Below are 506,063 nucleotides of genomic sequence, written 5' to 3' on the forward strand. Positions count from 1 at the left end.
TACTTTTCCCAAATGTTGAGTTAACATTCATTGTATGTCAACTTAACACAAACTGTGATTCTTGACGGCATTCAAATGTTAAACTTTTGCGTTAATGTTTTACATATTATGTGTATTATTTTTTAACATATTTGCTGTATGTTAAATTAACATATAAATGAGAGTGGATGATTTGAGACACATGAAATATGTTCAATTTAACACATCATCTCTTACAGTGTACTATAATACGGGGCATCCCAAGACCATTGTATAATATTTTTTATACAGCGTTAATTTAAACTGATTATTTTAATCCCATCCTAGAGCTCAATTGCAGTTGAACGTCTCTTAATTGTAAAATATTAAAACGCTCTATACCACAGCTTTTCAATCTTTTATATTTTACATTGCTTTGCTTAACCACAAGCTTCCAATTAAAACAATTTTTTTATCCGTTTCTTGACTTTCGAAATTTAATTTCGTCAAAAAGTCCCTATTTCTCGCTATTTCTTATTACCTTATAATCAGAAAAAGTACTGAATATTTCCCTACTAATATTCTCTTACCTTTGATTAAACTTCAAGCTACACCATTAAAATGTTACACGGCTTTTCGAGACACCCAGTACATTAAATATTACATGATGGATGTTACTCTCATCGCATTCATTATATATTCAAAATTTACGTGCGGCTACCTGCGTCCCATATTAAATTCTCTCAGCACGACGCGGTAGCATCGACCCCCCCCCCCTCTCTCTCTCTCTCTCTCTCTCTCTCAGGACGAGCACTACCTCACGACCGCGCGCTCCTTTTTTCGGTCACCCCTCGAAAATACTTCTCTCGCTGGCTCTCGCGCCATTCGCGCTACTTTATTATCCCGCCGTCCTGGCGCGCACGGTACATTACGCGATGACCGAGCAGCGCGCGCACACGCGGCTACCTATTACGATAAATACCCGGCGCGATCCGGCGAGATCGGGCCGACTCCCTAAGACGGTGAAATATTTCCGCGATAGCCATAACCTTTCGCCATAGCTTCCCACGCCTCTCTCGACGAGCGTGTCTCGCCTCGCCCGCGAGAGCGCGCTTGACCACCGTGAACGAAACACATCGAGAACGAGCGTGATCGGGATTTCGCTTTCTCGCATCGATAGGCCGGATCGGCGCGCGAACGACTTTATCTGTCGTGGAACGGCCAACCGAGGACCCCCCTCTGCGCTTGCTCTCTCCCCCTCTCTCTCTCTCTCTCTCTCAATCGCGCTCCACAACGCGTGATAATACTTTTTTACCGAGGGTTGGGAGGTGACTCGTCAGTTGCAACGAAGTTACGGTTATTCTTTTTTCTTTTTTTTTTTTTTGGTAATTATATCTTAACTTCGTTCCGTTTTCTCCATCTGTAACTGCAACTTAACTTTGTTACACATCTGTTTGATAACTGGCAAGTAATTTAATAGTTACTTCAATAGCTGCTTTATATATTTCAAACTCGAGTTTCGGCAGACTAGCACGATAACGCGTGATGCTTGGTATCCGATAACGATATCCTGCCATGGCCAGCGTGTGCAGAAATATTCGAGTAGTAAAAATTTGGGAACGAGAACAACTGGGCATTTCTCTGCGCAAAATATGCACCGGCAAAAAGATTATTCGTGCAGGTAGAACTTGAAATGCAGATTCAAGAAAACATATGAGTGTGTAAGTCTTTATTTATAAAATATCAATATATCTTTTAGTGAAAAAATATAATTTTTGACGTTCAGATTACTTTTAGTATTTTTATTTATTTATTATCCTCATCAAATTCATTCATTCACTTTCTTGTAATTGTTATCGATAGTCTTAAAGAATAAATATGAATTGCTTACTTAAATTAACGAATCCAATTTGTAAAAATTATATGCAATACGAGAAATGTAATAATCAACAAACTACTTTTATATAAAACTGGAGTGGAATTTACACAATTGCGAAATCTAAAATAACAGCACAATTATTGTAGATAAGTAACGCTTCGTTACTTCTAGATAACTATATAACTGCAATATGTTATTTTTGAAGATCAGTGACTTGTAACCTTTCTAACCTTTTACAGTGGAAAAAAAAAAAAAAAAAAAAACTGTAACTGTAATTAGATACTTTTGCAAAGTAACTATCCCAACCCCCCCCGCTTTTACCTGCACTTGCAAATAACAATAATTACGCACGGGCACGGGGGAGTAAACACAAAAATCTCGCGGAATTGATCAACCATTACACATTGGGGAGAGGCTAAGGTGTGTACGAAGGCTTATTAATTACTTATTAACTGCTTGTGCAATTCCCGTTATCGCTTCCTTCCTCCTCCGGCCCCCAATCCCTTCGCATCTGAAAAACCAGACTCTTAAGATTTTATCAAATCCGCGCGCGACAGAAAGAGAATTTCGCCGAGAACTCTGCCGAGAAAGTGCCGCCGTGTTTCACCCCGTATTGCTATTTGCCTCAACCGTGCCACTCAACGTCGAGCGTGACAGATATCGCGGTGACGAGAGCAACATACCCGGAGCAATCGCAGCGGCTCCTCTTATCAACGCGACGCAACGGTCCGCGTAAATTCAAGGCTAAGTTCGGCCGAAACGTGCCGGCCGGACTGCGCGGCTGCGCCATTATCCTCGAGGATTTATGCGGCTCCTCTCCCAAATGCATTCATCATTCCGCGGTGTCAGCGGCTCGCTTTCAGTCCACTCTTCTCGTCCTCCTTTTATCTCCTCTCTCTCTCTCTCTCTCCCTCTTCTCCTGCCTCCTCCTTCCTCCGCCGAAATCCCCGTCCTCCGCGTGGCTTTTGCCGAACTCTCAGCCTTCTATCTTACACGACACGCACACGAGTACAAGCAAACACGCTCTCCACTCTCGCTCTCGTCCAGGCGTCCCCCCCCCCCTCTCTCTCTCTCTCTGCCTCTTCTTCTTCCTCGTCCGCCTCTGCTCACCTCCTCACCGGCGAAACGCGGGCGACTCCTCTTTCTCCTTTTCGGCACTCACGTCCTCCCTCTGTCTCCTCGTTTTTTACGTCGTGGCGTAGTGGCGCGGCCCTTTTCGGAGCCGGGCGCGAACGGCCGGCGCGTCTCAGGACCACCCCCGCGCTCTCGGGCTCACCATGATTCTTTATAACGCCTGTAACGGGTGTTGTGACGCTTCCCGGGACATCCTCTTTCCGAACGTGATGTATGAAGGCGAGACGACGAAGTGCACGAGACGACGCACGCGCGCACGTCCGGCCGGCGAGGCCCGAACTCTGTCGATTTCGCGCAAACGTGATTCGCAATGACGTCCTCGCATCCGCCAAAGCGTGCAATTCCGACTCGCGACTCGGTTAGTCCGTCTCTCTCTCTCTCTCTCTCTCTCGCTGCGCTTCACCGCTCTCGCTTTAATCTTCCTCGGAAACTTGGTTCGCGACTCGCCTGCGAAAACGCGCCTGCCGATCCGGGGCTCGAGCCCCAAGCCCGAACAATTACGTCAACCTCGCGCTCTAAGTGTGGGATGAAAAAGAATCGACCTTGCGCGCGCGCATATGAAATATCACGTATTATAATGCGCCCGCGAACAAAATCCGCCTAACCAAATGAGAGAAACGCATAAAGAGAGAGAGAGAGAGAGAGAGAGAGAGAGAGAGCGAGAGAGAGAGAGAGAAAGCAAAGAAAAATCTCCTCGGTGGGAATTATCGTATCGTTTAAATAGCAGGCGTCCGCAACTTGTTAAATGCGGTCGTCATTACGCGGCGCGCGCTCTCTCTCTCTCTCTCTCTCTCTCTCTCTCTCTCTCTCTCTCTCCCTCTCCCTTTCTCAGATACGCAATTGCAACGCGGTTCATTTGCAGGAATGAGTTCATGCAACCGCGGATCGTTTAGCCCGGCCGGCACGGTCCACCTGTGCCGTCTCCCGCTATTCTTACGCAAATCCGACGCCGGCGAGCTCGGCTGCGGTCAAGCCGGCTCGCTCGCTCGCTCGCTCTCCCGGCCCCGTCTTCGCGCGTCCGGCAGGCCCGAAATTTGCATTTAAAACCACGGGCCCGCGGGCGCTAAAATGAAAAAGGCGGCTGCCCTCGCGCGGCTTGACGAGCGTGCGCGCGCACGCGCACGCGCAGACGCGCCAGGCTAAAAAAGAATCGCGCGAGCGAGCGAGCGAGCGAGCGAGCGCGGTTCGGCGGAGACGTGAGAAAAAGGAGAGCAAGAAGGCGAGACGCCGCCGAAGCCGAGGATGCTGCTGTCGATGCACCGACGGGATAAAGAAACGCCGGGTTGTCTTCGGGGCTACGTCCACGATACAGTGCCCTCCTCCTCCTCCTCCTCCTCCGCCGCCGCCGCCGTCGCGAAAGGGGGCTGCGAAGGTGCGTGCGAAGACGGAATGATTCCTGATGCATCATTAGGACGCACTCGGATGTTGTTGCACGCGCAGTACCGCGCTGCGAGCTCGGACCGTCTCGCTGATTGATCGAGTACGAAATGAAGGCTTCGGCAGGCAACATCGCCGTGCGACGGGTCCGGTGTATTCTAAGAAGATATTGTGAAAGATATCCGAGTCCATTCTTTTTGTTTCTTTTAATATGTATGTTCAATAGGAAGGGGCCTTGCCTATTTTTAGGTGGGTTTCGGGCCGCTCGACGGGACTTGGCTGAAACGGTAACTGATCGTTCGCCAATCAACACGTTTCAAATGTTTTACGTAGGCACAGTCGCTCAAAGTCTACGCAGTTCGGAGATGTGTTCTTCGGAATATCGGAGAGATATATTAGATCGCACTTTTTCATTCGATTTCTCAGCGCCCCCCTCCCTCCCTCCTTACACTGGGAAAAAAAATTTAGTATCTCTGTCAAAACTGTTTAGTTGAGGCATTTTTTAATAGCAACCAAATATCTTGTTTTATATGACAAAATATTTAGTTGCCTCAACTAAATATATTTTTCTGCTTTGTTCTCTGGACCAAATGATTTTGTTCTTAGACTTGATATATAAAAATTCAGCATTTCAGTTATTTTATCCATAAAAATTACATAATAACGAAATATTATTTTATATAAACTAAAATAATGCCCAATGGATACTATTTTGTCTTTCTGTGCGCTAAAATTTAGATTTTATATATTAAGAAAGAATTATAGTATTTTTAACAAAATTCATATAGTTGAAGCTTTTTGGCTACTATAACAAAAGTATTACGTTATACGAACAAACCGTAATCAAACAAGATATTTGTTTACAGAAATTGAACAGTTTTGTTAGGCATATTTTAACCAAATTATTTTGTTGTTACAACAAAATTTTGGTTCACGCAACAATACATTTTTTCTAGTGTACTGACGATTGTAAAAACGAATGCACAATCATACATTGAGAGAAAATTATATTAAAAATTGAACAAATATTTGTTCGAATACGACTGTGAATACATTTACTTATCGATTAAGCAATTATTTTCTAAAATTCCAGAAAAAGATTTACTTTCAGACAACCTCTGTATTTCATTTTAGAAATTAGTCGCTTAATTTTAATAAATGTATTCACAGTCGTATTCGAACAAATATTTGTCTAATTTTAATACAATTTTTTCTCAGTGTAGGATGTTGTACGCATGTGGCGACTGTAATATAGTATCTAAGATACGTGAGAAATTTCAATCAAGATATCGAGGTGCTTGTAGAAGAGGCAAATAACTATCTCGTTTCATCAGAACTATTAAATGAAGAGACTTGATTTCTTTACGATTCGCTGATGGTCTTTGCAGCAACGGATATCGAATTTTCATTAGCTTCACATTCCTCTATCTGTTAACGCGCGATTCATTATTAGCTGGGAGACGTCCAGATGAGCGCTCTTTATATGACGAATCTGTGGTTTTGAACTTCAGTGAACACGTAATCCACAAAATGTAGGATATAAAACTGCATTACACTCGTCAAAGATGCAACATTCCTGGCATTTCGGGGATATATGTAATATAAGCAATAAATCATGTATATAGTATCAGTACCCTTTCGCAAAAATCGCAATAGTTATTGATGATTGAAAACGACCACATCTAGCTTTTTCAACTTGATCACTTGAAAATTTGCGTATTACTTATCTGCAAAATGCCGCAAAAGGACATTTTTATTCAGAATGACCTAATTCTACAATTGTATGACGATTGAATCTACTATTGTGCCTGGCGACAGGTTCAGGATTGAGGATTCAGGATTCAATATACTCATATCTATCGTTAGATACGATATGCGCATTTCTTTCTTACATATTTTCAAGGTTACTCAGGTGGCCTGTTTCAGGTCTCACCTCACCTTGTACAAACGATACAATCATGTACTAACATACATGATTTGTTGCTTTCGTCGCATGCACTTGCAAGAAATATATACATTTCGGCGTCGAGGGACTTTGGATTAACAGCTCATACGATTGTTCTAAGAGTCGAATAGAATTAACCTCTCCTGCGCGGAGGCTGGAACGTTGCAGTCTACAGTGGTAAACCAGGCGTCTAAAGTGAAGTAACAGAACGCACGCGCGTCCACTGAAAGTTGTTAAAGTTAATTTAAGCCCTCCCGCGCTTCTGCAACATTACCGTTGCTCGTTGTTAGCGAACCCTTAATACGCGCTCCATTACAACTCCGAAATTACAACTCCCTTAAGAACACATCGCAGAAGGAAAAGGAGGAGGAGGAGGAGGAGGAGGAGGAGGAGGAGGAGGAGGAGGAGGAGGAGGAGGAGGAGGAGGAGAGGGGAGAAAGAGGGTCGAGACGAAGCTCATCACGTCGCGAATGCATTTCGTATAATTTCCCACAACGCAGGATATATAAATTGCTAGATATCCTTCCGAAAGAAACAACCCACGTACTGGAGGCAATTTCATTTCCGGGATGTAGGGTCTATCGGCTCGGCTGATTATTTTAAGAGAAGGAGAGGAGACAGCCCGAGGGCGCGGTGCCGGGAAAAAGGTGCGGGCGGCGAGAAGAGAAGACAGAGGGGGAGAGGGAGGGTGGGAAACGTGACAGGAAAAGACAGCCACGCTCTCTCTCTCTCTCTCTCTCTCTATCTCTCATTCGCCCCCTTCTTCCCCCCTTTGCCCGTGTCTCTCGTGAAAAACAAAACCCAGAGACAGGGTGTCTGGCACGGTAGTGTCTTCGGATGAACGAGACGGACGCGGTAAAAGGTACACAGCGCAGAAGAAAGGAAACGACGAGAAGGCGAGCAAGGTAGTGAAAGGGGGAGGGGGAAGGGGAAGGAAGAGGAGGGCCAGCAGTTCCGGCGGAGGGAGAATATAACGCCGGCGCGATGCTGGCTCGCTATCGCCACGTCTTACAAGCAAGAAGGACACGCGCGGGATTTATTGGCCGGAGAGTCGAGAATTTATGCGGAGATTCGCGCTGGCAGGTGGTTCTATGCACGCGATGAAAAACTGAAATTTCTCTCCAACCCTTCCCCGACACCGGCCGCTGTTTCTTCTTCTTCTTCTTCTTCCCCGTCTTATTCTTCCATCTCCCTCCCTCTCGCTCTCCCACTCCCTCACCTTTTCTCTCCCTCCCTCCCTCCCCCCTCTCTCTCTCTCTCTCTCTCTCTCTCTTTCTGTGCGTACGAGACTCGGTTGGATTGCTAGAAACTGGAGAGGTCAACGAGGTTTCTCGTTTAGTGCGACGAATACCTAATGGGGGCGACTCGAACGTTCGACCATAGACATTAGTATACCTAGACCACAGTATAAGAAAGAACAGTAGGTTCACTCAGCGCAAAATAGTGCGAACGGTCGTTTGTCGCGCATGACCGAACTGCACGACCAACAATATGATGGCCAATAGCTGTCAAAATGTGTAAGTGTAAGCAACGATTAACCGTATGACCGAATTTTTAATATAATATTGTTGTTTTATTCAAATCGGTGAAATGAATCAAAGAGGTGGGTATAAATGTTGCACAATAAACTGCAAAAGCGCAAACTCAAATTTGCAAAGTGTTAAATTTCGTTTCAATCAAAGTGCGTCCCCTTCGAAACAATACAATATAAAAAAAAAGGCGGACCTCAGTATCATTTAGTTTTCGAGATTAAGAAATCTACCTAAGGTAAAAACCTGTTACGTTTGAAATTTAGCACCCTGTATACATATACATCTTTCTATTATTATAATTATTATAATTAGTAATATGCTATATATTATTAATTATGATATTGTTAACATATTATATCAATATATAGTTCATATTTTTATATTATTTTATAATGTATATTAAAGATTGACAGTAAATATTGTAAAACAGCAATAAATCTGTTTTAGCTACTATTCATTGTCATTCAAATTGTAACCCGCGCACAACCAATAATAACATGGCACCTTCTTGTAGCACCTGAGATCAAAAGCACCGCCACCGAGTGAACCTACTGTTCTTTCTTATACCGTGCCTCAATTGCGTGTTCTCCCAAATTTCAAGGCTGGGGTTATAGAGCTCACGTAGAAAAGGATACACCCTGCGCGTTCTCCCTCCTACACTCTCGGTGGAAGGGGAATAGGGGAGGCAGTTGCTAACCTGTACAGTATAGCGGCTGTATCTGTATATACTCGGGGGAGCTGAAGGATCACACGGTGTGTGATCGGAGGTTGATCACTATATCAGGAAAAAATAAAAAAACAGCGGCTGTACCGTCGTACAGGTTAGCAACTGCCCCTCTCTCCTATTCCCCTTCCATCGAGAGTGTACGAGAAAGAACGCACAGAAAAAAAACCCATCTTTTTGTATGTGAGCTTCACCCCCATTCCTCGAGCACGCAATCTAGGTATTCTGTGTCTATGTAGTATTTGACTGGTCGCCTCGAGCAAATTCGAGTCTCAGCCGCGCGAAAGCTGAGAAATACGTCGGGATTTGTGTCTTGCGTATTTTCTCGCAAATTCCTCACGTGTGTGCCTCAGAGACGAGTAAACCGCAGCTTTACGCACGGAAGGGGTGTGTCCTCGCCGAACGCAGTTCGAGATGAAGAGATCGCTCGTGCGTAAACCATGACGATTCACATTTTCAGTCGTTTCGGGACGTCATGGCGACCGTTCACCCCAACGACGCTCTCGCGGAACGCCGTTCGTCGACGGCGAGTGAAGGAGGAATCGGGCGGGACTCTCGTGATCCCCCGCGCGAGATTTCGCGAGGTAAGAACCAACAACAATGTCCTGGCGCGTCCTCGGGGTGGCTGCTGCGGCGGCGGCGGCGGCGGCGGCGACGATCAAGCGCGAAGGCGCAGAATAAAAACAAGACAACAAAGTGGAAGAAGCAGCAAAGCAATGGCAAGAAAAGAGGCAGCGGGGCGAGGGGGGGGGAGGGGAGGAGGAAGAAGGGGAGCTGAGTTTTGCCTCTATCGTTTGCACGGTGCTCACCTTGTTTTCCCACCCGTGGTATTCATTTCAAGGACAGGAGAAACATTTCGATCGGTTGTAAGGGAGATTCCCGGCGAAGATTTTCTGCGGGGCAGCTAGCAAAAGGATGCACTAAATCTTGCCCGGATATCTCGCGAGTATATCAGAGTCAGTGTGGCAGCGGGGTGCCCGATACAGCCACTCTCGATGCTGCGCTCTGCGCATCCTAGCGAGAAGAGAAGAGGATGAGACAGAGAGAGAGAGAGAGAGAGAGAGAGAGAGAGAGAGAGAGAGAGGGAGGGAGGGGATAGGAAGGAAAAGAGAGGCAGAAAGACAGAGACAAAAAATGACGAAAGAGAGAGAAATGGATAAAGATACAAAGAAAGAGAAAGAGAGAGATAGAAGGCGAAAGTTACGAGAGAGAGAGAGAGAGAGAGAGAGGGAGGGAGGGAGGGAAAGAAAGAGGGAGAGAGAAAGTGACGAGAGAAAGGAAGAAAGATAGAGGCGGAAAGTGACGAGAGAAAGAGGGAGGAAGAGAGCGAGAGGGGGGGGGGAGAGAAAGAGATGGGAAAGGGAGAGCCGCTTGGTTGCGGTCGCCGCTTCTGCTGCCGTTGCACCGTCGCTCCGTCGTCGTTACATCCCGTTCCTCCACTTCGATCAGGTATGTATCGACCGTTACCGAAGGATTGCCGCCGCCTCACATGTACGTTATTGCATTCCGGTGTACAGATCGAAAAAGATATCGGCGCGGGAAAAAGAGAAGAAGCTTACATGAAATAGGCTAAGACGGCCGAATCGCGGACGCTGCGGCGGAGGGAGGGGGTTCGCGTTCAACGACGACGACGACGACGACGAGGTTGCTTCTTCGGGGCTAATTTATTAGCCAGATCGAGTCGTCCCCCTTTGCGATAAGTTAGCCGAGATTCCCCGGTGTCATTAATTACGTTCTAGGCGGAGAGATAAAATCGTCAAATCGACGTTCGCTTCGCATTCAACTGAAGCCTGTAGAACTTGGGAGTCTCGCTGACATGATAATTAACTATCGGCGAGACGAAGGCGCAGGCGGATCGCACGCGAGAAAGAATGCTCGACGTGTGTTACGCACCGGACCTGTCGATACGGCCCTGAGTTCAGTGCACCGAGTTAGAAGCGTTCGCCGATACAATGGAGCTGTGACCCCGCCTGACCCGGCCGGCCGAATCTCAGGGATAACACCAGCTCTCGTCGTTGGAACTATCCCACCTACCTCGCCCGCATGGCGAAAAATTAACAGACGGGCGGAAGGAGGCTGATGTACAGCATGCTCGCGGCTTCGCGTTTCGCTGTTCGCTCCGAGAAAGATCGGGGCAAAATTGAAGCAATTTCTCGCAACAGAAATAAGAAAAAAAAAAATACAGAAATAAAATAAAAAAAAAAACATAGAAATAAAATCTAAGAAAAAACGAAAACACGCTAGAGCCTTTCGTTCATCCGGCCGTCCGTTGTAGACTTGATTTTAATTCGTCGTTAGCCGTCGGCGTTACGCTGAGTCGCGGCGAATCAAGAATCAGCGTGGAGGAAAATAATCGGCCGAGCGACATGACGAGAGAGACATTTGTCACAATCGTGCTTTGTTTTCCTTCCTCTGGGGGGCGCGAGCGGCTCGCTCTCTAAAATGTGACGGCTATCAATATCCCATTGATAGGAGCGCAGGAGCGCAGAGGACCGCGTCGCGATGATCGACCTTGAAATTCAGAAGAGCCGGGCGTGTGCGAGAAGGGGAGAGTGGTTTGGCCAGAAATTTTAAGTGTTGTCGCCTCGTCCCGTCTCCCGATCGATCCATCATAGCGATGAAAGCGCCGGGCGACGGGCCTCTCACACGCATCGCGCGCGCACGCACAATGCGAGCGCGCAAAAAATACGCAAATCAAAGGATACACCGATCCTCGTGATGAATGGCCGCTCATCGCCTCGACGCTCAAATTTTAATTTAGCATTTGCGTTCCGCTGCGCGACGAAACAAAAAGGGGGATATCAACTACATTGCTTTTTTGTTGAGAGACTCGAGGCGTTCGAGGTAGATCCACTTGAGCAACCAGGACGAGAGTGGTCCTGCTTATCCCGGCGGTCGGGCCGCCACTCTCTCCAGAGGACCCCACATCCTCCTTACCACCTTATCCTGTCACTCCTCTCTCTCTCTCTCTCTCTCTCTCTCTCTCTCTCTCTGAGCGCGCGCGCTTCGCAATCTTTTTCTACCGTTCACTCTCTCCCTTTTTTTCGGCCTATTCGATGGGTCTCGTTTAATCGTGATCGTTTTATTTCGCGATCCTCCGCCGGCCTCACTTTGATCCTTTATCTCTTTCATCTGCGCGTCCGGCCGCCCTTCGTCATCGCGCTTTGCCCCCACAGGGATCTCTGCACTTTGCTACTTTATCGCGTCAAACGCACACGCGAATCGAGACGCGCACAATGTTCCGCCGCTCTTCGAGCTATGTATCCCCTTTTTGTGACGATTGAGACGCGCGGAGACACGGTGGAGATATAATAAGTATGAAATACAGGGTGACCCGTTTTAACCCTTTAACGCCCGACTTTTTTACAAGTGTTTTAAGAATAAAATTTGAGTTGTTTTGAACTGAGGCTATAAGCGGTGATAACCAAAAGAAATATCAAAATTTTATATCTACAAAAAAACTATCTTTCCAAACAGAAACTACTCCCAGAGGCGAAAAGTACGCCTGATCGGTAAAATTTTTTTTTTAGTTTTAATAATATCTTATAGATCACCATTTAGATAGTCAATCGTGCCTTCATTTTTCGCAGCATAAAAAGCGCTGTAGGTCACCAGGTTTCACGAAAATAGGGTTGATTTCTTGATTTTCGTGTCCACCATGTTGGATTCGCCATTTTGCATTTCTGTATTCTTTTAATTTCACATTTTGCATCTGGGAAAGCTTCCAAATGTATAAAATTATAACAGATTCACCATTCTATTCATTTGTAGTGCACTTCTAGATGTCGGTAACAATGCTATGCCTACTTGGAATTTGACAAAACATGTTATCATTAAAACTGAGCTAAAAACAGACTAAACCGAATCACCTACATACCAATCTATATACCATTTTTTAGAAGAAGAATTCACCTTTACAGTGGAGCGAGAAAAACGAAAATATCTCCTTTTTTGACCAAGTTATGGATTCTTGAATGCGTTTCTGGTAACTATAGTTATTAGCGCTAGGCGTTAAAGGGTTAAATAAACCAGGCAAAAATCTCGAAAAATATGAAAGAAACTAAGAAACGTTTCAGACAAAGGGAGAGGGGGGTTGACATAAAACAACTATATAATTTTGTTTACAGACGGCGCCATTTCCGAGATATTCACTGGTCGTTTAAAACGGGACTTCTCTGTGTGAGAAATGTAACGAAGCTGTAAAATGCAATGGAGAAGGTGTAGCAGAACAATAGAAATAACAACGAAGTGGCCTCAGTTTGAAATAATGACGCGATAGATTAATTACGAATTAATTACAGACGGCAATCTCAGGAGCGTAATATCTGTAGCGTGACAAAACGAAAACCTGAACTGTATCGACGAGAAAGATCAACGTAACGGGCGTGCACGGGATCAATTTTATTCCCTCTCACGCAATATATTTCATGGATTTCGAGATGCCGTGCCGCGATGAGCTTCGCTGCGCGCGGCGGAATTTTCGCGCGCAAATTATTCCGTCGAAAATTCAAACGATGTTAACGACTTCGCAACTGACCTACATACAAGCTGCTCCGTTCAGCAACGGCTGCACACTTCGTTAAACTTTAGAAAACAGTGATAAGCCCGCGGAGAAATAAAAAAAAAAGATACATATAAAGGGAGGGATAAAGAGGGAGACGAGAAGAAATATGTACAGGGTGTTGAGAAAAAAGGTTCAGGACTTTAAGGGCAAATAGAACTCACAAAATGGAGGGAAAAGGTTCTATCTAGTAAACATGGGTTGGAAGATTAATGTCGTCGGGATTGCGAGCAATTATTCATTCTAATTAAAAGCTAGCGACCTACTAGCTTACAAGGTTTGCGCAGGATTTTCTTACACACATCCTTCTCCTACTTCTACACACGCTCCAAACCTTCGTACTACCATAGAATTGCGAACTCTTTCGGCGAAAAATTGCCGGCTTCTTCTAAATACTTGACGGGCACTTTGTCTTCGTCCGTGTCACTTGTCGATGAAGAATATACACCATGCTCCTAAGAAATCCCCATAAAGAAGGACCAGGGAATTTAAATCAGGAGAGCGAAAGCTCTCCATGAGACTGGTCCACCCTGTCCGATCCATCTTTCACCGAAGGATCTATTTAAACGTAGCCGGACACTGAGTGCAAAATGAGCTCGCAATTCTACGGTACGAAGACGCGAAGCATGTGTGGAAGTAGAAGAAGGACATGTGGTAAATCTTTTTGTAAACTTTGTAAGCAGCAGAAGCTTCGTGACAATTCCGACAATATTAATTGGTCGACTCGTGTTTGTTGAGACTTTTTCCTTCATTTTAGGGCGAGCAGCGTTCGCCCTTACAAGTCCTGAACGCTTCTTTTTTTTTTAACACCCTGTAGATACAGGTGACCGATATACTCCAGCAGTGTGTCAACGTAGCCGGTAACTTCGCTTAGCTGACGACCACCAGCGACAGAAAGAAATCGTCCCGTCCTATCCTCCTCTTCAGTCGATCTTCCATATCATTGCGCTCGAGTCCCCGTCGTCCCCGAGAGCTCGGGACGGGCTTTCGAGGTATCGAGTTTCCTACTCGACGTTCGGCCCAAAGTAGGAAAAAGGAAGACCGCCCGATGCTTCGACGGATCGCGAGATGATCGAAGAGGACGGTAAGTGGCGTAACGATCACGATATCGACGCAGAATGGACGATTTCTGACAGAAAAGTGGCCACTCCGCCGGTACGCTCGTTATACCGTTTATTTAAAAGAAGAAGAAAAGAAGGGGGAAAAGTAAGGTAAGCGAGTGCTTGTGTACGACGGCTCTCGTGCTGGAGTCTCGAGCTGGAACCTTCCGAGCGGTCTTTGTAGTATCTTCTTTAACACGTTGCCTGCCACGGTGGTCACCACAGTGCTCAGCGACATGGTACCGCCGCGTCTCATTAGTTTACGTGTAAAACGTAATCAACTGCATGTAACAAATTAAACACACAGCCAACAGATAGTAGCCGGTGAAACGAGCTAACGAACGCGCACGCATCGAGCGCGAGCTCTCTATTTACTCACCGTACACGTTTGGCAGATTCGTGCATCGAACTGAGCACTGAAAAATAATCACTGGAAATCAACATGGCGGACGCGTAATTATAAACCGCGCGAAAAGCGCGAAGTGCAAATTCGTGTCTCGACGGACAGACGCTTTCTCTTCGTTAGAATTGATCAGGTCTGAATTCGTTGAGAACTGCCCGCTCAAACCTTTCGGGGAAACACACCCTGCGCGCATCTACATAAGAGCGAGCGAATCGAACCGAGCCCTTCCCGGCGGTGAGTGTTAACAACCCCCTTTGAGGCACATATTTTTGAGAAAAGCCAAATCACATGGAAATTGATACACGGCGGTTTCTGGGGTCGCTGATGACGACGAATCCGTTATCGGATTCTCGAAATTCAAGATGGCGGATCCAAGATGGCGGACGCCAAAATGAAAAACCGCGATAATTTCGGTGATGACGCGTATTGCGGGGTTTTTGAAGTCGCTGATTACGAGTCCGTTATCAGATCTTCAAAATTCAAGATGACGGCCACAAGTATGAAGAATCGCGATAATTTCGGTGACATCAGTGATTCGTAATCAGCGATCTTGGAAGCTAACCGAAGTACAATTTCAGCTGATCATGTAAAAATGTTATGACCCGCCATCTTGGAAAATAAATTTTGGAATTTGGACTTCAGATTCGTGATCAGCGAGCTCAAAAACTAACCAGAGTACAATTTTAGCTAAATTTACTAAAAATTCTATGACCCACCGTCTTGGAAAATTAATTTTGGAATTTGGACTTCAGACTCGTAATCAGCGACCCAGGAAACCTCCAAATCTAGATTTTGAGCAAAAAATTCACTCATAGCTCGTGGAAAATGACTTTTTTCTCTAAAAATGTGTACTTTTCACACTTTGTTTATCTATAACAAATGAACAACTTGTGCAAAACACTTTTCAACCTTTCATGTATGTCCCCGTATCAAAAAAGAAGCTAAAAAACGCAAAAGACCGGGCAGGAATCCCTCAAATGTGAAATATTTCATGAAAATGTGAGAATAAATAGATGGCAAGTATACTCTCGGTCTCAAAGTATACTATGCCTCAAAGGGTTAACGCGAAGGCGACGCGAAGAAACCGGAAGCGTGCCGGCGCGACGGAAGTTCGGGGGCTGAGCGCGATCCTATTTCTGCAGCGGCGTCTCAGTGGTAATATTACGACGGTGGTGAGCACAGAGCGACGTGAGCACCACCGGCGACTCTCAGAATGCCAGCGATGAGTTCTGCGCGGAGGGAGCGCCGCCGCGACAGGAAAGACGACGACTCGCAGGGTATACATACCGCTCGCTTCATATTCCGCGCCCGCCTCTCTGACGTTTGTAAATAAATATTCAAACAGAGAGAAAGAAACACCGCGAATTACTTCGCGACAAAAGCCCTCACGCGCCTGGAGTTTCTTTTTGTTGCACAGACAAAGCGCGTGCTCAATTCAGCACGTTCGTCTGCAGGTGGAACCGAACAAAATGGTCCTTTGTCATTTTGCAAAGAACCGCGACAATCATTGAGGCACTAATTAACCTTCATCAGAAGAGAATGTTCTTACGACACAAACGCACAGAGGCTCCTACCTAATACGGAACGGCTGAAATAAATAATTCTAGAATATTTCGCTCCTTTTAATTTTTTATTTATTTCGTAAAATTATAACATTGATATATATATATATATATATATGATAGTATGATAGGCTATTTACTGTGTACACTAATTATACGTGATTTTTAATAAAAAAAAAAAAAAAGTCTTCTTTCCGGATGAAGGTTAAGGCACTGGTCCGTGATAATATTGTTAAAGAATTCTGTGTTAAATATTTGTAAACATAATTTATGATAATTTTGACAATATCGCAAAAGAATATCAAACTCGACAATATCTCGATGATATTCGTAAAGCCACAAGAAGCAATCGTTTCACGCGTTTCAACGTATGATACTTTTGGGCGAGACTGTGCCTGAGCTACGCATTCGTCTGAAAAGTTAAATAGGCGCCATATTTATAAACGCTGCTGACGAGAAATGACGAGTCAACCGAATTGTGACCGAAACTTTGTCGCAGCAACCGCTTGAAAACTGTACGGTAAACAATCTTGTAATTTTTCTACATCGCTGCGAAACTGTCTTTTATACAAGTAGTAGATGTATGTATATAAATTGTTTTTTCATCAGTACTGGTGTTAGAATTTAAAAAGATTCACGAGATTGTCGAAAGATACAGACTTTTCGAAAGTCCTTTATCATTTTGGAAGCGACAATGATGATCGAATAACAAGAATGATATCACCTTCTCCTCGACTTATTCAGAATTCGTTTCATTGATATTTCACTAATTATCATTGTTTGCAAAACGATGAACGACTTTTCCGGGCAGTTTCACCGAGGTCTACCCGCCCGCCGTCGGGCGGCCCGCATAGATTTGCACGATCTCTCTCGTATAAATTTTAATCAGACCCGAGTGGTTAATGAAGACTCGACACACTCTCAACGCGATCGTAACGCATCGAATCGCCCGGCCGATCGAAAAGTTGCGAACGCCGGCCGAAAACAGGCTTTCGCGCAGGCCCCGCTGTATCGAATAGCGGCAATTAGTGTCTAATTACCGCTACTCGATACCGTACGCACGCACGTCGATATTTCAAGTCAAATTTCCTCAACATGACACAGCTATTAGCCAAGTGTTCCGCTCTTACACGCGCGCGAGCGCTCCTATGAAATAGGAGCGCGGCTGCATATGGCACACGCACGCGAGCATTATATGCTCCGTGCACCGTATGCTTAATGCAATTGCATTTAACGCAGTAGCTCGTTTCCGTGTTGCTAATTAGCGGTCATCGTGGCGCTCGGATAGGCGCGACGATTCGGCCGATATCGAGTGAGTCCTCGCGCGCTAACGAGGCCCGAGGCGTGTAAAAACGCCTCGCGAATTACGTGTTGTAAATTAACGTAAAATCAAATGGATGCGCTCTCTCTCTCTCTCTCTCGCTCTCTCTCTCGCTCTCGCTCTTCTTCCCCTCTCTCGCCAGCGCAGTATATACGCCGGCTGGCTGCGAGACCGTCGCCTCAGTGACCCGGGTTCAATCTCAGCCGTTCACCTTTGGATTGTTCCGCGCGATATGTGATACCGCGGCGCTTCGATGGCTCACGAAAGCCGCACCGGTTTCTCCGAGTCGAGTTATTAGCCGCAGTTTTTCGCGCCGGCCGGCCGGCCGGCAGTCGAAGTCGCCGGCTGTCTGGCCGGGCAAGCAGAGCGTGCCTTACTGACGTTTACCCGAGTAGAAAAATTAATTAGGGCTCTCTGGTAAGGGCCTGATTATTTTGCCCTGACATTAATCGGGCCCTAGTAGGGATAGAAAGACAAAGGTCCTGCAAGATGTGTAGCAATTAATGGTTCAAATGGCGGTTTGTAAGGCGATATTATAAGGGCCTTATAAGGCAATATATTAATAGCGCCTTGTAAGGGAATATTTTTATTATCGCTCGAGTAAAAATATTCGTTCTTTTCATCTCGGGAAATTTAGACTGTGATCTCGTTATTTCTCTATAACCTTGTCAGTGTACAGCGAGAATTTTTTATTTTGAAAATGTAGCATACTTTATGATAAAATATAGCATTCTTTATACGTAAAAATCCTGCTACTGTTTTCATTAAAGTTTGCTGCATTTCAAAAGGAAGGCAATATTAGAAAAATCCTTGGAAGAAATTATGAAGAATATGGCAATTAATAAGGCTAATAAAATTTGTTTGTGATTGCGGTATGATTAAAGAATCTTTAAAAGAACCAGATAGAGCGTACCTACTAAAACAATGACAATTACTACACTATGACAATTTTATCACACACTTTGGATCTTATTAATTTTCAATAACAAAACTTGATTTGGTATATCTAAGGTATCCTTAAAAGATCCTTCTAAGGCCTTCACATCAGTCTTCCATGTTAAAGCGTTATTTCGTAAAATCTAAGGCATCCCTAAAAAATCCTTTTAAAGTCCCTCTCACAGCTTTTCCTATCTCAAAACCTTATTTTGTAAAATCTAAGACATACCTAAAAAATCCTCCTAAAGGTCCTCCTCAGCTTTTCCTATTCCCAAAGTCTTATTCCGTAAAATCTAAGGTAAAATCTAAGGTATCCCTGAAAGATCCATCTCGGGGTCTGATGTGCTAATAACGAGGCATTCCTTTTTAGGGCATCCTATTTTCAGTCTTATACTTCGCGAGGATGACCCTAACAATTTTTTGCTCGAGTAGCTTGAAAGAGGTCGTGCGGGGGACGTCGCGAGGACGAAGAGCGATCGCGTAAATCGCATCGATTTCTCGGAATTAGAACAATCGCGTCTCTCCTCCGACGGAGCGAGAGAGATGCAGACGGGAGCGAGGAAACGTCGTGCACCGGATGTGAGATATTTCAAGAGCCGATTGCGCCGTAACCCACTTCCGAGGGACTCGAGGAAATTAGTTTTTAAGTCGAGGAAACGTTAAAACGAGATTAATTCTGCCGGGTTCCTCAAAAAGTGGGTTAAAACGCCATCAGGCCCGCGGAAGAAGGAGCAAGAGAGAAAGCCCGCGTTCCTGCATCTACATTCCAAGAGACAATGAACCGCATCGATCGTTCTCGTTTCAGGGCGTCGTAATATGCGTCGGTGTACACTGGAAGGGCAGAAGGGGAAGGGCGTTCGAAAAAGGGCGCGCGCGAACGAAAATTGTTCGTCGTCGCCCGGCGACGCACTCTTTGCGGACGGCCCTGCTCCGCGGACCAGACTATTGATCCCACCGAGGATGGGGGAGAGAGAGAGAAAGAGAGAGAGAGAGAGAGAGAGAGAGAGAGAGAGAGAGAGAGAGAGAGAGAGAGAGAGAGAGAGAGAGAGGCGTAGGAGAGAGGAAACAGGGGGAAAGAGGCGGACAGAAGCAAGGGGTGCTGGCCCGTATTATTAACCCGTCGTGACTTCGTCTCCGTCATATAAATTTCGAGGCATTCCACTTACGCGCGGGACGAGATTCTCCCCCATGTCCAAGTACACAAATGGCAAAACGGCTTTCCGCCGAACGGTTGATAGGTTCTGCATATACGAGTAGCGGGGACGCCTGGGTACAGGCAAGCTGCCGCAGCGGCGGGGGGGGGGGGCGGGAAGCAGAGGATACAAGCGCGCGCGCGCGCGCGAGGTTCCGTAAATCCGCTCGCGAAAGTCCTCGAAACGAGTGCCGATGAAAGAGCAAATCCCGTTGACTCGCGCGGGACGAGTCTTATTGCATTGGATTGCGTAACGCCGAAAGCGACCTGCGCACGCGAGGCGAGTGTTGCCTCGTGTTTGTTGAAGAAAAAAAGAAACCTCGCCACGTTATAATTATAGCGGTGATTGATACGCGCATTCGTTCGCGGCTGCGACCGATACGACCGTACGCGTCCGGCCGCCTGTGTGCGTGTGTATGTGCGTTTCTTTATTTCCTTTTCCTTTTCTTTTATCGCGTAGGCGAGCACGATGATGGAATCTCTGTCTCTCTCTCTCTCTCTCTCTCTCTCTCTCTCTCTCTCTCTCTCTCTGTCGGATACAAAAAGTTAAGTAGCGAGATTGCTAGCAGCAAGAAAACGAGCGAGGGAGCGGCGGATCTCCCTTTTTCGGCTGGTGGTACGTTCTTTGTGCTCAACGTGCTGTGAATGATAGATTCCGACAAGCTCCCTAGGACACGAGGGGACACACTACTTGTCATATCAGATTTTAGTGCACGCGGCCGCCTATATGGCCGCTAGATTTAATTTTCTGCTCACGTGAAACCGTCGTCGCGATTAATCCCGTTCGATTCGCCCACGAGAGAGAAAAGTAAAAAGAGGAAGAGAGAGAGAGAGCGAGAGAGAGAGAGAGAGAGAGAGAGAGAGAGAGAGAGAGAGAGAGAGAGCGAGCGAGAGAGAGAGAGAGAGAGCGAAGCTCGCGCGAAGCTGAGAGCGAGTGAGTTCGACAAAAGCGGCGTTATTAAATCACGCAATTTCGAGAATTTCATCTTCTTAATTTCTCGCCCGCAGAGAGACGGAGAGGGAAGAAATTACGCTGCATCGAGTGAAGCGTGAAACGTGACAATATTACATTTTCAAAGATGCAGCGCGCCGCTTTTGCCCCTTCGGACTTTTTATCTCGAGGTGGCAGTGTGCTGAAAATATGAGGAAAATACGAGGAACGTTCGTTGAACCATCATCCAGCTGGGTGAGTAATATCTCGATCGTTAACCTCTCCCAGGTCAAGCGAATCTGCACTTTTAGAAAAGGCAATCCGTTACGGTTGATAATTCTGTACCGGCGTGAAACTATTTAAGCGCTTTCCCCGAGGTCAAAACAATCACACTGACCTCTCAAAATTTCAGACCTCTACATTCAATACTCTCCGAGGAATCGATTTTTCCCTTAAAAAAAAAGCATTCTTTTTCAACTTTGATTTGTTACAAATAATCACAAGTGAATAATTGAGTATAAAAACCTATTGGAGTATGTTGAGCAACTATTCAATTATCTGGAAAACTCAAATCCCTGATTAGTTCTTCAAAATTATGTGATTTACAACGCAAGATTGAATCAAGAGAAGGTGGGAAGTATACTTCGCGATATCTCCACCGAGTCGATTTTCCGCACAATAGGAAATAAAACAACACGCACAATCCAATAATCGGAATTCGCATCGTGTATCGATATACGAATCGGCAATATTCAAAGCATTTACGCGCAAATAGGAACGCAGCTGCATAAAAAATTTCTTAGGACTCAGTGTTTTCCCGAAATTTGCGCAAATTCAAGTCCAAAGCTTAATGTTTCAAACACGCGATTCTAAATGGAGCCTCAAAGTTTTTTCATCCAAAATATCTCTTCCGATCTGTACTTTACGTTAGGATTTACGCTCTTCTTTATTTTGCGTTCTATTGAATACAGTTATCGCAACAAATCATTTTTCGTTATTTGTAATTTTAATAAATATACATTGCTGGAGATGCAAACCGTGTGTATGTTTGTTGTTGAATGTACAATTTCTAACAAGAAGAACAGCAATGTCGAAATAGCGTGATATACAGGGTCTCTGGGATTTTTTGGGAAACAAAAAATTGTGAAGATCAAACTGAGAAGAAAAGTCAGACACCATTTTGCAAAAGTCGCAACAATTATAAGTTATTAATAATTGAAAATGACCGCATTTAGAAGCTCTAGAAGCTTTGTATGTATATCCCTCTTAATCTTACTTAATCTTATCTAATAATCTTATCTAATAGTTTAATAATTTCATATAATGTATCGTGCTAAAAATAAAGATCAATGTAATAATGCATTGCTCTATTCCTTTGCTCGAATTCTTGCAAAACACACACACACACACAGTTATTATTCTGTTAATCCTTCTCCACCAATATTTAATTGGATGTAATGGAGCTACATTTGAATTATCTGGTAATTATGCGCCAATGCAGCATTGCATGTCTGGTTTCATCAAGTGTTTTACGTATATTTTGCTGTATATTATAATATATTATATTCTGTTTATGAAGAAAAGTGAATACAACTGATTCGCTCATACATAATTTCTAATCTCTGCTCATATATTCTGCATTGCCAGTAGATCAAACATTTACGATTTGTCGGATTAACATAACAATACCATTTGTTCCCGTTATAAAGTTGCCGGAGTCGGAGCAATAAACCATAAATAACAAATTGTTTGTCACCACAACGGAGTCATTTGCTGTCCCGCATTAACAAACCATTTGTTACGGCTACTGGTGTTTCGTTAACTCTTTCACTGCTGAATTAACTTTCCTTGAGAAATTATTAAAATATTTGATAGTCCTACGTTTCGTGGGTCGCTGATTACGAATCTGAAGTAAGATTTACCGAATTCAAAATGGCGGAATTTATGTGGGAAAATGTTCAATATTGCATATTTATGCTTACTAGAGATTAAACATTCATTTCTGAGTAAAATAATATTGATAGTATGAATAAGATGGAGATATAGAATGAAAAAACTAGGAAAATAGAGCGAAAAAGTGCAAAAAAGTCAAATTTCGGCCGCTTTTGTAGAAATATTTGTTTATAAAAAAAAATCTAACCTGCAAAAAAATACCTGCGAAAAAAATGTTTTTGTACAACGTCAGAAAAATATTTGGTGAAAATTTCAGACCTCTACATTCAATACTCTCCGAGGAATCGATTTTTCCCTTAAAAAAATAGCATTCTTTTTCAACTTTGATTTGTTACAAATAATCACAAATGAATAATTGGGTATAAAAACCTATTGGAGTATGTTGAGCAACTATACAATTATCTGGAAAACTCAAATCCCTGATTAGTTCTTCAAAATTATGTGATTTACAACGCAAGATTGAATCAAGAGAAGGTGGGAAGTATACTTCCCACTAACAGTGAAGGGGTTAACCTAGCCTAACGAACATTTTCTTTCTCAGTGAAGAAAGTTGAGGAAAGTTCGAGTTTCTGCAGTATTTTTCTCCCGGTTTTGAACAGAGGGATCCATGTTAGTGATAGGAACATAGGATTCCCGATTAATATCGATTGATCTGACTGTGAAAATTGATTAGGGGTTTTAATACAAGTATCCGTATCTGGCTGCATCTGGGGGGAGAATTCTGAGAAGCTCCCGTGCGGGCGCGACGACGGTTCTTATTAATCTTTCTTTCCTACTGACTCCTACTGATACCCCATCAGAGCCTGCAAATCTCTCTCTCTCTCTCTCTCTCTCTCTCTCTCTCTCTCTCTCTGTCTCTCTCTCTCTCTTTGTCGGGTATCAACCGCTCCACCTAGGAAAATAATAAATCACCAAGGATTACCGACCGAACTCGCGTTTCCCCGAACAAGAACTCGGGCTCTCCCGGAGAGCCTCGCGACGATCTCATTCCGACAATGTCTCACTCCTCGCATCTCACTGTGTGCCCCGGCTGTTGAGTCCGCCGCCTCACCTCGTTGCACCTCGGACAAAGAAGGTGACGGCGTCGGCGAGCAAGGTCATTCGACAGGGCGACGACGCTTCGCCGAGAGCGGAGGAGAGCCGGAGCGAAGCCCAGGATCCACCCCGGGCTGCGGCGGACACTGCGTGTCCGAACTGAATTCTCATTAAGAACACCTCGATGCCCCGGGATTTATTAACGAGTTTATTCTCCCCGTCTTAATACGCGCGCGGCGGCGGCGGCGGCAGCGGCGGTGGCGACGGCGGTGGCGACGGCGGCGGCGGCGGCGGAGCGGAGCGAAGCTGAGTCAAGCCGGCCAGGAGTCGGCAGGACGGCAGGGTCGAGAGGAGCCGTAGAGTTTCAATTAGATGTGGTCATAATAACGCGCGCGCGATTCTCGGCCCGCCATGACGGCCGATGGTTGATGACCCCCCTGGACCTCGGGAGGAGAGAGATACCCACCCTGCGAACGGGTCCCCAGGCTTTTCCTTCCACCTTCGTGATACCGAGTTGTTAGTCACGGCGTTTCCGGGTTGCAGGACGAGATTCTTTCTACCGATCACGACGTGTCACGCCACAGCCTGGCGTATCTTTCTCTCTCTCTCTCTCTCTCTCCCTCCTTCCCTCTCTCTCTCTCTCTCTCTCTCTCTCCCGCTCTTCCTCCTTTTCTTGCTCTATCCTTCTGCCTCGCTTGCTTGCGATCGCTTCTTCGCTTTAGCTTGGTCCTCCTTTCCTTCTCTCTTCCCGCTTCTCTCCTTCTCTCTCTCTCTCTCTCTCTCTCTCTCTCTCTCTCTCTCTCTCTCTCTCTCTCTCTTTCTCTCCGGTCGAGAGCGCAGTCATCTATTTCAAACGACTATGCTCGCGCGACGGCCGCCTCAGGTTGATCCGACAGCGACGCACGAGAGAGGCCGATCGGTGCAATCAAGGGGATCGGTTCACGAAGGTGTAAGGACCGCTCTTTTCCTCCTCCTCCTCCTCCTCCTCCTCTCTTTCTCCTCCCGCTCTTCTTTCATCCTGCAGATCTATTCGCTTCGCCGACGTTTAGCGAAAGTAAAACGACGGATTGTATGCGCGCGAGAGCGCATATTGCGATGGTGACGGCAAGCGGGCGAACTTCCAATATCTGACCCAGTTTTTCCGCGTTTCAAAGATCGGCCCCGATATCACGGAAGAAGCACGGATTACGCTGTAATTGCGGATCCCAGCTGGCAAATCGCTCGCTGAAAAATCTTACGTACACCGATTTCCTGCCGAGCTTAAGCAAAGCTCGGGGAAGCAAAGGAGCTTACCCGGCGCATCTGGGTCATCAGGACCGCCTCCTCGTCGAGAGAGAATACAAGGAGAAGCTGCTTGACGATTTCTCTTTTTTTTCTTCTTTTTTGTTCTGCTCTTTTATACCTTCGCATATGTAGCAACAGTGTCGTCTGTTTACAATGTTTCCAATTTCGTTGAATAAAATTTACTCCCGGTAAAAGATATCCGATAACTTCAATAAATTCCAATTTTATTGAAACATCACACACACACACACACACACACACACACGTGTGTACGATTTTATTGGTTGGTTTAATTGACTTATTCCCGATATTTGCGTATTTAACGCAAGAGCTTTTTTTATTCTTTAAAAAATGCGGAGAGCATCGGAGTGATTTTGTCAACTTGACCAATTTATAGCCTACGCGAATAAAAATAAACATGTCTCGGAGACCGACGCTTCGGTTTTGTTAACGCGAACGCGCGCGTCCTCGCTTTACTTTAATTACAATGAATTTACGGTAGTTGATTCGTAAATCCCATTTTGTTCGAAATTTTTGTGAATTCTAACAATCAATATTATAATAGTAATGGAAACACAATCCACACATACGTGGAGATTAGAAAAAGATCATCCGTATCGAAGCGAAAGTCATACGCGTACTTTGCTAACAAATATAACAAAAGAAAGTTAGCCTGAGTTAGCGACGTCTGATGATGGATTTGAAGTTGAGTAAAAATTGTAAGGACGAAACGCGTCGCTGAGAGCAACGGCAACCATCCCTGCGGAATGTCCGCCGCTTCAGACAAGAATTTGGAAAGAATGCCCTTGCCTGAGAATGAGGCGGGGATGCGGAAGAATGCGCGGGTGCAGAATCGAAGTTGTAAAGCGTGCTGTAACCCCGTCTCTCACGACAATGTATATTTATGCGTTTCGCAGCGGGACGGATTCATTATCGGCCGCCGCCGCGGAGGCAACTCGAAGAAGTCACTCGTGATGGGAGGGCTCCTCGAATTGAATTTAATGAACTGTCAAGTATCAGGACCACGTCCGGCCGTTAGACACGCGATTTTCCAGTCGAACATCCTCCGCGGCCTGTCCCATTGTTCGCGAATAATGGCGCCCGCTGTACACGCGTGTCGTGCCGATTATGTCACGTACCGCAACGCGTGGAATGCATACAAAACAAAAGCCAGCCATCCTCCCTGCCGCCCCTCACCCTCCCCCTCACCCCGTCGCTGCCGCGATGGCGGCATCGGGCCGCGAGCGAGAGACGCGCTTCCGAGGCGATGTTTCCATCAGCCGAAGCGACGCGACGCGGCGCGTAGACGCGTCGAAAGTACCGGCGCGTTAAACGTGAGAAGGAGGAAGTGCCGCGGCACCGCGGAAACCGGCCGGATGGTATCGAAATTATAATGCCAAGAGTATACGCATGCGCGAGCGAGCGAACGAACACCTCACTTTCTCGGCTTGATAACGGATTATCCGGAACGACACGCGTTACGTAATACGCTGAAAAAACGTACGCAGGTACACAAGGGGGGTGTCGCATGAAAGTCTTCCGTATCGAGAAAACGGAAGCCCCGCCGATGTGGGATCTCGCGGCTCGCTTGGAGCCGCGATGATATTCTGATAAACATCTCGCTCTTGCTCTCGAGCAGAAATGTGACCACTCGGTCTGGGTTGAAAGCCGATAGCTAAGTGGCTCGATTAAAGGGTTAGACCACCTTGGACGGGTCGAAATCACTGCCATTTCCAGGAATTCTTTCTGAGGACGTAACAGAAGAAATACAGAAATGAAAAGAAGGTATTTATTGAGCAACTCTTTAAGGGAAAAAAAGACGGAAAAGAAAGAAATACTTTTTCTTGTAAATATTTTAAACAAAATGGCAGCGTTGAAGCCGCCGTTATATATTCGCCATTGACACTTTATCGGGCGACGAATCAAAATTCAAGTTACGTCTCGTCATAAAGATCGTCATTTCCGGGAAATTTTTTCTCAGGACGTAACAGAAGAAATACAGAAATGAAAAGAAGGTATTTATTGAGCAACTCTTTAAGGGAAAAAAAGACGGAAAAGAAAGAAATACTTTTTCTTGTAAATATTTTAAACAAAATGGCAGCGTTGAAGCCGCCGTTATATATTCGCCATTGACACTTTATCGGGCGACGAATCAAAATTCAAGTTACGTCTCGTCATAAAGATCGTCATTTCCGGGAAATTTTTTCTCAGGACGTAACAGAAGAAATACAGAAATGAAAATAAAGTATTTATTAAGCAACGCTTTAAGGGAAAAGAAAAAGTATTTTTTCTTGTGAATATTTTAAACAAAATGGCGGCGTTGAAGCCGCCGTTATGTATCCGCCATTAGCATTTCAAAATCGAGCGACGAATCAAAATTCAAGTTACGTCTCGTCATAAAGATGTTATTTCCGGGAATTTTTCTTGAGGACGTATTAGAAGAAATACAAAAATGAAAGTAAGGTGTGTATTTTAAGCAACTCTTTAAGGGGAAAAAAATATTCTTTTTTTAATATTTTAAACAAAATGGCGACGTTGAAAAGCCGCCGTTATACATAGCATCCGCATTTTAAAATCGGGCGACGAATCAAAATTCAAGTTACGTCTCGTCATAAAGCTCTTAAATAAGAAAGCAGAAGTGAGCGGCTATTTTTTACATCAATTACAGCAATGGCAATTTGGTAGCTACGATGTTTCACATCCAATTGATAATCGGCTATATAACTTCTTGTCCGCCCAAATAGCAGCGTGACGTTAAATGACGTATTGATGACGCGTTATAATAAGGTCTCTAATACGTCATTAATACATCATTCGATATTATCGTGTTCAATAATCATCAGCTAACTTACTTGTCTGGCCACTAGGAGAGGTGAGCCGTTACATTACCGACTAATGGCGATGTTTAGACGTTAATTGACCGCCTCGCGGTTTCCCTCTCCCCCTCCCCCTCTCTTGTTCTCTCAACCACTAACGAAACATCAAGTATTTTCTACGCGCGCGCGCGCGCGCGTGTGTGTGTGTGTGTGTGTGTGAGAGAGAGAGAGAGAGAGAAAGAGAGAGCATTCGTGACTTTCGGGATTACCGTCGAGAGTCACTCGACGCGGTGAGAATTAACAAACAATCGCGTCACATAACACCTTAGCGAATCACCTTAACGACGATACCGCGTTAACGTCGCCAGGCAGCAGCGCGAGCGCAGCGGCGGCAGACATTGAAAACGCTCGCTTCCGTCCTCCGTTGCGCCACAGCGTGCCGCTACGTGCGTGTGTGTACGCCTACTTGTTATAGTTTCTCGCAACGTTGTGGGAAGTTATTGTCGTGAGCACGTATCGCGTTATATCACGTATTTCGAGCAGAGGTGCGAGAAGCGGCGGGCCGAGAGGTTTCGCCATACGCTCCGCTGGCTAATTAGAATTTTCTATATGAGGGAGAGTTTTCTACACGCGGTGACTCGCTACTTGTTACCGTAATTTCATCAAATTGCTTCGCGTGGCTTCGTTGCTCCCTTTATCCCTCTCGGGGGGGGGGGGGGACATTACCGTGAGACTTGTTACTTTATTTATTTCCATCTCGTTTCGGGGGCTGTGGAAATGAGCCGAGTTTTCTGGCGAAGTTTCTGTCGCACGGCGGCGCACGCTCCTTTTCCCACCGATTTCTACAAAGGCGAGAAAGCGAGAAAAATGCAAGTGTCATTAACGTTGCAATTAGGTGTAATAATTAGAGCAACGATGCGTGTGCCGATGATTAGCGTAATTCGTAGTTCTCAGAGAAAGCGCACGCTTTTGATCCCTTTACAGATTTCGCGATTAAAGGGAAGAGAGAGAGAGAGAGAGAGAGAGAGAGAGAGAGAGAGAGAGAGAGAGAGAGAGAGAGAGAGAGAGAGAGAGAGAGAGAGAGAGACAAAGGGAGAGAAAGAACGGAGAAAAGGAAAATGGAGAAAGAAAAAAAAAAAGGAAACATTCTTTGCGCAGAAAGAATCATTATTGGGGAACAATGGCTATTGGGGCGAAAACGTTAATTGTCGGCGAAACGGCCGGCTCATACATCATCCGGGAGGATAGATTAGTGGAAAAGCGTGCGCAGGATGCGCCTGGCTGCGCGCGAGAGGACGACGAATATAGCTCTCCCAGTTTGAAAACGGTGCCGTCGTTGGAGCGACTAATGGACACCCCAGGTGAAACTATCAATAACGCGAGAAATTCTTAATTAATTGCCGCATATGGTGGCTAATTAAATGCGATACACGCCACAACGCCGGCGGCGGACATGCCCCCCGCATCGTCCTTCCGCTTTTTCTTTCCTCCGCGTCCCCCACCTCTCTCCATCATTTTATCCCTCTCTCATTCTCTCTTTCTTCCCCTTGCCCCCTCTACTCACTCGCGTATATCCTTCTCTTTCATCCTACCGTCCACGAGCGCGTAATGCGATCCAATTCACCATTTACAAGATTCCTCGCTCGTTTCTATTCAAGCACATTCGCACGATACAGCCGGTCAGATATTGCGCGCGATTTTTAACGTTTCGCGATTACGATACTCTCTTGCAAAACTTTTTTACAAAACTCACAATGTGCGCGCGACGGAATCATGTAATCGAAATTATTGTCATTAACGGATATAAATTCTACCGAAAATATCAGTATGTACACACGTGTTTTTCTATATATTTAGACGTGAAATTATTTTTTAATACATATCTAATTTAATAAATTTAATATATTAATAATAAATACAATAGCGCTGAGAAATATTTTGACAACTCATTTACTTGAAAAAAAAAAAATTACATGTAAACAAAATAATACTAATTGTGCTTTAATGTAAGTACATAAATATTTTGACATCAACATTTTGACATAAGTTGTGTAACACAAAACCATTATTCAGCAAAATTTGTGAAAAGAAAAATACTATGTTATAGAGATGCTTTAGAGAAATATATGATTAATTAATTCAAATAATTTTAAACAACTACGTGTCGAAATATATTTTCGAGTGCCATTGTAAATTAAGATATTATTAAATAGGCGTAATTATACGGTACTGTACAAAATTAAGTATACTGTACAAAAGAATCCCTTACCGTTTTACAAATAAGTAGACAAATTTTTAAGTTATCAGTTAAAAGAGCTTCTACATGTGGTCATTTCCAATCATTAATAACTATTGCGATTTTTGCAAAATGGTACTTCTCAGTTTGATCTGATTGATCTTTTAACAATTTTTCGTTTCCGAAAAATCCCAGACACCTTGTATATGTAATGATGACGTAACAAGAATGAGGCTTTATTCAGATTCGCGTGCACCCGATGCGCACACATACAATGTTATAGTTCATGCCAGAAGCGAGAACATTGGCATGCGAAGCTGACAGGTCACGACAGAATGTTCCTGGCAGCCAACGGCGGCAGATTGAAGTCGCGCACGAAGCGCGCTGCTGTCAGGACCACGAGGGATCTCTCTCCTAGTAAGGTATTTTTTTTTCTACCTCCTCGAATTCCTTCGAGCGCTATTGTCAGATACAACCGCTCTCGCGCAACTTAAAGGTATTCATATCTACCTGGAATTTGCATGAAAGAAAACGAAAATGCATTCCTTCGAGTCTTCTCTCGCGTAAACCTAATAGCCATAAATATCCAATAAATCACCGCCAGGTTCCATAATTTATTGCCATTGTCTGTGCCACTGCACAAAGAGAAGATGTATCATACATTTTATCAGGTAAAATTCTTTAAATTGCATTTAAAAGCATTTATTTTGCAATAAATTGCATTTATTTTGTTTACATGTAATTTTTTTTCTTCAAGTAAATGAGTTGTCAAAATATTTTTTAGCGCTATTGTATTTGTTATTAATATATTAAATTTATTAAATTAGATATGTATTAAAAAATAATTTCACGTCTAAATATACAGAAAAACACGTGTGTACATGCTGATATTTTCGGTAAAATTTATATCCGTTAATGACAATAATTTCGATTACATGATTCCGTCGCGCGCACATTGTAAGTTTTGTAAAAAAATTTTGTAAAAAAATTATCGATTTATTAATTGCCAAATTTTCCAGAGACATTTAAATTGCTGCGTACGTGTTTAACCGGTCCAGGGGATAGCATTCGAATGTTTCTATTTAATTATTTAAATGACCCGAATTTAAATTATTCAAATTCGGGTCATTTAAATAATTTTAAATAAGGCTGTCAGCCGGGACACATATATGGGCAAATAAAACTTGTGCCACTTTTGTTTCATGACACATATATGAGCATCTTGAAAAAAAAAAAACATATTTATACTATTGCGATTTGATTGTGCTTTGGTATTTATATGTTTTTGCGGTGATTCGCTGAATTCGAATCTGATGTCAAATTTCCAAAATTCAAAATAGGACCCAATATGGCGGTCGAAAATTCGAAATCTTAAAATAAAACATATTTATACTATTACGATTTGATTGTGCTTTGGTATTTACATGTTTTTGGGGTCGCTGAGTCCGAATTTGAAATCAGATTTTAGAAATTCAAAATGGCGGTCTCAATATGGTGGACCAAAATGCAAAGTTATTTTTCTAATGATACCCGATACTCTAGGGTTTTTGAGATCGCCGAATCCGAATGGTGTCTGATGTCAAATTTTCAAAATTCAAAATGGCGGACACAATATGGCGGTTGAAAATTCGAAAAATACTTGGGTTTCTATAAAAATTGGTATCTTGTGGTTTATTGAAGTCGTTGAATATAAATCTAATACGATATTCTAAAATTTCAAAATGGCGCATTCAGTATAGCAAACCGAAATTCGAAAAAACAGTTGAAATATATAAAAAATAAGAGTTTTTTTTCAACTGCTCCTAAATTCCGCTCTCCGCCGTAGAAATTAAAAATAGCCAATTTAATATAGCGACCTACAGGAATAAGCCTTTTTTGAATTTTTGAGTTTTGAGTTTGATTGCGTAATCAAAAGTGGCCAGAATATGACAACAATTTTTTTCGAATTTTCGTGTGCCATAATGAATGCGCCATTTTGAATTTTCAGAATATAGTTTTAGATTTATATTCAGTGACTTCAATAAACCACAAGATACCAATTTTTATAGAAAACCAAGGATTTTCCGAATTTCCATCGACCACTATCGATTCGCCGTTTGGAATTTTAAGAATCTGATAAGATTCGGATTCAGCGATTAGACAAACCCCGAGTGTCGATTATCATTCAAATAAAATAACTTTTAGTTTTGGTCCGCCATATTGGATCCGCCATTTTGAATTTCAGAAATCTGAATTCATATTCGGATTCAGCAAACCCCTAAAACCGTTATAATGAAATTTGGGTGTACTTTTGGGTGAAATTTGGAAAAAAAAATCCAACACATTTTTGGCACGAAAAATTATTTTCCGCCCGACTACGGTTAAGTACTCAGGCAATCATTCAGATCCAAAGGAACGCTGAAGCTCTAAACAATAGAGTTAATCTGCTAATAAAAATATAATATATTTTTTAATAGTGAAGAGAGAGAGAGAGGGGGGCTTTTTTACTTTCTAGACTACAAAGAGCACACATAAAATACAAGAGAACTGTAAATTAAGGTGGAACATCGATATATCCGTCGGTTACAAAAATTCTACCGTAATTTCCATCGCAAAATTCTCCCTGTCTCCCCAGAGAGAAAACGCGGGGATGTCGCCCGATTACCCTGATCGCTCCCATTTTCAGCGCGACACGCGACGAAGGAAGTTCGTCGAATTATCCGTACATTTCAATACGATCTCGGCATGTCTCCCTCTCCCGACCGCGTCTCGGATTTCTTTCCGGTCCGATATTCATGTAGAACGCACACGCCAGCTGAATCGCCGGCATCGCGGAAAATGAATTGTCGCTCGGTCCTTGTCGCTCCGCGCGCTCACTCGCGCGCGCACCTTTCCACGCATCGATGCGTACATTCGAAACGCCGGTGAGACTTCTAACGCTGCGGCGACGGCGACGGCGACGGCGACGGCGAGCGAAGGAGAGTTACCCGGTCCTCGGGTGTTAATAAACCGCCGTGGTTCGGTACGGTTCGGCTCGGTATCGCGTGTCACGAAATTCCATTTGTCTGACTCACGCACGAGGGAATGCGCGTACTATGTATATCGCGCGTACCCGACCTGTGTACACGTGCGTTTATCCTCGCGCACGATCTTACGCGAATCTTACATGTCGTACGTTAGGCGCATCAGCGTCGCGCCGCTCGGCGGGATTAGAATCCCGCCGATGTCTGATCGTTATCGACATTATCCGAACCGCGCCACCACCGCCGACCTCCGGACACGCTCCGATACGACGCGAATATCCACTCAATATCCGACTCAATAAAGTGTGAAGTCGCATTAATATTAATATTTTCCCTCTATTGGGTACAAATTATATTAAATTATTATCAAAGGGTAAATACATTGATATTAATGACCTCGCCCGATATTGCTCGATTTTAAATCTCCGAGCCTGATGAAATTTCAGGAAATACATATCATTTAAGATGATGATTCCAATTTCGGATCAAACTTGGGTTGGAAAGGTACGCTACATTTGCACTACATAATGCAAACACGGAAGTAACTTTTATTTATCTTCTATCAAAATTATCCTATTCTAAAGTTACATTTGTAAATATGATCGATATTTACAAAAAGATTTAGAATGTATATATATATATATATATATATAATTTGTTACCCCTTACAGCATATTTCATTTAATAAAATCACTTAATAAAAATTCATTCAGTGAATTTTTATTAAATGAATTCATAATTTTTTTAGGATTGAAAGGTCCGTATTTCTTAAAAAATCTTACGTGCCAATACTTAATACATGTTGTCTTTTAATTAAACCAAAATTGGGGGAGAGGAGGGTGATATAGCGTGATATAGCTATACCTATAGGAATACTAAATAATTCGCAGGAATTCATAAGATTTGCGTATAAATATATCTAATTTTTTTAAATTTAAAATCAATTGATTTAAAATAGAATAATGTCGCTTTATCTAAACTATGTTTATCATATTGGTGTTCACAGTTCCTTTTAATGTACAATCGATAAATTTATAGAAATTAATGAAAGTTACTTTGACCTTAAACGACCCGTAATTAAAACTGGTATTTTACGTCAAATCGAATTACTGAAGCATAGAGAATGCGTATTTCTATTTTATTCATTATATAAATTGCATCCTGCAATTGGGAACAATTTCTAGCATCTCTCTCTCTCTCTCTCTCTCTCTCTCTCTCTCTCTCTCTCTCTTTCGTCAAAGAAAAAAGAGAAACGGTAGAGGAGGAAGCGCACGGTTGAATGAGCTCTATCCACCTGCGACACGATTTTCCGTAGATGCATCAAATGCAAAGTTGTATTGTCCTTTTTTTCATAACAAAGCAACATGAATTTCTTTGCATAAATCGACTCCACAAGTAGGAAAAGTGAATACTTTCCGGAATATTTTACATCTTATCGTGATACTTTTCCGTATAAATATTAAAATGTTAAACATCTCATAAAATACTCACTTTCCGATGATTATGTCTTAATACAGTTATATATTTATTATTATATTTAGAATAATGAGAGAGGAATTGATTGAAAAAAAATAATAATATTGCATGTTGCAGATTAATTGATGCAACTATATGCGGAGATAAGCACAACCGATCGATTCCTCTTAACACTCTACATACACAAGTATATTAATATATCAATATATATTAATATATGTATCAATATATGTTAATATATAATATATTCATATAACAAACATCTCATGGCTTCCATACATTACATCCACATAGGGCTGCGAATGTACACAGGATGTTTAAAAAAAGGGATTTTAAGGGCAGATAGTATTCATAAAATGGGGGAAAAAGTCTGGATAAACATGAGTCGAAAAATTAATATTGTCGAAGTTATGAGTAATTATTTATTTGATTTCAAGCAAGTGACTTATACTCGCTTCTGTATTCTCTCATGCTTTTGTATTCTCTTGTGTAATTTGTCTATGTCATGTATCGATGAAAAAAGTACCATGTTTTAAAGGAACCCTCAAAACAGTCTCTTTGCTCTTGCTCGAAATGTAAACAAATATCTATTTTTATCAAATAATTATTAGTCGCATACAGCGGGCAGTGAACAGTTGCAGAGAGCTAGCACAAAATGTTCACAGCACGATAAGAATGACATCCTATTACTTTAATCACGAAATGGCAGAAGCGTATTTCATACATGGCCGTGCACCAGAAACGAATAAGTCACTTACTTCAACTGAAATAAATAATCGTTCATAATTTCGACAATATCAATTTTTCGACCCATATTCTTGGGGACTTTCTTTTCATTTCGCGAGTACTGTCTGCCTTTAAAGTCCTGAACCCTTTTTTCCAAACGTTCTGTGTGTATCAACGTTTCATTAGCAGACTAACAGTTGCGGACGAGAGAAAGTACCGATATTAATAAAAACAGACCTTAAATTCGTCCCTTCATACGATTATTCTTTCGGCATTAATTATTACAGCTACCCGTTTTAATCCATCGAGACTTCATCTCATCGATATGTTCACCTGCGGGGGATCATAATCGTCGTTAAAAGTTTTTTTTAATCTTGTGGAAATTCATAAACGTCAGAGAGAGAGAGAGAGAGAGAGGGGGGGGGAGAGGGAGAGAACGTGTGTTACGGGCTATAATTTCCGTAACGACACGGCGCGCGCGCGCGGCGAGCGGTTCCGGAGGAGAGCTCGTCGACCGAAAAGCAATCATTGCAATCAACACGCCGTAATGTCTGGCCGGCTTAGTAGGACCGGCGCGTGATCTTAAACACGTGGCTCTCTCGGAACGAGCGGAAGGAGGTGAACGTACCTTTACGTCGCGGCGCTGCTTACGACGGCGACGGTCCTACTCGCGGCTCGAAGGCTGCTTACTCGCGCGCCGTGTTACGTTCGCGTGCTTTCCACTCACGTGAGTGGCGCGTAATGCTTAATATTTCACTTAGGAACGCGCGAAACGCGGCCGCTTTGCGCGATTCGACACGCTCATCGAGGGCGCTCGAAGACAACATTGCGTCGCAATCGTAACCGGCGCGAGTTACGGGCAACACGCGCCTTCGCAAATACGGAAGCTCCAGCTACGTGATTCTTCCTCCCCTGTGCCCCCTCCCCTCCTCCCCCATCTTCTCAGCTTCCCCTTCGCTGTCGCGATTAGAGAGCGGCCGGGAGGACAATCGAGGAATATCGAGCGCGAAAGCGTTCCGACTGATTGTGTTCTCCCATCTTCCCGCGGGTGCTCTCGTTTACTACGCGCCGTGGTAGTCGCTTTTTCCTTCCTTCTTCTTTTTCTTCTCCATCAGGTATCAGGTGTACAAATGAATAATAATAAATTTCTTTAAGCGGCTAAGAAATTAAGAAATCAAATAATCAAATTTTCCCGCCCTCTCACACGGTTATGTAGTATATCGACATAGCTATTAAAAATTACATTTGGTATTGGCAGAAGGCTCAACATAACCTCAAAAATTATACCTATAAAATGAAGGCAAGAGATAAGGTGCATATGCGACACACTGCATTCTTTACGAATTCCAAGGAAAAAAATGCTGCAGGAGTATGCGAATTGATTTATTCCGTTCACGGCGAAGGTGTTGTATCGTACGATGTGTGATTTTGGTTGATTGATGATTTAAAAGTGGCGATTACAGTCTGAGTAACAAAGAACGAGGGCCTGGTGGCCCTCGAAAGGTGCGGCAACAATGATTTGGAGCAACTGCTCGCTGAGAATTCAGCACAAACGCAAAAAGAGCTCGCAGAGCTCAGAGTTAGGAGTTAGGAACGCAAGAAACTATTTCCAAACGCCTACACGAGATGGGGAAGATTCAGAAAGAAGGAAAATGGGTTCCGCATGAATTCACTGAAGCCAAGAAAAATCAACGAGTGGCAGTGTGTCGTCTCTCCCCAGTAAACACAAAGTATCATCGATGTTGCAATGTCAGCTAAATCATATGTTACGTATATTACGTGGCTGTTACTTTGTTATGTAACAAAGCAATCATATGGTGTGTTATGTAACATACCATATGATTTAGCTGACGCTGTAACATCGATGATACTTTGTGTTGATACTGGGTCTCTTCTCAATAAACAGCGTAGAAAATCTTTCTTGCGGAAAATTGTTACGGGCGATGAGAAGTGGATACTCCATGACAATCCGCAACGCAGAAAGCCACGGGTAAATCCCGACGAACCATCAACACCGGTCGGTAAGCCAAAATACTTCGGGAAGAAGATTCCACTCTGCATTTGATGGGATATGAAGGGTGTGATTTGTTATGAGCTATTAAAACCGAATGAAACAATTACTGCGGACCAACAGCAATTAATCCGATTGAGCGAAGAATTAGAACAAAAACGCACAGTGGCAAAGGTGCAACGTTCTGTGAAATTGTTGCATGATAACACTTGGCCACACATTGCTTCTACGACAAAAGACATCATAATGAGTCTTGGCTGGGACGTCTTTCATCCAGCGTATTCACCAGATATCACTCCTACTGATTACCACTTGTTCCGATAGGTAAAGTAAAATACCTTGTCTGACACGCATTCAAATCAGCAGGATAAGATCCGACAATAGCTTGACGACTTTATCGTGTCCAGAGACACGACATTTTTCCCACATGGAATTCATCGGCCGCCTGAAGGATGGCTTAAAGTTATAGAAAACAACGGCGAATACTTTGATTGACAAATTTGTTTTGCTTCCTCTTAACCCTTTACCGCCTACTGGCTGGTAACTATAGTTACCAGAAACGCATTTAAGAATCCATAACTTAGTCAGAAAAGGAGATATTTTCGTTTTCTTTGCGCCACCGTAAAGGTGAATTCTTCTTCTAAAAAATGGTATATAGATTCGGTTTAGTCTGTTTTTAGCTCAGTTTTAATGATAACATTTTTGTCAAATTCCAAGTAGACAGCATTGTTACTGACATCTAGAAGTGCACTATAAGTGAATAGAATGGTGAATCTGTTATAATTTTATACATTTGGAAGCTTTCTCAGATGCAAAATGTGAAATTAAAAGAATACAGAAATGCAAAATGGCGAATCCAATAAATGGTGGACACGAAGATCAAGAAATCAACCCTATTTTCGTGAAACCTGGTGACTTACAGCGCTTTTTATGCGGCGAAAAATGAAGGCACGATTGACTATCTAAATGGTGATCTATAAGATATTCTTCTGAGATGGTAAGCTTGACGCTTTGAATGATAAACTTCACTCACAAATATAGTAAAGTTTCAGCTGAAAAATGTCAAGCTGACTATCAGAGTTATGTCGTATAGATTATTCTCTTCATTTTTCTCTGTATAGGTTGCTCATTTCGTGCATGCTTTCAGGATCCAAGTCATATTTACCAATAAACAAAAAACGAACGATAAAAAAAACCAAACTAACGAAACCAACAAACGAAAAGCCGGAACTTCATGTACTCATTTATTCAGAAGGTAGTTTTTTTCGTAGATATAAAATTCTGATATTTTTTTGGTTATCACTACACTAGGGAAAAAAATTAGTATCTCTAACAAAACTGCTTGAGTTGAGGCATTTTTTAATAGCAACCAAATATCTTGTTTTATATAACAAAATATTTAGTTGCCTCAACTAAATATATTTTTCTGCTTTGTTCTCCGGACCAAATGATTTTGTTCTTAGACTTGATATATAAAAATTCAGCATTTCAGTTATTTTATCCATAAAAATTACATAATAACGAAATATTATTTTGCATAAACTAAAATAATGCCCAATGGATACCATTTTGTCTTTCTGTGTACCAAAATTTAGATTTTATATATTAAGGGAAAATTATAGTATTTTTAACAAGATTCACATAGTTAAAGCTTTCTCGTTGCTATAACAAAAGTATTACGTTATACGAACAAACCATAATCAAACAAGATATCTGTTTGCAGAAACTGAACAGTTTTGTTGGACATATTTTAACCGAATTATTTCGTTGTTGCAACAAAATTTTGGTTCACGCAACAATACATCTTTCCTAGTGTACTTCCTAGTCTCAGTTCGAAAAAACCTCAAATTTTATTCTTGAAACACTTATAAGTAAAAGTCGGGCGTTAAAGGGTTAAAATAAACCTCGAATTTGGCTGAACAATTAATTGGATTATTCATTCATGTACACCCAATGTATGTAATCACTTCTGCTCTCGCTCACGTGGGCATGTTACGATGCGACGTGGAGCGAGCACCGGTCGGCTGCGCAATCGAACGGCCTCTCTCGTATTCTCAAGGATAGTAACGCGGGCGTCGCGCGGAAAAGTCCCGGAGCGGAAGATGCGCGCGCCTTATCTCCTTCCGCTCCGGAACGTTTAACTCCCCATTAAAATGCCTCGCATGTCAGCGAGCGCGCGTCAGCATCGCACAATGAAGCCCGCGGTTACGAAACTTCGCACGACGTGTGCTCGCGCAGCAGCGCGCGAGAGGTGGTCCTGCGTGCCGCAACAACGCAGCACGCTGAAACGAGTGAAATCTCGGGGAAAAGGGAAGGAGAGGGGAAAGGGGAGGAGAGAACGAAAGGAACAGTTTGGCGCGCAAGAGCGGGGAAGGGCCGGCAAGGGAGAAGGAGAGCCCCGCGCGTGTTTTACATTTAATTTGCTCCAAAGCACCGGTTAGCTCGTATTTTCCCCTGCCGAGCGCCGAGGGGAGCGCAGAGACTCGCGAGGGAAACGCGAGGAAATGACGAGACGCGGACAGTCATTTTACCGCGGTTATTTTCGTGAAGAAGTTACCCACGGTGCACGCCCCGCGCGCAAGGCGGAACGGCTAATTAGGCGAGCGTACCGGAAGATTAGAGAACGACGGCTCGAGCCTCTCCTTCCTCGTATCCGCTAAGTGCTAACTAACGGTAAATCGAGATCAGTCAACCTCCGGGCGAATCGAACGACGCGACCAGGACAACGAGGACGAGGAGCTCGCGCGACGTGTTCGCGATATTTTTCCGCGGGCGCGTTCATTTACATTCACAGCTGCGCTTCACCCTCGCGTCGCCGATCGGTCATCCGCGCTCCGATCCCGCGCGAGCGGGACGCGCTCGGAGCTTTCTCTCCCTTGTGATCCGCAAGCAACGGCGAGCAATTGGCAGAACGCAGCTCTCTAATAGAGCGCGGAATTGGCCGCGCGTATTCGCCCGCTCGATACAGATCTCTAAGAGAGAGCCGAGACTGCGTGCGCGCGCCGGGCTACAATTAATATTTAACAGTCCCGTGGGTGAAGGTTTGCATAATGTAGACGCGTTAACGAGCAATCGTCGGCTAATCCGAGGCTAACCCACCGTGGGCTGTCCTAGTTTTGTGAAAAAAGAAACGATTGCGTTACAAAGGGGCAGAGAGCCGAGCGCGCGCGCGCGCGCGTAACGCAACGGGCCAGTTTCAGGTGGGTGGCTATGGCGATATCTCTCCATAATGCATAAAGTGCGATTTCCATATCGGCCTCGGCGGGTGACAATGAGAGCGCTCTGCACGAGCCTTGCCTTGGACGTGTTTCCGAGCGAATTTCATGCGCTTCGTTTCTGCGCGTTCTGCGCGAAGAAGATGAAAGTCAGCTCTTGGATGGGGCAGGAGAGAGAGAGAGAGAGAGAGAGAGAGAGAGAGAGAGAGAAAAGTGGCGAGAATCTTCTCTGTCCGAGAACATCTGACTGGCGAGGTCGTGAAACTCGTTATTCACTGTTTTGTCAATTACGGTACATTTTATGGAGCAAATTTCAACAAGTTTAAATCATTGAAAATTGAATACGTACAATTTAGTTTGCGAGATGTGAGTTATTTATTGATAACCACTGATCGATCAATGCGACTTCTTCATTGTTGTTTTCTTCCGAGGGAAACGCTCGAGGTTTCTTTCGAATACATGGGGTGAATACGCCTTTCTATTAGGTCATTAAGTGTGAAATGTCCGATCTCCTTAACTGAGAACTGGATGGTCAGATTACTGAAAAATCGTGCTTGTTTTTGATAATGATTTTGTGACGAACTGAATAAATGTGCGAGAATGAAAATTTTACATATATTTATATTTGTTAATAAACAAAATTTTTCTACTCTTCATATGTTGTGTAACAATACCTAACATTTTAATTCTTGCATATTTGTTCAGTTCGTCCTCAAAATATTATCAAAAACAAGCACGATTTTTCCCCTTCAGTCCCCTTAAGTATCAAGCTCGACAATCGATATCTCTGACATTTCACTTTTACAGTTCTTGGTTTTTCTTTTCTTTTCTTTTCTTTTATTTATTTCTTCTCTTCTTTTGTGAAGGTACGCCATCGTCCTTTCAAACGCATGTTTCGGCTTGTGATTATCAATCAATCTGCCAATTCTGTGCTTATTGATATAAGTACATAAATCCAAATTGATTTTGACAATTGGAACAGGGAAAAGCAGTGTAAAGTGAAATAAAGAAATATATCAAAACAAGCTTGCAGTAAACGCTACAAACGCATTGGTAACGCAACGAAATATAATCCCTGGCAGCCGCGCAAGAAGTAGAAAGGGAAAGGGAGGAGTGAACTGATACTGTAAGAGAGTTGCAACGAGAGTGACACGGCTAAGAAAGAAACGTCTAAAATTTTTTCAGATATTTAAGCAAAACTTGGTAACTTTTTCAATATTTAACTTGCGATATCTCGCTAACTATTTATCGGAAGGAAAAATAGCACTAGGCTTTTTTACTCTATTTAGTCTAAAGAAATAATATTGTTACAATAGCGCCCTAACTTTTGTTAATTTATCGACCTTTAGAAATTCCAAAATCATCAAATTAACAAAAGCATCAGAGCGCTACTGTGACAATATATTCCTGAGACCAAATAGAATGAAAAATCGAGCACCACCTTTTTCTTCCGACAAATAGTTGAGCGAGATATCGTAAGTTAAATATTGAAAAAGTTATCAGGTTCCCCTCAATTCCCATATAAAATGTCTCAGGAAATATTAGGCAAATAAAAAAATGTTTCGGACAAGAGCTGTTAAAATTAATCGGTAGAAAGAGATAATACGAATAGAAAAATTGCTGTTTCCATTTGAGAAAAGTAATGATCTGTGAATGTCTTGAAAGTGGCGTCATCTGCAAACAAAACGATACAGTTCCGTCTTATGTCCCCCTAGAAGCCATACAACTTTCGTCCGAGACATTTCTCTTCTAAAGTGCTTCTCTCCCAAGATGTTTCTCCAGGTTCTCTCCCGGTACTTTTTATACACCCTGTACACGTGTGAATTTCGCATGAAAAAGGGAGTTCCTACCCGAGGAGGAGGGACGAATTCACGAGGATGTTTGATCAATCGGGTAGCGATGCGTGCGACGCACGCGAGATGCGAAAAGTACGCGAGCCAAACAGCTGCGCGCACCGTTACGTTTTCGTCGGTGCGAATTCGTAGTAAAACGATCGATCCGACCGGCTCTCGATAAATCGACCACTACCGGCAGCGCGCACGCGCGCGCGCGCGCGCGTCATAAATAATTTATCGCGGAGGCTAGCGCGCTGAAGGGTGGGGATTTACTCACCATAATCGGAGCGCGATCTCGCCGCTCGGATGCAGAAGAAGGTGATCCGCCGACCGCAGCATCTGCAACGAGAGAGAGAGAGAGAGAGAGAAAAATCTCTTTCAGCCGCTAATTCACCGTTAGATCTATCGGCGCGATATGCTTCCGCCATGAGGGTACCCGCGCGCGCGGTCGTCGACTGAAGGGGAGAAAAACGCGGGGGGGGAGGGGGAAGAGCGAGAAAGAAGAAAAGGGTCTCCCGGGGAAATATCGTAAATTTTCGACGCGGCGAGGACGTCGCGGAATGAAACGGGAATTCTTCGTGCGAGGAAAGCGCACTCCGCGCCTCGGCTCCGTCAATAAAGTCGCAGAAAGGACGACGCTGACCTCCGCAACGCGGAGGAGACGACGACGACGCGATTCCCCAGAGCCGAGAGGAGGACCCCGAGTTGTTACCCGAGTTGCTGTTAGTAGGGATATTTTCACGAGGAAATAGTCGCAGCGCGCCTTCCCCTCGCGAGGTTATCGCTACCTCGAGGTCATTGAAGATCGCATAAATAAAGCGCAATTCAAGAAACGAGCGTGCGCCGCGCGCTCGCCGAGGAGAGGAGGAAGAAGGATGCGCGGAGAGGATCGAATGGGATCCAGATTCTGGTTTTCGATGCGTTTCGAGGACTTGCGCGCAAGTGCGAGACACGACACGACGAGACGGTTCTCATGAGATATTCCTTTCGAGGAGATGCCAGTTTCAAGCTTTAAGATCCGTATTTATAGCCGCTGCTTGAAACTCGTTTCACACTCGCGATACTCTCAGATATGAGTTTCGAATTAGATATGAGCTTTTAAGCTGAATCGCGATCACGAGTATAATGTTTCACGTGTATCATATAATCCAACTCGGAGAAGTTCCGATCTAATTCTAAACTCAGATATGGCTAACTCGTGCGAGCCAAATTTCATTAACAGATATAAATTGAACGAAAAACTCGTGGATTGGAAGGAATAAAAATGCATTGAAATTTAAAAAATGAGACAATCTCCTGAGAAATTATAACACCGAGGCAATTTTCCGAAGAATACAATTTTATCGAAATATTGTAATTGTCTCGTTACAGCCATATTAATATCTGTTCACTGAGTAATTGCAGTAAAAGTAATTGTAATTACTTCGCAAATAAAATTTTATACTTCGGAATGATATTTTTCGCTATTTTGGTACTCGGATACTGTTTTGTTCCAGTTTTCGAATTTCGAGATTTGGACTTTTAGATATAACGCACGCCTACTGTAGAAACTATTACCGAATATATCATCAAAAAATCCGCCAAAATGAATGGAATTTAATCAATTCAATTGCGCAGGGTTGTACACAGAAGATTAGCTGCCTTCATTCTCTCAACGAAATTGCTTCAATTTGTTCCTGCAAAACAGGCTCAAAATTCATTTCACCAAGGTGATTACACAATGCTGACCCAAAAAAACACAATTAATCGTATGTGTTTATGTTTACTACTTGACTAATTTACTAAATATTTCACCGGAGAATTACTCATATAGTCAGATCAATCTTATGATAGTGGAAAAAACAGCCTTGTCATGTACAGCGTGGCTTACTTAAAGTGTGACAATCCCAAAAATTCTAAAAATATTTGTCGTAACAAATGATTGTTCAAAGTTTCATGTATTCGAGAGATTTTTCTAATTGTATAAACAAAAGTCTGCCCCCGCTCACCCTTGAAGGGGAGTAGGGGGTAACTTCGTGATTTCAAACCTGGAACCTTTGGAATCTCCTGCCAATAAAATATCACATATTTGGATTCTACGGGAAGAAACAATTAAACTTTGTTCGAAACATTTTTTTTTTAATACTTCTATCAAAAAAGTTATAAACATTTAAACTTTGCAATAAAGTGCATTTGAATTAAAGTGATAAAACCATAAGTAAAATAAAAGACTTCATGGTTTTTCAAATTTTTTACTCTATCAAATGTTCGAACTGTTGTTCGGTCGTATTTAAACACCTGTTGATTCTTTTTACAAAATTTTGCAAACCAACTCTAAACAACAGAACGAAGAATACGTGAACGTTGCGCTGGCGTGACTCCAGAAATGTCGTTTAGAGTTGGACAAAATTTTGTAGAAGGAGTTAATAAGTGATTTAAATGCGAGTGATCAACGGTTCGAACATTTAATAAATGTAAAAAATGTGAAAAACTATTAAGTACTACTAAGAACGGCTGTTAAGAATGAGAGGAAGAATTTGCACCGTGAAGAGTTAAGTAAGGAGAGGACTGCTGATCCCCTGAATTTCGGGGACGCTGCGCCCTTCCTCAAGATCGCGCCGGAGCGAGCTACGCCGCTAGACTTTTTTCCAGGAACTATTTGGAAATCGTGCAGGAAATCGTAGTAAACCGCTCGAGCGACCGGCATTATCGCGTCGCGTCGTTTATTTTTCCGGTCTCGAGGGCCTCAACAAGTTCAGGCCGCGCGCCACGCCAGCTATCGCCGCCCCTCGTGGCCACGAATTGGCGCGCTGTAATTTGGCGGTAGCGCGCATTAATCTTCTTATCGCCCGACGAGGCGATCGCCCCCGCCTTCATTGTAAGGCGCGTTACCGTAATATCGTGTGAATGAATACCAACCATCCCGGCGCATGCCGGCAGCCTAAGAGGCCCTCTCTTTCTCCGTGAATTTGGCTCGGTTAACGATTCCCTAACGCTAATTAACCCCGTAGGATTTTCACAACTTTGCGGCGTGGAGAATCTCACCGAAAACGGAAAACAGCAATTTTTTCACCGTCGCCTCGAGAGAAAATATCGCCGTTCCAAATTGCAGGGGTGAACGTTTCGCTCACCCTTAGGGCGGATTCTGGCTTCATTGGAGCGGATATTTCAATCGATGAAAGTGGACATGTGGACGGTGGAATATTGCCGCTGTGGGAAAAACCTAGTGAAAGAAGACCGACTTATCACTTGTGGGAAAATAAAGGCGATCCTGAAGATCGGATCAACCGCAGCGCAAACGATAATTAAGGATCATCTGCACCTCACAAAGCGATGCGGTCGTTGCGGGTGCCACATCTGCTTACGTCTGAGCAAAAGGAGGAGGAGCGGGTCGATCGGTGTCGTTATATGCTGCAAAGGTTTAGAGAAGAGCAAAGTAAGAATGTTTTTAATATCGTCACACGTGGCGAGACCTGGATATATAACTATGATCCAGAAACAAAGCGGCAATATGGTGTTTTCAAAAAGAGCCTCCACCATTAAAAGTACAACGAGGACGGAACGTAAGGAAGATTATGATGGCACCTTTCTTCACAAAGACAGGATATACAGAAACTGCTCCATTAGAAGACTGTGACAGCAAAGTGGTACGTTACGCACTGCCTTCCGAAAGTCTTTGAGGCGTGGACTTCTGCACATCCAAGGTCGACAACACTCCACAATTTCATCCTCCATCACGACACAATGCACGGCTTCTTCACACAGCGGCGAGAACTTTGGAGCTTTTGCAGGAAAATCAAGTTCGGCTCCTGCTTCATCCTGCCTATTTTCTCCAGACTTGGCTCCCTACGACTTTGCATTGTTCCCAAAAGTAAAGGGAAAGCTTCGGGGACATCAGAAGAGGCTTTTGCAGCTTCACAAGGAGGAAGCATCGATGGTGTCAAAACAAAAGTAGAATAAAATATTTAATGGTTGGTTTTTGAGAACCGAGCAGAAGTGCACTGATGCTCAGGGAGAGTTTTTTCAAGAAATTGTAATATGTATCGTTTAAATAAATTCGCTTGTTTAAGAATATCTACAAACTTTCAGCATGACCCTCGTAGTCCACACGGATAAATGCACGTCGCTGCAGAAAAATCGTTACGGAAATACGGAATATTTCCACTCACGAACCGCGAGAGCGACAACGCGCAAGCCTCCCCCCTCCCCCTCCTCCCCACACATATACACGCGCGCTCGCGTATCCTAATACACATACTTTTTATTCAGCTCCCCGCGATTATCTCTTTCAACACACACGGTAGTTTCGATCTACGGTCATGCGGCGGTTAGAGGTCTACCTTGAAGCGGCAGTTTACGGCAGCCTCGTTCCGAGAGGATTTGCCGCTCGCACTCGAAACGGACGCGCAAAAAAAGGACGACGTGGGGCAACGTGTAGTAACGCCTCAGTTTTATACCGCCGGGCGGAGGTAATAAGTACAAAGAGACACCCCCTCTTGAGGAAATTACGATTTAGTGTCCGCGAGTGTAGCGCGCGCTGCGTTACACGATACGATCATTATCATGTCGGACTTTTCTAGACCATTAAACGCGCGACAGCGAGTGTAACGTTGTAAAATCGCGGGAGGATAAAGAGCCGCGTGTGCGCGCGCGCGCGAGAGAGAGAGAGAGAGAGAGAGAGAGGCGGCGCGTATACCAGCGTCGAATGATAAGAAGATAAAGGTCTCAGGGTGTGTGTGCATACCGAGTGTCAAGTTTTCATATCACTTGCCTAGTTGGACGGTCTTAGATTACGGCTAATGATACTTATGGGAACCGACGGGCTCACTTTCTAGACGGTGGAATTAAATGCGTGCGCGCGAGAGAACGCACAAAGAACAATATGAAGGAGATGTGCTTGGCGAACGGGGTGCTCAATAAAATCCTCACGAAGCGCGAAGGGTTTCCCGCTCGTGCAATGGAAAAAAAACCCGCGTGGAATCTAGAATCCTGCAACGTGATACGCCGAAAATAGGTCAACGTCGCGAGAACGTGGAGGACGAAGGGATGGGGCCAAGAGACGCGGAAGTAAGAGTTCGGTAATTTATATGGGGGGAAAAAAAGAACAATAAACCATCCTTCATACTGGGAAAGCCTCCACTCCTGAAGAACGACGGACGGAAAAAGGACGAGAAAGAAGAAGAGAAACGTGGCACGAAGAGAGGCCCTCGCACGCGCGAAACGAGGACGAGACCGAAATAATTTTTACGAAGTCGTCTTTACACACACCGCCGCCAAAACCGGAGAGACAATGAGAGGTTGGACCCAGCAGACGCATTCGAAACTCGTACTTGGCGTTACAACGTGAGCCCATAAGTTCCCCGTTATTCCGCCGCGCACGCGGATCGTTATTATCGCCGTAGTTATTATTGCGGTGCCCGATACGAGCGCGCCGCATAACAATGGTCGTTTTTGCGTATAAGGGAACGTCGTGTATAATAAGTTCAACTTTAAATTAGCATACATGCGCGCGCGGTCACCCATCTGCTTGCGGTACCGAGAGAAGGAGGAGAGTCGGTAAGGGCGTTTTTTCCACCCCCCCCCCCCCACGGGATTTTTGAAGAACCATTTTTATTTCGTATTGTATGATCATCAGAAACGTCGAGGGAGTAACCAAGTTAGGTGAGAAAAAAATACGATCCGTAGAGCCAAAATTAATTACTAGTCCAAATGCATCGCTATAATGGTGTCTAACTTCTTTGCCATTCGTGTTAGAAGTGTGATTTGGTTTGGTGGTTTCTTTTCCGCAGAAACTAATTTACTTAAACATAAAGATGACGAACGAATACCTCGATCGAAAATATTTCCCTTCGTTTTCTGCAAGCGTTTCCCATCTCTTTCTGGCAAGAGATGGACTCCGCGACGATAAAAAGATTCTTTTCTTTGGAGTCGACCCGATTCTCAACAAATCTTCGCACTTCTTCGAAGCTGAACGAAAGTGTGTATCCTCTAGAGTCTAGAGCATGTTATATCGGCCGGAACAAGTGACAATCGGATGGAGCAATGTCTGGAGAATACGTAAGACGTCTATTTATTAGTCATGAAAAAAGCTTAGATATACTGATATACTTGGACTAAAAATTAAAGGTTTTCCTCAAAAGTCCTGCGGAGGCAGAAAAACGCCCTTATTGCCCCGCGCCCCCCCCCCCACTTTTATGGTAACGCCAATCGATGGTTGTGACGATATCTTTACCGGCACTCTGCGCCGAAATATATCATTTAATGGACGATAAACACTAGGAACTTTGCTCAACATAAACAATAATAAAATAAGCAAGAATCGCCCGCTCTCGTCCAAATAATTAACAGCCAATATGCCGGCGACTTCATAATGCCGCATGTAATCGCGGGCGAAGCGTAGTCACTGCGAAAGCGGATTGATCGCAACGCGATAATTCGATTTTAACATCGATTACGCCGTTTCCGCCGCATCGCACGCGAGTGCGATTTTATACGCGCCGCGCGATTGTGCATTCTTCAGCGGTGCCGCCGTCATTCCCGCTGCGGTTGATAAGCTTATCGCTCCTTTCAACATTAATGCACATCGTTACAAGAAGAGGGGTAACCGGACATCGCGTGTAAACTCGCGTCGTTCGCCTCTGCGCGATCACGGTACAGCGCGCTTCTTCGCCGGTAAACGGCGACGGTGACAATAACAGCGACGACGACGACGACGACGACGACGACGACGACGACGACGACAACGACGACGTCGACGGCAACAACCACAATGACGGCGGCGTGTAAAACGCGGCCGAGCTTATCCGTGGGTGCAGCGAGATTTAATCTGATCGGTTATTACGTGACGTACATACAATAACATCTCTCTGCGCCCTCGGAATGAGAATGAGCGAGAGAGAGAGAGAGAGAGAGAGGTGGGGACGAGGAAGAGCGGCGAATAGAGACGTTGGAGCGTGCAAGCGCGCGCGATACAAAATCGATACTTTCCCGCCGAGCTGTGCGGCCCTCGCACTGACCTATCGGGCGCATCGGGTAACTGGGTGAACCCGTAGGAAGGCGATAATAAATTAATCATCTAGTTATCGCGCACATGGGCGTAATGACTACTCTCGTTGCCGCACACGCAGGTAGTTTCTGCCGATCGGCGCGCGCGTTCCCACTTGTTCGTCCTGCGAGCCGGCAGGCCGACCGGCGTCGTCGTCGTCGTCGTCGTCGTCGTCGTCGTCGTCATCGTCGTGTGTACACGCTCGCGTACAGATCGGAGTAACGCGTACGCGCTCGCGCGAAATAAGAGCCGGCGTTCCCTGTAATTTACATGAGAAAATTGTTTATTATTGTATATGTAGCGCCTCCATCATCATTAGCGGACACAGCGCCGACCCCGGCTACACGATCCGCCCGAGAGCCTCTCCCCCCCCCCCCGCCGCGGACTTCGGAATTAGTTAATAATTACAGCCTGTCGCTGATTTATGTGTATGTGTATACTTTTCGAAATCGCCTTAATCACGCGAGAGAGAGAGAGAGAGAGAGAACCCCCTCGAAATGTCCGCTCGACGCAACAGCCGCTTTTAACGCAACGAGCGGCGCGATCGCTCGCGATATCCGCTCGCCTCCTCGCCCCGCTTCGCGCGCGCCTCTTCGGCGCTTCCTCGGGAAGGAACGAGAGGAGGCACGTAGTAATCCCGCGGGGAATTTTACAGCGCGAGCCGGATTTTACGCCGTCTCGTATGTTTCACCTTCTTATAGACGCGCACGCGCGCGTTTTCCTGCGCCGTCGGCCGCGCGAGCGCACTCTTGGTGCGTGTCCCCTTAAAGGCGCGTTCACACGGTGCACGGTGCAGAGGAGAAGAGGAAAACGGGGGTGCGCGCGCGGGACCGGCTATAAATAGAAGTACAAGCGCATTATTTCCCCTTAATCCGAAGAAATTGCGCGCGATAACGCGCGCCCCGCGCCGCTTTCCGCCGGACCGGTTTCCGCTGACACGTCTCCGAGGGTGCGCCTTCTTTAATGCGCTTTTAATGAAGAGGTTCCCACGAATATCCTAATTACCGCGAGATTATTGCGACGTGTGTGTCGTTAAACGGCGGAACCTATTTCCTCAACGGTCGGACGCCGGTAATTGATTGTAAAATTAAGCGCGAGCAAACGTCTTAATAACCTCATAAGAATCCGTTAATTACCGCGGCCGGCCGCGGCAGCGACGATGACGATGACGAAGAGGACGACGACGACGGTGATGGCGACCGGGCTGAGGCCTGAGCGAGGACACGAAATCGAGGTGAACTTTCCAAAGGCGGGTGACGCGATCGAAGCTTCGTTCCGCTCGCACTCTTTTTTTCCTCCCTTCCCCCCCTCCCCGCTCTCTCACTCTCTCTCTCTCTTTGCCACGGCGAGATTTATTTCTCGCTCGTCGCACCTCTCGTCGCCTGGTCGCCGCCCGTCGGCCGAGGCAGATCTCGCGCGGAGAATCTACGCTAATCCGATCCGCGCGACATTGACGATGTCGTGGAGATCGACGAAACTAATTCGGCGCGGACAAGTGAAAGGGGGACCGGGGTCGAATTGTTTCGCCGATAGTCCGCAACCTGTTGTTGAGCGCGCGTGCTCGGTGAGAGGCCGGCGAGCTTGAATCGGGCGAGAGTGGTAATACGACGGCGATCGTAATGCGATATTAAGTGTAATATACGATTTCCAAGTTAACGACGACGGCGCGAGCCGCCATCAGCCATCAGCGACGCGAGCTTAAACAAAGACCGACACGAGTCTGGCCGGCCGCGGCGTCTCGAATTAAGATGCGCGATGCGGAACGTGTAATAATACTTGGACGTGATCGGATCTCAAACAAAGAGGCCTTAGAGAATCGTGAAAAGAACCTCTGCGAAAGAGGTCAACTTTCTGCCCGTTTTTCGGTCCTCGATTTTGGAATCGAATTTTATGCCAAAAGATAGTTCACGATGAGACATTGATTGCAGAAAAGTTTTACGTTGAGCATACGATTGGTTTCAAAGATGTAGTGGGTCAAAGTGGTCACCTACTAAGAAAGTATGACACTAATAACGCTTTATCGCACGAATTTTTGCAAAATTCGGTATCTATTGGTTCTTTGAGTTGCTGATTATGAATCTGATGTCAGATTTTGAAAAGATTTTCAAGATGGCCGGTGCAACATGGCGGACACACGTGGTGAAACAATCATTTACTTTTATTGGAACTGTTATGTTGTGGTTTTTTTGGCTAGCTGATTGCGAATTTTCTATTAGATTTTCGAGAGTAATTTTTTCAACGACAATTTTTGAGTAGAAAAAGTATTTTTTTATTGTTTTTTCATAAAAAAAAATATCAAATTCAAATTCAAATACGTTACATGACGCATAAAGGATAATGTGATAGCTTTATTTATTATATTTAGAATCTTATCTTATCTTGCCTTCATTGGCTGGATAACTTTTTCATCTTGCCTGCACTGAAGGTAAATGTAAATCTGATAGAAAATTCGCAATCAGCTAGCCGAAAAAAAACCACAACATAACAGTTCTAATAAAAGTAAATAATTGTCTCACTATTTGTGCCGGCTATATTACATCCGCCATCTTGAATTTTTTTAATCTGACATCGGATTCGTAATCAAAGCGACTCAAAGAACTCATAGATACTGAATTTCGCAAAAATTCGTGCGATAAAACGTTATTAGTGTCAAACTTCCTTAATAGGTAGTGATCACTTTGACCCTCTATATCTCTGAAACCAATCGTATGCTCAATGTATAACTTTTTTGTGATTAATGTCTTATCATAAGCTATCATTTCGCATAAAATTTAATTTAAAAATCGGGGACTGAAAAACGGAGGAAAAACATCACTTTTTGCGGAAGTTCTTTACAGATTCAGCGCCACGTATCCTGGAGGTGAGATTTCAAGTGAAACGTTAAACCTCATTCTTGCGTATTGTATTGTATTTATTAGGAGTATGTAAAAGTTTCCATCGTTTTTCCACGTACAGATGGCATTGTGAATTATTTACGTGAAAGTTACGACGTACCTTTGTTAGGTTATGTCCGTGTTGATCAACCTTCATAAAAACTGATGCATAACAAGTCACATTCATTGACTATTTTTATACTCATTAACCTCGATAGGAGAAATGAACAATCGCGAGAGGAAGTACAATAATCCTTAACTAAATATTCCTCCTCTCAAAAGTTTCTACCATGTCGATGATAAACACGCCGCTCGTCGAGAACAAACTTCGCCTTAGAATATATTTTTGCACTTTTAACCTCGATGGAGAAAATATAAGCGACTGCAAGGGGCGGAAAATATAGCGGCCCTTTTAATTAAACACATTGTTCCTCTCAAACTTTCTCACCGCGTCAACCGCGTAAACACGCAACTCATCGCAACCCATCGGGGGGTACCTTTGACTTTGACACGCACGATATTTTCACCTATTAATTATTTATACCTGCATTTCACACACACACACACACACACACACACACGGCACGCACTTCGCGTGGGGCGCAGTGGGGCGCAACGAAAGAGGCGTTTACGATATCTGTCGATAGTTTCATAGTTCGCATCCGCATTATTACGCACGCGCACGCACGTATCGGAAGGTAGATCTGCGCGAGATAAAGCCGAGAGACGGCCGAGAGAGAAAGAGAGGGAGAGAAAGATAAAAGAAAATATCTCGCGAGATTAATGGAGCCGAGAGCGGCTGGCGGGTGCGCGCACGCGCGAGCACAGCGCTGGAGCGGAGAGGGGCAGGGTGAGGGGAGGGACAAGGGATAGGCCGAGGTTCTCTCTCTCTCTCTCTCTCTCTCTCAACACTTTCACCGAATAACGTCGACACGTCACGGCCGCTAATTGCTTCTCGTAATTTTAATTAATCCGCGTCTCGCGCGCACGAGGCGTGCCGCGGGAAGACGGAAATTCCTGCGCGAGTGTGCGTCGTAGACGCGAAGGCGTGAATAAGCGAAGTGATACTTCCAAACGCGCGTGCGCGCGCATGCGCGGCGGCGCGTCTTCCGCAAAGATTCATCTCGCAAACTTGGAGTAAACAAGCTGTGCGGGCTTTTATAATGACCCCCGATATTTCATTTCGCGATTGCGCATAACCGACCACCGGCTGTATTATTAGTTATGGGAACTTTTTCTCACCCGCCGTCGTCGTCGTCGTCGTCGTCGTCGTCGTCGTCGTAGTCGACTGTTGTCGTCGGTGAAGTTACACTACCTCGTTAAGTTTATCGTCCTATTGTCGGGCTGAGGCTTGCAATCGTAATAAAATATTTTCCAGAGCCGCGTGCGCGTGCGTTTAAAATTTATCGCTGTCTCTCTCTCTCTCTCTCTCTCTCTCTCTCTCTCTCTCTCTCTCTCTCTCTCTCTCTCTCTCTCTCTCTCTCTCTCTCTCTCTCTCTCTCTCTCCCTCTCCCTCTCTCTCTTTCTTTCTCCCTCGCGTCGGACGAAATAATGCGTCAAATAATTATACCGCGCGGTGTGTCGACGCGGTTACATAACGCAGAAGATACAGCGGAGACTGATAAATGAAAGACATAATTATAGTATTTGGCGGATTCGTGTGTGTTGCCGGCCGAGCAGGAGATATTTACGAGTGGGATCTCGAAATGCTAATGGACGCGGCGAAAAAACGCGGTACGTTGGCGCAGCGCGTATGATGGGAACGCTTAAGTCACGGATTCTCTCGCGGGAGACAACAGAACGCGGGGAAGAGGGAAGAAAAGGACAGCGCGGCGGCGGGCGGCATTTGCGAAGGAAAGAAGAGGAGGAGGGCGAGGGGAGAAGGGCGGAAACCCTTCCTCTCTACGGTTTATTTTACGAGACGATCTCACGTTTGTACGTCCCGCACGCGATCTCCTAATTCTCCCGACGACGGCCCTTTCTCTCTCTCTCTCTCTCTCTCTCTCTCTCTCTCTCTCTCGCTCATCGGTTTCGAAAATCTCAGCCTGTAAAATATGGCGGATTTGCTCGATCCGCGACGCGTTGATCGATGAGATTATAACGAGAAACTATCGCCCGAGGCGAGCCGCTCTATCGTCGTTATCTTTGGTCCAGAGCTATACTTTAACTATACTCCAACATGAGAGAAACTATCGATCTCGATTTACTACCGTGGTACTTCGAACCCAGTCGGACACCGCTAATGCGCAGCGATAGTAATCAATTACCGCGATCAAAAATGTAATACCCCTTGATCTATCCATCCGGACACGCGATATATATACGCGTGCGCGCCATGCCATGGTCAATGATGCCGATAAACAGAGAGATTTTAGGAGGAAATTATCCAATTAAGACGAAAGAAATATAGAAAAAAGGAAGATCTAATCCCCACAATTTGTAGATCTGGGAATTGTTACGTGCGTCGAAACTTCACGAAACGCTTCTCGAAGTTCCCTTTGCCAGTTGAGATTCCATCGCCTTACGCCTTACGATGTAATCACGCCCGTGAGAGATCTCATCTTTATATTAAATGAAAGAGTGCGCTAGGAAAAATGTATTGTTGCGTGAACCAAAATTTTATTGTAACAACAAAATAATTTGGTTAAAGTATGCCCAGCAAAACTGTTTAGTTCCTAGTAAACAAATATCTTGCTTGATTACGGTTTGTTCGTATAACGTAATACTTTTGTTAGAGCAACCAGAAAGCTTTAACTGTATGAATTTTGTTGAAAATACTATAACTTTTTCTTAATATATAAAATCCAAATTTCAGTGCACAGAAAGACAAAGTAGTATCCATCGGGCATTATTTTAGTTCATGTAAAGTAATATTTCGATATTATGTAATTTTTGTGGATAAAATAATTAAAATGCTTAATTTTTATATTCATGAAGTCTAAGAACAAAGTCATTTGGTCCAGAGAACAAAGCAGAAAAATATATTTAGTTGGGACAACTAAATGTTTTGTTATATAAAACAAGATATTTGGTTGGTTGCTATTAAAAAATGCCTCAACTACACAGCTTCGTTAGAGATACTAAATTTCTTTTCCTAGTGTATCTAAAAAGAAAATAAAAGAATTTTTGCGCGCTTTCCCCAAAGGAGGAACTGGCACAGCCCCAGGCCTAGAGGACCTCCCTGTGTGTGCGACTGCACGTGTTGTTTATACGCGGTGCGGCACGAACCGATTTCCGATCTCGCGAATCAATTGTCGATCCGGGAACGTGGTTTATCGGATCGCTCCTCTCTCTCTGCCCACACGCGGTTCGCGGCGTGCAAGTTCGCGAGTGGGTTATACCGCATACTTTCATCGTCGACCCAGCGCGAGAGACGGGAAAAAAGGAAGAGAAGGAGAGAGAGAGAGAGAGAGAGAGAGAGAGAGAGAGATACACACGGAGGAAAAGAGTAACACACACGGGAAGCAAAGAACGGCATCGTCAAGTCAGGTATGCGCGCGCGCTGTTACGCCGACGAGGTTTCGCGCGCACGCAACGATGCTGCCACTCGCACTTTTACGTAATACAAGCTCGCCCGTGCGAGAGCCGCGAGTTTAATCTCGCGCCTTCAAAAAGGCGGCGCCGCCGCTCGGTGGGCGAACGCTCCAAACAGGACGGACGGATAGACGACGCCGCGCGCGTGTGTTCGTGCGATCTGGAATAATCAATTTCTATTCTCCTTGCTCTCTCTCTCTCTCCCCCTCCCCTTCCTTCTCTCCCTTTCTCACTCGCTCTCTCTCCCCCCTCTCTCCCCCTCCCTCCCCCTCCCTCCCCCCTCTCTCTCTCTCTCTCTCTCTCTCTCTCTCTCTCTCTCTCGCTGGACAAACTATCGACTGTCCACGCTCGTGACTCTGGTGAGTCTCGCCCAGCACGAAGACGAAGCATTCAATGTAAATGCAGGAGTCGATGTTCAAATGATGCTGATAAACGGAGATTCGGCAGGAAATAACGCGACTGAGAAAGAGCGTCTGCGAGAGATCCTCGCGATTTTATAAATTTGGAAATTATGCGCGATGAAAAATCGACGAGACACTCGACCGCCAAACTTGCCGAAGTCGAAATTTTGTCATTATGTGTCACGATGCGATAATATTATACGAGTCCTCGAATATTACATTACACTAAATCGATTATGTAATTTGACATTGATGTGCTCAACGGGAAAGCACAGATATCGACAGATGTCTTGGATTAAAGGGACTGCGGAGGGTCAGATTACTGAAAAATCGTGCTTGTTTTTGATAATGATTTTGTGACGAACTGAATAAATGTGCGAATAAATGAAAATTTTACATATATTTATATAACATATGAAGAGTAGAGAAATTTTGTTTTTAAGCAAATATTCATATAAATATACGTTCACTTAAATTTTAAACGCGTTTTTCTCGAAATTTTATTGTTCAACTTTTTGCAGTGATTTCTCCGAAACTGAGCTTCGTATCGATTTGAAATTTTAAAGCAATAATATTTATTCATGTGGCTCGCAGATGAACCATGGACAACTGCGTCAAAATATTTCATCTCGAGATATTAATTTTTTTATTATAAAAGAACTGAAAATTTTGGATTTTTTCCTAATAGTAGCTGCCATTTTGTTAATTTTGTTCGATTTTTTTTCTAGTGGTTCACCGGATAATGATAAGCCTTCTCAAGATTTCTAGCTAAAATTCGCTCTGATCGGATCACCGAGAGCCGAGATATTACTGCAAAAACGATAACTTGAAAAAAAAATATTTCAGCTATATATATCGTATATTTATACGAGTATTTGTTAATAAACAAAATTTTTCTACTCTTCATATGTTGTATAACTGTACCTAAAATTTTCATTCTTGCACATTTATTCAGTTCGTCACAAGATATTCACAAAAACAAGCACGATTTTTCAGCAATCTGACCCTCCAAATCCCTTAAATTGTCCGAAGCAAGTGAATAAACGTTTCGTTTCCGCAGCAGTTTCTTCTTTTTTGGTTAAAACAAAAAAGTATACGGTGGCGTAGATGTGTACTTTATCAGGTTGCATTTTTACGTTATAATAAAAATCAGGTTACTTTATTATACTCAAGATATCGTGGATAAGTTTTAAGAAGCGCGAAATCCGAGCGTGTCCAATCGGCGATGCGGATTTGGGATATGAATACACGGGCGCGCATGCGCACGAGTCGACTGTATGATAATTGCGTAAAGTGAAATTTTACCGGAAGACATGTCACCTTTCACCTTTCCCAGGCTTGAAGTCCAGGTACCAGCAGTGTGATAAAGGCGCTGGAATAAATGAAGCATCAACTGGTGAAACGAATTGTTCTTTTAAGACGAGCTTGAGTGAAATATTTATTTAGGTGCATCGAGATGTCACAGTGACCGATTTGAATTCTCTCTGATTTATTGATAAAGTCGCCGGAATATTTGCGGCTCGCATATTGGACTCGTTATTTTTCTCCGACGCGATCCACAATGCAACGCGATATATATGCAATAATATATTATAGGTACTTGCGCAAAAGCTCGTCGAATTTTTGAATATATTTACTTGGCAATTAATGGCAAAAATACCATACATATGCATTTTGATCAAATAATCAAATAATCTGCCGCCACTGCCACCTCTCAGATAATTGTCTGATTCCATTTCTAAAAAACGATACATCTCTTGAGACAACAAAATTATCGACCCATTTTCAGACTTCCTCGGCATTAGCAAATCGTATATCGGACAAGCCGCGTTGCATCGATCTGAATAAATAAAGATCAGACGGGGCAATCAGTCTGGCGAGTATTGTTTCCGCAGCAGTTTTTTCTTTCTTGATTTCTTTCTTGATTTTCTTTCTTGATAAAACAAAAAGGTACACAGTGTTGCACTTTATCAGGCTCCATTTTTATCCTATAATAAAAATGAGGTTACGTTGTTATACTCAAGATGCTGTGAATAAATTTTAAGATCCCGAGTAAGCATTTTCTGAAATTTATAAACTTCGTAGAAAACAAAAAAACGATAACCGTCAACTCGCAGTAACTCCCACTTGTTTGCAACCCGACGAACTTTTGCAAGCACCTAATAACATATTGGGTAACATTGAGTAATCAAACAGATTCGTGCGCGTATAATAAACATTAAACAAGGGCATAAGCTTCCAGAAGAAATGTTACGTAATTGATGAATGGCTAAATAATCGATAACTCTTCGTTATCGATAACGGAGGGTCTCCCAGCATCTTCAAGTGACTCATCGCCGGAAGGAAAATTTTTAAACCATTTCTGTGCAATCCGTCCTTTCAGCGCGTATTTTCTCGAAATGCCGCGCATATCTTTACGACATGCTTCTGCAGCTTTCGGGCCGAATTAAAATTCATAAAGCAAACGCGCTCGAACGACACTCGACGCAACAGACATTTCAAAAGGATGAATAATCGCAAATCAAGAGATCACGCCACGACAAAGTTCACCAATCAACTGGCGCAAATCTGTGCTGTACAATACCCATAAACACACACGCGCGCGCCCGACGAGTCTCAACAAGATTCGACAACCCGTTGCATCGAGCTGAAACAAAACTCGCAGGAACTTTTTGGGTCACCCAATGATGATCGTATACGTAACAACGCAAGTGGCCGCAATCGGCGGTATATCGGCGAAGCGACATCGATCAATTGAAAACCATCGCATGAGAATCATCGCAGCGCGGACGATGCGAGGACAAGTAGAGGAAGAAGTACAAAACGAGAAAAAAGAACTACTTTGTGTTGGACAAAAGCCCGTTTTTTCTTTTTCTCTTTTTTCAGAGATGCAGCCGAGACGGAGATGAGAAACTCTCTCGCTCGCTCGCGGATATAAAAAGCGCGGAAAAGCGTGGAAAACGTCGACACGTCAAGTGTCGGGAAAAAGCGTCGCGGCCGCGGTAGATAAATCCCGACGTTGACGCACATATGCCGCGCATTTCCGGCCATTGTGCGTCCGCCGTTCGAGCCCCGCTGTTGTTTCTTTTTCCCTCCCCCGTGACGAGCGGCGCTTCTTCGCCGCGTAATTGGGAAGTTTCCGAGAGGTTCGTTTGTACGTACGTGCGATCGATCGGCCGATCGATCGATCGATTGATCGACCGATAGATCCAGCGCGATCGATACCGCCGCGGCGGCAGCGTCGACCTGCGCAGGAACCTTGGGATTCCGCGGATTCCTGCGGTACCGTTTGGCGCTCCTTACGCGCACGGGAGCTTCTTTCGACACGCGCGCCGGATCGCTTCCAGGGTCAATGCCGCAGACGAGGGGAAGTATCTTCCTACCTACCCCGGCGGCCAGTGGCTAATGGCTGCGACCTCACTGCGCTGGAAAATAAGACGCGCTTGTGTCGCGCCTTCTTTCTTCCGTCTGCCGAGCTGGCGACTCAGATAAGAATCCGCCGACGCGAACGAGCCCGAGTCACCCGGGTGTATCGCTTAATCCTGAGGTGCGAATCTCGCGCGAAGATCGCGCGAGTAACAAACGACGCACTCTTTGTAATAAATATCATCAAAATGTAATGAGAAAAAGAATTAATTGAATATTTATTCAAGAAAATATTGTTCAAACGTAATAAAATGATGAGCTATAGATAAATATATAGAAAAGGGTACACCTCACCGATCTTTTTCATTTTGAAATATGTTGTAAAGGATGAAATTCCGAGTGACTTTTCCTAATACAATTATATGGGGGTCGCTTATAGTTTCTGAGATATTTGACTTTAAAGTTTTATAATTGTACGTTGAAGTATATTTGAAGCAGACAAGCAGTTTTCATTCACTTTGAATATAGGAAACGGTACATATAAGCGGGAGAGGGGCTCCGCCCCTCCCCAAACAAATCCTAACCTAACCTAACTTATTGCATCTTTATATATTTTTGGACATTGTTGAAAAAAAGTTCTCTTAAGATCTATCACCTGGCTCAACTTAACTTATTAATAATATCTGCGTATAATTAGATGTTGTGGCTTTTAAGGAGATCTTTTCAACATCGCCCAACAATATATAAAGATGCAATAAGTTAGGTTAGGTTAGGATTTTTTTGGGGAGGGGGTCCGGGGAGGGGCGGAGCCCCTTTCCCGCTTATATGTACTGTTTCCTATATTTTTTATGTATACACTATGTTTGATTAACTGTTTGGATTGTACTATAAATAACGTCAGCTTATGATATCTGGAATTTAATTCCAGCATAAGCAAAATTCCAAAACTTTAAAATCAAATATTTCGGAAACTATAAGCGACCCCCTCCCCCCATATAGTTGTATCAAGAAGTCACTCAGAATTTCATCCTTTATAACATATTTCAAAATGAAAAAAATCGGTGAGGTGTACCCTTTTCTATATATTTACCGAAATATAAAATTTTGTAAAATTTAATGTTATATATATATATATAATACCCTCCCTATAATATTATTAATCTCCAGATATAAATTAGTGAATAATTTTAACAATTATTATTATTATTATATTAATAATGATTTATAACAGATACAGATCAACAACTAATTTACAACTTTCAAAGATTTTGTTCTAAAAACAGAGAAGGTTTGTAAACGTTGAAGTTACGATGAAGTGCAATATTTGTACATGCGTGTATAACTTAAATGAAGAATATCGACATGTCAGTGACTTCAAAGTCATGTGACTTCAAAGTTACATGGCGTTATAGAGTTATTATAGTTAACCGAGTTTTAAGAGGATGTATACCATTACTTGGAAGCTTTAACCGCCTCAAAGCACTGGCTATTTTCCGCAGAGTTTGCGTCATACATTGCTCGCGCGGAATTACAAGCGCTTTTATGCAATCAAAATGCGTACAGAGACGAGTTAAAGCTCAATATGCGATGAAAACAATCCAAAGTTTCCAAATCGACACATCGACGTAAATATTCGGGGGGAAAAAAAAAAAAAAAAAAGAAACGTATCAGAAATACGCTCGCTGCGAAAAATTCCAAGAACATTGCTGCGTTCCCTACGAATTGAATTTACAAGCCTAAAACTTATTCGAGAAGTTTGCAGAAAATTTCTACATACGCGTGGCTAAGTTTTTCGCCAACTGTGGCAAGACAATGCGGCGTACGCGCATGCAAGGTTTACATGTGTAAGAAACACGAAAAGTATAGAGTAACCGTATTTTAGAGTGTTCGTCTGACACAATGTTTAAACGATCGCTTCTACGTTATCTCGACACTTCTGAAGTACATCATCCACTTTGGCACCTCCTTCATCGCAGGCTCCTATGTACTAACTAGACTGCTGATTTTCCATGTAACCAAGAGTGCCAAGAGTGGAGAGGTTGTGGAACGCTTACGTACGCTTAAACAAAAGCTTACCCAACAGAGAATTTACCACCTACGGAAATTAATTATTTAAAGTTTTGCATCGAAACATTAACACAGCATAATTAAGAACCTGCATAAAAGAAGAAAGCAAAATATGAAAAAAAAAAAATATATATATACACAAGAGGCAAATATTTGTAGTTTTAATAAAACGAAATACGAGACGCGATATTATTTCCGATTAAAACAGCCGCAAACATACATGGGCAGGTACGCACACAGGTGCAAACGCAAAATATGATATGGCGTCCTATTCTTCCCTCATCGTCCAGAGTTTGAACGGTCTAGTTAGTGCATAGAAATCTGTAGTTTTAACGTGCAGCAGAATATCTTAGACAAATATTTTCGATCGATTTTCGCACGGAAATATTGTTCCTCGTCGTCGAGCTTTCGGTCTGGTTCTCATTCGACTACACAGACTGAGACTGTTTTTCCTGTGTGCGAAACAATTTTCATGCATCCGCCGCGATAAGCGATCTCTGCCGTATCGGCAATTTAGCGGCAACACGCGATCTTCGTATTTCGAGCTTATTAAATCTCTCTCGGATAAACTTCCGGGAACGTCCAACGCCGGAGGTGTCACGAAATACTTCAAACGAGTGTCCTCAGATGCACTCCCATCGACAGCAATGTTTAATGCGACAAAAAAATATTATACGTGGTGTCCGGGATCTTTCGGAAACAGAAAATTGTGAAGATTCAATCAGGTCAAACTGAGAAGAAGAGTCATGTGTCATTTTGCAAAAGTTATCGCAATAGTTATTAAATTATTAATGACTGAAAATGACCACATATAAATGGCAACAGCGACATATAATTTTGTTTAAACATTGTTATCGCTGGCAATTCACTCGAGGCCACTCGTTTGAGGTATTTCTGCCAAAATTCGCGGCAATCTGCTGCCTTGGAAAGTTTTTAGGCTTTCTTTGATAAGCGAGAAATCCCCGGATCGACTTCGAAAGCCTCTTCCGTAGACTTCCGCTTGCGCTATCGACTTCGGATGCGTATTTCCTCGCGGTCGCAGCCACGCACTGTATCATCGGCTGTACACAAGGCTCTCTCCTTCCCCTCCCGTCCTTCTCTTTCTGCCTCTCTTTCTCTTCCTCGCGCACGAGCGTATACACATATCTTTAATATCTTCGCAGCGAATCGACATTCATTAGGATGCATTGGCATTCTTTCGCCATACTCACTCGAGGAAGGAACGAACGGCTAATGGTAGAATCTCTTCCTCGTGCGGCCTTAACGACCGAGAAGAGTCTACTATCCCGCGCGCGCGCGCGTCCCTACCGTCCCGTATTGTACTCTTCCGCCGATTAGCGGCGAGGAAAACGACTAATAGTTTGAATTATCATTTCGCGGTGGAACATCCGCGCGCGCGCGAACGCGGATTTTGCCCGCCGCGCATAACGATTTATAAACCGTGCCGAGATTACGCTAATGCCCGCCGATAAGTGTACACAAAGCACAACTGCTATTGCAGTTACATTTCGCGGGTAAAAAAGAGAATGACATAGTTGAAGGACGACCGGGGAGGGGGGGGGAGGAGAATTCGGTCGAGAGATTTAACGAATCGAATCTCCGCGGCTTCGACGAGGTGTTCGTTAAAATAATCGCGATACGTACACACACACACACACATACACACGCACGCACGCACACACACACACACGGTTCAACGTTCGGCCCCGACGCGACTCGTAAAAATAATTACTCCGCAGCCACGAGCGCGAGCGCCGTGAAGCGCGGCGTGATTTTTAGCGGGTCGCGTGACAAATCGTCGGTATGCAGAAATAAATCGATTCATCGCGTTTGTGGCGCGGCAAACGAGAGCCGGGGATCGTGGATCGCATCGCCGCTTGGATGACGTCAGCGGTGACGATTGATTAGGCGGAAATAAGCACCGAGGTGCCCATATAACCCCGCATTAGCCTAATGACCGCGAACGCAGGTGATCCGGTGATCTACGATCGATGCTCTCTCTCTCCCTCCCCCCCTCTCTCTCTCTCTCTCTCTCTCTCCCGCGCGCGCGCGCAGCGAGATACGATGGATCCTGCGGATAATCGCCGCACAGGATCACGGTCACGGATCCTGAGCTCGCGCGAGCTCTCTCACGTATACACGCGTGTTTCGCGAGATAACAAGTCGCTCGTATCGCTCTCGCTCTCGCGAGAGCCGCCGCGCGCGTCGTACTCTCGCCTGTTTATTCAAAGTTAAAAGAGGAGAGAGAAGCGCGCACGCGCGCGTGCGAGCGAACAGGCCGATAAGGTAATTTATATTCCGCGCTAAATACACCGAGAGCCGTTTTCTTCGGGCCCGTCTGGTAAACGGAGTAATGACGTTGCTTGATAAAGAACCTTAATCAAGCCCGCGGATGATAAAGCGGAGCTAACGAAGATGTAAGCTCGGCGATTAAGCGCTGGAAAATCCCGACTGTCGGTTATCGCGATATTGATGCGCGTTTCATTGCCCGCCTGCCTCGCTCGCGTCCGCGTATTTGCTTTTCCCGCTGCCTCCTGTCTCTGTCTGTCTGTCTGTCTGTCTGTCTGTCTGTCCGTCTGTCGCGACACGATCGCGAACGCTCCCCGACCGTACGCTGCGAAATCGTCCGCGTCTCGTCGTGTCACTCGCGACGTGTGGATCTTCGCACCTCCAAAGCGCGAAGAACGCGTCCTTTTCTCACTGAGCACTCTTGTCGTTTGTGTGCGCTTCAGATCGCTTTCGCTTAGTACCCTTTTCCCTGCCGGATTTTCCGCATCTCACTCTGAATTTTCAAGTTCTGAATCCAATCGTTCTCGCACGAACTCGGTGTGATCTATGTTTCTTCGCAGAGAACATTTTTTAGTAAGAATCTTATCGCGGCGTTTTGTAATATCGAGAAACATATCGACCGAAATTGAAATCTACTGTTCAAAGATATATTGTGTTCTTTAGCACGGTAAAGTCCACCAGCAGTCTATTCCAGCGCTGTTGGAAAATAGGATAACATTGGAAGGAACTATCAGGAGTATGATTTAGTTTTCAGGGTTTTCTTTCTCAAAAACTGATTTACTTAAACATGATAATAAACGATTACTTCAATAAAAATAGTTTTCTTCGTTTTCTATAATTTCTTTTGCCATCCCTCTGGCCAGAGATGGATCTCGCGATGATAAAAAAGATTCTTCTTCGGAGTTGAGTCAATTTTCAACAAATTTTCGCATTTCTTCGAGCTTGTATGAAAGTGTGTATTCTCTAGAGTATGTCGCATCAACCGGAACAAGCAACAGTCGGATGAAGCAATGTCTGGAGAATACGCGGGATGCGCTAAGACTTCCCATTTCAGCTCTAACAGCGTTTGCTTCACTTATAATGCAACACGAGATCGAGCATCGCCGTGAAGAAAGATCACTTTGCGTCGTTTACTCGCAATTGCTGATCGTCCAATTGCTTTGGTCCAATGCTCGCTTCGATTTGTATTGTTGTTGTCGAGAACGATCAGCGGTGACAGTTTCATTCGGACCTAACAGTTCAGAGTACACAACATCTTCTTGATCCTACCAAATACACCGCAACAATACCTGCATGAACCGTGAATATTGCGCTTCTCGAAGTGGATGTTGCTGCTTGGCTCAGATTAATCCATAACATTTTTTTCGTTTGGGATTATCGAACTAGATCCATTTTTCATCCCCAGTAACAATTCGATACAAAAGACTCTTCATCTTTTTGTCTGGCGATCAACAAAATGCAAATGTTCAACCGGTTCGCGATGGCATTTCCCGGTAATTGAACAACATCATACAAATGACCGCCTCTACCTTTTTTTTTACAAATTGCTATTCGTTTAGTAAAGTTTTCAATAATTTTTTGCAACACAGACGGTTGAATTTCGTCGAATTTCTCGTCGAATATTTTCCTTTGAGCGCTCTGTAGTTTCCGTAGTAGGATTGTCGATATGAAAACTCGCGTCTTCAAATAACCCCAGAGAATAGTCCAGAGGCGACAAGTCGCAAGATCTTGGAGGCCAGTCGACGTCACCATTCCGCGCGAGACACGCAACCAGGACATTTCTCATGCAATAACTGCATGGTTTCACGAGCTGTGTGACATATTGCGCTATCCTGTTGAAACCACATATCACTCACGTCAATGTCATCCAGCTTTGGCCATAAAAAGTTGGAGATCATTTCGCGATATCGTTCAGCATTGACAGTGACAACTTTCCCAGCCTCGTTTTCGAAGAAATACGACCCAATAACGCCCTTGACCACTACGGCGTCGCACAAGCACAGATCTATCACAAACTAAACTCTCGTCGTCAAATTTCTTAATTAACTTGCGAATTGTATCGTCAGATGGGATGTTCTCTTTCCGAAAGATCGCCAAGTTTACGTTTTGTTTGCGTCATCGAACGTTGATCTTCATAAAAACATTGTACGTTGCTGCACTGTATAACGCTCCATTTCGATATTTCCTAACTTCTAAGACACAGCAGACGAAGAATTGCGGCGGTAAATTTAGATGCTCCACCTCTTGTTGGATTACTCTGTACAGGATATTTAGAAAGAGTAATCTGAAGAATTTAATATTTATTTAGAGTTTCCAATCCCGGGATCCCGGGATCCCGGCCAAATTTTTGGTCCCCCGAATCCCGAAAATACTCGGGATTCAACATCACAAATCCCGGGATTTCGGGATTTCCAAATTTCATGCTTAGTGTCTATATAATACTTACGTCTCACAAAAATTTGACTTGAATAATTATTACTTATTACTGATGTTTTAGAGCATTTGCTGGAGAAGTGTGTATTTATATCTTAAATTTAATTCCATGCATTATTTTTATTTGTTTTAAATATTAAGGGAGTTTTCTATGTATTTTAAATTTCGCGGATAAACTGGCGCAACACAGACTCGAATCCGGGATCCTCGATCAGATATTTTTTAACAAAATTTATGTTTTATTATTTTTAAAGTCGCTTTTTCAAATGTGAAAAAGAAGAAATAATTATTTTCATTCTTATTACAAAAACTTTAATTTTTAATTGTAACGGTTTCTATGCAATCATTAACGTAAGTTGCTTTCATTTTTACTGAAATTTTATTTTTTGCTTGTCATAATGTTCATAAAAGTCTGTGAACGTTCTATAAATAAAATAATTCTATTGTAAAATTCTAATAAAATTCTAATAAAATAATTCAATATTATTTGTAAATATTCCTTGTTTCTTTCTTTACATATATATAATCCGGGGATCCCGGGATGGAATCCAAAAAATCGCGGGATCCTAAACTGTATCCGGGATTGGAAACTCTATATTTAATACTCTAAACTGACAAGAGTGTCAACTATACACACGGAAACAATTTTGTTCATGTAGCAACTGTTTTCTCCTTTTCGTTCTCCACGACCAGATGGAAACTTAGTTGTAGAAACAGACAATAAATGTATTCGCATAAATCTTCTATTTACGCAACTGTTCACAGAGACTATCTTATCTCAACCCCAAATTTTACTCACACACTTTTATTTACTGCCTAGACTGTCAACTTTCTACGTAACGTGTCGCAAGTGGAACGTATGTGGGACACTCTGTTATTTGGAATTTACCCATGTAGGTGTAAGTCACACCGACACACACACACACACACACACACACACACACACATAGAGTCACACTGTGAAGTCAATATTAAAACGTGCTTGATGCATGAGATAATTAAAAATTTTTAAGTACCCAAACACGATATAAGTATCGATGCACAATAAGTGCCCAAGGTGCTTAAAAGGAGACAGTCCAAAATAAAGAAGCATGAGAGAAAGAGAGGCAACGATGTGTCCTTTCAACGAAACGGAACATAACGCACTATTTCCCTGATCAGAGTCGTCGTAAACACACACACATACACACAGGAATAGTGTACATCGCGTGCCACTCTAAAAATGATACGGCATCTATCCACCAGCGGCATTTCCATTGGCCAAAGTCTATCTGGTACGTAGAAGTCTGTGTGTTTATCGCAGCCTAACGTTCTCAGACAAGCTCATTTTCGGTCTCGACGACAGCAGCGATATCGTCCTTCGTCACGGCATTTTCGCCTGACATCCCCATTCCGTGACACAAAGTGACACTATTTTCCTCGTACTCGTCCTCGGCGAGTGAAACCGACTGAAGCCACGCTAACCGTTTCGTGTCGGCGATAGATGAACAATCAAACGCTTGTAACTTGACGGCGCGTGCGTTTCCACGGCATTCAGACGGCCTTGCGAAGAACGCAACGGCGTAAAACGCACGGCAGAGATTATGTACGCCACTTGCGCGCACGCTGCCATTTATCTTACCTCCCCGACGACACACGACGACGACGACGAGGACGACGACGACGACGACGACGACGACGACGACGACGACGACGACACGTATTTCTGCGCACACACCAGTGTAGAAACAACGATCGGTCACGGTCTCCCATCCATCGATCTTATTTGCATCGTGCGAGCTATTTCGAGACAATGTAATCGCGCCTTGCAGCTGCAGGTGCGATAAATAATACGGACATCCGGCCGAAATCGATAAGCGCGCACAGGCTTGTGGGACGAGTATGGCCACGAAAATAAAGCAAGTGGCAGAAATTCAATTAAATCGCGCGCAACGACAGACAACTAAATCGACTAAACGTAAGGGCGACGCGCGAGTCGCGTCGCTCAGCGACGAAAAATCGGCACGAACGACGACGACGACGGCGACACGGCGACGGCGAGGACGAAGAATCGGTAAGCGGGGCAATTAATCGGTATTGGATCCAGTTGAATTAGCATTTAAAGGACCTGACGCCTTTTAAGACCAGGGGCTAAACGCAAAATGGCATGGGAATTCATTAAGGCCAGAATTAATAACTCGACCGTCCGTCCGTCAGTCTAATATGACTGTCTTTTACATCCCAGCCTAAGGCAGGGCAAAAGTCTTTACGCGCTCGTTCCATCTTCTGCGCCTCTCTCTCTCTCTCTCTCTCTCTCCCCTCCCCGCCGTCCTCCTCTTCCACAGATCGGAGAAATCAGATTTCTTCTCTCTTTCTCTCTTTCTCCGTATGCATCCCGCTGACGACAGTTACGTGGGTTATTATGCGCGATGCGAGTCGTTGCACCGATAACCGAATCGTCGGGAGAAAAGCTCGACTCCCACGCGCGCAATTTCATCTGTTTAAATGTATTCCTATGTATCGGCGAAATGCGCCTGGTCCAAACGCCTCCTTCGTCATCGCGACGAGTTGATTGATTTTCAACAACGGAGCGCCATGTTAAATAGATCCTCCGGATCTAGTGGATTAAGGCGAAGGTTTCTTTTCTTTTTCTCGTATCTGTTACATATCTCAGCTTTCTACCACGGAGAAAAAAGCGAAAGTGAAAATCGGCGTAACGGCTTTTCCCGCGAAAGTTCATCGATCGACGGCTCTTAAGCGTTCGCGCTATCTATGCGTGATTTAAAAATATTCAAATCACATTCACAGGTTTTTGCGCATACTCGCGACACCGATGAGCGCCCAGCGCCACGATAGTTCCGCCACGAACTTAACTGTGCACTTTTTTGGACCGCCGCTCGCGCACAAAATGAATAACGAACATTTCGTGCCCGTTACGTCTCCCGTGCAAATGCGGCCTTTAATATCAGTTGCGTCATCGAGTCGCCATTTGGGCGAATTTTTGGGCCTCAGAGACGACCGGACGGCGTTGCGAAACATGGCGCCCGGTTGGAGACTCTACAATAACAGTTCAGCCATGAAATAGTCAGTTTTAAAGCCACCTTCAAGTTTGCCATATTTTGTCAACGTTCACGCTCATGCTCGCGAATTACATTTTTAATTTAATTTTGACTTCGGTAACACGATTATAAGCTAAACGTTCCAAACGTACCGAGCATGATCTTTTCTTTACGATAAATATCTGAAAATTTTATATTGAAAAGCGGTTTGTATCTAATGAAGACAAAAAAAAATATATATATATATATATATTGTACAATATATATAAAATAATACATTACATTATATATTACATTACATTATATATTTATTACAGTATTATATTTAATATATTATATATATAATATATATATATATATTATTTATCGAATAATACATATTAAAAAATACTTGGAAAGTTCTCCTACACGCGGCGTATTCTCCAGACTTGGCTCCGTCAGATTTTCACTTGTTTCAATCGGTGGCAACACGCGCTATCTGATACACATTTCTCGACAGTTGACGACGTACGAAATTTCATCGATCACTTTATAGCCCCCGAAAGCCACCAAGTCTCCGTCCAGTGATGGGACTCGGCGATTAAATGACGCAACAAATGACGCAAAGTCATCGATAACAACGGAGAATATTTCATCGATTGATCCTTGTTTCGACGGAGCCTTTAAATAAAGACTGAAAATTGTCGAAAATCGGAAAGAATGAACCACCAGACCTTATTATACTCTCAACTCTCATGACCTTCGACAACGCATTCCAGCGTGCGTCACGCACTTAGCGCTATGCCAGAGATTAAATCGCCGGGCTCTGCCCCGCTGATTTCCGCTGAATCGCCAAAGATGCGGCATTGAAAGAAATGCAATTCGCGATGCGCGTATAATATAATACATTCGCCAGGCGGCGACGCGAAATCGGAATAATCGACGAAACGGAATACGCGCTCGCTCGCGGCCCGCAGCTCGCTGCAAGTTCACGTTCGCGAATTACAACGCATTCCGCACGCTCGAGCGATCTATCGCGCTGGAGGTATCGCATCGTGCTCTCTCGCGAATACGGAATCCGAGGCAATTAGAAAGAAACACCGGTCGGTCGGCCGGCCGGCCGGCCGGCAGTTATACGAACAATGCTCGATTTATATGTTGGCTACATAGATCGAAGTACGAGAGCGACTTTCTAGTCGCGTGTTGCCAAGTAGCTAGTAAATCGCTCTCGGCGCTGGCCGCGGCCTAACGACTATCGCGCGTGCGCAATAACAAACAACAACGTTAACCCAGACAGACGGAAAAAGTGGCGTTTGATCCGCGCTCGATCGCAATGCGTATCTCCGTCTTCCCGGCCGAAAGACCGTATTTATGGATAACGAGGTACAATGCACAAGTATCGTTTTCCGTACGAGCGAGAAATACGAATACACACCTTGCATCACCATTACCGATCGATCTCTCGGCCGTGCAGCGGCGCGTACGCGCCTTTTTGCTTCTTCCCGTCAACCGTCGAGCGGCGTCGCGGGCAAAAATTCTCGCGATATCGAGAAACGGGGGAAGAAAATCTTCACGTCTTCGTCGAACACGCCGGCGCCGTTATTATTGAATTCAATGAAACGCAGGCGGCTCCCCCTCTCTCCCTCTCTCTCTCTCTCTCTCTCTCTCTCTCTCTCTCTCTCTCTCGAGCCCGTGACAAGCGCGCAGTGGGCGATATACCGTGCATAAATTACGAAACAAGAGAGTGACAAAACACGTACACCGACGCGGGCCGGGACTTTTTGCTAGACGTGCTGCGTGAGACGTCGCTAATTAGCGTAATTCAGAGCGCGCTTCGCGGCGAGGGACGCTCGCGCTACGCTTTTTCCGCCGGCCGTGTCGCGCCGTCTCGCGCCGTCTCCACCCACGCTCGACACGATCGCTTACAAACAAGCCAATTTCGCGTAACGAGCGCCGAGAGAGCAGGAGAGCACCTCGGAGAGAGAGAGAGAGAGAGAGAGAGAGAGAGAGAGAGCGGCGCGCGCGCGCGTGTGACACGCGTCGTATGTTGGCGTCTTTACGGCGTCGTTGAAACGGCTTGATATCGAGCGATGGCCGATCATGACGTCGGTCCACGCTTACCGATCCCGAATAGTAATAGCAATAATAATAATAACGGCAATAACAAGAGAGGGACGACGCGTTGGCCGCGACTCGCCGCGGACTCGTCTTGGACGATTGGTGAGAGAGTCAGTGAAGTGAGAGAAAATGCATGCCCGATATAGGAGGATCTTTTGGAAATGAAGAATTGTAAAGATTAATCATCAGATCGGAGTGGGAAGAGAAGTTGTGTATTATTTTGCAAAAATTGCAATAGTTATTAAGTCGTCGATCTACTTCTTTTGTTTCCATGTATTTTGCAAGAGTTTTGAATTTCCTCGCTTCTGAAGTCATCGATCAAAACCATAGCCATGGCGAATAGGCAGAAACCTTAAAGCTGATTCTCACTATCCTAGTCTAGGCGAGGACAAACAAAAAAGTCCGTTAGTTCTCCATCAAATTTTGTTTGAATTGGAAGAACTGAGATGTATGAAACGGTGAGAAAGATATTGTAGATATTCCAATACGAAAGTATTGAGGAATGTTTCCGGGTGATGAGTTTATGAGTGATTCTCTCCTTGAAGAAGTAAACAGGATTGTTTATAAAACGTTCGAAATCCAAGATGGACGGAACAAGCATGCGCACGCACGCACACACAAACCCGGAAACCAAATCAAATATTCTTTCGCAGCACGGAAGCCTGAAATATCATATTAAGAAACGTTTTGACGGAGTATTGACGAATGTCCCGTCTGTCTGTGCGGACAGTGAGAATTAACTTTTATATACCCTCTATACAGGGTGCTAAATTTCAAACGTAACAGGTAAAAAACCTCGAAAACTATAAAAGATATTGAGAAAAGCTAAAACACGTGTTCCATGATTTCGAAGGGGAAAGAGAATGGCATTATCACTTTTTATTTGGAGGGCATTTTCAAGGTCAATTGAAAAATTTAATAATTTTGAAATTTCCGAAGATCGATAAATTAACAAAAGTTAGGGCACTATTATAGTAATATATTCTTGATAGTAAATCAAGTAAAAAAGTCTAATACTATTTTTTCTTTCGACGAATAGTTAGCGAGATATCGTAAGTTAAATGTTGAAAAAGTTACCTTCAAGTTTTCCTTGAATATTTCAAAAATATTAGGCAAATAAAAAAATGTTTCAGACAAAAGTTGTTGAAATTAATTGGTAGAAAAAAAAAGATATAATAAAAAATTGGGCTTTCTCTTTTAAAAAATTAAGTTGACCTTCAACTGACCTTGAAAATGCCCTCCAAATAAAAAACTGATAATGCCATTCTCTTTCCCCTTCGAAATCATGGAACACGTGTTTTAGAGCTTCTTTTAATATCTTCCATAGTTTCCGAGATTTTTTATCTGTTACGTTCGAAACTTAGCACCCTGTATATCTCGGCTGAGAACAATCGAACTCTGAAATAAGGTGCAGGATGATTTGCAGAATAAAGAAGTGATAGGAAAAGGAAATGAGAAAGGATTTAGGCTGAGAAGTCAGAGTTAAAGAACTTGAAGGAAATATTTTAGAAGAAAACTGTGGAAGGAAAGAGAAAAGAAGCTGACAGGGAAATCAGGAAAAGAGAGACGGCTGTGAAAATGTAAAATAACTTGCTGTGATATTAAAATGAGAATCAGAACTAGAATTAGCATCGAAAATAGAATGGATTTAGAGTAGGAAATGTGACGTGTGAGAAGCGTGGAGAAAATAATGTACGAACGGATGAGTGAGATTCACCCCTTCAGGATTTTAAGACAAAAAAGATTCCAGTTGCACAGACATTTTATTTAAAAAAAAATGTAACACAAAGTAGATTTGCTTTATTTATAAAGGGCGAATTAAGTCGCTGTGCTTCAAGTTGTCTCAATATTTCAAGGTGGAATGAAAAACATCCCACTGTGCATGTACAAGCGAAAAAGGCGGGACACTTTTTATCTCACTACGTCCCCCGAAGAGTTAAAGGGAATTGTAAATCAAGCGTCCCTCCTTCTCGGCGAAAAGCTGAAGTGAACCAAGATACACACAACTGAAGTACAGGGAGAAATTCGCTCTCAGGCGAGAATGCATAACGGGGGTCGCACGCGCATGCGCACAGCCGGCGTGTATGGGCGGACGTAAAGCGGCGAATCGGCCGATAAATAAAAGTATGATTTTCGTCAAAGAGCGGCTGGAAAGTAAGCTCTCAGCGAATGAGAGAGAGAGAGAGAGAGAGAGAGAGAGAGAGAGAGAGAGAGAGAGAGAGAGAGAAAAGAGGCGTAAAAGTTTTACGGCGCGGCGCGGCGCGGCGGCCAATTTTCACGTCGACCGGACCTCGCGACTCGTGTGTGCGAAAGTGCGCTCTTCGCACACGCGCCCAGTGAAAATCGCTCGTGTAACCTCTCTTCCCCTCCGTTCCAGGCTCCGTAATACCGCCGATGAAAATGTTTAGCGCATACGAGCGCTCACGTCGGAGGCCGATCCGGTCGCGGTCCGCGTGGCGTATGCGCGTTTATCCGTAAAACGAAACTCGTTTACGCCGTCGCGCTAACGCGACACGCACTGCAAATCCCGTCCGCGTATTATCGTAAATTTGCGCCGCCTCTCCCTACCGCCAGGCGGAAAAAGCGCGCTCGCCGCGCATGCCGCGCTCTCTCGGCCGCGCGTCTCATCTGTATTTGCATGTATTTCAATGGCGAACTTTTTCGTCCGCCTTGAGAGCTGCGGTCACGGTGATTGCGCGGTTGGCGCTAAAGAAACGCGCAGACGACGATTTTTCGCTTTTATTCTCTCTCTTTCTCTCTCTCTCTCTCTCTCTCTCTCTCTCTCTCTCTCTCTCTCTCTCTCTCTCTCGCTTTATGTTAACACCGACGCATCTCGAGGTCGGAATTGCGACGCGCGGACGGACGTGTACGCGGAATTGAACGCACGAGCGAAGAACACGACGAGCTTTGGCGCCTTCGCTTCGGAGCGAACATTGTTCGAGGGAGAGAACACCTACATTCGGCCGTATAATGTATGCGCGATTGTTCGAGAGATAATTCGATACCGGACGTGATGTGTAATGAAATAAGATACTTTGACGTTACATCCGTTACATGCGCGCGCGCGGCGGGCATTTTTTTCAGTCAATCCGGATATTCTCTCTCTCTCTCTCTCTCTCTCTCTCTCTCTCTCTCTCTCTCTCTCTCTCTCTCTCTCTCTCGTGGGTCGAAATTGACTTCGCCGTCGCGTTAATCGCGCCTCGATCTATCGCGTACTCTCCCTTGTTCCGGGCTCGAATCTATCGGAAGGATCGACAGGATCGACGCGGGAAGAGGCCGAGCAACGAGAAATCGCCGCTCGTAAATCACCGAGTCACCCTGTGTGTATATACTCGCTGCATGAGCTATACACAGACTCCGCCGCCGCGCGGCATCACTTTTTTCCTCTCTCCCGCGCACATGTGTTACTCGCGCGTGACGAAAATAAGGAAAAAAAAGGGAGGGGAAGGAGGGAGGAAGAGAGAGAGAGAGAGAGAGACTCGGCCGGAAACGCGCACACTTTTTATTGCACGCGACACGATATTTCAGCCTAGAGATATTTCCGACCGTGTAGCCAAACGCGCTCGTGAGAGAATAAATTATTATCATGCTGTATTATTGATACATCGTATTACCAACGATAAGCTTATCGTCGTGATACACCGCTAATGGACTAATTTTAATGTTACGTTAATTAAAAAATCAGAGTGTACGTTTATACGTGCGTGTTGGATTGATTTCTAACGTGGACGTGCATTGTCCGGGAAAATCAAGATCTCGGTATCTGGTATATATATATAATCGGGTGGCAAGCTCAGATAAGATAAAATAAAATATCTCAACGATACAATTTTCCCGCAAAAGAGAAATGCACAGAGATATGTTAATATCTAGCCAGTACACTTTTGCTACATTTAAACGAGTATCTGTTCATTTGGGTACAGCACAGGAATGTACCTCGACAGAGTGGATGCTGGGAGACACCGGAATCCGCTATTTTCAAGGTAACAGTTCCTCTTCGGAACAATCGGATACTTTGGGAAAATTGTATTTCAGGATACTGTCTCTTACTCGTTCTTCGAATTTCGGTATATTATGACTTTTCAGGAAATTGGATTGACATTTCTTTCTTTTAATTCTGATACACAACATTTCTCCTGAGGACAGTACATGTTCGCCCATTTTCTCGTGATATCAAGTATCAATAATAATAAGTGAATAAAAATAATAATAAATCAATAATAATAATAAGTAATAAATATGAAATAGATGTCAAGCGACAATAAATATCGATGACAGGTAAGCGATAAATATCAGGATGCAAATTTTTCGAAGGAAGCTCTCTGCAGCTGCTACCGTTTACGTACGTTTTAAGCCACTTATCGTACAACAAATTTTCCGCGGTAAAAGTTAAATAAATGGTGCTATACGACGCGCACTAAATGATACAGTTCGCTTACCAACGGCGCGTTAATAATTACGGGCTTCGGAGCGTGTCTAATGTTGGGTGACCTGCTTTAGATCGGCGAACGCACAGTCGGAATAATTGACTTTCGTCGATAAACTATGCGTTTCCGCGGCGATCGCAGATCTAGGCCGTTTTTGCGGCTGTGCGTGAAAGTAATTAGACGTTTCTCAGCGGGTATCTCCAAGAACCAGCATCTGATACGCGGTTAATGCAGGATGTCGAGTCTCTCCGATTCGAGACGGCCGACCTTGACCATCGCTTGTTGCTGCTTTCCGTTAAATACGATCATTTTTCGACCGCACAGTATTTTCATTTTGCGTTACAATCAGTAGAGGAGAAGGTGCTATTACGGCTCTCCGTTCACATTTTGTACAACAACTTTGTCAATAATCTGTATTTTTCCGTAGTGAGAACTGAGTGATTACACTTGTCACACACAGTGTTGCTCAATCGATCATAGTAATATTCATTACTTAGGATGTTATTTATAAAAATGTGGCATCACAGCGTAATGGGGATCGGCGAGAAAATCGGCTGGCCCCCCGCTAAATCTGATACAAAACATTGATTTTGTTCAAAATAATACAAAACATTGATTTTCTTCAAAGTGAACACTCTGAGCGCTCCGAGCGTGATGCGTTGAGAAAAATATCCGAAATAACCGAAATTGTAAAATTCGTTATCCGATCAAATATCCGATGTATTTAATCGGACATTTGATCGAACAACGAAATTAACAATCGGATATTTCGGATATTTTTCTCCGTGTGGACACGCATTGTCCCGAAGAATCATACATCGAAGAAATTTGTAAACTGACATATATATCGAGACATCGCGAAATGCAATTTTCCAGATGTACAATATTATTCAGCAGATAATTGCAATTTACAAAGTATGAGATATCGTTCCGAGGAGGAGCTATTACCCTGAAAACAGTACGCACTATCGTTGTACGAAAACGAACAGGCGCCGATGCAGCCGAAGAATTTCGAAAAATTTTGGCGAAACTGCTCGGAACTTCGAGGGACCCCGATCCTCGGATTTCGGCGTTTACTTTTCAGGAAAGAAATTACTCCACTGTTGAAATCTCGATGTATTGAGTTGGCAACTAATAAGTGATTGCGGATTTTAAATAAGAATGAAAATTCAAAATTTTTAATTTGCTTTTTTAAATTTTTTTCAATGCATGTATGCGATACATTGAGCTTCTCTGCAATGTCACGTGTTGTGCTATGACGATCTGAATCGATAATGGCCTTGATATGGGTCTCATCGACTTCAACTGGACGGCCAGATCGTTGAGCATTTTTCTGTGAAAAATCACCAGAATGAAATCTGGCAAACCAATTTTGACACTGCCTTTCTTTCAAGGCTTCATTCCCATATACGGCACATAACCACTTGTGTGCTTGCGATCCGTTCTTGCCTTTTCGGAAATAATACAATAAAATATGTCTCAAGTGCACGTCTTGCTCTTCCATTTTTAAATTGGGATAAAAACAAAATTAAAGAACTAATAGATATAATTTTTGTACTAAATGAAAGGTACAAGTCCAAACAATAAGAAAAAAATATAGGTTAGGTACTTTGAACACGTTAACGAAACAAAAGAAAGTGTAAAATCCATTCGTCGACAAAATCCGCAATCACTTAGTTGCCAACCCAATATTTTCTCTCGGTACAACGGACGTCCAGACCGAACGCGCGGCGCGCGCAAATTCAACAAGCGGCGAAACAAACGAGCATATGTTTTCGCTAAAATATGTTTTCTCTCGACACATTGCGCGCGCACGCGGAGAGACACGCTGTATTAACAAACAAAGTACGGCGGCGCACGCGTGTTTTCTTTCTTTTTTCTCCGATCCTTGCAATCTATCAACGGTAATCGAAAACGGCGTCGTCTCCTTCGCACCGTTGACAAACACGCGTGAGGACGATCGAGAAAAGTTCCGGCGAGCGATATCGCTTATTATTAAGGCACGTGCCGGCGATATGCATTACCGTTGCATATCGGGAAAGCAAGCCGCGTATACCGCGTGAATCATTTATTACGCATCAAACGGACCGAAGGGGCGCGCGCGGGCTTCTTTGACGGCGCAGATCGAAGGAGAGAGAGGGAGAGAGAGAGAGAGAGAAGAGGCATAACGAACGCGTGTTAATTATCTTTCACGGATTACACGATCGAGTACACGCGCCGGAAGTCACGCGAACCGCGTGCCGCGCGCGCGCGCGTATTGGTATCTCCGAGAAATAAACGAGACGCGGTCCCGGGACGAAATGAGACATAAGCGGATTCCACACGCTCGAAACGAGTTTATTTAAGTCCACCGGACACTCGGGCGACTTAATCAATCCCTCCACAGTCGGTCATGGCCGGCAATGAGATTATTACAATCGTTCGCCCGCGCGGACGCGCACTGTCGGATTAACAATTTTATCGCTGCGGAAAGCAGATTGTCGCGAGGCGCACGGCGGCGGGGGGGGGAAGGAGGGAGGGGAGAAGCTCCGTGTCACGTCATCGAAATTATTATATTACGCGCCGTTTTATCGGGAATTAACTGCGTTAATAATGAGTCCTTGCTTATACATTCGCGCGCGTGCGCGGTTAGGGTTACGTTAGGTTAGGTTAGATTAAGTTAGGTTAGGTTAAACGCTGTTAAACGCTGCTCTTGCCTGCCGCACAGAATGCGCTCTCATCATTATTTGGCTTTCGCTCGAGTCCGGGAGAATATTAATATTATTTATCGTGTCATATCGCGTTACACATATCGTATTGTATCACAGCAGGCGTACGTATTGCGTTCGTTTGTTTAGCGTAGTGTAAAATTCACTTTCCAGATTCGTTTAACTGACGGACATGCATTGAATGTGTGCGGAGACATGAAATTCTTCGAAGAAATACGGACATTCTCTGGGATAAAATTTGCCGAAAAGTCGTGACATTGTGCGATCCGAATAGCCGAGATATAATTTGGCCAAAGCGCGAAATGGAGGGAGTATTGCCTCTCACTGTACTCAAATGAACGAATAATAACTTTTGGAGGACCGGGGTGGCTCCTATAGGAGCCACATATAAATCGGCACTCAGTGTTTTCTTAAAGGTTATATTATAGTTATTTATGTCGATTTGCATTTATGTCGATGTTTATGTGCTCTAGAAATATATTTGCGTAAGTGTTCGTGTGATTTTTACCTTACTTGTAAATAAACATTTATCAACAAGTACACATTTTGACTGCATAGTAGTTTGCGTCTCAGTAAGTTTTTATTTACAATAGACTCACTTTCTCTCAGAATTATATAAAATCAGCACACAATATTATTAGAGTTTCGATTGCGCACAGTGCGTGATAACAATCATTCTAAAAGTAACAAATAAGTATAAAAAATACAGAAAAATAGTTTTTGAAATAAAATAATTTCCATTATTTTCTAAAACCAAAATTTAAAATATTATAAAAAAATAAAATTTAAAAAACTTTTAAATAAATAATAAATAAAAAAAAAACAAACGAGCTACATAACTTTCTACGTCCACGTCGTTAGCCCTGTGTTATGCCAAAGGAAAGTTTTATTATTATATGAGATTACTTATAATAATATAGACTTATTTCAGGTAAATAATTGCCTTTCTTTGTAAAATTTCGATAATCTGATATCAAAATGATGATCAGCGATATAAGAAAAAACCCCTAAAAATGTCAGGATCCAAATTTTGATTTTTATTTTGGCCGTTGCGTTCCGGACCGGGGTGGCTCCTATAGGAGCCACTAACAAACTCGAAAACTCTACTCGACATGATGGTTACATATATATATAAATTTTCCGCGAAAAAGATTGCAAATTTTTAAGGAAAAATGCCGGTCCTCTGAAGGTCGACAAGCGACCACGAGTTAATTCCGATATTTCGGTGGAATCGTACTCCGTCGAAATTGCCCCGATATTCGGATTTCGATATTACGACTTTCCAGGAGATTATCCCGCTTTTCGAAGTGCCAGTGCACCTTTCTCGGGACAATGTGTGTCTACCGTTCAGTCAGTGCAAAGCTTAACGTCAGTTTAAAGCTGCTGTTGCGCCAATTTCTCCTGCAGTGTATCTCCTTGTGTCCTTTTTGATTTGAGCAGCGATCAGATTAACATTAGTGAATAAACAATAATTCTACCAATTGGCATACAATAACTGCGTCGTGCGGACTCGAAAAACGTGACGTAAAATTCCAACTGGCGGAAGGGAAAATATCGCTTCTGTCAGGGTTAATGCAGTCGACGCGCCTTGTCCATGCAGGCTGCAACGTAACTATATCGACACGAACGGAAAATATGACGTAACCTAACCTATCGATTCATCTTGCTCACGACGCTCATCTGTGCGCGGCTTTATTCCTCGAATGTAGAATGGACTATTAACTAACGCTATAAAGACGCCTTTCAATACTTCTTAATGGCTATCTTCAAGCGATGCGATGCGATGCGATGCGATGCGCTGCGCCGCACACCACCTTTACGATATTGCAATCTTCGACACGGGGAATCTCCTCTCTCGAATCATGACGAATGACGGATAGACGACGCAGGAGAAACCACTACGGCACATCACACCGGCCAGGGACGTCGAAACGTCCGTGTACGGAGGAGCCCCGCTCTCCTCGGAGGGGAGGAGAGCGAAGAACCTCCGTACACACCTGGACGTCGCGATAAAACGGGTGATTATGCGCCGTCGTGGTGATCCCTACGTCGAAAAGAAATACGCCGGAGCGACAAAACGTCAGACGAGCAGCCAGGACCTGGGACGCAGTTCCGAGGGTGCACTCGTCCGCGAGAATGAAACGAAAAACAAAGTATGTGTGAGTGGGGGAAAAACCATCCGAGATGGGAAACAGTTGTGTGTTAGACGGTGTAACTTAGGCCCGGTGTAAATTAGGCCCCGGAGGGGGGGAAATTAGGATAAATATTAATATTAGTGGCAATCTGACCGACTTCGATGTACCTGACATGTGTTATCAAGGACACTCTCTGATTAACTCGCGGAAAAAATCGACCTGATCGCTCATTGTTTGTGAAAAAGTTATTGACAAGAGAAGTTTCATAAATGGAACCTATTTTTCCGACACAGTGCATATTAAAAATGTTAAACAGTACATATGAGCGTTGGACGTTGTAGAAAAGGTCTTCTTTAAACCCACAACGCCCGACTATGTGCAAAGAGGTGCAAATTGAGTTAGGTTAGGTTAGGTTTGATTAGGGTTAGGTTAGGTTAGGTCAGGTATTTTAGAAAGAAGGTGCTCACATATGTATTGTTCAACTTTTTTTTTTAATGTACTGTGTCGAAAAAAAAATAGGCTCTACTTATGAAACTCTCTTTGTCAATAATTTTTTAATAAACAATGAGCGACGACTAAAAACTTTCAGCGAGTTAGTCAAAGCCATATTCTTGACAACATATGTCAAGGTCACTGAAATCGGTGAGGTCGTCGCTATAATATGAATGTTCCGCAGCGGAATTAGCATGCGCCGCGAGAAAGAATGCGGCGGCGCGGGAGCGCGCAGAGGGCAGATAGAAAGCGTCAGTTCCGTGTAAATGTTAATGGAGAAAGGTATCCGATGACAAAGAAGCAGATATAACAGGGAGCGCGGAGTAACACTAGAAGCGAAGAACAGTCTATTTAGAATCCCGAAGAATCGTTAGTGCAGCATTTCACGGCGGGAAGTCCGTTAGAGATAACGCGCGCGGCCACCGCCGGTGGCGCGCTGATAAAAATGAGACTCTGCGCAGCCGGCAGGATGAAATCGGAGTACAAAAAGGGAGAAAGCAAAATAGAATCGCGCAAAAGTAATACGCACTCTGCGCTCGCCGGCGAGTCGCGAGCAAGAACGGGAGGCTTAATTGCAGCGTGCGTGGTGCGCGGCGGAAGAGTGACAGGAGACAAAAGGGGGAAAGAAAATTTCTTTAGCACGTTACGGGGTGAGAGGAACTTTCGAGCGGCGAGACGCCGTCTGGCGGCGACGTCTGAAATCAATTTTGACGCGGAACGCGATTCGCGAGCCGATGGGAGACTCTCGAGAAGAGAGCCGCCGCCGCCGCCGCGCGCGCTGCGTTCGCGCGAGTTCCGAAATTTTACACAGCGCTGCGCGCGGCAGCTGCCGGCCGCTTTTACCGGCTTACGTAACTGTTACAAAGCAACGAACAGAAAAAGAAAATGCCACTTGTGCAGTCGAACGAGCGTTGAACTTCGCCTCGGATTTTTTTACGACATCGATCGACCTCTGCTCGCCTGCTCGCTCGCTCGCTCGCTCGTTTGTTACCGTTTCTCACCGTCGACCAACTAACACGCGCAAAAATGTTACAAGGCTACGTAACGAGCGAGCCACTCGACCACGGGGCCACGGGAAAATGCATAATCGACGGAATTCGAAAGTGCAACTAATTAGATTTGCAGCCGCGCGACTCCACGAGTCTCGCGGCAGAGAGCGCGCGCATACATATACACACACACACACACACACATCTCTACACGCGTACGCGTTGCATGCGCTACCATATAAGATGTAACGAGAGGTAACGTGCAATCTCCCGGTAATAAGTGCGGCCGGTGTGCTTGGCCTGGTATGCAAACGCGCGAGGGCTCCCACCGCTTTTCGATCGACGCGGAATCGTCGCGGTCGATGTATCGCATCGACGATGGGGGCGCTGAATGCGCCGAGAGATCGGTGGCGTCGCGTCGCGCCGCGCGTCGGTGTTTCCGAATTGCACGGCGAAATTCGCTCTTCAATCCCGAGTGAAAATATCCGCTCGATCCTCGAGTGGAGGGGATTCAGCCTGAGTATGAGGAGCGGAAGAGCACTCGAATTCGAGGGAGACTCGCTATCGCGGTGCTTCGCTTCCTTCTTTGAAGAGAAATTCCGCTCGGAAAAACGCTCGGAGAATACATCGGGATCTCGAGTCCGGCTATAACGTAGCAATATCGGCCGAATACCACGGGCACGAGTGAAAACATTTCCGAATGTCGTCGGGAGGACGTGCTGGAGAACGAGGAATCATTTATCCGCGGGATATATCTCGATTTTCGTGAGAACGCGTCGCCGCGCCCGTCCGGATATTCCCCGGGCATCTGCAGATGCGAACGTGCGTTAAGAGCCGACGGGAGCGAGGAGAGTCCGTGCTGCGATCACGTCGGCGAGTCAAACCTCGCAAGGGCGAAGTAATTACTTCGTACGTCAGTAGCCACAGACATACATCCACGATATAACTAGATCGCTAACTCAGACTTAACACACGACCCCGAAAAATGTGCACAGAAATCTCGCGCATGCGTCCCATCTCGCCCCGCTCGTTCGGCATTCACGTCTGATCGCTCGAATTTCAAGCAATACATACATGTTACGCGCGCAACATGCGAATTATTGTACACATACTCATCATACCACTCTCAGCACCGGCCATATTACACATGCCCCTTTTCTTCTGGACCCCTAATTTGGCGCATGCGCAGACGCTTATTTCCCGTGTGCGATGTATACTTTTCGGGGTTAATTTGGTGCCGCAGTATACAGGGTGTTTGAAAAAAAGGGCTCAGCGCTTAAAAGGCAAATGGTACTCACAGGATGGAGAAAAAGAATCCTAATGAACATGGGTCGAAATATTGATATTGTCGGAGTTATGGGCAATTATTTAATTAAAGCAAGTGACTTATTCGCTTCTGGTGTTTATAAAATTTACAGAAGACTTTTTCATACCGTACCGTATTGTAACTATGACTGATACTAATCCTTTGCGGACGAATGTCGCTGCTACAGCGGCAAACAAATGAAAGACGTCAGTGCGAGGTTCGATCAACCGTTTTCTATTTTCAATGCACTATATTTTAATACATATACACTACGTTCAATTATTATATCAATAAAATTCTCATAAAACACCGGGAGTCAGAGTCGAGAGAGCGTAAAGTCCGTAAAGTTCACTGTTCACGAGGACATGCGACTAACAATAGCTTGCTGAAAGGTGTGTGTAAGTGAAAAGAAAATAGATATCTGTTTACATTCCGCGCAAGAGCGAAGAGACTTTTGTTAGACTTTTGTTCTTTTAAAGCGTGATACTCTTCTTCACCGATAACTGACACAGACAAATTACACGAGAGGATACAAACGTACCAGAAACGAGTAGGTCGCTTGCTTTAATTAAAGAAATAATTGTTCGTGACAATTCCGACAATATTAATTTGTCAACCCGCGTTTGTTAGGACTTGTTCCATTTTGTGAGTACTCTCTGCCCTTAACCTTTAGCGGACCGGGATGGCTCCTATAGGAGCCACATATAAATCGGCATTTAGTGTTTTCATTTAAGGTTATATTATAGTTATCTGTGCATTTATGTCGATGTTTATGTGCTCTAAAAATATAAACATTTATTAACAAGTATACATTTTAACTGCATAGTAATTTGCATCTCAGTTACATTTTTATTTATAATATATCCCCACTTTCTCTCAGAATTATATAAAATCAGCACACAACACTATTAGAATTTCGATTACGTACAATGCGTGATAACAATCACTCGAAAAGTAACAAATAAGTATAAAAAATACAGAAAAATAGTTTTTGAAATAAAATAATCTTTATTATTTTTTAAAACCAAAATTAAAAAAATTATAAAAAAAATTTAAAAGTAAAAAAAATTTGAAAATAAAAAATAAAAAAAAAACAAAGAAGCTACATAACTTTTTACGTCCACATCGTTAGTTCTGGGTTATGCTAAAGGAAAGTTTTATTACCGTGTGAGATTACTTATATAGTAATATAGACTTATTTCAGGTAAATAATTACCTTTCTTTGTTAAATTTCGATAATCTGATATCAAAATGATGATCAACGATATAAAAAAAACCCTAAAAATGCCAAGATCCAAATTTTGAAAAATTTTTTATTTTGGCCGTTCCGTTCCAAACCGGGGTAGCTCCTATATATAGGAGCCACTAACAAACTCGAGAACTCTACGCGACATGATGGTTACATATACATATATATATATATATAAATTTTCCGCGAAGAAAATTGCAAATTTTAAAGGAAAAATGCCGGTCCTCTAAAGGTTAAAGTCCTCAACGCCTTTTTTTAAACACCCTGTACAAGGGAATCAGCAGTCTGGTGTGGTGTTATAGATGGCTGTGCCGGTGGCTCACCTCAGCAGCGAGCGTGAATATGCATGGACGTGCCCCGTTCGAGTACGCGCGCGTATATACTCGATACAATTTCGTACGACGCATCGGTGAAAACCGAAAGAAAGGAGCCGGCTGGCCGGGATTTCCTTTCACGAGGCGCTATAAAATCCGAAACCGCGCGTAATCGTCGAAACCCAACGGACACCGGGCAGACGCTAGCAGGCGCGGCAGCTAGCAGGGGGAAAAAGAGAGAGTGTGAATTTTCATAAAACAGCGTGCGACCTCTCCCTTTTTCCTCAGCGGCGGAGAAAGGAAGCTTACGAGCCGGAGACGAAAAAGGCGCGCGAGCGAGCGCGTCCGCCGGGTGGCTGAATCACTTTCTTTTCGATGGAAATCATGCGTATGCGATTGGGATGTTTCACGCGCACGCTCGCGTGCGCTATCTCATTACGAGGTCGTAGCGGGAATTTGTAAGTGGTCGTAAAAGAATCGAGTGTCACTCAGGGAGACGAGGAGGAGCAAGCAGGAGGAGGAGCTGAAAGCGAGCGGACCGTTCGCTTTCTTGCGTGCGTTAAAAAGTCCCGCCGCTTGGCGATCGTAAATCAAACGGATCGGAGTCGCCAACATCGGCGGAAAACGGCGTGAGAACATTTTCTCTCTCCTCGAGACCGGAAGGTGCCGATCGTAAAATTTTCCTACGAATCAGGCCGGTTTTCTCCCGTTTTTTTCCCCCGCAGCGCGAGACCGAATCTCGCGTAAAACCGCGAAGGAAATGCACACGCTCTTAGGGCGCATTCACACCTGGACAGGAAAGCAGAAGGGCACCAATTACAAATGGCGCTGATAGTCTGTCTGTCTCTCTCTCTCTCTCTCTCTCTCTCTCTCTCTCTCTCTTGAGAGACAGAAGAGAAGGACAGACTACTAGCGCGAGTTCCGATTGGTTTTTGGCTTTCCTGTTTTCTACTCAGTGTGAGTCCTCCCTTACAGTTCGACGGGGATTTCAAATCTGTCTTCGCGCGGCTGTGACGCAATTTCCTTCCTGCTGCTGCGCAATGAGCCGCGCGCGCGCGCGCGCGTGCGCCTGTGTATATGCGTGTATATAGAGAGATAACGCCATCTCCTATCGAACTCGGAACTCGACGCAGCCGTCGTAAAAGTATCGCGCGCTCGTACGCGCGGGAGAAGATATATACGCCATGTGGCCGACTTGACAAGTCGATAAATATGCGAGTGCGCTTCGACTTGCGTCGCGCTAACCCACGTCACCTGCGCGTCAACGGCGACTGTAACAACGATGATTTATTTGATAGCGCGGCTGATGGCTCCAAAAACGAGAAAAACAAAAATACAGCGCGCGCGCGCGCGCGCACGTGGTCGTAAATGTTCCGCGATTCGACGGTCGAAAGGGATACTTGACGAGCTGGTGGATGCACCGGTGTTGGACGTTGATCGATTAAAATCTGGTTGGCCAAAATAATGGGCGAATCAATCGGCAAAATCAATCAATCATCGTAACGGTGAATAATTGAATCGACTGATGAAAGTAATTGTTAATCGACGTACAATCGATCAAAACCAATAATAATGAGTTGATACAATCGTTACATGTAATGACTGACCATTTACTCGATGTTGATTTGGATTATTTTCGTCGAGTTCAATCGATGTGAAAATTTTAATTTAATTAATTAATGCCCGACAGACGTAATCGTGTATATTCATGGAAAAATTTTTTAATTTAAAAATGTTCATTCTGCTTCTATTGGAGAGAAATTCAGCACGTATCAGTGTCGTTAATATTAGAGATTAAGAATTGCAAGTCAAAAATCAAAATTCGAGGAAACATGCAATTTTCGCACCTACTCTCACCACAGCTGATCAAGTTCTAATTTTCAATATTTTGATATTGTCATTACGTGAATATTCTTATAGGTTAAAATAGGCATCTTCTACGGATTTATCCCATCAGATCTAGCGGGGAACGGATCATTGGCCATGGGTGTACATACAAAGATTCAGGCGATGAAAGATCAAACTGACGGAAGTCAACGATTACCCCCAAGATACGCGGGACAATCGAAAAATGTCGAGCTATCGAACGAGCTTACAAATGACATTGTTCCGCTTCGCTCGACACTTCTCGCTCTTCGTCTCGGATATTTTTGCTCGGTATTATCGCGCGGCGCGGCTGCGATACCTCGTTTCTTACGACACGACATTTAATCACGAGCGATCCGATCGGTTTCTTAGAAGCTATCTCGTTCGTTCACCTTCGCGACGACAGTACCGGGAAAAAGCAAAGAAAAGGGAGTGGAAAAAAAAAATATATATATACAATATATAGACACACGCACGTGCGTTTTAATCGTTAATGTAATATCACAAGTTATAAAATGTCAAAGGAACGCGTAGAAAAAGAAAAATATACACACACACACACACACACACACACATATATATACACATATATATATAAATATTAGGCAAATAAAAAATGTTTCTGACAAAAGTTGTTCATTAATTATTAATTGGTAGAAAAAGATGATGTAATAAAAAATTGGCATCTCCATTTAAGAAAAGTAATGATCAGTGAATATCTCTAAAGTGGCGCCATCTGTAAACAAAATGATATAGTTGTTTTATGTCCTCTTTGGAGTCATACAACTTTTGTCTGAAACGTTTCTTACTATCTTTCATATTCGTCGAGATTTTTGCCTGGTTCTTTTAAAATGGGACACCCTGTATATGTATATATATATATACACATACTGAAAACGCTTGATAAATTCACCGATATTCATAACCCACAAATATATTTGAAAAGCACGTGATTCGTCGGAATATAATTTCCAATTAATAATTTAATTTGCACCCTTGTGTATTGCTGACAAATGTATGCAAACGACAAAATGCCCCACCGCGTCACATCCGCCGAGTGAAATGAATGGAAACCTCGGAATAATCGGCGTAGACGTAAATACGCAGAAAAAGAGGGATTCCGCGAGATCTCGGAACGTGGAAGCGGAGCGCTGCGTGCCGCGACTCGCGATCCATGGATCATTCCAGCGCGCAGCCCGAAGGAAGTAGAATCGCCGGATCGGTAGTTAGCGGAGCCGTTATCGCCATTAAAGATGGCCGAACGCGCGTATTACTGACTCTTTCAACATTTAGATGCGACTGGCACGGACAATTTGCCGCGGGACCACCCTCTGTTGCTTCCTCGTGCGGTTATCGATCGCAATATCGAGCCTGATGTCTTTCCGGATTACAAAAAAAAACAAGAGAGAGAGAGAGAGAGAGAGAGAGAGAGAGAGAGAGATAAGTAGGATGTGGGAGAGGAGAAGAGAGAAGAGGGAAACCCGCTTTATACCTGAGTCGTAGAAAAACCGCGAGTCCCGTCACGGATGGACGTTGCTTTCCGTAAAACCGCAGTTCGCGTCTCTGTCCCGAGATCACGTAAGAATTTTAATCACATATAAATAGAAATATCGCGCGCGCGCGCGCGATTACTTACGAAGGCAATTATCGCTCGCGGCACACAAGATAAACCGCTACGGCTGATGAATTCCGACATCTAATTATCCCGCGATGTCTTGTTAATTTTAAGAGTCATCCGAGTAGCGCGCCTGAGATCGAGGCTGATTTTTTCTAACGGCGAGATGACGAGGTGAAATAGGGGCGAGTGTATGGCGGGGGAGGGGGGGGAGGGGAGGATATCGGAAGTATTACTGGGTTTGTAAAGCTCATGCAAGCGATTAATCAATGTTTCGGAAGCGGCGCGGACGAGAAAAGCAAAGCGATAGAAACGAAAAGCAACACAGAAAGCTACCGACTCGGCCAATTCGAGGAACGTGTGTAGATGCACATTGAACCGCTCGTCGCAAGAGAGGGGGGGGGGGGGGGGGGTGGCAGAAAGAAGAAGAGAGAATCTTAATTGTATTCTTGAAAGCTTTACCAAAGTGTATGTACGATATCTTTCCTGAAGAACGGCTCGGTATATTTCGGAATACTCGCAAACAGTGCTCGCTGTCCATCGTCGCGCGACAAATGGTTTCCTCTTAGAAAGCCAAACCCGTCCAATCGATCGCACCAGCGACAACTTCTCCTGACTCGACGACGAGGTACCGACGAAGAGACACGACACCTGTGCAGACGTGGAAAGCACGGAATCGGCACTTTCATTGTCGCACTCGGGGCGCTGGCGAGCCAAACGTCGAGAGCCGATAATGAAACACGAGCCTGTCGACGGTTAATCAAAAGAAAATTCTAATTAATAATTATCCGACCGCGGCAGGGTACTCGAAGGTACTCTTCCTTGATGCGGGAAAAACTGATACCTGGGATCTAACGAGGAATTTCACCACGTCACGAAGTAATCCCACGAGATCGCAGGTTGACGCAGGACGTGCGAGATAATCACCGTCACGATCATCGACGCGATCGATGACGAAGTGTTGCAGCAGCGTGCGAGTAAGAAGAGCTCCGTCGAGGAACAACGAACCACCCGGCTCGGGACGAGAAGACGAACTGAGGCGGTCGAATGAATGCGCCCGGTGATTACTTTCGCTCGGGTTGGATTACTTTTTGAGATCGTCTTTGGTTTCAAGTCGCAATGGTCAACATTGTTGCTATCGCCGCTGACGTGCGCTGTCAGCGCCTTCGCGACACAACGGACGTGCATTAAGGCCCCATTCACACACTGCGCGACGTTCGAGCTGCTGCGTGCTCCGAACACGTGATTCTCATATTTCGTTCCATCGAAAATTTCACTGAGATTTATCCCCCGGAATTTTATTATTTTATTTATTACCTTATATAATTAATTATATTAAATAAACGGGACGATTTTTTGTTACCTAACAACAACAACAACAACAACAATTGTGTCAACTTATGCTTCAAAATGTCGCATTTCGGCGCATGTCGACGATTTTTGTGCGGAGTATGATAGGATTTTGGCGAAACATCGGAATGATATTAGTCTGAAATGTCACGTCATCTGAATAAGCCTTTATATGCCGTCACGGACGGAAAGATATAAGTAGTAACAGAGAGAAAGAGAAAGAGAAACGCGAAGAAGTGGTAGAAGTATGAGAGCGCAGCAACCCGATATTTGTCCTCGCGCAACGGCTAACGTAAGCACATTTAGTCTAGCGACGACAGAAGGGGAGTGAATGGCTGGTTTGAACAGAGCGATGAGGACGAAGAAATATTTACTATATATATATATATATATATATCTGAGCTTCTCTGTTAGTGAATCGTCAATAGTGAATAATCATGATCTCAAACATTTTTTTATCAATGTATTCTTAGAAAATTAACAAGAGGATGTTTAAGGTAACAATAGTCGCCTCTTATCTGAAAATTTATCACAGGCACAATTCGATCGAATATTCTAGGAAAAATTATAAGCTTTCAGAAATAGAGAGAGAGTACATGTGTAAGTTTCTTTGTAATAGTTCATTTTTCGACGGAACGGACGTTTCTAGGGGTGAAAATTCTCGTCTTCAGAGCAAGTATGATTTTTCTACAGTCTTCTTATATATACAGGGTGTTCTGGGTCTTTTGAAAACGAAAAATTGTGAAGATTAATTAGATGAAACTGAGAATTTTTGTAAAAATTTTACAATAATTATTAAGTTATCAATGGTTGAAAATAGCATCTAATTGTAGATTAAGTCATTCTGAATAAAAAAGTCCTTTACTATTTTCTAAATAAATACGCAAATTTTCAAGTTATCGACTAAAAGAGCCTCTAGATGTGATCATCTTCAATCATTTCAAGAACTGTTATAAAATATTTGCAAAATACTAACATAACTTTTCTTCTCACTTTCATCTAATTAATCTTCATAATTTTTCATTTTCAAAAGATCCCGGACATTTTGTATATATATGTATATAAGAATATTTTATATTATATATATAAAATATTAAAATCATAAAAGTTATTAAACAAATATTATATATATAAAATATTAAAATCATAAAAGTTATTAAACAAATATTAAATATTAAGTTCCACACCTTACAATATTAAGATAAGGAGTAATTTCTAAAGTAACAAGTAGTGGAAAATCTTTGACAAAAAGATATCTTCCCCAACTTTTTTTAATTTTTAATTACAGTGTTAATTATAAGATTACAAAATGTAATTAAAAATGTAATTAAGAATTAAAAAATTGAAAATGTAATTACAAGGTTTAATTGTAAGGTTATAAAATGCTATTAAAAATCCTGTACGTGGCATTTTCCCAATACTTATGATTCAAAAGGCACTAATAAAAATATAAAAATATTATATTTTGTTCTCCTATCTTTTCACTTTTAGAATTCAATCGAAGAAGAAGAGACAGAAAATAATTGCGTTATTAAGTCCACGCGCACTTTATTTCTGCAGTTTCCGACTCTTCAGGATTAAACGGTTGCCAAACCGTTCCTTGCAAGACAACGTCATTGCAATCATTCATGACAAACCGTAAGAGCGGCGATTACCCGCGTATAATAGATTCTCGAGAAATTGGTCGCGGTAATTACGACACGTGCACAGCAATCCTTCCTCACTCGAGAAATAGGCGAAACACGAATCACCCGAGTCGAGCGAACGCTCAACAACTCATCGATGAGGAAACGAAATAAGAAGCCTCTCACATTTGAGATAAACCACGACGTCATTACTGTCACTAATGACAAAGCAGAAGAATAATTAGCGGAGGAAAAATTACTCGAGTATAAATCTCCGAGCCAGAAACCGAGTCAAAATCGCACCAACTCCCTTCGAGAGCAACGGAAGAATTATCACGTCATACGTCATGTTCCCGCGACCACCCGCAAACCCGCCGAAGGTCGCCTTTCCTCGAGTAATAATCGACACTCGTCCGAGGAAGAAAGAGAGAGAGAGAGAGAGAGAGAGAGAGAGAGAGAGAGAGAGAGAGAGAGAGAGTGCGATCGTTGCGCTCAATATTTCAGTACCATACATGCACGCAGCTCGATTCTCGCGAGATCGGCGATCGCGAATATCGCGCGGGAGTGCGGACCGAAAGAGAAAGAGAGAGAGAGAGAGAGAGAGAGAGAGAGAGAAGGGGGGAGGAGGGGAGAGAGGGAGAGGGCATTCTCGTGAGTACTCGTGAGCCGGCGCGGTCGCTTAATTGCGTCGAAGCGCGCAAATATTACCGTATTACGTGCGCGTTTAACATGCGAATGCGTACAGAGTGCAGCACCCACACGCACCCACACCCACGCATGCGCGCGAGCGCGCGCGTGTGTCAGCCGCTAATTACAAACGAGATACGCGCGCGGGACTCGGTTCTCGGTCTTCGGCCTGTTCTCCGGTCGCAGCCGTATTACGAGGCTTTACAAGTGTACGTTATGCGATGATAACCGTAGCAACCGGCAACCCCGGATAGATTATGAGCGTCCTATAACAGGGGCGTGGCATGTCCCGCGCCCCTGCACGTTCGCGCGGTGGATGCGCGTGTAACGTAACGCGTGCGTGGTGTGTGCGTGAGAAATTTATAGCGACCGCCGTTTTCACTCCGACTATTCATCGGCCGCGTAAATTCGCCGGCGCGGCGCGGCGCGGCGGTTCGCACGGGATTTCGTTATGCACTCGCTCGCTCGTTCTCAGACTCGCGCGAGTATCGCAGAGTGCCGGAAGAGAGCGAGCGCGGCAGGACCGCAAGTCCAGATAAATCAGACGGCACACACCGACCTACGTCGTACGTAGGAAGAGAAGAGTAAAATGACGTTCTGATTAAGCCTAATTGCGCTGGATTACGTCGATATGGGTCAGAGTTGAACGCGCGAGAGGAACTGCTGTTCACGTCTGCATGCCAGAACAACAGATAATGTAGACGGTCTAATTTGGAAATGGAGATTCCTCTTTCTCTCTCTCTCTCTCTCTCTCTCTCTCTCTCTCTCTCTCTCTCTCTCGGTCGTTACTTATCCCCTGCACAAATTCCCGACGCGCGCCGATCTCGCATCGCCCTCGTGAGTTCTCATTGCGATCCCGAGCTTATCTCTCTCAGAGGAAGAAAAACGAATACGCTAACGGACAATAATAACAGACTTCACTTTGGGGCTACCTGACTTGTGAGATACAAAGTGACAAGTAGGAGCGGGCTAATGAGCAGCGGAACACGCTAGATTTATTATAGCGGATAACCATATGAATTATATGGATTACGCGTTTAGGATGAGGAGGAATTCATCATCAATACCGTTGCGAGATTATAATATTCATGAATAACCTCGCTTATTCCATACCGATCCAGAATTCATCACGTCCAAATTCATATTCAGCGAGGCGCGCACGCGCGCGCACATCAAGTCGAAATATAATACGTTGAGATATTAATCACTAATTAACAGCCATCGATAATTTCGCGAGCGAGGGAAATCCCAATGTAACGGGTAGGAATGCAACGATAAATCGATAATATCGAAATATCGGTGTATCGAGAGACAAATATCCGAATGTCTATCGATATTTTTTTGTCCCCGATAAAATCGCTATATATCGATATGAATTTTACTGATATTTCGTATCTCTCAGTTACAGCTCTGGGGGCTTATTACGGTTCTACGACCGAGATGAAAATGACAAAAGTGAGCGAATTCACTGGAGTATATATTGCGTAATTGGTCGATGTCTAGTAAATTCGCTCATTTCCCTCATTCTCACCTCAATCGTTGAACCGTAATAATAGATCTCCTGCTCCATGTATGCGGTGACCTCCGGCAAACGATACTGCGGTTTATTATATATTTTCTAATGTGAGAATGTGACGATAACACTTATATGAAGATAAAACTTTTCAAAAGATCTATTTACATTTTTCGTGTACACCCTTTATACCCCTGTATGTATACATTTTTTTATATAAATATCGATATTATCGTTATCGATGCTTCTGAATGACGATAATATCGTTATCGATGTTTTGAGAAATCGTTGCATCCCTAGCAACGGGGGGAGGAGGAGGGAGGGAGGAGATCGGCGAGACCGAGCGAGAGAGCGGCGAAGATTGCGTTTGAATTGATTCTAGAACAGACCGGCCGTTCGCGCCGCGCCGATGCGCCGACGTAAACGCCGCCACGCGGCGAGAACGGATATTATTAGCGATAATTAAATAACGCCCCAAATGAGACGTTCCGTGTACCGTTAAAGAGCGATTTATCCGAAAGACGAGAGGTCGAGAGCGCGGCTACGATCGCTCGTACCGCGTGAATTATAGAATGTACACGTAATTACAAACGAGTAGTATGCACTCCACGGCGGTCAGTCCCGGTCCATACGAGCCACCGACTTACAAGTCTCTCCTCTCCCTCCTCGTTGCCTCTTCCTCGCCTTCACCTTGCCTTCTCCATGGTGTGTGCTGGTAGCGTGTGCGTGTTACAGGATATAAGCGTATATCCATTTCCAGTTATGATGTTCGTGTAATAAGGGTGCGATGTTCGCGCGTGTAACACGCGTATACGCGTGTGTAGCTCCTAACGAGCACGTGGCCGGGCAAAGTTTCGCGCTAACTACGCGGTCATTACGAGTCCCGTTTCGTACTGTGGAATTCAGTGAGCGAGCGAGCGAGCGAGCGTTTGACATTTTAACACTTGATGCCCCTAAAAGGGCAGGGGCGTAAAAAGGACGACGCCCGACGAGCGGAGCCGTGCGCGCGCGCTCTTCTCTGTGCGCTGATTTCCCTTTGATTTAGACTCTCTCTCTCTCTCTCTCTCTCTCTCTCTCTCGTGAATATCGCGCTTAAAATCGCGAAGCAGTCGTTAGAAAAAGAAAAAAAAGAAACTATCAGTCTGTTAGAATTTTAGATATGGCCGTCGAGATAAAAGTGCGAAATATCCCTTCGATGCAGATCGCCTCGTCTCGGAATAAACGCTCTCTCGATGTGAAGTGCGCTGCTTTCAAGTGCGTTTTACGCCCAATTTCTTCACCCGCGGATAAGTTCTCGACAACTTCACCCAAAAAATATCTCCCAGAATCGGAGTTTTCTTCACCTTTGCAAAGTTTGTATCCAGCAGATAAACTTATACTCTACCCGAAGTAAAGGCCATCACACACAAATGAACGTAAGCAGTAAGACGTAAGCAGTAAAGAAACTGACTGACAAACACAATCAATTATTCTCGTAAGTTTTCAAATGGCGTCCTTAAATTTCGATTGTGATTGGTCAATTTGCTTACTGCTTACGTCTTACTGCTTAAGTTTGTGTGTAATGGCCTTAACGGAGCATACGGTAGATATTGATTTCAGTCCCCTGACATAACCTGAAAAATTACAAGAGTAATTTTGCTGTTTTTACGAAAACACAAACGTAATAATGAATATGTTTACTCGTGGATATCAATATTCCTGGATCTGATGATGATGATGATGATATATTTGTGGACTTTAAATAATAAGAAATAAACTCAAGATATTCTATACAATAAGAATTAAAGCGAACAATCTTTCTCTCTTTCTCTTTGACTATGGAAAATATGGCAATGTAAAAATAAAGTAATGGTAATACAAAATATATACAAATAATGTGGTACATACAAATAATGGTAACACATAAAAATATGGTTTACTAAATGCAGCAAAATTTTGTAGTACATTTTGTATCGGGAGTTAATAGTATCAAGAACAGCCATCTGTTAGATATACATAATCAGAGGTTTCGGTGAAGAAGACGAATTTCAGTTATCTGATCTCGACGATGGGATATCTCTGTTCGAGAAAGATAGCTGTTGGAAGGTGCGAGGAAACCGGGCATTAATCACAACTTCAAATAGCTCCCGACACAGGTATCCCTTAAAACGACGATCTGTTAATCTCCCTAGTGATCTCAATTATGACAGAGCCGCGCGCTGCGATCATCATTTCGAGTTCCACGTTGCCGCGTAACAAGAGAGAATCGTGCATACACGAGCGGCGCGAGCGCGCGTAAGATCGCCGCTCGCTCGCGGATTCCGACTCGCTTCGCCGAGCCGACGTTCTTTTCCAGCGCGTCAAGAAATCCGCCCGGCGACGGGCGCTTTCACGGCCGCTTTGAGCGTGCCGCGGCGCGAAATCATTAGCGTCGCACGCTAATTAATCCGGCTCTGGCGTGGTCCGATACGCGCTTCGGCGTGATTTTTCCTTCGCCGGCCGGGACGCAATAATGCGCTTCGTGAAAAGCGTTCCCGCCGGACGCTGAGAACGCGCCGCTCGAAATCGACCCGCTTAACGCTCGTTGCTTCTCGCGCATCGAACATTACGAATCGACACGCGACTGGGAATAATCATTCTCGCGCGTTCTTCGTACAGCGAGCGGAGAGAGAGAGAGAGAGAGAGAGAGAGAGAGAGGGGGGGTGGAGTGGCGAGGGGAGAGAAGGCCGTCTCGCGATTACGCGCTCGTTGATCTCGCGCTCACGCGCGCGCATTCTATCGGCGAGAGCCTTTTCATGCTTTACATGGCCTGCGAGCAAGACTCTCTACATGCTTTCGATGCTCTCGGGATATGTCCGTCCGTCTTTCCGTTAAGTCAGGGTCGGCCAAGATATTTCCCTGAATACGCTCGATTCGTTACGTTAAGGTAACGGTCAGCAGCCACGAGCGTGTATACGCTAATTTGACGTGCGGTTCACGGTCGGCTTGAGGCCAGTGAAAATCGCGAGACAGCCATGAATTTCCAGAATGTTTGATAACCTTAATGATCCGAGGCTCTCTCGCGTGTGCGGGTCTCTCCCGTAACTGTAATCGATTCATGAATTTCCGCTGTCCGACGGCGAGTCGAGTGTCGGAGTCGACGCGTTGGGGACGCTAAACCTTCGTGCGACTCGACGCAAAAGGCGTTTCTCTTCTCGGAATGATAGTTAAACAATCGAGATATAAGGATCAATTCCCCTTCCTCGCCGGACGAAATCCCGAGCGACGAATCGCCCGAGAAGCTTTTACCGCCGGCGAGAATTCCTCTTCGCGTCATTATTGTGACGTCAAGCGAGGATGTCGGCTGTAAAAACGCGCGCGTTTCGAGCTGCAAGCGCGAACAAACTGCACACACACACACACACACACACACACACACACACACACTAGGAATGGGCGATACAGTATCGATACTTTAAAGTATCGATACTTTTGGATCTTCTAAATATCGATATTTCGTACTGATATTTTTCTTTTCAATGTTACTGTGTATCGATATTTCAAGAGCAATATCGGACTTCCGATATAGTTCAATACGAATCATTAGTATTCTATTGGGCGAAAATTTTAACGTACCGAAACTTTTTACGAATTAGCGCTACCAACCACGCGGCCATTCTCAGTTCCGTTTGCGTTTGAATTGTCGCAAACTGTTGCAAATTAATGGCGAATTCGATTGGCGACATGCACTCGCTCCGTTGCAGTGCCTGGTAACTTTTTGTCATTAGGCGTACTTGTGCTCGGAGTGCGTAACTTTTATGCTAACCTGAGTGCGGGTAATTTAGGGAGCTTTCTGAATTCGCGTACATATCATGTAATTTGTTAAAAGTACTCCGTCTTTTAAGACGAAAATGTCGCTGAAACTAAACAAATAATATTTTTAATCTGCACACATTTAGGCCGGTATTCATGGTCGGATCTTATATTTAGACCGTCTTGAGTTTATCTTCAGATATTGTATGGATCATTTCATTGGCTACATGGTATCTAAACATGAACTTAAGACGGACTTAAATATAAGGCTGCGTTCAGAAAATACAACGGTTGAGCAATTCGTCAATGTAATTGGATTCCTACCTTTTTTCCTATGAAATAACTAGGAATACACTTTTTCTGACGCATTCCAAAAACGACAACTATAATAGATTTTAGTATAAACAAGTATAAATCAATAAATAAATATATAGTAAGTACATAGTCAAAAAGGATATTAGTGATATCGACATTACTAATATCGATATTTTTTATTCGATTTATTTTTAATGTATCGATATTTTTATTTAGGATACGTATCGATATGAAATATCGATATTTTCTTATGTATCGCCCATCCCTAAGACACACACCGAGCTAGGGATGCCGATTTTAAATCGATTTAATCGAAGATCGATTAATCGCAGCCTAAAAGATCGATTTCAAATCGATTTTCTGGAACTGAATCGATTCAAGGATCGATCTGTAAATTCTGAAAATCGCCAACACGATTTTTTCGGTTTCTACTAGTAATATAGTTTTTTTCTTTTAATTCTTTTTAGTTGTAATATTTGAACTCACTTAATGGCTGCACGATGCACATTACGTTGCCTTTAGGCAACGTGGGATGTCCCATGGGCGAAAATTTTCAGCGGAACGGAACGCGCGAACCAATCACAGCCACTCTCCATATAATAGTATATATTATATACATATGTATATACAATAACAGTAAACGTGATTTCTTATTTAATAACATTTAAAAACCCTTGATTGACGTTCAATCAAACTAACTAAATCCTTAGCATAAATGCAGCAATAAAGATTTAAAGATCTTTTTCTATCTTACGGCCACACACAACACCAACCAAAAGAGTACCGTCTCTCTTTAATTTCTTTAATTCATATTAAACTTTATATGAATTACACGCGGTCTACTTTAGAGCGTAGAAATTCGACAGACAGTTCACTTTAATGAATGGTTCACTTTATACGCATACCGATTCAAATCGATTTTCTGAAATCGATTCTTTACAAACCGATTTTTTTTTTAATCGATTTTTTTTCCTCGTGATTCGAATCGATCTTTAAGTCGATCCGTTTGAAAAAAAATCGGCTTCCCTACACTGAGCCCTGGTGGAGAATATAAATATCAAAGAGTCGAGAGGAAGCACGTGTGCTACGTGTGCGCACTGAAATTGGGACGAACGGGCCTGAGTACTATTGTCGTTATCGTGCAAGAAATTATTGGCTGCCGCGGCCTATCGATTCGATCGACCCCTTCATAAAGGAGGTCAAGATTTTCGGTCTGCCCTTTGGCTCGAACCGAAGGCAGTTGGCAACCGTTGCCAGACGAGAGCACACGCGGCTCGAAAAATCGAGCGGTGCTGTGGCCGCGAATGGAACTTGCGACGCAATATTGAATTAAACGTAAGGAATAAAAGAGGCAAGATCTTACTCGGGATTCTGTGTGTGACGAATACTGGCAGGATGCTCTCTCACAGAAAAAATACAATTAGGCTGTGTGTCATACAATTGAATATGTGTGCTTAATGGGGGGGACATCTTAATTGCCGAAACAGTCGTTGGTTGGCGCTAACGTACCAAATGTTGCCGAATATCGCGCATGGCATGAGTACTTTTTCAACACATATTATTTCCTCATTAATGTCAACATGCACTTTTTGCAATAAATACGTATAGAAAGATTCAGAGAGTACACCAGGTATCGCTACGAGAGGAGGTCGCAAAAGAGGAAATCCTTCACTCCTCAATGTATACTTTATGCTGCAAATATAGGAATCATATAAAAAAGTTAATATAAAATTTACTGAAAAGAGGGAATATTGGCAGTTATAACACTGACGATAACATTCGATTCCGTTCTACAGTAGCGTCGACTTGTGTCACTGTACGGTAACGTGCATTAATTCACGTCATAATAACGTCATAACGTTACATTAAATACAAAATATGACAAGAATTTATTTACAATATTAATTCCCAAGCTATTTTATAAACAAGATTTGATTGAATAAAATAATAAACTATTACTCTTTTAATATATATGGAATGATGAATCGGCAGATCATCACTACTGGATGGCTCGATCATTTGTAGGCGCTTGAAACGGAGAAATGTTGCTAAAATCTCAACTCTCATTCCATTGATTGGATATAACTTAAAAACCGGACATATGACGTCCGGTTCGACTTATTAACCGGTCACTGGACGAGACTTTTGAAAACCTGACAGTCCGGGTCAAAACCGGACAGTTGGCAATTCTAGACGTGCGCCGTTGACGGATGCGCTTTCGCACATAACCTTTTAGTCAGCCGCCAGCAGGCAAAAGTGAACAAACCGGGATATTATTTCTTGCAGCTTATATGCAGCGAAAATTTGTCACAGCCGTAAATTCAAGCGATAGATGTTTCTAAGACCGATGTGTGTTTCCGGAATATTGCAAAAAAATTTTATTAACAGACCGGGGGGAGGGACATAAGAGTTATCATGCTAAGGTGTTTGTTTACATTTCGCACTAAACCCGATCTCCGACAGCGGCGGAAAATGACGGCCGGAGTGGGGGAACGACGCTTCTCCTCTCTCGGCGCGAATTAATGCACGTGACTGTACGAAGGCGCTTGCGACTGTCACGTTGTGTCTCTTGTCGAAAAAACGCACTTATCTCGGGCAAAATGTGTTACTCTCGAGAGCGAGAGAACGCAAACAAACTATAAAATCAGAAGATCAATCGTTCCAACAGGAGATATGATTTTTCCCAGTGAGTGCGAGTGATCGATAAAACTCGAAGGAATGCCGATCGAGCTAAGGATTATCCGGAACCCTGGCTCTTATCTGCAGACCTGTTCTGTTACTTTTAACGCCAGTATCGTTATCGTTGCACGGTATCGTGTTACGTGTCTATTCCTCCATATATCATACTATCATCATAGCGTTAATGACGAAGTATCGAAATGACAACATTCTTCAAATTTCAACAAAACAGGTCTGGGTAAATATATAGAAAAGGGTACACACCTCACCGATTTCTTTCATCTTGAAATATGTTATAAAGGATGAAATTCTGAGTGACTTTTCCTGATACAATTATATGGAGGTCGCTTATAGTTTCTGAGATATTTGACTTTAAAGTTTTATAATTGTACGTTCAAGTATATTTGACAAGTAGACAAGCAGTTTTCATTCACTTTAAATATAAGAAACAGTACATATAAGCGGGAGAGGGGCTCCGCCCCTCCCCCGTATCCCTTCCCCAAACAAATCCTAACCTAACCTAACTTATTGCATCTTTATATATTTTTGGACATTGTTGGAAAAAGTTCTCTTAAGATCTATCACCTGGTTCAACGTAACTTATTATAATATCTGCATATAATTACGTAGATGTTGCGGCTTTTAAGGAGATCTCTTCAACATCGCCCAACAATATATAAAGATGCAATAAATTAGGTTAGGTTAGGATTTTTTGAGGAAGGGGTAGTAGGGGTAGAGGAGGGGCGGAGCCCCTCTCCCGCTTATATGTACTGTTTCCTATATTTTTTATGTATACACTATGTTTGATTAACTGTTTGGATTGTACTATAAATAACGTCAGCTTATGATATCTGGAATTTAATTCCAGCATAAGCAAAATTCCAAAACTTTAAAATCAAATATCTCGGAAACTATAAGCGACCCCCCCCCCCATATAGTTGTATCAGGAAGTTACTCAGAATTTCATCCTTTATAACATATTTCAAAATGAAAAAAACCGGTGTACCCCTTTCTATATATTTACCCAGGTCTGCCGGGAGAGGGAAGGGAGAGAACACAAAATTATCTAGAACAAAGGCTCTCAGACAAAAAACACTAAAAAATAACGAATTTTCAGAGCCATTTACTACTATAACGGTTTCTCGTATAAGAAAAGTCTCTACACGGGGAAAAAACTATTCGTGTAAGAAGTTTTTTGTTGGCTGCAGACTCTCGGTTGTATAAGAACCACAGACTTCTATGTACTAACTAGAGATGCTGACGCCCCTCCTTCTCTCTCTCTCTCTTTCTCTCTGAATAAAGGATAGCGGTGAGGGATAGACGCCATATCATTTTGAATGTACGTACAATCTGCGTGCATTCACGGTCACTGTAAATAGCAAAATAACGCGTCACGCTACGTTTCATGAAGATTACACACAGACTTGTCTTTCATATTTTTTTTTCTTTTTGGTATTCTGTTTCCTCCTTCGATGTAACCGTTACGCGTATAGTTACGCAATATAAATTCAAATATTAATTTCGGAGTAGTGACTGCCTGTGTGACTAAAGGCCCGTCTACGATGGCTGCAAGAATAAGGTTGTAAGCGTAAGCAGTAAGAAATGGACCAACTACAGTCGATTATTATAAGAATAATCGATTATGGTCCACATGGATATTGGTCCATCTCTTACTGCTTATTCTTACAACTTTATTCTTGCAGCCATTGTAGATGGGCCTTAATAGATGCGTTAACAAACTCGAAGTTGCAAAAAATATGTGACGTCCTAGTCGCCTCCGCTTGAAGTACCTCACGTGGAAAGTTCCAGCACTCTAGTTATTATGTGGAAGTCTATGAGAAGAGATTTCTATAGAACGCTCCGCGTTCAGGTCGAAGTTATCTCAACGGAGTTGTAACGCGGCAGATTGCTCGGGCGAGTGCTTTCAGTTCGCCGCGGCAGAGATATCGCTCCTCGTCACCGTGTTTCTTTCGTCTCTGATCTCCGGCAACGCGAACTGCGATCTTCTCTCCGTGTGAGAGGAAGAATCTTCAGAAGCGACGTGCCGCGGTGGGCGCGTCACAACACAGCGGCCTCCGGATTTCGCGTGTGTATCGTCTGCGAAGATAAAATTTCCCCGAGAATCCCTCTCTCGGGGAGGATCGATCGATCGCGCGCGCGCGCGCGGTCGCTTCGTCATTTTTATCCCTCGCAGAGGCGGGTTGTTTAGCCGGCGTGCGAATTAACGAGCGAGCGCGCTTTTCCGCGCGGTACGAGTTCCGGCAGCGCGAAGAACGAGCACGGAAAATGGCAGAACCATTCCTCAATCATATCCCTCGCGCGAGCCGCGGCAGTGCCGTAGCACGTCTCGCAGGACCCCACCTAGGGTTGCCAAATGTTCCAAAAGTTAAAATTACCGAACATTTCTTCTTTGGTAAGAAACCCAAACCGGACAGAAATAATGATCATAACATTACATTAAATACAAATATATATCATATAATAAATATGACAAGAAATTATTTACAATATTAATTCCCACACAATTTTATAAACAAGATTTGATTGAATAAAATAACAAACTATTACTTTTTTAATATATATGGAATAATGGATCGGCAGATCATCTACTAGATAGCTTCTCGTGGCGCTCGATCGCTTGTAGGCGCTTGAAACGGAGAAACGTTGCTCAAATCTGAACTCTCATTCCACTGATTGGATATAACTTAAAAACCGGACATATGACGTCCGGTTTGACTTGTTAACCGGACATTGGACAAGACTGCTGAAAACCTGACAGTCCGGGTCAAAACCGGGCAGTTGGCAACCCTAACGCCACCATGTCGATTCTCAGGCCGGTCTCGCGGGTAGTCGCAGTACCAATTAAAACACCGTGGAACAGACGGTAACACATAAAGATGCCCGTCAGTATCTCTTTCTCCGTCCCCTTCTCTCCCCCCCCCTCTCTCTCTCTCTCTCTCTTTCTCTTTCTGTCAGTAGCGCGGGCGCATGAGTGCATCACCGCGCACACAGGCGCAGAGAAAGTGCACCGGCGGCCGCATACGTGTGGACACTTAAGTGCACGTAGGTTATATCGAAACGGTTCATTGTGAGCCGAACAATGACCGAGTGGCCAAGTGTGAGGTTCAGGGACGCGACGCGGGGAGAGGCAAGAAGAAGAGGCACTCCAGACGTGCACAATGTGTGGCGGAACGTGTGACCAAAGTGGGAATATCGTGGCGGCGACGACGAGAGAGAGAGAGAGAGAGAGAGAGAGAGAGAGTCGTGCCGCGGCAGCGCTCTTTCTACCGTACCGGCGACTTTTTTATTTGCCTTTGTTCCTGCGTGCCAGCGCGATTAATCTCACGTACAATTTTCCCGCGAGCGACTGGTTTGTTCCATATTTCGGCCGCGGTTGTTCATCTCTCCTTCTCTACCCGATCGAGCTTCTTTCATAACGGCTCAACGGCCTGAACCGGACGAGCACGAACTCTCACACGTGTCCATCGCCGAGATTGACAATAACTGTAGAGGAATCGCGAAAGTAAATCCATCGGGGCCCTCGGGTGCCGCGAGGCGGCTTCGAGCGGCAAATCTCCAGTCGACACTTGCGTGCCGACCGACGAAACCAGAAGTCCGAAGTCGGTTTCGGTGCCTTTGATTTTAGTAATAAGGTTGCCGGAACTTCAATACAACTTCGATACGATCGGTAATCGGCTGGTCAACTGATCAGGGTAATAAGGTAATGAAAAATCTACCCAATGTTGCAAAATTAACAGCTAAAACCAACTCGCAAACTTGATAAACGGAAACAGTGCATGGTCCAAGCTGATCAGCTGATTAATCACGGAACATATCTAGGTTAGCTTGAGGCCTGCCAACAACCTTGAGGCTGAAAACCAAAGCTTCCGAAAGCGATTTCGGCACAGGCCCAAGGACCGTGCCGTTCTTGTGCCCGCAGCTTGAGACGCCTGTTTCGATCAACTTGGTTAACTCAGCCGGCTGTGGTCACCGCAACGGAACCGACCACTTACATCTGTCGTTAATCGGAGTCGACAAATGCGATTGGAATGTCAATTCCAATGCAATAACCAGCCGGTTAGGTTCAGCACAGTTAGTGGAAACGGGCATTAGTGACACAAGTCGATACAAGAATCATCCTGTCTCCGTTACTTGCTGGATACAGCGGAACAAAGGCGGCGTGTGACGCTCGCCAGCGGCGATTTGCGCTCTCGTCAATGGAAGTCAGCCGCCGCCGCGGCGCGACGTGACGCGCGCCGCTCTTCATCTCCACTCTTCGACATATCTGTACCGTATATTTGCATCGTGTGCGCTCGCTCCTGCTCCCGGCCGAACTCTACGCGACATTATTCCAGACAATTATGCATTTTCCGCGATCGCGTGCGTCGGAATGGAGCTGCCGCGCGCGCGGGGCAGCTGCACTCGCCTCCTCATCGCCGTCGCTGTCGCGGCCTCGAACAGTAAGACGCCTCGTAACAATATTGCGCGGCGGTACAGTTCGCTGAACTCGCGAGCGCGCGCGCGTCTGCAGCAATCTCGGCTCGCATCCGCGAATACGCGACGGCGCGGATCTGACACAGAAAACACCCGAGTTTTGCGTTGCGCGCGCGCGCGCGCTCGACCGTAAGACGACGGCCCGACACGGCGACGAGGCGACGGCGACGATCGCGGGACGACGATCGAACGTCCAAATAGATTGAATGTCGCGCATCGTCGTAGCGGCTACCAGTTCCACTGACGAGGCAGGCAAATAGAAGAGAGAACGAGAGAACCGTCCCAGCCCGGGAACTGGAAGTAGCCACTGCGTATATCGGCGCACACACTATACATGACATTACCGCGCGCGCGCGTACCTGCACGGCCAAGTGCGAGCTTGTATGTATGTATGTATGTGTGTGTGTGTGTGTGTGTGAGTGTGAGTGTCGGTGCACACGGCGGACCGTCTGTGCAGAAGAAGCCCAGCACAGAGGCGTAGGTATATATGTGTAACATGGAGTCTAGGAAGTACGTAAGGCGAGTGCAGCTCTTCTAACGGTAATTCCCTTAGACCAGTACCGCAACTCCTGCAACCTAGAAGAGTCGACGTTTCTGCCGCCGATGCTGCTGTTCCCTCTGTTTCAGCGAGGACTCCGAACGGCGACGGCGACGGCGGAGGAGGAGGAGGAGGAGGAGGAGGAGGAGGAGGAGGAGGAGGAGGAAAAGGAGGAAGAAAAGGGGGAGAGAAGGAGAGGTAGAGGAGGTAGAGAAGGACAGCAAGAGGACGACTCGTTGCACGACGGTGTGTGCGAGAATCGCAAGAGGCGATTCGAATGTCAGTTCGAGGACCGACTCTTTTCTTTTTGTTTGTCTCTCTTGCGCTCTCTCTCTCTCTCTCTCTCTCTCTCTCCCTCGCTCTCTTGTTGTTTTCTTCCTCCTTTCCCTCATCCACCTTCGCCGTCACCGTACTGCATCTATTCTACCAGGACTGAAAGGATGGGGACGACAAAGGGGGCCAGGGTGGGAAGGGAGGAGCGAGGGATGGAAGAGCAGGAAAAGTAACAGTAACCTTCTCGCGTTACGTTACCGTGAACTTGCCCGGCCTCGTGTAATTAGCCAGATCGCCAACGTGGAGTCGTGATCAACCGCGAACGGTATTAATTCGCAGTTACGGCGCACCGCTATTTTACAGAGCGCTCGTGGAACAGCAAACTTCGAGCGAGCCCGCTCGCGCTTTGCCTTTTTTTACTGGGTTGTTGAAAAAGTTGTTGCGTTTATTTCCGACAGATGACTTCAGTTACATATTTAACGTACTGAACGCATCTATAAATTCATTTCGCCCATGCGCGTTTGACAGCTGACACTTATAGCTCCCATCAAGGAAAAAAGTGCGCGCGAATCGGTCAACAATTATTCTTCCTGTGACATTGTGGAAATGGACAGTCAACACGAGCATTTTCGCCAAATTTTGTTTTATTACTAGCGAAAAGGAAAGAACGCTGTGCAGGCAGGTGAAAAGTTGCGTAAAGTTTATGGTGACGAAGCCCTAAAAGAACGCCAGCGTCAATATTGGTTTACTCGTTTCCGTTCTGGTGACTACAGCGTGAAAGATGCACCTCGCTCAGGTCGGCCATCGGAGGTTGATGATGATAAAATAAAGGTATTAGTTGAAGCTAATTCTGACGTTCTACCATTCGTGAGCTCGCTAAGACACTAAAAATATCGATTGGAAGCGTTTACCTTCATTGGTTACGTCAGTAAGCTTGATGTTTGGGTCCCGCATGAAAGAAGTTCACCTCGCATAGACGTCTGCGATCAACTTCTGAAACGTGAATAATCCGACCTATCTCTGAAACGCATGATTACTGGCGATGAAAAATGGATCGTCTACAACAATGTGAAGCGAAAGCGATCGTGAAAAGCAAGTGCGATGAAACCGGCCTAAAACACATCAAAAGCAGACATCCATCAGAGAAAGGTGGATGTCTGCTTTTGATCTGGTGGGATTGGAAGAGTGTGGTGTTTTTCAAGCTCTTATCGAGGAATGTTACGATCAATTCGGACGTGTACTGTCAACAACAGCTCGACAAATTGAATGAAGCAACAGCAGAAAAGCGGCCAGAATTGATAAATTACAAAGGAGTGGTCTTCCATTATGACAACGCTTGACCACACGCAAGTTTGATGACTCGCGAAAATTCTTGGAGCTTGGTTGGGATGTGTTGCCACACATCCACCGTATTCACCAGACGTTGCACCATCAGACTACCATTTGTTTCAGTCCCTGCAAAACTCCTCGAGTGGAAAAACGTTCGCTTCAGATGACGCTATCGATAGGCACTTGGTTCAGTTCTTCGCTGATACAGACAGGAAGATTCTCTTTCGAGAATGAGATCATAAAGTTTATCGAAAGATGGCAGAAGATCATCGAACGAAAAGAGCAATCACTGATTAGTGTTCATTCTTTGTATAAAATAAACGGCCTTGAAAATCACCGGAGAAAACGCAGTCATTTTTTGAACAACCCAATATATCGTCGCGCAGACGCATTCTTATTAGGGTGCGAGCGACGATGACGGTCAAGAGACGCAGCTCTCGCGATTTGGAGATACCCCGCATGGCCAACTCTGTTCCTCTACCCCTTAGCGTTAATTAGCGAAAAGAAGCGAAGGTGCGCGCTCGCGCGAAGGTGAGTCATGGAAGATGTGAATGAACGCGGTCGTCATCGGAAGAAGCCGCGGGAGCCGAAGAAGACGATAGCTCGGGCCGATAGTCGAAAGGAACGCGCATGCGCACGCTTGCCGATTCCGCATAGTTGCGAGAGACACAATTATGACGCGCATTCCTCCCCCTTTTTGCTTCCGCTCCGTTCTCTCGCGCCAGCCATGCTCTGAATGGCCCCGAGGATTCCCGCTGCAGGCCATTGCCTGCGTTTACCGGCAACGGGCCAAGTAATGATGTCGATTACTTTTCGATGGTAACCGCAGAGAGAGAGAGAGAGAGAGAGGGGGGGAGGGGTGGGGGAACGTAAACGTTCCGATCGTGCGGATTAAACGAACGCGAGCAACAGCTGAAGAAGAAGAAAGACAAACGCGGCTTAAACGTAATTTGCTCCGCCGTGTGAAACAAACCCGGCGAGACCGCGTCACGATCGAGCTTTCAGGAACCGGCGTATTGTCAGATCCAATTTCCTGTACCGCAAGAAGCAAACAGTCCGATCGCATCGCTTCCGCAGAGGCGTTGCGCGCCGATCATCGTAATTTTGCAATCGGTGCGCGCGCGCGCGCGCGAGGATGAAACGTGCGCTCTCATCTTCTTCGCGCGTAATCCGGAGAAAAATCCTGGACGCCCTGTCTATATATATACCAACAACGTTTTTATCAGAGCCTTTTATCGCAATTTTTTTGATTAGAAAGAATCAGTGGAAGTAGCATAATCTTTGACAAATTCTCTCTCCACGTTCTCTCTCAACGAGCGCTCCGCGTCGTCGCCCATGCACGCCCTTAATTCTCCATCGCAGCCCGATCGATAACATATACCCCTTGACACGTTTAACGCCATTCAGAGTGCACCCTCCTCGTCTGCCACCGACTTTCTATCCCCCCCCCCGCTCGCATTTTTCGCCTTCCGAAAGCCTCAAATCCCACAAACCTCCGACCGCGCATCCGCCACCGCCGCGCCACGTGGGGAGTCTTCGGTCCGCACTCGCGAAAACGTAAATATCAGCACGCGCGCGTGCATTGGTCCGTTTAACACGCGTCCACATTGGCGGGCCGAGGTTCAAGTAGAGGCGAGTGAATGTCGGTGGAAACGGACGACCCGACGGCGGTTAGCGCCGGTGTTGAAGATCAAACGACAAATAGACGACGCGAGACGGTGTTACGCAACCTGTTCTCAAGCTTCTGCAGTGACAAAGGATGACACAGATCGAACGTCGACGATCGCAATATGCCTCGAGATAGACGATGGATGTGCCGATATTGCACACACGATTCTTACATCATACGTATCTCTCGACCGATATGAACCTGGCAAACAACTTAATCAAAACAAAATATTCTCAATACGGTTCGATTGTACCTCGTTTGTATCTGTTTGTTTCCACCACTTTTTGTTTCATTTGTACCTCAAAGAATAAAAAGATAGGGGGAGGGGGAAAAGTAGCCAGCAAGCGAGTACAAGATATCCGAAAACGGCCAACGCCATTCGAAAGAGAATCGTTTGTACCCGTGCGTACCTCTCTTCAAATCGTTTGTACCTCAAAGGAACCGGAAGTACAGAATTTTCAAAAATCATCCAAGAGGTACTTTCGCCAATTTTTGAGATATTGCAAAACGGCCAACGCCATTCTAAAGAGAATCGTTTGTACCCGTTTGTACCTCCCTCCAAATCGTTTGTACCTTAAAGGAACCGGAAGTACAGGATTTTTAAAAAACGTCTAACAGGTACTTTCACCAATTTTTGAGATATTGCAAAACAGCCAACGCCATTCGAAAGAAAATCGTTTGTGCCCGTTTGTACCTCTCTTCAAATCGTTTGTACCTCAAAGGAACCGGAAGTATAGAATTTTCAAAAAATCATTCAAGAGGTACTTTCGCCAATTTTTGAGATATCGCAAAACAGCCAATGCTATTCGAAAGAAAATCGTTTGTACCCGTTTGTACGTCCCTTCAAATCGTTTGTACCTCAAAGGAACCGGAAGTATAGAATTTTCAAAAAATCATTCAAGAGGTACTTTCACCAATTTTTGAGATATCGCAAAACAGCCAATACTATTCGAAAGAAAATCGTTTGTACCCGTTTGTACGTCCCTTCAAATCGTTTGTACCTCAAAGGAACCGGAAGTATAGAATTTTCAAAAATCATCCAAGAGGTACTTTCGCCAATTTTTGAGATATTGCAAAACGGCCAACGCCATTCGAAAGAGAATCGTTTGTACCCGTTTGTACCTCTCTTCAAATCGTTTGTACCTCAAAGGAACCGGAAGTACAGGATTTTTAAAAAACGTCCAAGAGGTACTTCGGCCGTTTTGCGATATTTTATACTTGCTTGCTGGCTATTTTTCCCCTCCCCCTATCTTTTTATCCTTCGAGGTATAAACGAAACAAAAAGTGTACAAACAGAAACAAATGAAGTACAATCGGACCGTATTGCGAATTTTTTTTCTTTTATCAAGTTGCTTGTCAGGTTCACATTGTTGTCTCTCGCAATCTCCGATTATCTTTCATCTTTTTAAGATTCTCGTTTCTCCGACCGTCGCAACCGCGACGAAAGCAATATTTTGACTTATGACGTCAAAGCGACGAGAAAATAAGCTCCGAAAATTCTTGCGGAATAATTCGTGTACGTTTACTGAATGAATTTTGCAAGTCGGTCGGAATCGGTGAATGATACGAAAACATTTTCCGTTTGCTCCAACAATCAATCAATAACTGTATAATTGACGTGACACGCGACCTATTTTTTCTCATCCGATTCTACCACGTCAGTTTTACAGCTATTTGTTGATTGTTAGAATGAAAGAAAAGTGTCGAGACTATTTTCTGCTCGATCGATCGCGAGTTCCATTCTGTGGATACATCTTTTTATCTTGTATTCTATAAAGATTGCGAGCGTGTATTTTTTCACTTCACTGATGTCATCAATTAAAAGACCCACAACTGGTAGTAGTCAGGGGCGTTAAACTGCTGCGATCTATGTGATATGAAGTGCACATTTGATATAATACTGCCTTAAAGTGAACCGATAAAAATGCTTCCGATCGGATCAACAAAAAGGAGTATTTCACCGGCGGCTAGTAAGTACTCACTAAATTTCAGTTGAAAAAATATTTTTTTCAACTCTGTTTGCAAATAATTAAAAATGAACAATCGGATGTAAAAACTATGGGAGACATGCATTACATAAAGTAAGCGTCAATATATCAGGAAAATGTGAGATCACGCTTATTTTCATTAAACTGTAAACAACACATCGTGAAAATGAAAGAGAAGGAAGATTCAATATGGCTACCATATAAGACTAAATTAATGTAAGTCTGAATAAATGTAAACCAGGTACACGATATAAAAGTTTAAACACACACCGACTTGCTTTAGAAAGGGAGCACGGTTCGCAATTTTATCTACTTCCGGACTACTCTCGAGGAGAGAAATCAGTCTGTATTCCCACCTAAATCCCTAGTGCGAAATTCGCATTTACGCGAAGCGATCATTCAAACGCGAGGGCGACAGCGTACGAAGACATTGACATTAAAATTCACCCTCGTGCATAAAATGCAGAGTGACCCGCAATAAGTCACTTTCCCTGCGGCCATGTGCGAAGAGAGAGAGAGAGAGAGAGAGAGAGAGAGAGAGAGAGAGAGAGAGAGAGAGAGAGAGAGAGAGAGAGAGAGAGAGAGGGAGAGAGAGCGAGAGAGAAGAACAGAGAGACAGCCACGCATCTTTTATCATATTCACGGAACAAGTTCCGTCGTTATTCTATGAAAGGCGTCAGACCAGATCGACGCTTCGAGAAAGAAACCTCGACGACGACGTCGGTGCGGGGAGGGCGCGCGGGAAGGGACGTTGAGAAAATTCACTGCCGGCACTGCCAATTGGCAATTGCATCGTCTGATAGTATAATGACGGAATGGACGGACGGACGGATGCGTACACGCATTTGACGCATCTGCCCGCTGCGTTTCGCTCCGGCAAAGTGGACGATGAGCGATGCAACCCGTTTGCTTGCGCGTGCACGCTGCGCGGATATCACGAGCGCGAGTCGCCGGCTTTCTCTCTCTCTCTCTCTCTCTCTCTCTCTCTCTCTCTCTCTCTGCATAAACTATGCGCGAGCAAATATCGGGGCGGGCAGCTGGGAACGCGATGAATTTCGGAATACCACGAGTCGCGCACACACGTAGCCGCATGCGAGCGCGACCCGGTTGACCTTCCGCAAATAAAGAGAAATTAAACGGACCGGCGGAACAAAGTCGGCCGAATTAATTACTTCGCTCGGGCGAGTTAAACGGAATGGGATCAGCGTCAAGAGCGGCTGAGCGGGGAAACGTGCGTGGCCGCTCCCCGAGTTCTAACGCGGCAACGGCGGGATTTCGAGGATTGAGAGAGCTCAATGAAATCGCCATGCGGCGAATATCAAAGGACGCCGCGAGTCGGGAAAACATGTAACTGATGTAGAGAAATATAAAGCGGAGCTTTTATCGCGTGCTGGATCGATCGCTCTCACTCTCACTCTCTCTCTCTCTCTCTCTCTCTCTCTCTCTCTCTCTCTCTCTCTCTCTCTCTCTCTCTCTCTCTTTCCCTCTCGCGTCCTATTCCGTCGGATGGTCTATTAATAGATATCGGACGGATAATCGATAACACGACCTATATTACATTTATTACACAAGTCTCTACTCAACGTCGAAGAAAGTAAGCACTCGCGCGATGTGGCGCGTCGCGTTTTTATCAACGTCATCGTACTCGACTCGTCCAAACAGTCCTGTGCTCGATCCATTCTCCGCGAACTCCTCAAGAGCTCCTCTCTCTCTCTTTCTCTCTCTCTCTCTCTCTCACTCTCTCTCATCGATTCGCGCGCGAAGCCGCGAAGACCGGTCAATCGATACCCAGCAAAGTAGGAGATAGCTGTGTTTCCGCGCTTTCCTCTCGTCGCGTCTCTCGCACAGTTTTATCTCTCCGCGCGAGCGAAGGCACTTGCGAAGCTCCGCAGCCGCGAGTCGGCCAGAAAGAGAGAGAGAGAGAGAGAGAGAGAGAGAGAGAGAGAGAGAGAAAGAGAGATGCAGACAGGGAGAAAAACGGGCAGAGAAACACAGAACATTGCACGTAGAAAGCTACGTTGTACGAGCTTACCGTGGAAACGCCTTGTCTCCCCGTCTCTCCCTCTCTCGCTCGATTTGTGTTTCTCGCTCTATCGTCGACGGTCTAAATTCGGCGGCCGGCATCGATCGGCTCTCTGATCTTTCATGCACGTTGAATCGCATGATTTATTAAGGATTGGTGTCAAATGGCACGTTTAACGTTCGCAAGTGCGGTGAGAATATGGAGCGACATATATAAAATTATTGATCATGATAGAGAGCCTCGGCTATATCTAACATCCGCCACTTATCGGGCTACGTGATTCTCGCTCGACACCTCGCTCGCGCGGCCCCTTCGGATATAAAAGGGCCTTTAAATCACAATGAAAAATCCGCCGCTATATACGAGGACGTCGGCGTGACAAAACCGGAGTGGATCACGTAACGACTCGGATTTTCGTAATGCCGCGCGCGCGCATCCGAAAATTCGTTCGTCGTGAAAATGAACAATCGACTGCGGCCTTCGCTCTCTCTCTCTCCCTTCCTCTCTCTCTCTCTCTCTCTTTGACGCGACATTGTGCGCGTTTTTATTCGCGTTATACGTTTCAACGTATGTTTTACGATATCCTCCTCTACGATCTCGTTTACGACGACGTACAATTGCTCGCTCAGCCACCCGAGAGAGAAAGAGAGATGAAGGGAGAAGAGAGAGAGAGGGAGGGAGCGAGGGAGAGAGGGAGAGAGAGAGAGAGAAAGAGAGAACGCGCCATCATCGGAATTATTACAACTTCCGGTGATATTAAACGAATCTATAGAGAACATTGCCACGGAAGTTGTGACTCGTCGCCATTACGTCACCGCGCTATAATACGTTCATTTATCACAAACTAAATACTCCATATCGTGCTACCGAAATTGCGAAATAATCCCAGACACCATGTTCCCCGCGAAAAAGTAGCTCACTATTTTTTTTTAGCCGTCTCTCTTTTCAGTCATCGAATTTTTGGCAAGCAATTTGCTAGCCCGATATGAAATTTGATAAATATGCATAGAAGATAACACCGGTATTTTTCATTTTAAAATATGTTATAAAACGTAAAAATCTGAGTAACTTTTTTTTATGATACATCTATATGGGGGTTGCTTGTAGTTTCCGAGATATCCGACTTTAAAGTATGAGAAAGCCAAAATAAAGTCCAGGAGAGACCTGTTTCCGATAAATATATACTCACCCTTAAGATTTTTCTTATTAATTTATGTCTTATCAAATTCTTACAAAAATCTCCCGCATTTTCATGAATCTATCATATAAACTAAAAATGAAAATATTATAAAAATAGCCAAAAACCTCTGTGCACAGTTAAATTTAATTAAAAACTTAAATAAGTCTAAACCTTGCGCAGGGGCGTTTGCGTATTTTTACAATATTTTTATTTTTAGTACATGATAGACTCGTGAATTTAGTAAGATGAAAGATTTTAGTAAGAATTTAATAAGATATAAATTATTCAAAACCTGCGCACGGTTGAATTGAAATAAGTTTAATCTTTGCGCACTGTTAGCCTATTTTTACAATATTTTTATTTTTAGTATATAGTAAATTCATGAATTTAGTAAGACGAAAGATTTTAGCAAGAATTTAATAAACTATAAATTAAAAAAAAGAACCTGCGCACGTATTTAAATGTAATTTAAATGCGCCTGTATTTAAATGTAAGTTTAATCCTTGCGCTGTGTGCCTTTTTATATTTTTATTTTTAGTATATGATAGACTCATAAATTTAGTAAAATGGAAGATTTTAGCAAGAATTTAATAAGATATAAATTAATAAAAAAAATGTTAAAGAGTGTTTATCGGAGATAGTTCTCCTAAATTGCATTTTTTTTTACTTTCTAATATTTTACAATCGATTATCTCGGGAACTATAAGCGATCCCTATATAGATGTATCACAAAATGTTACTCAGAATTTTACCCTCTACCACAGATTTAAAAATAAGAAGCATCGGTGAGACATTACCTTTTACGCATATCTACCTGAAATTCATTACAGACGTTTCGCAAGTGATTTATCTTACGATGGAAAATATTTTACTAGTTCGTCACGATTTTTCCATGCCGAAGAGTGAGAGAGAGAGAGAGTGAGAGAGAGAGAGAGAGAGAGAGAGAGAGAGAGAGAGAGAGAGAGAGAGAGAGAGAGAGAGAGAGAGAGAGAGAGAGAGAGAGAGAGAGAGAGAGAGAGAGAGAGAGAGGAGAGAGAGAGAGAGAGAGAGAGAGAGAGAGAGAGAGAGAGAGAGAGAGAGAGAGAGAGAGAGAGAGAGAGAGAGAGAGAGAGAGAGAGAGAGAGAGAGAGAGAGAGAGAGAGAGAGAAAGAGAGGAAACACAAGACACGTCCGCGTTAACGTCCGCTGAGAGTTTCAAACAAGCTCGCAACGCAATCCGTAGAGAAGAGAGCGCGGCGGAAACGAGTAGGGAGGAGGGCGGAGGAGGGCAGGTTATCGAAAATTTTAGTCACAGTGCGCTTCTTCGCCGGATGATTGAGCCGCCTAACGAACCGGAGGAAACGAGCGCTGCCAATTTGGCAGTGTCCACGAGGCGATAAATCAACCTTAACCGAGCCGAACGCATCGCGCGATCCGCGCGCATCCGCATTCTCGACACGCTCCGTTACCTCATTATTGTCGTTGCGTTTTTTCGAAAATGCAAGAGATATCCCCGCCGTCGCCTCCCGACTAACGCGGTGCCTTCTTGCGCATCTTCTTGTTCTAGAAGCGCCGCAAGAATGCCTTCCCGCTGCTCCTGTTTCGCAGGTACGCGCGCGTACGCACGCGCGTGCGCATATTTACCTGCCAATTAACTTTATATTCTCGACGTATTACGCGCGACGCGACGCCACCGAGCGTAAAGTCGAGAGTCAACGAAAGTGAATATACGCAACGTCGGAATAAAAAGCGAAACGCAGGCAGGCAGGCAGGCAGGCAGGCAGGCAGGCAGGCAAGCAAGCAGGCAGGCAAGCAAGCAGGCAGGCAGGCAGGCAGGCAGGCAGGCAGGCAGGAGGAGGAGCAGGACGCGGCGCGGAAGAAGGAGCTTCTGCCAGCGCCCGAGGCGCGTTTCATGGAAGGGCTTCGTTTTCGAAGGTTAGCGAACGAACAAGAATGCCAGCCGGTTGACAGCAGAATGGGATCCCGGAGAATCGATGATCGAGCCCGCCGCGCGATCGCCCGCCGACGGAGTCGCGGCTGCCGTGCCTCTCGCGTTCTTTTTCCCCCTCGGAGGACAATAGAAATCGGAAAGAAGGTTCGGCCTGTTCGATTACGCTGAAAATTATCGTAACTTTCGTCGCTGCCTCGTTTCGCACACGGACGCGGTGCACGCACGCAGCGTACGTACAGGGTGTCCTCTCCCCATCGATCCGAGGGATTAATAACACACGGGGGAGAGAAGGAGGATCGGTTGGACTGACGCGACAACGCGCAACCGGGCCCGAAGCGTTTCTCAGTCGACGGAATTTCTCTGCTTCTTTGTACGGGGAATTTCGGCGGAATAAAGAAATTCGGCCCCCCCCTCCCCCAAATTCCGGGTCCTGTTATCGAGATGTGTTTGCTTCGCACAAAAGTTTCGCCAGCGGCATTGTCGCGTTCCCAAGCAAAAAATGGTTAGGGCCATCCTTATGAAGCATAAGGCCGGGTCTACAATAGGTGTAGTAAGCTTGAAGCCTTAAGAAATTAACCAATCCTAGTCGATTTTTACGAGAATAATCGAATAGGTTAGCCAATTTCTTAAGGCTTAAAGCTTACTACACCTATTGTAGACCCGGCCTGAGGCCCCGATAAGGCTGAGAATAGGATAAAAAGGGTACCTTAGATTTTACGAAATAAGGCTTTCATAAGGCAAGCTGATGAGTGCTTTAGAAGGATTTTTTAGGGATGCCTTAAATTTTACGAAATAATGTTTTAATATGGAAATCTGATACGGACCATAGAAGGATCTTTTAAAGATGTTTTAAATATACAAAGTCAAGTTTTGTTATAGAAAATTAATTAATAAGATCTGAAGCGTGATAATAAAATTGTCATACTTTAGTATTGTTTTAGTAGGTACGCTCTATCGGTACGGTTCTTTTAAAGATTTTTTAATCATACAGCAATTAAAAACAAATTTTATTAGCTTTATTAGTTGCTATGTTCATTAGTCTCTTCCAAGGATTGTTCTAATATCGCCTTCGTTTTGAAATGCAGCAAACTTTAATAGAAACGGTAGCAGGATTTTTATGTGTAAAGAATGTTATATCTTATTATGTGAAGTGTGCTATATTTTTAAAATAAAACAAATTTTTGCTGTATACTAACAAAGTTGTAGAGAAATAAGGAAATTACAGTCTAAATTTCTTGGAATGAAGAAAACGAATATTTTTACTCAAGCAATAATAAAAATATTTCCTTATAAGCCTCTTATGATATCGCCTTACAAGAACTCGTTAAATCATTTGTTAGAGCCCTTGTCTTTTTATCCCTACTAGAGCCCGATTAATGTTAGAGAGAAATAATCAGGCCCTTATACCAGAGCCCTATTAATTTTTCTACCCGGGTTGGCTCGGCCGAGCTTTCTTCACCGTGCGTGGGAGCGCGGTGTGTTATTTCGTTAATAACTGCGGCGAAACGCGACTCGCTTCGAGTGTAATCGTGCGAACTTTCTCTCTCCCTCCCGTTATGTTACAAATACACGTTCGAAGCGCGCGATTATATCGGTATGAACTTATAGGGCGAAATTCGATACACCGAAATTTCTCGCGGGATAATATCCGCCTGTCGCCTATCATGCAGATTGTATGGCAAGGGTTACCGTATGAAATCAAATCTCCGTTACATTCTCGCGGCTGTCTTTCGATTGGAAACGAGCGAAAAGGACACGTGATAAGAAAATAAAACGACAGTCGGGGAATAACGGCGCTATTAACAAGAGATCGGGGATAGCCGAGACGAGGACCGATTAATTTCTCGCGGCTCCTAGCATTACGTTTAATTAATATAATCTGCCGGAGGGTAGAAGGAGATAGAGTCCCTCTCACACAGGTCCCTCCCACTCCACTTTATACCCAGCGCACACCTGCGAACGCTCGCGCATGGCTGTGTAGAAACAAGCGCAAACGTGAATAATCAGAACGCTCGCGGGTAATTACGTGAAAAATTTATCGCAGCTTTTTCGCAGGAGTCGTCTACTGTTACGAAATGCACGGTAGATAAAAAAAATCGACTCTGCAGAGCCCGACGCTTCTCCGCAGAGCTAGAAAAATCTCCACGAATTCTTCCATTAAGGGGACTGAAGGGTCAGATTACTGAAAAACCGTGCTTGTTTTTGGTAATATTTTGTGACGAACTGAATAAAATTGTGCAAGAATGAAAATTTTACATATATTTATATAACATATGAATAGTAGAAAAATATTGTTTATTAACAAATACTCATATAAATATACGTCCACTTAACTGTTAAACATTTTTCTCAAAATTTTATCGCTCAACTTTTTGTTCGATGATTTCTCCGAAACTGAGCTTCGTATCGATTTGAAATTTTAAAGCAATAACATTTGTTCATCTGACTCTCAGATGAACCATGGACAATTACGTCAAAATATTTCATTTCGATATTAATATTTTTATCGAATTAATATTAAAGAACTGAAAAATTTGGATTTTTTCCCAATAATAGCTGCCATTTTGTTAATTTTGTTCAATTTTTTTTGTAGTGGTTCACCGGACAATGATAAGTCTCCTCAAGATTTCTAACTAAAATTCGCTCTGATCGGACCATTGAGAGCCGAGATATTACTGCAAAAATGACAACTTGAGAAAGAAGGAGAGTATATTTCAGCTATATGTAGCGTATATTTATATGAGTATTTGTTAATAAACAAAATTTTTCTACTCTTCATATGTTATATAAATATACCTAAAATGTTCATTCTTGCACATTTATTCAGTTTCGTCACCAAATATTATCAAAAACAAGCACGATTTTTCAACAATCTGACTTTCCAGTCCCCTTAACTATTTCCACAAAGCTCAACATTGCGCATGTATCCGACGAGATGTTGAGCGAAACAGAAATCTCGCCTCACGTATTGAAACACCATTTCATCCCTTTCTCTCGTGCAGATCTACTGAAACGAACTAGTTCCACACTCCTATGCGTGCGGCAATACCCGTCGATGCACGTGTGAACGCGGCTTAAAACCGGTCCCACCCACATCAGAGATCTCAATGGCGCGCTCGCGTAAATGCGCGGCGGACTCTAAACGACCGACAAAAATTAATATATTCCAATTACTAGCGACAATGTTACGAGCCTCCTCTCACTCGACGTGCCCACGGCGACGTGCCAGAATTCGCGAGAAAGTTCACTTTTGCATGGATATTTTCCGATCGATCGCGAACCAACCTCGAGATCCTTTGGATAGAAACTGAAGCATCGATAAGTGCGATTAATAATGTCGAGCATCGACGTCGTCACGTTTCTCGTTTAACATTTCCTCCGCACGAGATGTTATATTGCGTTCTTCTCGAGTACATTACCGAAAGAAATAGGAATACATAAATATAAATAGATAGTGTTTTATCATCGCCTACTGAGGAAGTCGTCGATTATAGAAGAAAAATTAATTTACGCAGTAATAAACTACAAAAAGAAAATTGCGCAGTAGTTAATTGCAAAAGAATTATTACGAAGAAATATGAACTGCGAGCAAAACTAGTAGTAGAAGAAAACTAGAAAGAAAAGAATAGGAAAGAAAAGATATTTTTTTAAAGTGTATGATCTAAAGTCACTCCCCCCCCCCCTCTTGCAGTAATTTTCCCGAGTTAGGCTAGAAATTAAATTGTTCGAAAAGCTATTATCTCAAACCGGTATGCACGGTTTTTTTGTTCGTGTTGTACGTAATGTCTATCTATAAGAGAGGAGGAGGAGAGATTAAGAAATAATTGCGTGTTGCGCGTATAAGATACGAGCAACGCGTGTAGGCGAAGAGTCTGATTTCTCGCAGATTTGAGAGTTTGAGGAGCCGCTAACCGCGGCTTAACTTATTTAAACTATAGTTGCCAGTAGATGCACGTCCCGCAGAATTAGCTATAAAGCCCGGATTCCTTCCACCGGTCGACTCCCAATGCTGTCGCATTAAGTGCGTGAGATTACCAGAAATTTACATTTAAACGGCATCTAAATCTTTTGCACGGCGGAGAAATTGCCCGTAGCGTTCAACGATGGTGAATCAGCAGTGGATCTTGACCGAATACCAGAACATTTAGTAATTGTTACGAGCTTCCATGCTCGGAAGAGACGAATGTTCTCTCTCCCCTCGGCGCGCACGTGCACAAATTAACAAGCGATTATCTTGTACAGCGTGTACAAAGAGTACGGCGAAATGTCTCGAAAAACTAAGGATTTTAGACGAAAGCATTTTCACTAGACAAAAGTTATATGATAAAACAACCGTATTATTCTGTTTACAGATGACATCACTTTCGAGACATTTACTGGTCATTACTTCTCTTAAATGGAAGCCCTCCAATTTTTTATTATGTCACTTTCTTCTACCGATTAATTTTAACAACCTCTGTCTGAAACATTTTTTTATTCGCCTAATATTTTTTGAGATAATTAACTTGGTCAGGTGGTAAATTATTTTAATATTTAACTTACGATATCTCGTTAACTATTTGTCGAAAGAAAAAATGGTACTAGGCCTTTTTACTCTATTTAGTCTCAAAAATATATTGTTACAATAGCGCCCTGACTTTTGTTAATTTGATGATTTTGAAAAAAGTCTAAAAGTCGATAAATTGACAAAAGTCAGATCGCTATTGCAACGATATATTCTTGAGACCAAACGGAGTAAAAGAATCTAGTACCACTCTTTCTTCCGACAAATAGTTGGCGAGATACCGTACGTTAAATATTGAAAAACTCATCAAGTTTCCCTTAAATATCTCAACAAATATCAGGCAAATAAAAAAAAATGTTTCAGACGAAAGTTGTCCAAATTAATTGATAGAAAAAGATGCTATGATAAAAAATTGGGGTTTCCACTCAAGGAAAGTAATAATCAGTGAATATCTTGAAGGTGGCGCCATCTGTAAACAAAATGATACAGTTGTCTTATGTCCCCCTTGAAACTATACAATCTTCGTCGGAAACGTTTTTTCCTAAAATGCTTAGTTTCCGAGATATTTCGCGGTCCCGGTACTTTTTCTAGACTCTGTATATCACGAATAAAACACGCGCACAAATGAGTGTCCTTCTTTAACGACCCGACGAGCTTTTATAATGCCTTTAACATTCTCTAACGACAAACTAATTGTAATTAAATCGACTTGAGATATGGAAAAACCAGCACGTCGTGGTATTATCGTTAAATATAGTTCATCGTTGATCATCTCCATGAGTCTCCAGACTGTGTCTGTGTGGCCCACGATCTGTCATTTCTCTCGCTCATACCGCTCGTAATACTTCCTACTTTGCGTGCGCAGCCGCCAGGGATTATATCTCGGCTGCATTACTAATGCTTCTGTTGCAGTTCTAATGCAATTTACTGAGCTTCTCTCTCTTTATTCCACTTTTCTCTACCTTATTTTATATTATTCTCGTGTCCGTTACAATTTCAATATTAACTTTGATTTTTTCTTTATATTAATTAGGCTGGCTTTCGAAACGGCATTCTTACTGTCTCGACCTGTCTCTCGCGTGAGTTTTGGTTTCTTTTTCTAAGCGTAAACGTAAGCAGTGTCGTGTCTGTGTTCGTGTGTCATCGTTACAAAATAGAGAATTATCATTATCTTTATTATCATGTACCTACAAGGGAGGAGGGAGGGGGAGAGGAATTTCACACGAGACATACGAGCCGCGTACATATATGCCTGAATGTGATCGTAACATAACTCTCCGTAACATTCGCCGACTCCTGCGTGTAACGAATCACGAGCGCGCGACAGGTATTCACGGAAAATGCGCGCAAACTCCAATTCCCGACGGGTCTGCAATTAGACGTCGGGTTTCGGCCGACTGTTAACAGTCGAGTCGAGTCGTGTGATCTTTCTTGCCGTACGAGGCAGTCGGATCTCGCCTTTGAAATTTTCAATAATCGGGAAGGGTATCGCCCGAGGCGGTGAGAATCCTCTGCCGGCCCGGCCGGGCGGGACGAGAAGGCACGGTGGTGGGGTCGTTTTCATCTGATTTAGACAACGCCGGAGTATAAACAACCGTGGAGGAGGGCCCTCCGCGCCGAATGGCTATCGGGGGCAGTGATTTATTCAGGGTTATTGTCCTGCGCGGGGTTTTTGTCCCAGGAACGCAGCGGTGCGAGCGTCGCGGCTCCGAAACTCACGGCAAGAACGCACTTGAACCGCGCTCTCAGCGCGTACGACATTACTCGGACCGGCTGCCGTGCACCTTTTTCTAACGCGGACGCACATACCGGGTGTGACGGTATTGCAAATTCCGAGCGAGCGAGCGAGCGAGCGAACCGTTAATACCGGTACGTATTTCGCGGCTTGCTCGGGCGGACTGCGCCCGCAAGAAGCGCGCATGTAATGACGATGATGTAACCCACACTTTTTGGCACACTTTTGTCATCCGACAGCTGCGACAGGCAGTCCATAAAGCGAGGAGGTGAGAGAAAAACAGCAGTTCGTTCCCTCAGGAGAGTATATAACAATATGAAAAATCACACAAAGTTCAACTATTCCCCCTTCCCAAAGTTGTGTCTTACGGGAGAAATATTCGTTTTATGGTGAAGATGGTATTATATGGCCCTTGTAGGTATTATGGCCACTCTCAATATCTCCGTTGTTAGGTAGCGAATTCCAGTTGTTACTTATGGAATCATTTGTTTTGTAGTTCGCCGCGTCACCGCGTGACGCTAATATATCAGTACACAATAGCCCAGCACTTTTTATAACGCATTTTTGCTTCCGACATTTCGAAATGCTTTCCAAGGTACATTTCAGCATTTAATTAGACATGTTTCCTCATTATCTTTAAACTTTAACATTATCTTAGAACTGAGCGTATTGTCACACGAGTATACGTACAACTGAATATTTTGTTTGCTACCTGACATTTTATTCGGCTGTACAAAGCTAAATGAAATGACATGACACTTTGGTCCCATATGCGATCCCATAAATACCGCTGATAAATAGCGTCTCTTTTTCGAGGTTTTCACACCAAAGTAATTATTCGACATGTCGATTCTAATCTGTAGTCTACAGTTGCACTTGTGTTTGCACTACACTGCTGTCTTTCTGGCGGATTGTATTTCCTAACAAGTAAGTCAATATCCATCTTAAAAAGTTATATTCATTATTATCCCTCTTCTGAGAGATTAATTTGAATAAACGTATAATTTCATAACTAAACACTTGGTGTTATTTCAAACAAAATTAATTTTTTTGTATCAGTTTTAGCAGGAGGCCACATTACCACCTCATTTTGTCGCCGACCCACTATGCTGTGTTGCTACATTTTTCTAAATAACATCCTAAGTAATAAAACATTACGTACATTTGAGTCTATAATCGATTAAACAACACCGTGGACAAACGTAATCATTCAGTTCTCACTTTAAAATATTGATTATTGACAATGTTGTTGTATAAAATGTGAATGGAGGGCCATAACACCACTTTCTCCTCTATTGATTTGACTAATTGCATAAAGGTCTGGCTTTAAGCCCGATAATCATAAAATAATAATAAGAGGAGCAGCATTTAATTTAATTACTTCGGGCATAACAACACTAAAAATTACAAAAGAAGCCACCTCGGTAGAATCGAAATCTTTTCATAAAAAAAAAAAAAAAAACATCTCCCCACTTGTGACATCGATGTGATTCTACATATAAAGTTTCCATCTTATCTTTAGAGATTTCTCTCTCTCTCTCTCTCTCTCTCTCTCTCTCTCTCTCGACTAACAAATAATAAAAATTATCAATTTATAGCAGTTTCGACCGCGGTCTTACGGAAGAGGATATTGCAGTTGCAAGAGTTTCGCAGCAGAGCGCAACGGTGACACTACCGGGACCTTGATGATCCCATCACCGTTAATTAACTTAAGCAACGATTAGGCCGAGCGGTTATCGTGTCCTGAACGCCGATGCCTGGCCATTTAACGTGCCATCGTGCTACCTCGCGTATGAGCCGGGAATCCGCTTTTTCCGCCGTCTTCCGAGGAAAAAGGGAGGGACCGCTGGATACGTCACCGGCCGACTCGTGATTTCGCGATTACCGGATCGCTTCGTCGATTAACGAAATCCTGATCGGCGGGTAGATAAGCAAGAGGATACGTCGGAAAAGTTACGTCGACGAGAGTTCTCGTCGTAGAACTCGAGCTCGACAATCTGCGCTCGACGAGACAAGAGAGGTGCTTTAGATAAATCGATATCTCTTAAGTGCGATTTACTGTAGTGTAGTGCCGCTATCGACATTAATGATTCAATAGGTATTGTTGCTGATGAGTAATCGTGCGAGTTCACTTTGTCGTACCGATAATTTTATGGTCGAAACGTACGATGTAACCGATGGGGCTTTATCAAAAGTAAACGATCGTGGAAAGAAGGGACGGAAGTTACAATGCGTTTTATCTACTCGTTATCTTGGTAACCAAAGACAATGGGGCACTCTCGTTTCGATCGGTCACTCGACGAAATATACGCAATTTTGCATTTCGGTCCGTACACGATATCGCTTTAGTCCTCGGGAAAGCCCCTCTCGTCGCCATTCTCCCCTCAATTATTGTTATTACCGATCAACGCGTCATCGTTTTATTAACCCATTACCGCGCTCGAATGCGACCTATCGAATATGACGTGTGTCGCGAGACAGTCTGTCACGTTTTCACTCGACGCGACATCATCGGTTGCGCTTAACTTCGTACAAACATTCATTCAAACGTAACACAATCAACCGAGCCGAACTAACGTCTTTCGTTGGAGGAGACGAAACTTCCAGTTCTTACGAGCGAAATTCCGTTGCAAAAACCAGAAATTCCGTTCGGCCCGATGGAAATGCGTTTCTTACGTCGTTCATTGTCACGTTTAATTTGTAAGCAATGCTTTTTCTACGTGCGGAACTCTGACTCCAACTCCCCTTAGACTTTGCAGCATTCATGCATAAGTAAAAATGCGTTTTCAAACGAGGTAAAATAATTTCCTGTCCGTCGGCGTTATGCACAAATAAATCGCGAAGCGAAACGCGTTGCGACATTGTCGCCACTGATTGTACTCATTGGGTCTGTTCTTTTCAGCTGAACTAATAACTCTGCACTGGAACTGCACTCGTTCAAAACTGACGAATACAGCAAAAGTTTATAGGTGCAGAAATGCGCCAGATAGGGTAGAAGAGAACGCCAGGAAACAACATAGCGCAACACAAGGTTATTGTAGCTGTTAATGATTCTTCGGGTGAAGGAGATCTTATTTTATCTTTATGTACCTTTGTTACACGCAGAACCTATCTGGGATGAAGAACATGATGGTGATATACTGTCATTTCATGTGGCATGATAAATTAATATTAATAAAGTAAAAGCTGCAGAAGCATCTAATAACCTAATAATTGTAGGTCTGTTCTTTTAAAATGCACTGCTTCAACTAGTGCAAATATTGCCCTTGCAATGTACTGAGCTGGTTGTACCAACTCCAGACTTAGTGCAAGCGATATAATGAACTGTTGCACTAAATTCTGCTGCATTGGTGGAAAGAACAGTAACATTTGACGTCACTTCTGCTAGAGAGAACGCTTCAGTTCTTGAACCAGTACAGAAAGTTCAGCTGGAAGGAACAAACCCCTAGTGCAAGCAATACACAGTGAACTGTGGCAGCAAGTTCTGCTCCACTAATAAAAAGAACAGTAACCTCTGACGTCACTTCTGCTAGAAAGAGCGCTTCAGTGTTCACACTTGTTGAACTGATATACAAAATTCAGCTGGAAAGAACAAACCCATTGTTACCGCACAAAAATTGGAGCCCTGGATCGCACGAGCAAGCAAGCGGCAATGGATAACGCGAGAGGAAAAACAAGTGAAAGCCCGCGATGAGCCAGCGATTCTAAATCATTCATTTTATATCGCTCGCGTTTGAAGGGCGTAAGTGGGTGTAAATTACATTGAAATATAAGTAATCGGCGGCGCGGTGCGGCGCGGCGCGTCCAGCCAGCCTAGACCAGACCAGATCAGATCAGACCAGGCCAGGCCGGGGTCCGAAACCGCGCGGAATTTACGAGCCCCGCCGCGTGTGAAGCCGTAACGATATAAACTTTTGATTCCGATAAACCCCCGGACATAAATCAATAGGCCGCGACGGCGTAAGAATGGTGGTAACAAATAAAGTTGTCACTCGATATTTATACGATCGTTACGCACGCCCACGAGATATTGATAGCGACGCGATAAATCTCCGCGCAAGATTGTAGAAGGGGCTCGATTAATAATAATAATCCGCGTTAAGGTGGAATAACAACGTGGACTATAACCGCGGACACGTCGATACGGGAGGGAATTTCTCGCGCGGCGGCTAAGCCGCACGATAAATTTCACTTCTCGGCCATTACTCGGCCAATTAATTTCAGCGGAGTATGGAAACGGCGCGCGCTCGTGAATCGAGTGGGATGCGACATGCTCGCTCAGCTTGTACGCGAGCATATCGCGAATACCAGATAGAATCTACGAATGCGAGGAGGGATAGGCTATTGAATGCAATAGGCTTCCCCGGGCTCGATCGCTATCGACTTTTACATCCTTCGAATACGCACGAGGCACCGGTGCCGATTCAACCCCCGAAGGATAACAAAGGCGGATCGATGAGTACGCGACTATTAATATAGGACTATTCCACGGTTTATCTGCGGATCTCCCCTACGACAAGACTGACGTTTTAATACCTTCGCAAGTCGGCATACCTACGAGTCAACTGTACTTCTGTGTCAAAACATCAACGATTAAAAACTCTATAATTTCACTGTACATTTAATCCTTTATAAAACAAAGGGTACATTTAATCCTTTATAAAACAAATGTGCGTAAAAGATATTCTCTCCTCTCCCATTCTCCCCCTCCCCCCCATATCCCCGATATTTTTCATTTTAAAATATACTGGAGAGGGTAAATTTTTTGTGATATATCTATATAGGGGTCGCTTCCAGTTTCGGAGACGGATTCGACTGTGAAATATTAAAAGGTAAAAAAATGCAGTTTAGGAAACTACCCATTCCCGATAAAAACTCTAATCTTTTTCTTATCAATTTATATTTTATCAAATTCTTGTTAAAATCTTTCATCTTACTAAATTCATGAGTCTACCGGTATTAAAAATGAAAATATCGTAGAAGTAGGCAAAGACCTCTGCACAAAGCAGGGTTTAACCCTTATGTTCTGCTCGGGTCCATACAACCTGAAAAGAAATTTAATTCTACGTAACTTTTCTGTATCTGATTGTTGTTACTTCGTATTTCACGACTTTGTTTTCATATATACTCCATTTAAGAATAGTCCACGAAAACAAAGTCGTGAAATACGTACTAACAATTAGATGTAAAAAATATAAGATATTTAGAGTTAAATTCCTTTTCGGGTCATATAGACCCGAGGAGAACATAAAAGTTAAGCTTGTTTAAATTCAATCTTGCGTGTGTTCGCGAAGTGTTCGCTCACTCACATTTTTATATTTTCATTTTTAGTTTATGACAGACTCACGACTTTAGAAAGGAGAAAGATTTTAGGAACGTAACTTCACCTAACCTAACCTCCGAGAGATAATCTTGTATATCGTAACCTTGTATGGATTTAAAATGAAAAATAGCCAGCGAGGTGTTTTGCCTTTTGTGCATATTTACCAAACAAAAATTAACAATTGCCCTTATACATGATAATTTGCGACGATAACCTTTTTTATAAGAAAACGGATGTCAAGTTTAAGCCTCTTGTTGATGTCAAATCAAAAGTGATCTGAATATTTTCTGTTTCAAACACAGAAAATATATCCCACTTTGACACACAACGCATCATAATTTTCCAATACGTCCTACACGAATAAGCATAAAAGTGATTCATCTATTTGCAGTATCAAAATTTCTGACGCGACCATATTTTATCGATCTCGATCCCCGCTTATTAAAGCACGGAATTTGATTATGGAACTTTAGTCGCTGCAGTGGCTGCCGGTAATTATCGCGCGGTAACTTTCGAGAAAGCGACAGCGCGGTCGCCGCGACTCGTTAGAGACGCGACGAAAGTTCTCCCTCGTCAGGGGAGGAACAGAAAGGATGGAGGATCCTGACCAGAGTGGCGTCGGTCGCATCTCCAGTGCCGCCAGCGGGGACGGCGGCGGCAGCGGCAGCGGCGGCGGCGGCGACGGCGACGGCGACGCCTATATTGATTTTGGGAGCGAGGAAAGCACGGCGGAAACTCCAAGCGGCAGAGGGGAGCGGACGATCCGGCAGAATGCGGCAAGGATAACCGAATAGTGGAAAGCGCGCGGTATCGCGGGGGCGATGCGTTCCGCGGGCGAGAGTGGCGGCAACGGGATCGTTTGAATGCGCCGTAATAATTGCGGCATGTGTGTCGCTTTTGGGCGCTATTGGGCGTCGACCGTGCGATTGGGGCTTAAATGCTACGACCGTGTCGCATCGATCGCCAGGAAATCGCCGATCTCCGCGGTCGAACTTTTACTCGCACATCCGAAAGTGTCACAGGAAAAATTGCACGCTCCGAAAAATGACTGACCCGAGAAACGAAAGTTGCGATTCTGGCTCACCCAAAAAAAAAAAGTATTCTATTTGTAAAGTGATTTTTCTCATATTCCCATATTCTCTTCTCATATTCTAAGCGAAGCCTTTTACGAGGAAAAAGGATTCCTCTTTCGATTAAATAATAAAGCGATTAAACAATAATATATAGTAATTTTTTCAAATTAATCAATATAACCAGTAATAATAAAGTACAGTAAGAATAAATAATAATCCTCTTAAAAAAAGATTAAATAATCCTGTGTACAAGAGGAAATTTATATTAAAATCAACAAGATTTACATTATACATATAACATATAATTTTTCTAACTTTAAGAATAATGTAAAGAATAATTTATAATATGTATTGTCTCTCAATCTTAGAGGAATCCTCTTGAGGCCATGTAAATAAAAAAGAGGCCATAAGAATAAAATCGTGTAAAATTTACACGCTTGTTCTGACATTATTTTTTTGGGGTATTATTATTTTGGGGTTTGGGGTCCAAGTTACAGCGGAAAGGAGGGAGGGGATGTGAAAAATATTGCAAATTTCTTGGCAACTTGGTTCGAAGCGAGGATGAAAATGCCGCCCACTCGAAATCGCAAAAATAAATATCTCACTCAAGCTTAGAGTGAATTCCGGCTCCATGTGCGAGCGGGTGTTTCAATTGGTCAAAATGAATATGTTTCTGTGACGGTGGAGTACACGCCGGCTTTTAAAACGGTTCGGACACTTTGGCTGCAGTTTGGAACGCAATACATGTCCAATGAGAGAACTTAATTTGCAGGAATTTTTCAGGCGCGAGCTTTCCCATTGGATCATCATCGGCTGCGTCCCAAATTACATCCAGGAGTAAGTGCTCAGCCCGTTTTGAAACCGAGTGAACATGAGATTCACCTTTCAATTTCACGTGAAGGTATACCTACACTCGACGGCTCGGAGTGGCGAATTCCCTCCATGCGACTGAGAAGTCACTCGAACCCAAGTGACTCGACTTTTCGATTTGGAAATTTCGCTCGGGGAAATTTAGGGTGCTTGCGATCACCTAGTTAGAGTTAAGTTTCTTAGGAATAAAATATATGTATAGGTACAACCATCTACTACCATCATACTTCATAACAACTCAATGCTGTCTCATTGCCGTTGAGTTGAGTTAAAAAAGTCGATAATTGACGGTAAGCCGAAAAATAGGATAGAAGGTAATAATCCGCAAAATTGTATTAATTGTGATAAAAAATTAATTTTAACGGTGCGTGATAATTTTACATAATTATAACTTTTAATAAAGGTAATACTAATAACGATTAATTAAAATTTATTGTTTATCACAATTAATACATTTTTGCGAATTATTACCTTCTATCCTATTTTTCGTCTTACCGTCAACTATCGACTTTCTTGACTCAACTCAACGGCAATAAGACAGCATTGAGTTGTCATGAAGTATGATGGTAGTAGATGATTGTACCTATACGTATATTTTATTCCTAGGAAACTTAACTCTAACCAGGTTATCGTAAGCACTTTTAGAGAACATCCCGGCGAACACCTCGACGTTTCTGCGCGGAATTTACACGAGACGGGAAAGTATTTTGCCAAGTGCTCTTGCCAGAACATCACATTTTCGTCTGCATCGACGTATCGGAATGCAGCAATATCGGAATGCAGCAAACGGAAGTTGCATCGCTTGATCCTCGCGTTAAGCGCCGAGTCCGGAGAGAGCAGAGGTTTCCTAAGTTACCGAAAGATCCGTGCGCGCGGCGACGCAGTCGGACAACTCCACGCGCGAGGATCGAGGCCAAAGAACAAAAGAGGAAAAAAAAAAAAGGAAGAACAGAAAAACCAAAAGAACCAAGGGGGAAAAAACGAAACTCTATTAACTCGGCGCGCGACTCACGGAGGAAGTCATACGTAACGTTTGCGCGAGCGCAACGGAGGCGTGTATAATTATCGGGATGAAAAAAGTCCGCGTTTCAATGAGATTCCCGAAGGGGCGAGAAAAAGGAAGCTAATGAAGAAGTCGTTACGCAATCGATGACCGCACAACGAGCGAAGAAGCCTCGTTTTCATTGGACGTCCGGCGGGGCTTGTACCGTTAAAACGTCCGACGGAGGTTTCGCGGTGCGCGGCAAAAAAGCTCGCTGGGGCTTTGCGCCCTCGATGATTCAAGTGACGAGGCGATACGTACGTTTGTTTTTACTTATATCTCCGCGACGATAAATCACGAGCTCGAGAGAGCGCGCGTGTTACGTCGGCGCGTTGTATCGAATCGCGCGCGAGCGCTTTCGTGCGAATGGCCGCCCGCGCGCCCTCAAATCTCGCGTGTATATTTTGGAAGGCCGCGTCCGCAAGCCGTCGCGCGATAAACGTCAATTACGAATTAAGTGCTATCGCGAACGGCCAATCCCCGGCAGCCCGGTCGCGGGAATAACGAGAACCGCTCTTTACGATACGCGGACACTCGTGCGACAACCGCGCGTTTACTCACTCGTCCTCGCGTTCCTGGGAATCGTCTTTATCGCGCCGCCCCACAGTGGGAACAAATAGAGATTTACTGTTCGAAAATCGCTAGAGACCATCACAATTTTATAGCAATCGGGATGCGTTTTTTTTTTTTCAATTAAACGTTAATCAATGTAGAGAAAAACTGTCGAGCTCGATTTTTGAAGACATTCTTTTAAATTTTGCAATATTGAAAGGAATTTGTAAGAAATTATCAAGTTTCGCGAGCCTCTGTTACAACAAATGGAAATGATTTCCATCCTTTCGCTGCGCAGAACAGTGTACTGAGGTTCTCAGCATCGCTGATTACGAATGTGATATAAAATTCAGAATTCGGCAGTTAACAGTTGCTAATCTTCTGTCAACATAAACAAAATCATTGTTTTAACACAGTATACGACCACCCCCCGTCCACCCCCCTTTTATTTTGAGAAAGGGTGATGCTAGGAAATTCGAAAAACATGTTTCTTATAGAAGCTCGTCTGAAGTTTCTGATAGTGGTATCGCCATGTCTGAGCAACTTCCGGAAATACCGGAAACTGGAGGCAACTTTAAAATTTTAAATGGCAACATAGGGTAACATGGGTCTCGTTGGATAGAATGTGTGAAAAGAAACAACTTTTGTCTGAAACATTTTTTTATTTGCCTAATATTTTTCGAGATATTTAAGAGAAACCTGATCACTTTTTCAATATTTAACGCACGATATCACGCTGACTATTTGTCGGAAGAAAAAATGGTACTAGACTTTTCTGCTCTATTTAATCTCAGGAACATTTTATGTTATACTTGCGCCCTGACTTTTGTTAATTTACCGACTTTTGGAAATTTCAAAATCATCAACTTAACAAATGCAGACCAAAGTTGTTTCTTTTTATACACTCTATCCAACGACACCCCCATGTTACCAACGACACCTATGTTGCCATTTAAAATTTTTAAGTTGCCTCCAGTTTCTGGTATTTCCGAAAGTTGCTCAAACATGGCGATACCACTATCAGAAACTTCAGACGAGCTTCTATAAGAGACATGTTTGTCGAATTTCCTAGCATCACCCTTTTTCAAAATAATAGGAGTGGACGGGGGATCGTAAACACCCTGTATCACGTTGCAATAGACAAAGCCGTTCAACATAAATGAACGAAGTCTGATATGAAGTATGATAAAAATAACAGTAAAAAATTCAGCGGAGAAAAGTTGCAAACTAATTTGTTTATAACAGAATTATTCTCACGAAAACCAAATATGTAGCTTTGATCTGATGTTTTCAAATCATCAAGCATCAGGTTTTCAAAACATATAATTTTCTAAATACATTGTTTAAACAATTTTGTTATAAACAAATTATTTTGCAACTTTCTTCCGCTGAATTTGTTACTTTTATCATATCAGACGTATCAGACTTCCCATTTATGTTGGACAACTTTGTATACTCTATTGCAACGTATATACTGTGTTAAAACAATGATTTTGTTTGTGTTGACAGGAGATTAGCAATTGTTAATTCTGCCAAATTCTGATTTTTATATCACATTCGTAATCAGCGATGCTGAAAACCTTAGTACACTGTACTGCGCAGCGAAAAGATGGAAAGTTTTTCCATTTGTAACAGAGGCTCGCAAAATTTGATAATTTCTTACAAATTCTTTCTGACACTGCAAAATTTAGAAGAATGTTTTCAAAAATCGCAGCTCAGCAGCCGCGGCCGAGAGTCGAACCATCCGCGAGATAACATTTTAACAGCATCCCCGCGCTCGCCGACCACGGCGATGGGGATTTCTTCTTGCGTGACGCGGCATACGCACCGCGCCGTGCGATTTGCGTCAAAGCAATAAAAACGGCGGTAAATACAGCCCGCTGATAAGAAGGACGAGTAAAAAGCGCGTTATTGGATCGTGTAATCGTCGTTTAATGGATTCCGATATGCCTTGGCGGAATCGGCGCCGTAAATAGAGCAGCCAAAGGTGAGAGATGTGACGAGGGGTGGGGGAGAGCGAGAGAAGAAGCGGCATAATCTTTGCGTTATCAGCGCTGATAATTGCCGGAAAAGCACATGAATCACCTGACATCGACAACAATACCCGCCTAATGTAACGTCGCGACAATGGAGATCGCATGCGACGCGTGTATGCGACGGTACAATATCAGCGATCTTATCGCACGATGTATTTAAATGGCGTATACCTGTCGCGTGCGCTTAACACGCATGCGCGTACGCGCGACACTTACGCAATGAAGTTGGCGGAAATTCGCGGACACCAAAGGGTGATTTACACAGCGCCGCTTTTATTCGCTCTGAGCAAGCGAGTTCTTAATTCGCCAGTGAATCTGCTGATAAACAAAACTTCTGGACAATAGATTTTTATTCGCTAACGTCTAAAATTCTAAAATTCATAATTTGCTGGTAAAAGTTTCTTCCAGACGCTCGATTCTTTTATTCGCTAGCGTCCAAGATTTCGAAGACACGACATCTAGTGATCGCTGCGTGAAAGTTGCGCATGTTCAACCTTGACCACTAGACCCGATCGCGTTGTTTTCCAATCTTAGACGTTAGCGAATATAAAAATGGAGCACCTTACAAGAAATGTTTGAGAGCAGCGAATTCTAAGTCTTGCAGGCTAGCGAATAAAATTTATTGTCTAGAAGAAGTTCTCACCAACGAATTCGCTGGCGAATGAAGAAATTCGCTCAAAGAGAATAAGAGCAGTGTAAATTACCCTTGAGTAAAAAGATAATCACGAGGGAAGGCAATCACGTGGAAATATTGCCGCAGATAAAGCGCACCTCTAATAAGCCCTCTATCTTATCTCCTCGTTTGTTCGGACTATTTTCGCGGTTTCGTCAAGCGTTGCCATCAAGCGACCGAGGCCATTAATTCGACTCGCCTAGATCGCCGCATTTGCGCACCAAACGGCACACATTACATTACTCTGTTACTCTGCCGGCGCTTAATCGAACCCAGCACACGTGCGCATATATTGCGCATATATTGTGCGAAAGTACCGCAGTTGTAACCCCTTGTACGGCACATTTTTTCTACCTGACGGGTTTCTACGAAACCTCGCATTTTCTGTTGTCTGGATCTCTCGCTAATTACTTGTGAAATCTGAAGTGAGATTTCAAAAACTCAAAATGGCAGATGCCATGTAGGAGTGAATCTGTGTAAGTCTGAATAAATTTAAATCAGATGTACGATATTACAATTTCTCAAATCGTCAATTGCGGATATTTCACGTAAGATTTACAAAATCCAATCCAAAGTAAGTCCAGCGAGTAGCGATGCAAATGTTGCTTCGCATTTTGATACGCGAAGAATATTCAGCGTCCAAATCTTCAGCCCCTGTCTTAAATATTTTCCAAGAAACTAAATCTCTTTTAAGTCGCTTTCTTCAATTTTACTTGTTCATAAATAATTAAAGATGAACAATCGGACTTGACATGCAAAGAATATTCAGCGAAATCTTCAAGCCCCGTATAATCCGGCTGGTCCATGTAATCGATAATTTAAAATATTTGCGTGTAGCGTTCGGGGGATGACAGGAAAGAAACAGGTTAAAATAAACGATGAATTCCGCGAGACCGCGGGGTATAGCGGGGGAAGGGGAGGGGGAGGGGGGGGGGAAATACAATTAAGACGGAGACTGCATTATGCATGCAGAGTCAGGTGGAGTTCGTTAAGCAACCGTTCCGAAACGCGAGTTCGCTTTTGCTCTTCCCTAATGACCCGAATCCCGTCCATTGTGTTTCCCCCCCCCCTCCTCCCTCGCTATTTTCCTCCCCCATAAACACAATGACCTGAGATGTAGATAGATGTAGATGTGCATACGAGTTAACGTTAATCGTTCCCCGCGCACAATGAAGATCCCCGCGAGATACCGCCGAATTCTTATTTACTCACGCGTCGAAGGAAAAGGCGAGGCGTATTTGGACTCTCGATCTTATTTACATCGACCACGGAACAATGGTGGAACGTGCGTCCTTGGGCACGAGATAATAGAGTCCTGCGGCGCGCTATTACGTTATATCCGCTCGCTCTCGCGGAAAGCGTGCAAACGTGAATGGCGTGAATCACATTTTCTCCGAGGCGCCAATTAGCGTGTCACGAATTGTCTCGCGACGCGGCAGCACGGAAAACCGGCACGGAAAAGCTCGCCAACGAAATCGCGCTCCGCGGAATGTTCGGCGATGCGTAAAGCGACGGCGTTGCTGAGGCGCGCTCGCTGAGGCAACAGTCATTATCGATTATTTACGTCGGTGCCCCCGCTCGTCGTTTCTGCAAACGCGGCAAATTGACCGCGTTTGTTAACAGTCGCGCCGCGTCCAAGACCATTATGTGTCGCGACGCGACTCGCCGGAGTGAATTAAACTCGCGCTCTTCGCTCCAACTTTGCGATTCTTCGCTGTTAGCACAGCGACTGCAATCTCGTATTTGACCCTCGAAAGCCACCTTGGGCAGAATTTCGCCCCGATACCGATAACGGTAACACGCTTCTCTGCTTCTCATCTGACATTCGATAATAACGAAACACTTAAAATTGCATTTGTGCGTTCGACACTTTTGTGATTTTTCAAATCAGAGAAATATATACCGGGGCGAAATTTCACCCATGACAGCGCTAACGCGACTTTCTTTCATGACAGCTTTCAAGTGCTGAGATAAAAAGTCTCTAATAACAGTTTTATCTTCGTTATTGCCGACACACACACACACACACACACACACACACACACACACGTGCTCGAGATACATTCAGCGAAATGTACACGTTTCTGTTAAGACTGAATAGAGAGGAGAACGCAGGTATTCTGCATTAGACGGTGTAGAGTGGAAAAGTTGGAGCGAATATCACCCAGGCGACACGAGTCGAAACTAAAGCACTTGCTCGTTGCATTTATGCCGTAACTATATCCCTGAAAAGCGTCGGAGGGGGGGGGGGCGAAATAATGGCTAGAATTGCGGTGTTCGATTCGATGCACTAGTGCGCACTGGTGCACGCTAAAGCCCGCCGTCGCGTATAGATCGACGTAGAAGCGTGTGCGTGCGCACACACAGTCAGGTTGAAATGTTCGGCACAAGTCGCCATCTTATTTCGTCAAGATAAACAATAAACAACGGGTTTGGACGATGAAGACATTTTTACACCTTACGAGCGCAACTTCGCATTGATTTAAGCGCGGAGAAAAATGCGCGCTCGACGTCGCATTCAAACGATGAATTAACAGCCGAGTCACTCGAGTGACTTCATACCGAGCGCGGGGATTCTTCGAGTCGCCAGGTGAAGAATATCTTCAGCCGGAAGTCAAGGAGGACGTATCTAATGTACTCTCGCTGCAGTCTCACGGGAATAAACTCATTCTAATTGGCTGAAACGTTCACTCGCGTGGGTTAAGAAAGTCCATTCGAAGTCTGAGGTAAACATTCGCCTCCTTTGGGGAATTTTCGCTCCTTTGGATTGAAATATTTCAAAGAGTTTAGAGTGGGCCATGGACTTTTTTCGTACATTCTGTGGCGCGTTCAACTCTTTGAGGGAGACATAGGAGTGGGGTAGAAAGCGTCCCGTCTTTTCAGTAGAGGAGAAGCTGGTATTATGACCCTTGTGGGTATTATGGCTCTACTCTCAATATCTCCGTTATTACGTAGCGAATTCCAGTTATTACTTGTGAAATGATTTGTCTAGTAGCTCGCCGTTAGCGCAGTGACGCTAATATATCAATACGCAATAGCTAGCACTTTTTATAACGCGTTTTTACTTCCGAGCATTTCGAGATGTTTTTCAAGGTACGTACACATTCAGCATTTAATGAGACATGTTTCCTCATTATTTTTAAACTTAAAAATGTTGATTACTGACAAAGTTGTTGTACAAAATGTGAACAGAGGGGACCGTGATAATTCATCATTTATAAATAAAATAAATCTACTATGTTACCTTTTCTTTAAATAAAATTTCTGTGCAACTATAGCGTCTTTTTCGTCTTAAAATCCTCTGTCCCAAAGAGTTAACTGCTGTCAATGATGAATGCCTATTGCGAGTCTCGCGTAAACCTTCAAAGGTACCTCTAAACCTTCTTCAAACCTTCAAACGTGTTTGTAAAGGGCAAAGGTCTTTGTTGTTCGGAAACTTTTTGAAATAGGAAAGAATGTTCACGAGTCAGCAGCTGCTGTAACGTCGTTTTTCCAGGGCCACGTGTTGCCATACGAGGCACATTGACGAAAAGATGACCAATTATTTCGTCAACAAGATAACCTTAACTGGACTACAAGACTTAGAAACTCCCGAAGAGCTCTATTGCAAAATAAAATATGCTAGTTTTCACTACGTTAATGTATTATTATCAAGGACAACAGGCATCACATGACAAAACTGAGTATCTGAGTGTCGATTTTCAAGATCTGTCGCAGACCATCTTCCAGTTTGGTATAAAAATAATGAGAGCCCAGTGAAATGAAAAAAACATGCAATCGTTAACATTATACCGTCAATTTCGTTGCAAAAATTGTCTTTCCCGAGATATCTGAATGTCGATTTTCAAGGTCTATAACAGACTTGAACGTCGGTTTTCAGGGTCCATCGTTGATTATCTTCAGCTTGGTACAAAAATAGTGAGAGCCAAATGAAATAAATGGCATATAATCGGTCAACATTATACCGCCAATTTTACCGGAAAAATGGTTCTCCTGGCTGCAATGCTTTCACCGTGCAGATTATACCATCGCAGCTACCAGACACTTTCGACAGAAAAGTGCGGTGCATTGACGAGCGGAATTCGCGGGACGTGTTCTAACGTGAAAAAGACGCGAGAGAGCGGCCGGTCCTTTAAGTATAAAGCCTGATTTACAATGCGCTCCCCGCTTCTTATTCTTTATCTTTCTCTGGCCTGAGACATACAGTTTCAGCGAAAAGGGGACAAAAGAGAAAGAGACAGAAAGCAAAGAGCACATTGTCGGTAAGGCCGAAGGAAGCAAGAGAGTATCCCGGGCGATTAGGGAGGATTCGCACTTGGGGAAAAAAGCAGAAAGCAGGAAAGCAGAAACCAATCAGCACTTGCGCTGGTAGTCTGTCTTTCACTTGAGAGAGAAAGAGAGAGAAGAGAGAGAGAGAGAGAGAGAGAGAGAGAGAGAAAGAGACATTGACTACCAGCACGAATTCTGAATGGTTTCCGCACCCAAAAAAAAAAATTCTATTTGTAAAACGATTTTTCCTATAGTTTCTTATATTCTAAGCAAAGCCTTTTACAGAAAAAAAGATTCCTCTTTCGATAAAACAATTAAGGTGAACCATTCATCTAAAATTTATTAGATATTCTAACTGTTTTCCTCTTATTTCAAGAGGATTTCTTCTTATATCAATTAATTTTCTTTTTATACGAAAAAGAATATGTTGATTCGAATATCGGCTTTTTTTGTTCAGTCATGTTCTACCTCCAGACATGAACGAGAAAATAATCATGTGCTTATGGGTCAGAATATTTGACACGTTTTTTAAAAAAGATATGTGTGTTACTGTGTATAACGGAGATAATTTACCCACATTTGGTCAAATACGGTTTATAATCTATTGCAAGAAGTTCCATAATATATTCTTTCTTTTAATTATGTTTCATACAATTGGTTACGATGAACGTCTTTGTAGCTATGAGGGGATATCCTCCATAACAAAACTGATTGGAAATTTATTTGTTATGATAAACTTATTTCATTCGTACCTACCTATTGTAGAACTGCAGCCAGAAGTGCATCTATATATATATATATATATATATATATATATATATATATATATATATATATACTTTTCGCTATACATTATAATAATTTTTTGAAATTAATCAGTATAACCATTAAGAATAAAGTATAGTAAGAATAAATAATAATCCTCTTAAAAAAAGATTAAATAATCTGTGTACAAGAGGAAATTTATATTAAAATCAATAAGATTTGCGTTATACATATAACATAATATAATTCCTCTAGCTTCAAGAATAACGTATTTACAATATTTTCCTCTCAATCTTAGAGGAGTTCTCTTGAGGCCATATATAAGAATAAAATCCTCTAAAATTTAGATGATTCCGCTTGTACTGAAATTATTTCTTTTTTTAGGTGCGCCTTTCTACTCGCTGCTTTTTTCCCCAAGTGTGAATCCTCCCTTAACGTCGCGACGAGAAATCGGCGAGTTCCCGTGGCCGAGGGTAGAGCGTAAAGGACGCTCCCCCGAGAGTCACTTCGCAGCGATCGAGCAACCTTCGGCGCGTTATGTAAGCGATGCGGACACTTACGTGCGTGAAAACCTGTTGTCGAACGCGCGTCCAGGGAAAACATCGCGCGCGCGCGTTTGCCTTTCTACAAAATGCGGCCACGCTCCGCGAAGAAATTCGCGCTTTACAATGTAAGACGGCGGCGGCGGCGGCGGAGCGAGTCCCGCGGCGCAATTTTCGTGGCGATAAATCTCGATTTCACTGCGGTAACCAGCAGATTAGGAGATTCTGATCCTAACAACATTCTCCCCGCTTAATCCTGGGATCTGAATTATGGCATTAAGCCTCGAATAAACGACACGGCTCCGCGGAGGGAGCGTTTTCTTTTTCTCACTGTATATACACGAGGCTTTAACAGATTTATGCAAGATTTATTCGCTGAATTTATTCCGTTGCGGCAGCTTTTCGAGACAGCGGGGAGAGAAACTTAACGATCACGCACTGTTATTGCGCGTTATTGCATTGCCCGGGTCGAGCCCGGAACGCGCACCTGTGCGTTCCTCGTTGCACCTGACGATCCCGCGATAGACCCGCGATCGCTTGATATCAATAAATAAATAAATACAGTGTAACTCCTGCGTATCTCCGCAGGACGCGAATCCCGGAACCGCGGATAATAGCGAAGCCCGATAAACAAGTCGTTCCTCGTTTATAAATATACCCACGATCGAGTCCAGTCGATAAATCGCGCGCGCAATGAGACATTAGTGACATTAAGTGAGGCGATGAGATAAAAACACGGTCAACTGCGAAACCGCGAGAACGCCGAGACATCCGCAGAAGGGGGGCGCAGAAACACACAAATACGAGAAGCAGCCCGCGAGCGACTGCTGGGTAACCTTCAATTCAATCAACGCGGAACGTTCATATTTACACGAGAGGCCGCGGTGTAAAAATCGCCGACCGCCTTGCTCCGCATAAATTGGCGAAGTTCGCGGCCCGCGTCCAAGTTACGCGGTCGAGTTGTGTTAAGCGAAGTGCTTAAAGAAGCTTATACGTCAAAGGTCGCCCGCTCTGCGGTGCGCGCGCTCCGAATCAATTTCGTCGCGCCGTCATATGCACGGCTCGATAAAGGAGAAAAATTCAAAGGGCGCATCGACAGTCACTCTGTCTCTCTCTCTCTCTCTCTCTCCCCCTCAAGGAATGCGTGATAACACAGCTGAGCGAGAGAGAGAGAGAGAGAGAGAGAGAGAGAGAGAGAAAGAGAAAGACATGTATACCCTCCTACAGAGTATCGCTCCGTTTCCGATAACGCGAGCACGGGAGATCAACATTCGTGAGTTACTCACCACAAACGGGGAGAATCGACGTCGGGCTGCTGAGGGGTTGAAGCAACGACGGCGGCGGCGGCGACGACGACGACGACGACGACGACGACGGTGGCAGCGGTAGTGGTGGGGCGTACCTCGGCTGCACTCGCTTCCTCCCCCGTGGTCGGAACTAATTCCGCGAGTCCGGCGACACTTTATCAGGTGGTTGCAACGGGTCACACAATACACATCCGCGGGTACACTGAATCACGAGGCGACGGCTACCACGACGACGACGACGACGACGACGACGACGACGACGACGACGACGACGACGATGACGACGACGACGACGACGACGACGACGACGACGACGACGACGGCAACGGCACCTCGACGACGGAGCGCGGCGTGGCGGGGCGCGTTTTGACGTATCGAGACGGAGAGAGAAGCGAGAAGACCGGAGCGACGCGACCGGCGGCGACGACGACAACGACGGCGACGACGACGGTCGAGCGACACTTCCAACCTGACTGAACTCGCGCTCGCGACTGGCCGCTCGCGCGCAAGTCCGGCGAGCCGACGACGACGCCGCCCGCGGAAGCCGACGGAAGCGCGCGCGCGCGCGCTGCAAACGTCAAATTTCGATCGACGCGTGCTCGCTACGCCGCGCCGCTCGCATGCGTCGACGGCGTACGCATGCACGCGCGTACGTCTTCGCGTATTCGCAGCTGTACGCATACGCAATGCGACCGGGCGCGCTGCTAAAAGAGCCGCAAACGCGCCCCAGCGGAATCGCGGAAATCTCCTCTCCTTCGTCGCGCTTCGTCGTGGAGCGACTCTCGATAAACGGATAAACCCCTCTAAAGGTGGCTGTACACTGAGCGAGATGAACATGCAATCCGAACAATCGCTATCATAAGATACCTGTGACTCGCGATTTTGTAACTCGTTATTGGAGTTAACGACAGTTTGTTTCGTGATCGTTATTGCGGCGCAGCTTTTCCACGGTATACAAAAGCACTGCGCAACGATAACGAAAGTGTCGTTAACTCCAATAACGAGTTAACACGGGCCCCGGGTCTTGAAATCGGTTCCGGAAACTTTGGCTTTAATTATAAAGTTGGTAGGCTTTAACCCCTAACTTAGATACGTCTCATAATTGATCAGCTAATTACGATTGGACGTCACAGCCACGTGCTACTTCTCTTTACAAATTTGCTTTCTTAGCTATTAATTTTGCGATATCAAGATAGATATTTTTTCTTACTTATTATCCTGATAATTGATTAGCTAATCGATTATCGCATACGATACTTTTCACAAATTATCGCAAAATAAGGGCCGAGCGGCGCGATTCTTTAACTCGTTATTGGAGTTAACGACACTTTCGTTATCGTTAACTCCAATAACCGAATTAAAGAATCGCGCCGCAGGCTTGAAATAATATAACGAACGCGCGCAAATGCGAACGTTCGAACATTCGCGTTCGGTGTCCGTCCGATGTTCGCTCGTTGTTCGTTCGCTTAGTGTATATCCACCTTTATACGACGCGTCGTATCGTTATCTCAATGAGAATTCCTCCTAGTATTTTCCAACGCCTCGTAAGACAGAGAGAGAGAGAGAGAGAGAGAGAGAGAGAGAGAGAGAGAGAGAGAGAGAGAGAGAGAGAGAAGGGGAGGGGGGAGAGCAGGCGCACGCGCGAGAGCCTCTGACTGAAAATGCCTGTAATACAGCCGTTGTCGCGCGTACGGCCTTTGAGATTTGATATTCCCTGCGAATCAGCAGTGTTGCGAACGTGTCGCGGAATGAAGGTAAACCTCTTCGGGAGTGAGGAATGTTAAAGCGGCAAAAATCGTTAAAGGTGGCAGGTGAGAGGGGATCTCATAAAAATAGTGCGCGTTGTAAGTAACACTCGGTAAGCGTGTCCTTTAACTTTGTTGATCGAAATAGCCCATGGCATGTGCGTGAATATGCATACGGATTCCACATTATTTGTATTGTATTGTATTCTATTTTCACAATGCATTCATACAAGTTCACACACCGATGATACAACCTAAAATTTCTATCTCGTTTCCTTCATCTCGCCCGCCGTATCGGAAGAAGTGCTCCAAAAAAAGTACGGACTCGAAGGGGTTCCCCTGACGCACGCGCGAAAAGCAACAACGAGAGTTTCTACTTTTGAACATTAATATTGAATTTGACGATCTCGACTGGATATTTATATTCTGCGCGGAAAGGTTAGAGAACTTTAGTGCGAGTTCCAGAAGACAGAAATGTGAAATAAAGTATGACACGCGTGTCGATTTCCACTTCAGACATGACAGGAGAAAGTTGCACATGTCGAGTGTTCTTTACGTAAATAAAGAAAGTAAAGAAAATAAAAGTAAGATAAAGATGAAAGAGACGCAAGGTACCGTTCCTCGTAAGTATCGCGAGAGAACACAAAACCAGTGTGTTCTCTCTGTTGCAAAGTAAAAAGATCCTGCGCAAGAATCCTCGCGTTTCTCATGTTTGGACGTTCTAACGAAGCAGATGCTTCTAATGAGCATTTATTATAACACGTGTTAATACGGAGGCTCTTGTATCGATATGCAAATGATGCGAAACATCTTTCAATCGAACATCGAACTTTGTCCAAATGCATATTAATATTATGGCGTCGTCTCCGATCCTCTCAGCCTCTTTCCTGACGGAGGATGCCATTGTGATTTCAACAACTCTTATATGAAATGATCTAAACTTATTTTCCAAATATTCAACGTGACAATTTTTAAAGGCATATACTCGCAATTTTGCAATACGGCCAAGTTAACACGAGCAAAGTAAATAACTACCCATAAAAATTTGTTCCGCGAGTAAAATATTTTACGAGCTAAAACATATCGAGATTTTCGAAACGGTCACTCAAAGAAAAGTATTCTATTTGTAAAGTGATTTTCCTCATAGTCTCGTATTCTAAGCGAAGCCTTTTACAGAAAAAGGATTCCTCTTTCAATAAACCGATTGAAGTGAAGCATTCATCTAAAATTTATTAGATACTATTCTAACTGTGTTCTTCTTATTGAAATAAGGATTTCCTCTTATATCAATTAATTTTCCTCTTATATGAAGAGGAATATGTCGATTTGAATGTCGGCTTCTTTTGTTCAGTCATGCTCTACATGCTTCAGACATGAACGAATAAATAATCATATGCTCATGGCTCAGAATATTTGGAACGCCTTTTAAAAAAGGTATGTGTGTTGCTGTAACGAAGATAACTTAGCCATATATTTGGTCAAATACAGTTTATAATTTATTGCAAAAAGTTGAATAACGTATCTTTTCTTTTAATTATATTTCATACAATTGGTTATGATGAACATCTTTGTAGCTACGAAGTTCATAACAAAATTGATTGGAAATTTATTTGTTATGATGATCTTATTCCATTCATACCTACTTATTGTAGAACTGAAGCCGGAAATACATCTATATATATATATATATATATATATATATATATATATATATTATTTTTCGCTATACATTATAAAAATTTTTTTCAAATTAACTAGTATAACCAATGAGAATAAAGTACAGAAAGAATAAATAATAGTCCTCTTAAAAAAAGATTAAATAATCTGTGTATAAGAGGAAACTTATGTTAAAATCAATGATTTGCATTATACATGTTACATATAATCTCCCTAACTTTAAGAATATAATGTATTTATAATGTTTTCCTCTTAATCTTAGAAGAATCCTCTTGAGGCCATATATAAGAATAAAATCCTCTAAAATTTAAATGATTCCACTTGTTTTGAAATTACTTTTTCCTGGGTGTTAAAATTACATACCGCTTTAGAAAGCGACAGATAACTCGACATATTAAAAAAAAAGTAATTTTAGAACAAACGGAATCATCTAAATTTTAGAGGATTTTATTCTTATATATGGCCTCAAGAGGATTCCTCTAAGATTAAGAGGAAAATATTATAAACGCATTATTCTTAAAGTTAGAGGGATTATATGTTATATGTATAATGCAAATCTTATTGATTTTAATATAAATTTCCTCTTATATACAAATTATTTAATCTTCTTTTAAGAGGATTATTATTTATTCTTACTGTACTTTATTCTTACCGGTTATATTGATTAATTTAAAAAATTATAATGTATTGCGAAAAGTAATATATATATATATAGATGCACTTCTGGCTCCAGTTCTACAATAAGTAGGCACGAATGAAATAAAATCATCATAACAAATAAATATCCAATCAGTTTTGTTACGGACTTTATAGCTACAAACATGTTCATCGTAACCAATTATATGAAACATAGTTAAAAGAATAATTAAAAGAAAGAATATATTATTCAACTTCTTGCAATAGATTATAAACCGTATTTGTCCAAATATCCTCTTGAAATAAGAGGAAAACAGTGAGAATAATCAACAGTTAGAATAACAATAACAAATTTTCTAACAAATTTTAGATGAATGGTTCACTTTAATCGCTTTATCGAAAGAGGAATCCTTTTTCTGTAAAAGGCTTCGCTTAGAATACGAGACTATGAGGAAAATCACTTTACAAATAGAATACTTTTCTTTTTAACGCATACTCCTTCTCATGTGGGATTTTTTTTTCTTTTAATTTTTCATGGATTCAACTTCGGACAAATTCGCGAAATTAACGACATTCAAGTGATCAGGACGCACGCAGACATTAACAAGTGATAGAGAATTACTGACGTGATCGCTGATCAAGCCTGGTATGCGGTGATGGCGACTGCAAAATCGGACGTCGTTAATGAACGGCGACGAATCGCCGATTTCGAATGTTAAATGTCAATGACCGTGAGGGAGGAAGAGCGAGAGCGAGAGCGAGAGAGAGAGAGAGAGAGAGAGAGAGAGAGAGAGGGGGGGAGTGAGAGAGAGAGAGAGAGACAAAGGCTCGGCTTAATTTCATCCCGGTGTCTCGGTATCCTTAACTGTAAACGGACGGAGAAGAAGTTGACGAAGACGACGTCGAAGGTATCGGGGCAAGAAACGAACGCTCGTATAATCCGCGTTTCCGACGTTCTGCACCGGTACCATTACCATTACCATTACCATTACCATTACCATTCCAGGGTATGCCCCTGTCCGCCCCCCCTCCCTCCTGCTCTCCTCGCCCCCGCCCACCTCTTGACCGCCCTGCTGTCCACGACGGCTGGTAAACCGTATTTCCAAGTCGACCAGATAAATCAACAATCGGTCGCCTCCCGATTACCGGGTGCGCCTTTTTCCTGCCTGCGTCGTCTTTTCGGCTGTCTCCGCTTCGGAGTCGCGATGCGATTCGATCGCAGGACACTCGATAACGTTTTGTCGTGGCTAACAGTAAAGTACGAGAGAGCTGGTGATATTAAAAAAAAAAAAAAGATAGCGAATATAACTGATAATATGTTAATCCGGAGACAGATTCTATTCACAACACACTAGGGAAAAAAATTTAGTATCTCTAACAAAACTGTTTAGTTGAGGCATTTTTTAATAGCAACCAAATACCTTGTTTTACATAATAACGAAATATTATTTTACATAAACTAAAATAATGCCCAATGGGTATTATTTTGTTTTTCTGTGCACTAAAACTTAGATTTTATATATTAAGAAAAAATTATAGTATTTTTAACAAAATTCATTTAGTTAAAGCTTTTTGGTTGCTATAACAAAAGTATTACGTTATACGAACAAATCGTAATCAAACAAAATATTTATTTACAGGAACTAAACAGTTTAATCATATTTTAACCAAATTATTTTGTTGTTGTAACAAAATTTTGCAACAATATAATAATACACTTTTCCTAGTGCAGAGAGAAGATTACGCGTTTGAATTAATATATTAATATATCATGATTTGTAAGAAATATATATAAATGGAACAAATGTACGAGAAAAAATGTAAGAAACACTTAATATATCAGAAATAGTTATTAAACGTCACTCTCGTGATCATCCTTTAAGAATATTCGTCAAAGATCGCCAGAATTATTTTCTCTCAAACTTTTAAACTTTTCTAAAAGAAAAAATAAGAAAGTCCGGTAGACAGGGATTATTTGGATGATTATAAAATCTGCAACGGAATTGTGAAAAACGCACAATACATCGATATTTTTTTTGCTACTGTGCAGGAGGGATTCCGTTTCGCGAAGCGCGTATCGTGTTTAAAAGACCCTCGAACTTTACGATGCCCGACGAAAAAAGAGAACCGTTTGGTGAAACGCGCACCATAAAAGCGAGTCGATTATACCAATTGCTGTATAAGCAATTGTATAAATAAGCGCTGCTGCTTTTTGGTCGCACCGACGACGTAATTGCACACCCAAACCCGCTCTTTGATAATACGCGTGTTTACAAAAACATTGAGCCGTTGATTACGTTAATGAGATCAAATAAAATTCGTAGCCATACATTATATATATTCGTTTCCTCGAATTTTATATTTTCAAAGTCTTACTTTTAAGTCTATATTTTGTTATATTATACACTAGGAAAAAAATTTAGTATCTCTAACGAAACTGTTTAGTTGAGGTATCTTTTAATAGCAACCAAATATCTTGTTTTATATAACAAAGTATTTATATAAGTATATAACAAAGTTTAGTTGTCTCAACTAAATATATTTTTCTGCTTTGTTCTCTGGACCAAATGATTTTGTTCTTAGACTTCATATATAAAAATTAAGCATTTTAGTTATTTTATCCATAAAAATTACATAATAACGAAATATTATTTTACATAAACTAAAATAGTGCCCAATGGATACTACTTTGTCTTCCTGCACAAAATTTAGATTTTATATATCACGAAAAAATTATAGTATTTTCAACAAAATTCATATGGTTAAAGCTTTTTGGTTGCTGTAACAAAAATATTACGTTATACGAACAAACGGTAATCAAACAAGATATTTGTTTACAGGAACTAAACAGTTTTATTGGGCATATTTTAACCAAATTATTTTGTTGTTACAACAAAATTTTGGTTCATGCAACAATACATTTTTCTTAGTGTATGTATATATATGTGTATACTTTTTTCGAATATATCATTAAAATTCTGTAATTTTAGAAATTCAAAATAATAACACATGTACAAAAATTTCACCGAATTTTAAATTTATAAAATAAGAAGAGAATAATTTTGCGCATATTATTATTTGTCTCTAAACATGCAAATTCAAACCAAAGATGCGATTGTTTAAATTGCAATCCTTAACGTTTATCGTAACAAACATCAGCGAATAAGAATGTTATCATTCGTTTTTAATACACATTATAACAATTATTCATCATGAACGATTAACTCACGCTATTGCGTTGATAAAATGTTACATGCTGAGGTAGATCGTAATGATACATATATTTTTTAGTCTATCCTCGCAGTGTCAGGTTTTAGAAAGCTTTTATAGAATAGTAATAAAAATCATGAAATTAAAAACACCTCGAGTTATATATTATTATATTATCGGATCTAGCCTCAACGTCGGGTTAACATGGTAAGTCTGAAATAACTTAGAATACGTCTTGAATGTATCTAGTAAACCAAATTGAATTCTTTTCCATAACTCTTCAACAATGCAGAATAAAAAGGAATATTTCAAGTAAATATTATTAATTTTGATGAGAGCTATCCGAGAGAGCTTGTCCTTCTAAAAGTCCTTCTCGAAAATCTTTTTACGCCAAATAGTCAACCCTCATGTCCAATTTAATGTAAAAAGAAATTTCAAGTCTATAACTTCAGTGATTTCGGAAAAAATAATTTATAACAAGTTATTTGGCCCACCCTATCTCGCACACACCTGTCATAACAAGGATGTTGTAAAGCAGCTACCTCGAAAATTTGCAGAGGCGTCCTCTGAAGAAAGACATACAAACTACGTCAGCTATATATTTCTCGGTAGTAATGGTAAAATACCACGGTTCGTGTTCGTTCTACTTTCACATGATGATAATAAGTTAAAATAGAACAGACAACCAATCGCTCCGTCTTTATCTTATCTGTGATAAGGGGTCAGCAGCGTATTAAGCTGAGATGAACCGTATCAAGCTGCGATTACGCGTTTCGGAATTAGAGGCCACGAAAGATAGAAAAGTGACAGGCTCCGAAATGACCTGTCATGACATATTAATTATCGAAATATAGGTGATAAGGTTTTAGTCTAGATCCAGAATAAACTAAAATTCTCGTAAACCGCAACTAGGTGTGCTTACTCGTTATGGAAAATTTAAAGCGGATAAGTGAAGATGGATCGATGCGAAAATGAGTCACTGGGCCTAAGCGTGCATATTGCTCCCTCTATCGAGAGCCACGTGATTCACGGAACGGAGGTCGTTATCTTTGGAGTCAATTCTAGGAATCGACGATTTTCTACATGGACGGCGTTAGTTTTAAGAATTGATCGTTCCATTGGCAAGTCAAAAGAACGCGACATCGTGTTGGGAACAATTTTGGGAATTTTTGTAATACGAGGAATGTAAAATAATCTTACTCTTCAGTCGTTTCTGAAGCTCCTCTTCGCGAAATATATCCAAGGGCACTTAACAATATTTCTTCGCAGCACAACTTAACCACTTTAATTTTGCACAATTACAGGCCTTTTCCACTTAATTCACTTGATTTACACAATTCACTTGTCACTTGTGCACAATTCGGTAAACACGTATCACTGCCGTACTAACCAATCACGATGTTTCATTCGAAACCATACGATTCGAAAAGTCGGCCATGACAAAAAGCGGTCACGGAATGCCTTTGCTCGGCATTCCCGACGATCAATGACCGCTTTTAGCAGATATTGAACGATGCTATGACACATACGCGTTAGATTATTGATATTTAATGATAATTCACAGACTTCGACTCAATCGGTGAGTCAAGAACGCGAATCTCAGCAACACGAAACCCAAAATGCCGTTACATAGCGAACGGACGAAACTTTACTCGACACTCGCACGACTCACTCCAGAGCTATTGTGGAATAACATTCCATTGTAACACACGCGCGAATTTCACTTTCAGCACTCCCGCTAGCGATGATTGAGACGCGAGACTCAGCTATAGCGAGCCGAAATCACGAGAATTTACGGGCAACGGTTCTCCGCACGAAATATCACTCCGCAGCCCGCGCCATAACTGACCATGATCACAGTATACACAGTAGTGACACTCTCTGTCGGCCTTTGGTACAGCCAAAGATAAACTGCGCATGTGCAATCTTATTTCTAACCAATAGAAGGCAGGGTCCACTTGAGACTATAAACGCTTTGAGCACTAAAAGGAAGGCTATTAGGACTGGTCTACAATATATGTCGTAAGTTGTAAGCCGTAAGAATTGGCGAATCACAGTCAATTATTACAAAAATAATCGGCTATGGTCAGTTCTTACGACTTACAGCTTACAACACATATTGTAGACCCGGCCTTATACAGCGTTCAAAGTATTTGCAACATTTGATGAATCATTTTCTATATGATTTAATAAAAATTTAAATAAATATACATATAGAGAGAGAAAAAGGAAGAAAGAGAGCAAAAATTGTAACAGAAAGTTGATCTGTTCCTTTTAGCTGCACTGCTGAACTAGTGGTCTGCTGTCCTTTTCTTTTCTGCACCGCTAAACTGGTGCAATAAGTTAAAGTGAGATAAATACACTGCTCAAAAGAATTATGACATAGATAATTTATTGCCGAAAATTGACCAAATTTGACTGGTGATTACTTCGCGAAAAATTATTGTAGATTAATGACTTTTTTTTCAAAACGAAGCTTGACGTTTCTACTTTAAGAATGTATCTTCATTTTTTGCATGCGATGCACTCCTATCGCTGTAACCCTAACCTAACCTGACATCTGAGGGCATGTTTGGTATATTGAAAATTGCAAAGTTTGACGGAATGCACGGACGTGGACAATTTTTTTCCGAGGAAAATTTTTCCGCCGTTTGCATCGTCATAAAGTTCAAATTTTGCCCTTCAATTTGAAAAAAGATGGAGTCTACAATTTTTTTTCGTAAAGTTACAGCCCTTCAAAAATATCGTTGTTTTTGGCCTTCGGACCAAGTGTGCATGCATGTGTGTGTGGGTATCCGTGACAGAAGAGATAAAGACCCCGTGGTTCGTCACTTCCACAGTCAATAATTACTTTTGAACTTTATGTCTATTTTTATATTTATGAATTAGATTTGAACTTTATAACGATGCAAACGGCGTCCCCGGAAAAAAATTGTCCACGTCCGTGCATTCCGTCAAACTTTGCAATTTTCAGTATATCAAACATACCCTCAGATGTCAGGGGTTACAGGGTTAGGGGTGCATCGTATGCAAGAAATGGAGATACATTCTTAAAGTAGAGACTTCAAGCTTCATTTTGAAAAAAATATCGTTAGTCTACAATAATTTTTCGCGAAGTAATCGCCAGTCAAAGTTGGCCAATTTTCGGCAATAAATTATCTATGCCATAATTCTTTTTAGCAGTGTATATACTTGTCTCACTCTAACTTATTGCACTAGTGCAGCAGTGCAGAGGAAAAGAACAGACCTTAGGTGTAATAAGTTAGAGTGAGACATATAGTATATTTTTCCTGTGTGAAATGAGATAGGCTAGATGACATGGTTGCGTATGTGCAGTTCATTTTTCGCTACGCAAAATTTGGTGAGTGTCGCTACTTTTGCCTCAATATAGTCCTGTATCAACCCTATTCTCACCATAAATTTCGACTCTCAATTCCCAGTAGAAGCGGAGATATGAACATTTAAATTCAAATTTCAATTAAAATTAACTTAAAATTTAAAAATGTAACCTTCGGTATCTCCTAAATGGCTCAAGATACAGGAACGCGCTTCTGCCTCATTATAGTCCTGTATCAACACTATTCTCACCATAAATCTCGACTCTCAATTCCCAGTAGAAGCGGAGATATGAACATTTAAATTCAAATTTCAATTAAAATTAACTTAAAATTAAAAAATGTAACCTTCGGTATCTCATAAACGGCTCAAGATACAGGAACGCGCTTTTGCCTCAATATAGTCCTGTATCAACCCTATTCCCACCATAAATTTCGACTCTCAATTCCCAGTAGAAGCAGAGATATGAACATTTAAATTCAAATTTCAATTAAAATTAACTTAAAGTTAAAAAATGTAACCTTCGGTATATCCTAATGGCTCAAGATACAGGAACGGGAGGGAATGTTGGTATTCCCAACTCCCCCCATTCCGGCTCGCCCGGAAGACACCTTCGCAAATTCGGACGTTGGAAGAAGTAAGAACAAAAGTTTCAAGTACGAAAAGTTCAAGCAATGTATCAAACTTATTATAGTAAGGATATATTTATACAATATTTTTATATTATTGGTAATTTGTATTGTCATGGTAATCGAAATAAGTATGATATTAGAGAAGAACGTGAGAGCGGCCAACACGGCGTTTTCTAACGTAACCGACTTTGCACACTGGGAAAGGGCGCCACCTGCATCTATTTTGAGAGGGAAACTACAATGCTGCATCCACTTTCAGGTTTCGGCGGTAAAACCTGCATGTGGTGGCAATCCGTGCTACATCCATTTTCCTTCTATGTCGTCGGTGCAAATTCGAGTGTGTTGTTTTCACACGTGTGAGCGTGTAATTGGCTCAAGTTTCCTTCACACGATTCTTGCGAGATTTGAAATGACAAAACTCGCTCCCGAAAAAAGCCTCAGCCAATCGCACGCTCGTATGCGTATAAATAACACATTTGGATTTCCATCTCGAATCTTTCGAAAAAAATCGATACTCGCTCTTCAGATTCTCACAGAGAATCTCTAAAAATCTCCCTCAAACAAGTAGTATCTGATCTTGAAATTCTCATGGATTCCGAAACTTGTAAAGTTGGAGGAACGCAAGTTGGAGGAACGAGAACAGTTTCCTTCGCGATATTTCATTTCAAGACGCTGAGTATTTTCCACGTGCCACATTTTTCGTAGGCACGTCTTGGGACATTTTTTATCAAGCACGAGCGACGAACGTGTAAAAGAGCTGGAAAACTTTACGAGACATATCGTCCAGAGGACAAAGGAAGTTATCCGCGCATGTCATTTTCCCTATACTTATCCGCAAAAATGATCGTAATGCGGATTAAATAGCCGCGGGAGCAGCTGCGGAAGGAAAATCCATGCGATTTTTACGACCTCACCGGCAGCAGGCTCTAATTTCTTCTCGTCTTTATCACCGACGAAAGAAGCGCCCGTTTTAAAGAACGATCATAAAATGCGCGACTACTTTGTCACGCTTATATTATCAACTCCCGCTTCAATCTCCCACCCTCGATAGAGTCTCAATGCATGATCAAGCGCGAGTTATGAAAATTCAGTTTCCGCGAAGAAACTAGTCGGGGGACGTTTGCAGCCGCGGTGGAATTTAACGCTCGCGTTCGCAACAGCCTAACATTCTACTCGCGATGGGACGCCATCGCCCCTCTTTTCACAACGATGCGGATGTTTAATTCCTTTCTTATTTTCCGCGACAACGATACCGCGACAAGGCCCTAACGAGACAAGTTCGCTTATAACCAGCGTTTATGTCAAGAACGCTTCTCGAGAACATTCCGCTCGAGGAATTAGTCCGCGATAGAAAGTTTCCTGCGACCGGAGGTCGCTGTGGTTTCAAGTTAAACTGTAGCAACAGCATTGTTATCGGGCAGCCCTGAGTCGGGTTGCTGTCATCTGTCCGTGACGTCTGCCGCGCGCCATTATCGGCAAATTCACAATTTTCTCGATTGCTCGCGAGATTTCAAGTGGCCATAATATATGGCGATAATACATGGCAACATGTGACAATAATATATGGCAACAATATACGGCAAGAATATATGGCAACAATATATGGCAATAATATATGGCCATAATATATGGCAATAATTCATAAAATATATTTTTCGTTACAAAAGTCAATGCAAATTTGCGGCATGCACTATGTAATAATAAAAGAGCTCTCTGCGAGCATTGAGTCAAACGCTCACCGATGATGATATTGATGATGTCCCGTTACATCCAATCAGATCCACCAATGTCCGCCCATGTCCGCAGCCGCTCTCCATGTCGCGCAGCATCCATCTTGCAGCGCGTCCCACGTTGATTGCTACACTTTCGCCATACTTCCGCGACGCGGTCGATACTTGTATTAAAGCGGCGATATTTGCGTCAATTAACGAACATTTTACGTCGACATCGGCGGAAACTTTTCACGTGCTGCGAAACGGACTCTATAAATTCAATCGGCGAAGAGCAAGAACCGTGGGAAAATTCATCGATTCGTCCAACAGATTTTTACGGTGCTTTTCGCGATCGCGTCTGAAAAGTCGCGAGAATGCGGGAGTATCGATATCTACGAGTGAAATATTCGCGAATGCATGCGAGGAAAAATTAGATAATCAGAAACCGGTCACTCCGAGGAAGCGCAAAGAGAGAGAGAGAGAGAGAGAGCGGGGCAAAGTTTTCACGCTGATAGTTCCGTCACGACGAAGCTGACGTTCGCGATACTTTGGCGAAATGAGAATTTAAGCTTTCTTTCTTAACAGCGCGGGTAGAAACGCGTATATTGATAACCGCAATCGCGATATTCAAAGGCACGCGAGCGAGGATACCTCAAGCTCGGCGTGCGTTGGCGCAATTTCTGCGCGCATTATACGCTACTCGAGACAATAGGGATCGCGATGAATAGACAATATTGCCAATTAATTCTACAGCCTGTTTTGGAAATAAAAGAAAAGTAGCCAACGGTATCGGCATTTATGCGTATGAATATAGTTTACACGGACAATTGAATATTTGTATTGTCAAATAATTGTCGTTAAATAATTCTGCGGCCCGCTTGAAAAATGAAAATAAAGCAGCTGATAACCGCATCGCGTTTGTAGGTATGAATACCTCTTATTCAGATGATTGAACATCAAAAGAGAATCATTCGGTATTTTAAATCTCCTATGTAATGCAGGCTATCGATCAAGTAATCCCCTGATTGTTTCGAGCAATGTATTTTATTCAACGTCACAAACACACACATGCAAGAATCTATTTGTAATTCGCATTGACTCGAACGATATTTTATTTCCCATAGTCCCACATCCGTCATGCGGAATTTTGTTTATGTTTTCATTTTGCATTTACTCACCGAAACGACTTGCAGTCAGAGCCGGCCACGTTCCGCTTCAACTCTGTAACAAAAAATTCACATTCGCTCATCAGATTTGTACCAACGAGTACGGGAGAGTAAAAGAGTAGTTTACCCTCTACGATCGTAATTCAAATCGAGCCGGAAATTATATCCCAGCTCTAGATCGCCAAGGATCAAACAGAGGACTGTAGTAAACTTGTAAACTTACTTTCAAGCCGACTCTGCTTGGCCCGAATCGGATCCTCCGATGCGGCATCCGCGTCTGCCGGATTGCTGTTGCTTTCCGCACCAACTGAAACAGAAAAATATTTTTCCCGGTTGATAACCTGCGGTAGAGAGGGAGTATCTTTTGATCGGGACGAATCGAAAATATTTTGATACGGAAATATTTTGATACGGAATTTTTATCTTTATATTTTTGTTCCAACATTGAAAATTTAAATGAGACAGGAAGCTCTCAAGAGAGCTGATGAGGAACAAGTTGCAAAGGCAAAGATTGTAAAGAGTTGAACACAGATGTGTAGGAAACTTGTAAACTTTACCTTCCGGCCGACCCTGCTCTGCCCGAACCGGATCCTCCGGTGCTCCATCCGCGTCCGCCGGACTTGCTTCTCACAACGTCTGGAACAAAAATTTAGCGTTCTTGGTTGATAAGCTGCGGTAGAGAAAGAATGTTTGGTCGGAATGAGTGGAGAATATTCGCTACGGTTCTTTTTTCTTCATTGACATTGAAAGTCCAGATAGGACTTGGAGCTCTTGAAAGAGCTGACGAAAAAAAATGACAACAAGAAGCGGAGACAACAGTTGTGTGCTCTCGAAAATACTCTTTTACGAATGGACATTTAAATTTAGATCCTGTAACGAGAGTAAACAGACTTGAAAGAAGCGCTGGCCGAAAACAAAAAAGTCGTAGTCTAAAAAGCGGCATGACATTGAATATTCTACACAAGATCGGTATACTCGCACAATTGGAAATTATTCAGAATGTTTGATTGAGAACATGAATTAGAAATCCGCGTTCATGGACCGTTATCCGTCTCTGTCTGGATATTTCTTGTATATTTCTTGTATACAACGCAATAAATAGATAGACAGGCAGAGATTGACGAGAGTAATTGCAGATTCATAAAGTCATGATTATTAGTCGGATGATGACGGATCGTGAATGCCGAGCGCGAAATTCCGACTTCTTATTCCCGGAAAATTCGTCAAACGTCCACTCTCGTTATCGGAGACCTCCCGCATAATAAATGATTCCACATACCTGGAAATGTGACGTATCGCTGCCGGCGTCCTGCTTCTCGGCTGCTGGAGTCCTTCGGATTTCACTCGCTCACGCTTCTAATGCCGACTCGCGATTCGATCGTGCGGTTAATCAACGCGATGCCGACACGATGCCGATTGAGTATCTCGAGGACCGACGAGATACATTTCTTTCGAGACGGAAGTGACGAGCGCGTCGCGCACGGCTGCTGTTGATGGAATGAGGTCGAATACACGAGGTGTGCGAGTATTATAATACGAAGGGCAAAAAGTGTCGTCGCTCGTGCGAGCCGATCAACACAATCGGCGCGATGTAAACATTGCGGGCCTCGGCAGCGGTTGAAGCAAGAGAGACTTGCCCTTGGGCGTCTCTTCTATTCTCGAAGGTTCCGGAACGACGAGGGGAATGCGAGGAGGCCTTTCAACTGTATGCGACATTGATAACAAATATTTGATATAAAAAATCTTGGCGCGGCTGCACCAAAAACTATATCGAACTAAAACTTGTTTAATATATAATACATATATGACAGCATTTTTATTATAATATATTCTATAATGAAGGTTTATAATTTATTTATTATAATACTATATAAACTTAAATAAAACATTATACCGTATATGTATAAAGAGAATTTACAAGAACATTTTATTATAATAAAAATGCTGTCATGTATGTATTAATCAAGTTTTAGTTCGATATAGTTTTTTAAAGTCAAATTAGATATCATTCACATTTCGTCAATTATAATAAGAATAACATCTTTGAATAAAGAAATATCAAAATACGTAGAATATGTACACATTCGATATGTATATTCTATAGTGAAGGTTTATAATTTATTATAATACTATATAAACTTAAATAAAACATTACACCGTATATGTATAGAGAGAATTTACAAGTACATTTTATTATAATAAAAATGCTGTCATATATGCATTAAACAAGTTTTAGTTCGATATAGTTTATGGTGCAGCCGCGCCATGATATTTTGTATCAAATATTTTTTATTGCATTGTTATAATAATTAATTTGTTACAATAACAAGTAAAATAACCATATAACTCAGTGTTCTAATAAATAATGATAAATTTTACTTGTAAAAATTTATGTTATGGACATTTTTTGTAGCTAGATTTTCTTGAATATTTTGAATAACATAACCTTTAAAAAGATATATTTTTTTTTAATATTGGACACTATTAACAAACGTGTTAAATTTTTATAACACGATATAATTTTTACTTTTAAAAGTTTATGTACATATATTATAAAAACTTATGTTATGTACATAATATATATCTTAAAAAAGAAAATAATTTGAATTTGAGATTTCTAAAAATATTAAGTTAAGTATGCAATAATCATACAATATCATGCAATATATATGTTAGGTTTCTCAATTGGCGTTACTGTTCTAATGTATCACTTCTTTTGTACAGTAGAAAAGTGTTGCAGAGTTTTATTATAGTTATAAGTTTTACTTGTAAAGAAACTTATGTACACATATATACAATAAAAAAATAATTTGAGTTTGATACTTCTAAAAATAACACAATACGTATTGCGCTTGTACTTGGCGCCTTTTTTTTACCTTTTTGTTTAAAAAGGTAAGTTTTATATAATATTAAATATACGTACGTTTCACGCATAACGTGATTGACTTGGAGTACTCCGTGCCCACGGTGTTATTCATAGCGACGCATTCATACTTTCCCTGATCTGTTACATCGGATTCGATAATCTGCGAGGTACCTGAAACATAAAATGTGATATTCTCGAACAGCGTTCCTCTCAGGATTTTCTTGTTCAAAGAAAGATCAATGATGCGATCGCAGATCTCGTGTATGTCATGTCAATAGAGACAGTTTGAATTCGGCGTAATATGATTCTTGGAGCAGACGTAAATAAGTATCGTGAAGTTTGAAGCGAATCTCTCACAGGCATGCTTTGAAAACACGAGTTGTTTTCATTTTCAGCTAACGGACGACGCAGGCATCAACACTGATCGGCAAGGTGGGGGGTAACCGTGCTTTCCCGATTGTTTGTTTTCGTACGCTTATACATGACTCCGTGATTGCGGAAAGGACATTGCGCCTCGGGCCGACGAACGACGCGCATATCGCGACGCAAGTCGTATCGGTTAATACGCGTTTCTTTGTCCCCGAATCTTACTTGCGCGAGTGTTCGAGCTAGAGTCAGTGTCGTCGCCAGTGCTACGATGGAGTATCCGGGGGTGCTGCGACGGAGTAACCAGAAGGAGGACGTCGGATCGAGAAGTCAGGATGGAGAGAGGACTTGGAGCGCGCCGAGAGACGTGGACAGCGATACATCATGTATGGTATTCGAGGTACCTCGAGTCATTATTATTACGCAGGATTTTTCTGATTTTAACGGATCTTACACGAAGTAAGGACATACCCGAGTCGAAATTAGATCAGCATTCATAGTTTATCATCTGAAAAATGATAAAATAGCTTGAGATTTGATTATTCGTTAACCTAATTTCACGTAACATGAGTTCTACTTTTCTTTTCTCATAAAATATGAGAAAATATGAGATGTCTATTCAAGCAAGGTTGCTGAGGCAAGCTAAGGTTTATGAATACAAATTTTTAATTATTTTCTCAATGAAAAATTGTACATAATTTAGAAAACTATGAATAATGATCTTAGAATCTGATATAAATTTTACAAGTGTTGATTTTTCTTCGTCTAATAATGCAGATTGCTGTTTTCGTTTAAAATCTGCTAGAATGTCCGTTTCTCATTCTTATTTATCTTTCTTATTGTACTGAATCTGAATTAAAATCTCTATTAGTGAAACAGCATTATTAGACATAACCGTTGTCTTTGCCTTTGCAGCTTCAGCTCTTTTGAGAGCTACAATTCTCATCATTCTCATTAGAAAAAAGAAAAGAAAAAAAGAGAAGAAAAAAGGAAAAAAGAACTTTAAGAATGATGAGAATAAAAAGTGTTTTTCATCTCCCCATTTCCTCTAATTCTTATATGATTATTTAATCCTTATATATTTATCTCACGCGCAATTCTAACAGAGGCAGTTCTATTTACGTTTTTACCTTTGTTCTCTTTCTTGCACTGTTAAGCGAATATAATTAACATCAACAAAAATTGCTCATTTAAATTAAGAATATAAGGATTAAGTACATATACATTATCGAGATAAACGAGTATTAAATAACTGCGGAATACGTCGCTGTTGAAGACTCATCATGGGCGAGACTGCGAGAGTAGCCAGATGTAACGTTCAGGTAGGACAAAGCTTGTTCACTATTGCGCATCTAGATATTCTGCATTGATTTTTCAAATTGGATGCAATTTGCAGGATCAATGTAGAATTAATATTTCGACTCGGGAAAGACTTTTTTTTTATCAAATCCTAACTTGTAGAAAACTATCGATTTGAATGTCGGCAAGAAAAAAACGGAGATACTTTTGTTAGATATTTGACAAAATGCCGGATCGGTATTTATCCAACGCTTAAAAAATAACACGGAGAACGTCTTAGTTGGATGAATAAATTTTCGTTACTTTCCGCTTACGGTTTTCGATCGTTAGCGGCGATTCAGAGATGAAGACAGAGGAGAGCGAGAAAGAGAGAGAAACGTCTTGTTAGGATTTCTGCAGACCGTTCATTTCGACAGATTCGGTATTAAAATATTAGACGTAGAAAAAATAAGAATGAGATATGAATAAGAAAAAAAATTTTTTATAATAGTACAGGAAGTCCGACGTACTTTTGTCAAATAGAGATGAGTATCAAATTTTCTACAAGTTAGGACTAGGATAGAGAAAACGTCAAATCTTTTGCGACGATGGAATTAAACAACAATATAAAGTTTGATTTACGATATTAATCGATATTCGATTTCCGGTACTGATTTACTTCCTCATTTCTCTATGAGAGAAGAAAAAATTAATACGAATCGTTCGTTTATATATCCGAGTTAATTTGTTGAATAAATTAGAGGGGTAAGTACTTGAAAGATGAGAACGAATTGTCATTGCACTTGGACAATCTTCTGACATTGATTTCTGGTATTGATCGCTTTTCGGTACTGATTTACTCTTTCATTTCTCTATAAGAAAAAAAATTCATACGAATCGTTCATTTAGCCGCGTTAATTTGATGAATAAATTAAATATTGATCGGTCTTCAATTTTCGGTATTGACTGATTCTCTAATTTCTTTATGAGAGAATAAAAATTGATACGAATCGTTCGTTTATTCGAGTTAATTTGTTGAGTAAGATTAGAGGGGTAAGTACCTGAATAATAAGAACAAATTGTCATTGTATTTGGACAATTTTCTGAAACTGATTTACGGTATTGATCGATATTCGATTTTCGGTACTGATTTACTCTTTCATTTCTCTATAAGAAAAAAAACTTCATACGAATCGTTCATTTATCCGCGTTAATTTGATGAATAAATTAAATATTGATCGGTCTTCAATCTTCGGTACTGACTGATTCTCTAATTTCTTTATGAGAGAATAAAAATTGATACGAATTGTTTTTTTATCCGACTTAATTTGTTGAGTAAATTAGTGGGGTAAGTACCTGCAAGATGAAAACAACTTGTCATTGCACTTGGACAATTTTCTTGACATTGATTTATGGTATTGATCAGTCTTCGGATTTCGGTTTACTGATTTATCTCATTTTTTTTATAAGACAAAAAAATTGATACGAATCGTTCGTTTATCCGAGTTAATTTGTTGAATAAGATTAGAGGGGTAAGTACCTGAAAAATGAGAACAAATTGTCATTGCACTTGGACAATTTTCTGACACTGATTTACGGTATTGATTGATATTCGATTTTCGGTACTGATTTACTCTTTCATTTCTCTATAAGGAAAAAGAAAATTCATACGAATCGTTCATTTAGCCGCGTTAATTTGATGAATAAATTAAATATTGATCGGTCTTCAATTTTCGGTACTGACTGATTCTCTAATTTCTTTATGAGAGAATAAAAATTGATACGAATCGTTCTTTTATCCGACTTAATTTGTTGAGTAAATTAGTGGGGTAAGTACCTGCAAGATGAAAACAACTTGTTATTGCACTTGGACAATTTTCTTGACATTGATTTATGGTATTGATCTTTCGGTACTAATTTATTTTCTCATTTTTTTATAAGACAAAAAAAATTCATACGAATCGTTCGTTTATCCGAGTTAATTTGTTGAATAAGATTAGAGTTGTAAGTACCTGAAAGATGAGAACAAACTGTCATTGCACTTGGATAATTTTTTGACACTGATTTATGGTATTAATCGATATTCGATTTTCGGTACTGATTTACTCTTTCATTTCTCTATAAGAAAAAAAAATTCATACGAATCGTTCATTTATCCACGTTAATTTGATGGATAAATTAAATATTGATCAGTCTTCAATTTTCGGTACTGATTTATTTTCTCATTTTTTTATAAGACAAGAAAAATTGATACGAATCGTTCGTTTGTCTGAGTTAATTTGATGAATAAGTTAGATATTGATCGATCTTCGATTTCGGTACTGACTTACTCTTTCATTTCTGTATAAGAAGAGAAAAATTGATACGAATCGTTTGTTTATCCGAGTTAATTTGTTGAATAAGATTAGAGTGGTAAATACCTGAAAGATGAGAACAAACTGTCATTGCACTTGGATAATTTTTTGACATTGATTTATGGTATTAATCGATATTCGATTATCGGTACTGATTTATTCTTTTATTTCTCTGTAAGAAAACAGAAAATTAATACGAATCGTCCATTAATCCGCGTTAATTTGATGAATAAATTAGATATTAATCGACCTTCGATTTCCGGTACTGATTTATTCTCTCATTTCTTTATAAGAGAAGGAAAATTGGTACGAATCGTTCGTTTAACCGAGTTAATTTGTTCTGTAAATTACATTGATAACTACCTGAAAAATGAGAAATTGTCACTGAACAATTTTTCGACATTGATTTATGGTACTAATCGGTATTCGATTTTCGACACTGATTTACTCTTTCATTGCTTTATAAGAAAAGAAAAAATTGATACGAGTCGTGCATTTATCCGCGTTAATTTTTTTTTATTATATATAAGTGGTCCATGGGACGATTAAATATTCGAATACATGTTGCCGTATCAAAGTCTTCTCTATAATAAACGATTTGACACGTCTGGAGACACATGATGTATCGTAGCCCGCATCCCATTCCCTACGTTCTGCTTCCCTGTATAAAATGTCGAATTGAAACGTATTAAAAAGTATTGACATTTTGAAAATGTCTGAATTCTGAATCTTTTTGATCCGAAGAAAAGGATTGAAAAGTATTGGTTTCCATTAAATTTTATTGCGCTAAATGCGAGACGGTCTCTTTCGCCCGGGTGCCTCATTAGGGGAATTTCTCTGGTACGCTAAATCCCGTAAGGCCATCAGTCTTTGTAGTATATCTCGTCGGTGCATAAGGTTTATATTACCTGTACATACATATTTTGAAATATTTTTCTTGGATATTATATCAAACAAATTTTGCGTGTCACGTAATATCCTTCGGACTCCAGTAGAAGCGGAGATATCAACGGAGAAATGTTGGAAAACTTTAATCTTCGATATCTCCTAAACGGTTAGAGATACAGGCCTGGCTCTGGCACCAAATTAAAGTCCTCTCAAAACCCTACATTTTAGCCGTAAGTGGCGACTCTCTACTCCCAGTAGAAGCGGAGATATCAACGGAGAAAGGTTGGAAAAAACTTTAATCTTCGATATCTCCTAAACGGTTAGAGATACAGGCCTGGGTCTGGCACCAAAATAAAGTCCTCTCAAAACCCTACATTTTCGACTACATGCACGACTCTCTGCCGGTGTGAAGTTGGCTCCCCATTTTGTAGCACCGCAAGTTTTAACGATAGTTCCATTGGCACTCACAATAGTTCTGCAGTTCCTGGTAGGTTATACCAATAGTTCTGTCGAATTAATTATCAAAATGGCAGTTTGAAAATTTGAGGTGCTAACTTCCCGTAGCACCGCAACTTCCAAAAAAACCAATTTCAAACACGAGATTTTATAGTTCTAGAATAGTTCTATAGTTCCTGATATGTTTTAGGAATAGTTCCGGCTTCTAACCAATTTTTAACAATTTTTGAAACTCAGCGCCAGCACCACATCACAAGAGTAAAGTATCAGTTTGCTGGCAGTTCCAGCCGACTTCTGGGTTTCTTTTAGTAGTTCTACAATAGTTCCAACGATTTAGGTTGGTCCCGCCGCGGGTGCCGGCCATTAACTATTTTTAAATAATTTTTGAATCTCAGCGCCAGCACCGTATCACAAGAGTAAAGTATGTGTCTGCTGACAGTTCGAGCCGACTTCTGGTTTTCTTTTAGTAGTTCTACAATAGTTCCAACGCTTTAGGTTGGTCCCGCCGCGGGTGCCGGCCATTAACTATTTTTAAATAATTTTTTAATCCCAGCGGCAACACCGCATCACAAGAGTAAAGTATGTCTGCTGGTAGTTCCAGCCGACTTCTTGGTTTCTTTTATATACTATATATATACATATTAAACCTTAAATATAAGCATTTGCAGAATTATTATAAAATTATCATAAAAACAAAAAATAAATAAAAAGCAGAAAAAACAACACAAAAAAAATTATTTTCAATGAATAACTGACTCAAAAATATATATAAAACACATATACATTCACCAACACCTGCACGTACACGAGCGCAAGCGCCCGCGCAAACATCCACCCACTCACACAGACACACACACACACACACACACACACACACACACACTCACTCACACGCGCGCTCGCGCACGCACGCACGTACACAGACACACACGTACACTCACATGGCTAGAACTGCCAGCAAACTGATACTTTACTCTTGTGATGCGGTGCTGGCGCTGAGATTCAAAAATTATTTAAAAATAGTTAAAGGGCGGCTCCCGCAGCGGGACCAACCTAAAGCGTTGGAACTATTGTAGAACTACTAAAAGAAAACCAGAAGTCGGCTGGAACTGCCAGCAGACACATACTTTACTCTTGTGATGCGGTGCTGGCGCTGAGATTCAAAAATTATTTAAAAATAGTTAATGGCCGGCACCCGCGGCGGGACCAACCTAAAGCGTTGGAACTATTGTAGAACTATTAAAAGAAAACTAGAAGTCGGCTGGAACTGCCAGCAGACACATACTTTACTCTTGTGATGCGGTGCTGGCGCTGAGATTCAAAAATTATTTAAAAATAGTTAAAGGCCGGCACCCGCGGCGGGACCAATCTAAAGCGTTGGAACTATTGTAGAACTACTAAAAGAAACCCAGAAGTCGGCTGGAACTGCCAGCAAACTAATACTTTACTCTTGTGATGCGGTGCTGGCGCTGAGTTTCAAAAATTATTTAAAATTGGTTAGAAGCCAGAACTATTCCTAAAACATATCAGAAACTATAGAACTATTCTAGAACTATAAAATTTCGTGCTTGAAATTGGTTTTTCTGGAAGTTGCGGTGCTACGGGAAGTTAGCACCTCATATTTTCAAACTGCCTTTTTGTTAACTAATTCGACAGAACTATTGGTATAACCTATCAGGAACTGTAGAACTATTGTGGGTGCCAATGGAACTATCGCTAAAACTTGCGGTGCTACAAAATGAGGTGCCAACTTCACACCGGCGGACTACACGGACATTATTATTTTGATTATTTTTGGTATTCATTGAATTATCCAGAACGTGCAACTGCCATGTTGAACGATTCAATTGTTGTGTGAAATGTTTCGATTTTCACAAATTCATATAAAATTTTTCATTTTTCACTGATTCACAGAAGTCTTTCACTTTTTATTAGTTCACGCTAGGGAAAAGATTCATGATCGCTGCCCCGAGCAGCTGCAACACTTTTCGAATCATCTATGTCGGCGCGCATTTACTCCTCAGATTTCTGTCATTAATAACTCGATAATTATTGCGAATCTCGCAAAATGGTATGGGACTTTTTTATCTGTCTCAATCTACCCTTACACTTCGGGTTGGCAGCTAATTACCGGACACTTCGTATGATCTTCATGATATTAATCATACACAATGTCAATTCTTTTTTTTTGCACATGTTAACATGTTAATTCATGTTATAAACCCGTAACAATGTGCGAGACCGTGCTTGTCAAGTACGCTATTATGGTTATAGCACGGACATAAACCGCCTAAAAATGGATGCACGGACTGCCACCACATACAGTTTTTACAGATTTTACCGCCGAAACCTGAAAGTGAATGTAGCATCGTAGTTCCGCTCTCAAAATAGATGCAGATGGCGCCCTTTCCCAGTGCGGATAGTCGGTGTCGTCGAAAACACCATGTTAGCCTCTCTTAAGTGCGCCTAGCGGACGTAGTTTAGGCGCATTTTGGTCAGATGGCGTATCTAAAATGCGCCTAGCCGTATCCCCCGAAATACGGCCGGTGGCTGCTCTCATTCTTCTCTCTGCTTCCGCGTAACTGAAGCGGTAAGATATTTTAAGATTTTTTATCGGATTACATGTGTACTAATTTCTATATTTCTAATAACAACTGTTTTCAATATTTTTAGTCTAGTCTAACTTTCTCCAGAAAAGAAACAAGATCGTATCAAAATGCCAGAAACGGAAGAAGAGATGGGTATGTCAGTTCGTCTAACGAACGACGATTTCCGAAAACTCCTGATGACACCAAGGGCATCGGTGCCATCAGCTACTCCAGCATCTGTACCAGGTACAGCACGAGATGCCAGTGCAAAGACTGCCCAAACTCCTACAGTTAGTGGAGGCAGCCGTGCTGAATTGCGTAGAAAAAAGAAGAGCTTCTACGCAAAGTTGAAAAAACAGGAAGAGGATAAGATGGCAGAGCTAGCAGAGAAGTATAGGGACCGAGCAAGAGAACGCAGAGATGGCACCAACCAGGATTATCAAGCCGAAGATCCTATGAACAGTGCTAGTGCTTACAGAGCCGTTGCACCAGATTTAAAATCTGGCATGGATGCTGCAGAGCGTAGGAGACAAATGATCCAGCAGTCTAAGTTCTTAGGTGGTGACATGGAACATACTCATTTGGTCAAGGGTTTGGATTATGCTCTTCTACAAAAGGTATATTCGTTTGTTGTACATGTCTTTATTACGATTATTACACAACCTTCAAAAACTTCAAAATCATCGAGTTAACAAAAGTTAGGGTACTATTGTAATAGCATATTCTTTGAATTAAATAGAGTGAAGATATTTAGTGTCACTTTCTTTTCAACAAATAGTTACTAAGATATCTTAAGCCAAATATTGAAAGTTATCAAGTTTTTCTTAAATATCTTAAAAAATATTAGGTAAATAAAAAAATGTTTCAGACAAAAGACAAAAGTTGTTCAAATTGGTAGAAAAGATGATATAATAAAAAATAGGAATTTCCATTTTAAAGAGTTCAAAGTAATCTTCCTGTAATCTTTATGACACTGTTTAAGGTCATATTAGTATTACTATGTGATGCATCACTTGAAATCCTACCACTTCTATATTTAACATTTTTTTCTATCTTGCAAATTTTCAAAATTACTTTAGAGTCCGATCTTTTTTTCCTTCCCTGTATAGTTCTTTATCATTATTGTTTCTTATTTTTCAAAGTAGCTTTTTTTTAAAGTAATTTGTAATTATTATTATGTAACTCAAGAAATGATCAGTCTCATTATAATTTCTATTACTTTCTACACCTCAAAGATAGAAGACTTTCTAAGATTTGCTGTTACCAATTTTATCTTCATATATTCTAAATATATGCACAGTAATACAATAAAGGTAAGAATTATATAGTTGTTACCATTACCAATCCATAAAAAATTTAATTGCATTACAGTTACCGTTATTAACGAAAAAAAATAACGTTACTAAATAATTATTGAAAAAAGTAACTTTTGAAGGTAACAACTGTACAAGTAACACGTTATTACCTAACCCAATACTATTCCATAGGTACGCAGCGAGATTGAGGCCAAGGAACACGAGCAAGAGCAGGAAATGGAAAAGCTGGTAAAGCCCAAAGAGAAGGTAAAGAAAGAACCGGAGAAGAAAGATGACGAGATGCAATTTAAGACAAAACTCGGCCGGACAGTCTACAAAACCGTTATGACTATGAAGTCTAAACAGATCGAAAGGAATGAACTATTCACACCGGGTCGTATGGCGTACGTGATTGAATTGGATGATGAGAATGCCGATGTCGATATACCGACAACCTTAATCAGGAGCAAGGCAGATGTACCGACCATCGATAACACACCTACTCTTACGACCAACGACATTGTCATCAATAAGCTGGCGCAAATTTTGTCATATCTACGTCAAGGTAGTCGCCACAGCAAGAAAGGCAAGAAGCCGAAAGACAATGCGCCACGATCGACCGCACGCGGTGACGAGTTGAATGACATGGACATACAACCGCGACCATCACAGCCGGATGACAGCATCTACGGCGATATCGGCGATTACGTGCCGACCGTGACCAGCAAGAAAGATAGCACACAACTACGCGAGAAGAAGAAGGGCTCTTCGTACTTCGACAAGCCGCTCGAGCCGAACTTGGACACCGATGACAAGGCAAATGCGCCACAATTGCCACAGAGCAATGCTTTACCGCAACAGAATGGCAATGCTACGGCGGCGGACGGCAACGCGCCGAAGAAGGGTGCGTTGTTGAACAAACTAGCTGCTGAACCGGAAGGTTACGCCGAGTGTTATCCTGGATTAGACGAAATGCAGGACGCCATCGATGATTCCGACGATGAGGTAGATTATACAAAAATGGATCTGGGCAATAAGAAGGGCCCGATCGGTCGTTGGGATTTTGATACGCCCGAGGAGTACAGCGAATACATGAATAATAAGGAAGCGCTACCTAAGGCAGCCTTTCAATACGGCGTAAAAATGGCCGATGGTAGACGTACTAGAAAGTACAATAAGGAGAAGAACGAGAAGGCCGAGCTCGATCGAGAGTGGCAGAAGATTCAAAATATTATGAATAAGAGAAAACCGTCAGCAGCGGCCGATAGTGCGCCCGAATTCAAAGTACCGCGGTATTGAACTATCAACTTTGTTATATTTGTTGTATATTTTGTTTTTGACTTTGTATCGCGTAGCCGAAGATTTTGGAAGTTTACGATATTTACTATCATTCTTAACTACAGCTAAACTCCGACATCATAAGTAAGAACAAATTACTTTGTAAAGTAATTACAATCTAAAAATTTATTTATAAACTTGTAAGTCTTGCGATTTAATTTTATTGTTGTAAATACGTAGAACGACTGTTTCCACATAGATTCTCCTTTATAGCTTTTTACAAGTAACTTTTTACAGATAGCATGTAAATTGTAATTAAATTACAACAGAATAAGTACGCAGAAGGTTAGGTTAGGTTAGGTTAGTTCAATTAGTTAAGTATTAAATTGTGTATATGTATGTATTAATTATATAGAGAGTGACAGCGCAGTCTGAATAATGTAAGCAAGACAGTTGTATATGTTGTATTATAAACGGGATCAAGAAATATAAATAAAAAATGAAAAAAAGAATGAAAATAAAATTGTAACAATTTATTCTGTCAAATATTCTCTCTAGATAGCATCAAACATATGTAAAACTGTTTATATATATTAATCAGTGACCTCAACAGTCTGGTCGGCTAGAGTTCCTGGAGGGGGCGGAATGGAAACTCTTCTTACCCCCTGGGCTGGAGAGTGAAAACTCGAACAGGCGATCCGGGTTTCCAACTCACCTTCCTACAGAGGGAATAGCGAGGTGGCGAAGGCTCATCCCGTCACACAAACAAGGACGGCACCCTGTCTGGTTGAGGAACGGCGGTCAAGGCTTCGGCTTCCCCTTCTCCTGACCACTATAGACAGGGTATAAGAGAAAAGAGCGACGGTTAAGGACTCAGAACCTCTCCTTCTTTTCTCTTAGGGACAGACGGCGTCCTAGCGTCAGGACAAGAAGTCCGGAAGTTTGAAGGCACCCGGGCCTCTACAAAATTCCTTCGTCATGCTACCCGGACAAGTTTCAATCAATAGCAGTCCAGCATAATCCTAGACCCTTTCCAGGGGTTTGGAGTATCTATGACGGATTTCTTCCTCGTAAGAAAAGAAAAAGACATCAACAGTCAGGTAGTATGTTGTACAACTATCGGAAAGATTCAAAAGTAATTAGAGGACACTAATAATTGATTCTATGATTAGTTTTCATTATTATAAATAAAATCATGCGCTTTTGTATATCTTGTTTTGGATAAATCTGTTGAAAGTCTACGAATAGAATCTATTTTTTTAATTGAAATCTCGGTAAATATTTGGAAATACTGCAACAAAAGAAGCATGATATTTTTGTAATAATTAACAAAATAAGCCATAACAATATATATTTTTTTTCGATTATTAATAACTTAATAACTATTGCAATAATAATTTTAATAATTAATTAATAATTAATAATTTTTGCAAAATGGTATTTGACTTTTCTTCTCAGTTTGATCTAATTAATCTTCACAATTTTTCGTTTCCAAAAGATCTTGGATACCCTGTATATATATATATATATATAATATTTCTAAACATTTGTCGGTGTCTTTAATTGTTTTGTTGCGTTATCGTGTTATCAGAATATCATAAGTGCATATGATACATGTAAAGCGCAGAGTAAGTGCGTGTAAAGCGCAGGGTAAAGATTATCACCTCAGCGTACATAATAAACTAAAACCAACGCAAACCAGTTTGAAGTCGTTAGTATAAACAGTTTAATCAGTAAATTTTTTTCGGGGCCTATCACCCATTGATATTGAGGCATTTTGACTGGATTAAACTAGTTACAGCTTCTGTTCATAATGTTTGAAAAATCATTGGCATTACGGAAGCAGGCGATACATTTACAGTAGATTTCTCACGTTTTAATATATTTTAAATAAAAGATAATGGAAACACACACACACATAATGTGATATGTATAACAAAATGCTATATGTAGGTATTCGCAAATCAAAAAATATCTTGCGTACCGATTAAAATATATTACAATATATAAAAAGATAAGTAATGCGAACATTAACTGAATAATTATTTAGTAAAAAAATTATTTAAGTAACTATTCAATTGAACGAATTGTCATTCAAATAAATACGTAGTCGTCAATCGTGAATAAATTCTAAATAACATTTCATGTTCGCTGCTTAAAACAAACAGTTCTAATAATCGGGAATGTAACAACGCAAGACCAAGATTCTTTAATTTTTATGCGGATCTACAATATTCACTTCAATTTTATATCATTAATTGAAAGTTAAAATATCTAAAATTTTGTTATTTTGACACATAAAAGATGCAAAAGCCTTTAAATTATTTTAAGCTTAAGAAAATCTTTAAGCTACTCGAATGAACCAATACTCTGTAAATACAAAGTAAAAAATGATTGTTAAACTTTTCTGACTCAATTACCTAGGCATGATTATTGTCTAAATAAATTTATTAAATAACTATTTCTCATATTCAATATAAAATTAATTTTTTAAGTATCTAGCAATATTGAATCTGCACAATTGTCAAATCTGATAATTTTCAGATTGTAATTGACCGGCTGATACAAATTTGTTATAACGCACGATGGTATGTACAAACCAACACGAATGGCTAATACGAATAAAGAGATCGTATTATAATAATAATAAAAATATTTAAATTAAATAAAAATATTTAAACAAGAAACAAGAATGAGAAACATTCGAGATGTCTGGATGTAGAGATACATTCAGCAAAAATTTTATCTTATTTTTATTTTATTATACAAATAACATTTAAGCTTCCGTTATATTCAACAATGAATGAATCCGATGAGACTTATTTGTCCAACGATAACGAAAATACGTGATAACACCCAACTAACTCATTCTTGCGCCAGTTATCACTTACACTATATAAACGGAACCGCTTTTACTTTTTCAGTCGCTAGAGCCGATCCCGATTGGTATGTGAATGCACTCGCAGACTCGTTTTACCACAATTCAATGCAATCGCCCAGCCTCCGATCAGTAAAGAAAGTGAAGTTGAGACGTGAACCTCGTATATAGTACACCTCTATCTTCTACTCATGCTGATATTCAGGAACTTCATTTGGAGGCGTAACTTCGTCCGAAACGTTGTAAGTAACTAGAATAATAGAAATGTACATATATATATATATACTATGCAAATTAGAAAAATATCTCAACTATATAAAAACTGCTTCGAAACTGCTTCGAAACGAATATAAATGATGTTACTCTATAAGACAACAAACTCTTAAGAACATAATTATTCTTGTATCTATGAAAAGAATACCTATGAAAAAAATACCAAAAGATATTTAAGCGGTTTCTACATATACAAAAAATGAAAGTAAAGTTGATTAAAATCGCTTAGTAATTATTGTATTCTATATTTTTTCGAGTAAAATAGAAATTTTCTTATAAATATTTTATAAAAATTGTTTTGCATAGAATATCGTGTTTTATCAAATTCATCTTAATAGTTTTAGTAGTTTTAATAAATTTTAATAATTAGTAACAAAATATGTTGTTAATTTTATTAACAAATGCATGCTCTAACATCTAAGTGAAAGGCGGAAAAATTTACGAAAAAATTTACTTTACAAGATATACAAATAGCAGTAATTATACTAATATTCCTGCTAACAGCAAGTAATTTTATAAACTAATTTACCTTGTAAATAATAAATAAGCTTTATAAATAAGCTTTATAATTGTACATTTACAGCTTGTTCAACATTGCTACTAGTATAACCCACAACAGAATAAATTTGATACAGGTATGTGGATCTCGGTAGATACAACTTAATTAATATATTAATATACTATGTACTAATTTAATTACATAAAAAAGGGTTGAAATGAACCTGCAATTAGATTTTGGTGGGCGAACCATTTATGTTTGACGATAAAGGGGTTTGACGATAATTGTTTATATTAAATATATTTGTCTAACGGAGATATTAGTAAACATCTCTCTCTTGACGCCAGTGAACTCTGCCCAAGCTGGAATGTAAGCACGGCTATTATTCTCAAATCACATGCCTCAATCTCCGAAAGGGAAAAAGTATAATATATAGACGTACATCTGTCTCTTCCTGGCGTATTATATTTTGACTTGGCTATATAGTGCAAAACAAGGACTATTCCAATCGGCAGACTAGACTCAGGCGTCTTCCAATTAGGAATAGATTGCTTAGTGTCCCTCTTAAGCCCGTATCAGACTGCGAATTGAAGATTACAATCAGACCGATGAAATAAAGCAGAATCAAGATTTAGTTTACTTCATTGGTCCGATTGTAATCATCAATATTCTGTCTGATATTGGTTAGGTTTAATTGGGGTAGACTTCAACCAGAATTATTACTTATAAAACTGTGCTCCGTGAGTGACAATTGCGTGTATGAGCATATCTTTCGTTCACATTGTTCTATAGAATTTTTCTATGTTCTCAATGGCTTTCAACCGATTTTTGTTCCTGGTAAGTCTTTGAGGGAGAGCGGGTATGTTATTTTGTACCTTCTTAAATTTGATTAAACAGTCAATCAGATACAAATAGTCAATCTTTCTGACAGAAAGCGTTGTTTTGAGAATCGAAAGTCAACAGCTTATAAAGTCCCAGGTAGCAGAAATGGTGTCTTAAAGATATCTTTGAAATGTTAAAAAGATATCCTATTTCTTCAGACAGCTTTTAGACGTTTTCTTTTCTTAGGCGTCTTTGAGACATCTTTTAAAAGTTTCTGCCTCGGACCTTACAAGCTGTTGAATTTTGTCGTCAAATTATGTCGCTACTTCTTTAATTAATATTTCAATAATTACTGTGATAATTTGCAAAATAGTAGAAGTTTCTACTCAATTTAATTAAATTTGTACGTACCATCAATTAACTTCAGACTCTATAATTAATTCATATAACAATTAGTAGTGGAGTTTAATAAAATAGACATTTCATATTTTAATTAAAATTTTAATATAATTTTTGAGAGTAAAGATATTTATAAACTAGTGAGAATCCTTTGTAATTACAGTCAAAGATGACGCAACTCAAAGTGGCCATCATCGGACAAAGTCCTTTCGCGGCGGAAGTTTATAAACTTCTGCGTAAAAATGGACATCGAGTCACGGGAGTGTTTACGATCCCGGATAAAGGGAATCGTGAAGATCCTTTAGGTACGGATATAATGCTGCTACCAAAATAAAAAGCTTTATACGTATATAAACACAAAACGAAGATACTGTTTGTACCTCTTTCGGATTTACATTTGCTTCGTGGTCACTTGTTTAAATTGCAGCAATTACTGCCAAAGCTGACAAGACGCCGGTTTTCAAAATCAAAGCTTGGAGAAACAAAGGTGTGCTCTTGTCCGAGGTCCTGGAGCTATATAAGAGCATCGAGGTGGATCTCAATGTTCTCCCTTTCTGCACCCAATTCATACCCATGGAAGTCATTAATCATCCTCGCCATCGCAGTATATGCTATCATCCGTCCTTACTACCAAGGCATAGAGGAGCAAGTGCCATAAGTTGGTGAGTTTCTGCATCGATGTTGATCACTTTGCATTAACGTAAATTAATAGCTGCGATTTTCGCACAGCAGAGGAATCTTTAAATCTCTCACTTGTTCTCCCTCTTTTTTATCAGCTCTGTAGCTTCGTCGCATGTCACATATTAGCATGTATTAGTTGTGACACAAGTTAGTTGACTGCATTATTACGTTTCGTAATATCGCCAGATATCCCCGCGCGTGGCACAGTAACCGGTTTACTGCGGTTTCCGTGCTCCAGATATTGTGGAGTGAAACTACTCTCGCGCTGAAAATATGCCGACGATGGTAACCATAATGTAACATGTTATGACCGATCACGAGCCCATCGTATGATTCCTTTCGATGATTCAGCCGTCCGGATATACTGTTATCAAGTTTTATTTCCGACCTATCAATTGATATTATTTTATATATATACTGTCTTAACATAAATCTCGTATATTACGTAAATTTTTCTTGCTTACCTGCACCTAAGGAAAAATATCTATTTCTAAAGATTGCAGATATGATTTATCTATATTACCGAAACTGGAGACCACTTTCATTTCCAAAAAAGTTAACTTCTCGACGTATGTCGATTAAATATTCCTATCTACTTTTATGAGTATTACATGGCTATAAAATTTTAGATGTTTTCTTTATTCAACGCCTTCTATCAATTAAAACGGTAATGTCTTGTTGACAGATTTCATTTAAGAAAGAATCAAGCAAGTCAGTAAAAGCCAATGCAAAATATATGAGTTAAGAACGTTTAATTAATTATTGTAGCTTAATCAAATGTTAAACATTGGACTCCTTAAGAGTCATGTTTCGGCTATGACCCATACAGCACAGACGGTTGCAGCAACATTACTGCAACGTTGCACTTCGTGAAGTATTAGATATTTAGACTGCGTTCAGGGAGCGCGCTATCAGCACCAAAGCAGCATTCTATCTTTATCATTCATGTAGAGCAAAAATTGAATGCGCGTTGATAGCGTTGATAGCTCGTTCCCTGAACGCAGTCTCATATGGCATTTAGCACAATCGCTCATTGAGTGCTTATATTCGTTTCTAATATGGTCGATTAAATCTTAATTTGAGTTAAAATTCTCTGTAGACAAAGATTGAAACCCAGAGTAAAGTTTAATCAACATTGGCCACGTTCAGCAGAAAAGTTCTACTTACTCAGTACTCAGTGATTATCATCTATGATTCGAGTATTTTTTCAGATTTTTGACAAACTCAAAGGAGAACGAACCAATCAGAAGCGATAATCACTAACTTAGTAAGTAGCTCTTTGCTGAACGCGGCCAGTGATAGAAACAGGATATCAGTGAGCGCTTAATTAGCACCCCAGTCAATTTACTAGATGCAAAAGCTCCCTAACTGCTCACAGTGAGCGCTCACCATATTCGTAAGTATAATTGAAATTACTCACTCCGTTAACTCGGCTCATTCTACATTAATCGCAATCGTAAGTTGCAAGAAACTTAATAATTGCAGTCTTCAACAAAGACGATCTCTGCTTCAGGACCATTGACATTATAAGAAGTATCTAAGAAGCATTTACCAATAGCTGTAAAATTATCTGTAATTACAGCTACTAGTAAGTGCCTGATGATGTTAACAGTCCTGAGGCGGGAAATGCGACTATCAGATCTATGGCCAACAGGTGTACAGGTGCAATGAAAGAAAGGTAAAAGGAAGTAAGTGGGAGAAATATTCAGGTGGGATCGATAATGGCATTTCGAGGATACAGAACTTTGATGTTATCGAGGAACGCAGAATGTTGAATCCATGTCGGATACTTCGTAGATACATGTCCATCTACGAGACTCACGTGAGTCATATGGATTCGACGTGGATACAACGTACTTGTTTTTGTCGGGAAGTTACTGCAATGCTTCCTCAATCATCCATCTCGACGCGCACTCACTCCTTAGGTTTTTCTACCATATGCTTAAAAAATATAATATAATTGTATGGTAAAGAGAATATTATATTTTTAGATTACATCGAGATACATTTTATTTTATAGTGGAACTAGTAAGCCAATGCTAGAGAAAAATGGGATGTCAGACGGATGTATAATTCTTATGGGAAAACAAGTATCATTTGCTCTTTGAGTTATGGCTACACCAAATTTCTTACCTCTTAATACTTTTTCTGCATTTTTTTCTGATATTATTATTTCATAGGAAATATTAGTTTCGACATCAAACAAAGTTACTGTTTAATTCTTTGACATATTGCTTACAATCATCATATCTTTCGTCATATTGTACTGCGACTGCTACAGGCCTTTAACCACAGCAACCAAAATAGAAAACAACGACAAAATTGATAACGTCATCACTTTTTCACAGTGTTATCGCAGCGTGCTATAGTAAATGCTATAGTAAGTTGGAGAACGGGTTTTATAGCGCTGCCACGGGTTTTGCTGACAGTGAATTGCGGGACGCAGCCTGTGAGTGAAGACAAACGCCCCAGCAAACACAATATTACATGTAATGTGCATGTTAGGTGTAATTTCCTATTCAACAATATAACTGTTATATAACACATGTGTTATATAACAGTTATATTGTTGAGTAGGAAATTACAACTAACATGCACGTTACATGTAATACTATGTTTGCTGGGGTGTTTTAACGTGCTCGGAGTAGACAAAAAATACTTTTGTTTATATTTTATCGTTAAACTTTTATATGAGTCAAGATTTGTAAAAATGTTATACGTTATTTTATCGTATATTACCATATATTATCGTAGTTTGAGATAATGTCAGTATTTTTATCTTACCATTTTTACTTTTCCTGCAAAACTATCTCAAAGGGTAAATTTTTTGTTAACTCGTGGCCGTTGATGTGATTCTGATAACAACAAAACTACGCATAATTTTTAATAGTTGGGACTATGTACACGTTATCCCCATTTTTACTTTACTTCATTTTTATTTTGCTTTAACATATGTATATCTGATTTTCTCCTCTTATCGTAAAATGGCGTTAGGAATTCATTTTAACAGGTATCTGAAGCTAATATTGAGTAAAAGAAAAAGAGGGAGAGAGAGGAGGGGAGGGGAAGAGTCAGTTCCCTCGACGAGTGGCTCAACTGTTTCTTCTTTGTCCATAAAAATTTCTATCATTCTAATTCTAACTTTTTTCTCAAGGACAAGATATGAAATATTGAATATGCAATTTTATATCTTTAATAAATATGTTCATGAAATACGCGTTGATTGAACGAAAAAGAATAGTGAAAAATTTGTTTGTTCAGAGTATCTGACAAATAAGCAAGATTATGACAAAATATTACCTATAGCCTCTATTACAATTAACAGTACAAAATATCAAAGTCCGACTAGATAGTGATTGTTTTTAATTATGTAAATGTTTGAGCTGTTAAATTTTGGTTATTATTCATAAGAATTTAGTTTACGAATGATTGATTTCAAAATGATTATTCTTAGTTAATTTAAATGTTTAAGTTCTATTTTTGTTATTTTTTGTTGTGAAAATTAATGAAAACCATATGAAGACATAGATGTTCGGTTGTTCGGTTGTTATTTTTCTTTGATTTTGTTCAAAAAGCTCAATTAAAACATTAAATGTGATTTTAATTTTGTAGGCCTTCTAGTAAAACGTGCTTCAACTTTCCCGGACTTCCTCCGCTATTCAATATTTAACATTTAATTAAATTATAATAATTATTTAATAAAATACATACACAAATAATACGTATTTCATTATTATTATCTTATTTAATTCTTTCTTGATTATAATATTAAGGTATATATACAAACAAATACAAACGTTTGTATTAACCTTTTGCGGACAAAACGCGTGAGCGTATCGTCTAGACGAGATTGCTTGGGAGTGTTTGATGGGAAGGTAATATACGCTTTTGAAGATTCAGTATTATAACACTGATAAATTTTGTCGTAGGTTTTACTCAATGGAAAGGATATTCATTAATGACTTTTTAATGACTTTCAACTTTAGTTCGTCATTTAGTTTAACTTTAGTTTATTCATTAATAACTTTTGACTTTCTAATTTGTTGTTTTAAAATTCTGATACAGTATGATATTTTCCAAAACAGTTACTTATATGTAGAAATGGTTTTTCGAATATATATTACAATAATAACGGGATTGTCTCCTTCTTTCATTAATTTTTCTGTTTAAGCATATAATACAGCCTTTGCATTTTTCATAATTATCATGACGAATGATATGTAAATGACCATTTAATCTTTCTGTCCTGCTAGAGGTTAATGGTTCATTATCATCGTTTTACATCAATCGCGAAAGCGTTCAGTGTGAACTGCTATGTCTGTAGTAGATTACAAACACAATCGTCCACAAACACAAACACGTCCGCAATCAAATCTAAACGCAGACATATTTCCAGGACGATATGCTTGGGCTGTTGTCCGCAGACATGCGTCCGCAAAGGGTTAATCTTTGGGTTACTTCCACGTTATATAATAATTGTATTTAGCATTTTCTGGAACATATTTTTTTTATTACACCTTTGAGGGAGTTTTGGCAATTTCATTGATTTTGGATTGTGTTAATTTAATCCTTAGGACTCTGATCCAAGGAGACAACACCGCCGGATTCTCGATCTTCTGGGCGGATGACGGTCTAGACACCGGGCCGGTTCTGTTACAGAAATCCTGCAGAGTGAAACCGGATGACACAGTGGATAGTTTGTATAACAACTTTCTCTATCCGGAAGGTATCACGGCGATGGGTGAGGCTGTGAATCTCGTGGCTAAAGGTATCGCTCCCATAATACCACAATCCAAGGATGGCGCAACATATGATCCGATGTTGAACAAGAAGGAGGACCAACGAGTCGACTGGACCAAACCGGCAGAGGAGATACACAACTTCATTCGTGGTCTAGATAGTACACCAGGTGCCTGGACGACGATAAATGACGAAGAGGTTCGTCTTTTCGGGTCGTCCTTGTGGAATACCGATTTACCACCAAACGTAACGAACAAAGTTGACCTTGCCGAGCAAAAAGGGAGCATTCATCAGGATGGTTTACTGATCGAAACTGTCGATGGACGATTCATTAATGTGGAAAGAATCAGGATCGGTACCAAGACTATTCACGCCAGTAAATATGGGCAAGTCGATAGTGACAACACCATTGTCGACTTTACCGAAGAAGAGTTAAAGACTACTAACGATTTGCGCCGGATTTGGGAAAATATACTTAAAATAGATATCGAAGACGACACGGATTTCTTCGCTTCTGGTGAGTCTGAAGTTTACTTGTGAGAAAGTTATATTGTGTTGTATGTTTTAATTTAAATAAATAGGTATATGTTGCGTGTTTCTTTCAATTAAATTTAAATATGGATCACTAGTTGCGGATTGAATTATTCTAGTAAAAACATTGTTGTATTTAACAACGAATTAAAGATAAATTAATAAAATATTTATCATTAAAATACCCAGCAAATACGATGTAACATATTTGCTAGCAAACAATTTTCTACTCAGCAATATAACTGTTATATAACGCGTGCGTTATATAGGATGAAGCATTTAAAACAGATCACTTGAATAACTTTGCAATAAATATGCAAGATAAAAAAATGTTAAGTACAAAAGTTGTAAGGTTGTAGGGTTAGTGACGCATTACATAATAATACCACTATGACCTTGAACAGCGTCATCAAGGTTATAGAAAAATCATCTTGAATTTTTTAAATGAAACCCTCATTTTTAATTATATCATCATTTTTATCAATTAATTTGAACCATTTTTGTATGAGACACTTTTAATTTGCCTAACTCTTTTTAGATATTTAAGGAGAACTTGGTGACTTTTCAATATTTTCGATAGCTTACGATATCTCGGTAACTCATTCATCGGAAGAAAAAGTGGGGTGCTAGATTTTCTTATTTTATTTAGTCTTAAGAATATATACTGTTATAATAATGCCCTTTTATTAACATTTTGTTAACAATTTTTATCAGCATGATGATTTTGAAATTTCTGAAGGTCATCAAGCTAATAAAAGTTAAGGCACTGTTGTAACAGCATACTTTTGAGACCAAATAAATTAAAAAAGTCTAGTACTACTTTTTCTTCTGACAAATAGTTACCGAGATATCGTAAACTAAATATTGGAAAAATTACCAAGTTTTAAGTATTTAAACATTTAAGGAAAACTTGGTAATTTTTCCAATATTTAGTTTACGATATCTCGGTAACTATTTGTCAGAAGAAAAAGTGGTAATAGACTTTTTTAATTTATTTGGTCTCAAAAGTATGCTGTTACAACAGTGCCTTAACTTTTATTATTAGCTTATTTAAAAGGATATTAGGCATATAAAAAAATATTTCAGACAAAAGTTGTTCGAATTAATTAGTAGAAAAAAATAATATGATAAAAAATGAGGGTTTCCCTTTAAAAAATTCAAAGTGATCTTTTTGAATAGGAAATTACAATTAATAGTTATGTTACATATAACATTCTGTTTATTTGGTAGCTTTTTGCATGCACTATTTACTTCTAACGAGGATATATATTTCTGTCTCAGGTGGTGGTAGCATGGATGTAGTGCGTTTAATTGAGGAAGTTAAAAACAATTTTAAAGTCACTCTGCAGAATATTAACGTGTTCATGGCACCAACCTTCATGGATTTTGCTAAGACAGTCGTACTCGTCTCTCGAGGAAATGTAGCTTTGAAGGAAATAAAGTACGACGTGGTAGAAATACAAGCAAACAACATGACCTTACGATTCCCGAAACAACTTTTCATCGATGGCGAGTTCGTCAATGGCCATGGCAAACCCATCGATACTATAAATCCTAACGATGAAAGTGTTATCTGTTCAGTGGAAAGTGGGAACAGTGAAGATGTTGACCGAGCTGTCAGAGCCGCCAAGGAAGCCTTCGAAAATGGCGAGTGGGGTAAAATTAGTGCCAGGGAACGTGGTACATTATTATTCAAGTAAGACAATTAGTTTACTATCTTAATAACTAAATGCTAGTAGAATCCCGACTGTATAGGGCTAGCAAAACTAATCATGAGTGTTCAGCAAATTTTTATCGTTGCGTCGTCATTAAGCTTGTTTAATACTAGCAAAATTTGTTCACATAATATAACCGCAAAAACGCGGCAGCAATTATGCACGACATCGACTTTTGATTTTGGTATTATATTTATACAAGATTATTTGTTCTTCATTTATCTCTCCTCATGTTCATTCTCCGTCTTCTAGATTAGCGGACCTGATGGAGCAACATAAGGAAGAATTAGCTACTTTAGAAAGCTTGGACTCTGGAGCTGTTTACACTCTTGCCTTGAAAACTCATGTTGGAATGTCCATTGAAACCTGGCGATATTTTGCTGGCTGGTGTGACAAGATTCAAGGGAGTACCATACCTATTTCGCACGCTCGTCCAAATCGTAATCTCACTTTCACAGGACGGGAACCGATTGGTGTCTGTGGTATAATCACTCCTTGGAACTACCCACTGATGATGCTCTCGTGGAAAATGGCAGCTTGTTTGGCAGCTGGTAACACTGTGGTAATGAAACCCGCTCAAGTTTCCCCATTGACTGCTTTGAAATTCGCCGAGCTTTCCGCACTCGCAGGCATCCCTCGCGGTGTCATCAATATTGTTTGCGGATACGGAACTGATGTCGGAACTGCTATTGTAGAGCATCCGTTAGTTAGAAAACTGGGCTTCACCGGTTCCACTATGATCGGTCAGACTATCATGAAATCTTGCAGTAATAATTTAAAGAAAGTGTCCTTAGAGCTCGGTGGAAAGAGTCCTTTAGTGATCTTTGGCGATGCCGACATGCAGCAAGCAGTTAGAATCGGCATGAATAGCGTGTTCTTCAATAAAGGCGAGAATTGCATAGCTGCTGGACGACTCTTCGTCGAAGAGACTATACATGACGAGTTTGTAGGACGAGTGCTCGATGAGGTAAAGAAGATACGCATCGGTAATCCCTTAGATAGAAGTACAGCTCACGGACCGCAGAATCACAAGGCTCATTTGGAGAAACTTGTAATGTTTGTGGATAGAGGAGAGAGTGAAGGTGCTAACTTGATCTATGGCGGTAAGAGATTAGACCGTCCGGGCTGGTACTTTGAACCAACTATCTTTACAAATGTGAAGGATTCCATGTACATCGCCAAAGAAGAGTCTTTTGGCCCAATCATGTTGATCTCCAAATTTAGTCGGAATAACATGGATGAACTGATCGCCAGGGTGAATAACACGGAATATGGCTTAGCTTCAGGTATCCTCACTAAAGACATCGACAAAGCCCTCAAGTTCGCGGAGAAAGTCGAAGCTGGTACTGTGTTTATTAATACATATAACAAGACAGACGTAGCAGCTCCCTTCGGCGGCTTCAAGATGTCGGGATTTGGAAAAGACTTGGGACAAGAGGCCTTGAATGAGTATCTGAAAACGAAGACTGTCACTATCGAATATTAATAATGATAAAATTTTATGATCTTGATAGTTGTTATTGTTTTAGTTTAAGTAATATGTAAAAAATAATTTTCATTAAAAATAAAAGCAAAATTAAAAATATCATGTTCAATAACAAAAGAGAAATATCAGAATATTCTGCCAATTGAAGGTTAAAAGTTATGTGAATGTTAACATTTAAATGTTAAATATATTTTATCTAAGAATAAGAATTTTAGAGGGAAGATAATTTTTCTTCCTCCTTCCCTCTTTCTCTCACACACACACACACATACTGCATGCACGCACACATGCACACACGCGGGCGCGCGCGCGCACACATACATACACATATACAAGGTCACATTACTGTGTTTGCTACAAATGTATTTTTATAATGTTTACGAAACATTTTAATTCATATTTACTGACGGACATTGAAAACAACTAACAACAGTCGACATATAATATCGATATAATATAAAATTGTGTTGTTTCAACGAAATAAGTCTAAATTAAATAGAAATATTACATTTGGAGAGATCTTTTCTTCTGTACAAATCCTGTGCTATAATGTAATCTGTACTGTAAATATGAAAATTGGAAATATTCTAGACATAACTATTTTTGATGTGACTATTTAATATATTAAAGCTACTCCATTGATTGTGACACGTAAAAAAAGATTCTGTAACATCGAAAATTATTTCTCGACAAATATAAGTTTATTTAATGTTAAAAATGATAATATGAAAAATATTAAAATATCTTTTGTGAATATTAAATATTGTTACACGAACATAAGATGATATAATACAAAAAATTGGAAATTATCAATCTTGCAACAAGTTTGCAGAAATATTTACCATCTTCCATGCGCTCTTATAATATTGCGATGCAATGTATATGCAATATTCTTGCAACATTTCTGTGCTGTATTGATAAATGGATTTATTTCCAAGGTTGGTAGATTACTTTCAGGAACCGATTTCAACCACGATGACAAAGCGTTATTGTATTCGTAGGCAAATACGATGCAGGTATACTTATCCGGAAGCAATTCGAATTGAGAGGAAGGAATCATGTGGAGAAAATGATGTCAAATAGTTCGATAAGACGATAACCAACCAAATAGAATTAATCCCAAGAGTCATTACTCATACACATGCTGTCGGGAAGAATACCACTCGTGGGAAAGTGTATCACAGCAGCGACGAAACGAGCGTTTTAAGGGTTAACAGAGAGAGAGAGAGAGGGACTCGTGGTGGACTCCCGCTCTCATGTGTGTTTACGGGGTAAACAGTTCTTACGGAGGAGTCCCTCCCAAAGCTCCAGATGCTGCGTAATTTTTTGTGCCGAGACAAGTGTGCTTCGTCTCTGACGCGCGTTGCGCCATATACATTCGTACCGCTGCTCGCACACTTTCTCAGCAGGCCGTGGATCGTGTGCGGCATTTTGAAGACTTTAAAGCACAAAGAGGAGAAATGGTACCGGCGCGTGTTTTCCCGCGAGTGCGAGTGCGCTACTGGACTAAAGAGGTTGGACAAACTCGATAAAACGGATCTCCAACGCTCCCCTTCGGATCGCGTCCATACGTTTGAATCTGTAATAAAAGTGTGGAATGAATTCTCCAAACGGAGAGACCACGCTGAGAGAGAGAGAGAGAGAGAGAGAGACCCATCGCTTCGTACTTCCCTGCAAGCATATCGCGCGCTGTATACCCTATGACCCCATGAGTCATCAGGCTAACCAGGAACGATCTTTCGGGTGCAACGCGCTCGACACGTGTTGCACGTACCTGAGAGACACTCGTGAAAGGACCCGCTGTGAAGACTCCTGTGTAAATGCGCACGGTTAACAGTCCCACCGACGAACAGCTGTTCCTATAAATATCCCGGTATCCCTCTTTCCCGCGGCAGAGCCCGCCGTCGTCCCTCTCACCATTCTTAATTCTCCTCGCCCCCCCCTCCCCCCCGGAGATGCATTCACCCTTCGCCGCGAAAAGGCGAAAGTCTTTACGGGAAATTTACGCAGCGTGATGTGTGTATTTCGATGTATTTCGTATATAGTATAATCGGCGGAGATTCAGTACGCCCGGCTTCTTACCGTACGTGCGGATTCTCTTGCGAGAGAGGATCCTATTTTTTTTCTTTAAAATTCACACAGAGCATTATTTCAGGATCTCTAAAGTAGCACGACTCCGGCGAATTGAATTTTAGGTGCCATCGGAGATGCAAAGTGAGACACGTCCGATCGTTGCATTTTACTTGGATACAGATAAATATATTCTCCGTGAGAACCTTTGTCATATTGCATAAACATTTGCGTTTTCTTTGCAGGATCGCTTGTTCTCGAGGTGTCAGGCCAGGCAGCGAGATAAATTCGCGCAAGAGGACCGACACTTCAGAGGTCCGATTTTAAGTGTTGCGGAGGGCCTAATTCGAAAGCACGTACGACAGGCACGACCCGATCTTGCCTGCAATTGTTCGTCGTGGACGGGGCAGGAAATGCAAATTCCAACATGTCCCCTTGCCGCAGGACAGTGCTCTTTGACCCTTCCTTGATCTTCTCTACGCCTAAATGCCCTCTACAAAGAGGCCCCATCTTCACGAAAATTTTTTCTTTATTTCAAATAAAATACACTTATTGTGAAACGTATAAGAGACCCTAACACAAATAATGCATAATAACAACAATAACAAGGATTAGTATGAGAGAAGGACCCATCAAACTGGATAAAAAGAGAAATATGAAAGCAACTTTTCGCATATTATTTCGAAATATATTTCGTAATATTTCGAATCGTACACGCGTAAAGTGTCGCTCTATAATTTTCACGTTTCAAAATACGTCTGAAGAACGTCCTAAAAAAATGTCTAAAGCAATCAGGATATCTCTTAGACGCCTGCGCGCTTTTCTTCAGCTAACCCAACACTGTAATATTTCTAATCGTATACGCGTGAAGTATCATTCTATAATCTTCACGCTTCAACCCGTGCACAGCACAGGAAGCCGCCGCGACGTTGCAACAATGTCGCAATGTTGCAGCAACGTTGCAGTAATGTTGCTGCAACGCTTTTTTGTGCTGTATGGGAAATACGTCTGAAGAACATTCTAAAAAAATATCTAAAACAATCAGGGCATCTCTTGTGCGCAGTTGCACCGACATTATTTTGGTTTTGAGTGATACTTCAATATATCTCTCTGTCTTTATCTGTTTCGTGAGAAAGAGAAAGATAGACGTATGTTGAAGCCTCACTTGAGAGCAAAATAATTCCGGTGCAATTGGACCTTGGACGCCTTTCTTCTTTCACTTAACCGAACTTTTCAGCTACACCGGAACTCTCGCTTCACCCTTCGATGCTAGCTTATGCAGTCACTTCTGTCTAAAGGCCAAAAAGTGCAATCTAGTTGAGCTAAAACGAAGCAAGAAACCCAGGAGCGAAATCCGCGCGGCATCTACCAGGGCACCACGTGTGCGCCCGCTCTCTTCGTCCGTCGCGCCGTTCTCGTTCCCTCTCCGCTCGCGCACTCCGTAAAATCCTCAGCAGTCGCCCTCGAGATTCCGCGTGTATTGCATGTCGGTTGTCGCTGCTACGCGCCGGAAAGAATTCTACCGTCAGCATTGCCGCACGCGCCGCGCGATATCGCGGCGGCATTTATCATCAAATGGAGATCTTGCGGTGGGATTTACCGCGAGTATCCGCTAGTATCAGGCCAGGCGGAAACAAATACATATCTTCCTCCTCGTGGGACGCGTGCATCACCGTACCGGATGTCGCGTATACATGGGTAAAGCCATGCGCGCTCACACGGGGCGAATACTCCGTCGGGTTTACGCGGAACAGTGCTCGGGATTTTGAGATCGAGCAGATCGAACAAGTCGAAGGTTCAAACTTCCGGCCTCTTCTGTTTCGCACGGCTGGACGGCAGGCGCGCAATTTTTTTTCCTTCGGGCCGGGGAAAAGTGAAAAGTTTCACGTGACTCGGCGACTTTTTTTGAGCGATCGTAAAATTCCTCGAACAATGAAAACACAATGAAACTTCTCACCTTTCTCACACGTCTCCGCTGCTAGACGAGAAGTTACGCGCGCGCGACCATCGTCTTGAAATTGATGTACATTGTGAAAAAGGGTACGAACGCAAGGTTGTTTTCTTCTTTCTTGTCCGCGATGAATATTATTTTCGCTGCGACTCTCTTTCTCTGTCCGGAGTAAACAAACATTCGATATTAATCGAACGGATCGCCGTTCGAATCGTTTAAATTTGTCGCTATTAAATATTTCTGCTCTCATGATTTTGCTCTAAATTCGCCATTTTGTTGACACGTGATCCAGCAACGTACGCTCATTATTTTCAAAACTCGACGCTGATACGTTCCCTTCGAGTTAATTGTGCCGCGGAACGTCCGCTGATTAAATTTCACGTTCTAGAGAAATCCGTACTTGTAGTACGAAAAGTTCCGAACTGAAAGTATCGCTGTACGTGAATGAATTAAATCAGAAAAGCGTATTTTATCGGCCGGTAAGTTGCGTAAACGAGCATTAAAAACTTGACCTCAAACCGTGTATCATCGGGATTCGTGTTGATTCGGCCTGAAGAAAATAAACTAAAACGTGCGTGGTGAGTCATCCCAACAATACTCTTCGACTGCGACTCCTCTTTTCCTCTCTATCCTTCTCACCTCTCCCCTCCCCCCCCCTCTCTCTCTGTTTCTCTCTGTTTCTCTCTCTCTCTCTCTCTCTCTCTCTCTCTCTCTCTCTCTCTCTCTCTCTCTGTCTCTGTCTCTGTTTCTCTCTTTTCCCGTTCAATTTTATTTTTCATTCCGAACATTTAATCCCCAATACCGTTTTCAATAAAAAATTGATAAATTAGTGATAGATTCGATGTTGCAACATCAGTTAATTACTTTTTGAAGTTAATTACTTTTTGGGAAAAATCTCATTTATTCGCAACTTATTAAAAAACAAGCAACATATTCAATAGTTTCGTACCCAGATGTTCTTTTTTTTATGTTTAACGTCGTTACGATGTGATATTTAATTATGAAATTTTAAGTTAAAATTATGAAAATGCGAATGCTACATAAATTTAACGCTGGCAGTATGGAAACATTTCGTTTAATTACTTTTATATTTATAATTACAATTAACAAAGAAGTCTAATTTATATCGCGTTTCGTCCCGTCCGTAAAATTAAACATTCACTTGCGCGAACAAAGTTTGCTCCTGAGTTCTCTCCTTACTTTCTACACGAAGCAAGTAACGCACAATTATATAGCAATAAGAGCTTTTTTATTAGCAAACTTGGAAAGAAGTTAGTAACCAGATAGTGAATGGTTTATTGCTATTTTTACAAAAGTTCTGAAAAGAAAAAGGGCAATCTTACACACCCAGTCTCGTGCGTACACGCAAGGTAATATTACCAAGTTCATTGCACCAAGTGCAAAATACATACATTTATATGTGTCTACACATACAAGTGTGTGTATGCAAGGTTAACAACCGATGCAATAAGTCATAGCACTTAATTTATTTAAAGAAGTACTTTCATGTCATGTATATTTTTTATCATCGTGTCACGTATATTCCCATAGATATTGCAACAATGTTGCTGCAACTTTCGCGCTCAATTGGGTCTTTTTATCATCACGTCACGTATATTTACATGACTTTTGCAACGCGTGTAACGCAAATGTTATTTGAATGTACCACCGAAAAAATCGCCATGGAAAACTTTTTCAAATTTGTAAAATCCGTACGGCTTGCGATAAAATAATTTAGCCTCCAAAGCCCGTGACCGTCGCGCTTTACACATACGGAATGCACGCGGGACAGATGTGCGTTCTGTACAAAACGTCTCGCTATTATTTCCTGGGGAGAACTTCGGTTGGTTTAACGGGAACGCGATTAGAGGATGGGAAGGGAAAGGAAGGGGCTGGGGTAGGGAAGTGAAGCGAAGGGAAGAGAAGGGAAGGGAAGGGAAGGGTAAGGAAGGGAAGGGAAGGGAAGGGAAGGGAAGGGAAGCCAAAGAAATAAGGAAAGGGGAAGGGAAAGGGGAAGAACACACAGAAAAAACACTGCTGGTGTCAAAAGGATGGGTGACGAGTCGGTGGGACCATCCAACCTTGATAACGTTGAAAATTGCTTGAGGCTGCGTTCCGACATCTACTGCCAGTACTGAAAATACATCATTTGTGTCGCGTATACTATAGATTTTCAGCCTTAAATATCGCAGTAAATATCGGAAACGCAGCCTGAGTAACATCGGATACGGATCGGATCGGCGGGCGATTTCCGGCCGGATTTTCAACGTTGCGTCACCGGATCGTCGCCGGTAAAAATCTGCTCGCTCCCGACTCTCTCCAAAGTCTCTCTCGTTCTGCGTCCTTTGGACGGACAAAGCGTAGCGATTTTCTCTCTCGATACGGATGGAACATCGTTGTGTTCTTGAGGATAAGCTCACTAAGGTGGTATCTCGGTCTGCGTAAGGCTATCCGCCCCTTCCTGTTTCCTCTTCACGAGTTTGCCGGCGCGGCGGTGCTAATCTCTAGGCCGCAGCATCCTGTGGGTGGAATGGGCCATTTTGTTATAAAGTTCCCTGTTCGAACTTGAAAATCGTCAGTTTGTGGAGAGTGCACCCTCCGTTGCCTACGCTTTCTCTTCTACGGCTATTCTGCCAGGGAATAAACCCGTAAATATCTGTTGTGACAGTTTTGTGAAAATCGAAGGAACTTTTTATGCCGCATCAAATTACGACAAACGCGACCACGCACAATCGTCTATGCAATATGTAATAATAATTAACGGCAACACTCGCAAGGAAACGACTCCTCTTCGATTCGATAATACTGTACATGAGTGAACGACGTCCTGAATGGGAATGTTTATAACGTGTAAATATCGATAATTGATAAGTTCCGTTATACCTGACGTGCAAGATAGTGCCAGTGAATTCAAAGACGTTAAACAGCGATTACGTTGCGGCTCGTCATCGGGCACTTTGCTTCTACAAAATGCAAGCTGCCTTTTGAAGGGCAACACTGTGATCGGCCAAATTCATCGATAAAATTGTACCAAAGTTGTAATTAGTGATAGATTCGAGCCACGTTAACTAAAAACGTATAAGTTTAAGAAGGGATTCAGATCAAAGATCACGTCGAATTACTTCAAGTATATTATGAATATTTCACGTCGTTTCGAGTCGCAATCGAAATTGGAGATTGTTTTAAAGTCTCGAATAATTAAAAATCCTCAAGAATTTTAATTTACACGTATATTTGTATCTCATGTGCATAATGTCACAACGTCTGACCAAGATCGTCTCATATTAATATTAATAAAATATTTTTTAAATGAAAATTTCGATATACTCTCATTCAATCTTCCTTCTGTACGTATAAATCTGTGTTGGCGCAGAAATATATCCCTCTGTATTAATCAAAACGTTTCTAAGCGATAAACTTTGCAGTAGTGTCCGCCATAAAGAAATCCTTTTCCCAGCGAGTAATATTTGTTTTTCTTTTTTTATTAAATCTTTTGATACACATCCGTTGGTGCGACAAATCACATGTATTAATTATTGTTTTTGTTTTTTGTCGAAACCACGTCGATCATCGCGCGATCGAATGCTCGTGTCACCTGCAAAATCCGTTCATATTTATCACGCATTTTTCACTTTTCTGCCGAATAAAGAGTCACACTCTAATCTTCATCATTATGTTCTCGTCAAGAGATTTTTGCCGATTACACAAGCTTGGTAGTTTTATATTTATATTAACATAAACGCGCACGCGCGTGCGTGTATGTATATACATATATATTCTTTTTTTTTTACAGAATGATAATTACATTAATGTAATAAATAAGTTTCGCTAGTCTGTAGATTGATTCGTATGGTTATGCATTCCTTAACGTTAACGATGATGATAACGATGATGATAATATTAATATAATTATAATAATAATTGTTTTCAGGTAACTTTGAAGACGTTACATAACACGCGCGCAAACACACGCACACACACACGCACGCGCACGCACACGCACACATATACATACACGCGTACAAATCACATATATATAACGTCAAAGCGACAGTGATCTGCTTATGAAAATAAATGATATCACTAAGTTAAAAAATGTTGCTTAATTTTATTAGTAGGACAATTCTTGGTTCTACCTTTACCTTGTTATTGCTTCAGAATCATTTTTAACGCGACACTTAAATGTAATTATGTAATTATGTAACAAAGCAATTGAAGTAGAGATGTGTACGACGATCTTACTTCCAGTTTGTCTCTCTAACGTGGGTGATTATCAAATTTTTATTTGTCCTCCTTTGTATAAATCACAGATTCTCGCAGACACTTCGCTTTGTCTTTCTAAACCCATCGCACTTGGTTCGAAACGAGCACAGCACAACGTTTCCCCGTTTTGCTCTCCTTCAGTTAACAATACGACAATACACGCAATTCCCTCATATTCGCTTAAAATTTGTTCTCTATAAAAAGTCAGTCTCACATTGTCCATAAGGTGTTGAAATATTATCGAATCCCCTTACGCGTCTACAACATGTACCACCTGCGACGAAAATGACGATAACGATCGACTCATCGATCGAACAATTCTCGAGATTCACCCGCGCTAATTTTCTACGCTAATCGACAGGCCTTAAGTACACAAAATATACAAAATTTTGACAACTAGTCCAAAAAACAGAAATATATCTCACGTGATATGTACGTACTATACACACACGCACACACGCACAAATATACCACACTCGCGTACGTGCATACACCCATAGGATCCAATAGCTAATATATATATATATATATAGGGTGTCTAACAATTAATAACAACGCCCCTCCGTGCTGCTAGAGTACATCGAAATGAACAAAAAGATTCTCTGCTATTCTCTCTTAAATATCACGACGTTTACTGACAAATTTTTCTCTTAAATGTTCATTAATGAAATTTCAGCCTCTATCAAGGGGCATCAGATATCTATTAAAAAGGACGAGCTTTGTAAATAGTATCATCCAAGATGTTTCGAATCTGTTTACAATCTCCTGGAGATTAACAACATAATGGATAATGGCAATGCCGGACAATGAAAGCGCGCACTTATTCGCTGATGTTCTTTAATTTCTTAACAACTATTGCAGGATTTAAAAAGAGGTGAAGAACTTTTCCGTACAGTTTGATGTGTTACAACTACACACCAGCATTGTCATTAATGGTCAGACATCCTATATATATAAATCATGTGTCATATTACTCCACGCATACATTGATTAATATAACATTCCTCATTAAAAAACTTTCAACTGGAAAAAATCTTGAACTATTTCATCCGCAATATTCAATAAGGTGGTAATTATTAAGCAAGTCAGCGGATTCGCTGGTAGTGTGCGTGAGCGCTCCGTTGCAACATTGCTCGTGGCCGAGTGTTCTACTCGATTCACATGTTTTAGAAGTATGCTCTTAGAGAAGACTTCATTATCTGAATTGACCTGAATAGGGCTTGACTTAGCAGGTCAATGTAACACGTTAAAAATAAAAAGAAATCTTTGTTCCTTACGCTTATAAATTTGGATTAATTCCTTTTTACAAAGAAAGACTCAAAACAATACATGTTTTTACATAAGATGGACATCTTTTTGCTTTTTGTACCTATCGGCACTCGAAACTTAGATAATATTTTTAGAACAAAAGTTAATGTTAAAAATATATTAATTTTAACTTAATTTTAAATCATTTCTTCTCTATACATCACACCATGTAGTTGTGATCTTCTAACGAATTTTTTCAAGTAATTTTTATTATATTATCACCTGATTTTTTTAGAAATTATCTTAAAAATGAAAAATATTATAAAGTAAGAAAATGGGGTAAAAAAAATTTTTTTTTACCAATATATGAAATTTCAGATGCACAAAATTAGTTCTTTTCATACGTACAATTGTATTCTATTTTGTGTTTTCTCTTCACCTTCTAAATTTTTATATTAACACAAATTATAAAGTAGATGATTTAACAAGTTCTTTCCACGAGTATCTTATTTAATTAACCAATTAACTTTTTCGACACAAACCAAACAGGAATCGTTTGTGTTGTATACACACACACATACATAATTCGCTTTTGTAAAATAAATCTTATAAAATTTGCTACATAATTTAACCAATAACGGTCCAAAGTGTTGTTAACTGCGTATAGTTGAATTGAACGAGAAGATAATATGTTAACGAGGAAATTATATAGAAGACTCTTTTATCTATACAGGTTGAAGTAGATATCCAATTTTTTACATTTCTCTTGGTTTAATATTGTGTTAAATATTATCAGTGCGTTAATCTATATAATAGACTCAATACTCTGTCCGATAAATAGGAGACATTGGAGACATTGAGTTCAATTCTTCATGTCGGTTTTCCTTATGATAAAAGGGAAGATAAAAGGTTATTTGTTATCCAAAATTCGGATATCCAGAGGAATTAATCTGATTTATTTAGATCACTTTATTGGAGGTCAAAGTGTCAACGTTTGATTGTTAAGTGGGTCGCAATATGTGTGAATCCGACAAATAAAGTTGGCTCGTGTTATATAAACATTGTCAGACCGAAATACCTCTCCCATAAATTATATAATTTATCATCATCAGCGTGATGTGACGAAGAATCATGTTTTCGTGATTCTTGTTGGAAAAAGGAATTTATTCACTTTACTATCGGAAGTTGCACCCAAGCAGTGTTGGCGGTGTAGCAACGTTGCAACGCAGCACTTACGCGCATTACCAGCCACACCATCAGTGTGCGCCCGCATAAAAAAAAACGACACATCGTCTGAATTTATTTAATTATTACTTTATTCAGCATTGTGTATGAAACGACTCGATTCGAAACGACCATTCGATTCAAATCTTTTTAGTAAGGGAAAAGTATGTAATTAGTGCGCATGAATTAGTATACACCATGTATATCAGCATTAGGGCTTCGAAGTTTTCTTTTTCTTTCAGGTCTGACACTATTCGAATATCCAATTGTTCGGATAATGTACAAATGTGACGCTTTAAATTTCAGTTATCCGAGCGATTCAAATTTTCCAAGATGTCCGAACGGTGTTAAAGAACTTAAATTCGGGTCTATCAAGTTCACAACGAATTTATATTATTAACAATATATATTAATAATATAATATATTAATTATATATATAATGTTAATTATATATATATATATAACATCATTAATTCATAATAATACTTGTGTGTGTGTGTGTGTGTGTAAGAATCAACAGATCAATATTTTTTATCAGCAATTTGACAATTCAACTTGGATTATTCAAATTCAGTTCTGGATTCGGATGGAAATAATTTAGATTATTCAAATTATTCAAATAGTGCGGATTTGAGTTTTCGGATCGGAATCGATTTCAGATATCCAGATAATTGGATGTACGAATATTTGGAAGCCCTAATATGTGTATACAATATACATATTATGTATACATAATATATACATACACCTACATACAGGCACACGTACACAAGTACACACGCGCACGCATACACACTCACACATACGAATAGAATCTAATGTACACTTAACGATCAATTAACAAAAGATAAATATAGTTGCTAATGGTATTTATTCCAAGTTGTTTACGGCTTTACATAAATATTTTAAGATATAAGATCTCTCTCACTCTCGGTTCAGCAACAACATTTATGAGTTCTGTAAACGCCGGTAAATTGAACTTAAATACAGCGTGCACAACGTGTTCCGAACTGTCCTACGGACTATGAAAAAATACGCGATACCGCTAATACTGCTCCCAAATATTAAATTAAATTCACCCTGTCAGTAGTCAGCTTGTTATTACAACATGCAGGTAAAATCGATTTAGTCTAAAGTAATCGCGGCACGTTTTTATATCGCATATTCTCACAAGGAAACTATGAAAACTGCTCAAGGTTGACTTATTTCTCCTTGAAATATGTCCTATTACATTAAAAAAATTAAAAAAAATCCGTACTCTTTATGCACATATGTATGCATATATATATTCATGTGCAGTTTTAAAAGGTAAAACAACCGCTCAAAGTTAATCCGGCATATTTAGTTCTGAATACATATCATTGAAATCATATAATTAATATATACAAAATATGTTCTAAATATATACATAAGAGGAAAAAAGAGAGAGAGAGAGAGAGAGAGAGAGAGAGAGAGAGAGAGAGAGAGAGAGAGAGAGAGAGAGAGAGAGAAAGGAGATTTAATTTGTAAACGGAACACAAAGCCGCGGTGTAATGTGACGCGTACAGCACGGTATTATTTTAGCAAAATTTAGACATCACAATTGTAAAGTGCACTAATTATTATGAAACTTCCTTCTCTTTTCTCTCTTTTATTATCTAGAATATTTTTCTTATACAATAATTCATCATTCCGTCGACATTTACTCAGAATCGAGCCGAATTGATTTTGAAAAGTTCTTTCGTCCCCTTTAAAACTGCATATGAGGATATAGAATAAATATAAGTTTATATATTTAATAACACATTTTAAAGAAAAATAAATTAACGTCGAACAGTTGTAACAGTACCCTTGTAACATTATAACATTCATTATTTATATATGTATAGGTGCTGAATTCCTTTGAATGAAATTTTGTCATTCAGCACCGTGTCGGGCAGAAAACGCTCGAGACTCCTGCCGCCTCGTTGCGGCCATCCAGATTAATAACGTCAGAAGTAGGAAAACGCACAATTCACGCGAAATACATTGAAGCAAAAGAATTTTCTGTCTGTAAAATGATTATAACCATAATAATCATAAATTTCAGGTGGTAATCTTTTTTCATAATATAACTTGTAAGTCTAATGTTTAATCTAAGCTTTTAAACCCAACTTTTTAATCCAACTTTTTTCATGATTTTATCATATTAATCTTATGGTTTTGTCTTACGGTTATTCGTAGATTGTAAGAGTGAAAGAAAAATTTTCAAAATACATTACAAACGCTTAATCGATCACGAGTATATAAAACGAGTATATAAAACGAGTATTATATAAATAAAAGACCTTTTATCTCAAAATATAATTTTAATCAGGCTATAATTTTAGGTAGGCATTTTCCCACTTCTGTTATTAATCAAGATGGCCGCGGCGGAGAAACAGAAGTCTTAAACGTTTACCCGCCAAAACTATCCATTTGCGATAAAACTCTCTTACAATTAATTCCCTAATCTGAAGTGTCTAGTATTTTATTTTAAGACAGAACCATGTATAAAATGAAATTTGAAACAACATGTAAAACTTTTAGCTCTCGCATAACACTACTCCCGAAGTCTGTCCGGTCTAAACAGCTCCATTGTGGATGACAATGTGAGGGCTGCGCACCCTTTACGGGGGCTGTAATAACTACCGTGTTACATAAGAATATAAGCCGAACATCGATGAGCTGAAACGATGCTCTCTTACGTACAGTGTATGTTCGAGCGATCGTGAAGTTGCAAGGTTTCGTACGTACATGCCATGTACATATTCAAATAAAATAAACGACCAATTAGAATGATACGCGCATTAGATTCGCTATGAATTTCCCAGAGTGTCTCGTACAACTTGGACACTACAAAATACTCAATTATAATCGGAAATCGGTTGGATTCGACTTAAAAAATAATATTTCTCATTGTTAGCTGTATCGTCTCTGACAAGATCATCTATATGCGAATCCTAAATGTAAACTCATTCCTCCTTCTTTTCCTTGAACTTTGGCGATCGCTCGAGGTGAAGTAGAATAAAACGAAGCAAGCGGTTGAAATTGAACGACCGCTTATCTTCTCATGGAGAGTCTATAAGGTTAATCTGTTAAAAATAAAATTGGGGAAAGTGCATGGTCTTTAAAGTTCGAGGGACGCTCCTTAGCTAGTTAATTCTTTATTCCTAATTTTGCCGCGTTCTCCTTAGCTATCGCGAGAGTACAGAGTGGCGCGCGGAAAATGAGTCCGATCTTAGTAGTGTCAGTGTCATTAGTGATAAAAGAATAACAGATCGGAAATTATAGAACGTACTTTCGAAGCGCAATCTTTAAAACGGTAGACAACATGTTTTCAATAACGATAAAACAACAGGACTATTCTCCGAGAAAGCAATGTAACACTCGTCATTCTTTTACCGCTAAGAAAATGTGTATCAATGCTATTGACACTGAAGGACTGGACCTTCTCCTCTGCGTCAATCCGTAGCCGTATCTCGTTTCAGTCGTCCGGTAGAACCGTACAAAATCAGTACTCGTCTTCGAAATCGACACGTGAAATCATCGGTGCGTTACGTCCCTTTTAATCTGAGAGCAACTGCAGCTCGCAACTGAATTTGGGATATTACATGTGTGTGTGTATATATATATGTATATATATATATATCCCAATATAATATCCCAAAAAAAAAATATATATATATGCATATATATATATGTATGTATGTATAATTTAAATTTTATCTAAACGGATTTACATGTCAATTCTTCGAGATCGTGTACTGTTTCCCACAGTCTACGGTATCGTCCAGTTCGGTTTCGCCCGACCTATCCCCGATCAGTTCCCGGCTACACGTTACGAACGCCAATTCCCGAAGGCCTGTCTCGAATGAAACAATATGAAAGCAGCGGTCGACGCCGTTGTCGTCGCTGTTACTGTCCCCGTCGCTGTCCTCGCCGCGTTGCGGTCACCAGAAATGCGACTGCACGTAGCCGCCGCTGCCGCCGCCCATGCCGATCGGGTTGAACCGATGCGGATGAATCTTCTCCATTCTCATCGCACCGGGGCCACCACCGCCCCCACTTAAGAAACCGCTACCGCCGCCGCCGCCGCCATGAGGCCCGCCACCACCGCGCGGTCCAAACCCACCCGCACGACCCAGCATGCCCGGACCGCCGCCGCCGCCGCCGCCGCCGCCGCCACCGCTGCCGCCGCCGCCGCCGCCGCCGCCGCCGCCGCCGCCGCCACCACCGCTGCCGATGCCCATGCCCATCCCCGGTGGCCCCCCGATGCCCCGGGCTCGTCCCCCGCCAACCCCGAGTCCGCTCCCTCCTGGAAAATTGTACAATCCTGAGACGATGGCAGATGATATTTAGCTCTCGCTTAGGAGGATGCTTTTCAGACAACGCTCCCTCGTGATCGCGCGTGTATCAGCGCGAAAATTGTTCACAAATTCAATCAAGCAAAATGCGCAGTCTGATGATCAAATATACAACAAGACATTTCATATATATATATATATACATATATATATATATATATGTATATAACAAAGAAAAAGAAAAAGAAACTGTATAACTGTCACGTTTCAAATTAATTTGTTTTATTCGGGATACACACTCAGCGCCTTGATATGAGTGTGTCATTATCAAGCAACAGCTGAAACAACCTGTAAAGATCTCTTCCTTGGACGCTGCTGATCGCAAAGAGAGTGTGAGTGTTCGGGAGTTCTGAGTAACTCTGATGTCTTGGCGAAATATCTCGCCCTTGGCGGCAACTTCAGTTGCGGAAACAAAAGAATTGCCGCACTACGCCAAATAAGGAGAATATAATGAGCGGGTAAGCACGTTCGGCTTGCTTTCGAGCTAAAAATCTCAGCACGGCAACCGTCTGGAACCGGTGTATTGTTGTACAGCAAGAAGCACCACCACCTGCCTGGCTCGCGATATTCAGGCCTTAAGCGATTAGTCCGCTTCCACAACGTTCTAAAACGGCCAGTAACGTTCACGCTATTTCACGACGAATTCACGACGGATGCTGCAGTAAAAATAAAATCAACAGTCCTAATTTTTGGGACTGCAATTTTTGCGAGCAGCTTCTGCTAAGTTCGTCGGTTTCCATTCAGCATGTTCGCTTTATTTCGGCGTAATATTGTAAACACATTGCATTTCACCTCTTAATCGATTCCGAGGATTTTGAGAATTTTCTCTCGGGAAGTCTTTATCAGCGTTTTCAGCGTGCTGAATGCAATCGCATCGTTAAACGTCCGACAAAGTGTGTGTGTATGTGTGTGATTAAGCATGTGCAATACTTTTTTTTTTCTTTTCTGTCCAAATGCTCGATTAAAAAATCTCTTAAGGATTACCTTCTCCCTCCCTCCCTCTCTCTCTCTCTCTCTCTCTCTCTCTCTCTCTCTCTCTCTCTCTCTCTCTCTCTCTCTCTCTCTCTCTCTCTCTCTCTCTCTCTCTTATCGACACAGAAATCATCTGCCATCGTACACAAGGTCACACAATGGTTAATCCTTATCTCGAAGTCAATCATGAATATTTTCCTTCGGTATGAACCCGTAAAAAGTAAGAACTTCCAAACGCGCCTCCTAGCTAGAAGATTTTCGCTTTTCATAATTTTACGTTACAGAAAAGACTCATAATCGACCTTTTGCTCTCGTTCTTTCACGATGAGTTAAGTTCAAGAAGTTCTTTGTTGCTGGCCGAGATGAGATGTTCTGACCTTTCATCGTTTTCCAAATCTTCCCAACTACATCTTTGAACCGCGCGAACCAACGAAATATTTGTATAGAAAATGGACATATATTTGGTACATCAAATGTTACTAACTGCACTTTTATCGGTTTTAAGGTAAAATTTAATGCTCGTGTTTTGACAATAGTCTGGAAAATAATAATTAAATCAAAATTTTTCAGTCTGCGAAAATTGACGAATATATTTATAGCGTCGACGCAAATTTCATGCGTAACCGCAGTCCGATGAAATTTCAACAACTTAAGTCAGATCAAGTTACCAAGCAATATTTATTGCTTAATAATATTTTTAACAAGCAGATTTTATTGGGAAAAAAAAAAAAAGAGAATCAGGTCTTTGGCTGTGTTCAAAAAACATGATTGTTGAACAAGCGATACTTAATATTATTGAGATATTCTTTTAGATCTATAATGCATCTCTAAAAATATACTTCAAGCGCAAGCGATGATCACTGATCGTGCATTGAGCTCTTTGTTTCACTTGAACGCAGCCGTTGTGTATCGTCGCCCCGGATATTCGTAGTTATTTTTTATCACTCTCGTGTTGTTTGAGTTAAATGACTGGAGTCTGCGCTCGCAACTCCACAGTAAGTTCGTGCACCAAAGTTGAGATCAATTTTTCTACGTGTATCGTTTGAGAAGCAAGTGGTCAGAAATCGCTCATAATTTCACAGTGAGTTCGTGTGCCGAATTTCGAGTCAATTTCCCTACGTGCATGTTTCCTGCTGGCACATTTGCGCTTCAACCCTCGTATCCCTAGGAGCATCGCACGGGCGAAGGAAAAGTGTATTCTTGGAGAAGAGACAGAGGAGAGACATGCGAATAATTTAGACGTGATATCAGTTTCTAGCATTTTAATTAAATTTAACGAACGGTCGCGCAACGAACCTCGTGTGCGAATAGGAAATGTGTAAGATGTCGATTAAGAAGATTTCCGGAAGATCAAGAACAGTGTGAGCGATGAATCTCTTTCTTTTTCCTTCCAAAACGTTTCTCGCGTGAGACGTACTTCTTGTTCTGATGATTTTCTCTCTAGTGACGAGAACTTCGTCGCGCTTCCTCGCGCTTATTCGATTGTCAAGGTCGCAGAGAGTTCTGTCGAGGTCAACAAGAGAATACTCATCAGACACACAGCGCACGCAACGGGAAATGTAATTCCTACGGTAGAATTTCCCCGGAGGAAACAACCGTGTATAAAAAAAAGTGTCACAGAGAGATGACAATTTTACTCGACTTCGATTTCTTTTCTAGTTTGAAAATTTGCGGCTAATCACCAGGACCTCGATTTGATTTCGCGTCGCGTCACGGACATCGACATCGACGTCGATCAACATCACCAGCGCAAAAAATCATCAGTACAGAAAGCGGCAGACGATACAATAATTCACATTTAACGCTCAACGTGTTTAAATACAAATATTCGTACAACCAGATACGATCACATCGATCATTAAGTGTTATGTGTCGTAATTATGCGTGTTTCTCTCTCTAGATGCTACATATGTGTATATATGTGTATGCATGCGCACGTGTGTGTGTGTGTGTGTGTGGGTGTGTGTGTGTGTGTGTGTGTGTGTGTGTGTGTGTGTGTGTGTGTGTGTGTGTGTGTGTGAGTGTGTGAGCGTGTATGCTGTCAATTAATGTTGGACTCGTCCAACGACGACGACAACTCGTTCTTGTTAGGTGTATGTGTGTGTGTGTGTGTGTGTGTGTGTGTGTGTATATATGTACACAGTTTCTTCTTAAAAGAACGAACGGAAAAAATATATGACGGACAAATATAATTAAGATAATGTCGCAGGAGATCTTAAGCGAGGCCGCAGAAGACAAATTTCTTCTCTTGCAAGTATGCTGTAGTGTACGTAGTGATCTCGAGCTACCACATTTCCTGAACAAACAAATTGCCACGTACTTATTTTACCACGTGATCGTCCATGAAACTAGAAAGCGGGGTTTAAAAAATTTTTTGTTGTCACAGTTTCACGTTCGCTTTGTGGACATTTGTCGCCGCGATTGTTGTTCCACACTGTTTCAGTAGTCTGTAGAATTCGAAGCGAACAAGGGGAATTGTGATAACTCCAAACACCCCGTACACTGCGTTTCTTAACGCATTAACGATTAATTAACACTGTTTCGACTAACAGGCAAGACGTTACGGAGAAGCTTCTCTTATTACATTACGGTTCGCCGTATTCTCTAAAGTAATTATTCCGGTATATTGTACATGGCAAGTGTGTGTAAACACATGTGTGCGGTAATCGACGTGGGTTCAAGTCGATGTTAAAAATGAATTAGCAAAAATGAAAAAACGAATTTCGTCAGTTTGCTTTTTCGTCGGTATGTTCTGTTTCTTCTTTTTTTTTGTTTTTTCTTTCTTAATATTTCCTTATCCTTATCACAGCCATCGTTAGCACTACTGGACTTCGGGTTTAACCATTTTTCGTACATTCTTCGATCCGTTATACCTTACAATTTACTACTTAATATCTTAATGTTAAACCTATTTACAATCGCATTTTTTCAATTACAACGCCAGGTCGAACTCACGTCGCATTTCCGAAATCCGAGATCGCGAATTTACAAATAAAGAGCACTACGAGTCTTCCTAATATCACATAGAAGCGCTCGGATAGTGCACAATTTCTATTAACACCGAATTTACAAGTCGAAGAATTTGTTCTTCTCACATCGTTTTACATCGCTGCAGATTACACATGTAATCTCTGCCTTAGTTTTTTTTAATATAAATTTGAGACACTTCAGAAATGAGTCGTTCTCTTACAATTATAGGCAGACAGACAGACAGACAAATATTTCTACATTCGCAGTGGAAATATCCGGAGGTAAAATATCGTCGCGTCGTTTAATTGGTATCAACAGCGTTCGCGATTAGAAATACGAAAAAACGACAGGAGTTCCTCTCATGATGTAAACTGTACGTGGAAAGATATACTTGAGACCTCTTACATTAATTCGTCTACTTTACTGAGCTCAAGTTTCCAACGATTAAATCATCTTATCATCTAGCGGCGATTGTGCTCGGTGCAACGCATTACGCAACGGTTGTGAACCGATCAATATCCTTTAGAGGAGATTAGTTAAATTGCTCGTGTATTTCTAAACGTTTAGCGCGTTCAACACGCATCGAATGAATTTTCTTGCTTGAATGTTGATTTCTCTTATCTGCTATCACTCCGCAAATCAATCCGCGCTTATAACGTTATTATTCAAGTTACCGCCAAAAACATCATCATTTTAATTCGCACAATTCTCGAGTCAAAGAGATACCGACAATCGGAAATATTGATAAAAGTGTGATATTCACACCACAGCCTCTCCCACTACTGATCGGTCGACAATCGAGGCGGATCAAATATCGGAGTATTTTACAATATCGAACTCCTAAAAATCCCGACATCTGTTGTCGCGAGTTTCATCCTTACAAAGCGTCTAATAGATATCTTACGTTGAGCAAGGTGGATCGGGTACTCGATCGCGCCACGTGATTGGGTGACCTCCATCCTTAACTAATGATGTTACTCGCAACCTTCGAGCCCTTTTATACGTTTTCTTCGTTCGACTCTCTAATTAACATTCACATCGGTGTATATCAATCAATCAATCAATCAATGAGCTGCGAAACATCTTACGCGTTTCTCAAGTGTCTTCGAAAATTATAGAACCGTTAGAAAAATCACTCATGACGCGTCACATCTTATTATTCCGCAATTGTTGTATAATTAATTACATAATTATCGTGCGTACAAAGTATCCGCGTCAAGGGCAAGCACCGATTAGATGCGAAAACGGACGACCTTCCTCCTCTCGTAAACACGATCTACGACAAGATAGAAGAAAGTGGAGCACAATCAGGTACGACGCGCTGTTGCGAAATTAACATAACAAGCGGTACGGCTGATAAGGGTTGGCTCGACGGTGCTAACTTGTACGAAACGGTGCTTTCTAACTATTTTTATAGCCGCCATCCGAGTATATTGTTTTGTATTAACAGAACGTTGTTTTGTAATAACAACGTGTAACGCGCTAATATAACAAAGGTATTGAATCGAATCGTGTAACAGCTAGAAGACGACGAGATCGAAGTATACAGGGTCTTAGTAATTAAGGAAAATTAGGAACCGAGGGGTATTATCTCGCTCGAGTTACGACAACAGGACGAAAACACGAAATACGTCTCGGACGCCCGACTTTCTCCTATTGCTCGTAATGACGAAGTACAATAAATCCACGACGGATGGACGATTGTCAAGGTCGAGAACAATGCATTACTTCCTATAAAATCTTTCGGGATCCACCTCTCTCTGGCTCTTTCTAGAATAACTGGATCGGCCATTAACTGTTAAAGATTCGAAAAGACGGAAGTTGTCTAACAACGAGAATCGTTGCTCGGGGCGAGAGAGAGAGAGAGAGAGAGAGAAAAAGAGAGAGAGAGAGAGAGAGAGAGGGAAAAAGAGAGAGAGAGAGAGAGAGAGGAGAGAGGAGAGAGGAGAGAGAGAGAGAGAGAGAGAGAGAGAGAGAGAGAGAGAGAGAGAGAGAGAGAGAGAGAGAGAGAGAGAGGAGAGAGAGAGAGAGAGAGAGAGAGAGAGAGAGAGAGAGAGAGAGAGAGAGAGAGAGAGAGAGAGAGAGAGAGAGAGAGAGAGAGAGAGAGAGAGAGAGAGAGAGAGAGAGAGAGAGAGAGAGAGAGAGAGGAGAGAGAGAGAGAGAGAGAGAGAGAGAGAGAGAGAGAGAGAGAGAGAGAGAGAGAGAGAGAGAGAGAGAGAGAGAGGAGAGAGAGAGAGAGAGAGAGAGAGAGAGAGAGAGAGAGAGAGAGAGAGAGAGAGAGAGAGAGAGAGAGAGAGAGAGAGAGAGAGAGAGAGAAGAGAGAGAGAGAGAGAGAGAGAGAGAGAGAGAGAGGAGAGAGAGAGAGAGAGAGAGAGAGAGAGAGAGAGAGAGAGAGAGAGAGAGAGAGAGAGAGAGAGAGAGAGAGAGAGAGAGAGAGAGAGAGAGAGAGAGAGAGAGAGAGAGAGAGAGAGAGAGAGAGAGAGAGAGAGAGAGAGAGAGAGAGAGAGAGAGAGAGAGAGAGAGAGAGAGAGAGAGAGAGAGAGAGAGAGAGATACACTTCCGGGACGAAGTTCTATTCTAGGAGAATCTCGAGCCGTGTCTCAATACATTTATCATAACTAATAGTTAGCTACTAGTATCGCCCATGCAGTCGGTGGTATTCTTTGTGGCGCGTCGCAGGTTTCGAACAACGAGTATTCGAACAAACGGAAGGTGCGCTCTATCCACTCTCATATCCTGGTAGTGCCGCGATACGTGCAGCTAACAAGCGCGCAGTCGATGTGCTGTAAAAGTCGATTTAACTATTTACAATTTTTTAACAGTAATAAAGTCTTTGCTCCGCTAGCGTAGCGCCACTGCTGGCTTCTCACGTTAAAAGCGAGAGTCATCATTTGTTTTTCGTAAGAATGAGGATAATTATCGAGGACGCCTCTCGCCGATCATCTGAATTTTCCCATGCGCTGTCGATGTCATGATTCTGAGCAACCCTCAAGAGATCATAGCCGACGCTCGTGATACTGATAATAAAAGTGTCATTAACAGAAAAGTATGCACGCATAAACAGACGCGTAGGATTCAATAATTTCGTTTCCATCAAACTTTAAGCCTGTCATTGAGTCCACATTATTTTCATGTCTAGACATATATCACTTTCAAGATAATTCTAAACATTTATTTGTAAATACTTATCTATCTATACTTACCTTTATATTTAAACAAAGCGAGATTTACTCCACGTCAGCCTGTGTTTTCCACACGAAATGAGGTTCTCCATTGTATGTTGTCAAAGATTTAATTCTTTTCACACGAGGCAAGTCTCTGAAAATTCTACACTTCGTTTTGCGTAGAAAGCATTAGCCAGTGTGCTGCGGCAAGCCCTCGCTTTTTACACAAAAAGCTTTCATACTCTTGACATCGTACAACTACAAAGGCTTGCTCGATTTAGCTTCCGGCTTGCTGCCGCGTCCTTCGTTTCCAATGTTTTGTGAACGTTTCAGTTTACTTCTTCAAGAAGAGGATCAACCTGTAACTTGGAATTGAAACGAGCTACAGAACCCATTTTGCGTGGAAAACACTGGCCGGCATGGGACGGACAACTCTTTGCTTCAATATAAAGAAATATAGCAATAAATATTCACAGATAAAAATACAAGTAATCTTGAAGATGATATATGCCTGAACTCAGAAACAATGTAAATTTCACATTCATTTGGTGATGTTCAAGTTATCGAATCCAACCACTTTCTCAATGTGTATATTTGTGTGTCACAAAATCTTTTTCTTTTTTTTTATTAAACGTTTTTTTATTAACGTTCCCTTTCATAAATAATGTACGCCGGTAAAATCTTTTGAAAGTTATTCAGAAAATAATTCACGACGTTGATAACGTATGTGAAGTTTGAAATCTTCGACGAGAATTGCATAATGTGCACAGACACTTAAATGAAAGAAAGAAAGGAGAGAAATTATTCGGAAATTCAGAAAATCTAAAGTGATTCAGATGTGTTAATGTCAGTTAATGCAAACACAATTATTCTCAAAGCATATACGACACTCGTACAGACTGCGAGGAGAAAGGTTCGTGTGATAACTTTTTTATTTTTTAAGGTCGCGATAAGCTGGAACTAAAAATCGGAGTCCTTAATATATTTATATCACGGCTCGATATATCTATTACTTTTGCAAAAATGAAACTTAAAAAAAGAAATTTCACTACGGAATATTATGATTTCTGAACTTACAAGCGATCATACATATTGCAAAACGATAACATATTAAAAAATAATCTGCGAAAATCTGTTATATTAACACTTGAAACGCACGATTAAAAATAAAACTTTTTCTTAGAGCATAGGCTGTGTTTCTCTTATGATATTATATTTTACATTTAAATTAAATTTATATATATATATATTTATATGTATTTAAATTAAATTAAATTAAGTGTCGAGATACTACGCGCACTTGCAGAACTTGAGATATAACATTCCAATACGTAGCTAAATCGACCGTCACATTGCCTTAAATGTGTTAAACAGACATATTAATACACAATGCAACCTCTTTTCACACCTCCGACAAACAAGAAACATCGATATTATAAGTAGTGAGCTCTTTGGCAAGTGTCAAGGTATGCACCTGATCGCACACTGATTACGCATTCCCGCCACTTTTTGTTCAACAATACCACCGAGAGCATCGCCCGATTCGCATTTTTAAGCATTTTAAGGAGCAACGGTATCTATTGCGGTATTTTCTTCGACACTACTGAATAAGTTTCAAAAGGTTTCGATCCTTACTAAGAGAGACGAAGATGTTTATTAAATATGTCTTGAAGTTCTGGATATAAGACTCTTATAAAGAGTCTGTAGCGGCTACGTGACTACTAACAAGATCTGCCGCACATTAAATGTCACTTACGTGGAGTACGTTTCACAAGTTGAGAATTAATGCCACTTACGTAGCAGACAGTGAAGTCCGCTTGAAGACAGGGCACCCTATTCTCGAGATTATCGAAATCAATTTCACCGAGTCGATATCATTCAGTTACATTTGCTTAGCAGCTTACAAAGGATCCGACGTATCTTTAATCCAGAACGGATTCCCAACAGAAACATACCGATTTCTGTGTGTTGCACATTGTTAATCACGTCAACTTCTGTGATACACGCTTCTCTATATAATGCGCACGTATGCGCACGTGCGCAAGGTAACAATAAAAATAATAAAAGTCTAAAATTACAAAGCAGACACGTGCGTGTCTGCGTGCGCGCGCGCATATACGCGAAGTAGCCCAAAATCATTACTAAACATTAACTAAACTTTAACATATTCATACAAATACTTCGATAAAATCACTACACCACGATAGTTTGACATTCTGGAGCTTGATTAGAACCGAAAATCTTAATACGAAAATATCAAGGGCACGGCAAGCTGATTTGTTGTTGAGTTGTATACACAGTCAAACTTTCATGCGCTTCTTCTTCTGTAGCTGTATATTCTCATTGGCTTATAGCCTTTCGTATGCTCAGACCCATAAATACGCATTGTGTATTCATCTGTCATATATTATCAATTGTTTAAAATATTTTCAAAACCCAGCTGATTTCGTGACAATTAAGAATTAAAAATCATCGTCAATACCAGATTGCTGCAATATACATCATGGAATCCTTAAGAATCCGAAGACAAAATCAGCTGATTTGTGAAGATCGATATCCGCTGACTTGCAGAGATCATTAACTGATGACAAATTAGTACACGACAAGTGTCGTGTAAGTACGCGTAATTAAGCGTCTCGACTGTACGATATTATTGACAAATGTTTATCATTCACGAGTCAATAAGTATTGTGCCCTGGACATTTTCGCATTGATCTCTTTGATTCTTGAAGCAAGCCCCCAAATGCGCTATTAATGCGGTATATAATGTTTTGTATTAAAATAATTTAATGTAATCTGGCATTTATGCAACGTGTCTCATCGGTAATCCACCCTTGTTATATTACATTTGTTAAATAACACGCCTCTCATATACGGTATTATATAAGAGTATCTCGAAATTATGCTTCGTTACAGGGTGAAAATGTCAAACAGCCTGAACAGGAAAATTCAAGTTTCGTGAGTTACCGGTGATTAACACGCAAAACAAAGTTGTTTGCTTGCTAAAATATTGTATGGTAATTTTGGGATACTTAATATATATATATATATATATATAAACTGTAAAATATATATAAACTCACGTTTAGTAAACACGGGTGGTTTACAATAGTTGAATAAAAATTGTAATGCAATATTCGATACACGATATAACATTCGATATATAATCACTTGTAAACTGTTAACTGACTCTTATATCCAAGCTTCGGAATAACAAGAAACATCTCATTGCGAACCTGTCATTTTATAAATATAAACGTTAAGTTCGTTGGTTAAAATTGAATTTAGAAAATGTTTTTTATAGAGTATTAAACAAGAGTCAACAGAATTTTATAGAAGAGTTTTAGATAGAATATTAAATACGTGTTTCTGATATAAGTATAATTTATATACTATAAGATCAACAAATAATTCAAGACATCGGAAAACCAATTGTATCACTCTTTACATTTCATTCTTTAGCGTCAACTCTCGCATATAAATTTAGATATTACATTTCAATTGAATTTATCTAACATTAATGAATATCAAAGACTTAGAATCGAGATTAATTTCGGAAATTTCGGTTGTAGTAACGAGAAAATAACATTATGTTACTTCGATTTGATATTCAATTAAAACGAGATTAACGATTCGATAAATCAAACAATTTGTTATTTAAGAAACCTCCGCTATAACGCGAACTGCCGAGGGTTAAACGTTCTTTGCGCAATTGCCTTCAACTTTATATCAGTGAGTTAAATTGCAAGTACACAATTGTAATCGCCATTCTACGAATTATAACTTAACGTAAAATCTTTGTCGTTACATGTCACAATAAGGGTAATCGTGTGCAAGTATGATACACAAAAATTTCATCTAAATATGGAAATATACACGCAGAACGTTTAACAACAGAGTAACAACGATTACGACGATAATAGCAATGACGACGACGACGACGATGAATATGACTAACACTAACAATAATGATAACAATAACAGTGATGACGACGACGACGACGACGACGACGACGACGACGACGACGACGACGACGACGACGACGACGACGACGACGACGACGACGACGACGACGACGACGGACGACGACGACGACGACGACGACGACGACGACGACGACGACGACGACGACGACGACGACGACGACGACGGACGACGACGACGACGACGACGACGACGACGACGACGACGACGACGACGACGACGACGACGACGACGACGACGACGACGACGACGACGACGACGACGACGACGACGACGACGACGACGACGACGACGGACGACGACGACGACGACGACGACGACGACGACGACGACGACGACCGACGACGACGACGACGACGACGACGACGACGACGACGACGACGACGACGACGACGACGACGACGACGACGACGACGAACGACGGACGACGACGAACGACAGACCGACGACGACGGACGACGACGACCGACGACCGACGACAACAACAAAGGCGGCAGCAAGAATAACAGTTGCGACGACGACAGCAATAGCAACGGCGATAATGATGAGAACGACGAATACAATGACTGAGAGGACTGCTACAACTATGACTACGACTATGACAAAAACAACAATGGCACTAGTAATGGTGATAGTGATGACGATGATGATGATGATGATGATGATGATGATGATGATGATGATGATGATGATGATGATGATGATGATGATGACGATGACGATGACGATGACGACGACGACGACGACGACGATACTATGATGATTACGACGGTGACAGTGATAACAAGAATGACGCTAACAATCATTACGACAACGATAACGACGATAATGACAACGACAACGAGGATGAGGATGACGACGAAGATGAGAATAAGGATGAAGATGAGAATAACAATGATAATGATAATGATAATGATAATGATAACGATAATGATAATGACAATGACAACGACGAGAAAGATGACGACAATGATGACAACATTAACAAAGACGAAGAAGATAAAGAGGACGACGACGAAGACGATGAAGAGGACGACGACGAGGATAACACGTTGATGGCGATAACGATGACGATGAGGATATCGATATCGATGACGATGACGATGTCGATGACAACGACGACAACGACGTTGTTCGCCTTTTAGTAAAGGTAATGAGCATAGCGCTGATATTTATTCCTCGTCGGATATAGACGCTCTCCTTCACGAGTCAGGTAAGCATAGAAATGAAAACGTTCGTAATTAGGACTCTGTCCCGCGTAATATAATTTTGCAATGGCGTCTTTACGACTCGACAAGAGGGTGTACGTAATATCATGCACTTAGTTTCCTCACTAAAGCAAAGACGCGATTAATCACAGCCATGTCACTAGAAACATTGCTTGCGCATATGCTCTTTCACGAGTGAGCCTTCATATTCTTGATTTGAAAATGTCTATACTACACACTAGAATGACACTTGAATGAATAGACAAATCTTGTCAATTAGATACATATTTTCATTCTTTCAAATGTATTTCGTACTTTATGAAATATATTACTATATGAAAGAACTTGTCTCTCCGAGTTGCATCTATTCATTTTTGTCATCCTTATGTATAAAAATAAATCAGAAAATTAAAAACGTAAAATCTTATGGTATTAATTTAATATGTTCTACGAACGTATCAGTATTTCCTTTTCTTAACAATTGGAACGTAATCGAATGGAGATGTGTTGTTCAATAATTGATCATTTACAAAATGTTTAGCACAATGTGAGACTTTGGAGCCCCAAGTTTGTTTTTCTTTTAACTATAAAAAAAAACAAAAAATAGTACTGGAAGAGTTATGAATAGGAAATACACAACAATCTCAAAGTTTTTAAAAATAAATGATATATTTCTTATACGGGATATATATATATATACATATATATATATACATATATATATATATATATATCCAGACATTCATATATACATATATATTTTTATGTGTAGTACAAAACTAATAATACAAAACGCTTGCGAAACGCAATAAAGCACAAAACAGTATCAGCCATGGAATATGATATTGTATCGGCGAACGTGAAAGCTTCTGTGCGCTCGTTAACGTATGAGCAAGAGTAGTATTTAACAAAAGTATCAAAGCGAAAGAACGGACGAAAACACTGATACTAAGAAAATACAAGAGTAAGAGAAACGGAAAGGGGGAGGGGGAGGAAAGAGACGATAGAACGGAAAGAAAGGGTAGATGGGGAAAGAAAAGGATAAGGAGGGCGTGTCATAAGTAATCGTCCAGCTAGCCAGCGCATCCAAACTGAAAGTTGTATAAACGGCATTTTTCTTCTGCGATTTTTCTCATACGAGTCCTCGCTTATCACAAGCGCCGTATCGTTCCAGAGACTAGCATATAATGCATATAATATTAGTGCATTGCGTGTATGCATCATCACAAATCACACACGATATTCTTCTGTCACAACACTGTTTGATCATATCTTTTTTCTTTCTTTTCATTTTCCGCGCAATCTCCGCTCATCTCTTCTTCATACACATCAAAATAACGACGCACAACTTCGGAAAAGTAGAGGAAAAAAAAAATAAACAAGAAGCGCGCAAAGAAGCGCGAGAAATGTGTCTCCATACACAATCGGTCGGTCGCAAAGATCTCTCTGCGTTTTAATGCGTTTGTATTAACGCGTTAAAATGTAAACACCTTTTCGATTCTCTGTGTACACAAAAGGTGTGCTTTTTAGTGCGTTAAGTCGTTGCAGTCTGATTTAGATGCAGCCATCTTATCTGATAAAACATTACAACGTTAGACAAACAGTAAAGAGAAAAAAGAAAAAAAAAGAAAAACGCGTTGTAAAACATACAATACGTACATCTATGAGTGGCAATTTATGCCATCTCAATCATTCGTCTACTCTGTTTACAGGTACAATGAAATTGAAGAACTTTTCGAGATATTTTATTTGGAGGAAAAATGCTGTACGCACGCACGCGCGCATATGTATGTGTGTATGTGTGTGTGTGTGTATAAATGCGCGCGCGCGCGTGTGCATGCGCGCAATACGTTGTAAAATACGCGCAAATACAACAATAATTGCGACACAGAGGCATTGCATCGTAAAGATAATAAATCTACACTACCAATCCGAAAATATTCATGTACGAGGACTAGAAAATACGCAAATTAAAGAATCGCATCTGACCGGAAAACTGTGTCACAAGCAATTTGAGAGAATAAACTAATTATATCTAGGTATCTCAAACAACACGAAACAACAGAGTTAATTGTAATAGAAATGCAAATAATTTAACTATACTTCAGCATAGAATCGTTGGAAGCCAAAATGCAAATTCCACCTGGCAGCGGTAATTTCTCGTTTTTTCTTTCCATTCGAATAGCTCGTCGAGAATATCTTTAGACGGGAACAATCCACACGGAACGAACGCGCCTGATCTGTCGATTACTACTGCCAAGTCGTGAGATAAGATCTATTAATCTCCGTATAAAATCACTTACCGCGACTTTGATTGTACCCAGCTTGCCACCCTGCGTAATATGCCGCTTTTTGTTTACCGTGTTCCTCGGCAATTTTTACACTGAGCGGCTCTGATCCACCCTCTGGTATTGTACCATGAAGTCGCGCGATCGCCTCCTGTGCTTCTTCCCGTTTATCGAACCTGAAATCAAATCGTGGCGATCAGAAAAGGTGAGATCAGTTTCTCGTATGCGTTGCAGGTAAGCTGTCAAATTTTTAGACAAAAATGCTGTGTATGTAGTTTTCATCAAAATGCAGTTTTATCATCTACTTGCACCAGATGATAATTTTAAATGAGAAACTGCGGAGGAAGTTGGGGAACAAGAAATGTTCCAATTTTACGCGATAAAAGCCTCTTCGAGTCTTACATCTCATACGGTTACAGGAGATACCCTCCTGTAACGCCACTCAAATAATATATCTAATGTAAATAAATAATTGTTTGGAGTGACCTATATTTTCCACAGCGCCGATATACTCCAGCAGTTTGGCCGAACGTCTCGCGGGTATTTAGGATAAAGTAAAGAGAGCGCATCTATAATTATGCAATATCGAAACCAGAGGCGGTACAAAAATACTTTGGCAAGAAACTTTCGCAAAGTAAATATGCGCACGGTGCATGCACGGCTGCGTTGTGCAACGATATAGTAAGATCGCTGCAAACAGCTGTTTGGAAAATGTTCCAATTTCAAGTAGCGCGTTATTTATACGTGTACGCACTCGACAAGAGCATGTAAAGGTATAATCTTGGACGAGGTGAAGCAAAGATCTTGAGCGATCTCATTCGAGGGACGGTTCCACCCAAAAGAAGACGTTCAAAGATCAACGTTACGTGGACTTTCAACGCGTACGAACATACATGACGCACAAAATATCACGAATAAAATTACAAAATACAAAGTTACAAATTCACACGTCTCACACTCCGCAGCGATTCGCAGGTCGTTTAAGTCGAGCTCGCTGCTATCAACGTTAGTAGTAATAATAATCCGCTCACCGTACGAATGCTACCCCTCTCGGTAAGCCGGTAAGTTTATCCTTCAGTATATTCTTCTGCACAATGTTGCCATATTTACTGAAAATCTCATCGATTTGACTTTCCGTGATATTTCTGGAAAAGAGAAACAAACAACGATCCTTCAGTACAACCGTCGCGCTCGTCGGGTCGTTTTAGCGAGTCCCTAGGGGGAAACGATCGTCATTATCTACCTTGGTAAGTTCGTAACATAAAGATTCGTTTCTTTAATTTCCTCCCCGGAAGGTCGTGCAAACGACACCTTCAAACGTTTATTTTGCACCTGCAGTCCATTCAGCGTGCTTATCGCCGTTGCGGCATCCTCGGCCTTCGCGTAGTTTACAAAACCGAAGCCGTAACTGTAACCAGTCTGTAGACACACACACACACAGGCGTAAGATTAATATCGCTCACAAACGTGGCCGCACAAACGTGTGCCTCAATCGAAGATTGAACGACAAACACGCGCGTGCGATTTACCTTATAATCCTTCATGACTCGGCAGGACTCTACCGGACCGATAGTCACGAACAGACTGTATAGCTCCTTCTCGTTCATATTTTGTGGAAGATAATTAATAATCAGATTCGTCCTTGGTTCCTCATTGCTTTTGGTCTGCTGCTGTTGTTGCTGCGGCTGCGGCTGTTGCTGCTGCTGCTCTCGCTGGTCGGTCATTTTGTCTCGGTTGCACTGTTGCGAGTCACCCGATGCTGACGACGCCTGACTCGAGGCGACGATCCGGCAATTTCGTTGCTGTTGCTGTTGAGGTTGCTGCACGACCAACGAGTCCACCACCAATAGCTGAGGTTGCGGTCGCTGTCACTGTCGCTGTTGCTGTTGTATACTCCAACTGGTACGTTCCAACGGAACCATCGACGGGGTCGGCAAATACAAAAAATATAAACAAATTCATTACTACGTCTTCCCCGTGTAATGCCACGCTCGTAGGCCAGCCTGCACTTTCGAATGCTTTCATCATCTTTTCTTTAAGCGGTTTTAAAATAAATAGAAAATAAATGTGCATATTTTTATGTATGATGCCAGACCTGTGTGTGAGAAACAAACAAACAAACGCAAGTAAGGACAAAACAGAATCAGAGAGAGAATGAAGGGGGGGAGGGGGGAGGGCGGGCAAAAATCAAAGGAAAAAAATATATCAAGCAAAATGCGTTTTGCGATGAACAACAATCAACTACAAATTTTGCATACGCACGATGTAGAACGGAGCAACTCTCCAACGCACACGATTATCGCAGATACGTACAACAATTGCGAGTTCGAGTGACGAGAAAATTTAATTTTTTAGCGTCTCGCATACACTCGAGATTAGCATTTCGCCGAACGCATCGCGCGATCGGCGTAAGTTACGAAAGGTCGAGTTCGAAGAGTAAACAATAATAGGATCGCGCGCGTCGACAAACGTATCGGGAGTAATGCGGCGAATATACAACACGGCTAGCGTGTGTTGTGAATAATACTCTCGCCGGCCGTGCCGTGCAATGACACCGAGAAATATCGAATTTCATTGAGCGTCGCTGCGAGAATTCACATGTCGGCTCGAGCGGAGCCGCGCGAGAATTCATGTGTCAATGCGAGGGACCGAGTTATGCGTTCAGTTCATTCACACGAGGAGTTCGCAGGCGCTTTCGGCCGAGCAGCAAACTGGCGCGCTCAGGAAGGGACGAAAAAAAAATGCTGTGTGTTCGCCAATGTTCACGCCACTGAGACGCCGCACTCAGTCATCGTCGACGCGTTTAAATAACGCGACATGGTGTTCTTGATCGTTCCTAATTATTCCACTATCGGCGACGAGAAAGAAAGAGAGAGAGAGAGAGAGAGAGAGAGAGAGAGAGAGAGAGAGAGAGCGAGAGAGAGAGAGAGAGAGAGAGAGAGAGAGAGAGAGAGAGAGAGAGAGAGAGAGAGAGAGAGAGAGAGAGAGAGCAACAAAAACAAAACAAGAACGGACAAAACGCAAAAGTGAGAATACGAGAGTACGAGAGAGAGAGAGCGGATGAGAAATTTTCCAAGTTTGCGCGAGCAACGTAACCTTTTGACCTTATTTTGAACAGGCTCGGGGAAGTGTAAGCGGCCCGGCGAATTGGTGAATCGACCAACTTGTCAGAGTGTGGGGCAAGCTGGGGCGAGCGAGCGAGAGAGCGAGAGAGAGAGAGAGAGAGAGAGAGAGAGAGAAAGAGAGAGAGCAGAGTCTCGGGCGCTCCGCACCACATCGCGCGCGCGCTACGAGAGGAAGGAGCGCGCGAGGAGCGGGAACGCGCGTTGAAGAGAGAAGACGCGATATATGCCGCGCGCGCGAAAGAGAGCGATGGGATGAAAGAAGGGAGTTGTGCACGATGCGTGTGTATGTGTGCGTACGTGTAAACACGATTATTCCGCCGTTTCGCATACGTACCCCGAAGCGAGCGTACACGCAGAAGCCTGAGAGAGCCCGACGACGACGAGCAGCGCGAGAGCGCACGACGATTCGCCGCAGTCGCCGTGGGACGCACTACTCGTTCGCTCACTCGCGTCGCGCGCGTCACCCGTCACGCGCCGCTAATGCACACACCGACGACTGCCACGGGTAATTATATAAGCACGCGTATTGTCAGCATCGCGCGTCGTCCCGCACTGGCAGCGCGAACGAGCGAGCGGGCGAGCCTCCTGCACGACGTTCTCGCACTCGCGCTTCGCACTATGCCGAACTCTCGCGTAGCCACGCTCTATCCTCTTCCTCCTCCCCTCCTCGGTCGGTTGGTCGGTTGGTCGGTCGGTCGGTCGGTTAGTCGGTCGGTCAGCCGGTTGCTCGGTTCGTTGATTGGTCGGTCGGTCTGTCGGTTGATCGGTCGGGCGGTCGCGCAGCGCGAGCGCGCGGCGACGGCGACAGCGGCAGCGTAGCGCACGACTCGTTCAACAGTCGCGAGCGGGGCGAGCGGGGAGAGGAGCGACGGCGACGCAGCGGCAATGCAGCACGCGTGGGAGCGATGACAGCGGCAGCGGCGGCGGCAACGACAGCAGCACGCACGCACGCACGCGCGTGGCTCGGTTGTGTGGGTGTGCTAAACGTGCGACACGAGCGAGTTAGAGAGAGAGAGAGAGAGAGAGAGCGAGAGAGAAGGGGTGACGGGGAACCGCGGTGACGAAACCGCAACACACTGCGCGCGCGAACACACTGACTGAGCCCAGCCCTGACCTGCCTCGCGCGCGACACCCTCTCGCAGCGGCACGCTACCCCACTACGCGGCGGCCCCGCGAACGGCCGCAGCTGCTGCGCGCGTGACGGATCGTCGTGTGCGCGACGCGCGGCGCGGTACAGGGCGCAGGTCCGACCGAATCCCCGCGCCGCATCGTGTTTACGTGCGGCGATCTCGGTGAGCGCGCGAGAGTGCGCGCTCCACCGACTTTTCTTGCCCAGCTTTCCTTCTTTTTTTCCGTTTTCCTTTTTCTTGTTTTTCTTTTTTTCCCTCCACCGCTGCGAGCGAAGGGAAGCGACGGGCGCACACGCGCACTACGCGATACGCGACGGCGATATTATAGGGAAGGGTAATATCGCGCGTACGGGGAGAGCGATCGATGGGGGGCGAGTGATCGATTCAGACTCTCGGCAAACGGCACGTCGATTAATTTTATGACCTTACGATCGCGCTCCACGAGCATGAGAGAAGCGCGCTCAGTCACGGTGAAATGGGGTCGTCCACCCAACGAGGAGACGCGATTGTGTTCGGCCCGGTGAAATTGTCACGCGTAAAGTTATAATATCTTTCCAGAGCGCAGGGATTTCTTTCGGCGAGCTCCAGTGTGGAGCTCGGGGTTGGGAAAGTTTACTTTTGGAAAGTAACGTGTGCTACCATTGCTCTCGTTATCCATGAAAAAAAATAAGTATCCTGTTAAAAAAATATCCTATCGTCATTATTCGAGAAATAAGTGATCGTTCTTTTTTTCTTCATCAAGTTTGGAAGCTTGAGTTTTCGCTCGCTTCTGCCCATTCTACACACGTATATTCTATAGACGCGAAGCAACAACTGGCGAAAATGGTGGGTTTTTGCAATACCGTGTCTCAGATACGGTAAACGTAAATCGTGAATGCTACTGGTCGCATACATTGTCACGTTATTTCCGAGCGAATCACGTTCACGATTTACGTTTACCGTATCTGAGAGATTCGGTATTGCAAAAACTCCCCAATAACGGTTACATTTGTTACAATTGCCCAAAAAATATACTTGCGTCAACGTTGCTAATAAGAAAAAAAATAACGTCGTTCTATAAAGTCTCTACTGAAAAAAATGTAACTTGTAACGATAATATAAAAGTATGTTGCAAGGAACGAGAGAGAAAGATCTTGCTCGGTTAGTATTTTATTCTAAGCTCGAAATTGTAACGTAATTTGCGGCAAAAGTCACTTCTTGCACTACTTTTTTTTTCTAAAATGCTTAGTTCTTGAAATATTTCGCTGTCCTGATATTTTTTATATACCCCGTGATATGTGACCATATAGACAAAATTTACGTGTTATTTATACATAATCATATATAATTTGATATAATCACATATAATCGTTTTTTCTCCCGGGTTTCTAATCGTATGCACTATGTCATTCGATGATTATCCAGAAAAGCAAAAACGATATGTCGAAGTACTGAACTGTATCAAACGATTGTGATGATTTTACGCCAGTACTCGGAAACAAATGTGTATGATCAGAGAACAGTAATAATAGAAGATGGAAAAAGGAAATACCAAAACCCTCCGTTCGTACGAAAAGAAATATCCATAGATAGATATCCATAGTTGTAGAAAAATATATATACGGTAATATATTGTTTTTCACTAGCGCCATGTGGTTCGTGGATTATATGGAAAATAGCAGAAATGCGGATTGTCTAGTAGATTTAAATGCATGACTAGACCTGGGGATACCCACCTAAAAAAAAACTAGGTGGTGACAAGGGCACAGCTGATTTCGTTGGTTCACTGTAAAACTGCGAGTAAACAAAGTCGTGTTCTTTAAACGACCTAAGGTTCGACCTAATGGCCGTTCTACAACAGTTGCTAGTAGAATAAGACCGTAAGTGTGAACAGTAAGAAATGGACCAACCACGGTTGATTATTCTTGTCATAATCGACTGTGATTGGTTTATTTCTTACCGCTTACGGTTACAGTCTTATCCTTGCAGCCATTGTAGAAGGGCCTTAAACGATCCGTGAATTATATGAGAGGATCCGGAGTTTATGAAAGGTAACGTTCCTGTTTTCTTTCTTTCTGTGAGCGCAATATAACGTAATAACGATTATTTAATCATTTATTATTATTATGGTTATTTACTATATTGTAGGAACTTGCGTATACAACTTTGTCATGGTCGCTGACCAAGTGTAATTTGTTTGCTACACTTTGTAACATTTTATTTACCATTATTACATTTCATGCACATCCTGCATAAAACAAAGAATTTTTCCAATAAAAATGAAATTCGATACCTGGAAAATGATAATTTTCACTTGCCAAAGTAATTATACTTTTAGCACGCAAAAGTAATTTTCTGGTGAAGAATCGTCTCTTACGAATATGATTCTAAGCGGATTTTTTCCTTTCAACGCGTCGAAAAATTATAAATTTTTCTCTAAAGCTAGAAAAAATTATTTCTCCTAAAGTTCTGTTAAAGATAATAGAAAATACAATCAACCGAGTTGAACAATGTCTTGAAGAAGATCCAGTTCACCTCTTCAAGGAGAAGGTTTCTGAACAAGATTTCTGTCCTTTTTAGCTGCACCGCTGAACTGGTGCAATAAGTTAGAAACAATTATATTCTTTCTTGCTCTAACTTATTGCACCAGTTCAGCAGTGCAGCTGAAAAGAACAAACCATCGGTTTCAAGTTGTTCAGAGGATTTTCTTATTCATACATGGGAAGAAAATTAGGAATAAATCATAGGAGCACCAATGAACTACAATCGCGTTAGCTGAAAACAGCGAATCACACGGAGGGTCGGTAACTTAGAAACTAGAGATTTCAAATGAGTAAATTTTTCCCTATTTGTTTATTCGTACATAGGAAGAAAACTAGGAACAAATTATGGGAGCACAAATGAACCACAATCGCGTTAGCTGAAAACAGTGAATCACACGGAGGATCAGTAACATAATTATGTCGCTTGATTCGGTTTCTGGTTCGGTATCGTGTCCATCGTGGATTTGGCCCCGACGTTTCGTGAACATTCTCAGTTCACCTCCTCAAGGAGAAGGTTTCTGAACAAAACCTTTTAGCTACATTGCTGAACTGGTGCAATAAGTTAGAGTGAGATAATTCTATTCTTCCTCATTCTAACTTATTGCACCAGTTTAGCAGCTAAAAAGAACAGACCATCGGTTTCAAGTTGTTCAGAAAACATATCTTTGAAGAAATGAACTCTTTGAACGGTATCAAGCTGGTACAGAAAACTGACACGATACCAAGCCGCTAGATGAGATCAAGCATTTCCCTGCACCGCTGAAGCCTAAAGTACCAACTTAATCGTAATGTAATCCGTAATTGTGTGTTAAAAAAAATTATGTAAGTCGGGCAAGTCGGGAATTCTGATGTGCGTTTTGCGCAAAAATTGTTCGGCATACGTCGAACAATTTACAGGTAGAATTGACACTTCTGCAACGAGGCTTCGTTTTCACAACGGCGCTGGCGATAAGTGCGATAAATGAGCTTTAACGCGACGATCGGCCGCTTTTGCAGAACACGCAGAACACGCAACACGTAGACGCGCGCGCGCGCGCGGCACTTGTGTTCCGTGCAAGTTCTCGGGCAAAAAAAGATCGATCGGCCGCCATTCGAGCGCCGTCTAATTGGGGGTCGGGAAATGCGAAAACGCTGTTACGGATCAGCTGTGTGCACGTACACACACACACACATATACACCGATACGAAACGCTAATAGTTCGCACGTGTCTCATAAAACCGAGCCAAGAATACGATACGTTTATCCTTGTGATACTTCGGGAAGTGGACGATTGTCAGAAATAAATTTACCGTGCAAAATAGATGCACTGTCGTCAGATTGGTCGTAAACTTGGTGCTTCGCGCGTTTCTCGGAAATTTACCTCGCTCCTCACACGATACACGCAAAATCGGCGAATCCTCCCCGTCTCTTCTCGAGAGGAGAGTCCATCGGAATAATGTACCTTGGAACAGCCTCCCAAAAGGGGACCGCGAACATCGCAAGATCGCTCCTTCCGCGAGTACCTCCGGCGGCCTGTCGGACGGTGAGAATGACGAGGGAAATGTACGGTTCTTATTACTGGCGAACAGATCGTTCAACGAAAGGCCATAACGCGAAAGGCGTCTCGTGTTTGCGATCGTCACTTCTTGCCGCCTTACGTATTTTGTTTCGCCGCAAGGTCGTTTTACATGCCTGCGTTTCAAGTGCGCGCCGCGCGCGACGGAAACGTCGTCGCAGCCTCTATTCGCCGAACAAATGGTAAATGCTAATGAGCACCGTTCGCGGCATTCGACGCGACAATTTTCACGTCAGTTTGCACGCTTCGTCGACGACAGACCCCTGTGTGTTTCCGATCCCGACGTTCGTCGCCAGAACGTTGTTTCGCGTCATTCTCCGGTTGTTACTTCACTATTCGCCGCGCGACTTTTTCGTCGCGTCTCTCTTTCTCTCTCTCTCTCTCTCTCTCTGTTCGGCGGAATCTCAATCGGATATATATCGCATGAGAAATTCACTTTGATATATCGCGGTGTCGCGTGAAAGCAGCAATAACAGGAGGGACACATGAAGCAGCACAGCCAACTTACCACACTTGGAAATGTCTTTACGCGTCGCTCCGCACTCCGATTTCAGGCGCATTTATGCGTTTCGAGCGTCGCGATCGCGGTGCATATAATATGCAACTGCACTTGTGTCACAATAAGAGTGTTCCTCATGCGGTCGCCTCTCGATCGCCAGCAATGCGACGCATCTCACGGCAGCGAGGTGACTCGAGTCGTGTTGTTGCGTTGCGTCGCGTAGAAATGTGATGCGATGCACAATCACACGTACGTAGAGCGGCACATATACGTGCAATCACGACCTATTCGATCGTGAGCGATTGCGTCATAAAAATAATGACTATATGCGTATGAACCGATGCATCAATCTCGGGGCCAGGCAGATTCTCCTTCTATACTTATTGCGATGCTACTCGCGAAGATTCTCGTTTATTTTATTCTACAGTCGCGATTATACCGCGAGTTAGAAAATAGCGACTGGTGAGAAAAGTGCAAAGGAATCGCGATGGAACGCGCTTAATTAGATTATCTTGCACTTCTTTATAACCTATGACGTTATGGACGCGACTCAGTCTTTGAGCAAGTGACGCTTTAAACAAACTGATTTGTGTTTCTACGAAATAGGCTGCTTCCACCGACGTGGTATTGCGATCTCATAGGATCTAATTAACCAAGAAATTATCACAATTAGTCGTGAGAAATCACTACCGCATAAGTCACGCCACGATGTATGAGTTCTCACGATTACGCAGAACAAGACGAGTTTCGGCACGGCAGCGGTCTACAAACACGGTGCTGATTGCGTGCACAAAGCTGTGTTCTGATGTATATTGCCAGTATTGAAAATCTACAGTATACGTCACATGAACTGTATATTTTCAATGCTGACACGACGAATATCGGGACATGATCCTAGGGCACGATCCATTACACGCTGCAAACGCTTCGAAGTGCCCTGCGGACCAATCACGGCTTTGCCTTGGGCGCTTCAAAGTATTTGCAGCGTCTAGTGGATCGCATCTCTAGTATATCAATAGTACGCGTTACGTTGGCCAATCATAAATCAAAACACGGTTGAGGCACCATTTCGGCTGCGTTCGGGGATACGCTATTTAGCGCTATAAGCGTGCTCTATCTTTGTTACTTATTGCAAGATGAACAAGGATAGAGCTTTTAGCGCTAAATAGCGTCTCCCCGAATGCAGCCTTTGAGGCATCAGAAAGTATTCTTTTAGATCTTTAACGGATCCAGAAGAAGAAACTAATGAAGAATGATCGTAATGGTGATGAGTCACTAAACGCATAAGCTCATTCTACATTAGTCACAAGTCTCAAGGTCGCAAACAAATTGACCAATCACAGTTGACTATTTTTCAGTTATAAGGAGAATAGTCAACCGTGATTGGTCAATTTGCTCGCGACCTAGCAGCTGGCGAATAATGTAAAATGGACTTTAAGGCCATCACACACAAATGAACGTAAGCAGTAAGACATAAGCAGTAAAGAAACTGACCAATCACAATCAATTATTCTCGTAAGTTTTAAAATGGCGTCCTTAAATTTCGATTGTGATTGATCGATTTGGTTACTGCTTACGTCTTACTGCTTAAGTTCGTTTGTGATGGCCTTTAGCAAGCAACTTTTTCTGTTAAACGCGGTCTTCGTGCTAGCAGAGAGAAACCTAAGAGCGGGCCGGTTACGCCGGGACTCTTTTTCTGATGCGCCCCCTGAGAAAATGTGTGCACACTACGCCCGTCATGACGATAACGGCAAAACGTGCACGGTTCCTGTTCACTCTACTTCCTTAGGGAAGATAGTAAGATAGAAAAGCATAGACGATCAATCGCTCTCTATCTTTGTCGCAGTGATCGTACGCGCGGCAAGAGGAGGCACTAGGCGAGTCAGCGGCAAATCTTATCGCTAAACTAGAATCTTTCTCGTCTTGCCCCTTCATCTTTTCTCATCTTCCACGCAACGCACTACTTGCAATTCGGGAAGAAATATTTCGAGACCGCGCGGACAACTTCTAGCAATGATACGAAATGACGCTAACGGGGGTGGCCATTTTTATAATTTTTATATTCAATTTTATAATTTTCATATTCAGTTATGAACAAACACATACATGTGCGTTGTAAACTTAGCCCCGATTGGTTAAATATCAAAGTAATACTCAATCCCAATTTGTAGTCTGATACGGGCTTTACACTGCGTGTAGCTCCGAATTAAATCGATCTATCATCGATTGCTTTCATCCGCACCTCGTACACTTTATGCAGATAAATAGTTCCACTAGGGAAAGAAATGAATCGTCGCGATTGGTCGACTCAGCTTTCCGAGTATTCCGCTTGTGGCGCTGTTCGCAGTTGCATTTCTATTTAGTTATGGCGCCGATTACGGGTTGTGTAGTGTACGAGAAATCGTCGCTCGTGATTTTTCGTGATTTTGACTCGCCGTATCTGAGTCTTCGTGCCATAAATCGTTACCGGGAGTGCCGAAAGTAAGTTTCGCGCGTGTGTTATAGTGGAATGACGTTCGTTCCGCTGCGCCAAGTGAAGTGAGATAAATGCCGAGGAAAATTCAGCGCGCCAGCTGCATAAAGGCAGCTCGGTTTTCGCGTCACGGAGCTTCCTTTTCGACTCGTCAGCCGAGTCCCAGCCCCGAATTATCGTTAAATTATCGAGGTATGGCATAGCTTTCGTTAAATATTCGCTGAAAATGTGCTTTGTTCATCGGGAGAGTCGAGTAAAGTTTCGGGAATTTTTTGGTCATGGCCGACTTCTTGGAATATTTCAAACGGAACGGACGATTTCTAACAGAATATTTTGATTGGCTAGCACGCTAGTGATACGTGTTCACCGACATATGCACACATACGAAAATCGCGACCGTGCATTGCAATGCTTAGTACGTGAATTCCAGAAGCCGACCGTGCGTATTTTCCACGATTTTGAATTATCAAAGCCGAATATCGGCATGTATTGTTTCGTCGAGAGCACCGAAAGCAAATTTCGTGCATTTGTCATGGCGAAGTATCGTCAAGTAGTCGAAAGTAACTAACGAAACCGGATCGTAGGAAGTGCTGAGTAAAATTACGCGCGTTTGTTGCTTAAAATTTGTGTTGTAATCAAGTGTTGTGAAAAACTGGCCTGTTATTGTGCAAAGTTAAATTTAGTGTTTATGTTGTAAAAAATATTAAGTGACCGAGGATATATTTTGCAAGGAGGGACATCAGGAACCATCGAGGGGTAAGTTTATTTTATGTACATCACGCTATAACAATTTGGAGTTACTTGTCTCGCGATATTGCGTTTTTTATCTTGCAATGAAAAAATTATCCAATGAAAAAATTGATGAAGCTGAACATGGTTGTAAAACGAAACATAAAAATCTCATCTAAATATTTTGAAACAATACATTTAATGTTTATTGATATTTCCATTCTTAATAGTTCATCATATTTTACATCTTAATCGCATTTTATTAACCCATTCTGAATGAGCAAACGAAATATTACGTTCAACCCGAAAGCATCAGTTTTTCAGCGAGTCGGCTCGCAGGTCTCTACGATTCTTAGAACTCACTGCCCATGTAAATGCCTCGTCAATTTCTGGAACTCACGCCGCCGCGCGCTTACCCAGACGACGGACGTGTCGTAACGAACCATATTTATTTCCTCAAATTTTTACTTACTCTCTACGCTATCCTAAAAGCTATATTAATCTGGATTTTAGGAAAATTAGTCATACTGCCTTAAAATTAAATAGCACCATTTCTTTCGATTAGCATAAATATTTCCATGACATATATATATTAATCCATCATTTTTCTCTATATTAATTTCAATATTTCGGACTTCATAATTCTGTAACGTTGGACTGATTTGGTATCTACGGATCATTGTTATTTCCAATTTACATTAGCTTCTTATTGCACACGATTTATTAATTTATAATTGGTAACCCATCATTTTCGCATCGATCAATCTAGAATCTAGACATATCGGCTTCAAATTCTCTATAACGCGTAGGCGCACGTTGTTGCAATTTATGAAGATCTTGGTTATTTTGGGTCTAGATTAAAATCTTATCACTCATATTTCGTTAATTAATATTTCATAACTTGTCATTTCCGAACTTGTCACTTTTCAATATTTCGTGGCCTCTAAAGCCCCTTACACAATGCCAGGCAACAGGCAATAAGAATAAAAATAGACCAATCACAATAGATTATTCTTGTAATAGTCGACTGTGATTGGTCTATTTTTATTCTTATTGCTTGTTGCCTGGCATTGTGCAAGGGGCCTAACTCCGGAACGCGTAATCGCAGCTCGATGCGGTTTACAAGAATCTTAGTTATTTTAGGCATAGATTAAAACCTTATCACCCATATTTCGATAATTAATATTTCGTGACAAGTCATTTCCGAGCCTGTCACTTTTCTATCTTTCGTGATTTCTAACTCCGAAACGCGTAATCGCATTTTGACACGGTTGGCTCGGATTATCCTTATTTTGAACCAAGATTAATATCTTATCGCAAATAATTTTACAGCTTATATCTGGTGACTCGTCATTTTTGCATCGGTCGATCTTACAGCTAATGTATACGAGCCTTAAAAGTAAGGCTGTAAGGCTGTAACGTAAGCTGTCAGCGAATGAAAATATTTCATTTCGTGTCTTGCAACCTTACAGCCTTACTCTTACAGCTAATGTAGACGAGCCTTAATATCGTCTTCTAACAAGAGAATTCCTATTGGACAAGATAAATGAATTCCGAAACTTACATAAAATAACTCGAATAAATTTTTAGCAAGGAAAACCTATATAGATAACGCTAAATGCGAATGTGAATATGAAATTAAAGGTATTGGCTATTTGCCAGCAAGGAAATATAATGTTATCCTATTGGTTACATATTATCTAAGCTATTTTCATATTATTCATGCTCAGAATATATCTATCTTCGTAAAAAATAGGATAATCTAGAAAGCAGAAAATTATCAAAACATGCAATTACAAATTAAAGCATGATGACAAAGCACGTTATGCCAGAATGAAAACTTTAAATAAATTTTTTCAAAGACAGTATTTATATATATATATATATATATCTTGAAGATTATATCGAAATATTTAAAAATCATTTACTAAAGGTATTTATTAAGAGAACTCTTTGAGATATCTCATTTAAGAGATTCTTTGAAAATATTATCTTAATATCATTCTAAAATGATATCTATTTGATCGCTCTTGAAAAATATAATATTGCTTAGTCTCTAACCCGTCTATATGTATATATGCCATTATATTGGCTCCGTTCCGATATTCACTGTCAGCACTGAAATTCTATAGTATACGTGACACAAATTATGTATTTTCAGTATTGGCAGTGAATTTCGGAACGCAGCCATTATTTGATACAGGCAGTTCATAAACCAGACAACATTATACTAGGTGCGCAACCAAGTTTCCGGGTTTCACACATGGATGGCGCTAACGACACATGTAGTCGACATATATATCACATGTCTGAAGTTGTGTTTTTTTTATAACTTGGACATCGGTTCAATACTGGAAGATCCAAAGATTTCCGGGCGTGCGCATTGAGCAAACGCTGTGGGAACCTCAGTACCGTATTAATTTAAAGGTATTTTATCGCCAGTAAGATACTATGGATTGAAAATTGCAATCGCATAAATCAGGTAATCTAAATCTTGGTTATTTAAGTTGATTCAGCTGTAATTTTCAATCTATAGTCTAATACGGGCATAAGATCCCTCGTTTGAAAGAAAATATGAAGGAATTGTAGGGAGAATAGAAAGGTCTGTGAAAAAAACAGAATACTGTTCATAATTAATAATAAATATATAATTTTATTTTTTAATAACTGCAGAAAAATAATATATGAATACCAACATTTGTTGTAATAACAAGGGAAACTGCGGAAAAATCTTACTAATATTCTTACAATAAAATTATACAAAACAAATAAACGTTAAAAAGAATACTTATGTTAATGTTGAACACAATATTTAATACTATCATTAATGATATGTAAATGTTTAATATCAATACTTTCACTGTTATTGAACGTACCTGATGCCATGTCAACTAATCTTTAAAAATGTTCATACCTAATCACGCTGTTCTAAATTTTTGTGCTCCAATTTTCCTCTTCTCGATGCCACTGGTTGAAGGTTGGTCATCCATTTTCACTTAATATTTTATTTAGCACTTAATATTTTATTTAACAAAAAATAAACACTATAATTGCACTATCACTATTTTTACATACTACATATAAACACTAAGTAACACTTACATTACATTAATTAATGATATTAAGAAAATATAATGTTGATGTAACATAACATAAATATAACATATTTAATGTTTACTGGGTAACTTAACCCTAAACCACGCACTCGCGGAAGAAACGCGGGAAAACAACAACGGAAAACACAGATATTTTACCAGGGCCCCTCCATGCCTCCTCTGTCATGCGTTTTAAACCGTCAGTGGTTTTTTATATATATGTAGCTCTACGTCACTTCAGGCATGCACTGTAAGCGTAGGAAATTCTTTGGATCCCCCAGCACTGCATCGGTTAACAATAATCAGACGTAATACCGACACATATCGCAACGCAAAAATATTTTTTCTAACAACGAAGATGACGAGTTTTGTGCCAAACGAACAGCATTTGCGGGAAGCTTTGCTTTTCTGCTTTAATTTGAAAAAAAGTGCAGCTAAAGCACGTCGTTTGCTTGAGGAGGCCTACGGCGAACATGCACCATCGAAAACTACCTGTGAAGATTGGTTTAAACGCTTCGAAAATGGTGATTTCGACATTGAGGACAAGGAGCACTCCGGAAGACCAGAAACAATTCAGGACGCCGATCTGCAAGCGTCATTGGATGAAGATGATAGGCTAACACAAGATCAACGTGCAGAGGCATTAAACATGATTCGCCAAAGTTTTTCCAAACGTTTATCTGCCATGGGAGATATTCGAATGAAAGGAATAGGGAAGCGGGTTGAGTTGACTAAGAAACAGATGAAATATCGAAGAGCCATTTCCGAAATGTTGCTTTTGTGGCATGAAAGAGAGAATTTCCTGCATCTAATTGTTACTGGCGATGACAGCTGGATATATTTCGAGGATTCCGAACGCAAAATGTAGCTTCATCTGGCGAAGCATCAACATTGACGGCACAGTCAAATCGCTTCGGAAAGAAGCCAATGCTCTGCGTTTGGTGGGACCAGAAAGGAATCGTGTACTATGAGCTGCTGAAACCGGGCGAAACTGCCGATAAGCATCGCTACCGACAACATCTGATCGATTTGAACCATGCATTGCTCACAAAACGGCCAGAATGGCACACGAGAGACGAACCAGTGGTATTGCAGCACAACGATCCATGCTATCGCAGTTTCTTCGTCCAAGAGACCATCAGAACGGGAAATGCTGCCGCACCCGGCGCATTCGCCAGACCTGATCCCTTCTACTTATCACTTGTTCCGGTCGATGGCGTATGACTTGTCTGGGCAATACTTGGCCAATTTCGAAGAAGTGCAAAATTGGTTGGATAAATGGTTTTGGTCCAAAAACGCGTCGTTTTATCGTCGCGGTATTCATATGTTGCCAGAGAAATGGCAAAAATGTGTAAATAACTGGGGACGATACTTTGAGTAAACCATTTTTTGTATTTCTCTTGAAATTTTCCATTTTTCATTGATTAAAAAAACCCGGAAATTTAGTTGCGCACCTAGTATGTTCAATGAAAGATTCATTTGATGCCATTTAAAAAGATATCATAAATATCTCAACAAACTAGAATAGAATATAACACACCACACACACTATTATGTAACATGAAAGTAACATATAATATCACCCATATTCATAGTCAGGCCTTATATTTAAGACTTCCTTGAGTTTATCTTCAGATGAACTGTAGCCAATAAAATAATCCGTGCAGCATCTAAAGATGGATATAAGGAGGTCTCAAATATAAGGCCTGACCATGAATACGGGTATATAACTGCTATTGTAAGTTATTAATATTGAGGTTATTTAATTTTTTTTTATAATAGCAATATAATTCTATTTTAAAACCGTTATATATTATTTTCGGTGCTTCTCGTGCTTTTAATTTTGACCTATTTTGTAACTTTTACCAGTGATATCATTATCATTATCATATGTAGATCATTTTTACCATATATATATGTGTGTGTAACAATTGTTATAAAACCCGTATATACAAATGATTGTAATAGTTATAGCACATGGCATATAGCAAATACACAGAATAACATAAACAGTAAGCAAATCGATCATAGTTGAGAACGTTACATTTCATCTAGAATTAATTTGCTTACTGTTTATATTTTTTTATTTGCCACCTGCTTGAGATTTCAGCCTAAGACGAATCGAAAACGCAAAACGTCTCTGAGACTCTGATTACACGAAAAATATAATCCGTGATACTGTATCTTAAGTTGTATACTTTCTAACAAAATGGCAAACGGCGTTTTCCATGCCGTTTTGTAAATCAGTATAATAGCTTTAATATATAAACTTATACCTTTATAGAGATCTCATGGAAAACTCTAAAATAGTGTAATTTTATATATTATTATACCATTTTGTTTATTTGAAGCCACATCACTACTATACAACATGATATACCTTTAATTATTTAAACATAACTTTTCCTTATATAAAATCACGTCAACGATGCAATATACACAACACATAAGAATAGTTTCTTACGTTTTACGTTTAATTTCAATTTCAAATGTGTATACAATATTCTTAATATTCTTAAATATACATTTGTTATATTTCACTCTATGTAAAATTGCAACTGTTATCTAACATTGCGTGTAAGTGCGCTAGAAGCATTTCTTAGTAAGACAATTTAGAATAAAGGCACATCTATAGCAAATTTTCGATAATATTGAAAAATTTCACATTGTATTAGATTTTCAGATATAAAGTGCATAAACACATATAATAAATTACGACTCTTGATTTTTCGCCGCGGTCACCTTGACTGATACCAAAAGTAAGAAAATATACGTTTAAAGTACTTATATAGAAGATTAAAATAAAAATATATATGTCCATACATATACATAAAATAATATTTATGATCGTTTAAGTAGTTTTGTGAAATACACCAAACATTTTCATTTTGCTTTACCGAATATATAATTATAAGATAAATATGATGCTATACTAAGTAGCTATCGAATTAAATCTATTTAGCTTTTTAATTACATTATATAATTTTAATGCCATATGTGATGTGATACTTATTATGTCATATGTGATGTGGATACTTATTAGTCATTGGAACAAAGGAAATTTCTCTGTACTATTTTACAAATTTGCTCAATTGATTACACAAATGTCATTTTATCGATCTTTTTATTATCACGTACTCACTTTCTCATTTTTAATGTCATTAACCAATATGGTCGCTGCTAGAAAACAGGAGCCTTAATTCATGATTATTATTCTATCTTTATTTGAAATAAATAACAACTTCAAGCTATATGCAATAAATGATACAGAAGAGCTATAGGAGATACAAGTTGCTCACTTAATACAAGTTAATTTTAGCGAGAGCAACTTAGCAGATCTCATTGAAAAGAAATTATTTCCTGAAAGAATCTCATCAAAGAGAAAGGATAATTTTGGAGCCTAATAATTCAAGGTCAAATTCTTGAGCATTTTCATAAATATGCAAGATCCAGATCTACTTCTCCTCGCACCATTCGTTCTCCTTACGTACTTGCTCTTCCTCCGAAGCAGTAAAATCATTTTTAATGTTGAATGTCTTGCGAATTTCTTCAGGTGTCTTACCCTTGATCATATTAGCAACAGTTTTGCAGGTCACATCCAAAAGTCCTTTAATATCGAGATAATTAGCTGCTAAGATCAGTTCAAAGAGAGTTCCTTGATCCACCTAGGAAACAGATACATTGATATTTCAAATATAATAGAGTTCAACATTTTTCATAATATATCTATTATAATATTTTATCCATTAACCCTTTAACTGCTGAGATATTAAATGACCAGTATGACCCTCTTTGTTGAGTTATTTTTACAATTATAAAATATTTTATAATGATAAGAGATGGCACTATATGCCCGCTCAATTCAAATGCTTTTTACAAACTAAATTAAATGGGTATTACATATTGAAGGTCCAAATCCAGTAAACTCGATCGTAGCAAAGCCGCCATTTTTTCCCACACTTGAGTTATCTCGACCATAGCAGTTAAAGGGTTAAATACAGTGTTTTATACCTTCAAGAAATCAGCATCCCAAGAGCTAATGTCATCAGTACGCTTCTCTTTGTTCTCATCATCTTCTGGTGGAGGTGGATCATCCTTATGATACGTGGCCCATTGTATAACCTTCCTAAGAATTGCCGAATTGACATTTGGCAGTGGCACAACTTCTTCTTCATCTTCATCCATACCAAGATCTTCTAACATAGTCTTAATAGTGACAGAGCATTTTGCAATCTCAACGTCAACCTCAAAGACTTCACCATCGGAACTCTGCAGCTTTATGTTAGGCATCTGTACATACAAAAATCAAGGTTATGTGAATATATATAATCTAATGAAGTAATACTCATCTATTAGCATACAGTGAGCGAGTATATTTGGTTTCAAAGAGACTAATTTTCTGCTTGTCAAAGCAAAGTTTGGAATGTAGCCAATAAGAGAGCTTTTATCAATTCAAGAACGTTTTTATCAATTCCCAGAAAATAAATTCTCTCATCGAACCATCGGCTGCGTTCCAAACTACATCAAGAAAGCGTTCAAATTCTTGTTCTGAAATCAAATGTATAATAATTGTCCCCATAATATTACATATATCGATCTTTTGTTACACTATTTTCAATTATTGTGCAATATTTATCTGTTTGGCAAATCAAATATAAACTATACACGCGGACGTTTCACCAAGCGTGGAACTTTAGTTAAATCGCAAAAGTGACAAAATTACCTTTCAGACTTGAAGGAGAGAAACAGCTCGACGTAGCGTCAATAAGTAGCCAATTCCTGAGGAGTTCCTCGTCACCGCTTTCACGAACGAATACCTCACTTTGTCTCTTTCTCCCGTCTTAGTCGTTCTCTTTGTTTCAATGACCTCGACAAATTTGTTGTGTCGTTTTCCACGAGATAACCCTTGAGCGGCAGAAACACTTATATATGTGTCTCGTTTTCCTTGCCCTCACGTTGATTTTTATCAAGAACTTTCGGGGGCAGTATTATTATGCGGGCCGAGACTTTCACGCATGCGCGATATCAGTGAAGTATCTAGCACTTATAAAAAGAGGCATCATTAATTGACTACACGAATTTTTTTAAAGTTTTTACCTTCTCGTCACAGAGCCACCTTCACGAATGACATCATAAGTCAGAAAATGCTTCAAATTCTTGCAAAATACATTGAGATAATCATAAAACTAACGTAATGAAATTATAGTATCGTTATGAAATTAGCCACACGTTACGTTGACTTTTTACGACTATTTTATAGATATCTTTTTTTATTTGCACAAATTTTGAGCGTGTATCGCTTCATAAGTTTAAAATGATCGCAATGTGTGCAATACCAGATACGTCTAATTGATCATATACAATTGTCTAATGTTTTAAAAATCAATACAAAATATGCGATGTATCATAATGTATGTCTATGCACGAATATCATTACGAGAAATTATATTATAAACATATATTATATGTGTCAGAAAATATATTAATTATATAACTATATACTATATAGTATGTATATAATATATTTTAGTAATCTTTTATAGTTATATGTATTAAATATCACTAAGAGTTGATATTAAATTATAATTGAATATATTATAAACACAGTACATATTATATCAATGTTAACTTGTATCTGCTTATATTTTTCTTATATTCTACTCCATCAGATTTTTGCACTCATAATATCGCTTCCCATGTGCACTTATTATACTAAGTCTGTTCTATGACAGTAGACAAAACAGGTGTATCTTTTTCTACGTGACTTCTGCTCCTACTCTTGAAACAGAAATGAGAGAACGCGCAGTCTATGTATTATGTCTATGTTTTATGGTTTTGTGTCTGTACGTTCTCCCCCGCACACGCGAGAGAAGGAGAATAAGGGATGACTACAACAGGTCAGCACCTGCATTCCCTTATTCCCTTTCCTTCGCGTGTACGACAGAGAACACACGGAAACAAAGTGCATCCTTTTCTATATAAGTTCTATCCCCATTTCTCGAACACGCGGTCTAGATGTATTATGTCTATGTTCTTTTCCGAAAGATTTTTGAATTAGTACGATAAGTTGAAGTGAAATAGATATATTTTTTCTCATTCTAACTTATCTTACTAGTGTGCACCTGTTCAAAGATGTTCAAGATTCTTCGAAAAGAAATAGCCCCACTAATTACCGTTACCATCACCATATGCAAAAAAACATCTGTTCCAGGAAAGAAGAAAATCTAGGACTCGTAGATAGGTGGCACCACGTTACGTTATTGGTGTTTTTCTTTCAACATTTCGTAAAAAAAATTCGTTGTACTTTCCGCATATTGTTTTGTTTATCACCCTCCGGAAATCTATATTAACTTGTCTATTTGTCTATCTCAGTACTCAATATGAAAGATAAATTGTGCTTATTGGATTGATCCATAGGTAAGACTCTTTCTTTTCTCTTTTTATATATATTTCTTTCAATTTGTTTTCGTATAAAATGGAATAAAAAGTGTCCAGAATAGAACAGAAAATCATGATGACGTCAAAATGATGTCAAAATGATGAGGAAAATTTATTTTTTCATTACGATTCGGTCATTTTTTCGTCATTTTGATGTCGCCATAACTTATGTTTTCTATTTTTTTTCATTTTAACGTCATCGTAACTTTTTGTTCTATCTGGATTGGCGCGTCGCACATTGTGTTACACTGATAGCGAACGTGTTGTGTGGCGACGTTAGGAATATTATGTCACAAGAAAAATGTGATTTTTTCACTGTAACATTTTGAGAAATTTTCAAGGGGCGTTAAGACGGATACGGTCCGTCCGAGTATTTTATATGCGTCCGGCGTCGCGCCGCGAGCAATCGTATTTCAGACGCGTACTTCGCCCTCCAAGAACGAGCCGGTCCGGTCGGCTAGTTTACTGTAGACTAGACTGTGATTTCCAAAGACAGACCGAGACCCGGGCGAAAAGATAAATAACGCATAAGTCAAGACGGAGAGCCGCGCCGCCGTCTGGTGCGCTCTCTCAACGGTGTGGGCGAGACGATCGGAGTAATTCGAGCTGCACGCACTCACATGTATTTGCAACGGTGTATCTTCTTACGTGATTGAATGTCGGAAGTTGGCCGTCGTGAAATGACTTTGAAGTACGAGGTTTATTCGAAGCCATTTATCAATTCTGTGGTGGTGAAAGCGCAGTCCGATGATCAAAGATTATAATACTTTATCTCGTTGAGTTTCAGAATGCACCCCAATAGGAGTGTCCAATAGAAGAGTTCGTTTTTTAGGAAGTATACTTTTCTATTGGATACGTTGCGAAACTTATCGAGATAAAAGTGTTGCAGTCTTTAATTATTTAACTGTAACAATTAAGAAGAAAATTTTTTCTATGTCCGTGTCTCCTCAAACTGTGTGTTTACGATTACTTGCGTGAATGTTGCACATCTCGTGCATCATCATATATAATTATTTTACATAAGTGATTTGAACATAGTTTTTAAGCCTGAAAGTAACATCAGGTGCCTCCTTGACATGTTGATATAGTCTCTCTTACTCAAATTTATGTTTGGAAACCAAGTTAAAAGTGAAACATAAAAGAAAATAATGATTACAACCTGTAACAAGTAATTTAATAAATTTGGGAGGAAGCATTTTTATTATAACATATATGTGTGTGTGTGTGTGTGTGTGTGTGTGTAGAGAGAGAGAGAGAGAGAGAGAGAGAGAGAGAGAGAGAGAGAGAGATATGATGTTATTCATGCATATAAAAGTATGTTATTGGTAGAGTTAGGTGTCAAATTCGTTTACTCTTTCTGGTTAAAATGAAATTTCAGCCAATAATGACAGCATGAAAAAAATATAGAAAAGATTAAGGTAAAAATTAATTGGAAGGTTAATTAAGGTTAATTAAAAAAGGATTAATTAAAGTTGATTTAAAGAAGGTTTAATTAAAAAGTTCGCGAGATCTTTGAGGACGGTAAAGCCGAGAAAGTAGCAAAACGCAAGAATTATCGGAACATTAATTTAATAATTCTCGTGTCTCCGCACTATTTTTCGACTTCTTCGAACGAAATTCTAACACAATGTAACGCATTGTAAATGTCGCGAAACCGATCGTTAGTGATGGTTATAAGTATCATCAGTCTACATTACATGGTGCTACGTGCCGCAACATTGATTTTTAAAACTTCGTCATTTTTTTGCAGATCGCGGCAGCACAGATCGACGTCGACTCTGATATGGGGATGCCGATTTTAAATTGATTTAATCGAAGATCGATTAATCGGAGCCTAAAAGATCGATTTCAAATTGATTTTCTGGAACTGAATCGATTCAAGGATCGATCTGTAAGTTCTGAAAATCGCCAACACGATTTTTTCAGTTTCTACTAATAATATAGTTTTTTTTAATTCCTTTTAGTTGTAACATTTGAACTCACTTAATGACTGCACGATGCACATTATGTTGCCTTTAGGCGAATGTCCCATGGGCGAAAATTCTCAGCGGAACGGAACGCGCGAACCAATCACAGCCACTCCATATAATAGTATATATTACATATATATGTATATGCATGTAATAGTAAACGTGATTTCTTATTTAATAACATTTAAATACCCTTGATTGATGTTTAATCAACCTAATTAAATCCTTAGCATAAAGATTTAAAGATCTTTTTCTATCTTGTTGTGACCACACACAACACAACCAAAAGAGTACCATCTGCTTAATTTCTTCAATTCATATTAAACTTTATATGAATTACACGAGGTCTACTTTAGAGTGTAGAAATTTGACAGATAGTATACTTTCATGAGTGGTTCACTTTACATGCATACCGACGATTCAAATCGATTTTCTGAAATCTATTCTTTACAGACCGACTTTTTAAAGATCGACTTTTCTTCGTGATTCGAATTGATCCTTAAATCGATCTGTTTGAAAAAAAATCGGCATCCCTACTCCGATAGTCAATAAAGCAATGAACTCACGAAGCGCATGATGGGCGCCAACACTTTACGCAAAAGCACACATCACAGACACATAAACGCGCACACACGTGCACACACTACTAACCACGAGTTCACGAGTTCACGATTACCGATATAGATTAACCGCCGATCAGTCACGTTCCATTAGAAATCGTTCTCATCTTTCCGCAATCTTTGCATTTGCTCAAGTAAGAAAGATGGAGGGACAACAGCACCGCGAGAAGGGAATTTCTTCGCTCCGCCGTAGTCGCATCGGCATAAATTGGTTACGAAAGGGCAAACGCGGTATGTACATACGGAATAAAAGCGGAAATCAAGACACGCGGAGCGAAGGATCGAGTAAAAGCGAACTGAAACACGCCCCGCGTTCCTGGAATGCCGTAAAACTGAAGGTTTCCTTAGCCAAAACGATAAACTGCTCTAGCAATTAACGTCGCCGTATAAATTGACTATTCGAGATTGACATCGCTTCGCTCGGATCGGCATCGCCCGCTAATTGAGATTTTGTAGCTTCGGAAAAATTAATTAATCAATCAAAAATAATTAATCAATAATAAAAATTAATGAATCAAGCCGCGCGACGTTCTCGCAGGTTATCTTTCATCCAATCCTAATTACGTAGTAATGTGCGTCTTATAACGCAGTTACCGTTAAAAGTTTTCTTGTTTCTAGTGGCAATTTAGTAATAACCTTATCTCTCATCGTCACTGATGATAACCGTAACGCAGTTACATTTTGTAACGATAACGATTACAATCGTTATTTTTATCATTACTTTGCGCTTTGTAAAATATACTTACATTTCCATAACCTCTTTTCTTTCCAAACTTGATGAAAAAAGTAAGAGGTGATGAAAGGAAAACAACTCGTTGGTTAATTCTTGAGTAACATCAACAGAATAATGAGTTATTTTTCAAAGTAGGCAAGTGTAGTAGTAACAAATTGCTTTTTTCAATATATAACTAATGGTAACGCTAATGAGTTACCTTTGAAAGGTAACTTCTCCAACTTCGTGACCGCGATTATGAACATTTGCAACATTAGCGACCGAAGACAAATTTGATCTAGTTAATCACTAAGTAGCTTTTTCCCCGCTAAACGTGGCCAATATATACGCTTAATAATTATGCTGTAATCTACATGAAGAATGAACGACAGTGAAACGGATAGATTTTCAAAACTTGAGGAAAGTAACGGAAATCGCTACGACTCGTTGCTTCTTGGGTAACAATAATAGTAACGAGTTATTTTTCAAATTTGCTGACCAATGTTAATGATGATGAGTTTAACGCTAACGAATCAAGAAAAAAATGTTACTCTTCTACTCTTCCTCGTTTTCGTCCGTCATTGAAAGCGCGTTCGTTCTTTAAATTCACCAAACGTAACTTCACCCGAGGCAACCGATCTTGTCATTCGCATGCTGATGACCTTCAGTTCAAATACGAGCACTTATCTTCGAGAAAGAAGAAAAAGAGGAAGAAAATAAAAAGAGTCCGATTGAGAGGAATGAAATGGACTAGAACGTTTCCCGGAAAATTGCAGAGGAGCTTCGTCGCCGGCGTGCTGCTTCAGCGGAGGACCCGTGTTACGCGATGTTACATAATTGTCCTAGTTGATAATGGCGAGTTAAATTGCGCGGCTTGCCAGCGACGAAGGGTGGAAAGCTAGAGCGGCCAAGTTGCGCGATCGATACGATTCTATCGCCGTAATCGACAATCGTTCAATCAATACTCGATTGCTAGCTATAACCAGCTGCGGAGTTGCATAAGATTGTACTTACAATTAGATCGACGGCCAGATTGGGGTGCGTGCGTATTTCGCAAGAAAGTCGCGAATTTCAACGACAATCTGGAAACGCGTGTACGCGCACAATGCGCTTGTTAATTAAGAAGCTGTGGAAGTCCGCACGCGCGCGTTATGAAGATTATTCTCACGTTGAAGTTATTACCACGGGCGCGACTTCCGCTCGGGCTGACTCATTAAGGCCAAAATCGAAATTGTACTATCGAAAATTTTACTCATACACTAACTATATTTTTAAGTTTCGATTTAGAGTCAGAATTTTCTCTATGATACTCTAGAGCAGGGTTTCCCAACCTTTTTTGTATTTCGCACTCTTAAAAATTTATTAATCAACCTTCACACCCCTCACACACCAAAAAAAGAATTATTCGTATGTTTTATGGTAAAAATTGGTTGTTAGGTAGATTAGGTTTTTATGATGAGAAAAGTTAATTTATAATAATTTATTATTATACATAATATTATTTTATAAAAATTGACTATCATTTTAATATTATAAAATGATTATCTACGGTATCAAGCTTCGTATAATGACACGCAATGAATATATATGTACAGCTACGTAAAAAATATATAATTTTAATAACATTTTTTTAATTTGATGGTAAAAATGTCGAATTATTCCAGAATTCATCTTAATCATTATTAATTACAATCACTTTTCCTCGTAGACAATTAAAATTATTGGTTGCTTTTGTGAAATAATTTTTATCAAAGCAATACTGTAAGTCGACTTTTTAAAAAAATGAATAAGAAACGATTTACTACAATTTACTTCATATTTGAAGAAATTTAAAAATCCGGTCCATTTGCATTGCGACCATTTGATTAAAATGTATAAATAAATTATTATATTTACAATTAAAATGTTTTGCAATAAAGTTATATGTTTTATAGATAACTTTTTAGAAATATTAGTTTTAGAACATATGTAACCAAAAACTTTTTTTTAGAAAATTTATAGCTTTATAGAATTATAACATAAAAAATAGATATACCATTGATAAAAATAAAATAAAAATCTCTTTTTCGCTTTTTTATCCACAAAAATACTTCTACTGTTCGGCGTGCCTCTTAAAGCTGTAAAATAAGCTTTATTTCTTTTATTATTTATAACAGTAAAGATAATATAGGTGTATAATGCATTACTCAATCTATATATTCAAACTGTACATCCCAAATATTTTGGGTAACTGGAAGAGCGATTATATTTTATTTTATTGCATTATAATAACTGATTGGCTCTTTATTAATTTATTTTTGCAGCCTATTTTATTATAGTTAGTAAAAGTAAAAAAAATAGTTACTCTCACGATAATTTAGAGTTTATTAATTAAAGTCGCTGCATAATATGCCATTATATATGGAGAGGCCTGCAGCCATTCATCTATCCTTATTGTTTAAATTGTCTGTACTACTTTTCATCCTCCTGATTTCATTAAAAGATGAATAACGTATAAATACGATTATTGATGGCAGATTATGTGTGCAACGACAAGAAACGACCGGAAGACTCGGCGCCATCGTTCTTTGTGTGTCGAAGGACCTGCATAATTCGGTATTTATCGCCATCGTCATCAGGATCGTTACGTAAGGACACTTATCGTCGCGACGATGACTACGATGTCTTCCCAATCCGATCGTATCCTTTACGTCCTTATTCCGATTACAATCACCGAAGCATCCCGGAATTAATGTTTACTATCTGCTAATAAAAAAGCCGCTTGCCTAGCTTTTATCAGAATTATTTATACATTCTCGCAAATTTCTGAGGAAACGATTCATATCAAAAAGGGGAAATCTGATGATATCGTCACTCAACAATGTTCTATTTATGTTTACTGACTGAAATTACTATTTGAAACTATAAAGTTATTTTCTAAAAAAATTGTCTCGCATGTAATAATAATCATAAATCGAACATTAAATCTTTCTGTGCTTGACTTTTTATTATACGCTCCTTAATAATTACTTAAATTTATTACTTTATATTTCTTGTAAATTTTCATATATGATAGTGATTATTCGCCGATAATTAATGCTGATAACAAACGTTGATAGCATTTGTATGAATATACCAAGTGCATTTTATAAGTAAATAAGAGGAAACGAAAGTCTATTATTAAAAAAATTATGCTAATTGGACGATAATGATCTAATTATGAGAGAAGGATAAGATAAACGTAAAAATCTAACGAGCATAACTATATTTAAAGAGTTAAGAACAAAAGTGATTACAGGAAAATTAAAGTATTGCGCAAACTTTATTTTTTTTCTCCCAGCTTTATTTCCCAACTTTATCTTTCCCCACTTTTTGCAGGATAAATTTTACAACTGTTAGAATCGGTATTTTTGCGCGGTAAAAATCTCATGTTTATATTAATTATAAAATACAAACATTATTAGTACACATTGATTAGTCACACAAGTGGCGTTAACGCGAATAATAAGATCTTCTTATCGGCAATGCAATAAGTTGAATCAAAAGCGAGAATTAGAATTGCCTGATAAAGACCATAAAAAAAAACTCGGTATTCAACGAGACGGGAGAACTATTATATTTTTACGCGCTATTCGCTGGCGCGATTTTAATTTTTTTCATAGATATGAATTATCCTACATTTCCAATTGGCGATATATTTTATAGTGCTTTTTATTAACGGTGTGCAATGTCGGTTGATTGATTAAACTAATCGATTTCTATCACGAATTTGCCATATATAACAGCGAGCTGTCACGTTTGTCAAGAATTCGATTAAAAAGTCAAACACAATCTTCAGAGATTGTCAGCTTATCTTAATTAATTCATCGTGGTCTCTACCTGAAGAAAATATGTGCTAACTCAATCGTGTGAATAAATTGCCGAGTCGATTATACAGCAATGACAGATGATGTATCTCAAACGATGTAGACAGATTGTTAAATATTTAAATAACGATTTTATCATGCTAGTCGAATTAAAAAACAAATATATGTACATAAAAAATTATATATAACCGAATTAAATTTTTCGATATTTCAAACGTTGCAAATCGTGCGATCAAGTGCTTGCAATTCCGGGTCATTCGTTTTTTATTTTACAATCTTGTTAGTGATGAACAATCTGCATAATAATGAATAATCAGAATTACGTACATAATTCACATTATTCATGCAGTCTCGATTGCAAAATGTTCCTCGATAATATTATCAATAATTCTAAAGTCATAAATGATCAATTTCATAATCATCGTTGATCAGTTTATAAGAATTACAAAATGTTTGTAATGTAATATTATCAATAAAGGAATTTTTTAAGATAAAGATTCTCGACATATAAATTGTGTACCATCACAATTCTTCGCAAGGAGTTCGGTGCAGAGTACATCGTACACGGCCACCTGTCGGCGCGTACACTTATTCATATCACTTCGTGTACGAAGTGAAGACGAGGAGAACATGAGAGGAGAAAACGAGAGGAGGAATACGGAAATAAAGTGATTTTTCCGCATGTTGTGCTGGCTCTCGTTAAAGCTCGCCTACGCTTTTTTTTTTTTTTTTAACGAAACCCACGCAAACATTGTGAATTAATTTCCCGACTAGCTGGATATTTTAAATTCTTCCCGCTGTCAATGCTGATCTGCTTCGTGAGCGGATCGGAGAAATCGGAATCTATATTAGGTATTTGTTAATTAATTCCGTAAATGACAAGTTTATTATTTATTTATTTTTATCGAGTATTTATACATATCGGCGGGCTATTTATTATTTATTTATTTTTATCAAGTATTTATACATATCGGTGGGCTATTTTTTTCACTCGATTAAATTACGAAATATTTCGTGATCTCGATCGTTCGACGTCGCGCTCACGCGACCTCGAGAAGGATTCAGGACAGTCCTGAGAGTATTTGCATTTTTGCTCCTACGCATTTTATGCATCGCAATGGATTGTGCCTGTGTGTGACGTGTATTGTGAAATCAAGGCTCACTTGTATCAAATCCATAAGCATAAGCGACGGTGATTTCTCGTCAGAAGAGATTGCTGTTCGGAAGAGTAACCTTCCGCGCTTCGCGAATTCTCCGTCAATATGTGGAACGTTCTGTTGCATATGTGGGAGTGTATTCTTCGTAACGCTTTAATTGCACCAATACGCGGCTGTTACACACGACTTGACAATGCCATGTGCAGTTTATGTATCTCGTATCTTTAACGGACCGCCGGCCGATCATAGTCTTCGTCCTTCACTACCATGATTGAATTTCGTTAATGTAACTACGACGATAAAATGAATTTAATGTTGACATCAAAAGAGAACTTAACTTGCGTTAAGAGTTTCCGAAATAATTGTAATTTTTGTTAGAAAATTTTCTCAGATATGGAAGCTAGAAAATTTAGCCATATCTTCAAGAGTGATTAAAAAAGCCGGAAAGTTTCTCGCTTTTTCTAATATTTTATAAAAAATGTTCATACTGTGTGTGAGAGAGAGAGAGAGAGAGAGAGAGAGAGAGAGAGAGAGCGACGAGGGGGGAGAAAATTTCTTCCAAAATTATTTCACAATAACTGCAATATGTTTATAAATGCAACTGAGGACCCAAATGCATCAATGAAATGAAGTTGTAATTACGTCTTTTGTGTCCCCCACTAGGAAGAATCACACAAGGAAATTAATCTTGTAAGATGCCCCGCGAACTCAATTACGAGCAAATATCCACCAATGCTAAATGATAGCCAAAGTATCTAACCACTCTTGGAAAATGAGTAATCTCGCTTTTCCGTGCTCGAACTTCTATCGCGAGCGTTTCGTCACATATTTCAGAGATAAAAATCCCATTTTTAATGCAAATCCCAATTTCGAATCAAATTTGGTTAAAAATATAATGAAAACATGGACCAAATTCTTCTTATATCTTTATTTCTTTCACAATTATTCTATTTCAAGCTTACATTCACAAACATTGTTAATATTTGAAAAAGAATAATTTAATTTAGTTAGTATCAAAGTAATTTAATTAAATTAATTTAGTTAATATTGAAAAAAATATATAGAAAATATTTTTGTTACCCACAGCATATTTCACTTGATAGAAAATTACTTCCTACGGTTAAAATACCCATATCCTTTAAACAATCTTGTTTGTGATAAACTTAGCATGTAGCTTTTTTTATTGACCTAGAACTGAACATCGCGTAATTCTTACGAAGACGCGAAGTAATTTGCTGATCTTTAATTAAGAATTATCTTAATTAATTAAGAATTAATTAAGAATTACGCGCATATAAACGTCCCTGATTATCATTTTTATCTAGAATCAATTACTTCAAAGTCTCTCTGATAATTTTGCTTCGAAACTACGATGTTTGTTGCTTATATCAGGATTAACGATTTCTTTTAACGTGTGTGTATGTGTGTGTGTGTGTGTGTGACCGAGAAATTTACAGAAATCAACGGAAGTTCTTCTCTAAACCCAAATAATCCGGAATTAAGACCGTCTATATCCTGCCGCACTTGTCATGCTGATATACGCTTGTGGACCATCGAGATACGATAATGAAAATCCCCTCGTGCTCCTTAAGGACGTTTATTTACGAGCTATTTGCAGCGAGTATGTCCGCCCTCGCAGCGGCCGCGGTTGCATTTCTACAGCCGCGACTTCTCGTTTGGCTTCACAGCATGAATTTAACCCCCGTCTCCCCCTCCCCTCCTGTCTCCTCGCGTCTTCCTGCATCCCCTCGATTCCTTTATGATCTCATCGTCCTGGAGACCGCGACCAATGACGCAATAAGAATACGCATCGAAATACGCGCGCAGGACGATACGTCAGACGAACGGCAGCATGACCAACAGAGTGGAGGAGGAAGCAAGCGTTCACCAAGCCGATGACGACGGTGCCGATAGGCGACGATGATGATGCCGACGGCGGCGGGACGGCGGTGGTGGTGGTGGACGTGGCGCCCACGGGGAGTATCCTCTTGCTCTCTTATGAACGAAAAATTCTCCCTGCGTAGAATAGTGGGGTAGAGCGACAAAGCGGGGGTGAAAGAGGGAGGGAGGGAGAGAGAGAGAGGAAGAGAGAGAGAGAGAGAGAGAGAGAGAGAAAGCCTCCGCGCATATAAATGTAGCCCGCGCAAGTTCCACCAATCATTCGCCCTCTGACCTCGAAACTCTCCAAGCTATCCTCTTTCTCTCTTCCTCTTTCCGCGCCTGTGTGTGTGTGTGAGTGTGTCCGCTCTTGTGGTACCGAACCCCAGCTAGACCACCGTATCATCCCCGCTACTCTTCGTCCACCTCCTCTTCCGCCACCAGCTCTTCCTCCTACCCTTCGCTCGCCGATAGCCGTACGCATCGCGTGCGCTTTGAGTTTTCGTCACTCGTGACGAAACCCGCGTCTCACAACCACCTCGTGGAGAGAGACCGCAGAAGCGGTACCGAGTACCGGCAGCGAGGCCCTCATCGGATCAGCCCGATACAGGAAGGCACTCTTTGAGGGCACCGGCCTTACACCTGTGTGCAGAGCGACGAAGGACGTGAGAACCGTGGAATTCCCCCTTGTCGACGACGACCATGACGATGGTGAGTATCGCATTATCCGCAGACGAGAAGACGAAGAGATGATCCAACGACGAGTCTGATTCGTTTAATTCTAACGGCAATTCTATGTACTTGAATAACACGCAACGTGCTATGAGAAAGTTGATTTAAAATTTGCTCGATCACTTGTCACAAGTTGTAATTATTGTTCTCTGCTTTATTTATTCAACGTACTTGTCACGCATAATTTTGAGGGGAAATTACACCAATGCGTCCGGGAAGTACTTGGTGTTACCGTCAAGGTTGACACATGTTGAGCGCCTTAACGGTTGGTCGCCTGTGACGATATTTTGATACTGCTGAGTCCTTATCAGTCTCTTTTGAGATACCCATGATCGACACATATGTGCATGTTCGTTCAAGTTTTTTTTTTTTTATCTAATTCGAATGTTGTGTCGGCAAAAATATGATAAATATTACGGTAAGTAAACGTTCGCTACAAAATTCTACGAGGGGAAGAGAAATCTCATCACATGATATCAGACAGATGTCACTTAAAAATTCAATCTCTTCAAATTTTGATAAATTCATCCGTGGAAAGGTTATGTCATGTACGCGCGAAGAGAATATTATGACTTTACTCATATGAAAATCTATTCAGTTTCGCCATGTTTCTGGTAGTCCAGAAATAAACCGAGAAACGACAAATCTTTGACGTAAACCTGATGCATTGTCCCACTCGAAAACTGTCTTTGTCTTTCAGATAGATCCAGGTCAGTTATAGTTTATCACATAACAAAATGAATAATACAAGCAATTAAATCAGAAACGTGAATCAGCAAGGATTATGAATGAAACTGATTTTAATTTACCTCGTTAAGAAACGTAGTGAATTTTATAATAACACATATTTCAGTTTCTAAATTACAGGGTCCGCCAACGAAACGAACCAACGAACGGGGTTTCCCCCCTGATTATTCCGTAACTAATTGATTTTTCATCAAAAATGCCGATATACGTCGATATTGTTTTCAAGAGGGCTGATTGTGATGAATTTAACCATATCACTTCATCCCCTTAAAATTGGGGTAACCATCTTCCAAAAAATCTTAAATAGAAATAGAGATCAAATAATATATCGTTCTTACAATTTTTAAATATTTTAAATCTTATATGATGAATATTCTTATATTATAAAATTATATTAAATTATATTAAATATTTTTTAAATATTTTAATTCTTTTTACAACGGTATCTATTTTAAATTTGAATGAATATTTTTTGCGAAATCACATTTGCAAATTTGGAAAAAAGGATTTTAGCAGCAGGGTTGTAATTGTTTCGCCAACAGCGAAAGTCACTTTCAAATCGATCGAAAGATGGTTCGGAAGTAAGGTAAATTGTTTACTCCGTACTTACTTCCATAGGAGTGGAAAGTTTTGGTTAGCGGACTCTGTATAATTCAATTCCCAGTTAAGCTCTTCTCTTAATTTCTCTTTCTTTACGATCAACCAAAGTCATTATTACGGCAATTATGGTGTTAAGGCTTTTGCCTTGCCATGCGCGTCCTTTTTGCACGTGTGGTGCGCTCTTTTTGTCTTTTTGTCTCCAATGAAAAACAACGAAGACCGAATTTGTAAAATAAAAAGGGATAACGCGGAGATGCTTAGCGTTTCTCGTATTCACATTCACGCTGAAGTCCGTTGCGGACGCAAACGCAATTGTTGAATTATTCCCTTTCCGGGACGAAGCAAGCAGAAATATCCTGGTAACTATGGCAGAATAAAAGCAACTTCCGTAAAGCGAAAAATGGAGTGAAACGGTGACGGAAGAAATATATCGATAACGGAGGCGAAAGGATCTTCCGCATTCTTCCGCTTTGCAATTTTCGACGAAGCACTCTCACCGAATCCAACATATGAAACGTTGCACGGCTGATATGCGTACCAAAGTATTTATTTAAATACCATCGATACCGTTCAACGCGCTAGCGGGACGTAAACATATCTCGGCGCCATAAAAGGTCAGCGGAGAGGATTGACAACATGCGAGCGGTAAAGTGAGCGGCGTGTTTATGGAAGATTAGTACGGCGATCGGTGCGAATTGCACGATATATTGCATGGCCACCCCGAGTTTGCCGTCCTGCGTTTCCGTTCCGGTCAGTTTTGCGGTTCTGCGGCGGAGTAATTCGAGTCCGAAGGCGGGAAAGTGCCTCGTTCCGCTGATGCACCGGGGTTGGAAAAGTTACTTTCGGAAAGTAACGCGTCACGGTTATCCATTTGTCCCATTGGTGGGCACGTCCCGAAAAAAATGTACCGGACATTAAAAAATCCCTCCTAAAAAGTCGTGACACCGAAATCCGAGTGCTGAGACAGTCTTTCAAATTATTGTCTTTCAAAATATGCTTTTACCGCAATGTCCTCCGGAAAATGTGCCAAAATTTAAAAAGTGGAACAATTTCAAAGATAATGTATAATTTTGCATGCAATATTCCGAAAGAAAATGTATTAGAGTTTACAAAGTGGGACAATTTCGAAGATGTTATATAACTTTACACACGCAATATTTCGAAATAAATATACCAGAATTTAAAAAGTGGGACAATTTCAAAGATAATATATAATTTTGCGTGCAATGTTCCGAAAAAAATACAGCAGAATTTAGAAAGTGGAACAATTTTAAAGACATTTATATTTTAAATGCATAATTTTACACGCGATGTTCCGAAAAAAAATGTACTGAAGTTTAGAAAGTGAGATAATTTCAAGAATGCAATGTTCCGAAAAGAATGTAGCAGGATTTAAAAAGTAGGGAAATTCTTTTTATGAAAAATCTTAATATTGAAATTCGAGTACCGAGAGATGTAATTTCGCGAAATATTGTATAATTTTACCGAAACATTGGAATATCTTCTCGTACAGCCTGTTGCATTAGTATCTATCATGTGAGTACAGCAAAGGTGTATTCTAGTAATCCGAATATACCTGTGGGTATTGCTTTCGCGTAATTTCGGTAATAATTCTTCGGCGAAACATAATTCTATGCTTCGGAAAAATTACTCCTCGGAATATTATCTCGATATTCGGATGTTGGTGTTGCGACTTTTCGAGGAATATCAGTTTCCGAGTCTCGAGATTTTGATTTCTCAGGATTCGCGCGAGTCGATGAAAAATTAGCTCATTACCGTTAGAAGGTATTATCGCGAGGAAAAAGTAACGAACCTCGTTGCTACAACTTCTGTTATTTTTTCACAAAGTTTCGAAGATGTGTTTAGGGTTCGCTCCTAAGAAGATGATAAAAGCGACGATTATATATATTCGCTGCTAATAAGCAAAAATAACGTTGTTGTTCAGTCATTGCTGAAAGAGAGCTAATAACTTGCGCGACGGTAACGACAAGTTGTAACATAACGTTACTCTCTGCTCGCAACGCGATGCGACGAGGGGCCTTCTCGTGACCGCGAAATTTCCGAATTACATATATCGTGCACCGGACAGAGGCGAGGTGCAGATCGATAGCACTCGAAATTACTTTAGCGAGAAAAGCCGCTGCGTTTTATGACACCGCGAGGGTGACACGCGCAGCGCGTTTGCGCTCTTCAGATCCCGAAGTGAATCCTCCGCGACAACCAAGTCGTCATTTTGGGTGCTCGTTCATATCTGCGGCAGAAACGAGCAAGAATGCGAGAAAACGAGAATGTCGTGACGAATCAATATTTTCACAAGATAATTCAGTTGACAGCAGCGAGAACATATCTTCCGCGCGCGAGTTGAAATTTGTTTGAGATCGTTTCACTGCACGGCAAGAGCCTTGAGCGTTTCGTTCGCTTCAACATCTCCTGCGTGTTCCTCCACGGAACTATTTTTTTCTCCTGAAAAGCACGGCGTATTAAAATGGCTTTTGGGTCTTCTGGACGCTCCTCGAACTGCGACGCGCTGAAGGGGAAAAGCGACGTGAAATATGGATGTTAATTGGACAAGACCTCTGACAATACGTGTCATCGCGTCCGCAGCAACAGTTTGGCGAATGCGCCACGGACTTGACGTATCATATCGCTGCTGTGGCGATGCTTTCTACGCGAGCTGCGAACGTCACATTTCATGGACTATCTTGTCGCGCACTTGTAGCGAACGTGAAAAGTTCAGGAAAATAGAGAGACGTCTCGTCGGTCAATCAGACCTTTTTGCTAAAGTCTTTTTGCTAAAAAATTTTGCTAAAAGCTTTTCAATACTGCGAAAGAGCGAATGTATAAGCGAGAGCTACGCTCGATCGTAACTTCCGAAGGAAATTTATAATTTCGAATCGAATTGTATCGAGTAAAATCGTAAAATAACATTCCATCGCATTCGGCTGGCAATGCTGAGATACAGCCAAGAATTTCCAGCGAATACTTCCCGGGACAACCGGTCGTTCGTGCTTTTGCTTTCGTCGAAATGCTGCTATTCTCCGAGCATTCTCTCCGCGATCGAGCGAGGGACCGCCGCGATTTTTGCCGTTCTCCGTTACTTTCCGATTGTGCATCGCAATACCGCAAGTTAGTTTTGCACAATATCGCATGCTCGCTGACAGAGACGGACCGCATACGCGTATCAAAGGGCAAATGTAACCGTTGCGGATGCTGGAGACGTTACGTCTAGTCCGGGGCAGTCGCCAGAGAATGCATAAAGTTTCTTCACGCGATGCCAGTTAGACGTACACAGAGCGGCATAATAACCTTAACATTCGGTACAAGGTTGCTGGTATTTTCTAATCGAATACGAATTCCTTCCTAGACATTAACCCTTTATATGGCGGTGATAAGTCTGCTTACCACCTTCTTCTCTTACGTTTTTACGATCTATTGTTTACAGTTTAATGAAGATACACAAGTACGACACCTCATATTTTTTTTCTCATATATTGATACTTACTTTATATGTTTCCCGTGGTGTTTATATCCAATTGTCCATTTTTAATCATTTATATATAAATTATTTATAAATAATTATTTATAAGTAAAGGGTGAAAGAAACGTTTAAAAAAATTTTAATTCTTTGGGAAGTGTATTCAAGATTCTTCACATTAATATTCTTCATACGTCAAAACATGATATATATTTTTTTCAGAATTTTTCACACGCTAAATTTTTTCTCATAAACAAATTACTTGAGTGAGTTTTGTAAATTTAACATGTTAATTTGTAATTAACGGTCTGAGAGATTTTTATATCGTGTATCTGATTTGGGCTCATTCAGACTTGCACTAAAGTTGCAATTCTATGTGGCAGCCATTTTGACAGTTTGAAATCTGACCTCAGATTTGTAATCAGTGACCCAAAAGACATTTTCCCGAACTGCAAGATTTCACAAAAATCCATCGAGTAAAAAAATTGTGCCACACAAAAGGTGAAAGCTGCCACTGTGACAAATGTATTGCGTCGACAGGGTTGCGTTTCTTCAATCTTTCGAATAATCGACGAATGATAAATCAATAAAACAATTCTCCGTAATCGTAAACTATGTTTTAGTTGCTTGCACCAGATGAAATTTAAAATCCTTCAGCACGATTTCGCTCGACGCGATCTCGCGAGTATCTCGAGTCGACCCTGAGAAATAATTTGTAACAAGCAATGTTCCGTGAATGATCGAAAACTAATTAGACGAAAAGTAATTTTACTGTCAGTAAGAAATCAATTTCTGAGCTTTCATACTTCGCGTTTCATACTTACGCGACATCCATTCTTTCATTTGAAAAACTCGGATCTCACGCAACTCACTGTGAAGAGACCTTCTTATCGTTATTTTCAAAAAAGGTGTATCCTAATGACATCCGTCGGGAGCGACAAAATATATTCTTAGTTAGCACGAAGAAAGGAGGAGCTTTCAGAAAGGTTAAAGATACTTAGGAAAATACCGACCACGACGGTCCAGTTGACCGACTTTTAAGGAAAAACAATCCCACATATATCGAGGACCTTAGACCAGTAGGAAAATCCTTCTCTCTCGAAATAGTTCTACCATAGTCTCCGGTAAAAGCTCGACGATAATCTGCGTCTACGGAATCCCTCTCTTTCCCGTCAAAGGATAATGGACGTCGCGGTAACCCTTTATCGTGACCTACAATCGTGTCTCCAAGCAAAACGCAGAAGATGGGAAAGGGACGCAGGGGGGACATATCGCTCGATAATTAATGGATTAGAAGCTTGTATAAAATGAGATATAATGAATCGGCGGATCGAGAAAATACTTAGAAACTACTTACCAACTAGAGATATATAAAGAAAGAGGAAGAGAGGAAGAGACAAAAGGATTGAAAAAATAAGAGAGAGAATACATTATTTATTATGCGCTCTGGGAGAAAAGGCCCCGTTAAATAACAATCAGCACATATGCGAGGAGTAGTGCACTGGATAACAATGGAAAGGAAAAGCGATCCGGAGAGAACAGAGGAAAAACATGAAAAGAGAAAAATTATCCAATTAGAAATTTTCTGACTTCCACTTGCATTATTTTATTTATCATAAAAAATTAAAGAAAAAAAAACCAACAAGGTTTATATCGTGCACTCGTAAACATTCTTCGACCGCAATTAACCGAATTCGCCAAAAGGACAAGTTCTCAAATTAGACAGAATTTAACTGAAATGAAACACAATTTAATAGTTTTAATGAACTTGATGTAGAGATGAACTTAACAAATCAAGATGGAAGGAGGGGAGAACGAGAGAGAGAGAGAGAGAGAGAGAGAGAGAGAGAGAGAGAGAGAGAGAGAGAAAGTGAGAGAGAAAGGAAAGGGGAAGGGAGGAAAATAAAAGGGGAAGAGAGAGAGAGAGAGGGAAAGCAGAATAGAAGAGACGATCACGATGACGACAACGAAGAAGGAGAAGAAACGTAGGAGAGAAACGTGGCGACGCTTTTTGTATGCCAGCAGACGGAGAGACGCCAGGACGTCCCACATCCGAGACGAGAGCGTAGCCGCGCGATCTACTGCCCTCTCTTCTCGCTTCCTCCGGATGTGGGGTGTTTCGCACACCGACTCGCCCGCCTCCGCCACGAACCCCCGACGACCCCTTCCCGATCTCGCTTTCTCTCTCTCTCTCTCTCTCTCTGTCTTTTCAGCTTCACGCAATTTCACCGTCTCACCCCCGCTCGCGGCTCGTGTTCCGAACGCCTACGAATGTACGAATCGTTTGAACGGGACCGACGCGAGTCTATCGCGATTATGTCGAGTCCGATCGTTAATCAGCTGTTGGAAATCGGTGTTGCGCGAACCTCCCTCTTCCGCACGGGCGAGTGATCGCAAGCGCCGAAATAGCGGCGAGGGAAGGCTACCCGTTACGCTTCGTGTGATTCGATCGCCGCATTGTCTCTTCTGAGTGCGTCTCTTTCGAATGTGCCTTTTTACAAGCAACGTGATACGCAAAATGTCAGACGAATCGCGCGCTTTTTTCTTCGTTCTACCGCATTCACCGCGAATCTCGCTGTAAAAGGGATCCGTGACGGGACGATATATCGGCTCTCTTCAGCTTTTAGATCCCGCGTACGCGCGGGATGGCCCGAATTGACCGAAAGCATAAATCGCGGATGGACATCTCGAACACGTTCCGCATGAAACGGACTCCTCAGTTAAGTTAATGCCCCTTTTTCTCCCGCCATCGATTGTTTCCCGGATTTTCTGTCCTTCTCATCGCATCTCCTGAGAAGCGCACTTCGACTCTTCGATAAAGCGAATGCAGACGCGGCGCGCAAGAAGTTTTATTGTCATCGCGTTCTTTTATCCGCACGCAGCGCGGAAATGAAATCAGCCCTTACAGGCCACTACGGGTGAAATTTCACCCTATGGAATTTTTGTTTGTTTCGTCCTTATTAAATGAAATTTAAATTCGTTTAAATTAGCCGCTACAAACAATAACTTCTCTACCTCTCATCTAATATTCAATAATAATAAAATATTTAATTGCATTCGTTTGACTTTTTTATTTCTAAAATAAGGGAATATACAGAGTGTCCTGCATATACCGGGATGAAATTTCACAACAGCATTAACGTGATTCTTCCTTTGACGGTAACTTTGAGAGGTTAAATTTGACAATCCTCCGAGAGAAGCCTCAAGTATATTTTTCATGCCGCGTATTTTGCGCGCGATGTAACATCAGGCGTAGCCTCTCTTTCACGGATTGCCACGGGTTATAGTGATATCGTAACCATCTGCGTTGTATCATCGCAACCGCGCGGCTTATCAGAACCGATAGATCGTATTTCACGCATGCGCGGAGTGCAATTACGCGCTCCGAGATAGGAAATATTAATTTGTTAGCGTACGCGCGTGCGAACGTTTACGAAACGATGAAACGCACTCGAGAGAAGAGGAGAATGTTGTTTCCCGGCGTGTAACGCAAAGGGAAGAATTTATTTCTCCCGTACGCGCGTAACACACCCTCGGAGAAATAACATTCCGCCCGGACGCGACGGAAGGAAAAGCGGAAGGTCGGAATAACAGCGTCGCGAATTACGACGCGGAACGGAATGATTCCGGCTTATGCCGCGACGCGGGATAATCGAATAATCGAATCTATTTGACGCGCGAGTTATATTACTGTGATCAAAAAGTATCCGAACTTAGTTTTTCTAAAAATCGCTGGTAAACTGTAAATCAAATCCGTTTGCTTTCTTAAATTGCTACACATGTCCTTCACATTTGGTGAAAAAATCATGGCGTTCCTTCAAGCCGCAGTTGAAGGTGGCAGTTGTTTATGCCAGTGAAGATTGTTGTGCACGGCGATTCTTACGATGTCGAAAAAATATGGAGCAAAGAATTTGTTTGAAATTTTGTGTCGCGAGCGAAATTTCGTTCACAAACGCATTCGAAATGTTGCAAGAAGCTTATGTCGATGATTGTTTATCGAAAACAAGTTTAAGAAGTTTCAAGAAGAACGAGAATCCGTTGAAGACGACCCACCACGCTCTGGAAGACCATCAACGTCAACGGATGACGCTCACATTGAGAAAGTGAAAGAATCGGTGCTCCAAAATCGTCGATTGACTGTGCGAGAGATAGCAGATGAAGTTGGAATATCATTTGGATCGTGCCAGCACACTTTGTCCAATGTAACGGACATGAAACGGGTCGCATCGCGCTTGATTCCGAAAAACCTGAATTTTCTCCAAACTTTTCTCCAAAAACTCAACGAATGTCGCTCCGCAAGCACGCACCGTATTCACCAGACATGGCCCCCTGCGACTTTTTCCTGTTCCCCTGTGAAAAAACCACTTCGCGGACAGCAGCTTTCGAATCGGTTGAGGACATGAAAGAAAAATCGCTGCGTGAATTGAAGGCCGTACCGTCTGCCGCGTCTGAACGATGTTTCCAGGACTGAACGCTGGCATATGTGCGTTGCGAGCAATGGGGACTACTTTGAAGGAGACTATAAGAATTTTCATGATTGAATTGTAATTTTGATTTTTAAAAATAAAGTTCGGATACTTTTTGATCACAGTAGTATCTTCCTCTTCAACACACGAGCGCGGGCGCACGTCGTCGCCGCGGACGTTAATCGCCGGGTGAGTCCGAACGCCGCGCGAAATTGCATCAATTCCCGCGCCTTCGCATGGCGCGTTCGTTTTTATAAAGCCACTTTCGCGGGGATGTCGCGGTGCTCCACCATTAGCATGCACAAACAGTGGATAAAGTTCCCTCGAAAATAACGAGCGCCCCGAGGACTGGCGACGCGCGTCGATGTATCGATCTTGGTAATTGATATCCTGGAGAAACAATATGAGGGCCAACAAAAACAGCAGCGTGTAAAAACTTGCGGCCTGTAGCGCGTCTCTTCAGACTAACGGAGATTGGAAATTGACGCGCTTCGATAATGCATAAACATCGATTGAAATTGACTGTTTCGTTGATTCGTGTTTACGCGTGAATAGTGAAACGTCGGAAATTGGGTATTGGCGTATCCGGCGTAAAATCATTGAGAAAGAAAGTGATTATTTGGAAGTTCCTTCTTCAAAGAAATAAGGTATAAATATATGCAAATAGTTGTAATTATAAAAATGTAAAAGAATATAAATATATATAGGGTGTCCGAGATCTTTTGGAGATGAAAAATTGTGTAGATTAATTAAGATGTAATCAAATCAAATTGAGAAGAAAAATCAAGTATCATTTTGCAAAAATCGCGGTAGTTACTAAGTTACTGATGATTGATCATATCTGGGAGCTCTTTTAATTGATAACTTGAAAACTTGATGATTTGAAATGACTTGAAAATTTGTATACTTATTGCGCCGCAGGCTAAGTGTGTGAGGTACTTTAGAATGCATCTCGATAGACGACGTGGAAAACTCATATATTCACCAGAAGGAAGCAACTTGGATTACAACTAAGGAAAATATATTAAATACTAGACCGGAAGTCACAATTAAATCTAACAAATAAAGTCTTGGTATACGAATCTATAAATAAACCCATATGGACATACGGGATTCAGTTGTGGGGAAGATAACTCAAAGATTCTAGTCCAAGACTCTTCGTATTATCACTGATGCACTTTGGTTTGTTACCAACGAAAGTCTCCATCATGACTTAAGCATACCTTTCATCAAAGAGGAAATTGCGTGCTTAACCAAATCCTATAAAGATAGAATATCGGAACATCCTAATAATCTAGCTAACCACTTCATGACCAATAAGCCTAGGAAGCGCGGACTTAAATGGAAAATCCCCCTTAACTAGACCAGACTATGATAAGGAAAACTCACTGGGGGTATCGATGGATATTCATCTAGCAAGTCATAGTTCCAAATCAAAATTTTTACTGAATATCCTTGATTGTGATAGATTGTAAAGAACAGTAGGAGACAAAAAGTAATTTGCAAAATAATAAAGGACTTTTTTGTTCAGAATGATCTAATCTACAATTACATATATGACTATTGTGCCTAGCGATAGATATGAGTATATTGAACTTTGAATCCTGAATTTTCTGAACAAAAATCTGAATCTGAATCAGAACAAAAAAGTCCTTTACCATTTTGCAAATAAGTACGCAAATTTTCAAGTTATCAATTAAAAGAGTAAATGTAGTCATTTTCAATCATTAATAACTCAACAACTATTACGATTTTTGCAAAATGATACGTGACTTTTCTTTTCAGTTTGATCTGATTAATTTTCACAATTTTTCATTTTCAAAAGATCTCGGACACCCTGTGTATATATATTTAGAGAAATTCCTTGAGCTACTGCCGTAGGCTGTAAACGGAAAGAATATTATATTTAACTTTTATTTATATAAATTGCTATATACTCTACATACTGCTATATACATGCTATATACTATACATCACTGTAAATTGTGGAATGTAAATAAACGGAAATATTGTTACGTGTAACCTTTATATAAACCTTTGTATAAATCCGTATAAATTCATTTCGATTTCGTCATGTTTCCTAGTAGTGCAGAAATACGCTGTCAGCAGAGTTTATCTAGTTATGGAACATAATAAATTAAAAAAAAACTAATTTTCAATTTCTAAAATATAAAAAATATAATACACATAGAAAGATGTGTAATATATAAAAAAATACGTGGAAAATAATTGAGGCGACAGTCGATGTTTCCGGTTACAAAATTTTATCATAATTTTTAAAATTGTAGCATTTCTCTTAAAATTCTTTTTGTATTAAATTTTCTTCTATTAACAAGTTGAAACACTTGAATAGCTAAATGACTTGACTAATAAACGATTTAAGAAAATTAAAATACGAATTAAAATCTCGAATTTAAATTCATTTTCTTATCATCAATCTTATTATTTCTTTTACAATTCATATTGTTGAAAATTTTCAGTTTATTATTCACGTTGAGAATAATTGCCAAATACATTACCAAATACATTGCCAAATACGTGGCAATACGTGGCAATATGTGGGAAGTTATTTACATTTCTCGGGAATTATGCATGCGTTTCGATTTACAGTATTGTTTGCTCTGTAGTTAATCAGGTTGTTTTGTATTTAATTAAATGACAGTTTTTAATTAATAGACAGGAAGGCACAGACTGAATTTACATGGAACTTTTCTAGATACATGAGCGGTTAAATAAAAGGAGTGGATCATTGCTTAAAAATGAGCGTGTTGCGTTACAAAACGGGGATACAACTCAGACGTAAAAACGATGTTATCACGTTATATCGACCGATTACAGCAATTAGAGGAATGAAACAAATTATAAGAAGTCAATTCGTAGTTATTGATGCACATGCAGAATTATCGATATTATTTTTTATGAAACTGTAACACACAGTGCAGCATTGATATCAACAGTGAACATTGCTTTCACATGGTAATTATATCACTAATATTATGTCTGGTTTACGATCACATTTCAACCATTTCGTGGTTGTAACCGTTGCACATATATAGATAATATAAATTACTAGTTTATAATTAGATGACATTTATCCATCATGTTCATATGCGTCTCGTGACTTTTGATAAAGGACACGCCAGATATGAAGAAGTTACGTCTTAACAGTAATTATCGCGTCACCGTTATCCATTTTGAAAAATAATCCGGTGTCATTGTGTTATACAAAACGCAACGAGTCATTCTGTTCCTTTTTTACCAGGTTTTTTTCGAGAATCTTTCTCTTATAATTCGGCACCGTCCATCCCAAGTGCATGTATCTCACATGCACAAAGTAACGGTAATATTCGTTATTGTTTCTCAAAAAAAAAAAGAAAAAATGTAATTACGTCATCGTTGTCATCACCAACGTTGAGAAATAACGCTGTTACCTAATCATTAGCGAAAAGAAGTAATTTACAACGGTAACGGCGTTGCAAACGAACGTCACGCACGGATCCATTGCGCGCGATTCCACGCGCGACTGCGAAATGCTTCCCGAAACGAAGTGAAAACGAAGTGAGCTTAACTGTGCTCACAAACAGTCCGAAATAGACGAAAAGACGGTAAGAGCAGAACGGAGAAAACGTGTCTTTTTTTTTTTTACGAGCGGATTAACGAAGACGAGGTCACATCGCGGCGCGCATAAAAACGTACGCGAATTCGCCTGATTAGGTTGCCTGCGCGTTATGTAGGTTAATAATTAACACGGGCCGAAGCATCGCGGATATCGCGACGACGTCTCTTGTTCCTTTTCTCCCGCGCGTTTTTTATCCATATTAATCTTCATTTGTACGGACGTATAAACACGGGTCCTTGATGATGTCGCGTTCTTCAGCAACATGTTGACCCATGATAAATGTCACATTCTGATTTAGTTCGACAACACCCACGTCCGTGCGTTCGCGAATACACGCTTCGTGTTTGGTGGAGCGATTTGTATAATTCGGATGTACATCGACACGCACATGCGTGCGGAATTATCGCGATTACCCAACTGCAAATTCTACTCACGTGTCCCGAGTTTTGCAGAGATCGCGCCATAACTAGCATCACTCCAAACTACGAAAATACCGTAACGTGGGTTGCTGTTTGCTCGCTACAAGTCAATCTATTTGTTCATTAAATTAGATAATAAATTGCTCATTATTTAATTATTAGCCGTTTCTGAATATTTTATCATTACCAGTAATAATTACTTATTATTATATATATGTTTATTGTACTAAATTGGTAAATTTATATGTTGGTAAAATTGTGTTTAACGACGAGACACAATTGTGATGTTAAATATGTTGTCTATGTTATCGTCCTAAATAACACTCAAGAGGTTTTAATTTTTAATCTGGAAAATGAGCCACGTGGGCAACTTGAGATCAAGATGGGTAATGATAAGCTGATACATCTTAAACAATGCGTGAATTAGCAGCAAGGTTTAACTATTCCAACAATATTGGACCATTTAAAACAAATCGGCAAGGTAAAGAAGCTGGATAGATGGGTTCCGCATGAATTAAACGAGCATCAGAAGAGATATCGTCGAAATAGATGAAGCGCCAAAATGTAGTCCGAAATCGAATATTTACCAAAAAAGCTAATGGTGTCTGTTTGATGATCCCAGCGCTGGTATTATCCTATACTACAGCTTCATGAAAGCTGGTCAATCGATTACAGTGTATATCTACTACTAACCAACTGGACGAAATGATGAAGATACTTGCGATTAAGCAGCCGAGATTGGTTAATAAAGACAGGCCAATCCTCTTGCAAGACAACGCTCGACTACTCAAATTACTTGGAACTGGACTTGGAAACTCTCTGTCACCCACCGTATTCGCCAGACCTTGCACCAACTGACTACCACTTCTTCCAAGCACTGGACCACTTCTTGCAAAGAAAAAAATGCAACATTCAACAAGCTGTGAAAAACGCCTTCCGCGATTACATCGCCACTCGCTCTTCAGGCTTCTTCGCTGCGGGCATAAACAAGCTACCGTTAAGCTGGCAAAACTGTGTCGATAGTTTAGGCGCATACTTCGGTTAATTGTACTACTTCTAGTCTGAGATATAATAAACCAAACTTTTGATTCGAAATCATATTTAATGACCTAACAATTTAAATTTCCAATTTTCTCGTACAAACGTCTAACATGTAACGTATAACGTATAATGTTTCTTCAGCTTAAGAAAGGCTTTGGCGTTCGCTACACGTCCAACATGGCCTCTAGTATTTGAGATATTGAGATATTTGAATGATTGATCGAATCAATCAGCGCTATTATCCGGAGATACAATCCGGCAAATATCCTCTTCAAATGCGTCGGAAATCATTCACATAATTTTCGCAATTGCGATAGCCACCACTTAACTAAAATTAGCCGTGTTCGATATTAATATGCTTGTTCCGTCGCTATCTCTACTCCCACAGAGTGAACTCTTTAATGAATTAATACCTGAGTGTCCGCCCTCTCCCCCCCCCCCTCTCTCTCTCTCTCTCTCTCTTTCTCTCTTTCTCGCGGCGAATAATATTTCTACTCGATGTGACGCATCGAAATACAAAACGAGCGATATATATCACTTTTATTACGGGTTTGCGTGGAAATATTATCCCTGTATGTAAATCGACATATAATGTCTGAGAGACCTTCATAATCTTCCCCCGAAATCTCTCATAAATAAAAAAGCGATAAAATATTTGTGAAACATGTTTGTATCGCAGATTTAGCGTCCTGTTACTTCATCTTTCCCGAGTTTTCTTTTCTGATTAGTTCCTGCATATTTAATAGGGTGAGCGACAGAGCACGCGAGCATAGAAGTGACAGTTTGGTAATTTGCATGTTAGAAGGGTTCATTTCCTAGAGATCACAAGGTTGTTTGATAAATTGCAGAATGGTGATATGTATTAAAATATAAATCAAATAAACGCGACATATTGTGACAAGCGTATAGCGCCCATCCAATTCTAAATTTAAAAAATGAATTATTACTGCAACGTTTTATTTACCGTGTTGGCTCTTTTTGTCTCTTTCAATTCAACTTTTCCGATTGTGAATCTAAAAGTTTTTCATTCATTTAGCTTTGTATAATTCAGATTATATTACGTTGTTTAAATTATTTCTTTTTTTCTGCATTTTCGTGCTCACGTGCTTAATAAGCGTTGTATGCACAACAAGAATGTTTTACGTGCGCGCACTGTTTATATGACTGCTTCAACGTGCTTGTTTTATGAACGTTATTTTGGGACATATGCGATTCAAAAGTTCGACATACGAAACACGGTTATTATATCTGTTACAATCGAGCGATATTTTCCTCATTACGTGCAAAATAAAGGAAAACAACGATGAATATTATCTCGCGCGCATCGGATTATCGTTTAAGGAAGCCCGAGGACTAATTATACGATAAAACTCTTCGTGCGGTAATGGGATCAAGTGGGATCTCTTATTGTATTTGTATTATTTTTACAAAATTATAACGTGTGATTGGAATATTATTATACATCACCCCTCTCTCGATTACGATCTCTTTGGATACAGAACGTTCGAAATAAGCGTCGTGTGGGCGAAGCTTGATATATTAAATACCGTGAGTAACTAAATATTAACTAACTATGTATTCTTAGTTAGTTACATAGTAAGTTACTTAGTTAGTTACATAGTATTAAGTACAGTCGCCGGTAGAGACTGCCGCCATAAAGATACTACCGCGTCTTGTCGCATTAATTAAATACAAAGTATGATTAAATAGCATTTAAAAAAATCAAATGACCAATACAGGGCTAGTGAAACGAAGTAAAAAGCGCACATCTTGAATTCGATTTATATGTTATATTTTTGGTAATACTTTGGTAATATTTAATATTAAATATTTGCTAATATTAATTGAGTAATATTGATATTTAGTAATATTTAATATTAATATTAATATTAATATTAATATAAATATTTCTGATAATATTTTTGGCAATATTTTTAATAAATCATCCCTTTCGATGAAAATGATTGGTCTGCGAAACTATTTTTTCAGGCATCCTTTGACATATATAGACACACGTTTGTACAATTAGAAAAAAATTGACCGTTTGGACGCTGAAGTATTTACCATTAAAAGACATTTTTTATATTATATTATATTTTATACCTTGTTCTCCTTGTGATGTGAGATCAACGTTTTATTTTTAATTTCTCCTAAACTATATTTAAATCACATTATAATTGTTAAGATTTTAACGAAAGTGCTGTATTATTAAAAATTAATATATTTTTATATTAATTTTTATATATTTCATTTATATATTTTTATATCAACTTTTATACTTATATATTTATATTTATGATATTTCTTATATTTATAATATGCTTATACACAATATAAGCATATTATAAATTTCTTTATCAACAATTTTATTTTGTATATACGACCAAATATCTTACTGTAATATGATTTTATTTTGTATTACAATGAATGTGTTTCACACACACATACACATATACATGTATCTTCCTTCTACATTCTACATGTCTACGTTTGACCTCTTCAAATTATATTATATTATAGAATTATATTATAGAATTGCGAACTCTTCCAAAAGTTCTTAGTCTTTTTCATCTATCAGTCTAGTCAGCTTCATCTTGAATTCATTCTGATGTAATTCTTGCATTTTATTTATAGGTGAAAAATAAAACAAATTTTTGCACACATCCCCCTAAAAAGATGAATTGATTTTTCGACCTATGTTCACCAAGCATTTTTTAATTAGTACAACGAATATTATCTACCTTGCAAATCTAGTACCCTATTTTTCAACACCCTGTGTAATCATACATAATCTCTTTCTGTCGGATGCTTATTCCTCGTAAACGTTCTCGTGCCTCTGATCTGAAGATTTATACAAGAAGAATTAAGACGCCTTTCGCTCGCGCACTACGGCCCGTTTGTGCACTGTTCGATTTTATAAACGGGTGTCGGGGAAATAACATGACGTCCGCGATATATTTATAAGCCGATAAGCCAGCGGTGCCGTCGAAATAAGGGAAATTATTCTCGTATTCCTAAAATGTCCTTACGAAGATGCCTGTTTACGACGTGTGCTCTACGTGATCGGTGCGTTCAACTTCGCTCAATCCCGTCGCCTTTTTCTCCAAGTACCGATGATAATGCGCGCTCGACCGATCGAGAGGAGGCGCATTAAAATAAATAAGCGGTAAAGCGACCGCGCGCAAGAATCTCACCCCTCCGCGCTCGGACGAAGAGATACAATTCTCATATCGCCGTCGCGTCTTTTCCCTCCTATGGAATCTCGTGGCTTTGTTTCTTCGAGGTTGGTCGTTAGCGCTCGAAGAGCTACCCGAGGAAGTCCGAAAATACTACAGGATTAAAATAAACGCGTGATTGGCAGTTTCGATGCCTCGTGTACGAAATAAGCGTCTTTCCTAATACTTCGATGAAAATATTTATATATTGTTATTTTAATTTTTGAGACGAGTTTTCTACTGGCCGCAGGAGAATAATGATAATGATGAAATTCTTTTGAACTTCTTTTTTCTTTTAGAAATAACGCTTTTGCTATACGTATGCTGGCGTTGGAAGAAAGATTCAGTTTGTTTAGGAAAAAAAAATTCCAAGTTGACGCTTCGCGTTTTGGAACTTACGAGATTTCAAATCAAACTTGCACAGTTGTATCTCATAGTCGTGAAACTGAAGTATGCCTCACATCAGATACTCATTTAAATTTAGACCGGTATTAATAATCGTTATTTAAAATTGTCTTACGTAAGATATTCAAGTCTAAATTTAGAATTAGATTGAAATATTTTATTTATAAATCACTCATATATAATATACAGGGTATCCGGGATCTCTTGGAAACGAAAAATTGTGAAGATTAATCAGATCAAGCTGAGAAGAAAAGTCAAGTTTACCATTTCGCAAAAATCGCGACAATTATTAAGTTAATAATGATCGAAAGTGACCACATCTAGAGGCTCTTTTTTAACTAATAACTTGAAAATTTGCATATCTGCAAAATGATAAAGGACTTTTTTGTTCAGAATAACGTAATCTACAGTTATACGACGGCTATTGTGTCTGGCAATGGATATGAGTATATTGAACTTTGAGTCCTGAACCTTGAACTTGTTGTAGTTGTGATTTAATTAGCTGTGATTTAACTATTTCCTCGGCAAACCAACATTGCTAATTGCGGAATAACGCTCAAACTTGCGTGTTATCGCGCTGGTAAACCCGTCGAATGCATTCAGCGTTGTGAACATGATTGCACGATATTATCTTCAATCATACTCATACAAATAGGACTTATTCTCGGTACTAATTAGACAGCTCGTAACGTGCGGATGCGTACGGTATCTTCTTCCTTCAAGTTGCTCTCAATTAAAGCGAAGAATCGAACAAAATTCCAGAAACGCCTCGTTTCCTTTGCACGCCCGCTCGCGTTTCATTACATTCCGAGAAGAAGGATAATACAACGCTGCAAATTGGCCAGCTCGAATAGCGCTGAGACCGGCCGTTGCTTCGCCAAAATGGCGAATAAATAGCAATACGAATATCGATTTAGCGTGGAATCGCGCGAACGAGCATATTCGCTGCTTCGATCCTTCACTAGCAAACGAAATGACCTTTCGCGCGCGTGAGTGTATGTTGTTATCCTCGAGCGAAAGGACGAGCGCCCCCGTGATCGGTTCGGCTCCTTATTGGTCGTCTCGCGACGATACTTCCGCATCTCTCAACACGGAAAGGATCAACTCGTATTTTCTCCGCCGATCATTACTTCCTTCCTCTCGTCTCGCTGGGTCCTTCTTCTTCCCCCGTTCGATAATATTAATTTGTCGAAACTAGTTAAAATCGGCTTTGCCACACTTTCGGATTCGCCAAACTTCGCATCGCGTAAGTTCATTAGGGATTCGTGAAAATTTTTCCTCGTGTGGTTCACCTTTGCGCAGATTATCCTTGACCATTCTTATTTCGGAGCGAAGTTGTCTTGACATTTCGTGACGAGCGTCGCTGACTTTAAAAATTGATACTTTAAATTTTCGCGATGCAGAGAAATGCTTCATTTGGCTTCTGGCTTGGTGCCACGTTTATCGTAGACTCGCAGGACTCGCTTCCAATCTAATCTTTTGTGAATATTCCAGTTCACTTCCTTAGGGAAAAGAAAACGAAACCGACTAAACAAAAAAGAAACTGTTGATACGCAAAAATAAAGGAAGGAAATGATTCGAGCAAAAGGAGAAACGTAATGCGGCCGTCAAATTTTTATGTAATTTCTTCATTACATTGAATTTTTCAATATAATTAATTTGAATTAATTTGTATGTTTTTATATAATTTTTACATATTTTTATAATATTACTTATAATTTTAATTAATATATAAATTATTAGTTTATATAATAAATTAATAATTATTATGTGAATAATTACACATATTTCATATAATTATTTTATATAATTTGAGTTGACTTAAATCACGTCAGATAATAATTTTTCAATTTTCTTTTCTGATTCACGCGTGTCGCTATGTAATGTCGAAATATTATTATATTATTAAAGTGAAACAGCAAAATCATGGCGATGAAAACCGATCGCGGATGTTAGTACGAATAATCATAATTATTTGCATTTTAAATTACGTTATTATATTTATACAATATTTACTGACTGATTAATTGCTTTTCATTACTATGAATAAATTAAGGTGTATAGTTTGACGTGAAAGGTTGAATTGCCGCACACGTGAACCCAAAAAAATATTCGGCTTGTGCGTCACTATACGTTCAAATATTATTATCCTTCTGGGATTTAGGATTATTTGGATTACGATTATTTTCGATAATATCTACAAGTGATTCTCTCGTAGCCATGATTCCTCTTACTTGAATTACATATAAAAGCCAGTTTATACAATATACTTATATACGATTATATTAATTGCACTAATTATGTTTTCTAAGTTGATCGAAAAATTATATAATACTACAATTATATAATAATACAAATTATAATATTATACGGATGTTTATATAGTTGCTCCCTTATTTGCAGCAAGTATCTTTGAAGTTATGTTAGCTCGAAAACTTATACTACACGTTCTAAATTGTCAAAACAGTCCTAACACATAATTCAATTATACGCAATTACATTATAATGTTATTAGATTATTATTATAATTACGTATTATTTTATAATCGTACATATTCGTCTCTTTAAATATTAGTATAAATATTAGTAAAGTGTAAGTAAAGTTGTGTAAGTAAAGTAAGTGTAGTAAAGTTAGCACGCATACACACACACACACACATACATAGTGATAGTTTGTTGTTTAAACACATAATTTCCATCTTTTTAGAATAATTAATAAATAATTAACCAATAATGTGTACATATAGAATTATAAAATTTTAATCTACAATAATTAATGGAATATAAATGTTTCGATGAGTTTCTCAAAAATTCCGTAACTAATCCAGTTTTGTGGCAACATTTATACAAATATATGAATGTATATATACAAGATGTTCAGGATCTTTCGAAAATGAAAAATTGTGAAGATTAATCAGATCAAACTGAGAAGAAAAGTTATATTTTTAAATGTTATACAATTGCGTGACAGAACGAGAGAGAGAGAGAGAGAGAGAGGATATATTTTTAATAAAATTTCTTGGTCCATATACGCATATACACACATTTTTCTATTTTTCACGATATTTATCAAAATTTTTACACTCATTCAATTGCATAAAATTGTTCTGCCGTTTAATGTACATAATTTTTTACATATAGTAATATAATTTTACATATAGTGTTTAATCCCTGAATGTATATGTTATATTTCAGATGTTTCTGCAACGAGCCGTATTCATCATTGCGATTTTCCTGTGTTGCTTCCAATCTTGCCTGTGTGTGGATTGCGAGTAAGTTTCTCGACCCACTTTTCTTCCTTTATCGTTGAGCAAAATATTGTTAAATATGTTTAAATAGTGTTAAATATGATTGTCATTGCAGAAAATATCCTTACCATCCTTCGTGCCGAGGCACGATGAAGAGGATGTACAATCCAGACGAACTTCCAAGTTCGCGTTCTATGTACGGTGATACGCATAATGACTTATCTACCGGCAATTGCAAATCCAAGATCAAATATTTGTTAGCGCTTCTCAGTGATGTAAGTGTGACAGATTATATACTATATATATGTGTAATGTTAATGCGGAAATTGTATTTTGCCTCGCTTATAGAAAGTAAACGAAGCAGTATATGCGATATTCGTTAAAAAAATAAATGAAACACTCAAAATTTTTTTCTAAAATGCGTAGTAAGTGCATGGTAATTAAATTTCTTATTCGATAATATATATCTAAAATCTAAAGATCTCAAGCTGATCAAAACGCTTTTTAACTTATTATTATTTCCATTATTTTCCAATATTTTCGCCAAATTACGGTTCATTAAATGTTTTCTACTTTTAGTGATCTCTGGAAGCAATCCTTTAATTGTTGTATGTGATGATTGTTTTTTTGTAATTTCTATCATCAGATATAAATATACAAAAAACAAGAATATATAAAATATATATGATACAAATATCAATCAGTTTTGTTTTAATGAAGAAATGCAACTGTATCTCAATTAAAATGTTCGAAAAGCAAATACACTGATTTATACTGTGAAAATTTATAATTTTCTTTGATTTATCTAACAACATATGATCATTGGAAAATAACAATGTCGTACAAATAATCAACTTAGCGAGTAGGAAAGTAGAATTTACACATAATCAATAATTATGAATAATAAATGGACAATAAGTAATTGATAAGTGTGTGTGTTATGAGTTAAATAAAATGAATAATTTATACATTTATAAAAGTGGAATCGTCAGAATCGTCATCTGAGATTAATTTAAATAATTCAATTGTTTTTCTGCTTATCTTCCGTTACTCCGTTTATTTCAGGATATCAATCGTCCGGACAACTATCCACATGACGATTACGAAGCACCAGTGCGAAGGAAGCTGGGATCCGAACAAAAGCCGAGGGACATCTTATTCGGGATGAGGAATATGATTCGGGACTACATTGATTAATGCGGCGATCGCGGGATAATATTCACGCAGAAAATGACTGACCGATCGATACTTCAGACAAATTACTCTCGTCCGTTTGATTATTGTTTTTCATTAGATTATCCGGCTTGATTCTGTCGTTTTTCCCTGCGATTCTCGCGTACGTTCCTCGCTATCTCCCGTTACTATTTGATCTCCTTCTTATCTTCCTCTTACCTTTCCTCCTCTACTTATTCCAGGTAAAAATTGACTACCCCTCGCAAATTTGATTAGAAAAACGCGCACGCGTATATTGTTAGCAATTTCTGACTTCTCGATAATAAATACCTGAGTTGCATAACGGAAGAGATCGATTTATTTAGTTATTATCATGTGGATCTTATCAAATTTTATGGACACGCGGGAGGCGATGACGTTGCATTTAATCTTTTTAATACCCTCATATATTGATATCTCGTAAATTATTCTCGACGATCACTACAGGGTGGGCCCAAATGAAGCGTCTTGTCAATCAACTGTTGTCAACCAAGTATTGTTGGTTAACTTGCCTGTAATTATTCGACTAGTCATCGAAAAATAGATCTAAAACAGCGTCAAAATAGGCCGTGTTTTCATATTCATTGCCAATATTGAAAATCTATAATACGTGTAACATAAACTATCTATATAGCACAGAAAGTTGTAGCAACATTGCTGCAACGTTGCAATATTGCTGCAACTTTTGTACGGATGCTGTACGAATATATATTTTCAGTAATGGCAATGAATTTCGGAATGCAGTAATAATTTAATAAAGATTTAAAAAATTAGCCTCTCCGAGGAAGAATAATTCCCAGTTTCCATTTAGGAAAAACCGTCGTTCTTTTACGCGATATTTGTTTTTTTGTCCGCCCTGTGTGCAAATCTGACGACAGTTGGGTGAACTAAATGAAATCTGATCAGCGAGACGCGCCTTATATTCCTTGAATGTTAAATTGTTCTTCCGATTATTATTCCATGGGTCCTCAACTCTTTCATAACGGTGGACATGTCGACATTCGAGAGTTTTCCTCAAATTTATATGCACACCCGTGCATGAATTGTGCATAAGTGGTTGTCCTTACAGGATCGAGTTGTTATATATGAAGAGATGTAAAACAATATATAATGTTCCAGATTGTTTCAATTACATTTCAAATAAATAAAGTACATGTATATATTAATGAATGGGCTTCTTGCATGTGTATATATATATATATATATATATATATACAATTATCTAAATATGAGTAGATATAAACATATAATAATCGTATTGCATGATTTAGTCGCAGCGTGCAAATGATTCTAGAAATCTGAGTGACAAAGCTTTTTCTAAAAAATTTTTCAGACTTACGTGATGTAACACATCATTAAACAATTGCTATTATTTTATACAAATTATTGTGTCATCAATTGTTTTAATTCTGAAACGAGTTCGTAAAGCATTCGCAAATAGATGGGATTAAAATGTCAAACACATTTCGAGCAGCAATATTTCAGCGATAAACAGTTTTTATCTCGTTCTGTTTAATTAGGTGGAAAGAGTAAAAGAGGATAAAAAAGTAAATGTATTAAATATGTATAAAAAGTATGTGTATTAAATATGTTTTCAGATCTTCAAGTACTTTTATTAGAAATAGCGCTGCGAGGAAGAATAAATAAGATATTGAAAAGAAAATTAAACAATGTTTATATCGCAATTTAATTTGTCTTGAAATCTCTTGCCCCTCGATCTGTTTACAATAAATAAATACAGAAGTCCACTCTATTCCTTTTAGGGAATATATAATGCTCCTGAAAAATAAATAATAAAAAATGTCGTTCGACCCGCTATGAAGTATACTACTTGAGAATAAAAAGTCCTGACCCACCGTTGAGTCGTACCTGGTGGCTGTATTCCGAAATGCATTAAAAATATTATTTTCGCTTGTCGAAATTATTTTTACCATACAACAAAAGAACAGAGGGGATTGTCCAATTCGACATAACACGATTGGACACAACTAACTGGTGCAAAGCTTTACTTTAGTAAATTACTAGATCTAACCAATCATTAACTTTGTGTCCAATCTATATTAAATCGACATCTAGTTCAAGAGAGCAATGGCTGCATTCAGCAGACTCAACAGTTGGACAACATTACTAGATTTTCCACTGAATCTCGCTCCTGATTGGTAAATACTTCTGGGTCTATGAAGAATCTAAAAGAATGCTCCAATCAAAGACAATAATCACTAAGCACTCACTGATCATTTTGTTCTATTGAACGCAGCCACTGCTGATAATATTATCGTTTGGTAATATCATGTTCGTGCTACATTCATTATTTCTATGAATAAGAAATACATCCGTTATGTCTTTTTAACGCATACGTAATAGCTATAACGTATACGTTACAAACTTACAAAATAGATCCTCTGAGCATAAATTTTCATATAATGCATAAAACTCATTTTGGCCATTCGGGCCTTTCTGCATTAACCACAAGTCGCAAGTAAATTGACCAAGCATAGTTGATACTTCTTCGATCCAAGGAGAACAGTCGACTGTGATTGGTCAATTTGCTTACGAACAATTTGCAATTAATATAGAATGGGCTTAAGGTTGCATCTAGAATAAGTATGGCAAGCTTTAAGCCGTAAGAAATTGACCAACCATAATCGAATATAAGAAGAATAATCAGTTGTGATTCGTCAATTTCTTACGGCTTAAAGCCTAATACCACCCATTGTAGACCTAGCTTAAAGGGCCGTTTACAATAGCGGTAAGAAGTAAGCGTGAACAGTAAGAAATGGACCAACCACGGTTGATTATTCTTGTCATAATCGATTGTGATTGGTTTATTTCTTACCGCTTACGTTTGTTACTTATTTGTTACTTGTTACTGCTTACTTACTTCTTACTCCGTGACTATAGGTCTTTTTCGCAATCGGTTCCGGAAACGTTGGTTTTAGCCATAGACATGGGCCGTGTTCCAAAATTCACTGCCAGTACTGAAAATATATAGTTTGTATCACGCAAACTATAACTTTTCAGCGTTGGCAGTGAATTTTGAAACGCAGCCATAGTATATCTAGGCTGCGTTCCGATATTCACTGTCAGTATTGAAAATATCAGGTGTAGTAAAAAGAAATCCATTATTTTTCCAATAGATGGCTTTAGTAGTTATCTGTATCTCGCGTTGTATAAGTCCGATCGGGTTCCACCAGATGGCGTTAGAAAGATGAGATTTCGTACTAAAAAAACTTTTCTAACAGTTTTGTAATTAGTTGACTCAGTTTTGTTTGAGCGCGCGTCAAAGATGGACACTAGCAAAGAGAAAATACGCTATATTTTACAGTTTTTCTCCAATAAAGGCGAAAACGCAAGCCAGACGGCTGAAAAGGTGAATAGTGTTTATGGTCCTGATACTGTAACAGCCAATCACGCGCAATTTTGGTTTCGTCGATTCTGTTCCGGTAATTTCGATGTCAAAGATGCACCACGCACTGGAAGGCCAATTGTCGAAAATATCGATAAAATCATGGACATTGTCGAGTCCGACCGTCATGTAAGCACTGTTTCGATTGCCCAAGAGCTAAAGATTGCACAAAAAGCCGTTTGAAACCATTTGAATAAGGCTGGATACAAAAAGAAGCTCGATGTATGGGCGCCACACGAGTTAACGAAAAAAGACCTCATGGACCGAATTTCCATCTGCGAATCGCTGCTGAATCGCAACAAAATCGACCCATTTCTGAAGCGGTTGGTCACTGGCGATGAAAAGTGGATCACTTACGACAACGTTAAGCGAAAACGGTCGTAGTCGAATCGCGGTGAGCCGGCGGAAACGGTGGCCAAGCCAGGATTTACGGCCAGGAAGGTTTTGCTGTGTGTTTGGTGGGATTAGCAAGGAATTATCTACTATGAGCTGCTCCCCTACGGCAAAACTCTTAACTCGGAACTGTACTGTCAACAATTGGACCGTCTGAAGGAAGCAATCGCCCAGAAGTGGCCAGCTTTGGCCAATAGGAGAGGAATTGTGTTCCATCAGGACAACGCCAGGCCATACACATCGATAGTGACTCACCAGAAGCTCCGGGAGCTTGGTTGGGAGGTTCTTATGCATCCACCTTATAGTCCGGACCTAGCACCAAGTGATTACCATCTGTTCCTGTCTATGGCGAACAATTTTGCTGGTGAAAAATTCGCTTCAAGAGAGGCTTGTGAAAATTGACTGTCTCAAATTTTTGCCAATAGGAACGAGGGCTTTTATGAGAGAGGCATAATGAAATTACCTTCAAAATGGCAACAAGTTGTCGAACAAAACGGCGCATATTTGACCTAAATCGGATCATTCTAACTATGGTAATTAAAGCCTTCAATTTCATGCAAAAATAATGGATTTCTTTTTACTACACCTAATATATACTTTATGTCACATATATTATAGATTTTCAGTACTGGCAGTGAATATCGGAACGCAGCCCTGGACTGCGTGTTCGAGGAGTGGGCTCACGTAGAAAAGGATACACTGTTTTTACTGTTCGTTCTCTCTCGCACAGTCCCGCTGGAAGGGGTATAGGGGAAGCAGTTGCTGTACAGTGCTGTACAGTAACCACCGCCCCTATTTCCTTCATAAGTTTTATGGGCCTTCTACAATAAGTTATTAGTCATAAGTTGTAACCAAATCGACCAACCACAGTTGATTATTTTTGAAATAATCAATTGTGATTGGTCAATTTGTTTATAGCTTATGACTAATTGTTTATTGTAGAAGGCCTCTTAGAACTAAAACCAAAATTTCCAAAGCCGGTTTCAGAACAGGCTCTATACATAATCTTAGGTTGTTTTTTATCGCTGTTTTTTATCGCTGAACTAGTGTACACTCAGGGAACATAAAAAGAAATAGATATACATCTAGGAGTTAGTGAAAGGGAGAGAAAAAGAGAATAAGTGCAAGTTAGTGCAGTTAATTCAGCAATAGAAAACAAACCTCTCAGGTTCATATTCTGAACTCTTTTATCGTTAAAAGTGACTATAAAAGTGGCTTATAAGTCTTGATTGGCTATAAGCCACTTTTAGTTACTTTTAGCAGTTACTTTTAGTGATGAGAGTTCAGAATGTGAGCCTTAATATATAAACGACGATATCCAATTGGTACGATTTGTCTTCTTCATGCATATATTGTATCAGATCAATACACCATTGTTTGTATATAAATCATCAATATTAATAGAAATTTATTACTTGGTACATGTATTAAATGATAAATATAAATTAATGTTAACTAATGCAAGCGACCGAATTCGTTATGACAAATGCGTTCAGCGAATATATATTTTTGCAACAATTACATGACTATTGTATTTTGTGAACACACCCATCAAGATTTTTCAATCACACACGTTATTTTTACATATTTGTACATTACGAGTGTTAATTACTCGAGGAAATTAACGATATTTAAAAGGTTATTTCGTTTTTTTATACATAATTTTGCACGTTTTACGTTACACGAATACTATTGTCTGAATAATTTAAAATATTGTGATATTTTTCTGTTATTTTCTGAAAGGGTACAGTCACATGGAATTCGAAATACAAAAATATATTTTATAAAATAAATATATGTTTTATTTAATATTTATTTTCTATCATAGTTTTTATAATATTAATGTGTATACTTGTCTTCTTTATAATGCATAATATCAATAATACATAATTCTTAATTCATACATTAATATGCTTATTAATGCATAATACAATAATGCTTAATTCATACATTATTATTTTCAATTGATGCTTAAGTATTATTTTCAATTGATGCTTAAGTATTATTTTCATTATTACTTTTTTACATTTTTATTTTCTATATAATGCTTAATGCAGTGATAAATTAAGATAATTACAAAATAATAATAAATCTTACAAAATAATTTGTAAGAAATTTATAAAGTTCAAAACACAAGTTTGTTTAGCACCCATTGAAACACGAGTTGCCAATGCAACTCACGCATGCGCAGGTACGTACGGTGGAACATGCACCATAATATTTCTACTGCTCGAACGGTTCAGCTCGACGGTTCAGCCAATTCCAGCATAAATAGAGTTCTATGCTTTCGATCTTTCGACGCAGCTAAGAAACAAATTTAATAACATATTAAGGAATTTCCGGGAAAGATTTTCCAGTTTAGATTGCGTTTTGTCATCATCTCGAGTTTCGACAAATCCGCGGATTGAAGGTCTAGCTTCGTTGAGCAAAGCTATCTATTGCCATTCCGTAGTGATCGTTTGATATGCATCGAGTCCGACTCATCTTGACGCGAATGGTTGATTTCTCCGTTTCAATAAAGATTGTGGCGATAATGTGTTAATCGAGAAGTATCCTCTTTATGACCAACATTAATCGAGGAAGATCAGTGAACATGACAATGACATCAGCCAACAGGTTAGTCTTTGTTTACATATTTATAAGATGACATAACCTTACGAAGAAAAGTACGTAAAGGCCCGTACGGCACGCGTCGTGACGCGCATTATCCACAGTTGTGATGATTCTATTGTTTTTCCTACGTACGGATTGTTTAGAAAAAGGGGTCGCAACGTGGAAGAGGAATCCAGCGAGTTTATGCCGTTGAGCAAACGAATCAACAATCTTCACATCAATGGCTTGTCTGGTCTGCGAGAGAGAGCGATGGAACGAATGGAGACTGACGATTGGGGGAGTGAAAATTTCGTGCCGTCCCCGAGTTGCTCAGAGGTTTCTCAAAACTCACCGTCCAGGGACACCTGTAGCTCCAGCCAAAGCAGTTTCACGACTGAGTACAGACCAGACTTAGATGCCATGTCGAATCCTTTTTATTACGAGAGTAACAAGTTACTCTTCTCCTTATATATGGAACGTATGCAAAGGAGGTTAAATCCCTACTAGTGAAAGTACATGTTACCGATCATCATGTTTGCAAAGCATCCACTTAACATTCGACAAACATGTCTCTTTTTGCCATTTTTCTATGTGACATATTTTGACAGTCTTCAATCATTCACATTGATTATACAGATTATAATAAAGGGGTACTAGCTATCTATGTACTAAACTTGTTTTATAAAAAGGTGGTGCTGATGAATACTTGTTGCACACAGCCTTTAGGTGATCATTTATATCATATGCGGCACATAAAATTTTATGTATATGGGAAAGTATGAGTAACTTCCGCAATTGTGTGAAATGTATAGTTGTAGAACTATTTGTAGAACTAATTTATCAGTAATTTATTTAAATTCTCGATGCTTCGTTGCGCTACACTTTTAACGAATCAAGCGTATGACACTTGGGATCCTTAAATCTTAAGTTGCATGTATGAAATATAAAGATAATGAAATAAAGCAAATAGAAGTTATAAAATATAGTTTGTACAAAGTGTGTATATTTTTGTGGACGCCATAGAAGTAAGAGAGCCATCAGTCTTTGAATATTTTAATATTTTCGGGTGGAATATATCATATATCTTCCTCCATCACCATATGGAATCGTTTCTATCGATTTGACAATAATGATCCAGACAAAAAACTCTTATTTTCTGCACTTAAATTTAAAGTATATTTGTACTTATTCAAAGAACTTCTGAATTAGCGCAGTAAATTGAAGATGTTAACAGATATATTTTCCCTAATACCCCAACTTGCCGCAGTAATTCAGAAATTCTTTTAGTAAGAACAGGGTCCATATTCTTGAAAAATATTGCATACAATATTTCATGAATGTCTTGATTTTCAGCCAATTGAATCGCCCTGTTGATGTCGTATATCGTATCGATATTTTTCACAAATTTTCGAGAACGAGGAAAAAAAATATCGCATACGATATTTCATGAATGTTATTAGATATCACGATTCTCAACCAATTAAATTGTCTCATTGATGAGACATTATATACGATATTTTTCACAAATTTTCGAGAATAAGGGCTCAGTGGTGCGATTCTGTAACTCGTTATTGGAGTTAACGACACTTTCGTTATCGTTGCGCAGCTTTTCTACGGTATACAAAAGCTGCGCAACGATAACGAAAGTGTCGTTAACTCCAATAACGAGTTACAGAATCGCACCACAGAGACCTTACGAAAGTGGGAGCGACGAAGAAACTGCGCGCTCCGCCGCGTTTCATAAAAGCGCGCGCATCCGAACCGGAAAAGATGGCGGGCCGTCGGTTGACGTCGTCTCACTTAACCTCGTTCTAGTATCCGCTAGGTGCGTGTAAGTCGACGTCCTCTCACAGTCGTGTGTGTCGCGTAGGAGTAACCGTGGCTTGGAGGGAGACGGACAGTTGTTTATCTCTAGCTGAATCGTGCGGGATAGTTCGGTGCGAAAGTTTCCACGGTTGCATCGCGCGCGCGATCCGCGGACGAGGCAACAGCATCGTCTCTCGTGAGCCGTTTAATCGACGATCGCGCGCACGCGCCACATCCTTGATCCGTTGGCGCTCGCTCGTTCCTCCGTTTCTCTTCCCCTCCCTGCCTCTTTCTCCCTCTCTCTCTCTCTCACACACGTTTTCAACACACTTGCGCCCCACACGTGTAATCGCCGCCATAGTTGATGATCGGTCGATAGAATATTAATAGCGACGCGTTTCGCGACGAGCCGAACGCAGTCTCGATCGAAAGGAGCGATCGCGAGACGAGGATGCGGCTGTGACGTTAGCCGGAGGAGCCGAGAGAGAGAGAGAGAGAGAGAGAAAGAGAGAGAGAGAGAGCGAGCGAGCAAGCAAGCAAGCGACGCGGCGCACGGTGAAACGGTGCGCGACGGCGCGACTCCGTTGGACTTTCCAGGAGAGCGGCGTTCAGGCTCGCGGAGTCAACGCGTGGCCACCGTGGTGTCTGTCGGGCGGTTATGTACCGTTAGCTCGAATCCATTTCATTGGCCGGCTTGGGCGAGATCCACGCTTGCCTACCTACCGACCGAGAAGAAACGAGTTACTACATTCGATCGCGCAGTCGGCCGTCGTAAAACCCGGAAACACACAGTGCGCGTCCCTCTGTTGAACGAGAACTCACTGCGCGCGCGAGCGAAAGAGGGAGCGAGACCGCGACACGCACGCACGGACGTACATATACGTACGCAAAACGAGCGAGCGAGCGAGCGAGCGAGTGAGAGAGAGAGAGCGAACGAGCGAGAAAGAAAGAGGACGGACGGCGGTGTACGAGCGCGAATTTATCGCGGAGTCACTCTCGAGCTCTCTTGGAGTTTCCGTTAGAGGAAACGCGCGCGCGTCTCTCTTTCTCTCTTTCGTCCACATACGCCAGCACGTATGACGTATGCACCGACGGCGACAGACGCGGCGGGTACATCGGTCAGCACAGCAGCGTCGTGCACGTAGAAATGAGAAAGTCGTTGCTGCCGCCGCGCTGAGGATTGGGAACGACGACGCGGGCCAGACGGACGATTTCCGTACTAAGCGAAGCTACCAGAAGAACGAAGGCGGCGACAGTAGCAGCGGTACGCTGAGCCGAGCACGCACGGGGGAGCGCGATCGCAGCTGCCGCTTCTTGACCTGTTCGTCGTCGTCGTCTCACCTGTCGATCGTACGTACAAGTAAGTAGAACGGCACACCGTCGACGCCGAATAACGTGGCATTCTCGCGTACTCTCGGCGGCTGAGCCACGCTCTCTCTTCGTGTTACGCGTGTACGTATGCGTGCGTATGTGTGTGTGTGTGTGTGTGTGTGTGTGTAGATGCATGCATATCGTACGGTGTGCAATTTTGATGCGTGCAACAACCATATGCGTATCTTCCTTCAATGTCTGTGTCTCCCTCTCTCTCTCTCTCTCTCTCTATCTCTTTCTATCTCTCTCTTTATATATCGCTCTCTCGCTCCCTCTTCCCCTCTGGCTGAGCCTTTATTTTTGTTATCCCGATCGCACTGCTGCCGTAGTAATAGTAGTAGTAGTGTTGTAGTAGTAGTAGTAGTAGTAGTAGCAGTAGTAGTAGTAGTAGTAGTAGCTCCAGCCGACGACGCCGAGGCGAAGGTGCCGTCACGGCTCGCGCTGCTTCTCACTCCCAACTCTCGACGACGACGAGACCATGCACGAGAAACCGCGAAACTGTGGCCACAGAGAGCACCCACCCCAAGACACTAAAATCGTCGCGGGGCCCTCGTCGTGGCTCACGGCTTGGCTCGAGCTGGCTTTGGTGGGGTGGTTGGAGGTGCGGACAGTGGTTGAGAGGCTGGTGGGGTTGGAAATTGCGTGGTGGTGGGTGTTCGTCGAGGTCTCGGAGGCCCCTCCGTGGCATCTCGCTGCCTCTAACCCATCGAGGTGGGGGTGTAAACAACAGCCCTGCCCGTGTGCCTCCGTCGTTTCGCCTCTGCCCTGCTCTCTGTCAGCTGATGCGTCTTTCGCCGCGTGCCGCCGTTGTCGATCTTTTTCCTACTTCCGTCCTCCCGGTCCTGGCCGTGTGCACACGGCGCTCGCGCTTCACGGCCAGCGACGCGGCAGCCAGCGAGAAGACGAGGGGGATAAAGTAGAGGGAGAGCCAGAGAGAGAGAGAGAGGAGAGGAGAGATAGAGAGAGAGAGAAAGAGAGAGAGAGAGAGAGAAACGATGTGTGCGGAACATACCCGCGTGCACGTTAGAAGGGGTTTCCACGATGCGCCGAGCGGGAGAGACAGTCAAGGGAGGGCGAGATCAAAAGAATCGGCCAAGTCGCGCAGTTTTCTCTCGTCTCACCTACGTGGACGATTTTTTCCATCATGGCGGCCGCGCGCGACCTACGCTTTGTGCGTAACGACGTGATGACGACGACAACGGTCGGCCGGCCGCTCGTCGTCGTCATCGTCGTCGTCGTCGAGGACGAGCTCGACGAGGGGCGAGGGGAAAGCGACGCGTTTCCGCCTCGGCCGCTCGCTTTCTCCCGAAGGCTCGAGCGCGATGCTATTGAATCGCGAACAACGAAAAGCGTGGGTTAGCAGCGCGAAGCGGAAGCGAGCGGCCCCGACATGCACGCGACATTGCACAAGAAGCCAGCCACCGCGCCGCCGATCCGTCGAGCGTGCGGCGTCCCGCGCGCGCAGTGACATCGAAAGCGGCGGCACGCGCTTCTCCTCGCGCGCGCGATTGTGTGCGCGAGGGAAACGCGCGAGACGGATTTGATGAAAAATTCGCGAGCGTGCACACGCGGAAGATCGAGAGACGTGTCGCGCGTGTGTAGTACGGCCGAGCGGAAGAGAGAAAGAGGGCGCGGCCGTGCAGTCGAGCGAGCGAGAGAGCGAGTGAGATGAAGAGAGAGAGAGAGAGCAAGCGAGCGAGAGCGTGCGAATGTGCGTATACGTGCGTGCGTGAGAGAGTGAGTGAGTGAATAAGCGCGAGTGAGCGAATGAGCGAACGTGCGAGCGAACGAGCGAATAAGATGCCGCGGCGTCACGTGGGAGAAGGATAGACTTAGTCGAGGCTAACCTTAGGAGAGAATCGGTGCGCCATTACGACATGCGCGTCTTGCGAGAGCAGCACGATCAGCGGCAGTACGACCGACAGCGGAGTTGACCGATCAGTCGTGTACGCCATTCCGCGTACGACGAAAAACACGTCGCGTGGTGCCGGCGAGTGAAGCTTAGGGAGACGAGCGCGCGTGTCGCGGAACCCGTTGCCCTACGTAGGGAAACGGCATCGTGCCTCGTACGGCAGAACGAGCACCCTTGACACCCGTAAGACGCACGGTATCTTAACCTCTCTTTGTCTTCTCTTTCTCTCTGTCTACCTCTGTCACTCTCTGCCTCTGTCTCACTTTTGCGCCCGCGTTCTTTCTCTCTCTCTCTCACACTCACTCACTCTCTCTCTCTCTTTCTCTCTCTCTCTCTTCCCCCCGTTCTCCCGCTCGCGCTCTCACACATCGATCCTCGCACAAGGGCGGGGAACGCGTCCGACTCGCGCTGTCTCTCGGTCGCGCGCGCGTCGTTATCGTCATCATCATTGTCCCAATTCGTCTGGCGCGGTGTCTACCCGCCTGCCACGACGCGGGTGCTTTCGCCCCCGACGTTTTCGCGTTCCCCTTCCCCGGGGATTGCCGGTGTGCCGAGTTTGACTCCCTTCTTTCTTGGTGTTCCCCTACCCTTTCCAGCGCTCGCCTTCTTTCTCGTTCCATTCTCGCGGTACACGCCGCGTCGAGGTAGCGCGGGAGAAAGAGGAGCGGATTCTCGAGCTCTATTTCGCGGTAGGTTCCCACCTATGGACCTCCCCCCCTACCCTCATCGCGCTCCTACCCCTTACGGCGCCCGTAGGGGCACCATCGCCGCCGCCGTGGAGTGGGGTGGGATCCTGGGCCACTTTGACGACTATCCTCCCTGCTCCCGGATCCCTTTCAGGTAGGGAGAAGGGGGTGAAGTGGGGGAGCCCTCACCCCACCCTTGCGGAATGGTATCACCAAGGCTCCGCGCGAGTCAAGAGCACGTTGCTCGCCTCGTCCGACACTCGCTAAAAACGACGTGAAGAATTTTCATTTTGTTGCTCTCGCGAAAAACACGTGTGGAGAGGGCGGGAGGGAAAGTTAGGTTATGTTAGATCAGGGTGGCCTAGGTTAGGTCCGATATAGCTCAAGGTATAGACATGGTCTGGCTCTTGTGTTGTGCAGACGGCATCGCAACGGAGTGGACGACGACTTTGTGGCGCGGAACTGAAACGTGCAGTATGAACGCGATGAAACGTAAAGTTGAGAAGTGCAAAGATGTCTACCTGTATGTACTTGAAATGGCTCGTTAGGGTGACTTCTTGGGCTTCCGGATTGGCAACTCGGTCTTATCCGTTCTTTTAATGGTACTGAGGGAGAAAGAGAGAGCGAGAAACTTTTTGTTCACTCCTTTTTGTGTCGAGTAGCATTCCTGTGACGAAATCCATGTTACATCTCCAGCTTTGACTTGCACCTTGGTAGTGTGGCCTCGAGAGAACTGCATAGTCACTGGAAATTTTTGTGTCATGCTTGGGAAACAATTTAATTCTGAAACTTGGTGTGGATGCAGCGACTACCAATCTCTTTGTCTTGCAGGTTTGACGGTGCAAGATGAATTTCACACCATTCACCGGGTTCACGACACCGGGCACTGTTCATCAGTTTGCTACGGCGAAATTCGCACAAAATCTCACTACTGGAGGACAAGTTGTCGGGGTGTTATCCGGTGGTGAAGGTGGAGTCCACTACTTGAGGCCAGTAGACCCAAATGGCTTTGCTGTCGCTCAGAGTGGCAACAATCAGCAACAGCAGATCATCACGCTGCCCATCACCGTGCCGGGGAAAGATGGCACGCAGCAACAGCAGACGGTTCAGATACAAGTCGTCAACCCCAGCGTATCGCAGAGTGGAAACAGCGGTGATCAACCCAAGTATCATTTGGCGCCGATATCGCTGGGACAGTTCCCGCAAGGGGCAGCTACCGTTCTCACCGTTGCCTACAGTCAGCAGGGTGCGGATGGAGTTCAAATTCAAGTACAACCGCAAAACACCGTAGCGACTACGCAAACGTAAGAACCCGACGTGTTTATTCAAAGGTTTTGCGTATGCACGATACAATTGATATTTTCATCCAAGTTGCTACACTCACTTGATCGCTTTCGTCCATCTTTGCAGGTCCGATCAAACGACACAGAGTACGTCTACTGCTGTGACAACTACTTCCCAGCAGACTATCCAACAAACTGTGCAACTGCCAGGAGCACCTGAGGGCTTAACCGTGGTCGCTCAGATTCCGCAAGATTTGATACTGCGAGAGAGCATAGAGGAGTCCAAGGAGGACGTGAAGGAAGGCACGACACCGGTAGCCCTGATTAAACGAGGTAGCGTCAAGAGTCAAGGTAATCAGAGCGGAGAAGAATTCATTACCTCCATGCCCGCTAGCTGGCAGAGTCTCGCTGCGGGTTCTGCTCAAGTCGCGGACTATCTGTCTCGACTGCCTACCAGTACCTTGCCCATTAGTTTGCAACATTTTCTCAAGTTCTCCGCGGAGACTATAAAACGAGAAGCTACTATTGAATCTAGTCCGCTCGGGGCGGACGGTTTAGACACTTCTGGCGGTGCAACCTCGGGGGAGCAGGCGGTACAGATTACAGTTGCTGGGGGCGAAACTGCGATCATTCCTGATGTTGTGGAAGAGCAAGAGCCGGGAACGAAGCCGAAACGGAAGAAGAAGTATAAGAAGAAACCTCCAAAGCCGAAGAAACCAAAACCAGGACAGGTGAGCATAGTCACGGCTCTTGATGGTACGACTCTGTTTTGTTGTCCTCAATGCAACATGGCGTACCCGGAGAAGGAGAGTCTGGAGCAGCATTTGATTGGACATAAAATCGAGAGGCGATTCATCTGCGACATCTGCGGCGCTGGTCTTAAGCGGAAGGAGCATCTGGAGCGGCACAAGTTGGGCCACAATCCCGACAGACCCTTCATCTGTTCCGTTTGCATGAAGGGTTTCAAGCGGAAAGAACACTTGAATCTTCATTTCGTCATACATTCTGGACAAAAAACCGAGGTCTGCACCGAATGCGGGAAAGCGTTTTACCGCAAAGATCACCTGAGGAAGCACGCGAGATCGCATCTCGCCAAGCGCGCCAAGGAGGATCCGTTGAACACGAACGACACCACGCAGAATCAACAGGCGGACCAACAGCAGCAAGTGGAGCAATTGCAACAACAGTCGTCGGTGCCCGAGTTGCAGCAAATCCAGATACAAGTGGGACAAGGATCTCAAGCGCAGATTCACCAGATCTCCGTCAGCGAGCAGTCCACTGTGGTGCTGCCTACAGCCGCCGAAACCGGAGCTATGACTATGCTTCATCATCAACAGCAGCAGCAGCAGCAGCAGCAACAACAGCAGCAGCAGCAGCAACAGCAGCAGCAGTCGCAACAGCAACAGCATTAGCAACAGCATACCGCCCCGAATCAGCTCGGGCGGTACTTTCGTTTCAATCATCAACAAGCTAGAGGTCGTGCAAAACATGGTGTACTCGTTGATTGAGTTGTTCTCATGCAATAGGCAAATTGATGTTAACGCAAACTTGGTTCATCATCATTATTGCCCGGTTGATGATTCTGCAAAGTCTCTCCGTTTGAAAAACGCCCTCCGTTCCTTTTTGATGAAGTAAACACGTCGTCCCTTATTCGTCGATTCGCAAGCCGGTAGGAATTTTCGAACCTGCGCGTTCACATGCGCGCCGTGTCGGCTTGTGAAATTTTCTTAGTGAAAGAAACACAGCTCGCGACACTCGCGTGTTTGATAATTACTTCGTAAAAGCGCACTCTGAGCTGTACCGATGAAATTCGTTCGTATACATAATACGAGTTTCTCTTTGACGTACACGTTGTAGCGTACGTGGAAAAAGAAGCGACAGCATCATCCGCTCGCCTCGGACATAACGTTTTCGTCGCTAATCCAGTTCCATGACGCAAGTTAGACATAAATGAAAAAGTTTATATAAATATATATATATATATATAAATATAAATACAAAAATATATTTTTGAAAGCGCGGACTGGATTCGCCCGGAGGTGAGGAGGGAATCGAGTTTTGGGCTGAAAATAATTCGCTTCTACTATAGTAAAATACGTAAAACGAGGAAGAAAGGAAAGGAAAGATAACGGGGAACTATGGAAAAGGAAAAAAAAACAGGACAAGGGGAGAGTTGTAAATACGGGGCGCGGCTTTTCACCCCCTGACGAGGGTAGAACATTTTGTCGTAATGAGTACTAGCGCAGGGTGAATATATTATTTATTTCTCTTGTACAACACACGATTGTGACCCAAATGAGAAAATTCATCGGTGAATCATCATGTTCAGTGTCTTAAGGATCTTCTTTTTTTTTCTTTTTTTTTTTTTAAGATTATATCGACGCATGCTTCTTGAATCTTTGAATCTATGATTTCAATCATTGTGCAACGTTTTTAATGCAGGGTGGTTCAGCGATAGATGGTCAGAGCCGGATGCATATTCTGTTTGTTGTTGCAAGAGAGTGGAGAGAGAGAGAGAGAGAGAGAGAGAGAGAGAGAGAGAGAGAGAGAGAGAGAGAGAGAGAGAGAGAGAGAGAGGGGACAATTGGGGTTGTCGCAAAACTGACATTCGACGAAACAACAACGTGATAAGTAACGCGCGATTGCGCGCGATTGGATTCCATGGACATAGAACATCTCCCTGAGATTTGGCCACCTACTACGGAAACACCCTGTGCTCCTTTCGAAGACACCAAAGTAATCGGTGGTTTGGTTCGAGCGGCGAAGCTCATCAAACGAATTCTATCGGACATTTGTTGAAGGACATAAGATCGTGGGATAATCACACACACACACACACACACACACACACACACCGGAAAGAAGCAAGAGTACCGCGTTTAACACGTTTACTGCCACGCTTGTCACGTGACGCGGCATAACCCGCTCGCTTCGGTATAACATGTTAGACATACACAACCGGCGAGAGAGAATCATGATCTTTTTAAATATAAACAAATGGAAATGTACTATGTATGGAAATCTGTGCATTTACGTTATATCTAAATCGTAAACTATTAAAATTAAAAACAAAAAAAAAGTCCACGAATATGGTAATTATTTCACGATCCAGCGAGGTCAGTCGAGAGATTTTTTTTTTCATTCGGTTGGTTCATGAGATGAAATGACGATTGAGAGGGGGAGGGGGGGTGCGTGCATATCTATCACCGTGTATGTAACGCGGGAGGAGCGCTGAGTAACGAAAAAACACGATAATCAACCAAATCGACCGATCGTGATTCATCTGACAAAAAAAAATGGCTCCTTGATAAAAAGGCATATGTGTATACAACAGGAAATTCTTACAGTATCGCAATTAAAGGCAATGGGTATAATTGTACAAGAAATATTATTATTTTATTATCATAATACTATAGTACTATAATTATCGTAGTTAGACGACTAGTACGTAAGTCATTTTCATTGTTACTTACATTAATACTGCAGGAAAAAAAAAACTAAAATAAATACATTTAATACAAAACTACATTCTCTCTCTTTCTCTCTCTCTCTCTCTCACGTCGGCGGACGGGGATGTCGAGTCGGATGTCGCGGCCGGCCGGTCGGGCGGGAAGAATTCGGAATGAAAAATCCGACGGGCGATTCGGGCATTTTCGGCGCGCGGGGAGCAGAGCGGGGCGTCGCGGGGTGGCGCGACGTGACGGGCGGCGCGGCGCGGTGCGGCGCGCTGCGTCGGGAGTCGGGAGACCCGGGAGAGAGAAAAAATAGTTAAGAGGCTGGCACAGTAGAGGGCGGATGGGTGGGATGGGGACGCCGGCTTGAGGGACAGGTGTCAACGATATACGAACAACGGGGGATTCCTCCCGGTGACGGTCGGCTGCGCGAGAAAACAATCCAGGCGAGCTGGAGCGCGGGTTGCGAGTTACCGAGTGGTAAGTAACGAGCGCCGACGACGACGACGACGACGACGACGACGACGGCGGCGGCGGCGGCGACGACGACGACGACGAGGTCGCCCGCTCACTCGCTCGTTCGCTCGCGCGCGCGTCAACCTCGGGAGCGCGGCGCGACGCGGTGCGCGCGAGAGACCGTACGAAACACACACGCACGGCCATTTTCTTCTCTCTCTCCGTCGGCGGCGAGAGTTCGCCCGAGTGCGGAGAGATACGGCTCCGCGCGCCGCGGTATCGACTAAGTATCGGAGACGGGGCGCGCGCTCTCGGTGGGGGGAGAGGAAAGAAGGGTGGCGTTTGCGTCCCTTGGCGTCGTACACCCCCTGCCCCGCCCCGTCCCCCTTCGGCAATCGGCCTCCCCTCCGCGCGTCGCGCACCGCCGTCGCGTACCTCTCTGTCTTCGTCTCTCGGCCGAGCGTTTTTTTTATTCGTCCTTTTTTCCGCCGTACTTTCTCAGCACGTCTCTCGAGACCGGAGAGAGAGAGAGAGACACACACACATATCGTGTCGTGGCCGCGTGAATATCATAGAAGGGGCTGCAAGTCGCGTCTCTCTGTCTCTCTCTCTCTCACTCTCCCTCTGTCTCTTTCTCTCTCTTTCCCCGTGTCCGTGGCGCGTCCTTGGCCGCGTGGGGCCGCCGGCGACGAGCGGTCGTCGGGCTCGAGCGAGTGTCAAACGTCGACGGCGACGTGTGAGCGGCGCTACAAAGGAAGCGTATCTTCTGTGTATCCAGTCGCGCGTACTCATTGTGTGACAGACGCTGCTCGCGAGAGTGTGCGTGCATGCGTGCGTGGTGCGTGTCTGTCCACTACCGGCGCGCTTCTGTCTCTCTCTCTCTCTTTCTCGCTCGCTCGCTCTTTCTCTCTCTCTTTCTGTCTCTGTCTGTCTCCCTCTCTCCGAGTGCGTATCTCTCTCTGCTGTCCTGCCGAGTGCGCGAGAAAAATCTGCCCCCGCACTCGCACTCTCGTGTGTTACGGGGATCCCCCTCCGAGGAAAGGATCCGCTACGGCGTGGAAACATGGGGAGAGGGACATCGTTGTGAGTAAATACTCTCTCGCGGTCTACGCGACGTCGTCGGCGCGGCTCGACGTAGTCGCGTCGTAGCGAGCATCGTGTCGGCTCCTGGTCGAGGCAAGATGCCGCCGTCGCATCGCCGACGACGCCGACGACGACGGCGACGGTGTCGTTTTTCAATCGAGCCTCGCTCGCTCGACTCGCTCGTAAAAGTCGGCAGGACCGACCGATCAGTAGTCGCTCGTCGTCGTCGGCGTGCGTTCGTTGTCCTTGTCGCGCGGAACGTATATCTGCCGAAGTAACCTCGCGAGTAAGTCCCGCGAGACCGAACTTGAATCTCCGCTGAAAACGAACGTTTGTTTTCTTCACCCGCAGGTATATGAGTTCTACTGACAGTCTGCAATGAATTTCTCGCCGTTTGGAGGCCACTTCCCAACTACCATACCGAGTATCCATCAATTCGCGACCGACAGTTCCAGCGGTGCGGGTGCGCGCTACGCCAATCATTTTCCCAACCAGCCTCCGATCGGAGTGCCGGTGATGGGAAAGTACCGTCCTGAGAACAACGCCGTACAATCCGCACAGTCGCAAGTGATGATGAACAATAAAGCCAGCTATCCCAACAGTAATGTTCACCATTATCCAAACGTGCCGTACTCTCAGGCCCAATCTGTTCAACAACGGCCCACCAACTCGCCTGGAATGCAGGAGAAGCGTTCGTATCATCAGGTAAGACAGTTCTTCATGCCAGCTACTCTCTCTCTCTCCCTCTTTCTCTCTCTCTCTCCCTCTTTCTCTCTCTCTCTCCCTCTTTCTCTCTCTCTCTCCCTCTTTCTCTCTCTCTCTCTCTCTCACAGCAAGGTTTACTCGTACTTGGTTATGGATTATTTTTAGTTATTGTCCATAAACCATTTCCGGCATAACTTTGGATACATTTTGTAGTCATTGTCGTTTTCAACGTCCTAGAGAAACCGCAAGATGATTCTTACCTTGCACAACTTCCCCGATACATGTATATTGATGTAGACTGTACTGAAACAAAGCGATACTGCCAACAGGCAGTACCAGACATGTATCTGACTACTCGATTACCAGAAAAGAGAGAGAAAGGATATAATGCACCACCTGTTCTTCTGTCGCAGCAATCCACGGAAACGATAAATCAACAAGATGTTTGCAATCTCCTTCAAGACAAGGACAAGAACAAGGAGAAGAAAGCGGAGGAGCAGCAACGCAACGGTGAGACAACTGCCACAAACGGTGCTCAACAGGATTACACGATGCACCAGCACCATCAGCAGCACGCTCACACCCAGACGCCGGCTACTATGCCCGCTACATGGCAATCGCTCGCCACTCCCGGATCCACCGTAGCTGACTATCTCAGTCATTTGCCAGCCAGCACTTTACCGTTGAGTTTACACCACTTTCTCAAATATTCCGCCGAAAGTATCAAGAAGGAGTCCGAAATGGCGCAGACGACCTCGGTGGCCGTGGCCACCACAACGACGCCCAATATAATGATGTCGCCGAACAATAAGAAAAAGAAAAAGAAGAAGACGCCGAAGGAGAAGAAGCCACGTCCGAAGCCCGGCGAGATTCGCCTGACCACGGCGTTGGACGGCTCGACGTTGTACTGCTGCCCAGAGTGTCACATGGCGTATCCGGAGCGGGAACTGCTGGAGCAGCACCTGTTGGGCCATACCCTGGAGAGAAGATTCGTTTGTGACATATGCGGTGCCGGCTTAAAGCGGAAAGACCACCTCACGCGTCACAAACAGAGCCACAATCCTGAGCGGCCTTACGTTTGCACCGTCTGCTTGAAGGCTTTTAAGAGAAAGGAGCAGCTGACGTTGCACTTTGTAATACATTCCGGCGAGAAGCGGCATGTGTGCACGGAGTGCGGTAAGGGCTTCTATCGGAAGGATCATTTGCGGAAGCACACCAGAAGTCACATCGCGAGAAGAGTGAAGGCGGAACTGAGTCAGAACGCTGGTAAGAAATCTGCGACATGATTTGATATCGCGACACGATTAACGTAAGTTTGCGATAGGTCCTCTTCAGCGGCCTTCTCCTTCAGCGGCCGTGTGATCCTACCAATCCCGCTTCTCACTGTGTGTCCGCAGGTACGCAGCAGAATCAGCAGCAGAATAACGTCTCGAGTATGCAAACGACAACCGTGTCGGCGTCGTCCGTTCTTCCGGGTGGGCATCCAGGTCCTCTCCTGTCCTGAGCCCCGCCACCAGGGAACTTCCAGGTTCCCCATCCGAACAATATTCTTCACACGCATACTTCTCATCATTCGTTACACCATCATCATTTAACGGCAGTCAACGTGGCGCATCAGTCGACCGTCACGCCGCTCGCTACACCCAGTCACTATCAGTCGCACGAGCTTAGCTTTTTGGGACATGTTAAAGATTTCTGAGACGAGGAGAGGACCTCGGCGAAGAGGTAACACCAACACGCTAACCGATCGTCGTTGTCGTTGTCGATAGGTAGCTACGACTGACTCATCTCATTCGGATCTAGTGACTTTTATATAAAACGTATTCGCATTGTATGTGCGTCGTGTGTGCTCCGGATGAAGCTTCCTATGTCTTGTCTCGTCAACTCACTACGGTGAGCCATGCCATTCCTTTTTCGACCGTCTTCACTGTTGCATCCGACGAGTTCTCGTTACAATCGTCCCATTCGCGCGACTTTCATTCTATGCCAGTATATACTTTCCGCAGACAGAGTTACACGTAATGCGCGTAAAGAATCAAGCAGAGACATAGAAGCTGTACGCTCCTTATAGCACAAACAAAAAGTACACATGTGGGAGAGAATACTAATTTTCCACGGAAATTCTAGAATAGAAGTTTGACTGTAAGTCAAAGATTCTTGCCATACACGTCGTGTACGATGAAGAAAAAGATATTTTTATGAAAGATCGGTGTTAATGTAGTAGAAACTAAGCTGATCGATGAGAGAGAGAGAGAGAAAGAGAGAGAGAGAGAGAGAGAGAGATAGAGATAGAGATAGAGAGAAAGGAAGGGAGAGAGTGAGAGAATGAGAGAAAGAGAAAATGATGATACTCGTTTCTCTTCGTTTTCTTTTTCTTTTTTCTTTTTTACTTTTCTTTTTTTTTCTTTTTTTTACTCTTTATTGATTCCCGCATCGTCGCGTTGAAGCGTTAATTCTCATCATTTCCGCGGTGGTTGTAATTTGTTTTTATATTCCTAGTTGGACGATATGACGAGTGTAAGTGCAAATAATGTAAAGGGAATAGAAATTTGTGCATAGCGGTATTCCTAATAGATACGAACGTAGACGAGTCAACCCACCGATTAGGAGTCGTCGTTTCTCGTTTCTTTTCCGAAAACGGACACTTGCTTACTTGAGAATTTTAGCGCGCATCTAAAGGACAATGTATATTTATCGTACAATTTTTAGATAGGACTATGCCCCCCCTCCCGACGCGGAAGGAAGAAAAAAGAAAAGCGACAAAAGCGTAGCAGTATTTCGCACAGTCGGTGAAAAAATTTTATTTCGTTTCATTAAAACTTTTTGTTCCTTTTATATATAAAGTTGACAGTATTTTATATTTTACGATATAATTCGAAATTCTTTACTTATTGTATATATTTTTATATATATACATATTTCTCATACGTATGTGTATGTATGAGACACTATATACGTGTACGAGCGTATTCGCCCAGGTGAACTCTGGCGAATCCGTCGTCACTTTCCTTTGCGATACTTATCGTACCGAACATTTTGGAAGCTTAATTAGTCTTTGTAATTTTTACATTATCTTTTTTTTTTCTTTTTTTTTATATATACATTGTTTTTATACATAATTTTCGTTGGTCTTGTATTCGTTATACACGTTGAGTACTGATTATAATAAGTAAGTTCTATCTCGTAGATACACTTCGGAGTATACTATGGTTTTCCTCTAGCTAGTTTTTAACGTTTATATTTATCCACGCATCGCAAATCTTCACAGACTGTGATTGTTTCCGAACAGAGAAGATATATCTGCTGTAATCGTCAGACTGCCTTTAAGTTTACATACAAACTCTGGCTTCATTTTTAGTATTAATGTCCGTGCCATCGTTTTTAAAGCTACTTTTTCGACTCACTTTTTTCCTTTTCTTGCCATACATTTACACAGATGTTTTATAAGTCAACGTCGTATACATAAAAATGACTATATATTTTTTCTATTATTATTACTCTCATCGTCGTCGCTAAATAACGATTATCACTTTTTCAGTTTATCGTCATTAGTGTCATTATTATTATCATTATTATTATTATTATATGTTATTATTATTAAGTCACATGTAGGAGCACTCGCGCGACATGTTTGAGACATCACACAGCTGAGAGGGCGGTGAATATGAATCAAATAAAAAATGGTTTCAAGAGGCAAACTTTGACGATTCTGTGATTTTGTATTACTCGTCGTTCCGCCGTTTGTGTGCGCATGGCTGGCTCAAAAGTCTGCGGCGAGCATTCTTACATGTGACTCTTTGATCAACGAGCGATCTACTTATGTTTCATTTATCATTATTGTTATCGTAATTATTATTTATCTTTTAATATATATACATATATATCCGTATAAATATTATCGTAAAAATGACGTCGAACATGTCTGTATGTATTGTATAAACATACATATACTGCGACGTAGGATGTTAGAGATATGATGGGACCTTCTGCGTTGCAGAAGTAGGCGCTCGGCTCGCAATTGTGTATATCCGTTCGTTGAGATTTTTTTGTCGCTTGCTGATAATCGACGTTACGACATCTCGTGACTTAATTTTCGTTAGATTTTTAATTTGCACACATAAATCGAGTCGATCGGGCAGAAAGAAAGAAACGCACCGTTGTGTCACACACATTTTACATTCCCGATTAAAATCGCGCGCAGCTGAGCTCGCATTCGTTCATGCGATTTTCAAGATAATCGTTGCACAATTGGCATTCTTCTTCCGTCTGGATGTGTTTGTCTCTCGCCATTTACCTCCCGTCGCATCGTGTCTCTAGCGTAAGACGTCTCGGCAAGTAACACAGAAGATTCAGGTTTCGTCAGACCTCAAGTATAATGATATGCTAAAATTATTGCATATACATGGTATATATATATATACACACACACACATATGTATATATATATACACATACGTACTAAAAGTCGTGTGTAAGAGATCGAATTGTATTGAAGATTCATTGCCATGTACTTGTAACCATCAAGGCAGAGAGTATGTCTTAGATTGTACGTTAGCGAGTAAGTTTGTACACAAAATATAATTGTATCGTAAGCAGAGAGGAAGAGAAGCAAAGAAGAGCGTTGTACATCAGGGTGCATCGGATGCTGCGCACTTTTTCCTCGATATGCAGATGACAGAGAGAGAGAGAAAGAGAGAGAGAGAGAGAGAGAGGCCCAGGCTTGTTTTCTCTTCAAGATTTCAAGCGACAGCAGACATCTTTGGACGCACTGAACGAAGATGCTTCGAGTACTCTTCTGATTCCCAAGAGGCTCAGATAATAAGTCGTCGAAGCTTGACGGTCCGAGAGATTTCGTAAAGTGACACTTTCGTCACAGAGAAATTAACACGAGAGCCAAGAAGAGTCTGCAATTGTGGGTGAGAAAGTGCGCGAATTCTCATGCACCTTCATGAGCAAGCGAGAGCAAACGCGCGAGCGATATATAAATCTTTTGAGGAAAGTAATTTGTTTTTTACAGTGGTAAGTGGACTATGCAAAGATGTAATGAGGAATAGCTTTACGATTTACAAAAGAGAGAGAGAGAGAGAGAGAGAGAGAGAGAGAGAGAGAGAGAGAGAGAGAGGGAGAGGGAGAGAGAGAGGGAGAGAGAGAGAAAGAGAGATGGCAAGAGGGAGAAAACGGGGGAGGAGGGGAGAAAAAGAGCAGATATTTCCAAAGTTCGACATACGTCTTCGACTGTTCAAACAAAATGAGTGGCTCAAGAAGGTCTATTTTGAAGGGTAGCTAAAAAGAACCTATTTCCACCCTCGACGAGGCGGACAGTTGATCCTTCCGTAGCTGTACAACCGACCGTCTCGTCGAGCTATATAGTTGTAGTAACGTTCCTGTAGTGACGAAGGAGGAATAATAGTTGATGCGTTTCTAAAGAAGGGAAATACTTTTCCGGTGCCTTTGTATTGCGCTGGATTTTCCGCACCCATATAGAATTCACCGTCGTGAGATCTAAGATCTAAAAAGAGAGAAAAAAAGAGGGAGGGGGGGAAGAGAAAGAGAGAGAAAAACGGCGCGTCGTGCCTCTCTGTTTTCGGAACAGCGTGTATACTTTGTCCGCCTCCGCGTTGTTCGAGCAGCCGTCGGTTTTGTCGATTTTTCGTCCTTTTGCGTGCGATCGTCGGGGATTCACGCGGAACGGATCTCGATAGACTTTTCCTTCCGTTGTTTTTTTTTCTTTTTTTTTCTCTCTTAACACAATGTAACGTACCTCTCCTGCCCGCGCAGGATGTTTCCGATGAACTCTTCCCTTTTTCTCCGGCAGAACGAGGAAAGACTGAGACTCGGGAGATTAAGGAAATCATAGAATTCGTCACGCGTACGACGTCGCATTCGACCAACATTTCCAATATATTATTCGTCGGTTCTTAAACGCCTTGCTTTCGAGAGATTCAATTGGAGTGTGCCACTTGGCGAACTTACCGACTTCGAATGTCGCGAGAAAAAGAAATCAGGGTTGACCGGGAGGAGGAGGAGGAGGAGGAGGAAGGGTGGGGAGGGGGGGGAGCGAAAGAGGTCGTTACACACTTGTACGTAGAAAAATATCTGCGGTTGGGCGCGCTCGTTCAGTTTCGATCAAATTGGAGATATCGGTTGGACTTGATTCTCCTTCATCTCGATTAGAAGAGAATGCGGTTAATTATGAATATGGATTTTATAGAAGATGTACTATAATAATAATGATAATTAATAATAATAATAATAACAACAATAATCATAATAGTAATATGGATAACAACAAAAACAATAATAATATAATAATTATTAGTAATACCGAAAAAAAATATAATAATATTAATAACAATAATGATAAAATAGTAAGAGGATTAGCGATAAATAATAACATATAAACGGAGAAAAAACAAGATCCGAGATTCTCTTGCGACGCGCTTAATAGTTCTTATGCGAAACCCCGGAAAGCCGTGAGAGAGAGAGAGAGAGAGAGAGAGAGAGAGAGAGAGAGAGAGAGAGAAAAAAAGAGAGCGACTTCTCGAGTTGGTAACGATTTTCATTTCGACGACACATCATCAAGATATGCGTAAACGTATTTCGATATCCCTTGCGTTCTCTCATACAATTGTACTTGACATTGTTCGTCGCTTTATGATGCGTATATACCGCCTTTGAGTGTTGTAAGATCTCTGTTTCTCTTGGTTCTCTGTAATCGTTGCTCGAAACGAAGACAACCGTACGCAATATGACGCATTTTTCCGTTGTCTCTCTCCTTCTCTTTCTTTCTTTCTTTCCTACTTCTCCGTCAAACGGATGATTTTAATACTTTCTTCTTCAGTCGATTCGTTTGTTCCGGGCATCGAATGTGTGTGCCGTTGAGAAGAGTGGACAGCGTGTGTGTGTGTGCGTGAGGGCGATTTTTTTTTCTTCTAAGTTAGTCATCGGAAACGTGAAAACGGTTACTCGACGAGGGTAGCGGAGAACAAAAATCTAAAAAAAAAAAAAAGAGTACACGAGACCTCGACGTGCGACTCGCGAGTGCGCGCGAGTCCCTCAGGAGAGAGCAGGAACGGCTGAATGAAGAACCATATTTTTCTATGCAGTGTGTCGAAACTTCTAATTCTTTGTATCAAACCACGGTAATTACGCAGTACAGGGGATGCACCTCCAATGACTTTGGTCTCGACATATCAAGATCGTCAAGGTCATCACCCTGAGTAACGTGCGAAAGGTTTCAGGCAACGCTCGTTGTTTGTTAAAAAGTTGTCGACAAAAGAAGTTCAACAAAATGAACGTAATTTGTATTCACCGTATGTGATAAACAATAACCGCCAATTTAAACTTTGAATGCTACTCAGAAGCATCAGAACGAATTGTCAGTACGTTCGTTTTTATATACATAAGTTTTGGCACTTGAATCTTCCTCGCCTTTCCAAGTTGATGAGGTTATAATAAAATTGTCGATTCCGAGATGATTAGCAAAGGTCTCTACGCGAGGCGTCTACGTTTGGCAAATAAATCTTTCGCCTTACTAAATTAATGAGTCTACGCGATATGCTAAAAAGTAAACAGATTCTGAAAAGAATAGCAAGGACACCCCCTACGCGAGGTTTGCACTTAAGGGGGCAATTAGACTCATTAATTCAGCAAAGCGAGCGATCGTATTTATGAAACTTGTTTTGTACTTTCATAATAATTATGCGATTGAGCCTCTTCTCTCTGCTCGCACATAAAGTAAAGTTTACCATACCTAAATGTACACAGTGTCGAGAAATTACGCTCGATCAATGAAACTTCTTTTGTTAATAGCTCTTCGACGAACAAACGAGCGCTACGTAAGAGCTTTTGCGCATAATCCAGAGCGATGACCTTGACAACATTCGTCAAGGTCAAAGTCATTGAAGCTGCATCCCCTATACCGCACAATTACTCAAACCACATATGAGCACACGAAGGAGGAAGCGAATTCGATCGACGTCTCGTCGCAAGACACGCGAAGCGATACCTCGAATGCAAAGTGTAATTATGTATACCGATAATTGGTTCATGCAAAACCGAGAGGAACGTCGCGCGCCCGCGCGCGTTATTATTCCTCCTCGTATCTTCGTCTCCTCGTACCTTGCTCGTTCCCTCGCCCCTCCGTTCGTCTTCGTCCCGTTCGTAGATCCTCCGTGGCGTGGGATATGATTTTTTATAGCATATAGCAGCGTGAGCGATCGCAGGACGTGCGAGATTTTGCATGAACCAACGCGCGTCGCCAGTGTGTGCGTTTAAGGGCAGGAAGAGAGGAAGGAGGGAAGTAAAGAGAATGACAAAAGTAGGTAGAACGGAGAATCTCCAGCGGACTATCGTTTAGTCGTTTTGGCTTGTCTAATCGCGCCGCCTTGTCGCTCGCATGCGTGCGTGCGTGCGTGCGTGCGTGCGACTTACACAACCGAGTTCTCGACGGGACACGTAAACGGGCGATCGATCGACGACGGAAAGACATACAAATTCCTTGAGATATAGTACAAACGCTCAAATCCTTGTTTCTCTCAGATAGACTTTAGACGCGTAAGTAATACGAGTGAAATAATAACCGGCTGGCCTCGAAGAAGTACGAATTCCTTTTTCGTCCAGATACGATAAACGCAGCATGTGTAGTCTTTCCGCGGAACGAAACCTTTCTCTCTCGCGGATGGTTCTCTCCGAGGACACGCGAGAACGCGTGTTCGTGTCTCTCGGAGGATCCGTCGATGATGAGGAGAACAGTTCGCTCGATGATACCTTTTGCAGAACCGTAGGTGGAGTGTGGTCTTCGTGGTGCAATACATCCGGACGCTGAGTACGATATCTCGATATCTCTAGTTTGTATTTTCGAAAGAAAGAAATTTTAAATATACCCCTCCGGTGAATCTTCTCGTCTTACTTCTCATCCAGCCCCCTCTGTGTTTTTCGCATGTCACATATGATTTCGTCTGCGAGCACTCACTTGCTCACCTGCTCGCTTCATCCTCCAAGCGTCGTGCAGACGCAAGAGGAGAACGCCGAGAGATTTCTGGTGAACGACCGTCGAGTGCGAAGCAACTTCGAGGGCTTCCGATGAAGTTGGTGTTATTTAACGGCACTCACGCTGATTGTCTAGATCAGGCAATCCTTCTTCAATCTTCCGTTTCTTTTCTTTCAACAACATTCTCAGCTTATATTTTACCATCCAGGCAGAACAGAAAATTATAATGACATCAAAGTGACGAGAAAATTACCGAATCATGATGAAAAACTGAATAATTCTGATGTCATGATTTTCTGTTCTGCCTGAGCCATTCCCTGATTGCCGACTCGTGCCGCCATTTTTCTTTTGGCTGAACATTTGTACCAGTCTTCCAGGATGCAAAAATACCGATTATTCGTCGTGCGTGAATAAAAAAAATTAATGCAGAATGAACGCGCACAGCAAGCGGACGTAATAAGAGAGCAGAGAGGAGGAGGAGAGAGAGAGAGAGAGAGAGAGAACGATGAAAGAAAAAAAGTGTATACTTAAGCGAATTTCTCTGATATGTCGACGTTTTATTTTTATATAGAATGCTTAAAATGTCTACGAACACGAGACGAGAAAATCGAATGGACGGATGGTGAAAAAAGAATATAAATAAGAAAAAAGAAAAAATATTTAGAGAGTCGTATAAGTCACATATACACACATACACACACACATATACACACTAGATGCGAGTGTGAATTTAGACCGCAAGAATGGAAGTTTCAAATATGCGTGCGCATTTTTCAAATATTCCCCAATACTGCTTCTCATGTGTAATATATCCTATATATTATGTCGTTCTATGTATATAGATACACATACACACACACACACACACACACACACATATATATATATAAATATACATTTATGGAAAAATGCGTGACATATATCTTTTCTTACAATTCTCGCTATAATGTATGCATATAAATTGTAAGAAAAGTCGTATCAAGAGATTTACTCTTCGGAGTTACCACCCGGAAAGAATTTAACTCTCTCTCTCTCTCTTTCTCTCTCTCTCTCTCTCTCTCTCTCTCTCTCTGTTTACCTCTACACGTTTACACACCTACACATACACATGTATACACATGCATACATACATATATATGTACACACATATAAATATAAATATATATATATATATATGTATGTACGTATATATATTCCGCGTTACAATTTGTTCTTGCGAGAATGAAACGCTTAAATTGTCAATGAATTTGAGTATATGCGTTACTTGCACTTCCAATGTGACTGTATTATAAAGAAAAAGAAAAGAAAGAAACACCAGGTAGATATTTTTATATAATAATCATTTATTAATTTAATTAAGATCACTGCAGTTAAATAACAAAACGCTATCCTCTCCTCTTTTTTTTTTTTAGGCATTCAGATCTTGCTTCGCGCGTATAATGAGCACAACTTAACGATATAATAATAAGATGTTAGTATGTATCACGAACTTTTATACTAATATACAACGCTATAATAATGAACGTGCGGTTCGACTCGCTATGGACGTGTTACATTGAAAATGGAAGAGTCGATATTATCCTGCGGTTCTTTTTTTTTCGGGGAACAAAACTGTGTCGTCCGAATGTGTCTTTTCCAAAATCAACAGGGGCTGGGCTTCAGGATCTCGCGATGCATCAACATGACCTCGCATACACGTGAAATTCTTCAGCGATAAACCGTCCTCCTCTCGAGTAACAATCAATCTTCTTATCTACAGATATGCATCGGCGAATTCACGTGGATGACTCGGCTCCTTCTTACTTCGTAACTAACAATTCCTAAATCTCGCTATAGTCGCAGTGTCGCTATGTTAACGCGCTCCTATTAATCCTCATGCAAAGTTACCTTATGAATTCGTCACGCCGACAGAGACGCTCAATCATTCACAATGTAAAAGAATTGCAGGTTTTTATTTATACAATATTAGCATCTTATATTGGTTACGCTAATTAATCTTTCGCTCGATGAAACCTACACTGTCCCGACATCCTTGATCTCAAACGCAAGTAGCGACGGAAATAAGCGAAAAAACTAGCGTCGTTGAGAGTCGTTTTTAAAACCTTTTTTGTTTTCTTTTACTTCGTAGGGTAATGATACATTTGAAATAAAACGGAAATTGCGTGTATTATTTGACTGTACACTGTACAATTAATAAGATAGACAATTTCATCAGTCATTACTCAACATCGCTATGTAAACAATTAACGATCATCACGTGCATATATATCCACACATGCTCATGTCATATTGAATGTAGTTACATATAATCTAAATATTTAAGCTTCTTTTTGTTTCTTAAAGTTTCTTAAAGTCCAGTTGGGGAGCTACGTTTCGTCTTTTTTTTTCTTACAATCTTTTTCTCAAATTTCAGTTAGATATGCGCGATTTACAGGGGGACTCCTTTTTTTTGCTCGTGCATATATGTTCATTATACGAGTCTATGCGCATGAGAGTACGTAAATAATGAAAACCATGTAAAACTATATGTTCAACGCAAAAACTCATTCTACTTGCACAAGAAAAAATGAAAAAAAAAGAAAAGAAAAAGAAAAACCAAACAGGTACAGTCTTAATATATATATATATATATATATGTATAGACAACCTTCTACGCGTAGTGTATTATAAAGAATATTACAAAATTGACGTAATAACGTTATCCCTCAGCTCGCCTCTAATGTTGTTGACAAAATACATAGCAATAAGATATACTCCCTTAGGAACATGGGTTCTTACATTATTAACAATGATTCTCGATTACTCCGCATAGGTATATTAGGTAAAGCTCATTCGTATTAAATCTTACGGACCTAACTTGTCCAAATAGTCTTGCGCTTCATAGGCGAAGATAAGGATTTATGTTACAGCGTCGTCGTAGCGTAATAACTAAGTCCGCAAAATAGAAAACGGAGGAGGCCCAGCCTGTCTCATCATCATTGCAAAACTGCTCAATCCTTCGTCGTTCGGCTGCTGGTCGTTCTGATTGTTCTGCGAGCCACTTAAATGCTTACCCCGACCGCTATTATGACTCTGCAGATGCTTCTTTAAATGGTCTTTTCTATAAAAGGCTTTACCACACTCTGTACAAATTTGATTTTTGCTACCTGAGTGAGTGATCATGTGGCGCGCTAAGTGTTCGTTACGCTTGAATGATTTACAACACATATTACATTGATAAGGCCTGTCCTTATTATGACCTTGCTTATGGCGATCTAAGTGTTCCTTTCGTTTCAAACTTGCCCCGCAAATATCACAGATATGTGGTCTCTGTTTATGATCTTCGAGGTGTTCGTGGAGTGCTTCTCGATCTTCAAATCTATATGCGCACTCGGGGCAATGATAAATCAGCATACCTGACAAACACAGAATTATACACGTCACGTAGGATCGTCCAGATCGATGTTTTCAATAGAAATTTTATCACACTTGCTTGCAAGCTATTAACTCAAATGTAGAACGTTAATTTGACCCTTTGCGGAACAGGAATATATTCCACAATTTTTCATTTTATATATTTTTTTGTATCTTTTTTTAAATCCTTGGATTTATTTTGCACATCAACACGTATATATATTTCAGAAAATCAAGATCTTTACTGTGCAATACTGTAATCAATTTTTAAAAGTTTTATCAACAATAATCGAGCAAATAACAAAAGAGTGTATTTTATTTCGAAAATGGTTACTCAAAAATTGGGTTGATAAAGGTTTTTTTTTTTAAGTAAACAATTTTACCGATACATTTGGATGTAGCACTTGGAACATCTACATACATTTTTTCAAAATTTTCCTTAAAGTATATTTACAAGAAGAAATTTTAATAACTTCATGTATACTTTTGGTGCTACTGATTATGATTCTGACACCGAAATAAAAATCTAACAGTTGACATTTATCAAAGCAGCCATTTTTTTTAAAACATTGTTTTCTTTTGCAGAGGGGTTGCCGAATTTGCTAGTTGTACGATGGCAATATCAAAATTACGATTTAACAACTGTTAAGTTTTAATCTCAGCATTGAATAATTCTCAACATCCTCAATATAAAAATATGATATGAAATCTAATTATATATAAAAAAGAAAAGTATAGATTTCCTCAAGCACAAATATGTATCCATGAGAGGACTAACCAAGTAAAAGTAACTTACCGTTAATATGTTGTGGTTCAATCTCAAATTCAATTTTTGGTCTTATCTCTTGACAATTGTGTGAAGAATTATTGCTGTTGTCCTCGTATTTAGTTACATATGGCAGACCTAACGTACTAGAACAACGTGCCAAGTATTCAGAGGTGAGTCTAAAGTCGATCTGTAGAGGATCTGTCATCGTTGCAGCATCCACTTTCTGTACAGTCTGAGTGCTGGATGATTGTTGCGAGATTTGTGAGCAAATCTCTTTAGTAGCGCACAAGTTATTCTCGTTTCTATTTTCATCAGTTTGCTGAAAATGCTGCGGTGGATGGCCTGAATAGGCGTATCCAGTCATGCTGGGTCTAGTGTGCTGATTGGCGTGAGTATTTGGTGAATATTTTATATTACGTGGGTCGTAAGCCATTATATTGCTAACAGCTGTTGAGTAACCGTTGATCCAGGAATCTCTAACTTTAATGATATATGTGTCTATGATACCTGAGGGATCTACAGTTTCTCCTTGAAAGAAAAAAAAGCGCAATTAGCGAGGTGGTGTCATCGTTGCTGCAACATATGTGTAAAACGTGAAAAAAGCGCCTTACGTTACGTCGAGTATCATCGAAGAATTAGTGCTGTTCTCTGCTGTTATCCGCTGCGCTGTTCTTACTATGTTCATCTCGCCGATTTTCTCACGTGGCGTGCATAACGACATCGACGAATCGTCGACGAACGTGCTCGCTGTAACCGGACGGTTTCTTATCTGCGATCACGCTACATGACGGGAAGACGACACGGTTTGACGCGCTCGGATAATCTGCGTGAAAAAGGAACATGCGACACGTGAGACGCTTACGTAATCTTCGCTTCCGTGATGACATTAGAAACGCGTGCGAGGACGCAGTGTTCTCACCTTCATATTAATCGCGCGATACCAAACGCTTCGTCTTATCCTCGCTTTGTATCGTTTACATCGGCACTGGCGGCCATTTTTACACATCAGCTGCTGCGCGTCGTGCAGGAAGCGGCCAACGGACGAAACGCCATTACCGCCATGCCGCGTCCGTTTTTGTAAGCAGGACTCCATTTTAAACTCGAGTTCTCGCCGAGCGTCTCCTCGCATTTGCATTTTTACTCGTGAGGACGAGCTAAGGCGCCGTGGATTAGCGAGCGGATCGGAATCATTCGTGAAGCAGCGCGATATATAATAAATCCTGGCGCGCAGGCTGCTCCGCATCGGCGTCTCGAAAAGGACTCAACGACACTCGATTGCTGCTAATCTGCTTCGTTATTTGCGATCTACGGATGCAACCCGCTAGACGCTCCATAGGCTTTGAGGAGGCTTTGCTTTATACACGCAGTTAAAATGATTCAAAGTAGATTTTACTCGAGAATGGATTCTACTTAAGGTATTCTACTTAAGGTATTATCGCAATATTCGATTCGATTATCCAATTCACGTGGATTCTAATACCATTTTTTCAGCAGATCGTACATATCTCGAGATATACAAATGAAAAATAGTGGTTACTTTCCAATAAACTGAAGTCATCGCCATCTCTTGGTAGCTTTTCTAGGAGATGCATTTATTGCGTCATGTTGCTGCGCTTTCGGAATCTTTTTGTCAAATGTTTTTCTTAAAAATACTTTGTTTCCGAGATAATTCACTATATCAATTAAAATTAAACACTTTGTATCAATATGTACATATAATTCATACATGATTATGTATACTTTTATACAATTATTTATAATAATTCTCTTCGAGTTAGCAGTTAATTCAAAGTAGTTACTACTTTATACCAACGACTATACTAACGATACAACGAATTACATAATAAAAAGAAATAATAAACGCCAAACAAAGTTGTGCGTTTAGCGTTTAGCTAGCAGTTTCGCGTCTAATTGAACCGTAACTAAATGAAAACTTGACTGACACTGTAAGTGGCGGGGGGAGGACCAACAACGTCATGAGTTTTGCAATCGCAATCGCAAAGGATGAGTAATCTAATCGCTGAATTAATAACTCTATCCTCTCACATTTTATTTGCTCACTTACTCTATACCGATGTACATCATTGTCATACATCATTAATAACATTGTAACTTATACATTTAATGACTTATGCATACGCGTGAAGATGTATATTGACGTCTCTCGCCTCGCCTGCGTGACTTCGACGGGCCAAATCGCGCCCGACTCTTCCGATGGAACGAGTCGAAGATCCTTCACGATCTCATCTCAAACATGTGGTAAAAAAGAAAGAGACGTTTCGCGCATCACGCAAGTCGAGAAAGAGTAAGGCGAATTAAAGATATTCTTAATATTAGGTGAATTCTACACGCTTTACAAATTACTTTTCTTCCTACGTGTTTCACGTGAGCGTCGCGCTGTTCGGCTGTCCGGCCGCCATCTTCCTTTATTCGACGACGTTACGAATTGTTACTCGCTGTACTCGGTTTGCTAATCGGGAGTGAATTCGGGCCCCTCACGGAGACCTTAGACAGGGAATTCTCCATTTTACTGATCAACTTCTGGAAAGTGTTCCTCTTGGACGCGTTATTAGCCTCGGCCGGGTCGTCGATCTCCTCGCACTCATTCGCGTTGCGTCTGTTCGTCTCGGCGAGACCGGGCAACTTCTTATTCATGCTGAACCGATTCCACGACTTCTTGTCAGAACCGACCGTCGACTTGCCGTCCTCGCTGTCCTTGTTTTCGTTAGCGTCTCTTTGACGCGCCTTGAAATTGGCGCACAACGCGATGTCGTCGTACAGTTCCTCGTTCTGGTACTCTGGAGCCTCGTGAACGCGCAGCTCGCTCCTCGGCGACTGATAGTGCTCGACTTCTTCTTCGGGAAGCTCGCCGTTCGTCCTCGGCTCCGTCCTGTCGTCCTTAGCTTCCCTCGCGTTTGCCGAGGACCCTCGCGTCGATTGCAAGGCTGTCTGCTGCCGAGAGAGAATTCTGATTGAAACACTAATCAGTCATTGATCGATTAACGATTCACCAATGAAACGCTGATGACTATATCAGAATTCCCGAAAATGTAGCAGAAACCATTTTCTCGTGAACCGAGATTTGGTCTGGTCTCCGCCGTTGAATTACACGAAGTGAGATCTCTTCCGTGTAGCTGCGACAGTATATAAGACCATAAAACTAATTTTCAAAGTTTGGGAAAAAAATCAGGATTATGTAATAAGATGTACAAAGTGTGTAAAAAATATCGGAACGGGGAAATATATATATATATATATATCTCGAGAACTAAGCAGTTTAGAAAACAGTTAAGATGTCCAATCGATAACTTAGACACACGGTAACTTGCAGACACATTGTATTACCTGGTGATTTTTATTATATTGTTCACGACACGCGTTGACGTCGTCGTAAAATTCCTCGCCCGAATACGACTCGACTTGCTTCACGATCGGTGATTTCGTGTAAACCGGCCTGGGAGGCGGAGGGCAATTGTATTCCGGCAATTCTTCCCCCCCATCGTTCGCCGAGGACTCCTGTCCACTCGGAATCAGTGTCCACTCGGATACGTCGTCATAAGTGGGCAACGGCGTTTCCGTAGCTGAAGACGACGGTGTCGGACTCGCTGAGACCTTACTTTGCAATCTCTTGTCCGTTTTTCCAGGAGACTCTCTTCTACTCCAGACTCTCTCCAAGAAGGACTTCTTCTGCAGGAACTTGTTGCTCGACGCTTCCGTTTGATCCTTCGCGCGGTGGTCCTTGGTGGATCTCCCCAGTAAGTTCTGCGTCGAAACAACGTGAGGGAGGAATTTACAAACAAATTATCCAACAGCGACGAAATTTGTTCAATAAGGAGGGACGTGTCGACGTAGACGAATCTGTTTGCGTTATATTTCCGCGATCGGGATATACCTGAAGAGCAGGTAAGTCCAAAGACGTCTTTCGGTAGAGGAACAAATTTTAAGATTCTCAACTACTCTCCGCAGCTTCTTGATCTGACGAAGTCGGACGTTGGAAGTGAAAAAAATACACGCTCAAAAATCTTGAAGCAGAAAGATAATATTCGTAAAGTGACAGGATCTTGGGATCTAGCAAAATAGTCTGAACACTTTTCTTTCACTCTAGCAATCATTAAATTATCGTAAAATTAATCGTGGCCTGCCTTTTTAATTTTCCCGTGATTCTGTCCCGTGTTGATTTAGAATTAAACCAAAATACCTCCGGATTGTTCAACTGTCAATTCAATTGTCAATTGTAGCATTTTGTGAACATATTCTTCATTTCAATGTATTGCAGGAATTTTAAGCGTATATTTACTCGCTCCCGACGCCATCAGACAAAATAGCCGTGGCGAGCATGCACACACACAGGCAGGATCCTCGAATAAAATGTCTCTAATTAGAAGGATCCATACCTGCAGCTGAATTCTGTAACTCGTTATTGGAGTTAACGACACTTTCGTTATCATTGCGCAGCTTTTGTATACCGTGGAAAAGCTGCGCAACAATAACGAAACTGTCGTTAACTCCAATAACGAATTACAGAATCGCGGTATTGGGCAAAAAAGCAGAAAGCAAGAAAAGCCAATCACAAGTGGCGCTGTGATAGCCTGTCCTTCTCTTCTGCCTCTCTCTCTCTCTCTCTCTCCTCTCAAGAGAAGAATAGACTACCAACGCCACTTCTGATTGGCTGCTGCCTTTCTGCTTTCTGCTTTTCTGTCCAGGTGTGAGTGCGTCCTCAGACGCATCTTCTAGACATGTGTGTTATCTGGGTCACCTCTACGTCGTCGTAAAAGGATTCTTCGCCGTCGTCAACGGGACGATCGCCGTCCAGCGCCTTCTCCTCCTCGTTGCCGCTCGCTTTAGTCTGTGACGTTACAAAGATATCGTCGTACAGCTCCTCCTCGACCGATACGGCATCGGACTTTTCCTGAATTCGTCCTTCCTTCCCTTCCTTGGACGTACCGTTGTGTCCTGCGGCGTCCTCGTGCTCTTTGTCGCTGACGTTGGCGCGTTGCGTCTTCGCCAGCATTACATTCTGATAAGCCATCCCGTTATTCAGATCCTCGATCTTGTGATAGATGTCATCGTCGTCATCGTAGTCCTCGATGGCCCGGTAAGTAGGTACGGAGTCGGAGGGTACAGAGGGCAGTCTTCGAGGTATTCGAGCGGGCAGCGGGGGCGGGTTCTCGACGCTGTTGTGTTTCCCGGCGTCGTTCCTGTTGCTCTTCGCCTTGGCTGTCGACTTCTTCGCGTTGTCGGCTGACTTGGGGTTCTGACGTCGGGGGCTCGTCGCGTGGCCCTCGCGATGTCTCACCGGGGACTCGCTGGTCGCCTTGTTGTTCTTGCTGATCCCGTGGTCCCTCGCCGCTTCGTCGCTTGCCGCCTCTTCCTTGCCTCCACCGACCTCGCAGACCTTCGCTATCCACTGAGCCGTGTCCTTGGGCGTCCTCGCGATGAACTGCAGCGTCTCGCTGCCGGGGCAGTACATCTCGAAGGCCAAGTCGCTCTTCTGCCGGTCACGCGGGAGCAGACTCGTCGCCGGTCGCGCCATGTAGCCGCGGATGGGATAAATCGCAGACGGCCGGCCATGCCGTTCGCTACGATAGATCAGAAGATGCGACCCCATCAGCGCGATCCAGCAGGCGCGGTTGTCCGACATGAATAACTTCTTGCCTTCCTTCCGGTGGAGCGGGCCGCACTTGTGACATTTGTTCTTGCTCTGCGCCGCCGACAGGTTCTTATAGATGTTGAGCAGCTCTTGGCTATTCTCTCCGTGGTTCCGCGTGTCCTGAGCATTTTGCATTTCCGTCTGCTCGTTCTGCGCGACTGACGCCAGCGTCTTGGGCTCGCTCTCGTGCTCGAAAGTCTCGTAGTAATCCTGATGGTTCTTCTGCGGGGGCTCCTCCATGCCCACGTACTCCTCCGTATCGGCATCGTTCTTCGTCAGCAATATGGTCTTTGGGCCGGAGTTCATGTTCAGGTAAGGCTCCGGGGACGAGCTGGTCGCGCTGGCGGTCAGGATGTCCTTCGAGCGCACCAGCAGCTTCTCCCGCAGGCTCTCCAGCGCGAGCGGCAGTTGGGTGTCCCGGAGGCTCTCCAGGAATGTGATCACCTCTGTTAGCGGAATTGATGCGGTTAAAACTCATGCGAGGAAGTTGTGTTGATTTCAAATAGATACAAGGTACTATCCGATACAACTTTAGGCTCGGTCGTCGACTTTAGCCAACATGCATCTTTTCACCTTGCAATTGACCTTTGTACGTGCAGTTTTATATTGACTTGATTAAATGACGTAGGAATTTATTAGAGATGTGCGAACTATTCGAATTCGAATCGAATCGAATCGAATCTAATGTAATTCGATTCGATTCGAATCTGAATCCCTATGATTCGAATCCGAATAATTCGAAAATTTCGAATCGAAGATTCAATTACGAATCAAATATATTAGAGTGCATTATATTTGCATGCATCAAGTACAAAACGAGACAACTGGGCCTGTATGTTTGAACCCTTAACTTGTAATTAACTTAACTTATAATTAATAACTTAATTATAAATTGCTTTAAATATTTAAATATATATTTTACTTTAAGATGATATTACAATATCAATATCCCCTTTCATATTAAAACCTTCCATCATTATGTGCATGTTTAATAGTCATGTTAAATTTTTTAATGATTCGATTCGATTCGAATTCGAATGAAATTTCATAGATTCGATTCGATTCGAATTCGAATTAAACAAATGAGATTCGATTCGATTCGATTCGATATAAAAATTCTTGATTCGCACATCTCTAGAATTTATAAAGGTTGCGCTACTTTTCCTCAAAGAGCTTCGTAACGCGATAGAAAAATTTGCTCTTTAGTCATTCTTATCTATTTTGCTATCGAATGCGAGATGCGCTGCAGAACTCATCGAAAGCGTCGCGAACTTTAATCAGCTGATTGTACAATCACGAACAGAAAGATGACCGCTATTTTTCTCTTCTATTTTTTTTTGGAACGCGTCTGTCTTGTCTAAAGAGACAATTTGTCTTCCAATGGGAGAATTTTGTCACTGACGAAAATGATGACGAAATCCTGAAACTCACGTAAAAAATAACGGACAATCTTCCCGTTTGCAATTGCATATCCGCTTATTCACAGAATCTATCAAATTGTATGAAAAAGTCCTTTACTACTTGTCAAACCGCGAGACTATTGTTATTCAGATATTAATTAAAGATTAATTATTAATTCAATCATTATTGCTTATCATAAATACTTATATTTCTGGCAGCACATGATGTCGACATTTATTATATAATTATTAAAATATTAGAATAAAATTATTAAAATACCATTGGAATTAAACTATTTCTTTCTTTTCTCACTTAACATTATTCTTTTCTTATATGTGTGAACATATATAATTGTACAGGGTGTCCTTATATATTATCAGGCATAGTAAAATGAGTAAAAGCTGGGCCCGAAATCGAACACCAGGACCTTTCGCTTGCCAGGCGACGACTACCAATCGACCTACCAAAGCGTCATGTTTGTAGAGATATGCGAATAAAGAATTTTTATATCGAATCGAATCGAATCTATGAAATTTCACTCGAATTCGAGTCGAATCGAATGAAATCGAATTGAATCATTAAAAAATTTAACATGACTTAAACATACAAATAATGATGGAAGATTTTAATATGGAAGGAAATTCAATATTCAATTTCCTTTCAAAGGAAATATTGATATTGTAACATCATCTTAAAGTAAAATATATATATTTAAATAATTAAAGTAATTTATAATTAAGTTATTAATTACAAGTTAAGTTAATTACAAGTTAAGGGTTCAAGCATACACAGGCCCGGACGGCCTGTGTTTTGTAGCTGATGCACGCAGACGATAATGTATTTGATTCCTATTCGAATTATTCGGATTTGATTCGATTCGAATTCGAATAGTTCGCACATCTCTACATGTTTGGTTGTATTATTAAATTATTTATTATATAAGATCTTATAAATATATAAATACTTCCTCCCTCTCTTGTAGTTGGACTTTACATCGAAACAATATGTTTGCAAAAAATGAAACATAATATGATATTCAATAAAACACATTTGTTGAGTAACTAATTTTTTCCTTATGTATTTTTATTTTTATTTTATTTCTACTTTTATTTTTATTTATTTATATATTTTTCTTATTATGTAATGTAACTTATTATGTAATGTAAGCCAAAGAGGCTCTCTAAGCTAAACACTGCATTCCACAAATATTGAACACCGTACAAGCAATCGTAAAAACGTCATGTAACTGCGTGTATCCAAAGATCTTTCAGCATGCTTTTATCGTCGCATATTTTTAAGCTTCTAGAATCAGTTTTATGTACAGTAAGCAACGTACTTTGCGGAAAAAATCAGCTCCCGCCTGTCTATCACTTTCCTTAAATGGAAACTCCAATTTTTTATTATATCACCCTTTTCTACCGATCAATTTGGACAATCTTGGTCTGAAACATTTTTCTATTTGCCTAATTTCTATTTTTTGAGACATTTGAAGAGAACTTGGTAATTTTTTCAAGATTTAATTTACGATATCCCAGTGACTATTTGCCGGGGGCAAAAGTGGTACTAAACTTTTTTACTCCATTTGATCTCAAGAATATGCTGTTAAAATAATGTCCTAACTTTCGCTAACTTGATGATATTATGATGACTGCTCATAGTTTAACGAAGCGTAGCTCGAGCTGCTGACGAAATACGTAAATATACCATCGTTCACATGCATAACCGATATGAAAATAAAACGTAAAAAAGAGACAAATTGAAACGAATAGGACATACAAGGAAAAAAATTAGTCCTACCAGACGTATTCACATACCGCGCAATATGTCGCTGATGTTCGCGTCGGCCTCCATGGTTGTCGTTGCAGATCCCGGCATCCGTTATTTCACGGTGATAAAAGGTGTGGTCGCACAGTTCGCACAAATTCAAAGTCCTTCACCGACGGAACTTACGCGACGCCGGCAGTGACGCTTTCATTTGTCGCGACGTTTCCGGAGTGCGCGCACCTTTCTGAAAAAAAAATGATTTGGAAAAAAAAAAGTTTAATCGGCGAACGATCACACACATCGAGCACTCGGGCTATAGAAAACATATGCGCCTATATTCTATTTCCTTGATAAAAAAAGGACCTCGCGACGATGACGTCCTAGTAGTTCAGTCATCACACAGGATGCAAGATATAACGTTGATAAAGCCTTATCAAATTCTCAAATGGTAACTGGCTCGTTCGCTCAACATTAAGCAGAGTTGCAGCATGTACCCGGGATTTTCATATCGTACGTACAATGTTTACGTACTATAATCGATATATGTGCGTGTGTTTATCGTAAAAATATCTCGTCAATCTCGTAGACTTCCCTACACACTTGATTCCAACGCGGCACAAGCGCTTTTCTCTCGATGCAGCTTGCAGCGCATCCGATGATCCGATAAATGATAAATGATGGACTTGATCCAATAATGATGAACTTGTTCTTCATCGATCTCCATAAATTGAGTTTTCATACTGGACCGTCGGCTGTCGCATCCAATAAACAAAAATTGTTCACACCGCAGTGAAGCCAAGCGAGTAGGCGAGTACTCTGTTTAAAGGGATCAAAATCTCGGAAATCGGAACCTCGAACAATTCGCCGAAGAGTCATAATACCGAAATTTGAATATAAAAATACATGTCCCTTTTATTTTGGTCTGAATTATAATATATTTCAAGTCCACCCAAATCGGAGGGAGACTCTTATCCTCCTTTAGATAAATCCGTCAGATAAATAAATGCACTTGGCTGTGCAACGAGATAATTTTAATATTTTGGTAAAGTTATTTGGGCGATGTTATTTGAGGGGTATCGGTATCCAGATTTCGACATTATAATTTTTCAGAAAATCACACTCGTTTTCTTAAATCTCGATACATTTTTCTCTAGGGCAATGTATGTTTATCGTCACACAAACCGATATAATAGCCTTAACATATGATGCAATTAGGATTATTAGGATTTTCGAATCGTATGCACGATTGAATTATTATTTATTGATTATTTATAAACAAGCGAAAAGTATATGTGTTAAAGTAGTCATTTATCAGTAAAATTAAGGCGGATTCATACCTTGGCAGAAAAGCAGAAAGTAGAACAGCAAAAGTCAAGAGAGTGGCAGAGAGAGAGAGAGAGAGAGAGAGAGAAACTATCGGCGCGATTTCTGCTTTTCTGCCAAGGTGTGAATTCGCTTTGACATTTAACAGTACAATTAGTAGTAACATTATATCAATGTTGTAATTTGCCATTCGACAATATAATTACAATGTGATCGGTGTTTTTATCCAGTTAAACTTATATAGATGATCATCTAGATAAAGTTTTACGGCACCATCTTGTTTCTCCCTCCCTCCCTCTCTCTCTCTCTCTCTCTCTCTCTCTCTCTCTCTCTCTCTCTCTCTCTCTCTCTCTCTCTCCTTATCTAGATAATATAAATATATAAATAGAAAAAATGTTATCGTTGTAAAATTATCTAAGATGACGTTACAGACAATTAAATCTACATTGCTGCAAATATGTAAATATTTGTTTTTACATCGTAGACTGTTACGTTAGCACTGCATATATTAAACAGCATTTCGCGTAAGCAACGCGATGCAGCACGATGTGTAAATGTCTCTCTTTATCGTATTTCTTTATACAACCTTCATCTGATAGACTAATAGTTTTTTTAGATCTAATGTAGCCGATAGGTAAATGTGATACGACGATGCGCATTCCTAATTTCGTCGGAGGAAAAGTGCGGGAGCGGGTTTCGCGAGCGAGTGCGCAGCGTGCGTACTTTCGTATTATCGCGCGTAATTTCGTCGAAATAATAAAAAAGATAATATTAAAGAAATTTTGCATTGCGAAGACATTGACGCGCTCGAAACGGCGCTCGAATGCACGGCGAATAAACGAACGCGGTTCGAAACGTAGAGGATCGTCATCGAGGATAATCTGCTTCGTAGGGCGCGTAAAATGCCCGGCAATGAAATCAGCATAATTAAGAGCACCGGCGACGAATCGAAGTTGACTGCGAGCGAGTTATATTGTCGTGTGCTCGGACGCGCAGCGGGGAATTCTTCGAGCGCTTCTGGCCGATGACGCGGCCGAGGTTTGCCGGCGGCGCGGCCGTTGGATTTCATTAAAGACTTACGACAATTGAGCGATCGCGGCCACAAATTACTCGTCCTTTCCGCATCTGCTACTTTCTTCCCTAGCCACCGCCCCTGCCGTCGCAGTTCCCGTTCGAAAAGAACGTGACGTTTAATCGTTCAACTTTTAATTACATCGAAATTACATTAGACTGTCTTACGACGACCATTACGACTACGACGACGAACGACAGAATCGCAATTACAGCGACTTTTGCGTCTCTCTCTCTCTCTCTCTCTCTCTCTCTCTCTCTCTCTCTCTCTCTCTCTCTCTCGAGGAAATCCGCAGAGGACGCGGAGGATCCGCAGAGGATACGCTACCTGTCAGTCTCGCTGGTGCATCGCTCGAGACCATTATCATTAACGATCGCGGCCCGACGATAATTGGCGACTGCACAACACCGGTGCACTGCGATCGAAACCGGAGGAATTGTCGCTTCGGCGGCGCGAACGACGCTCCCAGGCGACTCTAACAAAGGCGGCGAGTCGCGCGGCCTTTCCGATGCCGTTCCCCCGGGCTCCGCGACTCTCTGCGTCTCGTTAGAATTCAATTAGCGCGACGTGCCACGTGCGAGCGACGCAATGCGACTCCCGCCGAGACGTTCACGGGACTTCGTCTCGCCCTGCGAGTGTCGCCGCGCGTCCTCTCGGAGCTTCTCCTACGCCTCTCTTCATGAGTCCTCTGACTCACTCGTCGAGCTCGTGCCCGTCTCTCTCTCTCTCTCTCTCTCTGTCTCTCTCTCTTGCCATTTCGCCGGCCCATTTCGTGCTCGTCCGGGTGCTCCTGCCCTCGTCGATTCCGCCCGACGATCGTCGCCCCGATCGATCGATCGCGTTTCTGTCGGAATGCACGCGCGGCGAGACCGCGTCGTCCTCTCGCGCGTCTTCCTCCGCGATTTTCCACCATTTGGTCCATTTGGACCTTCGATCGAATGGCGGATTCATCCTTCGACCACGCGGGACTTCCCGTCGGGAAAATCATTATACATGTCGGAAGCGAAGCGAGATAAAAGAGAATGAGATAAGGAAGGATACGGTGAGAATTTGCACGCGTTTTTCGTTTGCGTTAGCGGCTCAGCTAAATCTAGCCGTTTCGTGATATGTGGACCATGAGTAAATAATTTATTTATAAAGTAGATGATCCATTTGACGTAAACGATGCAAAGAAGATAAAAACAGAGAAACGAAAGAAAAAAAGAGGGAAGAGAGAAAAAAACGGAGTAGGTACGCAAAATTGTCAATCGAGACCAATCGAAGCATAAAAATGAACGTTCATAAACGTTCGTATAAATAAACATTCGTTTCGTAAGTCATTAATGAGCGAAAAATAGAGAAGATCATCGTTCAAGATAACCTATCTTATTAGCGCGCGCGCTGAGCATACGGCGATTAAATCAGCGTAATTAAGATTAAGTAATTGACACTCGACGTAATAGAAGTTAACTTCGACCCAGTTATCGAGTTAGTTTGATTGATCGAACGATCAGCCTGCCTTCTCAGTGGGAAAATCGTCCGTCTTTTCGAATTTCACGGTGTCAGTTGTCAATTGTTTAACAAAAATTACACAAAAGTTGACCTTTTTGCAGGAGTACTGACACACACATATACGTTTAGATACGTTCAATTCTTTTTTTCAATTCAAACATTGACAACGACAAAGATACAAAGAACTGCTGTGAATAAACATTCAACATAAAATTCCGCAAGAAGAAGGGAAATCGATATAATTGATAAATATCATATTTAAAGTAAAATCGTTTACTTCCCCGAGCAAAAAATTGTTAGGGCCATCCTCATGAAGCATAAGGCTCCGATAAGGCTGAAAGTAGAATATCCTAAAAGGAAATGTCTCATTATTACCTCATCAAACCCCGAGAGACGGATCTTTTTTTCTTCTTTTTATTTATTTATTTATTTGACGCTCTACGGGTACGCTTTTAGAGATACCTTAGATTTTACGAAATAAGGCTTTGTTCGGGAAAGTTGAAAAGGACCTTGGAAGGTAATAAAATTGTCATAGTTTAGTATTGTTTTAGTAGGTACGCTCTATCTGGTTCTTTTAAAGATTTTAAAGATTTCTCAATTATACCGCAATTAAAAACAAATTTTATTGGTTTTATTAATTGCCATATTCATTAGTTTCGTCCAAGGATTCTTCTAGTATTGCCTTCGTTTTGACACGCAGCAAATTTTAATAAAAACAGTAGCAGGATTTTTATATGTAAAGAATAATATATTTTATTGTAAAGTATGCTATATTTTTAAAGTGAAAAATTCTTATTATGCAATAACAAAGTTACAAAGAAATGAAGAAATTACAGTCTAAATTTCTTGGAATGAAAAGAACGAATATTTTTATTCAAGCAATAATAAAAATATTTTCTTACGAGACACTATTAATATTGCCTTATAAACACCCGTTAAACTATTTGTTACACATTTTGTAGAGCCCTTCTCTTTCTATCCTTAGTAAGACCCAATTAATGTTAGGGAAAAATAATCAGGTCCTTACCAAAGCCATATTAATTTTTCTGCTCAGGTCTCTCTGATTTTGATGAAATCGCACCTGGCAAAGTTAAGGTATGCCAATAGGACGAGCAACACTCGAAGACCAGCGAAGCACAACTCGGGCGGTTAACAATGCATTAAGATAAAAATCCACCTTTGGATTCTGATGTGCGTGTATTTTTGTGAAAGGTGTACATTATCGCATCATCACAAACACATCGAGAGCGATTACGATTTCCGAACGTGAGGAAGACTTCGATATCCTCGAGGCAGGAATACTACGAAATGTTCTCGCGTTTCTAGAACGATTCCCAGGGAACTTTACCGCGCACCTTCTCCATAGGCTTCACGTAAACGTTCGTCGCGAGTTCCGTCATTTCCGGCCAAGCGTCGGCTTGGGCTTGCTCCACCGCTTGGTCAACCTCCTTGTAGGTCGATTTTCGTATGTCCTGGTCGTGACAAAATTTAATTAGAGCGTTTATTATGAAATAATAATCGTTTCATGTTGCAAACTGAAACTTTTGGAGATGCAATTTCCGTCTCCATGGTACGTCGACCTATTTGCTCATTTTTTATTTACTTACGCAAATTATTCTTCCAACACACAATATTAAATCGAGCACTTATACCTCGATCTCTTCCTCGGTCATGAGCTCTTTCTGTACAACCAGTTGATTGAACAACATAATTGGATCTTGTTCGCTTTGCACAGACTTGATTTCTTCTCTGGTACGGTAACCTACACCAGGATCGCTCATGCTGTGCCCGAAGTAACGATAAGTTACGACTTCGATTATGATCGGTCCGTTACGGAGCGCGTAGTCGCGGGCGAAACGTATCGCTTCTCGCACGTCTACGATCTTCATTCCGTCTGCCTTTGTATGAAAGACACGATAAATATCTTATTAGACGTGATTATCAGGTACACTCTTATAGAAAAGTACCACTAGCTGCAATAAATCAGTCGCTGATTAAGTTATTGTTGTTCAATTGCAATTATAGTTTGCTTAGTAATTTTATTACTTATACGAGTATATTAAAATTAAAAATTTATTAAAGTTTATTAAAGTATATTAAAGTATTTATTAAAGTTTATTAAAGTATATTAAAATTAAAAAATCTATCTAGAACTCTAAAAAAATTTGCATTTTTTACATAATGAGGGGCGTCGTGAAGTTGGCCCTCCGATTTTTAAAATAGTATTTTCTCCACTTTAAATGACGGAACTCTTTTTATAAAGGTTTGCGAACTCTAGAACTCTGCGAGGGGCATTCAGAACTCTAATAATTTTTTTCAAATTTGAAGAATGAGGGGCCAACTTCACAGAGGTGGTGCGTCCGTGCCACGGAAGGGGTTAATATTAATCCATGGATATTTGGTCATTTACTAACAATAGACGCGACAATATTATTACAGCCGTTAATACTTTTCTGCAGTGGCGGTCGCGTTACTTTTATTCCCGGTATGAGGTCTCCGCGCGTATAGAGACGCGTGTTGGCGGAGTGCCGGTGCACAGCGGTGCCCATGCCATATTTGTTGTTCTCGCAGATGTAAACCACCGGGAGGTTCCACAGCTTCGCCATGTTCCATGCCTCGTAGATCTGGCCCTGAGACGCCGCGCCGTCTCCGTAGAGCGTGATGGACACGGCGCCCGTGCTGTTGTACTTGTGCGCCAACGCGATGCCGGTGCCAATCGGTACCTAATATCGCGAGACACCACTTTGAAATTCCGGCGTCCGCGTCCGCTCGCGCGCCAGCTCCATCATCGTTCACTCACCTGTCCGCCGACGATGCCGTCGCCGCCGTAAAAGCGCGGCGCGTACATATGCATGGAGCCGCCCTTGCCCTGGGAGGCGCCGGTTTTACGACCCATCAGTTCCGCGAGGACCGCGCGAACCGAGATATCGAACACCACGGCGAAGGAGTGACACCTGTACGCTGTGATGACGGTGTCTTCCTTGTGTATAGCCATTTTCAAGCCCACAGCCACGGCTTCCTGCGGAAGTTAGTACACGTTCGAATTTCAGCCCCGCACGGCTGAGTGTTCCGACGATGACGCCACCATTGTTTCGCGTCTCGCGAATAGGAGCCTTCAACAACAATATTTCAGTTTCTGCGATGCGACCTTATATTAGGTCATTAAATATGAAATGTCCGATTTCCTTAAGTTTTGACTAAGTTTGACAGTCGCATATCTCTGACCACCTTCACCTTTAAAGTTTTTGGTCTTTTTGTTGTTGTTGTTGTTGTGAAGGTATACATCATCACTCTTTCAAGTGCATGTTTTGCCTTGTGATTATCTTTCGAATTTGTTACAGCAATTTTTGTATAACTATGGATAAGTTGAAAGTTTATGTTATTTTCGAATATGAGTTCCGTCGTGGGACCAATGCAGTACAGACAACTCGAAATATTAACGAAGTGTTTGGCTAATGAACGTACGATACGTCGATGGTTTCGGTAGAAGTTTCGTTCTGGCGATTTTAATCTGGAAAATGAGCCACGTTGACGTGAGAGACCAGAGACCAAGGTGGATAATGACGAGCTGAAAGCTGCAGTGGAAGTGGATACATTTCCAGCTATGCGTGAATTAGCAGCAAGATTTAACGTTTACTATTCCAACGATATTGGATCACTTGAAACAAATCGGCAAGATAAAGAAGCTGGATAAATGGGTTCCGCATGAATTAAACGAGCGTCAGAAGAGAAGTCGTCTCGAAGCTTGCCTTTCTTCACTATCACGACGTAAAAGCGAACCATTTTTACATCATATTGTTACGTGCGATGAACAGCGGATTCTTTTCGACAATTATTCGGCAAGTATTCGGCACAATGATTGGATATGGATGAAGTGCCGAAGCACAGTCCGAAACCGAATATTCACAGAAGAAAGCTAATAGTGTCTGTTTGGTGGTCCAGCGTTGATATTATCCGCTACAACTTCGTGAAATCTGGTCGATCGATTACAGCGGATGTCTATTGTAACTAACTAGGCGAAATAATGAGGATGCTTGCGATCAAGCAGCCGAGATTGATCAATAGACACAAGTAAGACTCCTCTTGCAAGACAACGTTCGACCACACGTGTCACACAACAACGTTGCTCAAACTACAGGAGCTGAACCTGAAAACTCTCTGTCACCCACCGTATTCACCAGACCTTGTACCAGACCTTGTACCAACTGACTATCACTTCTTCCAGGCACTGGACCATTTCTTGCAAGGAAAAATATTTAATTCTCAACAAGCTGCGGAAAACGTTTTTCGCGATTTCATCGTCACCTGCACTTCGGGCTTCTTCGCTGCTGGCGTAAATAAGCTGCCGTTAAGACGGTAGAACTATGCCGATAGGATTAATTGTACTATTTCTAGTTTGAGATATAATAAACCTAACCTAACTTTTGATTCGAAATCGGACATTTTATACTTAACGATCTAATACCTGGTGGGAGGGAGCTCTCCGGATAATTCAGAAAGTTTAATTACACAAGTGGAGTTGCTTTCCCCAGCTTTTGACCTCAACAAGTCCTCATACCTGACCGGTGTACAAGTGCAGGAAGCCGTTGATGAGTCGCAATCGGTACAAGTCCGCGGCTCTGTTCTCCATCCGACGTATGTAATTCATCGTCCTCAGGGCATACGTGGCCTCCTCCTTGCTCAGAGTCGACTTCTCAGGTGGTCCTTCGTCCAGACGATACAGGTCGAATTTCTGCGAGAGAGGAAAATGAGAGATAAATAGATGAATATGCTGTAGAACCAACATTCTAGAACTGTGCAAGAAAATTATGTACTAAAAGTTTTTGCTATAATATATAAGTAAGGTAATTATTAAATAATATACATTATACCAAATATATTTCGTTCAAAATGTATATATAGTCGGAGCGTTTAGACATTTCATTCAAGCGGTCGTTTAAGAGCGAAATTTAAGTGTAGTAAAAATAATATAATTATTGTGCTTTCTTGGTGCAAATATTTGAAAAAGTCTTGCTTAGATGCTGTTCGACTCGAAAGAGAAAGGAGAAGAGAAAGAGAGAGGGAGGGAAAAGAGAGGAACAAGAGAGGATTTAATTTTTAGAAGGAGAGAAATAAAAATCCTTCTATCTAAAATCAATAAAGTTCGTCAGATCGTACCGATTCTACAACGGTTTCTTGGACGAGCCCACGATAGAGTGCGAGTAAATGGTTTTGCATTTTGACACTGTATCGGTAACATGGTAATCTTGCTTTCGTCCATATCGAGTGCATTCTCTGAATGTCCTTCTGTTGTTACCGAAGGGACAGTTTCCTCAAAGACTTCACGGATCGAGAAGCAACGGGTTGATGTTGATTTCCTCGAGTCGACGCTTGTCATAAAATAACAATGTTACGTGGATCGATTTACGTGGCACGTGACATGCTTGTCATTTTTGTTATATATATTTTTCTCGTCGTTTCTTGATTCTTCTTCGGAAGCTGAAGTAATTATTTTTCACGCAATGAGTGTAGAGATCAGGCGTATCGCATTTGTCGCAATTCGATTAGTCGCGACGAAATGACGATCGTGTCGATTTCTAAGTGTCGGAAATTCATTCATTTAACTGAAATAAAGTGGAGGTATCAAAGGGACAACGACGCGGCCAAATGGATCTGTCATAATTGCAGGAGATCTATCTATGGAGATCTATGAGGATTTCTATTTAAAAAATTCCAAGTGACTTTACCGTAACCTTGATGACGCTCTTCAACGTCACATGTGCGATGCGTCACCTGAAACTCTATAACTTCTTTATTTAAGATTTTCTTTCTATTCTGCATATTTTTTAAATTATTTAGGTGGCCTGTTTTAAGTGCCTCACCCTGTATACATCAAGTACGAATTGTTCCGAAGGAAGCGCTTTACCTTCTCGAATCAATTCCAGAATTTTTTACGCAAAGGGTGCTTCTAGAAATAACTTTTAAAGTCGATCACACAAATCGTACGTATAGAATACGTTTAATTAAAACCGTTACCTTTTGTATTAGTTATTTCTACTAATTATTCGTTTAATATTAATATCGCATCGCCGTATATAAGATAAAAGGATATAGGAAAGTCAGTTTCCCCGACATTCTGTGTGTGTTTTCTTTAACTCTGAAAATAAATCTATACTGACTCACTTTTTCGTGTATAAAATAAAAAACCTGATGTGTACATCTCAAATTTTTTGTACTAACTATTGTACGCAAGTCTCGATAAAATTAAGAACGAATTAAAAACGAGACACATTCACTCGCAGTCTCGCCGGCATTTAACATCCAAGAGAGGAGAAGAGATAGGCACAAAAAAGTGTGCTATTACTTATCGAACCAACAGTAAGCGTCCCAGTTACCGGCTCGTGATTAAAGAGGTGCCGTCCTCTCTATTTTCTTTTAGAGTAAACATGCAAACTTTGTTCATAAATCTTCTCCCCTATAGGGACCGAAGAATTCCAAGACTCACCGTACTTATAACAGATACGTCGACTCTCCCGGCGGGCAGTTTGTACAAGTGCTCTCTTTCAGGCTGGATGAGAAATATTACGTTTAGGTAGCACAAAGAATTTGAAATTGAACGTATGAATAATGATGAGCGTGACACCATCGTTGACTGTGTCTTTTCAGTGATGTTGTTTTCAGCTACGCGAATCGCTATGTCGAAGGGAATTTAACACGCATTACATACGTATGACGCACTGATCCTCGCAAGAAACCAACGTCACGCATGTGTAAATGGCATTAATTTCATTCATTTTATATCCATATAAATAAACTGAATTTTAATTTTTTACGTATCAATGAGTTATCTTACAACGAGGACAGCGAGCGAATATTAAATCTCGGTTGTTTCATCACGATAATCGAACAAGTTCGGATTTTTAGAGATAATTAGAGGTGAGTGTTAATTGCTTAAATTGTTTTGCAATATTACACAAAAATATAAGGAAATATGTTGTGAAATGTTTCAGAATAAAACGGTGGTAGAGCGAGCGTGTTCAAAAATATTTGATTATTTTGATGATTGTGTGTAAAAGTGCGCCGGACCAAAAATATTGGAATTAAATCAAATTTTGAAGGAAGAAGTCACGAGTTTAACTGATTTCTAAACAGGGAATGCGAGAAGGACGATCCGACGAAGTATAATCTTCATGCGGAAATGGCAAATTTCGACGAAAAATAATTATATATGATAACTATAAATTATTAATTATAAATAATTATATATGATAATTATAAATAAACTTTTTTCCTATATAGCCATGTATAATTATATATAATTCTTTTTCATCGGGATGCTTTGAACGCACACGAGCGAGTGGTGTAGAACTTGCAAACCAAGTCATACGTGAAAAAGCTTCGAGGAATCAAAAGCCGTATTAATAATTAATATGAGACTTAAAACTTAGATGAGACACTCAAATTTAAATTTAGAGTTGGATACAGGTCTTTCGAGTAAATCGCGATTACAAAAATGTCGCATATACATATATTATATGGTTCTAATAAAACACTTAAATCTAATTCTAAAAAATCTGCTCGAACAAAAGGATCATATATAATTATATAAAATCATATATAGTTACAAATAAATTCTATATTATAATATATATGGCTCATATTTGAATTTTGTTTCTATACTGCAACATATACAGGGTGTCCGGGATCTTTTGGAAACAAAGATTAATCAGATCGAACTGAGAAGTCCTTTACCATTTTGCAAATAAGTAGGTAAATTTTCAAATTATCGATTAAAACAGCCTCTAAATGTGGTCATTTCCAATCCTTAATAACTTAATAGCTATTGCGATTTTTGCAAAATGATACTTGACTTTTCTTCGCAGTTTGATCCGATTAATCTTCACAATTTTTCGTTTCCAAAAAATCCTGGACATCCTGTATATAGTTACACGCAAATTCTATACTATAGTATGACTACTATAATATGGCTCATATTTGAATTTTGTCTCTATATGTCACGACATACTTAATTGTATATAACTATACATGTCCATACGGAAAAAATGTTGCTGAATGAGAAGAAGAGATATTTCCATTCAATTAAACATAAGCAGTTTCATCAACTATATTTATACAATAACATTTTTTTCCGTGCAGATATGCATAATTATAATTACAGACGATGGTTATACAGAGAGACAAAATTCATATATAATACTCGTATCATACCCGTTTTTAATAATTACATAAAATATCTCGGAAGAAATGTGCTGTTTGAAGAAATGTTTCAGACATAAGTCGCTTAGTTTTAAGGAAGTTTTAAGGAAGCAACAACACAGAGGCCTCGATTTGATCTTGTTCGGACTTTTGCTTGAAACGTTTCTCCGAACAATGTATTTTTCCGCGATGTTTCAGGTAGACATTTAAAGTGGGTCAATCTATATATAATTACTTTTCTCGGAAGAGAGTATTTCGCACTTGGAGTAAGTTTCAAGTAACGACTTCTAACACGAGCCCGCGAAAAAATCGTCGAATTAAATCGTCTTCCTGCCAGAGAAATCGCGCGTCAGACTAATCGGACGAGGAGGACGAGGAGGGCGTTCCGACAGCGCGATCTTCTTCACACGGAAAGGATAAATGATTTGTCGCGATAACGGGGACGAGCGAGTGGTGCGAAACTTACAAGCCGTGTCGTATCTCATCGAACGGAGGAGATACGCGATCGCGTCCCGCCACCATTGACGCGAATCTCGCTTCTGCGAGTCGCGCACGTGCGGCGGCAGCAATCTTTCGTCTTGAACGATGTATCGCCTGTGACGGGGACATATCTGACGTTTGTTCGAAGTCCGCGATATCGACGAGTGCGTAGGCGCTGCCACGCGATCTATCTCGACCTGTGCAGTAGTTGAAGAAACAAATTAGAACTCTGAGCGTCGCTCGTTAAAACCCGAGGCGGCTCGACGTGCCTCGACGAGGAGGCTCGCGGTTTGTTGATTGTTCGTGGAACGACGCGACGCGTCGAGATGGCCAAACTTGCGGGGATAGATTTAAAAGTGTGTCTGCTATGAATTCTTGTCGGAATTCTTGTCAGCTTGCTGACGGAAAATAAAATGATGGCGGAGAATAGGAGGAATCGAGCAGGACCTGTCGTCCTGTCACGATTTTGGTGCGATACTTTGTGTGTTAAGATTCTTGTGCATTCAATCGTCAAGAATTAATTTAGGCCAATCGAGCAGGATCAGCGATATGTTCCGTATGAATGCAATCATATTGCCAAGGATTAATTTAGGCTAATGAGAGCTGCATAAGGATGTTTTTTTTCAGGATATTGAATAATTTTTAAAAATATATTAACGGGATATAGGATCGAAGGACGACTAAGAAAAGCTCGGCGTGTACGGTGCGTCACCGATATTATTATCAGCTATTATTATAGAACACTATTATTATAAAAAGAAATGATTTTCGCCACTGACGTTTCTTCGCAGCTTTTGACTTAGGGGTATGATTTGAAGATTTTGCAAGAGATGGCACTATATGTCAGTTTTGTCAAAGATATATTCCAATCGCAGCTATTGTTTCTTAATGTTTTAATATTAATCCATGATATTTAGTCATTTACTAATAGTAGACGCAATAAAAATCCTGTTGATACCATCTTAAAAATGGAGCTTCCTAAAGAGCATTTTCGATATGCGTTGCTTTTGTTTTTTCGTTGAAATATGACAATGCGTATACGTACTTTGGCGCGTTTCGAGCCCTTGCGAGCCCTGACTCGCAACACTTCGCATGCCGGCGACACGTCGACCTTCTGCTTCGGACTTCGCTCCTTATCGGAGTCGCCGAACAGTCCCTTCGACTCTGCCACTTTGATCATAAAGAGCGAGTCAAACTGCATCATCTCCTTTCGCTTGATTATGGCGATGAAACAGCCGGGATCCAACATGTGCTCGCTGTCCTCGCCGTAGATCTCATCGATGCTCCCGACTTCGAACAGATCGCTATCGGGGATCTGACGGTGATCCGATTAGCGTTAATGGCAATTAGCGGCATCATCGGCAGATAGGATAGCAGAATCAACATTGAAAATCGACGCGTTACGTACATATATTACAGTTGCATTCTTTTCCGATGAATTGATTAATAACGGCGTTATTCTTTCTCGTTATATTAGTAATAGAAAAAAATATTTATTTCATGAATATTAATAACGTATTTACGGTTTTTTTTTCAAATCGTAGTTTGTCATGGAAAAGATTATTTAGCCTATTGACGTACAAAAATTTAGATTCAAGTGAACATGTTATTAGTATCGATCACCGGATAAATATTTATCATTAACGTAACAAAATTATATTTTCGGAGACAAAAACAATTATTATTTTTGTCATTAAGTGATGAGAGGTTTTTCTTCAAAGGATAACAAGAGAAAGAGAAAGGGAAAGAAAATGAAACGAATTATTTTAAAAATATGACTTTCCTAACCTTCTCTCTCTCTCTCTCTCTCTCTCTCTCTCAGATAAATCGTCATCGTTAATATTGATTGAGTAGCAAATATCTATGATGACATCTTACGATGATGTCTGTGATGGTCGACGTCTCGTCTTCGTCCTCCTCCTGCTTCTGTCGTGATTGAACCTCCAGTTGTTCCCGCGACTGTTCTGGTTTCGGACTCGTGACAGCTTTTGCCAATTTTGGGACTCTCCCAGCGCTCTCCTTGGACACTGTTTTTCTCTTTACCTGGAAAATAATGGAGAACATTTTCTTTATGAAGCAAAAGTCGGACACGCGACGCACAAAGCACGGAAACTCTTTGACAGCAATAAATAATCGAGGAGTATATGAGATTTCTGAAATAACTAATTTTTTCCTGCGTTGAAACTTCTGGATCTTTGAATGGAAACTTTCCAGATCGTTTTATTGTGCCCACAAAACATCTGCAGATAAATCTAAGATTATAAGATAAATCTAAGATTATAAGATAATCTAAGATCTTAAATATAAAATTCAACTGTCTTAAGTGAGGAACTCGAGTACATTTCATTTGCTTTACTCGACATTTTCTCCAGTGTTTACTTTCCTTTTTTCTTTTGCTTAATGTAATATACAGGTTTCATATTTAAAGTTTACTTATTATTTTATTTTAGATATACATATATATATTCTTGAAACTAAATAGAATAAAAAAGTCTAGTACTATTTTTTCTTTCGACAAATAGTTAGTGAGATATTGTAAGTTAAATGTTGAAAATGTTTTACCAAGTTTTCCTTAAATATCTCAAAAAATATTAGGCGATTAAAAAAAAATGTTTCAGACAAAAGTTCTTTAAATTAATTGGCAGAAAAAGATGATATAATAAAACATTGGAATTTTTATTTAAGAAAAGTAAGTAATCAGTGAATATCTCGAAAATGGCGTCATCTGTAAGCAAAATGACATAGTTGTTTTATGTCCGCTTTAAAACCATACAACTTTTGTCTGAAACGTTTCTTAGTATCTTTCATATTTTTCGAGATTATTATTATTTTCTTTTTTAATTTTAGGAAAAAGGATTGAGCATAATATATTTCAAATAATTTAGATATTTACGCTTTTTAGATATTTATATTTTTATATGTAAATATCTCTCTTCTTAAGTGTTTTGAATATTTTACTCAACATGAATCTAAAATATAACTAAAATTACAAGAAAAAAAACTTTGGGACCACAGCCAGTAGAAAAATAGGAAAAATCTATTTGAATTTCTCGCTTTTGAAAATCGCACTTTTTAAACATTATTTTTAACACCTTTTGGTACTTCTAATCCGAATATTCGTAGATTTCCCAATCGGAATACATGCTTTTTTATTAGCAAAAATTAATCTACTCTCTCAAAGTGAATCAGTGAAACTGTCAATGCATAATCGCTGATGGACAGTGAGTTTTACTGATTCACTTTGAGAGAGTAAAATCCTAATTAGATTCCAGGATATTTTCTACCGAAGATTTCACGTCAAAGCTCATTACACTCACTGGGTGCTCGCGAATGTATTTCTCCGTGGCAATTTGATTGGCATACTCCACGACCCGTTGGATCATCTCCGTGGTCTCGGACGGCAGGATCGTGTGCACTTCGTATATCAGAAACTGTATGTTCGGTCTCGTCAGTGCGTACTTGAGCGTCGAGAATTGCTCGGCCAAGAGGGCGCGCGGCTGCTTGGTCGCGGCTGTGTCGCTGGTCAACGATTCCAGCAAACCGGTATCGCCGCCACGAGCAACCGCCAGGTCGACGATGTCCTTGATGCCGGTGTAGCTACACGGAGGAGTCGCCAAGACGACGGTCGCCCTCTCCAGCTCTATGGACGGCGGTGGCGACACGTATCTGGAGATAAAACGCGACGTTCGCGGGGTCTGTAAGGTCGCGACGACGACTTCTCGAATCGATACGCAGAGAACATTTTATAGCAGGCGAAACGTAACAAGACTGAGCAGAATTTCTATCAGAGACGCCGTAATATCCTCTCCGTGTAAATTGCGCGTGTAATTCTGTTATTCGCCGCATTACTTCTCTGAGTAGATTCTACATTGTTGCAGAGTGATGCCCAGGGTGCTGAGGTAGTTCTCGTACTCGCAGCGGCGATCGCCGGCGTCGAAGGCCAACAGTCTACCGGCGCCCTCAATGTCGGCCAGGAGGCCCGCCAAGTAACCGCTATGACGCGGCGCAATCGAGTGTGTGAGGACCACAGGACCGCAAAGACGCGCCACTCTTATCGCCTGCGCCAACGTGGCCGCTCCAAGGCACAGCGACCTTTCCTAAGTAGGTAAAAGTCCTTGTCATCTGTTACACGATTTCTCACTCTTGGAGTCAGCAAAGTTATTTTGAAAAAGTCACTCTCGTCTTCAGACGCTTGGCAAGAGAAACTTGTTGCCGTTACTCGTTACCCGTTTCAAAAAATAATTCGTTATTATCCTCGATATTGGGGTGGTAAACCCATACAATACAAAAAGTTGCAGCAACATCGTTGCTACGACGTTGCAACGTTGCTGCAATGTTGCTGCAACTTTTGTGCAGTACGGGAATTTTCCTTACAATTTCTGTTTGCAACTGTGATTGCGTAATCATCAGTGGTGTGGATGAAAAAACGTCGTTGAGAAGTCGCTATTGCAAAAAGTGACTCGTAACGGTGATGACGTTACAAGCGACGTGTTACTTCTTAATCCTGCTCAATGCTGAATTACCAACCCCTTAAGGTGACCGGCTTATTTTTCTTCGTGGTCCAATATTATTTATAGACCATTGTCAAAACACAAAGTAACTCGCAAAGCAATAAGAAAAGATCCAGCTAGCGAAATACGAGCTTTCTGTGTCATCAATAGTGATTATTATTTTTCCTAACCGTACTTTTGCTTGTTTTTTCGTTCATACTTACCAGGAAAACGAACCGGTGATCGCGAACCAAATCGGACACGGCGAGGTTCTCTCGCGTCTTGTCGTGCAGATTGATCATCTTCGGGCAGATCGGATCGAAAACGTAGTCGTTCCTGTTCAACTCCTGAATATCGTTGCACAGCTTGAGCTTCAGCTTCGACATGTCTCTGACGAATTCATTCTTACTGGCCACTCTCATGGTGTTGATCCAGCCGGAGGCAATCGCGCCTTCGTCGACCCAGCTTATTCCTTCGGCGATGCGCAAGTGCATCGGTAGCAGCTCGTCTAAATGGAGGCAGAGCAGATGTAAAATATATGCCAAGAGAGATCGAAGTTTTGAAGCAAAGAACACTGTTGTTTTACAAGTTGTTTACCGAGAGTGTCGAGAATAACAAATTGATTAAATTTTTTCAACGTGTAATTCGTTACTCGAAATTTTACTGCCGTAGCTGTTAGCCTCGAGAAGAAAAATTCAAGATCGAGAGAGTTATATATTTTGGGAAAATAACGCTTTATCGTTATTATTTTTCAAGTTATCGATTAAAAGAGCTTCTAGATGGTCTGGTCATTTTCAATCACCAATAACTTAATAACTATTGCGATCTTTGCGAAATGGTACATGACTTTTCTTCTCAGTTTGACCTGATTAATCTTCACAATCTTTTGCTTTCAAAAGGACACCCGGACACATTGTATACAGGGTGCTAAATTCCAAACGTAACAGATAAAGAATCTCGAAAACTATGAAAGATATTGAGAAAAGCTGAAACATGTATTCTATGATTTCGAAGGGGAAAGAGAATGGTATTATCAGTTTTTTATTTGGATTTTCAAGGTCAGTTGAAGGTCAACTTAATTTTTTAAAATGGAAAGCCCAATTTTTTATTATATCTTCTCTCTCTACCAATTAATTTTAACAACTTTATCGACCTTTGGATGTTTCAAAATTATTAAATTAACAAAAGTTAAGGCATTGTTATAGTAATATATTTTTGATAGTGAATAAAGTAAAAAAGTCTTATTTTTTAAGTATTATTTTAAGTATTATTTTAAGTATTATCTTATTTTTAAAGTATTATTTTTTCTTTCGACGAATAGTTAGCGAGATATCGTAAGTTAAATGTTGAAAAAATTACCAAGTTTTCCTTAAATATTTAAAAAAATATTAGGCAAATGAGAAAATGTTTCAGACAAAAGTTGTTAAAATTAATTGGTAGAAAAAGAAGATATAATATAAAATTGGGCTTTCTATTTTAAAAAATTAAGTTGACCTTCAACCGACCTTGAAAATGCCCACCAAATAAAAAACTGATAATGCCATTCTCTTGCCCCTTCGAAATCATGGAATACGTGTTTTAGCTTTTTTTAATGTCTTTCATAGTTTTCGAGATTTTTTACCTGTTACGTTTGAAATTTAGCACCCTGTATAAATGCACTCCACATTACAAATCTATGGACGCCGATAACTTTTCTTATTCTTATAAGCGAGTTAAGTCCGTTTCACACTGTCATGTAAAAACTACAAGGTGGTCTGTAGGAAGTTTTTCCAATGGACGATTGCGACCAATGTGTTGACTCATTTGCATCAGAAGTGGATATATCCGTTAATTTCGTCCGGCCGTTATATTATGGAAGCTTATACAGGGTGAGGCACGTAAAACAGGCCATCTGAATAACTTTGAAAATACATAAGATAGAAAAAAATATGAAATACATAAGTTGTAGGGTTTTGTAGTGACGCATCATATAGCAATTATATTATTGCTACTTGATGTTCGCCGGAATATTTTTACATCTCCTGACGAGATGAGACGAACTGAGAAATTTTGAGACTATATAGGAGTGTGTTGCAATTGAGAATTGAAAGTAACCAAGACTGAGCGCCGAGCCGCCGATACGAAGACGCGAGATACTCGCCGCCAAGTGCGTCTTCGCCTTCAAGAGAGCATCCTCGACGTCTTTCAGGCCGACAGTCTGGAACGACATGAAAAAAATTTCTATCAAATATGAGAGATTTTCACATACGACTCCAATAATGTAATTCACTTCTGGTGAAGGTGTCTTGACAAAGTGAACGCATACTTGCTTGTTTATTACTGCCGCTTTTAACATAATTAAATTGCCGATTCCTCCAGGGTTACGTTAAAATAACGCGTTATTTGCGAAAAATACTGTTATCTTTATAATTTATCGTCCCCGATATAATAACTTGATAATTTGACGTTATTTCTTTCCCTGTTAGCAACGATAACGGTAGTACAATTGCATTTTTTGATCGACACCCATATAGCACAGAAGTTGCAGCAATATTGCTGCAATATTGCAACATTGCTCCAACATTGCAGCAACGTTTTTTTCAACTCTGCGTGTTGTGTTCAGAGTTACCTTGCGTATTGAAAAGAACATGGGTACACAAAATGGACGACGGGGATTGCAATAATTCGTTATTTCTTGAGTAACAATAGCGGTAACGAGTTTTCTTTTCTCAGTAGGTAACGAATAACGGTAACGTATTATTTTCCAAAAGCAACTCTCGACCCTGAATTCCTCTCAACAACGACAGTTACCTAACCGGATCCTAACCGGAAGTACGAGACATTTACTGGAGTCGTACTACAAGAACGAGGAAGGACGGGCGACACTTCGACTCTGACAAACCTTGAATATCTTCTCCCGAATCATAAGTGCGCTGCCATCGCGTCGGCGTGCGAATTTTCTTCCCTGCATGTCGTACAGCAACAACCAAACTACCCTCTCGCGTTGCTTCAGAGCGCCGTTCTCGTACCAAAATCCTCCGTCCTCGAGCGTGCGATTCAAGATATTCCTGTCTGAAAAATTCGCAATTCGCGACAGGCTCGAGTATCGCGTGTACTCCGTGCCGTGGCGCTTGCTTTCCATCCGTATAGTACAAAAGTTGCAGCAACATTGCTGCAACTTTGCCGCAGTATTGAAATATTACAGCAACGTTGCAGTAAGAGGGAGAGGGAGAAAGTGTGCATACAGCACAGAAATTGCAGCAACATTGCTTTTGTGCTGTATGAGTATTCTCTCCCTCTCCTTCTTGCGAAGAAACGCGAGAAGATCCACATTCGGGTGAACAACAAAAAATGCCTCATATCCGTAAGAATGAAGGAATGAAAGAAAAGGGGAGAAGGAGAGAGAGAGAGAGAGCTCTCTTTCTCTCGGCTTAAGGTGACTCGTTGTACTCGGAAGCAACGGCGGTGCTCCTCCTAGCTCGTCGCACGACTCAAAATGCTCACATCTCAGAACGTCGTACACCAGGCCGAAGACGCGCCTCATCTCGGCCTCGTTGGCGTAACTCGGCGAGGGCTGCGTATTTTGAAGGACCTTGGCCGCCAAGAGGATGTCGTTGAGGCGCCAGCCAGGCTCCACGCAGGCCTCCGTCATCGAACCACCGGTGCCCGATATAGCGTTTAAGGAGACGATGGTGTCCAGGCTCTTCTCGCTCCTCCCTTTCGGCAGAGAACCTTTTTCCCTCGGCTGCCATTCCCAATCCTGCGAGTCCTTCCGGCTCATACGCCGTTCGGGTTCCGTCCTCAAAGGCAAAATCCTTGTTTAATTCTCTCGTAGGCTGATCAACCTACGATGTATATATGACGTGAAATGTAGCGGTTAAGATGTTCTCGACATTGCCTAACCTCAGTTTGTCTAATTATCGGTCACGATGATGTGCAGGAAACGTCAGCTTCTCGCGGCGAGTCTGCGATTTAGTCGAGGTGTAAAATAAGAATGTGACGGTGAGGCATATTGCTCTGGATTAATTGTTAAATAAGGATCACTACATTTGGATTGCGCGGTTCTCAGTTGATACTTTGGCGCGTCATTGATCGGGGCAGCATGTGAAGCGATGTGTTAGCGGATTTAGAAGGACGTATTCATTTGTCCGAAGCGGTTGCGATTTCCTTTCTAAGGAGTATACGTTCTCCGTTTCTCGCCAACCAAATTATTAGAAATGTGCGAACTATTCGAACTCGAATCGAATCGAATCGAATCTAATGTAATTCGATTCGATTCGAATCCGAATAATTCGAAAATCTCGAATCGCGAAGATTCGAATACGAATCAAATATATTAGCGTTTGTGCGTATCAGTTATAAAACGGGCCATCTGGGCCTGTATATTTGAACCCTTAACTTATTTTTAATTAATTATTAATTAATAATGTTTAATTACCGTTTAATTGGTTTAATATCGTTAATAATTAATAACTTAATTATAAATTACTATAAATATTTAAATATATATTTTATTTTAAGATAATATTACAATATTAATATTCCCTTTCAAATTAAAATCTTCCATCATTATTTGCACGTTTGATATTCATGTTAAATTTTTTAATGGTTCGATTCGATTTGATTCGAATTCGAATGAAATTTCATAGATTCGATTCGATTCGAATTCGAATTTAAAAAATGAGATTCGATTCAATTCGATTCGACATAAAAATTCTTGATTCGCACATCTCTACAAATTATTTTATAAATTTACTTGTTAAATAAATTTAATATAATAAATAATTATAATTCTATTTCTTTTAAGAATTATATTTAATAATTACTTTAATAGTTCTATTTCCTTTGATATGTTAATTTTACTGTTACTTGATGTTCACCAGGGTAATTTTTACTTGAATTATCTCGGCTTACGTGTATCGTGTTCCCACGCGAATATATTGTTAAAACTGAAAAAGATCCCTAAGGAGATGAATTTACGGACCAACTAATTTAATTGTGATTATCAACGTAATATGTGATATATCGCAAAAAAATTACGATTATTGGAAAGGATAACAACGTCCATGTTCATCGCATCGGCTTACCTTTTATCTTCAGTTTCAGCGTCCTTCTCCCTCTGCAACTCAACGAGACTGTGATAGACTCGGTGACGCCACTCCTCATTGCTCGGCAATATTAAATCCTCGAGCTCCTTGTTGCGTCCCTCGTTGCTGAGAAAATCGCGGCTCGGTAGTTGCGTCGTGAGGAGCAAGCGAAATATCCTCGCGTAGAGGGTGAACAGACTGGTCTTACGAACATCGGTATTGAGTACGTCAGTTTCGATGTCCTCGGGAGACCTCTCCAATTTCACCGGCTCGTCCAGCAGATCGCTAGTCGTCATCGTCCTTAAGAAGCGCAAAGCGACGGGAAACGGAAATTTGACCGAAACGCGGATTACAAAGGAGACTTAATTACGAGAATACTTCAGGAAGAGCGCAACGGTGGTGTGTTAACCGAAGGAAATCAAGAGAGTTAGAACGTAAGATTAAAAACACGAATGACACGCGAGAGCTCAGGTGACTTAATTGCGCGCCGGCGAACTCGTTCGCGACGCGTTCCTCGTGGCAATCCGCAATCGCCAGGAGAGATACGAAGAGACTGAAGACATATCGTTTGGAGGTCGTGTCGCGCGACATCGCGTGCTTCGGAAGCGTATCCTACAAAATTGCATCCTGGACTCCTTTATCAGGACGAAACAGCTCGACCGCTTATGAACCGGTGGGAATCTGTCCTCCGCTTTGTCAGCGAGTTGGCGGTCGGAACCGAAGCAAATGATAATTTGGCAAATTTCAGCGAGATATTTAAATATTCGAAATGAACGAGAAAGTAATTACATATTAAAGACGTACGATCGAAAATTCTTAAAACTCCACGAGTGATGAACGCGTTAACAATTATATGTTTTAAAATAAAGGAAGAAAATAATTTATATTTCGAAAGAAAAAAATACTTAAAAAATAAAAAAAAATATTTATTGTAGTGAGTACTGATAACATATTTACTTATATCAATATACATATTTTTATACTGAAAAAATCCTTTTTTGAAACGGAAAAATATACATTAAAAAAATTGTAGTTTTTCACAGAAACAATTGTTTATTCTATTTAAATGAAAAGAATTTTGATATAAATATCGTTATTAATATCCACCGAATATTTTTTATTTTTTAGAAATTTTTTCTCTCAGTGTATTATTTGTGTATTAAGTCTACGTATATATATATATATATATATATATATATATATATGTAGATTATCGATCTTTGGAAATTTCAAAATTATGAAATTAACAAAAGTTAGGACTCTATTGTAACAATATATTCTGGGACCGAATAGAGTAAAAAAGTCTAGTACTATTTTTTCTTCCGACAAATAATTGACGAGATATTGAAAGTTAAATATTGAATAAATTACCAAGTTTTTCTTAAATATCTCAAAAAATATTAGGCAAATAAAAAATGTTTCAAACAAAAGTTGTTCAAATTAATTGGTAGAAAAAGAAGATATAATAAAAAATTCGGATTTCCACTTGAAAAAATTAAGTTGACCTTCATCTAACCTTAAATACACATTTCAAGGTCAAACCAAAAGCACTATCGTACGCTTCCCTTTAAACCATACAATTTTCATTTAAAACATTGTTTTCTCCAATGCTTTGTTTTTCAGATATTTCTCATTATCAACTTAAATAGTCCACCTCGTATATGTCATTGTGGCATGTAATTTGAATTCATAATTTTAATAATTTTATTATCCTTACTTTTTCTTCTTTATCATATTGATTTTATCGTATCTGTATTTCAAGATCAGTTAATCGGAAGATCATAATTGGGGTGTAATTCGAACAGTCGGTGTTATCACGATTGATATGCCAACCGAAAATGCGAAGAAACAAGAAAGAAGCAAAAAGAAAGAAGAAATATACGAGAGTATCGATTTGCGTTTACGTGCATCCGCTATAGCCCATTTTATATTTACTACGTAATACTAGACGGTATTCAATGAATTATTATCCCCTATCGACATATCGCGTCTCGTGCACGATCCGGAATTCATTTCCGTTTCCACAGACGGAAAGGAAGACAACAGGCAGCTGTCACGTACGGGGCCCGATCGATCACCTTGGAGCGACGGTGGCAGGTAGTACGATCGTGTTGACACAATTTCGAAAGAGTAAGGAGCAGTAACACTGGTATTACGATCACATGCTGATAAATTGTTCTAGCGATCGTGCACTTTCATTTCCCTTTTTATTACTCTCGTATTAGTATTAGTATCAGTACACATTAATATACCCTTTCTCTCTCCAATTTTCAGACTATCATATTACGTGATCTTTTATATTTTGACAGATTACTATATATCTTTCTTTCCGTTCCAGTCTTACACGCAATTGCAGGTTTCACAGCTGCGTACAAAAAATTGATTATTATACGGTAGTTTTCACCGCGCGCAAGTGGAATGGTTCAATGCACAAGAGGGTAATATAACAGCTAAAACGTTTATTAATACAAATATCTAAATCTATAAAAAAACTTCAATATAACACTATGTGTTACACGGTAAATAAATATTTATAAAATATATATATATGCGTTTTATACATTATACATATAAAAAGGCACGTTACATAAAGCTCGTCATGCTCATGGTTCCATTTGGCTCTTTACTTCCCGCTGCACTTTGTATGAAGAATCTTCTAATGGCAGTACATCGATTCACGTGTCGCACGTTCGTCGTGTGTTAGCATGATTAATTTGTTAATATTATTACCGCACGAAAACGCATTCGCGCAAGGGCAGTTTGTCGAGTACATTTTAACTTTATTAATTTATCCCCTTATATTTCGTAAAGAGATTATACAACACGCGAAGCGTGGACTTGAGATCCAAATTTACGATGTCTGCAAGAAAAGTTTGATCTTCAAGTAAAAAGAATCTTAGAGTAATTTAGAGGTTTTGCGATTTAAAAACTACAAACCTTCGGGACGGGCTTTGGGTTTCGGCAGCCCGATGTCACGCATAATATCAAACGCGAACGAGACATTATGAACCTTCTGGTCGATGGTCTTTGGCGTCAAGTGAAAACTACCCAGCGGCACAAAGAAGCCTTCCAAAAGACCAAGCAGTAAAGTCAGGAAGACACCGTCGTGGAATTGAGTGTCCAGGTCAGTCACCTCCAAGTGTACTTTGCTCAAATGCTTATTCACAAACGTCACCAAAGACTGGAAAGTAACAGGCAACGTGATTAGTGAGAAGATGACGAAAGGTCGTAATTATCGAAGTCATTCAATGAACTCACTTTCTTTACGACAGCTAGTTTATCGGGTGCGTGATCGAAGAGAGTGTCAAACGCGTCGCGCTCGCAACGCATACCCAAATCGTCGTACGTTGTCGTCAGCTCTTCTCTCACTGTCCTGTGTATCAATTGTCCCTCCTTTTTACGTACCACAACCACTTGAACAGCAACTCTTTCCGGCAGTCTAACAGGAGCACGGAAGAGCCGGGCTAAGCCCACTAAAAGATGCAAGATTGCAACAATGTTTTTCGTATGTACAGATTCGACGCTCCATTTGTAAGGTGGGTAACGGCCCAGTACGCGATTAGCAGCGGACAAGACGACAGCGAGTTTCTGCTTCTGTCCTTCCTCTGATTGAGTTACTTCAGGTACGTCCAGCTTCTCTCCAGTCAGCTTTTCTGCAGTAAAGTTTTCACAAGTATAAAAACTGATTCTACTTGAGGAAATTTACCTTGGGGTAAAATTAACTTAAATTACACATACTCATGTACCTAAAAGTTTCTGTAGCACCTGCCCATCATAGAGATCTTCCACAATGTCTTTCACAATGATCCGCTGATCAGCCAATTCGTCATTGATCCACTCGATTAATACAGATATCAATTCTTGTAGCTTGGGATCTTCTAGAGACTTCGGTTCTATCATGGAACGTTCTTCGTTTTCATCAAGAGCATATTCCTCCGGTGGCATGTCAGGATTAGCTGCGTATCCAGGTGAATCGATTGCATATTTTCCTTCTTCTTGCACTTCTTGCACTGAAAACATAAAATGTCTTTGTCTATATTGCCTATCTGATATATATTGTCTAAATGTCTATATGGTTATTAATCAGTATCGTTTATTCTGAAATATTTAAAATAAATGGCATACACGATAAATTTATAATTCGACACGAGCATAAATTAAATCTCACACGAAGAAAATAATAAATTAAACAAAAGTGTACTAAAAAAAAAGGTTTCTTGTTTCCAAAGCAAATCAAACACACACACACACACACTCCTATATTCAACATCAAGAGATGACATCACGCTTGACATGTCATACCATATAAGGACATAACCTTCTTTAAGATTTTCAACTAAGTTCGTGAAAGTCTCATATCATTAAAGTATCATTAAAGGATCGATAAGTATATGAGATTAAAACACCTTCTTTAATGCGTTTCTTTCGTCCCAAGGTTCCAATTTTATCCCAAAAACTTTCCTCCTTGTCTTCTTTTTTCGTGGAAATTGGAGTACGAGGTGACTTGGGCCGAGGAGACGCCATTTTTGAAGTCTCGTGTATAAGATGAGTGTGTGATGTGTGATTGTGCGATGGGAGAGAGGAATAAAAGAGGTAGTAAAGGACATTTCCCAGCAAGATGTGTCACAAATAGGCACAGCATCAGACACTGAGGCGTTGTGTAAGTTGCATTTCATAGTTCAACATAATTCATGTTTTATTATAACTTTGTATAAAGTATATTTCTTCATTCTTTAAATATACTTCTTGTGCATTAAAGCAACTACATTTCGGTAATTCCGCTTACGCAGTGTTTACAGTGGAAAATCCTTTTTATTTATTAATTAAATAATAAAGAACATAACCTCTATAAATATAGAACACCTTCATATATATGCGCATGCGCAGTTTTGTTTTTCGACCCAATAACTTTAGCATTCACTATATCTGAGAAACGTTATTACAAAAACTCCCTAATGTCAATTTGTCTTTTGATTTTTATATGCATTTTTGCAATCACAAGTATCTGGACAAGTTAGAGCAGATCTTGAAATTACATGCATCTTGATGAATCATCCTGTATATCGAATTAGATCGCACAGAACGTTACTTTCCAAAATAAATTGCAGCAACAGGTATATATGACTGTTTGTGTGTGAAATGCACTATCAATAGATAAAATTATATATGAAGCGACTGTTTTATTCAATTTGAAAACCTCAAATTGAAAGTCTCAAAACTTAAATGCGCTATATTCGATATTTCTCTTATATACAAAAGTTTATATATACATACATGACTTACATTGAAATTCACCTGCTGATTCTTTCACTTTTGTTTTCACCGGTACAGATTCTCCATCTAACGATACTAGTCTTTAATTCGTCTCCAGTTGGATGTGGTTTCTGTAACTGCGCATATTTTTTGATCGTGGGGACTGCGTACGCGTTGTCCCTGTTTTTCTTTTACCTTCATACTACTGGAAAATGGAAATATGGACGAATAACTGAATGCAGTCCGGAACCATATATTAAACTTGACTGATCTAACGATACTCCGGAGAATTAATTTTTATCTATCGCGGGTATCTATTTGTCACTTGCTCTTTACACGTTGGTGCCTTTTACATGGTCCTCGAATTAGAACATCTGTTTTATTTCAAATGCAGAAAATAAATAAAAACAATCAGATATAATCATCATCATGCTCAATGTGAAAGATTCATGCCACTCATGTTGCTCCCAACGTCCATTACACGATTGTACGACATAATTGGTTTGTTCTTTTTAGCTGCCCTACTGAACTGGTGCAATAAGTTAAAGTGAGAAAAAATATAGTTGTCTCATTCTAATTTATTGCACTAGTTCCGCAGTGCAGCTGAAAAGAACAGATCAAATAAAACATTTACCTTTCAGTTTACTGTGTTAATTTCGATTGAGAGAGCAATTAAAGAACTAATGAGCTATTATTTGACGATACTTGTGGCTAAATGAAATGAAATGGTATCATTGGACACAATTATTTTCAAAAATTCCTTCAAAATGAAGTAAAATATTTAACAAAAGACAGGTAAGAGTATATTATGTAAAGACAAAAGAAAAATAGTATTGTAATTCAATAGCAATATGCATATTCCAAATAGAAAAAAATCGAACAATCAAACACTTGCATAACTTAGCATTGGATATGTTCAGAAGATATAATAGTACAAGTAATACTGTTGACTGATTATTGCTCCTGACTGAGATGTATTTTTCTCAATTTAAAAGAATATTTCAACAACATGAGTACCTACTCATCTGTTGTATTTCAACAACATGAATACTTGCTCAACTGTTGTATTTTTTAAACATAACCATTGACCATAGTCTATCAATCTGATTTTGCAATGAAATTTAGTTTCGCAAGATTGATTGAACATTGTTTTTTTCAATAGATAACGTGATAATTAAATATATTGCAACACATCATGAGCTTTTGGTTTAATTTAGTGAAAAACACGTTTCTCGAGATGTTGCATTTATTGTGGGTTGGTACAAATTTGTGTTTTGGCCAACGGAGAATATCAAATTATTTGAGCATATATATCAAAACAAATACAGGGAAAACACTCTCTGTCGAATTAGACCCAAAATGGGATATAAAGAATCTGAAAGAAATTGTTGCCCCAAAGATGGGAATGGCAGCCGAGGATATTAAGATTATATTTGCTGGTAAAGAGCTGCATAATTCAATTGTAATTGAAGTAAGTTCATATATTTGTATGAAAATATGCTTGTATTTAAGCCTTGCAATTTTGATACATTGGTTGTTACAGGAATGTGATTTGGGTCAACAAAGCACTTTACACGCAGTAAGGAATCCACATAAAAAATTAAAAAATCAGTGTGCTTCTAGTTCTATAGAAGAATACAAATCTGAGAGCTCTGACTTGAACGAAAGTGGTAGCAAACCTATGAATGAAACTCTTACAGATTTGTCTTTGGACTCATCTGATCAACACAATTTATCTACAGAAGGTGCCGTTAATGTTAATATAACAAATACTTCATATATACAATAGACAAGAGACTAAACTGCTTTTTTCATGTTATTATTGTCGAACAGAGCAGCAAGACAATCGAGCACATTTTTACATATATTGCCCAGGACCTTGTAAGATTGTGACAGCGGGTAAGCTGAGAGTCAAATGTGCAAAATGCAATAGCGGCGCTGTCACCGTCGACAGAGACCCTCAATGTTGGTCGGACATATTAGAACCGAATAGGATAACTGTACATTGTGAGAATGACTTTTGTCCTGCATCCTCACTTAGCGAAGAGGAATTCCAAGTCACTTACGCTCACTTCTACTTCAAGTGTACAAGACATGTCAGCTTAGGAGAGGATGACAAAGTCATACCTCTTTATCTCATTAGAGCAAATTTAAGGAATGTCCCTTGCTTAGCGTGTACAGACGTCAGGTACTTGATAATAGGTTGGCAATATAGCAAACACAACGAGACTCGATAGAAACGTTACTATATTTTTCCATATTTTCACGCAGAGAGACGGTATTGGTATTTCCGTGCGAAGCTCATCATGTAACTTGTCTCGATTGCTTTTGCGAGTACTGCATAGTTCGCTTGCAAGAACGACAATTCCAATTCGACTCCGTCGAAGGCTACTACACCTTGCCGTGCCCTGCTGGATGCCCCGACTCTTTTATTTCCGAAGTTCATCATTTTCATCTTCTTAACGCGGAACTGGTCTGTGACGTTTTAACAGATTTTAATAGATTTTGTTTTAACTTGACATTTTCTCTATTCTATTTTATTGAAATGTGCAGTACAACAAGTATCAGAGATTCGGTACGGAAGAATACGTTTTACGCAGCGGTGGCTTTCTGTGTCCGATGCCAGACTGTGGAATGGGCATTATACCGCCCACTATCGAGGAACAAGCGGAGAAAGATGATGACCAACGCCGGAGGATTCAGTGCATTGGTGGATGTGGTGTGAGTAATTAGCAAGCATGAAGAAAGTTCTTTATTCATTCATCTTATCGTTTTCAGTATGTTTTCTGCAGACTTTGTTTACAAGGATACCATACAGGAAAATGCGAATTTCAGCCATTGGGAGCGTCTACAGATGTCTCCTCACTTAGAAACTATTCAGTGGATCCTCTGAGAGCTAAGGATGTTAGTTTAATCGATGCGTTTGCATAAACGTAGGTTCATGTGAGATTCAATTGATCTCGGACATAACTTTTTAGGCCAAGTGGGACGAGGCTAGCAGGAAGACGATACAAGTATCCACGAAACCTTGTCCTCTGTGCAGAACTCCTACTGAAAGAGATGGTACGTTAGTAAAAATTAATTGTCACCGATCATATCGTTGGCCATTGAAACCGCCATTTTGCCAGAAATCACCAAGATTGGAAAGGATATTTTGGGGAAAAAAAAACGCATTATCATTACCTTGTTACTCAATACTTATTAATCTTGTCATCATTATCGTTATCAAAAAGTATCGAATCGTTATGATTCTTTATCTTTTTCACCAAGTTCTGAAAACTTTCGCAAACATTCTTTAATATTTGTATTCATAATTTGTATTTGCAGGAGGTTGTATGCACATGGTATGTATGAGAGCAGGATGTGGGTATCACTGGTGTTGGGTGTGTCAAATGCAGTGGACCAGAGAATGTATGGCTAATCATTGGTTTGGATAACACGTTGAGATGAGACTTTACCTTCGATTATATTATATACAATTGTTAGTAATAAAAGCTTTTGCAATTTATCTCTGTTCAGTGTTAATTTTATCACGCTGACTCCAAGTGTGTTCTCGATTCAGTCTAAACCGTTAGCTTCTCACCAAATCGTGAAAGGCTTTAAAATAATGTTGACATTAAATTGTCGCAATATTGCGATTGAATTTGAGTCATAGAATTCTATAATGCAGTCTAAATTAAAATGAAAAAAATTGCCTATATACGTATAATGCAAGATGATAAATAGTAGTATATGATCATTGAAACTAATATTTTCAAAATTATATTCTACTAATGTGAGCAATGTGTTTTGACAATCGTCACATTGCAGTCTATGGAAACATGGTAATGAGCCGGAAACTTTTATATACAACATTGGTTTAATACATCGTACAAATTACATTTTATCCTTGCGTATTTGTGCTTATTACAATTAATATTATATACACAGATTATGTGTAACGGTACTGAAAATCCTGTAAAAATGATTTAACATAGATGTTTGATTCATGTTTTAATAAGGTTCCCCTTTATTAAACTCTAGTATCAATAAGATTATTACGCCGTAAATTAGTTAAGTTAAATCTTTCGTCATTCATTGACATAAAACTGAATTTCTCCGTAAAAGATTTGTAATTTACGACAGAAACAGGCATAAGGTCCTATTTGCAATTTTACATACCACACAATATAGTAGAAAAATTTACATATACACACACCATGTGTATAAATGATATATAAATGTTCACAAATACATATTCCTATGCATCTGTTACGTGTAAATGTAATATCGGCTCAAAGATGTTTGAATAATCATTGCTAGTTCTGTCGCGAATTATAAATCATTTAACAATTGCAAATTCCGTGTCAAAAGCAATTACATCCATTTATTGAACTCAGAGAAACATGAAATTTTTAACAGCATAATTATACAAAAAATAAATTACTTCAACTTAAATATGTTGAATAAACAAAACAAAATCATACGAGAATCAAACAACTTTTTTTGATCACTACTGTCAGTCTACTTCTGCCGTTTATGAATAAATGGTAAATATACAATCTATGCAAATTATACACTTATGTATTGTATCGTGTAACTCATGTGTCGTGTATGTCATGCACGCGCGTGCGTACGCATGTGTGTATGATTACAATTATTTGTACAATTTGCTGTTGCAATATGTGCAAATGTAAGATCTAGAACATAGTCTTAAAGTACTTCCATGCTGTCTATATCTACTCCAATGTCGAGAAAATCGTCGGTATAATCTTGAACATGCCTCTGCATCAGCGGATGTTCAGAATGATCTGGATCGTCCGTTACAGGGCTCGGGGGTGGATTTGATACCGTACGATCGGAATCCATCGGCATTCTATCCATGCCTTCGCCACGTCGTAATCTCGCCTGCTCTGCAATTTCCCTCGTTGAAAGCTCCGCTCTTGTTAGCAAAGCTGGTAAATCTTTGTCGCAACTGTCTATAGTTTCAAGGATACATTTACATTATTCTTCTTCCTCGCAAGAAATAACTTTTACTTTGCAAATTATTCGTTCTATAAATATAGCAATTAGACGTGCTACTTACTTTCAAAGCCTCTCATACAATCCTGGGTATTTTGTTCCCTTGCTTTATTCTTCTTCTGCTCGTTACTTTCTTTCTGATCGTAATCGAATATCTCTCTTATCTTTTCTTGAGGAATATGTTTGTTGTTTTTCACCAACCAGAAATATATTCCACCGGTGGTCCTCCTACGAGACCCATTCATTATCATCATTCCACCATTTTCCTCGATTGTCCTTGTCTCTTGGAAAAAGTCAATAGCTTTCTTTTTGCCAATGATATCCACAACTCTTCCTGTAAATAAATATTGGAGATCAAAGTTATCTGTATCAAAATTCAAAAGTTTGTCAAGAAAGAAATTACTAAAATTGGATGCAATATAAATGTAAAGCATAATAAATAATGCAAAAAAATAATGCAATAAATATAGAGAAAGAGTTCGTACTTATCAGTAGATCCTTTTTCTCACAAAGCTTAGTTGTTATATCGGTAGCAACATCAGCATCAGTCGACTCCACAGTAGTAGATAGATCTGGTATAATTCTAACAGAACCCTTCTGCTTATCAAAGTCAGTAGGACTTTTCCGATTAGGACTTTTCCTTCTCCCTAATCTAAGTTTTACATTGTATCTGTCTGAAGTTGTTCTTTTATTATTAAGTCTTCGCTCAATGTCCTTTTCGTCATCTGAACTGTTATTATTGCGAAGCTTTCTGTTCTTATGTGCATATCCCAGAGTGAAGTTATAATTTTCAACACTACGTTCCTGATACATTGTTTTTGTAACACCACACGATATCAAGTCTTCAGTTAAAGATTCTTCCTGTACTTGCGTGCACCATACTTTGTATTTATCATTCTTGTTAGTCCAGTCCTTGGGTAAGCTTTTATATTTTTTCACTTTAACTTTAGGTCTCTTTATAGGTGTGGAATCAGAATCAGAATCACTCTCAGAATCTGTGGAATTATCAGATTCATCACTGCATCGCATCTTTGCACTTATGTCTGCAACTGGTGCTATATGAGGCCTTTGCAAAATTTTGTATGTCCCAAAGATATCACCAGCCTGTATAATGCAAAAATAAAATTATAATTAAAAAGAAACAGATTTATTCGCATAATTTCAATAAAAAAAAGAAGAAATGAAACATTCGCATGTAAAAGCATAGTTTAACAAATTGGGAAATATCGAAGGGTAGTTTTTAAAAACAAGTGAAAATCTATACTTTTGATGTTTCTTTCTAACATATATAATAAACTTATATCATTGAAATTACTCAAGAAGTTTTTGAATTGTAATTAAAAATTTGTTACAATTAAGATAATATATGGAAATTCTTTTGTTTTGTATATATAAATTGCATAGTGCATTAAATCATTCAGTAGATTGACATAACAATGACTGACTTAAATTTTGGAATAAAGTGTATATTGCAAATTTGCTTTGGTACTTTAAAGTACAATGGTGAAAAAGAATGCTCATCTTCTATGCTACATTATATCATTCTGTTCTTTGTTACAATACACGTCTAGATTAAGCGATACACATAAATGAATCGCGGTAAGAGGAGTAAGTAAATAAATTAATTAGTATGATTCTTCTTAATTGACTAATTTAACGAAAGAAATTGATCGACTTGCGAACTGCAAATTTATAACAGGTTAGATTTCTGTCAAATGAAAATGTTCAGTGTCTGACCTCGTCGTCGACTATTTCACCATCCTCCAGCTCTAACGGTTCCGCTTCCATCTTTCACAAGCAAGGATTCTCTTTATTTCGATTTCCTTCCCAGAGAGCTCTCTTCAATGCGAAGCAAATACTTTAAATTATATCATAAAACAAATTCCTCTCACTACCGATGATATCTCAGTGTTTAGGAGGGTGCTGCATATACCTCATTCCAGAGAGAAGAAGGAGAGATGTCATGGGCCGTTTTTAGCCGAGCCCAGTGTGAGGCGCCCTCTATACAACCGTGCACATGAACTACGATGCCAATGTCTACGATTCTTTTTTGATTTCCCCCACCACGCACGCACTCATAGCCGGCTCAGTATATCCGTGTGAACTACGCGCTCGGCAATCGTCGGGGCGCGCCGAGCGACAGAGAGATATCATTCCCTCCTTCTCGCTCTCGTGTTCACTCAGCGACGCGAGCGAGAATATCTTTTCCTCTTCAGGTTATGCGCTGTGTATCGTAAACATGGAAGAGCAGACTACAAGATTTCTGACTGGTTGGCTTTTATTCCTGTCGCGCCATTGTACAATGGGTAGCGATTAATTAATAATAATTTTTATCACTATTTCTATTCTATTACTATTCCCTTGTTCCTACCGCTATCGCCTAGCATTGGCCGCGTTCAGCAGACTCAACAGTTGGACAACATTACTAATTTACCACTGAATCTCGCTCCTGATTGGTAAATATTTCTGGGTCTATGAAGAATCTAAAAGAATGCTCCAATCACAGACAATAATCACTAAGCGCTCTCTGATCACTTTGTTCTACTGAACGCGGCCATTGTGTTTAGGGCTTTAAACGACTATAAAATAACAAGCAATAGGAATATCTCAAGTCTGTGCTTACGTCAAATAAAGCCAGCGGCACACGATGCTTGTTTTTGTGTTGGATTGCTTGCTGGATGAAAATACTGCGTTCTAATTGGTGCATTTCCATCCATCTTCGGAAATGTACCAATCAGAACGCAGTATTTTCATCCAGCAAGCAATCCATCACGAAAACAAGCACCGTGTGCCGCTGGCTTAAGAAACGTTTATGAAACATAATAAGGCGTTCAACAATAAGATCGTCTTGATCAAGTTACAACTTGAGAATTTGCCCAAGTGTTTGCTTAGGGCCAGAGCACAGACTTCTGCATAACGCATAATACACAACGCATAAGAGAATCAACCAATCAGAGTTCCTCATTTCTGTCCTGAGGAGGGAAATGAAGAAAACTAATTGGTTTATTCTCTTATGTGTTATGTATTATGTGTTATGCAAAAGCTTGTGCTCTTGCCCTTATTCGTCGACTATGAAACTAGAGCGCGTCTTAAGTCTGAACTTAAGATGTTCTTAAGGCTCGTCTACAATAGCTGTAAGAGTAAGGCTGTAAGGCTGTAACGTAAGCTGTCAGCGAATGAAAATATTTCATTTCGTGTCTTGCAACCTTACAGCCTTACTCTTACAGCTAATGTAGACGAGCCTTAAGATGTTCTTACAAATAAGTCTTGACTATGAATACGGCCCTAAAAGAAAATTACGAACCACCTAATTGACTGAGAAGCCACATTTACAGCATTTTTATCGATAAAAGAGGGTTCAAAATACGGACCATTGTCTTGTATATTACATTATTTCATTTTTTGATAATAGATGGTAAACAATTTGTTTGAACGGTTGTGCTGTTGAAAAATAAAAGTTCTTCTTGTTCGTCGTTATGCAGCATTGCTAGAAAATAAAGGTTCTTTTGATTCATCATTCAGTAGTATTATTTGAAAGTAAAAAAATTGTTCGACTCGTCATTGAACCGCAATACTCGAAAATAAAACGATCTTTTGATTAGCTTAGTAGATTGTATAATTGTGAACAAAGAGATTGTTAATAAATTTTGGTGTGACTTTCGTATCCGTATTGTCCAATAGGAGAATTTTCTGTTAAAAAACAAATTCATTGGACAATACGTAGGTGCTCTAAAAAGATACACAGAAAAAATACTGAGACTTTTTCTGTCTGCGATTATACTACTTGAATTTGAAAGTTACTCCGACTTGCCGTTGAATTATATTATAACTTTCAATAATAATAGCAATAGAGTTTCAGGGCTAATAAAAGTAACAGGTCTAACCGCAAAGGACCTAACCTAACCTAACGGGTCATTCTGCAAGACTCGAACCTGGTTGAACCCGCTACTTTCACCAATTCCAAAGTCTCCTGTGTGAGTCGCCACCGTCTTTGTCGAAGAATCGAGGGGGCAGAGCGCATTTAACCATTACTCAACATCTATTCAACGGCGAAGCGGAAGGATCTCTTATTTCCCAGTAGTCCACTCAACAACCGGTCAGCCGAGCCGTTTTTCAAAAGTTCCGGCTGAACGGCGAATGAAGCGATATTTTTATTTTCTAACGATAATACTGAGCGGCAGGTCAGGTAGTCATTTTTTGCTTCCGAATGATATGAATCAACGACAGTTCGTAAAAACAATTGATTTCATCCATATGCATTCCTAGCGGTAGCGGGGATGTCGCATCATCAAGCGCGCTTTATATACGCTTTCACTTGGCGGTATCTAAAGGTGCTTAATTTTTTCACAGTGCATACACACACACGCACACACACACGCACACACACACACACACACACACACACACACACACACACACACACACACACACACACACACACACACACACACACACACACACACACATACATACAGACAGACGCCTTCTCTCCGTCTCTTCATGTCACTCTGTCTCTTTTTCCTACCCCCTTATATTCTCTTCTTTCTCTCTCTCTCTCTCTCTCTCGCCTCCCGGCTATGTATAGCGCAGCCTCCACCGTCGACGGCGCAGACTCTGCGTCTGCAGCATCTCTCGTAAGGGATGATCTCTCGCTCAGTATCGAGGATTTGTACGGCGCAAGTGGTACCGAGCAAGTCTCTCTCATTGCGCGGCTGAGGTAACGGACGAGCGGGTGACTCGCATTCGCAGAGATTCCCAGCAACGTCGAATGGGATAAACGCGGAGGGCCGCGTCGTTTCGCAGGGTCTGCTAAGGTTGTGGGAAAGCCGCGGAGCGTCCGATTCGCACCATCGATGGCAGATCACGACAACATCTACGACGACGAGGTAATTAATTATAAGTCAGTTCGAACTGTGCCGTTACTGTGCGTTCCGCTTCTCCCTCGGTCTCCATTTTCCAAATGCCGCACGGAGCGCAATCGTCCGTCCGTCGCCGTTTTCTTTTTTTCCTTTTCCTCCTCTCTCCCTCCCCCCTCCTCTCTCTCTTTCTCTCTCTCTCTCTCTCTCTCTCTCTCTCTCTCACTCTCGTTTCCTTTCCCTCGCTATTTTCGAACGCAATATTTCGGGAGAGAGGATTTTCCCCGAAGAAGTAACACGACCGCGGCGGAAGCGCCGTCGAGCGCCTCGCTCTCGTCTTCATCGTCGAAGACCGATCGCCGCGTTTTCTATTTATGTTTTCCCCGTGAATATCGCCGATGAATCCTCGGACGCTCTACAAGGGTCATAAATGCGTTTGCGCAGCAACAAGTAATATCAATACACGACGGCAAATTGAACGAGAGAAGTCCGTGCTCCAGAAAGTAATAGCCGGTGCAAAAACGCGCGATGGATTCGTCCCCGACGGCGTGAGCGCCCAAGGGGCATCTCGGAGACATCCGAAAGAAAGTCCCACTTGCGTCTGTCGGGCGTCTCTAAGACGTACTTCAGACTTTCGTGCCGTCTACAGTCGACGGTTATTCGTGCGGTCGTCGCGCGAATATCGCTCGACGATTATTCGCGCTCCGGCGGGAGCATTATCGTTTTATCATTTAGCGCCAACAATAACAATATATCGACTCGTGGAGAATCATAAGAGCTGATACACAACGAGACGATCCCACACACGGGACAATCTCCATTTCGTAGCATTTCACGCGACTGCTGACATTCAAACGACAAAGTTCAGCGAGAACGTCCCGGAATCGGCGGACTCGATCGAGCGTGACTTTCTTTCCGAAGGAGGAACTTTCAGAACCCCCGCGAGAGCAAGAGGCACTCCACCGACAAGGGGCTGCAAAAACTATCACGGCGTCACGTGTGATACGGATAAACGCATCATCATGCGACGGATCTGCCCGCGCAATATTTCGCGCGAAACGCGAGATCGCCACTTAAGTGTGTCACGCGCGTGCTATCGCACGGTCGATCACGAGTCGGCCACGAGTCGTGGAACACACATCGTCCTGGTCGAGGCCAGGCATGGCACACGCGAAGGTATACCCTTACGGAAATTTATTACAGGCTGTAATAAATTGTCCGGTGATAATAAGTAATTTTATTATACTCGCATGAGTACCTACGAGTAATAAAAGTTACTGACGGAGGAAACTCACAGGGAACTCGGAAATTCAAAGAGTTAGATGAAACTTTGTGTAGAGGGAAAATAGTTCATTCATAGTGATGCAAAATTATTTTTCGTTCGTGCGGAATTCCAGTCTGAGAGGGTGAAACCACCCTCTCGGAAAAGAAAACCATTTTCATTTCTAGCGTGCATCTATTAAAATACGAGGCGTATGCAAAAATGGTTTGTAGCGTATTTCATACTCTTTGTAACTGTGTACTCAGATTTTTGCAAAATTGAAAAGTCTTTGAAACCTTCTCCTCCTTCTCATTACTTTCAAAAATTTTTTAATCTTCAAAAATTTTTAAATTAGTCTTAGAGCAAAGATAAAAAACATCGTACATCAAATTCATCCATATATAGCAATAGAAACTGGAGGCGATTACATTTTTTAAGGATAGAAATAATTATATAGAGCTATAGGCGCTTTTGAATTGCTCTGTGCTCGATAATTAACGAGTCTTGTTAACGAGTTGATATTTTCCTCTACTGCAAGATGATAAGAACTTAATCCTAATGACATTGCAATGTATTACATAAGATATGAACAAGAGCAGAGATTAATTTGCTTACGTATAAAAATAATAACATGTGTGTGCTTAACTTTCTTCACTTCTTTACGTTACGTTCGAATAGCTTTCGGAATTCAAAAGGTTCAAAATTCATGAGATGTGCAAAGCTCTGTCGATATCCTCGGTGCACTTATCCATTTTTAAGCCACGTATATTTAAAAAATATTTTAATAAATTTTGAAAACTCAGCGACGAGAAATAATTATGCGGCAATAATTGCAATTTCAACATATTATCTTTAGTTTGATGAGATCAGTTGCAAGATCTAATACCATGACAGTGTCAAAAATATCTTTAATAGAATTTGTATATAATCTGAAACTATATATATATATATATCCAATGATTCTATTTATATCTCTTCCAAGGCGATACAAAAATCTAATCGCCAGCGTAACCTTTAGTTATTGACGCACAACATTTAATATTGATTAACCTTTGCAATTTGGATGATGCATGATAATAGGTCTGCTCACAGTTTGCGCAATTTCGGAGAAGGCAATTCTTCTTATATTTCTCTTACTTAAAAAAATTACTATGAGAAGGACAGAATTTATTACTGGCGAATTTTCATCACAGACTATAGAGTAATACTATAACGGTATGTTGTAACGTTACAATAAAACATATATGTATTATAATACAATAATATTTATATATATGAATGATAATATATAGACTATCCGGGACCTTTTGGAAACGAAAAATTGTGAGGATTAATCAGATCAAACTGAGAAGAAAAGTCACGTACTATTTTGCAAAAATCGCAATAGTTATCAAGTTATTAATGATTGAAAATGACTACATCTACCCAGTTAAAATCACAACGTTGATCCGACGTCGATGAGGATTGAACTAACGTTGATTCAACGGTTCATCGACGATTTCAACGTCAAATCTACGTCGAATCAACGTTATAGTTCTGATGGGGCAGAGGCTCTTTTAATTGATAACTTGAAAATTTGCGTAATTATTTGCAAAATGGTAAAGAACTTTGGTCATTCTGAGCAAAAAACCTCTTCTTCATATTTCTTCAACTTCTTTTACCATTTTGCAAATTTTCAAGTTATCGATTAAAAGAGATGTGGTTCATCTTTAATCATTAATAACTTAATAACTTAATAAGTTGCGAGTTTTACAAAATGGTACATGACTTTTCTTCTCAGTTTGATCCGATTAATGTTCACAATTTTTCGTTTCCAAAAAATCTGTACACCCTGTATATATAAACTGTTATGTCGTAATATATAATATGTGTTAATTTATAAATTTATATTATAAATATAATTAGGTGTGTTATATTACATTTGCATCGCTTGTCACATTATATTTGCTCGGCGTTTTCCGCGAGCGATTATTCTTCTCATGAATAATTGCGTGACTGTGCTGATGAATATGCTCGCTGTACCAAATGAGCAAGATATTAGCAGGCAAATTGATAGCAGATTCGACTGCAATACCGCGGTACGAATCCATGACCAAGCATAACAAAAATGCCGAAATGCTTGGTCTTGGAGACATTCAAGAAAATCTAGAACAAGTTGGGCATCTTTGAGACGTCTCCAAGTTATCAGTGTCCGCATTATAAGCCGTCTTCCCTCCCGACAGATCCTGCTGATTGATACAACTTGACGGCAGATTGGCGACGGAAACCGGCGACAGGATCCGCGGGATGCTTCATTTAAATACATTTAAATTATCAACGAAACATCCCGCTCGGTTTCTGCCGTCAATCTGGCACCACGCTCTGCTAACAGAGCCTGCTCTGTGTTTCCGCAGTTTCCATACAGCATATAAAGTTGAAAAAACGTTGCTGCAATGTTGAAACAATGTTGCAATGTTGCAGCAACGTTGCGACAATATTGATGCAACTTCTGTGCCGCACAGGTGTTGACAAACTGCCGATCCAAAGTCCACGACAGACATCGCGGCAAATCCGCTTGTGCGAGTTCGGCTATCTGCAGATAACGGCAACATTTACATACGATTCATTTACATGAATATCACAAATTCCCGAGTACCATAACTTCCTACTCAAAGAGCGATGTAGCAATATGGTACAAATTATACATAACCGTCGCGTATTGTCAGTTAGTGTCCACTGGGAAGTTAGCCAGCGGACCCCACAAGTGACAGTTGCATGATTACTTCCAATTTCCCGCTTAACGATGTAACTTTTACGCAACATCGCGTGTCGTGTTGCATTTACATTGTTGAGTGGGAAATTGGTTGTATTACCGTTACTCGCGGTTTGCTGCGCACTTTTTTCCGGTCACAACGTCAGCGACGCTACTTGCCGACAAAGGCCTACGTTCTGAACTCTCTTTCAGCACTACAAGGGGCTTGCAGCCAAAGGGGAGTTTATAAGCCACTTTTATACAGTCGCTTTTAACGATAAAAGAGAGTTCAGAATATGAGCTAAAATCTACGACGGATACACTGCGCCTGCAAATCTGCTTCTGCTGGCTCGGCTGTCCTATCGCTTGCGTCTCCCCATGTGCGTGTGCTATGGGCCTGAATGCTGAAAATGATCTTGTTCTCAAGATCGCAGCAACGCGTTTCTCTCTCTCTCTCTCTCTCTCTCTTTCTTGGGGAAAAAGAGAGAGAGAGAGAGAGAGAAAAAGAACTGCCTGACGCACAGCGCGCAGTAGCTTCTGTCTCTATCGATTTCAGCCACGGCTGCTGGACTATTAGCTATTCTCGCCGTCGAGTCGCGGAACTCCTATAATCGGCAACCCGTGTTTCTTTTTTGTCGTGATCGTCCACGATTTTCTCCGCTGAGAGACCGCCCGTGCCTCCTCCTTCCCGAGTGGGAAAATTAACATGGTAAAAGCCTGATATTATTTTTCTCTAACATTAATCGGGTTTTACTAGGGATAGAAAGAGACAAGGGCCCTGCAAGATGTGTAACAAATAAATTATTTGTCCCTAACGGGTCCTTTGGCAATATTAATAGGGCCTTATAAGGAAATATTTTTATTATTGCTTGAGTGAAAATATTCGTTCTTTTCATTCCAAGAAATTTAAACTGTAACGTTCTTCATTTCTTTATAACTTTGTTATTGTACAACAAGAATTTTTTATTTTAAAAATATAGCATACTTTACAATAAAATATAGTATTCTTTACACATAAAAATCCTGCTACTGTTTTTATTAAAGTTTGCTGCATTTCAAAACGAAGGCAATACTAGAAAAATCCTTGGACGATAATGAATATGACAACTGATAAAACCAATAAAATTTGTTTTTAATTGCGATATAATTAATATTAAATCTTTAAAAGAACCAGATAGAGCGTACCTACTAAAACAATACTAAACTACGACAATTTTATTTACACGCTTCAGATCTTATTAATTCTCTAAACTTGATTTTGTATATTTAAAGCATTCTTAAAAGATTTTTCTAAGGCCCACATCAGTCTTCCATGTTAAAGCGTTATTTCGTAAAATCTAAGGCATTCCTAATAAATCCTTCTAAGGCCCTTCTCAACTTTCCCTATCAAAGCGTTATTTATCAGATATAAGGCACCCTTAAAAAATCTTCTAAGGCTCTTCTCAGCTTTGCCTATCAAAGCCTTATTTATTAAATCTGAGGCATCCCTAAAAAAATCCTTCTAAGACCCTTCTCAGCTTTTCCTATTAAAGTCTTATTTCGTAAAATCTAAGGCATCCCTAAAAGACCCTTCTAAGGCCCTTCTCAATTTTTCCTATCAAAGTCTTATTTATTAGATCCAAAGCATCCTTAAAAAGTCCTTTTAAAGCCCTTCTAAGGCCCTTTTCTTATTAAAGCCTTATTATTTCGTAAAATCTAAGGCATCCCTAAAAGATCCATCTCGAGGCCTGATGAAATAATAACGAAGCATCCCTTTTTAGGGCATCCTACTTTTAGCCTTATCGGGGACTTATGCTTTATGAGGATGGCCCTAACAATTGTTTGCTCGGATAACGGCGTCGAGGAAAACGAACGACGAATTGGAGAACAGACGACGAGGACGCATTTATAAACGGACAGACGCGCCTTCGCGATGCATGGCGCGACTTCCATTTAGCCGAATCTCCCGATGAATCGTTTCCGTCGATGATCTAACGTTTATATCACGGCTGACATTGTTACCCGCTGCTATTTCGCGTGCCTATAATTCGAGCACGCCGGGGACGTCGTAAAAGCGCGCGCAGGGATACATCTCAGGTCCACTGAATATCGTTCACGCTCCGGTCGTTCGGATTCCTCGAGCACAAGGGGGCGGGTTCCGTTTAACGCTGTGAATGCCTCGAAGGGACAGATAGCGGCCGACTAGATTGGTTTATTCGACACTTTGACGCATTTATAGCGACATTACTTCGAGCAGGGTGGTGTTAATTAGCTATTTCGGTGCGACGAGCGGTGTCGCATTCGCCGTTATTTGGCGGCGAAGTAGCGGGAGCGATAAACGTGAGAGTCCGCTGAGAAGAAGTGCTGTTGTGCCGGTGGAATCGATCAACAGCATTGTAATCGGAATACGAATGTTCGGGTAACGCTACCAAATCAGCGCACGGCATTGTAATCGGAATATAAAAAGATTCGATAGTAATATAATTCGAATTAACATATTATGTTTTAACAATTGCTAGCCCGGTGAGCAGAGATTCATTGACAGAATGTTATTTCCATGATATTCAAGCCTCTCCGCTACTAATTAGTTCGGCAAAATGCGGACCAAAGTGGTGGAAAAACAAAAACGTTCGCGCAACGGACCAAAATAACATCTTGCGATTAACTGTGAATTAGCCATAACAATACGCTCGTTCGCTTCACGCTATATCGGTCGTGTGGGAGTCAAGTGCGCTTGAATAGAAAACTTTTAAACAGTAATTCAATTTGTCTTCCTCTTTTTATGAATGTATACAGGGTGTTCAGGATCTTTCGGAAACGAAAAATCCTGAAGATTGTGAAGATTGTGAAATTATGAAGATTAATCAGATCAAACTGAGAAGAAAAGTCAAGTACATTTTGCAAGAACCGTAATAGTTATTAATGATTGAAAATGGCCACATCTAGAAGCTCTTTTAACTGATGACTTGAAAATTTGCGTTGACTTATTTGTAAAATGGTAAAGGACTATTTGTTCAGAATGACCTAATCTACAATTATATGACTGCTATTGCGTCTAGTGACAAATTCAAGATTCAGGACTGAAAGTTCAATATGTTCATATCCATCGCTAGATTTGAATTTTTAGTCATTTAATTATTTTAATTTCGTTTGTACAACAGCATTTTTCTCAATATGTAACTATATTTGTACAGCGATATCGAAACAAAATTCATATATGATCATAGAATAGATCATAGAATTATTTTTGATCGGGTGAATGAAGCAGTTGTATAAAAGCAGTAGAGATGTGCGAACTATTCGAATTCGAATCTAATATAATTCAATTCGATTCGAATTCGAATAGGAATCAAATACATTATCGTTTGCGTGCATCAGCTACAAAACGGGCCATCTGGACCTGTATGTTTGAACCCTTAACTTGTAATTAACTTAACTTATAATTAATAACTTAATTATAAATTACTTTAATTATTTAAATATACATTTTACTTTGAGATGATATTGCAACATCAATATTTCCTTTCATATTAAAATCTTCCATCATTATTTGCATGTTTAATAGTCATGTTATAAATTTTGTAATGATTCGATTCGATTCGAATTCGAATTTAAAAAATGAGATTCGATTCGATTCGATTCGACATAAAAATTCTTGATTCGCACATCTCTAGAAAGCAAGATGGAGAAATGCGCGACAGGTTTCACTTGTCGATTAAAAGCCGACGGTCGGGCCGAATGTGTCCATCACTCGTCGATCTCGCAGGACGCATAGGACACCCCAGTTGCGAGGCCGAAGCCGCGCAAGCCCAGAATTCTCCCCGGTATGGACGCGGTGGAAATATCTCACCTTGGATTAAGATTTTATTAATATTCTGACGCAGTCGGACGCGCGGAGCTCCGCGCTTTTATTTTTAATGGACATGCGCGCGCGATATTCTCCCTCATATGTCGCCCATACATGTCACCACAAGGAGGCGGAACGATACGCGGCACTCGCGCGCGGCACGATGACCCGGTTACTTCATATTAATTTTACTAAGAATCTTTGTGACAGGAGCTAGTTTCAGCCAACCCGAATCAAAGGAACTGGCGCGGGATCCTGATAGCGTTGCTCGTGATCGTCGCGGTCCTAGCCCTGATCGTCACATCCGTTGCTCTGCTCACACCTCCCGATGACGGCCCGAGGGTACGAGGAACGCGATTGCGCCTCACCGAGGTGAGTGGCGGTCGGAAAATTGCAGCTCCCCCCGCGGCTTCGCTCGGCCCTGAGCGAGCGGATGATGTATCCTTAGTAAACAAAAAAAAGAGAAGGGAAAAGATTTATCACAAACATTGATGTGATCGATGAGAAACGAAAGTGGACACGAAGCGGCACTTTTTTCCGCTCGAATTACTTAATCTCTAAATTTCCCGCAGTAGGAACTTCACCCGAAAAGTAAGGTGATGCAACTGAATCACACGCGAATTTGAATAATATTTCATTCGTACGGAATAAATTCCCCGGTCTGAATATTTTCGTTTAAAACCGAAGAGTGAGATCCAGGGAGCAGCAAGATATCATTAAGAAAATAAAATATACATATAATAATATAATAAATAAAATATCATTAACAATATTCGCTATTTCAACGATAATCGATGACGTGTGAAAGCATTTTTTAGATTTTATTTCTGAGATATAACTGCTGCACAATCTCAGTTTAGAATACATATTAGATACAGTTTAGATACATATTGTTATAAAAATTGTCCAACATTGCTGCAATATCTGCAAGTTCCTGGTAATCATATACCAGCATCACGATATTTTTTTTCATTGTCATCCTGAAGACTATATCTCGAAAACTAAGCTTTCACGGGTATGTGTTTGCTAAAAAACGTTTTCACTTATTTTCCGACGTTGAATCTCCGTCCTGTAAGTTTGTCAAGCATAATTCAAATACAATCTGTAGTTTCTAACATTGTATCGACACCATTATGAGTAACTTTGACACTTTAATATTTATGAGAGACGGTTTTATATACGGTTTTATATATAATATCCTAAAGTTTCGCTTCGTTCGATAATATCGTTGAAATGTTTTTAAAACATATTAAATTCAGAGAGTTATCACGTCCTGAGATAGTCCTGAGTCCGCGTCTAGTCCTGAGATCATTCCAGATACGCACAGATCGTGGGATATTCCTTAGTACATTCTAGCAATGTTGAGATAATTATTTTTAAAAAGTAACGCGCTGTCGTTACTCATTATCCGTTAAAAAAAAAAAGTGACTCGTTATCATGAGGAATATTCAAAAAGGAACGAATGGCTGCAATTTCCGTCATTATTTTTCCGCCAGGTTTTAAAATCTTTTTTTTCAGGAAATTCGAAAACGAACGAACGGTCTCCAATTTCCAGTTATTTTTCCAGGCTCTACAATCTTTTTTCAGGATTCTCTTTTGGCCGTTTTGCACATACCTCTTCTGCACGTGCAAAATAACGATAAAAAAGCTAACGATTTTATTTGTCATCGTCACCATTAATAATGAGAAAAAACAACGTCGTCACTAAGTCGTGATTGAAATAAAGTAACGGTATCCTTGCAACGAGTGACGTGTTACATTCCGTCTGTGCATTCTGGACCTGTCTAGGACGATTTCAGGACATTTCGCGTTACCTCCGAGAATCGGGTGAAGACATTCGAAAGCTGTACGAAATTAATATTTCAGAATATTGATCTAATGTCCTTTACTCTCTGGGACGTGCGCGTCTGTTGATCCTAGTTAGTTCGAAATTTCGAGGCTGGCTTGACGGCAAATCCCACAAGCACAAAGCGGCTTCGGAAATTCGTGGAACAATCGCGAGATTGATCCGCGGGAATGTGTTCTTGCCTCTCAGGTGCTATCGGGCGAGCTGTCTCCTTTATTATTCAATGGATCCTGGGCGCGCAACTACCACATATGCTACCGTGATCCTTGGGGCGGCATTTCCTTGTTGGACGCCATAGACGCGAACGTCGTGTCCCGCAGTTTAATGCCGAATGAAACCTTCGTGAGTATCTGCGATCGATCACGCGTCCGCTTTCGGTGCGTCGCGCGTATCAGCGGATAAATAAATGCATCCGGCTCTGAGAGGCTCTGTGTCTCTCTCTCTCTCTCTTTCTCTCTCTCTCTCTCTCTCTCTCTCTCTCTCTCTCTCTCTCCCCCCCCTCTCTCTCTCTCTCTCTTTCTCTCTCTCTCTCTCTCTCTCTCTCTCTCTCTCGTTCTCTCTCCTTTCTTTCTTTCTTCGCAGAGACGACTGAATCCAGCAAAGTTCTCTCTGTCGCCGGATAAGAAGTACTTGCTCCTTGCTCAAAACGTGAAGAAGCTGTTTCGCTACTCGTACTTAGCGCAATACGTCATTTACGACGTCAATACACGGTCAGTGTAATTATATCTTATTGTTATATTATCTTATATATAAATATCAGCGTTATACCTTCAATATTTCTCAACACTCTGCGAGTCCCACTTTTTTATTTTGGAAATTTAGTCTTACTCTAATAGTAGAGGAAAGTCAGACAGATGTAAGTAATGTTTCAAACGTTTAATTTGAAGAATAGCTTTATATACATAGTGGAAAAAAAAATAAATTTTATGGGGGAAATACAGAAATCTTGAGAGATAAAGAAATGAAAACGACTTTTTGTCGAGATGTGTGACCCATCATTAGAGTGGTATCTCCAAAAGCGCTCTATTACATAATGTAAGGAGATCAATCAGGAGACTTTTGTATATACAGATATTATATGTCGCGTTTTTTTTCTCTTTTTTTCTGTAAAATATGCCAGGACTCGAAGGGTGACATTCATTGCTATCACACGTCACATGTGTATGATGCATTGTCATGAATAATTGACATCGCATATATGTGGCCATCATTTTTTATTCTACATAAGCAAATTAAGTGTATTTTATGCTATATTGCATAAAAAAGAATATGGTTATGATTTGGAATGAACAGTTCCCCAGATTAACGATGATAGCAAATATGTTAATATCAATGATAATTAATTATTAATTATAATTAATATTGATTGCTAATTACTAGTTCTTAATTAAGTTAATAATTTAGTAGCGTCGATTTTATATGCACAAGGTGTCCGGGATCTTTTGGAAACGAAAAATTGTGAAGTTTAATCAGGTCAAACTGAGAGGAAAAGTCGTGTACCATTTTACAAAAATTGCAGTAGTTATTAAATTTGCGACTCCTGCAAAAATGGTACATGACTTTTCTTCTCTCAATTTGATCTGATTAATCTTCACAATTTTTCGTTTCCAAAAGATATCTCGGATATCCTGTATATAAATGAAAGTTACATATGATTGATGAGAGTTAATTAAATTAAACCTAATTGAAATCTCTTTACAGGGAATGCATAGCATTAACTCCTTATCCTGAAAAGGATGTTCATCCGTACCTTCTGCTGGCACAATGGACTCCGCGTGGCAACGGGATCGTCATGGTGCAAGACTACGATATTTACTACAGAACAAGTCCCTTGAGCAACATCGGTCATCGCGTAACCAACACCGCGGTGCCTGGGATACTGTCGAACGGTGTGCCAGACTGGTTATACGAAGGTGAGACGTTTGGTGTTTCCAGCCTGCGGAAGTTAGAATCAACTGAGATCTTGAAGGGACGCATCCCGAAATCGTGCAATATCTCGAGTCAAAAGCGTACAAAGAGAACATGGCTCATATTTTAAAATGTCTTTTACCGTTAATAGTGGCTGTAAAATAGTGGCTTATAAGCCTCCTGATTGGTTGTAAGCCACTTTTAGAGTCACTTTTAGTGATGAAAGAGAGTCCAAAATATGGACCCATTTATATGCATTACGTTGAAATGTTACTCATGAGATTAGAATTCGGAATTAGATTAGAGATAACTCCGTTACCGTTACGCTCTGATAAACATTAACTACCCTACATTAAAAGAAAAATGTTAGTAGCGCGTCGGTAGATTGGCTGTAGATTCGGTCAGACAGTTCCCACTTAGCGATATGACTACTATGACACAACTCATACATTTTTTATTAGATAGTGTTTACTGGGAAGTTACTTCTTTTCAGTGTCGACGTGTTAACGACGTTACTTCTTTTTTTTTTTACTAGCAACGATAACGAATGCAACTATGTTACTTCAGCATATATTACTTTAGCAAATTCTAAGAGAGAAATTTGTCGAAAAGAGAGTAATGAAAGTTATATTGATTCGTTACTTTTTGAGTAATGATAACGAGTTACTTGTTTTCGATAGGTAACGAGTAGTAATAACGAGCTGCTTTCTAAAAGTAATTTTTGTTCAATTTACAGAGGAGATATTGCACAGCGCGGAGGCGATCTGGATGTCATCGGACGGCCACATGATGCTTTACGCTTCGTTTAACGATTCCCTCGTGGAGGAGATGCACATTTCGTGGTTTGGGGAGGGCAATAAGGCACTGTACCCTGATATACGATCCTTACGGTACCCAAAGGTACGCCAACTCGAGAGTTCACCGCGATGTTTCAGCGAAGCACGATTTCTCCTTCGCCGTTTGTGCTGTCAGGAAGGACTTCTGTCTCAAGACCATTTCGTTTTCTAGCCTGGAACGCCGAATCCTTCGGTACGATTGTACGTTGCCGATCTAGTCGACCCGAGTAACATCCATACGAAGGTAGTGAAACCGCCACCTATCATCGAGCATGTGTGAGTTTATTTATTTAGGCTAGAGTAAATATTCCTTATGCCGCGTAGTCTTGACGATTACTTTGCAACTTGACGAGATTATTAGTTCGCTACTGCGTCCTTTGACAAGGATAACTCAGTAAACGAGTGACATCAGGCCAATATTCATTAGATGAACACCAATGTTACAATTTTTCGCTTGACAATTAAGTTGGATGTTTTATCTCTTTTCAATTCTTGTGAAAGGTTTCAATATTGAAAGGAAAATGAAAGATTCTCGTACCGACCGCGAGTCGATATATTACTCAAATTATAGATAAAAATGATTAATCCTTGAAACTGAATAATCTCATTTTCTATTTTATTTAACAAACAGGACAAACCTTTCACACTGACCTAATAAATACAATATAACGTATGCACAGTGCAATGTAACAATTTATATTATTACATAAATTATATAATTATACAATTATACAATTACACAATTATACAATTATATAATTATACAATTTACATTATTACATACATTACATGCATAAAACTATAACATTGGTATAATTTTATTGTTAGTTAGCGCTTACTCGGCATCTTGAAATATTGATTTTACGTGCGTCTCTTGAAAAAACGTTCTCTCTCTTCACTAAATATTTTAAACGTCAAAGATATATTATCCTTTCGAATATTACAGAGATATTTGAGGAATATTGAGGTGCCGAAATACAACGTTAAAAGAATCAAAAACATTAAAAATTATTATACTATTGAGTATCGTTATTATAACGTTCGTTGATTTTCTGCTCACTGAGAGGACATCGCTATTATATTTTACGCTTCGTAATTTTACATTGTAATGTAAAACATCCGCGGGTTGTAGAATTTTTCTTCTCAATTGACTCGACGCTGATGCAATAGAAAGCCTGTTCATCGTAGAATATGTTTGCTACTTCGAAAGTGAGAAAAACAAAACAGTAGGACTCTTAGCGCTCAGACACGTCATTAGCTTAGCATTTTCTCCAATTTTGAGAAGGCTATTGTCTGTGTAAACTAACGTCAAGACCTCTCAAATGAGTCATTGTCTCCCGTCAGGGATCATTACTTCTCGACTGCCTCCTGGGTGTCCCTGACAGAAGTCTGCATAACGTGGTTGACGCGCGCCCAGAATCTTTCGGTGGTGACTATTTGCAAAAGTCCGATGTGGCACTGTCAGGTTCGTGATTGTCTGCTGTTCTTATCTCCGGAACATTCTGCATTTCTTAGAGTGAAATTTTACTCGTACGAAACGTAGAACGAGCGTCGTTTAATACTTGCGAGGTGTAACGTTGCTACGTGACGATCGCTCGGATAGATAGACACGAAGAGAACTTTGAAGTAAAAATTTATCTATTTACTTAAAAAGTAAAAATTCATATGTGCTATTTATATTTCAGGAAAGTCATGAAGTCTACTTTCTAATTTTCCCGGAGTGAAATCGCACTCGAAAAGCAGAATAACAAACGAATTCGAGTGATTTTTTACGCGGAATGAATTCTCTACTTTGGATCGTCCAGTGAATATTTTCAATCGAAGTTAACTCCTTTTAATTTATGGTGAAAGTCATTCTTTCGATTTCGAGTGTGACTACTTCTTCGAGTGAATATGCATTTGAGATTTTACTTAAAAAAATTGAGAACACGATAACTTTGCAGGCGTTGCATATAGTGCCTTTAAATTCGCAAATGTGACAATTTGTTTTATTTTCTCCCTTTATTTTTCTTTTTAATATTTCTATCGAGCATAAAGAGTAGAGAATTTATAATTTCTCTGTTGTCCGATTAAGACTTTCTTGTTTCAATTATCACCGTATTTTTCCTACCATATTTACCAATCATTGGTATATATTTTTACTGCCTTATTTATCAATCATCACAATATTTTTACTATTGCTTCCGTCGTAAAGTTTCACTCGCTTTAAGTGAGATTTCATTCCAAGAAACTAGGAGATCATAATAATTTCATTCAAATGCTGCATTTAGCTAGTTTTAAATTTGTGAATATGACAAAATTGTTTATTTTTCTTCCTCTTTTTAATATTTCTACCAAAAGAAGTAAAAAGAGGTAAAAAGAGTTGAAAATTCATCTTTCACAGTTTCTTGCCAGCCCGGATAATTTCTTCATTTCAATTATTTTAGGAAATACAAAGGATAACGGGCGATGGTCGTGGATGGGTCGATACCCCTCCGGAGGCTCCTCTCTTTTCGACAAACGGCAGCAGTTACGTCGCGATCAGTCCTGTGAAAGACGGACCGGCGGGATATTATAAGCATATAATCTGGACGAATGTACTCCGCAAACAGATAGTGCCTTTGACGCATGGCAAATTCGAAGTCGTCAGGATTTTAGTATGGGACCAAACGAATAATACTATGTGAGCGAGTTAATCGCTTTACACTAAAACTTCCATATTCGCTCTAATCCCGATACAATCCAGGCACCAAATTATTCGAATTCGGGTAAACGTGACGCTTCAAATTTGGGTTGAATGGGAAACAATTGAAGAAAATTTAGCACTTTCTCGCTTCTAACGTCATAAATTAAAAAAATGGCCGCGACGAGTAGTCATGAGCTTGAACTTAAAACCAAATTCGAATTCGATTTTGGGTCTGGATCACTTGTCACAGTCTAAATTTGCATCTGGATTGTTCGGATCACCCGAATAATACGGTTTCGAACTTTGGAATCTCTGATATTCGGATATCCGAGTGCCCTAATTTATACATTTTGCATGAATAACGGAAGAAAGAACCGCGCGGGACGTCGCGCATACAAGAAAACGATTTGCGTTCTCGGCTAGATATTTCATCGGTATTCCATCCATGAGGCCGGGCCAAAGACACCTGTATCGCGTAAGCTCCACTTTGCCACGCATGGGATCACCTCTGCATCCTCCCGTGTGCCTCACGTGCACCATCTCGCCACCCGGCGTGGCGGGCGACGACGAAAACGGCCACTGGATCGGTTCCCCAAATCGGCAGAATGGTCCGACCGCGCGGAGCGATTGGCAGGACGATTACGAGACTCAGACGGACAGTACCGACAATAAGGAGCACCGTCAACCCTCCAAAAAGGACAAGTCGAAAAGCAAGAATATCTCGAGTGAGTGCCAAGTGTCATTTCCTCTTGGTGTCTGTCTGACTTCACTCTTCACATGCATCCAAGTCGCTTTGCGATGGAGAAGTTGCGATGAGGTGTACGATAGTGTTGTTATTAACAAGCGCTCGTCACGGCACGCTTGCAATTCGCCACTTTCGGCCAGCCGGCGAGTCACTCAAAGCGACACTCGTGATTAGAATGCAGGAAGCTGCGTGGCCGCAGGAGCCAGTAACTTTCCGAGGCTTGTTAATGACTTTTTAATTTCGTTGCTCTTACAGAGTCATTATTAGCATTCACTTCAGCAGACAGTTGCATATTACTTTTGTACTTCCCTTACAGAAATTTATCACTGGCTGTAATAAATTGGCCAGTGATAATAAGCAATTTTATTACTCGTATGAGTAATAATATTATCCGTAATTTTATTAGACAGATATATCAGACGGATCAGACGAGTAATTTTATCACTTATACAAGTAATAAAATTATTTATTATCACCGGCCAATTTATTACAGTCGGTAATAAATTTCTATTATCTTTTCCGATACCGCTGAATTTCTTTCTCACGTCGCTCATATATGCCAATTCACACGCTTTTCACGCATGCCAATTCTGCATCCCATAGTGTGTGTGTTAGTTCTTACTCTATTTTTATTATCTTTCCTAAGAAAGATAATTATATATAATTATATATGAATTTTCTCTCTACATGACTACATATGTATCCACGTATGCATAATTATTTACGTCCACGTGGAAAAAATGCTGTTGTACAAATACATTCACGTGACTGCTCGTGTTTACTGCAGCTCATGATGAAAACGTTTAATTAATTGGAATTAGGTTTTACTTTCTTCACTTAATAACATTTCCTCCGTTTTTTCCGTGGACATATATAGGGTGTTCCATTTCAAACAGGTCGAATGTCTCGAAAAATAATTGAAATACCGAGGCTTGGTATTTTTTTTTTATAAAATCTTTCGCGGGGGAGAGATTTTCAAAAAGAATTTGACTTTGAGACATCTCGAAGTGAGATGAAGATCAAGTTCATTTTTTTATACAACTTTTCTCAGGCAAATTCAATATCTACCCACTCACGATGACCGGATTGGCCAAATTCGTTCTACTCAAAACAGTACAATCCCAAAAGAAAAAAATATCGAATCTCGATGTTTCATTTAGTCTTCAAGATACTCAGTCTGCCACGTTTGTAACGTATAATTGTATAAGATTTTATATACATACAATCACATATGGAATCAAAATTTATGTACGGGTCGTACATATATAATTATACAAGATTTTATATATAATTACAATTATAAGTCATACAATTATACAAATTATAAATTATATAAATTATAAAATAATATATAACCCTCTTTTCATACATATCATCTATGAGAGAGATTTTATATAATTATATATAATATTTTTTTATTCGAGTTATCATCGTGAATGCTCGTAGCGTCAATCAATTACTCGCGATAAGATTCTGAGTGTCGCGCTTGCGCCTTCTTTTCTTTTTCCTTCTTATCACGTTCGCACGCTCTCACTTGATTCCGGTAGCTGGACTTTTTGAGTTTCGTTATCACAACTGAAACCTCAACCAACACATTGCGTGGTACTCCAGCGTAGCGAGATGATTTCTCCGTCATATATATTCACTTTACTCACAGTAGACCCCGTCATCTATCACGTCATATCACGTGTAATTGAATATTAAACCGATCGATAATGTGTCTGACGCTTTTCTGCTTCTTGAAGTTCTATACACCGCTATATACCCACTTTGATATTTACTGGCGAGATTACTCACGCACGCAATTTAGCAATATAGCATCCGTCCCTTTATAATATATGAGCCCTGAGAAAGCTCTGTATCTCTCTTTCTCTCTCTCTCTCTCTCTCTCTCTCTCTCTCTCTCTCTCTCTCTCTCTCTCTCTCTCTCTCTCTCCTTCTCTCTTTTTCTACTTTCTCCTCTCTCATGGATATCTCTTTCGCAAGCAAAAGATTGTTTCGCTAGCCCCGATATATTGTTTCTTCTTCATGAAAATCCTCACCACTTCTTCGAAATATATTGAACTTTTACTAACCAGATTGTGACGTTCTTTCTTTCTCCTCGGATACGGATGAGACACAACAACATCCTAAAGAGGGTAAGGCAACGTCGATGATAGTATTCACATGGTAAAAAAAAGAAAAGAAAAAAGAGAAAAAAACAAAAGCGGTTAGGCTAAAAGTCCATAAAAGGGTGCCCCTGATCCTCCCCCCGCGCCGCCCGCCTACCCCTCCGCAGGGACTATGTTTCGACGCAAAATCGATTTTAGGAGAACGAAAACACACGTTCTGCGTGTATCTCTATCTCTGTCTGTGTAACGATAGTATATAACATATACGCTCCTGCTAGAAGGAGATTACCTGATCTCTTACATTAGTACTTACACACGAATATACTTACATACAGTTTTTTGATATGTTACTTTACGCCTTTTTATACGATATATCAGCCGTATCTTTAAACGTCTTAACGATGTTTTGTAAATTTATTACATGCTAATGCTAGCCAAGACCTCATAGTTGTTCGCACCATGCGTGTACGATGTCAGTAACGTTGTTTATGTGCTTCAAATGTGTTTCTAGCTCAGAGCTCTTAAAGGATCTTATCACGCGAATTCGTCGGTCTTCTCATTTCCTCGCTTCGTTCTATTACGAAAGAAAAATTTAACTGGATGTACGCGTGTTAAAAAGAAAAAAAGTTCTCTCGACAATTCCACGCGTAAATATACGTACGTATTTTTTATGCGAGTGCGATACCGGTAGATTGCAGCATCAGTAGATTTCAATTCGAAAATTACTCGAGAGGACAAGTAGAGTTCGACTGACCGATCCGAGTAATTAACCGAGCCAATTAACCGCGAGAAAAATAATTATGTATAATTATCAGGTTTGGGAACTAATACGCGTGTAACATTGTTATTTCTGTTACTGTTATAAATTATTTTTTTCTAACTATCATTTGTAAATGATGTTATTTTTTTCTCACTAGTAGCAGTAACGTTAACGTGACTACAATCGTTACTTTGCATATATTTTAATATATACAGGATATCCCATTTTAAATGAGCTAGATAAAAATTTCGAAAAATATGAAAACTACTAAGAAACATAAAGAAGAAGAACAGACAAAAGTAGGTATAGTTTCAAAGGGAACACAAAACAACTGTATCATTTTGATTACAGATGGTTCCATTTTCGAGATATTCACTGATCATTACTTTTCTTGAATGGAAATCCCAATTTTTTATTATGTTATTTTTATCTACCGATTAATTTGAACAAAATCAAGTCCCAAAAAAGGCCTGCAAATCTTGATAAAAGAAGTAACAAGAATTATAAAATTCGTTACTTTTTGAATGATAATGATGATAATGAGTTACTTTTTTTCATCGAGTGATGAGTAACGGCAACACCCTTTTAAAAAGTTACTTTTAAAAAATAACTTTCCCAATCCCGATAATTATACGAAAAATTATATATGATTATATGTAAATATATGAATTTTGTGTCTACATGATTACGTATAAAATTATGTATGTCACACACGAAAATTAATGTTACTGTATAATTTTTCTTGGTCTATAAACATATACAGGGTGCCCGGTCTTTTGGAAACGGAATATTGTGAAGATTAATCAGGTCAAACTGAGAAGTAAAGTCAAGTCAACCATTTTGCAAAAATCGCAATAGTTATTATGTTATTAATGATTGAAAATGACCATATCTGGAAGCTCTTTTAATTGATAACTTGAAAATTCGCCTACTTATTTGCAAAATGGTAAAGGACTTTTCTCCTCAGTTCGGTCTGATTAATCTTCACGTGTAATTACGAATAATTATATGTGACCATACAGAGACAAAATCTATATATAATCATTTTTTCTCGGGTATACACGCGCGAATTTTTCCGCAAGATCGGAACGTCGCGAATTCGCACGCTTTGCGGTCGAAATTTTTCTAAAGTCGTCGTTCGCGTATAGCTAATTTGTGACCAACGAAGTTTGTTAATTCTCTTATTGTTCGTGAGATCTCTTTGAGACATTCGATGCTCATCGTTGAGAAACGAAATAAATAAAAAAAGAAAAAAAAAGAGAAATCGTCTGAGATGATGTAAAATTAGCGAGAGTTACAATGATTACGTTCGAGCAAATGCGTATCCTCGGTATATCCTCTGTCGCGTGGGTAGGGTCCTGTTAAGAGACCGTCTGGATTTTCTGGACCACTGTCGTCCTACCATACAGTCACGTCCTTTCCTTTATAGAGATTTCTTAACAGCCGGCTTTATTGGTAATCCACGACAGACAATAGTACCGACGCCTGGTGCCGATGGTGCGGCATTCTCGAATCCACAGCCTTCTTCTTTTGTGTACCGTTTTCTTGCCGTCTTGAGTGTGTGAGTGCTGACAGAGAGAGACGGACGGTATCCACGAGTAATCAATCAGGTAGAGACGGTACGCAACCAAACAATATCTGTGTGTGTGTGTGTGTGTTTGTGTGTGGGTGCGTGTATGCGTGTGCGCGTGCGTGCGTGTGTGTATGTGTGTTAGTTGACGATACAACACTCGCTTCGTATACCGATGGTATGCATGACATGTGTGCGCGCACATGTGTGTGTGTGTGTGTGTGTGTGTCAGTGTTGGGCATTAATCGGTTGAAATCTTAGTCAACTAAAATAATCAGCAAGACGATAATCCAAATTAATTAATTAATCATTGTACATATGTAATTATGAATTATTTAATCATTTGACGAAATTAATTATTAATCAATTTGAATTCAAAGTGATCTCGACTGGAATAATCATAAGATGAATGTTCCAATTAGCAACCAATTAGCAAAAGAATAATCTTAATCATGAGGATAAATCGATTAATTAACGTACGTGATAAGTTAAATCATGAATAAAATCATGAATAATAACAGATGAAATTGATTTTATTGGGAATCCGCTCGATATTAATCTTGATTATTTTAATCAACCAAAACTGGATTCATAGCCAACACTGGTGAACATGTGTGTATGTGTGCGCGCGTGTGTATGGGAGGGGGGAGGGAGCGAATGAGTGGGCGTGCGTGTGTACGCGTAACGCGAGTACATATACGTGTGTATGTATACGTAATAGATATATAAAATATATATATATAAAAAAAAATATATATATATATATATACTTGAGTGTGAAACGCTAAAGTACATATACGGAACTTATATATCGCGGCTTTTTACTGATATATACTTTTACTGATATATCCTCTAAATGATACTGGCCTGGAGTTGCGTAAATAGCTGCGTGCATCCCGCATACGTGTGATAAAAAAAGCTCGCCCGATACGCGTGCGACGGACGTGTGATTTTTATTATTCGGGCCCGACGCGCGTCTACTTGCAGAGGACGGCGAGCCGCCCTGTCAATATCACAACGCCATCTTCCCGCCCGACGGTCTCGAGTACTTTGTCCTCGAGTGCCTCGGACCTGGTGTGCCCACCGTCAGCTTGTATAAAACGGAGATGCCCGCACCGCGACTTATCTCCATGTTGCAGAACAACACGGTGTTGCGCGTAAGTCTCTATCACGTTAACGCGTTGCCCGTCACGCTGTAGGGGACTTTGGTTCTCGAGGTCATCCCTTACAGAAATTTATTACTGGCTGTAATAAATTGGCCAGTAATAATAAATAATTGTATTACTCATACGAGTAATACTTAAAATTACTAGTAATGAGCAATAAAATTATTCGTACGAGTGATAAAATTACTTATTTTACCACCGGCCAATTTATTACAGCCATTAATAAATTTCTGTTGGGGATTTTAAAATAAGAATAAAAAACTTCGGTATGTTAATTAATTATGTTTACCATTCAGCGAAGCACTCACAGTACAGATTTGTTCCCGCAAAAATATTTAAAGTGAACGTAACGGTACAAATAGTGACAGTGTCGCAATTTATGACAATTGCATCTGTTTAAGTTGCATTAATAAATTAATACAGGTCCTAAGTTATTATATAATATATAATATATAAAATATATAATAATAGTTATAATCATAATAATGAATTTTTTTATATTCTTTATATAATATATAGCATAAAAATTAGAAAAGTCGAAATTCAAAATATGTAACTCTTCATATGTATACATAAAAAATACGATGTAGTATTTTTTACAGATATACAAATGTCACAGCTCAATATAACTTTCGACAGGCAAAAAATTGAAATTAAAGTATTCTCGAAAAATTATCCAATTGAAAAGTTTATTTCCTTTGAGAAAAAGTCTCGACTGGTCTGACTCGTTGTTTTCATATTTGGACATAACGTGGCGCATCATAAATCAAATTCATTATGCAGTCTCAATAAGCTGACGATATTTCGTTACTTTCTATTTGATATTTTTTTAGATATTTATTAAAATAATTTTTAACGGAGCTAATAAGACCGTCAGTCATTCGCAAATTGATAATGGGACTCGCGTGGGAACTCACACATCACCCGAATATATTAACGCAGTGCTTGATGTGTTAAAGTTTCAACTGTATCACCCTGTTCATACAATATGTAAATCTAGTGTATGTTTATTGCAGAAAAGAGTAGGAAACATCGCGCTACCGCAGGTAAAAACGTTTCCCGTGCAGATAAGCGGCGGGTACAACGCCCAGGTGAGACTGCATCTACCGCCTGGGCTCAGAGAAGACGAGATTACGCGCTATCCGTTGGTCGTTCAGGTGTAAGCACGCTGCAGCACATGCAACATACTTTAAAACTGCACTTGCCACCAAAATCATGAATCGAAAGAATGTTCATGATCACTTAATAACTAAAAAGTCATTTAGAGCTGGTCAGCTTTTGCTCACGTGCCAGCACCTCGTCAACATACAGGGTGAGGCCACCCTAAAACAGGCCACTTGAATAATTTTAAAAATATATAAGATAGAACAAAATTTAAATACCACAAGTTGCAGGGTTTTAAGCGAGACGTATTATATTGTATAATACTAATATGACATTAAACAGCACCATCAAGGTTACGAGTAGATCAGTTTTGTTCAACATTGTTTAAGGTCGTACTAGTGCTGATGATAGTGCTGTGTCATTTAAAACTCTACAACTTTTACATTTAATATTTTTTTTTATCTTGCATATTTTCAAAGTTATTCAGGTGGCCTGTTTTAGGTGTCTCGTTCTGTATAAAAAGGACAATTGAGCTTGAGCGCTTGACTGTTAATGACAATTTCTTTGTAGGTACGGCGCTCCCGGGTCGCAACTAGTCACTGAGATGTTCAAGGTGGATTGGAACACGTATTTAGCCAGTCGGAAGAACGTCATTGTCGCGCAGATTGACGGCAGAGGAAGCGGTGGGCAAGGTTACAAGTTACTCCACGAGGTTTACTACAGGCTAGGTTCCGTGGAAGTGGCCGATCAACTCGAAGTCATCGAGTAAGCGAGATATTAACATACACATTAATTATCACATATGAATTCTCTATTCCATACGACAACCACGAGCTAACTCGCATAAGTTATTTTTCTGAGTTTTGCTGAATTGATTATTGTTGAATATAAATATAGATTATATAGGTAACAATATAATAAATTATACAATAATTAATTTTTTTATGAGTTTTGCAAAGTACATAAGTATAAATGATAGATATATTTAGTTGTAACATACTTTTTGTCCTTTTGTGAATTTTGCTGATATAGATATAAATATAAATTATAAATAAGTAAAATTAAGTGTAACGTATTGAAATAACACGATTTTTACGTAGCGGCGGGAGATAAAATTCCTTAATATATCACTGTAGTAGAGAATATGTTAGTGAACACGGGCTATACTCGTCTCTCCTTTATCTATTTTAGTTATATCTCGCTTCTGTAACGAATAATGCTTCTCAGCATCGCCGTGAATCGCCCTTCTTAATATGCGGCTGTAATTATTCGTAGATATTTACGAGACTCTCTGCACTTTGTGGACAAGCGGAGAGTGGCTGTTTGGGGCTGGAGCTACGGCGGTTTTGTCGCCGCTCTCGTTTTGGCTCATCCGGAACAGAATGTGTTCCAGTGCGGTATAAGCGTCGCACCTGTCGTCTCCTGGGAGCTTTACGGTATTCTGTTTTATCTAAATATATCTTTATATATATATATATATATATATATAAGTTTCGTACTTGCATGTTCAATCCGATGACCTCGAGCGATTTGTCGCGCAGATTCCGCGTACGCCGAGAGATATATGGGGCTACCGAACGTGACGTCGAATTACAAAGGCTACGCTGAATCCAACGTTTACGACAAAGTCGAGCATCTGCACGACAAGATGTTTTATTTGGTGCATGGGACTGCGGATGACAACGTCCAGTTCCAGCAGTCCATGGCGCTTGCCCGTCATCTCGCTAAGAAAGGCATACTCTTTCGGCAGCAGGTACTTTAATACCATTTTTTGCGGATAAGAATGGAGCATTTTTGACCTCTTGAGTGCTATGGACGCATATCTGCGTCCGACGAGTGTCATCCATGTGGACCATGAATGCGTATACGTGTCTAAGATTAATCTTCACAATTTTTTGTTTCCAAAAGATCCCGGATATCCTGTATATATATATATATATATATATATATATATATATATATATATATATATATGTATATATAAAAAATGTAAAAATATTATCGCAATTGAACAGTGCATCGTTTTTTCAAATATTTTTTTGTATCATTAAAAATGCAACGGAAATATTTCATAAATATTTCATCTTGGTCAAGATATAGGAAACACCCTATGTATACATATGTTTAGTCATTTTCTTCTAGATCTCTTTGCCTTCTTTTGAAATAAAACTTAATACATCTATGTGATGTCAGAATTGTGAGCCAATCAAATAATTAATAATTCCTGATAGATATACGTGCTCCACATGATTTGTTCGCAGGTCTACCCAGACGTGAGCCACACTTTGGCGGGCGTGAAGGAACATTTGTACCTCTCGATGGCGCAGTTCTTGGAGGACTGTTTCCAGAAACAAGTACCTGTTGACACGAAAGCCGGGCTCGGCAGCGGCGGCTCTGGCGGCGTGTAGTGATGCGCATTAAAAAAAAAAAAACAAAAAGATGACGATAATTATTAAAGATTATTAATATGGCGAAGTTACGTAAGAAAGGAAAAAAACAAAGAAAAGGCAAGCAAAAAAGAACGTGAAAAAAAAAAAAGATCTAAATATCTCCAAATTGTGTTCCGTTTAATAGAGTATTTACAGAGGACACGCGCGTGGCCCGTCTTTTTGTACTCCGACCCTCGAAATCAACAAGATCACAATGGAACGAGAAGTATCCGCGACCGAGAGCAATGCATCCCTTGCGCGCGATTTCCAATGCGCTCACACCGGTTAAAAGGAGCACGCATCGGCCATCACCACGACACAATCAAATAAATAGTCTATGATATCTCTGCAGGTATAATATTTATTTGAAAATTGCTGATACCTGACAATGGGTAAGGTCGATACAACGGAAATCGTCGCCGTGCTCTCACCTCCGAGGGAAGCGACGGCGATATAAAATGAAAATCTTACTGCATATACATACACACACACATACGTGTACGTGTACGTATATGTGTATGTGTACATATGTATATATTTATCATGCATTATCCAAGTACATGTGTCTTAAAACATCTTTAATATACCTTTAATCGTTACTCACAACTATTAGTATAGAAAATGGCAACTTACGTTCCTCGTTTTGCAAAGAACCGTTGTGTGTCTATACATAGGGTGACTCATTTGTCATGTCTCGGTTGCCCGATCGATTTCAAACAACGCTTTCGCAATCGAGAGCGATACAACAGCCTTGTGAAAACTCATACTCAGTGTGTCTTCCCGCACTAGAGTACTCCGTAATTGCCAAACAAAAATTAGAAGAAAAACCCGTGGAGACAAGTGAGGGGTGTAGAATTATTCCGCTCAGTCACGGAAGCTTTACTTCGTCGTATCCATATCAACGACGCATCGTCGAGGACGAATCGTCGCGTACAGTTAATCGAGGTACGAAAGTGTCGAGAGAGATTAATCCGTAGGAAAATATTATTACGAACGAATAATTATATACAATATTCCGGCAAACGCCGAGTAACAGTAGCGTAACATCAATCTTATAACCTCCCTAACATAACAATGTGACTGTTACATCGTACACTTGTCTGTGAGGCCGTTTGAGCGCTTTTTTTATAAAGCGCTAGGAGAGCATTAAGTGGTCACGATCGCGAATCGCCACTCACGAGTCTGCGCAATAATTTGTTATGGTAGAAACCGAAGCAGTGGCATTGGGCATCAATATTAATATGATATAATATACATATATACAAAGTGTACCAGAAAGATACCCCGAGTTAACTTGAAAAGATGACGCTTTCATACGAGGTATATTCCACGTCACAGCTATAATGAAAGATTCATAAGATTTAGAGGTCGAATCAAGGTCAACTTTAAACCTTCATTTTTTATTACATCATTTTTTTCTACCAATTAATTTGGGAACAACTTTCGGGAAAATCGTCTCTACTACATCTTCATTTATCAGAATGTAATGAAGAGTCGCGGTACCTTACATCGTATGCTGCGTATTTTGACTCTTGCTATAACCACGCAAGCCCATAAGCAGTGGCTCGCAATATTGTCCGTTTGACGCGCTCCAAACTTCGTTGGAAAGAAAAGTGCTCAAACTGTTTCACAATGCGAGTGTCGCGTCACTCACATTACCGAGTGGGAAGTGACGCAATGTTCTCGTTACTTACGTATTTGCTGCTTACAACTTACAACTTACGTTAACCACGCAATCAGCGAAGAATTAAGAAACAACGCGACGCTAACAAAAGGTAATTAGCGATAATCAAGAAACCTCGCGTGAGAACTTTCCGCGTTGTACAAGTGCGCTTTCACGTATACCTGAGTCAATCGCAACACAAGCGGATGGCACCTACGTATCGGTCATCCTCATGTCGACTCGCATGTCTGACCAGCAATGGCACGTTAACGTCTACGTCAGAGCGATCCTCGGGACTCCCCGAGGCGGGGAAAACCGTCACGAGTTCGCACTCGGTCACAAGTCGGGGATCGACTTGATGTACTTCTTATTGGAGCACCTGCCTAGGTGGAGGAGCATGTGATTCTTCAAGTTGGTGGGCTTGCTGAAGCCACGGCTACAGATGTGACATCTGAACGGCCACAGCCCATTGTGCACATACATGTGGCTCTTCAGGTCGCCTGGCGTCGGGAATGACTTGGAGCATTGTGAACATTTGTGTGGCTTCTCCTGAAAGTAGAACAGGTATCTGTGACTATTTGAGGCTTTCATGGTGTGGGTAAACGCTCGAGCGCCTTATTGGACGCGTGACGAATATCACGCATTAAATATGCACGGTTGGGTACAATTAACGCGACGATGGACGGACCAGACGCATTTTGCTCGAAGGAAATGGAATCCCTGAAAGTCCATGAACCAAGCTCGGTTACAAGAACTAGGGACTTCTGTTTTCTCTAATTAACGCGCGCCTGGTTCGTTCATTGTGACGTTAATTCCACCAATCTTTACGTTTCCGTGTGCCTTTCCAACTCCACATTCCGGCTTTCTTCACACGAACGTCAAATGTAACGTTGTTTCTTGAGGATCAGAAGGACATATTTAGCGTTTCAAAATACGGTCTCTAAATTCCGGGTTGGTGAACCTGATTGAGCGAAAGAGCAACAACAACCGGCGAAGCTTCGGATTGTCCTTTTCCCCAAAGACGTGGACTAGAATGTTCACAAAGTGTCAGAATCAAAGCGAAGACGCGACCTGGAAATATCAAGCTGGAATCCAGATCGGACAGGTACTATGCTACTATGTAGCGTGTTCAGATACCGTATGACATTCCGTGACGAGCTCAACGCTTTAAGCGGACGGTTTGTCAGCCATAATTGCAGGCATGACGGACTTCCCGGGGAAAAAAGTAATTACATGAATTTCCTTTTTACATAGCCGTGTATAATCACGCGTAGTATATAATAATTATATACGTGTGGAAAACGCGAAAAAGTGCTGTTGAACAAATAGAATTCAAGTACATTCTTAGGTTTGCGGCAGCCCGCGACGTCGACGCTTAATCGAGTGACATTGTTTCTTCTCTTGTTTATTCAACAGCACTTTCCTTGGACGTGGACATGTATATACATGTTGTTACATACATATGACTATATAGAAACAAAATTCATGTTATAATGATCGTGTATAATTATATGCAATTATTTACTGACATCGATCATATAAAATATCATATTTTTTTGTTATTTATATTTAACAGCACTTTTGTTCGTATAAACATATTTATAATTATTATTGTGCACATGACCCACATCCGCACATGGAAATTACATATAACTACAAATATTTTATATATAATTATATAAAATTATAATTATGTAAACTTATAGGCATATTTTCCGTTTTCGTTTCCGATCGTGCTGGCAGAAATATCGTTTCTCCTTGGCAACTTTTCCTTCGCTCCTCATTCACAAGCTGAGACTTTTCGCCCGTGTAGACGACGTTCTGTCGTCCTTACGAGCGTAGAATGAAGCTCGTTCCTCGCGAGTCTGCGCTACGGAACTGCCGAGTCTCAATTTCCCCGTCGACTCCGCGCCAACCAACTCGCCTCCTCCTCGGAGATCCTCTGCCGAGGAAAAGTCCACCTCGACGTCGTCCAGGACGTCCATAACGGGTGACGCGCGACTTCAAACACGTTCCATAGAAAGCTCAAGCGCGGCGTCGAGGTGATACCTCTCCCCCTCCCTCTCCCTCTCTCTCTCTCTCTCTCTCTCTCTCCTTTTCCCTCCTTTTTTTCACTAACGATTCAAAATAGCTCGGCCACGCTCTCGTTCAGTGGCAATTACTCACGCAGGCAGGAAGGCCGTTTAGCAAATAACCTTGCTAAACTAAAACCGGTGTGCACACGCGGCTCGTTAAGGCCGCCTGCAAACGTTCGCTGCGTCGCTCGCTTGCTCGCTCGCTTGCTCGCTCGCTCGCTCGCTGTGTAAGTACGCGCGTACACGCACAGCACACGCTCCCTCGTTTACACGCGTAATCTCGGGATGCACCTGCCGATAGTCGCGATCCGCGAGCACGTGTGCGTGCGTGCGTGCGTGCGTGCGTGCGTGCGTGCGTTAGCGCAGGCTCATCGGCGTCCGCAGCTGCATCATAGGAGGCGCGGATCGCCGAGCGGGAGAATAATTGGCAGGTTTCCACACACGTTACACGAAGAGATGTCCCATTTTAATGCCGCTCCGCGCGATTACTTCCGAGAACCGATGAGATTATCGGCGAGGAATCCGCCGGCGTCGCGCATTGAGAGGACCGCGACGCAACTTCCTCCTCCCCGTGCGGGTCTTCGGAAGCGCCGCCGCCGCTGCTTCCGGCAGCCGAGCCTCGCGACGCGAGGACGAAATCGCCGCGGAAGCCGAGACGAGGGTTCCGCCTGGCGCGGACGGCGACGAGGACGAGACGCGAAAAGCGCGTCGGGCCGGTGATGAATCTGTCAAGAGCGCGGGGCCCGAAAGAAAGTGCGAAAAGCGCAGTGGGCCCTTCGCGGTCGGCCGGGGCCCACGTCGTTATTCACCGACGATTGCCGGCGCGTCCGACTTTTGTCCGGGGCATCTGTCGCGCCAGGAATTTCGCGGGAAGGACAAGAAGAGGCGAAATTCGGATGGATCTCGCGCAAGAAAAGCGAGAAGAAGAGGAGGAGGAGGAGGAGGAGGGGAGCGAGGGGCCGAAGAGAAAAATCAGAGCAAAGCGACACGCGAGGAGGCCGCGACGCGGGCTCGGGGAGGGGGGAGGGCGGCAAGAGGAGGACGACGAGGAGCTGGCGAGGTGGGGCCGCGGGGACGGCAAGAGGGCAAGAGGGCGGCGGAGGGGAGGCAAAAGTAGGAACAGCAGGAGCAGCAGAACGAGCAGGACGTGTGCAGCAGCGGCGACAGGGGAGGGGCGGAAGGGAGGGAGGGAGGGAAGGAGGAAGGGAGGGAGGGAGAGAGAAAGAGAGAGAGAGAGCGAGCGGGGAGGGGAGGAGGGGCAGGAGGGTGAGTAACGTGGCGAGAAGCCTCCGGGTACGTTCTCTGTCTCTCTAATTGGATTGCATTCCATGCGGTAGCAAGTAATGGGCCAATTACAGTAGCTGATGGCAGACCAACCTATATGGCTCCCGAGATATCATTACTTCGGGGGGGATTAGAGAAACTCATACGGTTTCCGCTGTGATAAATAAAAACTTTGCATCTCTCCTCGCTCTCTTCTCGCGCGCGCGCGCGCGCCCGTCTTTCCTCCTCCTTCTCCTCCTCCTCCTCCTCCTGCTCATTCTCCTCACATCCACCTCATCCACCTTCTTCTCCTCCTCTTCCTCTTCCTTCGGCCGTCTTCTACGATCATTGCTCCGTCTTTCTTATTGGCCACTCCAGTTCTACCAGGCTTACGCGGAATACGAGAGGCAAAGAGATGAAAACGCGCGGCGAGGCGCGAGCGCGAGTGCGCGGCCGCGTGTTCCCGGATTAATGGCAATCGCTCGTCAATTCGAGGCGGACGTTTTCTTGCCGAAAACTCCGTCGAGCGCCGCCGTTTCTTGCCCTCCTTCTTCGGCCCTTTCGGCTTTTCAGCGTTACGGCCGAGCCGATCGGGCTCCGGCCGATGAATAAATCATCGGCCGCCTTTCGGTGCGGACCATCAGCTGCTGTAATTCGTGGCCTCTACTTTGAATCGCCCTGATTTACAGACGGCCATTCATGAATTGTTCTCATTTGTGCGCGGACGGAATTTCAGATCAGGGGAGAATGCGATTGTCAGGTCTGTTCTTTTCCAGCGGACTAACGTTGCGCTGGCGGGAGAGGGGGGGAGGGGATACTTTGTTCCTCCTCCCTTTGGGTTCCTCAGGGTCTGCCCCCTTCAGTCGAATTAGATTGCACTTTTTGCTTTTGGGGTAAAGTGAAGCGCGCAAGGGTTGGAAAGGAACGAAATTCCAGCGCGGCATTGGCTCGGCTGACGACAGCCTCAAAGTTGTACGGTGAAATACCTCTGAAGTTACACCTGTATCGCTGCAAAGGTAAGCATATCACTGCAAACCTAGCTGAGTATGAGTATGAATGATCATATCATGAGCTTCGCGATGTCGAAGCGCGAAGAAACCCACACACACACACATTCGATGAAGACACAATACGGGGAACATACTCACCTTGATATGAGTCATCCGATGATAGTAGAGATTCGACGAGGCTGTGAACTTCTTACCGCAGACGAGGCACTGATGGGGTTTTTCGCCACTGTGGATGCGCTTATGCGTGTTCAGCGAGCTCGAGGTTGAGAAACCCTTGTTGCACACCATGCAGACATGCGGTTTCTCCCCTTCAATTTAATACCGATCCTGAATTACTGCGCTGACCCTTCGTTTTATACGATTTCTCGCACGATTTATACGCGGACGACGCGCCACGACGTCCCTCTGCTTCGAGCGCGCGTCATTTATCTCGGTCATCGACGACGAACACGATCGCGATTTCGCAGTTCGCGAATCACGCGACGTTTGCCCGGGGAGTAAAAGCCGCCCGACTTGCGGCAGGACCAAAGTATTCCCAGGCGATTGCACAGAGAGATGCATTCTGTTCTTTTCCTTGCGATTGGAAGTTACTCTTTTCGAACATCGGGTCGACCCGATTGGTCCAAATTCGAACTGTTTACGCGGGCAAGGTGTAAACTGACGGTAATCTCCAAAATGAAGAGCAAATACGAGTTATCCGCAAACGAGAGGAATGTACACTATGAGGCCTGACGTTGTATTTAAAAGTTTACGTAATTTTCGTCAATTTTCTACAGTAGGAATTTCGTCTTCAATTCCAGGTTCGTCTCACAGCAGGCAATCGTGATTTTGAAATATTCAAGGAAAATAATTATTACTCTTTTCATCTTATGAATTCAAACCGATAGATCTCAAGACCAAATTTGAATTGTTTACGGAGAGAAGATGCGAATCGACGGAAACCTCAAAAGTGAAGCGCAAATACGAATTATCCACAAACGAGAGGAATGTACACTGTGAGGCCTGACGTTGTATTTAAAAGTTTACGTAATTTTCGTCAATTTTCTACAGTAGGAATTTCGTCTTCAATTCCAGGTTCGTCTCACAGCAGGCAATCGTGATTTTGAAATATTCAAGGAAAATAATTATTTCGTACTCTCTTCATCTTATGAATTCAAACCGATTGATCTCAAGACCAAATTTGAATTGTTAGAGAGAATGCGAATTGGATGGAAATCTCGAAAAGTGAAAAACAAAAATGAGTCCGTAAACGGGCCGTAAATGGCCTATTGTAAATTGACAGTAAAATTTAACATTGCATTCGAAGATTTGTACAATCTTCGCCATCCTTCCATGATAGAAAGATGGAACGTAACTGTTATTTGGCTTATTGCAATTTTGAAGTGGCAAAGATAAGATGATTTTTGATCACGCGTATAATCAACGTAGCGAAGGAACGTGGAATCTAACATTGCGAGTCCCGGAAGTTCGTGTCGTACCTGTGTGCGTTCTCATGTGTCGTTTCAGAAGGGACGGCCGGTCGAAGGATTTGCCGCAGACTTCGCAGGGCAATAAAACCCTCTCTCCTCTCTTAATCGTCGTGAGGATGCTGCAATCGAGATGATCGCCGGCCAACGACAGCGTGGATGATGAGGATTCCTCGGACGTCGATTCGTACTCATCCATTTCGTAATAGGAGTGTGATATCGGTGGTAGAGAATGATGAGCGAGCAGCGTCATCGACAGGTCCAGCGGGGATTCTGCGTGGTAAATAATCCATGTAAAAGCTCGATTATATTGCCTTCGGCTGAATTTTAAACTTTAGGAATTTAACCACGAGAGGGATACGGAAGGGGGAGAGACACGGATAAAACGTATTTTTAGAAAGCAACATTCTCAGCTGTGTTATGTTCCACTCTGCAGCGATATCCTTGCTCCATAATTCTTCAACCATCCTTATGATATTTTCATCGTTTTGTACAGTTTAAAGTTTTCTTTTCAACACTAACTAAATTTTGTTGAGATCGAGAAGAAATATTTAGCGAAGAAGAATGAATTGTTCAGAATTAAATTAAATTGTGTAAATGTTAATTAAATTATTTAATTAATAATAAACTATTATTTCGATGCTTTTATAAAGCAGCACGCCCGTGAATTATTTTCCATCTTGCAAAAATTGTCCCCCTTGTCTTCTTGCTCCTTTCGATATTCTTCGTCGTATCCCCTTCTATGTATTTTTATCATTCTAGAATTCAAATGTTTAAGCTCAAAATTCTCTTTTAAGTCTTTTAAGTCATTTTATCGATATCAATAAATTCAGTTGAGATCGAGAAAAAAGATCACAGCGTGGAGAAGATAATTGGCAAACCTTGCAGTTTAATTGAACATGTAAAACAAGTACCGCAAACTTTAGCGCTTTTGCAGAAACAAAAAATTATTGTCTTGCATTTTCTCTTTTTTTCCTTTCTTCCTCGCCGGTTCTTACGAAAATCGACGGCAGGCAACTCGCGACAATTTCACGTTCATCTCTTTCATCTCTCCGCGAATCGACTGCCGTTGCGCAGGCTTCACGGCGGTAATCGTGGCGCAATCGGAAAAGGAGCAATGAGATTACCGAAAACGATCTGAAATGCAAATAGGAGGCGGCATTTTTGTCGGGCGGATCACAAGGTGCGCGATTTCCGATTCAAATGTGTAGACCGCGGCCACCGTCGCCGTCGTCGTCATCGTCGTTGTCGTCGCCGTCGTCCTCATCGTCGTCGTCGTCGTCGTCGTCGTGCGCGTTCACCGAAGATAAAAGACAGTACAATGGTCGCCGGGTAGCTAGACGATCCTTAGTTACAACTTCGGGACGCGGCGTTTCTTGTAAACTCTCAGAAGAGAGAGAGAGAGAGAGAGAGAGAGAGAGAGAGAGAGAGAGAGAGAGAGAGAGAGAGAGAGAGAGAGAGAGAGAGAGAGAGAGAGAGAGAGAGAGAGAGAGAGAGAGAGAGAGAGAGAGAGAGAGAGAGAGAGAGAGACTCGCGAAGGAATTAGGAAGGGACGATAAATTCGGTAGCTGTGCTCGTACAGCTTGTATACCGTGAAAGGAATTCCTCCCGCGAAAGAGGGCGGTGTGTACCTCAAAATTGCTTGAGTAAATAACTCCCGCATGCGCGAGATATGCAACGTGTGGGTTGTTAATCGGCGCACCGTGCAACCGTAGAAGAAAACTGATTAAACATGGGAAATATCGATCGAAAACTTGGAGTAACAAATTTTCTTGCACAAGACTTTATTCTCGAAAAAAAAAAAGAAAACAAAGTCTGAAGATTAAAACGGTTAAATGTAAGAGAAGTTGACGAAAAACGCATGCGCCAGATTTGTGTGCAACGTTGATCGTTAATCGGTGCAACCGTGAAAAAAAAAACACGGGAAATATCGATTGAAAACTTGGAGTAACAAATTTTCTTACGCAAAAAACTTTATTCTCGAGAAAACGAAGTCTGAAGATTAAAACGGTTAAACGTAAGAAAACTTGATAAAAAACGCATGCACCAGATTTATGTGCAACGTTGATCGTTAATCGGTGCAACCGTGGAAGAAAACACGGGCAATATGGATCAAAGACTTGAAGTAACAAATTTTCTTGCACAAGACTTTATTCTCGAAAAAAAAAAACAAAGTCTGAAGATTAAAACGGTTAAATGTAAGAGAAGTTGACGAAAAACGCATGCGCCAGATTTGTGTGCAACGTTGATCGTTAATCGGTGCAACTGTGAAAAAAAAACACGGGAAATATCGATTGAAAACTTGGAGTAACAAATTTTCTTACGCAAAAAACTTTATTCTCGAGAAAACGAAGTCTGAAGATTAAAACGGTTAAACGTAAGAAAACTTGATAAAAAACGCATGCGCCAGATTTATGTGCAACGTTGATCGTTAATCGGTGCAACCGTGGAAGAAAACACGGGCAATATCGATCAAAGACTTGAAATAACAAATTTTTTTACACAAAACTTTGCCTTAAAAGGAATAAAATTTGAAGATTAAAACGATTAAACGTAAGAAGAATTAACGAAAAAGACATGCGTCATTTATGTGCAACGTGTGGGTCGTTAATCGTCGATGTAACCGAATGAAAGAGAAAACATTAAATGCAAGAAATGAATAAAAAGTGTGGAATAACTAACAAATTTTCCACGCTAGACTTCTTGTTCATGAGAAAATAAAGTTCGGCTATTGAAAAGAATAAAAACGAGAAGAGTTAAGAAAATTTAAAGGAAAACCAAATTGACGTGCAATGTGACTCGTTGACTGACGGTGAAATCGTGGAAGAAAAATAATTCAACATCAGAAATTAGCAGAGCAAATCTTTTAGATAAGGCTTTGCTCTCGAGAAAGTCGAGTCGGAGGGTTAAAGTAGTTAAAAACGAATCAACAAGAGCTGAAAAAGTTAACCGTGTCACTCCTCTATTTTACATTTCTATTTAGAATAATAATATCCTGCTTTTGCGATACTTTTTTCTTTCATTACTTGTTGCTTCACGTAGAATCATTGACCGATATTTTGAACGTTCTTTTATCGGTAAAAATGATTCTGAAAAGTGGCTTACGAGCCTGCCGGATTGATTGTAAGCCATTGTTGGGACCACTTTTATCGATCGAAAGAAATTTCACGGAATACCGGTCATTGTCTTCTCGGCTCGGCGCGACAATGAGGGACAATTGAAGTCGTCAACCTGCGTGTACGGGTAGTTGGAATTTACCGTATATTTCCGATATATTTTAAAGGCGTGCGCTCCAGCAGATTTCACATGCACTTTCCGAACGATGTTTGCCGGCGACTCGCTCGCGAGCGAGCGAACGAGCATGACTATCGCGTGCGTCTTTCACTTACCGTCTAAGATAGAGTCGATCGTGCACCTGTAGATAGCCGATCTGGAGCATACATCGTGCGAGATGATAACGAAATCCTGCTGCGTTACTGGCAGGAACCAAGCTACCAGTTCCGTGTCCGGCTGGACGTCCTTTATCACCTCGAATATAGGCTCACCTGCGGTGAAGAAAAAAGGTCAAGACGAAGGCACGTAAGATAGTCTAGCGTTGAACTATGAGAAATATTGGCGTTAACGTATCACCGACAAGAAACCTGCTCGTTTCTCGAACGAAGATTTCGACTGATACAAGTAAATTACTCGCTTTAAGGTAAAGTTATTTACGCGACGACACGAAAAACGGAACAGAAGATAAACTGAGAACTGTTCCTAAAACTCGCGAGATGTAACAAGTGTTGGGCTCTTTGCAGCCCAAACTATTTTCGGCTCTTCATCTCAGCTGGCTCGGTGTGGAAATGCCATAACCTCGCGACAATCTCGTGTTTGTGCGTTCTCATTTCCATATTTCACTATTCATATTCACACTATGTATTATTATCGATAAGCAATGAAAACATTAATCCCTTGCAATCCTATGTCGAGTCTATCTTGAAATTACGTTTCATTTTCTTTGATTATTTTTACCCTTTTATTCATCAACATGGATAACTACTTTGTGAAGGATAACCTCGCATGAAAATGGTCATTTTTGAATTTTTTTCACTCAGCGAACTCAGAATTCTCTTTCCCGACTCAGAAGGAACATTTTACTCCTGTTCGAGATGTTGAAGAACTAAAGAATACGAGAAGAATGCGATCGTTCAGAACAAAGTGAATTTTCCAAACAGTTTTCCTTTTGAGAATTTACTCTTTCGCACCTACGACGGCTAGGAAGGCTTCTTAGTCATTGATATTGTTAATTTAATGATAAATAAAAAGTTGATTGATGATGAGACTGGCCAGTACAAGACGCAATGTCGAGCGCAGAAGAAAAGATCGGTTGATTCAACGTGATAACGAACGAAGCAAACGCGTTTCGGTTGAAGGAAATAAAATGTCCGGTTCTTGTAAGGGAATATCAGTTCGAAGAACCGGCGATTCCATTTCCTTCGAGTAAAACGCATTTGCTTCAATCATTGCCACGCTTCGAGAAAGATCTCGAGTTACAATTAAATAGGAACCAGAGAGGAAAATTCGGCCACGAGGAATGACCTGTTTCTGTGTTATCGCGATTGAAAAAATTACTCGAACATTCAGCTGCGTGTATTAAAACATGGTTGAGATAATTGAAAATAATTGGCTGATTAGAAATCTCCCAGGAATCTCTCCTCTCATCCAAGTCCATTTGATCCCCGTTATTCTCCCTGTTTTTTCCTGTTATCGATTAATTCAAGCGATCCTTGACGTAGAATTGCAAAGGATCAATGTGAATTTTTCATCGTCGATTACCGATCACCCGTCCTTACTCCGTGCCTTATTTATCTCTGTTTTATATTACGTACAATTCCTCTCCTTTTCTTCGTATTGTGCGCAAAAATCATTAGTGCCAATTAGCAAGCGTCCGTACATTAACGCTTCGACGTTGTGGAGCCTACCGAACGGCTCGAGCACCCCTTTCGACGTACCTTTTACCTTCGTGCCGATCAGATTAACTTGCTCATCGTACGATTGGACGATACGTAGGAACCTTATCCAATTGCACTGACGCTTGTTAAGATTGTAGTTCGAGAAGAAGACCTCGTCGTAACAGCCGTACTCGCGTCTGATCTAAAAGCATATCGCTTTAATGAGCGGCGATCGAGAGCGTGGCCGGCGCGCATCGACGATACGCGCTATCAATGCCGAATTTTTGCCGCCGGCCGCCGGTGTGTGTGCATGCACGAGAGGTGACTCTTAATTTTCACCGAGCGTCGGCTTCTCTTTCGTTTTTCGAACTAGCCAAGTCGGCCACAAGTGATGAGGTTCGAAAAGCCGACGTTTCCCGACTGGAAAAGTTTCTCTCGCGATTGTTGACTTCCAAACGGACGAACAATCGGCAAAAGAATGTTCTGTCCATTTTAAGCGAACGCTTGATATGTACACAGAAGAAGATAATCTCGAATTGAGAAGAAATAACTGCAGGTTGAGAAAGAATAAGCTGAAACAACTTCAAGTTCAGAGAAGATAATTTCATATTGGAAGAAAATAATAACTGCGAATTAAGGGAAAGTAATTTCAAGCGACGAAAGTAATTTCAAGCCGGGAGAAAATAATTTAAAATTAAAAAGGAAACAAATCTCAGGAAAATAATCTCAAGTTGGAAGAAAATAATTTCAAGTTACAAATCGGTGGAGAAACGTTTCTCGGGAAGATAAGATTAAGAGTCAATATAAAAGTAGCACAAAATAAGGGAAGCTGATTAGAAACAGGCGCGTGCGTTCTCACACTTACGTCATTGTCGTCGAGAAGGGAGTAAAGGTCGATCTTGTCGAATCTGATCGATCCCTGAAACGGATAGATGAGGGTGCCCGACGGGATGAACACGTTCGACCACACCGAAATTCTCACGTCCGCGACCAACGTGCCCGAGTCATTTTTGAAGAGGTTCTTGCAGGACGACTGATCGCTAGTGAGGACCAAGGAGAATTCTCTGGGTATCAAGACGCAAGTTTCCATAACAGAGAAGTCCAACTGGCGAGAATGTTTTTGGGGATCCACCTCCTCTCCACTCCGCGAGCCGACTTACTCCGGGCACATCCGTGCGCGCGTGACACCGCCGTCAGGGCAATCTCGTGCGGTTTGCAGCTTCGGATAAGAATGAAGAGAGAGACACATCGGCCGTGTTCCTGAGGAAACACACTAGCTGCTGCTCAGACAGTGCGTCGCGTGTCGGACGACAGGATCATCGCTCACCGCTGCCGAGTCGCGCCGAGCGGGTTGACATTTAGGAGCACAGACGTGTCCGGACGTTCCCCGACGAGATGACGATCCGCCCGATCCCGAAGAGTCGCGGTGCCGCCCTCGTCGTCGTTAATTGCGCGTTAATTCATGCATCTGCCGTGTGTCAGCCGCAAAATTACGCACGTAGAACGTAAGCGGCGCGAACATAAGCGACAGACAGGTAGGCAGTCAGGCAGGCAGGCAGGCAGGCAGACAGGCAGGCAGGCAGGCAGGCAGGCAGGCAGGCAGGCAGGTAGACAGACAAGCAGGCAGGCAGGCAGGCAGGCAGGCAGGCAGGCAGGCAGGCAGGCAGGCAGGCAGGCAGGTAGACAGACAGACAGACAGACAGACAGACAGACAGGCAGGCAGGCAGGCAGGCAGGCAGGCGGGCAGACAGGCAGGCAGGCAGGCAGGCGGGCAGACAGACAGACAGACAGACAGACAGACAGACAGATAGACAGACAGACAGACAGAGAGAGGCAACAGAATCGTTCACCGTGCAAGGTGCAAGGCCCTCGGCCGACTGGACGGGATTAACCGACTGATCTTGACCTTGCGACGGGTTACCAACATTTGCTACCGAATGGTTAGCCCTTCCCCCTCCTGGAGCCACCTTTTCCCACTCATCGCGCCGGGCCCTCGCCGCGGCCTTTTTCATCGGCGTAGTCAGGGTATAGCCTTAGGGATATTCGACTGGCCTCGGCTAGCTCGCTCCGTCCGTCGTCATGCGCTCCGGCATGAACACAGCCGTGAACGATATCCTCACCGGGAATGGGAGAGATGCCACAGAAATCAGCACCGGGCGCATTCAATGAAAATGGAGCGTGGTTGTCAGCAAGTGTCTCGTCGTAGCCAGGCCGTGGCATCAGCGAGTGTCCAAACGGGAAGTTGTTACTCTCCACCACGTCCTTTGATTCCTCGATTCCATTAGACAACGTGTAACGAGTGTACTCGTAAACAGTCCCCGCGCGCGCAACCGTGAAAGGATGTGTGATTTATCGATGGAAAACAGGCCCTACGCCAGTGCAGTCTTCACCCCACCATGGTACGCTCAGCTCGCGAGTGCAACCTCGAGTGTAGAGTGAGTGTCGGTCCGTTCAACCGGCACAAGGAAGCCGGCCGGTCATCCCTCTCGTCGTCTTCGTCGTCGTCCTCGTCGTCGTCGTCGTCATCGTCATCATCATCATTCTCGTCGTTGTCGTCGTCGTCATCATCCTCATCGTCGTCGTCGTCGTCGTCGCCATCGTCGTTGTCGTCGTCGTCTCCTCTTCCTCTTCTTCTTCTTCGTCTTCGTCTTTCCACCATTCGCTTCAAAGAGGAACCCACGTGGGCGCCCGCGCACCTGTCGCTCTCTACTTCTCTCTCGATCCTTCTCATGCTCGTTCAGGTTGCACCTCCTCGCTCTTTGTCTCTTTCTCCCTCTCTGTGTCTGCTTCTTCTCTCTCTCTCTCTCTCTCTCTCTCTCTCTCTCTCTCTCTCTCTCTCTCTCCCTCTCTCTCTCCCTCTCTCTCTATCCAGCCAGGACGCGGCCGCTCTCACCCTCCCTACCGCTTCCAGCAAATAGCCTCCGTCGTTTCTTTTTCTCTGTTTTTGTTGCGCTTCCCTCAGGCCTGTCCTACCGATCTGCTGGCAACTTCACTCCCCGTCGATCGACTCTCCCTCCCCGTAGAGCGAATCCTTCCCGCCCTCCGGGCCCAGAGTGGACCCTCGTGCTCTCTTTCTCGGAGCTCCTTTTTCTCTCATTCACCCTTCCTTCATCTCGTTTGATTCGCACTGGCGTCTGCCATGCGTCGTCTCCTTCGCTCGACCGCTTCGACCAAAACCGCGAGCGATTCGAGGGTACGCAGCCGTCGAGAGATTATCGATTGACACTGCGAATTTGAAGAGAGCTGTACGTCGATTCTCTGCGAAATAAATGACACCTGTGCGTGTCGGATGTCGCACATGCCTGATCCTTATGCTGGAGATCTTGCTTATTTATGCGGTGTCGCTGTCGCTGATCAAGTTCGTTCTCTCCGACGTCTCGTCGACGGTCGATTTAGTTTCGCTGCTCCAATCTGCAATTCGGGTTGCAGTCGATGAAAGGGGGGGGGGGGAATGGGGTGATAATATAGTTGCAGAATTTGTTTTATCTTTAAGCAAACCTTCACGTCCCGACTTGGACTTGTTCTTGAACAGCCTGCGAGGCCAAGCAGTTCCTCTTTTGGATCTCGATTGGTGTGACTTCATAGCATCGTGATTGAAGTTTTCCGATTTTCTCGCACGGTGCTCGTTATCCTTTGCTCCATGCGCTTTTTCAAGCTGCACGGTATCGTCCGTTGTACTTTCATTTCCCGTTTCTATGGACGCAGAAACTCCAGCGATTTTTCTGTCCTTTGTCTTAAGTTTTCCCGTGCGCATCTTCTCTTTGACCGCGGCTGGACTGACTTTCAAACTTTCTCGAAATCTTACGAGACAGATCAAACACACGACACGTTATGATTACTTCGCAATTCAGTTCTTCTTATAAGACAGGGAGGTGAAAAAATTCAGTACGATCTCGGTGCAATGGGCGCACGCAAGCAGCTTCAATAAATGTATCGTGTAATTATGTAATTACCTGATATAAAGCGTGGAGCCTATAATAATACAGCATATCAGGAGCAGAATCATAGCCAATGCTGCGTAAGCAACGAATTCCTCGCTCGGCATCCAGCCAAAGATCGGCCGCGTCAATTTATCCTCCATTAAGTAAGTACGCCAGTTTGGAGGCCCGAGAACTTGTCGATAATTCATATCAACAGTATTTTATAAACATCTCATGTGCCAAAAATGCGATTATGTAATTTCAACATATTTAACACTAGTTTGCAACCAATGTCATGTCGTACGTGACGCATTGACTTCTTCAAACTCATCTCTTTGCCCAAAATTTTCAATCAAGATATTCGCTAACAAAGCGTCACACGTGTGTGACGACGATAACTTTTCTCTTTGTACACGCATAAATTATCACCAAATCTAATTCGCATAATTCCCCAAATAAACCGTGTTAATGAACGTGTTAATCGAGACAAGTCTTACGCTCAAACTCTTGTGGACTTGGATGAAGAGTTTGATATCATTCCGTCTCTCTTTCTCTCTCTCTCTCTCTCTCTCTCTCTCTCTCTCTCTCTCTCTCTCTCTCTCTCTCTCTCTCTCTCTCTTTTGCTCATACCTTTGACGCGGATCATATTTGTTGTCCATTTGAAATTTAGGTCGACTTGCTCCACAACGCACTTCCACGTGCCGTGATGAGATTTATTTACAGCTGGGAGGTGATCTACATTCGCAGCTACGGGCAACGTGACGCCATAGTCTTTCCACACTCTGTCATCGATAGTCCAATACACCTTCAGGTCGGAATACACGTAGCCAAGGATAATGCAATGGCACTTTACGTTCATGGAGAGAGTTTCGCGAATAGTGACACTTTCCTTCATTGGGACCACTGCCAAAGTCGCCACTTTAAATATCATATACGTCCCGTCTATACGATGAACTGTCAGCGTATACACGCCCGAGTCGTTCAACGTCGCTCTGCTTATTACTGAAAATGAACAAATTTTCTACTTATTACCGAAAGAAGCAAATTTCATGCACGTCCGTTCATTGAGAAGAAGTAAATTCTCTGTTTATTACTAAAAAAGCAAGTTCTTATTCATTAATTTACGTTAACGAAAAAATAATTTACGCGTAAAGCGTTTTAATGCGAATTATCTTATCCTGATAGAAATGGTTATATAGGGTGATTCATTTTCATTTGTCCAATCAAATATCTCGACAAATATAAAAGATACGGAGAAACCAGTTTCAGACAAAAGTTATTTGGTTTGAAAAGGGACAAAAGAGAGCGATATCGTTTAGTTTACGGATGTGGCGCCACTTTCGAGATATTCACTAATCATCACTTTTCTTAAATAGAAACTCCAATTTTTTATTAGATTATCTTTTTCTACAAATTAATTTGAGCAACTTTTGTGTGAAACATTTTTTTTATTTATCTAATATTTTTTTAGATATTTTAAGGAAAACTTGGTAATTTGGTTAAACATTGAATTTATGATATTTATGTATTATGTATATTTACGATATTATGTATAAAAATATATATGTATAATAATTTTTCTGAGAATGTATATGTGTGAATACTGTATTACATACTGATTTTGTAAATTCGATATTTCGGTAACTATTTGTTAGAGGAGAAAATGGTGCTTTTTTACTCTATTTGGTCTCAACAATATGATATTACGATAATGTCTTAACTTTCATTAATTTAATGATTTTAAAATTTCCAAAGATCATCAAGTTAACAAAAATTAAGGCATTATCATAACAGCATATTCTTGAGACGAAATAGAGTAAAAACAGTCTAGTACTGCTTTTTCTTCCGAATAATTACCGAGATATTGTAAGCTAAATATTTAAAAAGTTACCAAGTTTTCTCTAAAAAATATTAGGCAAATAAAAAAATGTTTCAGACGAAAATTGTTCAAACTAATTGGTAGAAAAAGATGATATAATAAAAAATAAGGAGTTCTATTTAAAAAATTCAAAGTGACCTTCCCGCAACCTTGATAACACTGTTCAAGGTCGTACTAGTATTACCATGTGATGCGCCTCACTCAAAACCTTACAACTTCTGCATTTAACATTTTTTCTATCTTGCATATTTTCCAAGTCATTCAGGTGACCTGTTTTAAATGTCTAATCCTATATATAAATTATATATAAGTTCTGTCTCTATATAGTTACATATATAATTATATATCTACACGCAAAAAAGATATATATATATAATAATTTTTCTGAGGATATATATATATATGAATACCGTATTACATACTGATTTCGTAATCTTTAATTTCCAGTCTGTGCTCTTCTTCCTGGAGGAAAATGCCATTGTGAGACCATTGTACTTCTGAATCGGGCGATTCGGTTCTGACGGCACTCACGATATTTAAATCGGAAGGAAGTGATATCGGTTCATCTTCGTGTACGGTAAGTGCAGTATAATTCTGTGCGATTGCCCTCTTAATCAAAGTCACGGTATCTGCATTGAAAGCGAAAATTAGCATAATAAGCTCCTTAAGAAGGATGTACTACACTTTCGAACAGTGAAATAAATAATAAAGCACATATATTGAACGTATGTATATGTATACCGTCGGTTATATCACCACAGAGAATCATATTGCAGCGACCGGTCATACTGCTAGGTCCTATACAAGGTTCACCCTTCACGTTGGGCTCCGGTGAATTACAGTATCGTTTTCTGGTTCCTATGCCGCCATTGCAGCTAGCACTGCACGCCCACGGTCCCCATTCGGACCATCCGCCGTCTAAAGGGGGACCATCGATATCTACAGGTAAATGAAACGAAAGGGAAGGTAAGCAAAGGGATGCGGAACAATGCACTAACTTGCAGTAACCTTACGTCAATGTTGTAATTTTTCACTCAACAGTGTATAACTGTTACGTACAACGTGTATTATATTACACTTATATTACAGAATGGGAAATTTTATTATTGATAAAATGTTATTGTTGACTAAGTCCTATATTGTGAACACTCTTTCATCACTAAGAGTGACTCTAAAAGTGACTTATAGCCAATCAAGAGGCTATAAGTCACTTTTATAGTCTCTTTTAATGACAAAAGAGAGTTGAGTATATGAGCCTAAGTATTTATAGTGGGGTTGTATGAACATTGGAAAAAATTCGAATTTGGACATTAGTCAAATCTCAGCCAGATATGAAACAAGCGAGAGACTGATAAAATTATTATGTTTCAAAATATTAATCTTACGTTATGTCCTTTTAATCCATTGAGATCATATATAAGACTGACTTGTGACATGTACTTATATTCAAATATAAAATGAATCAGATTCGTTATGATTTTCCGAAAAGAAACGATTTTCTAAAAATATTTCAGCTTGAATATTATTTATTGAAAATTATATTAAATTATAACTAAATATACAGAGTATAATCACTCTAACTCATAACTCATTAATATCTTAGGAAGTATTCCATCGATTTTAAAGGTTTAAATCTTGAACTGTACTCGAATCTGAAATGCCTTCAAACTGATATATCAAGTTATAGATTCAATAAGTCAATTCTACCTGACGGCATGCAATTCGCGCTCCACGTAGCCCAACTTCCCGCGTCCACGGCGAGTGAGAAGAAGTAGAAGATGAGTGGTAGACGATGCACGTAATGGAACACGATCGTCTCGTTGCAAAATACGTCAATCGTGCTTCCCGACCATCTTCACCGAAATGAACGACGGAAGAGTTGTTGAGATGAGTTACGCGTTTGAATCAGTTTCAGCAAGACACAGACAATGTTGGGTATTAATCTATTAAAAAACCTCAGTCGACTAAAATAATCAGTAAATTAATTATCAAAAGTAATCAATTGTCATATCTGTAATTATGAATAATTTAATCGATTGAGACGGAATCAATTACTAACCGATATACAATCAATGAAATCAAAATAGTCGATTGAAACAGTCATTATACGTGATCACGTGATTTACTCGACATTAGTTTCAATCACATGCCGCGGTCGAGCAAAATTCTTCAATCGATTAATGCCCAACATTCGGCTTTTGAGCGAATTACTTTATGGTAATATTCGTCCAAGATTTGCTGGCAAATATCGGCATTGGCGCTTTCTGCTTGTGATAAACCTTCACGCTGGGATATGTGTTCTTCAGGAAATGTATCCACCGGCCTTGCTTACCGAGCATGAGCGCGTAAAATCTGCAAGATACAGCGCAATACATACAGACGGATATGGAGGATTTACGAAACAATTATTTCGACCTACCCCGGTGTCGCGGGCAACAGAAGTAACGGTATCCAAATGACTCCTTCGGCGCGTATCATTAGCGTTAACTTGTTGGGTCTGACCAAGTCTTCCTTAGACCAGGTCGACACCGGTAATATTCTCGTGTAGCGATCAGTTTGCGTGTTCTCAATGTGACATCCTGTACAGTCGTAGAAAAGAAGAGATCAAGGGAACTAAATATCCAAGCACGAAGAAGCGCGGACTTTACGGACTGCAAGATGTACTTGATGCGCAATCGAAAGCGACTCCTATAGCGTGTCCTTTCTCGCTGTTATAATAATAATAGACCGGTAAGAAGGCTTTGGCGGGTTCGGGGTGTTCCCATTCGAAGAGCGGATCCGGCGCTCCAGCGTAGTAAACGAGAACGCGTCCCCGAGGTATGCGAATAACGAAGCTACTCCATTTACCAAGGTACAATAAATGCGGCAGTGTCTTCTTCTTCACCAGAGCTATTTCTTGTCAGTTGCGGAGATTAAGAGAGATTGAATAACAAATCAAAAGACAGACGGACTCCTCGATTCAGCGTTGCTGACCAGTCAAGTTACCCTTTTCCTCTGATTGATAATAGAGGAGAACTTTCTCATTATCTAAAGCACCGATCTTGAGGATGTAACGGGATTTCAGTCCATCGTCGGCGGTGAACACGAACGTTATGGAGTCGGGTCGGTCGGGTTCCCATGCTTTTAACGAAAAATGCAAGCCCTCCGTACGATGCTCCGGAAAAACGTACAAACGCCGTCCGATCCCGTGTCCTTTCACGAAAAACGTACACTCCTCTGCAAGGATAATGATAATTTCTTATTAGCAATAAACTTGCGAAAACCTGATGTTCAAGAACAGCAGCGGACGAAACTTCTGAGAATGTTACCGAAGATACTTAGATTGAACATCTTCCCTTTAAATCATCTTTAAATTAATGTTTATTTTTTTTAATATTCCATTTTACCTGACATTTTACTCAGTAATTTACTGTAATTTTACACATTTGTCAAGTCAAAATTTTATGGTAAATTTTAATTAAATTTAATGAGATGATTGTACATAAAAATATTTTGCTTCGTTATATCTTGCTTCATTGTATAGGAATATCTTATGTTTTCCAATATTTGCGAGTATTCATACAGCACAAAAAGTTGCAGCAACATTGCTGCAATGTTGCAACAATGTTGCTGCAACTTTTTATACTGTATAGGTATCTACATAATCAATATAAATTTTCCACTAAACATATATATGTGTAAGTAATAAACTTCACCTGGCTTCTCGCAATCTCTCACATCGCACAGATCTTGCGGGACCAATGGATCCGTCGTGTAACACCAGGTACCGGCGATGTTGCGCGAAGGATCTCTGCAATAGTTGCTGGCATTTCGAACGCTACGTTCAGGATAGAGACTGTCATTCCAATACGCTCGGTCGACGCTATGAACAGGTTTGACAGCAGCAAATCTCGATTTCGTCAACAATTTCGGTGGCGGAAGCGACGGTGATTTTGTAAACAGTGACGATCCCGATGAGACATTTTGCTCCATCAAAGAACGACTCACGCGAGCCGGACTCGGGGAAGCGACGCTTGCCGCCAACGATGCGTTAGGTTTTTGCATCTGCTCGAGATCGTAATCGCTCAACCACTTTGCGCAAGTTCGACCCGAACGAGTTGTCGATAGCGTGCCTATGTAATCATTAGCAGTTCCTGCCATTCGACATTCTGCGAAAAGCAAAGTCCGTAAGTAAGAGACGCGTATGAAGATAACTGTATCACACACAGTGACTCTCTCCGATGGATTCTGCTAAACAAATAGATTTCTACCGTATTATTTACGTAGAAAATCGTAATGATAAAATTTACAAGTATCCGAATGTCTAGATGCCTGGAAAAAATAAATTTAATACGATTTGACAATATAAAAAAAAAACATATGAGGATATGGAGCTTAAATAACAATATATTTAATTTTCTCTTTCACGTTGTGTGTGTATGATTGGCAGACTAATTAGTGATGACAATTCAATTACCTGACGATCTACAAATTCGAACGGTGCAATATCGTTTTATAACATCCGTAGCATGTGGAGTGGAAACCGCGTAACAATAAGGTCCGCTAGGATCATTAGTTGGATTTCTACATCTGTTTAAAACTTTGGCGATGGATCTATCGACAAAATTATCGGCGATCTTCTCGCTATCCGGCACCTAATGAGCGCATCGTCACACTTTCATTAGGGAATGAATAAATTTCTAATATTTGATTAATAATTATTCTAATATTTCTAATAATTCTAATATTTGATTAATAATTATTAATTGATATTAATAATTAATATTTATTAATTAATATTAATAATTATTAATTTTAATAATATTAATAATTAATATTAAATAAATATTATTAATTAATATTAATTATTAATTAATTATTAATAAATTTCTAATATTGTTAGGTTGGTGCAAAAATTGTTAATTCTTCGCGATTGGACATTTTGATTTTTTTCTATTTGACGAAACTTTTGTACCAACCTAATACCGATATACAGAATATCCCAGAATGTAGTTGAAAGAACATTCTACATCCCAGATAGCACACGGACGTCCACTGGACGTCCGTTATATGTCCACTTTTTTTACAAAAGACGTCCATAGGACATACGTTTGTCACAACTTCGGACGTCTATCGGACATGAATGTCCGATGGACGTACATCGGACGTCCTACAGGTCCGACGTCCAAATAAGGACATCCTTGTTACGTCAAATTTATTTATGTCCACGGACGTAAATCGGACATACGGACATAAATTGGACGTGAAACGTACATCCATTGGATGTTCGGTGCTATCTGGGATTTTAATGTTTAATACTCGATGGAAGATGCATGGACGAAGAACATTGTGTACCTCTTTCGCCACCCATGGTACACACGGAAGTTCCCTTTCACTCGTCCATTGAGTTCCACGATACTCATAGTCGGCGAAGTTATGAATGCAGTTCGGAGGTTGAGGATCTTCTACGGCGTCCATTGCTGTTCAGGATATTAATTTAATGCGAATTTGTAACATGTTCGATATAAATGAAGGTTTAAAAGGGATATTATATTTACCATCGGGTGGACAGAAAAATGTCCAGTGTGCTATAGTTTGATTACTAGCGACGCTGAACCAACGCAGGGTAGCCAGTAGGTCATGATTTACAAACAAAATCTCCTCGCTTTCAGATACAAGCTGCGAAATTAGACGCAAGTGTGTGCCAAAGATGCTGTGAATACCACAGGCGGAGAATTCATTAGTATAAAACAAAAATCTGAAAATATATTTAGATACATCACACATAGATACATATCGTATGTGCGTGTGTATATGCGTATGATACCTGATGGTAAATTTTTTCCAAATCCAATAATCGAGCGAACCCTTAATTATAACTTCTTTCAGGTACTGCTTTACTGCTCTCTCAGTTTCCTGATACGACAGAAATATAATGTCGTTGTGTTTGATTTCCAGCTAGAATAAAAATATCTCGACCAATATCTTCGATTCGCGTTCTTCACGTTTTTTAATTTTAAGTTAAGTCTGAGCGTTAGCGACATTGAAATTTTCTCCACCGTACCGTGAAACAAGGAAAGAGTACCCCAGGGCTCTGATACAATCGTACTTTTATATCACGGCTGGCTCGAACGTAAAAACGCACATCCTGAGTATCATTGCTCTTTTGCATCGGCCAAACAGTCAAGAACTCATCTCCAAAAGTGGTGTGACTTTCGCAATCTGAACACGTAAGAGATTTTAGTAGAATGATTTAATATTCTCTATATATATAGTACAGTATCGCGTACAGCGTAAATGCCTAAAAGATATCTTGGAAACGTCTGTAAAATAACCTACTTGTTTCCGACTTACTTTTTAGGACGTCTCTAAAATATATCTGAGACATTTATGCTGTTTGAGATGCATCACTTCAACGTGGTGCTTGACGGAATAGAAACTTCTAACTTCACTGTACAATTTTGACAAAACTCCGTGCTCCATAATACACCGGTGCCCATAACGCCGTAGTGCAGAAAACTGTCGGGATATAAACTCGAAATATTATTTTTCGACCTGTACTCGTCCATGATTAAAGGTTTAGATATGCCGTGTATCCCGAGCGATATGAAACCACCACCCCATGTAATCCACAGACCAGTCCATTTAGAACTGAGCAGCATCCCGGGCGTATCTTCAAAAAGCTGGCCATTCTGAAAAACAAAGATATATTTCAACAATTAACCAGACATTATATCAATATATTTGCTACTGCAAAGCTGTTCAATTTTCAGCTGTTTACACTAACATCAGTAACCGGATATGTCTGACCGCTGACACTGTTTGAGATAAAAAGTTCTACTCCAGCTTTCCAGTCTTGTGCAATCTTCTCGGCAGAAGACGGAATTGGAAGTAAACTTAATAAAATCCTGGCTTCTGCCTGGATATGTCGTTAATTAGACAACATGTTATATATATTGTCTATCAAATACTTGATAAGATTTGTATACATTTTGCTCATCAAGGGGATTCCAGAGTTTTATCCAAAGGGATATGTTCCCATAAGTGCTGTTTAAACCCGTTAATGTAGAATAGGTTGATGAATTTCGGGAGTACATTAAGCAATCTAAAAGAAATGTTTATTAGAATTGATACAACGGATATTTTACAGAAACATCCATCAGAATTTTAGATAAAGTTCATTTTCGATAAGAAAATGATAACACACAAACAGTAATCTCTTGTCATATTGACGGCACAAACCTCTGTCATCGCAAAATGGAATATCACAGTGTTCTTTTTCTACTAACTCATAACTTTTTTCTTCCACATAACACCAAGGACCGCCAATATCATCGTCGGGATTTCTACAGTAATTGTTTGCCTTTGTCCTTGACCCATCTGGGAAATGTTTGTTGTGGAATTTAATACTCTGAAAAAGTCAATTGACAAGCAATAAAGTAAGAAAGGAGGAAGACATTAGTATTGTTGACACATCTTTCATAATTATTCATGCAGTAACAAGGTTTATATCTTACTTTTGTATTACCAAGTTTATATCTTTTGTTCCAAGACTTGCATTTTCTTCTTGAAGAGCTGAAACTTCGACTCCCGCCATATTCGGCTCCTAGACCCGTAATAATGCAATCTAACGCAAGTAATACAATTTCTATTAAATGCGAAATCAAATCCAAACTTTTCACATAAGAAAGCACAAATCTGTTTATTTGAAGCAGAAAGAGCCAAGGTCATTTAATCTACCTCCGTAATTGCAAAGTGGAACATCACATTCATCATCCATAACTGTAGGTTCTAACGTATAGCACCAGGGTCCTCTTAGATCCCGGGTAGGATTTCTACAATAATTTTTCGCCAACTTCATAGATCTTTCCGGAAAATCTGCATCAGTTATATCGCTACGGATCTGATAACAAGAAAAGAGAAGAAGAAAAGTATAAAGACCGAAGTTTTTTGAAAATTACTCATGACTTCAATAATGTACGTCAAGATTAAAGATATTCGCGACGTGTCTTTGGTAATTAATTACCGATATAATTAGATATATACATAAAATATACAGTAGATAATGTAAAACTATACCGTGAAATGCGTTAATAAATTTACTTTATGAAGCGGTTGCTCGGCGACCCACGATTGACATCGGAAACCACCGACAGTCGTCACAATGGAGCCTTTATACTCACTTCCTAGTTGAGATAATTTGCACCTGGATAAATCAGTTCTCGATGCATTGTAAGCTGGAAAAGGATTAACGTAATAAAATCGAGTACGTTCGTGTTAATCATGGTGAACAATCAACATCAAACCGTAAAAATTATTACATATACCTTCAACAACCAAAATCAGAGCTTGTAGGAAGGTTATGAATGGGAAGCACTGTTCAACACGCATGACGATCAGAGGTTTGATTTGCAAGCAACATACATGTACATGTGAAGATAAATCTTCTCGGTTCACGTTCAGTTTGTATTCGAAAAGTTTCCCGCTCGAGAGTCCGCTCCAATGCGGTTAACTGCGAGACGCGACGGTGGCTCGTTTTTCCTCCGCCGACATTGCGTATTACATCATGTATCTCTTTGATAAATTGAAACACGAGGTTCAATTAAATAATAATTAAATTCGTAATACAAATCGACCGCGGATATGCAGAAAGCTCCTCGCAATACTCGATTTATATAATTTTGTAAATCGTACGTATGAAATTATGAGATTGCGTTTTCGCGAGGTTATGTGTCTGTATCGTGACAAGCGAAGGTGTCCTCCCTAATTCCAAAACAATTTTCATTACGTTGATTTTTACGAAACGAGCCAGATGGGTTTGCTGACAGATCCCAGAGCCGGGACCGGCAAGATCATAAAGTTGTTATTAAAATGGGAAAAGCCGTTGTGCTTCGCGTTATATGTGGGAGGAGTGATATGGTTGATGCTGTTGGCGTTACCGGCATTTAACGACAGTACGTCTCCGTGAGATGAAAACGTCATAGAGATGAGATAAAATTGCACGATTGTGTAATTTAAGTTTCTTCTGTACAAATCGTTCATTTACCTTTCAGATACTTACTTCTCGGAGAATGCCTTGCTGCCTGGATTAGTCACAAAGGAGAGTAACATGGAGCATACGTCCAAGCAATATTACCATGAACTGATTCACGAAATGAAGAGATACCCGGATAGTATGCCCTACGCATGGCTTTCTGCAAAATTCAGCCAGCTCCATTTAGATGTATTTGTGCATAACTTTTCCTTAATCTATCCATTCCGAGAACAAAAGGTACGGCAACAATAATCACGATCTTAAATGATACGCGGCAATGTGATAGAGTTTCTTATTTTGTACATGCATGAACGTCATGTCTTACAGTTTACTGGACAAAATATTTATGGCATTGTTAGAGCTCCACGGGCATCTAGTACAGAAGCTATAGTAGTCAGTGTACCATACAGGCCTATCAATAGTATTTATTTGGATACAGCACCTTCAATAGCGCTGTTACTTGCATTTGCAAAGTTCTGCAGAAGTAAGTCTTTCTTCTGTAATGTTATAATATTGGTTAATCAGCATATAGCAATATATAGCAACGTATTATATTTGGTTGTTTTAATGATTTATTTATAGAACAGAAATATTGGGCCAAGGACATAATATTTCTTGTAACAGAACACGAACAGTTGGGTATGCAAGCATGGTTGGATGCATATCATGGCGTTACTAGTGGTCAGGAGGGCATATTGATGGCAGGAGATTTATCAGGAAGAGCTGGATCTATTCAAGCTGCCATCAACTTGGAATTTCATGCCATGAAAATTACATCGATCGATGTTAAAGTAAGGATGCTTGATATCAGTCTTGCAATATTCTTTATTGTAGCATGGCTATAATATTATTATTGTTCTCATTATTAGATAGAAGGACTGAATGGGCAACTGCCTAATTTGGATCTCTTTAATTTAGCACAAAATATGATAGCCAAAGAAGGGATTCGTCAATCCTTCCAACGTCGATTTGACGTTAATTATAGAGATAAATACAAAAGCTGGTGGTATCACTTTAATACGTTAATGAGCATGATAGCAACACAGGCTACTGGAATTCCGACTGGAAACCATGGACTCTTCCACAGGTGCGACAACTGAGCATTAAAATGAAAGCATGATGATAGAATAGAACCTTTGTAAGTTGAAAATAAGCAAATTTTAAAAAGAAATGATAGTTATTTAGCCGTTTTCTTATTCTGTTTCTACGTTTATGTTTTTGATATAATAGTTTTCATATTGTAATTATAATTTATCTCTATAGATTTGGCATAGAAGCCATTACATTAGAAGGCTTTGAGAAATCTGGACAAGGGTCAGAGGCAAATTTTTATCAAGTAGGACGAGTAGTGGAGAGTATAGTACGATCGCTTAATAATCTGTTGGAACGTTTTCACCAGTCGTATTTCTTCTATTTGCTACCATCTACCGATCGATATATTTCTATAGGTAAAAAGAAAGAACGAAACAAACATGGGATTCTGAATATTTCTATTATTTCTTAGTGAATTTTTATAAAAATAAATAAAAATCTTGCAGGTTTATATATGCGACCTTTAGTGCTAATAATTGCTGGTGTGTTCATAAAGGCATTTTCCATTTGGCAAAGATTGCAGACTTCGAGTAATTCCGATGAAGCCAAGAAGGAGAATGAAAATTCGACAAACAAGGTATCAAAGATCATCTGTTTAACTGACGTATATTTCTACTTGTAAAGTTTCTTTCGAACACAGATGGATGAATTTGACATCGGAAGCGTCGCATCTGAAGTGCTGTGGGCACACATATTCGGAGTATTAATAATGGCGTCTCCTCGCTTCTTCGCGTCCATCGGTTCGCAAATGTTGAACTTGCGTACAGAAGACTCGCTGTACGGCAGTTTCGCACTTATTACGACTCTCACGTTGTTGTGGCGGCTCTATTTGCGGAGGTGAGAAAAACAAGAAATTAATCTCTCAATTCCACGTGCGTGTCGCTATATCCGAATGCAATTTTTAGATCGGTCAGATACGAAAATGTATCCCTCGTCTGCGTTATCGCGTCGATCGAGCTCGCTACTGCGTTGATGTGCATAGCGATGCACAACTTCTCATTGGCGTTACTTACTGCTGTTGTATACGTACCGGTTGTCCTACTAATAACACCTCGTCACGAGTCCATCAAATCCAGGTGAGTCGAACGGTATCGAGAGTTTATCTTCTTTGGATAAATATTGCTTTTAACGGAGCAACGAAATGCGGCCTTCGTCTTGATACATGTTGTGACAAGATTACAGGTTGACAAGATTAAGATCCCCGAGTAACATGAAAAAAGTCGTCGCTTATTATTTATTAAAAAGTTACAAATGTTTACTCACTGTAATATCGGTTTAATATAATTAATGTCTCAAACTGTCAATGTCAGCTAAATTTTTATCTCATACAAATTGTCGTTAGAACGACTATTAAATATAACGATTTTGTCGTTAATATCTCAAACTGAATACATTTAGTTAAATTTCCATTTCACGATAATCGTACGATATTTTAGTAACATCATGTTTATGTGTGCATTTTACTGTGCATGTTATTGTGAGTGAGAGGCAAACTTCCAGTATGTAATTACATAAAACCAGTATATATGAACGGAGGAAGGAATTCACACCCCTCTGCCACATCATCACCTTCAGAAACTTAATCTAATCACTTGATCACTATGACAGAGTTTGTCTTATCAAAAGATGTATATATATTCTATATTATAAAATTTATAATATAGAGTATATATAGAATATAGTTGACTCTGTCACGTTTTTCTTTTATTAATATTCTTTCTTTTATAATTTATTAATATTCTTTCTAACGAACAATGAGCGATGGCTACAATCTTTTAAGTATCCAGGATAATGATGTCAACGACATATGTCAAGATGAAGGATATATTTCCTTGCACCGTTAAGCCTACAATTTGCTTTCTGTGTTTCCTGTTTCTTATTCCTTATCTTCTTCTGACTTGAGATACAAGGCTCAAGTAAAAAAGAGATAAAGAGAAGGAAACAGAAAGCAAAGAGCATGTCGTAGATAAGGCTTGAGAAGCAGTATTTGCTCCTGCTTAATTTGGAGGATTAATTAGAGCGTCAAATCAGAGCTCCAACTCTAATATACAAATATAAAATATCAAGTTCAGTCTCAACTCAAGGTCTCGATGCTTTGCAGATTGCGTGGCTGCCTGTACGTCGCGTGGATCGCGCTGCACCCGTTCGTCGCGTCGGCAATTGTCGTGCTGGGCTACACGTATCTCAACTTCTTTACCGATCCGATCGTGTCATTGCTCTTCAGGGGCTATCGCGCCAACAAGCAGGCGCTCGTGTTCAGTATCGTGGACTCTATGATCTACGGCAATTGGTTTTACAACGTCACGACCGCCGTGATGCTACCGATCTGGCTGTTGTTTTGGAACGTCATGCGCTCCAGTGCCGCGTGATAATTTCGTAATAAAACGATTGCAAAACCAACCCACTTACCCAACCACTGCTTGATTTCGCAGCAACCCACTTCAAGACCTCGGCCTATCCCAGACGGGTCCTCGAGTTGTTTTATCTAATTGTATCGGGGCGACGCCAGTCCGATGGTGAGGCGTCCAGTAATCGCGATATCTCCATCGATGATACGAGAACGCTCTCCAATGTCCAACAAGTGCGAGATGCGAAGGGGAGAGAAAGAAAAAAACAACAAAAAAAGTCGAAGATAAACGAAGCTCGAGAAGAACTCGTGAAGCGCTCGTGAACGGTCGCCGAGGAGGAGAACGACTTATTTTCCTGCGAGAGAGCTCAGATTTGTCAACAACATCGCGCGCGCGTCGCTCGTCGGCATAATATATCTCCCGATACTCGATAACCCGCGTGGCATTCTTATTGCCGGATTCGCTTGGCTAGTTTACGGCGTACAGCGAGCGCAGTGACGTCGGCCAAGTGCGGTCGCTCCGGAGCACGGTTACGCTGTATTACGGGAACAAAGAACGTAACGGTGCGTATGCTGCTTTCTTTTAACGACGTGTCGCGCGACGGTGCGGCGCGCGAAGCGAAGCGAAGCGTATTATACGTGCGCGAGCACGCTGGCGCCGTGTCATGTAATTAATTAATCGCAGCCAATTACGCTACGAGGTATGCACCCGTCGCTCTAGTTCTGTCGCAACGCTCGGTCTCACAATCGGGCATTATCGGGTGCAATCGTGCGATCTCCCTCGCAATTCGTCTCATTTCTCTCCTCTGCGCTCGCGCTCCTCGGAGTCACGAGGAGATCCCGATCAATAAGGATCATTGCGTTCACGCGCTCCTCCGAGACAGATTTTCTCACTCGATTTTCACCACTTGTGAGATTCTGTGACGTATATGCGAACGTGCGTACACGTGCAGTCGGTTATATAAGAATTGTCAAGGCCGTAGTCGTAAAATCTCCTCCTCAACTTCTTGATACCCCAACATGTACGCATGCGTACAAAGTCTTTACTTAATAAACAGAGGCTGAAATATATTCGCGTATAATCCGGACGACAAGGTGAAATGTAAAGCGCAGCACAGTGTCCGATATCTGTCCGCGTTTGGACGGGAAAGACTTCTGATGAACGAAATTGCCGCCGAATAAAATGTAAATTACTCTGCCGCTTTCCTCCTAGGCAGAACAGAAGATCGTGATGACGTCAAAGTGACGTCAAAAAGATGAGAAAAACTTTATTTTTTCATCATGATTCGGCCATTTTGATATGTCATCATAATTTTCTGCTCCACACTCGGGCTATTGGTTAATCGCGAGACGTTGTAAAATTCGAACGTGACGGATATTCCGCGATTGCAGCCTTAAGGCTCGTCTACATTAGCTGTAAGAGTAAGGCTGTAAGGTTGCAAGACACGAAATGAAATATTTTAATTTGCTGACAGCTTACGTTATAGCCTTACAGTCTTACTCTTACAGCTATTGTAGACGAGCCTTTACTGTTACGGATTTTCCACGTGCGTGAAGGCAAGAGCACAGGCTTTTGCATATCACATAATACATAACGCATGAGAGAATGAACCAATTACTTTTCTTCATTTCCCTCCTCAGGACAGAAATGAGGGACTCTGATTTGTCGATTCTCTTATGCGTTGTGTATTATGCGTTACGCAGAAGTCTGTGTTCTGTGGCTCTTTTACTTTCCTGAAACTCCACTTGACACTCCGCGTTAGACGAACGCGTGGAGAATGCGTTCTTCAACGGTATCGTACAGTCGAGAGTCATGTTCTCTCAGCGGGTACAACTGTGACATGCGAGGAGTACTTTCTCACCATCGTCTTCGCAATGTTTGTACGTCTCACGAATATACCCGGCTGATAAAATTCCTAGTGAAGTCCAGCAGAAGATAAAGGTATATCTTATCTGTGTATAATTCATGCATTTGTTTCACTGAGGTAAATCTTCTCGACGCGACGCGTAAGGTCTGGTCTTTTCGGCTCAACTAGGATGCGCTTTTTGCCGTTAGAGCGAAATAAAAATTTATAAATTGAGGATAAAGGGAACGAAGTTTTTTTCAGCGCGGCAGCAATTCGGCTAGAAGGAATAGACCTGCTCTCGCACGCGTCGATTAATTCGTCGCTGATCGCCAATTAGTTCGAGGCGAGATTGCTCGGCCGCAATCTTGTCGTGTCTCGCGTGTCTCGCATTCTACGATAATTCCTCGTAATTCCAAGCGCAAACAAACTAGACGTAAATGAGCGCAATAAACCATCGTATTTGATCAAGATTGTTTTCCCAACTTTACACACACACACACACACACACACACACACACACACACACCTTGTCATGCCTAAACGTCACGTTATTTTTGAATGAGACAGACAAAGAAAGTTCAACGTACCGATATCTTAAATAGCCCGTCGCATGAGCGCCACGGACCCAATCGGAAAAGAAATATTTAAAAGATGTTTTTAAAAATATTAAAAAAAAACAATTAACATTTCCAAAACGTTAAAAAGAATTTTAAGTTATGAGTTATTAATGTAAAATAAACATTAAACGAAACATTAAATAAACGTTAAGTAAATTTGTTTTTCTTAATCATTATTTTAAACGTAGAATTAAGAGTAATAAACGACGAGTAAACGTTAAATAAAGATTTTTTGTACAATGAATGGGAAAAATGTAAAGAAAAATATAACATGAATATTTGAAAAACTATTGTTAAAAAAATATTGTCTGCTGATTGGGGATTAGACACGATTCCTTTCCACGTAGAATTTTCGAACCTCGGCTTCGATACAGTTTGAGCGATTCTTCCCTGCAGTTCGGAACGTAACCGACGGACCAATGAGAGAACACGTCCCTGACTAATTAAGTCCTCTCGTCCGATCATCTCTCGGCAGAGTTACAAACTGTGTCGGGAAAGAAATCTTCAAAACCGTGTTGAAGTTCAGTGGACTGGAAAGTTATAACGTCGAGCAGAACTGTAAACATTTTCTACAGAAAAAACGAATTTTCCGTTAACTCATCAATTATCACTTATCTACTTTATAATTATGTTATATTTTATCTATTTTGTAATAGATATCTCTCATATATCATTTATTATCATTAATTTGCACTACTTTAAAGTTTAGAGCAGCCTGTAGCTTCGCGATAAAATCGTCTTTTGTTAGCATAGTTGTAGTTGTTCGAACCATTGAACGTATCAAGAGATTATAAGAATAATCCCAAACTCCTATTTGAGCGATAGTGTCAGCAAAGAATTAACTTCTACAATTGATCCAGACAGCACAGACTCAAAAGATATCGTAAAGACCTCCAGAGATCGTCTTATTTTTCTTGAGACGTCTGTTAGATGTCTTTAAAACATCTTTCGGCTTTAAAACGTCTTTAAGACTTTGTGCTGCCTCAGTCTTTATTATCATCTGATGCTAATGGCTTTTATGCGGATACGAAAAATTTTAAGTACGAGGATTATTACGCTCATTCAATGAGGATAATAACACGTGTATTAATGCGCCATAAATTATGTACGACGCAGCTCCCGGCTAATGAGGTCTTTGTATTTCCGTCGCAGAAGCAATCACGCGACACAATCGTGCAAAGACGCGTATCGCCACGGCCGTTACTCGCAAGTTGGGAATCTCCAGGGGAGATTCCACGTACCGGTGGTAAACATTGAATAACGACGGATTGAAAAAAGCCAAGAAAAAAAGAAAATAAGAGAGAGAGAGAGAGAGAGAGAGAGAGAAGCCGAAGATTCGTCATTTAGGGTCTGTTCTCAGCTGAACCAGTACGCTGCATTGGCTCAGAAGTAGAACTGACGAGTACAGCAAAAGTTCATACCTTCACAGGCAGAACAGAAAATCATGATGACACCAAAGGACGTCAAAATGATGAAGAAAACTCATTTTTTCATCATGATGTTTCATCATGATCGGTCATTTTCTCGTCATTTTGATTTCTTGTTTTGCCTGGGTAGGTGCAGAGATGCCAGGGATAGGGTAGAAAAGAACGCCACAGTGCAGGAAACAACATAGCGCAGCACGTTATTGCAATTATTAATGATTCCTCAGGTGAAGGATCGGGAGCACCTTATAGTATAGTTCATATCACATGTTCTAGGTGCTCGTAGAGCTTACGAACGCCAGCAAGGCGAACGCTATTTTTGCACTACTCCGAAAGAAATAGCATTGATAGCGCGAAATTATAACGTGAATGCTACCATTAATGATGTCATGATAGCTTAGTTAGCTCCGCGAGCAGCCTAAATGGCACCAACTGCGTCTCCCCAGGTAGAACAGAAAGTCACGATGAACATCAAAATGACATCAAAATGATGAGGAAAACTCTTTTTCTCATCATGATTCGGTCATTTTCTTGTCATTTTCATGTCATCATGATTTTTTGTTCTACTTGGGTCCGTGTGGAACGCATCCTACGCAGCGCGAAGAGCCGAGTCCCTTTGGCCGTCGTTCGGTGGTCGTTAGTTTAATCAGTTATAATCCGTCTGGGCATGGCGGAGGCGGGGCGGAGGTCGATCCAAGTAGCGAAGCGGAGCCGCGGTTAGACGCAAAAAGCGCGCGGGCATTGAAGCGTAGTACCGAATGTGGCAAACAAGCGGGCGGCGGAGAAAGAGCGGGGAAAGAAAAAAGAAGAGTCAATTATCGCGCGGAGAGATACGCGCGAGTCGGTGCGCGTAATTGTCTGTGAAATGCAATATTGCCGATTACATCGCTCGCGCTCGCCATTTTTTTGCCCCTCGCGATTTTTATCCGCGCTCGCGATAACGCGTCGCCGCCGCCGCCGCCGCCGCACGCGTTGCGTTAACGCGCGAGGATCGCACTCCGCACTCCGACCAGATAGACAGATTTATCGCGAATCGCTCTGATTCCGCTCGCGCGATATTTGCCCCGTCGAGTAGAGTGCCTGAATTGTGCGAGAGAGAGAGAGAGAGAGAGGGAGGGAGGGAGGGACGGCATTTATTGCGGTTGTGTCGCGCCCGGCTATATTTACAACGGGTCATTAAAGTATTGCAGGAGTGCGAAAATGGAGAAGCTGCTGATCAATGGCATCACTTCCACGTGCGACGGAAATGTGTGCAACGGCTACCATCATGAAGCAGTCCCGGTGACGACGATGATGAGTGACGACGAGCTGCTGGAAGCGCCGGTGTCGGACACCCTCGTGTTTTACGTGAACGGCAAGGAGGTGCGACATATTTCTTCTCACTGTTCTCTCAGCTCGCTCTCTTGTTCCCCGGATGTTGAACAGTGAAACTTTCTGCCGTTCTGTCTAGGTATCGGACAAGGACGTCGAGCCGCAATGGACGCTCCTGTGGTACCTGCGCAACAAACGTATCCTTCTTTCACGGGTTCACGGGCTCGTGAACTCTCCTCGGATTTCTGGGCTGAAATCTCGCGCGGGAAGTAGAACGATACTTCCGCTCGAAATCGGAGAGTGCAGCCGACGGGTCAGCCGGGTCTCAAGAAACGGTTTGAACACATTTCTCGGCGCAGTCCTGTCACTGCGAGAACTTGTCTCGGGAAGATCGCCAGGGGTCAAGTTCTCTCATTGGACACACGCTGCGCTCCGAGCCGCGCGAAAAGGAAATGTCCCGGCCGCTTTGAGACTCGATTTCTGATCGATCGAAGTATTCGCTCGTATGAAATCCGCTTCAAGCCTGAGCGAGACGTTCTTACGGTATTCCCACCGTCGAGCGAGAGTACTGTCGCGCCGCGTACCCCTCATCTCGAGGGGAAAACTTTAGAGAACACCCCTTCGTAATGCTGGAGTGATATCTACAATCGCATTGACATATTTATCCTTGACTACGTGTCCACGCAGTTCATTTGACCGGCACGAAACTCGGCTGTGCGGAAGGAGGCTGCGGAGCATGCACAGTCATGGTCTCGAGGTTCGACCGTGCCGCCGAGAAAATTGTGTATCCTTACGATCCTGCGATCCGCAACGGATCAGCACGCTCTGTCGAATCTCGTCGTGCAACGCGTTCGATTCCTTCACGTTCTTCTCTCTTTTTTTTTCTTTTCTTAACGAATCTAACAGTCACCTGGCTGTTAACGCGTGCTTAACACCGGTGTGCGCCATGCACGGTTGGGCTGTAACTACAGTGGAAGGCATCGGTAACACGCGGACGAGGCTGCATCCGGTGCAGGAGCGCATCGCCAAGGCGCATGGGTCGCAATGCGGATTTTGCACGCCCGGCATTGTTATGTCTATGTACGCGCTGTTACGCAGCATACCGAAGCCGACGATGGAGAATTTGGAAATCGCGTTTCAAGGTAACGCCTGTCGGCAGTATTTGTCCCTATCTAAATAAAATTACTATCTAAATAAAAAAAAAAAAATATATATGTATATATTATATTATATTATATATTATATATTATACATATATTATAATATAATAAATAATCATCCCTCCATAAATAAAATTCTAACACCAAGTTATATTTTTAACTAAATTACTAAATAACTAAATAACTATGTAAATGTACAGAGTGTCCGGGATCTTTCGGAAACGAAAAATTGTGAAGATTAATCAGATCAAAGTGAGAAGAAAAGTCAAGTACCGTTTTGCAAAAATCATCATAGTTATGATGTTATTAATGACAAGTCTAGAGGCTCTTTTAACTGATAACATGAACATTTGCGTACTTATTTGCAAAATGGTAAAGGACTTTTTGTTCAGAATGACCTAATCTACAATTATATGACGGCTGTGTCTGGCGATAGATTTGAGTATATTGAACTTTGAACCCTGAATCTTGAACCTCGTTAGGCACAATAGCCGTCGTATAATTGTAGATTAGGTCATTCTGAACAAAAGAGTCTTTTAGCATTTTACAAATAAATATAAGTAGTGCAAATTTTCAAGTTATCAATTAAAAGAGCCTCTAGATCATTTTCAGTCATTAATAACTTAATATTAACTTGATAAATTAATAACTCAACTATTGCGATTTTTGCAAAGTGGCACATGACTTTTCTTCTCAGTTTGATCTGTTTAATCTTCAAAATGTTTCACTTCCAAAAAATCCCGGACACCCCGGGATATAAAATGTCGTATTTAGAAGTATTGTTTCGCATTCACGAGATTTCGTCATGAATTCTGCTTTGTGGAAATCTCGGATTGGATCGCGGGCCAATACTTTTCAATGCTACAGGGAATAGAACAGTGAAAATATTGTATGCCTTTGAATCCGAAAACAATTAGGAGAAGAAGTGAAATTTAATGGGGACTAGTACTTTTTAATCCCTTTCTTCGGATCAGAAAGCAGAATTCATGACATATTCAAAACATCAATACTTTTTAATACATTTCAACTCGACATTTTATACAGGGACCCTATATAATAATCATACATATATTCACGCGCAGAAAAATGCCGCTGATTGCTGTTAAAAAAAACAAAATTATTTCATTAGATTGAACTCTGACATCACGAGCTGTCATAAACATATGCATTTACTCCAACTGTGTTTATACGGTTAACTGATTAAAGGTTGCAACACTTTTCTTCGATGACTTTTGCAATGCGTCGCATATCTGGTAAATAAGAAAAGGAATCTGAGAATTATTAAAAGAGAAGCGAATTTTCTTATTATAGATACGAGATACGAGAAACTTATCGAAGAAAAGTGTTGCTGCAGCTTTTAATTAGCCTACTCTACAATATTAATAGTATTCTTAATGCATATATATTACGTACTATTTTTTTCGTCGCAGGCATATATAATTACGTATGATTATATATGATTATATAAAAATAAAATATATATGTAACTTTTTTTTTTCCCCGAGTAGTTTTTACAGTTCTCACCAATTCTCACCCTTTCTCATCGTTTCTTTTCTATTCGCCGACGTACATGTGTCCTTTGTACATGTAATCTATATGCACGAAGTAACGACGCAGTAACGATTATATTTATTACCGTAAAGTTATTCGTTATTCAGAAATTGTAATTGCTAATACCGTTACGGCCATTGATAAACCGAGTAACGTCGTTACCAAGTCGTTGTTGAGAAAAGTTCTTGTAACGGTAACATTTGCAACGGTAACGGCGATGCAAATAGCGTATTTTTTCTCAACTCTGCTTCCTCATCAATGTTGCTTTACATAATCGACCTGAATAGTTACAGACACGGATTAATTACATGCATGTAATTTTTAGGTAACCTGTGCAGATGTACAGGATACAGACCGATTATAGAGGGATTCAAGACTTTCACGGAGGAATGGGAGCAGTCGCAGTTAACGGCTAGCGTGCGAGAAAAAGAGACGAACGGCGCGGGAGTTTGCTCGATGGGCGACGCTTGCTGCAAGAAGAGAGCTTTCACGTCGGAACCAACTGAGGTTTTCAATTCAAAGGAGTTCCGGCCGTACGACCCGACACAGGAGCCGATATTTCCGCCGAAATTGAAAGCAAGTTTTGCTAGCGTTAGAAAGATCTCGCGAGATCGAGGCTGACGCCGTTGAGAAAAAAGTAACGTGAGCTGTCAACCGAGAATAACTTTTATTGTGCAGATCGAGTCTAAATTGGACAAACAATATCTCATAGTGAAGGGCAAAAACGTCACTTGGTACAGACCTACTACCCTCAAGACGCTGCTCGCTTTGAAGGATCAGTATCCGAGTGCTAAAATCGTTATCGGCAACACCGAGATCGGTTCGTATGTCTTCCTCGCAGCAAGTGTTTACACACTTGTCATCACAAAACAAATGCGCTCATTAAATATATCATAATAATTAGAAATCTCACTCCGGAAAAAATAATACATAATCACATAAAAAAGTTTGTTTATATACACACTCATAAATACATATAATAATAAATACTTTAATAATTATATTTAATAGTAGAAAATAATTAAATATATTACTTACATTATATTCACTATTAATTATTATGTAATTATTTTATATGATTTTATTCCATTATATATAATTCATGTATGAATTTTGTCTTTATACAGTCACATGTATAAACATACAATAATACATGTCCATGTGGGAAAAAGTCTGTTTTTTATGGGGTTAGCATGGATACAAGTATTTACTTCGGTTGTATCTGTACGATGGCAATTTTTCGATGCGCACATATATAATTACGTCCCAGCACAACACCATTGCAGCAACATTGCAGGAACGTTGTTTTGCAAGATTGTAACATTGCAGAAACGGTGCGAAATGTTGCTGCAATGTTGCTGCAATCAGAATTTGTATAAATTTCACTAATTATTTACAGTGAATGGTTATCATTCAGCTAAAGAGAAGTGTTCGGAACATTTTACAAATTTGTAAAATCGATCATAAGTGTCGTTTTATGAAAATCTCTTTTATTTTAACGTACACGAAGAAAAAAGATTAATACACCATTATTTTCATTTCTGACATCAAACAAGAATAGTCACAGAAAGTTCCCAAGATCTGTAATATTTCAAAGAGTAAAATGATATCTTAAAAAGACGCCGTTTTATTGACTCAGTAGAACGTCAATAAGATGTCACCTTGCTATTTGGAGTAATACAGGTCTTAAAGACTTGCGGTAACTATTCTTGAATTAATAAGACGTCTAAGTTTGGGATATGAAACTGAATCATTGTAAAACCAAATTGTGGTGATTAAATATAATTGGTGATTAAATATGAGAATTAGAGCAATATACAAAGTATCCCATAATTGTAACATAATTCCATAGGGGCGTAGAGCTAAGCGAGAGAAACGAAAAAGTCCTCTTCCATTTAGTGATATCTCGTATAATTTTTTAATAATAACCGCAATTTGAAGTGTTGTTACAACATTGCAAATATAATAATGCAAAATATTGTTTTTGCAATGTCTCTGCAATATTGCACCGCAATGTGCAATGTTGCAATATTGCAGCAATATTGCTGCAATTGTCTGTGCTGTATGGGGTATGATTATACATAGCCATATAGAAACAAAATTCATATAAGTAATGTTTTCTTGACTATGACCGACTATTGCTCATTGTATTACAGGCGTCGAAGTGAAGTTCAAGCACCTGGTGTACCCGGTACTTGTACAACCGATGCAGATAAGAGAAATGCGCGAGATCGTTGAAACGCGGGACGCGCTGAAAGTGGGTGCGAGCGTTACCCTGGTCGAGCTTGAGGAGGCACTGAAACAGCAAATCAAAATTAAACCTGGTAAAGTGTGCTAAATTGTAAAAATTATATTTACGTGGTAATATTCTACGCGATACAAGCTGATAACCCGACGTGATTCTTTTTCCTCTTCCACAGACTACAGCACAAGAATCTTCGTGGAGATAATAAATATGTTACATTGGTTCGCTGGGAAACAGATAAGAAATGTTGCTGTGAGTAACGAGTGTTCTTTCAACTCATTGCGCAATGGTCATTAAAGTACGCATGTAAATAATGCACCTTTTTGAAACACGATCAGGCGGTGGGTGGCAACATAATGACCGGCAGTCCAATATCAGACTTAAATCCGATCTTTATGGCCGCGGGTATTAAATTGAATCTGCGCAGTTTGAGGAACGGCCGCAGAACGATACCGATGGATCATACCTTCTTCGTTGGGTATCGACGTAACGTTGTCTTACCCACTGAGGTGTTAGTGTCCATCGATATTCCTTTTACAGAGCAGGTGATGTCAATGTAGGAATTCTGCGGTACTACGAAAAGATTATTTCTTCTTTTCTTATTTATATATATATTATTTAGTTTTATTTAATTTATATATAATCCCTCTCGTAGAATCAATATTTTATCGCTTATAAGCAAGCGAAAAGGCGAGACGACGATATCGCCATAGTCAACATGGCCCTAAACGTGTCCTTCGTGCCTAATACGAGCATGATTCAGGAAGCGCATATCGCATTTGGTGGAATGGCGCCAACTACTGTGCTAGCGAGACAAACTTGCGAGAAAATGATTGGCAGGTAATATTACAAGCAGAATTGGGACATAATTGTGTGTGTAACGCCGTTACAAGTTACTCTGTTGCAGACTTTATAACAATGTTATTTATCTCTTCAATTAGTAGCTTCATTAGTAACGGTAATACAATTACATTTTTTGGGTAAGGGTAATGAATATATTCGTTACTTTGCACGCATATGTAATATACGAATATAAAATGAGCAAAAGTCATGCTAAAAAAGAAATTGTTTAAACTTAGTGAAAAAATGTAACGATTCTATACTTGTTGAGCAACGACGACAATGACTTTTATTTACTTTATCCTCTTCAGTGGATAACGAGTTACTCACCAGCGAGTTACTTTCAAAAAGTAATTTCCTTAATCCTGACCATAACTGTGCATGATATCATAACGAGGATAAATTTAGATAAATAGGATTACATATAAAGTAACGCATTATTTGTAACGCTGTTATCGTTAATTTTTTTTCTTCGGTAACGGCTCGATGATGACATAATTGTTTTTCATTGATAATGACAATGAAATCAAATATAATCGTCACTTCGCGCATAGAGGATACATGCATATAAAATGTGCAGGGGCGAATCTTAAAAGAAAGTCCACCAAGCTTGGTGGAAAAAAAAAAAAACAGAAACTGTGTGTAAAACGATTCGTTACTTCTTGACTAGTGACAACAGTAACGAGTTACTTCTCAAAACATTTTTCCCAACTCCGATAATAAGCGTCGCGCGCAAGATACACTGCTCAATAGAATTATGACATGGATAATTTATTGCCGAAAATTGGCCAACTTTGACTGGCGATTACTTCGCGAAAAATTATCGTAGACTAATAACTTTTTTTTCAAAATGAAGCTTGAAATTTCTACTTTAAGAATCTTCATTTTTTGCATGCGATGCACCTCTACCCCTGACATCTGAGGGCATGTTTGATATACTGAGACTTGCAAAGTTTGCGGAATGCACGGAATGCACGGACGTGGACAATTTTCTTTTCGGGGACGCCGTTTGCATCGTCATAAAGTTCAAATCTTCCCCTTCAATATGAAAAAAAAAAAAATAGAGTCGCTACAATTTTTTTTCGCAAAGTTACAGCCCTTCAAAAATATCGTTGTTTTTGGCCTTCGGGCCAAGTGTGCACGCATTTATGTGTCTGTGACGGAAGAGATAAGAACCCCGTGGTTTGTCACTTCCGCAGTCAATAATTACTGTCAACAATTACTTTTAGCCCGAAGGCCAAAAACAACGATATTTTTGAAGAGCTGTAACTTTGCGAAAAAAAATTGTAGCGACGCTATTTTTTTTTTTTCAAATTGAAGGGGAAGATTTGAACTTTATGACGATGCAAACGGCGTCCCCGAAAAAAAAAATTGTCCACGTCCGTGCATTCCGTCAAACTTTGCAATTCTCAGTATATCAAACATGCCCTCAGATGTCAGGGGTTACAGGGATAGGGGTGCATCGCATGCAAAAAATGGAGATACATTCTTAAAGTAGAGATTTCAAGCTTCATTTTGAAAAAGAAGTCATTAGTCTACGATAATTTTTCGCGAAGTAATCGCCAGTCAAAGTTGGCCAATTTTCGGCAATAAATTATCTATGCCATAATTCTTTTGAGCAGTGTATTTACACGTCAGAACAATCTCCGCTACGTTACTTATGATACCGATAATCGCAGGAAGTGGAATAAATCAATCCTGGAGAAGATTTACGATTCTCTGCTCGAAGAGTTGCCGTTAGCAGACAATGCACCAGGCGGGATGATCAAATATCGCTTGTCCCTTACTCTCAGGTGCGCTATTAAATAAATGTTAAGCAAACGTGAATTAACGAAGCGTGCTGCGTTTGACATGCGCCATACGTTTTGCAGCTTGTTCTTTAAGGGATTCGTGCACATCTCCAAGCAGTTGTCGCAATATACGTCAGACGTGGAATTAATGTCGAAGGAACTGGAAAGCGCATCGGACTGTTTCCATTATAAAGCACCGAAGAGCTCGCAATATTATCAAGTGGTAATGTACCTACACAATTTACAGATTATTATTATTTAAATATTATACACATTACTGATGTGACAAATATTATTTAAATACGGTGCATAAATTGCAGTTATTTAAATATGATGCATATTATTGTTCTGATAAATAGGTATTATAAATATTGTTTAAATATGAGTCGCAGTGTCTTTTATAACTCTCAATGATGCACAGGTGCCTAAGGACCAAGAGGTGCATGATTCACTAGGGCGTCCTATCGTGCATGCTAGCGCATTTAAGCAAGCAACCGGAGAAGCGCTGTACTGTGACGATATTCCAAGATTTACAGAAGAATTGTATCTGGCGTTGGTTCTCTCCACCAGAGCGCACGCCAAAATTCTCAAAGTCGACCCCACCAAGGCGCTATCCATGGAGGGAGTTGTATCATTTTTCTCTGCAAAGGACATAATGGAAGATAGAAACTGGGTGGGCCCTGTGCTACACGATGAAGAAGTATTTGTGTCGGAAAAGGTACGGAAATTATATGTAAAATAGATATTATGGTAAAATTAATTGTTAAAGTGTGGAAAATGTCGTCACTAATTATGGTGAATTATTTATTATTATCAACTATTACTATAATGGTTACATCGCAATATGTAAGACGTAAGACAAATGTCGAAGCTCTGCGTTTAATTTACGAATTCTCACGAATATACGCGCTTCTGAATTGAACTGTTCTGTGAGGGCAATTACAGGTTCCTTTTTTCCTTCTACTTCTTCAGGTTACCAGTAATGGTCAAGTAATCGGAGCGATTGTCGCTGCCGATCAAAATACTGCTCAGGCTGCGGCAAGGATGGTCAAGGTGGAATATGAAAACATAGAACCCGCTATCATATCCATCGAGGTATCATATCTATCTGTCCTATGTTAATATAAAAAAGTCCTGCTGCTCGCTCATTAATCGAAATGTAACGATAAATACGTGAATCCACGAATTTCCTTACCGCAGGACGCCATCAAATACAAGTCGTTCCTTCCTGGCTGCCCGAAGAGCATCATCAAAGGTGATGCGAAGGAAGCTTTTGCGCAAGCAGATCATGTTTTGGAAGGGGAGGTACGAATAGGCGGCCAGGAGCATTTCTACCTGGAAACGCACGCCACCATCGCTATACCTCGCGATGGAGACGAATTGGAAGTGTTCTGTTCCACACAGCATCCCACGGAGATACAGAAATTGATTGCGCATGTTTTGGATATACACATAAATAAAGTTAATATTCGCGTGAAGCGACTAGGCGGCGGATTTGGCGGCAAAGAATCCCGTCCGATATTACTTGCGATACCAGTCGCAGTCGCAGCGCACAGGTATGCAATGCGTATCAGTTAAAGGCATACACGCGCAGGATATCTCATCGAAGTTTAGAAATCACTTAACTTTTTACTTGGAAAAGTGCTTGTCTCCGTAATCCCTCGAGAATGACAGAGACAAGTGCAATTTATTCATTCGTTTGTTATTTAATCGCTGATTTATTCCTTCTCATTTATTTATTTATTCATATACATTTATTTATGTACTGTTCGCTATACAATTTTACGATGTGAGATTGGATTCTCGAAAAAGAAAATGAAACGTAGGTTACAGAAGCCAATTCGTTGCATGCTAGACAGAGACGAAGACATGATGGTAAGTGGAACACGCCACCCATTTTTATTCAGATACAAAGTTGGATTTAATAATGATGGTTTGATTAAAGTGGTGGCAGTACACATATACAATAATGCAGGCTACTCTTACGATCTGTCACTATCGGTAAGTACGATTGCACAGTGTGATCAAGAGATCACTGGCGTTCGTTAAAAATCTCATTCTGCTAATTGAGCACGCGCAAAAATCTGCCTATTAAAAAAGAAGGATGATCATGAATGTCCGCAGGTATTGGAGCGTGCCATGTTCCACTTTCAAAATGCGTATAGAATCCCAGTGTCGGAAGTGTACGGATACGCTTGTAAAACGAATTTGCCGTCGAACACGGCTTTCCGAGGTTTCGGCGGGCCACAAGGAATGTTCGTGGCTGAGAATATTATCCGGCAGATTGCTGATTACTTGAAAGTGGATGTCGTGAAGGTAATGTTCTATGTCGCACGATGAGGTATCATAAGCGAAAGAATATCCCAGCCAGAACCGCAACGTTGACTCAACGTTAATTCGACGTCGATGAGGGTTGAATTGATTCGACGGTTCGTCGAACATTTCAACGTCGAATCAACGTCGAACCAACGTTGTCGTTCTGACTGGGATCTTACCCTAAATAAGAATAAGAGTATAACTAGTTCTCCCTCTATTATACCTTGGCTCTTCCAATTTATATTTTATGATTATAAACGAGAAATACACACCGAATCACAGAAAAGGTCTTATTCCCCGGCAGTTGTCCGAGTTGAATTTGTACAAAGAAGGCGACGTAACGCACTACAACCAACAACTTCTCAATTGCACCGTGGGCCGTTGCTGGACCGAATGTTTAGCGTCATCCCGTTATAACGAAAGGTTGGCCGAAGTGCAACGTTACAATAAGTGAGTACACAGTAGTCACCTTTCTAGACACAAACAATATAATGACTAAAGTCAACGATTGATCTTGCAGAGAGAATCGATACAAAAAGAGAGGTATCACAGTTGTACCCACGATGTTCGGTATAGCATTTACCGCATTGTTTTTGAATCAAGGCGGCGCGCTTGTGCATATCTACACCGACGGTTCCGTTCTGATTAGTCACGGTGGCGTTGAGATGGGACAAGGTCTGCATACGAAAATGACTCAGGTATGAATAATGATTCAGGATCACGTTTGTATCTTCTCTTACCCAGTCAGAACCACAACGTTGATTCGACGTCGATAAGGCTTGAATTAACATTTCATCGACCATCTCAACGTCAAATCAACGTTATGGTTCTGACTGGGTAGAAGCTGCGAGATGATGCGGTCGAGACGTGGATACACTTTTCTGATTCCCAGTTGATGGCCGGATATTTCTCGTTACCACTACATTTCAGCATTTTTCATCTCAGTTAACACATTTGCTTTATTCTACATATTCTATGTTTATATTTTATCGTGTCCCTATTTCCACGTAAAGTAAGTAAAGTAACGTGAAGTATGAAATACCGTGTTATGCTAGGTTGCCAGCAGAGTGTTAAAAGTAAACCCGAACAAGATACACATCGTCGAAACGGCTACCGATAAGGTACCCAATACGTCCGCTACCGCGGCTAGTGCTGGCTCTGATCTTAATGGCATGGCTACTATGGTAATGAAAATAAGTAGTATCCTACTGTGTGTATGCAAATAGACACGAGCTAAGTGACCGAATTAACTTGGCAGAATGCGTGTAAGGAGATTATGAAACGGTTGCAACCAATAATGGACAGCGATCCAAATGGCACTTGGGAGAATTGGATAAAAACGGCTTACTTTCAACGGATAAGTCTGTCCGCTACCGGTTTCTACCAAACGCCCGATATCGGCTATTCTTTCGAGACTAACACGGGAAATCCGTTTAACTACTTCACATACGGCGTCGCCTGTACGGAAGTCGAGATTGACTGTCTTACCGGCGACCACGAGGTATGATCTTTTATTGGAATTTTTTTTCTTTTGTAACAAGTACAGAAGTTGTAGGGACGTAATGCTCTAGTATGACCTTGAATAGCGTCATCAAGGTTACAGGAAGGCCACTTTGAATTTTCCAAATAGAAACCTCCATTTTTATTATATATCATCTTTTTCCACCAATTAATTTGAACAACTTTTGTCTGAAACATTTTCTTATTTGCCTGATATTTTTCGAGATATTTTTCTTCTTGACAAATAATTACCGAGATAACGTAAGATAAATATTGAAAAAATTACAAGTTTTCCTTAAATATCCCAAAAAACATTAGGTAAATAAAAAAATGTTTCAGACAAAAGTTGGTCAAATTAATTGGTGGAAAAAGATGATATAATAAAAATGGGGCTTTCTATTTAAAAAGTTCAAGGTGACCTTGATGACATTGTTCAAAATCGTATTAGTATTATATACTATATATTGCATCATTTAAAATCCTACAACTTCGGCATTTAATATTTCTTTCTATCTTGCATATTTTCAAAATTATTCAGGTGGTCTCTTTTAGGCGCCTCGTCCTGAATCGTCATAAGAAAGTTGTTATAATAACGTTATGATAACAAAAATAACAAAGTTATAACAAAGCAATAACTATATTATTATAAGCGATGTTATTATAAAATTAATTCCTCTGAGTTGATGAATAATTTCTTTAAAATAGGTTCTACGAACCGACATTGTTATGGATTTGGGCGAAAGTTTAAATCCAGCTATCGATATAGGACAGGTCGAAGGCGGTTTTATCCAAGGATACGGTTTATTCACATTAGAGGAAATGATCTATTCACCAACGGGGGTTTTGTTTAGTAGAGGTCCAGGTGCATACAAGCTGCCAGGTTTCACCGACATACCTAAAGAATTTAATGTTTCCTTGTTAAAAGGAGCTTCCAATCCGAGAGCGGTATACTCTTCTAAGGTGTGATTTTCTCTAATGCAATTCAATAATACAGTGTTTTTTATCTTTACCCGTACACACATCAATGTGCTCACCTGTGCTACAACGTAACTTGCAAAAAAGGCAAATACTGTTGTAACGCTGTTATTGTTCCAACATTTACAGGCTGTGGGTGAACCGCCATTATTCCTGGCATCGTCTGCGTTCTTTGCCATTAAGGAGGCCGTTAAGGCTGCACGTGAAGATATGAATATCAACGGCTATTTCAGATTAGATGCTCCTGCAACTTCCGCACGTATACGTAACGCATGCATAGATAATTTGACAATAAAGGTGATGTACTGATAATCTCATTCCACCCCGGCCAAAGTCTTGCAATATTATTTTTGCATGTATATTTTTAGAAATGTTTTACAAATCGTATTATTTTGCAGATCAAGGAACCTGATTTAAAGAAACAGTGGAATATGGTGCCATAATAGAATCCTCAAAATAAATTCTAGATATTTTGTAGTTATTTTTGTATTTGAAAATATATTGAAAATATATATATATATATATATTTGTATACTTCTATTCTTAACAAAATAAATAATAACTTCCGAAATATATTATTGATAGCAGAAAACACTGTGTCCATTTTATCAAGTAAAAATATATATAATTAATATATGCATACTCTCATTATATAGGGTGACCCATTTTAACATTCGCATTAAAAAATCTCGAAAACTACGAAAGATATTAAAAAAAGCTCATACACGTTTTCCATGATTTCGAAGGGGAAAGAGAAGGCATTATCAGTTTTTTATTTGGAGGGCATTTTCAAGGTCAGTTGAAGGTCAACTTAATTTTTTAAAATAGAAATCCCAATTTTATATTATATCTTCTTTTCCTACCAATTAATTTTAACAACTTTTGTCTGAAACATTTTCTCATTTGCCTAATATTTTTTTAAATATTTAAAGAAAACTTGGTAATTTTTTCAACATTTAACTTATCTCGCTAACTATTCGTCGAAAGAAAAAATAATATTAGACTTTTTTATTTTACTTACTATCAAGAATATATTATTTAATATTTAAAATTAATAATGTCCTAACTTTTGTTAACTTACCGACTTACGGAAATTTCAAAATTATTAAATTAACTAAATTAAATTATTATTATTATATAAATTAAATGATTAAATAATTAAATTATTAATTCCATCTCGTTATCGGAATAATATTCTATTTTTGCGGTCGTACGAGGTTTTCTTGAATACCTTAATCCTAACATATCAGCGATATTCTCGATATGCAACAATGCCTGAAACACACAATAGCAAGACCATTAAACACAGTAAACATTTTAACATAAAGTAACATGGAGTAAACATATTAATTTAATAACGTTGCTTACATAATCTAACTGTTCCTTCGTATGCCCAGCAGAAACACAAAATCTAATTTTGCCTTCCATTAACGACGTACCTGGGAATGCGACGCCGACAGTTGCAATTTTATGCGTTATCAAAGTACGTATCACTGCACTGTTGAACATGTTAACGAAAAATTGGATATATTTTATACAAACACATTCACAACATGCATGCATATGTATAAATATATATTTACGTTTCATTATATATATTAAATATTTTATTAATATTTTACTTTATTAATTTTAATGTTTCGTTATTCTCTTGTCATTAACAATTACCAAAGAAGTCACGATGACTAATTTGCAATTTCTTACAAAAGTTATGCGAATTTGCATAACAATACATTTTATATTTTTAATGAACGTTGAACAGAGTTAAAAGAAATAAATAGATATCCCCTTGTATAACGTATCTTCTCAAAAACCTGTAATTTCAACCGTCCTGGTAGAAATAGAGATCGCGTTAAAGTCGCCAGTAACGTTAAAACGTGCCGTTACCAGAATGACGAATATTCGGAAATAGCGAGACTGGTCTTTAATTTTGAAGATAATATCCTTGCTCTTACCCGATTTTAGAATACATATAAACTAGCATAGGCACAATGGGCGAATCCTCGTTTCCGTAGATTATAACTCCGATTTGATTCAGTCTGCGTCTGAAGTATCTTGTATTTCTAGCTAACTGCTTTATGCGTTTTTTACCTTCATCCATGCCGCCCTCCCCTACGATGATTTGCATTGCGCTGATAATTTGTTGCGCAACTGGCGGGGACATTGCTGATGCGTACGTATGCGCATGACAGTATATTCTCAAATGGTTTATCAACGCCTGAAATTAATATTTTCGATTGAACGCATATACACGTTAGAAGGTAGATCGCTCATATGCTTAAATTAATATTAATAAATTTAATAATATAACGACACCTGAATTAAACGAGATATAATAAAAGCTAGCTTAATTGATATACAGTGAGCCAAACTTTGGCTCGACTGAAAATCGAGATAACGGTACGCCGTCTTAGCTAATTAAAGCTGTGCTTCTTGCGAATAATAAATTAATTACGCACTAATATTGGCATACATTTGGCTCGCATAGGACAGGCGCGCTTTGTCATATTAAATTAATTATAAATTATTACATCAATTAATAAATTACTTTCGTGCCAGCTATGTATCCACCAATCGCGCCGAAGCTTTTAGCGAATGATCCCGTCAGTATATCGACATTACGTGGATCAATATCGTAATAATTGCAAATTCCTCTCCCATGTTTTCCCATGAAACCTATACTATGAGCCTCGTCCAAATAAAGATAAGCCTAGATTCAACGCAATTAGAATTCCATGTTAATCACAAGAAAATATCAAATCAGATTGACAATTAAGATAACTGCTTACGAACTTTGTATTTCTTTTTCAGTTCTATTATTTCGGGTAGGCAAACAATCGAGCCCTCCATAGAGTAAATACCCTCAACAACGATGAGTATCTTTTTCCAAGGTTCGCCTGTCCTCGGCTGTCCAAAAACGACGGCTTTTTTCAAACATTCCTCTAAGTCTTTCACATCTATGACAAACCGTGACCTTTTTGTACTTCCAAATAATAAACGACAATTATAATTGAGTTGAGATCAGAAGTATGCATTGCAAATGAATATTGTATTACGTACTGTTATGCTTGAAGACTCGCACCGTTGCACCCGACAATCGCATTCCGTGAATGAGTGACACGTGATTCTTTGCATCGCTGAGAACCAAGCAACCCTTCCCAACCAGAGAGGGCAGACTTAAAGCATTCGTCGCGAATCCCATTCCAAATACTATAGCATCTTCCACTCCCATAAATTTGGCAGTCAGTTTCTCCAATTCTTGGTGTATCGTCATAGTTCCTAGTGCATAATAAAAACGATCTATTCGATTTTTTCACACGCTATTTTTTTATGACAAATATAAAATGTCTTTGTCAGTTTTGTTTTCAGCAATACTGGTCGTGGCTACTTATTAAATAATGTGAATATCGGTTGTGACCACATATTGATACTGCAACTGCCAAGCAGCCGAAAATGACAGTTTGTAATTTCTTATAAAAATTTATATAACGGTGTTTTTTTATATATTTAATGGACGTCGGCAACTGTTTGTCGGAAAAAATATTAGACTTTTTTACTTCATTTGGTGTGAAAAATATGCTGTTATAATAATGCTAACTTTTGTTAACTTTGGCAAAATTAGAAAAACTCTCAGAAATAAAAATATCTTATTTCTTATCACATTTTCCATCCGAAGCCAAAATATATCTTTTTATTATTACGACATTGTTGAACAATAGGTACGCTTTGTTCTTCTCTTGCCCCTTCGCTTTAAATATGTACAATCGGATGTTTCAGTCTAACGCGCACAAAAAGAAAAGTACAAAGATTCCCCGTGATACGTACCTAATTCGAGGCGTGTACTGTAAGTGGCGCAACCGAACTTCTTGAGCGTATTGATGCTATCCATGGCGCATTTGCCAGTGTTCTTGGAGAATTCCAAATAATTGTAAGAACCCAAATTTATACATTTCGTTTGAGTTCCGGTAAACCTGTCGGAGATAAAAATTTAGGACTTCAGCCCTATCGAATACGTTGCGCTGTACGCGATCACAACTTACTGAAACGTCCATCCGTAATCGTGAGTGACTCGATCTTTCAGTGTGACCGTTGCTCCGGGAACAGAACATATTGGCTTGTTCCAGCAATCCCTGACTCTTCTGTATACATATCTGAGGTAAAATTTCTCAAAATTATCATAGAGCGGGGCGTATCCCTAAAACATGACAAGTATATGTATATACACACATATTTAAAATGAGACGGTATACTATAAGCATTATGTTTGCGAGTTGCGAATGCCTTGTAATTTTTATGTTTAATTAACTGTAAATCACTGCGTCGCCGTACCTCTCTGTTCTTCTCGAGCGCAACCTTCGGAACGAAGAACAAATAATTAATAAACCCGAGGAACATAAGAATGTAGAAACCTAAGTGCGTCAGCACTGCCGTGACGAATGGGACTTTTTCGGCGGATTCCTTCGATCGCGGTTCTGCTGTCCCGTACTCTTTCTCCAATTCCATTTCTGCCGGACTCCGAGGGTACTGTGATGAATTTGCTTGCTGCATATCATGGTTCATGCGGATATCAATCGATGTACATCACATAAAAATTACGCGAAATGAAATTGTTAATTTTATTAAAGAAAATGCAATCGACAGCGGATTTGCCGCCCCGCAGTCTTTTTGCAATTTTATTATTGGATTGCATTAATCTACCTTTTTGGTTTTATCCAAGGATATGGTTTATTCACATTAGAGGAAATGACCTATTCACCAACGGGGATTTTGTTTAATATAGGCCCAGGTTTATATAAACTGCCAGATTTCACCGACATATCTAAAGAATGTAACGTTTCCTTGTTAAAAGAAGCTTCCAATCCGAGAGCGATATACTCTTCTAAGATATGATTTTCTCTAATGCAATTTATTACACATACTTTACAATTTATACAATTTATTATCTTTACACGTAACAGACACCAATGTATTGACCTGTATTATAACATAACTACCTAAAAAACTACTAAAAAAAAGTAAATGCTAGCGTTATATTAATACTGATATAATGCTGTTATCGCTCGAACATTTACAGGTTTTCGATAAGCCATTATTCTTGGTATCGTCTGCGTTCTTCGCCATTAAAGAGGCCATTAAAGCTACACGTGAAGATTTGAATATCCACGGCTATTTCAGATTAGATGCCCCTGCAACTTCCACACGTATACGCAACATTTGCATAGATAATTTGACAATGAAAATAATGTACTGATAATTTCGTCCGGTCTTGGCCGAAGTTTTCCGACATTACTTTTGCATATATATGCTTAGAAACATTTTTAAAGTTATTTTTTATTTTGCAGATTAAGAAAAGAAAAGGATTTAAAGACACAGTGAAATATGTTGCTATAATAGAATCCTCAAAATCGATTGTAGATATTTTGTAGTTATATTTTATTTGAAAATATATTAAAAGTATACAAATGCTTCTATTCTTAACAATGTGAATAACAACTTCCAAAGTATATTATTGATGGCAGAAAATACTGTATCCATTTTATTAAGTAAGAAACTTCTGTGGTTTGCAACATGGAAAGAATAAAATGTTAATAACACTCAAAATTGAAGTTAGTAAACAATAACAATATGACTGTATAAACCAGAAAGTATAAACCAGAATAATGTCAATTATATTATATAATAAAGCAAAAAAGTATATATATAAACCACATAAACTATTTTGCCTACCTATTATATGTACCTAATTCCTTATCTATTATATATACCTAATTATATACCTATTATATATATATATATATATATATTTAGAGTACAAATATCACATCTCTTACATCCCTAGCCTATGAAAGACTTAATCTTTAAATATTTCTACAAATTGTGTTAACATTATGTGAATTTTTATTGGTTTATATCATATAATCTAATAATCAACTGCATATTTTAACAGGAAATGTAAAAATATATAATTATCCAGTAAAATTGAAATTTATGAAAAAGAAATGTTTAGTTTAATTCAAAATTCCTTAGTAAGGAATTTAAAAGAATTGTACATTTATAAATAATCCACTAATAAATTTATAAATAACCTATATGATTAATATAAATTATACATTGTTTATCCCAGATTTTTCAACTGTTTCTAACAATGTCTGTAGATTAGTTTCAAACAGTTCGCATCGGATGGGCATTTCCAGTGCATAAAATGGATTCTTTAGTGCATAGTCAGCGTACAAGTCATATACTCTCTTTAACAAAATCTCCATACCAGGCTGAGAAGGTTCAGCTACTATCATAAACTTAATTCCTGTCAATGTCTGGAAACAATATAAACGAAATGTATCTGCCTCTAGAACTTCAATTCCGGAACTACGTGGTTCAGGACTTAGTTGGCTTGCTATAGCAAAAAGAGGGTAAAACATTGAGGCTAAAAATATTTTCTCATTTGTGGTCATCTTTGCTCGACTGAATTTCAGTGTTATAGGAAAATTTTCTGGCTGCTCCAACATATCCAATACATCTCTTCCATCTTCAAGTTCACGTCCTGTGACTGTGATTCCATTTACAGCTGTTAATACATGACCCACTGAAAATGTTTCATAATTTTTACAATAACTTATTAAACTTTCGACTATACTTCAATAGCATATGTATATGCCATGAGTTTCCTTTTACCACATATAATTCTGAACAATATTATCAGTTTGAAAAAAGTAGGTATTGTATATGTGGTATATTCTTACCATTGATTCCATCTCTTTGCCCGAAAGCTACCATCACCTTCTTATTCTCATAATTCAACTTAATATCTAGTGGATAATTAAAAGACTTTTCAACTTCAATTTTTGGAACATTGTGATCATGATTAAAAATCAAACCACCAGACTTTGATACGATGTAGACACCATATATCACCATTGTGAATTGCACGTTTTAAAGGTTAGATATATTCTCATCAAGCTTTTTATATTATATTATCGTCTTTATATTTCGTTATTAGAGAGACAAAAGTTTATTTTCCCTGCTGTTAGATTATGCTGTCAAAAATGACATTTCGTCTAACTTATCGTTGAGTTGTACTACGATCTGAATTTTTAGCAGAAACGACAGATAGCGACACAATAACGAAAATTTTGAAACTAACAAAAGTTAAGCGTAGATTCCATGTATGGCGTAGAGCTCCGACAAATACTGTGGTGACCAATCAGGAGACAAGCGCAGATCCGGTTGCGGCAAGCTCCGGCATGCGCATGTCTCCTGATTAGTCACCCCAGCATTTGCCGGAGCTTTACCGCATGCATGGAGTCTTAGCTTAAGCTTTAGCTTTAGCCCAAAATCCGTAATAGAGACAGAACCACAGACTTCTATATAATACACTAGACTGCTAACTCCTATTGCTCTCCTTATGTATAAAGCTAGCGGCACACGGTGCTTGTTTTCGTGCTGAATTGCTTGCTGGATGAAAATATTGCGTTCTGATTGGTGCATTTCCATCCATCTTCGGAAATGTATCAATCAGAACGCAGTATTTTCATCCAGCAAGCAATCCAGCACAAAACCAAGCACCGTGTGCCGCTGGCTTTAATCAAATGTAAAAGCTCATTGAGCGCTCAGTGAGCGGTTGTAGTACTGAATGCACCCAATGGGTGTATCCAGAACCACGAATGTTCACTGTGAGCTCTTGCATCTGATTGGTGTATATTCTTAAAAATCTAAAAGAATATACCAATCAAATGTAAAAGCTCATTGAGCGCTCAGTGAGCTTTCGTGGTTCTGGATGCATCCACTGGTTGCGTTCAGAAAACAAAGCGCTCATTGAGCGCTTAGTAACTACTGGTCCTTACTGTTAGATCCTTACATTCAGACCAATAACGTTGACGAATTACTCAACCGTTGTGTAACCGTTGTGTTTTCTGAACGCAGCCAATGTAACCGATGAGTTTGTTGAACGCACCTATGGCTTACAGATTTTTCCCTGTCAACAATGAAATATGACTGCGGAAAACGAGGATTCAGATTTCTCACATAATATATATAAGAATGATCCAATCTTATTTAACAGTTATGTGGGAAAAGAAGTTAAAATAACGATGAAAGATGAAGATGTTCACTGTGGTATTGTTTATACAATCGATCCGGTATCAGAGAGGTTAGGAAAATTGTCAATATGATTTTTGTCAAATTAAACTTGTAAAATTTTACCATAATAATGCTTGATACAAATTTTATCTTATGAAATATATTTGTTTGGTGTCTATTATTCGTCTTTATAAAGTATCTTGAGATACATATTATTTACATTTCCAAGTCATATTTCCTATTTATTTGTATTACCTTACTTGGTTTGTTTACCTTATATGGTAATAATAATTACCTTATTTGGTGTGTCAAGAATATTTATACATGTAAAACGTCTCAACATTTTTACCTGTTAATTTAATATTTTAAAAAAATTAATTCTTGTGACTGACAATTCTCTAATTTTGTTCAGTTGTAAATAGTAATATGTTAATTTACAGTGTTGTGCTTCTGCAGCCTAAAGAACCTACAACATACAGTTTGAAAATAGTATCAGGTCATTCTGTCAAAAACATCGAAATAATATCAGCAGAAGAAAGGATCGTGCCAGAATTATTTCTACCATCATGTACAAATTTTTCCCAGGCAGCAATCACTAATAGGAAAAATACCATTAAACAATTATTCCTGGAGAATCGATTTTCAGTTAAAGAAGAAGGTGATATTCTAAAGATCGAAGATACTGTGACGGTAGAACCTCCATATTATCCACAAAATTGCAAATGTACCAATAGTATTATTCTTAGCAGAATACAAAATATTTTAATGAGTAAATAACTAAATAAAATATATATCTCACATAAAGATAAGACAAAGTTATTTTCCAAAATGTTCCAAGATACTTTTTGTTATTCAATTATAGTATCATAAAGTTAAACATCATTATACATGCATAAGATAAAATGCATGGAAGTGTAGTTCAATAAATCAGGTCTTGTAATATAATAATAATAGTAATATATTTTACCAAAGAGAGCATTAGCTTTGCTAATTACAAAAATAGCCTTATGATTGTTAGGAATGCGTATACCGCGAAATTCAGGAATGTTAAAATTGGCTAAAAATTTTATAATTATAATTTTATAACAGATATGTCTCATTGATTTTTCCAACGATCGAGGCTGACATTAAGCTTAAAAAAGAAACTCATCTAATATAAAATAGCTTTCTGCTTCACACAGCTATGTTCTTGCATGTATGATGCTAATGCACTTTAAGAATGTGTTAAGTGTGGAAAGTAACAGTAATAATACGTAATAATAGTATTCCTTAGATATCTTGTGCTTTTAACATATAAATCTGTGGAATAATGTGGAACAACACAAAGATTGCAGGTTATTCCATAAAAAAAAAGAAAAAAAAAGCTTTGTGTCCGTCACGCTTATTCAGAAGTCATACCCGAGCCGACTGTTATTTCGAGGTATAACAACTGCATAAGGATATAAAAAAGCACAGCTAGAAAGGACATGGCTGTTGCGATCGGTTTTTATCGTATCGTCATATTTCATATTAGACGTAATCAGGTATAAGTGCAATGTTTGCACGATTCAGAACCTTTATGTTAAATATAACGCTGTACAAACTACTCAAAATCAGAGAAACATATTGAATGTCAAATGCACAACTGGACGCTACTTGTATGTTTCGCTTGTCTTGTGGTTTTACTGCGGATTGTCAGGTGAGAATCCTTTCATAAATTTTTTTTTCTTTACAATACCAGACATATAAAATTGATATGCGATTAACGTAACGTATTTTATATGTTGTCGAGCAGCTTCATCCAGTGGGAAGGTTTGTGCAAAATGTACTTAACGCGAAACGTTAAACTATATATATATATATAATACGAAAACATAAAACACAATGTATGATATATCTAAAACGTTTCAGAACATTTGTACGTACAATCTATCTCGAATCGAGGCAGTTGTATTTCTAAACCCTAGAGCTATTTCTAAACCAGAGCTGTTTGACTCATGACGTCTTGTAAGCGATCCATTTCGCAGTTTTCGACAAATTTACGGCACGTATACGTTTAAGTTTTAAACTTTAACCAAACCTATTGTGAGGATATATCGAAGAAACTTGCGAAATTTCATAAAAGTCTTGAAGGTTCTATGTTGCGTACGTGTTGTCATTGTAGTTATATATAGTAATGGGATCCCCTTAAAGCTTATAGTAATATTTTTAAAAGCTAATCAGCTGGTATAATCTATGTGACAATAATAATATAATATATAAGCGGGAGTTTCTATCAAATCTTTCTCAAAATACAGGGATATATCACTGACGCGTATGTATAAGCATTAAGACATTATACAGAGATGTTTACAGCATTAATACGCATTTTTAATATTTCTGTTTTAAAACAGCCCATTTTTCAATTAATGCGTGCCAATTTTCAATTTCGTAGCTCTAATTGTATGTACATGCATGAAAAGTCTCATGTAATTCTGAATTTATTTAAAATGTTGAAATATCTTGTTTGATTTATTTAATATTGTTCGATATGGTAATAAATTCGAGATACGTTGTGTTGAAAAAATCGTAATATATCATACAACAATCAGAATTTATTTACTTATGTTCATATCATTTTTTTTCTTTTTATAAAAAAGAATGTTACGATCAAAATATGATTGGATTTTTTTATGTAAGTCCTTGTGCATACTTATTCATCTGTTTGATCTGTCGATCATATATGTCTTCGTAAATGCTACGAGATCATAACGATGGCAGTACTTTTAATGTATACGTGAAAATGGATTTCAACACAGCGATCGTTGGATATTCAGCAAAGCGATAATTTAACATGGTTTCTATCGTTTCATTGATTATTTCGACTTACGTATCGTTTCACATTTAAAGTTCATTCTCTCGTACATTAGAAAATAATTTTTCTCTTTTGCTTGGGCCTAAATGGCTGGAAGCAAATTTTCGTTCTCCAATGAGATAGAATCACATAATTATGGAAATAAATGTATAGGAAAAATCGTCCGTTCGGACTTGATCTTGGCAGATGTTTGTCTCTGTCAATAGTCTCCACTGTATGAAATAAATGAACCGAACGAACGTTAGTTCGAACGATTTTACAACGTACCGCGAGATATGACATAAAGAGGCAGTTAAAGTGTAGGAAATTCGGCATGTTCGCAGTCGCCGCGATATCTTTGATTTTTGTCCTTTTGTGATCTCAGAACTGAATTTCTGCTGCACTACGCGCAAATACTATGAAAATTTGTAAATAATACAATTATCGTTATATATACTTAGTTGATAATCCGATGGTATCATCTTTCTCAACGTTTCATTTAATCCTCAACGTTGAATCTTTCTACCAACTTTATTAAATCCGTGTGTCCGACAAATACACACGAATCATCACAACTGTCACAGGCGTGTGTGAATCACTATATAAATATTAACACATTCGTATGCCTTCGTATTGTTGTTAGAAAAGCGCGAACTTGTTGTAATAACTATAATAAAATTCTCTTTCGTTTGATATACGAACTGTATAGTATCTACATGTGTGTGTATTCCCATTAATACAATTACTTCCATTAATATTTGGATATGGATTCATTTTTCAATAATACATTATTTGTCTTAATTATAAAATTATACGCAACTTTCTGCTAATTAAATCGATTTTTTTTTCTTTTAGAAATGCACATTGATTGATGCGATATTTTCGTATTACAGAAATATTCAGACTGATTATAGTATTTTTATTGGAATTTGAGTTAACACTTGCGAATTTAACGTATACCTTAAAATATAATCGACAATATTTTACACCATACAATAATGGGAGTAACTGTATCTTATGGCATTAAAAAGCTCTTGGCTACTTCAATACTCCTTAAATAAATTGTCTAGCAATTTATTACTTTATGAGGTAGATCATTCTATTTCGTTATCGGAGTAATATTCTATTTTTGCGGTAATACGAGGTTTTCTTGAATACCTTAATCCTAACATGTCAGCGATATTCTCGACATGCGACAATACCTGAAATATACAATAGCAAGGCCATTAAACACAGTAAATATTTTAACATAAAGTAATATGAAGTAAACATTTCAACTTAATAATGTTACTCACATAGTCTAACTGTTCCTTCGTATGCCCAGCAGAAAGACAAAATCTAATTCTGCCCTCCATTAACGGCGTAGCTGGGAACCCAACGCCGACAGTTGCAATTTTATGCGCTATGAAAGTACGTACCACTGCACTGTTGAACATATTAACGAAAAATTTTATACACTTCACACAGAAAAATTCGCAACATGCATGCACATATAAGTATATATTTGTTTTATTATATTTTAAATATGAATTTTAATGTTTCGTCATTCTTTTGTCATTAACAATTACCAAAGAGGTCAAAATGACTAATTTGTAGTTTCTTACAAAAATTATTCGAATTTACAGAACAATACATTTTATGTTTTTAATAAATGTTGAACAGAATTAAAAGTAATAAGTAGATATTTCTCCCCTTATATAACGTATATTTTCAAAAACCTATCATTTCAACCGCTCTGGTAGAAATAGGTCGCGTTAAAGTTGCCGATAACGTTAAAACGTGCCGATGCAAGAATGACGGACAGTCGGAAATAGCGAGACTTGCCTTTAATTTTGAAAATAATGTCCTTGCTCTTACCCGATCTTAGAAAACAGATAAACTAGCATAGGCACAACGGGCGAATCCTCGTTTCCGTAGATTATAACTCCGATTTGATTCAGTCTGCGTCTGAAGTATCTTGTATTTCTAGCTAACTGCTTCAAACGTCTTTCACCTTCATCCGTGCCATCCTCTCCTGCGATGATTTGCATTGCGCCGATAATTTGTTGCGCAACTGGCGGGGACATTGCTGATGCGTACGTATGCGCATGACAGTATATTCTTAAATGGTTTATCAATGCCTGAAATTAATATTCCGATTGAACACATACACACGTTAGAAGGTAGATGGCTCAGATACTTCAATTAATAGTAATAACTTTAATAATATAATGGTACAAGTATTAAACGAGATGTTATAAAATTTAGCCTAATTGATATAATGAGCTAAACTTTTAGACAGAAAGAGATAGTCGAGATAACGGTATGCCGCTTGCCTTATTAAAACTATGCTCTTTGCAAACAATAAATTAATTACGCACTGATATTGGCAGTTTGGCTCGCATAGGCCAGGCGCGCTTTATCACATTAAATTATTACATTAATTAATAAATTACCTTCGTGCCAGCTATATATCCACCAGCCGAGCCGAAGCTCTTAGTGAACGTTCCCATCAGTATGTCAACATTACGTGGATCAATATTATAATAATTGCAAATTCCTCTCCCATGCTTTCCCATGGAACCTATACTGTGAGCCTCGTCCAAATAAAGATAGGCCTAGATTCAACACAATTAGAATTTCATATTATTCATAAGAAAATCTCAGATCAAAATTGATAATTAAGACTGCTTACGAACTTTGTACTTCTTTTTCAGTTCTATTATCTTGGGTAAGCAAGCAATCGAGCCCTCCATAGAGTAAATACCCTCAACAACGATAACTATCTTCCTCCAAGGTGCGCTTGTCTTCGGCTGTCCAAAAACAACGGCCTTTTTCAAACATTCCTCTAAGTCTTTCATATCTATGACAAATCGTGACTTTTTTGTACTTCCAAATAATAAACGACAATTATAATCGTTGAGATCAGAAGTATGCACTGCAAATGAATATTGTATTACGTACTGTTATGCTTGAAAACTCGCACCGTTGTACCCGACAATCGCAGCCCGAGAATGAGTGACGCGTGATTCTTTGCATCACTGAGAACCAAACAACCCTTTCCAACTAGAGAAGGCAGACTTAAAGCATTCGTCGCAAATCCCATTCCAAATACTATGGCATCTTCCACTCCCATAAATTTGGCAGTCAATTTCTCCAATTCTTGGTGTATCGGCATAGTTCCTAGTGCATAATAAAAACGACCTATTCGATTTTCTCACACGCTAATTTTTTATAACAGATATAAAATGTCTTTGTCAGTTTTGTTTTCGGCAATACTGGTCGTGGCTACTTATTAAATAATGTGAATATCGGTTGTGACCACATATTGATACTGCAACTGCCAAGCAGCCAAAAATGACAGTTTGTAATTTCTTATAAAAATTTATATAACGGTGCTTTTTTATATATTTAATGGACGTCGGCAACTATTTGTCGGAAAAAATATTAGACTTTTTTACTTCATTTGGTGTGAAAAATATGCTGTTATAATAATGCTAACTTCTGTTAACTCTGGCAAAATTAGAAAAACTCTCAGAAATAAAAATATCTTATGTTTTATCACATTTTCCATCCGAAGCCAAAATATATCTTTTTATTATTACGACATTGTTGAACAATAGGTACGCTTTGTTCTTCTCTTGCTCCTTCGCTTTAAATATGTACAATCGAATGTTTCAGTCTAACGCGCACAAAAAGAAAAGTACAAAGATTCCCCGTGATACGTACCTAATTCGAGGCGTGTGCTGTAAGTGGCGCAACCGAACTTCTTGAGCGTATTGATGCTGTCGATGGTGCATTTGCCAGTGTTCTCGGCGAATCCCAAATAATTGTAAGAACCCAAATTTATGCATTCCGTTTGAGTTCCGGTAAACCTGTCGGAGATAAAAATTTAGGACTTCAACCCTATCGAATACGTTGCGCTGTACGCGATCACAACTTACTGAAACGTCCATCCGTAATCGTGAGTGACTCGATCTTTCAGTGTGACCGTTGCTCCGGGAACAGAACATATTGGCTTGTTCCAGCAATCCCTGACTCTTCTGTATACATATCTGAGGTAAAATTTCTCAAAATTATCATAGAGCGGGGCGTATCCCTAAAACATGACGAGCATATGCATACATATATATTTAATGAGATAATATGCAAGGTGTCCGCGATCTTCTCGAAGCGAAAAATTGTGAAGATTAATCAGATCAAACTGAGAAGAAAAGTCAAGTACTATTTTGCAAAAATCGCAATGGTAATTAAGTTATTAATAAATGGAAATTCCCACATCTACAGACGCTTTTTTAATTGATGACTTGAGAATTTGCGTAGTTATGTGCAAAATGGTGAAGGACTTTTCTTCTCAGTCTGATCTGATTAATCTTCACAATGTTTCGTTTCGAAAAGATCCGGGACACCCTGTATGAGCGTTGTGTTTGTTTGCGAGTTGCCAGTGTGTTACAATTTTTATATTTAGTCAACTGTAAATTGCTATGTCGCCGTACCTCTCTGTTCTTCTCACGCGCAACCTTCGGAACGAAGAATAATTGATTAATAAATCCCAGGAACATAAGAATATAAAAACCTAAGTGCGTCAGCGCTGCTGTGACGAATGGAACTTTTTCGGCAGATTCCTTCGATCGTGGTTTTACTGTTCCGCGCTCTTTTTCCAATTCCGTTTTTGCCGAGCTGCGACGATACTGTAATAGATTTGTTTACTATATATCATGGTTCGGGCGAATATCAATCAATGTCATACGCATATCGCTTACCCGCAAATACCCGCAATAAAATTAATTTATTAGCAAAAAGAGATGCATTCGATAGCGGATTTGCTACCTCGTAGTCTTTTTGCAATTTTTTTCTGTCGCGAAATAATTGCATAAATCTATCTACATGTCATGACTCGTGGAAATATTCATTGATACGTAAGAATAACGCGGAATGACAACAAACATTTGCACAAGAAATAAGGAGAATTAATATAATCGTGACGCTGCGAAAGATAAATTATGCATTGCATTACGACGTGACAGAAATATATTTTCGCGCTTATTTATGTAAATACGCGTGACAGTACACGTAGCGTTCTCGACTGAGGCGTTTGTTGAATCGCTCTAAAGATCAACTTGTCATCGACACACGTTTGATCCGCAATGCACTCAAATCTTAATTGGATTCTAATTAGCATGATAGCGGAAATGAAAGTACAATAGCGTATGCTATTGCAAATGCGTGGCATTAGACCTACATTTTTTAAATCATGTAAACTTAACATGGCATCTTCCCTTCGGACTGGAAGATTTTATCTGACTTTCTAGAAGATTCTCGTGAGTGACTTACTTATAGGGGTGGTGAGAAAACACTCTGGTCTCTAATTATAGGCCTACTAACGTTCAAGATTAATGCCCGAGATCTTTGAAAGTATTATCCAATAAATTGACATCATGGTTTAAGAATATTATCGCAGATGATCAGCAGTTTCACCCATCTGGACACCCTGTGGTGACTGTTAGGTGTTTCAGTTAATTTTGAGGATTGACGATGAATGGATTGCTTCTAAAGATAAGACTTTTTTCTACCGTGGAAACCACTTATTGCCAGAAAGATGAGAAAGGCAATGTAACAAGCGGAGGAATTTTTTTAATTGAAACGATTTAAAGAATAAATAAACAATATCCATTCATTGTCAACTGTCAACCATTATTACCCAATCTGCTTATTAATTATAATAATGTTTTTCACAGCAGCACATTCTCCTGCTGCATATCGACGACTTAAAGATTTAAGTTGTGTGCAAGACTGCAATGATGCTCCTAACTTACAACAGAATCTGGTTTCGACAAAAGCTGCATAATTTAAATCAAATCTTCTATTGAATTAAATTAATCTTTTATTGAAAAACAGCGCAATACCAATCTGTATAGCCGATTTTATTTTTTTAACTGTGTTTTTTTAGCGATGTCGCAATTGTAAATTATTTTTTTATATTTTTATTATTTTTTATATCCTTTTTTAGCAATATAGTATCTCAGCCATCATAATATGATTTTCGAGCAGAAAATATATCGAGAAACTGCGGGGCTGAGTGATCAGATAATAGCTCATTAACATACGAGAGATAGAAGAAGTGCCAGTAAGTGACTGAGAAAGATCCATTCTATCAGACGAAACTGTCTCAACCGGCGCGGAAGAGATGAGACAATTCGAAGAATCCGCAGTTAGTACAGGAGAAGATGAAGAAGTCAGGAAAGATCTCAGCAGAATATTACTTCGACGGAAAATATGTTTCTTACTCTTCATGTGACTTACAGGTGCTTGTGAGTCACATGAAAAGTAAGAAACACGTTGCTTCGACTGAATCCAACAACATTAATAATCTCATTCCTATTGAAATAATCGCATATTTTATGAAAATAATAACAACAGTGTACACATGTTTGTAACAATACAACGAGAAACAAATTCATCTAAGACGTTCCGAATCAGATAACTCCAATGGCCAATTCACGATAAAACGATTCACTCAGATATTGTGACTTGTTAGCGCTTATCAGCGTGCACGTGCGATCAAGAGAGCGAGAAAATAAAGGAGAACGAGAACGAGTAGTGCAACGGGTCGCAACCAAATATAGTCGAAGCAGCGAACGAACTTAGAAGAGTGTCAGTAAAGGGAAGGTCCACGGCAGAGGGGAGGGGGAGAGTGAGTCCATCATTATATCAGGATTATCTCATGCCACTGATAACTCAGCTGATAAATTTTCAATTATATTAAAAAAAAAATTAAAAAAAAACTTTAAAAAAGTTTCTTAATTTCCGATAAAATTTCCTGAGAATTTCCTAATTTCTCCAGACATAAACTGATCCCCTGAGAATTCCAGGTCTTCCAGATTTTTCTAAACAATAAACACTCTGGATTAGATATTTAAAAAATGATTTACGAAATCTTTCAGACTAATAATTTTCGTAATTTTTCCGCTCCCAACGGAAGACAGCGTATTAAATAATATTCTGACATCTTCGTATCATTTCAAGCGTCTCTAAGAGATTACTTCTATTCAGAAATCTTATAGAGCTTTTTGATGACGTATTGTTCTGAGTGGAAATAACCGGGTAACTAGAAATTAAACTGAGTAATTAGAATTTCAATCGGTTCTTTCAATGGGTTCTAATTACTTCTATGTAACAGTTACCGTCGTACAGTTTTATTTTCTTCTAGAATATGCAAAGATAAAACAATATCAAATGTTGATTCCAGTGTAAATTTTTCATTAAACAGAACAACACTGATAAATAAACATATCGAGGGGTCGAAAATCGATTCTCTTTTGAAAGAATCAATTTATAATGGAAAAGAAAATGGAAGAGAAAAAATCGATTTAAAAAAATTAAATTAAATTTTGGAGGAGAAAAATCGATTTCCTGAAAATCGCCCGTCACTAATAAAAAGCTGAGAATTCAAGAGTTGTACATCAGAATAGACTATATTTCGAAATAGTGCTGACAATATTGACAATACTGCTACTAAAACTTATTTGTTCCAAAATCTTCAGTAAATAGGAGCTCGGAAAACGGAACGTATTTGCAGTATCATGTAGAGTATTATAAAATTAAAAGAGATTAGCACAGTAGAATAATTTGTCTGAATATAAAGATTGAAAGTAAATTTGGAATTATGGCCAACCTAATTCCAATTTTATTTGGTGCACAAGACATTGCAAATTTTATTGAAGATAATTTTCAAAGTTCATCGTTAAACGATGAAGAGAATATTTCATGTATTATGGTGTATTTCATATTTTTACTTTCACTCCTGTCAATTATCGTGCATTTCACTAGTGACATTTTTTATACTTCTTATTTATATAAGTTTAACATAAGTTAACAGTTAAACGCCATATGCATTATTAAACTAGCACTACCTCGGAATAATGTGTGGCTAATTAGCTGGAATAATTAGCTGGAAGTTAATAACTCCTCAGAGTTATTTTCGTGAAAAAGGCAGTATACTTTGTTATTTTGCAGCATTACAGAAAATTATCAGAACGCAAAAACGTGCTGTCAATACTGTCAGCGTATTTCCAAACGCAGCCATGCAGAAAAACGAAAATGCTCGCTTCGCGATCTTCGTATCACTTTGACATGATAGGTTCAAGAATGCAGCGTCGTAAAATGGTAAGTGAATATATAGAGTATGTGAATATATAGTAAGTGAGTAGAATAATAAGTAGACGATATGGCTACTTATCTACTAGCTATTTTCTGAACAACTTCTGTGTAGAAAAGTCGTAAAGTATGCAACAAAATATATTTGAAAATTTCGACTACTCCGCTATCGATGAAGAGTTGATCGTTTCTCTAGGAAAACTGGTAGATGATAACGTACCAGTATCCTTTAATTAATAATTAAAAATATACGTAATTATTTATGACAACAAAAATCGTAATAATACCTCATTTGCCGTATCGCACATGATCATTCGCTAATCTTTTTCAATTAATAATAATTAATAAGTCAAAATTAATGAATTTCTCGACCACGTAATGTCAACTTATTCTTATGCATTATAATCGTTGATTATCCCGAAAAAACGGGAAAGACATCCAAATAGTTCTGACACATTAATATCTTTTAATGAATACAGCACAAACTATCGTTCAAAAGTAAATAAATTATTATTCATATCCGCCGGTAGAAAGTCTCTTAATATGAAAAAAATAATAAAGTTAAAGAAAAGAGTCAAAAAAATTTATTCGAGATGGAATATATAGTATATACATTCAAATAAATTAACTTGTTTTTACGCATGTGAACCATGATCTGTTTTGCATATAAAAAAACTACCGAAAGATTTTGATGTGACGATTACCATATGCGACGATCATAACTCAAAGGTCAGTTTGTCAGTAAAATACAAGATTAACGGTAAGACTTTTTCTGTTTTTTTTATAGCAACGGATAAATCTACTAATATTTTAATATATACATATTGTTACATTATATACTACGTATGTTCAATACACATGCGCACGCACGCACCAATATATGTCCTTGACCAACATATGTCCAAGAATATATTATTATAATACCGCCCTGACTTTTGTTAATTTGATAATTTTGAAATTTCCAAAAGTCGATAAAAGTCGAAGTTAACAAAAGTTAAGGCACTATCGTAACAATATATTTTTGAGATCAAATAGAGTAGAAAAGTGTAATACTATTTTTTCTTCCAACAAACAGTTAGCGAGATATAAGTTAAATATTAAAAAAGTTACCAAGTTTTCCATAAATATCTCAGAAAATATTAGGCAAATAAAAAAATGTTTCAGACAAAACTTGTTCAAATTAATTGGTGGAAGAAGATGATATAATATAAAATTGGAGTTTCCATTTAAGAAAAGTAATGATCAGTGAATATCTCGAAAGTGGCGCCATTTGTAAACAAACTAATATAGTTGTTTTACGTTCCCCTTTAAACCATACAACTTTCGTGTGAAACATTTTTCCCTAAAATGTCGCAATTCCAAAAAAATTTGGGTGGACGGGTGGTCGTAAACACCCTGTATATTAAGGTTTATTCCATATGAACATGACAAATTATTAACATTTGACTTTCTTGATCATATTTCATTATTATCTCGCAAAAGTAACTGATATTTTCCACTTTTTTACAACCGGAAAGTATCAGGTACTCGACGCATCGCATTATGACAATTTCACGTTATTGATATTATACACATATTGTGTATTTTATCTACAAATTTTATTTATTGTTAATATACAGAATTAGAAATAAGTAATTTCTTTAAGTATCTTATCGTTATAAAAATTTTGTCAAAAATAAAATTAAGATACGAAAAATAAAATAAAATTGTCAAAAATAAAATTAAGATACGAAAAAAACACCTGGCGTACTCTTTTCTAGAATAAAATTAAGATACATACAAAAAAAACACCTAGCGTACTCTTTTCTAAAATATATTAGCATTAATATTAGCAATATATTAATATACAAGTAGCATTAATATCGATCAACTTGTATTATCGTTCTTAATTCCTTACAATGATTTTTGTAGCATACGTCATACAGATAGCAATGAGAAAAAGGATCATGTTAAGTATTTCATTGTGAGTTTTAATTTTATTACAAATAAAATAATGAAGCGTAACTAATAAAGTAAAATATTAATAAATTGTTATGTCCACTTGGGATGAACTTCCTGATATGAATATTTTTGTAGAAATAAGTGTTACATCAAGGTCTTACAATATTTTTAATTGTTTAATTGTTATATTAAAATCTTGTTATGTTAAAATTCTATACTTTTTTTAGTGACAATCATATTAAAATCTTAATAGTTTTTGAACAAAGCGCGTATATTTGGTGCTTTTTTTATCCTTTTTCATAAAGGTTAATATTAATCTCAATAGTTTGAAGGTAGATGAATTAAAAAAAAATTTAATATTAATTTGAGATGAACCTTAATAATAAGCTATGAAGTCACAAATTTAAGTAAGCAAGTTAGTTAATAAGGCTAGTAAATTAGTAAGATAAGAAATAAATATTGTCATTAATCCTTCTCCAATCAATCCAAGCACGTGTCATTGGAAAATACTATAAATATTTATATATTCGAGCAATAGGTCGTAATATCTTTATAGCCATGGTCACAAAATTCAGAAGAAGAAGGGCATAATAATCAATGTAATGTGTGACAGTGACGCAAGATTAGGACATCGTAATCGTGACACGATAAAAAATATATTATAAATACACATTGTATTATAATGTGACTTAATTATATGAGCGCGTGCATGCACATGACAATGTAGATTACAATTTTAATTCTCTTAAAAGGAGCACGTCTCGCGTATCTCAAAAGTCAATTTTTTTCTTTAACATGAAATCTCAAGAGGAATATATTTAATTGTAGCTTTTAATTATTCTAAGTTTCTAATGAATCAAGTTCTACGAGAGAGAAACTTGACGACGACAAATTATCCATTTCATTTAATTTCAAAGTTTACATTAATGGATGTTTAATGAGAATCATCTGCTTAATTGTAAATAAAGTGAAATGCAAATGTTATAAACTAAAAATACAAAATAAAGGACACTTTTCTTCGACATTTCTACCAAGGAAAAGTCGCTCTCACAGTGCGTGATTCTTACAAAAAGGATTCTTGAAATATATTGGTTGGACCTGAAACACTTCGTGTACTTAAAAATTCAAGAATGTATGGGTAAGAAAACTCGTTTGACAAGATAACGGATCCAGCAGTTCTACTGTTAAAATCGATTCTCCAGCAAATACAGGCTATTACACTGCAGCATATAAGGTGACATAGTTTCATGTTTCATACCGACTGCACGGAAGACAGACTTGTTCAAATTCTACATTATTAGCATGGCGACGTATACATTATTTAAATGAGATAACTAGTTTTTTCACTTCTATTTAAAACTTTTTTTTATCCGATCTTTCATAAAAACTAGTTTTTACCCTTATTCATTCCCCTATATATGTTAAAAATTTATAACATACATATCACAATATACGCAACTTCATCAATATATATTTTCAAGGATAAATTTTGCAAGAATTTCATTATTATAGAAGTTATCGTGTTAATATTAATATAATATAAATAATAAAGTTAATATTAATATAAAGGGCTATTAATCGGTTATGTACTTTAATACAATTTTAAATTATTTTAAAAATATTTTCTTTCATTTAAAAATATTTTCTTTAACATTGGTAAAAAAGGAATTAAAATTTAAATTTAATGCATATATTATGTAAGTAATTGGATATATATTTATTTATTTGCATTATTGCAAAATAGATCACGATTCTTGGTACAGTAGTATTTTCAAACATTTATCAAATATAAATATAAATAAATAAAAGTGACCAAAAATAAAATTTTTAATAATACGTTATAAATTCGCTCTAAAGTGTTTTACATTATTTTATATAAAAAAGCATAGTGCTATTAGAAAGATTCAATTAACTGATCTCATGAAAAAGGAAATGTTTTCATGTTTTGTTGCAAGTGATAGCTTGCATAAAAAACATGAATATTCGCCTGTAATCTTTTTTTAAACTGTCTAAAAAATTGTTGGATTGTTAGGCTTAATATCCTATATAATGTTATATAACTTTTTATCATTCGTTTGAAGCGTATATGTGTTGATTTATGATTAACGCAGTTAGATTTGATTATGTTGAGCTAGGTCTAGTCATAGGTGATAAAGTTTAGTTTGTACGAAAATTTGTAAATTTATGTGTAATAGTAGAGGAGAAGGTAGAATTATAGTAGCTCTTATAGATATAATAGCTACTATAATATTACTCTCTTAATATTTCCTTTTGAACCTGTCAACAGGCACAATAGCTGTCATATAATTGTACATTAGGTCATCCTGAACAAAAAAGTCCTTTGCCATTTTATTTGTTAAGATATGCAAAGAAGTATGCAAATTTTCAAATTATCAATTAAAAGAGCCTCTAGATATAGTAATTCTCAATTATTAAAAATTTAATAACTATTGCGATTTTTGCAAAATGCTACTTGACTTTTCTTCTGAGGTTGATCTGATTAATCTTCGCAATTTTTTCATTTCCGAAAGATCCCGGACGCTCTGAATACTTTGGAGTATTTTGATCGTCATTTAACATTTTATTCAGCTGTACATGACAAGGTTATAACAATTTGCTAATAGAACAACTTTCTAAACATGCTGATAACATGACCTCTTTCTTGAAATTTTCGTATCGAAGTGATCCTGATAACTTGATTACACACTCTACTGCTCTACTGCTAATCTACAGTTTATGTTACATGTACTGTACGTTTCTCAGTACTAACAGCACCTTAAATGTGAGAAAGACGTCCATTCTGTAAAAACTCTACAAGTACTAAAACTGTAAAAGCTCTAAAAGTTTATTTCATATAAATATATAATGAAACATTATATCTCTTTCAACAAAACCTCTTTTTTTATTTATTTTACTAACATTATTACTCCTATTTCTCTTCAACTCTATGTACTGTCGCTATATTTTTACAAGTAACATCTCAAATAATAAACATTACATAATTTTGAGTCTACAAGCGATTAAACAATATTTTGACAAATATATAATCGTTAAGTTTTTAATTTAATTAAAATATTGTTTATTAACAAAGTTAATATATAAAATACTAAATAGGGAGCCATAATACCACTTTTGTATCTATAATTACAAATCTAGTTTAACGCGAAAAAGACCAATGTGAAACAATAATTTTTAAGTATTTTCTCACAGAAACCTTAGGCAATCCCTTCTTTTTTTTTTAAAATTTGTATATATATATATATATATCTTTTTATAATTTATTTTGTTAATTATTATAACGAAAGACTCTGTTTCTAAGTGCAATATTTTCAAACATTTTCAATATTTCTAAAAAACATATGAGTGCTCATAATATCACTGATGGTGTGCGATGATTCATGCTTATAACTTAAAATGATCGTAAAACACTCGAAATATCTTAAGACACACTGGGATATAGCAGAAAACAAAATATGAATAAGTAAAACTTGTACAAACATACTAATCAAATATTCGGTGAGTGCAAAAATTTTGATGGGCTCTGAAAGACTAATTCAGTTTTATGGCAGCGCTTATAAATAGATATAGACGTATAATGTATGAAAGGTGATAGAAAACAATAGCGATTATTTGATAGAATGCATAAATCGTTTTTAATAAAAATACATAGTCCACATTTTTCTGAATAAAATCATAAAATCCATCGAAACTTTTACACTCACCTAATATTATTCTACCTCCTACATCAAACAAATCTGTACACGAAACCGAGAGATAATTATTTTTCCAATTATTACCATTCGCCAGATTGTGAGAACATTAAAATATCGATACTCTTACCCGAATATTACAGCATATCAGCAAGTTTGATGGTAATAGTATCGTATTTATCATTGTTGATTTATCTTCGCTGTTGCTGATAACGCGATTTCCTTAGAACGGATGATACATTCGTTGTTCTGAGAATCTCACTGAAGCTTAAGAGTGCAAACTAGTGCAAATTAAAACCTCGAATATTTGGAATGCTTTTTAAAAAAGGTATGTACTGCTGTAACATATAATGAAGATAAAAATTTATCCATATTTGATCAAATACAGTTTATAATCTATTGCAAGAAGTTGAATAATATTCTTTCTTTTAACTACGTTTCATACAATTGGTTATGATATACATCTTTGTTTAAACTTCAGCTATGAAGTCCATAACAAAACTGATTGGAAATTGATTTGTTATGATGATCTTATTTCGTGCCTGCTTATTGTAGAACTGGAACTAGAAGTGCATCTATATATATATGTATTACTTTTCGTTATACGTTATAATAATTTTTTCAAATTAATTAGTATAACCAGTAAGAATAAAGAACAGTAAGAATAAATAATAATCCTCTTGACAAAAGATTAAATAATCTGTATACAAAAGGAAATTCATATTAAAATCAATAAGATTTGCATTATACATACAACATATAATCTCTCTAACTTTAAGAATGTGTTTATATTTATCTCTTATTAATATTTTGTTATCTCGTATTAATATTTTTCTCTTAATCTTAGAGAAATTCTCTTGATTGAGGTCAAATATAAGAATAAAATCCTCTAAGATCCAAATGATTCCACTTGTTCTGAAATTACTTTTTTTTGGGTGAAATATTCCAACGTCTGAATATTCGAAACTCTGAGGACTCAAACATACGTCATATAATCGAGAATAAGCGGGCTTTCAAAACGGTTTGAACACTTTTCCATCGTTTGAGACACGCCGGTGCTCCAATGAGAGAATTTGCCTCGAGAACATTTCTAGAAATCAAGTCCTCTCGTTGAAAATCCGTTGTTTCGAATTGCTATTCCAAAAAAAAAATAAATAAATGTTCAGACTGTTTTGAAACCGGAAACATAATGTAAAGCGTACACTGTGTCTTCAAATAATTTCGAGTGCGCAAAATGAATTCCATTAAGAATTTCAATCTTTCGAACTCTCGAATTCAAATTGCTTGAAGCTTCGTGCTCTCTCTTGAATTAAACCTTCAAGTATGCCAAAATAGCACAATGTATTTCGTATGTATCGTACTACGATTTTGGTGTCAAGTAATCCGGAGTGTACAAAATTAGTTCTACCAAGAGTCTCGATTTCTCTTTCGGATCTGCGAAGCTGAATCATTTAAATCTCCGAGCTGTCCCCAGCGTTCAGTCACACCGAAGCTCCGAACAAAACAGCACTATCATTAAAGCCTGATCTACAATGTGTCTCTCTACTTCCTGTTTCTTGTTTTTTATATTTTTCCGGTTTGAGACGTGAAATTTAAGGCTCGATCGCACCGACATTATTTCTTCCTTTTAAGCGAGACTAAAACCCAAGTGTCTTTTATCTCTCCTTCCAAATAAATAAAGACAGGCACACCGGTTTTAGCCTTCTCGTTTAAAAAGCAAAATAATGTCGGTGCAGCCGGAGGCAAAAAAGGGATAAAAAAAAAGCGAGAAATAAAAGATTGTAAATAAAGCTTAACAAGTACGAGCGAGAGATCTGCTCGAGACAGACGAAGCGAAGAGCGGTCTCTCGCGTGCTCCTAATTCGTGCATGCGGATATTGTAATGTAACGGTCCGTGTCACCATGTGACGCTCACGAATGAATGAAGAAGCTGCGGGCGAGCGAGTGAGCGAGCGACCGGACGCGCGATGTATGACACAAGGCGCGCGAGGAAACGAGGAGATTGCAGCGTACGCTGCACGTCCAGCGTGATCGAGACGAAGTGACGAGCGCGAGTAACGGCTCACGGTACTCTCTCTCTCTCTCGCCGGCTCGTTGCACGCGCGTACGCCTACTTACGTGCACATGCCCGTTACTCAGCTTGTAACCGTTCATCCTGCCGGCGTCGTCGGCACCGCGAAAAGGGGAGGTTAAGCCGTTCTGCAGGGACGACGGCGGCGGCCTTGCTTTCTTTTCCTCCTGCTGATGATCGGCAATCGACGCCTCCTCGCCGCGAGTTGCCTTCAGGGCGCGTATTCTCGTGGTCGTGGTCGCCATCGTCGCGTCGGTTGTCCTTCTCGCCGAGCCCGTACCGATTGTCACATACACACGCGACGACACCACTCCGGCACCCCGACACGCAGCCCGATCGCACAAACGTTCACAAGCTGTGCGTACGACGCTGTGCCGAGACGTCTGACCCACGGAGCAGGCCGGGTTAGCCGTGACACGTTCGCTTCGATTCGCGAGCAGCCGCGAACGACAAGAGACGGGTGAGCCGTGAACGTTGCGACGCGCCCGCGTTTATTCGCAACCCCCACCACCACCACGCCACTCAACCCCACCGCCGCCTCGCGAGATATATCGCTCGCGCTGGCCGCACCGCTGCCGCACGGTCGCTGTACTACGCTGACGCGCGTTGCCAACCGACGACGCATGCGCATGCGCATGCGGTCGTGCCGGGCTTTTCACGCTACCCCGGCCGGTGGTAGTACTCGTTTCGCGCGTCTGCGGCGCCCTATGACCGCGACCTCAGCCGGCCAAGCTCGGCGACGAACCCCGAACACTGCAACACGCGCGATCCGCGTTGTTCTGCGTTGCGCGCTACGTCGCACACGGCGAGGCCTCTCTTCCTCTTGCTCGCTTGCCTTTCCCTCTCGACGAATTCTCCCGCTGAAAACAGGTCAGACGTTAACCCTCTCTTTTCCTCCTCCGCCTCCTATTCGTTGCCGCGCGCCCTTATCGCATGTCTTTTTTTCCTCGCGCGTTTATACGACAAGTCGGGGCGGGATCGCTCGATCGACGACGGCTTTAGATACACGACAAGGGTATCGATCACAATTCTAAGATATCGAGTCTTTCGTTGGTCTTCGCGGCTGTCGGATGCGCTTCTCACCTTCGGTGGCTCAACGAGAGACTGCGTGCAATTTTTGGTGGTCGGGGGACTACGTTCTCTTGCGTCGCCCCTGTTGTTATTTTAAAGCTAATTTACATTTATCTGTCAACAAAGGGTACGTTCCGTTTCACGCATATGCGCGCATTTATCTATAGTTTATGTCACGTATACTATAAAAAATGCGCGCATATGCGTGAAACGGAACACACCCTTAAAGAGTGGCTTTGGGACGGAAGTTCTAGGAACACGTAGAGCCATATTGAGAGCACTTTTATCAAACTAATCGATTTAGTAACCTTGCCAGACTCCGACTAAAGTTGCTGAGATTTAAGTTGCCTCGTTTTCTATTTCTTTTTACAATAGTTTCTGTTGGAATTCTGTAAGGTTGCTAAATCAAATAGTTTAAACCCGAGCTTGGTAAAAATAGTCCTGAGAGAGAGAGAGAGAGAGAGAGAGAGAGAAAGAGAGAGAGAGAGAGGGAAAGAGAGAAAAAGTTGATGTATCAGGTTGTCGTCGTCATCGCGAATGAAAATGGTCGATTCGCACAGAGTGGAAAAATCAGCCATTTTAGCGCTCTCAGTACGATCGAATGGACTTGCGACGGCACTGAATTGCATCATTCTCGGAATAAAAGGAATGTGCCGCACGGAGATTGTAAGGAGAGACATGAAAAAAAAACTATTCTAGAAAAAAAAGGAAAGAGAGCACGGAACGTGTGAGGAAAACAGACGAACCTAACGCAGCCTTCGCTCCAATGTAATGTCAAAGTATAAATAGCTGTTTTGTATAAAGTCTGTTTTGTAACTTTAAACGAGAGTATCGTAATCTTTATATTGTTATGGCGCGGCTACAATATGTAGTGGAGCAATTATGCGCAAAGACAGCATAACGAGATAACGATATTGTCGTAGAAAGTTACAAAATAGTGCTACTGCGGCGGTACACCGCATTGGCAATATTTATCGACATATACAGGGTGTCCGGGATCTTTCGGGAACGAAAAATTGTAAAGATTAATCAGATCAAACTGAGAAGAAAAGTTAAGTACGTATTTTGCAAAGATCATAATAGTTATTAAGTTATTAATGTTTGAAAATGACTACATTTAGAGGCTCTTTTAATTGATAATTTGAAAATTTGCATACTTATTCGCAAAATGACAAAGGACTTTTTTGTTCACAATGACTTAATCTAGAATTATATGACGGTTATTGTGACTAGCGATAGATATTGAACTTTGAACCCTGAATCTTGAACCTTTTGCTAGACACAATAGCGACAGATTCAAGATTCATATAATTGTAGATTGGGTCATCCTGAACAAAAAAGTTCTTTACCATTTTGCAAATAAGTACGCAAATTTTCAAGTTATCTATTAAAAAAGCTTCTAGATATGATCATTTCCAATTATTAATAACTATTGCGATTTTTGCAAAATGATACTTGACTTTTCTTCTCCGTTCCGATTAATCTTCACAATTTTTCGTTTCCAAAAGATCCCGGACACCTTGTATATATAAAGTAACATGAATATCTATAAATATACGAGTATCCATAAATAATGATATAAAATAAATTATCCCAGCAAACGCAATGTAACATGCCTGTCAGTCAATTGTAATTTCCTGTTCAATATATATGTTATATGATCGCTACATTGTTGAGTAAGAAATTACAATTAACAGATATGTTACATGTTACATTGTGTTCATTGAGCGGAAAATTGTCAGCGGAATACCACAGAGTTCCCGCTTATCTCGAGTACACGGAATCTTATCAATCTGCCGATGTAGTAACTATAAGCGCGACATTTGTCGACGGCTTAGGGTAACAATAAACTCAATATGTTGCGTAATAAGCGTAACCGCGATACTTCTCAATGGTTCAGGATAACGCTAATTGCAAGCGCGGCATATTGTGCTTATGACACATCGTAGTCGAGATACGAGATCGTAGTAGTCAGCGAGCGCGATATATGTATGCTGCAAATTTACAGACCGACCCCTTTCGACTCAGCTGTGTAATACTTGAAGTACACCGAGAATGCGCGCGATACAATCGATAAAAGCGTGACGCTTCGTGTAAAAATAAGCGGAACTATAATATTTCGCGCGGGATATAATATTTCGTCGCGCAAACGGGCGTGGTTCGCGTTCTTCAATTGACCAAGCAAACAATCACGCCCGCGTGCTCGTTCCGCGATTTCTCTGTCAGCTCTCGAAGACGTCATCCTCCATTTCCGCTTCCGAAAGAGGCGCCACCAGTCACGACGATCAGCCGGTCGATCGATCGATCAGCCGGCTCGCGTCAAGTTCAAGTCAATCCGGACGCGTGCGAGAAAGAACTCGCGCGTGGCATTCATGCGCAGCGCGCTCTCGTGAATCCGCCAATTGCTCGTGAAACGGGAAAATAAAACGACATAATGCGCCGGCGACATTGACTGGTCTGATTAATGGTGGTTTTCATGGCGTGCGAGCGCGTTCGCGCTACGCGAATTTGCGCGAGATCGTTGCGTCTCCCTCCTGCGTGCCAGTCGACGGTGGTGGGGGGCGGCAGCGAGCGCGCGATTGGCCCGCGCCGCGTTCGGCACTGCGGGAGAGGGTTATCCCTTCGCGCGATGGGGAGCGCGCGATCGAATTCACCCGTCGATCGTGCCGAATACCGTGCGACTTGGCGTTTGCCGGTGGCCGTGCTTCGTAATCCGCGACCGCGACGAGACCTCTCATCGGCTGTCGGTCTCTCTCCCCCCCGCCCTCTCTCTCTCTCTCTCTCTCTCTCGCCCTCTCATCGTTCTCTCGTCGCTTCGTCACCTCAGTCTCGTCCTTCGCGTTCGTCGACCTGTCGTCGACAGCGACGCTCTGACGCTAACGACGTCGACGGCGACGAGGACGACACCGCGGCTTCACGCTGCCGCAGGGCGCCCGCGCAACCCGGGAGCCGACGGGAGAGAGGAGGCCATAGCTCGCGCCTGCGAGAGACGCGACGCGGTAACGAGCAGCAGCAGCAGCAGCAGCAGCAGCGGAAAGCGCCGCCGGTGAGTCAGGCCAGCAAGGACGTCGGATGTGCCCCACTGAGGAGCTGCCGGCAGCAACGACAACGACGACGGCAGCAGGTGGGAGTAGCAGCGGCGCTCCTCGTAGTACCTGGCTTTGATGAGAGTAGGGAGCGTCGCGCAACATATCGCGCAACGTCGTGCAAAAGGATCGAACGCGCGCTGTCAGGCAACTCGCTCGCTCGCTCGCCTGCCAAGAAGCCGCCTCTCGCGATCGGTGAGTCATCGTTAGCCGCGCCAATCCCCGCCAACGAGTCGCAGCGATTCGCTGTCCTCCCCGCGAGCGAGGATGGATTCGCGGATCCAGGACGCGGCTGACAACGCACCGCTCAAGAGGGATCAGGACTCCGTCGACGACTTCGAGCATCTCGGCCACGACTCCGGCTCGCTGTCGGACGAGCGTACGGAGCAGCATCCGCAGCAGCATCTGCCGCCGCGACTGATCGACCCACCACGTGTCGACGACCTGCTGCACATCGGCGACTCCTTCCAGGCATCGGACAACGTGCTACCGAGCGCGCTCCTCGTCGACGGCAACGTCGACGCGAAGCCCGTGCCCGCGACACCGCCGCCTTCCGCGGACTTCGAGAAGTGCGAGGCCATGGCGCAGTCGTCGGACCCGTTCCAGCGGCCGCTGGACCCGGTCGATCCTAAGCTGGCCACCATGGCGTTCGTCGAGACCGAGCGGACGAGCGCGCACCAGCTGCTGCGCGACGAGCACGCCGATGACGACGAGGTGCAGCTAGAGTCGCCGCCGCCGCCGCCGCCGCCGCCGCTGTCGCTGTTGCCAACCTCCTTCACCGCGGCTGCCGAGCCTGCCGCGTCCCTGTCGGACGGCGATGCGGCTAAGCAGGCCAACTACGAGCTCGGTTTCGAGGAACACAGCAACGCCGTTGCCGATCAAGGCAAGTCGCAGCACGAGCAGCGCGAGGCCGTCCCGGTGAGCGGCGCCAACGACTTCGGCGAGGACCTCGTGCGTGACGTCAGGTCGTCGGTGTTGCCGGCGCCGGAGAGATCGCCGCTGCTGGACTTCCTCGGCGACGACGAGCGCGCGCCGAGCCAGCAGCAGGACAAGGTCAAGAATATCATGGACGACGACTCGTGGAACGTGGTGGAGGAGGCGGACGTGAAGCGCGAACAGCTGAAGGAGCCGGAGCCGCCGACGAAGCCGTTGCCGCCCTTGCCGAAGGAGGCGGAGCTGCTGGAGACGGCGCATCGCGACAAGTACGAGATGTCCAACGACTTCCTCCTCGAGGAAGCTGCCAAGGACAAGCCGCCGCCGCCACCGCCGCCGCACTCCGTCGTCGCCAGATCGGAGCCCGAGAACAACACGAAGCGCCGAGAGACGTCCAAATCCAAGGAACCCGACTACGTCTGTTCCCGGCCGCCCGTCAGCAAGACCAAGAAGGACGAGATCGAAATCGCGCCCAAAGAGATCTTCAGAGACATTGGACTCGGTGAGTGCTCGACCTTTTGCTTCCCGCTTGGATTTCCGCTGCGAACTTGCTGCGCTGAGAAGGTCAGCAAGCGCCGGTCGAGCGGTCGAAAAACGACAGGTCTCTTCTCGGGGAAGACGACCATTTTTTTATGGAATTAGTAATAATACATTTTTATCGAGTCAACAACAACAGTTGGGAGGAAATTTTGCAGAGGTTCTTCCTCTGTTTAACGGAAAGTGGAAAGTAGCGTGAGAGCGTCGTCCTGTAAATTTGCGGAATTTTTTCCGAGAAATCCCGAGGACCCTCGTCGCTCTTTTCTCGGCAGCGCGGAAATGTTCCAGCCGAACGCTGGCATTTTTTCCTCCATTTTTGCGGTGCGGCGGAGCGCCGCGCGCGCTTTCTTCCGGTTTCTCGTGCTTGTGGGATTCGAGGTTAGGTCCTCGCCGCGTTACGAGCGAGATTAACACCGATCCGCTTGTCCTTGTCCACTGGAGTCAGTTGAACCTTGACCCAAGCTCGAGTCCCGGGAAGTCCGAAGGGAATCAGGTTCAGAATTAAAGTTTCATCCTCGACTCTGGCGGAAACGCGCGCATCCGAGCACTGAGAAAGTGCGACGAGGACAGTGCGTAACGGCGTCCGCTCGCGACGCCGCGATTAATTAACGCGTCACGTCTAACGGCCGCGAGAGCCCGAAAGTCTCGGCCGAGGGAGAAGACGCTAATGAATTTAGCGGCGATGCACAAACTCGCGCGTGCTCCTCGCGAGCGCTTCCGCCTGGCTACAGCGAGCGCGCGCCATCCTCGGCGTGATACTTGTTCAATTATCTTTCCCGTGCCCTTCCCCTGCCCCCTAAAAATAGACACCCGTAGCGTGATCTGCGTATTTTCTTTTTTTTCTCGCTACGCGATGCCACGCTCTACTTAACTACTGAGGAAATAATGCATTCCGCGGGGCGCGTCGACGCGCGTCCAATCCCGCCGCGGCAACGGTAACGCCGCGTAACGTTCGAGTCGTTGTTCGTCCGTCCGGTCGTTTTACATGGGGATTAATAATAATGTCGCGAATCAATATCGGCGACGTCGCCGGCAGTCGGCGCGAAAACGCCGGTCCTCGCGCCGGAACCTCGCGCGCTTCCTTTTTTGCCGGCCAATACGACATTGCTGCCGACAATAGACGCGACGGAGAGACGCTCTTCGGAGAGAAAGGAAGACGAAGACGTCGGGAGATTCTTCCCGCGCGTGCAACATGAGCGACGTAGCCGGGGCTAGGCCAGGTTTAGCGGCGAATTTAGCACTGGAACTGGCCGGTGATTGACGAGTTATTTTCAGCCGAACGGCCGAAGGGGAATACTCGATCGGGAAAAATGATTGATAGCTGAGGAATGTCTGAAGTAGCGATTTTTGAAAATATTACACAGGATGTCCGGGATCTTCCGGAAACGCGAAATTGTGAAGATTTGGATCGAACTGAGATAGAAAAGTCCGGTATCGTTTTGCAAAAATCGCAATGGTTATTAAGTTATTAATGATTGAAAATGATCACATCTCTCAGAGGCTCTTTAATGTAATTGGTAACTTGAAAATTTGCGTACTTATCTGCAAAATGATAAAGGACTTTTTCGTTCAGAATGACCTAATCTACAATTATACGACAGGTTCAACATAATTGTAGATTAGGTCATTCTGAACAAAAAAGTCGTTTACTATTTTGCAAATAAGTAGACAAATTTTTAAGTCATCAATTAAAAGAACTTCTACATGTGGACATTCTCAATCATTAATAATTGAATCAAGAGGGCACCGTAGCTTTGGATAAACAGGCTCCAAGCCTGCTACACGAGAAGGAGGAAGAAGAAGAAGAACAATTTTTGCAAAATGGTACTTGACTTTTCTTTTCAGTTTAATCCGATTAATCTGCACAATTTTTCGTTTTCGAAAGATCCCGGACACCCTGTATATGTGAGGCAAGGAAGACGATGTTCGTTTATTTCTTTCTGGTTTCTGCTTAAAGGCCATCACACACAAATGAACGTAAGCAGTAAGACATAAGCAGTAAAGAAACTGACCAATCACAATCAATTATTCTCGTAAGTTTTAAAATGGCATCCTTAAATTTCGATTGTGATTGGTTGATTTGCTTACTGCTTACGTCTTACTGTTTAAGTTCGTTTGTGTGTGATGGCCTTAATTCTGAAAAAATAAGAAATCTACGAGGGAGAGAGAGGGAGAGAGAGAGACAGAGAGAGAGAGAGAGAGAGAGAGAGAGAGAGGGAGGAAAGTCTCTTGCGACGTTTAGAGACAGGAAATGCGCTGTTGCAGGTTCGAGTAATTTTTGCGAGAAATTTCAAGTTGGTAGTGTTGCAACGTTAAAGGGCGCGTTTCTTCTCACTTCGTCGCGTAATATTTGCCTCAACTTGACCGGCCGCCCCGTGCCATTCCGTACGGCTTGCATCATACAGCTAAAATCCCGCCATGCGTTATATCGATCCGTAGGAGACACCGTCGCCTGGTTCCCCCGTACGTTCCTTGCGTGCACCGTGAAAACTGAAAAGTGCGACGTGAAATGCGTCACGCTGCGCGTACGGGTTCTCCTCCGATAAAAGTACTCACTTTTTTTCCCTTTGCGTACGTTAAACCGCGCGCTTCGCGAGATCGTTCGTCCCGACGCGTCTCCTTTGTTCTGCTCCACGATATTTGGGGACAAAGATTTGTACGAAGTAACACCCGGTATAATATTCGATATTTCTGTTTTTGTTTTTTTTTTTCAAGTATGCAATTTACCAGAGAATTGCTCCATCAAAAAGACTCTTCGACTCGGAGAATGTTTCGACGAAAATCCACCGAGATGTTTCTCGTTTCGTTTTCAGTTGAAAAGCTCCCGCACAATCTGTGGAAAAGTTTTAGCTACACAATGGTGGTGGGGGTAGAGAAACAAACCGTGACTTTCCTCGTCTTTCTTCAAGGAAACATCGAGAGCCGTTCTCTATATTATTCTCTATATTATTAGCGAAGGAGACTCCAGTCGAAGCGACCTGCGAGTAGAATGTACACGAGTATTTTCTACGATTTTGTTTGAATTTCGTCAGCGCGAAACATTCGCTCTCGGCTCCCTCGCGAACGTACGCGCCATAATTCGTGGTATTAGTCATCGACTGTTATACGTAGCGCACTTACTCATACATTTACAATGGTTTATATCCCCGCGTAACGGCGGCTGCTTGGTGAATGAGTATTTTTATACGTGATTCACGCCGCAGAACCGCGTATTTTCTCCTCGTTGTACAGGGAGCGTCGATGCTCACCATACGCATATCACGGAAACACACGATTGCGTGTGTAAAGAAGATACAGTCGAGTACAGTCAAGCACGAAAAGAGAGAGACAGATAGAGAGAGAGAGAGAGAGAGAGAGAGAGAGAGAGAGAGAGAGAGAGAGAGAGGGAGGGAGGGAGGGAGGGAGGGAGGGAGGGAGGGAGAGAGCGAAGTGTTAACACTCGAAACCAGAGTCACACTGCAAAGCAAAACGGTTTCGACAGTTTTTTTTTTTTTTTTTACAAACGTTAGTAACTAGTCTAGTTGTAAAATTTGAGAATCATTGCTCAAGGACTTGCGCAAGAGAGGGAGAGAGAGAAACCCGCGATCTTTTGGCTTGCGCAGTTTGGCTGAGCAGTGATTCTCAAATTCACAACGGATTACCAATGTCGCTAGAAAAAAAAACTGTCGAAACCGTTTTGCTTTCCAGTGCAAACCGATCTTCTCAAGGCCTGATGCTTCCGAGGAATTTCCAAGTGACTTGAAAAATCATTCGTTTGCAGGCACATCAGTCCCGATCTACAATAAGTGTTTCCCGATCTACAATAAGCCCTAAGTTTTCAAAAAATGATCAATCACAGTCGAATATGAGGAGAATAATCGATTGCGATTGGTCAATTTCTTAAAACTTAGAACTTAAAACACCTATCGTGGATTGAGACTTAAGCTGGGTCTATGATTGGTGTAGCAAGCTTTAAGCCGTAAGAGATGGACCAGTCACAATTGATTATTCTTCTCACGTCCGACTGTGGTTGGTCAGTTTCTTACGGCTCGAAGCTTATTATACCTATTGTGGACCCGACCTCAGTCATTTGGTTGTCACTAAAGCCCGTATCAGACTGGATGGATTGGGATTGAGATTGGATTGAAATTTGAAAATCAATTGGAGAAAAGAAAATAATCTCAAATATATTAAACTTAGCCCTGATTAGTTAAATTTCAATCCAATACTCAATTCCAATTCGTATAGTCTGATATGGGCTTAAAAAAGCCCGTGAAAATATAAAAGGCATTTACATTAAAGAACATTTATACCAAAAATACCAACGTGAATATCAAGCAATTTAATCCGTACGAATTTTCAATGTCTCTAACAAGGTTCTGAAGCTTAAGCCTTGTTAGCTTCCCGGTAGATTTGTCGAGCACGGATTTTCAGCTAGAAGAGCTAGAAAGTAGATGAACTTCGCGGTCTTTAGATTTTCAAGTGCATCCTACTTTATAAGACTACACTGAGAAAAAATTGTATCAAAAATTAAACAAATATTTGTTCGAACACGACTGTGAATACATTTACTTAAATTAAGCAATTATTTTCTAAAATTCAAGAAAAAATTTTACATTCTGAGAACCTCTGTATTTCATTTTATAAATTAGTCGCTTAGTTTGAATAAAATGTATTCACAGTCGTATTCGAACAAATATTTGTTTAACTTTAATACAATTTTTTCTCAGTGTATACACAATTTTCTGCTTTCTCTTTGCGTTTGTTTGCGTTATTTGCGCTTTTGACACTTTTCTAACCTAATGCCTGTCGCACACCGAGCGCGATGAACAATAACCAATGAGAGCTCTTGTTTCTAACGAGAGGCCGGCGTGCAACGGGCGTGAGGTGTAAAGGTGCCAAAAGTGCAAGCAGACAGACCTTCTAATTGGAATGTATTATTTACAAAAAAATGATATATTTAATAACAATAATCCTACGCTACACAATAAAAGAAAAATTGGAGAAAGATATTCGGCTATCGCGATGTTTCTCTTAATTCCGAGAATCTGCCGATATGTTTGTATATCTTATGTTTGTCGGACGTGTCAGCGTATTATTGTCTCGTAATAGTTTCGTAATAAGACTTTATACCGGGATTGTAAACGGTAAACATTTGAAATAGCACGTAAGAGAGGCGGATCAGCCTTGGTAAACGTCCATTTGCAATTTTTCACGTTGGAAAGAGTCGATCGTAGCGTGAAGAAATTGACAAAACATTGGGTACGAAATATAAATACAAATGTACGAGGCAGATGGAGCGTTTCATATTTAAGTAAAATTATTTCATAAACTATATATTTAAGCAAATAAATTTAATGCCATATATTTAAACAAAAATAATGAGGTAGAAAAGCTGTACCATATAAAATATTGAATTGTTCTTTTTTTTAAAGAGAAATAAACTTCAGAGATATGAGAGAGAGAGAGAGAGAGAGAGAGAGAGAGAGAGAGAGAGAGAGAGAGAGAAAGATATAAATAATATTTTTGTGAAACGAAATTTAATATTTCTGCAATATACTCGCAATTTACTCGCCGGTTTGTTTCGCACATATTTTCTTTTTACATTGCGGTGTTTTGAGACAAAGTCGTGCGTATGTGTAGTTTCATAAGAGAAGATACCTGAGTGTCTCATATGCGGGAAAGTTTATTTTTAACGCGTAAAGTCTAATCTCGACATAACACTCACGCAATGCTCAAGTATCTACTAAGCTTGATTGTTGCCGATGAAACTTGCTACTTGTGCACGAAGCTCTCGTTCTGGAACCATCTTAGAATCGAGATCAACTGTGCTGCCCACGGTAATAAGCCTTCCAAACCATTAGCATACTATCGAATGAGCCGCGAATGATTCGCAAAGAAGAGATTCCTCTCTCAACAATGTTATCCAGCAAGACCAGCGCGAGATTCGCGAAGCTCGCGAAGAAAGACAATCGACCAAATCCCCGCCGATTACGCATCTGTAGTGTGCGCGGAAGAAAAACAATTCGATCGACTCTAAACGCGACCGTGATAAAATGATCGAGCCGGACGTGTTTTGCTCGGAGGAGGCAGAAGCATTTTCCTCAAACAAATTCGCTTCCAAGAACCGGAAATTCCGTTTCTCCCGAGCAAAGAGCGTCCGCTCCATTTATCGCCGCTCTTAATTCGATCGGCCTCTCTTCTCTGCGCGCGTGCGCGCGCGGAAACGAATTCCTGATATGTCAAAGAAATTCAATATCCGGCTTAGGGTGTCAGCTTAGGTACTTCCAGCGAATGATCGGATTTTATCCGCGAGCACTCGCGGATTACGACGACTGACGCGCGCTCAGAGCGAAGAAGCTCCATACCTTTGTAACCGACAACCGACTTCGTGTACGACGGCTCTTCTTCTCGTGCCAGGTCGCGCTCCTTGCTCGGCTGGATGCTCGATCGATCGTCCTGTGCAATCGATGCGCCACGGTCCGCCGTCGCTAAAAATAGACGACGAGAGAGCGGCGGAAAGATCGCGAAGTCGCCGGCACGCGCGACTTCAGCATAACCGACGCGTTAGACCGTAGAGACGAGCAAAAACTGCTTACAGTTGGAGCCGCCGCTCGTATTATACTCGCGATGCCCGCACTTATGTCCACTCGTAACCAAGGCACCAGCAACACTGAAACACCGCGCCACGTCCTTCCTTATCTTCGATAATTATCATCATCGTCCGCGGGCGCGAGTCGCGCGTGGGTAAATCGCTTTCATCGCCTCGTCGGATTTTCTGATTAAATTGTCGTTTAACCTCGCGAGCCGCATTCCACATCGTCGCGGAACGTGTCCGACTGATGCGGGCAGACCTCGGCCGTTGCTCGACGATGCGATGATAGCGACGATTTCGGGATTTCTCAACGGCGATAGCGAGATCGTCGTCGGCGTAATTTTTTATGCGATGCTCCGTTTCGCGGACCGACGCGGAACTTTCTCGGAGATCCGTGCGGGATATCCACCGAGTGATGTCGGGTCGGCTCGGGAATCCACGAGGAAGAAATTTACGAATCTTGCCGGGAGATTACGTGAGATAAAAGGAGGGACGCAACGCTCGAGCTGACATTCGATTTACGACGTTATTATCTAACGCGGATTGTTATTAAAATATAAACGATAAATATAAACGATAAATTGCATATCGTTCGCGTCTCGTTCGCAAAACGCGATAATTCTACCGAGAAAACATGACGCTTCTAGCTGGAGCGCATGCGAAAGATTAAAGCAGGAAAAGCATATATCGGGTGATACGAGTATCAGGGAAAAGCAGAACCGAGATCGGCTCGACACGTGACAGCGCCTTAATGAGAGGGATGAATGCGACGTTGTTGCATCGCGCGATTTATCGGGTGAAAACCTTTCCCAGCGTATGACCGTGATAAAAACTGTAAGAAGAAGCGTAAACGCGCACTTAACAAAGTCGTCTCGTCAAGTTAGCGGTTATAGACAGCCTCGAACTTATAGACAGTCGCGACAGCCGACATGACGCGCTGTGTGCGACCGCACTGAGGGGAAAATATCTGAAGAGTTGAGAATATTTGTCGGTGTGCTTACTGTAACGTACTGTAACTCTACAGCGACACAAATGTTTTTTTACATTGCGAAGAAATTTCGTTGGAATGAAGAAGTGTGCATTTTCTTGAATCTGTAGCTTTTCATCAAAGCAGTCGTTTATTCTGTTCGAGTGAGAGAATTTGGATTCAAGCAAATATGCTATCGGTACTCGTCGAGTATTTCTTCTTTATTTTTTTGAGTATTTTTGCTCTCAACTCGCTTTATTATTTCATAACCGTTCCACACAGAGCGCTCGATGACTCTGCAAGAATCATGACAGGGTTTGTTAATAGTATTTTTTATCACTCAATTAAACGTATCTAAATAATACATGTAAAAGTCATAAGCTCTATTTATGTATCTTACATTATAGCTTTATCTATCTACGTATTACATCATGCTGTGTGTAAAGGCTGTTCTCGTTATAAGCATTTTTCATGGCACTTATGCTTATCATACAGACAATGATACACAACGAACATATTTGAGACGCCATAGAAACAGAAATACGAATACGAAAAGAGATATGAATACGAATAAAATAGAAATATGAAAAAAATATGACGAAATAGAAGCACGCGAAGAAAATTATCAAAACTTACTGAAATTGATATATAAAAATTTACTGGAATCGACATATCAAAATTTACTGGAACTGACATATCAAAATTTACTGGAATTGATATATCAAAATTTACTGGAACTGGCATATCAAAATTTGCTGGAATTGATATATCAAAATTTAGTAGAATTGATGTATCAAAATTTATTGGAATCGATATATCATAATATGATATAATATGAAAATTTAGATAAAACTTTCAGTGATTTCGTTGTTTTAGTATAACAAAATAATTTACATCGTGTTGTATGAAGTAAATTTAATGTGATTAATTTATTAATGATTAGTAATATCACTAATAATAAAGTATATTTGCTTCATAAGTGTAATTAAAAAATTCCAGAGTTTCCATTATCGACTGTTTCATGTTGTAACAATTATGGAAATCTATCTGTCGATCCACAGTTATCGTCGATGAAGGTCGCGCGATAAATTTCAAACTTAAAATGCGAGCTTGATTCTTACGTTTCATCGTGCTGCGCGAATATCTCGCGATTGCTTATCAAAATTTATAGCAATCGCTCTCCAAGACAGAAACAACGTTAGCGCTCTCGTAGTTGATGTTTGTATCTAGATTATCGAGGCGCCAGAGATAATTTTACACTCAGTCGCTTGAATTACGTTATGTAATAAGAAGAACAGGGGGGACATTTTATCCGAATTGACACTCGTTTATACGTGCTCACATTCCTTGACTTCTCATGATCGTTAAGTCGTTGGGCTCTTTGTGTTAAGCCCTTGCATTCCAAGTGTCGGCTCGCATCTTGCACGGAGAGAAAAGATCGGTTGAATTGACGAAACGAATGACGATGAACGATCCTTAAACGTGCCTCGATTGAAGAAAATAGAATTGCCGTCTGCTGAAACCGAATTTGGTCCTCAAGAGAAGCAGAAGTTTCCTCAACCACAAAGTGGGTTTGGCTCGTTCATTGTCACGTTAGTTCAACCAAACTTTTTTCGATCGGTCTATTTGAAGTCTATTGAAGACGATCTATTTGAAGGCCACGAACGAACGAGATGTGTAACTTGCATTGGCCGTTAAGAGTAGGTTGCCCATCGACTACCATCCTCATATTTTACACTTAAATTAAGTGGTTGGACAACTGTCCAATCGAGTCCGGTATGTGCTTCCTTCTGAGTCGTCTTATTCGTGAAGTCTATACGTCAGCGAGGTTTTGAACAAGGACTTTCTCATGTCTCCCAAGTCTATCACGGTACCTTAAGCAGCATTGTTGAATAGTTTCCTCCAGTGTATGTATCTTAACGTGCTCGTAGACCTTGCTATTACGAATAAACCACGAGACTTGAGTAGGACGCGCGCAGAGCTTTGTTTTGAAAAAAACGTTGAATTATTTCTAGAGATTTGAATTATTTGCTGTGCCCCACAGGTCCGTTCTCCCATAGGCCATAGGTCCAGACTGGCTTCAGTATGTTTTTGTACATTAGGTATTTATTGCTGGTTGAGAATGGAGACCGTTTTCTAATTAACCAATTTAATTTATTAAGACGTAGGTTCAATTAAACTTGTTTTATCTGGATATGATTCCTCCAGACAACGAAAGCGCATGCTCAAATATAACAGGCTGATTGGCAGACTTTAGGTATATTATTATTGTCGAGATCTTGCACTGACCTGGGAAATGGGCAGTTCTCATTATAGCGTTGAAGAGTTAAGAAAGTATTCTTTTAAGTTATTCCTTTTTTTGAAGGCTTCTTCAAGAGCTCAGAAGTAACTAGGTTGCAACATGGAGGTCTTCGTCTTGGCGCCTTTATTAGCCTTGCAACTTTCTCCGGTATGGTTGAATGGTTTTTCAAGTTTAAGCGGGCTTTCCAAGAATCCGTTAATTTCATCTCTTAGTTCAGAAACCATTCTTATTTCTTATTGGAGGTACTGACTGTTGTTGTAGTCTCTTTAGGTGTTTGATTACTTTTCAGAGAGTAGTCCCCTTCAATAGATGATAAATTCTCTAGAAAATATTGGAATTATTCATTTTTATCCTGTAGGGGAAAACTTTCAATTCTCTTTAGCAGTTCTGTTGACAAGGGCTGCCTTGTCGTTTGGGTGTCTATTAATTTTCCACAGTCATTGTGTAATCTTTTTCCCTCACTTTTTCTTTGACTTCGTCTGAATGGCTAGAACTTTCTTGGTAAAGCTAGGGTGGATTTTAATACTGCCGTTTGTGCGAGATTTGTTATATACATAGCAGTATTTTGAACGTTATTGTTATATTTGAATGGTACTTTTAAACCAACGTTTGACTCTACGTAGTCTTTCTATGATTTCTAGTCCGTTTTTTATTGTATATTTCTCTTTCTTCTTTTTATTAAGGAGTAGTGTACTTATTGTGATTATTACTAGTGAATGGTCTGATGTACTGTCCAGACAAGATTTCAATTATAGATAGTATAGATTCTCGATATGTGTGTCTTTAGAAGTCTATGAGGTCGGATAATTTTTCGGGATCAGCCGCCCAATAGGTTAGTTCATCAATGGATAGCGTTAGTACTATGTCCACATGCTTCTCTAGTTCACTCTATGTTTAATCTAGATTCTCAGTATGTGTGCTTTGTATTCCAGTTACCACCGGTTATTACCTGGGTATTACCGGTGTAAACCTGAGTTCAAATGTATAGAGAAATTACGTATGCATCTTTTTCAATTTGTTGTTTTGGAGGACAGTACGTGGAGGTTAAAGTGAGTTATTTTTGCCAGTCAAGTACTGAGATTGATGTAGCCTGAATCTTCTCACTTTTGTATTCTGGCAGTGCAGAGTGCTTGATTGATTCCTCAATCATAATAACTGTACCTCCATGTGCTGCGCCATCTGGGTGATCTGGATGTGTACAGTAGGTCGTATTCTGACAATCGAAGCAAAGATCGTTCAGTGAAACATCCCTTTCGGGTTACACTAGATGTTTTCTTTAGGTGGTTCCTGTTTTGAGACGCCGGAAGTTCGCCTTCACTCCTCATCGTTAGCTACCATGAGGCAGGTGGAATGCGTGACGCCTGCAATCATCGTGACAGGGCCCAGGGTGAACGATTCACAAGTATGAGCCTGGGTCCGGTACGCGACCCAGGCGACGTCATGCCGGACTTGGCAAGGACGTTGATTATTAGGGATGACAGTGACCCGTTTCAAACAGTTTACTGCCACACATGTAGAGCTTGGCATCACTCGGAGGTGGACTTTACTTCAACAGGATCTCGGTCTGAAGTTTAGCTTGAAAGGTGTACTATGTGTTAGAAAATGAAAGTTTCCATTAGAAGATTGATCTTTCTCAAGATTTTCTTTGACGGAAAATTATCCAAAATTTTCACGAGTGTAAATAATAAATACGGATTAAGGGACGCCCCCCCGTTTAACCAACGTTGGCAAATAGGTTCCACTTAATTTGACGGCATTTGCAAGTGAATTGTCAACGATCCACGCAAAAATCCACGGAGCGCGAAAGGTGGACATTTACTGGCGGATTAGCCGAAGACTACAGTCCTCCGATGATCGCCGATCCTGTCGCATTAAGTAAACAGCATTTAGAGCGTGAATACGAGATTATCGAGTTCGAGCATCGTTGCGCGATTAGTCATGCTCCGTGACTTGTAAACACGGACCGAGAGCCGATCTTCGAACGGTCGTTGGTTACTTTCAGATAACTCTTGCGGCAAATCGAAAAATCACGGGGATTCGCGTGTCTATACCTGCTCGAATCGAAAAGATATCGGAGCGTCCGGAAGCGGTCGCAGGGTCGTGTGCATAGGACGACGCAGGTATTGATCGGTGTGCGGCTGTTCCTCTGCACGCTGCACTCTGCGGCACCGACTATGCAGTTCGCAGTTCATCTGCGACGCCGACTCGTCGCATCGACGGCGGCGGCGATCTGAGAGATGTCGGCTTTGGTTTTTGCGAGAACTTACTTCTTCGTCTTCGCTCCGAGATTTTGAGATACACCGTAAAACCTTGGGCTTGTTCTTCTTAGCTGCACCGCTGAACTGGTGGCAATAAATTAGAGCGAGAAGAAATACAGTTGTCTCACTCTAACTTACTGCACCTGCAGTTCAGCAGCGCAGCTAAAAAGAACAAACCACCCGGCCACCCGACTTCGGTAGATTATTATTCTCCCTCAATTCCGAGGAAATTTTATAGGTACGTAGCGCTCATGCTTGATGTAGTCGAGTGGCATAAAGTGCGAATGTGCCGAGTCGTCTGCTCTTTCCGAGATATTTTAGTTATTCGGTTTAATTAATGTGCGGAAACGTCTTTCCGTTTCTGAGAAATTTTAATAGCCCGGCTCAAGGTTGCTCTGAAAAAGTAATTAAAATTGAAAAATATTTTGCTGACATATTTCATTCTCTGTTGGTGTATTAGAAAACTATACTGCATAATGTTGTTGAAATATTATCATAAGAGAAGCAAAATTGAAATATTTAATTCACTTTCTCACATTTTTCGACATAATCAGCATTTAAATAATAAAAACATGATGAAAAAGGCATCGATGATGATTATTTCGAGAAATGAGTGAACAAAATGAGTTTAAAAAAAGTCTTTGTATGAAAATGAAATTTTGACAATATTGTAGGCACAGATTTTTAATGTACTATTACTTTAATGTACCAATATAATGAGATATTTTAGTGAGATATTTTCGAATATTAATTATAATTTTAGTCTTTTTTATTTTAAAGTCTTACCGAGCATGGAATGCCGAGTTCACACAACCTGCATGTTCGTCTGCACCACGTGGGATGGCTCTTTATTTCGATATATTTTCTGTGATAGGTTATCTCGACAGAAATGAAGCAATCGATTTTGCTTTTAGTGATGTTTTCTAACTAATATGCTCCGAAAAAAGCAGAGTTCGCTGTATCTTGTCTGGGCCAGACTGTATCTCGTTCAACTTTTCCATACTTTTTTTTTTTTGTAATTCGAATTGTGCGAATTGTGGACATTTAACGTAACAATATAACCAAACCTTTTTGTTTTTGAAATTATCGTTATATCGTGTGACAAATCAATCTATATATTCACACGTGTATTGTTCGTACGCATTTTATTTGGAATTGAGGATATTTCATTATTTGTGCAAATTGAAAAATTTATGCTACGTACCGTCATGGAGCTTGCGCGTGGAAAAAGCCGCATGCATTGCCGATAACACTGTTTACTTTGCTTTAAGCTCTGTTTTATCGGTACTTGACGTTACAGGAATCCGTCAATAATAGTTAACGCGTGCGCTAAAGGGGGAGTTAGCAGTCTCCTGCGACCTCTTCGATTGACGTTTCAGTGCTGTACACATATCTTTTTTTTTTTTCTTTTGTATCACCTTTATATAAAAACAAAACGAATACAATGTGTTCTCTCGTCGTGGAATATCTTGGCTTGTAAAAATGTTCGTCGAATAAATTGGTCTGCGCGATTCTGCGCTAAATTTACGACGAGTTTCCGAGGCAATGTATAATCTCAAAATAATAACGAGTTATGAGACGCGGAGAGGGCTGCTCGAAGGATCGATCCATCTCCTTGACTTTTCCTCTGCGTTCTTCAAGTATTCGAATTCGTGGCATTGCGCCAAATTCCTCGCTCGATCGCATTCAACCGCAAATTATTTTTCGGCCTTTCGGAATGAACGTCAGATCAAGTTACGAGCGTGACTGCTTTGTCCTTGTGCAGCCTCGGAATTTGCAGAGTCACGTCGGTTGAAAATAAATAGCCAGGCCGTTTCGATTATTTCGAGATAAAATGTCGGTCGCGAATGTAAGTAAGAAACGTACTCATCCTACACATTTCGCTGGCCATCAATTATAGTCATCTATTCTTAGTATTGTTCTTAGTTTTAGTTTTGATTCTATTTGCAGTTATCGAGAAGTACGCGGATGAGCGGTTACGGCTCGATTAAACCGGCCAGAGATTGTTATTTGCGTGGATTATCATTTTGGCGGTTTCGGACCATCCGCGCTATCCTTGCCAGATGTCCCAACATCTTGGCACGCTTGTCGATATGACAATACATAGCAGCGATACATTACTATCGAATGTCTCTTTTGTCTGCGTACAAAAACACTAATAGAGTCGCTTTCCAGTTCCGAGTTGAAGATTGAATAACTACCGACACCTCATTTTTCTCAATGACGGCGAACGTATACACAGATTAATTATTCAGATGTCTAATAGTTACTCAAATTGAAACGATGTATGATTTCATAATTATTTAAACATCTTAAAACATCTAATCAATTAATTAATTAGAAGAACTCTCCGGCATTACCACTCAAGATACGTAAAGGATAAAATTTATATAAAAAACGTTCGACCGCGCGTGGAAACGAATATGTTTTTTCTTTTCTTTTTCGCATTTTTGCACGATTAATCTTTCTAACGAGGCCGCAGTGAGAAAAATCGGCACTTGTATAATGTGAAAAACCGATTACGACTCATAGTTGTGTAATTATATATTTCACAAATATATGCAATTGCATTTTTCGTGAAACTTTTTTGTGCAATCGAATACGTTCACAAACACACGTACAAAATTGCATTGACATCGCTGCGTGCTTGTATCTTACGGATATATACAATTGCAGTGCACATTGCAATTGTATATTGCAGCGTCTTCGGCGGGTTAGTAACGTCGCCAGTTGGCAGTGGCGGACCGGTGCCGCTCGAACGGGAGAAGACAAACATACCATAGGCGGACAGGTGGACGTGCGAATAAAATTGGCGAAAGCCAGCGAGCCACGATTGAGAACCTTCAACGGCGCGGGGCGGAGCAGGCGACGAGCTCGGCCGTAGTTGAAAGCGCAGAGGGGTCCGTTTGTGGTCTCGCGTGGGCGCCTCGATGTCTGCGGAATTGCGCGTCACCCTTGTCTACCTGCTCGCCGCAACCCTCCGTCATCGCTCATTTATTCATCGCGTCCTGCTTCTTTCACTTTCGAATTTCCCAGACCGGCCGCGGCGCTGCCACGCGGCCGGTCCTTCGCGGCCGGTCTGCGACGACACGAGGAGGAAGCGCGGGGAGGAAGTCGCGTGTGTACCTACGCGATACGATGTGAGGGATAATTGACCGCCGCCGCCGCCGCCGCCGCCGCGACAATCGCGCGGCGGTGAATGCGAGATTTCCGCCTGCGATTCGCCGCCGGCGCGGCGCGGCGCGGCGTCGGGAAATAACGACTTACTTTTCTTCCTCCTTTCGTTCACCGACGGCGACGCCTGAAACAATCGCCTTTTCTTCGCCGGAACGGACTTTTTTTTCGACCGCACGTAATCACGAGTACAATCGTTAATTGCACTCGTTACTTCGCACGTGTGTGGAATATAATATACAGGGTGTCCGACACAGGACACGTAGCTGCAGGCAGAGCTCTGCGTGAAACTGAACGGAAAAGTCCTTTGCCATTTCGCAGACAATCGCGGTAATGGAGGCGTTAATTAACGGTGATTAGCGGATTAGCGCGAACGGACCGAGTCGTCAGGCAGTTTCATTCGAGACTGTCAACAAAGTCAAGCATCTCGGATGAGACTTCGCCATGACCTTGATATTGGCATGTATTATAGTACTGACCCTCCTGAGTAACACACAATAGGTTTGAGCCGTCGCTCATTGTTTGTTAAAAAGTTATTAACAAAAGTAGTTTCCTCTCCGCCAAAAAACCTAGCCTAACCTAACCCAACTTATTATATCTTTGCATATGGTCATGTACTGTGGGTTTTAAGAAGACTTTTTCAGCAATTTTCAACAATATATAAAGATGTAACAAGTTGGAAGGGCTCCGCCCCTTCTCCACTCATGTATACTATTTAATATTACATTTTTTTAATGCACATTATGTCGGAAAAACAGGGCCTATCTATCAAACTTTTTTGTTAATAACTTTTTAAGGTAAAACTCTCGTTTAGAGGACCTTCTTCTAACTTAACCTAATCCTAACCTTCTCGCACAAAAAGTTCCACAATATATCAAAATTATATATCATATTGAAAAATTCGTGTAAACACATATTGAAGTTTTATGATGTCTAACTGTCTGAACTGTAGTTGACACTAACTGATACTAGTGCTCAAGACAATTGAAACTGCTTTTGTTAATAAGAACAGTGAACTTTGTTCTTTACTAAATATTTGTTTATAAACACATCAAAACAGAATAGTAACTTCCGTTATATGTTGGATATTTGCTTTTGAAATATATCCGGTATCGGAAAACCGCAGTTTATTTTTGAAAATTCTATTGCTTATAATATTTAATAAACAACGAGCGACGGTCATTTGTACTTGTTATACTCAGGAAAGTCAATACAATAATACAGGATGTCCGGAATTTCTTAGAAACGAAAATTGTGAAGATTAATCAGATCAAACTGAAAAGAAAACTCAAGTATCATTTTGCAAACATCGCAGCAGTTACTATTAAGTTATTAATGATTAAAAATAACCATGTCTAGAGACTTTTTTAATTGATGACTTGAAAATTTGCGCACTTACTTGCAAAATAGTAAAGGACTTTTTTGTTCAGAGTGACCTAATCTATAATTAAATGACGGCTATTGTGTCTAGCGATAGATACGAATACATTGAACTTTGAATACTGAACCTTGAACTTGCCGCTACACACAAGAGCTGTTATATAATTGTAAGTTAGGTCGTTCCGAATAAAAAAGTCCTTTAGCATGTTGCAATTAAGTATGCAAATTTCCAAGTCATCGATTAAAAGAGCTTCCAGATGTGATCATTTTCAATCATTAATGACTTAATAACTACTACCTAACAACTTAATAACTTACTATTATGATTTTTACAAAATGGTACTTGACTTTTTTTCTCAGTTTCATCTGACTTCACATACGATTTTTCCTTCCCAAAAGATCCCGGACACCCTGCATGTGCCAACATCAAGGCCATCGGAGGTACCTTCGTTTTAAACGGGAGTTTTACCGAGCGTTAAACTTCCCGAAAACTTCCCCAAGCCTGACTCGCGCGACATCGAGCGGAAAAGTGCGAGGACGATTCGCGTCTACGCCACAGTAGGGATGCCGATTTTAAATCGATTTAATCGGAGCCTAAAAGATCGATTTCGAATCGATTTTCTGGAGCTGAATCGATTCAAGGATCGATTTGTAAATTCTGAAAATCGTCAACACGATTTTTTCAGTTTCTACTAGTAGTATAGATTTTTTTTTTAATTCTTTTTAGTTGTAATATTCTATTTAGTTGTAGTAACTCACTTAAAGGCTGCACGATGCACATTACGTTGCCATTAGGCCGATATCCCATGGGCGAAAATTTTCAACGGAATGGAACGCGCGAACCAATCACAGCCACTTCATATAATAGTATATATTATATACATATATATATATGCATATAATAGTAAACGTGATTTCTTATTTGATAACGTTTAAAAACCCTTGATTGACGTGAAAGATCTTTCTCTATCTTGATTGATGTGAAAGATCTTTCTCTATCTTGTTGTGGCCACACACAACACAACCAAAAGAGTACCATCTGTTTAGTTTCTTTAATTCATATTAAACTTTATATGAATTACACGAGGTCTACTTTAGAGTCTACTGTAGAAATTTGACAGATAGTGTATACTTTAATGAGTGGTTCACTTTACACGCATACCGATTCCAATCGATTTTCTGAAATCGATTCTTTACAAACCGATTTCTTAAAGATCGATTTTTTTCTTCGTGATTCGAATCGATCTTTAAATCGATCTGTTTGAAAAAAAAAAATCGGCATCCCTACGCCACAGTCTTGCAATGTCCGTTCACAGGCGACCGGTTGCGCAAGATCTTGCATTTGCCGCGCGTCATGCTAGTCGGCATTAGATTTGAATAATTAGTATCGCCTGGCGGATGACACATTCCTTTCGGCGCGAGCATCAGCGCGGACGTCCTTTAATTAAAGACGTGCGCCTCCCGGCCGTCGGCAGGGAGTTGGTTTGCCCGCGAGTGGAGATCGCGAAATATATCATAAAGTCGACTTATTATTGTTATACAATTGTACAACGGCCCGCTATTTTACGCGGGGCGGTTGTGCAATGACAATTTACCGCGCTGCTGCAGTGCTAACTCGCTGAAATGTTTTATCTCTCGCGATTGCAAGGTTGCCAATCTATCTTCGAATTGAGACGCATGTTGTTCCTCTTAGTATGACTTCTGGCGCGCGCGATTGAAAACTAACACGTATATCGTGCATCGGCCGTTTAGTATTAAAGGTCTGATTATTGGTGACTGAAAAATCGCGCGCGAGACCAGGCTCTTCCTTTTACGACCATGACGAAGTTCGCAGTTCCGCGCGAGCTGTTATAGCGCGATTTCGCGATACTTGTCGTACTTTACGAGCCTTCATGATGAAGGTGATTCCGAAGGTGGGGAGAAGATATTTGTTTATCAAAAAATTGCAAAAGTGCGGTAGAAACGCAAGGTGATGCAACAATCGTCTGCATCTTCACCAACGAGGAGCGATCGATATAGCGTTTGATATGAAACCGCAAAACCTTAAAGCGGACGTATTTATCTCAGATGCTCACGCGCGATCGCGCGAAAGTTTTTATTGTACTTCGCAGCATAGTTATAAAGTGCAATAAAAACTCGGCTCAGAGAGAACTCTATCTCTGGCAACATGCATCGGCGCGAGCGAAAAGCGAGATGTGCGACCTTCCGGCATAATTGCCGCTAATCACAGGCGAGCACTCGTGTATACTATTCGTACTTATTTGTTAATCGATTTCGTGCACTTGGCTCGTTGCGTCTTTATCCCCCCTCCCCCCTCGCTTCCGCCACTCCTTCCTCTCCTTCCGTGGACTCGCTTAGCCGATCTGTAACGGGCCTCTCTAACGCGATATCGCCGTTACGGCATAACCGAGGCGGGCTTCGTTAGCGGAGTTTATAACGCAAAACGTCACGGATAGGCACCCCGTATGACCGTTGACCGGCGGCGATTGCGCGCGAACAACCGCTATGCGGCACACCCGAGCGCACTCCGAGCGAGCGCACGCGAGACGCGCCCGTGCTCTCTCCGCCGGTGCATTCATAGAAAACATTTAACGAACAATCAGACGAGCCGTGCCGCGCCGCGTTACTGCGCGGCACAGCGGTGCCTAAGGGCGCATTCACACCTGGGCAGAAAAAAACAGAAGTAGTAGTAGGAAGGCAGCATCCAAGAGAGTGACAGAGAGAAAAACTCTCGCAAGAGAGGGACAGACTATCAGTGCCATTTGTGATTGACATGGGCAGAAAAGCAGAAAGGCAGCAGCCAATCACAAGTGGCACTGGTAGTCTGTCCTTCTCTTGAGAGAGAGAGAGAGAGAGAGAGAGAGAGAGAGAGGGAGAGGGAGAGGGAGAGAGAAGGACAGACTATCAGCGCCACTTGTGATTGGCTGTTGCTTTTCTGCTTTCTACTTTTCTACCTAAGTGTGAATCCTCCTTAAGGGCGCATTCACACCAGGGCAGAAAAGCAGCACAGCAGAAGCCAAGAGAGTGGCCGCGTTCAGCAGAAAAAGCTGCTTACTAAGCGCTTAGTGATTATCGTTTCTGATTGGTTCATTCCCCTGGATTTGTTAAAGATCTAATATAATACTTCAATCATAGATAATAATCACTAAGCGCTTAGTAAGCAGCTTTTTCTGCTGAACGCGGCCAGTGACAGAGAGAAAAACTCTCGCAACAGAGAGACAGACTATCAGCGCGAGTTCTAATTGGCTGCTGCCTTCCTGCTTTCTGCTTTTCTACCCAGATGTGAATGCGCCCTAAAGCGGAAAGAGCAAACGTTGAAGTAAGTGCCGATCCACAAGAGGTGCGTATAGAGGCCCTTGGCCTCTTGCGTTTTGGCCTCTCAGGACAGGTTGCTGCAATTCCTTGGCAAACTGATGGCTTGATCAACTTGGTTAAACCAACTTCTTGTTAACTGATAGTCTAAGTTAACTGATGGTTAAATCATATGTTTATCTCTGTTTTTCCTCAGTTTAGACAAAGACAGATAAATGATTTAACTGTCAGTTAACCAAGGGATTGGAATAACCTGTCCTAACTTGGTTAAGGGTCGGTTGTTCTTATGGGTCAGCTTCTTATGAAGTTAACTGATAGTTAAAGCAATGTTGCAGTAATGTTGCTTTCTGTGCTATATGGGTTGTGCCACGTGACATAATCGGACCTGGTTTATAATTAGACATGAGTTTCTCAGTTGAGTCATACGTGTGATATACTTGCAATCATGTTTCAACTGAAAAATCCACATCGAACAGTGTATTAAGATCTGAGGGTCTCACTTGAGACGAGTTTCAAGTAACGACTACTAATACAGGAGTAGCACACACACAGTGATATTCATAGACAAATCTTGTATCGAAGTTCGTCTTAAGTTTATCCTCAGATGCTGTACGGATCATTTCAATGGCTACAAAGCGTTTGGAGATGAACTTAAAATATAAAGTTGGACTACGAATGCCAGCCCGATTAAATTATCTTCTCCAAACTCCGATCGATCCAATCTTAGCTATTGAATTTGTCGTCCGGCAACGAGTTAATAATTTTGTGTACGTCAGCAGAATAGAGCAGTGCATGCTCGGCTGATATTTTTAAATATAGGTTAAGAGAAAGAGAATACAAAGATTGTTATACTCCTTATAAAAAATTTTTCAGTTGTGTGGTGGCAACACTGCCGACTGAATTGATTTAAGAATTAACTTCAACGGTTAAACTCCAACGGTTTAATGCAAAGCCTAATGTTTTGTCGAGTCCCAGTCTGATGATTTAAGCTTTAAGAAGGTAAGAAACTGACCAATCGCGGTCGATTATTTTCCTCATATTCGACCGTGATTGGTTCATTTTTTTATAGCTTAAATTATCTATTGCAAACCAGGACTAAAGCGCGTGAGAGATGTTTATATTCTCTGTTTGTAACTTGCATTGAATTACTGTTGATCAACAACTGTTATCTGCCTATTTCGCCAAAATTTTCGTAATAGAATTATTAGAAAAAAATTACTACTTCGTAAAATTATTTGTACTTAGAATAATAGAATTATCAATTCGTAGAATTGCTCTCCCATTCATTGTCAGACGACAAGCGTGGTAATTATATAAAAACCCCCACCTCGGCAATTCTATTCTCAGGTCAAGCAGAATCCGCAGGAAATGACCGCGTCGCGTTCGAAGCCGCAGGTAAAATCCCGTCGCGTGGATTACCGATCTCGCCTCTGTTCGATCCAAAATTACCGGACGCTATATCCCCGGCTTATGCCATTTTCTCCCCTTCCCCCCCTCCCCCCGCTCCTCCTCTTCCTTGCCAGAGTGAGGTATCGGCTGTGGTGAGAGCTATTTCTACCGATATATCATTACATCCGATCGCGCGATTTCCCGAGGCGACCGGGGCGCAGAGAGCCGCGCAGCGAGATTTTCCCGTAGAATCCGCCTCGCGGGCAGCACGGCGCGCGTTCCTCCTCGGAAAACGGTCAGCCCCTCGTAACCGCTCTGCGCGAAGGTTACCTTTACCCGGTCTCTGTTCGCGGCCGCTAGGTACGACGAGAGGTTCCGAGCAATATGGCGATGTGCCTGCGGGGCGCGGGGGGTAGAGGGGCGGAGGGGGGGCGGTGCGAGAGGAGGAGGAGGAGGAGGAGAGGAGAGGAGAGGACTCAGAGGGAGGGAGCTCGGGAGACCTCCGGTGGGTCGATAACAGGCCTCAGTCCTCATCTCGCCGTGCACGAGTCACGAGTTTTCCGCGGCTCCCTCCTGCTCGCCGAGACGCCGAAGAGAGCCACCGGACGATCGGAGAGTCGCGCGCGAATCGCGTCTGTCGCGCATCAGCCGCGCGTGTCAGTAGTCCAGCTTCGAGGCCGGCTCGCACCCTCGTCGCCGCCAGCGCCGTTGTCATCGTCATCGTCCTCGTCGCCGTCGCCGAGGTACGTCACTCGGGACACGCGCGCGCGCGCGCGCCTGCGACAAAATACGCCATTGCTCTCGCGAGCGTTCGCCAGGCACGTACGCCGCCGACGCACGCAGGAGGGACAGCCGCGGTAACGCGCGCGACGACACAGCCGCTGCCGCTGACGACGACGACGACGACGACGACGACAACGACGACGACGACGAGGAGACGAAACGCGCGAGTCGCGAGGATCGTATTACGCGCTCTCCTCGGCCGCACGCAGTGAGTGAGAGAAGTGCGCGTCTCTCGCGCTCGAGTCGAGCTTGTCAGTAGTAGCCAAGTGCGCCCGCCAGGATGGCCGACTCGGAGACAGCGGCCGCCAAGGACATCGACGAGGGTAACCAGGTCTGCAAGCGAGCCGGCGCCGGCGCCAACAGTTCCGCGCTGATGGCCAACGGCAGCCCCTGCTTCTGGAACATTCTCAACCCTCGTAGGTTTTTTCTTCGCTTTCTCCTCTCTCTCTCTCTCTCTCTCTCTCTCTCTCTCTCCGCCTTCGGCTCCTGAGAAACGCACCTCTTGAGGACGCGCTCCTCTCCTCGCGCTTCTGCTTCTCCCGCTTTCTCCGCACACACGCAACACACGTCGATATAGCAGCAGCTCTCCGGCTCACTCGAATCGCGCGAGATCGATGACGGCGAGACTACGCAAGTAATCTCCGTCGCGGTCCCCGCAGCTTCTGCGAGCTCCTTCTCGACGAGCGCGCGAGTACCGCTTCGGGGACTCGCGCTTTCGTGCTTTCGACGTTTCGTCGATACATTCGCGACAAAATTGGATTCCACTTCACACCCTCCCCTCTCTCCCCCCTCCCTCCCCCCGCTGGATTCGACGCTCCCGTCGTGTCGCTGACCCGAGTCGCTCGCCCTGCGCAGGTGCCTTCTCCTCCTCCTGTCCTCCGCTATCGGAGAATCGCCGATCGAAACTGGGTTATCGATCCGCCGGCTACCTGCGAGCCGCATTTGCGTCCTTTTCTTCCTCTCTCTCCCCCGCGCTCTCTCTCTCTCTCTCTCCCCCGCTTCTCTCTCCCCCGCTTCTCTCTCTCTCTCTCTCTTCCTCTCTCTCTCCTCTCTCTCTCTCTCTCTCTCTCTCTCTCTCTCTCTCTCTCTCTCTCTCTCTCTCTCTCTTCTCTCTCTCTCTCTCTTCTCTCCTCTCTCTCTCTCTCTCTCTCTCTCTCTCTCCTCTCTCTCTCTCTCCTCTCTCTCTCTCTCTCTCTCTCTCTCTCTCTCTCTCTCTCTCTCTCTCCTCTCTCTCTCTCTCTCTCTCTCTTCTCTCTCTCTCTCTCTCTCTCTCTCTCTCTCTCTCTCTCTCTCTCTCTCTCCTCTCTCTCTCTCTCTCTCTCTCTTCTCTCTCTCTCTCTCTCTCTCTCTCTCTCTCTCTCTCTCTCCTCTCTCTTCTCTCTCTCTCTCTCTCTCTCTCTCTCTCTCTCTCTCTCTCTCTCTCTCTCTCTCTCTCTCTCTCTCTCTCTCTCTCTCTCTCTCTCTCTCTCTCTCTCTCTCTCTCTCTCTCTCTCTCTCTCTCTCTCTCTCTCTCTCTCTCTCTCTCTCTCTCTCTCTCTCTCTCCTCTCTCTCTCTCTCTCTCTCTCTCTCTCCTCTCTCTCTCTCTCTCTCTCTCTCTCTCTCTCCTCTCTCTCTCTCTCTCTCTCCTCTCTCTCTCCTCTCTCTCTCTCTCTCTCTCTCTCTCTCTCTCTCTCTCTCTCCTCTCTCTCTCTCTCTCTCCTCTCTCTCTCTCTCTCTCTCTCTCTCTCTCTCTCTCTCTGTCTCTCTGTCTCTCTCTCTCTCTCTCTCTGTCTCCCTCTCGTTCTCTCGCCTCCTCGTTAGCGTTTATATTAAGCCTCCTCGAGTATTGCGCTCGGATGAGGTTTCGGAAAGATGTCGAGAAAAACGGGAACGCTCCGAGCGACACTCTTGTTTTGATCCTCCTCGCGGCGGCGGGGGGATATATCCTCGTCAGCGATCAAGCCGGTGTCATTCTCTCGAAAATCAAGCATCGCGCACCAGTGCGGCGTCGGATTAACGCGATCACGTAATGCAATAAACGGCCTCAGAGAGTCACTCGGCGAGACTCGCGCGCGCTTTAAACGCGACACGCGCATCGCGCGCCCTGCTGGATTGATATCGTATTTTTATTGACGTCCTGCCCCCCCCCCCCCCCCCCGAGGAGCGGATTCGGTTCTCGGCACTCAGGCTTTTGCGCGAAACTTTGGCTCACACGCGAGTCATTAAACGCTCCAGCGAAGAAGAAAGCAGGACCCTGTTCTGAACGCGTACCGACCCAGCCGCTGAGACTGCAAGCGAGCTATCAGCGCTATTAGCGCGTCGTTCTATCTTCGTCGTACATGCAATCAACAATGAGAATAGAACCATGCGTTATCGCGCTGATAACGAGCGCAGCCTGAATGCGCCTCTCCGACTCTGTCAGGCCGCCGCAGGGACACGGCGAGAGTGACGTTGGAATTTTGGGCTGGAAAAGGCGCGCTTGGCTCCTCCGCTGCGCGGACGAAACGGAATCGCCGATTGAAATTTATTGATGAATTTCACACACACACACACTTGCGCATGTGTGCATATACACTTAACGTTCGCTTTTATAGCGGGCGGATATGTACGCGCTCTCGCTCGCAGCGCGGATCGATTCCGCTAAGTGGATTTATCCAACAGCCGGGGGGAATCGGCGCAAGAGTTACCGCGCGCGCCTGCATAGCGTTTAACGAAAAATTTCGTTGCGAAACACCGTGCGACACACGATTCACTGCAACCTGAAGGAGGCATTACCGCGACCTTGGATTACGTAACGCGCCACGCGATCCAGCCGTGACTACCGCGCGATCGACTCGCGAACTTTATCCTGAAGAGCCGCTCTTATCGTCATTGACGATCGGCTATTAGCAGGAAGGAAGGGAGGGGGAGAGGACCTGCGGTATCTCCGCTGCACAGCTGGGTTATCGCTGGATCTTTGCCGAGCTGATCTCGAGAAATAACGATAATTCTGCTCGCTCAACCTTTTGAAGCGTACATTTTTCCCGAAGCGTTTCAATCTTCGCCGAACTGCTGCACTGTAAAGGGTTTTTCAATCCGCTGAGTACGGACTTGAGGTTGGAAATTAGAATTTTTCAGAATTCAAGATGGCGGATCGAAACGCTCAGAATTAGACTGGCCTACATCAAATTGTGCATGCAAAGGTTTTTCGGCTCACTAATTTCGAATCTGAAGTCGAAATCGAGAAATTTACAAAGTGGACTTGCAAGATCTGTAATATTCCTTTTTGTGCTTGAAACCAGAGCGAGAAACTCTTTCTCTTCCTTCCACACACATGATATTATCGTGCCAATTAATTGCCAATTCTGACCTCATATTCGTAATCAGCGGCCTCGAAAACCCTCGGAAAATAAATTTGAAGACATTATCAGGGCGAAATCCTTAGTTATGATAGGTTTTATGCAATCTATATTTTTTTCAAAATTGGAACCGCCATATTAGTACAAGTTTTGAGAATTGTGAAATTTCGACTTCATTTTCGGAATCAGCGATGTCCAAAATGGTTACTTTCAAGCGAAACCAAAAACGATACGCGAGCAAGATTGGAGGGCAAACCGTAGCAAAATCCACGCAACTAGTAGTGGTTCAAAAAACTCGGCCAGAAAAACTCGTATGGCGTTATTAGATGAAAAAAAGATTATTTTCCGACCGAAAATTCAATTCTTCACCTCGGCGAGCGGTCTTGTCTGCCTCGTTCGCGCAAAATCGGCGAGCACTCCACGCGAGTCCGTCTTATCGCTTCATTAAAATTCACGTAGAATTCACTTGAACAGTCGGACAATTTTCAATTTTCAAAAGAAATTTGCAGCTTGCTGCAAAAAGTTTGTCAAATAAGATGGAGAGAAAAGCGATCTAATTTTGGAGGATCAACGATTTTTGCCAGCAAAACGAACACCGATTGGCCATTTATCGGACGTCCATCAAGGATTTCTTATTCTCCTTCCGATACCCAAAGTTCCTCTACGAGAATTCCTCACAGGAAAATGACAAATCTCTCGCATCAAGCGAAGCGATTTCCGATTCGACGGCGATATCACCGTCCAATCAACGTCCAATTACGTTCGCCGATTTAAAACAACTCGAGTGTCAGTTTCACCAGAAATATCGCCGATGAATCAGGAAGATTCTTCGCAACGTTAGCCGTTAATTCGGCATTTCCCTCGACGTGAAAAAATACGCCAAAGTATTTGACGCACCGCGCAGCAAGATGATGACCCTGATTTGCATTCAAATGCTGCCCCCGATATGCCCGGGAGATACGATACGTACGATACACCGCGACAAGCTGATGAGGTCACACGCTTATCTCTGTGTCGTTGTCGAAACGATAATTTTGTCTTCGAGCTTGCAACGTGACGACGACGACGACGACGACGACGACGACGACGACGACGACGACGTGAACTTGAACCGCCTCGCTCTCGCGATAACTCCTGAGTCAACGACGACGGAGCTGATAGTCAGCACAGAGGAAAGTCCTCGTCGTCATCGTTCGTTCTCGCTGTATTGCGCAGTGTGTACGATCGATTGCCTTAGTCGAGCCGTCGCAACTCGCGTGCTTGCCTGTAATTTTGCTGGGAGAGCTTCAGATCATTTCCCACGCGCGCGCCGCGGCAAAGCCAATCCGCGGGTGCCCCGCAGTCTCCTCGATATATACCTGCCCCTCCTCGGGTCGGAGTATCTAGAGTTCTGCTCGTCTTAAGCCTGTATCAGACTTAGGGTTGCCAACAGGTCCGGTTCTGACCCGGACTGGTCAGGTTTTCAGAAGTCTTGTCCAGTGTCCGGGTTAACAAGTCAAATCGGACGTCGGTGTGTCCGGTTTTTAAGTTATATCCAATCAATGGAATGAGAGTTGAGATTTTGGCAACGTTTCTCCGTTTCAAGCGCCTACAAACGATCGAGCGCCACGAAAAGCCATCTAGTAGATGATCTGCCGGATCCATCATTCCATATATATTAAAAAAGTAATAGTTTATTGATATTATTTTATTGAATCAAAGCTTGTTTATAAAATTGTTTGGAAATTAATATTGTAAATAAATGCTTGTCATATTTTGTATTTAATGTAACGTTATGATTATTATTTCTGTGCGGTTTAGTTCGCTTTGGGTTTGTTACCGAAGAAGAAATGTCCGGTAATTTTAACTTTTGGATTTGGCAACCCTAATCAGACTACTGACTGGGATTGAGTATTGGATGGAAATTTAACCGATTAGGGCTCTAAGTTTGCTATATTTGAGATTATTTTCTTTCTTCCAATTGGTCAAATTCCAATCCCATCTCAGTCTCAATCCATAGTCTGATACGGGCTTTACCTGAGTTCAGTCGCACTTTTTGCTTCTAGAGCAAGAAACAAACCAGCGTCGAAGGAAAGAGAAACGAAGTTGCAGCATTCGCGGCGAAGTGTTGCGCGGTCGAGTCCGCGTTAAATTCAGAACTTGACGAATTTGCACAGGGACGCTTTTTGCCAACCCAGCTATCGCAATCGTAGCGAAACGCGGCTATCGATCGAGTTTGCCTAAAGTTAGTCGATTGTCGGGTTATTTACAAGCAATTGTCAAATGAATTCTTATGACATATCAGGGCTATGCAAAAGTTTCCGTCGCTCATGTATAAGTGGCATTGTGGATTATTTACATGAAAGTTGCGACGCGTTTTTGTTAGGTTATGCTAAGTCAATGTTGGTCAATCTGCATAGAAACTGATGCATAATAAGTGGTATTCATTGACATAAATATTTCTAATTCGTATGAAGACAGAAGTCGATAAGACGCATATTCGTCATTGTATGCTTTCTTTATTTCACCAGCGCGAGACTGCTGCCGAAACAATCAGAATCATTTGCGAAACTTATGATGGGAGAACGATAGCTGAAAGTTCATGTCGTGAGTTCGTTTCGGCGCTTTAAAAATGGCGGTTTTGACTTGAAAGACAAGAAGCGTGCCGCGGCGACCGCGAGAGATGAGAGTTCGGATGACTCGGTAATGTTATCGCGAAAAGATTCGTCTCAATCGAGTGTAGAGCTTGCGAAAGGTTACGCGTTAATCAGAGCACTGTAATTCGACGTTTGCATGAGGTAGGGAAAATTCTGAAGGAAGGAAAATGGATTCCTCATGAATTATGCGGGAACGCTGTTGCCAGCCGAGTCACCATTTGCCTTTCGTTGCTCAATAGACACAAACCCAAGTCTTTTTTATATCGGATTGTGACCGGAGACGAAAAATGGATTTATTATGACAATCCCAATTGTAAAAGATCGTGAATAAATCCCGGAGAATCCGTCTACGTCGTAGTCAAAACGGAGTATCCATGATCACACAGGGTCTTCCTGTGTATGTGGTGCGACGTGCTATATTATGAGGCTGTTAAAACCATCTCAAACTACCCCCGCGAGATTATACAGTCGACAATTGAGGCAGTTAAATGAGCAATTGATCGAGAAACGGCCATATTTTGCGACAAAACAATACAAAGTGGTTGTGGTCCGCACGACAATGCCAGCATCCATGTTGCAATTGACGACCCGGGAAACTTTAATGGAATTGCAATGGGAAGTCCTACCACACTCAACATATTCGATCCAGATATTGTCCTATCGGATTTTCGCTTATTTCGTTCTATGCAGCACAGTCTTTCTGATTTCGCACGATTTCGCAATGTTGAGCAGGTGCGACACTTGATCGATAACTTGATTCATTCTAAGAGCAAAGACGTCTTTTATCGTGGTGTCTATCTTTTGCTTGAAAGATGGCAGAAAGTAGCAGATAATGCCGGAAAATATCTTTACTGAAGATACCATGTCATTTATAACAATATTAATAAGAAACATTGCCTTGGAAACGACGGAAACTGATTGCGTACCCTTGATAAGTCATGTCTAAAATTGTACGACTTCGACAGTACCATGAAATAATGTTCGCAACCGACACGCTGACGGAAAGGAGAAGAATGTTTGGTACACGTGACTATGATCGCGCAGTGGGAGAATTATAATCCAGGAAAAATTCTGCATTGTAATTGTCATCATAATATATTGTTGCTACCAGTACAATCTTAAATCTCTATTGCCACTGTTACTTTCTTTTGTCAGAACAACCAGAAGATACAATTGCGCCGTCGCGAAAATGAGTGTAATTTTAGCGACCTTAGCGTTTTTTTCTCTCAGTGTACGTTCGTCACGGTTAGCTCGCGAGGCACAGCCCACCCACACACAACACACGCGCGCGCGCGCGCGTGTATGTGTCATGAAGTATAAGACAGCCAGGCGTAAACCGATGGGAGCCGCGGTGACGTTTTCGCCAGCGCGATGACGCTCTCGCACTTGTCGGACATTCTGTATATACCTCGCCGCACATTTTCGCATATCACAGGGGCATCTCCATCTATCCACTTACCGCGTTAACGCTCGCAGGGAACGACACAAAGCAGGGTGTCCTGCTAACTTGTTGATTAGGGTCACAGCGCTGTGAAATTATTCGCTGGGGTGACAAAGTGAATGAGTGTAAAAGTTTTGATGGATATCGAGAAAAATAGAAAAATGTGTATGGAAGAAACTTTATCAAATATATATTTCCCTCTCTCTCTCTCTCTCTCTCTCTCTCTCTCTCTCTCTCTCTCTCTCTCTCTCTCTCTCTCTCTCTCTCTCTCTCTCTCTCTCTATATATATATATCTATCTATCTATCTATCTATCTCTGTCCCTTTCTCTATCGTAGAATTTTTTTCTTCCCCGCAGAAATCGCCGCTGAAGGTACTCGTGGAGGCGTCGGGGAAGGGCGAGAGGGGGGGAGGTGAGATTTCGGGTGACACGTATATTTTTAGGTATATCCTTTTTCGATATATTGTGGGATTCGCGCAGGACCAACGAATATTTGGTTAGACCTCGTGTGGGTAGGTGAGTAACAGAAGAGCTCACGTTTTTGCGCTCGATATTACTCCAATAATACGTATAATAACGCGGAGAAACGGAGCGCGTGCGGATCGCAAAAGGCGCGCGTTTGTGCACTTGACACACAGAACGATAGGGGCCCGTGTGTGTTAAATGAGAGGAGGGTATTGACTCCATCGACTCGCGCCCTCCGGTCGCGCGTACTCGTTTCGCCCGCCTTCACCTTTTGTTTCTTTATAAGTTAGAACGAGGAGAATTCGTGCGGAGAGGGCGAGGGGAGCGGCAGGGAGGGCCCTGCGACGACCCGTTGAAAAAGGTCCGTGCCCAACGTAGCCGGCGGATATCAGCCGAGTTTTCCGCAGCGACGCGGTGAATTTCCGTTACGATAAGCACAGAACGAGCGGACGAGCGAGTGAATCACCAGAAGAACGTTCAAGTGTATCTATTAGCTTCGGGAAAGTCGGCAGCAGAATTGTGTCGAGATATTTCCAGCGTTCTCGTGCTTCACGCGAGCGTTGAAACCGTTTTAAAAAAATGGAAACAGACATAATCGAGATGGATCCTCTCAGGTGGACTTTGCGATCGGTAAATACGATAAAACTTGCAAAAACCGACAGGAGATGTCGGCTGTAAGAATTATTCATCGCGACTGTGAAGAGAGTCATACAGGGTGTCCCATTTTAAAGGATCCACTTAAATATCTCAGAAAGTGCGTTAAATCGAAGAATGTTTCAGACAAATTTAATTGTTAATTTGATGATTTTGAAATTTCTAAAAGTCAATAAATTAACAAAAGTTAAGGCACTATTGTAACGATATAATCTTAAGACCAAATAGAGAGTAAAAGAGTCTAGTATTATTTTTTCTTCCGACAAATAGTCAGCGAAATATTGAAAAAGTTACCAAGCTTTTCTCAAATATCTCAAAAAATATTAGGCAGATAAAAAAATGTTTCAGACAAAAATTGCCAAAATTAATTGGTAGAAAAAGATGATAAAATAAAAAAAGGGGGGGTTCCACTTAGTTTTGTTTTATGTCCTCCTTGAAACCATACAACTTTTGTCTGAAACATTTTTCGATTTAACGCACCGTTTCTGAGATATTTGAACGGATCCTTTAAAATGGGACACCCTGTGTAATCCCGAATTTGAATTTTACTGTAGGTTTATATGACATGACAATGATTTTCGCAACTGACATTTTCTTGTCGGTTCTTGTAGACTTTTGTTTCGCCTACCGACTGCGACATATTTCCTCGTGCAATTCTTAGTTCTGAATTTAGAGGGTAACTTCGAGAAGCGCGATACGGTATGCGCAATCGATACTTCGTATCAGCATTTCATGCACGCAGCTACGATATTAGAATAGACACATGTAGTTCCTGAAAGGCACCTTAATGAGGAAGATTCGAGAGGATAGCGATCGTCGAGAATCTCAAAAAGAAAGAATCGCGGAGACAAGACGGTTACGTCTATCGCGTTTGTCCCCTCCCCGCCCCTTTAAATTCCGTTCGTCATGTTCTTTGTCTTCTTTTTTTTCGTACGTATGTTCTCAAGCCGACCAAAAGGGTATTTAAACATTTTGCCGAGTCACCTTGTGCAACGCGTGTCTATGTAAAGTGTGCGACTCCAATGGCCGATAACGTCACCGCCGAAGATAAATCGCTGAATAGATTCCCGACGGACACCCTGTATGTCCTGCACACAGTTGAACGATGACTCGCGCGGTTAGCGCGGAAAAAAGGAACGCTTACTAAGCGCAATACTTGACAAATAAGCTGTATCTGTCCGCCTGCGCGCCGATAGCTTTTAGAACGTCGAGACTATTTTTCCACGGCGGTGAGATCCTTCGCTCTATCGATTTATCATGCGATTATTAATACTGACTCTCGGCACGTGAGATATAAGCTCAAGGAGGAGTACATCGTGTGAGGGAGGGGGGGGACAGACCGCGCGTGTTTCTTAATTTTTATTTTCGCTTGATGTAAGTTTAGCTCTAACCGCTGCACAACGAGATCGATATTTCCTTCGCAAGGAAATTGAGAAATCGTTCTCCCGTATATTGGCAATAATTCGCATGACCTCGAGCGTGCCTGCGAAGGGAGAAACGCTCTTGACGACAGTCTCGACGAAAAACGGCTTTTCTTACATTCGTCGATTTTATACTCGCTCGACATTCTTGTGTCATTTAATCGTCCCTCCTCTCTTTGCTTGCGACTATACCGAGAACGCTAACAGAGCCGATTATCGACGCTTGAAACTTTCTCCCTCTCTCTCTCTCTCTCTCTCTCTCTCTCTCTCTCTTTGTCTCTGTTTCTTTCTCTCGTTATTCTTACATCTCTTGTTCTCTCTTTCACTCGCGCTTCCTCAACAATTGATCTGTAATATCGAAATATCCATCTGGAATTCTGAGTTTAATCGATTGTCCGCGAACTCAATCCGTAACAATCCGCACTCCTCATTCCCATTCCGGCGATGGAATCTGATACTAACATTCTTGCTTGTATTGTTTACAGACGCATGGTTTAACCCTGAAAGACTGAACCCACGAGGTAAGAGAACAAGTGAAGAGATATTCTTTCCGTTTTCTGTGTAGTCGTAGTAATGTGTCGTCTCAGTGCGCGATTTGCTGCAAGAGTTTTCGAGAACTCGATAGATATACAAAGTGGCACCGAAAAAGGCGGCCAAACTTCGGTACCGTATTCTACTTTTCCTAAGGATGAAAATAGGTCGCATAAACATAGGTCCGGAAACTCTTCCTTTCCAAGATATAAACACTTTTTTGTTTATGATCGAGTATTGTAGAAATGTTTGAAGCTCAGTTAACACGCATGTTGTTAATCAATCTCGACACCAACACCAGCTTTCATGCAACGTGTGGGCTGGAATTATTGGAGATCTACTTGTTGGGCCAGTTTTTCTTCTGTTTGCACTCAACGGCAGAAATTGTACACAATTTTTGGCAACTGCACTTTCTGCACCATTACAAGATGTACCATTGGCAACACTCGAATGTGCTTTATGCATGATGGAGCTCCGGCCCATTTTAGCCGAATTGCTAGAGAATATCTTAATAACAATTACATCAATCGATGGATTGGCAGAGGAGGGCCAATTGCCTGGCCTGCACGCTCCCCTGACTTAACTCCTTTTACTTGTGGAGACATCTTAAAAGTTTAGTCCATGATAACGATACTATTGATAGTCTGGAAACATTCAAAAACCGGATTGTTGCCGCATGTGATCAAATTTGGAATACACCAGGAATTTTTGAACGTCTTCGACAGTCACTGCAATGTCGATGTGAAGCAGAAGGAAATCATTTCCAGCTGATTCTTTAAGTAAGCTTTAAACATTTCTACAATAGTCATCCATAAACAAAAAATTGTTTGTATCTCGAAAAGAAAAGAATTATGTTTATATGACTTCTTTCATCCTTAGGAAGAATAGAATACGGTATCGAGGTTTGGCCACCTTTTTCGGTGTCACCCTGTATATATTGCACGAAATGTATTGTTATATGTATGTATTTATATTATTACAATATAAATGTGTAAATACTTGTGTATGTAAATGTATCGTATATGTTACTTGTGTAACAAGTAATTTGTTTGTCAATTGGCTGTCCCGACAAGATAAAACGATGCTACTTTTGAATCGTTATAATCTTGTGAAACAATGTACGTGCCGCGTTTTCGTTTCTGTAATTTTCTGTCAACCTTCATATACGTTGTTTTATAAAAATTGTAAAAATTGTAACGACTTCCAAATATTACTCGAGTCGTTTTACCTGAAAAATCCGGGCCAATGTATTTTGCGTCAAATAAATTAACTTTGATAAATATTAATATCAGTGTGGCGGCCGCACCGTTATTATATAACAATTATATATTAATAATATAATTATATAACAACCTCAACATATATTGTCAAGGATATGGCTCTGGCTAACTCGCAAAAAATTTTAACCGTTGCTACCAAGCCATGAATAATTCAATTAAATTATCATGGATAATATTTATACGCACATACACATGTACTCTTTTATACATGCAAAATATCGTTGTTGATTTCCATTTATTAATATAAACTTCATGATTCATGCGGAAATGCACGCAGTCTTATGCTCCACGGATATCAGTCAGTCACTATCTTTAATTATTCGTGATTTTGTGATCGACAAAGAGCGGCGGCTACGTCTTTGTGCAAGTTAATCAGAGCCATGTCCTTGATAATACATGTCAAAGTTATCGAAATCGGTATGAGGTCGTCATTAATATTAATATTTACCTTCGTTTTTAATACGTTCGTTACCTGTCGTCACGTGTGTAACGTGTCGATCAGACCAGCGTCGTGTGTGTGTGTGTGTGTGTGTGTGTGTGTGTGTGTGTGTGTGTGTGTGTGTGTGTGTGTGTGTGTGCGTGTGCGTGCGTGTGCGTGTGTGTGCGTGTGTGCGTGTGTGTGTGTGTGTGTGTGTGGATAGTGTGATAACCTATCTTTCTACGTTCACGTGAACAAACCAAGTCTATCTACACAAATATTAAACTTATTCCAAGTGGTCTGTGAAGAGGTCTTCTCGACCGAACATGATAAGGCCGATAAAACTCACTAATAATTTAGACATCGACGGACAAGTGTCCATCGATCCTTCGTCAAAATATTATTCGGTACTTTTGTATCGACATATTTTTAATGTCGATCGAGTATCGCAATGAAAAAACAAGTTTGACAGAAAATCGATGGACTCTTGTCCACCGTCTAGATGATTAGTGAGAATCCGGCGTTATTGAAACTGGATCCGAATGACGTTTAAACCCCTTAAATATTGGCCGCATTCAACAGAGAAAACTGCTTACTAAGCGCGCTTAGTGATACCTCCCTGATCATTCCTGATTGATTTGTTCTCTTGAATCCGTCAATGATCCAGAAGAATACTCCAATCACAATTACTAAGCGCTTAGTAAGCAGTTTTTTCTGCTGAACGTGGCTAAATTGCTTATATTAAAAGACTAGTATGCCATAAAAGTTACTAGCTTCCTAAGACCAAAACTGGCATTGCGAGGGTGGACGAAGAAATATTCGGGTCATCATGACCCATGTGAACGCGCGTGTAACATCTTATCAGTGCAATGACGCCGAGTTAAAGTCTCTCCGTGTACGATAACAACGGATATTGATCGATGAAGATTTTGGTCGCCTAAAAAAATCGGCAAGTCAACGATCAATCAAAATTAATCAATCGTCACATATGCAATTATGAATATAATTTAGTCGACCGACCAAACTAATAATCAATCAATCTAATGAAAATAGCCGGTCGCAGCGATCGTGCAGCCATGATTCACTCGATATTCGTTTCGATTATACCGATCGTCCAAAATTTCCATTCTCGATGGAAATTTTGAACTGATAATAATAATAATAATCCAGCACTGTCAATAAAGCACACGAATCCGATAAATCGAGGCAAATAGAGTCCGCGTAGACCAAGGGATCTATTATTAATGCAAAGCACACACGCGATATGACAGGGAAAAGCCAGCGCGTTTTCATTACGACGAGCGATGGGGACGAGGCTTTAGCGCGGAGGAAGCGGACTTCTTCGCACGGCCGTGACGTAAGCCAAAAGTGTTTTCCTCGGCTGAGAGCAGGATGCCCGCTACACGGGAAGGACCGAACGCGCTCATGTCACGAAGTGAAGGATCAAAGAGGGGGTGCGCTTTGTGAAGGACAAGGCGCAGAGAGAGAGAGAGAGAGAGAGAGAGAGAGAGAGAGAGAGAGAGAGAGAGAGAGAGAGAGAGAGAGAGAGAGAGAGAGAGAGAGAGAGAGGAGAGAGAGAGAGAGAGAGAGAGAGAGAGAGAGAGGAGAGAGAAGAGAGAGAGAGAGAGAGAGAGAGAGAGAGAGAGAGGAGAGAGAGAGAGAGAGAGAGAGAGAGAGAGAGAAGAGAGAGAGAGAGAGAGAGAGAGAGAGAGAGGGAGAGAGAAGAGAGAGAGAGAGAGAGAGGAGGAGAGAGAGAGGAGAGAGAGAGAGAGAGAGAGAGAGAGAAGAGAGAGAGAAGAGAGAGAGAGAGAGAGAGAAGAGAGAGAGAGAGAGAGAGAGAGAGAGAGAGAGAGAGAGAGGAGAGAGAGAGAGAGAAGAGAGAGAGAGAGAGAGAGAGAGAGAAGAAGAGAGAGAGAGAGGAGAGAGAGAGAGAGAGAGAGAGAGAGAGAGAGAGAGAGAGAGAGAGAGAGAGAGAGAGAGAGAGAGAGAGAGAAGAGAGAGAGAGAGAGAGAGAGAGAGAGAGAGAGAGAGAGAGAGAGAGAAGAGAGAGAGAGAGAGAGAGAGAGAGAGAGAGAGAAGAGAGAAAGGAGAGAGAAGAGAGAGAGAGAGAGAGAGAGAGAGAGAGAGAGAGAGAGAGAGAGAGAGAGAGAGAGAGAGAGAGAGAGAGAGAGAGAGAGAGAGAGAGAAGAGAGAGAGGAGAGAGAGAAGAAGAGAGAAAGAGAGAGAGAGAGAGAGAGAGAGAGAAGAGAGAGGAGAGAAGAAAGAGAGAAGAAGAGAGAGGAGGGGACACGTCTATCTCGCTCCCGGAGAATTCTCCTTTCGGATCCATCGAGTCTTTTTCCGTGTGCAAATTTACTTCCACGCGGTTGCAGCTGCCGTTCGCACAACACAACAGCAACAACAACAGCAACAGCAACGGCAACAGCAACAGCAACAGCGGCAGCACGCGGTCGATTATCTATGCTGTATTAAAGCACCGTAGTCGAGTACTAAGCGGTAATTAACGGAGAACAAGATTCCCGGCGGATAAAGCGCGCCTTCCTTCTTCCTTCCTACGAAGGACACGCCGGACTAATATCACCAGCAGGCTAAATATAGATTATCGCTCGCGATTGGCCGATCAAGCGGAGGTCAAGTAACCACCGATCGAGATCTTAAAAGCGCTTGAAACCCACGGACCTGTTCACCTGCTCGATCTGCATAATGAAAACCGTCCATTAGCCGCCTTCGCCGACAGAAAGAAAGAGAGAGAGAGACGGAGAGAGAAAGAAAGAGAGAGAAATACACACACACACACATATATATATATATATATATATATATAGAGGGAGAGAGAGAGTAAAAAAAAACGAGAGCTATTAACCATGAAAGTTGATAGTTGCCGCGCAGAAAGAACTATTCATTATCGCGATCGTTATGACTTTTGCGAAACTCCGTATACGCGGCTTGAAGACGCGCGCTGCGCCTCCCGGATGGAAATTAGACTCTGAAAAGAAGAAAAAAGCGAAGAAACATTTCCGTCGCGACGACGACGACGACGACGACGACGACGAAGACGACGATGACTACGCGAGTCGGCTGGCGGTCGCTAAATCGCGAAAAAGCGTGACTCGACGCGCCGCGACCGAATAATTTGCTCTGCATTAAGGAAATTGCTAATTGCGTATTGCCGAGTTAAACAAGGCTTAAACCTCTTCACGTGTCCCCGTTGACGAGACGACGAGGCAAACACTATGAAGCATACAGGTTGGGAGAGCTCGGCAGGCAGGGAGGGCTAGGTTTACTGCTAATTGCTGTTGTATTACAACGACCAGTCAAAGGCAGCCCCTCGACTTGCCCCCTCCGCCCTTGCGCCGACACCCCCCCCTACTTCCCATCCGCCGCCTCCACCCTTTCCGAGTTCTAGTAGTTGCCTGCCATTATATTCAAAACTCTAACCGGATATCCACGCAGCCGCGAAGTTAAACCGAGTTGATTCCCGGCATCCGCGAGAATTTTCGTTCGTTCGTTCGTTCGTTCGTTTCGCTCGCTCGCTTCCGTCCGTGCGCGAAAAAGACAGAAATCGCGGCGGGCGACGGGAGAGACACGGCGGATTACGACGTCGCTGTGGATTTCGGGGATCCGCGTTAATCGGGATTTAAGGCTAAGTACCCCGTTGCGCCGGTCGAGGGTCTTCGCTCCTCGCGGGGAAAGAGAAACCTCGTTAGTGTCGCCGACTAATCAGCGCCAAAACGCCGATTCGCCGCCGCCGCCGCCGCCGCCGCCGCCGCCGCCGCCGCCGCCGCCGCCTCGGCGCGGACGGCGCAGCGCGGCGCGGTGCTCGATGATTGCGCTACTGCCAGACTGTAATGCGCCAGAGACGAAGTAATGAAACACCGCCCGAAGTAATGAAATCATCATCCGGCCGCTATCCAATCCTGGAACGTACGCCGATCCTTCCGATCTATCCGCCGCGCGCGTGCCCGATCGAACGCGCGCGCGCGACTCGATAATCGAGTCGCTCGATGAGCCCTCGACGAGAGACGCTCCTCGGCTACCCACCTTCTGTTTACGCGCATCCCTCAAATTGGATCGCGAATTCGACCATGCAGGTAGTCGCGGTAGACTCCGACAAAGACTCGTCCTTAGACGATCGCAATTAATTCGCGACTGGGTGGAGGGAGGGGGTCGAGGAGGGAGTTTGAACAGGAGATGGAGGAGGAGGAGGAGGAGGAGGGGCGGGGGAGGGGTGGTGGAGGAGGAGGAGGCGGCGGCGGCAGCGGGGGCCAGGGGTGGCTCGAGGCGGGGGGAGGGGGTTAATGGATTTCCACGCCGCCATCCGTACGGCCGTTCCCTGGAAGCTCGTCAGAGGTTCCATAATGCAGCACTGTGTGCAATTTTAAGCAACCCTTTATCCTGGCAGCCTCTTCCCCCTCCCCCACCTGCCAACGCTCCACACGTATAAGACTCCGGTCCAATTACCTCCTTGCTACGCCGGCTGCTGCTGTTGGGAAGGGGTTGCATGATAGTTAATTACACCCCCTTTGCAACCCCCGCACCACCACCACCAGAGCATTACCACCACCACCATCGCCACCACTGCCGCCGCTGCCGCCGCCGCCGCCGCCGCCGCCGCCGCCGCCGTGGCGCGCAACGCTCCTTCCATCTTCTCTTCCTCCACCATTTCCCACCCCCTCTACCTCGTCGCCCGTCTCTCGTCCGCCGTCTCTAACCCCTCTTTCGTCTACTCTACTCTCGCTCACTCTCTCTCTCTCTCTCTCTCTCTCTCTCTTACCCTTTCTCCCTCGCCGCCCCCCGGCTTCCTCCTCCGCCCCCTCCTCCTCCGCCACCCCGTACTCCTCATCCTCATCCTCCTTCTTCCTCTCTTGCCGCCACTGCTAATTACTATTTTTAAAACATTAAAAGTAAAGTTTGTTAAATGAGTGGGAGTTAATTATGAAGCTACCGGGAGAGGCCGGAGGTAATTGGAGCGAACGACAAACAAAGGCTCGTACCTACGGCCACGGACTATAGCTATACTCAAGCCATGGTAGGCAGGCAGGCAGGCAGGCAGGCAGGCAGGCAGGCAGGCAGGCAGGCAGGCAGGCAGGCAGGCAGGCAGGCAGGCAGGCAGGCAGGCTAGCAGGCTGGCAGGCAAGCAACGAGAGGCAGGGAGGAGGGTGGAAAGGAGGAGGGGGGAGGAGAAGAGGGTGAGCGGGCGGGCCCACCTACTACCTACTTTATTTTCGCGGAGAATTTCTGATCCATTCGCCATCGTTAATCCCGACCACTCGTCCTCGTCCGCGCGCGCGGAGCTCTTTCATTCGTCCTGCCAATTACGAGAGCTCGAGGCGAATGTCGAACCGGTTAAATTGCGAGGCTCCTCCGCAGCCCAAGGCGAGGGCTGCACGCGAGAGCGTGTCCTCGTGTGCAGACTGCGCGACTGCGACGCAACCCCGCGCACCCGTTCCCGTTCTCGTTCCCGCCCGCAACCGCACCTCGCCGACGCAGGGGGAGAGAGAGAGAGAGAGAGAGAGCAGATTCCCTCCCCGCGTCTCTCGGCCCCCGCGCCAACGCGCGACACGTCACGACTTTCCCGCGTCTCTGTGCGTGTGCGTGTCTTTTCCGCAGCTTTCTGGTTATTAACGCGCGATTCATCAATCGAACCTCACCGACGCGACGACAACGGCGGGGCCGCCGTGAAATTGAGTCGCGCCGACGGCCGAGGGTCTACTCGTCGTTCCGAGACTCGAGAGAGAGAGAGACGCGGCGAGGCGAGGGGAGTCGCGAGAGTGGCGCGCCGATAAATTTTCGCCAATTTTATCCGCGAGATACGAACGCGCGCTGCCGCCGCCGCCGCCGCCGCTTCGACGGCGTATTCTCCCGCGAGTTCCCGGCGAATTCGCCGCGAGAAAAAAATACATTCGCGGCGATTCGCTGCCTCGTGCTTGGTCGCGCAAGTGGATCGCAAGATGGCTGTGGAGACCTTGGAAAATCCCCGCGGATTCCGCGGGTGTTTCTGCGAGCGAACGGAACAGCCAGCCGGCGATTAACATTCGCCCGTATAATTTTTCCGAACATTTTCCTCGCGTTTACGCAGCGCGCTGCGTTCCTCCTTCCCCGATTCCTCCCCTTTCACTCACTCACTCACTCACTCTCTTTCTCTCGCTCTCGGAGTCGCCCCGGCGCGGCACGATGCTTCCGTCGAAAAAATGGCGCCAACTGTCGCACTGTTAGCGAATATTAGCCGAGTCTCGGGGAAACTTACTCGGGCCAATAAGTTTTTTTAAGCTATCGCGTTTCACGTGCCATTTGCGATGCGCAGGACGAGAAGGGAGGGGCGGGAGTATCTCCGACCAAATCAAATAATGTGCGGGCGAGGGCGCGAGCGCGGGCGAGAGCCAGCGCGAGGTTTGAGTTTTACGGTTATTAATTAACCGATACCAGATTTCTGCATTAGCGCACCGTCCCCGCTAATGCATGGAATACAAGTACCGGGATAATGTGTGTCCTTTCCGCGGCGGATAGATACGCCCGATACGAAGATACATCCGCGTATCAACAAAGAGCAGAGCTGCTGCTCTGCTCGCGCGAGCGCGAGCGCATCGGCGTATTACTTCCCCGTCGCATATTATCTTTCATTACACACCGGGAAACACGCTCACCTCGTAACTCCTTGTTTTAAGACCGTCTCGCCTCTAAAAACAGGAGAGTATAGGATGTCCTCCGCGGTCGGATTTTATCCTTCGAAACGCTCGGACGTTGCTCGCTTCGTTCGATTCCGATTCGTCCGGCGACCGACGGCCAACGGCAGACAGACAGACAGACAGACAGAGAGAGAGAGAGAGAGAGAGAGAGAGAGAGAGAGAGAGAGATCTTAATAATGCGAACGGATAAAAGAGAGAACTCACTCTCTCTCTCTCTCTCTCTCTCTCACGCGCGGGGGAGGGGGACGGAGGCGGCGGTACAAGATAACGCGGCGCAGTAAATCCCGCGCGGCCCGTTAGTGAGACGTTTCTCACGCTGTTGATCCAGCGAGATCAAAAGAAAGGGACAGCTACGTGTCGTCGGGAAGTGGCGATGTAAATAGAAACCTCTTTAGGGGCATAACTCGGCGCACGCCGTCTGTGAAAGACGTATGGCAGCGGGCGAGGGGCGTCGCCGGAGCGTGCGTTCGGTGTCTCCGTAACCGGCTCTGACGGATAGCGCCGGAAATAGCGAAAGGGATAGGCACGACGACGACGACGACGACGACGAGCACGCTCGCACCGTCTGGGAATCCCGCTGTCGCCGCGACCTTTTTCTTCGTCTCTCTCTCTTCGACAGCCATAACGCGGCCATTAGCGATCTTTGAGATTTCCGAGCGACCGGCCGAGCGACACCGCAACGCGCGCTCGCGCTCGACAGCTCCGAGATCCGCAGCTGAATCTCTCGCGAGATGGGAGGGAGGAGGATATTAGAGATTATCACGGAGGAGAAAAATGGTGGCTGGCTGGCTGGCTGGCTGGCTGGCTGGCTGGCTGGCTGGTGGACGCCGGGCGCGGAAAATCGGGGAGGAACGTTCGGCTATTTACTAAATACAGCGACACGAAACAGGCGCGTCGCGCCATACATCAGTGTCCTTCTTTATCGAACGCGACCCCTTGGGTGTCGCTTGGATTTCGGACTATCGGGCTTTAAAGTCGGCTCCCGGTCCCGCCGCGTAAGCTCGAACGACGACTTATGCTCGCGAGACACTCGAGCTCGAGGCAGAGATGAGAGAGAGAGAGAGAGAGAGAGAGAAAAAGAGAGAAAAAGTGAGAGAGAGGGAACTAACGAGTCCCGCTATATAAAATAATCGTACAATATCTCTCTATCGTCGGAGGAAGGCGGAATCGGTCCACGACACCCTCTCTCCACCTCCCCCCCCCGCCCCTGCTGTTCATTCTACTCCGAATCTGAGCGGCGCGTTAGGGTCGGATAAATGCCGTCAAAATACCTCCATTATGGACGAAAGCTTTTCACGACCGGGCGGAATTGTAATACGGCCTGCTGAAATACAATTGATCTATCATCGGCCGAGGAGGGAGGGAGGGAGAGGGGGAGAGAGAGCGAGGGAGGGAGAAAAAAACGACAGAGAGGATTTCGCGGAATAGCAATTTCCAAAGCTGCCAAGACACGCAACATACACGCACACACAGGCGCGCGCGTGCGCGCGGCTAAACGTTACCAATCTGGCGAAATCATTTATCACTAGCATGTCCGAGGCATTATACGGTATGTGCAAAACCGTGGGACGAGGAGGAGGAAGGGCACGAACGCGGCGAACGAACGGACACTGGCTTGTGTGATGGACACTCAATTACTTTATGTGCCGGCAGCTAAAAATAACCGCATATATATCGCGACGGCCGCCACCGCGATGGACCCACTTCTCCTCTTTCCTCCTCCCCCTCCTTGGCCGCCACCTGCGAAAGAATAACTGTAGAAACGCGTCTAAATAGACCCCGGCAACGGCGGCGGAGGCAGCGACTGTTGAACAACCCCGCAATGGCCATTACGCGATAATCCGTATTCTCATGAGGCATATAAGGCCCCAAGAAGGCTGAAAGTAGGATGCCTTAGTTAGTACCACATCAGGCCCCGAGATGGATCGTTTAGGCATACCTTGGATTTTACGAAATAAGGCTTTGATAAGGAAGAGCTGAGAAGGGCCTTAGGAGGATCTTTTAGGGATGCCTTAGATTTTACGAAATAATGCTTTAACATAGAAAACTGATGTGGGCCTTAGAAGGATCTTTTAAGAGGATACTTTAGATATACCAGTTTTGTCATAGAAAATTAATAAAATCTGTAGCGTGTAATAAAATTGTCATAGTTTAGTATTGTTTCAATAGGTACGACGCTTTATCAGGTATCTTTTAAAGATCTTTTCCAATTATATCGCAATTAGAAACAAATTTTATTAGTTTCATTAGCTGGCATATTCATTAGTCCCTTCCAAGGATTTCTCTAGTATTGCCTTCGTTTTGAAATGCAGCAAACTTTAATAAAAACATGACTTTAATAATGCATGATTTTTATGTGTAAAGAATGCTACATTTTATTGTAAAGTATGCTACATTTCCAAAATAAAAAATTCTTGTTGTACACTAACAAGGTCATAAGGAAATGAAGAAATTACAGTCTAAATTTCTTGGAACGAAAAGAACGAATATTTTTATTCAAGCAATAATAAAAATATTTCTTTATAAGGCCCTATTGATATTGCCTTATAAATTCCCTTTATAATATTGTCTTATAAAGACCTGTTAAACCACTTGTTACATATCCTGTAGGGCTTTTGTCTTTCTATCCCTATTGGGGCCCGACTAATGTTAGGATGAAATAATCAGGCCCTATTAATTTCTCGAGAACGTTTCCGCGCGTTAACGCGAATTAACTCATTTTTCGGAGCTGCAGCATACATCGCGAGTGTCGCGCGATCACCGAGACGACATTTGATAACGTTTCCCTCCGCCTGATTAACGCGAGTTCGTCCATACGTCCTCGGGACGTTAAATGCGGGTATCGAATGCCGCCCACGCCAAGATCGCGCTGAATTTCACGGCGTTTTTGTTTTTTGCTGCGCGCCGGGCCGGGCCGGGCGATGCCCCCCTCCCTCCCCCTCTCGGTGTGTCGCGGAAGCGAGTTATCCGATCGGCGGCGCGCGTGCGGCAAGATGATAGCCCGGCGGCAAAAAGGAACGCGGCGAAAATATTGAGCCGGCGCGCGCAGCGGCCGACTGTACTAATAACGAGGAAATAAATATCGCGCTTTCGCGCGAGCGCGACGTCAAAATCGCGCAACGTGTGATTTCCATGGTAACGAAATCGCAGCGCGCGGCCCGTCGCGGCGCGGCGCTTGTTTTACGAGTCTGTTTTTCGTCTATGCTAATATACGACTATGACGATCGTAATCGTTCCCATCTCCCCCTGCCCCCTCCAGCCCGCCCGTCCCGTCGGCCGATATTATCCAATGGCCGAGGGTGGGTATTCTGGAGTTTTCGCGTAGCGCTTTAAAGTAACTTTTCGAGGATTTAACGAGTTCGCCACGAGCGCCGCGCCGCGACGCCACCCTTTATATTGTCTCTTCCGACTGTAAAAAAATATATAACGCCGCTGTTCTCTCGCCGATCGTCCACGCGTAATAATCCCCCCGCGGTCCAACTTTCCGCGAGTCGCTCCTCGCGGAGCGGCCCGAGGACCTTCGCGCGCGGCGAGGTCGACGCGGCAGAGAGCCCGCTGACTAGTGACGGGCAAATATCGATCGATGAAACAAGCATCGATTCCTATTTTCTTGAAAAATCGATTATCACACCGATATTTTGGAGGCCGATTATCTTTTCCGTCGATTATATTACTAGAGTTGTTGCTAAATTTTTGTCACTAGGGAATTTGTTCACTACCATTAAGGCCCGTCTACAATAGCTGCAAAAATAAAGCTGTAACAGTAAACAGTAAAAAATAAACCAGCAACAGTCGACTATTATAAGAACAACCGTCTTTAATTGGTTTATTTCTTGTAATAGTTTATGCTTATATAAGCTACTTATTCTTATATAAGCTTATGCTTGCAGCCATTGTAAAAGGGCTTCTTTAAGGTTTTAATAATATATTAATTTATCGTTGCAACATATAAGTCTTCACATTAATTTAAAATGAACTAGGAAAACGATTATTATCGATATTTTTAAGAAAATATCGATTATGCAAAAACGACTTTTTTCATAATCGATTGAATCGAAGACGATGCTTTTTTTTGGACCAAGTCCATCCCCACCGCTGACACTTTGGCCGCGCTCGGCGGCACCTCTCGCGAGACGTGTCCGCTGTTCGACGAGGAAATCCATGAATTACCGCGAGAGAAATTCTCCCATTGCACGCAGCAGCGTCTCGCGAAACCCCTATCGACTAGACGAAGCTGACTCGCCGACGCGACACTTTGTATATTATTCGATCATCGGCCGGCGAGAAATTCTCTCGCATCTAAAGACTCTCGCGCGCACGGCAACACGCTGCGGCTCGAGTCCCCCCTCCTGCCCCTCCTCGCCATGTTCGTTCCGCCTGCGCTCTCCTCTTCGACTGCATCTTGACGAGCGCGAGACGAGGGGGAGAAAATCTCGGCGCGGCGCCTTTTTAATTACACAAATTTACACGGATACCATCTCCTTCGCGCACGAAGGAGGGCGAGGAGGGACGGAGGGACGAACGGAGGAAGGAAGGAACGAACGAACGAACGAACGAACGAACGAACGAGGAACCGTCAGCATTGCCCGAACAAGGAGAGCCGGCTGGCAAGAGCGAGCAGTGGCACGCGAACCTCTGGCCCTTCCTCCCCTCGCTCTTCTCACCCTCCCGTCGAGCGCCGCAATTTGCCTGTTTTCCTCGCGCCGTTGCAAGCCCTCGCTGCGAAGCGCCACCCCAGCTCGCTGACTCTTATTTCACGGATGCGATATAACCGCGAACATAATCTCGAGATAGCGAGAATAATTCCTGCTACGGGGTTAATCAAAGCGTGTATGCCGCCGGTATGTATCTGTGTATTATGTACAGGGTGTTTCAGAAGACGCTTATACACGCTCGCGCTCGGCCGTGGCGGCGGCGGTCTGCTGCCTCCTCCGGAGGAGCAGGCAGAAATAACGAGAGTCTACGGACGGGTAATTTCGCGACGGCGGCGGCGACGGCGACGGCGGCGGCGGCGGCGACGGCGGCGGCGCGGCGGCGGCGGCGGCGGCGGCACGAGTTCGATGAATTCGCAGCGATTCCCGCGACAGCGCGCGCGTTTCGTGCAATGACCGCAAAAGTGCCGTCAACCGGCAATCTCTCGCAAGCAGCGCGCGCGCGCGCGACGACGACGACGACGACGACGACGACGACAGAGTCGACGACGACGTGCGTATAGGTCCGTCGGGCTTGAGAGAAAAGAGCAGATCCGAACCGACACCGGCGTCCGTCTCAGAAGCGACTCGACACGCTCGCGGAGAGGAACGTCGCGAGTTTTATCGGGATTTGTTCACGGCGCCGCACTATGCCTTCCCGTTGTGGGGCACATGAAAAAGCTTCAAGATAAATTCCACATTCTCTCTCTCTCTCTCCCTCTCTCTCTCTCTCTCTCTGTCTCTCTTTCTCGCGAAAGGAGGAACAAACGCTGATGCGCTATGAAAAACGCGCGGTGCATCATCATCGTTAGGAGGAGGTCACAGTCATTCTTCCATCGTGCAGAAAGACGGAGGGCCGAGGGCGGGGGCGGGGGCGGGGGAGGGAGCGAGCCGGAGAATGGAGCACACCGCGTACAACATCGTACACGATAAGGGGTGGCTGCGGTGAGGGAGGGGGGGGAGTAGAGGGTGGCGGCGGCGGCAGCGGCGGTGATGGTGGTGGTGGTGGTGGTGGTGGTGGTTGTGGATGCTTCCCTTTCCGCCCCCTCCTCGGGGCATTGTATCCCAGAGGCCGTTATTCAGAGGAACCGGCTCGATTTGAGAGCCGCGGCGATGCAGCTGGCATTTAGCAGGCATTCAATTAAATATTGATCCAGCTCCGTTTAGCGCCGGTAAACAATTATGCACGCTAATTAATGCCCCGGCGTTGTCGGCGCAATCGAACCGAATCGTCCTCGAGCGCGCGCCGCGCGCCGCGCCGCGCCGCGCGCCTCGACTGCTGCAGCGACCTCGTTGTCGTCGTCGTCGTCGCCGCCGCCGCCGCCGCCGCGCTGGATCATCGATCCTCGCGGGGATGCACGCGCGTGTGTTCTTCCGCGATCGAGCCCGCGCTCGATCCTAATTAAAACGGCAAGATCGATCGAGAGGCCGGGAGGCGGGGGGAAACGGCGGTGTGCGCGCGAATCGACGACGACTTCGCTCTATGAAATGTGAATAACGGCGCGGAACAGGCCGCGACTTGACGCGATCAAATGAGGTGGAAATAATTTAAGCGGACATCGCGAGGGCGCGGGCAGAGAGAGAGAGAGAGAGAGAGAGAGAGAGACGCGCGCGCGCGTGTGTGTGTGTGAGGGGGGTATGCGTGTTTCCCAACGATAAATAATAAATGTTTCGAAAAAAGCAGGAGCACGAGTCGCGTCGCGGGAGGATCGCCGCGTCACAGATCGGGCCTTTGTCTTGTTTGCGCGCGCGGCGAATTCCGCCAGGAACAAAACAGCCGCGCGCGGCCGACGGCTGTAACGAAAGAGCGACGTGCGAAAAAAACGTGCGGCGCCTTTAAATCGCCCGTCGGCGGATGCGTCCCGTAAATTTGGCAAATACACCCTGACATGTCGCAGTAACTGGAGGCGGCGGCGGCTCGCCGCATACACGAACGCACGCACGTACGCACACACACACACACGCTCGCTCGCGCTCGCGCGCTCGTGCGCGTAACAACCGGCTCCCTTCGACAATTTTGTCTGCAGGGATACTAATTTCGTAACGTCTTCGTCTAATCATCCTAAAGGTTTCGCGGTGTGCGTGTCCCGTCGGCGCAGAACGCGCGAGCGAGGGAGACGCGGCGCGGCGCGACAGCAAGAGACGAGACGAGAGGAGAGGAGAGGAGAGGAGAGGAGAGAAGAGGCGAGGCGTGGTGCGGCGAGAGGCGAGAGGGGGGATGCGCAACTAGCGAGAGAGCCCGGTATAATTAAAACAGCGCCGAGGAGAGAGAGTCTACGAGAGGAGACAGACACCGTGCTGATTTCATTAAACGTCTTACCTCGGCGCAGCCTGCTCTCTGTTTAGTTCGGGACCTTTCGAGGCTTTCATTTCGTTTGCCCCGCCGTTCGAAGGGAAAAACCGGGAAAAGTACGAGACGCGAGGTTGCGAGGGGGAAGGAGGAGATGCGTACAATTCGTGGCCCTAACCACCTCGCCTCCCTCCGCCTTCGTCGTCCTCGTCGCTTCCGTTGCTGAGTAGAATTCGTCGCGGCGCGGCGCTTCCGCGTTTTCGCGAGAATTGGAGAAACGAGCGAGCTCTCTCGAGCGAGAGTCGTCGGCGCCGAGCGAGAGATTTGATACGCCCTGCGAGAGAGCGGCGTAAAAACGTCAGCCGCCAACGGCGGCGGCGGCGGCGGCTGCGGCGGCGGCGAGAAATTTGCGCGATAATAAAATCGCGCTCGGTAGCCGTTTTGATTATCCGGGCTCCGTTACGACGTTATTATTCGATTACGGCGCGCGTCTGGGAAATCATTAACCGGCACGCACGCACGCACGCACGCACGCACGCACGCAGGCGCCATTTACGATCACAGCGGCGGCGGCGCGTCCAATTACGGCTTGTCAATCGCAGGGCACCGCGACTCCGACCTACAGCCCTTGGCGGGCACGACGAGATGACACGGTCTGTTTACAGATTCTAATAATCCGCCGGGCGATTCCCGCCGATAAATTTCGCCGCCTCGTAAAATCCCTGCGAGAATGCGAGCTGCGGTCCCCTAACCGCCCCCCCTTCTCCCTCTCTCTCTCTCTCTCTCTCTCGCACGCAACTTGGCGTTGCGCAGCGCGCGTCTGCAGCGAGCAGTCTCGAGTCCGGAAAGCGCGAAGCGTCCGGGAGGATCGTTTAAATCAGCCGACGTCGAGGGGAGACAACCATCTCGCGCGCGAGCGACACGCACACGCACGTGTGTGCGAGAGAGAGAGAGAGAGAGAGAGAGAAAGAGAGAGAGAGGGAGGGAGGGAGAGAGAAAGAAGGTCCTGCTCCTTACAGCTCGCGCGTCCACTCGCTCGCTCGCTCGTTCGGAAAGTTCCGTGGCGAACGGCCGACATTAACAAGTGACCCTTAATGAATTTCTCAGCGGGCGCCCTTCGAAAATTCCCGCGAGGCCCTTTGAACCCCGCGGGTCTCATCGACGTACTGATTTACGCGCCGTGATCTCCGATCTCTCCCTTCGATGCCGAATCACGACGGAAATAACAAGCCTACCCCCTTGAACCACCTCCCTCCTCCCCCTCTCCTCCTCCTCCTCCTCCTCCTTCGACTCCAACTCCGCCTCCTCCTCCTCCTCCTCCTCCTCCTCCTCCTCCTCGCCTCCCTCGCGAGTCCTCCTCCCTTTATTCGCGCGCACGGGGCATAAATAATCCGGGCAAATTTATAATGACAATTACCATAAAAATTGTCGCACAATAAAATATTCGGAGAAATTTACGATCGAGGAGCCCCGAAGAGCGGGATTTTCTGAGAGAGCCCGCAGGGAGGCAGGGGAAGAGGGGCCGCGCAATTCCCTTCGCCCTCGCGCCCTCGCGCCCTCGCGGCCCCCTAGCAGCACGTGAGCGCAGAACTTTACAGCCAATTATTTTATACGCCGCTTTATTGTGGCCATATCTTGTCTCCGCCTAAGTTCCGCCGCTCGCGCCGCTCGATCGCCGGCGAGATGTACGAATCGAACGCGACGAACAACTCGATTATTTCGCGAATTGCCGCGGACGCGAAGCGCCGCGGTTGCGCCAAATAATCCTCTCTCGCATCGTTCAACGACGAGAGAGAGACGGCGCGGCGTCGGCGCGCCGATACGGCTCACGATGATATCTCGTCCGGGCGGCCGGCCGGCTAATGATTCATCCGCGAAAGAGATCGTGTTCCGCGGGATTAACACGTTAAGCGCTGCGCCGATTTCGCTCGGTCGACGCGGCGCGGCGCGTGAGCGTACAAAGTATAAACAAGAAACAACGAGCTGCAGGGTGGGAGAATGCCGGCTCGTCAGGTCGGCTAACGAACCGCCAGTTGGACGAGAGCCACAGCAAAGTTACGTTCCACAAAGCATATCGATCTATCGATTATTTTAAAGAGCGTTCGTTGCGCATAAAACTCTCAAAATGCTGACGCAATCAGAAAGCGACACGCCGACGAGCGAGTTATTTTTGCCACACCTACCTACCTCTAAAATCAACGCCATCCGTCGAACAGCGCGATCATCCGAGGACGATGGTTCGTTAGACATTATGGATATAAACAGTAATTAGTAACGGTAATTAACAAGGTTCAGAGTGGCTCGATCCAAAAAAGGGTAAATTATTTTCTAAATTCGACGCTGCGTTGGCCTTCAAGGAGAGATCGACACGGCCTAAGCACGGCCGAAGAATCCAACGCGGGGGTCCGCGGGGGTTAAGCGCACCCGCTTAACGTGTTAACGTGTTAACGGTATAACACGCGACCGCTTCGTCTCGTTCGCGATCGCGCGACTTCTTCGCCGACGCGGAGCAAATTAGACGCGTTATACCGGCAAACACGTCCGCGACACCTGCATTATTATTATTACTATCATTATTATCATTACACACGCGGAATACTTTATTGCAAAGTTGCCCATTAATTTACTAAATCCAGAGGAGCGCGTTGCTGTGTGTGCGTGTGCGCGGGTGCCTTCGTTAACGTTAAATACGTACCCGGCGCGTTAGTGTAAATCAAGCAGCGGTGGAGCCTGCCTGGTGCCTTTTCTTTCTCTCTCCTGCTCCCTCCCTCTCTCTCTCTCTCTCTCTCTCTCTCTCTCTCTCTGTCTCTCTGTCTCTCTGTCTCTCTTTTCTCCCCCTCCGTTAGCCTCTCTCTTTCTCCGCCGCGGACCCGGAGTAAACGCCAAGGCGGGCTAAAGAGTGCAAAGGGGCCAGGAAGGGGCAGCTAAATGATCTCATTAGCACATTCCTGGCCGGCCGCCTCTTCCATGTGTCAACCGAAGTCAGCTTACCCTACGAAACTGTTCGGGACGACTTAACTGTCGCGTAAATAATCTTCTGCCCGGCTGCCGGTCCTAACGAACTCTGGATGTATAACGAAGACTCGATGCGCGAGCGATATCGATTTCTTTTTCTCTCTCTCTCTCTCTCTCTCTCTCTCTCTCTCTCATTGCCCCTTTTCTTCTCATCTCGTTCCCCGCCTTTCTCGCTTTGCTTCTTCTCGCCGTCGACGTTTATCGCGCTATCCGTCACAGCTCCGCCGCCCTAATCAGCCGTCAATTATCCCCTTTCTTATTGGCCCGCGTGAGGATGCTCGCAACGCGAAGGAGGACACCCGACCTCGAGCGCGAAAATACCCCGTGCCCTCTCTTAACACCACGTAATCGCGCACGGACGGCAAGGAGTTAACACCAATGGGATAAATCCCCGGAAATAGGATCGTAGGAGAGAACTGCCGGCGGAGAGACAACAATGCGTAGACACCTGTTCGGGCATGCGGGAACAGGTAAACGAACGTCGTCCATTCGCACCGGTGCGGAAGACTTTAAGGGTGGGCGCTGTTCAGACAGGTAAAATAAGTAGTCGCGCGACGCGCACCTCTGACTCTCTCTCTCTCTCTCTCTCTCTCTCTCTCTCTCTCTCTCTCTCTCTCTCTCTCTCTCTCTCTCTGTCGTAAATTCGGGCGCGAGTGAACGCTGAGTGGAGGAAAAACCGGAGGTCCCTCGCCTGTTTCGACTTATCATCCGCCCCTCGCGCCCTGCTTATTACGCGGGACTAATAAAAAATCTTGACCGACCGATAGAGATACGCATCGTTAGGTGCGCGCCTCTCTCTCTCTCTCTCTCTCTTTGCCCGTCGCTGGCAATTTTTGCCGAATTCACGCCCGAATTCATCGCTCGCGCGCTATGTCTTTCCCTTCGTTTCCTTCAGCCGTTCATGACCCGTCTTTCCCTCCGCATCTCTCCCCCCTCTCTCGTCCTCCTTCTACTTTGCTCCCCTCTCTCTCTCTCTCTCTATCTATCTCGTTCTCCCGCTCTCCTCTCTTTCCCTCTCTTGCTCTCTCTAAATAAGTCCGCACACGTACGCGAGAAACATTCAGCGTTCTATAGCGCGGCGCTAGGCGGATTTAATCCTAGCAAATTAATTCCATTTTCTCGGAGCATCGCGCATTCTCTGTGTTTCGTCCTTCATCAGCTCGGCTATGTGCAGCCAGCCCTTTCCCTTGGTGTGCCTGCCCCCCGCCTCTCCGCCCCCAGCCACCCCGACCGCCACCTCCTTCTTCTCCTCCTCCTCCTCCTCCTCTTACTCCGACCGCCACAGCGCTAGGACTCCGCCGGTGTGCCTTGCCGAACCACCCCCGCGCACCCCCTCCCCCTCCTCCTCCGCCGCCGCCGCCGCCTCCGCCGCCGCCGCCCCCGTCCCCGCAACCTTCTCCCGTCGAAAAGCTATACTCCAGCCGGTCTACAAGGAATTGTTAATTGCTCGTGCAGCGCCAATTTGCATAAATCAATTTTAAATCAACTCTCCGGCCTGCGAAGAGTGCGCGCGCGGCGTCTCGCAGGCTGCAAACGCACCGGGATATGCACAGGTGCTCGACGCGACGCGACGCGACGCGATGCGACGCGCCGCGCCGCGCACCTTTCGTACGACGACGACGACGACGACGACGACGACGACGACGACGATTATACACACGGTGTTCCGATCGGTGCGCATCGAGTCATCCGAAAGACTCGGGACACGCGTTTGCTGCGATCGTGCCGACTCACCTCGTGCGTGCGTGCGTGCGTGCGTGCGTGCGTGCATGCTCGAGTTCGCACGCGGGGGACGAACAAAGTAACCCCGATGGCGTATCGAAGCACGACACACGGAGGGCGAAAAAGTTCCGCGGAGTGACAACGCGGCAGTGGCGGCGGCGGCGGCGGCGTATCGCGTGACCGAGGGACGAGGAGCACCGGCGAAAAGAAGGGACGTGGAATTTCAATGGCGCATAAAAATGAGATGTTTAGATGAAAACGAGAAGATAAGCGGACACGGGAGAACGGACGGCGGCCATTTAAATTGTAATTTTCAGTGCGAGTTCTATACGAGGGATCGCGTGTCCGTAATGTATGCGCATCTCAAGACGTTCCACGTTTGCACAGAGAGCGGAGCGGAGCGGAGAGGAGAGGAGAGGGCGGTGTGTGTATATATCGCACCCGGCCGGCACTTCATGCTGGAGTATGTCGCGTGGCGACGTGCCGTGCGGCGAAAGAAACCAGCGGCGGCGGCGGCGGCCTTTACGTAACCTTGATCGAATTCTCCGCGCCACTTTGTCCGATTAGAAAATTGGCCCGCGCTTTTCTCGCCGCCGCGCCGGGCGGCCGACGTGCTGCCAAGCGCGCGCCAGATGACGTGATGATGCCGCGCGCGTTGTCATCGGCGCCGTCGTCGTCGTCGTCGTCATCGTTGTCGTTGTCGGGCGCATCATCGAAATTGCGCATCCCCGCGCAATTTCGATGACTTGGCCGATATGCAAAAGAAGCACGCGGGCTGGGGAGAAAGTGCATTTGCACTCCGCGGCATTTGCACTCCGACCAACTTTTTTGCCAGCGGGGCGCATGCGCGGGAGGGGAGATGTCTTTTGAGAATTACCGACGAAACGGATTCTCTTATCTCGGGGACGGATGCGTCATGAAAATTCTCGGAAAACTAAATGCTGCCTCCCCCCCCCCCTCTCTCTCTCTCTCTCTCTCTCGCCGGTTTCGACTGGAGGCTTTGAAGTAGTGATGGGCAAATATCGATCGATGAAACAAGCATCGATTCTTATTTCCTTGAAAAATCGATTATCACACCGATATTTTGGGGGCCGATTATCTTTTTCGTCGATTATATTACTAGATTTGTTACTAAATTTTTATCACTAGGGAATTTGTTTACTACTATTAAGGCCCATCTACAATAGCTGCAAAGATAAAGCTGTAACAGTAAACAGTGAAAAATAAACCAACAACAGTCGACTATTATATTGGGTGTACAAATTAGTTCGGTCCGTTTTCAAAAAATGGCTCCGGCTGTTATGAATGGTTCATAGTGACTGCCGATTTTGGCGGTTTCAGAGAGGTTAGACATCTGCCAATAATATTCAGTTCATATCGCTTTGAGTTTCATACAAAAACCTTGCTTTTTACAGTGTTGAAAATGTCGAATTTTGTGTTAACCAAGCAGCATTTGCGGGAGGTTTTAATTTTCTGCTTTAATTGGAAGAAAAGTGCAGCTGAAGCCCATCGAATGCTTGTTGAAGTTTATGGTGACGCTGCTCCGACTGATAAATCGTGTAGGGAATGGTTTCGACGTTTCAAGGATGGAGCGTCGAAGACAAGCCTCGTCCTGGACAGCCAAAAAAATTCGAGGACAAAGAATTAGAGGCATTACTCGAAGAAGATCAGAGTCAAACGCAAGAGGAGCTTGCAGAATCATTGGGAGTGACTCAACAAGCCGTTTCCGTACGATTGAGAGACATGGGATTTATTCAAAAACAAGGAAATCGGGTGCCTTATGAACTCTGAAACCGAGAGACGTTGAAAGGCGATTTTTCACTTGCGAGCAGCTGATTCAAAGGCAACAAAGAAAAGGCCTTTTGCATCGGATTCTAACCGGAGATGAGAAGTGGATATTCTGCGACAACCCCAAGAAGAAAAAATACTACGCCAAGCCCGGTCAATTGTTGCCATCGACCTCAACATCAACACCAAAGCCGGACATACATGGTTCGAAGATCATGCTCTGTATCTGATGGAACCAAAAGGGTGTTGTTTACTATGAGCTGCTGAAACCTGGAGATCCCATTACGGGCGATCGGTATCGGCTACAATTGATTCGTTTGAGCCGTGCATTGCGAGAAAAACGGCCGGAATACGAGCAAAGACATGATAAAGCTATTCTTCTTCGTGACAACGCTCGGCCTCATGTCGCAAAAGTCGTAAAGAAAATTTGGAAACGCTCAAATGGGATGTTTTACCGCACCCGCCGTATTCTCCGGACATTGCTCCTTCTGATTACTGGTTGTTCCGAAGGATGCAGCACGATTTGGCAGGTCACCGGTTCACTTCTTTCGCAGAAATCGAACATCGGCTCCAAACTTGGATCGCCTCGAAAGACGAGTCATTTTTTCGAGATGGAATTCGAAAATTGCCTGAGAAATGGGAGAAAGTAGCAGCCAGCGATGGAAAATACTTTAATTGATCTGTTCATTCGTTTCGTTTTGAAATAAATACATTTTTTAACAAAAAAAAAAACGGACCGAACTAATTTGTACTCCCAATAAGAACAAGCGACTTTAATTGGTTTATTTCTTGTAATAGTTTATGCTTATATAAGCTACTTGTTCTTATATAAGCTTATGCTTGCGGCCATTGTAAAAGGGCTTCTTTAAGGTTTTAATAACATATTAATTTATCGTTGCAACATATAACTCTTCACATTAATGTAAAATAAACTAGGAAAACATCGATTATTATCGATATTTTTAAGCAATTATCGATTACGATAAGAAAACGATTTTTTTCATAATCGATTAAATCGAAGACGATGCTTTCTTTTGACCGAAGGCCATCCCTACTTTGAAGCGACGCGGCGATGCAACGTTAATTTTCGCCTTCT

At 41.4% G+C, this 506,063-nt stretch overlaps 26 protein-coding genes and 2 long non-coding RNA genes across 56 annotated transcripts in view; 13 read left to right on the top strand and 15 right to left on the bottom strand.

The window, feature by feature from the left end:
* The window catches only part of Prosap (SH3 and multiple ankyrin repeat domains prosap), a 231,773-nt gene extending 90,853 nt beyond the window's left edge, over window positions 1-140,920 (bottom strand). For 6 of the 8 annotated variants that reach the window (XM_025306698.1, XM_025306694.1, XM_025306693.1 and 3 more), the window contains exons 1-2: window positions 140,402-140,920; window positions 42,422-42,483 (exon numbers count right to left, since the gene is read on the bottom strand). The gene's annotated coding sequence lies outside the window, so the exon portion shown is untranslated. Of the gene's footprint in view, window positions 1-42,421; window positions 42,484-52,162; window positions 52,271-140,401 lie in introns of those variants that run through there. The other 2 variants (XM_025306688.1, XM_025306690.1) reach the window with 2 other exon arrangements.
* Window positions 140,921-165,236: 24,316 nt separating this feature from the next.
* On the top strand, window positions 165,237-168,423 carry LOC105187363 (IC cytokine homolog beag). The gene is made up of 3 exons (XM_011148116.3): window positions 165,237-165,334; window positions 165,418-165,949; window positions 166,820-168,423. Exons 2-3 carry the CDS (start codon window positions 165,461-165,463, stop codon window positions 167,924-167,926), a joined length of 1,596 nt encoding a protein of 531 aa, XP_011146418.1. The 5' UTR covers window positions 165,237-165,334; window positions 165,418-165,460; the 3' UTR covers window positions 167,927-168,423.
* Window positions 168,424-170,841: 2,418 nt separating this feature from the next.
* On the top strand, window positions 170,842-182,361 carry LOC105187366 (cytosolic 10-formyltetrahydrofolate dehydrogenase). Of its 2 annotated transcripts, XM_011148128.2 has the most exons (7): window positions 170,842-171,025; window positions 171,640-171,691; window positions 172,940-173,081; window positions 173,204-173,438; window positions 178,032-178,714; window positions 180,010-180,424; window positions 180,696-181,944. In XM_011148128.2, the coding sequence occupies exons 3-7, from the start codon at window positions 172,946-172,948 to the stop codon at window positions 181,927-181,929; spliced, it is 2,703 nt and encodes a 900-aa protein (XP_011146430.1). In that variant the 5' UTR covers window positions 170,842-171,025; window positions 171,640-171,691; window positions 172,940-172,945; the 3' UTR covers window positions 181,930-181,944. The 2 variants fall into 2 exon arrangements, with proteins under 2 accessions (XP_011146430.1, XP_011146429.1); XM_011148127.3 differs by lacking the exons at window positions 170,842-171,025; window positions 171,640-171,691 and adding an exon at window positions 171,809-172,392 and having other exon boundaries at window positions 180,696-182,361.
* LOC105187364 (sex-lethal homolog) lies at window positions 170,959-216,862 on the bottom strand. 5 transcript variants are annotated; one of them, XM_025306789.1, is made up of 6 exons: window positions 215,097-216,862; window positions 213,167-213,732; window positions 212,881-213,056; window positions 212,669-212,782; window positions 211,653-211,813; window positions 170,959-171,033 (listed from the first exon to the last, which is right to left on the bottom strand). In XM_025306789.1, exons 2-6 carry the CDS (start codon window positions 213,359-213,361, stop codon window positions 170,969-170,971), a joined length of 711 nt encoding a protein of 236 aa, XP_025162574.1. In that variant the 5' UTR covers window positions 213,362-213,732; window positions 215,097-216,862; the 3' UTR covers window positions 170,959-170,968. The 5 variants fall into 5 exon arrangements, with proteins under 5 accessions (XP_025162574.1, XP_025162577.1, XP_025162578.1 ...); XM_025306792.1 differs by lacking the exon at window positions 170,959-171,033 and adding an exon at window positions 188,388-188,469 and having other exon boundaries at window positions 215,097-216,860; XM_025306793.1 differs by lacking the exon at window positions 170,959-171,033 and adding an exon at window positions 203,503-203,775 and having other exon boundaries at window positions 215,097-216,858.
* Window positions 216,863-229,219: 12,357 nt separating this feature from the next.
* Window positions 229,220-231,767, bottom strand: SkpA (S-phase kinase associated protein 1 SKP1-related A). Of its 2 annotated transcripts, none has more exons than XM_011148129.3 (3): window positions 231,490-231,767; window positions 230,778-231,056; window positions 229,220-230,431 (listed from the first exon to the last, which is right to left on the bottom strand). In XM_011148129.3, exons 2-3 carry the CDS (start codon window positions 231,054-231,056, stop codon window positions 230,222-230,224), a joined length of 489 nt encoding a protein of 162 aa, XP_011146431.1. In that variant the 5' UTR covers window positions 231,490-231,767; the 3' UTR covers window positions 229,220-230,221. The 2 variants fall into 2 exon arrangements, with proteins under 2 accessions (XP_011146431.1, XP_011146432.1); XM_011148130.3 differs by lacking the exon at window positions 231,490-231,767 and adding an exon at window positions 231,128-231,248.
* An 11,875-nt stretch (window positions 231,768-243,642) lies between these two features.
* On the top strand, window positions 243,643-267,054 carry LOC105187368 (uncharacterized). Its single transcript, XM_011148131.3, has 4 exons — window positions 243,643-244,097; window positions 265,301-265,377; window positions 265,469-265,628; window positions 266,419-267,054. The coding sequence occupies exons 1-4, from the start codon at window positions 244,089-244,091 to the stop codon at window positions 266,548-266,550; spliced, it is 378 nt and encodes a 125-aa protein (XP_011146433.1). The 5' UTR covers window positions 243,643-244,088; the 3' UTR covers window positions 266,551-267,054.
* A 5,486-nt stretch (window positions 267,055-272,540) lies between these two features.
* On the top strand, window positions 272,541-274,295 carry LOC105187369 (uncharacterized). Its single transcript, XM_011148133.3, has 2 exons — window positions 272,541-272,980; window positions 273,121-274,295. Exons 1-2 carry the CDS (start codon window positions 272,925-272,927, stop codon window positions 273,461-273,463), a joined length of 399 nt encoding a protein of 132 aa, XP_011146435.1. The 5' UTR covers window positions 272,541-272,924; the 3' UTR covers window positions 273,464-274,295.
* A 1,185-nt stretch (window positions 274,296-275,480) lies between these two features.
* Window positions 275,481-281,618, top strand: LOC105187370 (zinc finger protein 384-like). Of its 4 annotated transcripts, none has more exons than XM_011148134.3 (3): window positions 275,481-276,122; window positions 279,563-280,035; window positions 280,142-281,618. In XM_011148134.3, exons 2-3 carry the CDS (start codon window positions 279,578-279,580, stop codon window positions 281,424-281,426), a joined length of 1,743 nt encoding a protein of 580 aa, XP_011146436.1. In that variant the 5' UTR covers window positions 275,481-276,122; window positions 279,563-279,577; the 3' UTR covers window positions 281,427-281,618. The 4 variants fall into 4 exon arrangements, with proteins under 4 accessions (XP_011146436.1, XP_011146439.1, XP_011146437.1 ...); XM_011148137.3 differs by lacking the exon at window positions 275,481-276,122 and adding an exon at window positions 278,029-278,240; XM_011148135.3 differs by lacking the exon at window positions 275,481-276,122 and adding an exon at window positions 278,029-278,228.
* Window positions 281,619-283,424: 1,806 nt separating this feature from the next.
* Window positions 283,425-285,013, bottom strand: LOC112590395 (uncharacterized; the record flags this gene model as incomplete). Its single annotated transcript, XM_025306709.1, has 3 exons — window positions 283,425-283,494; window positions 284,548-284,853; window positions 284,943-285,013. Coding segments are annotated over 3 exons (447 nt in total), but the record flags the coding sequence as incomplete, so codon positions are not given.
* LOC105187372 (zinc finger and BTB domain-containing protein 49-like) lies at window positions 283,703-287,787 on the top strand. Of its 3 annotated transcripts, none has more exons than XM_011148140.3 (4): window positions 283,703-283,946; window positions 285,357-285,710; window positions 286,124-286,976; window positions 287,108-287,787. In XM_011148140.3, the coding sequence occupies exons 2-4, from the start codon at window positions 285,384-285,386 to the stop codon at window positions 287,212-287,214; spliced, it is 1,287 nt and encodes a 428-aa protein (XP_011146442.1). In that variant the 5' UTR covers window positions 283,703-283,946; window positions 285,357-285,383; the 3' UTR covers window positions 287,215-287,787. The 3 variants fall into 3 exon arrangements, with proteins under 3 accessions (XP_011146442.1, XP_011146443.1, XP_011146444.1); XM_011148141.3 differs by lacking the exon at window positions 283,703-283,946 and adding an exon at window positions 284,855-285,005; XM_011148142.3 differs by lacking the exon at window positions 283,703-283,946 and adding an exon at window positions 285,164-285,291.
* Window positions 287,788-296,283: 8,496 nt separating this feature from the next.
* LOC105187374 (zinc finger and SCAN domain-containing protein 26) lies at window positions 296,284-299,915 on the bottom strand. Of its 2 annotated transcripts, XM_011148143.3 has the most exons (4): window positions 299,784-299,915; window positions 299,476-299,687; window positions 298,892-299,392; window positions 297,467-298,097 (listed from the first exon to the last, which is right to left on the bottom strand). In XM_011148143.3, exons 3-4 carry the CDS (start codon window positions 299,295-299,297, stop codon window positions 297,631-297,633), a joined length of 873 nt encoding a protein of 290 aa, XP_011146445.1. In that variant the 5' UTR covers window positions 299,298-299,392; window positions 299,476-299,687; window positions 299,784-299,915; the 3' UTR covers window positions 297,467-297,630. The 2 variants fall into 2 exon arrangements, with proteins under 2 accessions (XP_025162508.1, XP_011146445.1); XM_025306723.1 differs by lacking the exons at window positions 299,476-299,687; window positions 299,784-299,915 and having other exon boundaries at window positions 296,284-298,097; window positions 298,892-299,390.
* Window positions 299,916-300,637: 722 nt separating this feature from the next.
* LOC105187375 (blown fuse) lies at window positions 300,638-310,662 on the bottom strand. Of its 2 annotated transcripts, none has more exons than XM_011148146.3 (5): window positions 310,402-310,662; window positions 307,730-307,923; window positions 303,621-304,960; window positions 302,210-302,626; window positions 300,638-301,813 (listed from the first exon to the last, which is right to left on the bottom strand). In XM_011148146.3, exons 2-5 carry the CDS (start codon window positions 307,788-307,790, stop codon window positions 301,304-301,306), a joined length of 2,328 nt encoding a protein of 775 aa, XP_011146448.2. In that variant the 5' UTR covers window positions 307,791-307,923; window positions 310,402-310,662; the 3' UTR covers window positions 300,638-301,303. The 2 variants fall into 2 exon arrangements, with proteins under 2 accessions (XP_011146448.2, XP_011146446.2); XM_011148144.3 differs by having other exon boundaries at window positions 300,638-301,816.
* Window positions 310,663-312,886: 2,224 nt separating this feature from the next.
* Window positions 312,887-330,093, bottom strand: LOC105187395 (uncharacterized). Its single transcript, XM_019843281.2, has 14 exons — window positions 329,798-330,093; window positions 328,215-328,510; window positions 327,613-327,782; window positions 326,826-326,928; window positions 324,956-325,239; window positions 324,091-324,338; window positions 323,559-323,907; window positions 322,120-322,284; window positions 321,287-321,556; window positions 316,124-316,297; window positions 314,366-314,584; window positions 314,040-314,288; window positions 313,218-313,463; window positions 312,887-313,037 (listed from the first exon to the last, which is right to left on the bottom strand). Exons 1-14 carry the CDS (start codon window positions 330,091-330,093, stop codon window positions 312,888-312,890), a joined length of 3,219 nt encoding a protein of 1,072 aa, XP_019698840.1. The 3' UTR covers window position 312,887.
* A 2,148-nt stretch (window positions 330,094-332,241) lies between these two features.
* On the bottom strand, window positions 332,242-334,340 carry parvin (beta-parvin). Its single transcript, XM_011148150.3, has 5 exons — window positions 334,204-334,340; window positions 333,544-333,807; window positions 333,056-333,450; window positions 332,735-332,978; window positions 332,242-332,657 (listed from the first exon to the last, which is right to left on the bottom strand). The coding sequence occupies exons 1-5, from the start codon at window positions 334,319-334,321 to the stop codon at window positions 332,581-332,583; spliced, it is 1,098 nt and encodes a 365-aa protein (XP_011146452.1). The 5' UTR covers window positions 334,322-334,340; the 3' UTR covers window positions 332,242-332,580.
* Window positions 334,283-338,558, top strand: park (E3 ubiquitin-protein ligase parkin). 5 transcript variants are annotated; one of them, XR_003114174.1, is made up of 12 exons: window positions 334,283-334,457; window positions 334,800-334,911; window positions 335,129-335,360; window positions 335,692-335,845; window positions 336,213-336,521; window positions 336,594-336,795; window positions 336,884-337,238; window positions 337,322-337,523; window positions 337,604-337,771; window positions 337,843-337,954; window positions 338,029-338,113; window positions 338,378-338,483. XR_003114174.1 is itself a non-coding variant. In XM_025306739.1 (12 exons), exons 5-12 carry the CDS (start codon window positions 336,246-336,248, stop codon window positions 338,485-338,487), a joined length of 1,524 nt encoding a protein of 507 aa, XP_025162524.1. In that variant the 5' UTR covers window positions 334,283-334,457; window positions 334,800-334,911; window positions 335,129-335,360; window positions 335,692-335,845; window positions 336,213-336,245; the 3' UTR covers window positions 338,488-338,558. The 5 variants fall into 5 exon arrangements, 4 of the variants coding, with proteins under 4 accessions (XP_025162524.1, XP_025162525.1, XP_011146450.1 ...); XM_025306739.1 differs by having other exon boundaries at window positions 337,829-337,954; window positions 338,378-338,558; XM_025306740.1 differs by lacking the exon at window positions 335,129-335,360 and having other exon boundaries at window positions 337,829-337,954; window positions 338,378-338,558.
* Window positions 338,559-338,890: 332 nt separating this feature from the next.
* Window positions 338,891-342,060, bottom strand: Phax (phosphorylated adaptor for RNA export). The gene is made up of 4 exons (XM_011148151.3): window positions 341,789-342,060; window positions 340,537-341,155; window positions 340,116-340,385; window positions 338,891-340,008 (listed from the first exon to the last, which is right to left on the bottom strand). The coding sequence occupies exons 1-4, from the start codon at window positions 341,837-341,839 to the stop codon at window positions 339,743-339,745; spliced, it is 1,206 nt and encodes a 401-aa protein (XP_011146453.1). The 5' UTR covers window positions 341,840-342,060; the 3' UTR covers window positions 338,891-339,742.
* A 2,639-nt stretch (window positions 342,061-344,699) lies between these two features.
* On the top strand, window positions 344,700-370,008 carry Dpp10 (Dipeptidyl peptidase 10). 2 transcript variants are annotated; one of them, XM_025306711.1, is made up of 18 exons: window positions 344,700-344,937; window positions 352,936-353,097; window positions 354,761-354,913; window positions 355,154-355,281; window positions 356,273-356,484; window positions 357,216-357,379; window positions 357,488-357,591; window positions 358,660-358,780; window positions 359,742-359,977; window positions 360,404-360,705; window positions 362,803-362,862; window positions 365,065-365,214; window positions 366,153-366,322; window positions 367,348-367,490; window positions 368,006-368,200; window positions 368,711-368,871; window positions 368,977-369,188; window positions 369,697-370,008. In XM_025306711.1, the coding sequence occupies exons 1-18, from the start codon at window positions 344,905-344,907 to the stop codon at window positions 369,841-369,843; spliced, it is 2,853 nt and encodes a 950-aa protein (XP_025162496.1). In that variant the 5' UTR covers window positions 344,700-344,904; the 3' UTR covers window positions 369,844-370,008. The 2 variants fall into 2 exon arrangements, with proteins under 2 accessions (XP_025162496.1, XP_011146456.1); XM_011148154.2 differs by lacking the exons at window positions 362,803-362,862; window positions 365,065-365,214 and having other exon boundaries at window positions 344,701-344,937.
* Window positions 370,009-370,176: 168 nt separating this feature from the next.
* LOC105187383 (zinc finger protein 664) lies at window positions 370,177-383,833 on the bottom strand. Of its 2 annotated transcripts, XM_025306713.1 has the most exons (7): window positions 383,433-383,833; window positions 383,138-383,336; window positions 382,333-382,474; window positions 380,731-380,886; window positions 377,354-377,614; window positions 376,014-376,183; window positions 370,177-372,076 (listed from the first exon to the last, which is right to left on the bottom strand). In XM_025306713.1, exons 1-7 carry the CDS (start codon window positions 383,519-383,521, stop codon window positions 371,864-371,866), a joined length of 1,230 nt encoding a protein of 409 aa, XP_025162498.1. In that variant the 5' UTR covers window positions 383,522-383,833; the 3' UTR covers window positions 370,177-371,863. The 2 variants fall into 2 exon arrangements, with proteins under 2 accessions (XP_025162498.1, XP_011146457.1); XM_011148155.3 differs by having other exon boundaries at window positions 370,178-372,076; window positions 383,138-383,833.
* Window positions 376,190-377,449, top strand: LOC112590396 (uncharacterized). The gene is made up of 3 exons (XR_003114167.1): window positions 376,190-376,675; window positions 376,763-376,949; window positions 377,382-377,449. It is a non-coding gene; the product is annotated as an uncharacterized LOC112590396 (long non-coding RNA).
* A 1,285-nt stretch (window positions 383,834-385,118) lies between the features above and the next one.
* On the bottom strand, window positions 385,119-396,327 carry LOC105187398 (uncharacterized; the record flags this gene model as incomplete). Its single annotated transcript, XM_025306710.1, has 23 exons — window positions 385,119-386,072; window positions 386,226-386,385; window positions 386,823-387,194; window positions 388,494-388,700; window positions 388,813-389,010; window positions 389,779-389,924; window positions 390,283-390,423; window positions 390,491-390,650; window positions 390,736-390,966; window positions 391,057-391,287; window positions 391,767-392,219; window positions 392,528-392,705; window positions 393,406-393,530; window positions 393,609-393,763; window positions 393,878-394,008; window positions 394,115-394,272; window positions 394,508-394,742; window positions 394,838-394,969; window positions 395,040-395,155; window positions 395,293-395,461; window positions 395,568-395,677; window positions 395,791-395,953; window positions 396,154-396,327. Coding segments are annotated over 23 exons (4,614 nt in total), but the record flags the coding sequence as incomplete, so codon positions are not given.
* Window positions 396,328-396,585: 258 nt separating this feature from the next.
* GAA1 (glycosylphosphatidylinositol anchor attachment 1) lies at window positions 396,586-400,576 on the top strand. The gene is made up of 10 exons (XM_011148162.3): window positions 396,586-397,004; window positions 397,104-397,321; window positions 397,412-397,568; window positions 397,667-397,875; window positions 397,954-398,171; window positions 398,348-398,532; window positions 398,623-398,753; window positions 398,817-399,013; window positions 399,082-399,252; window positions 400,278-400,576. Exons 1-10 carry the CDS (start codon window positions 396,863-396,865, stop codon window positions 400,543-400,545), a joined length of 1,896 nt encoding a protein of 631 aa, XP_011146464.1. The 5' UTR covers window positions 396,586-396,862; the 3' UTR covers window positions 400,546-400,576.
* On the bottom strand, window positions 399,207-400,772 carry LOC112590397 (uncharacterized). Its single transcript, XR_003114168.1, has 3 exons — window positions 400,586-400,772; window positions 400,256-400,454; window positions 399,207-399,330 (listed from the first exon to the last, which is right to left on the bottom strand). It is a non-coding gene; the product is annotated as an uncharacterized LOC112590397 (long non-coding RNA).
* Window positions 400,773-400,902: 130 nt separating this feature from the next.
* On the top strand, window positions 400,903-418,706 carry ry (xanthine dehydrogenase rosy). 3 transcript variants are annotated; one of them, XM_025306716.1, is made up of 25 exons: window positions 400,903-401,087; window positions 405,602-405,773; window positions 405,862-405,919; window positions 406,410-406,506; window positions 406,629-406,864; window positions 408,759-409,009; window positions 409,112-409,253; window positions 410,590-410,757; window positions 410,854-410,930; window positions 411,017-411,223; window positions 411,334-411,518; window positions 413,198-413,311; window positions 413,390-413,531; window positions 413,730-414,026; window positions 414,281-414,403; window positions 414,509-414,864; window positions 415,135-415,309; window positions 415,433-415,624; window positions 415,929-416,074; window positions 416,145-416,322; window positions 416,680-416,808; window positions 416,883-417,125; window positions 417,830-418,084; window positions 418,229-418,396; window positions 418,498-418,706. In XM_025306716.1, exons 2-25 carry the CDS (start codon window positions 405,612-405,614, stop codon window positions 418,540-418,542), a joined length of 4,146 nt encoding a protein of 1,381 aa, XP_025162501.1. In that variant the 5' UTR covers window positions 400,903-401,087; window positions 405,602-405,611; the 3' UTR covers window positions 418,543-418,706. The 3 variants fall into 3 exon arrangements, with proteins under 3 accessions (XP_025162501.1, XP_025162502.1, XP_019698850.2); XM_025306717.1 differs by having other exon boundaries at window positions 400,991-401,087; window positions 405,594-405,773; XM_019843291.2 differs by lacking the exon at window positions 400,903-401,087 and adding an exon at window positions 402,303-402,465 and having other exon boundaries at window positions 405,594-405,773.
* A 551-nt stretch (window positions 418,707-419,257) lies between these two features.
* Window positions 419,258-423,878, bottom strand: LOC105187399 (serine palmitoyltransferase 2). Its single transcript, XM_011148173.3, has 10 exons — window positions 422,798-423,878; window positions 422,429-422,641; window positions 422,140-422,294; window positions 421,925-422,070; window positions 421,160-421,378; window positions 420,893-421,056; window positions 420,648-420,809; window positions 420,055-420,317; window positions 419,468-419,597; window positions 419,258-419,374 (listed from the first exon to the last, which is right to left on the bottom strand). Exons 2-10 carry the CDS (start codon window positions 422,600-422,602, stop codon window positions 419,258-419,260), a joined length of 1,530 nt encoding a protein of 509 aa, XP_011146475.1. The 5' UTR covers window positions 422,603-422,641; window positions 422,798-423,878.
* A 320-nt stretch (window positions 423,879-424,198) lies between these two features.
* Window positions 424,199-425,285, bottom strand: Trs23 (trafficking protein particle complex subunit 4-like protein Trs23). Its single transcript, XM_011148166.3, has 2 exons — window positions 424,840-425,285; window positions 424,199-424,682 (listed from the first exon to the last, which is right to left on the bottom strand). Exons 1-2 carry the CDS (start codon window positions 425,012-425,014, stop codon window positions 424,204-424,206), a joined length of 654 nt encoding a protein of 217 aa, XP_011146468.1. The 5' UTR covers window positions 425,015-425,285; the 3' UTR covers window positions 424,199-424,203.
* A 696-nt stretch (window positions 425,286-425,981) lies between these two features.
* LOC105187391 (gem-associated protein 6) lies at window positions 425,982-428,944 on the top strand. Its single transcript, XM_011148165.3, has 2 exons — window positions 425,982-426,245; window positions 426,616-428,944. Exons 1-2 carry the CDS (start codon window positions 426,088-426,090, stop codon window positions 426,950-426,952), a joined length of 495 nt encoding a protein of 164 aa, XP_011146467.1. The 5' UTR covers window positions 425,982-426,087; the 3' UTR covers window positions 426,953-428,944.
* Window positions 428,945-429,816: 872 nt separating this feature from the next.
* Window positions 429,817-445,378, bottom strand: LOC105187390 (serine palmitoyltransferase 2). Its single transcript, XM_025306799.1, has 10 exons — window positions 444,893-445,378; window positions 433,463-433,657; window positions 432,911-433,065; window positions 432,696-432,841; window positions 431,931-432,149; window positions 431,666-431,829; window positions 431,423-431,584; window positions 430,845-431,107; window positions 430,283-430,412; window positions 429,817-430,189 (listed from the first exon to the last, which is right to left on the bottom strand). Exons 1-10 carry the CDS (start codon window positions 445,088-445,090, stop codon window positions 430,082-430,084), a joined length of 1,740 nt encoding a protein of 579 aa, XP_025162584.1. The 5' UTR covers window positions 445,091-445,378; the 3' UTR covers window positions 429,817-430,081.
* Window positions 445,379-445,532: 154 nt separating this feature from the next.
* On the top strand, window positions 445,533-483,189 carry Rtnl1 (reticulon). The gene is made up of 3 exons (XM_025306800.1): window positions 445,533-445,715; window positions 448,744-450,437; window positions 483,032-483,189. The coding sequence occupies exons 2-3, from the start codon at window positions 449,270-449,272 to the stop codon at window positions 483,109-483,111; spliced, it is 1,248 nt and encodes a 415-aa protein (XP_025162585.1). The 5' UTR covers window positions 445,533-445,715; window positions 448,744-449,269; the 3' UTR covers window positions 483,112-483,189.
* The last annotated feature ends 22,874 nt before the right edge of the window (window positions 483,190-506,063 follow it).

The sequence above is a fragment of the Harpegnathos saltator genome, unplaced genomic scaffold (genome assembly GCF_003227715.2).
Source record: "Harpegnathos saltator strain DR-91 unplaced genomic scaffold, Hsal_v8.6 scaffold8, whole genome shotgun sequence".
Taxonomy (NCBI): Eukaryota; Metazoa; Arthropoda; class Insecta; order Hymenoptera; family Formicidae; genus Harpegnathos; species Harpegnathos saltator.

Excerpts from the sequence above, each read along its gene's own strand:
- LOC105187363 (XM_011148116.3), top strand. The coding sequence starts at position 165,461 with ATGCCAGAAACGGAAGAAGAGATGGGTATGTCAGTTCGTCTAACGAAC. Across the intron at positions 165,950-166,819 it reads ATTATGCTCTTCTACAAAAG|GTACGCAGCGAGATTGAGGC; the intron begins GTATATTCGTTT and ends ACTATTCCATAG.
- LOC105187366 (XM_011148127.3), top strand. The coding sequence starts at position 172,357 with ATGTTCTCAATGGCTTTCAACCGATTTTTGTTCCTG. Across the intron at positions 173,082-173,203 it reads GAATCGTGAAGATCCTTTAG|CAATTACTGCCAAAGCTGAC; the intron begins GTACGGATATAA and ends TTTAAATTGCAG. Across the intron at positions 178,715-180,009 it reads CACGGATTTCTTCGCTTCTG|GTGGTGGTAGCATGGATGTA; the intron begins GTGAGTCTGAAG and ends TTTCTGTCTCAG.
- LOC105187364 (XM_025306789.1), bottom strand. The coding sequence starts at position 213,361 with ATGACCGACCAGCGAGAGCAGCAGCAGCAACAGCCGCAGCCGCAGCAA. Across the intron at positions 212,783-212,880 it reads TATGTTACGAACTTACCAAG|AAATATCACGGAAAGTCAAA; the intron begins GTAGATAATGAC and ends TCTCTTTTCCAG. Across the intron at positions 171,034-211,652 it reads TGGGTACAATCAAAGTCGCG|TTACTTACAACGTTTCGGAC; the intron begins GTAAGTGATTTT and ends CTATTATTCTAG.
- SkpA (XM_011148129.3), bottom strand. The coding sequence starts at position 231,056 with ATGCCTAACATAAAGCTGCAGAGTTCCGATGGTGAAGTCTTTGAGGTT. Across the intron at positions 230,432-230,777 it reads GGGATGCTGATTTCTTGAAG|GTGGATCAAGGAACTCTCTT; the intron begins GTATAAAACACT and ends TCTGTTTCCTAG.
- LOC105187368 (XM_011148131.3), top strand. Across the intron at positions 265,378-265,468 it reads TGCCTGTGTGTGGATTGCGA|AAAATATCCTTACCATCCTT; the intron begins GTAAGTTTCTCG and ends TTGTCATTGCAG. Across the intron at positions 265,629-266,418 it reads TGTTAGCGCTTCTCAGTGAT|GATATCAATCGTCCGGACAA; the intron begins GTAAGTGTGACA and ends CGTTTATTTCAG.
- LOC105187369 (XM_011148133.3), top strand. The coding sequence starts at position 272,925 with ATGACCAACATTAATCGAGGAAGATCAGTGAACATGACAATGACATCA. Across the intron at positions 272,981-273,120 it reads ACAATGACATCAGCCAACAG|AAAAAGGGGTCGCAACGTGG; the intron begins GTTAGTCTTTGT and ends CGGATTGTTTAG.
- LOC105187370 (XM_011148134.3), top strand. The coding sequence starts at position 279,578 with ATGAATTTCACACCATTCACCGGGTTCACGACACCGGGCACTGTTCAT. Across the intron at positions 280,036-280,141 it reads ACCGTAGCGACTACGCAAAC|GTCCGATCAAACGACACAGA; the intron begins GTAAGAACCCGA and ends CCATCTTTGCAG.
- LOC105187372 (XM_011148140.3), top strand. The coding sequence starts at position 285,384 with ATGAATTTCTCGCCGTTTGGAGGCCACTTCCCAACTACCATACCGAGT. Across the intron at positions 285,711-286,123 it reads AGAAGCGTTCGTATCATCAG|CAATCCACGGAAACGATAAA; the intron begins GTAAGACAGTTC and ends CTTCTGTCGCAG. Across the intron at positions 286,977-287,107 it reads GGAACTGAGTCAGAACGCTG|GTACGCAGCAGAATCAGCAG; the intron begins GTAAGAAATCTG and ends GTGTGTCCGCAG.
- LOC105187374 (XM_025306723.1), bottom strand. The coding sequence starts at position 299,297 with ATGGCTTACGACCCACGTAATATAAAATATTCACCAAATACTCACGCC. Across the intron at positions 298,098-298,891 it reads TGAACCACAACATATTAACG|GTATGCTGATTTATCATTGC; the intron begins GTAAGTTACTTT and ends TGTGTTTGTCAG.
- LOC105187375 (XM_011148144.3), bottom strand. The coding sequence starts at position 307,790 with ATGCCGGGATCTGCAACGACAACCATGGAGGCCGACGCGAACATCAGC. Across the intron at positions 304,961-307,729 it reads CATCAGCGACATATTGCGCG|AGGTGATCACATTCCTGGAG; the intron begins GTATGTGAATAC and ends TTCCGCTAACAG. Across the intron at positions 302,627-303,620 it reads CCTTTTACGACGACGTAGAG|AACTTACTGGGGAGATCCAC; the intron begins GTGACCCAGATA and ends GTTTCGACGCAG.
- LOC105187395 (XM_019843281.2), bottom strand. The coding sequence starts at position 330,093 with ATGACGACTAGCGATCTGCTGGACGAGCCGGTGAAATTGGAGAGGTCT. Across the intron at positions 328,511-329,797 it reads GCTGAAACTGAAGATAAAAG|GACGGAACCCGAACGGCGTA; the intron begins GTAAGCCGATGC and ends TTTGCCTTTGAG. Across the intron at positions 314,585-316,123 it reads TGCACTTGTACACCGGTCAG|GAAGCCGTGGCTGTGGGCTT; the intron begins GTATGAGGACTT and ends TAACTTCCGCAG.
- parvin (XM_011148150.3), bottom strand. The coding sequence starts at position 334,321 with ATGGCGTCTCCTCGGCCCAAGTCACCTCGTACTCCAATTTCCACGAAA. Across the intron at positions 333,451-333,543 it reads GGTGCTACAGAAACTTTTAG|AAAAGCTGACTGGAGAGAAG; the intron begins GTACATGAGTAT and ends ACTTTACTGCAG. Across the intron at positions 332,658-332,734 it reads ACCCAAAGCCCGTCCCGAAG|ACATCGTAAATTTGGATCTC; the intron begins GTTTGTAGTTTT and ends CTTTTCTTGCAG.
- park (XM_025306739.1), top strand. The coding sequence starts at position 336,246 with ATGAGCTTTTGGTTTAATTTAGTGAAAAACACGTTTCTCGAGATGTTG. Across the intron at positions 337,239-337,321 it reads TTAGCGTGTACAGACGTCAG|AGAGACGGTATTGGTATTTC; the intron begins GTACTTGATAAT and ends ATTTTCACGCAG. Across the intron at positions 337,955-338,028 it reads ATCCTCTGAGAGCTAAGGAT|GCCAAGTGGGACGAGGCTAG; the intron begins GTTAGTTTAATC and ends ATAACTTTTTAG.
- Phax (XM_011148151.3), bottom strand. The coding sequence starts at position 341,839 with ATGGAAGCGGAACCGTTAGAGCTGGAGGATGGTGAAATAGTCGACGAC. Across the intron at positions 340,386-340,536 it reads GAAAAAGGATCTACTGATAA|GAAGAGTTGTGGATATCATT; the intron begins GTACGAACTCTT and ends ATTTATTTACAG. Across the intron at positions 340,009-340,115 it reads TTGTATGAGAGGCTTTGAAA|ACAGTTGCGACAAAGATTTA; the intron begins GTAAGTAGCACG and ends TTGAAACTATAG.
- Dpp10 (XM_025306711.1), top strand. The coding sequence starts at position 344,905 with ATGGCAGATCACGACAACATCTACGACGACGAG. Across the intron at positions 357,592-358,659 it reads CCACCTATCATCGAGCATGT|GGATCATTACTTCTCGACTG; the intron begins GTGAGTTTATTT and ends GTCTCCCGTCAG. Across the intron at positions 368,201-368,710 it reads GATCAACTCGAAGTCATCGA|ATATTTACGAGACTCTCTGC; the intron begins GTAAGCGAGATA and ends AATTATTCGTAG.
- LOC105187383 (XM_025306713.1), bottom strand. The coding sequence starts at position 383,521 with ATGTGTCTCTCTCTTCATTCTTATCCGAAGCTGCAAACCGCACGAGAT. Across the intron at positions 383,337-383,432 it reads CGCGCACGGATGTGCCCGGA|AGAATTCTCCTTGGTCCTCA; the intron begins GTAAGTCGGCTC and ends CTTGATACCCAG. Across the intron at positions 380,887-382,332 it reads GATCGGCACGAAGGTAAAAG|GTGAGCCTATATTCGAGGTG; the intron begins GTACGTCGAAAG and ends TCTTCACCGCAG.
- GAA1 (XM_011148162.3), top strand. The coding sequence starts at position 396,863 with ATGGGTTTGCTGACAGATCCCAGAGCCGGGACCGGCAAGATCATAAAG. Across the intron at positions 397,876-397,953 it reads TTACATCGATCGATGTTAAA|ATAGAAGGACTGAATGGGCA; the intron begins GTAAGGATGCTT and ends TCTCATTATTAG. Across the intron at positions 398,533-398,622 it reads CGATCGATATATTTCTATAG|GTTTATATATGCGACCTTTA; the intron begins GTAAAAAGAAAG and ends AAAATCTTGCAG.
- ry (XM_025306716.1), top strand. The coding sequence starts at position 405,612 with ATGGAGAAGCTGCTGATCAATGGCATCACTTCCACGTGCGACGGAAAT. Across the intron at positions 405,774-405,861 it reads TTTACGTGAACGGCAAGGAG|GTATCGGACAAGGACGTCGA; the intron begins GTGCGACATATT and ends CGTTCTGTCTAG. Across the intron at positions 410,758-410,853 it reads GCAAATCAAAATTAAACCTG|ACTACAGCACAAGAATCTTC; the intron begins GTAAAGTGTGCT and ends CCTCTTCCACAG.
- LOC105187399 (XM_011148173.3), bottom strand. The coding sequence starts at position 422,602 with ATGGAATTGGAGAAAGAGTACGGGACAGCAGAACCGCGATCGAAGGAA. Across the intron at positions 420,318-420,647 it reads GATACATAGCTGGCACGAAA|GCGTTGATAAACCATTTGAG; the intron begins GTAATTTATTAA and ends TATTAATTTCAG. Across the intron at positions 419,598-420,054 it reads TATATGTATTCTAAAATCGG|TGCAGTGATACGTACTTTGA; the intron begins GTAAGAGCAAGG and ends CATGTTCAACAG.
- Trs23 (XM_011148166.3), bottom strand. The coding sequence starts at position 425,014 with ATGGTGATATATGGTGTCTACATCGTATCAAAGTCTGGTGGTTTGATT. Across the intron at positions 424,683-424,839 it reads GCAAAGAGATGGAATCAATG|TGGGTCATGTATTAACAGCT; the intron begins GTAAGAATATAC and ends AAACATTTTCAG.
- LOC105187391 (XM_011148165.3), top strand. The coding sequence starts at position 426,088 with ATGACTGCGGAAAACGAGGATTCAGATTTCTCACATAATATATATAAG. Across the intron at positions 426,246-426,615 it reads ATCGATCCGGTATCAGAGAG|TGTTGTGCTTCTGCAGCCTA; the intron begins GTTAGGAAAATT and ends GTTAATTTACAG.
- LOC105187390 (XM_025306799.1), bottom strand. The coding sequence starts at position 445,090 with ATGGCGACCACGACCACGAGAATACGCGCCCTGAAGGCAACTCGCGGC. Across the intron at positions 433,658-444,892 it reads TGAGTAACGGGCATGTGCAC|TATCGTCGCAGCTCGGCAAA; the intron begins GTAAGTAGGCGT and ends AATCTATTACAG. Across the intron at positions 431,585-431,665 it reads AACTGAAAAAGAAGTACAAA|GCCTATCTTTATTTGGACGA; the intron begins GTTCGTAAGCAG and ends TGTTGAATCTAG.
- Rtnl1 (XM_025306800.1), top strand. The coding sequence starts at position 449,270 with ATGGATTCGCGGATCCAGGACGCGGCTGACAACGCACCGCTCAAGAGG. Across the intron at positions 450,438-483,031 it reads CTTCAGAGACATTGGACTCG|ACGCATGGTTTAACCCTGAA; the intron begins GTGAGTGCTCGA and ends TATTGTTTACAG.